General features: G+C 41.5%; 5 protein-coding genes, 1 long non-coding RNA gene and 1 pseudogene across 25 annotated transcripts; 4 read left to right on the forward strand and 3 right to left on the reverse strand.

The window, feature by feature from the left end:
• Positions 1-5,986: 5,986 nt before the first annotated feature.
• TSPAN7 (tetraspanin 7) lies at positions 5,987-174,773 on the reverse strand. 2 transcript variants are annotated; one of them, XM_060138696.1, is made up of 8 exons: positions 174,643-174,773; positions 62,515-62,703; positions 58,675-58,749; positions 55,810-55,905; positions 54,006-54,161; positions 48,356-48,439; positions 38,278-38,350; positions 5,987-6,231 (listed from the first exon to the last, which is right to left on the reverse strand). In XM_060138696.1, exons 1-7 carry the CDS (start codon positions 174,721-174,723, stop codon positions 38,282-38,284), a joined length of 750 nt encoding a protein of 249 aa, XP_059994679.1. In that variant the 5' UTR covers positions 174,724-174,773; the 3' UTR covers positions 5,987-6,231; positions 38,278-38,281. The 2 variants fall into 2 exon arrangements, with proteins under 2 accessions (XP_059994679.1, XP_059994678.1); XM_060138695.1 differs by lacking the exon at positions 5,987-6,231 and adding an exon at positions 37,068-38,015.
• On the forward strand, positions 43,549-50,241 carry LOC132514041 (uncharacterized). The gene is made up of 4 exons (XR_009538608.1): positions 43,549-43,667; positions 45,721-45,779; positions 47,609-47,698; positions 50,145-50,241. It is a non-coding gene; the product is annotated as an uncharacterized LOC132514041 (long non-coding RNA).
• RPGR (retinitis pigmentosa GTPase regulator) lies at positions 173,546-442,361 on the forward strand. 17 transcript variants are annotated; one of them, XM_060138689.1, is made up of 18 exons: positions 380,212-380,254; positions 382,056-382,181; positions 382,840-382,932; positions 384,382-384,444; positions 386,841-386,999; positions 387,950-388,099; positions 391,430-391,588; positions 394,010-394,165; positions 398,921-399,045; positions 401,454-401,639; positions 402,585-402,756; positions 410,717-410,814; positions 411,201-411,266; positions 413,729-414,676; positions 424,574-424,717; positions 426,756-426,813; positions 428,309-428,385; positions 441,642-442,361. In XM_060138689.1, the coding sequence occupies exons 1-18, from the start codon at positions 380,227-380,229 to the stop codon at positions 441,849-441,851; spliced, it is 3,018 nt and encodes a 1,005-aa protein (XP_059994672.1). In that variant the 5' UTR covers positions 380,212-380,226; the 3' UTR covers positions 441,852-442,361. The 17 variants fall into 17 exon arrangements, with proteins under 17 accessions (XP_059994662.1, XP_059994661.1, XP_059994668.1 ...); XM_060138690.1 differs by having other exon boundaries at positions 413,729-413,914; XM_060138691.1 differs by lacking the exon at positions 413,729-414,676.
• On the forward strand, positions 229,211-239,395 carry LOC132514040 (ferritin light chain-like). Its single transcript, XM_060138697.1, has 2 exons — positions 229,211-229,378; positions 238,646-239,395. The coding sequence occupies exon 2, from the start codon at positions 238,727-238,729 to the stop codon at positions 239,306-239,308; it is 582 nt and encodes a 193-aa protein (XP_059994680.1). The 5' UTR covers positions 229,211-229,378; positions 238,646-238,726; the 3' UTR covers positions 239,309-239,395.
• On the reverse strand, positions 296,029-351,647 carry OTC (ornithine transcarbamylase). The gene is made up of 10 exons (XM_060138694.1): positions 351,571-351,647; positions 344,425-344,563; positions 342,875-342,956; positions 331,930-332,017; positions 311,348-311,501; positions 309,405-309,527; positions 303,856-303,909; positions 303,626-303,775; positions 301,847-301,984; positions 296,029-296,088 (listed from the first exon to the last, which is right to left on the reverse strand). The coding sequence occupies exons 1-10, from the start codon at positions 351,645-351,647 to the stop codon at positions 296,029-296,031; spliced, it is 1,065 nt and encodes a 354-aa protein (XP_059994677.1).
• Positions 327,398-327,555, reverse strand: LOC132513977 (thymosin beta-4-like; annotated as a pseudogene).
• A 32,625-nt stretch (positions 442,362-474,986) lies between the features above and the next one.
• On the forward strand, positions 474,987-574,109 carry SRPX (sushi repeat containing protein X-linked). 3 transcript variants are annotated; one of them, XM_060137061.1, is made up of 10 exons: positions 474,987-475,134; positions 519,046-519,105; positions 524,672-524,863; positions 526,772-526,948; positions 538,233-538,359; positions 541,788-541,909; positions 542,648-542,827; positions 544,299-544,432; positions 561,488-561,609; positions 573,582-574,109. In XM_060137061.1, the coding sequence occupies exons 1-10, from the start codon at positions 475,038-475,040 to the stop codon at positions 573,763-573,765; spliced, it is 1,395 nt and encodes a 464-aa protein (XP_059993044.1). In that variant the 5' UTR covers positions 474,987-475,037; the 3' UTR covers positions 573,766-574,109. The 3 variants fall into 3 exon arrangements, with proteins under 3 accessions (XP_059993044.1, XP_059993045.1, XP_059993046.1); XM_060137062.1 differs by lacking the exon at positions 519,046-519,105; XM_060137063.1 differs by lacking the exons at positions 538,233-538,359; positions 541,788-541,909.
• Positions 574,110-576,716: the final 2,607 nt, after the last annotated feature.

The following is a 576,716-nucleotide window of genomic DNA, read 5'->3' on the forward strand; positions in this document are numbered from 1 at the left end:
TTCTTGGAATGCTTTTATGGATTTCTTGTTTCTTTTACATTTAAATCTCCAATTCACTTGGAACTTGTTCCATTGTACACTTGTACAGTTTGAGGTATAGAAACAACTTTGTATTTTTTTTTAGCTCACAACCCAGTAGTATAAAGTCCTTATGAGTCTACCAACTAGAGATGACATCTTTATCATATGCTAACGTCATGTACCTCATTTAATTTCTGGACTTCCTAATTCTCTTCCATTGGTCTCTTTCTTTATTCAAGCACTTTCTCAATTGCTAAGACATCCCAGTATATTTTAATGTCCGGTAGGGTCAGTGTCCTTGTATTGTCTTTCTCTTTCCGAATTCCACTGGCTACTCTTATTTCGTAGTGAGTGTTTCTTATAGTTTTGTTATTGTTTAACCTTGGGTGTGAGGACATGAAGGATGAAGCAGAGTTCTGCATACATCGTAGGAACGTCTTTCTATAGATTATTTTTCTCTCCTTGTTAAAAATGAGGTGGAATGTTTTGATGGAGAGTTTTCTTGTGAATCCAAGGTTAAGTTTGCATTGGCCAACATAACCCAATGGAAGCTTGCTCTGAAGAATGAACTTACCTCACCAAGTAAAATAAAACAGGTGAACCCATGGTAGTCAGAGCCCAATCTTGCCTGGCCCTAGGACGGACTAAGCCATAGGACGGGCTAAGCCAATAAGACGTAAGCCCCTGGCTGCAGGTCTAACAGCCTTAAGGGAAAGGGTTCAGGTAGCAGTTGTCTGGCTCTCAGTGAAAGCTGGGAGAGATGCCTTGACATATGTGAGTGAACACTGCACCCAGATTGGGGCGGTTGTCACATGCATCCCATACCCTACTTTAAGCCATTCCTTCCTCCAGTTGGAAAATGGTGACCCAAGCAGCTGGCAGACCCGGGAGGAGCCCTTCTTAGCACATCAGCTGAATCGCAAGCATTCACATCCCAGGGAAAGCACTTCTGAGCGCATACCTGCCTGGGCCAGGATTGGGGTTTGGGGCGGTCAAGAAAGACATCCAATAGGAAGGTGCATTTGAACTAGATCTTGAAGGAAAAGAGGGAGTTTTCTGACAGATGAGTTTGGAAAGGGCATTCCTGAGAGAGAGGAAACAAATAGCACAGAAATTCAGGGCTGCATAGTGCATTCTGGGAGCGGCAAGTGGTTTGGTGGGGCTCTAATGAGGCACACAGGGGCACGTGTGAGACCTGTGTGGCCAGATAGACCCTGCAGGGTCCTCTGCGTTCAGTGCCTGAACCCTAACTCTAACTCCTTTCTCCAGTATGTGGGAAATCACTGGAGGATTCTTTATTTTGCTCATTTTTTACTGTAAAAAAAAAAAATTGTACTTTCACATACTAAAAATAGTGCACCTAAGTCTTTCTTGTCCCTACTCCTCTCCTCCAAAAAGACCACTGCTACAGTTCCTTGTACATATTTTCAGTTTTCTCTCCAGAAACATGTATTATGGATATAAGTCCTTTTAAAAAGGAGATTGTACTATGTTGTCCTGCAACTTGCTTTTTCTTCTTCTTCACTTAATTACTAATCTTTTCTATAAGTGCTGTTAAAGTCGCACCATTTTGGGGGACAGTACCTTCTTCCAATTGGTATAATGACTTTTCCTCCACAAAACATCCTAAATAAATGCACTATAATGAGAATTTTTATATTACGGTTTCAGACAAAGTCACACTCCCCAATTTGCTCAAGTAACAGTGGTTTCTAGTCAGAGATTATCGAATAGAACTAATTTAAACTGCACCGTGTTGGAAGCCCAAAGCGTCTGGTTTTGTATATGGAGACCCAGGAAGAGGGGTGAAGCAGTGGCACCTCCCACACATCTTCAGCCTGGAGTTCAGGTGTGCTGCTTCCACGGGATCCAAACACCCTGCGTTGTAGCCTTCACCTCTCCTCCCCAATGTTTTTCTGTGCTATGACTTTATTTTTAACAACAGTCTCAGGGCAAGGTAACTGTGAGCCACAGAAAAGTGGAGAAGATGGCACAGAAAGCAGAATTCTTAAAGGAACAGCTCCCTTGCTCCCACCCCACCACCCACCATCCACTGTGGGTAAGAATAAGTATCGCTTATACTTCATATAAACTACTATAAAAGTATAGTAAAATAAATAAAATCAAGTAAAAATCTATAAAAAATAAAAAAATCTATAAAAAATAAAATAAAAAAATAAAAATAAAATAAAAAAATCTATAAAAAATAAGTATAAAAATATTTTATTTTATAAAAAATTAAAGTAAAAATCTATAAAAAATCTATAAAAGTAAAAATCTATAAAAGTAAAAATCAAGCACCTTCTTCCACAAGGTGCTTGATTGTGACCGTTCCTTCTCTACCCCAGCCTGATGACCCACGTCCTCTGCCTGTCCCGTCAACCTTGGGGTTCTCTGACCGTTCAGTCCTGGCCCTTCTGCTCTACTTCATATAAACTACTATAAAAGTATGAAGTGTATAGAATCTGACAGGCTAAAGCTCACTGAAGTACAAGCGATAGTATATATCGATATACTATCGCTTAGCGCTTATACGCTAAGTATCACTTACACAAACTTGTTTGCATAGTTCAAGTCATTTCTCATTCTATCTGCGAAATGTTTTGGGGTATTTGAAGTTGGATTTAGAGCCCAACACAATTTACCCAGTAAGATTCATGTAGGTGTTCTTTCATGAAACAGCTCTTCACTTAGTGGCCAGTCTTTCAGGAACAAATGGGAGTCTATGAGGGAGGATGTAGTGGGTCTGAAAGGGTGTAGACGACGGCCAAGGCCACAACAGTGTCTGCAGATACCACAGTCAGTCTAACCACCCCCCTCTTACTAGATGACCGAGATTTTATTTTGAAAAAGAAAAACTCACCAGAAATGCTGCAGGGGAGATTCTTTTACACACATCTTGAAACCCTTGAGCAACAATATCAGTGGGAGACATTTGGGAGTAGAATTGCTGGGTCAAGAAGGGCACAGATTTACAATGTGAAAGCCAATGTCAAATTGTCCTTCCCAGAAGATGCACCAGTTTTACACTCTGCCATTAACATCGGACAAGAGTCCCTACACCCTCACCTGTGGAGGATGATAGCAAATACTTTCAGATGTGAAAGCGGTGATTCGTCTGTTTTTATATGCATGTCTTTAAATGTTAGTGAAGTATAAGAGTGAGTGAGAAGCATTTTTCATGTGCTTATGGCTATTTGCAATTGTTTTCTTTGAACTGCCTTTTCATGCCCCTCACCCACTCTTCCATTAACTTGTTAGCCTTTCTTTTATTGAATTGTAAAACTTAAGGATTTTAAATAAGGGTGAAATACGATCATATTTTAGAAAGTTCTTTTGCTATACAGCACCACATTGATATCACAGTTTATCATTCACTTGACTAAAGTACCCATATTTAGTGATTTCTGAAGATTCTGGGCATAGATTTCTCTGAGGCTCTCTGAAGGAGGAGAAACTACTATAAAAGTATGAAGTGTATAGAATCTGACAGGCTAAAGCTCACTGAAGTACAATTTTATTTTTCCTCAAGTTTGAGAGTTAGGCAGGAAATAACAGTAACCAGGAAACTTAACAACTAAAAATAGCACAGGAATTATGCTTTCTGAAAATAAAAATTTGATTTGTCAGACTATTTCAAAAGTAGAAAATAAGAGAGACACCAGCATTGTATTAATTTCTTAAAAACAGTTTTCATTTGTCTCTGAAGGTCAGAAAGAGTTCTTCTTACTCCCTCTGTGGCGAATGCATACTTCGCAGCTGTTGTTAACGAAGGCAATCCTTTTCCTGCACTGAACTTTGCATCTCCCCTTAAACACAATCGGCACCGCCCAGGTGGGCATTCAGGCCGTTTCAGTCGTAGCTTTGAGCTACGTTTCCAGTAGCACCTGTCTCTGTTGTCAAATGTGAAGTGGCTGCTCCGTCTACAGTAGACATTACATTGTGCTCTTCTTGGCCTCTGTTGTCAAGTTGTCATTCTTAGGAGGATCTCCACCTATGGCCCATCTGGCCCCCAAGGTCAGCCAAGTCCTGCTTCTCGTGGAAGTCTTGGTTCCCTCACTCCCACAAGGTCCTCTGGACCTTGCCTCTCCCCATCTCTTTGGCTCTTCCTTAGGCTTATATGAAGTGAGTTTTGTTTTCCCACCTAGATTATAAGGCTCTTGAGGTCAAGAGTCCTGTGGTAGATTTCTTAGTGGCCCCCTCCTGTGTGGGACCTATCACACTGCTGAGCATTCAGGTAATTACTAACTGAACATTATGGGTAGGACCTTGGGTGCTCCTAACCTGTAATCTGAGGTCCTTGTTGGCACTTTCTTCCACAAGGTGCTTGATTGTGACCGTTCCTTCTCTACCCCAGCCTGATGACCCACGACCTCTGCCTATCCCGTCAACCTTGGGGTTCTCTGACCGTTCAGTCCTGGCCCTTCTGCTCTACTCATCCTATGGCAAAATCTCATCCACTCCATCTTTTCTGCCACCAGTGACAAGAGGCCTAACCAACCTCTGCAGCTCAACTCAGACTCACCTGGCTGATAGGCATGTGTCTGTCAGACATCTGCACATGGACAGCCCTGAGGCATCTCAAACAGCCTATCTAAAACTAGACCCCTTGCTGTCCCCCAACCCTGTTCCTGTGTTTCCCGTTTCCGCTGGTGGTCCCGCTGCCCTCTTAGTCATCCAGGCTAGAAATCCAAGAGTATCCTTGATTCCTCCTCAAATACCAAAACCTATCTATTTGAACCCCCCAATGTAACCCCTTTCCACCCCAACTCTCAGTGCCTTACCTAAGGTTGGCATCGTCTCTGGATAATTGTAGCCTCCTCTTAACTAGTCTCTCTGACCTTAATCTCGTGCTTCTCAATTTCTTCCAGAATGATCAGTTTCCCCCGTTCAAAACAGTTCCCCAGGGCTTCGTTGCCTACACGGTGAAACCCCCAGTTCTCAACCTGTTGTTATGGGCCCAGAGAGCTCTGTTCCTGGGTACTCTTCCTGCTGTGTCCCCAACTCCCAGTGAGCACAGAACTGATGATGGTACCTGCCCTCCCATGGACCACCACACCCATCCTATTCTTACCTTGTCTCTTGCTCCAAACGCCTGCCTTGGCTCCAACACTCTTCCACTTCCTCTTGACCTGGCTAGCTCTACTCATCCTTTAGCACTGGACTCTGGGTGTCCTTCCCCAGGAAGCGAAGCGTTTACTTAGATCCCTCGCATTTCAGTCCCCCACTCCTAGCTAAGCAATACCCCATCCAAATCACTGGGATTTCACGTAGAATGCAATATTCTATTTATGCTATCTTTCCTCTTCTGTATCTGTCTTCCAACTCGACTGAGCTCTGTGAGGGCAGGGTTCATATTTTATGTATCTTTAGTCTAACACATTTTAAGGGCCCAGTTTGCCGAACGGAAAATCAACAGTGTTTACTTCTCCTCAGCGTATAGACAATTACAGTGATATGTGGGTGCAGTTCAGGGTGCTTTGTAATCCAGCCTCTGCTGCCTTATAAAACATATTTCTGTGGGTTTATGTGGGGTGAAGTTTTCAGTATTGGCATCAATGCCATATTTTACTACATATATTGGGTACTTGTTTATTTGTTCCTTTGCAACTTTTCCTGGCTAAATTTCAACACACTGTGACAGTGGGAGTGGGAGGCATGGACTCTATGCCTGTTAGGAAATGACTATGGTATAGGTTAAACGTGTATGGTAATGGGCTGCTTATATAATCAGACTTGTCTGGATGTTGCTTCTGGGATGAGAGCACAAGTTGCCAAGTATTGAGGGGCAACCACACGCATAAGCCAGAGTAAACCAAGTGGCTGTCAGGATAAAAAGGACTGTAAAACTGGAGTGGAAGAGGAGCAGAAAACAACAGTAGTGCCTTGTATTCATGTGGCTGCTCTCACGGCTCCTGGGTCAGTATTTCTTACCAAATGGTAACTCAAGCATCAGAACAGAAAAGAGGGGATTAGGCAATTTTATCTTGGTTTCTGGTTCTTAGTAAGAAAACATGATTTTTCAAATTCGACTTATATATAGGAGACAATTATCAGTAGTCTTTCAAGTCACTCCAAGTGTGAATGGGGTCTGAGAGGAACCTGTTGGTCAGCTTCTGTCTGCTTCTGCCCCCTAGTGGTTCATTTGGAGTTGTTGACACTCTTAACCTTGAGCAGTTTTGGGCCCCTTGTGCGCGAAGACGGTTTTGCCTAGAAATGAAGAAGAGAGTATCTTTGTATATAGGCTCTTACATTTTTAAACTTAGGATTTATGGAGCATATTTCATTTCTTTCGTAACTATCCAGAAATCACCCACTCCTGAAAGCCTAGTTTAACCTATAGAAAACAATATCAGGGCTTCCCTGGTGGCGCAGTGGTTGAGAGTCCGCCTGCCGATGCAGGGGACACGGGTTCGTGCCCCGGTCTGGGAAGATCCCACATGCCGTGGAGCGGCTGGGCCCGTGAGCCACGGCCGCTGAGCCTGCGTGTCCGGAGCCTGTGCTCCACAACGGGAAAGGCCACAACAGTGAGAGGCCCGCGTACCGCAAAAAACAAAAACAAAAATCAACTCTTACTTTACAAAAGCCTGGCCATGCCCTCAAAAAATACTGTCTTGATTCTGGTAGAATGATTGACACATTGATTTGATTACCTTCATCCTGTCTAGAATTATTAATAGTTTGTTGTTCCGCTTGATCTTCCTTCCCCGTTAATCTTTGTGAGATTTGTGGTTTGTAATCGTTTTGTAGCCAGCATTCTCAAACAACGTAGTTTTCATTTTACGTTAGTCTGAAATGGAATGTTATTGGGTAAAATACCCCTTAGGAGTATAATGAAAAGGACCTATTAATTTTCAGGGCAAGAGGGCTAATTACTCCCGTCCCCCTTAATTCTGTATTAATTGCTAATAACTTTTAATAGAATTGAGTACATGAAGCTAATTTTGATTATTTCTTTTCAACATACACCATATCTGAAATGCTTGCCCAGAACAAGAAAAGAAGCTGTAGAAGGTCGAGTGCTTAATAAATATGCTTTATGATATTGCAGTTTGTAAATGAATCAAATTGAAAGAAATTTGGGGCTCCAAGAGGGAATCCTCATCTTTTTAATGAAAGGGGCGTGTAGGTGGGAGACCAGAACATTTTATGAGCACACATATGAGCAAAACTCCATAGGAGATACTTTATATCATCATTACAGACAATAAAGAAGAGGCAATATAACATGGTGGTTAAGTGTGTGGTACTGGTGCCAGACTGATTCATTGCGAGTCCCAACTCCACTGGTGTGACCTTGGGAAAGTTGCTTAACCTCCTTGTTGCTCAGTTTATTAATCTGTGAAATGGGGATAATGAGAATGCTTCCTAATTCATATCACTGTGAAGATTAAATGGGATAAAGCCTTTAGAACGTTCCTGACATGACTGTCATCAGTCAACGTTAGATACTTCTGGTACTAAAAGACATTCACCTATCTGCACTCCCATGTTCATTGTAGCACTATTCACGATAGCCAGGAGGTGGACACAACCCAAATGTCCATCACTGGATGAATGGATAAACAAAATGTGGTCTATCCATACAGTAGAATACTATTCATCCTTAAAAAGGAAGGAAAAAACAAAAGGAAGGAAATCCCGTCACATGCTACAACACGGATGAACCTCGAGGACATGATGCTAAGTGAAGTAGGCCAGTCACAAAAAGACAAATACTGTATGATTCCACTTACAAAGTATCTAAAATAATCAAATTTATAGAAACAAAGTAGAATGGTGGGGGAAGAAAAAAATGCAGAGATGTTTAACGGGTATAGCGTTTCAAATTTGCAAGATAAAAATTTCTGCAGATTGGTTGCAGTACAATGTGAATATACTTAGTACTACTGAAATGTGCGCTTAATAGTTAAGATGATAATTTTCGTGTTTATGTGGTTTTCTACCACAGTTAATAAAAAGCATTCTCTTCTGAACATGAGTTTCCGAGAAGCTGGGAATGTTCTTGATCTTGGTGCTAGTGAAATGAATGTGTTTACTTCGTGAAAAATCTTCAAAAACACGTTTGTGATACGAGCACTTTCTGTTCGCCTCTTACACTTCAATGAAAAGTTTAAAAATGAGGAGACTCCCTTCAGTGACTTGAGCTTGCAATCTCATAGCCAGGTAAAGCACACAATTGCTTATGGAAACAGATTTTTTAAATATTAACATATACAGAAATGACTATTCTGTCAAATAGAAATGACTATCTGGCAAGCAAGTGACCTAAGAATTCAAGGAATTGAAACAATCTTTGTATAATGTTACAACCTGAAGAAACTTGACTTAAAAAATGTGACACAGGCAATGGCGAAAGAATTCTTGCTAACCTGCACAAGGATTTTATTTACTTTTACAATCAACCATACTTAGGGGAAGACCCAGAAGAACTAAGTGACACAAAATATACCTTTTACAAAAAAATAATTGACATAAATATTTTTATAACAACTTCATCGAGATATAACGCACTTACCGTAAAATTTGCCCATTTAAAGTGTACAATTCAGTGATTTTAGCATATTCAGAGTTGTGCAACCATTGCCACAATCAATTGTAGAACATTTTCATCACCTCAGAAAGAAACCCTGTATCCTTTAACACTCTCCATTTCTCCCCAACATCCACGCCCCCCGCCCGTCCACCCATAGGCAACCACTCATCTACGTTGTGTCTCTATAAATATGCCTATTTATATTCATATAAAGAGAATCATACAATATATGATCATTTCTGACTGGTTTGTTTTACGTAGCTTAGCGATCATCAAATTCAGCCATGTTGTAGACGCATTTTATCTCTTCTGGTGTGATCTGGCTAGAACTTTCAGTACAAGGTAGAAGAGAAATGCTAATTCCTGGGATAAACCCTACAAATTAAAACATATTATCGTTTTTATATATTGTGGGATTCAATGTGCTACAATTTTGTTTAGAATTTTTCTATACATGTTCATTGGGATATTGGTCTGCAGTTTTCTTTAATATCTTTTTTAGGTTTTGGTATAAGAGTAATGCTCTCCTGGCAGAATGATTTGGGAATTATGCCTCCCTCACCTTTTTTTTTTTCCCTCAGTTTTCTGGAATACTTTGTGTAGAACTGGTATTATCTCTTTCTTAAAAGTTTGGTAAAATTCACCAGTAAAGCCGTCCAGACCTGGAGTTTTCTTTGTGGGAAGATATTTTCTCCCTCCTGCCCTATATTGATTGATTGATTGATTGATTGATTGATACTTACTGACTTGTTTACCTACTTACTTAATTCTTGTGATAAGAACATTTAATGTAAGATCTACCCTTAGCAAATTTTTAAGTAGGCAATGCAGTATTGTCAACTGTAGGCTCTATGCTGTTATTCTAGGAGTTGTTCATCTCTTATAACTGAAACTTTTAATCCTTTGACTAATCCCTCCCTGTTTCCTCCCCACCCCCAGCTCCTGGCAAACACCATTCTATTCTACTTCTATGAGTTTGACTATTTTAAATTCATAATGTCAGCGGTAGCATGTAGCCTTCGTCCTTCTGTGTCTGGCTTATGTCACTTAACATAGTGTCCTCCAGGTTCACCCATGTTGTTGCAAATGGCAGGATTTCCTTCTGTTCTAAAGCTAAATAATATTACACTGTTTGTGTATACTACGCTTTTAAATCCAGTCATCCAATGGTAGACATTTAGGCTGTTTCCATGAATTGGCTATGGTGAGTAAAGCTGCAATGAACATGCGAGTGCAGGTATCTCTCGGAGATCCTGATTTCAATTCTTTTTGCTATACCTAGAAGTAGGACTGCTGGGTCATGGTAGTTCTATTTTTAAATTTTTTAGGAACGTTTGTACTTTTTTCCATAGTGGCTGCATTGCTACCAATAGTGTGCAACGGTTCATTTTTCTCCACACCCCGGCAAAAATTACTTTAAAAAAAATACTAGCCATCCTAACAGCTATGAGATGATATCTCATTGTAGTTTAGATTTGCATTTCTCTGGTGATCAGTGATATTGAGCACCTTCTCATATACCTGTTGGCTATGAGTATGTCTTCATTGGAAAAATGTCTATTCAGTTCCTCTGTCAATTTTTAAATCACATTGTTTTTTTTTGCTACTGAGCTGTAGGTGTTCCTTATATATTTTGGATATTAACCCTTTATCAGATTTATGGTTTGCAGACATTTTCTCCCATTTCATAGATGGCCTTTTCATTTTGTTGATTGTTTTGATGTAATCTCACTTGTCTATTTTCGCTTTTGTTGCCTGTGCTATTGGTATCATATCTAAGAAATTATTGCCAAAGCCAATGTCAAGAAGCTTTTTTCCCTGTGTTTTCTTCTAGGAGTTTTACTGTTTCAGGTCTTTTATGTAAGTCTTTAACCCATTTTTAAAATTTGACTTTTGAGTAAACTATAAGAGTCCAATTTCATTCTTTTGCATGTGGATATCCAGTTTGCTCAACACCATTTATTGAAGAGACTATCCTTTCCCCATTGTATATACTTGGCACCTTTGTCAAATATTAGTTGACCGTAAGTGTGTGAGTTTATTTATTGCCTCTCTATTCTGTTCCATTCGTCTGTGTGTGTATTTTTTTATGTCAGTTCCACACTATTTTGATTACTGTAGCTTCTGCACACGTGTGTTTGTGCGTGTGTGTATATATATATATGGATATATATATATATTCTTGAGGCATAGCTGTTGTACAATATTATATAAGGTTCAAGTACACAACATAGTGATTCAGAGTTTTAAAGGTTATACTTCATTTATAGTTATTATAAAATATTGGATATATTCCCTGTGTTGTACAATATATCCTTGTAACTTATGTATTTTATACATAGTAGTTTGTCCCTCTTAATCCCCTGCCCCTGTCTTGCCCCTCCCACCTTCCCTGTCCCCCCTGGTAACCATAAGTTCGTTCTCTAAGTTTGTGAGACTGTTTCTGTTTTGTTTGTTTAATATTTATTTATTTATTTGTTATTTTATTTATTTTGGCTGTGCCGGGTCTTAGTTGTGGCATATGGGATCTTCGTCGCGGTCTTGGTTAGTATAGTAATTTTGACAATATTATTTCTTCCAATCCAAGAACATGGTACATCTTCCCATCTGTTTGTTTCATCTTCAGTTTCTTTCATCAGCATCTTATAGTTTTCAGAGCACAGGTCTTTTGCCTCCTTAGGTAAGTTTATTCCTAGGTATTTTATTCTTCTTGATGCTATGGTAAATGGGATTATTGCTTTAAATTTCTCTTTCTGATATTTCATTGTTACTGTATAGAAATGCAACAGACTTCTGTGTATTAATTTTGTATCTTGTAACTTTACTGAATTCATTGATGAACTCTTGTAGTTTTCTGGTAGCATCTTTAGGATTTTCTATGTATAGTATCATATCATCTGCAAACAGTGACAGTTTTTCTTCTTTTCCAATTTGGATTCCTTTTATTTCTTTTTCTTCTCTGATTGCCGTGCCTAGGACTTCCAAAACTATGTTGAATAAAAGTGGTGAGAGTGGACATCCTTGTCTAGTTCTTGATCTTCGAGGAAATGCTTTCAGCTTTTCACCGTTGAGTATGATGTTGGCTGTAGGTTTGCCATATATGGCCTTTATAATGTTGAGGTATGTTCCCTCTATGCCCACTTTCTGGAGCATTTGTATCATAAATGGGTGTTGAATTTTGTCAAAAGCTTTTTCTGCATCTATTGAGATGATCATATGGTTTTTATTCTTCAATTTGTTGATGTGATGTATCACACTGATTGATTTGCAGATATTGAAAAATCCTTGCATCACTGGGATAAATCCCACTTGATCACAGTGAATGATCCTTTTAATGTATTATTGGATTCGGTTTGCTAGTCTTTTGTTGAGGATTTTTGCATCTCTGTTCATCAGTGATATTGGCCTGTAGTTTTCTTGATTTGTGGTATCTTTGTCTGGTTTTGGTATCATGGTGATGGTGTCCTCATAAAATGAGTTTGGGAGTATTCCTTCCTCTGCAGTGTTTTGGAATAGTTTCAGAAGGATAGGTGTTAACTCTTCTCTAAATGTTTGGTAGAATTTGCCTGTGAAGCCATCTGGTCCTGGACTTCTGTTGGTTGGGAGTTTTTTAATCAAATTTTCAATTTCAGTACTGGTAATTGGTCTGTTCATATTTTCTATTTCTTCCTGGTTCAGTCTTGGGAGAGTGTACCTTTCTAAGAATTTGTCCATTTCTCCAGGTTGTCCATTTTATTGGTATATAGTTGTTAGTGGTAATCTTAAGATCCTTTGTATTTCTGTGGTGTTGGTGGTAACTTCTCCTTTTTCATTTCTGATTTTATCAGTTTGGGCCCTCTCCATTTTTTTCTTGATGAGTTTGGCTAAAGGTTTATCAATTTTGTTTATCTTTTCAAAGAACCAGCTTTTAGTTTCATCAATCTTTTCTGTTTTTTTTTTAAATCTCTGTTTCATTTATTTCTGCTCTGATCTTTACTATTTCTTTCCTTCTACTAACTTTGGGTTTTGTTTTTCTTTCTCTAGTTGCGTTAGGCATAAGCTTAGGTTGTTTATTTGAGATTTTTTTTGTTTCCTGAGGTAAGCTTGTATCGCTATAAACTTCCCTCTTAGAACAGCTTTGCTGCATCCCGTAAATTTTGGATCATTGTGCTTTTGTTTTTATTTGTCTCTAGGTATTTTTTGATTTCTTCAGTGATCCATTAGTTGTTTAGTAGCATATTGTTTAGCCTCCACATGTTTGTGTTTTTTGGAGTTTTTTTTCTTGCAGTTGATTTCTAGCCTCACAGCATTGTGGTTGGAAAAGATGCTTGATATGATTTCAGTTTTCTTTTTTTTTTAACAACTTTATTGGGGTATAATTGCTTTACAATGGTGTGTTAGTTTCTGCTTTATAACAAAGTGAATCAGTCATACATAAACATATGTTCCCATGTGTCTTCCCTCTTGCGTCTCCCTCCCTCCCACCCTCCCTATCCCACCCCTCCAGGCTGTCACAAAGCACCGAGCCAATATCCCCGTGCCATGCGGCTGCTTCCCACAAGCTATCTACCTTACTACGTTTGTTAGTGTGTATATGCCCATGACTCTCTCTCGCCCTGTCACAGCTCACCCTTCCCCCTCCCCATAACCTCAAGTCTGTTCTCTAGGAGGTCTGCGTCTTTATTCCTGCCTTACCCCTAGATTCTTCATGACATTTTTTTTCTTAAATTCCATATATATGTGTTAGCATACGGTATTTGTCTTTTTCTTTCTGACTTACTTCACTCTGTATGACAGACTCTAGGTCTATCCACCTCATTACAAATAGCTCAATTTCGTTTCTTTTTATGGCTGAGTAATATTCCATTGTATATATGTGCCACATCTTCTTTATCCATTCATCCGATGATGGGCACTTAGGTTGTTTCCATCTCCGGGCTATTGTAATAGAGCTGCAATGAACATTTTGGTACATGACTCTTTTTGAATTTTGGTTTTCTCAGGGTATATGCCCAGGAGTGGGATTGCTGGGTCATATGGTAGTTCTATTTGTAGTTTTTTAAGGAACCTCCATACTGTTCTCCATAGTGGCTGAACCAATTCACATTCCCACCAGCAGTGCAAGAGTGTTCCCTTTTCTCCACATCCTCTCCAGCATTTATTGTTTCTAGATTTTTTGATGATGGCCATTCTGACTGGTGTGAGATGATATCTCATTGTAGTTTTGATTTGCATTTCTCTAATGATTAGTGATGTTGAGCATTCTTTCATGTGTTTGTTGGCAGTCTGTATGTCTTCTTTGGAGAAATGTCTATTTAGGTCTTCTGCCCATTTTTGGATTGGGTTGTTTGTTTTTTTGTTATTGAGCTGCATGAGCTGCTTGTAAATTTTGGAGATTAATCCTTTGTCGGTTGCTTCATTTGCAAATATTTTCTCCCATTCTGAGGGTTGTCTTTTGGTCTTGTTTATGGTTTCCTTTGCTGGCAAACGCTTTGAAGTTTCATTAGGTCCCATTTGTTTATTTTTGTTTTTATTTCCATTACTCTAGGAGGTGGGTCAAAAAGGATCTTGCTGTGATTTATGTCATAGAGTGTTCTGCCTATGTTTTCCTCTAAGAGTTTGATAGTTTCTGGCCTTACATTTAGGTCTTTAATCCATTTTGAGCTTATTTTTGTGTATGGTGTTAGGGAGGGATCTAATCTCATACTTTTACATGTAACTGTCCAGTTTTCCCAGCACCACTTATTGAAGAGGCTGTCCTTTCTCCACTGTACATTCCTGCCACTTTTATCAAAGATAAGGTGTCCATATGTGCATGGGTTTATCTCTGGGCTTTCTATCCTGTTCCATTGATCTTTCTGTTTTTGTGCCAGTACCATACCGTCTTGATAACTGTAGCTTTGTAGTATAGTCTGAAGTCAGGGAGCCTGAGTCCTCCAGTTCCTTCTTTCGTTCTCAAGATAGCTTTGGCTATTCGGGGTCTTTTGTGTTTCCATACAAATTGCAAAATTTTTTGTTCTAGTTCTGTGAAAAATGCCAGTGGTAGTTTGATAGGGATTGCATTGAATCTATAGATTGCTTTGGGTAGTAGAGTCATTTTCACAATGTTGATTCTTCCAATCCAAGAACATGGTATATCTCTCCATCTATTTGTATCATCTTTAATTTCTTTCATCAGTGTCTTATAATTTTCTGCATACAGGTCTTTTGTCTCCTTAGGTAGGTTTATTCCTAGATATTTTATTCTTTTTGTTGCAATGGTAAATGGGAGTGTTTTCTTGATTTTACTTTCAGATTTTTCATCATTAGTGTGTAGGAATGCCAGAGATTTCTGTGCATTAATTTTTCATCCTGCAACTTTACCAAATTCATTGATTAGCCCTAGTAGTTTTCTGGTAGCATCTTTAGGATTCTCTATGTATAGGATCATGTCATCTGCAAACAGTGACAGCTTTACTTCTGCTTTTCTGATTTGGATTCCTTTTATTTCCTTTTCTTCTCTGATTGCTGTGGCTAAAACTTCCAAAACTATGTTGAATAAGAGTGGTGAGAGTGGGCAACCTTGTCTTGTTCCTGATCTTAGTGGAAATGCTTTCAGTTTTTTACCATTGAGGATGATGTTTGCTGTGGGCTTGTCATATATGGCCTTTATTATGTTGAGGAAAGTTCCCTCTATGCCTACTTTCTGCAGGGTTTTTATCATAAATGGGTGTTGAATTTTGTCAAAAGCTTTCTCTGCATCTATTGAGATGATCATATGGTTTTTCTCCTTCAATTTGTTAATATGGTTTATCACATTGATAGATTTGCGTATATTGAAGAATCCTTGCATTCCTGGAATAAACCCCACTTGATCATGGTGTATGATCCTTTTAATGGGCTGTTGGATTCTGTTTGATAGTATTTTGTTGAGGATTTTTGCATCTATGTTCATCAGTGATATTGGCCTGTAGTTTTCTTTCTTTGTGGCATCCTTGTTTGGTTTTGGTATCAAGGTGATGGTGGCCTCGTAGAAGGAGTTTGGGAGTGTTCCTCCCTCTGCTATATTTTGGAAGAGTTTGAGAAGGATAGGTGTTAGCTCTTCTCTAAATGTTTGATAGAATTCGCCTGTGAAGCCATCTGGTCCTGGGCTTTTCTTTGTTGGGAGATTTTTAATCACAGTTTCAATTTCAGTGCTTGTGATTGGTCTGTTCATATTTTCTATTTCTTCCTGATTCAGTCTTGGCACGTTGTGCATTTCTAAGAATTTGTCCATTTCTTCCAGATTGTCCATTTTATTGGCATAGAGTTGCTTGCAGGAATCTCTCATGATCTCTTTTATTTCTGCAGTGTCAGTTGTTACCTCTCCTTTTTCATTTCTAATTCTACTGATTTGAGTCTTCTCCCTTTTTTTCTTGATGAGTCTGGCTAGTGGTTTATCTATTTTGTTTATCTTCTCAAAGAACCTGCTTTTGGTTTTATTGATCTTTGCTATTGTTTCCTTCATTTCTTTTTCATTTATTTCTGATCTGATTTTTATGATTTCTTTCCTTCTGCTAGCTTTGGGGTTTTTTTGTTCTTCTTTCTCTAATTGCTTGAGGTGCAAGGTTAGGTTGTTTATTCGAGATGTTTCCTGCTTCTTAAGGTGGGCTTGTATTGCTATAAACTTCCCCCTTAGAACTGCTTTTGCTGCATCCCACAGGTTTTGGGTCGTTGTGTCTCCATTGTCATTTGTTTCTAGGTATTTTTTGATTTCCTCTTTGATTTCTTCAGTGATCACTTCATTATTAAGTAGTGTATTGTTTAGCCTCCATGTGTTTGTATTTTTTACAGATCTTTTCCTGTAATTGATATCTAGTCTCATGGCGTTGTGGTCAGAAAAGATACTTGATACAATTTCAATTTGCTTAAATTTACCAAGGCTTGATTTGTGACCTAAGATATGATCTATCCTGGAGAATGTTCCATGAGCACTTGAGAAAAATGTGTATTCTGTTGTTTTTGGATGGAGTATCCTATAAATATCAGTTATGTCCATCTTGTTTAATGTATCATTTAAAGCTTGTGTTTCCTTATTTATTTTCATTTTGGATGATCTGTCCATGGGTGAAAGTGGGGTGTTTAAGTCCCCTACTATGAATGTGTTACTGTCGATTTCCCCTTTTATGGCTGTTAGTATTTGCCTTATGTATTGAGGTGCTCCTATGTTGGGTGCATAAATATTTACAATTGTTATATCTTCTTCTTGGATCGATCCCTTGATCATTATGTAGTGTCCTTCTTTGTCTCTTTTAATAGTCCTTATTTTAAAGTCTATTTTGTCTGATATGAGAATTGCTACTCCAGCTTTCTTTTGGTTTCCATTTGCATGGAATATCTTTTTCCATCCCCTTTCAGTCTGTATGTGTCTCTAGGTCTGAAGTGGGTCTCTTGTAGACAGCATATATAAGGGTCTTGTTTTTGTATCCATTCAGCTAATCTGTGTCTTTTGGTGGGAGCATTTAGTCCATTTACATTTAAGGTAATTATCGATATGTATGTTCCTATTCCCATTTTCTAAATTGTTTTGGGTTCGTTATTATATTTCTTTTCCTTCTCTTGTGTTTCTTGCCTAGAGAAGATCCTTTAGCATTTGTTGTAAAGCTGGTTTGGTGGTGCTGAACTCTCTCAGCTTTTGCTTGTCTGTAAAGGTTTTAATTTCTCCATCAAATCTGAATGAGATCCTTGCTGGGTAGAGTAGTCTTGGCTGCAGGTTTTTCTCCTTCATCACTTTCAGTATGTCCTGCCACTCCCTTCTGGCTTGTAGGGTTTCTGCTGAGAGATCAGCTGTTAACCTTATGGGGATTCCCTTACGTGTTATTTGTTGTTTTTCCCTTGCTGCTTTTAATATGCTTTCTTTGTATTTAATTTTTGACAGTTTGATTAATATGTGTCTTGGCGTATTTCTCCTTGTATTTATCCTGTATGGGACTCTCTGTGCTTCCTGGACTTGATTAACTATTTCCTTTCCCATATTAGGGAAGTTTTCAACTATAATCTCTTCAAATATTTTCTCTGTCCCTTTCTTTTTCTCTTCTTCTTCTGGATCCCCTATAATTCGAATGTTGGTGCGTTTAATGTTGTCCTAGAGGTCTCTGAGACTGTCCTCAGTTCTTTTCATTCTTTTTTCTTTATTCTGCTCTGCAGTAGTTATTTCCACTATTTTATCTTCTGGGTCACTTACCCGTTCTTCTGCCTCAGTTATTCTGCTATTGATCCCATCTAGAGTACTTTTAATTTCATTTATTGTGTTGTTCATCGTTGCTTGTTTCATCTTTATTTCTTCTAGGTCCTTGTTAACTGTTTGTTGCATTTTGTCCATTCTATTTCCAAGATTTCGGATCATCCTTACTATCATTATTCTGAATTCTTTTTCAGGTACACTGGCTATTTCCTCTTCATTTGTTAGGTCTGGTGCATTTTTATCTTGCTCCTTTATCTGCTGTGTGTTTTTCTGTCTTCTCATTTTGCTAATCTTACTGTGTTTGGGGTCTCCTTTTTGCAGACTGCAGGTTCATAGTTCCCGCTGTTTTTGATGTCTGTCTCCAGTGGCTAAGGTTGGTTCAGTGGGTTGTGTAGGCTTCCTGGTGGAGGGGACTAGTGCCTGTGTTGTGGTGGATGAGGCTGGATCTTGTCTCTCTAGTGGGCAGGTTCACGTCTGGTGGTGTGTTTTGGGGTGTCTGTGGCCTTATTATGATTTTAGGCAGCCTCTCTGCTAATGGGTGGGGTTGTGTTCCTGTTTTGCTAGTTGTTTGGCATAGGGTGTCCAGTACTGTGGCTTGCTGGTCGTTGAGTGAAGCTGGGTGCTGGTGTTACGATGGAGGTCTCTGGGAGATTTTCCCCGTTTGATATTATGTGGAGCTGGGAGGTCTCTTGTGGACCAGTGTCCTGAAGTTGGCTTTCCTACCTCAGAGGTAGAGCCCTGACTTCTGGCTGGAGCACCAAGAGCCTTTCATCCACACGGCTCAGAATAAAAGGGAGAAAAAGTAGAGGGAATTAGTAGAAGTATGAGGAAAGAAAGAAAGAAAGGAGGGAAGGAAGGGAGGAAGGAAGAAAGAAAGAAAGAAGCAAAGAAGGCAAGAAGGAAAGAAAGGGAGGAAGGAAGGAAGGAAGGAGGGAAAGAAGGAAAAAGACAGAAAGAAGATACAGTAAAAATAAAATAAAGTATAATAAAGTTATTGAATTAAAAAATTCTTATTTGGGGAAAAAAAAGGGACGGATAGAACCTTAGGAGAAATGTTGGAAGCAAAGCTATACAGACAAAATCTTACACAGAAGCATACACATACACCTTCACTAAAAGAGGTAAAGAGGGAAAAATCATAAATCTTGCTGTCAGAGACCACCTCCTCAATTTGGGATGATTCGTTGTCTAAAGGAGGGAAGGAAGGAAAGAAAGAAAGAAAGAACGAAGGTAAAGTATAATAACGTTATTATAATTAAAATTGATTATTAAGAAAAAAATTTTAAGAAAAAACCATGGACGGATAGAACCCTAGGACAAATGGTGGAAGCAAGACTATACAGACAAGATCTCACACAGAAGCATACACATACACACTCACAAAAAGAGGAATAGGGAAAAAAATCATAGATCTTGCTCCTGAAGTCCACTTCCTTAATTTGGGATGATTGGTTGTCTATTCAGGTATTCCACAGATGCAGGGTATATCAAGTTGATTGTGGAGCTTTAATCCGCTGCTTCTGAGGCTACTGGGAGAGATTTCCCTTTCTCTTCTTTGTTCTCACAGCTCACAGGGGCTCAGCTTTGGATTTGGCCCTGCCACTGCATGTAGGTCGCTGGAGGGCGTCTGTTTTTTGCTCAGACAGGACGGGGTTAAAAGAGCCGCTGATTCGGGGGCTCTGGCGCACTCAGGCCGGCGGGGAGGGAGGGGCACGGAGTGCGGGGCGGGCCTGCGGCGGCAAAGTCCGGCGTGACTTTGCACCAGCCTGAGGCGCGCCGTGCGTTCTCCCGGGGAAGTTGTCCCTGGATCCCGGGAACCTGGCAGTGGCGGGCTGCACAGGCTCCGCAGAAGAGGGGTGTGGAGAGTGATCTGTGCTCGCACACAGGCCCCTTGGTGGCGGCAGCAGCAGCCTTAACATCTCCCGCCCGTCTCTGGGGTCCGCGCTTTCAGCCGCGGCTCGCGCCCGTCTCTGGAGCTCCTTTAAGCAGCGCTCTTAATCCCCTCTCCTCACGCACCAGATAAGAAAGAGGGAAGAAAAAGTCTCTTGCCTCTTCGGCAGGTGCAGACTTTTCCCGGGACTCCCTCCCGGCTAGCTGTGGTGCACTAACCCCTTCAGGCTATGTTCAAGCCGCCAACCCCAGTCCTCTCCCTGCGCTCCGTCCGAAACCGAAACCCGAGCCTCAGAGCCTCAGCTCGCAGCCCCGCCCGCCCCGGCGGGTGAGCAGACAAGCCTCTCGGGCTGGTGAGTGCCGGTCGGCACCGATCCTCTGTGCGGGAATCTCCCCGCTTTGCCCTCCGCACCCATTGCTGTGCTCTCCTCCGCGGCTTCGAAGCTCCCCCCCTCCGCCTCCCGCAGTCTCCGCCCGCGAAGGGGCTTCCTAGTGTGTGGAAACTTTTCCTTCTTCACAGCTCCCTCTCACTGGTGCAGGTGCCGTCCCTATTCTTTTGTCTCTGTTTTTTCTTTTTTTCTTTTGCCCTACCTAGGTACGTGGGGAGTTTCTTGCCTTTTGGGAGGTCTGAGGTCTTCTGCCAGCCTTCAGTAGGTGTTCTGTAGGAGTTGTTCCACGTGTAGATGTATTTCTGGTGTATCTGTGGGGAGGAAGGTGATCTCCGCGTCTTACTCTTCCGCCATCTTCAAGGTCCCCCCCCAGTTTTCTTAAATGTACTGAAACTTGCTTTGTGACCCAGCACGGGATCTATCCTGGAGAATGTTCTATGTGCACTTGAAAAGAATGTGTATTCTGCTGCCTTTGGATGGAATGCTCTATAAATATCAGTTAAGTCCATCTAGTCTAAGGTGTCGTTTGAAGCCTGTGTTCCTTATTGATTTTCCGTCTGGATGATCTGTCCATTGATGTAAGTCGTGGGCTAAAGTCCCCTATTATTCTGTTACTGTCAATTTCTCCTTTTCTGTCTGTCAACATTTGCATTATATATTAAGGTGCTCCTACGTTAGGTGCATATATATTTACAATTGTTATATCTTACTGGATTGATCCTTTGATCACTATGTAGTGTTCTTCTTTGTCTCCTGTAACAGTCTTTATTTTAAAGTCAATTTTGTCAGATACGAGTATTGCCACTACAGCTTTCTTTTGATTTCCATTTGCATGGAATATGTTTTTCCATCCTTTCACTTTCAGTCTGTATGTGTCTAGATCTGAAGTGAATCTCTTGTAGGCAGCAAATATACAGGTCCTGTTTTTGTATCCATTCAGCCTGTTTCTTTTGGTTGGAGCATTTAGTCCATTTACATTTAAGATAACGTTGAAATTTGATTATTTTTTAATATAGGCATTTAGTGCTTTAAATATACTCCTGAGTATTGCTTTTGCAATATCTCATAAATTTTTTTTTTCTTTTGCGGTACACGGGCCTCTCACTGTTGTGGCCTGTCCTGTTGCAGAGCACAGGCTCCAGATGCTCAGGCTTAGCGTCCATGGCTCACGGGCCCAAACGCTCCGCGGCATGTGGGATCTTCCCAGACCGGGGCGCAAACCCGTGTCCCCTGCATCGGCAGCTGGACTCTCAACTACTGCGCCACCAGGGAAGCCCTATAATACTCTTTTTTATTTCTTCTTTAAGCCACAGGTTATTTAGAAGTATGTTTAGTTTTGAAATATTTGAGGAATTTCCATAGGTCTTCCTGTTATTGATCCCTACTTAAATTCCACTATGGTCAGATAATACTTTGTATAGGTTTGAATCTTTTTTAAATTTATTGAGACTTATTTTACGGCCCATATGTTCTATCTTGGTAAAGTTAGTTGATTTTGTGCTTCAAGTCTACTATATCTTTGCTGATTTTTTTTTCTCTTTAAAAAATCGATTGTTCAGAGAGGGACATAGAAATCTCCAACTACTAATTGTAGATTAGAGTTGTTTATTTCTCGCTGTAGTTGTATCATGTTTGCATAATTTATTAGGTGCATAAACTTTCAAGATTGTTATTCTTCCTGATGATCCCTTTATTATTATGAAATTACATTCCCTAACACTGGAAATATTCTTTACTCTGCGATCTAATTTGCCTAACAGTGATATAGTCACTCCAACTTTTTGTCAGTGTTAGCATAGTATATCTTTTTCCATCCTTTTACTTTTATTTGTGCGTTTATAGTTAAAGTGTGTTCTTCTAGGGACCATATAGTTGGGTCTTGGTTTTTCAATACAATTTGAAAATCTCTACCTTCTACTTCGGGCATGTAAACCATTAAAATTTAACGTGATTATTGATATAGTAAGGTTTAAAAATTTCACCTTGCTACATATTTTATATTTGTCATATCTGTCATTTGTTCTTAATTTCCTTTTTTCTACTTCCTTTTAAATTAAATACTTTGTTTTCCTTTTTTTTTTAACATTTATTGGAGTATAATTGCTTTAAAGTGGTGTGTTAGTTTCTGCTTTATAACAGAGTGAGTCAGTTACACATATACATATGTTCCCATATCTCTTCCCTCTTGCGTCTCCCTCCCTCCCACCCTCCCTATCCCACCCCTCCAGGTGGTCCCAAAGCACCGAGCTGATCTCCCTGTGCTGTGCGGCTGCTTCCCACTAGCCATCTACCTTACGTTTGGTAGTGTATATGTGTCCATGCCTCTCTCTCGCCCTGTCACAGCTCACCCTTCCCCCTCCCCATATCCTCAAGTCCGTTCTCCAGTGGGTCTGTGTCTTTATTCCTGTCTTACCCCTAGGTTCTTCATGACATTTTCCCCCTTAGATTCCATATATATGTGTTAGCACACGGTATGTGTCTTTCTCTTTCTGACTTACTTCACTCTGTATGACAGACTCTAGGTCTCTCCGCCTCATTACAAATAGCTCAATTTCGGTTCTTGTTACGGTTGAGTAATATTCCACTGTATATATGTGCCACATCTCCTTTGTCCATTCATCCGACGATGGGCACTTAGGTTGTTTCCGTCTCCGGGCTATTGTAAATAGAGCTGCAGTGAACATTTTGGTACATGACTGTTTTTGAATTATGGTTCTCTCAGGGTATATGCCCAGTAGTGGGATTGCTGGGTCATATGGTAGTTCGATTTGTAGTTTTTTAAGGAACCTCCATACTGTTCTCCATAGTGGCCGAACCAATTCACATTCCCACCAACAGTGCAAGAGTGTTCCCTTTTCTCCACACCTTCTCCAGCATTTATTGTTTCGAGATTTTTGGATGATGGCCATTCTGACTGGTGTGAGATGATATGTCATTCTACTTTTGATTTGCATTTCTCTAATGACTAATGATGTCGAGCATTCTTTTACGTGTTTGTTGGCAGTCTGTATATCTTCTTTGGAGAAATGTCTATTTAGGTCTTCTGCCCATTTTTGGACTGGGTTCTTTGTTTTTTTGTTATTGAGCTGCTTGTAAATTTTGGAAATTAATCCTTTGTCAGTTGCTTCATTTGCAAATATTTTCTCCCATTCTGAGGGTTGTCTTTTGGTCTTGTTTATGGTTTCCTTTGCTGTGCAAAAGCTTTGAAGATTCATTAGGTCCCATTTGTTAATTTTTGTTTTTATTTCCATTTCTCTAGGAGGTGGGTCAAAAAGGATCTTGCTGTGATTTATGTCATAGAGTGTTCTGCCTATGTTTTCCTCTAAGAGTTTGATAGTTTCTGGCCTTACGTTTAGGTCTTTAATCCATTTTCAGCTTACTTTTGTGTATGGTGTTAGGGAGTGATCTAATCTCATACTTTTTCATGTACCTGTCCAGTTTTCGGAGCACCATTTATTGAAGACGCTGGCCTTTCTCCACTGTACATTCCTGCCTCCTTTATCAAAGATAAGGTGACCATATGTTCGTGGGTTTATCTCTGGGCTTTGTATCCTGTTGCATTGACCTATCTTTCTGTTTTTGTGCCAGTACCATACTGTCCTGATTACTGTAGCTTTGTAGTATGGTCTGAAGTCAGGGAACCTGATTCCTCCAGCTCCGTTTTTCGTTCTCAAGATTGCTTTGGCTATTCGGGGTCTTTTGTGTTTCCATACAAATTGTGAAATTTTTTGTTCTCGTTCTGTGAAAAATGCCTGTGGTACTTTGATAGGGACTGCATTGAGTCTGTAGATTGCTTTGGGTAGTAGAGTCATTTTCACAATGTTGATTCTTCCAATCCAAGAACATGGTATATCTCTCCATCTTTTTGCATCATTTTTAATTTCTTTCATCATTGTCTTATAGTTTTCTGCATACAGGTCCTTTGTGTCCTTAGGTAGGATTATTCCTAGATATTTTATTCTTTTTCTTGCAATGGTAAATGGGAGTGTTTTCTTGATTTTACTTTCAGATTTTTCATCATTAGTGTATAGGAATGCCAGAGATTTCTGTGCATTAATTTTTCATCCTGCAAATTTACCAAATTCATTGATTAGGTCTAGTATTTTTCTGGTAGCATCTTTAGGATTCTCTGTGTATAATATCATGTCATCTGCAAACAGTGACAGCTTTACTTCTTCTTTTCCGATATGGATTCCTTTTATTTCCTTTCCTTCTCTGATTGCTGTGGCTAAAACTTCCAAAACTATGTTGAATAAGAGTGGTGAGAGTGGGCAACCTTGTCTTGTTCCTGATCTTAGTTGAAATGCTTTCAGTTTTTCACCATTGAAGATGATGTTGGCTGTGGGTTTGTTATATATGGTTTTCATTATATTGAGGAACGTTCCCTCTGTGCCTACTTCCTGCAGGGTTTTTTATCAAAAATGGGTGTTGAATTTTGTCAAAAGCTTTCTCTGCATCTATTGAGATGATCATATTGTTTTTCTCCTTCAATTTGTTAATATGGTTTATCACATTGATTTGCATATATTGTAGTATCCTTGCATTCCTGGAGTAAACCCCACTTGGTCGTGGTGTATGATCCTTTTAATGGGCTGTTGGATTCTGTTTGATAGTATTTTGTTGAGGATTTTTACATCTATGTTCATCAATGATACTGGGCTGTAGTTTTCTTTCATTGTGACATCCTTGTTTGGTTTTGGTATCAAGGTGATGGTGGCCTTGTTGAATGAATTTGGGAGTGTTCCTCCCTCTGCTATATTTTGGTAGAGTTTGAGACGGATAGATGTTAGGTCTTCTCTAAATGTTTGATAGAATTCGCCTGTGAAGACATCTGGTCCTGGTCTTTTGTTTGTTGGAAGATTTTGAATCACAGTTTCAATTTCAGTGCTTGTGATTGGTCTGTTCATATTTTCTATTTCTTCCTGATTCAGTCTTGGCAGGTTGTGCATTTCTAAGAATTTGTCCATTTCTTCCAGATTGTCCATTTTATTGGCATACAGTTACTTATAGTAATCTGTCATGATCTTTTGTATTTCTGCAGTGTCAGTTGTTACTTCTCCTTTTTCATTTCTAATTCTATTGATTTGAGTCTTCTCCCTTTTTTTCTTGATGAGTCTGGCTAGTGGTTTATCTATTTTGTTTATCTTCTCAAAGAACCTGCTTTTGGTTTTATTTATCTTTGCTATCATTTCCTTCATTTCTTTTTCATTTATTTCTGATCTGATCTTTATGATTTCTTTCCTTCTGCTAACTTTGGGTTTTTTTGTTCTTCTTTCTCTAATTGCTTTAAGTGCAAGGTTAGGTTGTTTATTTTAGGTGTTTCCTCTTTCTTAAGGTGGGTTTGTATTGCTATAATCTTCCCTCTTAGAACTGCTTTTGCTGCATCCCATAGGTTTTGGGTCGTCGTGTCTCCATTTTCATTTGTTTCTAGGTATTTTTTGATTTCCTCTTTGATTTCTTCAGTGCTCACTTCGTTATTAAGTACTGTATTTTTTAGCCTCCATGTGTTTGTATTTCTTACAGATCTTTTCCTGTAACTGATACCTAGTCTCATAGCGTTGTGGTCAGAAAAGATACTTGATACAATTTCAATTTTCTTAAATTTACGAAGACTTGATTTGTGACCCAAGGTATGATATATCCTGGAGAATGTTCCATGAGCACTTGAGTGTCTATTCTGTTGTTTTTGGATGGAGTGTCCTATAAATATCAGTTAAGTCCATCTTGTTTAATGTATCATTTAAAGCTTGTGTTTCCTTATTTATTTTCATTTTGGATGATCTGTCCATTGGTGAAAGTGGGGTGTTAAAGTCGCCTACTATGAATGTGTTACTGTCAATTTCTCCTCTTATGGCTGTTAGTATTTGCCTTATGTATTGAGGTGCTCCTATGTTGGGTGCATAAATATTTACAATTGTTATATCTTTTTCTTGGATCGATCCCTTGATCATTATGTAGTGTCTTTCTTTGTCTCTTGTAATAGTCTTTATTTTAAAGTCTATTTTGTCTGATATGAGAATTGCTACTCCAGCTTTCTTTTGGTTTCCATTTGCATGGAATATCTTTTGCCATCCCCTTACTTTCAGTCTGTATGTGTCTCTAGGTCTGAAGTGGGTCTCTCGTAGACAGCATATATATGGGTATTGTTTTTGTATCCATTCAGCCAATCTGTGTCTTTTGGTGGGAGCATTTAGTCCATTTACATTTAAGGTAATTATCGATATGTATGTTCCTATTCCCATTTTCTAAATTGTTTTGGGTTAGTTATTGTAGGTCTTTTCCTTCTCTTGTGTTTCTTGCCTAGAGAAGTTCCCTTAGCATTTGTTGTAAAGCTGGTTTGGTGGTGCTGAATCCTCTCAGCTTTTGCTTGTCTGTAAAGGTTTTAATTTCTCCATCAAATCTGAATGAGATCCTTGCTGGGTAGAGTAATCTTGGTTGCAGGTTTTTCTCCTTCATCACTTTAAATATGTCCTGCCACTCCCTCATGGCTTGCAAAGTTTCTGCTGAAAGATCATCTGTTAACCTTATGGGGATTCCCTTCTGTGTTGTTTGTTGTTTTTCCCTTGCTGCTTTTAACATGCTTTCTTTGTATTTAATTTTTGACAGTTTGATTAATATGTGTCTCGCCATATTTCTCCTTGGATTTATCCTGTATGGGACTTTCTGTGCTTCCTGGACTTGATTAACTATTTCCTTTCCCATATTAGGGAAATTTTCAACTATAATCTCTTCAAATATTTTCTCAGTCACTTTTCCTCTTCTTCTTTTGCCACCCCTATAATTCGAATGTTGGTGTGTTTAATGTTGTCCCAGAGGTCTCTGAGACTGTCCTCAGTTCTTTTCATTTTTTTTTCTTTATTCTGCTCTGAAGTAGTTATTTCCAGTAGTTTATCTTCCAGGTCACTTATCCGTTCTTCTGCCTCAGTTATTCTGCTATTGATCCCATCTGGAGTGTTTTTCATTTCATTTATTGTGTTGTTCATCATTATTTGTTTCATCTTTAGTTCTTCTAGGTCCTTGTTAAATGTTTCTTGCATTTTGTCTATTCTATTTCCAAGATTTTGGATCATCTTTACTATCATTATTCTGAATTCTTTTTCAGGTAGACTTTTTATTTCCTCTTCATTTGTTAGGTCTGGTGGGTTTTTATCTTGCTCCTTCATCTGCGGTGTGTTTTTCTGCCTTCTCATTTTGGTTATCTTACTGTGTTTGGGGTCTCCTTTTTGCAGGCTGCAGGTTTGTAGTTCCCCTTGTTTTTGGTGTCTGTCCCCAGTGGCTAAGGTTGGTTCAGTGGGCTGTGTAGGCTTCCTCGTGGAGGGGACTAGTGCCTGTGTTCTGGTGGATGAGGCTGGATCTTGTCTCTCTGGTGGGCAGATCCATGTCTGGTGGTGTGTTTTGGGGTGTCTGTGGCCTTATTATGATTTTAGACAGCCTCTCTGCTAATGGGTGGGGTTGTGTTCCTGTTTTGCTAGTTGTTTGGCATAGGGTGTCCAGCACTGTAGCTTGCTGGTCGTTGAGTGAAGCTGGGTGCTGGCGTTGAGATGGAGATCTCTGGGAGATTTTTGCCTTTTGATATTATGTGGATCTGGGAGGTCTCTTGTGGACCAGTGTCCTGAAGTTGGCTCTCCTACCTGAGAGGCACAGCACTGACTCCTGGCTGTAGCACCAGGAGCCTTTCATCCACACGCCTCAGAATAAAAGGGAGAAAAAGTAGAGAGGAAGAATTAGTAGAAGTAGTAAGAAAGAAAGGAAGGAAGGAAGAAAGAAGAAAAGAAGGAAATAAGGAAAGAAAGAAAGGAAGGAGGGAGGGACGGTGGGAGGAAGGAAAAAAGAAAGAAGATAAAATAGAGTAAAATATAATAAAGTTATTAAATTAAAAAATAATTATTAAGAAAAAAAACTGACAGAACCCTAGGACAAATGGTGGAAGCAAAGCTATACAGACAAAATCTCACACAGAAGCATACACATACACACTCACAAAAAGAGGAAAAGGGGAAAAAATAATAAATCTTGCTCTCGAAGTCCACCTCCTTAATTTGGGATGATTGGTTGTCTATTCAGGTATTCTACACATGCAGGGTACATCAAGTTGGTTGTGGAGCTCTAATCCGCTGCTTCTGAGGCTGCTGGGAGAGATTTCCCTTTCTCTTCTTTGTTCTCACAGCTCCCAGGGGCTCAGCTTTGGATTTGGCCCCGTCTCTGCGTGTAGGTCGCCGGAGGGCGTCTGTTTTTCGCTCAGACAGGACGGGGTTAAAGTAGCAGCTGATTCGGGGGCTCTGGCTCACTCAGGCCAGGGTGGGGGTAGGGAGGGGCACGGAGTGCGGGGCGAGCCTGCGGCGGCAGAGGCCAGCATAATGTTGCACCAGCCTGAGGCGCGCCGTGCGTTCTCCCGGGGAAGTTGTCCCTGGATCCCGGGAACCCGGCAGTGACGGGCTGCACAGGCTCCCCAGAAAGGAAGTGTGGATAGTGACCTGTGCTCGCACACAGGCTTCTTGGTGGCAGCAGCAGTAGCAGCCTTAGCGTCTCCTGCCCGTCTCTGGGGTCCGTGCTTTTAGCCGCGGCTTGCGCCCGTCTCTGGAGCTCCTTTAAGCAGCGCTCTTAATCCCCTCTCCTCACGCACCAGATAAGAAAGAGGGAAGAAAAAGTCTCTTGCCTCTTCGGCAGGTCCAGACTTTTCCCCGGACTCCCTCCCGGCTAGCTGTGGGGCACTAACCCCCTGCAGGCTGTGTTCACGCCGCCAACCTCTCCCTGCGCTCTGACCGAAGCCCGAGCCTCAGCTCCCTGCCCCGCCCGCCCCAGCGGGTGAGCAGACAAGCCTCTCCGGCTGGTGAGTGCCGGTCGGCACCGATCCTCTGTGTGGGAACCTCTCCGCTTTGCCCTACGCACTCCTGTTGCTGTGCTCTCCTCCGTAGCTCCGAAGCTTCCCCCCTTTGCCACCCACCGTCTCTGACCGCGAAGGGGCTTCCTAGTGTGTGGAATCCTTTCCTCCTTCCCACCTCCCTCCCACTGGTGCAGGTCCCGTCCCTATCCTTTTGTCTCTGTTTACTCTTTCTTCTTTTGCCCTACCCAGGTACGTGGGGAGTTTCTTGCCTTTTGGGAGGTCTGAGGTCTTCTGCCAGTGTTCAGTAGGTGTTCTGTAGCAGTTGTTCCACGTGTAGATGTATTTCTGGTGTATCTGTGGGGAGGAAGGTGATCTCCGCCTCTTACTTTCCACCATCTTCCCCTCGTCTCTAAATTGAATACTTTTAAAATCCTATTTTATCCTACCTAATGACTTACTAATTATAACCTTTAAAATTTTATTGGTTGCTTTTGGAGTTACAATATATATCTTTAATTAATCACAGTCTAACCTACAAGTGATATTGTGCCACTTCACATATATTGAAGGAGCCTTACTATAGTGTTCTTCCATATTTCCTCTCCTAATCTTTTTGCTATTGTTATACGTTTTGTTTTACATATATTATACAACCCATGCTACATTGCTATTATTTTTGTTTAAATAGTCAATTATCTTTTAAATTTATTAAATAACAGTCTTTTTTTACATTTAATGATATTTTATTTTTTATTGAAGTATAGTTGATTTACAATGTTTTGTAATGATATTAATTTTTATTTGACTACAACTGGGTCATATCATATAAGTTTTGATATCTAGCATTCTCTCTATTGTTTATATTTAAATAGTCTCTATTCAGTTTGGATTTTTGTTTGTTTGGTTCTTTTTGGCCACACCACACAGCATGTGGAACTTCCCCGACCAGGGATTGAACCCGTGCCCCGTGAAGTGGAAGTGTGGAGTCTTAACCACTGGACCATCGATGAAGTCCCAGAAAAAGTCTTATATTTACCCAGGTAGTTATCACTTCTGGTGCTCTTTATTATTTTGAATAGATACATATTTCCATCTAGTATCATTTTTCTTTTGCCTAAAGGACCTCCCTTAACATTTCTTACAGTGTGGGTCTACTGGTGGTGAATTCTTTCAGATTTTTTTATATCTGAAAATGTCTTTATTTCCCTGTACCTTGAAAGATATTTTTGCTGAGTAAAGAATTCTGGGTTATTTGTTTGTTTTTTTCCTTTCAGTACTTTAAAGCTGCTGTTCCATTGTTGGCTTAGTCTGCTCCAGCTGCTATAACAAAAATACCATACACTGTGTGGCTTAAATACAAACACTTATTTCTCACAGTTCTGGAGGCTGGGATGTCCAAGATAAAGGTACCAGCTGATTCATTGTCTGGTGAATATCTGGCCCACTTTCTGCTTCATGGACAGCCATGTTTTCACTGCAGCCTCACATGGTTGAAAGGGCTAGGGAGCTCTCTGAGGCTTCTTTTATAAGGGCACAATCCCATTCATGAGGGCTTCACCCTTATGACCTAATCACCTCCTAATACCATCACCTTGGGGGTAGGATTTCAACATAAGAATTTTGGAGGGACATAAACATTTGGTCACTTGCAGCTGTCTTCTTACTTTACGTTTTTCTTTCCAAACAGAAGTCATCCTTATCTTTGTTTTCTGCGCATCACCTCTTTTTCCTCTAGGTGAATTAAAAATTTTTCTTTTTATCACTGATTTTATACAATTTGCTTATGATATGTTCCTTAACGTAGTTTTCTTCATGTTTTTTGTACTTGGGGTTTGTTAAGCTTCTTGGATCTGTCAGTTTATAGTTTTCAACCAACTTGGGCAATTGTGTACTTACAGGAATACAAAAATATCCAGTACTTGCCTCAGTAGTGGGGAATAATTAGCCTTAGGATAAACAAGGCTCTGATCCCCCCGACAAATCTTAAATAAAAGACTTAAGGTTATTAAATGGTTTTGAAGTAACTGAACTATGTCTCAGACCCCTTTGAGTACTCTGCCCAATGCCCTGTGAAATTGTGAGTTTTTCTAGACTTGCTGTTGTGTATAGGCACTATCCCTGTACCTATGTGAGCCCCAAGTACTGTTTCGCTGTAACATTTAGGGTGTCTCTTCCACCAGTCTCTGGTAGCTTTCCCACATACATGCACCAATCCCTATTCTACTGAATATTTAAGGGAGTTCCTCTGTGATCTCTGGAGTTTTCTGTGCAGCTCTCCTCTCCAGTACTCTGTCCTGTAAACTCTAGCTGCTTTGGTCTCCCTGGACACTGAGGTTTGTCTCCTCAACTCAGGGATTCTGCCTCAGGATGTTTCCTCTCCCTATATCACAACCTGGAAATGCTCTCAAGTCGGTAAGCTGAGGGAACCACAGCGCTCACCTTCTTTGTTTCCTGTCTCTCAGGGATTACTATTCTTCTGTGTCTGATTTCAGTGTCTTCAAAACTGTTGTTTCATGTATTTTGCCTGGTGTTTGGTTATTTTAGGCAGGAGGGTAAATCTGGCCCATTGTACTCCAATTTTGCTAAAATTGATAGTTCATTTTCTGTACCTGTTAAATAATTTCTTCCCTGTTAATCCTTCCCTGGTAGAGGACATGTTTCAATATTACTTTGTTGTATTTTATTTATCGTTTCCGTTATTCCTAATTCTACAAATTTATAATTCGTGTAGTCTGCATTTTGGTTCATGCTTTCAAAATTGTATGAATTTCTTCCTCAGGCAGTAACTCATGTAAAAAGGTAAAAATACTTAAATCTAAGAGATGACGTTCACTTAGAAATGTGATCTTCCATAAATTTTGCTGACAATGGTGTGTATGTGTGGCATCCCATAAACGCTTTGTGGATGTTGGTGGGATCGCCCTCTGCTTGGTGAGGTCTGACTTGACTCCGAACCGTCTTAGTTCCGACGAAACCTCAAAGTACTAGGGTGGTCATTGGACTGACCAATCATTGAGCTATAAGATAGCCAAGTAATTTTGAGAGTCTTCAGAAACATCTAGCCATCCTTATCATTTTGTAGATGAGGAAGAAGAATTGTTAAGCATTTAAGAGGCTTACACAAGTGTCCTAGGAAATTCTGAGGTCTAAGCTGAGACTTAGTCTCTGGACTCCCATCCTGGCAATGCTTCCACATGGCTCTTCTCACTAAATATGTCCACGTTAGTGCAGTGGTGATATTAGCATTTATCAGGCCTTTTCTGAGACACCGTTATTGTTGACTGGCACTTAATTTACCCTACTTTTTTTAAAATTAATTTTTATTGGACTACAGTTGATTTACAATGTTGTTAGTTTCTGCTGTATAGCAAAGTGAATCAGTTATACATACACATATATCCACTGTAATTGTTTAATTCCATGCACCTGCTAGGGTTGACAGTGGAGAACTTCATTAATTTGGGCAAGTGTTTTTGTTTGTTTTTAAACATCTTTATTGGAGTATAATTGCTTTACAATGGTGTGTTAGTTTCTGCTTTATAACAAAGTGAATCAGTTATACATATGTTCCCATATCTCTTCCCTCTTGCGTCTCCTTCCCTCCTACCCTCCCTATCCCACCCCTCCAGGTGGTCACAAAGCACCGAGCTGATCTCCCTGTGCTATGCGGCTGCTTCCTACTAGCTATCTATTTTACGTTTGGTAGTGTATATATGTCCATGCCACTCCCTCACTTTGTCACAGCTTACCCTTCCCCCTCCCCATATCCTCAAGTCCATTCTCTAGTAGGTCTGTGTCTTTATTCCCATCTTACCCCTGGGTTCTTCATGACAGTTTGTTTTTCTTTTAGATTCTTTTTCCATATAGGTCATCACAGAGTATTGAGAGGAGTTCCCTGTGCTATACAGTAGGTCCTTATTAGTTATCTATTTTATACATTGTAGTGTGTGTATGTCAATCCCAATCTCCCAATTTATCCCTCCTCCCCCCTTCCCCTTTGGTAACCATAAGTTTGTTTTCTACATCTCTATTTTGTAAATAAGTTCATTTGTACCTTTTTTTTAGATTCCACATATAAGCAATATCATATATTTGTCTGACTTACTTCACTCAGTATGACAATCTCTAGGTCATCCATGTTGTTGCAAATGGCATTATTTCGTTCTTTTTTATGGCTGAGTAATATTCCATTGTATGTATGTACCATATCTTCTTTATCCATTCATCCATTGAAGGACATTTAGGTTGCTTCCATGTCTTAGCTATTGTAAGTACTGCTGCAATGAATGCTGGGGTGCATGTATCTTTTTGAAGTATGGTTTTCTCTGGATATATGCCCAGGAGTAGGACTGCTGGGTTATATGGTAGTTCTATTTTTAGTATAAGGAACCTCCATACTGTTCTCCAGAGTGGCTGTACCAATTTACATTCCCACCAACAGTGTAGGAGGGTGCCCTTTTCTCCACACACTCTCCAGCATTTATTGTTTGTAGATATTTTGATGATGGCCATTCTGACTGGTGTGAGGTGATACCTCATTGTAGTTTTGATTTGCATTTCTCTCATTTACCCTACTTCTTAATGTCACCCTACTTCTTGCTTATTAGCAATTTAAACTTCAGGGACTGGGATGGGTATGTCCAGTCTGAAAGTAGAAGAATGAGGCACTTCCTGATACCAAGGTAGAGTAGTCTAGAAAACTACTTTCACCAAGTAGTAACTGGTGAAAAGTGACTTTGGAATATTTCACAGGAATTTAATTTGGGAACTAGAAGTTCTCATGATACGTTTTCTTTTCACCTTTTATTTCAAAAGTTCTATTGAGATTTAAAATACATACAGTAAAGTGTAAAAAAAAATTTAAGGCAGCTTGAAATTTTACTATTTATATAATCTTTTGAAATGAAATGCTATTATGTTAAAGGAAGTGGGTAGTTATAGAATCCCTTGTAATTATCTCCAAGTGGATTGGCTACTCTACGTTTACCCGTTGATCACGTGTGCACTGGTAGACAAGCAGTGGGTATTTCCATGATTAATTTGTGTGAAATGGTACTCATATATGGAGTAGAAATTCTAGCTTTGCAATGTAAGCACATTCTGGTATTTCAGCTGTCGTGGACACTGGGTTTGGAAGATCACGACTCTTAGAAGTCTTAGTACCTTCATCTATTAAGTGAAAACAATCCCTACCCTCTCAAGGTACTGGCTTAGATTTCTTGCTCGTTATTATGAGTAGGCATGCTTGTCCTGTAACCAAAAGCTCAGTTGTAGCCTACTTCTTGAGCAAGGAAGTAGAACTTCACACACACCTTCAGCTAACTCAGCTCCACTTGTTCTGTTAAAGCAACTTGGGAACCATGGAGAATGTAACATATGGGAATTTAAAAAATAGAGTCCAGAAAAAACATAAAGAAAAAGATCCTTTACATTGGTCTTAGCAACGAATGTTTGGATATGAAACCAAAAGCACACAAAAAAGCAAAAATAAACAAGTGGGACTACACATTAAGGTAAAAAGCTTCTGCACAGCAACAGATACAGTCACCAAAATGAGAAGGCAACCTACAGAGTGGGAGAAAATATTTGCAAACTACATATAAGGCATTAATGTCCAAAATATTGATATATAAGGAACTCCTACAACTCTATAGCAAATAAAATCCAATTAAAAAATGGGCAGAGGATCTGAATAGGCATTTTTCCAAAGACGTACAAATGGCCAACAGGTACTTGAGAGAGTGCCCACCATCACTAGTTATCAGGGAAATGCATATCACCTCACACCTGTTAGAACAGCTATTATCAAAGAAACGAGAGAACACACACAAGGATGTGGAGAAGAGGGAACCCTTGTGCACTGTTGGTGGGAATGTAAATTGGTGCAGCCAGTATGGAAAACAGTATGAAGGTTCCTCAAAAAACTAAAAATAGAGTTACCATATGATCCAGCAATCCCACTCCTTGGTATATATCTGAAGGAAACATAAACACTAATTCAAAAAGATACACGCACCCCAATGTTCATAGCAGCGTTACTTAATTGCTAAGGTATGGAAGCAACCTAAGTGTCCATCAACAGATGAATGATTAAAGAAGATGTGATCCAGATATACAATGGAATATTATTCACCCATGAGAAAAAAGAAATCCTGCCATTTGTAACAACATGGATAGACCTGAGTGCACTATGCTATGTAAAATAAGTCAGAGAAAGATATACTGTATGATCCCACATATATGTAGAATACAAAAAAAAACAAACTCAGAGAAACAGAGTAGAATGGTGGTTACCAGTGGCTGGGAGGTGGGGGAGATGGGGAGATATCAAAGGGTTACCAACATCCAGTTATGAGATGCACAAGTTCTGGGGATCAGAACTATAGTTCAGCATGATGACTATAGTTAACAATACTGTATTATATACTTGGAAGTTGCTAAGAGAGTAGATCTTAAATGTTCTTGCCACAAAAAAGAAATGGTAATTGAGGTGATGGAGGTGTTAACTAATCCTACTATGGTAATCATTTTGCAGTGGATCAAGTCATCACCTTGTACACCTCAAGCCTACACAATATTATATCAAATATATCTTGGTGAAGCTGGAAAAAAAAGAATTGACTGTATGTGAAAAGTCAAATGACAGGCTGAGAGAAAGTATTTGTAATAAACACATCCAAGTAAGGATTTGCATCACAAATACATAAAGAATTCCTACAAATCAATTAAGATAACTGAATTTTTTAAAACACACAAGACTTGAACACCTCATAAAAGAGGCTATTGGGACTTCCCAGGCAGTCCAATAGTTAAGACTCCATGCTTCCATTGCAGGGGGCACAGGTTTGATCCAGTGGGTCGGGGAACTAAGATCCCCCATTCCTCGTGGTGCAGCCAAAACAAAAAAATGGAGGAGGACATCAAGGTGGTCAACGACAGACTGAGTGTTCGGTATCTCTAATCGTAATGGGAAGGCAAACTGAGATACCACCATGCACACCGAATGGCTAAAACGTAAGTCTGAGAATAACAAGTGTTGGTGAGGATGTGGAACAACTAGAACTTTTCTACACTGTGGTGGGAGTATGAATTAGTATACGACTTTGGAATAATGTTCAGCAGTACCATCTAAAGCTAAATATACCTTATTTCTGAGCAAGGTCAGAAATATCAATATTTTATAGTTTTAAAGTCAAATCAACCTTAGTCAAATGTTTCACATTGAAATTATATAATGGTGAGATCTGAATTCAATTTAGAAAGTGTATAGATTTCTTGTTTACCAAAGTATAACAATATTTGTATCAGTATACTGCCGAATGCATAGTTTGCAAAAAGGTGAACCCTGGGTGGGACTCTATGTAGGATTTTACAGAAAAGCCTCATTTTATTATAGAATAGAAATTTAAATGAAACTTTGAAAAGTTTTGGGCTACATATGTTTCCATAGAAGAGATCTACTTAACTCTCTAAAAATGCTGACCTTTTGACGAGGCAGTATCTGAAGGTGTGGGTCAGTAGCCTTCATAAGCCTTTTAGGGTTTACCTCAGGCAGAGTTCAGGCTAATAAATGCATATAGTTAAAACACCATCTCCATCCCAATTACAGAGAAGAGGGAGCTTTTTAATCCACTTATTTGGGGACAGATCAATAAATGCTTTTACTAGTTTTTAAGGATGGTTCATTAAGAAGGAAAAAATAGATTGCAGATAATATATACTGCACCTATTGCTAAAATGCTCTTTAAATCAAGCGTAAGGATTTCATAGTTTAGTACAAGCCAGGGCATTGGGACAACTGAATGGTATGATGTCATCTCTTCTCTAGACAGTTTATTCAATCCAGAGAAGAAGGAAGGAAGGGTAGAATACATGCTCGTTAGGAACAATAAAAGGAAGAATACATGCTCATTTCCTTTTTTTAAAATGACATCCAGACTTAAAAAACTCTGAAATCTTCCTCTAGCCTGAAATATGAAGGGTCTATGTTTGCATCCAACAGTACATCCTGTTTATGATAAGTGATTCAAGTTCCTGGAATGTCCATTAAAAAAAATCTAACCCTTCAATTTTTACACTGCCCCATGCTATTTCAGTGGAGTGGGAGCTTGTATGGGGAGATGTGTCATTGTGTAAGGTGGTCCACCTCCAATCCCCTGTGGAACAAGATGGAATATAGAAATGTGTTTAAAAACTTAACCAAAGAACAAAACCAGAGCACAGCAATTTGTAATGACTATTTATTAACACATGTATCACAAATGTTCACAATATCAATGCATTCTTGTTGGCATGCGAGACAGAGGAATTGTTTTTTAGGATCTTTTAAAAATATTTTGACTATTGTTCCCCCTTCACACTCATTTTTAAATTCATTTGATGAGGTCCTCAATGTCTGTAATGTCAATGCAAAGAAAAAATATAGAAAGAAGTAAAGTAACAATAGCAGTTAATTGGGGAAAAACAGAAGTAATATTATTTCCTTCACAGGAAGCAACAATACAGCTTTGTAAAAGGATTATACAGGTGCACTAAACTGTCTATAAGTTCCCAGGCATGTAACAGTAAGGAGCAAGGATGCCACCCAAAGCTCGACAATTTCCTTCGTGCATGACACGTGCCTTTTTCTCCTCATGGACAATTACCAATGCATCTCTTTACATGTCCTAGGCAGCCTGAAGAAGGCAGGCAAGAGCCTTAGTAAAAGGGAAAACCCAACCAAAGGAGATTAAGCCAAAAGAACAGGTAGCTATCTGCTTATCTACATCTAGGGGGGTGCGGCATTTATCGATCATGATCAAGGGCTAACAGGAGCCTCCCACACTACATGCAGGGCCAGTGATGGTATGGAGAACCAGTCACCTACAATGAGCTGCAGTTGGACCAAGTACAGATGGAGGAGGTGGCACACACAGAGCCTTGGGTGGGGTCCCCTAGGACTAGATGCAGGGAACCTGGCTACACTCCGGCACAACAGGGCTTCACAAGATGGGATGCTACGCATGATGCAGGCTCAAAGATGGAGCAGAGACTGTGTGGGAGTGTCAGTTGCACGGGGTGAGGGTGTTAGGACAGGTGTATTATGTACTGTGCTCTAACATTCTTTGGAAGTCTTTCAAAGGTTGCTGCAGTTCCTTTCGAAAACGGGTCTCTCCTTCCATCATTCTTGAAAGACTAAGAGAAATTAAAACATGTGAGTGACTCACCATTAATAAGGCCTTAAAATAAGGTAACAAGGTGAAGAGAGCATTCCGACGTTTTCCAGAGCAGTGCTCACATCTCCTCCCCAGCACCACAGAAATGAGGCTTCGGCATGTGGCCAAGTGCCACCGAGATCAAAGAGTGAAGTGGCCAGGCAGCACTCTTGTCCCTTCGAAGGGGAGTATGTGCCCCAAAGGGAGAATCCTAGATGTAACCTCCCCCCACCATCACTCACCTTCTTACACCATCTCATACTGGTTGGCCGTGATGAACCGAGACAGACAGCAGGCCAGCAGCATGCCAATCAGCTGTTGGCAGAAGGAAAGAGAGAACGAGGCTGTGAAGTCACTGAGCTAACACATTTCTAACACACCCCCCTCCGATGTAATGTTTCACAACTGAGGGCTTTTGTACATGAATGGGGCAAGGGCACTAGGGAAAACGGTCAAACCCGATTTCAGTAGTGGGATCTAACTAAGACTTAAGGAGTCTCAGTGCTAGTGGAGGTCAGCTGGAGGTTCTCCAACTGAACATAAGCTTCCAAGTCTAGCTCGCTCTGGCCGTTAAAAACAACTTTTGACACGTAAGTAGTAGTAAAATGTGTTCATGTGTTCTGAGAGTAATGAAAAAAATTAAGTACCGCAGAATGCTAGAATTCAAAACCATAAGCGCATGCATTGGGAAGCTATCTCATAGGATGACACCCCAGCCATACCCGGCTGACAGGATAATAGTTCTTTTCCTTGAGACAATGGGACGCTAATCCTTGACTGGGTGAGTTTGCCAATGAAGTCAGTCATGGCTTGTGAGAAGTGGGGCGGAGCGGGGGCTTTAATTTCTCTTTGTCTCTACACCATGTAGATATTTTAGGCCCAAATGGGCCCATCTACACCCAAGGTCTACCCCTTGGTTTTTCAGGGGCCCCAGCACAACCAATATCTGGGTACCTCCACCTCTTCAGACGACCTCAGTCTTCTGCCCACTTTGTGCCTTGACTTAACCTGTAACACAGGTGGATCTGATAAAAAGCTGTTGTAACACTAGCAAGACATCCTTAAGTGCAGATGCTTAAGGATCTGCTCATAGGAAATGAAAATTCCCATTCCTGCTGGAGGATCACTCTTTGGACAGGACCCTGATTGTGCACTGGAGTGTAGAGGGCTGCAGCTTCTCTTGGCCATGTGGGGTCCCTTCTCCTTAAGCAATTGGCCATGCTTAATTGGTTCAGAGGTGGCAATGACCTTTAGAGATAATCTAGTACAGTGTCAAATGTGGCCCCGGGACCAGCAGAATCGGCATCATCTGGGACCTTGTTGGAAACATTCTCAGGCCCCACCCCAAACCTGCTGAATCAGACTCTCTTGGGGATGGGGTCCAGCAATTGGTGTTTTAACAAGCCTTCCAGGTGAGAGAACCACTCATCCAGTCCATCTGCTCACCCTTATCTTACAGGTGACACGTTGGGTTCCACCGTTGGTCAAGGCAACACCTCAACTCTGTTCTAGCTCTCCGCTCAATCCTGCAGGTTCCAACTGGCCTCCCTTTCTTGGTGAAATACCAGAGTCTTACCTTCCTTTTTCAAATGGAAATCGTGCTGTGAAATCTGCAAACTATAACTTCTATCAGGTAAGGAAAATCACCCGACTGGACTTACCCTGTCTCCTACCAAGGCTCTGGCCACCATCATTTTGTGCCACAAAATACGTAGTATCATGCACGTACCACCAAGTGGCCAGAGGAACCATGGCTGTCACCTCCAGAATACTGTGCCAAATGAGAAACTAAAATCCCCTCCGTGAGTGCAAGGACTTTGAACCTTACAGCTTGTCTCTTTTCATTAGAACTACCATTTTTTAGGACCAACATACACCAGATCACACTTGATACGCTCAAAATTCAGATGCCAGCCAAAACCCAAGTATTAGAGGCACATAGCACAATCAGGAAGATCGAGTTATTTAATCCTTACTACATGCCTGGGCAGTATTACCATCCCAACTGTCCACAGAAGAAAATGGGTTCAGGAGAGGTTAAAGAATCTCCCCCAAACCATACAGGTAACCCACACAGAGTTGAAGGCTCCACCCTCTTCTAGCCAAGGATAGCCCCTTTTCCCACCCTGGGGCCTAGACCCCTTTCCTCTCCAGAATAACTCCTCTGCCTCACGCCACCAAGGGTTCCTTCCTGCCTTACACTGCAGACTTCAGGGAGAGGACTGTCGGTGGGCATCTCTTTATTTGATCTCAAGTTCCTAGACCCTCCTTTCTTTGTAAAGCTTAGCGCTTTAGGTTTTTCTCCTTGACCTCGTGTATTTTAGCACTTAACAGTAGCCAGCATTCCATTTCACAGTTTGCAATGCTCCTGGCCCCCATGGCAATTCACGAGCCACACAGCCAGAAAATTCTGCAGTACACTTCAATATTTCTTGCATCTGAGATGTCTGCTTTCAAGGAAATATAGCATGTCCCTCCATCTTTTTTTTCCTCAAACAGAAACAGCATCATCCTTAAGGGCACCAGACAAACTTTCTCACAGAAATAATAACTTTTAAAAATAGAAGTAAAAATAAAAGCTATTTGCTTTCAAACTAACTACATTTTGTATTTCTAGGGCAACAATATACCTTCTGTTTGCCCATGGGAGAAGACTTTTTTTTAATTATTTTTTAACATCACTATGTGAAGTTGTTAGAGCTTAAAATTGATCAAGCGTTCATTATACAACTTATGATTGTCGTTATCACTCACATTTTGATCCGTTAGGTTTTTGTTCCAACCTTATGTATGCTATGAACACAATTTATTACCGTAAAATTTTAAAAAATGACACATGAAAGTTTGAAGAAGAATTTTTCGGTGAATTTTAGGCAGATAATTTCTGATTGTCCAAGCGATATATATATACTAGTGTCTAAGAAGATGACAGTTCTTCAGAATATAGTTCTGATTCAGACGATGTGAATATTAGACCAACAAGAAGACAAAAAAAACCTTAGTGATTGATTCTGATATGGAAAGTGAAACTCATGGTGCTGGAGAATGCTTCTTTACTTCTACAGAAGAGTGGATTTGAAGACAACATTTCATGGAGATTAGACTTTATAGGAGTGTCAGGTGTAACTATTGACTAATAACACACAAAGTGTTAGTGAAATAACAATCTTTGGTAACGACTTTTTCGAGTTGATCGCTTCTCAAACGAACCTGTATCACCAACAGAATGAAAAATCGTATAAAATGTATAAGGCTTTAAAATGAACTGATGTAACCAATAGTGACATGAAGAAGTTTCTTGGATTAATAATTTTGATGGGACAAATAAAGTCACACTGGAAAGAATACTGGTCAACTGATCCCTTACTTGAAACACCTATCTTTCCAAAGATTATGACGAGAAGAAGGTTCAAACAAATGATGACATTTCTTCACTTTAACGATAACTCGGAAACTCCACTTCCTGCAGACAGAATTTCAAAACTTAAACCTCTTCTGGATTATTTTCTACCCAAATTTTAACTGATCTATATACCTAAACAAGAGCTATCACTTGAGGAGGCAAAGATAAAGTGGAGAGGACGACTCAGATTCAAAACCTATAATCCCGGAAAACTTACAAGATATGGAATTTTGGTCAGGGTGCTTAGCAAAAGTGAAACCGGATATATACGCAACCTTGAGATTTACATGGGTGAAGGAAAGAAACTGCAAGAAACAATATTATCGGTCCTACAACCTTATCTTGGTTCATGGCACCATATTTACCAAGACAATCATTACAACAGTGTGTCCACATCTGAAATATTGTTGAAAAATAAAACCAGAGTTTGTGGGACTATAAGAGAGAGTCGTGGTCTACCAAACCAATTAAAGGAGAAAGCTAAAAATCTACAGAGGGGAGAAATGACATTCTTACAGAAGGGAGAAGTGATTCTTCTTATATGGAAAGACAAGAGGTTAGTCCGCATGGCGACATTATTCATGACTCCTCCACAGCATCTACAGGAAAGTTAGGAGGACTGGACATCAGATAACTAAGCCCACTTGTATATTAGAGTACGACAAATATATGAAAGGAGCTGATCGATCTGATCAATATCTGGCAAACCTCAATATCCTCTGGAAAACTCGAAAATGGTATAAGAAAGTGGGTTTCTATTTGATTAATTGTGGGGTATTCAATGCGTTTAAAATTTATTGTAGCCTGGGCTTCCCTGGTGGCGCAGTGGTTGAGAGTCCTCCTGCCGATGCAGGGGACATGGGTTTGTGCCCCGGTCCGGGAGGATCCCACATGCCGTAGAGCGGCTGGGCCCATGAGCCATGGCCGCTGAGCCTGCGCGTCCGGAGCCTGTGCTCTGCAACGGGAGAGGCCACAACAGTGAGAGGCCCGCGTACCGCCAAAAAAAAAAAATATTGTAGCCTTAGTGCACAGAATAAAAAGTCTTACAAGCAATTTTTGTTAGCAGTAGGTAGAGAATGGTTAACTGACCATCCTGGTGAACGTAGTGGTAGTCCCGCACCTGGTCCTCCTTGTGGCGTTTCTGAAAGAGCCCCCTGCAAAGACCCACCTTGTCGACCACCAGGTAAAATAAACGAACATCTTCTAGAGGAAATGATACCCACAGGACTAAAATAAAAAATGCCGCCAGAAAGTATAGAGTCTGCTCTTCCAGGGGAAAGCACAGTGAAACATGGCATATTTGTAATAGATGTTCTGTTCCCCTGCACAGAGGTGCCTGCTATACCGCCTATCCTGTTCTAATGAAATATCAGAATGCTTTAGTAAGACGTGAACAAAGTTTCAGGTAAATACGTTAAGTGCAAAAAAAGTTGTTGATATTTACTCAGACGCGGGTGTTTCAATATTCACTTACAGAACAAATCGCTGGCCACAGGTGTTAGTTTCTGCAAAAATCCCCTGGGCAATAATGTTAACATCTACTCAGAAATTGTTCCGAAAAAAAGTCCTGAGCTGAGGCACACACAAGCTTTGTGAATACAGCAGTTTACATATATTGGCTTTTATTTTAGTTAATTCTAGTGCAAGAAAAACTAGGATTTGGGATATGGTGGGTGTTTTGAATTGTTTGCAGGATTACTGACGTCAAATTTGCTACAGTGTCTCATCATATTTGAGAGAAAACTTTGATCTCTCATTTCCCTAAGCACCAAGTTAAGGGAAAGCGGGGAGGGGGGGAAACATCCTATACTTAATACCATTTACTACCAGATTATTTCTAGGTACATAACTGAAAGCCTGGTAAAGACATAGCCTCTTTCTCAGAGTCAGGAGCAAACGCTCGCTTGCCACTAGACCCGATTAATCTGTACACAGAAAAATCCATCTTTATTTTGTTTTAGGTTAAATATATGTAAATAGCGCCTCAAAGAACAGAGGTATGCTCTGTGGGATTCCAGGCTGCCCCTCGGAAGCACACTGCTGATGTGTCTTAAGGCCGGAGACTGTGGGCACCGGAACAAACTTCTGCTTTAAACCCCGGAGGAAGACAGGAAAAGGAGAGCTTGCCTCTTACGCTAAACAGCCCTCAGGACGGAGACCCCAGAGTCACCTCTCCCTCTCCCCGTGACTGGCGAAGTGTCAAGTGCCGTACAGCCTAGGGAGTCTGAGGTCAGATTATTTATATTGTCGTCTAAGACTTTGTAATTAGCCTTCATCTAATCGTTGGAAGTAACATTTTCTTTTTACCGCTCTCGGCATTGTCTGTACTATATATTCTGCTTTCTTTGGGGTCATGAAAACCTCCGGGAGCCCCTTTGAGAACTGAGAAGCCAGAGAGGGAAGGACAGACTTATAAGAGGTCTACTCTAACCTTCTCGAAGCATTCCCACAAAGAGAGCGCCAGTAACAGCGATCACGTCGCTGGGGCTCTGCTAATTACCAGGAACAGGACGGACTCCAAGAGGTGGCAGAGGGGCTGAGAGAGGGGTGGGGTCCAGGTCAGCAAAGGCGACAGGGCAAGGCTGTCTTCCCCTGCGATCACCATGGGAGGTAAACGTGGCCCGGTCCCCGATTCCTGAGGGGCAGAGAGAGGCCAGCAAACAGTGTAAAAGGCAACTTTCTTAACAAGAAAGTGGCAAAAGCAATAGGTCGAAAATTTCGATCCTTAGAATGTCTGTGGAGATTTTATGTTCATGACTGAACTGGGTAAGTGCCAAGGTATCTGGTTTGAAATAAAACTGTATAAATGCTTTTAGGGACCGTTTCAGGGCCTGAAAACACTAGGGGAATAAGTAAAAACTTCCGTTAGCCTTATTCAGCCATGTCTCATCAAGGCTATTGACAGCTTTGTTCCCTGCCCTCTATACAGAAAAGGTAAACAAGTCCCAGAAAAGAATCCTTGGTCCGTAAGGAATCAGCTCAGTAGCCTGTGGGCCCCGGAGGAGGCCCTGCAGGGGTGAGGGTCAGGGGATGGATAGGTAGGAAGAGGATCTGTATTTTTTTAATGTGTTTTTGGCTGTGTTCGGTCTTTGTTGCTGCGTGCGGGCTTTCTCTAGTTGCGGTGAGCGGGGCTACTCTTCATTGCGGTGTGTGGGCTTCTCATTGCAGTGGTTTCTATTGCTGCGGAGCACGGGCTCTAGGGGCCCGGGCTTCAGTAGCTGTGGCTCACGGGCTCAGTAGTTGTGGCTTGCGAGCTCTAGAGCACAGGCTCAGTAGTTATGGCACACGGGCTTAGTTGCTCTGCGGCATGTGGGATCTTCCCGGACCAGGGCTCGAACCCGTGTCCCCCTGCATTGGCAGGCGGATTCTTAACCACTGCGCCACCTGGGAAGCCAGGATCTGTATTTTTTTAATGAGTATCTTTGTCTTTGCAATTCCACGAACTCAAATCCTTTCATTATAAAGGCACAAACTGAGCTCCATTTAGGTGCTACGTGAAGCAAGAACAAGGGTTGTCTCTGGCCTGAATGTTGAATACAGCAGACCAGATGAGACCCTCAGAATTGTAATCCTGGATCTCCAGTAGCCACCCAACCTCAAGCAAAGCCCTCAACTCTCCCTTCTGGAAAACAGCTCCACCGTCCTTACTCAGGACTGTAACATTCTGTGCTTTGGGGGATTAATCCAGCCTAATAGTCTCCAAGTCTAGCGAAGCTATTTACGTTGGATACAGAAGTGCTAAATCCAGAGACCCGTAGCAGAAGGCCAACCAGGGCGGGAAGCAGTGTCACAAGCTGAGCAATACAAGTGTCCAGACTCAGACGCTTGGTTTCCAGGTCATGTTAGGGACGAGGGAGGTGAGGCTATTTCTCTGTGTGTGTGTTCCCAAGACCCCTCGAATAAGAGAGTAGCTGCCGAAGATGCAGGGAGGAGGTACCCTATAAAAACACACTCAGCCATCTGCTATAGATTCAGGGCAGCAGGACCTGCCCATCAAGTCCAGACAAATGGCCTTCTCCTTGCGAGGGCAAAGGCACTGGGACTTTGTGCAGACAAATATTAAACACCTGCCCAAACCCTGCTATCCAAATATTAAACACCTGCCCAAACCCTGCTATCCAAAAACAGCACTCAAGAGCTTTAAGCTAGCTAAGTTAGGTAACAGGACAGAGTTCTCGCACGGTCTATTAAAAGGCTAGACTCGGCTTAGTTTCCCCTGTACTTTATACTACCTTTGATTTCTAAGACAACAGATGTGCAAGGCCGGTTTGTTCCAACAGAGGATAGCGTGGACGTCATGAGAGCAGGTGAGGAAGAGGGCAAGGAGAAGGTGGAGAGCAGGTAAGGAGTGGGGCAGGTGCTCTCTTCTTTCCTACCCACTTTGGCCTCTACTCAGCAGAGCTTGCTTTCTTATACGCAGGCCACCACATAGGCCCCTGTGACTGATCTATCTGTATCAGCCAACATCTGCTAAGTTTTACTATAACGCTTGTTCTAGAATTTTTGAACACCTGTGGCTAAAGCTTTGGTGGCAGGTGAGTAAGGCTGGTTCTTGAATGGGCATCTGGTAAGTGGCCACCGTGGTCCCAGAGAGGCCCTGGATCTACTGACGACTGGAAGCCAGCTTCAGCTTCCAGGTACCCCGAGGCTGCTGGCAGCGTTAAAAGCTGCAGTTCCTAGTGCGTCTGGCTAACAACAGCTGGCCGTGGCCATCCCTTTCCCTGCCCCAAGCTGAGCACAGCAGATCTCAAGTCTCTGCCCCACTGTGGTTGACCGGCCACGTGGGTGAATGGTACTGCCTCTGCGATGCTCCTGGGCTTTGGGTTTTGTTTTCTTATCCCAACAACTCTGCAGTACCTTGAAGAAACCTAAACTCTGAAGAGAGTCTGTCTGGGGCTTCCTTGGGGCCAAAGCCCCTTTCTCGTTGCCCCAGAGGGCCACAGAGCAAACTCAGCGAGCCCCACGGCAGGGGTTTCTTCCACGTAGCACAGAGATGAGTGCTCATTGGGCCAGATAACCACTGGTCTACACCCTAAATCCCTCCACGGGGATGTGAGAAGTGCGAGAGGTATTAATCAGATTCTTTATGACCTGGTTCACCTCACTCATGAAAGTAGGACTGTTTTCCCAACCCCTCGTGGCCACATGGAAAGGTTCTTGGATGAAAAGATGTTTCATCCACGAGAGTCCTGGCTCTTCCCCAGGGAGAGTACCGGCTTCGTGTCCCTTCATGGGTCTAGGGTAGCCATGAGGGCCGACTGCAGCCATATTCCTTCCTCCAAGGAGACGGTCCTCCTCAAACGCAAGCAACAAGCCTGTCCTGTAGGTGGTTAACCCAACACTGCACATACATGTGTAAAGCAGACCATATGTGCACCTGCCAGATGCCTCCTGCACACTGCATCGGACACATGGTCCAGAATCCTCTAAAATGTCCCCTGGCCATTACTGATATGTCACTGAAGTGTTATTACTGAAACAGGATAGCAACCAGAAGAAAGTTCAGGGCTGCAGCTTCTTTTGATGTGTCTCTCGAGACCGAGTTAATCAGTACTGTCTGTGGCACCAATCTGGTCTGTGTGTGTTGGCGTGTTGAGGGTTCAAGCCCTTCCCGAGCCGCAAAAAAACAAAACGTGGTAAAAGATTTTTAAAACTGCCACAAGAAATACACACTCGTGCTGGCTGGGCCCACATGCCCTTGTGAGAGGAAATGTCACACACGGTTTGGTACCTTCTTGGGAAGAAAAGCTTATTAGACTTAACTGAGGCCAAGCCCTCCATGTGCAAAAACTACCAGGCTAACATGCTCTGCCTTGATCTAAGTGGTGGTCAGTACACAGGTAAGCTCATGTTTTGATAACTTATTAAGCTGTAGACTTACAATGTGTGCGCTTCTCTTTATAGGCCATATTTCAATAAAGATGTTTTAGGAACAAACTTAAATAAGATTAAAGTGCATCTGCATTGCTCAGCAAGAAGGGAAGTGGTATAAGGGCCGTGGAGGGAGGGGTAATTATAGTCTGGGAGACCTGATATAGAATTCAGGCAGATAAAACCAGAGCCATGGCAACATTACTGAGGTAACACTAATTAGGCTTTGTTGGAAAAATGATCTGTTGGTCTGAAAAAAATTCTGTGTTAAAGATAAATCAATTTTTTTTGGTTGTTAGGTATATATGCCGATCCTTCCACCCACAGCAACATTATAGCAACTGGCCGGGAGATCAGAAGCCTGTGGGGCAACACACCGACTGGTGCAGGTGGGCAAAATTTTAGATTTAGCTTAATCATGTTCCATCCTTGAGTATGTGTGGCTTGCTTAGTTTGCATAATGGCTTCTCCTATTCTTTTTTAGAGGCCGGGTGGAGATAAAGGCATATAACATTGCATATACACAAATTCAGTTTCCTCTTAAGAAACAATAATCAAACCTTGAGATCCAATAATGAGGACAGGATGAAATTTGCTACATTGCGGCTTTCTTTAAAAGGGAGCGAGCGATCTCATGCACAATCCCCGGGAACTAAGAACCAAAAAGGGACAGGTCAACCAGGAAAAGAGCCCTACCCTCCTCCCCGAATCCAAATCAGCCATTTGATGTTTGGAGTTGTTTAGGCTCCAATTAAGGCGGCACCTTGTTCAGCTAACCTCCATTTGACCTACAGAAGAAGGGAGTTGTTTTTCTGGAGCTAGTCATTAGTTGAACTGTAACCAATATTCCCTTGATGGCAAAACTTCATTTAAGTTGAAAAAGGAAAATCAATAAACAGATGACCTGAGGACTAAATAAGCAAGGAGTTCTGACCCCATCCATCAGCCTTTCCCCAGGCACGGGGAGGCCGCCACAGAATCTGGAGACCAGGGAGGGAAAGGAGAGCAGGAGACATAGGAAAGGCTAGGTGCGACCGCAAGATTACCTGGGAGAATGCGATCCCAAAAGCCACTCCAGCGATGATTCCCATGTTGGTCTCCATGAAACTGGTCACCAGATCATAACAACCCTGAAAACACAGAATCATGGTCTCAGAGACATGTTTCACCCAGGCCAGACCGGCTGGGTTACCTCACGACACTCGCACATACACCCCAACCTTCATTCCGCAAACAGAACGAAAAATCTCAAACATACAAACGGTACAGAACCCCCAAGTGACCCTTCCTCTAAAATCACAGTGAACATATGGCCGATCTTGTTTCATTTAAATTTCTTCAACATGCACCCCCTGGCTGGATTATTTTAAAGTAAATCCCAGATATACACTTTCATCCACAAACGTTTCTGTTGTATGATGAAATTTAGCAAGAAGTCTGTAAGATCCATGAGGCGAATGCTGTGGATACAGAAGCAGACTTAAACACGTGCAAAGGCATTCTGCGTCCCTGACCAGCAAAACTCAGCATCATAAACATAGTTACTAGCATTTTGACAACAAATGACAGAATCTTAGATAAATAAAGTGAAATCCTCTGGTTAGAAGGTGGTGTTTGAACACCTGCCAACCTTATGGTATTTTAGGGTTCTTCCTACGGAGACCATTAAGCTTTTCTTTAGTAGGGAAAATCCCATGTTCTAGAGTCATATTTTCCACAGATTTACTATGGGACCTTGAAGAAGTCACTTCCCCTCTCTCTATTACGATGTCAATAACCTCATTCGTAAAATGAAGTGAGTTTCCCTTTAACATCCTGTGAAATCTCCACATGTTGTGGTTAAAACCAACACCAATTTTACCAATTTCAATGTTAGTTTAATATTGATAAAGTTTAATTTCTTTAAAAGAAATGGTCTGGTTGGAGTTTGACAATGTTGCTAAACTAGTTTTGTTGTTATTCTGGATTACATTTTATCAACCCAGTCCAGGACACCAAATTTTGTGCATCACTCGTAAGGCAAAGGCAAAAGCTGACTTCTTGTTAAAACGCCTGACAGCTCAAACAGCAGGAATTAGCGAACATATATGTGTGTCAGTGTGTGAGTGTATTTCTGTAGTTTGGAACTGGGCCAAATCAACCTAGACTTCTGAACTGACGTGTTCAGCTTTGGAAGACATGGTCATTTTCCAGTTTTCTGAAAAAGGGCCTCAACTTGAATGTATGAAGTCTGTGAAAAATCAAGACAATTTCATAAACAGGGTAAAGAGGATTATTGTTCATCAAGAAAGGCCCACTAAATTGTAATAACATCTGAGGAACAAGACCAACCAAAAACATGTCTCCCATTTTTAAATTCAAAGTTTAATGATTTAACATTTCTCATAGAGCTTGTGAAAAGTCTGTCAATGCTGTATCTTCTAATAAATGATATTTTATGCATTCACAGTCTGTTTGCAAAGACAAAGATGCATTAATTTAGCAGCAGTGCTTTGACATATGTTTTCAATGCAATGGACAAACTATGCTCCTTAGTTACCTGATGCAAATTTGAAGGCCGGGGCAGGGGTGGGAAAGGAAACACATTATTGCTCATGGAAAGTTTTCCAATTTGCTTCTCTTTATAGGAGAAGCTTGCTCACTGATTTCATTTCTACTAGTGAAACTATATATCACACTATTTTCCAAAAGGTAGTGGAAAGAAAGTCAGTTCGGGTTAGGAAGAAGTCAAAGCCAGAAGAGAGGTGGATATTCTAGCACTTTCCCAAATGGCAGCAGCTAAGACAGAGTTTTTCTGTGCTGGTCATTGTTCATTGCTGTATCTCCTCCCCACAGCGATGCTCGGGCCAGGGAATGAAGTTCACACCACCGCCAGTGTTACATCAGCTCAAAATATGGAAACACAAACCCAGTAATAAAAACCAGAGAGAAGTGAGGTGAGCTATTTTCTTACTCTGCAAAATAGTTTGGGATAGGTGTTTTTGGTTTTTTGGGGGGGGGGGAATAGGGTTATTTTTTCTATTTTTTTTTTTTTTTTGCTGTGAACTTTAATTCTACACATAAGGTGAATATGTTTTTCTAAAGTATGAAATCTCCTACAATGGAGTAGAAATCAGAGTCAGTCACATTTTTGAAAAGCCCACTCCAACCAGTTAAGAGAAAACAGAAAAATGAAGTAAGGGCCTGGCATTAGTACCACTGTGGCAAAATCGTTCTCTCTAAACCTTGCTCCTCGCACCGGGGTTTTGCTACAAGCAGCAGAAGCAGCATTACTGGGGATTTTGTTAGAAATGCAGAATCTGAGACCTCACTCCAGACCTACTGAACCAGAATCTGCCAGATCCCGGGGTTACTCATTTTTAATGAGTTTTAATGAATGTTAATATCTCCAGATGTTTCACGTGCCCATTAAAGTTTGAGAAGCACTCTTCGCTAAGAAAAGTTCCTCCACCCTTTTTCACTCTAAACAAAGAGCAAATTAATAAATTATAGCAATAAGAGAGTTACTTAAGGTGAAAAGATGAAAGTGATTTAGCTTCTTCATTGTTGTTTAAATGATACAAGACCCAGGTTGCAATAAATGCTTTCCTTCTCCAGCTTTTCCTCTGTTGTTCACTCTATGGACCCACAAGCCCATTTTCCAGGTCTCGGCCTAGCTCTGCAGACTGCCCGAACTGCTTCGATCCTACAACCCCAGTGCACGTTTGCCTTCCACCTCAAATTCTCGCCGAAAATTCTCTTATCTACCCACGACGATCTCTCTTAATTTCTGAAAATGAAAGCCTGATTGTCAGGTGTGAGAACAATCTACAGAGACCTGCTAAATGTCCTAGGAAACACCCAGAAACAGAACAGGTAATTTGCTCACCCTCTCAGCAAGTCTGAATCAACAGGGCCTCTGATGGGAAACACCTGCAAGTGGCAGGCTTTTCAGTAGCAGGAGTAGCACGGCTGCTTCCAGGCAGGTACTGGGAGGAGGTACCTCTGGAGCTGCCAACCAGAATAACTCTCTTCCTCTTGCCCTGGCTCTTTAAAAAAAGGCAAGGAATTCTTAGGGGGTAGGAGTCGGTCAATGCTGTTAGCTAACTGAACCTGTGGACGTTTGATCACCATGCTTAGCAAAACCAAAATCAAAGCTGTCCTCAAAACAAAACGATAGATATCCTGCTTAACCACTCTCACCTTCCTGCTCTCTGCCAGTGATTTGTACAAGGTAGGTTTCTCAGGCTGCCAGGTAAGAGCCCAGAGCCACCTTTCTGTGCTATCAGGGCACAGGGTTCAAGACACTGAAAGATCTATGGGGATTGAGAGTGCATGTATTTTATATAACAGGATTCCACAGAACTAGGACATGGTGGGAGTTCATCTTCCTGGGGGAGGGAGTCAGTTTGGGGAGGCTAACGTTTATGAGCATCGACTATCACTCCACATCTCACCCCATCCGCACTGCTTACCTTTTATAGATGAGGTGTCACAGACTCAGGCCTGGGAAGTAATTGGTCTGAGAAGTTCAGGTGGGCATTAAATGAGAATATCTAATGAAATTTCCTAGGCAAATTTCAGTTTTCATTCACTTTCTCTCCACAGAGGGAGCCAGGTTGGAGGGTAAAAGGGAAGTGAGAGAGAAGTATCTCTTCCAGGTATTTGAGGCACCCAGGAAAATGTAAAGTAGGATTGTCGGGGCGGGGTGGGGGGGGAGGCTGGGAGCGAGGCCAATTTGTAGGTTATCAGTGAAGTGAAAAAATGCTCCCCTATCTTTCTGGAAATCATTGTAAGGATTCTAGAGATGCACTATAGGATCTGCCTCTAAGCCTGCTTTTGAATACAAACAAAAGACCCTCCCTACAAGGACCTGCTGCATCATTTCTAATAAAAGGCACAGTGTGGTAGGGTGGAAGACAGACGTCACCGTTATTGTAGTGACATTTACACCACAGCTACCATTTAACATTACAGTTAACGTTCATCTTGTCCTTTACTCTCTGCCATGCACTGTGCTTTATGCTTTATCTCATTCAATTCTCCTATCAATCCTAAGGGGCAAGAACTGTTATTCTATTTTACAGATGAGAGAAACAAGGCTGAGAAAGGTTAAGTAACTTGATCAAGATCACACAACCAGCAAGTGGCTGAGCCAGGATTTAAACTGCAGTCTGACTCCAGACCCTGTGGTCCTGACTTCGAAGCCCTCAACTTTCACAAAAGAAGTAGTTCGGGTGAAATTTTTTTTCAGAAAGAAGGCTTTTATCAAGGTTGATGATTGCCGCCTCTACAAAGGACCTCCTGAGGCTCTGCTGTGCCAATATCTCACTCCATAAAGCGCGTCTTGCCTTCTATACATCGGAGCATCCCCTGAGTGCCAGGTCTGCTCAGCACTTCATACAGTGGCAGCATAATGACATATATGGATGCTCAATGGAGGTGTCCATGAAGAAACCGGAAGTCACCTTGCTGATGAGAGGCGAAGGAGGCCTCAAACGTGGGGTTCATAAAAAATTCCAGTTGGAACAGATGTTCTCTTAGCTCACACAAGAAGCTGTCTGTACTGAACATCTTATCTCACCACACCAACAGCCAAGTACTAAACCCAGAATGACAAAAGGAGCTTCCAGAATATGGCAACAATGCCTTGCAGCAGTTCTGCTACAAATACCAACATTACATGGGTAAAGTATAGAAACCATCTCTTAACATTCTTATCTTGAAAGGATGGCTATCTTCTGTGAATTATTCAGTAGTTGGCCCAGATCCCATAGAATTGTGAAGACCTTAGAAAACTAGAACTTTGGGATTTCCCTGGTTAAGACTCCAGGGAAGTCCACTAGTTAAGACTCCAAGCTTCCACTGCAGGGGGCACGGGTTCGATCCCTGGTCAGGGAACTAAGATCCCACATGCCGTGCAGCGTGGCCAAAAAAAAAGAAAACTTAGTAAGAAAAGAAAATTTACCTGATGGCAGCATAACCACAGGTAAACGCAACAGTAGGGTTTTTTTTCTCCCTTTTGTTTCAGCAAGACATAGTTTCTATCTGGCATTTCCCTAAATGTTTAAGAATAGATAGCCCTCACACACAGCTGTATCATGTCTTCATCAGATTCTCTGCAGAGTGGAATACAGAATTGATTTTCCTTTTCTCTACCTAAGTTTCATTTCCCTCATTTCTACTACGTACTAACTTTCAAATGTCTCTTGGCCAGTTTTTTTTTTCCTCTAATTTCTTTGGGAGTCAGGATGTTGAGAGTGAGTTGAAGTTGTTGATTTCTTTTCCCAATGCAGTGAAGTCCCTAAAATCAAGGCCACCCTCCTCGCAGAAGCAGATGCTGTCTGTCAACTCAACTCCCTCTTTCTGCTGAGGACCGGCACCCAGCTGGGAATAATTTCATGTTTCGAAGGTACATTAAGCAGAAGACAGACACCCAGAAAGAAGGCCACATTCCCTGACATCAGCATCAGGGTTAACAGGAACCACTTGCTAACTCCTAACTATGCCTGGTAGAGTCTCGCTGAGGCAAGCCTTTCTCCTTCAGAAGTGGGCAGCCCAGCGCCTCTCCCTGGCCAGAAAGAACCACAAAGGAAGATTCCTGACTCTCTCCAAGACTATCATTTCTAACCCATTTGTCATAATTTCACAGAGACGAAAAAGCCCTCCCCAAACATTCACCACTGAGTCCCATCAGGACCAAGAGGGAGTGAGTACCTTCTGGTTCACTTTAGTGGCGGCCACGGTCAGGTTGTGCAGATCCTGGGGATTACAATCGGTGTCGTTCATGCAGCAACTTGGGGGGATGCCGTGCTCCAGAAAGTAGGGGCTGGTGCTCCAGTTGGTGTAGTTCTGCACCCCACAGCAGCTCAGCTGTTAACGGGAAAAGGAAAAGAATTAAGTGTGGCAGATCAAAGGCACTGTGGTCTCTGCACCCAGCGCCTTGCAGCTTTTAAAAGAAAAACATGGGCCCAGGCCCTAAGTCGACAGGCACAGCTTTGGTGAGCCAAGATGAGCTGAAGCTCCAATAACAATTCTACTCACTGGCATACCCACGTGAACTCAGCGGGCGAAGTGAGTCCTAGACGCCATATTGCGTTGGTTTCCACCTCCCAAAGCCAAGCAGCTGCTCTCTGGCCTGGCTAAGCATCAAAATCACTTGCGTGAATAGGTGCTGCTAAAGAGACAGACTAGAGATCTACTGAATCAGGACCGTCGATGGGGAGCTCAGGCCAAAATGGTTTTAGAAAGCTCTCCCCAAGATCTGTACTAATACGTACATAAATGGTTTAGCGGGGAAAAAAGATGCACGTGGAGGAAGAGAGAGTTGGTGCTGGTAAACTACAGCCCACCAGCTACCTGGCTTTGTAAATCAAGTTTTACTGGGACACAGCTGTGCCTCTGTGTTACGTGTTGTCTAGGGCAGATTTTGTGCTACAAAGGCAGAGTTGAGTAGTTGTGACAGAGACTGCAGGGCCTTCAAAGCCTCAAATAGTTACTACTCGACCCTTTACAGCAAAGATGTGCCAACTGCTGACATAGAGGATATTGAAGCAGATGGGGCAAAATATATCATTAATTGGTGAATCTGGGTAAAAGGGGTACAGCTCCTTGTACTATTCCTGCAGCTTTTCTGGGTGACTTTGAGATTCTACCAAAATAAATTACCAAAAACATAAAAATACTGCTTCTGAAGTCAAAACAAAACAACACAACAATAAAAGACACCCCTCAGTCCAAAACCTCTCCTGGGGCTTCCCTGGTGGCGCAGTGGTTGAGAGTCCGCCTGCCGATGCAGGGGACACGGGTTCGTGCCCCGGTCCGGGAGGATCCCACATGCCGCAGAGCGGCTGGGCCCGTGAGCCATGGCCGCTGAGCCTGCGCGTCCGGAGCCTGTGCTCCGCAACGGGAGAGGCCACAATAGTGAGAGGCCTGTGTACCGTGAAAACAAAAAACAAAATAACCTCTCCAGATGATCCTGATGGGCAGTCAGGCTTGAGCACCTCCAGGCAGGAAACAACTACTTTCCTCATATCCTCTGAGAAGCACCAGGCAGCCTGGGCCATTCACACACCTGCAGGATCCTCAGCTGCTCTGAGATCGGCTCTCCAACCCCACTGCACCGCCCAAGCCGGTGAACACAGCTCACCTGAGCTCACCGCCCAGCCTCAAGACACCATTTCCAGAAGGCTGGTCTTAGGGAGCCAACTCGAAGTCAGGCGGTCCTACACTCACTGCTCCAAGGCTTCAGATTTTAAGGGCAAACTAGCTCTCCTTGGGATGCTCACATCCTTACGGATGAAAAGCAAACCAGAGGGAGTGGTCCTTCTTGGCACCAATTACCTGGATCCCTGGACCCTGAAAAAGTACTGGATGTCCACTGTTGGAAAGGGAACTGGGCCAAGAGGCGGAGAGTGGGGCTCAAGAGCAAACACTGCCAGTCCAGCGTCACCGGCAGCCCACAGGTCCACGGCCCGACCTCGCAGGCCACTGCCAGCCCCATCTCCTTCCTGGAACTTACGCTGCGCTGCACGTGATCCACTGCCCGGCTCCTCTCGTCGTTGCCATTGTAATTCTGCATGGCATCAGTGTAAGTCCTCAGGAAGGTGTCCTTGATCTAGGGAAGACAAGGGGCGATGTGCTTCTGGTCCAGTGCAGCCCAGATGGACACAGATTCGTACCAACTTCCCCCCCAAAATAGCCTCTTCTGAAAGTCTCCGAATAAATGTAGGCCAGGGAGGGGATGCCCTATTTTCTGAGACAAAAGAGCTCAGAAGATCGGCCAAGGGGGTTGTTAGCTCAGGAGTTAAAAAAAAAAAATGTTCCCTTACCCCCAATCCGGAGGAACCCTGCCTAGTTCAATGAGCCACTCAGGTGGCTAGTCAGATTCGGAAAGGGCTGTGATGGTTTTCTAGTTATTTTCTTGGAATTGGTTACTGCCTTGCTTTCTATAACTTTTTCTGCCCTTACTCAGAAGAATGACAAAGGACAGGCCATTGTGTGTGGGGCGGGCAGGAAGACCGATGTTTTGACCAGAATCAGATCCCTAGTGTACCATACAGGAGTGGGGCAAAACCAGCTTTCACTTACCTGTCTTCATTGCGATGAGAAAAAGAGGCTAAAGGACATGGACTTCACTTGTTAATAAATGGTTAGCAAAACCCTTTCTCCTTCTCTGAACACATTTGACCTTGGGTTATCTTTCAAGTTCTGTTTTCCTGGAAACCTACTGAAGGCGGAGCATCAGGTGTGTTACCAGGCAACCCCGCTTATGGTAAAAGGTACCCCGATTGGTGAAATGGCTCTGGCCTTGGACTTCAGCAAATGAGAATAATTACCTGGTGGGAAGCTTAGGGCTAAATATGGTGACTCTTCTAACTAGGCGCGTTCCTTGCTGAGATACTGGACGCTATGCCCATTGGACAGTTACAAGAGATAAAGAGACATTATTTACATGGACCTTCTAAGCCAAGGTGGTTGCCACACCCAGCTGTGTCCCCTCGTTTCATTGCACGTGCATTGTCTCTTAGGCGTGGGCAGGTCTACACAGACTAGAGCCTGGACCACTTTGAGGACTCCCACTGAAGAAACAAGCCCACTGCTGCCCTGCCTGCAAGCTATGTTTCCTTTACTGTATCCTTCTCAGTCAATGCTGCTAGGTTGTGACCTGTTCTCATCATGTGTGTTTGACTCTTTAGCCAAACTCAAGACCACTCCTGGCGGCCAAAGAGTGGCACTGCAACCCCCAGCCACCACTTCCCTAAATGGTTTTTCAGTGAAAAGCGGTTAGGCAGGTGAGGATGTTCAGGTCCTAGGTATCAGGTTTTACCTCAGCTGAGAATAAGAATGGGGGATCTAGCTCTGGATGCAGTGCCCACATAAAATGGTTCTAGAAGTCCGTCTTGGCATCTGAGAGGCCACATCTGGTAAAGGGGAAGAGGGGAGAGAAAGCGCCTAGGAACTTGACCTGGCCAAGCACAAAGGCAGGGCCTGGGAACAGGTGATGCCAGACTTCAAGACTCACAGTTATCACACTCGACCTCACTGACTTTCCTACCTCCGTCTTGCTATTTCTTTCCATTCTAACACATGTGTAGCTGCTTCTATCTTTACTGTTATTTACAGGGAACAATAATGAATTTGGGGAGTGGGGAGTTAGAACCAGAACTGTATCGTAGCGTATACACTTTCTGACCTATCATCAGTATACACATCTGAAAAGTGATACCACGGCAGCTACAGACAGCATGAGAGCAGCTCGTCCCTGCATTAGCATCTATACGTTGTCCAAATAGAGCAGCCTCAGTGACAGGACATGGAAGGATGGCCACGTGTGACAAAGGACAGCTGGGAGTGTCCTTGAAACTAGCAGTTTTGATCGCAAAACCGGATTCAAAATCATTCTCCCCAGCTGTAGAAATCTCAAATTTTACATGTAAATAAAAAACAAAGCGCAGCTTTGTAGGGGTTTTTGATCGTGACTGTCTTCTCTCCTTTTCCCACACCACCAAGCGAAGCCACAGGGCTCCTCGCCACTGGGGTGTGGATTTTACCCCCGGGCGGCAGGGGGCGCCCCGCAGGGGCTCTAGGGAGCAGACAGTAGAGCGAAGGCTGCTTAGGGGAAATGTAGCACTTCGCCTTTGGCCAACGACTTGTTTGGCTTGCCTCTGGCCTCTGAGAAATCTTGATATACGGATATACACTTGTGCCTTGCTGAAGTGGCTACTTTTAAAGTATTTAATCTATATGGAAGGTCACTTTTTTAAAAGAAGGAGGAAGGACTTCCCTGGTGGCACAGTGGTTAAGAATCCGCCTGCCAATGCAGGGGACACAGGTTCAAACCCTGATCCGGGAAGATCCCACATGCCGCGGAGCAACTAAGCCCGTGCGCCACAGCTACTGAGCCTGCGCTCTAGAGCCCGCGAGCCACAACTACTGAGCCCACGTGCCACAACTACTGAAGCCCGCACGCCTAGAGCCCATGCTCCGCAACAAGAGAAGCCACCGCAGTGAGAAGCCTGCACACCGCAACGAAGAGTAGCCCCCGCTCGCCGCAACTAGAGAAAGCCCGTGCGTAGCAACGAAGACCCAACGCAGCCAAAAATAAATTAATTTAAAAAAAAATCCAACAACGGAGAATCCTTTCATGCGACAGCTATATAAAGAAATAGAGTGAGGGTCAACAACTAAGGTTTCAAGTTTGGCGAAATTCCCACCTGTAGAATTTTCTGGGCATTTCAGTTCATAGTGCATGGCATTTGGAAACTAGCAAATACCACTGGAGATGCCAGCTAGCTTCTCTGCATCCTTTACACATTCCAAGACGTTTCAAAAATCCTCCTCCCAAAGACCCTTGAACTGAGTTCTCCACTTGGTGTATACTCACCTCGTGACGAAACACAAACCCAGAAATGCCAGCCACGAGTTCAGCCAGGAACACCAGAGACAGAAACATGGCATACTGCAAAGCAAGTGGACAAGGACACAGTCAGATATGGCGGGGGGAGAACAGTGCTTCTTTGGGCTAGGTCCCTTCTTGTCAGGGGGAATTAGACAAGTTGTCATATTCCCTAGAAGGCAAAGTAGAAAAAGCCTCTTCTCCAGATGTTCCCATGCGAGCCTCCATATACGCATGTGTCTGTTTAACGTGCATAAGCATTTGGGGGCACACGGGCTGAGGACAGTGCATCCAGGGACCGGCATCATGCCCGTCAGCTCAACCAAGAGAAATCTGGAAGGGCTTTTTACAACTAAGTATCCACTATTCTTAATGTTAGGCTCCTCGAGGTAGAAAGTACTCTGGAGGGCACAGGACACAGTTCCACCCTTTCTGTGAGTCCTTTAGACCACTTTCCTCACCAGGGTCACCTGGCGTCTGCAAGCTGAGACCACTCCCTCCCGCCCATCCCTTGCAGCTCATTCACGTTTTCAACTGTTCCGATTGCCAGAAAGGCTCCTTCCGCTTGGCCACAGTCTGCCTACTTGTAAATTCCACTTACTGGTGTTGCATCTGCTTTCAGGAGACGCCAGAACCAGTGTGACCTCTCTTCCATGCCACGGCCCTTCGTCTGTGTGAATACAGCCATGGAGGGACCGGCTGCTTCTCTCAGTTCGGGCAAGCCCTCCTGTTTCCTTAAGCACATCTCCTATGAAGTGGCTTCAAACCCCCTTCCTTTGGAGTTGTATACCTCCCATTCTGACAGAGCGGCCCAGATGTGCACAGGCCCACGTGATACCCTTCCTCACTACGGCCTGAATGCGGCACCCGCAGCAGTGGGTCGCTTCCCTCTCTTGTTCTGCCTGCGGAGTTGATAGCCTTTTGAAAAGCAAATCAGCTCCGCTGCTGACCCACAATGTTCGCAAGCATCTAAAACCCCCAGTGCTTCTTACACATCTCATGCTTCCTGTACTTTCCAAGTGTGTGGGTGTGTGTGCGCGTGCGTGCAAGTGCCTAAGTGCAGGGATGTTATATGGTACTTCTGAGACATTAAGGGTTTCCATTTTTGTGACTGAAAAGCAGATAAAAGGAAAGAATTGATTCCTCTCCTACGAGGCATATGTCTTAGAATCTGCTTCTTCTCATCTCAAGATGAAATACAACGCTCCCGAATGTTGGGAACGGCCTTTGGTGATGCCCTAGAATTTGAGTACACTGCACGTGGCCATACTGCTTACTTGTAAAGTATATATGTGTGCATGGGATCATAAATTATTTTTCTCAGCCAGGGGCACATATATTCAAAGGAGGAAATACTGCCTTAAAATGCTGGTTTCGTTCAAAATATTAATAAAAGTCTCTCCGCACACTGAAAGCACAGACACTAAAGTATCAAACACACAGTTCTGAATAGAAGGCTCCGTGTACGTGACTTCTCTCTCTCAACTTGGTACAAAATGCAGTTAGAAGCACAACTTACTCTAGGGGGGCTCTCACCCCAGGCCCAGACTCCACCAGAAAGTCCTGTGAGAAAGTAATCATCAGGACGCAGGTGGGAGAAAGAACTTTTGACTCTGCGGTGTAGCTCTTAGGAAAGGGGCCGCGGTTCTGGGCCTCCATAAAGTGAAAAGAGTTATTTTCAATTGTTTTGCAATTAATGAGGTTAAATGAGGACTGCAAAACTTTAGATGGACAGCTAATCAAGTGACTTCTGCTCTGTTCAGCTAGATCAGCAGTTTCACGTCCCTAGGAGGTTCTCTGCTTCTGGAAGCTTCCGGAGGAGAGCTGCTGCTCCTTCAGAAGGCCTGCTGGGGAGAGCCTGTATTAAATCCAGGTGGCAGGGCTCGAGTTTTCTCCAAATGAAAATACTGGAGTAGAAATAGTCCTGGCTTTCGAAAGACACCTATCTGGTTTCCCGTCCTAGCTCTCTGCACATTAGTTGTGTGAACTTGGACAAGGTATTTCACCTCCAAGTCTATCGCGTAACATGAAAACACAACCTGAACTTTATGGCGGTGGTGAGGAATAAATAAAATGGAGTATGCACACAGGACAACATTGAGCGGGTGAAAGGAACTAAATGATAGCTTTTAGAAGACCAAAACCAACACCAAGCCCCCCAAACTTCTCTACTCGCCAAAAGGGTCACTTGCTAGTAAGCTCCCAAGCGTCCGGAGAAAATGGCAGCATGGTATGAAACTCAGAAGAAGCCAGAGATGACTGCTCCATTGTTGCATGCCCACTTCTGCCTGCTTCAGTCATAGTCTTTGGGCCGGAAGAAACCTTGGTGGGTTAATCCAATGCTGTTCTTTCATAAATGGGGACAAAGGCCCAAAGAGGTTACATCCTTGCCCCTCAAGACTTAAGCCACTTAGCATCAGGGTCAGTCAGGTCTCCAGGTCTCCTCCCTTCTTGTTTGGACAGATGGCTTTTTAGCAGTTTGTTTTCCATGCCTCTGGAGTTAATTCTTCCCTTGCTACTCACTGTACTGAAGAAGAGGGTCTCAGCGCCGGCTGTGCAATAGCACCCCTGGAGAGCTTTCAGAAAATGTGGAGCCAGATCCTGACCGTCACAGCGTCTGGTTCCACTGGCTGGGGGTTGGCCTCTGGCAGAGGTGTTTTTAAAAAGCCCAGGTGACTCAGGCACAGATCAAAGTTGAAAACTACAACACTAGACCAAAAGGGAACACTAGCGCCTATAAGAGGTACTAGAAGGTAGACTCAGTGCTAATGGAGGTGACAGCAGCAGAAGTGCTTCCATATAGTCTCACTACGGCTTTTCCACCAACCTGGAAGGATTAGCTGTGGCCAGGCTATCAGCTTCCCACACGGTCTTCAGGACAGAAAATGGCCAAATCAAGCACGACCTCCACCAGGCTGCCAACAAAGAGACTGACCAGTGCCCATTTGGAAGGTGCTTCCTTTGGAGTGAATCACCCTCACACCCGTTATCTGTCACTAGACGGTGTCATGGGTTACTGCAATCTAGGGCTAAACAAGAAAGGACGGGCCACCCAGCACTGAGGGAATCTCTACTCTCCCCTTTCAGAGAAAGAAATCCTTTTAAACAAAATTTTCTTTTGAGGAGAGGCTCTTGCTGCCTTTTATCTGGGAAAGGCTTCCACATAAACTCTTATTGATGAAAAGCATGGGCAAGAGACTAGAGAATTAGGCAACTGGTCTACCAGAAAGTTAAGACTTGCAGCAGCAGCCTTTCAACAGCCTATCCTTACCCTTTGGGAAACATCACTGCTGTGTCTGCTGAGTGGGGAAGCTCTGGCTTAGCTCAACTCCCACTGCACGGAGCCAGGCTGTGCAGGCGTAGAGGAGAGCGTGCCCGCGCATCCCAGCCCAGCCCAGCTCAAGGAGGCAGAAAAGTATTTCTCCACTGGGAACTTGGAAATGAAAGGCTGCTCATGTTCGGGGTGCTGCCTCACCCACCACGGCTGCACATCACACGCTTGAAGAGATTTCTAAGACAGAATTCAAAACTGGAACAGGGCATCTTGCCACGAGGCTATAAATGGCTTATTAGAACCGCTGGCCAGTGCTTTGTCATCATCTACCTTGAGGGATCGGGACGGGATTTTTTTGTGTGTCAGGCTGTATCTGGGGTTGTTTCTCCCTCTAGGGGATTAAAGGGTGGGTTAGGTAAAAGCCTGCACTAAAATTAGAGTCAATGACTATTAAGGACTCGTCTGTGGCTTCAAGAAGGGCCACTTTGCTTTCACGTGATTTATATTTTTACAAAACAGAATCAGAAAGCAGTATTATATTGTGACCTACTCACCAGTTTCAGCATCCATGGGCTACCACGGCATGTGGCAAAGCATCCAAACAGGCCAAACACGACAATAGTGGTGCCAGTTCCGATGAGCACATAGGGAGCATTTGTGGAGTTCTCGGCAATCAGGGAAATATAGGTGCCCAGAGTGAGTTTGCCCCAGACTCCAACGGCCAGCAGGATCACCCCAGTGATCTGAAAAAAAGCAGGAGCGGGAAGTGTGAGACTGCTGCTGAGAGGTGAGAATTAACACACAGCAATGTGGCTGGAATCTGACGACTCCAGTTTCCGGGAGCAAGCAGGCACTTGCTGTAGGATTTCCTGAAGCAGTGGGAGAGGCCAGAGCCCATGAACTAAAGCCACCACACAGTAAAGACACTTTGATTTTGGACAACTAGATCTGTGCCTTACACAATCCCATATGCAGGGACCATATCAACTGTAAGTCAAGCCAACACTAAATAACTTCTGAAAAAAAAAAAAAAGCTGCTTAAAAAGTACATCCTAGGGCCTTCCCTGGTGGTGCAGTGGTTAAGAATCCTCCTACCAATGCAGGGGACACGGGTTCGAGCCCTGGTCCGGGAAGATCCCACATGCCGCGAAGCAACTAAGCCCGTGCGCCACAACTACTGAGCCTGAGTGCCACAACTACTGAAGCCCGCGCGCCTAGAGCCCGTGCGCCACAACAAGAGAAGCCACAGCGATGAGAAGCCCGCGCACCGCAACGAAGATTATCCCCCGCTTGCGGCAACTAGAGAAAGCCTGCACGCAGCAACAAAGACCCAACACAGCCATAAATAAATAAATAAATAAATTCAATTAATCAATCAATCATTCAATCCTAATACAGGTCTGAGAGCCTTCCCGGATCTGGTCTGGGAGCTGCTGCTCAACGCAGAGCTGGGCATGACTCCAGTAAGAATGTCAGCCGCCCTCTTCAATGTAATGTGTGTATATGGAATATTTTAAAGACATCCTACGTGATGTTTTCAAGAAAAAGGTGATCTTCTTTAACTCTCATGACGAAAATCTCTACAAAAGCAAAATACTGAAACTATTTTTGAATCCCTATTGATGTGCTGCCTTATTTACAATATTTTATTCACTATAAAACAACAGAATCTGAACAGTGCCTGGAATTAGCTGTACTACAATTTGTCAAGTCGCGCTGATTGGCCCGAAGGAAATCCCCACAGTGTGTCTGCACCATAGTGCCTTGCATCACTCGGGCCCTTACTTCAGGGCATAGACTTGGGGCTGCGTGCCATGCCTGACTCTCCATCCCCTGCAGGCCACACACCCCAGGAGCCTCAGCTGCTGAAGCCAGTGGCTGACTTTGTGTCTCTAGCTCCCCAGCCCGTCTCTCCCTCAGTTTACCAACAGCTGAGCAGCTCATTCGAACTGACATCCCTCCAGCTGCCACCACATCTGACGTCTTATGAGGCTCGAAAAACGCTTGGATGTCCAAGGAAGCCCTTCCCCAGTTTCTCCCACCCTATCCCCCGATGCCCCACACCAAATGCCTCAGCTCCCTGTGCAGCCTGCCCATTCGAGTGAGGAGGCAAATAAAAAAGACTGACAGAAGAAAGGATAAAGATGTGGTTATATGTACACAATGGACTATTACTCAGCCATAAAAAGAATGAAATAATGCCATTTGCAGCCACATGGATGGACCTAGAGATGATCATACTGAGTGAAGTAAGTCAGACAGAGGAAGACAAATATCATATGATATCACTTATATGTGGAGTCTAAAGATGATACAAATGAACTTATTTACAAAACAGAAACAGACTGACAGATAATAGAAAGCAAACTTATGATACCAAAGGGGAAAATGGGGGATAAATTAGGAGTTTGGGATTAACAGATACATACCACTATATATAAAATAAACAACAAGGACCTACTGTATAACACAGGGAACTATATTCAATTATCTTGTAATAACCAATAATGGAAGAGAATGTAAGAAAATAATTATTTATATATATGTAAACAAAAAAAAAGTGAGGAGGCAGGATGAGAAACTGGTGAAAACCTGTATGACACAAATCAATACCCGCCTCTCCAAGGTTTCCCCTGTCAGTCAACAAACACACTGTTCCTTAATGTCCGTACGTGAACACATACCACTGCAAGAGGAAGCAAATGGCTGGGCCAGTGGAGATGCCTAGGAGCTTCTCTCTGTACACTTCCTTCTGCAGTTTGGAGCCATCAGGCTCCACCATCAGATTGTTTCTCTGTGCAGGAAAAAGAACAGACCCTCCACCTTTCCCCGTATCAGCCGAGAGTGGGCTCCACCGGTTTGGGGGATGGGATCAGTGGAAGCAACAAGAGCTTCGTGAAACTCCCCTACCCCCATCCCGATAGCCTCCCTACTTTGTAGAACCATCACCATGAAAGAATTAAAAGCTTTAAAGTAGAAGAAGGTCGAGGAACTTGTGCTACTTTTATAAGGCAAAGGTGAAGGAATGTGATGCAGTCTTGAGGAGAAAGTGTTTGACACTAATATCTGGGAGAAAGTGGCCCAGTGGCGGTCTACCGCCTTTGAAAAGTCAAAATGGGCACGGCCTTAGCGGGTTAGGAAAACCAAGAATGCATTTGTTGCCAAGAGTTCCAAGTCCTGTACTGACACCTGGTGGTTGCTAAAGAAAGTACCTTCCTTGAACACCTCTGCCATACTCCTCCAAATGGAAACAAAATGCTTTTCCTCCACTACAATCAAAATTTAAGATTCAACTCTCTACTCATTAGGGGTAAGAATGCAGTGAACATTAGGTAGAAAGGACAGCGCTTGAGCTATCTTTTATTACTCAACGCTTAGCACAGTGCCGGGCACAGAGTAAAGGCTTAATATTCATTGACAAATACATTTCATTCCTCTGGGTCTTTGACCTCTATTTTATAAAACCGGGTCTTTCACATGCCAGATACTTACAAAACTTCTCCATCAGGTAAATACTGAGAGGTAACTTAACATGAAACCAAAGAGAATCTTTCTCTCCTACTTCCCTCTCTGGCATTAACTGCCTAAAGGTGTAAATATTACAATGTCAGTGTACTGAACAAAACCAAAAAATTCAGTTAAACTACTCATTGTTTAGGCCGAATATGTCTCATCCAGACACTTGCAATTTCATATGCTTGCCCCCAAAGATTCAGTAACCTTTCAGACATACACTGAGTAGCTGCATTCTATACTCTACTAGTGTCAGTCATTATTGGAACACAATGGCTTTTTTTTTTTTACGTCTTTATTGGAGTATAATTGCTTTACAATGGTGTGTTCGTTTCTGCTTTATAACAAAGTGAATCAGTTATACACATACATATGTTCCCATATCTCTTCCCTCTTGCGTCTCCCTCCCTCCCACCCTCCCTATCCCACCCCTCTAGGTGGTTACAAAGCACCGAGCTGATCTCCCTGGGAACACAATGGCTTTAATGAAAGTGTCTATTACTCACCAAGTATAAGAGTCCGATATTATATTTCTGTCACCAGTGATTTCATGAAGTTCGCTTACTACCCTAACAAAGATTATATGCAGTATGTCAAAGTTAACACAAATCCTGCTTTTAAGGCAAACAATATTAACGTTTTTATTCCTTTTCTTTCAAAAAATAATTTCTGCAAATGCAGTCATTGCTTTGTGTATTAAACCTCTCCTCATGGAAAGTACAAAACCTATGATATCAACTTGTTGGAACGTTCATATAATGTAAATTACACAAATATTCTTTTTTTTTTTTTTTTTTTTTTGCAAAAAGACTATTTTTGCAGACCTCCAAGGGTGCCTCTTAAAGATTGCCAGTGGGTGCAAACAAACACAACATTGTGGGCACCATATTGCTTGGGGAAAAAGCCACCCAATGTTTTGACCTTGACCAACTCAGACATCCTCTAAGGAACTCCTCCTCTGAATGAGGTAGAGACTGGGATAGACCAGCCTCTTCCAGCACCTGTGTGCCAGGAATCTAAAAACCAGCCAGAGAGGAAAGTCCTTCTCCAATGTTGCTCTTCTTCTACTCAAACATTCCTGATGGGCCAGCTCTGTGTTTGGAAGCCTGAACTCCAGAGGCAAGTCCTTCTGCACAGCCCAGACCCACGTCTTTAGCCTCATCTTCCTCACTAGTCTTTGTCAACTCTATGTACTTCCAGGAAAACGGAGTCGTCCTCTGTGCGCTTCCTGTACTTGACTGCTTCTCAACCTTTGCTCGTGATGATCCTCTGACCTAGAACCCTTACCCTTCCTATCACTACCTGTCTGCATCCTAAACTCTTAGGGTACCCTGGACGCCCTCCTCCCAGCCTCCTTAAACAGAACTTACTTGGAAATATGCCATCATCATGCTGCACCCCATCCCCCTCCCATGCACGTCCAGGACTGTGAGCCCCTCAAAAGCAGGAGCTCTGGGCTCTGTGTACAGTCAATGCCCAGTACATGTCTGCCGCATGCATGAACCAGCATCTGATTGTAGAGTTAAAGGGGGAGAAGTTTCATGTTAGCCATCCACCTGCTATATACCCTCTGGACATCTCTGAGGAAATGGTAGAATGCCCATCTGAGCAGGCATCATAATCTGGGGGAAATAACAGTGCTAAGGAGAAAGGAGAAGAAAATAAACAGACAATGGAGGAAAAGGTTGGGCCGCAGTGCACCCTGAAGTGAGGAAAGCCATATTTCGTGGTGGTACTGGTGGTGGACTCGGGGTGAGTCTTGGAAGAAATTGCCAGGCAGTTGGAGGAAAAAAACTACAAGCAAAGGGCTGAAGAGCCACAAAACACAATAAACAAGTACTTATTCACATCTTCCCGCTATAATAATGCTTCTTACCAAGGATAAGAAACATACAAAGACAAGCCAAAGACAAAAGTCATTGTGGTCTGCAGGATTTTTGGTTCCTGTTAACACACACAGCAACACTCACCCCTACACGTGCCTCGATGAGTACCCACAGAGTGCAAAGTAAAGGACAGGTTCTCTTCACCTCTCTCTTCTGCTCTGGGGTGCAATGAATGAGTGGCTTCAGAGCTCGCCAAAGCAATTTTGCGTCTCAGATCTTCAGAGACCTCAAATTCCGAAATCAAGCAGTGTGTCACCGATTTTGGCTTTCTCATGGAAGTTTTGCTTCCTTCTCAGAAGAACCAATTAGCAAGCAGCCAATAGTGTGGCCAAGGAAGGGACAGATCAGAGCCCGTAGGTAAACCACGCAAGCGGCCTGGTGAAGGCCCTGCCACCTTACAGGCTCCCGCCTCAGCCACAAGCCAGGAGGGCAGGCCTGGCACCCACCAGCAGCAGCCAGGCTAAGTCTCCTGGTCTCTGTTAACTCCCAGCATCTCATGGTGGCTTGACATTTTCTGCATGCTTGCAACACAGCTCGAAATATATGGGGTCACTGCTCCTTCCCCTGGGTCCTGATGCACACACTACTTTGTCTGTGCCCTCCAAGAGTGGAGTCTCTGTTTCCCCAAGTCCTGTCGAAGTCCTGCATCAAATCCCGCTAGCCTTCAAAGTCTGATTCTCTGGGAATTCCTCCTCCCATTGCCAGACCCCCAGGTTGGGAAGCCTGATGGGAGTCTCAGAACCTTCACTCCAGTGGGTGCACTTCTGTGGTATAAGTGTTCTCCAGTCACTTATTTGGGATTTGATGTTATTATGATTGCACCCCTCCTACCGTCTCATTGTGGCTTCTCCTTTGTCTTTGGACGTGGGGTATGTTTTTTGGTGAGTTCCAGTGTCTTCCTTTCGATGACTGTTCAGCAGTTGGTTGTGGTTCCGGTGCTCTCGCAAGAGGCAGTGAGACCACGTCCTTCTACTCCATCTTGAACCAATCTCTTAGTCTAAAGACTTGAAAATGTGTTAATAGACAGCAGCTTATCTGATTGTAGGATAAACCACTGACTCTGTAGCCTTTTTTAAGATTCCACATGTAAGTGATATCATATGATATTTGTCTTTCTCTCTCTGACTTCACTCAGTATGACAATCTCTAGGTCCATCCATGTTGCTGCAAATGGCATTATTTCATTCCTTTGTATAGCTCAGTAATATTCCATTGTATATATGTACCACATCTCCTTTATCCATTCCCCAGAGGCATTTTCTTGAGCCCACAAGAAAATGTGGGAGTGCACTCAGACCACAGACCTTCTGCACTCAGACCACAGACCTTCTGATTAAACTGTAGCCGCTCCTCTCGTGCCCATGAAATGCTGTGCCAGGTTTGGGTCTGACAGAATAAAGCCCACATATATTTTTTTCTTTAACTACATAATATACTGAATAGGAATCTGTGGCATCGTTAGGATAATGTGCAGACGTTCATGTAGAAAGTGGGGCTCATGAGCCATGTATTATGAAACTAAGGGAAAACAAAGATTACAGAAAATCGAATTATAGAAGCACAAGCTATCTAGAAGATGCACTCTTCCCTAAGAAGTTATATGGGATAGAAAACACAGGATCTAAAACCAGCTGAAAGGAACATGCAGAAAAAACTGTAGGCAGGAATCTCAGCTAGACAGCCATTTTAGGTGAAAGCTACAATTCAATTATCCTAGAGGTTTACAGGTTAATTCACTCTCGGCAACTACACTGAGATATTGAGAAATGTTCTTCCCCCATTCCAGATGATTCTATAACTCAGGAAAAAAATGCCTGACACAGAAACTCTATACACATCATCAATAATTAAAATACAGGCCCTTGGAAGTTAGATTTTAAGAGGAAAAGTAGCCGACAGACTATGCTTTCAGCTCGTTCTTACAGGAGCGTGTGTGCTGAGGTGACGGCAGGGGAGAGCCAGTCTTTGCAGTGTTCTGACCTGATTTTAGAGAGATGGATAAAGCAACCAGAAGGTAGAGAAATCGGCAGCTTCCATAATCTCATGGTCTTCTCTCTAAACTTGAAGAAGTAACAGTGTGAATCTGTCATAGTTACAACTTACGATTTTATTATGAATTGTTTGTGTAAACGCTTAATGTTTTAAAATAGACTAAGAACCAGGATTTATTGGGGTTTTTCAGTGGGCTCGAGAACTCACTCCAGATGAGTGGCAGAAAGGGATTCAGCATATTTAAAAGGCAGGTGAATGGAAGAGCTCTGGGCTGGGCGCTAGAATACCAGCGTTTCAGTTGTAGTTTTGTCATTAATAAGCTGTGTGACTTTGGGCAGATCACCTAACCTTTCTGGGCTTCAGTTCCCCCTTCAGTAAGATCAGGAGGTGGAAAAACCTGATTTCCAGTGCTTCCTCCAGCAATGACATTCTGATAGAACAAATCTGAATTTCAAACTTGACATGCTTATTCCCTCTGAAATATATTTGTACATTTACCATTGGGCAAATAAGCACCGGGAAGTTTATTAGGTCCTCCCTGTGACTGACAAACTGTCAGCAGTGGGAATAGGAAAGTCAGCTCATTTCTGGACTCGAGACCACTGTTCTGCCAGCTTTCCAAGGTGACAAGTGGTTGCTGGGAAAGAGAAAGGGGGTCATGCATTGTACTTGTACCCAGACATCTAAAAATACATAAGTTCACTGGCATATCAACAAGATTTACTTTTTATATGAAGATGACACTGTCATCTTAAGAGCAGTAAGACATATGCTTTGCGCTGTTTCTTTCTAGGCAAGTATGTTAGCCAATTCAACCCCTTTGCTCCGTCATTTTTATGTCTATATGTGCGTGGGTGCATGTGTATATGTGCAGAAGAGGACACACATTCCATGGTGGGGAGGTTAGTGGTTATCATTAAAAAGATTTAGGGAAGTTGAGAAGAGGAAGAGAGAGTATTGAGATGCTCTTAAATGCTGACTTCTTAAAACTGAGTTTGAGAACCAACAGGAAACCCAAAGACCATCTGGTCCAGGTTCTGTTTTCTGTTGTGTTTGAGGCAAGAAAAAGCCACAGAGGTAACAGGTTCAGAAGGCAGTTGTGGATGTGGGACTGGAGTTCGGGAGCAAGTCTGAGCTGCAGGCGAGGGCTGAGGCCAGAAGTGACAGCAAGGGAGGACCGTGTCTCAGGAAGCGGAAGCAGAGAACAGTGGGAAGGATGAGGGCTATAGCTTGAGGCAGGTGGGCACTACAATGCGGGAGGACAATGCTGGAAGACGGGAACAGTGAGGAGACACAGAACAGAGTGGACACATCTGTGAAGGTAGCAGCTAATAGAAGAAGTGGAAGACATGGAAGAAAGATACTTTTTTCTCCTCTAAAGAGAAAACAAAGGGAAACAAAACACCAGCACAGTTCCCTGACCCCAGGTGCGCCCATGAGCAGACATGGCACTCTTTAGTTATGTACCCAGTAAAGCCTGCTGAGATTTTGTGTTTAAATATCATTTCATCCTATAGCCATTCATAGAATTCAAGTTCCAGGAGCTAGGTCATGAGCCTGGAGTGATGTGTCACAAATGCTAGGTTCTATTTGGATTTTATCAGTGACCATATAGCCAGGGTCTGAAGTGCAGATTGTCTTACAGATCAGACAGAGATGCTTGTGAAATATGAAAAGGGATTTGAACAGCAACATGAAAAGTCAGGAATTCCAGCTCTGGCTGTGGACTCATCAAAGGCTCTTCCTTCACTTGTGTAGTGAAGCAGCTGATCATTTCATAGGAAATGGCTGCAGGAATGTTGTCAGTCCAGCAAACAATGCTTCCTTCTCCCAGATGTCTTAAATATGCCTCCACCATCTTGAACCAGTCATGTTGCCTTAGTTCTTCATCTGTGAAATGACTGGACTGACCCCAGTGATGTCTACAGGAGTCCTTCCCAGCTAAAGTTTTACATGTTTCTTTGAGTTGCCCAGAGGTCCTCAGAGGGGCCAAGATCAAGCCCAGCTGTTAGCTAGGGTGCAGACCACACTGGTCAATAGCTTTTACCAGGGGCCAGTGCTGGCTGGGCTTTGTGCTCGGCCTGGGGGAGTCGAGCTGCGGAGTGGCTCGTGCAGGTGGCTGGCTGGAGACCAAATCACCTCTAATGTCCTAGAGGGCCAGGAAGTGATGGAAATGGATCAATATGGTGACAGTACTTTCTGAATTAAAAACTGGGTCTGAACACTGTAGGGACATCTGAAATAGGCCTATCACAGAAAATCAGGGCTGCGCAGCTGCTAAAATCATAATACAGACCACTTTATCAAAGTGACAGACCACTTGAAAAACGCAACCCCTTCAAATGCAGCCTAAGCGGCTCCACCTTATACTTAATTCCATTATTCAACAAAGGGTCACAGGAAATTTCCAAACATGTTATCAGGGCCTCTGACTATCCCACTAGGAAATGAGAGAGAATGGGCAGCCCTGAATTCGTTTCACATTTCCTGCATATTATTCTAAAAGATTCTGGACTTTAGGTCTCCTCCCTCTTAAACAAATCCCTAAAGAAAGGCCCCAGAATTAAAAAAAAAAAAAAAATCCCACCATGTTTATTAGCACATTGAGAAACATTCTATATTATATCAGGGAGAAATTTTAAGGGCAGCTTTTCCTGCGCCTCTTGGCATTGCTTTTCATTTGTAAGTATCGTTGAGTTCTGCTTGAAAATGTTTGGAACAGGACTTAGGTTTTGATTTACACTGGTAGAAAGCGTCTTACTCTGCCTCCTGGTCTCCAGGAATGTGTAAAACGAAGAAGTGAGCAAAGCAGAGGTTAAGACTGTCTGGATGTAGTTCACACCTCTGGTTTCACTGATGACCCAGATATTTAAATAGACGGCATAAAGGGGAACGCCTATTAGGAACTGGGGCCAGCAAAGCCACTTACAAGGAGATTTATGTACTTAGAAATCAGGATCGGCTGTAGCGGCTAAAGTGAGAGAAGCTCAATGTTTGGGGGATTCCCTCTATGGCACGCCTCTTCCGTGGAACCCCCAAGTTGAGCTCACTCACAGTTACAAGCCACTGGACCAGTTCACACACACAAAGGCGGATGAGTGGCCGGAGCCCCAAGCCTTAGCCTCCCTAACAGGGGCTGACTAACTGAAGGAAGAGCTGTGGGGAGAAACCACTTCCCTTACTTCCATTCCTCAGATGACCTGAGACTGGATCAGCGCTCTGAAAAGATGGATCAAATTCCACGCTAATGGGCTTCCCTGGTGGCGCAGTGGTTGAGAGTCCGCCTGCAGATGCAGGGGACACGGGTTCATGCCCCGGTCCGGGAGGATCCCACATGCCGCGGAGCAGCTGGGCCCATGAGCCATGGCCGCTGAGCCTGCGCGTCCGGAGCCTGTGCTCCGCAACGGGAGAGGCCACAACGGTGAGAGGCCCGCGTACCGCCAAAAAAAAAAAAAAAAAAAAAAAAAATCCACGTTAATAAGAAAAGGTATTTTAAGAGAAGTTCAAGTCAGGGTAAGCTTATAAACAAGAGGTACAACTCTATTACTGATGCATGTTGACAGACAGTCTGTGCTGACCACGCGTTTATCTTGCCCTGTATTGTTAACTGTGTGTCCATCAAGATTTGAAGGGTCTTGTGGGAGGAAATAAGGTCCTTTACTTCCTTTGTCTCCACCAAAGCCTCACCCACATCCTGTGCCTGATTTTCCCAGGCAACATGTCATTCAGACATTCTGTCCTGACGCCCGTTTAAGTAGAATCAGCGCTTGTCTGACTATGAGCCCCAATTTTTAATTTGAAAGCCAGTCACTGTGCCTAGGGTGAGCACACAGTGGGAGCTCAGTAGACGCACGATGGACCTCAGTGGTGATCGCTTCTTTAAAGCCAGCTCCCTTACAGTGGCCGTGGCCTTGGGAGTTACTGCATGGGAATGAACCTGGATAAACCAGTCCTAACAATGACTCCATAAACATGACCTGGAATGCCAATCTGACAAAGCAGCACATGTCTCTCAGGATTATGTTGTTGAACAGATTTAGCTCTGGGAGTTCCATTATTTTCAAAAGGGAAAACGTTCTTTGCATAATTTCTATATGGGATCATCATCTTCAAAACACCTACATATATACATATACCTTATACATACATGTGTAAAGGAAACAGAAGCTGGAACTCAGACGGTGAAGAAATCCCTGAAAGCCGGTGCTCTGTCTGGCTACGTGTTGATGGGGGATGAGGGGGTGGGGTGTTTGGAGGAACTCATGCCTCTTTGCAGGTGAAATTGGAGCTGATAAGACATCATGCCAGAGGACCTATTATTAAATGAGTAAAAAAATAATCCGTGGAAGAAACGTGCATGCGGTATTCGATAACAAGATTCTTACATGAACAGTGAGATGGTGTTGTCCTTTCAGTGGTCCTAACTTTCTCCTGAGACGATTTATGGGGGGAAAAACCCACTTCTATTAGCGATTCAATTAACTTTCAACATTCAAATATCTACACTGCACACATATGTGATACTGCCACCAAATAAGAAACACAGGGAAACTTCGGAAGTCTAATATTGGCAGGGTATTGTGGGGGAAAAAATTAACTTTAGGTAACACATGTTCTTGGCCAAATAAACAAAAACAAAAGTCATTTCAGAAAAGCACAAAGAAGACACTTTGCCATCTCTACCACTATTACTCCGGCTAAGCCGCCATCTTTGTCATCTCTCTCTGCCTCCACCTTTGACCCCATGCTCTCTTCTCAACCCAGCAGTCAGGGCGATCTGTTCAAACATATGTCCAATAATAGTACTCCTTTGCTCAAAACTCTTCCACACATTCCCTCTTTCAGACCAAAGCCAATGTTCTCGCGCTGGCCTGCAAGGCCCTACTTGACCTGCATCCCTTGCTAGTTCCTCTCATGGGCCCTCCACTGGCTCCCCTCGTGCTTACCAGGCTCCAGCTTCACAGGCCTCTTTGCAGCCCCACAACCACTCTTGGCCTGGTTTCTGCCTCAGGGACTTTGCACTTGCTCTTCCCTCTGCCCAGACTTCAAAGATCTCTCATTTCTTCAAGTCTCTGCTCCTCCACGGGCCCTTCCCTGACGACCCTCTTTAAAACTTGAACCCTGCCCCTCCAGCATTCCTTACTCCCTCCCTTCCCTGCTTTATTTTCCTCCACTGCACTTATCACCTTCGAACGCTATTTAATTTACTTTCCTTTTTTTTTGGCTGCAACACGTGGCATGCGGGATCTTAGTTCCCTGACCAGGGATCAAACCCATGTCCCCCTGCAGTGGAAGCACGGAGTCTTAACTGTTGGACCTCCAGGGAAGTCCCTTAATTTACTTTCTTAGTCTGTCTCCCCAAAATGAATGTGAACTCTGCGAGGTGGAGAATTGGGCCTGTTTTACTGATGTAGCCCCAGAGCCAAGACAAATGCCCACTCACAGTAGGTGCTCAGTAAATAGTTGTTAAGTGACTGAGGACCAGATGACAGGCAGGTGAGCAAGGGTGAGCTTCAGAGGCCATGAGATCCATCAGCACCAGCGCTGCACTGAGGAAGCCAAATGGTGGACCTGACTCTTGCAAGGCCCAGGCAGTTGCACTGAGATAAAAACCTAGTCTTTGGCCAATTCGCTTCTTACCCAGCACATTGCTTCATAAAGTGTCTGCTTCTGACCACAAGGGGGACTAAATGCGAAAGGACGGAATAGTTCCGTCTAATCCATCACCGCTAATGGAAACGTAATTCGAAGCTCTAACATCCTGTAACTCCATGAGGTCTATAATTGATGGTTAGGAGTTGAGAGAATGAGCGGTGCTTATACCAGCAAGATTTTTCTCTCTTTTAAAAAATGTACTACGGCAGGGGGCGGGGGCAGGGGGCACTTACTATGTGCTAGGCACGATGCTAAGTGCTTTAATGCTTTGTCTAGCTCTATCCTCCTAATCAGCCTACGAAACTTGCCTGAGGTCATCAGCACTAAGCGGCAGAAGAGGTACTCAAGGCCCGAGCCCTCAACCACCGCCTTGGTTTCTGGCACGGACGCAAGCTGGATTTCTCAACCCTGAGAAGCGGGCTGCCACAATTAAAAACTAAAATCTGCAGGCGTGGTCTCTAATTGATTTATCTAAAAATGCTATCCATTATTTCTCCCGATTCCAGCAGGAAAATCTATAGAAATGGACACATGTTCTGCTCCAGGCAACAGCTTGATACTTTAAGAACCAGGAATGAGAATAAATATTCCGATGTATACATTGGGATGGGCCAGAAGTGTTAACTATCACAAACGTCCGACACAAGTCTACAAGAGGACCCATCTGAAGAATCAGTAAAGCCTGACGTGCAAACAGAAAACTGTAGCATGTTCTGGGGAAAGTTTAGGCAACTAAGGAACTCTGGGTTTGGCCCTGAGAAGAGGGATGAGAGGCCATGGCTGATATATATGAGGAGAACCCACTCTGAAGCGGTGGAGTCATCTGACTTTTAAAGTAGGTCTGACCCAAAGCAATGGGCTGAGTCACCAGCTGAGGCAGTGGCATCGTATCTGCCTGCCCCACAGCTCAGAAGGGGGATGCGATCAGTCCTTCGCCAACTAAGGGCACAGTCCGGAAACACAGTTAACTGTGCGTACGGGCCTGTGATAAACGGCATTTGCTGAGCAGTACTGGGCTCTCTATATGCTTTGTCACATTTATTCTTCATCTGTTTTGCCGATGAAAAACTGAGGCTTTGAAAGGTTCAGCAACGTGCTCAAAGCCACAAAGCTAATAAATGGTACAGCCCGGAGATAAATTCATCTCTGTCCTACCCCAAGGCCGCTTCCCCACCATCATGATCTCTGCTTCCTGTGGCAGTGTGAGCAAGGTGGGGCAGCTCTTGGAGCTGGGGTCTTCTTTGCCCAATATTACCCAGTCCCTGGCCCTCCCCCCTCTCCTCCGTGTCCCCTACTGGGCACGCTCCAGTGGGTGAATGGGGTCGCACTCCAGAAGATTATTGATACACCACTGGTGTGGAACTCAGAATGCATTTTCTTTTGGAAACAGTGTTAGACGTGGTGCCTGTGTTTCTAGGCCAGTCCTCAAAGGTCTATATTTAAGCCAGTGATGGGGAAAGTTATAGGGAAACAGACTGTTGTCTCGATACAAGGAAGAACTTTCTAATAGTAGGCGTTGCCTAAAATGAACGTGTGACAACAGAGGGTAAGCAGCTTTCTGGGCATTCCCGCAGGGTCTCTGGAGGCAAGCATGAGGCAGAAGTCCTACGGATGGGAAGCCAGCAGGAAAGGCAGAATTGCCTGAAAAGTCATTCTGAGCCTGACTAGTACCCTGGAAGCCACGTGCTTTTCCCGGCCAATTATCTCCCTGGATTTTCATACATGAATGAATAGGACCTTCAGCAATGCAGAAACCAGGGCAACCATTTTCCCAGACTCCAAGCAACATTTCCTTTGATCTCCAAAAGGAAATGCTAGGTCACATAATTTTGTCACACGAAGAGCAAGAGAAATACTTGCTCAGTGAAATGACGTCACAATTAAAATGAGCTGTGTTCTTTTTTTTTGCGGTACGCGGGCCTCTCACTGTTGTGGCCTCTCCCGTTGCGGAGCACAGGCTCCGGACGCGCAGGCTCAGCGGCCATGGCTCACGGGCCCAGCCACTCCGCGGCATGTGGGATCTTCCCGGACCGGGGCACGAACTAACGTCCCCTGCATCGGCAGGCGGACTCTCAACCACTGCGCCACCAGGGAAGCCCGAGCTGTGTTCTTTAAAAGGAGGAAATGGCACTTGAAGGAATGTTTGCTCTATCGTTCTAATCCCTCCATTTTCCCCAGGCAAATGCGTACACTCTCCACCATTTCTCAGCTAGACTCAGAAAGGCTGGCTGGCTTTCAGCATCAGTGAACGTGGTTAAAGATAAACGTACAGGGCTTCCCTGGTGGCGCAGTGGTTAGGAATCCGCCTGCCAATGCAGGGGACACAGGTTCGAGCCCTGGTCCGGGAAGATTGCACATGCCGCGGAGCAACGAAGCCCGTGCACCACAACTACTGAGCCTGCGCTCTAGAGCCCGCGAGCCACAACTATTGAGCCCACGTGCCACAACTACTGAAGCCCGTGCGCCTAGAGCCCGTGCACCGCAACAAAGAGTAGCCCCCGCTCGCCGCAACTAGAGAAAGCCCGCGTGCAACAACGAAGACCCAATGCAGCCAAAAGAAGTAAATTAATTAATTTTAAAATAATGCTTAGAAGGGGCTTCCCTGGTGGCGCAGTGGTTGAGAGTCCGCCTGCCGATGCAGCGGACGCGGGTTCGTGCCCCGGTCCGGGAAGATCCCACGTGCCGCGGAGCGGCTGGGCCCGTGAGCCATGGCCGCTGAGCCTGCGCGTCCGGAGCCTGTGCTCCGCAACGGGAGGGGCCACAGCAGTGAGAGGCCCGCGTACCGCAGAAAAAAAAAAAAAAAAAAAAAGAATCTTAAAAAAAAAACTGTAAAAAAGATAAATGTATAAAAGCTACAGAGGCAACCTTCATATTCTTCACATAGAGACAAAGATTCTTTTGAAAACCTGACATACATTGAAAGTAAAAAAAGAGTCTAATAAGGTGCTATTAGTAACGGTATACTACACCAGAAATCAGTTCTAAAACAAGTACATAGCTCCTCAGAAGAACTGTGCGATTAGGACGTGGTTATGGAGACAAATACAGCTCCACTTTTTACCCCCAGGGTGACACAGCTGTCACGCTGAGCTCGCCCCTGCATGGCGCACGCTGCTTCTATCTGCTCGGCCCCCCTGCCCCATTGCTGTCCAGCCAGGTCCTACGTGCCCTTCAAGCACAACTGAATTGCCCTTTCCACCAAGAGGCCTTCCCTGGCGCTCCAAGACAGTAATCATTTCCTTAACGTGCTTAGGATTTGCCACCTATGTCTTATGAATGGCATTTTAGCTCGCACCCTAAGCCTTGTGAACACCTTACTGCATCCCCGGGGACCCCCTCCCGCTGAAGGGGAGGGGCTGTGAGCAGGCCAGCTGGTCAGCCTCACTGTAAACACTATGGACGTGCAGCACCGGCATGTTCTGCTGGCGACCGAGCCACTGGCTCTTGAGGGAGCCCCGTTTCTACCCAACCATAGATGAGTCCCTCGTGGGACTCTGTTATTAGCTATATGAATCCCACGGCATCTAGCGCTTGCTTTTGATGACTAAACACGATCGGAGAGAGTGCTTTGATAGCATGCGCCTCATGGAGGACACATCAACAGGCACCCGACCTTGGCCCTTGAGGTTGCTGAGCGGGCCTGGGATGGGCGACATGGGTGGGGAGCTTGACAGACTGGAGGCAACAGTCAGGGGTGGCACCTGCGTTAAAGGCTGTCGCGTTGCTTCCATGTTGTGCTTAGAAACAAGTACGACTGCTGTGGGCTCTGGCAAATCCGAAGTTCAGAAAAGTACAACTTGGTCACCAGGCACCTCCAACTCAGGGGCCACTAATGTAAGTCCCCTCCTTCCCTGACAGTCACCATCTACTTATTTTTAAAAATAGTCTTCCCAGCAAAAAGCAGAAATTCTTCCCCACTGACGACAGCATTGGCGGAAAGTGACTGCAAGGAACGTGAAGGGGCCAGACGAGCCGAGCCCCCCTGTATTCCACACAAGCTAATGACCAAGAACATGCTGTCCTGGGCACGGGGGAAGCCGCCAGACCTTCTCATATGTTGGCACTCCACGGCAAGAGCCATCGAAGTCCTGGTACACACTGTGAGTGACTGACTTGCTGCCAGGGTGGACCCAGCAGGCGCCACGGGTACACTCTGATCTCTGAAATCAACGGCTATCGTTATTCTCGCTAAACTCTTCTTCCAGCTCATTTGGTCTTGGGTTGTTCAACCAGAAAGTATTGCGACCCTGGACTGCGTGGCTGCAGGGAAGAGCCGTATCAGCCACCTGGAGCCAAAGGGGGGTTTCCTGAGGGTCATGGGCACCTGGCAGGGGGCAGCACAAGTAGCTGGCAGCTCCAGGGACAGGTGCCGGGGGGGTACCCTTTCCCTCCCCTAGAAGCAAGGGCTCTGGGATGTGCCTCCCTTGCACACTTGCCGCAGTCTGGATCTCTCTACACAGTGACAAAAGCCCCCCCATGAGAGCACCTGCCAATTCAAACATCCAACAGAGGCTGACGGACAGCCTTGGACGCTGACTTCAAATTCACGGAGGAGAGGATCCGAGGGGGGGGCCCATGTCAGGTCAGGTGACCTCTCTGATACAATTGGCTGTAATGGGGGAAGTACCAAGTCCCTATGCCTCATCTTATCCACAAGAGCTAGGAGAACAGCTCAGAAAAAGCGGTAAGCAGGGCCACGCGCTGATCGGCTCGGCCCTCCCTTTCCTCCTGGAACAAAGGAGAGGGGCTGTGAAGCGGGCTACCTGCTCAGCCTCACTTCAACCACTCTACAGTCTGTGCAGCACCAGAACATTCTGGGGGAAGACCAAGTCCCTGCCTCTTGAGAGCACCGTCACCAATACAAGCCTCTGTCCAGAAGAGGCCCTGGGGGAACCCCAGGTGGGCGGCCAGACCCAGCTTACAGGAGCCTAAGTCCTGGCCCCCTAACTGGGGCGCCTGGGGGGCAGGGTGAGGCACTGGCAACTCCCAGGAGGTCAGATCCTTCCCTCAGCTCCTCCCCCAAAATGCGGCTCAGGCCCTTGAACACATCTGAGGCCCTGCACCAAGCAACCTCAAATAAATTAACGTGCTCCACACTGTGCCTTTGGCCACATCGGGTTAAACACCAGCCCTCTGACTTGCCAGCTCAGCGGACAGTGGCTTCTACTACTGCAGCAGGGATGCCACCGACACGAGGATGAGGGCTTGGGAGAGAAATGGGTAAACTATGGACAATACAGTACAGGAAGAGGTGTCTCACCGTGTCACAATCTGTTAACCATTTGTGGAGGGGCAAGAGCCTGAGGACCACGTACATATGAAACAAACACCTTCCAAAATGCTAGAGGGTATTAATTTTTTAAAGTTTAATGATACAGTAAAAAAATTTAATGATATAGTCTCTTTTTTCCTTTATAGGTAGTTCGGCACTTGTTTATTCCGGCCCTTGTGGCCATTTTGGGGGTGACAGGGGTGTAGGCCACAAGAGCCCACAGGGACAGGGGTCTCGTGCCCTCTGTGGCTGCTGCCTGAGTGTCCCGGGAGGGTCAGGGCAAGGACTCAGGGAGCCCCTGGGTTCTGCCCGCGATGCAGTCTGGGCGCTGTTCTGGAAGGGTTGGCTTCTGCTGCTCCAGGGGTCTAAGAAGGGGGGGATAATATAGTTAAAAAAAAAAAGGCAAACAGGTCTGGGATTGCATCAGGGGCCCTCGTTACACCACAGGGATAACATAATATTGGCATCTGTTGATTCTTCAGTCATTTAAATTTCAGGAGCCTACAAAATGGATTAAAGACCTAAATGTAAGGCCAGACACTATCAAACTCTTAGAGGAAAACATAGGCAGAACACTCTATGACATAAATCACAGCAAGATCCTTTTTGACCCACCTCCTAGAGAAATGGAAATAAAAACAAAAAAAACAAATGGGACCTAATGAAACTTCAAAGCTTTTGCACAGCAAAGGAAACCATAAACAAGACCAAAAGACAACCCTCAGAATGGGAGAAAATATTTGCAAATGAAGCAACTGACAAAGGATTAATCTCCAAGATTTACAAGCAGCTCATGCAGCTCAATAACAAAAAAACAAACAACCCAATCCAAAAATGGGAAGAAGACATAAATAGACATTTCTCCAAAGAAGATATACAGACTGCCAACAAACACATGAAAGAATGCTCAACATCACTAATCATTAGAGAAATGCAAATCAAAACTACAATGAGATATCATCTCACACCAGTCAGAATGGCCATCATCAAAAAATCTACAAACAATAAATGCTGGAGAGGGTGTGGAGAAAAGGGAACACTCTTGCACTGTTGGTGGGAATGTGAATTGGTTCAGCCACTGTGGAGAACAGTATGGAGGTTCCTTAAAAAACTACAAATAGAACTACCATATGACCCAGCAATCCCACTACTGGGCATATACCCTGAGCAAACCATAATTCAAAAAGAGTCATGTACCAAAATGTTCATTGCAGCTCTATTTACAATAGCCCGGAGATGGAAACAACCTAAGTGTCCATCATCAGATGAATGGATAAAGAAGATGTGGCACATATATACAATGGAATATTACTCAGCCATAAAAAGAAACGAAATTGAGCTATTTGTAATGAGGTGGATGGACCTAGAGTCTGTCATACAGAGTGAAGTAAGTCAGAAAGAGAGAGATGGGACTTCCCTGGTGGCGCAGTGGTTGAGAGTCCGCCTGCCGATGCAGGGGAGGCGGGTTCGTGCCCCGGTCCGGGAGGATCCCACATGCCGCGGAGCGGCTGGGCCCGTGAGCCATGGCCGCTGAGCCTGTGCGTCTGGAGCCTGTGCTCCTCAGTGGGAGAGGCCACAACGGTGAGAGGCCCGCGTATCGCAAAAAAAAAAAAAAAAAAAGAAAGAGAGAGACAAGTACCGTATGCTAACACATATATACGGAATTTAAGAAAAAAAAATGTCATGAAGAACCTAGGGGTAAAACAGGAATAAAGACACAGACCTACTAGAGAATGGACTTGAGGATATGGGGAGGGGGAAGTGTAAGCTGGCATGAAGTGAGAGAGAGGCATGGACATATATACACTACCAAACGTAAGGTAGATAGCTAGCGGGAAGCAGCCGCATAGCACAGGGAGATCAGCTCGGTGCTTTGGGACCGCCTGGAGGGGTGGGATAGGGAGGGTGGGAGGGAGGGAGACGCAAGCGGGAAGAGATATGGGAACATATGTATATATATAACTGATTCATTTTGTTGTAAAGCAAAAACTAACACACCATTGTAAAGCAATTATACTCCAATAAAGATGTTAAAAAAAATGACAATGATGAGGACAAAAAAAAAATTTCAGGAGCCTAAAATAACCTACAGTGATAGTTATCATAAGAGTGATTACCCATGGAGGGGATAACGGATGACAGGCTGACAGGAGGAGGCCCAAGGGGGTGATGGAGATGATCTTTATCTGGATTGAGGTGTGTCATTCAGAAAATTCCATTTAATACTCACAATAACCCCGTGAAGTCCACACAATCCACATGCGCGTTTGCAAGATGAAGAAGCAGGTTCAGAGAATATTAAATGTTAACCGAAGGCCCGCGTTCTGTAAGTGACCAAGACAGAACTAAAAGCTAATGCCCTGGCTCACGGGCCGAGTCCTTTGGATTATACCACGTTAGGAACTTTGACAAACTAGCTTGCCTGATACTTAGTTTAATTCATTTTATTTTGTGTATCCGACTTGTGCCTGACCCGCTTCTCCAAACTTTAAGTGCCCCTGAAAAGTGAGTTTATTAACATCACCCAAACGTACAGGAATCAAGGTTGACAGTCTGCCGCAAACCTCAGGACTCCGTCTGAGCCTGAAATCCAGTGTCTAGGGCTCTTCAGTAATCAAACCCTGAGAATAAAGACCCCAAATTAAAGGGTTAAAAGAAAACCTATTCAGTGAACACTGCTACAGTTATGTCACTTCACAGACTGTGGTTTTGATCTGCCTTGAAACGTTATGTGTCTACCTTGTCATTTTTCGTCATTCCTCATAATTTTTTTTTCTCCTTTTTTTATATTGAAGTGTAGTCCATTTACAATATCATGTTAGTTTCAGGTGTACAGTACAGTGATTCAGTTATACGTGTGTGTATGTATGTATATATATTTATATATATATATATATATTCCTTTTCAGATTCTTTTCCCTTGTAGGTCATTACAAAATATCGAGTAGAGTTCCCTGTGCTACACAGTAGGTCCCTGTCGGTTATCTATTTTATATATAGTAGTGTGTATATGTCAATCCCAACGTCTTGTCATCTTAATAGCATGAAAGCAGTGGAGGTCAGGAACTGAACCACTGTGTTTTACATTTCCAGTAGCCCCCAGTATGGTGCCCTACTTACATCACCCATTGAAGCAATGCTTGTTTTCTCAGTAGATTTGGTACCTTCCGGGATTTAATAGTGTTAAAAACAGAATCCTGTGACGCAAAATCCTGTATCACAGAAATGTACTTCAGTAAAACTCAGGACAAATTTACTGTGATGGTTTGTGGATTGACTGCATGTGTTCTATCCCTTTCATCCAAGTGGGGGAATAATTTATACAGCGTAACCAAAGGTCCCTAGCTAGCAAAACCAACCTGTCGAAACTCTTATGTTAAGAACAGCAGTGAGGATAATCTTTCAAATGTTTGCATTTCCAACTGAGTGTCATTAGAAGAAAATCTCTAGTCAGGACAGCCCTTTCCAAACTTCGATGCCTATCTTCTCCCCTGGAGCACCCTTAACTCTCTCCGAAGGTCAGATGGCTCTCAGGCTGAGTTATTTTTAAGATACACATCAGTGCTGTTCTTTCTAACTGGGGCGCAGGGGAATGTCAGTGACCTCAGTGAAGGACTCTAAGCTGCGACAACCTGCTCTCCCATGGGTACCCATCTCTAGCAACCTGAAGATACAAATATCCCAGACGTAAAGATGAAAGCAATGTGTGTGCCTGCTCTCTCTCTGAAAGGTGGAATTTTAAAAATCAAGTAACACCCCAAATCGCTTCCATGCAATTTTTAAAATTTAGGGACATTTCACTCCACAGAAATGTATACAATTACAGCATATAAATCACATCATTATGAGCTCGAACTGTGAAGCCACTGGAGCGTCTTACCTTTTAAACTTATACTCCTTTTGGCAGGCACAGAAAAGCTCATGCCCTCCTTTAAGACGATCTGGAATCTCAAAAACTCTTCCAAGCAATGGTAAGTGTGAACTCCTTTGCTCCAGCTCCACCCGTCTCTCTCATCCGGTTTCGGACATCTCCTGTTGAGGACTCCCATTTTACACACACCTATCCCGCCCAAACCTTCCACTCTAATCCACTGCCACCTCGGGGAAAGAGTAAAAACAATTTACTAGTGAAATCCAGAGCCACATCCCACTGGCTGCAAATCCTGCAACTTCTCCTTTGCTCAGCGAACATGCAATCCAAATGATATTATAGCAAAAGCTCTGCGGTTCTGTATCTATATTTTTTGCCAGAAGACTTTCCCCAAAGTTTTAATACCCTTACAGGCCTCATTCGAAATGCACCATCTATGGCTAGATTAAAGATCATACTTTTAAGCCGCGTGAGCTGTTTGTAAATTTTGGAAACTAATCCCTTGTTGGTCACATCATTTGCAAATACTTTTTCCTATTCTGTGGGCTGTCATTTTGTTTTGTTTATGGTTTCCTTTGCTGTGCAAAAGCTTTTGAGTTTAATTATGTCCCATTTGTTTATTTTTGGTTTTATTTCCATTGCTCTGGGAGGCGATCGTAAAAGATATCGCTGCGATTTATGTCAGAGAGTGTTCTGCCAACATGTGGTACATGTACACACTGGAATATTACTCAGCCATAAAAAGAAGGAGATACTGCCATGTGCACCAGCATGGCTGGACCTAGAGATTGTCATACTGAGTGAAGTCAGACAGACAAAGAGAAATATTGTATGATATTGCTTATATGTGGAATCTAAAATAAATAATCAAATGAACTTATTTACAAAACAGAAACAGACTCACAGACTTAGAAAAGGAACTTATGGTTACAGGGAGGGGGAAGGATGGCGGGAAGGGATAGTTAGGGAGTTTGGGATTGACATGTACACACTGCTACATTTAAAATAGATAACCAACAAGGACCTACTCCACAGCACAGGGAACTCTGCTCAATGTTAATTTGAAAAAGAATAGATACATGTATATGTATAACTGAATCACTTTACGGTACACCTGACACTAATACAACATTGTTAATCAACTATACTCTGGTATAAAATAAAAAGTTAAAATAAAACAAAATTTTTTAAAAAGACCATAGCTTTAAGTCTGTCTGACCAATAAAAGTCTGGAACTTGTCAGGCCAGCAACTCGCTGCCAGGTGACTGACACACAGTACTCTAACTTGAACAAAAATTGGGCAGACACCAAAAAATACAACCCTATGCTTACAAGTTCTTCATGTGTACAATGGTTCTACTCTACTATTTTGTAAGGTTGATGAGTGGTTGAAATAGATAATATGTCTAATGTACTCAGCAGCCATTCAGGCCTGATAAGCAGGAAATGTTAGACAAAAATCATGGTTATCCCATTGTTATTCTATTATTAATATTGATATTATTAAGCTCTTCCAAATATTTCCGCAGCCATGAACGCTACCGAGAACCTGTACTGCCTAGAATCCTTTTATGTTCTGAATTGCCTCTTGGAAGAGTCTTTCATTCTGTTAAGCATCTAGACAGTTATGAACCCAGAAGCCTGCTCTGGCTTTTAGGAAAAATAAACCATATGGTTTTGCAGCTGGAGAATACCCATCTCCTCACTTTCTGCACAGCCATTTCTGTGCAAAAGGCTTGTTTTCATTCATTTTCAAGTCTGTGCTAACAAGTTGTTCTAACCTGCACTCTTGGAAGAGGCATGAAGCCTGGCAGCTCCTTCACCTGCAGGTCTGCCTTGGGATTCGTCTGTGGGGACCCTGGTCAAGGGGGTGAGGCCCAGCCAGGCGGCAGGGGGCTTCTAGGGCAGCAGGACTAAAAGCTCCTGGGAACCAGCAAGGGCTCCAAGGTTGTCTCCTCCTCACCCCCAGCCACCTCAGGAGATTCCACACATCACAGGAGCAATGAGCTGCCTGACTGGGTTCAACCCGGGACTGTCAGAGGATGAGTGCGGATGAGTGGGGTGAGTTCACTACACAGTACTGAGGTCGTGACGTTTCCTAAACCCCCACTGGGTACCACATTAGAAGTCACCTACTGTGACTTCCCTGGCGGTCCAGTGGGTAAGACTCCATGCTCCCCAATGCAGGGGGCCCGGGTTCGAGCCCTGGTCGGGGAACTAGATCCCACATGCTACAACTAAAGATCCCGCGTGCCGCAGCTAAGACACAAAGCGGCCAAATAAATAAATATTAAAAAAAAAAAAAGAAGTCACCTACTGTCAGCAGGGAAAGAGTGAGAGGCAGGAGGAAGCAGTGGCCACGAGAACAGGCTCAGGGGCAGCCTTCCCAGGTTAGAATAATCGTGTCTACACCACTCACCATCTGAGAGATCTTTCGCAAGTTACCCAAGTGGGTGGCAAGTTACCTGTGGGATCAGGGATGACAGTACCTCCTTGGCAGGGCTGATGGGAGGATTAAGTGAGTTAAGATGTGTAAAGCACTTGGCATACTACCTGGGGCATCAGAAGCATTCGATCGATGTTAGCCATTATCTTCATCAACATCATCACCTACTGCAACTCCCACAATTTTACAGACGAGAATGAGGCCCAGAGAAGCAAAATATTTGCCCAAGATCACACAGCTAGTTGAGAGACAGAGCCAGGACTAGAATGCAAGTCATTCATTCATCCATAGACACCTTCAAAGTGACCCCTTTAATGGCGTCTAAACAATTTCCTTTACAGGGGGTGGGGAGGCGTAAAGGAGTTTCTGGAGAACATGGGTAGATTTATCAGGACTGTTTCTAGTGATAATAATTAATTTACTCTGAAACTCAAAAATCAATAAGAAATTGCAAAAGACATAATTTAAAAGGCCACTTGTCAAATTACTGAAAAACCAAGCTACGGCCTACCGTATGAAGATTTCTTTCGATGTTAGTGTGACTTTTCCCCATTCCCAATCACTGTCGAGCAGTCACAGAAGGTTGCAAAAAGAGATTATACATCACAGAACACCACCAGAATAACAGTGCCGCTGTTTCTTAAACTCAAGGTCAGAAGCATTAGCACTTCTCAGCAAAATGATCCCCCAAACAGGTGACTCAGAATAATTTTGACCTATACATCACCCTACTGAATCAAAATCTCTCTCCTGCGCATAGCTTACTGAGGTCAGCACACTCACTGGAGCCATCCATCCTACACTGAGAGCAAAACTCATACCACTGGAGCGAGAGAAGCACAGAGCATTCCTGGGGTGCTGTGAACTCTGGCGAGTTACCTCACTGGTCTCTTACAGCAAAGATACCAGCCTTTCTGCCCTTACTTCTAATCTTTCATTCATGACCACAAAAGCAAAGCTGGTTTAAATTCCCAATTTTCCCTCCTTAACCTACGCTTTGTCCCCTTGTCTTTCCTCTCACACACGGCTTCCATCCTGACAATTTTCTTTCCTTAGTAAAACCGGGAAAACTCTAGTTTAGTATGGGCTAAATCTCAACCCCACATTTTGGTATGAAGTCCTTTCTCCTGAGTCTTAGCAATCAACCACATTGCTGAAAATGCCCCCCCCCATGATCTTTTTTGCATGTTCTTTTGTAATTGTTTGAGCAAACAGCCTCAACTCTATACCTTTGCTCGTACATTCTCTCCAACCTGAAAAGCACTCCTTCCCACCTATCAATATCCTACCCATCCTTTGAAGCCCAACTTGGGTCATGTTTTCTCCTAGGATTTAAATCCCCTACATTTAAATCTGACCTTTCGGGCTTCCCTGGTGGCGCAGTGGTTGAGAGTCCACCTGCCGATGCAGGGGACACGGGTTCGTGCCCTGGTCCGGGAAGATCCCACATGCCGCGGAGCGGCTGGGCCCGTGCGTCCGGAGCCTGTGCTCCGCAACGGGAGAGGCCACAACAGTGAGAGGCCCGCGTACCAAAAAAAAAAAAAAAAAATCTGACCTTTCAAAAAATACCCAACCAACTGCAGCTCCCTACAAACCATCATGCCATTTTGCGTCTTTGCTCATTTTCTGTCTAGACATCCCCTGGACATTTTAAAGACCCTGTGGTAAGGACCACATCGTACAACTTTCCCCGACCTGCACTCTACCCTTTTCTAGAAGAGGTTCTCTTCCCCTTCTGTACTGCTCTTCAGCGTCACTCACATAGCATTGCCATGTACCAGGAACTCTTATTCGTGTGTGTGTGTGTGTGTATCAGCCTGGTTAATCCTGATAACAATCCCACCTCCCATGAGGTAGATACTATTACTACTACTCGTGTTACAGATGAGGAAATGGAGGCACAGCGAGGTTAAATACGCTTCCCAAGATCGCCTGATCAGTAAGTGGCAGAGTCAAGATTTGAGCCCAAGCAGCATCATTCCAGTTTAAGCTTTCATGGCTTCCCTCCAGCTGCCTACTCTTGTATCTGTTTCCATTACAAGATTACACTACAACTTAATCATTTACAGGTACACTTTCTCAGTAGAGGAAGGCTTCCTTAGCTTAGAGGTGGTATCTTATTGAACCTTTTATACTCTCAATGTTTGCTGCACTGAAGCCAACACCCTAGATCACAAAGACCACGCTGGTTGCACTTACAGTGAGATGATCCTTCTTTCTTCATCTGTTTTGTGTTTTAGGTCTTAGCTCTCCAAATAGATGATAGCTAGAAAATACAGACAACCTCCCACCACAGTACTCAGCACAGTGATGAGCAAAGCTTGATTGTCCTGTAAATATTCAGAGAGAGACTGGGTGGCTTTTCCCCCCCATGATGGGATTGTCCACTTGCTCTTACTCAACATCATTCTGCCGACTTCTTTAATCGGTTGCCATGAATCCTAAGTCTAGTCTTGGGCTGTCCTTGCCACAGCTGCCCAATTTAATGGTCCTATACAACCTTGAGATGTGTTCCCTTTAATCCCCAGGCATCACTGCAGACACGGTTGAAGACAAGTTACAAATTCACTCTTGCAAAACAAATGCACACACCAGAGCACGCCAGAGAGAGAACAAAAGAAACTGCTAATGGCTTTCAGGAAACAAAAAACAAAATAAATACCGTAATAGGAGGAGGACTCTTCATACCCAGTGGAAATCAGTATCTTATACTTTGTAATGAAAATTAAGGGGCAGTAGCCCATGAGGGGCAGCTCACGGAGATGGACCTCACAAATCTCAAGATAAAATGGTAAGAGGACTTTCCCAAAGTCTACAGGAGAGGATCCAGGGGAAAGGCATTTCTTCTTTGCTTTTCCATTCCCTTTTTAACCTCTCCTTTCACATCCTATCTCTGCCATTTGGGGTCTATAAAATGGAGATAATATCTGCCCCATAGGGAAACGCTCTGAAACAAAATGGAAAAGTCCACCAAGGAGATGGCATCACAGAGAGAGCTCTGCTGTTGGGTTGAGCTGGCCAGAGGGCTGCTGCCTCCTTCAGAGAGGGTTTTTGGACTCCTTTGCTCATAGTTAACTCTGTCAATGTCACCCTGAAGGTAAAAATAAGCCAGAACCTGGATAAAGCAAGTTAACAATGAAGTACAGGCCTTCACAAGGGCACTTGCCTCACTAGGTTCTTCCAATTTTCTTTGTTCTTCAACTCCAAACAAACGTCTGGAAGGAACAAACCTTCACCTGAGAAAGTTCGAAGCCTGTCTTCAGAACTGCAGGCAGAGAAAGTGCTCACAGACGGGGGCTGTGCTCTGAGTAGCAACTGTGCTGCCAACAAATCTGGGCCCTCTCCCTGGGAGCTTGTGCACTAGTCTCCAAGGCCGAGAACTGACACACAAATCCTGGAACATGAAGACTGAGCACAGGCTTTGCCTTGCATCTGACCAGACATAAAGCCCAGCTCCTGTGACTCCCTAATGTGTGGCCTTGGGCAAAGCCCCCTTTCTCTCACGTGTCAAATGGGTATCACAGACTTCCCTCATGGAGGGATAGTGAGGATTATGTGAAATACAGCTCACATGCTTAGGACCCTGCCTAAAACCTAGAAAGTGCTCAAGAAATGTATTGCTCGCTGTTGTGACTTAACCTCCAAAGCAGAGTCAGCCTCGACTCCTGGGCAAATGTCTCCTATTTGAGAAGCATGAGGTGGGATCTTGCTCTAGTCTTTCCTTCCCATATAAATGTCAGAGTCCCTGAAATGTCACTTTAAAACGCATATTTCATAGTTAAATTTTGGCATTAAGAGAGAAAAAAACTACCCTTAACAGGCAATAAAATAGCAATTCATCTCAAAGTGTAAGTGATTTGATCAAGTCGGCCTTGGCAAGGGGGTGGGGAGAACTCGTTCAGGAGACACTCCCTGAAAGAGTCTCTCTCTTACGGCACGGCAAAAATTCCAGGGCTTCTCCTTGATCAGTAAATGCTGTGGACAAAAAGCTTTGGGGTAAGCTGGGCCTGGGGTCAATTCCGGCTTTATCAGATCAGGACTGTTGTATCCTTGAGCACCACCCCACTGGGCCTGCTTCCATCTCTAAAAAAAAGACAGTGATAAGATGCAATCTTGGGAATTGCCCATTTGTTCCCATATTGTACTGTTATGCTACTTATGAGTTTTCAAAGGGAGCAGGGAGGAAGCCAGGGGGAGCAGAAGCATGTTGAATGTGGAGCCCAGCACAGAGCAGGGGCTCAAGAAATGATAGTTTTCCTTCCCCTACAAGGAAAGCTCTCTAGACATCCAATCCTCATAAACGGAGTTTCAATTACCTTCAGACTTCCGAAATGCAAAGAAAATCCAATTTTGATACTAGCATATTTTATTTTAGTTTGTTATTATTTACTGCTGAATAGAATTCCATTGTATGGACATACCACAATTTGTTCATCCATTCATCTGTTAATGGAAATTTTGGTTTTCTCCAGCTTTTGAAGATGCTGGCATATTTTAAACCTACTTCTGTTTTTCCTGGCTTCCTCCCCATCCCCTTTCAAGACTCATGAAGGTGTGTAACAGCAAAAAATGGAACAGATCTGTTGTAGAATAAAAGCTCTCCATTTTTGCTTGTGTATATATTTTCAAAAAGCCTATCCCATTACGGCTGAAGTTCCTAAAAGAATCGCTCTGACAAATACAGTCACAATCAGAAAATCAATGACTGTCATGTAAAATTACTTCATAGTGATTCCTGTGAAGGGAAATATTCTCATCCCTCAAGAACAAGAATCACTGTGCACAGAAGAAGGAAAGGTGGAGCCTGAACTTGAAACTGCCAAAGCAGACCCCACGGATGAAGACAGTGGGTACTTCCTTACTGAAACCAAAGAAGAAGCAATAGAAGCATCCACTGAGAACTGCACCCTAAGAGCGGGTAATACTCACATCTGACAGCTATAAGCCAATACACAGCAGAATGTGACATGCCACAAGAGGGACAACCAAGTGCCATGTGGGTACAGAGAACAGGAAATCATTTCACGACACTTAACATTCAGACTAGGGCCCTGCCAAATGTAATAGATTCTGATGGCTGGGGATGGGCAGGAGAGAACATTCCAGGCAGGAGGGACTAGACAATCAGTGTAAAGAGGCCACCCCCCACCCCCCATGGCATGTGAGTGCTGGGCTCACAGGTATCTCTTCTCTGCCACTCAGACGGGCAACCTCGGATAAATTACTTAATTTCCATAAGACCCAGTTTTCTTTTTCCTCAAACGGGGATGATGATAGCCACCTGGAAGGATTGTTAAGCGGATCAGATAAGATGATGTAAACTAAATCACTTAGGCCCATGCCTAACAATCAATGCCCAATCAACTGCGGCTGCCACTGTTCTCATTTCATTCTCCTTCTAAAGACTAAATAAATACATCTTAGAGGATACTTTCTAGGCATGGCTCGGAGGAGCTTGCTAGAACAATTCCTTACCCATGCTGTGGGTCAGAGGCCAAGTGTACTGTACAGATAGCTAAATGCATTCTCCACACCCACTAGTCAGGCCCACCTATTACAGCATGAAAAACAAAGGCACCTGGGCATATACCCTGAGAAAACCATAATTCAAAAGAGTCATGTACCACAATGTTCATTGCAGCTCTATTTACAATAGCCCGGAGATGGAAACAACCTAAGTGTCCATCATCAGATGAATGGATAAAGAAGATGTGGCACATATATACAATGGAATATTACTCAGCCATAAAAAGAAACGAAATTGAGCTATTTGTAATGAGGTGGATGGACCTAGAGTCTGTCATATAGAGTGAAGTAAGTCAGAAAGAGAAAGACAAATACTGTATGCCAACACATATATATGGAATTTAAGAAAAAAAAAATGTCATGAAGAACCTAGGGGTAAGACAGGAATAAAGACACAGACCTACTAAAGAATGGACTTGAGGATATGGGGAGGGGGAAGGGTAAGCTGTGACAAACCGAGAGAGAGGCATAGACATATATACACTACCAAATGTAAGGTAGATAGCTAGTGGGAAGCAGCCGCATAGCACAGGGAGATCAGCTCGGTGCTTTGTGACCGCCTGGAGGGGTGGGAGGGAGGGAGACGCAAGAGGGAAGAGATATGGGAACATATGTATATGTGTAACTGATTCACTTTGTTATAAAGCAGAAACTAACACACCATTGTAAAGCAATTATACTCCAATAAAGATGTTTAAAAAAAAAAAAGTCACCAAAGCCTGCTCTTTCCCCAGAAAAGGTCCCTGCCTGCTGTCCGCTTTACCCTCCTCCTGGATTCAAGGGAGAAGCGCCAATTAACCAAAGTGCTTACAGTGTCGTGCTGGGGCTCAGTGAGTTTTCTTATTAACTGAGAATTAATAGAAAAGCGATTTGTTTTAACTCATAAAAAAAAATCTTAAGTCCATGAGTATATCCTTTGCCTCAGAGAGTGCAGTGTGGCCATAATTTAATCTGTCTTTGATGATTTAAGACCTAGCAGTGCCCCAGGTCCATATACTTAAGGATGGTTCCGCACAACGGAGGCTTTGCAGGGCAGAAGCTGGGCCAATTGGAAAAGCGTGTTGATGGGAGTGGGACACAATTTGAGACTAGCCTCCAAGTCAAGGGCTTCAGACTTGACCACCATCAATCTACGTAAGAAATAAGATTTATACTGAAGCCTCGTATACACAATTTAAATGAGGGTTTCTTGAAGCAATACTTACCTTCACTCCGAGCATGCATTCTAGTGTTTTCTACCCTACTGAAAAACCTTTTTATAGGTAGCCCTCAGATTGTACCCTCGAGGGCCTCCTGCCCTGTGTTTTTGGAGAAAGTACCACATAGAGTTAAGGCGATAAGTCAATACGATTTCAATTTAAAAAACAGAAGATCAGAGGCTGCAGCATTTTGCCAGAATTGGGGAGTTAGGTGGGAGGGAGGTCCATCTCACGAAGGTGCAGCTCCAGGGAGCTGACCTTTCTTCACAAAGTTATTAGCCAGGGCCCCATGCCATGTCCTACCAAGTCGGGTCACATAGTGGGGAATCCTTAATACTTTCCTTCAACAGGCCAACAGAGAGTGAGGGGGTTTCCTGAGGGGCTCCAGGTCTGATGTAACAGCCAGCTGGCCCACCTGGGGCTGGGGCAACCCATTACCTCTTGAGGGGCCTGCAGCATACCCTAATCTTGACATGTCCTCTGCCTCTCAATAAGTCCCAAATCAGCAATGTGAAAACTTTTTTTTTTCATCACGCAACTGTCACAAATATCTGTGGGAACCCCAAGCACACCAGAGGCGCTTCTCCACAAAGAAGCGTCTATCAACGAAGAGCCTACTGTGCCGCCGTCCATGGAAAATCAACTCCTTGCAACTAGAGCAAACCATTGGCAGCCATCCATGCTGGCAAACTGCCCTGTGCACACGGAGAGATTTCCTGTCAGCAGGGGCTTGCTCTCCTGCGGGGAAAGATGGCTGTGTTTCAAGAGTCAACCAGGAAGGAAAAACTGAGTTCAGCCTCCCCAACCATAACTAAGCAGTGCGGGAAGGAAAACAAGCTCTACTGAACTGGGCCACCCTAGGGACCCGGTAGGGAACCAAAGCAATGACCGCCATGACACTTCTAAGTCTAGGACCAAGGACGCAAGGTTACATATCTCTTAGATACAGACATGGCCTTGAGCATGTAAAACGGAAGCCAACTGGGGAAGTCTTAGAGGAAGCAAATATGTGCCGTAGTGTACAAGGTTAAAGCAACATCAGAAGAACAGTTTTCATGGGAACTCGTGGGTCATAGGAATTGAAAACTGCACTTTTGATATTTTTTTTTAGTTGAAGTATAATAGACTTATAAGCACTTTTGGAATTTGACAGGAAGGAATTCTGCCCGTTAGAATACCCAAAGGCCAACGTGCCAAATACCAAAAGCAGCAGTAAGCTGAGATCCTAACCAGGACACAGGAACTTCCAGTGTGGCCAGCTAAGGAAAAACCTCTCGGAAAGTCAGGAGGCAACAATGAACCTGAATTATAAAGGGGTAATTTCTTACAGCCACATGCTTTGTGACAGCTTGGCAATTTGCCCTGTGATGTTTCTTCAATAAGACAGTAGTCTTACGAGAGAAGGCACGGGGGGAAAATACCCCTGCCTGGCCCTCATCCTGTTAGTCACAAGGAGCACAGGCCTAGGGTTCCCCAGCCTGGCCCATCCCAGCAGGTGCCTCAGCGCCGTATTTACTGTTGGTGTCATCTTTCGCTTCTGCTCGACACAATGGCCTTGGGGCTAGAGTTCCAACTTTTCCATGATGTTCTACTCTTTGTGTTAATTCTCATCCAAGAATTACCTTGGAGATTTGCTTGGTGGCCTCACTGATCCTGAGCGTTAAGACATTTGATTGTGAACGGCGACAACTCTTTGGAACAGAGTGTAATCTGCAATTTTAAACATTTCTCTACGAGGAAAGAGTGAATAATAGTTATCCACTCAAAGTCAGAGTAATGGTTATGAAACGATTTGAGCAAGAGGAAAAGAAAATAATAAAAGACAAGGGCTTCTGTCTTACGGCTAAGTGGTTTGACTTATTCAAGAGTGGAGACGGCAGATATTCTTAGCTATTCTAATCATCAACAGCAAGAGGCGTTTTTGCACTATTTGGCTCAAATGTGGTCTGAGGCTGGAATACAACCCATGTAAGTTTTGCAAAAGAACCTCCCTAATTAGCAAGTAGATATAAACTAGTGGGGCTGCCAGTAAGGAATTTTAAAAGTTTTGTCTGGAAATGAGTAATTGAATCCTTTGCCAGAAATAGGAAGCTTGCTGTGAACTTTGTGGGGTACTAGTCACCATCTAAGGCCTGCATGGCCCTCGTCTGGAGTTTGCAGTGGGGTAGCCACACAGACCCACAGCCCCACTCACCTGGAAGGGATCACACAGGTAGTGTTAACAGTGTTTTGGAAAATAGCTTAGAGTCTCACTCTACAATTTACTGCTGTGGGACTTTGGGCAAGTTACTTACTCTTTCCCTCAGTTTCCTTATCTGTTAAATGAAGACAATATTACTACCTAAAAAGGCAATACAACGCAAGGTTTTACTAAGGACCAAATGAGGTAACACAGTGTGGAGTATATAGTAAGTGGTCAACAAACATTAAGTATCAGCATCACTTTTTTTGATTTTTCCAAAGTTTGCTTTATTTTTCTTCTCTTTCTGGCAAGGACATTTCTAAAAGTGAAATATCATTAATCCTCGTCAACAAAGGATGGGAAATGGTGTCTATTTCATAAGTGATTTAACCAGAGACCTACACCATCTTCCTCAGGAAACGGAAATAGTTCAGAAGCAAGATCCTTTTATGACATTGCCTCTGCCCCCAAAAGTTTTGCCAAAATGTAACAGAAGAGACATTCCATAACAGTTTTCTTCCTTCAAAGGCATCTCAGCCTCTGCTAGAAAACCCCACCCAAGGTAAAGTACAAAATTCAAACTAGGTCTTGGGGCACGTTTCCTTTAAAATTAATTTAAGTGATTTCATTGACTCGACTAATTAGCTCTTTTCTATTCCAACCTTCAGAGTTCAGGGTAAAGATTTTGTCATTTATTTCTGCGGTGGAAGTCATAAATCATAGAAGTACCCCAAATAGACGTCTGTGGAAGGCTGCTATCAAACAGGGAGAATCTGAGAGGGCAGTACTAAAGTCTGCATGGAGTCTAGTCAGCAGATAGCGAAGTTCCAGGACCAGGCAGGGTTCACTGCCTGGAAGTTCACGGTGGAGTCAGAACCAGGGCTATAGCCCTGCCTGTTGGGCCACATCCTGCTTCTCTTGTGGCCTTTGTCCTAGATAAGTGTCCTCACATTTGTTCACGGCGGAAGGGCTAACTTCCCAGACCCCTCCTGACCATGGCTTCTTATCAGCCTGTGCACACAGGCAGCCGAGGTTTAGCGGTATCAGGCAGCTGAGGTTCAAGTGCTAGTTCTTAAAGCTCTGGGTCTCAATTTTGTCATGTCCCTGGCCTATTTCACAAGGCACCAAGAGCCTGGAAAGAAATTTTACGAGGACCCTCTGGGTGCGGCAAAGAGCTGCGTCAATATATGTGAGTCCTCTCACGAAGGGAAGGGGGCAAGAAGGAAAGAAGTCTGGATGCTGAGAATAAAGTCCCTAAGTAGACGGAGGAATCAGGAATGCTGCTACCATGGCGACTCTCTCCTGCCCACTTCTATAACACAGCCAATCTGAGAGAGAGATGGGATAGAGCCAGGGGCTAGATCAGATTCACTGGATGGAAACTTGCCGGGTAAAACACAGACTAGGAGAGTCACAGCCCAAACGTCGGAACAAGGCAAACACCAAGTCCCAGAAACACTGGTTCTGTTTTAAATCATCTTTAAAATGATATGGACAAACCTTTTACCAGATCCTACAATTATTCACGTATGGACACGAGTTGTGGAATGACAGAGGAGTGCTGGATGGTGTTTATTTTCTAAAGGCTTACACAGGTCTTGCTGAGCTTTTAGGTGCTAAGAGTGTGTGCCAATTTGCCTTTTCCTCGCTCCCAAATCTTTGGATACCCCAGTAGCCTTTGCTATCAGCTACTCAATTCAAGGACCTTTCTGCCAGTTACTTCTTTACATGAAGAACATCTGCATACATATTTAATATGCAAATCAATTTTAATTAAAAGTGAGAATGACTGCTTCTAAACATTTTGATTTGCATACTTTCAAGTATTAACCACCATGAACTAGGATAATAGTTCTCTCTGACATCAATCTTTTCCTAATATGAATGAACTAGTTCTGACATAGGCATCTAGAAGTCATCTCAAATAAAACAAAATTTGAGGGCAGGAGTTAGGTAACAAAATTTTAAAGAAAAGTAAATTAGCAAAGTGGTGGATATCATCTAAAAACCCAGTATAAAAGATCATTAAAATGATAAGCATTTTAAAAACAAAACAGCAATACAATCTATAGGTATTACAAATATTAGGCTTTCTATGGTCTACTTTATGCAAATTGAGAAAGGATCTGGAAATGTAAAAGGAAATTGAAAACTAAGAAACCAAATGGCACTAACCCATAAATAAGAAATGCTCAGTTAGCTATATGACCCAATAATTAGTTCACACTGACATGAACAAAATATCAAAACTTCAAATCCCATAACACATGGATAAAAAGAGAAAAATTTTTTTAAAAGTCAGAGAAAGTACTTTCTTCGTGAATGCATATATTGAAGAAATTTCTCATGATGAAATTGACCAGCTAGATTTACCTGGAGAAGTAGCTATATCTCTACCTCAGCCAGCACTGTAAATTCTATACTAACCAGTTAACAAAAAAAAGTTTTCTGATGTAACAATTATTTTGCTGAAAAAAATTAGAAGTACGTTTAAAATTTAAATTTATTACCATCTATAAGTAGTGCTGGTCAACTTTGTAACTATCATTTGCACACACAGCTTCTATTATTACACTACTGCCCTTAAGGCCAAATTCAGGCATTACCTAACTTCGTAGTAAGGCCTACAAAGTATGTACTCAATAACGATCTGATGGTTGAATGAATGAGGATGACTGGCTTCTTAGAAAAACTAAAGTAAATCTTCTCCCTGACAAACAGTTTAAACTGAGTTGGCTTTAGCATCAGGAAAGCATTAAGGATCTATTTTTAAAATTTAAGGTTTATCACCTGCAAGTACAAGTGGACTTATTCTGCTTTGCTCCCCAAAGCAAAACCAAGACCAAAAGGATAAATGTTTCAAGAAGGCATATTTAGGGCTTCCCTGGTGGCGCAGTGGTTGAGAGTCCACCTGCCGATGCAGGGGACACGGGTTCCTGCCCTGGTCCGGGAAGAGCCCACATGCCGCAGAGCGGCTGGGCCCGTGAGCCATGGCCGCTGAGCCTGCGCGTCCGGAGCCTGTGCTCCACAACGGGAGAGGCCACAACAGTGAGAGGCCCGCGTACCGCCAAAAAAAAAAAAAAAAAAAAAAAAAAGGCATATTTTAAAAAAGTCTTTGCAAAACCCTTATTCGAAAAGATACACGCACCCCTATGTTCATAGCAGCACTATTTACAATAGCCAAGACATGGAAACAACCTAAATGTCCATCAACAGAGGAATGGATATAGAAGATGTGATACATATATACAATGGAATATTACTCAGCCATAAAGAAGAATGAAATGATGCCATTTGCAACAACATGGATGGACCTACAGATTATTATACTAAGTCAGAAAGAGAAAGACAAATACCATATGATATCACTTATATGTAGAATCTAAAATACGACACAAATGAACATATCTATGAAACAGAAACAGACTCACAGATACAGAGAACAGACTTGTGGTTGCCAAGGAGATGGGGGAGGAAGGATTGGGAGTTTGGGATTAGCAGATGCATGCTATTATATATAGGATGGATAAACAACAAGGTCCTACTGTATAGCACAGGGAACTATATACAATATCCTATGATAATCCATAATGGAAAAGAATATGAAAAAGAATATATAGGACTTCCCTAGTGGCACAGTGGTTAAGAATCCGCCTGCCAATGCAGGGGACATGGGTTCGAGCCCTGGTCCGGGAAGATCCCACATGCCGTGGAGCAACTAAGCCCGTGCACCACAACTACTGAGCCTGCACTCTAGAGCCTATGAGCCACAACTACTGAGCCCATGGCCACAACTACTGAGCCCACATGCCATAACTACTGGAAGCCTGCATGCCTAGAGCCCATGCTCTGCAACAAGAGAAGCCACCGCAATGAGAAGCCTGCGCACTGCAACAAAGAGTAGCCCCTGCTCGCCACCGCAACTAGAGAAAGCCTGCGCACAACGAAAACCCAACGCAGCCCAATAAATACATAAATTAATTTTAAAAAGTTAAAAAATTAAAAAAGAATATATATGTGTATAACTGAATCACTTTGCCACACAGCAGAAATTAACACAACACTGTAAATCAACTATATACTTCAATAAAATTTAAAAAAAAGAAAATGTTTTTGTACATAAACCATATATACATAAACCACATTGCCTTAGACTGTTTGGTGGGGTTGTATGTGCCCGATCTCTGGAGGTTGGATGTTCTTTGATCCAGGAAACAGTGGAAGAGACTTCTGCAGTTAAAAGAAAATCTAGACCCAATGACCTCTAGTCTTCTTTCCCTATGAGGCTGCATATCCCCCTAAGGTTTGCCCTCCTACAGATTATCTTTCTTCCTCTTTATCAGTTAATGATCTGGTTTATATTCTTGAATAGTAGAGCAAATTGTTTTCTTATTACTAGTGATAACAATAATGAAATCATCACTCAATATTCAAGTTTTTAAAGTGTTCCCTCTCTGATAAGAACCATTTTGTAGATATTCACGTGTCACACTTGGTAGAGATACCTTCCTGACAGTGTAATGCTGACAAATGACAGGCAATGAATATTATGGCATTAAGTCATGAAATCAAACTAGACTTCAGCCTTTTCCAAGATTAGTTAAATGCCAGAAGGCCAACCATTTCAAACCTTCCTTCTGGCTGCCAGCGGGCAAATGGAAGTGAACTCTTCAAACTACAGTAGCTCAACAGAATTAGTAGCTGAAATTAACTTTGGCTCTGCTCGTTAACACAATTTCCTTTGCCCCCATCTCAAACTTAATATTTTAATGATTCTACTCTTTAGATTATCTTATAACAGGGTTGCTCAGAAATAAAATGATCTAAAAAGGGTTAATAGCCACTGATTTGGGAGCAGTTGGGTGCAAAAGGAAAGTTTTACACAAACCGACCAAAGAAATACTAACCTGGAATCCTACAACTCTGTGCAGTGGAATTTTACCAATTAGCATCATCATTGCTACAGGTACAAAATGAAGATCAATTGTCTGGGGTGACTTCACAATGCCAGACTGTTGAAACCTTAACGGCATTAGCACAATTAGAAGGCAAGCAGTTTACTCCAATTAAGGCAGGTGTAATCTTAGAACCAATTTACTAGAGAATCTTCTCTAAATGATGTGTCTTCTCTACAGTCCTAAGACCTACAGATATCATTGCTTAAGGTATAGCAAAGATTTACCAGAGCTGAATAAACCTGTGGAAGCTTAACACTTGTTGAAAGCGTTGTCCTGGAGAAGTAATGTCACAACACCATTGAAAGCTGAGAGCTTAGGTAAGTACATTCAACTTTACACTAAGGTATAGTAGATCACACAGCCAAGAAGTAACTGTTCTTTCTTCAATCCAAACCTCCCAAGTTAGGGGAGCAATAGAGGAGATATCTTGAAACTATAGCAATTTCTCCATTTCAAACTTGGGATTCTGGAGAAGCTTCAATACAAAGAGTGAGACAACGCTTATTCAAACGGTCTCTATGCAAATAGGTGGGGAACTGAAATTCCCAAAAGGACTGATAAAGACACATCCCTGCTGATCCTCACCAGTTCTCCTTCAAGTTGTCCCCAAACTTCCTGCCATAAAATGCACTGAGACCACCACCATTAGGAGGCCAGAATAAAAAATAAACTCATAAATAATGTTTAAAGATTCAGATGGAAGATAGTTACTTTCAAGGTCGGTAGATTGAAAAAATAAGACAATTTAAAGCAGTTCATGTTCAAAAAGTTCTTACACCTATGAATAATGAATAATTCCAGCAAACTGATCACTTATCGTCTAATTTAAATGGAAAAAAATCTTAAAATTCAGAAGCAAAAAAAAAGGGGGGGATCTACCCATCTTACTTTGCCCCGAAGAAACGTGTAAATGGGCCGCAGCACAGGCTAAAAGGCTAGTATTAAAGATGTATCCAGTTCTCGGTTCTCCTGCTCTTGCACTGTGCAGATGTGGACAGGAGCAGTGCTCACTTGTCACAGATGGGGCATTTCTGCACGACCGTGGTGCTGTACCGTAGGGGTCTTCTCCAGATGACTCGGGAATGAAAAGAGATCATCTGCATCTATCCTAGACAACACCAAAAAGAAAGCTGTAAAAGTAGAAGAAAAAATAAAGGGGATGAATGAATCAATTAAGGAAGAAATGCTGGCCCCCTAAATGGTCTAAAGGTATATGATAAACATAAGATAATCATTAAATCAGAATAGTGGAGCTATGCACAAAAACTGCCCTACAGATATTGGGCCACCATTTGTAGACATGTTTGGATTTTAAATCATGTTATATTAAGGATACTGCTATATCCAGAAACAGTCTTTACGTGGGCATGCCACTGTGGCATAATTCTCATCATTGGGCCCAACTTTGAGTCTAAATGCGAGCAAATCCAGTCCCACTGTGGGAAATGGAAACATAAACTGAAAAAATTAAAAGATCCAAACCCATTTATTATAATATTTGTTAGGGGAGGCCTGTGCATTTACCACCCTTTAAACCCAAGGCTTATTGATTTTCAAAAATCATTAATATAAAGACAGCTGTAGACCAGAGAGGTATATCCGTTACCCATTTTCTCATAGAAACAAGTACACGTTTGGCAATAAATCAAAATCATAAATGTAACAAGGCATGGCAACACTTCTTAAACTACATGAAGGACGACCATTTTCTAAATTGACTTGGACACTTTGGATTGTAACTAAGCATAAAATAACTAACTTAAAATGATGTTTTGTTCTTTTCTCCTTTGTAACATTCCAAAGTTTGAAAATGCCGCATTCTCCTTCTCAAGCACCACCACAAGAATCCTAAACCTACCACAGTACAATATTGTAAAAGCTGGAAGCCAGACTCATTTGGCCATAACTATATGATTAGGCCAATTCTTGAGTCCCTCTGCCCCCGCTTCCTGTGCAAAAAAAAAAAGCCCATGCCATTTATTTTTTGTTTATAGTTCCCTGTGCTATCCAACAGGTCTCTGTTGTTTATATGTAATAGTGTGTATATGTTAATCCCAAACTCCTAATTTATTCCCCGCCAATGCCATTTAGATGAGAATGACCTGGTTTCCAGCTATAAAGGCACTCTATCATTGTAGAGCAACAAGTACTAAATTGAGCAGAGACCAAAGGATGAAACAAGTCTGGGGAAAAAATGATCACGAGAAGGGCCAGATTTCTGAAAGTCCTACCTGCACATGTAGTGCTAGCTTCAGGGCATTGCAGGCCCTCAGGTCAGAGCGGCATTAAGCTGCAACAAGCTCTAACGCTCTTAGATATTTTCATGCTGAGTATCACACCTCCCATCCAGTTTCCTAAGAGGAGTGACTGTAGCCTTGAGTCTTTTTTTTTTTTTTTTTGCGGTACGCGGGCCTCTCACTGCTGTGGCCTCTCCTACCGCGGAGCACAGGCTCCGAACGCGCAGGCCCAGCAGCCACGGCCCACAGGCCCAGCCGCTCTGCGGCATGTGGGATCTTCCCGGCCCGGGGCACGAACCCGCGTCCCCTGCATCGGCAGGCGGACTCTCAACCACTGCGCCACCAGGGAAGCCCAGCCTTGAGTCTTTAATCATGTATACGCGCCCACATGAACTGGGTCTTGCATCACAGTCAGGCTGAATTATTTCTGCTTAGCTTTGCCAATCCCCAGGCTCTCTCAGAAACAGCAGTGGTTCTCCACAAGGTCTCCCCCAGGCCTATTCAAAAAGCAACAAGGTGCTGAAGGATAATCAAGTAGAACAGTGTGATGATTATGGATGCAATTTAGACCCTGCAAATGTATCGCCCCAAATTTAATCAAAATGATGCAGCTAACAACAACAAAATGTGAGAATTGTGGCGAAAAGTTCTCCACACCACATCACACCAACCCTCTTAACGCTGTCAGGTCTGTGCTATCCATCATAGGAACCACCAGCCACAGTGGCCATTGAAACGTAGCTCGTGCAAACTGAGATGTGCTACAAGTGTAAGCTACACACTGAGTTTCAAAGACTTAGCCTGCAAAATAAGAATGAAAAATACGTCATGCATTTTACCTCTTTCTTTTTACTTTTCAATGTGGGCACCAGAAAATTTTAACTTACATGTGAGGCTCACGCTATATTCCTTTTTTTTTTTTGACTTCTTTAAAATTGAAGTATAGTTGTTTACGATGTTGTGTTAGTTTCAGGTATACAGCACAGTGATTCAGATATATCTGTATCTATCTATCTATCTACATCTTTTCCAGATCCTTTTCCCTTATAGGTTATTAGAAAATATTGAGTATAGTTCCATGGGCTATACAGTAGGCCCTTGTTGGTTATCTATTTTCACGTTATATTTCTGTTGAACAAAACTGTTGTAAACTTTAATAAGACAAGAATATTAAAGGAGAAAAAGCATTTGAAATACACGGGATAGTTCTTGTCTATATTTGTGCTACTTAGCCCGAGCCAAAGACTATCTAATTCCTAAAACGTAATGGCCATTAAAAATAGCTATAAAAATGCAAAACATCAGAGGTCCTCATTTTTATTAGGCAACATGCAACAGGTGCTCTGGATCTCCCTCTTTATGACTATTATAACTCCCCTCTCCCTGCTGCAAGCCCTGCCTCCCAAGAAAGCCCCTTAGGCAGGTGGTCTAGAAAAGCAGGCAGGGGCAAGCAACGGGGTGCAGAATTTAGGAGAAGAAACCACCCTGGGTCCAAGTCAAGCTAGGTCAGAGTTATCAATCTCAGCAGAGGATAGTGGCAGGAGACAAGAGGACTGACTCCCTATTCTGAGCTATAAAAGCCCCAACCAGAGGAGCCGGGGACAAGGTTTCAGTGTCTCCCCAGAGCTGTGATCATTGTTCGCAACCCCTCAGAGCACTAAAATGACAGTCCTCGCCTGGATTCTGATAAATCCTGCACCAGGCACCGGTGCTTGGCGGCAGAGGCATTTTCCTTAAGTGGGCAGAGAACAAGCCGGTTATAATTTTTGAGCTTCTGCAACTGTGTGCCAAGTTTCTGTAATATATCTGTGTTCAAGTAAATTTGTAAACAAGTTGGCCTCCGGGCAAGATTTAAAACCTCATGGTAGGAATCCACGTTGTCAATGCTGGGCCAATCCAAGGCTCCATCAATGATTCCTAAAATAAATGGGCAGTAATTTCTCAATACCGATCTCAGTTTTTAGACATATCCCCTGTGTCAGTTTTAGAAAACGAACCTAAATATACCCTTGTGAAGGAGTCACTTTTGATGATGATGCCATCAAATACAGAAACAAAACAAAAAACAAATATTCATTACATGTGAAATGAGAATCAAGTCAATAAATGGATAAATGTAAGTGCTTAGAAGAGCCCAGCTTTCCAAATTCACCAAGGAATGGTCAAGAGAGCAGAGGTGTTAAAAACGATGAGAACAGTTAGCTGACAGCTGAATATAAAACAAGAAGTTTTGACATTCAGCTCTAACACTGACTTGAGATAAAGCAAAGAGGAATAAGACCGATTATGAAACGTTGCACGTAGAGATTTTTCCTGTGCAACTTAAGATTCGTGACGTCCATCTTTGGAAGCCTCCACGGACAGGCACTATGCACCCGGCCACACCACATACAGATAAGGGCTGTTCCCTTGTTCAGTAAAAGAGGACTGCAGATTAGAAACAAACAAACAAAACAGAATTTCCACTGCAAGTGCCCCCAGGATGAAAAGGCCATGTTTGGTGCGATCCCTCTGAAGCCATGCTCGGAGTCACAAACGGGTCCTCATAGATGTGATCAGAATCACTCCAGGAGTCATTTGCATACCTGGCTTGGGACCCACAGGTCACTCTTGAGAGTCCATTTACCAATACAGGCCCCCTTGCCCCATGGTGGGCACTGAGGCAGGGCATGGGAAGAGTCCTTGGGATTAATGCCAACAGACCCCTCTTTCTGGACACAGCCCAGGAGGGGGCAACAGGGTCTAGACCCCTGCATCTGAGAAGCCTCCCCTAATCAGTAGGGAAGTTAACCTTTAGCCAAGGGGAGGTCAGAGGAAGCCACTCTTGGAGTCAAGCAAGTTTGTTTCCCGGATTCCAGTGCGGAGGGCTCTGAGCAGGTTCTGTGAAAGAGCTATGAAGTCCTACTGCGGCCACCACAGGACTTAGCAGGGCCCGGGTAGAGGACACTGCCCTCTAGAGGAGCCATGCATTATTCCTGATTCAGGGTCTGTATTCCTCTGTGCTCTCTGATAATTGGAGAGTCATCCATGCCATCCACCAGGGGCAAAAGTTACTCAGTTTGATATTCTCCTAATGACAAAGGAAGAATACTTTTTTTCCCCAGGCGACCTGCAGTTGGAGTCACTGAAGCACTGGTAGGGGTTTGAGATGTCTGTACAGGCTTTACATGATAATCTGGCCCTGACATTCCTCGATAAGGCTCTGATGATCTTGGCTGGGTTTACTCACATGCAAGGGGTTAGCTGGCTGTCAGCTGACCTACGTGTCCCTATCCCCATGTCGTAAGTTCATCATTCACAAGATTGTCTTCAACTGTATTACCTCATTGTGATTTTAACAATCTGAAAAATGTTAATATTCACATTTATAGTTGGGGAAACTAAGGCCAAGAGGGTAAGTGGGTCATACTTTTCCTGAGAGGGCTATTGCCCACCCCCAATCCATCAGAGGTCTGCTGGAACTAATGCTTCTACCAGCCACATACCATATGTGCTTTACCTACAGGTCATCCTTGCTCACCCCTAGATGTACCCCCTTCCAGTCACAGCCTCTTCAATCCCTCTCCTTATCCATTTTCCCAAAGTGTGGCAGATTACAAAACTGGCTCCAATTTTTAATCCCTCCTTACATCCATACCCCTTGCCATACGCTTTTATGACTTATTCTGAGCTTAGCTATGTGACTTGCTTGGACCAATAGGATGTTAGCAAATATGACCCAAGCAGAGACTTGGAAAGCACGTGAGCAACTGTGCTTGCTTGCGTTCTTAGCCACTGTTATCACTATGATAAGGCTATGCCCAGGCTAATCTACTGGTCCCAGGAGGAAGATGAGAGATACACGGAACAGAGCCAAGTTACCCCAGCCTAGATCAGCTGACAGCTAGCTAACCCCCAGACATAAACCCAACCAAGATCATGACAGCCACCGAGGTGATTCCCATCTGAGTCTAGAAACATGTTCAATAAATACTTACCGTTGTATGCCCCCTGAGGTTTTGTGGTTGATTGTTAAGCAGGATTAATATGGCAGAGATAACTGAAACACACTGCAAACTCCCTCCAAAGTCTTCCCATTGAAACTCAGTTCCTTTGTTGAGGAATAAGCTCCTCTCCTTGGAATGTCCCTTTCAACTCCTGGCCCTCTGCAGAACCCAGCTCTCCTCTGAGGATACCATGTCTTCTGTGGCCTTTTCTCCTATGCCCAACACACTCAGGGCCACGAAGCATGCTAGAATTTTTCTTATGACCCAATGCCACTTCCAGGTCATTGTCCTTCCACTCTTAAACAGCTATCCCTTCTCCCCTGATGTTCAGACCATCTGGCTATAGCATATACCACACTCTACTGCTTCCTACTAAAGTACCAATCCATTTATGTTTTTAAAGATTGACAGGTGGTTGATAGTTTTATCCTCTACTCCATGTTCTATCATCCATGGTGACCTCTTGTCTTTAGCATCACAGTCCTGAGGTATTCCCCAATGGCAATGGTCTTCACCTCCATTCCACTGCTGCCATCTACTCCCAGGGCCACAACCCAAAATTTGTCAGCACCTAACACTCTACCTCCAGAATAGTAAATTAAAATCCCACTCTGTGGAGAATTCCCTGGCAGTCCAGTGGTTAGGACTCGGCGCCTTCACTGCCAGGGCCCGGTTCAATCCCTGGTTGGGGAACTACGATCTTGCAAGCCGCATGGCTCCGCCAAAAAATATATATATATCCCACTCTGTGCCCATCCCCTTCCATTTTTCCAGCGCTCACTTCCTTAGTGTTACTATATTTATTCTTCGATAAGTCAACCATTTATTGAAAACCTGCCGTGTCTCAGGCACAATGCTGAGCACTGAAAAAAAAAATGGCAACAAACAAGAAACATAGTCTTTGCAGTGACAAATTCACATCATTCCCATCCTTCATGAATTCTTGACATTGAGTGCTATTATCTCCCTGGTATCTCTTTCCCACTCTCCACAAGGGCTTTTTCAAACATTATCCCCTCAGACCACCTACCCTGCCTCATGAAGTTCCCACAGATGACTTATTTCTTAATACATCACAAAGAAAACGGAAGCCATCGGGAAAAAAGCTCACCTTAACTTCCTGCCAGACCTCCAAATGTACCTGTAACCACACTGCTCCTTCCTCCCTCCCAATCAAAGATGTGTCCTTCCACCCGTTCAAGACTAACACTTCCACCTGTGCTCTGGATCCCCCCCCGTCCCAGGATCTCTACTCCATTCTTTCCCCCTCTCCACTTAATCTTCAGCCTTTCACCCTCCACTGAGTCATTCACACACAGCAGTTATCTTCATGTAGGCCTAGCTGCTCAGTTAACCCACTCCCCCAACTCTCCCTTTAACATTATTTTTCTCGTTCTTGTAGAATTATACTGTGGGTATTTGGTAGGTAGCCATCCAAAGACGGTCCTGCCTTGTAGCCAGCAGATGGGAAAAGAATGGAAGATGATCTGGGATCCGGGTTCAAATGTCAGTCCTGCAACTTACTGGCTACGCGATGTTGAGCTAGTCTCGGGGCTTACACGCTTTAAGGGAGACACTAGTAAGAATCTCCTACATTGAACAGGGCGTGAAGTGTATCTGCTCCGTTCCCTGGGAACTGGCTGTGTACATGTAGCCTAGTGCTCCGGATTCTACAAAAGTATAACGTTTAAAGGCGAAGGGGAATGGGTTTTCATTTTCATATCTCCCACAAATAAGTAAAAGATATGGAAAATTCCAAGGTCTCTTCCAGAAAACAAAAAATTAGGACAGAAGCCCGCGAAGTATTTTCAAGTCCCTGTTATGAGAATCCTCGACCCTTTGTTGCACATTAGAATCACATGGGGGAGCTTTCAAAATTCCTGACGCCCGGGCCCCACCTAAAACCAAGTAAATTAGACTCTGTGGGGTGGAACCTAGGCAGCAGGGTTCCGTAGGCACCCAGGTGACGCCAGTGTGCAGCCAAGGTTGAGAGCCACCACCTTCGATGACCTGATGCTCAATATTATATTTTTTTTACTTTTAAATTCCAGTGAGCAAGCTACAGAAAGATTAAATATACCACTTATAATCAGGCCAGATTCTGCCTTGATCATTTGTTTCTTCCCGCCTTAATCTTTTAGGTTCTAGAAAATATTTCTAGGTGATGTTTCTTAGTTTAGAGGCCATTAATGCTGAAACCTATTTCTAAGGGCCTGTGAGCTGACTCAGCCCTATTTAAGACCCTACGAAGAGCAGTCAATATTTGTTAGTCGAAAGGCAGAGAAGTTCCTCCACTGCTAGCATACATAAATAATTTAATAGCCTGAAAATAAATACAATAATTTGCATTTCCAAAGCACCTTTCATCATGCATCTGGTTTTAAGGGTCTCGAGATGTGCGCGGTCAGAAACAATCCGGCAGCAACATTTCCTCTAGCTGGTAGGCTTGATACAGCTTTATGATTCCCAGGTTTAAATAACAGCACTCTTGAGGGCTGAGGATTGTGGCTGACTGGGTAGAAAATGGAAACGCTGAATGGAAAAGTATGGCTAATATATCATTTGGTTGCACCTCTTGCCTGGAGCCAGCCTGGGCTATTCCGACTTCATAAATGATTCCACCGGGATGGCTCCGAAAAGTACACCCGAAAGTTCACACAGCTGTTTGCCAAGAAAACGAGAATCCATGACACCTGGCTGGGAGGCCGTGGACCTGTGGCCTCAGCCTTCAAATAAGTGAATGACAACGTGTTTCAGTTCTAACACTGGGATACTTATTTCTCCTTCATGGGACCCTACCATGGGCACTTGGTGAGGAGGGGGAAGAGCCTGGAGAAATACCTAGAACATAATTTGGGAGAGAAAGAAGTGGGAGCTTAAGGAAGGGTACAGCTTCAGGTGGAACTGTTTCTTGGTGGGATTTTTTTTTTTTTTTTTTTTTTTTGCGGTACACGGGCCTCTCATTGCTGTGGCCTCTCCCGTTGCGGACCACAGGCTCTGGACGTGCAGGCCCAGCGGCCATGGCTCACGGGCCCAGCCGCTCCGCGGCATGTGGGATCTTCCCGGACCAGGGCACGAACCCGTGTCCCCTGCATCGGCAGGCGGACTGTCAACCACTGCGCCACCAGGGAAGCCCGATTTTTTTTTTTTTTTTTAAAGGAGAGGATCAATTCAGATTGGGGACACGTTGAGTTGGAGATATCAAAGTAGAGAAGGCAGCAGGATATGAGTTTGGATTTCAGGAGAAAGTCTGGGAGTTTTCAGGATTTAGTTGGTATTTAAAAGGTCGTGAGATGGAATGAGGTCACCGAGCGAGGTACTTTGGAGAAAAGAGGCACAGACTGAGACCTGGGGCCCGCCTATATTAAGAGATTGAGGAGAAGACCTAGTAAAGGAAGCAGAGCAAACCAGTGAGTTATCAGGAAAACCAAGAGAACGGGGTGCTTTGGAAGCCAAGTCAAGAGAAATTCTTAGAATGTATGGTGAGCTTTAAAATTCTCAGCGATTCAAGTTCAATCCTCTTCTTGCTTAATTGGAGGAATGGAAGCTGAGCTCCAGGGAGCCCTTTGATCTTACCACATGGCCTTAGCTTCAGTAGCTTATCTCGTCATTCCAACGAAAGACAAGCTTCTCAGAAATCACAGGTCTGCCAGTCACACTTATGAAGGGGAATAAATAAAACTGACCATGATTTTGTACAACACAGGGAATTTAGCCAATATTTTATAATGATGATAAATGGAATATAACCTTTAGAGATTGTGAAACACTGTGTTGGACACCTGAAACTTGTACCATACTGCAATTGAAAATTAATTTCAAAATGTAAAATCAAAAAACCAAAACAAAACAAAACTGACCACGATCACACTTCAGTGTTCACAAAAGCATTGCCTCACACGGGCTCTCCATAGAACTCTACAACCTCTCTGTGACATGAGGAGGGGTGTCCCCAAATGTGCAGGTTGAAATTTAAAAAAACAAATTTCAGCTCAGTTGAGACTCGTTCAAAGCCAGCCATCTAAGGTTGTAGAAAAGCTAGATGAGAATTTGGCTCTTCTGACCTCAGATCTTTGATTCTGTTTCTGACACCATATTGCTTGTTATGTAAATGCGGAAAAAACCAGCTTCTTCTAATCCTCAGTTGGCAAGGCTCTCCCAAACACAGAGAAATAAGTGCACAACTAATATCATGCTATCACATGCTCATCACAAGGGAAAGAAAGAAAAGAACCAAGTTTGAACTAAATGAGTTATTGAAGCCAAAATTAAACACAGGCGTAAGAAATAGGCATCTTTTTCTTTGCCTCACCACCGTCTTCCATTACACTCTACTGAAGGTGAACTGCCAACATGATTAATCAATTCCTCTGTATTTCCAAGTAGAACTTAATCCTGATCTAATGCAAGATAGCACGGACCAGTCAGAGTCTGAACCGAAGTTATAGCTTTTTATTTAGTGCCAAGGAAATTCAGTTACTTGGAGCCTTTCAATCCCAGGCAAATCAAAGAAAGCTTAGATCCTAGAACTAAGCATGAAAAATTTCAAATTCTTTTTAAAGAACTAATTTCAAGACCGATAATCAATATACTGTGGTCTGGTCAAGGCCTGGCAGCCTGAAAATTTTTGGACTTGCTTCAGGGATCCAGAAGCAGAGTACTACATTAAATCGGTTCTTTTTGGCTTTATAAAAATGAGATGTTTATGGACTACTGGCTATAAAAAGCCAAGTGGTTGATTGTAAATGCAGAAGTTACTTATCTATACAGCATACCCTGCATTAAAATTCTGCATCCGCATTTGTTTGTGAAATAAGCCTTGTTGGAAATTACATCAGCAAAACCAAGCAGTATGGGTCAAAACAATCACCATCAGAGTTTGGATGCTACGTGCTGAGAGATGAGTGACAAAACAATTATTCCCTCTGTCCGATCAGGAAGCTGTGGTTTCGTTTTTAACTAATTAATTTCTGAAACACCATAAATGAATGTAATATAAAATTTAAAAGACACAAAGGAATTGGATGGTGAAGAGGATCTGCCTTCCACCCAGAAACCCTAACCTCCCAGTCCCCTTTCCTGGAGCCAGCCACCAGTTGTGTGTTCAGGGGACTGTATAAAATATCTTTTTTTTTTTTTTTTTTTGCTGGGCCTCTCACTGTTGTGGCCTCTCCCGCCACGGAGCGCAGGCTCCGAACGCGCAGGCCCAGCAGCCATGGCCCACGGGCCCAGCCGCTCCGCGGCATGTGGGATCCTCCCAGACCGGGGCACGAACCCGCGTCCCCTGCATCGGCAGGCAGACTCTCAACCACTGCGCCACCAGGGAAGCCCTGTATAAAATATCTTGATGAAAATTCCTCTGATCTCCCACTCTTCTCCTTATAGTTTAGACCTTATTACTTTAGCCTTTGTCCTTTGGCTGGCTGGGGTCTTGTTGTGTTGTTCATTTAAGAGATGAAAGCTCTTCAAAAAAACACCGTGAAAAGCTAGGTTCTACCAACTTCTCTCCTATAGCTACAATGGCAGACAATATCCTATTCAGAGGCTCTGGTGTGGTTTACTAGGATTATTTCCTAAAAGTTAAAAAGACTACTAATGACAGAAATGAAGGTTAAAAAAATTATTGTCTTGAAAAAAAATAAAATTCTATATGATGGGCTGATCTTGCTTTAAAACCAGCAAAGTAGTCTGTTCTAAGGGTAAATTAAAATGTCTAAATGTCTTTCTCAACCGACGCTATCCTTGCTGATATCCAGTCCTCCTAATCTTAACCCTTCTCACATCAGACCTGTTTCTTGGAATATAGGCAGTAACTTTTGGGTACTTCACTGCCACAGAGTTCAACACCCTTAGTTGTCCATGTCATGCCTCCCGGATCCCATAGGCTGTCCCAATCTATCCAGAAGGGAAAGCATCCCTCATAACGGCAGGCTCTGAGTACACATCGACTGGGCTTCTGGGTGCCAGGCGTCCTGCTAAATGTCAGGAATAGAGCAATAAAAACCTAGGTCTTGTCCCCCTCCATGAGTCAGCAATTTCAGGACACCGAGGGGCAGAGGCCAGTCACAAGTTTTCCCACACTCTTTATTCCTTACCAAATGGCATGCCAAGACATACTCAGCGCACACCTGCCCTAGGTCCAGCGCTCTGCCTGATGGTAGGTCTTTTCACTGCCCTGAGAGATTGTGGATTTCCGAGCTGGGTTTGTCCCCTGGAAGGCTGACGGTGAACAGCAAGAGGAACTGTCTGCACCTCACAGCCAAGTCCCCACAGGCCAGGCCACTGCCAGAGCTGGGCAGGGAGGCCTCTGACTGCTTTCATAACTTTTCTCTAGACAGACACTGTAGGTCCATGGTGACAATGTCCTTGCTTCAACTGGGACACAGAATTTTTAAAAATCTGGCTGTCGATCGCAAACAGAAAAGGCAAGTGATTTCCAAACCAAGGACTCTAAGAGAGGGGCTTTCAAATGCCAAGTGTTCTCCTGTGTGGCAGATTCAGGGCCTGTCACCCAGGAAAGGAGGCAAAGGCCAAGGCAGGGCCTTGCTTGACAACAAGAGACAGGAGTTAGGTCTGCCGTCCCATCTGCTTCCATAAGAAGGGGAATTCTTTACTTGGTGGTGGTCAGGGTACTGAAACCCAGGAAGGGGATTTTCGGGTGGCCTGTCATCACTGATGGGTTACAGCTGCAACTGAAAGGCAAGGAGAATGTCAGAATTGTGTTTTTGCAGAAGTGAGCCTACCCCTCTCACGGCTCCCCTACCTGCTTCTCCTCCACGTCTCATCATTTCTGTCCTAAAACACAGCCTCTGCTTTGCACGCAGGCAGACAAGTTCGCCTACCCTTACCACGTCCCCCAGAAACCTCCAAGTGGGTCTGCATAACAATAAATACATCACACTCATTTCCCTCACACAGAAGATACCACTGTCTTAGAGGAAAGGACGGGAAGATATACTATCTTTAAATTAGGAAAATCTGACTAGCTTCATTTTGGGGTTGGGTGGCTCACTGCTCTAGTTTTTTTCCTTTTTCGTTACGTCTCCCACTGTAGGTTTTTTTAAGCCTCTGTATCTATTGATATCTACAACCCTGCAATAAAAAGATGACGTATATAACGCAGGAGAACCCCAAACAATCCTAAAACTCCATTCTTCAACCGTATACACTTTGCAGTTGAGTGTCAGTATGCTGAGCTGGCAATCCCTGAATACAAAACAGACAAGGTCAACATGGCAGAAGTTACAGAGCTGCTCGGATTTCCAGTCCAAACTGGGAACTAAGGGTTATGAGTCTCAAAGGACAACCTGTCCTGCCTGGAAACAGGCTCCTGCCTTTCACACAGCTATCAGCCCCCTCAAGGCTTTTGTGGTTAACTCTAAAATTAAGCAGCAAAGGATCATTTCAGAAACAACCCAAAGACCTTTTGGGTAGCTTCCCGAGAGGGACTCAAGGCTGAGGGCATGCCTTACTTAGCTGATTAACACTGATCACCTTCCCCATCCCAGGGGCCCTCTGGAGTATAAACAAGGTGAGGGTAGGAAGAATACCTCCTGCAAAAAGAGAACAGCACACTTGCTGGGTTCTTTCAGGAGGCGCCAAATACTCTGAGCAGAGTGAACACAGCAGGGGCTGGGCAGCAGCCTGAGGTGCACACATGGGCATCCCCGATCCCAGCAGGGCAGGCACTGGGGCTACTTTTCTAGTGAAAGTGGGGCCCAAACGGCTGCCATGGCTGCTGCCACCTCTGCCTCCTGCTCAAGCAGGAGGCCTGGGATAGCCCAGGGGCTGCAGTGCCTACTGCCGGGGCATTCTCATCACTTAGGCTCTTGACACTAGCATTTCTGCCTAAGACTTCAGAATGAGTGGTAACTTGACATCGGCAGCAAAACAGGCAGGTTCTGAGATATACTCTCAAGGAAAAGACAAGATAAGGATGGAATCCTTAGTAAGATGCAGGTGTCCAAGGAGCACAAGGTGCTCAAAGCCAACATTTCGCTGCCAGGAAGCAAAGCCATCCAGCTTTCAGTATCACCAATTTCTTGTCCACAGTCTCTGCCATCAGGCATACCTCCCACCTCCCACCACCCACTCCCATTTCCACAGTCATTTTCCCTTGTTTCCCCTGGTGTCCCTGCATCCATTTTCCCTGAAAGCCCCTGAATAGCATCTTTCAGAGAATTAGGTGATGGAAACACGTCTGCCCTTTAAATGCTGAACTCACTGCGCTAGGGAATTCACATGAAGGCTCTCCCGCTAGCATGAAATGGTACCATTTTCAAGGTAGCTCTGCGAGTAGGGGTCCAGTCTGAGAAGCTGGAACTATTTGGATGAAAGACTTATGGAGGAATGAACTCTCTTCACTCTCCCACCCTCAGTCTCAGATACAAAGGACTGCTCCCACTGGAAAGCAAATCAGAGGGAAATTCCATCTCAGCCACCCTGACTTGAAGATAATTTCCAGATACTCTGTATCAAGGACACCCACCCATCCATCCCTTTGCTTTTTCAGACAGAGAGAAAACTTAGCAAAAAGGAAGTCAGCTTGCTGACAGTCTGGGGTTTTTCTGAACTTCCCCATCCTCTGGAAACGCACAAGACAGGTTTGCTGTTCTGTCCAAAGAGGAACAGCGTCTGATGGACCAGGACACGGGCTGGCAGTTAAAGATGTGCAGGAAGGTAAATGTATAATGGATTGCCAACTTAATGAGTTCTGAGTTCCCTATTGTGTTTATTGAAGTCTTTGTACTCCTGATTAAAATTCATGCTTCCTGCTTTCCCGGTCTGTGCCCACCCTACAGCCCCTCCCAGCACTGGCCTAATTCTCCCAGTCTCCCTCCACCTTCCTACAACTGCACCGAGAGCTTTCAAGGTTCACGCATCCTCTGTTGCAAGCATCCTTTCCTTGGTTCCTCTAAACTATTTTTATCATTAATTCGGGTTAAGTCTCCCCTCCATCCTTTTGGTCCTTCTCCCTGACATGAGCAAACAAATAGTAAAGAGAGAAGATGAGGACGAGTGTTGCCCAATATCCAAACTTCCCCTGTCCCCACTGCACCCGACAACGAAGAAACTATGTGTGACCTGTCTGGTCAAATGTACGCGTGAACCTCACAAGATGGGGTTGATTTCCCTAAATCAGGGGAGAGGAGCGCGGAGCAGAAAGGAGGAAAAAGAAGGGCAGACAAATAATTAACCTTCATATGATGTTCCTCAAAGCGTGGTATGAAGCCTTCCCGCTGGACCAAAGCTTTGGAGATCTGTTCCAGATGCAGATTTCTGAGCATAACATCAGACCTACAGAACCAGTCCCTCGGGGGTGTATGAAATACGTGTTTCAAAGGAAAGTTCTGCATTGTCTACATACGGCACATCCCTCCAGGTCATCAGGTTCCAAGCTTTCACTGCCCTTGAGCTCTTCTGCAACTCTTTAAATTATAGGTGACTGGTAGACATTACAATGGCCATTGTCCAGTTGTGATTGACATCCCGCCCCCTCTGCAGGCAAAAAATTAGTTGTGCCGCCATATGCAATTCAACCCCTTCACTCAATATAAATGTATGCTTTTTGACTTTTTCCCTTTGAACTGCTTATAGCATCCGCTAGGTTCCCTAATCCGAGTAAAATAGAATCGTTAACCCGTGCTCATTTTTATATCTGCGTGAAAGGAATAATTTTACTTTTTCTGAACATCAGTCTTTAACAGGGGTAGCACCCAGGCATCTCTATGTAAGAAGGTATGCCCTAGATGATTCTTCAGCACTGCAAAGTGGGAAAAGCAGCGCTGTGTGGCAGGGTTGACAAAAGACAGCTCTCCCGCCAAACATGGCCAGCCAGCGTCTTTCTGTAAATAAAGTCTTCTTGGAACACATCCGCACCCATCCATCTATTTATTGTCTATGGCTGCTTTCAAGCTACAATAGGGAAGTTGTGACAGAGACCCTATCGTCTGCAAAGTCTAAAACCTTTACTGTCTGGCCCTTTATAGAAATGCTGTGCCAACTCCCGCTCTAGGGGAATAGCTTTCAAAGATCGTATTTACCAAGCGAATCTTTCAGAGTCCCTTTGATGCAATTAGAGCCAGGTCAGCTACGGGGATCAGCCATGCTACACAAAGCTCAGTAGAAATACTGACGCAGGGTCTGGCACCAGCGCTCTAAGGTGAAAGGAGGTGCATAGGGGCTCAGGGAAATTGAGTTGGGGGGCTCTGAAGAAAAACACATTTTGTGGAGGAAGAGTGGGCCTCCACAAAAACTTCCCATCTCGGTAAGTTATGGAAATTCCTTCACATACTCATTCAGCAAGCACTTATGGAGCACCAACTACTGGGAACAGCATGCACTATGTGCTGTGCAGGCGAAAAGCAGGAACTCTGCCCTACAGATGACCACCACAACCCAACACGGCATCATCAGCCACTACTGTGGAGCAGTTAAGACATACAGGGGTTAAGATGAAATCTCTGGAGTCAGACTGACTGGGTTTAAAGTCTGGCTCTACCACTTACTAGCTGTATAACCCAGAGCACACTAAACGTTCTGTGCCTTGGTTTTCTCATCTGTAAAATGGGGATATTAATATAGTACATACTGTAAAGTCTCACGAGGCTTCAATGAGTTACACATAAAACCCTTAGAACAGAGGCTAATAGGCAGTAAACGCTGTCAATTAGGGCTGTTATAATTAGAGCCCCCAATTACACACCAGCTGCTATAAGTGGACCCCCCACGTGCATTCTCTCTAAACCGTACAATAACCATGAAAGTTGCAAAGTACTTTACTGCTGCAGAAACAAGCCCAGAGAGGTCAGATGACATTTCCCAGAATGCAAGGTGTGGGCAGAACTGAAACCTACATCCAATTCCAAAGTCCAGGGTTTTTCCAGTATAAGTCCCCTCGTGCAAGGTCTAAAGGGAGAGTGACCTCAGGATTGCAGGTCTGTGTTGACAAGGTCTTCTACATTTCTCTTCTGATTCAAAATTTGGCTTTGGTATAGCAGATTTTTCTGATATGAGACACCCAGATATTTTCCTTTGGGTAATAAGAACAGAGGAGATGATATCCTCATGATGAAAAATGTTAAAAAATAAGTTAAAATATAAAGGTAAAACACTTTATTACTCCCAAAGAAAATACTCAAGGCCTATGTTATCTATCATTTCTCTCCTAGGTAAAGATCTACTTAAATTTGAAAGCCAATACTGTGAAGCAGTTTACAGAGTGTCCTAAATGTTCTTTTCTTTAGAACTTGCGGGAACATAAAAAGGCCCCAAATGTGCATTTTAAAGCAGCTGAAATTGGTCCAGCACTCTTTTAATCCCTTTAAATGAAAAGGGTTCTCTCCACAGAGACTAAAAATAATTTGGCTTGAAATGCTGTATTCAAATGGAACCCCGGCTAATTTCAAGGGTTCATAGGCAGAGGCAGGTTAATAGTACTTTGCATTTTTTCGAAAACCTATTTCCAACTATTTTAAGTGTTTTATATTACATTCTTCTAGGCAAAGGACTAGCTATAGTTACCGGAAAGAATACAAACAGAATCTTATTCTTAACAAGCAAGCAGCCATGTTTAGAAAGCTCACGGAAGCTGAAACCTGTTATAAGAACAATAACGTTCTCAACATTTGGAAAGAAAGGTCTCGGTGTTTACCAATATTTCTAATACTCTAATATTCAAACCTATCTAGTCTCTCCTTAAAGCTAAGGCGACATTTTAGCTCTGAAATGCACTTTTTGGGGACACATAATTTGGTCTGAAAATTTTGGTTGCAAAAAGGTTTGCAAAAAACCATAATAAATAATTAAATCTGTAAAGACTCTAAAGCTCCCATTTCTGGCTGCATTTCTTTTGCAAATCAATGCCTTCAAACTGTTGCAGAGCAGAAGCAAAACTGTCAATAGGGAAATGAGATGCTGGTGCTCAGGACAGTGAATGGGCAATGAGTTACCCAGCCTTGTGGCCAGACAGCAAATAAGCCCTTCATCACAGCACAGTCTCACCAGTAGGACACACATTCTACTGGGTGGGCCAGAAAACCATGCGTGCTTTGTTCTACAGACAGACGGCACAACAGTGCCGACGAATGACCTTCAGTCACACACCAAGCTAGCCGGGAGGCGCGGGGCGCTGCAGCTGTGGAAGGCAGGTGCTTCTCACGCTTTGTGGGTACCCCATTCACTTTTCAAAAGCCCAGGCAAGCTTACTCAACCCCATACATGTCAGAATCTTTTGCTCCTTCAAAGTCCAATTAACTCAGAGATCCTCATAGAATTCACAGGCATCCGTTCAAATCAGCTCCTGGGATAAGGAAAGCACTGGGCTTGTTAAAAACTTTCACAGGGTTTCAAAACGCAGATCTTGGACTGGATTCAGATCCCAACACTGCCACTTTTTAGCAGTGATCTTGGATGCACAGCTGAAGCTGAGTATCAATTTTGTCTTTTGTAAACTAAGGATGACATCCATTCCTACTTGCATGTCTACACATGCCAAGGGCTGGACAGCACCTGACACAAATGTGTTGGATGAATGGTCAGAAACCTTGTTAATGGACTTGGCGTTTGGCTTCAAATAGTAAGATGTGTACTAGATCCAATGATGTAAAAAAAAAAAAAAAAAGACAAGAAGTTCCAGCCTCCAGGTTAAGTTGGTAAACACACGCATCTAATTTCACTCTCTTGTAACCCCATTAAGACCACATAAAGGAACTGGTTTTTTAAAATACAAGCCTAGGAGAAAAGAGGGGTAAACAGCAACAAAGTTTTGGAATGTGAAAAGCAGAGATGAGGGGTAACCAATTCAGGAGGCGAGGGGAGAAAATGAGCTCAAGCCATCAGGGAGAAAAGCTGAAAATGGGCGCCAGGCTCCTTTGGAACTGGGGATACAAAGGATAGCAAAAGTGCAAAAAGCTGGAAAAAAAAGCTGTTTTAGAAGCTGTTATTTCTAGCTTCTTGTTCCATTCCACTGAGTGACTGCCCCTTCCCCACCCAGGCAAACATCCAGAGATGTTTATTTCCTGAAGAGGATAAAATACAGGGCATCTGGCCTGGGAGGCATCACTGGGCCATGGGTACTCTGGTGAAAACAGGGGCGTTAAGTGACCAGACAGATGGCACACTGAACCCTGAATACAGAGACAGCCCCCACCCCAGGCCTCTTCCCCCAGGAGCTGCCAGGCTGAACTCCAGATGGACCCCTCCCAGTGGGAGACTGGAAGGCTTCTCTAGGACATCTATGTAACCCAAAGGGAAAGACCTAAAGATACCAACATTGGCGTTTTCCATCAATTACCCCTGGATCACCCTATGGGGAGACAAATTTGACAAGGTCCACCCAACTGAGCAGAACTCCACAACAGTTTTCTAGTCCCAAGCAACCACGGATTACCAGACACCTGTGAAAAGCCCCTACAAAGATGACAGAGATCAAAACAAGCAAACGGGACAGAGCAAGCTGGAGGGAACAGAGACGACTGAGCTTGCAGCAAATGTATATCAATGATATCCTTGGAGAGATAAGATCGTGTATCCATGAAATAAAAAGATGATAAACAACAAAACGCAGATAATTAAGAAGTCAAGAGCGTCTCAGAATTTAAAAATATTATGAGAAATTTAAAAATAGAAGTGTTAGACGATATCTTCCAAAAATTCGGATACAAAAAAAAATAGGAGAAAATGAAAAATCAAATAACAGCTACAGAGAGTCCAGCCCCTGGATGCTTACCTGCAGGATGAGAAGAGAAAAATGGAGAACAAAAAGAATATTCAACACAGCATTGTAAATCAACTATACTTCAATTTAAAAAAAAGAATATTCAAGAAAAATTTCCAAAACTGAAGGAACTGAGGTGTCCGAATGAAATGGCACATAGTATGTCACAGCCCATCTAGCACAGTGGATGAAAAGAAACCCATGCCTTGGCCCATCAGTGTGACATTTCAGATCCTTGGGGACAAAAGGACATTATAAGCTTCCAGAGGAAAAAAAATCAGGTCACCAGTAGCCTATCAGGAATCAGAATGGCTTCCCACTTCGTAAGAGCAACGGTAGAAAAAGAAGACAAAGGAACAATGTGTTCATTTCCCTTCGGAACTTGGGTTTCTAACTTGGAATGCTATTCCCAAACTGCCAATCAAGTGTGATGGTAGAATAGACATTTTTAGGCAAGCCAGGCTTCCAAAAAATTTACTTCCCACGTACCTTTCCTCACAAAGTTACTGGAGGATGTGCATCACCAAAATAAGAGGAAGACAAGAGGGAAGGAAAAGCAACTCGAACCCAGGAGAGGTCAAGGGAACCCGGGATGAGAGTGAAGGATGAGTCCAGGAGGATAGCTGGGCACCGAAAGAAGAGGGCAACCAGTCCAGACGGGAGCAAGGTGACTCCGGAGAGGGGCACACTGAGGGCTGTCATCACTAGACACTTGCTGCCATTAAACCTGGGGACAGAGTGACCGGGTCAGCAGGGCCCAGATCCTTCCTGTGTTGCTTTTCCTGACCACGGGCTGACGGCTCTGTAGAGACCTCTCCCTTCCACCCTCCCCCAGCTGCGTGGTACTCCTTCCCTCTCGAGATAACCACCGCCCTGCCTTGTGTTGCTTGTTTTCCTACTTTTTAGTATCCTCATGTATGTATGTGTCCGTATACACTGTATTGTTTGGTTTTGAAAACCAAGTAGGAAGCACAAACGTAGCTGTGTAACGAAAGGGAGACAGCACTTCTAGTCAATGAACGTCCCGAGGGAAGGTAAGTTGAGCCACGTCTCCAGGAGAAGTCTGGCTTTAGGTTCCATGAGGTTTTTCTGGGGAAGTTGATGGGCAAGGCCACGAGTGAATCCAAGGAGAAATGGGGGTCCTCCCCCTCAGGACCTCTGATGGTGCTGTGGTGTACAGCCACGTACTAGGTGCCCAGTGGGAAAGTTGGGGGGGGGCACAGGCACCTCTGCATTTCCTTCTTTTCAGCTCACTGGGGCCTGTCCCCAGTGCGCAGGAATAGGTCAAAGCAGAATGCTGCCGGGGAGTGAAATGAGTCCTCTGCTGATGTAGGTGGCAGAGCAGGGCTGCCGTCAGCCCACTTTGTGCTTGCTGCTTGGTTTTCAAAACCAAACAAAAAGTAGGAAAACGAGCAACACAGGCAGGGTGGTGGTTATCTCTAGAAGGAAGGAGTACCAGGCAGCTGGGGGAGGGCGGAGGGGAGAGGTCCCTACGGAGCTGCTATTGTCCCATTTCTTAAACTGGGGGCTGGGCATGTGGGCGGTTATTATTCTCTGTACTCTATTCCAGCTACTAAACCTTCTTCTGTATTTAGCATACATCTTGCCATTTAAAAAATGATTTGGGTCACAGATTATATTACAAATCCCACTGAATCTGTACCATGTGTCTCTGCTGTCCCCCTAAACAGCGGTAGACAGAGTCTATTCCAGTCATCACCATCCCTTTCATGTGCCCCGAGACAGCAGTCACAGAAATGCAATTCTAGAAGACACTCTGCCAACAGGAACAAACAGAAACAGGACCCTCTGTAATTAGCTTTCATGTACAGCCATAATGAGAAATGCCCTAGTGCTCCTACACCAGTGGGATCCCCGTGCGCCCGACGGGCTTCTGAGACAAACTCAAGTGCCTAACAGAAGCGACTGTGCTCCCCGTTTCCCCGACACGTTTCAGTCTTGTTTGAACAGGCTGCCAATTCCAAAATAAATGCCCCCACCAACAGGTTCACTTTCCCAGCATGATTCAGATGAAACGGCCGGGAGGTTTACCATTAGCTACTGACCCAGGTTTGGTAGATTTCCTTAAACGCTACAGATGCCCTGCTCACCCCGCCATGACTAGAAGTCATTATTCTAGAAAGGCATTTGGCTATTCAATTTCACAATGCTACTCCAACAGAAAAACTCTTTCCAAATTCTCACCTTCCCTTCTCTGTCCAGTCAAAGAAAGAAACAGAGTACTCCAGCTTTCACAGAGGACAAAAGAGGCCGCAGCCCAAGCCTCTCGCTGTTCAGCCATCTGTCTGAGACATGGCCTTCCTTCCCGACTGCCACTGATTTTGTTCCTTCTTGTGAGATTCACCTGGAGGTACAGATGGAGAAGATCAAAACCAACCGGGCTCTGATTCAAGTAAGGGCATCGATTCCACTCTCCCAGGTAATAAAGCGAAACAGCTGGCTAAATTATACGACCACAAACGGATTCACACCTCCGACTTGTCTCAAAGATTGTCAGAACCAGAATCTTCAGAAGGAATCATCCTTTCCCACGCTCAGACCGCCTCCGCTTGAAACAAGATTGCTCCTTTGTGAATAAGCTCACCTCCACAGAGTGAATCGAGATGTGGCCAGCAGTGTTCCTTTTCATCAGCTGTTTCAGATAAAGTCACAGCCATCAGTAATGTGTCTTCTCCTAGACCCAGCTTCCCAACCGTGGCTGCACATTGGAATCACCTGGAACTTTAAAACTACTGGGCCTGGAGTCCCACTGATGTACCGGGTCAGGGGTGTGGGCTGGGCGCCTTGAGGTCGAAAAGCTCCACAGGTGATTGTAACGTGCAGTCAAGGGTGAGAACTACGGGTCTGTTAGAGAATATAATGGTGACCGATTTCTTCCCGTCAAAAACAGAAGCTAACATTTCCTAAAACCCATCGCTGCTGTAACAAAGTGTGGATGCTTTTACCTGCCAGGTAGCACAGCTAAGGGACCGGGCGTCAGGCTACCTGGGTTTGACTACTGGCTGTGTCACTCACTGGCTGAGTATTCTTGGGCAATTTATATAACTGCCCTGTGCCTCAGTGTCCTCATTTGTGAAATGGGCTGATATTAGTACCCAGACCTCACATGATGGTGGGTATTAAATTAGTTGATGTTTACAGAATGCTTACAATGCTAGTTGTGACGCAGAACATGCCTTAGAAATGTTGGTTAAATAAAACATCCAGCCAGTTTCTGTCAAGGCCCCAAGAGAGTGAAGTAAGTCAGAAAGAGAAAAACAAATATCGTATATTAATGCACATATGTGGAACCTAGAAAAATGGTACAGATGAACCAGTTTGCAGGACAGAAACAGAGACACAGATGTAGAGAACAAACGTATGGACACCAAGGGGGGAAAGTGGTGGGGTAGGGGTGGTGGTGTGATGAATTGGGAGATTGGGATTGACATATATACACTAATATGTATAAAATGGATGACTAATAAGAACCTGCTGTATAAAAAAATAAATAAAAATTTTAAAATTAAAAAAAAAAGGCCCCAAGAAAAACTAAAATAGAAACTGTCTGTTAACTGAAATAATTTGGAATCAGATAAAACTTTCCTCGGGATGCCAATTGCACATTTAGGGGACAAAAATTCCTCAAGTTTTCTGTACTACCTCTTACTTTTTATAATGGAACTTTATGCAGCTCTGGCAAAAGGGGCATTTTTGAGGTCCGAGAGGGAACTTCAACATAACATGGCAACATTCTTTCTTGCCGTGTCCACCCTTCTCTTCATCATTTCAGACATCCATGTCTTTGTTAATAAACTGGTGTGAAATCTGAGCACTGTATTTGCAGGAACTGGCAAGAACGGCTTTAGAATTCCAAGTTTTTCTTTTCAAAAGGAATACGTCCCTGCCTCGCTCAGAAGATAACGGAGTATTTTTTCAAAGGGTCCTCTGCACTGTTGTAGGAAACAGAGGTCCCTGAATTCCGTTAACTTTAATTTTTTTTTAAGCTGTATGCCAAGCACCATGAACAGAAATCCATTACTTCTAAAAGATATTTAAAACAGGAGATTAAGACTGAATACAGTCTTGAAATGTATGTGTGAACAGATACTGGGCTGCACCAGCTTTTCAACTACACAAATAAATACGAAATAGTATTTGAGGAAAGATATTTTCATACATGCAGCTCCTAAATACAGAGGAAGCCCGATGGTAAACATTTGAGTCTCGCCCACTGTCTTCCACTAATAATAAAACTGGTTCATCGAGGCAGTGCAAAATGCTGCAGAAAGGTTGTGTGAAGAGAAAGCTCCAAATAATATTCACCAGCAACACTTCAAACACATTCGCTAATGCTTTCATTCAAGAACCAATACTTAAATTCTCTAATGCCATGAAGTAGCTTCTTAAAAATAATAAAAACTCATTTTGAAACATGCAGATTATTAACCAGACACTGCTGAGAGTGTGTGTAAACAGGACCAACATTTCTACAGGGCAATTTGGCACTGGGAATCAAAAGCATTGACAGACTGTATATCCTCTGACCCAGGATTCAGCTTCTAAGGATTTATCCTTGGGAATTAACTGGACACACATGTAAAAATGCACTTGCAAGGAAGGTTATCACATTGCTCAATAGCAAAAAAGCGTGCAAAAGTATCATAGAGCACTGGTTATCTACAGAATGGTTTACTCATACAATGGAGTCTTGGGGCACAGAAATGTATTGAGCTAAATGGAAAAATATCTGCAATAGAGTTAGCAAAAGGAGGTGGTTAAATTATTTGAGTAGCAGGACTGCATTTTTGTAGAAAATAAACAAATCATAGGAAAAAACATGGATGTACCTAGAGATGATCATACTAAGCGAAGTAAGTCAGAAAGAAAGACAAATACCATATGATATCACTTATATGTGGAATCTAAAATATGACACAAATGAACTTACCTATGAAATAGAAACAGACACACACATAGAGAACAGACTTGTGGTTGCCAAGGGGTAAGGTGGGTGGGGGAGGGAAGGATTGGGAGTTTGGGGTTAGCAGATGCAAACTAGCATATACAGGATGGATAAACAACAAGGTCCTACTGTACAGCACAGGGAACTATATTCAATATCCTGGGATAAACCATAATGGAAAAGAATATGAAAAAGAATATATATAACAACTGAGTCCCTTTGCTGTACAGCAGAAATTAATACAACATTGTAAATCAACTATACTTCAGTAAAATTTTTTAAAAAAAGCAATTCTCTGCAAGTTCAAAAAAAAACAGTATGAAAGGCTGCACACCAAAATGTTGAAGGAAGTTATCTCTGATTAATGGGATTGTGGGAATTTTTCTTTGGGGGAGTAATTTCTAATCATTTCATTATGTATGGCTTTACAATTAAATAAATGAATAGATTATGAAGAAATAAAAATAAAATGTAATAAAGACATATTAAATAAAATACATATAATAGAGAAGAGAGCAGACCACTTTTCCCCCATTTCACAAGAGCTCTATATGACAAGCCTGAGGAAAAATACCTAGGAAAGGAAAATATCACATGGCTCTTATCCACTACGAAATGGTCAGAAAAGAAAGGCAGCTGGACTGAACATTTCAAACCAAATACTATCTTCTAACATTATATACTTGAAACAAGTCCCTTTTCAGATATATGATTTGCAAAAATTTCTCCCATTCTGTGGGCTATGACAACCTGCTTTTTGACTTATCACACTGTGTCTGATTGCATCATTAGATACATACATCATTGTATTCTCTACTACTCCCCAGCTCAAGAAGTGCAGCTGGCTTTCCCACTGCTTGGTCTCAACTCAGGACCTTACCATGCTCTTACCTCAGCCTGAAATGCTTCTAGAACACATGGCCTGGGCCCTCACACTGGATTCTGCTGTTGGGGTGCTCAGCAGTCAAGTTTTTCTGGAATGTTAGGTTCTCAAGACCCTAACTGTGATAAATGCTAACAATTCAGTTACCCCCGCTTTGTTCTCTTTAAATGGCATCTCAAGAACTCTCCTGGCGGGGGATAGGGAGGGTGGGAGGGAGATGCAAGAGGGAAGAGATATGGGAACATATGTATATGTATAACTGATCACTTCGTTATAAAGCAGAAACTAACACACCATTGTAAAGCAATTATACTCCAATAAAGATGTAAAAAAAAGAAACATGTTTAAAGGAACTAAAAGCTTAGTGTCCTCAACTTACTTTGACACATTTTTTTTTTCATTTTTATTGGAGTCTAGTTGATTTACAGTGTTGTGTTAGATTCAGGTGTACAGCAAAGTGATTCAGTTACACATATACACGTATCCATTCTTTTTTAGATTCTTTTCCCATATAGGCCATTACAGAGTACTGAGTAGAGTTCCCTGTGCTATTCGGTAGGTTCTTATTAGTTATCTATTTTATATACATAGTAGTGTGTATATGTCAGTCCCAATCTCCCAATTTGTCCCCCCTCCACTTTGACTTATTTCTTACAACTCTCTGTCCTCTCCATCTTCTTCCCCTTTGCTTTATTTCTCCAGTTCTCCCATATTTTCCTACAGGCTGGGATCCTTCCTCACCAGGGACCAGGAGGCTAAGTCAGGGAAGATTCAGGTAATGCCAGAATTTGGGGTGCCGGGGAAGCAAAAAGATAGAGCTTTGAAGCCATTCAAGAGTCACATGGTAATCTTAATTCCAATTCAGATTTTCCTTCTCCTCTTTCTCTTTTTCTCTCAAGGCTAAAATTAGACCGGAAACCAGTCTGTCTGTAGACACTAAGCATGGTCATGGTTTGGCTTCTGCAGGGTCAGCAAGCGAACCCTAAAGACTGTTGAGCAGTTCAATGATCAGTGTTCATGCCTCATGCGTCGGAACATGAACTTACAGAATTGTAGAGTTGAATGTGGCCTTCTCAGTTTTACGGGTAAATGTTACTGAAAGTGTGATACCTCAGCAGCATTGCTTGGGTACAAATTCTTGGGCCCCACTATGGACCTTCTGAACCAGAAGCTTTGGGGTGGGAGTCCGGGCATCTGCACGCTTACAAGCTCTCCATGTTCTTAAGGCTAACCTAGGGGAAAACTATTATTACAGAGTAAGAAACCGAAGCACAGTGAGGGTATAATTGTTTCTCTTCGCAAAACTAGAGAGGGAAAGGCAGTTGTTCTAAGTGAGACGTCCAAATAAAGCTACATTATTTTCCCGTTTCAAGATCTACAAATATTGTACCCACAGGTCTCTGGATTATCTTTCACTCCTAGCGATCTTTTCCTTTTTCCATCACTATACTTCGAGAAACTGCAGCAACCAAGACAGAGCAGCCCAATGCAGTCTCTGGAGCATGAAGAAGCATTTAATTCAAACCCTTTTTACAAATCACTGCATTAATGAAATTCATCATACGCAGGAGTTCAGGGATGTCGACTGCATGCAAATCACATTTAACAAGCTAGAGAGCCGACTTCTACATTAGCTCCCAGAACATCGGAGCAGCAAACAGTAGAATAGGAATTTGACTGTGCATAAATCTATGAGAAGAACTGCATCTCCTTATCTTATTTTCTCAGGCTGTCCTACTCTGTATCTACACCAAGACTCAGAGAGGGGTTCTGAACGGTAGGCGGTTCTATCTCACGAAAAAAGCTGGGTTCCCAAAAGATCATTTCTAAGTCATTTGAAACCTGGACACATTTCCTCATACAAACAATGTTATAAATGGTCTTAGATGTCTAAGTACAATAGATTTACAATAAAAATGATACTATAAAACCCTAATCATTTAAAAATGCTTCCACAAAGCAAAAAAAAAAAAAGTTTCAAGCTCCAATTTAGGTGCATCTTCACAAAGGGAGCTTCTCTAGTGACAGTGGCTCCCCTGAGTGTGGAGTCACAGCAGTAGCTTCTGGTGTGGCACAAAGGTTGGGGGCAGATATCTTTTGTTGCATTCATCACTTCCACGTTGCAGACTGCCAATATTATGACCTTCTGATTCAGAATCCCAGGGCCCAAAGACCTCACTTTAACACATCAGCTACTACACTTGAAAACTTTGAATTAATACCTTGAAGAAGGTTGTAGCTCTGGCTCTTGTAGGTACCAGGAGCAAAGTCAAATGATGCTTTATCTTGCCCATTTTCCTGCTACCCCTTCTGCTCCTCAGTTGGGCTAGGTGCTGCTTCTTTGTAATTAATTCTCCATTTATTACTGATTTTTCTAAAACATTCCTATAGTTCCTTTTTAAAAAGTTTAAACACATAATAAGATACTGATATTTTTAAGCAACATTATCAAAACCCCATGCCCCTTAGCTGTTGCTCCCAAGTCCCCAAGTTCCCCCTCAACTCTAAGCAAATACGAATCTATTTTCTGTCTTTATAGATTTGCCGATTCTGGACATTTTATAGAATAATACAATGCATGGTCTTTGATTACTGGCTTTTCTTTCACTTAACATAATGTTTTCAAGGTGTGTCCATGTTGTAGCTTGAATCGGTACTGGATTCCTTTTAACTGCCAAATAATATTCCCGTGTGTGTGTGTAATATTTTATTTATCCATTCATCAGTTGATGGACATTTAGGTTGTTTCTACTATTTGGCTATTATGAATAATGCTGCTATGAACTCCTGTGTACAAGTTTTTGCGTGGAAGTACGTTTTCCTTTCTCCTGGGTATACGTATATGAGTGGAATTGCCTGATCACATGGTAACTCTATGTTTAGTGTTTAAGGAACTGCCAGACTGGTTTCCAAAGCGACTGCACCATTTTACATTCCTACCAGCAATGTATGAGGGTTCCAATTTTTCCACATACTTGCCAACACTTCGTGTTTCTGCTTTTTTAATTATAGACATTCTAGCGGGTGTGAAGTGGTATCTTAGTGTAATTTTGATTTGAATTTTCCTAATGATTAGTGCTCTCAAGCCCTTTCCATGTACTTATTGGCCTTTTCGATATCTGCTTGGGAGCCTTGCCCATTTTTAAATTGTATTATTTGCCTTTTTTGTTATTAACTTGTAAGAGTTATTCATATATACTTGGTACAAGTCCCTTTTCAGATAGATGATTTGCAAATATTTCTCCCATTCTGTGGGCTATGACAACCTGCTTTTTGACTTATCACACTGTGTCTGATTGCACCATTAGATACATATATCATTGTATTCTCTACTACTCCCCAGCTCAAGTAGTGCAGCCGGCTTTCCCATTGCTTGGTCTCAACTCAGGACCTTACCATGCTCTCACCTCAGCCTGAAATGCTTCTAGAACACATGGCCTGGGCCCTCACTTCATTCAGTCCTCTGCTCCAATGGGACCACCTCAGAGAGGCCTTCCCCAAATTGCCACTCCCCCACCTCCCTCTCTATTTCCTTACCCCTCCTTTATATAAGTGCTATGAAAATAGATCAGGAATTGATATTTGTTTGTCAGAACCTTGTATTTGTTTGCCTTTCTTTGATTACTGGTTAACACGAATGTTTTCGTAAACGTTTACTGCCAGCCATATGTATATTTATATTTCTTCTTTTGTAAACATCCTCTTCATGACTTTTGCTGATTTTTCTATGGACAGATTTGTCTTTCTTGTTCATTTTTAGGAATATTACCCCTTTGTCTACTGTCTATAATTTTCCCAGCTGTATTTTCCTTATTTATTCACAGCGTTTGCCATATAAGAGTTCTTCATTTTTATGTAGGCAGTCTACTAGTCTTTACATTTATTCATTGCTTTTGGTGCCTTATTTCTCAAGAATAAGCAAAAGTGATTAGGTTTTATATTTCAGCTACTTTTCATATAAATCCCTTTGCCAGACCCTCCTATCATTTCTCATTCAGGAAGCATGTTCATCACACCAACCACTCAAGAAACTTGGTTTTCCTCTCTCCTCAGCTCTCATCCTTCATCCCAGCAACCAGAAGATCTGCTTTCATTTCACTGAAAGCATTCGGCTCAAAATGCTTTCAAAACTCTACTGTGGGAGACGATTACATTCATACCCCCAACAAGTCACACCTCCCTTGTGTAGGGTCCCCTCCTCCCACAATGCCCCTGGGCTTGGCGATGTGATTTGCTGTGGTTAGTGCGACTCTGGCAAACGTTATGTAGATCGAGGTGTGAAGAGTGCAGGTGCGTTATTGCTGGGAACTCTACGGCTAAGATATGAAAAAGCTTGGGCTGACCTCCTGGAGGATGGGAGAGAATATGGAGATAATGCCTATTGTTATTAGAAAGAACACAGCAGCTTTCGTGCTAATTAGAAAAAAAGAACATCCCTTTTAGTTAGAAATTAGCCAAATTCAATCAGGCAATAAATCTATGACGCTGGCTGCACAGACAGGAGAAATGAGGTTTGGAAAACACAAAAACATCGCTAAATTATACTTTCTTGAGCTTCCTATTTATAGGTCGGCAAAAAGTAAGACTCCACTCTTAGCCGGGCTGGACAGACATGACAGAAAGAGCATAATATCTCTGGAAGTGACAAACAGCTGGCAGACCTTAAGAGCTTCCCTTACAAGAGAGAAGAAACAGAACAAAGGGCCAAAGAAGAGAAGGGAAGCCAGTAAGCCTTAAGTGAGGTGCTTTTCACAAGTGGGCCTTCCATTTCTGTGCTTTACAAAAAGAGAAGGTAGGGGGTTGGGGAGAAAAACAAGATCAAGGGAAACTTAAGACCCTTTGTCCGCTTAGGCTTCCCAGCTGGGTACACAGCTCACCCAAATATCTATCCTCTCCTGCTGTTACTAAAAATACATGGAATAGCTCTTCCAGGAGGAAAATGGTCACATGTCACCAAGGAGACAGGAAGACACTCATGATATAGTTTTTAAAATGATTTTGGAATCCAAGCAACGCTCAGTTCCTCTCTCTGGACCCTGCCAAGAGGCTAATGAAAGCTCTTGCCTAAAGAGAGAGAGAATTCAGAGAGAAATTTGCCTGTTCGCATCTGATACTGGGAATCGGCTGAAATCTAAAGTGCCTTAAAACGAGCTCGTTGTGAAGGCAGACATTCTGGCATGAAAACTAGAGAAGGCTGCCACCAAAATAAATGCACATTGTCTTGCACCAACTGCTACTAGAAAGAGATTTCAAGGATTCTAGCAGAAAAGGGAATGTAGGACTGATGAGACATGGAGCATGAGAGCGAGTGCTGGTGGCAGAAATGTAAAACCAAATCATTTTCAAACGAAGGGCATTTCTCAGAAAATTGGAAGACAAAGCTCTTTTTCTGTGGTATGCAACGTGGAAAAGATACGATGCATGTTTTTCTTACAAGCCGCACGCAGTTGCTTTTCTTTGAAGAGTGCCCTTTGCTTGCTTCCTGCTTCCAAGAAAATGTAGGACAAGCTAATAACGAGCACCACAAAATGAGGGACACCATTAAAGCTGATTGCAATTCATCTCCACATCTCCAGTACTTGATTGACTCAAACGAGACAGGCTATCTGTGCCTTGTTCCCATTACTTACTCATTTTCATAATGCTTACTGTCTTTGAATTCACCATTAATATTCCATTTTATATGTGGTCACTTTATTCACCTTCTTCCCCATATGGAATACTTAAAATTCTTATATATGTGCTTGATTCACCTCCAAGAGAGGGTAAAAAGGTGGAGGCTCCCCTAACATTTCCAAACAGGGATTTTTTTTCAGCGTAGAGCTCAGGTGAAGAGAATTGGATAAGTCATTAATCAAAATCCTCGGTTCCTGACCACTCATCATGGCCTTCTTGTTTATTTGTATTTATTATATTAACATGCACGTGCGCGCGTGCACACACACACACACGCACACAAACCCACTACTTAACACGGAAACTAGAACACGGACAATAACATATCTTTCTACGTGGCCATCCCTGCCCCCTCCCCGCGCCTCCCTCCCCGCAAGGTAACCACTATCTGCAATCTCATGTTGAACGTTGATATATTTCTATCATGTAATCTTCAGGGACTTACTTTCATTTATTATATTTATAAGATTCATCCACAGTGTTCTATATTGCAGTAGTTCATTCATTTTGACTGCTATATGTTACTCATTGTGTGAATCAGGGAGAGAAGGAATTAAATCTAGAGTATCAATGCTCTGTTGCATTAATTTACTCTATGTTCTCTACTCCTTGAACAAATGCTACTCTAAGCATCAGATGTTTTAAAACAACTGACCATATAGAACAAGTTGCTACTGTTTTAATTGTGCTTCATAGCTAATCTCTTCACCCTCGTTTCTTTTTCTTTTCTTTTTGTATCTTCCAGGATTGAATGCTCATGGTGTATTTACTCTACACTGGGTTTCCTTGAAGATTAGTGATATGAGAACTGGTTCAGATCAGGGCTGTTGATACAAAACTAGTCTATTGGGCTTCCCTGGTGGCGCGGTGGTTGAGAGTCCGCCTGCCGATGCAGGGGACACGGGTTCGTGCCCCGGTCCGGGAAGATCCCGCATGCCGCGGAGCGGCTGGGCCCGTGAGCCGTGGCCGCTGGGCCTGCACGTCCGGAGCCTGTGCTCCGCAACAGGAGAGGCCACAGCAGTGAGACGCCCGCGTACCGAAAAAAAAAAAAAAAAAAAAAAAAAAAAAAACTAGTCTATTATGATACTAATCAGATCAGACTCACTCCTAAATTCTCATTTATTCAATACTTCGAGAGACCTCATGGCCAGATACTCCTATAAAAGGAAGAGTGACACCAAGCTGAACATTCCTTTCCATCAAGGCTCTAACAGAGGGGGGAAATTTTCTTTTAATTCTACAATCCCAATACAAGAAGTACTTTTCAGCATCTTAGACCCAGAGGAGACTTCCTGGTAGATGAAGAAGAAAGGGAAGTAGAGGGACAGATCACGCAAAGGCACAGAGGTGGGAGAGTATCACGTGATCAGGGACCTTTAAGCACAGTGGCAAGGAAGTCAGAGGTCAAATCTCAGAGAATCTTGAGCCTTATCCCAAGGTAACTGGGAGCCACTGAGAGATTTCACGCAGAGGAGGGAGAGGATCAGATTTACTATAGCAGAAAGGAGGCTGCATTGGAGACTGGGCTGTAGGTAAACGCATTTGGAAATTAGTCTAGGATCCAGGCAATAAATGATGTGGATCTGGACTGAGGCAGCCACATAGATCATGGATGCAGGAAGGGAAGACATGGATTTTGAAAAGAAAAACAAAAACACAGACACAAAAGAAAATGAGCTTAACATACAAATTAGTGGTCCAAAAGCAACTGCAGTACAACTGTTTCACATGCCATGCCTAAAAGAATGCAACCACACTCACAGGAAGACATTAAAAACCTCCTTATCATATTGCTTCAGTCCCAAGAAAGCCTCCAAATATTGGTGAAGTGGGTTTTTGTAAATTACCAGGTATCTTTATTTGAAGTTATGCTCACAGAACACAACTGAAAATTTCTTGTAACACGTAAGTGTTGCCACCATCCATAAAAGAGAAAATGATGCCCAGTTGGAAGCCTAGCCTGATTTTTCAACATACAGTTGATGCTCGTCATTTTCAGCAGTTATGTTCTGTTAAGTCTCCACAAACACTGAATTTAACAAATACTGACCTACTGCTCCTAGTGGAAATACAGAGTTCAGTTCCTGAGAACTTTGGGTCACAACAATTTTAATAACCAATCAACACATAACCTCGTTTTATGTGTATTTCTATTCAAAGACACTTATTTAATATATACTGTTGGTACACTAACATTAACTCATCGCCAAAATCACTACAGCTCATGCCTGAAGGAAGCTTATCTAACACACATATTTTCTCTGTAAGGCACATCACAGCCTTTTTACACTTCGGCAACTCTAGTCAGCACTTCAGCACTACACTTGGGGGCCACTTTTAAACAGTAAAGTCACCAACAAAAAGCACAAAAATGAGAACAAAGTGGCACTTAGTAGACTGTGGACAGGACACTTGTTTATACTATGAGAGCTGAAACAAGGCAGAGCTTTGGTTCCTTCAGCCTCCAATGGGAATATGTGTGTCTGGTGACTCAAACTTTTTGCAACTCTGCATGTCTGTGAATGACTGTAAAGGCACTGCGAGTACTGATTTTGGGGTTACAAATGGATTTTAGCAAAGATTCGAAAATACAGAATCCATGAAAAATGAGGGTTGACTGTATCTCCAAGAGATCATTCTCTGCCTTAAGGCATCAACAGGTACTTTAGTAGGCAGGCAGAAGGAGTCAGTAACAATGCCAAATCTTTAGTTATGTGCCTTCCCCCAGTGAGTTCAAAAGTGTCTCTTTAGACATCATATCAAAAGGACCCCTTTGTTCATCTCCTGTGAGCCTGGAAAACCCCAGTTATAAATCAGTTTTTTTAAAAAATAAATTTAGTTATTTTATTATTTATTTATTTATTTAGGCTGTGTTGGGTCTTTTGTTGCTGTGCACGGGCTTTCTCTAGTTGCGGTGAGCGGGGCTACTCTGCGTTGCAGTGCACGGGCTTCTCATTGCGATGGCTTCTCTTGTTGCGGAGCACGGGCTCTAGGCACATGGGCTTCAGTAGCTGTGGCACACGGGCTCTAGAGCACAGGCTCAGTAGTTGTGGCGTACGGGCTTAGCTGCTCCGCAGCATGTGGGATCTTCCCAGACCAGGGCTTGAACCCGTGTCCCCTGCATTGGCAGGAGGATTCTTAACCACTGCGCCACCAGGGAAGCCCATAAATCAGTTTTTAAATGTGAGAAAAATCAAAGCTTTGGAGAATTAAGAAAGATGTTCTTGTTTCAGAAAAAAAAAATGAGAAGAACCAGGAATAAGTTCTAGATGCCCTGATTCCTCAACAAATTGTTCGTCTTCTACGTTAGTGCTTCTTGAACTTTACTGTGCCTATGAATCCCCTGGGACTCTTGTGGATAATGTAAAATTTGATTCAGGAGGTCTCAATTCTTCATTTCTAACAACTCCCAGACTATGCCAAGGCTGCACATACTTTGAGCAGCAAAATTCCTTTCTACTCAAATTCATCAGCCCCAACATGGACCTACCTCCAATAGATGATTATTATTTAGATTAAAAAGAAGAAACAAGCACTTCAGTTTAAGATTATGTATTAGATACTAAAAAGTAACTAAGCTTTCAGAATATAAACAGTTCCACATGTAAAATGGTCTAAACAATGCCATTCAATTTCCTACCTATCAGTGTTGTAGAGAAATTAAAACAGAATATGTTACGATCTCAATATTGCTTTCCAAATAAGACTTCAGATTTGGGAGTATTTTTCTCTTCTTCCAATGGCCCATTAGCAGCATTAAGGAAGTAAAGGAACAATCATCTGAAAGGTACAGAATGCTTCATCTGCTGTCAGCTGACATAAGTGGGCAAAGCACCACTCGACCATTTTAACAGGCAGATAAGGGCTAGGATTATTAGGAAGCTGTTATCTGCAGATAAAGGCATTTGCTTCTTCTTGCCTTTGAGCTCTTACCCCCAGATACACACTATCAATCAAAGATGACTTTGTGAAATAAAGGGCAGTAGAAGTGCATATCCGGTGACCTGTCATCGTGGAAGGAAATCTGGCACCAAAGAGCCTGTGAGGAGAGCAGTTTGATGCAAAAACCCCAGTGGAAATTTGGCTTCCAAGATAGAATTCAGAGGAACATTTGTCTCCCACAAAGATTTGCAGAGCTGCAAAAATAACAACAAAGCAGATAAAAAGAAGAGTGTGTTCACTGGTGCTTCAGAGGGGCAGACATTTGTGGAAGGCAGAGAGTAAGAAATGCCCTTGGGGGGCTTCCCTGGTGGCGCAGTGGTTGAGAGTCCGCCTGCCGATGCAGGGGACACGGGCTTGTGCCCCGGTCCGGGAGGATCCCACATGCCGCAGAGCGGCTGGGCCCGTGAGCCATGGCCGCTGAGCCTGCGCGTCCGGAGCCTGTGCTCCGCAACGGGAGAAGCCACAACAGTGAGAGGCCCGCGTACCGCAAAGAACAAAACAAAACAAAAAATACGAAATGCCTTTGGGAGGCTCAAGACTGATCCTTCCAGGCTACTGATTCCGGCTTGATAGTTTGTATTTAACAAGTTAAAAATTCAAAGTTCCATTTGAGACCAAGCATAGGGTTCTCCACCATTAAGCAAGTCTGATTTTCCATGTCACTTGAAAACTACCCAGTCATCTTTTTTCTTTAAACAAGTTTCTTTCAGCACACATGGCAACACTTGCAGCTAAGAAGAAAAAATTACTGCCTTCAATTGACTATGTATCACTAATATAACACCGGTTTTGCTGTTTTTTTTTTTTTTTTTTCCAGTACGGGGCCTCTCACTGTTGTGGCTTCTCCCGTTGTGGAGCACAGGCTCCGGACGCGCAGGCTCAGCGGCCATGGCTCACGGGCCCAGCCGCTCTGCGGCATGTGGGATCTTCGCGGACCGGGCCACGAACCCGCGTCCCCTGCATCAGCAGGCGGACTCTCAACCACTGCGCCACCAGGGAAACCCGGTTTTGCTGTATTTTTAAACTTGACAAGACAAAGACAAAATGCAGATAATTACACTTCAATGAGCAAATCTCAGCTCAAGCTATGAATTAAGGACATTTCAGAACATACATAGGAGAGTTCCATGAAAGTTGATATTTAAAGAAGGGGGGGCTTCCCTGGTGGCGCAGTGGTTGAGATTCCGCCTGCTGATGCAGGGGACACGGGTTTGTGCCCCGGTCCGGGAAGATCCCACATGCCGCGAAGCAGCTGGGCCCGTGAGCCATGACCGCTGAGCCTGCGCGTCCGGAGCCTGTGCTCCGCAACGGGAGAGGCTGCGACAGTGAGAGGCCCGTGTACTGCAAAAATAAAATAAAATAAAATAAAGAAAGGGGGGGAATGACTATAGGAATCTAATGCGCGAGGGATGTAGATATTACGAGGAGTGTATTTGAAATACCAGACATGTTAGAAAAAGTCCTCATCTATATTCCCATACAAATTTATTTTTGCTTCACTCAAAACCATGGTAGGAAGGAAATGCAAGGAGAGGCTACTATTTTCTGATATTAACCAGAAATTCTTCAAGCAAACAGAGCGACAAAAAGGTCTATTTGTCCCATGAATCCCACTTCTAGGAATCTACACTAAGGAGACATCTCCAATACAAAAATAATTATGCACAGGATTACTCACTGCAAATTGCTGCAATTATAACATATTGGAAACAACCTAAATATCAATATACTGGTGAGGAGTTAAACTATGATACAGCCATGCAGCAGAGTACTATGCTACCATAGAAAAGAACCAGGGAGATCTCTATGAAGTGATATGGAATGGTTTTCAGCATAAACTATTAAGCAAAAAGGCAAAATGCAAAAAAAATGTATCTATGGTATGCTACCCTTCATGTAAGAAAAAGGGATATAAGGAAACACTCATGTAGCTTCTCATTTGTGCAAAAGAAATGCAGTAAGGGTAAACCAGAAATTAAAGAAATTGGTTATCTAATGGGGTGGAAGGGAAGGGATGGAAAAGGGGGCAATGGGAGGGGAGAGAAGGGATGAGGACGGACTAACACTTGTGAGTTCACCCTTTTGTGTAGCCCCGATTTTGAGAACCATGGTAATGTTTAACATACCAAAAATATAAATAGATAATTAAATCAAGCAGGATGTGTGTGTTTTAGGGGAAGAGAGCAAAATGGAATACAAACACTAACAAGAGAACCCAATTGTATCACAAGTGAATAATGTAACCACACTGAAGAGGAAGAGGAAAAAAATAATTAGCCTTAGTAACTGGAAAAGAGTGTCTTCACTCGAAACTGTAAATTAAGACAAAAAAGAACGGTACCTAGAATTATACTCTAGCTAGTAAATGTGTTTCCCACAAGGGTTTGGGTTAGAAATTCTCAAACTACTTTTGTTTATACTAGGATTAAGGAAGTCAGTAAATATATTTACATATATTATAGATAATGAGAGCCAGGTTTCTCATCATCAGAGAAAGAAGGCTAGAATGAACCATGGATTAGAATCAGAGGTATGAGTATGAGCTCATGATTTGATAATAGATAGAGAAAGAGAGAGAGAGAGAGAGAGAGAGAGAGAGAGAGAACAGACAGACAAAAGAATGAAAGGAGACAGACACAGACACATGTGTTTGCATGGTTAGTATATTTACATATATGTCCTAACCCCTGGCAGGGCTTAGAAGCAATAACATTCCAGTGCCATAGGAGTACACCTAGGACCCAGGCCCTAACTTCTAAATACCATTCTGCAATAAAAGGAAACAAGAAAGGGTGGGGACAGAAAAAAGATTTACAGAAATATTGGCCAGAACTTTCCAAGTGTTGTGCAAACAATATGCCTGCATATTCAAGACGCTCAACAAACCCCAAGCAAAACACGAAGAAAAGTACACCAAATCAAATTGCTCAAAACTAACAATAAAGAAAAAAATCTTAAAAACTGCCAGAGAAAACAGAAATATTACATATAAAGGAACAAAGATAAGAATGACATATTTCTTATTAGAAATAATACAAGCAGGACAACAGATGAGCAACATCTTTAAAACATCTTTTAAAGCTATTAACATAGAATTCTATACCAGTGAAGATACCTTTCAAAAACAAAGGTTAGGGCTTCCCTGGTGGCACAGTGGTTGAGAGTCCGCCTGCCGATGCAGGGGACGTGGGTTCGTGCCCCGGTCCGGGAAGATCCCACATGCCGCAGAGCGGCTGGGCCCGTGAGCCATGGCCGCTGGGCCTGAGCGTCCGGAGCCTGTGCTCCACAGCGGGAGAGGCCGCAATGGTGAGAGGCCCGCGTACCGCAAAAACAAAAAACAACAACAACAACAACAAAAAACAAAGGTTAAATAAGTAATTTTTCAGACATACAAAAGCTGAAAGAATTCATCACCGGCAAATCTGTACCATGAAAAATGCTGGAATAAGTACTTCGGGAAGAAAGAAAATGATACCAGAAGGAAATAATGGATCTACATTAAGGAATGAAACATAACAGAAATAAACGCTTGGGTAAATATAAGATTTCTCTTCTTAGTTAAATTTCTTTAAAACATGATTGTTTAAACAAAAATAATGTAGTGTGGTGTTTAAAACATACATAAAATAAAATGTATAAAATAATAGGAGAAAGGCTAGAAATGGAGAAATGGAAGTACTGTATACGACTGCAAAGTTCTTATAAGTGAGGTGGTAAACTATCACTTGAAGGTATACCATGATAAGTTAAAGATGTATACTATGAGCCCTAAAGCAGCCAATAAAATCACAAAACAAAGAACTATAGCTAATAAGCCAACAGATGAGATAGGACAGAATCATAAGAAATAATCAAAAGTAAGGCAAAATGGGGGAATAAAGAAGAGGTGGGACAAATAGGAAACCCTGCAATATAATAGATTTAAACCTAATCATATGAATAATCATACTAAATGTAAGTAGTCTAAACACCCCAATAAAAAGGGAGAGATTGTCCATTTGGATAAAAAAGCAAGACCCAACTACATGCTGAATACAAGATACACACTTTACATATAAAGGCACAAATAGGTTAAAAGAATAAAAATATATATATCATACAAACACTAGTCAAGAGAGAACTGGAGTAGCTATATTAATATCAGACAAAGTACATTTCAGAGCAAAGACTAATACTAGGGATAAAAAATGTCCATCTCATAATGAAAAAGGGCTCAATTTATCACGAGGACACTTAAGAACAGAGCATCAAAATACATGAAGCAAAACTGATAGACCTTCAAGAAGAATTAGACAAATCCAGAATTGAGATTTCGAAAAGAATATTTCAATTGATAGAACAAGTACTGAGAAAACTAGTTAAGGATAAATTTGACCATTATCAATGTTGACGTACATAGAACATTCCCCACAAGAGAAAAATACATATTATTTTCTAGCACACATGGAACATTTGCCAAGACCACATTCTGGGATAATAAACAACTCTCAATAAATTTAAAATGGATTCAAGTCATATCAAGTATGTTCTTCCCACAAAGAAATTAATTTAGAAATCAATAAGAGAAAGATCTCTGGAAAAATTCCAACTATTTGGAAACAAAATAACACACTTCTAAATCACCCATAGGTTAAAGAAAAAAATCAAAAGAGAAGTTAGAAAGAATTTTGAACTGAATGAAGATGAAAAGAACATATTAAAAATTTGGGAATGCAGCTAAAACAGTATTTAGGGGAAAAGTTATAGCATTCAATGCCCATATTAGAAAGGAAGAAAGACCTCAAATCCATGACTTCATCTTCTACCTTAAGAAACTGGGAAAAAATTGAACCCAAAGCCAGTAGAAGACAAGAAATAAGATCAGAGCCAAAATCAATAAAATAAGAAAAATTTAAAAAGCAACAGAGAAAAATCTATAAAACAAAAAACTTGCCCTTGAGAAGATCAATAAAGTTGATAAACCTCTAGCAGACTGATCTGGAAAAAGAGAGAGTAGATACAAATTACAACATGAAGACTGGAAAAGGAAACATCACTACATATTCTACAAATATTGAAAGCATAATCAGGGAATATTATTAAAAGCTTTATGCTAATAAATCAGATAACCGAGATGAAATGGACTAATTCCTTGAAAGATACAAACCATCACAGCTCACTCAAGAAAAACTACATAACCTGAATAGATTTATATCTTTTAAAGAAATTGAATTTATAGTTTAAAACCTTCCCATGAAGAAAACTCCAGGCCCAGATGGCCTCACTGGTGAAATCTATCAAATATTTAAGGAGGAATTAATACCAATTCTGTACAATCACTTACAGAAAATGGAATAAAAGGAAGAACAACTAGGAGGACTAATACCATGGGATTTCAAGAATTATTATAAAGCTTCAGCTGGAGTAAGTATAGACCAACAGATGGATCACAATAGAGAGTATAGACATAGACCCATACATATATAGAGAATTGATCTTCAACAAGGGTGCAAAGTCAGTTTAGTAGAAAAAAGAGTCTTTTCAATAAATGATGTTGGAACAGTTGGATATCCATATGCAAAAATATATATAAATGAACTTGGATCCACACTTTGTATTATACAAAAAAATCAAAGTTGATTATAGACCTGAATATAGAACATGAAAGTATAAATCATCTGGAAGAAAACACAGGAGAAAACTTTTGTGACCTTGGGTTAGGCAAAGATTTCTTAGATATGAAACCAAACACATGATCCTTAGAGGAATAAACTGATAAATAGAACTTCATCAAGATCAAAAACTTAAGCTCTTTCAAAGACACTGTTAAGAGAATGAAAAATAAGCCACAGACTGGGAGAAAATATTTGTAATTCACATTATCTAATAAAGGACTTGTATCCAAAAAATATAAAGAGCTCGCAACATTCAATTTTAAGAAAATAACGCTTCAAAAAATAATGGGGAAAATATTTGAATAGACACTTCACCAAAGAATATATGTAGATGCAAATAAGCACATGAAAAAATGCTCAACATTATTAATCACTAGGGAAATACAAATTAAAACTGCAATGAGATACCACTACACATCTATTAAAATATACACAAATTTTAAAACTTACCATGCCAAGTGTTGGTGAGGATATGGAGAAACTGGAACTATAGGTGTGAATGTAAAACACTACAACCAATTTGGAGACCAGTTTGGCAGTTTCTAGAAAAGTTAAACAGATACCTACCATATGATCCAGCAATTCCACTCCTAGGTATTTACCCGAGAGAAATGAAAGCATATGTCCACAGAAACACTTGTACATAAATATACATAGCAGCTTTACTGCTAACTGCCAAAAATTGGAAAAAACACAAATATCTGTCCATCAACAAACAAATGAGTAAACAAACTGGGATACAACCTTTTAACGAAAAACTACTCAGGAATAAAAATGAATAAATTTGAAATGAAATATGAAATGAAATGAAAGGAAATAAATGCACATTACAATATAGATAAATCTCAAAATAATTTTGCTGAGTGAAAAAAGCCAGACCAAAAAAATATATACTGTATGTTCCAAGAATATAAAATTCTGGAAAATGCAAATTATAGTAATGGAAAACAGATGAGTAGTTGCCTGGGAATAGGGAATGGGAAGTGGCATGATAAATATGCTCACTTTCTTAATTGCAGTTATAGTTTCCCAGGTATATACATATGCCAAAATTTGTTTATTTTTATATTTTTTTAATTGGGGTATAGTTGTTTCACAATGCTGTGTTAGCTTCTACCGTACAGACAAGTGAATCAGCTATATGTATACATATATCCCCTCTTTTTTGGATTTCCTTCCCATTTAGGTCACCACAGAGCACTGAGTAGAGTTCCCTGTGGTATATAGCAGGTTCTCATTAGTTACCTATTTTATACATATTGGTGTATATATGTCAATCCCTATCTCCCAATTCATCCCACCCCCCAACCCCCCTTGGTGTCCATACGTTTGTTCTCTACGTCTGTGTCTCCATTCCTGCTTTGCAAACAGGTTCATCTGTACCATTTTTCTAGATTCCGCATATACGTGTTAATATAGGACACTTGTTTTTCTCTTTCTGTCTTACTTCACTCTGTATGACAGTCTCTAGGTCCATCCACGTCACTACAAATGACCCAATTTCGTTCCTTTTTATGCATATGCCAATATTTAAATTGTACTCTTTAAATATGTTCAGTTTACTATATGTCAATTATATCTCAATAAAACTGTTAAAAACAATCAAGCAAACAAAATCCTACTTTTTATTTCCATGTTTATTTCATGCCACCCACCAATGGAATATAAACTCCTTTAAGAGCAATGAGTATGTCAGACATTCATGTCCAGGCTAACAGACACGAACCATTCCCAATGCCCATGACATTGTAAAACTAAGGAGAAATTTCCTTTGAAATTAAAAGACAGTATTTATTAGGAAACTTTGATCAATGACTCAAGTAGCAAAGACTAACAACTTTATGCAATTAACAGTGATGCCCTTAATACAATAAAGTAACATTTTAACCCAGCTCAGGAGGTGTGAGACAATTAGGAAAAAAGGGGTGAGGGGGTCATGAAAGTGCTGGAGAAAAGGAGAATCCAGACCAGACCAGAAGTTCTCAGCCATAATGCCTTAGGACTATGACCAGTTGGGGCACAGAGAAGTAAATGGACATTTATGCCAACATACTCTATAGCATTATAGCCATATATGAATTTACTTTTTATTTGATCAAATTCATAATTTATATGGCTCCTACCTCATAAAGTAGAAAGGAATGACAAATTAGGATATCTGCAACAACAATAACAAAATGGATAGATAGCTTTACTCTATAAACACTCTTATAAAACAATAAAACACCACTAACAGAAAAAAGGCCAGATAAAAGGACAATTCATGAAATACAAATAGATCTTTAAAGTGCCACCTTATAATTAAATCTATATATAATTTACCATTTTTTAAATCTATGAATTCCAACTTTTTAAAAATCTCTGTCAATGGCAAGAGTGTGCTGTAATTGACATTTTCTTATACAATTAGCAGGGGGATATTGGCAAACACCCTTTCTGAAAGCTCTTCTAGCAAAAGTTTTCAATATTTAAAAACATTCATACTTAATTCTACCATAAGTAAATTAGCTTAAGCAAGTAATGAAATGTAAAGCAAAGGATGTAAATGCAAAGCTACTAATCACAATCTTCTATTAGTGAAAAACTAGAAACAACCTATAAATGCAACAGCAGGGAAATGCTAAATAAATGGACCTCAGGATGGAAAAATTCATGGCCATTTAAAGCTATTTTTAAAGGATTTTTTAAAACATGGGAAAATTCTGATTGAACGAAAAATATTAGGACACAAATCTGTTTAGAACAGCATGACTCCAAATCTGTCTCACGCCTCCAGATTTTGAAAGTTTGGCACTGCTCTTTAAGTATTTTCACCAAATTGTGATCTCTTAGTGGCTCATTGCCAATCATATGGCTAACCAACTAAAGGCCTGAGCATCATCAAACGAAACTTCTGAACTCAGAAAATCCAATCCATCCTTCTAATGCTAACCTGGAGTCAGCCTGGGGGTTAAATAACCACAAATCCGTTGAGGGTAGAGAAGAGTAAATAAGCAGTGAAGAAAAGTAGGGGCAAATGGGGAATTCAAATGCTCAAGATTTTTGTCCATACTCTAGTCCATTATCAGGAATAATCTGGGGGGCTTCCCTGGTGGCGCAGTGGTTGAGAGTCCGCCTGCCAATGCAGGGGACACGGGTTCGTGCCCCGGCCCGGGAAGATCCCACATGCCGTGGAGCGGCTGGGCCCGTGAGCCGTGGCCGCTGAGCCTGCGCGTCCGGAGCCTGTGCTCCGCAACGGGAGAGGCCACAACAGTGAGAGGCCCGCGTACAGAAAAAAAAAGAAAAAAAAAGAAGAATCTTGTGGGGGGGGGCTTCCCTGGTGGCGCAGTGGTTGAGGGTCCGCCTGCCGATGCAGGGGACGCGGGTTCGTGCCCCATTCCGGGAGGATCCCGTGAGCCATGGCCGATGAGCCTGCGCATCCGGAGCCTGTGCTCCACGGCGGGAGAGGCCACAGCAGGGAGAGGCCCGCGTACCGCAAAACAACAACAACAACAAAAAAGAATAATCTGGGGGACTTCCCTGGTGGCGCAGTGATTAAGAATCCGCCTGCCAATGCAGGGGACACAGGTTTGATCCCTGGTCCGGGAAGATCCCAAATGCCACACAGTAACTAAGCCCACGAGCCACAACTACTGAAGCCCGCGCGCCTAGAGCCCGTGCTCCGCAGCAAGAGAAGCCACCGCAATGAGAAGCCCATGCACTGCAATGAAGGGCAGCCCCTGCTTGCCACAACTAAAAGAAAGCCCGCGTGCAGCAACGAAGACCCAACGCAGCCAAAAATAAAACAAATAAATAAATAAATTTATTTTAAAAAGGAAAAAAAAAGAATAATCTGGGACCATTCTATTGATGCCTTCTTTCAAACAAAGATAAGGTCATTCCAAAATATCACTTCTTTTGGACAAGACACTCACTCTTGGAACTCAATTACCAGTGGGTAAGATGGCACCTTGGGCTAAGAGGCCAAGGAAGGGACTGAGGACAAACGTCCCCACAGAAAAAGCTTCTTTTCTTAGCATTTGAAATGTTGTTCCCAAAGAGTCCTGATTTTCTCAAGTTGGAAGACTGTTTTCATCCCTAGCGTTCTGAAATACTAAGGTTACCATAAGAGATGACACAAATGATCCCAAGATTACATGGTGGAATTGGCAGAATTATTCAACATGACATCTTTCTCCAGCAATTCTTGATTGGCGCATAAGACCAAGAAAGGAAAACCAGCAAACACAGCATTTTAAATTTGTGGGTACATTTTTTTTTCCTTTTCACAGAGTATCATTTCAGTACTGTTGATAGTTTGCCTAAAACAAACCCACACATAAAACCAGCAAGATTCCTATGGTCATTCTGAGCCATAGCCTATAGTATTAAAATATAGTTAAATACAGTTAAATGTTGCAATGCTCCAATCCTTACCTCATTTTTTGTTATTATACAAGAATTGTTACATTCTCAGTATAGCACAAAAATATGAACATAAATCAAGAGTAACTGCTCATACCACCTTTCCACCTAACTTTCCGTGTTTCTCTTTGAGACACATTGATAAACTCCCCATGAAACCTGGAATATGAATACCACCTTTACTAGAAAGGGAACTAAAGGGGAAAAGAGAAAACACCAGTCAAGCACTCCCACTCATTTATCACTCCAAGTCGCATCTCAGATCATTTCGCAAATTCCAATTACAGCAATTAGTGGTCAAGGCAAAGCTCCCCCTCTAAGGATGTGGTTCAGCAAAATAAGCAAGGGTTTTCCATTCACTTGACCACAGAAAACTGCTACTGCTTACCGAGGTTAAATTCAACCACCAAAGTAACCAACATCCTGGAAATTATCCTCTAGGAGAGAAGTACATATTCTGTGTCTGCTTTCAAATACCCAGTTTTATTTTAACCTGCATGAACCAAAAGAAATGCCCTAGAAAGTGCAAAGGGAATCCAGAAATTTGTAGACAATAAAACTCAGTACTTTATGATAGAGGCTAACACAGGTTTTCTGTTTTATGATGCAGCAACTATCCTCTAAGCCAGTCTTTCAGATGTCTAAAAGTGACCCGCCCCCCACCCTGCCACCAGTAAAAATAAAGCATCCACTAGATTCATATTAAATAGAGTGAAATTCAGAACTCAGCCCACGGGCATTATCCTTCATGAATTACCATATACATTCTACCTATCAGTCACAAGCTACCCATTAGTACTTGAATTACTTTGTCTCCTTCTGCCCTGGAGCATAATATCATTTGATAAGTGTATATTTGAAGCTACAGAATTAAAATTTAAACATATTAAACATAATTATAGTGGTAGTTGCAACTATACACATTAATCACAACTGTACAACTGTACACATTAGTCAAAATTCACCAAGTCTTACACTTAAAATTGGCGAATTTTATTGCATATATATATATAATCTTTCCAACAATATCACAATATCAATCATATTAGAGCTCCATGGAACACGAATGTGAACTGATAATTCACTCCTAAAACATGGAAATGACAGTGACTGGGGAAGAAACAGAGGGAGAGAAAAAAACTTATTTATACTACAGCAGGATTTCTCAGCCTCACCACTACTGACATTTTGGGCCAGATGCTTCTTTGTTATGGGGGAGTAATCCTGGGCATTTTGTAGGATGTTTAACATCATTACTGGCCTCCACCCAATGGATGCCAGTTGCATCTTCCCCCTTTGATTGTGACAACCGAAAACGTTTCCAGACATTGCCAAATGCCCCTGGGAGCAAAACCACCCCCTGGTTGAGAACCTCTGCATTAGGTCCTTATAACAAGATCTATTATGTAAATTCAGCTAAAGCCAGTGGTGAAAAGTAACAATCCCAGAGAAAGAAAAAAAATGGAGAATGTTGATGATTTAGGAGTTATACAGGACACTTTCAAATACAGGAAATCAATACAATCAATGCCTTCCTCCACAGCTAATGAACTCAGGTAAATCTGGAAACATCTCAAGTACATTTTTCCAGGAGTTGTTGTTAAACTTACATGTTAGGTTTCATAGCCATAAATCATCACCATAGACCAACTCTCTCAATAACTTCATAAATTGGTCATTTGTTCTAGTGGAACATGAAGGAATTAAAAGAACTGATTATACACTCTGAGGACAGAATGCAAATAAGCCCCAGACTTTTAATAAATTGACGTTTTAAAACGCAAGTCCTTAAATTCAACACTTAGTCACATATGCATATTAAATGGCCATATGTGAGACAGACTGTGAGTAAATAGCTAGTTTGATCTGTTCACCTCCTAACACATGAGATAACAGCTTAAAAGAAATAAACTGTTTAATAATTCCACATTTGGAATTATATTGGAAGGAAATAACTCCCAAAAGAAGTTAGATCACAAGTATTCAAAGCATTGCTGATATCAGTTATTGCACAACTCCCAATGCTGCAAACTAAGGCAAAGAAATAGACATAATGCTTTATCAGACACATAGATGATGGTTGAAAGAAACCTGAGTTTCTAGTCCAATGCCTGCTCGCCAAAGCACTGAGGGGAGTCCCCTGAGGGTAGTAAAGAGGGCTCACTGGGCATTTTCAGAACTTTTTTAAAAAAGTGCCTAGGCCAAGGCTCCAGGTAGTGCTGCTAAGCTGCAAGGCTCAGAAAAACAAAGAAACAAGCACAGTCAGATGAAGAAATGACCTGGTTAACCATTACATATTTTTGTATTGTATACAAATTATTATCTGTATGCAAATACTATATACAAACATATTGTATATAAATGCGAGCAATTACATTTATAAAAACATTCTTAAAAGTATAATTTGTTAGTCAAAAAATCTTTCAGATCACAGAAGTTAGGGAAAAAAATAAGATGCCTTTTTATGGGGAAATGAAATACGGCTCCAGAATTGATATAAGAATGTGCAACATATTGAACTATGCACTTTCTCATTATTAACCAAGGGAACACAAATTAAAGCACCATGATATTATTAAACATCCAGCAGATTGGAAAAATTTTGAGAAGTTTAATAAGATCAAGTGCTGGAGAAGAGGCGAAATACTTAGAATTCTCACCAACTTACAACCACTTTTAAAAACAGTTTATTTTGTTTGGTTTCGTTTATTTTATTTTTTTACACTCCACATATGAGTGAAAACCAGAGGGGAAGAGGGGCGGTGGGAGGGTGAAATGGGAGCGGGTCAACTCTACTGTGATGGCTGGAAGCTAAGCTTTTAGTGGTGAGTACACTGAAGTATATACCAAAGTTGAAATACAAATTTATACACATAAAATTATATAAAATATTATAAACCAATGTTACTTCAATTTTTTTTAAAGTTAGCAGTATCTTTTAAGCTAAAGATGCACCTACATCTTCACAAATGTTTAACAGGAAACAGAGTATTCATAGCAGCATTATTCATAAAAGCAAAGTGGGGACCACCCAAATGTCATACAGTGGTATATATGGTATAGTCACACAGTGAAATACTATACAGCAATGAAAAAGAACAAACGTAACCCCAAAGCAGCAACATGGATGGATCTCATACAACATTAAGTGAAAGAAGTCACAGAATACAGAGTATTATTCAATTTACATAATGTTTAAAGACAGGCAAAAACAAAAGAAAGAGAAGACAGGTGGTAAAGCTATTGAGAAAAGCAAGAAGGGACTTCCCTGGTGGTCCAGTGGTTAAGACTACGCACTCCCAATGCAGGGGGCCTGGGTTCAATCCCTGCTCAGTGAACTAGATCCCTCATGCCACAACTAAGAGCCCGCACGCAGCAACTAAGATCCTGCATGCCGCAACTAAGACCTGGCACAGACAGAGAGAGAGAGAGAGAGAGAGAGAGAGAGAGAAGAAGGAAGGGAGGGAGGGAGGGAGGGAGGAAGGAAGAAAGAAAGAAAAGCAAGGTGGTGGTAAATACGTCTGTATAGAGTTTCCCTACAGAGGTGAGGGGGACAGAGGAAGACATATCAATAATAAAGAGGGTCCCTCAAGAGGCTTCTGGGGATACTGACAATGTTCTATTTCTTAACCTGGGAGGTTAACTACAATGAGTATCTGCTTTTTAATGACTCTAAACTGTACATAAGTATTTTCATAGTCCTTTATGTTTCTCTCACAATGTAAAGGCTTTAGTTTTCAAACACAAAGCAATACACACAACAATTTTGACATATGCAAGTCCACATCTGAATAACATTAACTGGAAAAAGTGGACTCAGTGTGTTTAAGATGATTACAATTGCATAGATCAGGGGTCCCCCACACCCCCTAGCCCCCCCGGGCCGCACAGCAGGAGGTGAGTGGTGGGTGAGCAAGCGAAGCTTCATCTGCTGCTCCCCATTGCTCACATTACCGCCTGAACCATCATCCTCCCGCCACCGTCTGCGGAAAAACTGTCTTCCATGAAACTGGTCCCCAGTGCCAAAAAGGTTGGGGACCGTTGGCATAGATATAAAGATACAACAAAGACCACAGGCTAGTTGGAAGTGATGAGATAAAGTCATGCTCATTGGGGCTTTTCTGGTAGGAGTGCTTGGGTTCATAATTTCAAACCTATTTGATGTCACACAACAGATTAAATCTAGAGCTGGTGGTGTCAAAAAAAATCAATATGCAAAAAGAGACCCATTGTCAACCCAATTGACAATGGGTTTAGAATAACCACAAGTCTCCGAATTGACGTTTAATAGGCATTTTCAGAAGGCAAACATACAAGGTGGACTGTGTACCCAAGTCTAGATGTTGGCTGATTCTACAACTGATATTCTACAATGGAAATTTTTTGGTTGACAATTATATTTCATGGCAAAAAAAATTTTATTGTCACTACAAAGCAGGGTGCTGTATTTTTTTAATTAGTGGTGATATAATCATAAAAGTAAAGAGAGTGATTATATGTGTGAATAAGCCATGAAGCCACATCAGCGTGGATAAAGGAAATGAGTGGAGAAATTTTCAAGGTTAGATGTAAGGAAAATGAGAGAGAAAGAAAGGATCAGGCAAGTTTCAGGAAATGGCAGAATGGCCCACCCTAATTTCATTTGCTCATTCCAGTCACAATTATATTTAACGCCAGAGTGCTTTATATCATGGCCATCTCTTAATCACCCCTAGGCAAATTAACCAAGACAGTCCTTTTCCATTTCTACTCCACGGTTTATATACCTCCCTTAAAAAATAAATTTTAAAAATCAGGTTTGTGTTTTTTCATGCTAAAAGAATAATTAGGAAGGCAAATCTGGTGCTGCTGTCCACTGGCTTCTAAGTTACCTACTTCAGCACAGATAACTGGAATGATCAGATTAACAATAGTCAGCAAACAGCAAATAGCACACTGAATTCTGCATCATTCAAATTCAAACTCCTGGGTTCTCCTTTTTCTTCGGGGCTCAGCTCAAATGTCACCTGCTCAGGGAGGCTTTCTGCGATCACTGTACCAGGTAAGCCCCATGCCACTGTTCCAGGAACTCTGTTCTTCACAGAACTTATCACGGAAAGTGTCATATTTGTTTTCTTTTTACTGTCTACTTTCCCCCCTTCCTAACAGAGCATCTTGTTCATTCTCTTCACTGTTAAATCCCAGAAACTGACATAGAACAGGCACTCGTATTCCTAGAAAATTCCTTGAGCAAATGCAACGAATAAATAAGGCAGGCTGACAGGTAAGCAGGTAAATGATTACCATACGAGTACTATCAGCACACAGACACACAAATCTAACTTAGCTTTGTAGGTAACATGAAAGAACTACCAGTTTTTATCAGATTGCTTTGTTTCAGAACAATTGCTTCAACGGAATAGATGGGATGAAATGAGGAGGTAGGAAAAACTGTTAGGAAAATGCTGTAATGGTGAGAGAAGTGAGAGAAAAGACAGTGGCAGTGAGACGGAGAAAAGGAAAGTGACGCGTAAGCTATCTGAGAATTAGAATCAACAGAGCGTGGTGATTCATGGGATAAGAGAGAAGGTGAGGCCAAGCAAAACTCCAGCATTTATAACTTAGGAAACTGGATATAACAAATCCATATATGAGGAAAGGAGATGTGGGGGGCAGTAGGAATGAAAGGGGGAAAAAAGAGACTAACTCCATTAATTAATTGCTGGGGCAGGGGGGTGCTGGAGGCTCACATACAAAAGACAACATAACTGCACATTCTGCTCAACCTGGACTCGATCTGAATGCAACTTTTTCTGTCTCTCTGACCAATGGCCTCATCTACAAATAGATTTTTAAAAATTCTCTAAAATCTTTCATGAACTTTACAATTATAGGGACCTGATGTGGAGGGAAGTCAGAGGCCCCAGAGCAGGGTTACAAAATGTTGCCATGGATACACAGGAACACTACATTTAAGACAGGTCCCTTGAAGCTATGCCCCAAGTCAACAGGCTGCAAGGTTCAAATCACTTCCTTCTGCCACCTGATTGATCTGGGACAGGAGAACAGTATCCCAGTTTGGATGATGGTAGAAGTAGGAAACATGGGCATTAACTAATATAGTTTAAGGAATAATTTATGTTAATGATCTTTGTAATGTATGATGAATTATTATCATTATTGTTTGTGTATGGTTGATCGTACAAGAAGAAAAGGAGGCCCATCTATTGGATGTGATTTTAGCAGCCTGGAAGGGACTTCAATTTTAAAACTAGACCTTTTCCAATGCACTCCAGTGTCTTAAATTCTTTTCATCAGGGACTTCCCTGGTGGTGCAGTGGTTAAGAATCCGCCTACCAATGCAGGGGACACGGATTCGATACCTGGTCTGGAAAGATCCCACATGCCGCGGAGCTACTAGGCCCATGCACCAAAACTACTGAGCCTGAGCTCTAGAGCCGCGAGCCACAACTATTGAGCCCATGGGCCACAATTAAGGAAGCCCACGTGCCTAGAGCCCACGCTCTGCAACAAGAGAAGCCACTGCAATGAGAAGCCCGCGCACCACAACTAGAGAAAGCCCGCGCACAGCAACGAAGACACAACAAACAAATAGCCAAAATAGACACAAATAGACACAACAAAAAAAAAGCCAAAAACAAACAAATAAATAAATAAAAATGAAAAAAAATCTATAAAAAATTCTTTTCATCAGAGCTAAGATAGCTAATTACCCTGATAGAGACAAGAATTCCTTTTGCCATCCATAGGGAATATAAATGACTGGTCAGATTATTGTCTGAAAGCAAGTTCAGGTAGGAAGCAAGATCACTCTAGCTGACAAACTTTTACTTGGCAATTGTGCCAGTGAGCTTTATCTGTGTGTCCACTTGTGGATGAGATAACTGTATTTAAGCTAGTGTCAGCTCCATAGGAAAATGCTTGATGATTCCCGCTGCTTTCAGCTTTGTTTCTTTAAAGCAAAGAAAAAACTGCATCCCCAACAGTTTTTCTTTTAACATCTTTATTGCAGTATAATTGCTTTACAGTGTTGTGTTAGTTTCTGCTGTATAACAAAGTGAATCAGCTATAAGCATACGTATATCCCCATACCCCCTCCCTCTTGCATCTCCCTCCCACCCTCCTTATCCCACCCCTCTAGGTGGTCACAAAGCACAAAGCTGATCTCCCTGTGCCATGCGGCTGCTTCCCACTAGCTATCTATTTTACATCTGGTAGTGTATATATGTCCATGCCACTCTCTCACTTCATCCCAGCTTACCCTTCCCCCTCCCCGTGTCCTCAAGCCCATTCTCTATGTCTGTGTCTTTATTCCTGTCCTACCCTTAGGTTCATCAGAACCATTTTTTTTTTTAGATTCCATATATACGTGTTAGCGTGTGGTATTTGTTTTTCTCTTTCTGACTTACTTCACTCTGTGTGACAGACTCTAGGTCCATCCACCTCACTACAAATAACTCAATTTCATTTCTTTTTATGGCTGAGTAATATTCCATTGTATATATGTGCCACATCTTCTGTATCCATTCATCTGTCGATGGACACTTAGATTGCTTCCATGTCCTGGCTATTATAAATAGAGCTGCAATGAGCATTGTGGTACATGACTCTTTTTGAATTATGGTTTTCTCAGGGTATATGCCCAGTAGTGGGATTGCTGGGTCATATGGTAGTTCTATTTGTAGTTTTTTAAGGAACCTCCATACTGTTCTCCATAGTGGCTGTACCAATTTACATTCCCACCAAGAGTGCACGAGGGCTCCCTTTTCTCCACACCCTCTCCAGCATTGATTGTTTGTAGATTTTTTGATGATGGCCATTCTGACTGGTGTGAGGTGATATCTCATTGTAGTTTTGATTTGCATTTCTCTAATGATTAGTGATGTTGAGCATCTTTTCATGTGTTTGTTGGCAATCTGTATATCTGCTTTGGAGAAATGTCTATTTAGGTCTTCTGCCCATTTTTGGATTGGGTTGTTTGTTTTTTTGATATTGAGCTGCATGAGCTGCTTGTAAATCTTGCAGATTAATCCTTTGTCAGTTGCTTCATTTGCAGACATTTTCTCCCATTCTGAGGGTTGTCTTTTCATCTTGTTTATGGTTTCCTTTGCTGTGCAAAAGCTTTGAAGTTTCATTAGGTCCCATTTGTCTCCAACAGTTTTTAGTGCCCTGGCTTCTATCTTGTTCAAAGTGGTTGGGAGCTTATAGCTGTAAGAGACAAGTTCATGTCCTTACCACATTTAACAGCTTCAGGAGAAATAATACCCATGCAGTTTGAGCCAGTAATTTGGAGACTTTCAGGCATATGATTTTTTTAAATGAGAGTGGAAAGACTCTCAGGATTTCTTATGTCTTGCCCACACGAGCCACAAACTGAAAAGGAGAAAAGACATTTACAGATTCAAACCTTTGGAAGTGAATGGGCAGCTGCCCAGGCGTTCAGGACCAACTCTGAGCCTGACATTAGGATCCCTTAGACAGTCTTGAGCAACCACTGTCTTTGAAGCAGTATAACTCTTGCTTGGGAAACTGGTGTTCTAAGGTGGGAGGACAGGAAAAAATGTGAAAAGATGGCCCTGGTTTCTATTTTCTACAAAAGTGCCATGTGGGGTAATTACTCCCACTGAAGTTGTAAACTTTGACCTTTCTGGAAAACCTTAGTGTATGAAGCCGTGACCAGCTTATAGGAGCCAAGGCTGGAACCAATGAGGACTCTGCTTCACGGCAGTGAGGAGTCTCAAAAAGTACTCTCTAACCCATCTACCAAGGTCTACCACCTAGAACTGCGCTCCTGGACATTGAATATCAGGCCAGAGCAGGTGGAGAGGTCCAAACTGAAGCCTCACTTAAACATGACCTTGGGCTAAGCTCTGCATCTCAGCTGCCTCTTCTCACCAACTTACAACCACTTTTAAAAACAGTATATTTTGTTTTATTTGTTTATTTTGTTTTATTTTTTTAACACTCCACATATGAGTGAAAACCAGAGGGGAAGAGAGGTGGTGGGAGGGTGAAATGGGAGCGGGTCAACTCTACTGTGATGGCTGGAAGGACCATATGTAACTCTTGCTTTGCTCCATGTGGACCACTCAGCACTTTTCTCTCTTCCAGCAATAAAAATTCACTTTGAGAAAAACTATTTAAATCAAGAATAAAAATATCTTCTCTATCTCAAACTACTAAATAACACACCTATCAGCTAACAGGGCCCAAGTCTGCCTTAGATTTTTTTTTTTTTGCTAAGTATGAAAAACACACCAAAATATATTAAAAGCTTAGTTGTTTCATGATCCATTTGCTACACTAGAAACCCTCTCAATTCTGGTAAGGAGATATATATACCAATGATCACCAAAACACCATTTCTTACAAGTAATCAGGAAATAAGTGTCTATGGACAGGAAAATGGATAAATAATGATATATCCATACAAAGAATGGACTAGATCAGAGGTCAGCAAACTTTTTCTGTAAAGAGGCAGATGGTAAATATTTTAGGCTTTCCAGGCCCTACAGTCTCTGTCACAGCTACTCAACTCTGCTATCTGGTGTGAAAGTGGCCATCGAAAATACATAAAGTTTATTTACAAAAAGAGGTGGCTGGCTAGATTTGGCCCACAGGCCGTAGTTTGTTAACCCCTGAACTTGATCCACATCCACCAACATGGAAACATGTCAAGCGATGTTGAGCCAGAAATGCAAGTTTCAAAACAATATGCACGGCATGCTTCACTAACACAAAGTTTAAAAATCTGAAGGCAATACTGTATAATAATTATGGATATGTACATATTAGTAAGTGTATAAAAATAGGCTCAAGTGATAAACTCTGAATTCATGACAGACAGAAGATGCAGGAGAATCAACTGTAATTTTTTTACATTTCTTTAAAATCCAAATATCCAAACCCAAAGCAAATAAGGCATAATGCCAAGATCTAATAAAGCTGAGTGGTAGATACACAGATAATTATCACATTATTCCCTGTCTTAGTATTATATTTGAAACACATCTCAAAATTTTCTTTTTAAGTATTCAATAGAAACATGCGTTTCCCTTTATTTTGAGGAGACAAGGCTTAAAAATCAAGTTAAATATGTTTTTGCTCTGCATTCATTTAATCTAATAGCTAAAATAGACTGGGCTAAAGAACTGCTATATTATAAATGAGACGAGGTGGTAAAAACAGGCACTCGATCTTTGAGAAACAAAAGAAAACTACGTATTATAAAATGCCTAGAGAAAATTGTTTTTAAAACAGCATTCACTGTTTTCTTAATTACAAAGTAATTCATGGCTATGTGTAAGGAGAGAAGAAAAACCTTGGAAAATAAAGACAAACAAAAATAAAAATGTAACCCATGAATTATCCTATCACCCAACCATAACTATTAACATTCTGATGTGGGTCACTCTCTACGATTTGTTATGTGCATTTTTTAGCTTACAAAAATGGTATACCACATGTACATATTGTTTTGTAGACAGCTTATTTGAACAGCTTTTTTATTTGAATACTCATTTATGCACCTCCCTTTTCCTTTATTTTTATCTCAAAATAATCTGCATGCTATATACACAGAGTTCACTCCTGACATCTTAGCTTAAAAGACTTTGATCCGAGTTGCCAACAAAGTGGCATTGAGACCAAATCGAAGCTCCCCCAAAGCCCTCACTGAGTCACCACTCAGAGCTACCTGTTCTAAGCTGTTTATAAAAATTGTCAGGCTAGCTACCACCTCTGTAGACCAGGACTATCTAATGAAAACCACAACATACAAAGCTGTTACCTGTTTGTCCTTAAAACATCCCTGAAGGATATAAACTAAAACAACTGCCAACCTTACTTCACAAACAGAGAAGCTGCTGTTAAGGAGATTAATAAGTAACTTGCTTGAATAACTTGCTCCTACCCTATAGCAGAACCTTCATCCTATAAACAAGTCTTACTGGAAACTCAGGCTTCCATTAGGTGCTGCCGGCTGAATGCTTTGCTACACCTATTACACCTATTATCAGCAAGCGATTTAGCATCAACTGCATTTAGAACGCTGGGCTTCCTGGGCAGCTGGAAAGAATACTGTTTACAATCTCATGTCTCTTGCATGAACAAATTGGGCTTTTCTCAACTTTTCATCTCCACACCAACCTCCTCTTTAAATTCCAAACCTACCTTTCTTACAACTTCGAACATCCACCTAATCACCCTTCTTGGTTAGCCATGGAGCTTTACTGTTAGGAAAAAGGACGGAATAAGGAGGAAAGGAATCATGGCCACTTGATCATGCCTCACCAGAACCAAGAAAAGCCACTCTTTCAAGCCAGAAGGGAAAAGCATGGGCCGCTGTAGATCTGTCCAGGAACCTACATAGTCTAGTGGCCAGGAGTTCACTGGTCCCACTCACCTCTCCACCACTCCCACTGACTTAGCTTTCCCCTTTCCCTGAGATTTCTCCCTGAGCTTCTTTCTCCTGTCCCTATGCCAGCTCTCTCTCTTGTATCTCAAGTTCAAATGCCTAAAAACGAACTGCTCCATTCAGATCTTACAAGCCTGATCATCAAGTTCCACTGACCAGGCAACAAGCAAATATCCAAGGGTCAGATCCTTTCCCCTGATCAATTAACTGTGACCATGGTGGCTGGTGGGCAGGGTCAGGAAGTACAGAGACAACCAAAAGTAACGAACTGCCCAGGGCCACTTTTGCCAGCAAAAGACTAAAGTGAGCAAGCTTCTGAGAGCTGGCCTGTCTTTTAAATCTACTGGTGTCTAAAACTAAACACATCGCATTAGTCTCAAACCAACTTCTAAGGTCTGCATTTCCACCATTATCCAGGTTCGTCAAGCACACGACACTGGGGTACACATACCCTTGCCACAATATAAAGTGGCTTTCCACTGTCTTCTATTCTCCATTCCCATTGTCACCCTATATTAGATCTTTGGTCTTTCCTAGTTAACCTGGTTTCACCGTTTATTGCCTTTCTTATTCCAACCCAATCAACTTATTCTTTCCTAGATTAGACGTATAAACAGCTTTCAAAGTTACCACTCCCTGCTCAAAGCTATGGCCTAGTTATCCCCCCTCCCCCACTCCCAGCCAGAATAGGTCCAAACCCTAACCCATGCACACAACCCACAATAAGGCCTATACCTACTTGCCTAGACTCATCACGTGCTTTGTCCCTTATTACAGCTAAACTCACTCCTGTCCCAACACAGAAACCATTCTGTTGTCTCCAAACCTCTGTTTATGCCACTTCCTCCATCTGACAGACTTCATTATCCTCCCAGGGCACCACTTGCCAAAATCCTGTCATTCTCCAAGGTCAATTCTGTCTGCATGACCTTTCCAAACTCCCCAGCTACATGAGTTCTCTCCCTTGGTCCCACAGCACTTAATTTAAACATCTAGCACTTCTAGTTCAGTGCTGTCCAACAGAGATATATTGACAAGCTACATATCTAAATTTCCTAGGAGCCATATGCAAATTGGAAAGAAACAGGTGAAATTCATTTTAATGTTTTATTGAACTCTTCATGTCGAAAATACTACCATTTCATGTAGTAATGTAAACAGTATAAAAATTGAGATACTTTACATTTTTGCATATTAAATCTTTAAAATCTGATATGCATTTTACACTTAGAACACATCTCAATTTGTATACTCCATATTTGAAGGCCCAAGTGGCTGCCTTATTGGATAGTGCATGACCAACTCTTTCAAGCTAAAAATGGTAAGGCTTCCTTCATTCCCTCTCCTATAAGCCCATGTAAAACTTTAAATTTTAATTTTTTTTTAATTCCAAGCTTCTAATTTATCCCTCCTCCTCTTTCCCCTTTGGTAACCATAAGTTTGTTTTCTAGGTCTATGAGTGTGTTTCTGTTTTGTAAATAAGTTCATTTGTATCATTTTTTTAGATTCTACACATAAGTGATATCATATTTGTCTTTCTCTGTCTGACTTACTTCATTTAGTATGATAATCTCTAGGTCATCCATGTTGCTGCAAATGGCATTATTTCATTCTTTTTTATGGCTGAGTAGTATTCCATTGTGCATGTATGTGTGTGTGTGTATATATATATATATATATATATATATATATATACACACACACACCACATCTTTATCCATTCATCTGTAGATGGAAACTTAGGGTTGCTTCCATGTCTTGGCTATCGTAAATAGTGCTGTTATGAACGTTGGAGTGCATGTATCTTTTCAAATTAAAGTTTTCATCTTTTCTGGATATATGCCCAGGAGTGGGATTGCTGGATCATATGGTAGCAATATTTTAGTTAAGGAACTTCTATGCTGTTCTCCACAGTGGCTGCACCAACTCACATTCCCACCAACAGTGCAGGAGGGTTCCCTTTTCACCACACCTTCTCCAGCATTTATTACTTGTAGATTTTTTGATGATGACCATTCTGATTGGTGCGAGGTGATACCTCAACGTAGTTTTGATTTGCATTCCTCTAATAATTAGAGATGTTGAGCACCTTTTCATGTGCCTGTTGGCCATCTAGATGTCTTCTAAACTTTAGTTTTTGAGGCTAAGTATTATACCTTCCTTATATTGGTATCCCCTAGAGCAAAAACTACAGCCCAAGGGTCAAATCTGGCTGGCCACCTCTTTTTTGTAAATAAAGTTTTATTTTAATATAGCCTTGCTTACTCATTTTTCATTTGTCTGTGTTGCTTTCACAGGACAATGGCAGAGTTGAGTAGATGCAACAGAGACCATATGGCCCACAAAGCCTAAAATATTCACTATCTGGCCCTTTGCAGAAACAGTTTGCTGACTCCTTTCCCAAAGCAGTAATACACTAAGTGTGGTCAGTAGGCCAGTGCTGGTGAGCAAACCATTATCAGTCTAAAATAAGAAGGAGCTTCCATCAGAATGTAAATAGATTTTTTTTTTTGTAACAAGATTTTCTTAATTAAGAAAGCAGTATATTAGTTAACAATCTGGTACTGGCTCTGAATCTCAGCATAACTGTTTACTTGACTTTATTGTAGTTATGCCACATAATTTTTAAAAATTTTATAGGCAAATATATTGATTTTTTAATTTAATTGCTTCTGAGTCTCCAGCTTGGATAAAGAAGTTTCTCTCATTCCTGTATTGTTCATATGATCACTATACTTTTACAGAATTTTGTTTTGTGTTTATGTCTAAGCATTTAAAACAACTAGAAGTTTTAATAAAATTCAAGTAAGGCCTCCAATTTTAGTTTTTCCATACTGCAGTAGTACAACAATCATTTAAACCTAGCTTTCTCTAAAACGAATGTTCCTTTTCATATATTAACTCATATATACTAGAATTTATTTCTGGATTCTCTATTATTCCACTGACCTAGTTATCTCTTTGTAAGTCAACATCATATTGAATCAATTAGTGACTTTATCGTTGTAGTAGTTATGCATTGCTACATAACAATATTACCATAAATGTAGAGACTTAAAACAGCACACAGTTATTATCTCAGAGTTTCTGTGGGGTCAGGAGTCTGGGTACAACTTAACTCTGTCTTCTGTTTCAGGATCTCCTAAAGCTTCAATCAAGGTGTCAGGTGGTTGCAGTCTCATCTGAGGCCTAAATGGGGAAGGATCTGCTTCCAAGATCACTTGATTGTTGGCATCATTTTGTTGCTTGCAGGCTGCCAAACTGAGGGCCTCAGTTTCTGACTGTCAGTGGGAGACTGCCCTCAGTTCCTTGCCATGTGGTCCTCTCCATAGGGTAGATCACAACATAGAAGCTGGCTTCTTCAAAGCCAGCCAGGGACAGAGTCTCTCAGGAAGACAGACATTACAATCTTACCTAATATGATCATGTACATGTATTCACACACATCGAAACACCTTTGTTGTATTCTATTAGTTAGAAACAAGTCAGAGGTCCTGCCTGAACCCGAGTGAAGGAGATTACACAAGAACATGATACCAGAAATGGGGATCATGGTGGCCATCTTATATACAATAGTATATTCTGATAACACTGTTAAGGCACATACTTCTTTCCCCCCGCCCCATATTTCTCCTGCCTTCTCAGGCATTTATTCTTCTATATAAACATTATTATTTTATCGAGTGCCATCCCCCTCAAAAAATCCCATTGGGAGTTTATTTGGAATTACATTAAGCGCATTTTTTAAATAGACTTTTATAATATTAAATCTCCCCACTCAAGAACACAATGTCCTTTAATCTCTTCAGATGTTATGACCCTCAGTAAGATTTTAGTTTCCTTCATCTTCTTAACTATTCTGAAATAGTTATGATTTCTGTTGCTACTGAGACTGAAATTTTTTCCTCCCTCTCCTTTCCTAAGGCTTATGCTAAAATAATGAAAAGCAATTAATTTTTGTATTTTTATCTTGTATCTAACCACTTTACCAAATTCTCGTATTAGTTTATCTTTAAACTAGACTCTACTAGGTTTCTCAGGATACAACAATTGCATCTGTGAAGAGATAATTTTATCTCTACTTTTTCCAACATTGAGTTATTCTTTGTCTTTTTATATTTGTAGATAAGCCAAAATCATAAATAATATTGGTAACCAAGAATCTGTCTAGTTCCCAACTGAATCAAATGTTTTTAGCATTTTACTATTTGAAAAAATATTTACAGTTTTTTTAAACTCAATTTATTTATTTATTTTTGGCTGCGTTGGGTCTTCGTTGCTGCGCAGGAGCTTTCTCTAGTTGTGGTGAGCGGGCTTTGCTGCAACTCTTTGTTGCGGTGCGCAGGCTTCTCATTGCGGTGGTTTCTCTTGTTGCAGAGCACAAGCTCTAGGCGCATGGGCTTCAGTAGTTGTGACTCATGGGCTCTAGAGCACAGGCTCAGTAGTTGTGGCACATGGGCTTAGTTGCTCCATAGCACGTGGGATCTTCCCGGACCAGGGCTCGAACCCATGTCCCCTGCATTGGCAGGTGGATTCTTAACCACTGTGCCACCAGGTAAACACCTACAGTTGGTTTTAACAACTGTTGACTGGAAATCATCTCTGCTAATAGAAGAAATAATGGTAGATACTCCACCCTCAATGAGGTAGAGCAAAACTCCCCACTCGTTGAGTGTGAGCTAGGCACAGTGACTTTCTTCCAAATGGTAGAGTATGGAAAGGGGGAAAAAGAGTAACTTTATAATGAGAAATCTGACAAAGTATCTCAGCCAGGTAATCAAGGTCAGTATCAACAGTGATAAGTCATATTGACAGTATGTACTCTTCATATGATGTGATGAAAATGGCACTTAATCTCTTAGATCTTCCTCCCCAAAACACATAACTCTAGTGTAATCATGAGAAAAACATCAGACAAATCCCAATTGAGGGACATTGTACAAAGTACATGACCTGAACTCTTCAAAACTGTCAAAGTCATCAAAAACAAGGAAAGTCTGAGAAACTGTCACAGTCCAATGAAGTCTAAGGAGACATGACTACTAAATGTAATGTGGTAGCCTTAATGAGATATTAGGTAAAAACCCAAAAATTCTGAATGAAGTATGGACTTTAGTTAATAATGCATCAATCTTGGTTCATTAACTGTAACATACTAATGTACCATACTAAAGTAGGATGTTAGTAACAGGAAAAACTGGTTGTGTGGTATGTGGGAACTCTATGTACTATCTCCACAATTCTTCTGTTCTAAAATTAAAAGTTGAGGGCTTCCCTGGTGGCGCAGTGGTTGAAAGTCCACCTGCCGATGCAGGGGACATGGGTTCGTGCCCCAGTCCGGGAAGATCCCACGTGCCGCAGAGCGACTGGGCCCGTGAGCCATGGCCGCTGAGCCTGCACGTCTGGAGCCTGTGCTCTGCGGCGGGAGAGGCCACAATGGTGAGAGGCCCGCGTACCGCAAAAAAAAAAAAAAAAAGTTTATTTTAAAAAAGAATAAGCCATCAATTTCTCATTTGATTTTTTTATTTAGTTATACTTAATGTTACAGCTGTACAGCATAGTGATTCACAATTTTTAAAGGTCATACTCCGTTTATAGTTATTATAAAATATTAGCTATATTCCCTGTGTTGTACAATATACCCTTGTAGCTTATTTATTTTATACATTTTAAATGGCAGGTTTATATTTATTTATCCTAAATAGGAATACCCTTATCCCAATGACAGGGCTAAACTCAGCGACCTAAACTCATTATGTTTTTGGTTTCCATTCAAACCCTCCTGGAATACCAGCTCTCTTTGGTAGCAAACTATAAAGCCTGAAAAGTTAATCATCCCTAATTTCCAGGGTAGGGGGTGTTCTGATCAATTTATTCATTTAACAAATATTGACATAGTACCTCCCATGTGCAAGAAATTAAGAAAAAAGCAACACTCTACACCATAAGAAATAATGTTGCCAAAAACACACCTGTTACACTTTACAAAGCACTTGAATGTTATTTAACCTTCACCACTTGACTGAGGCAGATATGTTCAATTCTGAAGAAGAAACCGAGGCTCAGAGAGAGCATGTGAATTGCCTAAGGTCACACAGCAAGTGTCTCAGCCAAGACTTCACATAGGACTAATCTCAAATCCCCTGCAATAGAAGGCAATAGCTAAAAGAATAGCAAGAGAGTGATACAGTTTAGTATGAAACGGAAATTGAAGAGGTGAAAAATCCTGAAAAGCTTCATCAGAAATAGAAATTGAACACAAATAGAGATGTGGATGTGGAAGGGATGTTTAGGAACATTTACCACCCAGCTTCATGATCAAGATCTGGGTTCCTTTTCAACCCAAAGGGGTCTACCCTAGAGAAGTCCTAGTATACTCCCTGGAAATCATAAACTCCTAATGACCGTTTGTGGAATGATTAGAACAATGAACTCACCAAAGAATTCTATACATCACCATGATGATGTTTGGAGAATGGGAATTGAGGTGCAGAGACAAACTCATTTCACTGAGAAATGAGAATTGGTAATCTGAGGCAAGAATAAAAGTCTCTATACTCCTGGGGGGAAGAAGATTGATTATTCAGTAGGCATGGTAACTAGTAACTACCAGCACCCACTTCTAAACCTATTTGAGCAGTGGCAACTCACCTTAGCCTAATTATCAATAAAAACTCAACTTCTGGGGCTTCCCTGGTGGCGCAGTGGTTGAGAGTCCGCCTGCCGATGCAGGGGACACGGGCTCGTGCCCCGGTCCGGGAAGATCCCACATGCCGCGGAGCGGCTGGGCCCGTGAGCCATGGCCGCTGAGCCTGCGCGTCCGGAGCCTGTGCTCCGCAACGGGAGAGGCCACAGCAGTGAGAGGCCTGCATACCTCACACACACACACACACACACACACACAAACCTCAACTTCTTTCAGGGAACATACTTCTAGAAGCTAATTACAGTGACAGCCTCACACAATTCAAGAGCAACCAATCAGCAGCAGATGGACTGCAGTGACTATGCTTCTCAGAGGCGATCAACAACAGTCTCACCCAAATAGCCATGGTTCTAAGGCCAAGGTCAACCAATCTGCTTCTGTACCCAAAGCAACCATCAAACACCACCACACTTCCCAAAAAGACCAGCAAGCTGTTTCACTCATAAACGGTGCTTGACTAGTACTGCTCTCTCTTACTTTAGTAAGAAATGAATTCAGGTTTTTGTTTTACATATTGGATGACAGTCTAATATTTTGAAAGAGGGAAAACCAAGTCTCTTCCTAACTTCTCAGTGCAACTGTAAACAAATACATTCCCCCTAAGGAACGGAAACTACTCCAAACTCCAAAAGTTCAATTGCAAACACTTGCCAGAGACCAGTTCGGTGGGTGAGAAAAATACTAGATTGGCTACATCTTGCTTCTCCTCAAACTAGCTTTACGGTACTACAGATCATCACAGGGAAGCATTCATACGGTACGAATTTATTTATGACAAACTGCATCACAGACCAGAGTAACATCCCAGGAATCAGAATCACCTTGGGAATGTTTTTTTTAAAAAATACATACCTAGGCCCCTCTCCAAATCAATTAAAATGGAAACTTCATGAGATAGGACCAAACAGCTGTGACTTTTAAAAGCCTCTTAATGATTCTGATGAGCACTCCTCTAGTTAGGAATGACTAGCAAGGTCTCCTAAGAGTGACAAGGCCATTTTGGTTTACTAAGAGACACTGGAGACCTAGCCTACGACTTTTGGGCAAAGCAGACCAAATCAGGCCCACGCTAGATATTCAATAGCTAGATATTCCCTAGCTATCTCCAGATCCAAGAGACTCAAGATGAACCAGGCCTGCTATTATACAGAGTTCTCTCTGAATCAATGGTTCTCAATCCTACTTGCACAGCTGAATCACCTGGAAGATCATTTTAAAATTACGAAAGCTGGCACCCTCCTCCAGGCCAATTGAATCAGAATCTCTTAGGGTGAGGTCTAAGCATATCGTATTTTAGGGCTCCTTAGGCAATCCTGATGAGCAAACAGGGTTGAGAACCACAGACCTAGATTGCTCACCTAGTACCTGCACCTGACCCAGCCCATCTTTCAGTACAAGGCAACTGCAATTTCTCCTAAAACAGACGATGATGAAAAAGCCTGTCATACCTTACAGAAAGCACGAGAACCTTCCACAGTAGAATTGTGATCCTTAATTCTATCACCAAACTATTTCACATGCTTACATGTTCAAGTGATCAAATAACCAAAGGGAAAGCAAGAAAAGCCCTCTCCTATCTTTCCCCCTCTATGTCCTTTCCTTGCTGAATATTGGGGCTCTATATAAAAGGGGACAAAAATGTTCACCCAAGAATGAAAAGCATTCAGTCAAGGCAAGTGGGATAACAGCCAAAAAAAAAGGAAATTTAAGAGCAGTAATCCAACAATCTGCCTGTCATGAAGAGATAACCCAAACTGGAAGCTGCTGTAATGGGTCCAAAGGAGAAAAAGACATAAGAATATATTTCTAAAGTGCACTTCAAATTGGTTTAGTGGTGCATTAGTCACCTATGTCAAAGGTTTAACATGTTTAAACAGAGAAACACAGTCACAGATGACTTTCCATTCAAAGCACCTTCTGAAGTGCTTACTTAAAACAGGACATAATGCTGAACAGTCAATGAATCAAAAGTAATGTAGCTCACGATAGGGTCAAATCAAGAACTTTAGCTATAATTAAAATTGAGAAAAGTATTTCAATCTATCTGGATAAAAAGTCAGCTAGTTTCTAAGCAACAATGTTCCACAAATGCTGTAAAAGTTAGTACCCATATCCTAACTGCATGTTGCATGCAGGAAGTTGCTTAAATAAGGAAAAAAAACTTGTCAAATTACAATGCACAAGTCTGTAATAAACACAAAGGGTTATCATTGTAGTAACAGAAAAATAGCAGAGCAATGACTCGTCTAACATCAAGCACCCCACTCCCCACCATACTTTGAACTCTGCTGCTTCCACATTAAATTAATCCACCAAGATCTGAATTAGGTCAGAAGACACATGGGCCTCCACCTGGTGGGAAGAAATTCGATGAGCAGAAAAAACAGCAGCAACTTTCAGAGCTTCATTCCCATTTGTCCAACTCCAGTCCCTGATGACCAGATGACCTTAAATAGGATGTGCTTTCATAAGCCTGTTCCAACCTAGAACATTCCCCTTGACATCCAAAAGCTTTTTAAAAACTGTAAAGTAGATACCAATATCTATTAGAATAGCCCACCTGTTGCCATCTCAGACAGTCTATTTAATCACTCGCAATCAACTACGTATTTAATTAGTACCATGCAATGTAGAGATACAGATATAAAGGACTTCCAGTTAGAGATGATGAATTGAACCCATCCATTTACCTTGGCTATCTCCCAAAACTCCACTGAAATGACACTAAAAGGATTTTTTTAACCCACAGTAACAATGAGAATGGAAGAAGAGACAACCGCAATGACATTTTGGGAGCTCAGAAAAAGCCATATCCTATGGCAGCTGTGAGAAAAGTCAAGAATAAAATATTTGCACACAAGCACCCCCAGAAGGCAGCTCCATGCACTCATGGAAGTAGGGATGAAAGGGGGCTAAAATAAGGAGAATCTGGGGAAAGCTTTTTGAAAAGCACTTAGATCCCCCCCAACTTCCAGTCTCTGCCTTCTCCCCCATTCCAGCATGGGTTCAGAGATTTATTTTCCAGGGAGAGTGAAGTGAACTGGGGAACCAAAGCATGGTGAACATTGGCTTCTACACTTGAAACAGGAGCTTAAACAAAGGTGCATTTATACTGCATGTGGGGACATCCATATCCCTAACCTTCTTCATCCAGAGAGAAGATTGGAAGATTCTTCTACAGGAAATCTGATTAGATCAAAGGAGAAGACCTAAAGAGATTGACCTTGGTTCCAAAACTCAACTGCCCAGCCAAATCACCCAACTTATAATCAACAACTCCCACTAAGAGCTTCCAATCAGCATTTTTAGTGCTCCACTCTTAAACAACAAAGAGAAAATGGGTACCAGAAATTTGAGGTAAGTCTGTAGTATGCCAGATAACAGAGAAGCTTGGAGGAAACAGCAAAGAAAAGCAAACTTTAAAAAAAATCATTAATATTGTCAGAAGGATTTTAAAATATTACATTTATGAAACAAGAGCAGGATGCTAGAAAAAGAAACGCTTAGGCCTCAACAGAGAGCTCCTTGATATCAACATATAAAACAAATGAAAAATGCAATAACAGGCAAGGTAAGCTGGGAGGGATCTCCCAGAAAGTAGAACAAAAAGACAAAGAGAATTAGAAAACAGAAGGGGAGACAGAGGATCTAAGAGGTCCAGCATCGAAACAGAGAGAACAGAGAAAATGAAGGGAAATTTAAAATAAAACAAAACAAAAAAACAATTCAAGAAAATTTCCCCAAACGGAAGGATATGAGTTTGCAGATTGAAAGGGTGCAGAAGAAAGAGATAAAAATAAACATATGCCAAGGGGTAGTATTGTGAAATTTCAGAGCACTAGGAACAAGACAGAGATTCCAGAAGCTTTCAAAGAACAGCAGAATTTAAGAAGAATCAAAATAACATTTGATTTCTCAACAGTAACAATACCAAGAGACCTGGGGAAAAGAGGAAGTGGCAGCAAAGTTCTGAGGGTAAATGATTTACAAACTAGAATTCTATACTCAGCCAAACTATCAAATTAAATGCAAGAGCACAGTAAGGTCTGCACAACTGCAAGGTCTCAAAAAATTAACCTCCCATGCACTCTTTTCCAGAAAGTTACTAGGAGATTTCCTCCACCAAAATGGATGAACGACCAAGAAAGAGGAAGACTGGACATCTAGAAAACCAAGGATACAACATAAAAGGAGACAGAATTCCCCAGGATTATGGTAAACGGAGATTATAATGATGTCAGCTGCTTCAAAGGCCTGGAGAACACTAGCCCAGATCGAAGGTCAGAATGCTCTGGGACAAATGTCTCTAAGAATAGGAAACTGATAGGATACACAAAGTGTTTCAATACACTAAGTGAAGATATGCAGTTCTTGGGGAGAATACGGGGATAATTTAGTGATAAATAAAGAAAATTAACAAGCGAAGGATAAAACAAGGCAATTTTTAACTGAAGGGAAAACAAAAAGATGGGCAAGCAATCATAATAGACACACTACATGGTTCAGCTGTGAATAGGCTTCCTAATTGCATTAACGTGATCACTGACTACTGCTCTAACCAAGATGATATATGATAATGATAAACTGATAAAAGATATATTGGGGTCTACCCAATTTAGGAAAGATGGGAGTGAAGGAGAAGGTGGTAGGAGAGCTAGATCTTGATCTTCCATAGTAGGAAGACAATATATAACATCTAATACTGAAAAGTCCAGCAGATTAACTACATTACTTAGAAATGAAGGTAACATGCTAAGAGCAGCAGCTAGTAAAAGTTGGTAAACATTCTACTGAAATACCTGGCATATAAGACATTCAATGAATGTTTGTTGAATTTCACTGATATGCAAAGGAATACGTATAAACTTTGGTATGTGCCCAAATTCAAACACTGTAAAACATTAGGGGCTGTTCTTTAAGACTTTTTCCCCTCTATTTAACCCAAGTACCTAAACTTTCTGGATGACAAAAGAGAAGAAACATTTTGACTATTATTTCTTTCAATCTTCCCCCAAGAAAGATTAGTGATGCTTCCCAAATTTTAAAAAAATCACTAATATTTCACTATAAGAGAATTTGATAGCACTATTGATAAAGTTAACTGCCTCCCTGGATAATCAAAGAAACCAAATCCAACATACACTGGAATGAAGCAAGGATATTTCTCTTCACAGTATTATTTAGTGGATGTAGCTGTAGTGGATTTAAATCTAAGCTCAGAACACAGATGAGTGTTTAAAATACATTAAAAAATTTTTAAATCAAAACAGAATTTACCTTATCTACTGTATAGCACAGGGAACTCTACTCAATACTCTATAATGGCCTATGTGGGAATAAAATCTAAAAAAGAGTGAATATATGTATACGTATAACTGATTCACTTTGCCGTACACCTGAAACTAACACAACATTGTAAAGCAACTATACTCCAACAAAAATTTTTTTAAAAATGGAATTTACCTTGTAAGCATCATATTGATAGTTTTCCTGTTTGTTGTTGAAAAAACTGTATTTGCCATGGAGAGATATTTTTGTATTAGTGTAAGATAGATATCTTTTTAATTCAAACATAGCAAATTCAATTCCAATTAAAATTTTAGGTAACTAAAATGTCCGGCAAACTAGCTGATCATAAAAATATAATAATTGAACTAACATTAGGATAAGTAAGTCTTATACAGTCCTCTACTCCACCTTTCCACACATCACTGTCAGGAACACATTTAAACCACCACAGGTAGACAGGAAATATCATTTTAAAAAGCCTCCCAATTGAGATGAGTTGAAATAAATACATGAGCCCAAGAGTAGTCAATAAAATTTCATTTATTCATTCATTCATTAAGTAAATACTTCCAGAGTAAACCTGTTATGTGTCAGGCACTGTTTGCTAGTCTTAAAGCACAAGATAACTTACTCCTAGGTGTGTGTTTTTTTTTCCTCTTCTATAAACCTGAAAATGAAACGTACAAATCAAAGAGAATAAAGGAGCCATTTACCTAACATTCAGGTGATGCTATCTAACCGGAGGACAGATGGTCCCATCCATTTCAACACTATTATATAAAGAACTACCTACCTTTGTCTTCAAATAAAGAACTATGGTACGCCATGCAGAATGTTTTTCTTCTTACTTGCGATTGTGTTGAGAATGCTCGGGTATGGAGGTTCCAAACAGTATACATTGGGAGTCTTGCATAAGACTCTCTTTTTTTACATAGGACTTACTAGTATACTATGTAAAGTTCACTAGTGCAGAGGTTGTAGGCACTGTTGACATTTTGAGCCATAAAACTCTTTCTTGTGAGGGGCTGTCCCGTACCTTGTAGTATGCTTAGCCGCACCTGTGGCCTCTACCAACTAGATGCCAGTAGCACCCCACTCCCAGCAGTAACTAAAAAATGTCTCCAGACATTGCCAACTATTGGGGGGGGAGGCAAAATTGTCCCCTGTTGAGAACCACTGCTTTAGAGGAACATCTCAGAGAGGGAGAGTGATTATAGATAGAAGAGGAGGCCAGATAAAACAAAGATCTCTCTTTCATAACTGTAGGTACATCAATCTCTTGATGCTACTCGTCTACCACCATTTTAAGCTCAAATGTCTTCTAGTCCTAAATCTAAACTGAGCTAAGGGAAGAGAAGCAGTCCCATTAAAATGATTCACTGAGAACAGGAAGGAAAAAAATTCTGCCTAATCTTTCCTCCATCTTTCACTTAAAAGAACACCAAGATCATCCTCTTTGTTAATTACCTAACATAACTCCAGAAGTTTTGACAAATATTTGAGTACCTACTATGTGCCAGACAGTTCTAGGTGCCAGAGAAAGATAAAGTTATCAACTGCATTTACTGAATTGTTGTCACTCTTATAGACAGTGTTTTCTTCATAGTCTTGCATTTGGTGAAGGATTCTTAAATATGACACCAAAAGCACAAGCAACAAAAGAAAAATAGGTAGACTGGACTTTATCAAAATAAAAAACATTTGTATTTCAAAGGATACCACCAAGAAAGTGAATAACCAACACACAGAATAGGAGAAAATATTTGCATATGATATACCTGATAAGAGACTTGAGTCAAGAATACATAAAGAACATATACAACTCAATAATTAAAAAATAACAAAATAAAAATTGATCAAAGGATACGAAGAGACATTTCTTCAAGGAAGATATACAAATGACCAATAAGCACATACAAAGATGCTCAACATCATTACTCATCAAGGAAATTCAAATCCAAACCACAATGAGATACCCATTAGGATGGCTAGAATTTTAAAAGTCAGATAATAACAAATGTTGGCAAGGATGTGGGGAAATCAACATACTCATACACTGCTGGCAGGAATGTAAAATGGTAGTCACTTTGGAAAACAGTCTGGCAGTTCTTCAAATGATTCATCACAGTTACCATATGACCCAGCAATTCCACACCTAGGTATATACTCAAGAGGAATGAAGACAGGTTCACACAAAAACTTGTACATAAATGTTTGTAGCACTGTTACTCATAATAGCCAAAAGACAGAAACAACCCAAATGTCTAGCAGTGGACAAATGAATGAACAAAATGTGATACAGGCATACAGTGGAGTATTATTTGGCCATAAAAAGGAATAAACATGGATGAATTTTGAGAACGTTACGCTAAGCAAAAGTAGCCATTCACAAAAGACCACATACTGTATGATTTCATTTAGATGAAATGTCCAAAAAAGGGAAATCTATAGATACAGAAAGTAGATTAGGGCTTCCCTGGTGGCGCAGTGGTTAAGAATCCGCCTGCCAATGTATGGGACACAGGTTCGAGCCCTGGTCCGGGAAGATCCCACATGCCATGGAGCAACCAAGCCCGTGTGCCACAACTACTGAGCCTGTGCTCTAGAGCCCACGAGCCACAACTACTGAAGCCCGCACGCCTAGAGCCGGTGCTCCGCAACGAGAAGCCACCGCAATGAGAAGCCCGCGCACCGCAACGAAGAGTAGCCCCCGCTCGCCGCAACTAGAGAATGCCCACGTGCAGCAACAAAGACCCAACTCAGCCAAAAATAAATAAATAAATACATTTATATTTTTAAAAGAAGAAAGATTAGTGATTGCTTGGGGTGGTGGGGCTTATTGGGAGGACAAGGGGAATGACAGCTAAAGTGCATGGGGTTTCTTTTTCAGGTAATAAAAATGTTCTAAAATTGACTGGGGTGATGGTTGCACAAATCTGTGAATATACTAAACCCACTGAATTGTACACTTTAAAAAGGGTGAATTATATGTTATGTGAATTACTTCTCAATAAAGCTGTTTAAAAAGAAAAACAGCATTTAAGGTACAATGGAGAACACAGCATTTGGACCATGGTTTATTAATGAAAATGTCTTGCTTAAAATACCCTTGCATCTGGAGAGATCTCATTCTTTGGTTGTGAAGTATGAAATGATTATTGAAGGCTATTTAAACTACTGAAAATGCTTTAGGTAAACACTTTAAGACTATGGAAATCTTGGAAGTAGGAAAACATTAAAATGCAGGCATCAAGGAACTTCAGAGGACATAAAATTCTGTGCTTAAGATGTATCAGGGTGCATTAAGTAATTAGATTCATGAGGTGGGGGGAAGGTAAGCCAAGAAGAGTTAAAGAGCTCATATGAAAAGGCTTCATCTAGAAGACTCCCTTCTTTACCAGCCTGCAGGGATGCTGAAAGATTTTTCAGGAAGCTAAAAATAATCACCCATATGATTTACTCCAGTAACAAATAGGAAGTCAAGTAAATACTAAAGGACCAAACACAAAGAGATTTAATGAAACAAACAAACAAAAACAGCTAAGCCAGTTCCGAGGAATGGCTACTGGGAAGTTTCAGCAACCAGCATGCATTATTGCTTTTTCCAAGAAGAACATAATATAGGATCTGTGCAGAGCTCACAATTCCACTGCTGAAATTTTTCAACCTGTGTTGTTTTCAGTCCAAATAAAGTCCATTTCTGTGGTTGCCTTGTGTGATATACCTGTTATTCTATCTTATCTCACTGCAGAGTTCTTGGTATGCCTGGTCTCCAGAGTCCACAATTCCCCGACCTGAAGAATCACCAATGCCAGTGACAAGGAATGTCCGCGGGGGTGGGAGCACATTAGGGATTTTTTTAAAAATCCTTAATAAATCTCAGTTCCTGTCTTGGTCATTATAAACAGCTTGTTTCACCATCAAGCCGAGTCTGGGTACCTCATAAAGCACTGTGTCCCAGTTTCAAACCAAAATTAGGACCAATTAGGGCTAATTGGCAAAGAGAAAAACAACCAAAGGCAGGACTGGCTTTTTCTGCAGAGCCTCAGGTTTCAAAATGACTGCCCTGAACGCTGAAATGACCCAGATTATTTTTGTGTGTGTGTGTGTGTGTGTGTGTGTGTGTGTGTGTGTGTGTTGGGGGGGGTGATGACAGACATTCATTCTCCTGCAGGGTGGCTGTGGCTTGGTGTAGGAAAGGAGAACTTGGGGAGAAGGGAGTCGTCAACATGGAAAGAGAAATAATGGGGAATGATCTTTAGGTACCACCTACTTCAAATGAATCACTGCAGTGTCAGCCCGGCACTGACTCCACGAATTGCCAAACAGGATGAGGTAAGGCACAAGCCTGGAGCACCCCCCGCACCCCACCGCCCGCCCCGCTCCTCCTCCTCCTGCGCGCAAAAGCGCGCATAGCTCCGCGAAGCGCACCACGCAGCCCCCCAAGGCTTCGGCTGAGGGGCTGACGTCATCCTTCTGCAATGAGCTTCAAGGACCGGTAGCAGCACCAGTTAGATGGGGAGCAGAGTTGAGGCGCTACTGCTGTCACCAAGTGGCTGGGGTCCTTCCCCAGGGCTCTGCGGATTGGGTTTACGCAATGACAGAAAGATAAGTGTAAGGGTGCAAGGGCGTGGGAAAAGGGTCCTAAGACCCATCTCCTGGGTCGCCGAGAAAGCGCAAAGATGCCCCTGGGTTATGTAAGACCCTCTCCCCTCTGTGCGTCTCCGCGCGGCAACGGCGCCCGCCCCCCATCACTGCGTTTGGAGGCCTTTGGTCGCCCTTGCCCAGCCAGGCAGCTCAGGGCTCCCAGCGCCTGCCTCTCGCAGCCCCGCGGGGTCGGGAATAACCGGGAATCTGGGATCAAACCCTGCACTCTCGCGCCTGCTCCCAGCCGGCCACAGGTTAGCTCCAAGAGACACCGCGAACGGGCTGCTAAGGGAGGGTGGGGAGGGGTGTCCAGAGTGGAAAACAGACGAATAAACCCGCAACTTTCCCCAAAGGCTGACCCTAACCCGCGAGTTAAAAAAATAAGTCAATGCATTAAAATATTTTGGAAAGGTCGGCAACCTGCAGTCACCGCCACCACGCAGCCCCTTACACCCTGCACCGGGCGGGGTCCAGGGTCTGAGCAGCCCCAAGCCTGCACCCCGCCATCCTGCAGCCCCAGCCCTGCGTCTGTCTCCTGAAGGAGGGGACCGAGATTTGATATTTGCTTTGGGTTTTTTCCTCCCCCTTCCCTTCCCGGAGCATCACTACACTGACCGATGGACGGCGGCCCAGCCGCCGGTCAGGCGTAGCCACTCACCCAGAAGACGAAGGAGTAGATGATGAGGAGGGTTTTGAGACAGGTTATCACAGGTTTGGTCTCCATTCTCCTCGATGCCATACTACAGAGCTCCGGCGGCAGCGGCGGCGGCGGCGGCGGCGGCGGCGGCAGCGGCGTGCGGCGGGCCGGCGCGCGGGAGGGGGAAGGAGGCGGGGCGGGGCCGGGAGGGGCGGAGGCGCGTGCCGCGAGAGGCCCCGTGAGCGCGCAGACGAGACGTTGCGTGTGCGTGAGCGCGCACTCGGCAGAGCCCCCGCTGAAGGAACAGGCCGGCAGAGACTGCGCATGCGGAGAAGGCCGCCCGCCTCCGCGAGCCCGCGCAGTCTCAGACCCCGAGCCGAGGAGCGGGGCAGGGCAGCCAGGAGGGAGTAGGAGAGCCTGGATGGAGGCCGGGTCGAAGGTCAGGGCCTTTTCGTGGCCGCCGTGGTACGTGAGTTTCTGCTTTGTACACAATGGGGCTTTACATTTGCAGGGTTGTCTGCATCTGGTTTATTGCTATCCCCGGAAAGCAGTCAGGTTTCTGCATTTGGACGCCCCACCAGGCCTCCTCAGATGGAAGTGGCCCAGTAGTCATGTCCTTGGAACAAGCAGGCCTTGTCTCTGCCAGTAACAGACTGTGGCAGGTGGCCGGAGATACAGCTGGAGGGATAGTCAGGAACCCGGGAACTCAGACAGACACCCCCAGTCCTTGCCAACGCGGGAGCTCCATGTTTTAGATTTCCTCACATTTTGAAATGATGAAGCCGAATGACAAGAAGTTTCTGTATGAAGGTACCATTGTTCCTGCACATAAAATGTATAACAGATAACAGAAAAAAAATGTTTAAAGTCCCTGAGACTCATTTTTCCCACCCCAACAAGTACAGACCACCTCACACTAAAAGAGAACTGTTTCAGGGTCAAAAAATACAGTTAAACAACAATTCAAAAGTTGCTCAAAAAGCTAAACATAAAGTTACCATATGACCCAGCGATTCCACTCCTAGGTATAGAACCAAAAGCAATGACAACTTGTCCACACAAAAGCCTGTCCATGAATGTTCATAGCACCATTTACCATAGCCAGAAACAACCCCAATGACCATCAATTATGAATGGATGAACATAATATAGTACATCCATACAATGGAAAATTATTTGGCCACAAAAAGGAATGCAGTACTGGTACATGCTTTAACATGTATGAACTTTGAAAATACGCTAAATGAAAGAAGCCAGACACAAAAGACCACATGTTGAACTGTCCATTTATAGGCAATGTCCAGGATAGATCCATTGAGACAGAAATAGATTAGTGGTTGCAGGGGGCGGCAGGAATGAGGAGTGACTGTTAATGAGTAGGGGGGTTCTTTGGGGAGTGACAACAGTGTTCTAGAATTAGACTGTGGTGACGGTTGCACAATTTTGTGAATATACTAAAAACCACTGAATTGGACACTTTAAAAAAGTGAATTTTATGGCATGTGAATTATATCCCAATAAAAAAGTAACGTACTCTCCACCCAGATTTCCTGTGGATGGTTTGTAGAGGAACACACAGTACAGATTCTGTGGGAGATTTCACTTGATTCCTGAGAGAGTCTGCAGTCAAAACAGCAGCACTGTCACAGGCTAACTCAGTTGTGGATGATGTTAAGGATACCTTTTGTGAAAGAGTGAAAAACAGTCAATAAAGCTTGAGGAAAGCCTGCCAAGGTCGGTTGCAGGAGTAATTATTACCGTCAATGGGTTGTACATGGTCCCAGGTCAGTGAGGTCATTGTATAAACAGGACACAAATATGAGGAAGAGGAGAACTTGCTTAAGGTAATGATCAACCATAACAAAGAAGTATGTGGACATAGAGAGGAGTAGAGAAGAATATGGGTGCAGGTGAAAAAAGGATTAGGGAACAGATTGGCAAGGTTTCTCTTATAAAGGAAGACCTTGCACAATGATTCTCTACTCTGGTTGCTCATTTGCATCACCTGGAGAACTTAAAACAATGACAACAAGAACAAAGCTCTGACTGCCTGTGCCCAATCCCAGGTAGCCTGAGTCATTTGGTCCAGAGTGAGGGCTCAGCAGTTTTTAAAGTTCTTCAGGTGGTCCTAATAGGAATCAAGAGTGGAGGGACGCTGTCCCTACTGCAGTGAGCTCAAACCCAACTTCAGAAAGGAGCTTTCTCCTTCATTTTTACAGTCCCTGGGCAGCAACAAAAGAAGGATACTGAAGATTTCAAACCCAGTGAGTACTCTTAGCCAAAAAAAAGTTCTTGCCCATGCATAATTACTCTGTAAAGGGGTCAGAAATCTCCATTTTCATCCCAACAGGGGCACTGCTGAGCATCATAGATAATTTCATGAGTTAATATATGATATTCACAGATGGTGCCCATCAGCTCAACTAACTCACCATTTCACAGTTTGGAGCTTTTTGGGGTCCAGACTCTTGAAAACTTGGACTGTTCTAGCAAAAATAAGTTATTTAAATGTAAAGATAAATATGAATAGTCAGCAATGTAATTAATGGGTAAATTACCATAGTTCATAGCTGGATCCTTGCTATTCAAATTGTGGTTTATGATATAATAGGGTGACAAACCATGCCAGTTTTCCCAGGACTGAGGGGTTTCCTTTAACTCTGGATTTTTATTGCTAAAAGCAAAACCAGTCAGCCACCCTATCAGTGAACTAGCAGCACTGATATCAGCTGGGAGGGTTTACTGAAAATGCAGAACCTCAGGCCTCACCGCAAGCCCATGTTAACAAGGTCCCCAGGGGATTCAGGTGCACAGTAATGTCTGTCAGTTTGTCATGGATTGAATTGTGTCCTCCAAAATGAGATGTTGAAGTCCTAACCCCATTGCCTCAGAATGTGACCTTATTTGGAAATAGCGTTGTTGCAGATGTAATTATTTAAATTAAGAGGAGGTCATCCTGGAATAGGGTAAGCCCTTAATCCAATATAACTGGTATCCTTGAAAGAAGAAGAGACCCAGGAAGAGGGCCGTGTGAAGACACAAAGACAAACAGGGTAAATGCCATGTGACTGATTGAAATGATGCAGCTGCAAACCAAAAGCGCCAAGGATTGACTGTTACCACTAGAAGTTAGGAAGAGGCAAGAATTCTACTTAGTCTCAGAGGAAGCATGGCCCTACTGACAATTTGATTTCAGACTTCTGGCCTTCAGAACTGTGAGAAAATAAATTTTTTAAGTTATTTTAAGCCACCCATTTGGGGGTATTTTGTTACAGCAGCCACAGGAAACTAATACATGTCTAAGATTCACTGATCTCCAGTTCCTCAAAATATGACCACAGCTACCATATCACCTAGCACTGTTAGGTGTGACAAAATTGAAAGCAGGTGTTCTAACAAAAACGTGTACATGAGTGTTCACAGTAGCACTAATCACAACAGCTGAAGGGTGGAAACAACTTAAATGTCTATCAACTAAGGAATGGGTAAACAAACTATGTTAAATCCATACAATGGAATATTATTCAGGCATAAAAAGGAATGAAGTACTAACACATGCTACCATATGGATGAATCTTTTTTTTCTTTTTTTAAATTTATTTTTGGCTGCGTTGGGTCTTTGTTGCTGTGCGTGGGCTTTCTCCAGTCGCGGTGAGTGGGGGCTACTCTTTGTTGCAGTGCACAGGCTTCTCATTGCGGTGGCTTCTCTTGTTGCAGAGCGTGGGCTATAGGTGCCCGGGCTTCAGGAGTTGTGGCTCCCAGGCTCTGGAGCGCAGGCTCAGTAGTTGTGGCACACAGGCTTAGTTGCTCCGCGGCATGTGGGATCTTCCCAGAACAGGGCTCAAACCCGTGTCCCCCGCATTGGCAGGCGGATTCTTAACCACTGTGCCACTGGGGAAGCCATATGGATGAATCTTGGAAACTTTATACTGAGTGAAAGAAGCCATACAAATACTACATATTGTATTATTCCATTTTTGTGAACTATCCAGAACAGGCAAATCCACAGAGACAGACAGCAGATTAATGGTCGCCTGGGGCTGGGGGAGGAGGGAATGGGAAGTGACTGCTTAATAGGTCCAGTGTTTCCTGTTGAGCTGATGAAAAAGTTCTGCAGCTAGAGAGTGATGATGGTTGTACAACATTGTGAATGCACTTAATGCCTCTGAATTGTACACTTTTAAATGGTTAAAAATAGTCAATTTTATGTTATGTATATTTTATCACATACACAAATAACATATAACCACAGCAAGTCCAAAGGCCCTGTGGCCTGAAGGAATGATATATTTGAGGAGCTGACAAAAGGTCAGCAAGACTCAACAGCAGGAGCAAAGATGGTGTACAGGAGGCCAGAGAGAGGTCAGCCCATCCAGGTCCTGTTAGATGATGATGAGAATTTTAATATTTTGCTTATAAACAAGGAGCTTTTGATTTTTATTTGTCTTAAATGGAGCAAGCACTGGGAGGAGAACCAGACTGCCACCAAAGCACCTACGTGGTCCCTGCTCCTCCTGTCACCCCCTCAATCTGTTGTTCCCACAGCAACCAGAGTGATCTTGTTCAAACACAAACCATATCATGTCACCCTCTCACCTAAACCCCTCCAGTGGCTTCCCATCATTGCCCAAAGAATCAGATTTCGACTCTTTCCCCTGACTTAGAAAGCATACATGAGCTGACTCCAACTTCCTCTCCCATGACTCCCCCTGTACCCCTGTGCTTCCGCTGCTCTGGCCTTCTTTCAGCTCTTCAATCAGACTTCATTTTGCCTGAAAGCCTTCATATTAGCTGGTCCTATCTTTAGAATGCTTTGCCCCTTAAACTCTGAATGGCTGGTCCCTCACTTCCTGTCATTTAGATCTCAGTATAGATGTCACCTCCTCGGAAAGGCCGTTTCGGATGAAAATAGCCACCCAGTCACTATATATTCTAATTCTCTGCATCACACTTATCTAACATTTTCTTATTTGTGTGCTTGTTTTGTTGTCCTCCTCTCCAAACAGGCAGGTAGTTTTGTCTGTCTTGTTCACTGTTGTATCCCCAGTACCTAGATACAATAGCAACTCAAAAAATGTTGAACAGGGCTTCCCTGGTGGCGCAGTGGTTGGGAGTCCGCCTGCCGATGCAGGGGGCATGGGTTCGTGTCCTGGTCCGGGAGGATCCCGCATGCCGCGGAGCGGCTAGGCCCGTGAGCCATGGCCGCTGAGCCTGCGCGTCTGGAGCCTGCGCTCCGCAACAGGAGAGGCTGCGACAGTGAGAGGCCCGTGCACCGTGATGAAGAGTGGCCCCCGCTCGCTGCAGCTGGAGAAAGCCCTCGCACAGAAACGAAGACCCAACACAGCCAAAAATAAATATAAAATAAATAAATAAATTTTTTAAAATGTTGAACAGATGGATGGTACATAGTAGTCATTCAATAGATGATTGTTGCCTGATTGAAGAAGGATGTGGTATTTGAAATGGACTTTGAAATATGTATAAGATAATGGCGGTCTTTGAGCAATGGAGAAGTTGATCATTATGGGCTACGGAACAGCATGAACAAAGGCAGAAAGCTAACTCAGATGAGTGGTGAGGTGCACTAGAAGACCCAGAGTAGGAAAGGATGCAGAAATGTAGGTTGGAGGAGGGCCTTACTCAGGCCAAGTTTGACTCTCTTGTTTAGTAGGGGAGTGATGTGATCTGACCCATGTTTTTACCAAAGTAATTTGGGAAGCAGTATGCGGGATTAGAGGTTGCAGAAGAGAGAGACTAGAAACAGGAAAAGAGTTAGGAGGTAACTGCAATAACCTAATTGGGAGTTGATGAGGGCTGGGCCTTGGGAAGTGGAAGTGGGGCTGGAGGAGGGGCCGAGGCAGTGCATCTCAACTCTGGCTGCATTAAAATCTACTGGGGAGCATTTAGACTCGTGCATGCCTGGGCTCCATCCCCCAGAGATTCCGGTTAACTCGGTCTCTGGTGGGACCCCAGCAATCAGTATTTGTAAAAGCTCCCTATATGCTCTAGCTGGGATTGAAATCCCTGGGACAGATAAAAGAAACTGTTCAGAGATAGAATAGACAGCCTTCAGGACTAAGTGGATTTGGGTAATGAAGGAAAAGGAGGAATTGAATATGACTTACTTCTAGTCTGAGTAAACTTGGAGGACAGCTTTTAAAATGCATAATCTCAATATATGGTACATCTAAACAAGGGACTAGTTTACGGTTATTAGCGGGTATGTATATGAAGAACTCTTTTAGTCACAAAAGGACATTTTTGTTATAATATTAAGGAAAAATAAAACAATAGAAAATTTTATATGCACTATGACCTGAACTATGTAAGAACATATAAAAAAGAAATTGGAAGAAAATGTGTATAAAATGTTCACACTGGTAGCTCAGGGGTGGGGGTGGGGTTATAGGTGATTTTATTTCCCATTTTTTATATATACTCTATTTTCCCAAATTTCTAAATGATCATATATAACATTTATAATAAAAGAGGATATTTTATAAAGGAAGCCCTCTACACAAAAGATTAAAATATTAAAGTTTTTAGGGCTTAAGGGGGGAAAATCTTGAACTGTTTTGAGAATTTGCTTAAGTGAACTTTGAGCATATGTCCATTCATCTAAATTTCTGTATTTATTAATATATCTGTGTGTTTCCAGGGATCCCTACCTGAACACTGCAAGTGACTTTTACCCTGGGATTCAGAAATGTCTACAGGACTGAGACCGGACCCGCTAAAGGTATGTTTGCAAAAGCCACTCAGGAAAGCACTCAACCAAAGAAACGAGAGAACTAAGGTTTGCAGATTTGGTCTAAGGAGCCTTGGTGTAAGTATCAGAGAATTAGGGTTGTTCTGAGGACAGCTCGATATATATTATACATGGAATGAATGATGCAGTGTTTCCTCATTAGGGATTTATCCCTGAGCCTTGGGGGAAAGCTGATGTTTAAAAAAAAAGCTAGATTAGAAAAAAAATTTCATAGAGATATTGGGAGCATAAAGTTTTACAGCCAATATAGCCTGCTTGACAAAAAATTTCAGGGACAAAGGGTACTGTTCTCATTTCAGCAGAATGACAGCTGAATGTCTCAGAACATGGAGCAGAAACATAAGCATCTCAGACAGCTTCCCCAGACAGCACAAATTAAAAGGAAGGAAAAGGCCAATGCCACTCTGTGACAGGACTACACTTGTGAGACTATAGTGGCAGGTCTAAGCGATAGCTAGGAAGACCAGATTTTTAAATACAAGTGCTACCTCCCTTCCACTGGGGACTTTCTGAACATGTTGGGAGGAATTTGAGAGGGATTGAAGTTCTTCAATGGTGTTTTTTTTTTTTTGACCTGGCAATTCCTCCTCTAAGACTTTTCCTTACAAAAATAAATAAATGTACAACATGTATTTATAAGATTACTAATTGCAAAATTCATTATTGGAATAGTGAAAGATGGAAACAATACAAATATTCATCAAAAGTGTCTTGCCATTTAGTCATTCATTCTACAAAATTTTTGAACACCTGCTGTTTGCCAGGTGCTCGTCTAAGCATTGGAGATACAGCTGTGACCAAACCAAACCAGGTCCCTATCCTCAGGGAGCTTGCACTCTTCTGGGGAAGACAAACAATAAAATAAATTTTAGCGTATCCATGCTATAGAATGCTATGATGTAGGTATATGTTATATGTTAGGTATATTTATATGTTATGTATATGTTAGGTATATTTATACTGAATTAACACAAAAGGTCTATCAAGATATATATATATACACATATGTATATAATATATAATTTTTACTTATAAAAACAAGTTACAGAAGAGAATTATAATATTCTTCTGAGACTGTAATAAAATGTATTAGATCATTCTTAGGAAAACATCAGGATGAAAGATACATGACAAGCTTTGAATGATGGAATTTCACCTCTGAAAATGCTCATTTGATTTTTTTTTACAAGCAGTATTACATTTATAATAAAAATAAGTTATTAAAAAGAAACACTATAGAGGCTAAACCCTAGAAATGCTTTTTGGAAAATTGTTATTGGGATTTTATATTTATCCTGTGGCTGTTGAGCATAGGGAAATTCAGGTAAAACTTTTGTGTATATGGGGGTACAAAAATTATAATTATGACTTCAGAATAATTCCTTTTGACCTCAACCAAATGGGAATGCAATGTGAAGAAAATAATTTTTGAGGTAAACTATGTCATTAAAGCTCCACGTGGATATAACAGTGTTGTTCCCATCATGATGACACACATCTACTTTTGGAGGGACAGAGCAGAGCTATTTAGAGCTGTTCTGTTTTACATATCATTTGTTTACTGCTGAGCTCATCCCTTTTTAAATGCCTTTCTTAGCAATTAAATAACATTGTCCATTGGGTTCAGAAACTGTCCCATTGATGGCTTTGCTTTCTACATTTATGTTGTATTTCCAGAGAAATAATCTAAATATCCAGCAACAGGGAATCAGTTAAATAAATGATGTTATTGTGCAGTCACTTTTCAGTTGACTCTCAGCTATACTTTCGATGCTCTTCTCTGTATCACAGGTGATTAGAAACCAGTAAACTACATTTTCCATATTCCCTTTCAGCTTGCATCACATGAGGTTTGCTACTGGGAGGCACTGGTGGGGAGACTATAAGGTGGAAAAGAGAGTAGCCTTTTTGTCTGTCTCTAGGGGTCCTTCCAATAGCAATAGAGGCAGCAGCAATGACTACAGGCAACTATTTGTTCTCAAAACATCTGTGGCAGTTTTAACAGATTAGTAAGGCTATGGACTCCTGGGTTTCTACTCAGTGGTAGTAGAGGCAGCAGTAGTACCTCTCACAGATCAGTATCGAGTGTCACAAGTGCAATGGCCCACATATGGGCTCCAGCCCCAGGAGTGGTGGCAGCTTTCAGGTTTCTAGGTAAGACACACTGTGATCAATTGTTTGCAGAACTGGCCAGAATTCTTTCTCTCCCTGTTTCAACGCCCCTTTGCAATGTGACTTTGCAGTTTTTCACATAAAAAGTGGAATCTGTTTCTCTACTCTTGGAATCTGGACTGACCTTGTTCCTTACTTTGAACAATAGAAGGTAAGACAAAATGGCACTGTGACAGTCCCAAGCCTAGGTCTCAAGAGGACTCTCGGGCTTCTGCTCGTTCTCTTGGAGCCACGTGACTGCCATGGAATAAGCCCACACTGGCCTGCTAGAGAGTGAGAAACCATGTGGGTCTGAGTCTAGCCAGTCCTCTTGTCCCAGCTGAGGTCCCCAAACATGTAAAGGAACCCAGCCAAGATCAGCAAAGCCAACCCACAACCAACTGTAGATGCATGAGGGCCCTCAACTGAGACCAGAGAAATACCTAGATGAATCCAGCCTAAATTGTTAACCACAGAATTTTTTCTTAAGTAAATTCTGGTTTTACACGAGTCAGTTTGAAGTGGTTTGTTACATAGTGATAGGTAACTAATATATACCTTTCTCTCTTTTTTTTTAGCATGTTTTATAACTTTGTAGCAAGTTACTAGCATTAAGTCTGTTCCTGCATTAAATGTATAGAGTGGTTTCTGTTTGCCTGCTGGATACTGACTGTTACAAATGCTATGTCCATAGAATGGGATTCTATCAGATTAATGTTCAAGTGGAATACTTTGACATAGGGAAATTCCCATAGTATGTTTTTAAGTGAAAAAATGAAATTATACAAAGTACATGTAGTATGATGCCAATTTGGATAGATATATACACCCACACATAAATAGTGATAATTATTACCTCATGATCTGATATCTGATCCCTTTGTGATTTTTTTCCTTTACTCTTTACATTTTCTACATTTACTAAATGCTTTGTGAAAGCATGTATTTCCTTTATCATTAGAAAAAATTTTATTTATTTTATTTTATTTTATTGAAGTATAGTTGATTTACAATGTTGTGTTAATTTCTGCTGTACAGAAGAGTGATTCAGTTAAATAAATAAATATATATATATATGTGTGTGTGTATATATATATATACACATGCACACATTCTTTTTCATATTCTTTTCCATTATGGTTCATCACAGGATATTGAATACAGTTACCTGTGCTGTACAGTAGGCCCTTGTTTATCCACTCTGTATATAATAGTTTGCATCTGCTAACCCCAAAATCCGAGTCCATCCCTCCTCCACCCCCCCTCCCCCTTGGCAACCACAAGTCTGTTCTCTATGTCTCTGAGTCTGTTTCTGTTTTGTAGATAAGTTAATTTGTGTCATGTTTTAGATTCCACATATAAGTGATGTCATATGTTATTTGTCCTTCTCTTTCTGACTTACTTCACTTCATTTAGTATGATAATCTCTAGGTCAGTCCATGTTGCTGCAAATGGCATTATTTCATTCTTTTTTTATGGCTGAGTAGTATTCCATTGTATATATGTACCACATCTTTATCCATTCATCTGTCAATGTATATTTAGGTTGTTTCCATGTCTTGACTATTGTGAATAGTGCTGCAATGAACATAAGGGTGCATGTATCTTTTTGAATTATAGTTTTGTCTGGATATATGCCCAGGAGTGGGATTGCTAGATCATATGGCAACTCTACTTTTAGTTTTCTGAGGAACCTCCATACTGTTTTGCATAGTGGCTGCACCAATTTACATTCCCACCAACAGTGTAGGAGGGTTCTCTTTTCTCCACACCCTCTCCAGCATTTGTTATTTGTAGATTTTTTTAAATGATGGCCATTCTGACTGGTGTGAGGTGCTACCTCATTGTAGTTTTGATTTGCATTTCTCTAATAATTAGCAATGTTGAGCATCTTTTCATGTGCCTGTTGGCCATCTGTATGTCTTCTTTGGAAACATATCTATTTAGGTCTTCTGCCCAGAAAAAATTTTTATTTTAAATTGTTAATTTTTCAGGATATCTAGATTGATATTTGGTTTGGGGGAGCCATGATGCTTTCTGTAACTCCCTCTTTAGCAATGTATACAAAACGAGTGGGTTTTGTTTTTTGTGTTTTTTTAAAAAAAATAGGTGACAGGGGAACAGTGTCTTATATCTGCTAACAGTGTCCCAAGCTAGGTTGCAGTCACCCTTGTTGCCCTGTAATCCATAATCACACAGTAGCATATGAAGTGGGACATAAACCATATTTTTCTTTCTACTTTCTAAATCCTTCAAGTCACCTGACAACAAAGCTGCTGAAATGTCTTCCTGACATGTATCCCCTACATGTGTCCAACTCTAGATAATTCACTCAGCAGGTGTATAAATCTTTGATTACTCATAATCTTCTATTAAAAGGATGTTATGCTTTTATACTGACTTCACTATCTGTGTAAATGCTGTATTTATCCTGTGACATAAAAGATATAATTGATGGAAACATGACTCAGAAGCATTCAGCCAAAAGGTAATAGTTCCAGATATACAGGTTCTGTGCAGTTTTTTTTAATTAGTTAATTAATTTGTTTATTTGGGGCTGCGTTGGGTCTTCCTTGCTGTGCACGGGCTTTCTCTAGTTGTGGCGAGCAGGGGCTACGCGTTGTGGTGCGCTGGCTTCTCATTGCAGTGGCTTCTCTTGTTGTGGAGCACGGGCTCTAGGGCACTCGAGCTCAGTAGTTGTGGCTCATGGGCTCTAGAGCGCAGGCTCAGTAGTTGTGGCACATGGGCTCTAGAGCGCAGGCTCAGTAGTTGTGGCACACGGGTTTAGTTGCTACGCGGCATGTGGGATCTTCCCGGACCAGGGCTCGAACCTGTGTCCCCTGCATTGGCAGGTGGGTCCTTAACCACTGTGCCACCAGGGAAGTCCGTTTTTTAACCATTTTAGTCATTTATATCGTAATGTTTATTGACCCTATTTTTCAAACCCAAAGATTGATTAGTGTTCACTGACTTCAGTAGGAATATTCTCTACATAATAGTGACTAATGTATTTTAGTTAGATTCGTTTATTAGAGAAGTATCTTTGTACTTTAATAAAACAATACATAAAAATGAGTATGTTGAAATTCCTTCTATTTACAGTGAAATGTACTTTAGATATTCAACCATGCAGATGTTAAATAACCGAGACCAGAGCCCTTATTTAAATGTATAAGTGGCTAAATTTAAGGTGAAGACTGGGCCAGCATGGCTGAAGCAGAGTGGAACATTGAGCTGATTATCAATGAGTTAACCTCTAAATTCAGTCCATATGCATGACCCTGATCCTAAACTTCCTTTTGTTAGAACTATCCCCGTCAATGAGCTGATGACTGCCAATAATTGGGTTATATCATGATCATAATTAGAAACATTTATTGATCGACTGTTGGCATCAGGATTTGAACCCAAACAGTCGCATGTCGCCTGCACTCTTGACAATGGGTTTTGAAGGCAGACTGACTGGGTTTCCTCCTGGCCTCTGCCACTTACCAGTCTTCACGTCTGTAACATGGGGATATCAGTAGTTACTACCTTATTGTCTTCACATGAAGCAATATATGTGAAGTGCTTGGAATAGTTATGGCATAGTGGGTGTTCAATAAATATTAGTCGTTAATGTAATAGCACTGTGCCAACTCCTAATTACAAAAGCTTAGATCTAAAAGGAGCCTCAAAGACGATTAAGTTCACTGTTTTTCAACTGCAGGTCACAACTTGTTAGTGAACTGTGAAATCAATTTAAGGGCTCACTCCCAGCACTTAATAAACCAAATAAGAGTATAATCAAATAGGAATTATCAAAGTGCATTGCATGTAATAAGGGTAAGTGTTGTTTCATGAAACATTTGTTTTGGAGAGATAGCAGACATGATTGATGCTCTGCTCACATCACCTCAGGTCTCTTTTGCTGGTTCTGCCTATCCCTCAGTGTCTTTGTGCTTCTTTCCTAAAGAATCTTCTCTGTAGTTTTTCAGAAAACTTCCCTTCAGCTACTGGAGACGTGGTAGCCCAATGTATTTGTATTATTTATCTGTTGTCGCATAATAAATTTTTCAACAACCTAGTGACTTAAAATGGCAACATTTATTATCTTACACAATTTCTGAGGGTCAGGAATCCAGAAGTAACTTAGCTGGGTGGTTCTAGCTTAGAGAGTATCATGAGATTTCAGTAAAGCTAATAGCTGGGGCTGCAGTCATCTCAAGGTTTGACTGGGGCTGGAGGATCTGCCTTCAGACTCACTCCTGTGGTTGTTGGCAGGCCTCAGTTCCTTGCTGGCTGTTGGCTGGGGGCCTCAGGTCCTTGTTATGAGAGTGCATGTCATGGACCTCTTTATAGGACTGCTCACAAAATGAGACCTTGCTTCCCACAGAGGCAGTGAAGAAAGAGAGAATCCCAGATGGAAGCCACAGTCTTTCATATCTTAATCTCAGAAGTGACATACCATTACTTCTGCTGTATTTCATTGGTTAGAGTGACCAACCATGGAACAGCGTAGGCAGGAAGGTGTGAATACTACAAGGCCGGGATCATTGGAGGCCACCTTTGGGGACTGGCTACCACAGGTACCATGAACTTAAATGCCTGGGAGGTTACATCCTGCTGGGGTGGCCTGTAACCAGTGATTGACTAGGGATGAAATATGAAAGCCCAGCTTTCTTGTCTCAAAGCGAGTCAGTCTCTGGTGTATCTTACGTTCCAGAGCTTCCCACGGGATCAGGTTGAGGCTGAGACTGCACCTGAAATTTGATCCCTGGTTGATTTCTGCACCTTTCCTGCTCTGCCACCTCTATTCCCATACCACTTTCTCCCGAAAACATCCTTGATAAGTCATTTGCAGTCAAATCCTTACCTCAAGGTCTGCTTCTGGGAAACCCAACCTAGGGCAAGGCGGTGTGTATGTGTGTGTACTGGGTCAATATAAAACATTTCTTATCGTAAGTCATGGTTAAAAATGTTGAATTTTTTAAAAAAATAGTTTAATCTATATCCATTCCTTCATTTTACAACTTAGTAAACTGCAGCCCAGGCAGGTAAAGTGATTAACGCACTATTACCCAACCCTTAGTGGTTTGATGAGTCCTTGGTTTTATTTTGACTTCCTGTGCTTAGCCTCTGCTTATAAAATCACTTCCATTGGATTGAACTTCAACTCTGCCACTTGATAATTGTGTGACTAAAGTCAATTCAGTCCTTCTGGGCTTTAGTCCCCTGATCTGTAACATGAGGATAATAACTGCTCTGAGTAGAAGGAAAAGGTTGGATCAAAATGAAATCAAATTCAGGCTTCACCACTCACTGGATTTCCCCGCCCCCCCCCCAGTTTTTTTTATTGTGATAAAATACACATAACAGAAAATGTACCACCTTAACCATTTAAGTACAATTCAGTGGTATTAGGCACATTCATATTGTTGTGCAACTATCACCACCATCCATCTACATAACTCTTCATCTTGCAAAACTAAAAACTCTATACCCATTAAACAATAATTCCCCATCCCCCCTCGCCCTAGCCCCTGGGAACCACCATTCTACTTCCCGTCTCTATGATTTACCACTCACTGGCTTTTTGTCCTTAAGCAAACAATGCGTTTTCATTCCCCTCATCTTGGATGAAAAGAGGCTAATAGTTTATAGTGTACAGTTTATCAAAATACCTGGTTTTTATAACCAACGGCAGCTGCAATTATTATCATGTACATGGAAGTGCTTTGTAAACTGTAAAGCACTGTAAATATGTGAGTCACTATGGTTATTGTTATAATACTACACATTAATAGGACCCCAAATTCTGCTTATTCTTATAGGGTTATATATCAAAGCATTATAAATTTTTGATCAACCTCATGTCATTATTTTAAAACAAACTATGTTAATAGTATCACCAAGCTTGTTTTCCTCTGGGAAAAAATCAATTTTTCTTTATGGGAAAATTATCTGAAAAATCTTTTTCTAAATGAGTGATTTTGTATTTTAAGTCATTTTTAGTTATGTGGAAAAGCATACGAAAGATAAATTGTAAATATGTGAGGTGTTTTAGTTCTTTGTATCTCTGGTAATATTTCTGACAGTAAGGGAGAATTTGATAATGTTTAGCTTCCAGGGACACTTCTTCTTTGACTAAAGAAGTGGAGTGATTTAACAGTGTGTATTAACATGAGCTTATGTCTCCATTTGGAGCTACCACAACTCTGTCCTGATGGATCAAATATTTCAAAATTTTAAGGAGAAACAGTTAAATGGATCATATAAACAGAAATTTTAGCAGAAACCAGAAGAAAAGATGTTTTAAAATGTAATAACTTGAGGCCTATATTTAGAAAAGAACCTGTTTGCACTTGGGTTTGCCTGTCTGCAAATTAGAAGAATGAATTTGCCTACACAGGGAAAAAATAAAGCCTGATTCCAGCTGAGGGTCTGTAAAACTAGTTTTTGGTTTTGGGAGTTTTGTTTGTTTGTTGTTTTTTAGTTAAAAAACAACTGAGTTCATTGAAAACTGCGGCCGTCTCTGTAAAGAAACAAGCACCCGTGTACATTTCTGGTGGAAAATAGTAAATATATCTCTTATGAAAGGCAATTTGGCAGTATTCATCAAAATTACACATGCAGTTTGGACCCAGGAATTCTTCTGGACATGTACATGTGTGCACGTACATGTCACTTATTCTGTCAAGTGTTTCTTTTGTAGCTGAATAGATTATATAGATAATACAGGGTCTCTAAGAAGACCTAAGGAGACTTGGAAAACTTTTACAGGCATCAAAATGAATATTTATCTACCAAATGTGTACACACACATATATAAGAAAATTTATATGCGAGGTTGTTCATTGTAGTTTTTTTTAAAACTTTGATAATAGATAAAAATTTGGAGGCCACCCAATGTCCATCAACTTAGGATTGGTTTAAGAAATTATGATACATCCACACAATAAAATGCTATGCAATTATGAAAAGATTGAGGCTGCTTTTTCTGTGCTGAAGTGCTACAAACTCTAAAATATATTAAGTAAAAATGTCAAGATGTAATACAGTGCATATGCTAACTTTTATGTAAAAAGGGAGGAAATATTAATATTTATGTTCAAACACTGGATAAGCAAACAAAATACCCACTTTCTCAAAAGTAGAGATAAAATAATGAAATGCACATGTTCAGTCCTTCCCTCTGCATAAGAAAATGTACTAATAATTGAAAAAAATTGTTCTCAGCATTTGAACTTGTCTCTGAGAGGGTCAGGCATCAGTCTCCCAAACCCAGAGGCAGGTGTGAAGCTGAGTGGGCCCCTTGAAACCATTTATATGTCTTCAAAAAAGATGATGTGCTGACGATTGAAAAACATTACTTTTGCAAGTCTTCAGGCACATGAATGTATTTGTAATGTACTGGTTTTTCTCCTCCTTTGGGGACTCAGACAAAACTGAGGCAGAAAGAGTTTCATTTTTATATCCTCTTATACAGTTTTACTCTTCACTAGCAGAATACAGAATTGAGCTTATCAGTAGCAGCTCATAAAATTATTCTGCACATCTCACCACTTAGGTTATCTGTTACCTTGTTTAGTAAACCACAATTGAACAGTTATTCTTGTCCTAATATTCCCTGCCTCACCTAGCACAGGGTCTCATTTAACAGATGCTCAGTAAATATTTGCTGAATTGAGCCACCTGCTTTATTTTACATTGATAAAATCATCCAGATGCAGATAAAATGACTTACATTTCAGTTGTGAAATTAAACTCCAGAACTGTGGCTTTCCTTTTGAAATAAGAAATGCTTATCTCAGAAAACCCTTAGTTTATCATTTTGGGAAATATGGTTTTATACTTTGATTTCCAATCCCTAGATAATTGAGGCAAAACGATTTTCAATGCTTCTGGAATTTAAACCAGTGGTAGAGACATGTATTAAATGTACTGATTTGTTTTTTCGGGATATATTTAGTCCTCTTGTATATTGTTTCTTTAATTTTTCTCCTGGTCCAAGTTGGTGGTCAAGATTAATTTACAGGGTTTCTAAAGTAACTAAATTATTGCCAGCTCTTGGACAACTGCAATTGCCTTTTCAATTTCAAACCTTAGAAACAGAGCTCTACCAAAGCACACCTTCTCATTGATTCAGTTTGCTTCAAATTTGTGCATTCCATGGACAAAATCATACAATTGGTGATAATTATACTATTGAATGCATAAAATCTAGATTCCAGACTGGGAGAAAGGTTATAGACTAGAAAAAATATTTGCAAATTATATATCTGATAAAAGTCTTATATACAGAATATATAAAGAAGTCTTACAGCTCAATAGCCAGGCAAATAATAAACTTAAAATCAAGGAAAAGATTTTAATAAATGTTTCACCAAAGAAGACATAAAACTGGCTAAGATGTACATGAAAAGATGCTCAATATCATTAGTCATTAGGGAAATGCAAATAAAAAATAAAATGAAATGCCACCTTACATCCACAACAATGGCTACAATCAGAAAGACAGACACCCGGGCTTCCCTGGTGGCGCAGTGGTTGGGAGTCCGTCTGCCGATGCAGGGGACACGGGTTCGTGCCCCGCTCCATGAGGATCCCACGTGCCGCGGAGCGGCTGGGCCCGTGAGCCATGGCCGCTGAGCCTGCGCGTCCGGAGCCTGTGCTCCACAGCGGGAGAGGCCACAGCAGTGAGAGGCCCACGTACCGCAAAAAAAAAAAAAAAGAAAGACAGACACTGCAAAGTGGTAGGGAAGATATGGAGAAATGGGAACTGGCAGATATGTAAAATGGTACAGCAACTTTGGAAAAAGTTTGGCAGTCTCTTGAAAAGGCAAACATGCATTTACCACATGACCCAGCAATTCTACTCCTGGGTATGTAGCCAAGAAAAATGAAAGCAGTGTTCACTAAAGGACTTATATGTGGATGTTTATAGCAGCATTATTTATAGTAGTCAAAAACTGAAACAATCCAAATACCCATCAACTTAAGAGTAAATAAACAAATTGTGGCATATCTATACAATGGAATTTTATTCAGCAATAAAAAGGAACAAAGGACTGATACATACTACAACATGGATGAACCTCAAGAACTCTTTGCTAAGGGAAAGAAAACAGACACAGACTACATGTTGTATGAGAACTGGCAAATCTATAAACATGGAAATTAGATAGTGGTTGCCTGGAGCTGGAAGTCAGAATCGAGATTAACTAAAAGTGGGTAAGAGGAATCTTTTTGGGGTGATAGAAATGTCCTAAAAGTGGATTTTGGTGATGGTTACAAACTATAAAGTTACTAAAAAGTATTTAATTGTACAGTTAAAACAATTAAATTTTATGATATAAAATTACATCTCAATAAAGCTGTTAAAAGTTTTTTTTAAATTTGGTTTACAAGGTATTCTGTTTGACATTTTATCCTGAATTTTTTTTCTTACTTAATTATCAAACTTAGATGTGAGGATGTGTTTGCATATCTATTTTTAATTAAGGAATATGTGTTCATTGAAGACAATTCAGGAACTATATACAAGAAAAACCCTTCTATAATTGTACACCTTAATCTAAACACTGTCAATATTTGGGTGTATACCGTTTGTAGAGGGCATCCATCATAGTCCTCCTATTCATGATTGCCCATTAGTTTTTGGATAGTCTTTCTTTTTTTTAATTGACATATAGTTGATTTACAATGTGTTAATTTCTGCTATACGGCAAAGTGATTTAGTTTTATATATATATATATATATATACACACACATATATTATATATGCATATATACACACACACACATATACATTCTTTTTCATATTATCTTCCATTATGGTTTATCAGAGGATATTGAATATAGTTCCCTGTGCTATACAGTAGGACCTTGTTGTTTATCCATTCTATATTTAAGAGTTTGCATCTACTAACCCCAAACTCCCACTCCATCCCTCTCCCACACCCCCTTACCCTTTGGTAACCAAAAGTTTGTTTTCTATGTCTGTGGGTCTGTTTCTGTCGTAGATGAGTTCTTTTGTGTCATATTTTGGATTCCATGTATAAGTGATATCATATGGTATTTGTCTTTCTCTTTCTGACTTCACTTAGTATGATAATCTCTAGGTCAGTCCATGTTACTGCAAATGGCATTATTTCATTCTTTTTTTTCAAATAAATGTATTTATTTATATGGTTTTTTTGGGCTGTGTTGGGTGTTGGTTGTGGTGTGTGGGCGTGGCTTCTCATGTTGTGGAGCACGGGCTCTAGGTGCGTAGACTTCAGTAGCTGTGGCACGCAGGCTCAGTAGTTGTGGCTCTTGGGCTGTAGAGTGCGGGCTCAGTAGTTGTGGTGCACAGGCTTAGTTGCTCCGGGGCATGTGGGATCTTACCGGACCAGGGCTCAAAACCATGTCCCCTGCATTGGCAGGCAAATTCTTAACCACTGCGCCACCAGGGAAGCCATATTTTGTTCTTTTTGTCGCTGAGTAGTATTCCATTGTATATATGTACAATATCTTCTTTAGCCATTCATCTGTCAGTGGACATTTGGGTTGTTTCCATGTCTTGGCTATTGTAAATAGTGGTGCTGTGAACATGGGGGTGCATGTTGGATAGTCTTTCTGTAGTCGGAGAATGTGATGGTTTTAAAACCAATCCGAAAATTTATAGGTGAAATTTATAGGTGAGTCCTTTAATCAAACTATCAAAAATTAAATACAAGGAACAAATATTAAAAGCAGCAAGGGAAAAACAACAAATAACATACAAGGGAATCCCCATAAGGTTAACAGTTGATCTTTCAGCACAAGCTCTGCAAGCCAGAAGGGAGTGGCAGGATATATTTAAAGTGATGAAAGGGAAAAACCTACAACCAAGATTACTCCATCCAGCAAGGATCTCATTCAGATTTGATGGTGAAATTAAAACCTTTACAGACAAGCAAAAGCTCAGAGAATTCAGCACAACCAAACCAGCTTTACAGCAAATGCTAAAGGAACTTCTCTAGACAGGAAACACAAGGGAAGGAAAAGACCTACAATAACAAACCCAAAACAATTGAGAAAATGGGAATAGGAACACACATATCAATAATTACCTTAAATGTAAATGGATTAAATGCTCCCACCAAAAGACATAGACTGGCTGAATGGATCCCAAAACAAGACCCGTATATATGCTGTCTACAAGAGACCCACTTCAGACCTAGGGACACATACAGACTGAAAGTGAGGGGATGGAAAAAGATATTCCATGCAAATGGAAATCAAAAGAAAGCTGGAGTAGCAATTCTCATATCAGACAAAATAGACTTTAAAATAAAGACTATTACAAGAGACAAAGAAGGATACTACATAATGATCAAGGGATCAATCCAAGAAGAAGATATAACAATTGTAAATATTTATGCACCCAACATAGGAGCACCTCAATACATAAGGCAAATACTAACAGCCATAAAAGGGGAAAGTGACAGTAACACAATCATAGTAGGGGACTTTAACACCCCACTTTCACCAATGGACAGATCATCCAAAATGAAAATAAATTAGGAAACACAAGCTTTAAATGATACATTAAACAAGATGGACTTAATTGAAATTTATAGGACGTTCCATCCAAAAGCAACAGAATACACTTTCTTCTCAAGTGCTCATGGAACATTCTTCAGGATAGATCATATCTTGGGTCACAAGTCAAGCCTTGGTAAATGTAAGAAAATTAAAATCATATCAAGTACATTTTGTGACCACAACGCTATGAGACTAGATATCAATTACAGGTGAAAATCTGTAAAAAAAATACAAACACATGGAGGCTAAACAATATACTACTTAATAACCAAGAGATCCCTGGAGAAATCAAAGAGGAAATCAAAAAATACCGAGAAACAAATGACAATGAAAACATGACGACCCAAAACCTATGTGATGCAGCAAAAGCACTTCTAAGAGGGAAGTTTATAGCAATACAATCCTACCTTAAGAAACAAGAAACATCTCAAATAAACAACCTAACCTTACACCTAAAGCAATTAGGGAAAGAAGAACAAAAAAACCCCAAAGTTAGCAGAAGGAAAGAAATCATAAAGATCAGATCAGAAATAAATAAAAAAGAAATGAAGGAAACGATAGCAAAGACCAATAAAACTAAAAGCTGGTTCTTTGAGAAGTTAAGCAAAATTGATAAACCATTAGCCAGACTCATCAAGAAGAAAAGGGAGAAGACTGAAATCAATAGAATTAGAAATGAAAAAGAAGAGGTAACAACTGACACTGCAGAAATACAAAAGATCATGAGCGATTACTACAAGCAACTCTATGCCAATAAAATGGACAACCTGGAAGAAATGGACAAATTCTTAGAAATGCACAACCTGCCAAAACTGAATCAGGAAGAAATAGAAAGTATGAACGGACCAATCACAAGCACTGAAATTGAAACTATGATTAAAAATCTTCCAACAAACAAAAGCCCAGGACCAGATGGCTTCACAGGCGAATTCTATCAAACATTTAGAGAAGAGCTAACACCTATCCTTCTCAAACTCTTCCAAAATATAGCAGAGGGAGGAACACTCCCAAACTCATTCTACGAGGCCACCATCACCCTGATACCAAAACTAGACAAAGATGTCACAAAGAAAGAAAACTACAGACCAGTATCACTGATGAACATAGATGCAAAAATGCTCAACAAAATACTATCAAACAGAATCCAACAGCACATTAAAAGGATCGTACACCATGATCAAGTGGGGTTTATTCCAGGAATGCAAGGATTCTTCAGTATACACAAATCAATCAATGTGATACACCATATTAACAAATTGAAGGAGAAAAACCATATGTTCATCTCAATAGATGCAGAGAAATCTTTCGACCAAATTCAACACCCATTTATGATAAAAAGCCTCCAGAAAGTAGGCATAGAGGGAACTTACCTCAGTATAATAAAGGGCATATATGACAAACCCACAGCCAACACCGTCCTCAGTGGTGAAAAACTGAAACCATTTCCACTAAGATCAGGAACAAGACAAGGATGTCCACTCTCACCACTGTTATTCAACATAGTTCTGGAAGTTTTAGCCACAGCATTCAGAGAAGAAAAAGAAATAAAAGGAATCCAAATTGGAAATGAGGAAGTAAAGCTGTCAGTGTTTGCAGATGACATGATACTATACATAGATAATCCTAAAGATGCTACCAGAAAACTACTAGAGCTAATCAATGAATTTGGTAAAGTAGCAGGATACAAAATTAATGCACAGAAATCTCTGGCATTCCTATACACTAATGATGAAAAATCTGAAAGTGAAATTAAGAAAACTCTCCCATTTACCATTGCAACAAAAAGAATAAAATAACTAGGAATAAACTTACCTAAGGAGACAAAAGACTTGTATGCAGAGAATTATAAGACACTGATGAAAGAAATTAAAGATGATACGAATAGATGGAGAGATATACCATGTTCTTGGATTGGAAGGATCAACGTTGTGAGAATGACTCTACTACCCAAAGCAATCTACAGATTCAATGCAATCCCTATCAAACTACCACTGGCATTTTTCACAGAACTAGAACAAAAAATTTCACAATTTGTATGGAAACACAAAAGATTCCAAATAGCCAAAGCAATCTTGAGAACGAAAAACGGAGCTGGAGGAATCAGGCTCCCAGACTTCAGACTATACTACAAAGCTACAGTCATCAAGACAGTATGGTACTGGCACAAAAACAGAAATATAGATCAATGGAACAGGATAGAAAGCCCAGAGATAAACCCACGCACATATGGTCACCTTATCTTTGATAAAGGAGGCAAGAATATACAATGGAGAAAAGACAGCCTCTTTAATAAGTGATGCTGGGAAAACTGGACAGCTACATGTAAAAGAATGAAATTAGAACCCTCCCTAACACCATACACAAAAATAAACTCAAAATGGATTAAAGACCTAAATGTAAGGCCAGACACTATAAAACTCTTAGAGGAAAACATAGGAAGAACACTCTGACATAAATCACAGCAAGATCCTTTTTGACCCACCTCCTAGAGAAATGGAAATAAAAACAAACAAAAAAAAAATGGGACCTAATGAAACTTAAAAGCTTTTGCACAGCAAAGGAAAACATAAACAATACCAAAAGACAACCCTCAGAATGGGAGAAAATATTTGCAAATGAAGCAACTGACAAAGGATTAATCTCCAAAATATACAAGCAGCTCATGCAGCTCAATATCAAAAAAACGAACAACCCAATCCAAAAATGGGCAGAAGACCTAAACAGACATTTCTCCAAAGCAGATATACAGATTGCCAAAAAACACATGAAAGAATGCTCAACATCATTAATCATTAGAGAAATGCAAATTAGAACTACAATGAGGTACCACCTCACACCATTCAGAACGGCCATCATCAAAAAATCTACAAACAATAAATGCTGGAGAGGGTGTGAAGGAAAGGGAACCCTCTTACACTGTTGGTGGGAATGGAAATTTATACAGGCACTATGGAAAACAGTTTGGAGGTTCCTTAAAAAACTAAAAATAGAGCTACCATACGACCCAGCAATCCCACTACTGGACATATACCCTGAGAAAACCATAATTCAAAAAGAGTCATGTACCACAATGTTCATTGCAGCTCTGTTTACAATAGCTAGGACATGGAAGCAACCTAGATGTCCATTGACAGATGAATGGATAAAGAAGATGTGGCACATACATACAATGGAATATTACTCAGCCATGAAAAGAAACTAAATTGAGTTATTTGTAGTGAGGTGGATGGACCTGGAGTCTGTCATACAGAGTGAAGTAAGTCAGAAAGAGAAAAACAAACGCCGTATGCTAACACATATATATGGAATCTAAAAAAAAAAAAAAAGGTCATGAAGAACCTAGGGGCAAGACGGGAATAAAGACACAGACCACTAGAGAATGGACTTGAGGACATGGGGAGCGGGAAGGGTTAGCTGGGACAAAGTGAGAGAGTTGTAGTGTATATATGGACATATATACAGTACCAAATGTAAAATAGATAGTGTGGGAAGCAGCCACATAGCACAGGGAGATCAGCTCCGTGCTTTGTGACCACCTAGAGGGGTGGGGTAGGGAGGGTGGGAGGGTGGGAGACGCAAAAGGGAAGAGATATGGGGATATATGTATATGTATAACTGATTCACTTTGTTATAAAGCAGAAACTAACACACCCTTGTAAAGCAGTTATACTCCAATAAAAACATTAAAAACAAAACACTCAACTTTACAGCCCTTTTTGCATCTAGTGTATAGAGATGGGACCTAGACCCTGTCAATCAGATGCACCCATGTGAGACACCAGTTTAGAAATGAGCAGTCAGTGATGCTTCCATTTCTTCTGGAGATGTGTCTGTCCTCTAGCAGTGGCAATGCCAGTAGTTTCTCGGTAGTTGCAAAATTGAGTTCCTGCCCCACATCTGGCATCAGGATAGCAGCAATGAGGGCTTCTTCTAGTGATCAATGGCAGTGGTTTATCAAGTCTGTTTTGAGGTATGATTTCAAGTTCTGTTCCTGGAAGTTTAGTTTCCAGCCCCGTTCTGCAGCCCTCTGAGCAGTTGTGAGAACTATGAATGAGTGACTTTTCTGCTTAATAATCAACTTGATCAAGAAAATGGTACCAGAAATGGTTGCAGGCAATGGATCCTCAGGAAAGTGGGGCGAAATCTCAGGTTGATTATCTCTTTTAATTGTTGCTGATGTGTCTGAAAACCTGACTGGCACTGAATCAGTCCAAGACATGCATCAATCGAATAGCTAATTTAATTATTACCTGTGCTCACTAGGAATAACATACTCATTTTGGGAAAGGTTCTAAGGTATGTAGGGGCAGTTGTAATAGAATAATATGAAACGCTTAAGAAATGTAATTTTTGCTGTTTAAGCTAGTTGTTTCCAGCTGAAGTTAACAGTTTAAAAAAAGATGAGCGCTTGTATCAAAGCAAAAGCAGAAGTTTATAGAATTTCTATGATTTTATTCAAAGAATCACTTGCAGCCACGGGGCTGAGATAGCTAAAACAAAATTCAAATTTTGATTCTTAGGCTGTTGTATAAAAACATTGGTTTCCCAGATATTCTACACAAAAGTTATATTTGGATTGGGAGAGAATGGGATCCCAAGAATTGGAATGGAAACATGTAGGACTCAGGTGGCTTAGTACCCAAAACCCCATAGAGCGTTCCTTCCTCTCCTGGCTGATGAGGCTGTTCATTCCTTGAAGACTCTGTAACAACCTTGCCGAGAGTGTTACCTTGAAAAGGAGAGAAAATTTCTTCTGACTTCTTAGCCCACCACTTCTAACTATTGCCACACCTAAACTAGAATGAAGTCATGGCAGGCTCCAGTTGGCAAATTGCGAATTTACTAATGTGTATTGGCAAAAATCAGAATAGCGTCACTGAGTGCTATACCAAGGAAAGCAGAACAAAACACTAGATAAAACTGAATTCATTATTTAGGAAGCACTTATGAGGAAACTCTGATTTCATCATGCCAGCTTAAAGATGCTGGAAGGTAATCCAGTGGTTTGTTCAGTTGGACTCAATAAGGGGGCCCAGAGTAAAGGAAGTTGAGATGCTAAAAGTTCCTAAGTATGACACGGATGAAGGAATCCAAAGACAGGAAGGTAGAAATTTTGTAGTGGATTCATCGTATATTACCTATTCACTCATTCAGCTCACATGGTTTGGTACTTTATACTTAGAACTTCTGCCATATTCTCCTCTAGTAGTGTGTGAGATACATAGGAAGTGAACCATATTCTCAGTTTCACATTCAGTGAAATCTGAAAAATGATTAGCAATAACCCAGCACTCATTTTCTGACCCTTTCCAGACAGAAAGTAACTAGCACACCCTTTCCAAGAACAGACTGCAGGGCACTCTGAAGAAGTGTGCTTCATCAGTGACTAGACGGCTATTGCCCACTGGTCTTGGAAGGTGGTGGGAAAAGTATTTGACACTGCTTTGCCCCCACTGGCCGCTTGGAGTACCAGCCAGTTGTGGTATGTATTAAGCCGCACCCTGCAAGATGTGTGAAACTGGCAGGTCCCAATCGGTGGGTCAGTGGGAAATTATAGGCGAGGTCAGTGATTCTCACTTGGAGGTGATTTTGCCCACTAGGGGATATTTGGCAATGTCTGTAGACATTTTGGGTTGCTGCAAATGGGAGGGTGCTACTGGCATCCAGGGAGTAAAGATCAGGGATGCTGCTAAATATCCCACAATGCACAGGACAACCCCCACTTCCCCAACAAAGAATTATCCAGCCACAAATAGCAATAGTCCCAAGGTTGAGAAACTCTGGGTTAGGTATACATAAAATATGTACAGGAAGTAGAGACTGACCAGCCCTGCTGGTCAGAGATTGGCAAACATTTTCTTTAATGGGCCAGGTAGTAAATATTTTAGGCTTTGTGGATCGCAAAATCTCTGTTTCAACCATAGACAATATTCATAAATGAAAAAGAAAGTCTGTGTTCCAATACAGCTTTATTTCACAAACAGGTCATGGGCTGGATTTGGTCCACAGATATAGAGGAATAGCTTGAACATTATTACTACAGTTGTTCTGTCATTTATTTTATGATGCTGATCAACAACTATTTTATTGTTTAGCAATGCTTTTTATTTTGCAATAAACCCTTTCATTTCCGATGAGCTAAGAAAATGAAGTATGTGATTATTAATGACAAATGAACCACTGAATTTCCACTTCTCAGGAAAGTTGATCATGGCATGTAAATTGCACAAAATTTTTGGAGACATTTACCATCCACCCTGGGAGCCAAAATAATATAATTGACTGTATAAGATCCTGGGACATAAATCTGTGAGGAATACATAAACATCTATTTTGAAATTTGGTAATTTATTTAAGAAGCCCGAGCCTGAGATCAACAGTTTAACATGTGCATCGTCAGAAGGTGTATTTATATATCACGCTGTGAAGCATGACTTTTCATTTACATCAAACAATCGCTTTACTAAATTAATGCCATTCATTCTTATTCCAAGTTTTCATGTGCACATATTAAAAATGAAGTGATAGATGCTATTGTGTTAACTCGAAGAACTGCAAAAAAGAAGATCAGTTTTATACCAGTAGTATTGGAAGTTTCAAATGGAAAATCTGTTAATCTCGATGATGGTTTAATTTTATTTTTACCCAATTCATGGAATCAAAGTGAAGTTTTTAGAAGTTCATTCTGTCAGAGGGAAAAGTATGGCATTATTACTAATTCAATTGAAAATTCAGTTAAAAAGTTCAGCATTGAAGATACAGTTCTCTTTTGTGATACAATATGAAAACAATACTATGTGAAGCTCAGTGTCATGATAAAAAGGTTTTTACAAAGTGAAGATGCCTAGGGAGCAGAAGTATACTTGGAATGGTTGACATGCACAAATGATACAAAACTGAGTCTAAAAAGCTGTGATATTATAACAATCAATATTTAAAAGTCAGTTGTCAAAATTCACAAAGACTTTATACAGGCACACATTAACTGAACTAAAAAACTATTGGAATCAAGTTCATATTGGATACCAAAATTATTTTAGCATGGCAGTACATGGTTTCTCTCAAGCTGAGGAAAATTCATATAGGAAAGCCGGGGAATTTTTTTTGAATTAAAATAAACTTTAGATATATTACGGTTTTCAAATTTATATTTTGACCTCCTTCCCTAGAAGGCCATAGTGGGCAACACCAAAGTGATATTTCTGTGAAAGTAAAATATTCATTCTGGCGACATGTACATGAACTGAAAATTAAATTTCTCTGTATTTCTGTCTACTGATGAGTACAATGTGTATCTTACTAGTACAGTTGCTTGCCTATGATTTGTGCAAGAAGTCACCCTAATTTTTTAACTTTCACATGTGTAAGATATGTACCACAAAATGACAGTCTTCAACCTTTGTTCTAGGCTTCTTGCTAACCTCCACAGAAAGCACTTGGACTCTTAAGAAATACAGTGAGATACTGAACAGGTCACTAATAAGAAGATAAATTAATGGTCCTTTTCTGCTGCTCAGAGCTGTTGTTAAGATGAATTTAACAACAGGATCGCTGAAAAGGTCATTAAGCTCCAAATACAGTCAATTAAGAACCTGCCAAGAATGGAAAAGGGGGCCTCTTCTGGCCCTCCACTACTCTGCCCTGTGAACTCTCTCTGGTAGACATTTGCTGTTTTCAACTGCCCAGCATCCACTGCCAGTTCCCAAGAGTTCCCCAGTTTTCTTTCGGAGAATATCTCTCCCTAATTAAGGTGGTCTTGGTGTGACGTAATTTTGGGTTCCTGCCTCACCCTTTGGAAGCCAAAGGCATTCAGTCCTTCCTTGCCTTGCCTACCTTAAGAGCCAGGATGGAGAAGTTGACCTGAGCTTGGCTAATATGGTGCTGTCTCTTAAGACTGAATCTTGAGCAAATGATGCACAAAAACAATTGGAGGTCATGCACTAATTAGTCACTTTTTGCTTTGAGTTGGTGGCTAGGGAATGGGTGGCGTAGGTCTATAGAGTGACCCTGGTTTCTACAGACTCTCAAACCTGACTTTCCAACCTTCTATCTTCAGTTAAGCAGAGCTTTTTTGGGTTACTTGTCAGCAGAGGACCCTAACTGACACATCCTCCTTTAGCAGTGCTTTTCCTTATGTCTACCCCAAGTAAATTACTCTATAACCTGCCCATCCTGCTTGTCTCTGAGGAAGACATTTCTTGCTAAAGGTAATTTGCACTAAGGTGTTAAGGACTTAGTGTGTTACTCCTCCTGGTCGTCTTAGAATGGTGAAAGGATCTTTAGGGAGAAGGCAGTAGACAAGCCTTGAAGGGTAGATGTTCAGGCATTTGGTTTCCATAAGTCTATAGAGTGAAATGCTACCGTTTATTGAATACTTCGCTATGTATGTGTCATTGTGCTAGGTAAGCCCCTTATAAACAATCCCCATGACAACACCTCCAAGAAGGTGTTATTATGCCCGTTTTATAGATGTGAAATGAAAGGCTTAGAACAGTAAAAGAATTTAAGGTCACCGAGGTAGTATCTGGGGGAGCCAGAATTTGAATCTATGCTATTTGTCTTAGGCTCCTTTCACTCAACCTAATGTTTTTGAGATTAATCCATGTTATTGGATCCATCCTAATTAGTTCTTTTATTGCTCATTAATTGTATGAATATACCACAAAGTTTTTTGCTTATTCATTTTCCTGTTGGGATACTTCGTTAAAGGCTAGTCTGAATGAAGCTGCTCTGAACATTCTTGTACAAGTCTTTCTATGGACTTTGTACGCATTCCTTTCTTATGTTTAATATATATTTGGAAGTGGAATGGCTGGGTCATGAGGAAGGAATATATTAAATTTTATTAGAAACAAGGGCGTACAATTGTACATTCTGTCAGTAATGTTTGAGAGTTCCAGTTGTTCCACATCTTCACCCACACTTGGTATATTTGATATTTTCCATTCTGGTGGGTGTATAGTTTTATCTCATTGTGGTTTTGGTTCGTATTTCCCCAGTGATTAATGATGTTGAGCACCTTTTCATATGCTTGTTGGCAATTTGGATACCTTTTGTGAAGTGCCTATTCAAGTCTTTTGTTCACTTTGTTGTTGTTGGCTGACTGTGAAAATCTATGACACCATACTTGACCAACCACACAGACAATCTGCCTTCTGTATGCATGTCAGAGAGCATAACCACCGACTCAGTGACATTCACGATTTACCCAAAGCTGAGCTTTGATAAAGAGAAAGGTCATATTTATAAGGATTGTCTTGCATTAGACGTTCCTGCCTACTTATCAAGGCCAGAGGTTTTCAACTGGCAGTGGTAGGCCGCAGAAGTGTTTGTTCAGCTAGTATTTTAACAGATATAGTTGTTAATATATTATCAGAAGATAACCCCTGCAAATCTGACTTTATAGCCTCTCTTAAGAAACTGGAAAAGCTGGATACATTGGGCCTACTTTACCCTCTTGGCAATATCAGCTAAAACTGAGTAGTGGCTGCCCTCTTAGACTGTGCCTGTGCTTTTCAGTTTAGCACAGACCTAGCACCATCCTCCCTTGTCATGTTAGTCCCAGTTTGTTTCACTCATTTACATTACCTACATGGCCTCTATAAACATGGGGGCATTTTCATTCTGGTCTCAGACTCAGGCTGGCCTTTTCTGAGTTACCAGTTTATTAGTTCTTTATGAGTGTTATGAACTAGATAACTTCCTATATCTCCCTCTTAACTCTACAAACGCGCAGACAAATCTGTGACTCAATTGCAAGAGGCCTTATGCACTTTATATATTTAACCTTATTCCAGATTTAATCTTTTCCCAAGGTTATCTTTCTTTAACTCCTCATTTACTTAAAATGTTTTGTTGTAGAAAATTTATTTAAATCTTTTTTGGGGAATAAAGCAGTGAATTCTGCCTCTGCATATGTATTAGGGATGATTTCGAAGAAAATGAAACCAGCCATTAGCTACAGACCCCAAGTAGCTAATTGTATTCTCCATTTCAAAGAGGTTGATCAAGAGGGAAGAAGTGGTAGTGAAAAAAAAAAAGAGCCTCCCCCCACCATCCAACATGGGTGTAAACAAGAAAGGACAAGGGTTCATGGACATGTGGCCAAGTCATATTACAAAATATGTTATTATATCACTATATCACACCTATCAGAATGGCTAAAATGCAAAATAGTGATAACACCAAATTCTAGAGAGGATGCAAAAGACTGGATCACTCATACATTGCCGATGGGAATGTATGGTAGAGCCACTCTAGAAAAGAGTATGACAGTCTCTTACAAAGCTAAACATATGCTTACCATACAACCCACCAGTTTCACTCTTGTACGTTCATACCAGAGAAATGAAAATTTATGTTCACACAAAAAAACTGTATGCGAATGTTCATAGAGCTTTATTCATGATATCCCCAAACAGGAAACAACCCAGTTGTTCTTTAATGAGTGAATGCTTAAAGAACTATGTGACATCCATACCATGAAATACAACTCGGCTACAAAAAGGAACAAGCTAATGATATGCATAACAAGTTGGATGGATTTCCAGGGAATTATGCTGAGTGAAACAAGATAATCCCAAAAGTTTACATACTCTATGATTTCATTTATATAACATTCTTGAAACGACAAAATCATAGAAATGGAGAACAGATTAAAGGTTGCCAGGGATTGGGGGGGGTGGTATTGGGAGGGAGGTGGCTGTTGCTATAAAGGGTGCATAAGAGATCCTTGTGATGGAGTTGTTCTGTATCTTGACTCTAATCATTGTCACATGAAACTACACATGTGATAATATTGCATAGAACTAAATATATATACACACACAAATGATTACGTATAACTGGTGAAACCTGAATAAAATCAGTCAGTTGCATCAATCTCATTTTCCTGGTTATGATATTGTACTCTAGTTAGGCAAGATGTTAACACCATGGGGAGAAACTAGATGAAAAGTATATGTGATCTCTCTGTATTATTTCTTTAAATTGCATGCAAATCTACAGTTACTTCAGGACAAAAACTATAAAACATACCATTATTTATACAAAAGTACTGATTTAAAACTTAGCTTCAAGCCAATGGATCTAATATTAATAGCAGAAGGATTTAGGATATAACAACATTTAACAATCATTATATCCCCTATCAGTCTGGCACAGAGCCTATTTCAGTTACTATGGCTGTGTAACAAATTACCCCCTGACTTGGGTGACTTGAAATAATGACAACATTTATTTTGCTCTCAAATCTGTAATTTGAGTGAGACTCATCTCTCTGCTCCATTTTGGCATCAATTTGGGGGGAGTGATACTTGAAGAGTGGGGGCAGGAATCATTGGAAAACTCATTCACATATTTAGTGATTGATGCTAGCTGGTTGATGCTGAGATCTTAGCTGGAAATGTCGACTGGAACACCTACACATGACCTCTCCATGAGGGCTGAGCTTCTTTGTAACATGGGGACTAAGTCAGTGATGAGCGTCTCCAGAAATTCAATAACCTTTGTGACCTAGCCTCAGAAGTCGTGCAGTGTCACTTCAGCCATAGTCACAGTCCTGCCCAGAATTAAAGTGAGTGAACATAGACCACATCTCTTGATATAGGAGTTTCAAGATCACAGTGTAAGATGAACATACTGGAAGGATTATATTGGCGTGGCCATCTTTGAAAAATAAAATTGAACACAGGGCCTGACACACGGTAAATGCTCAACACATGTTTTTAATGAATGAAATGAAGGAGGGCAACTAACCAAATATATACCTTCTTATCTCTCCTTGCAGCACCCTTGCCCTCTTCTCTGCCCTACTCGGCAAAGACCTTCAGTCCGATTTTTTTTACACTCAGAAATCTGTTCTCAGAAATCTGTTAACACTTCTCATTTCTCCCTGAGTATAGTGACTAGTATGGTGGCTTTGCAATGTGTCAACTTGACTAGGCTGAGCTACATATTCCAGGAATCCCTTTCCTATATGTCTCTGATTATAGTGGGCCACAAGAGAGATTCTTATTTCAGATTTGGAGGGAGAAGAGAACAGCAGCCATTTTGTAGCTCACACACATCGTTACTGATCTGCTCACGTACCTCGTGGGAGTGAGACAGCAGCTGGGTTTTCCACAGCCCCACCTTCCCCCGGCTCCCCCTTCAGCTGCTTCTACTCCTGGGCTAGATGTGTGGGTTTAGCTCTGGGAGGAAGGGTCCCCAGCTTCTACAGGACAACCATTCTACTAAGGTCAGAGGCAACAGCAACTGACACGGGTTTCAGTGTCCTTGTGGTCTTCAGCTGGTGCTTCTGGGTTCCAGCTCATTCTTGCTTTTCCTCATTTCATATCCATCTTCCCTTCCGTCACCGGCCCCCCCCCGCCCCCCCCCCCCCGCTGCCTGCTCTGCAGACTTTAAACTTCAGCATTAGAAGCAAAGACAACAACCTTACAGAGGCTGCTTAACTAGCTTCCACAATTGTGTAAGGTCAGATCCCTGTAACAAATCCCTTTTATGTGTGTAGTGGTTTTGCTTCTCTGGTTGGACCCTATGTGATAACAGATTTGACATCAGAAGTTCCCAGTTCAGATATGCAAGTTCCTATGAATTGATCTTTTAAACAGTATATTGAGGTGTAATTGACAAACATATTGATTAAATTTTCGCTCACCCAACATTCAACAGATATTCTGTTGAGCCTCTTCTATATCTCTATTCATCTCATCTTTTTCTATTCAACAAAGATTATTTCTTTAAAAGTATGCATAAGTGTAATTTGACTTTTGACATTTTGGAAAGACCTGTTAAATAAATAGATGAGAAAATAAATTCTTGTGAGAACCCAGATCCCATTTGTTTGTGAGGGAAAAGGTTACCAGAGATAGAAGTATTTATGGCTCATCAGGAATAATTTTGTTTACTTGGGGACTCTGAAAGACAAAATGGAATGTTGGGATTTCAAGCTGTGGGAGAAATGTTTTGGTGTTAGGGGGTGGGGGAGGAACATTTCTGTACATCGTATTGTTTAGTTTTCACGTATGCTGTGTCTCATGCAGTACCTCCTGAGGAGCTGGAGGGAGAAAACCAGAATAAGAGAAGAGCCTCTTCACACACACACACAGACCCCACCCATTTCTGGGGTTGAGTATTCCTTACTCTTCTGCTCTGAGGAAGGGGAATTGAGTTGATTAGGTAATTTGTACAAAGTGGTCTCCATCAAACAATCTCGTGAGAGTGTTACTGACAAGGTATACTTAGCTGCTTTTAAACTGCGTAAATCACAATTTAAAATCTGTTGCACAGAGGGAAACATTACTGTGACTCATTTTGCTTGAAGACAGATAAGCATCAGCTCATGCATTTTTAGAGAGCTCACATTTCTGTGTAGATATATCTATTTTGCAATTTAAATATTTCATTTTTATGACTGATACGAAAAGGCTGCAGTACTCTAATGCCACTGGAGGTGTGAGACCTCTAGAATTTGGTTAATTATGTGTAATGTTCAGAATACCTGGAAGTCATTTCATGATGTCTAAATTTTAAAGGATTTAAAGCATATCACTTTGCCAGCGACTCTGAGTCTTCACACATCAAAGCATTCCAATAAAGAAAGAAACTATACGTACGTTTTATCTAAATTAGACCAAAGAACTATATAAACGCCAGTGCTACACAAGTGGAACACACTTGGATGACTGTCCCAGTTGTTAACATGTTAAAACACTGCCATATTGGTTGGTGAAGAGATGCCGCCCTGAGCTCCACAAGCTCCCCCTGCCTGCCACCCCTGTCACCTCTGTCCACCCCCTGGAACCCCACACACCACTCCTTGACCCAGCAAATAGTTATCATCCACCACAGCAGGGTGCCTTCAGGACTGTATCCCAACACTTGGGTGGGTTTTCAGTCTGGTGCCTGAGGTATTTACAGCTATTAAATCTTTTTAATATTTCTTCTGCACACAGATGGAATGGAGAGGGGGCTGGCATGGAAGTTGGGAGATTTAAGTTGGAGTCCTTGCTTAACCTCTCTGGGCCTCAGTTTCCCCCATTTATGGAATGGGAGGTTTGGACAAGACTATAGCTAATGACCGTTTCAGTTCTACTCTGGGATTCCATGGTTTAGAAACATCTGAATGTTTTCCATTTTCATCTTAGAGGTCTGGTGTCTTGCAGAGGGAGAAGAATGGCTAAAGGGAGTTGGATAGCTTGTTCCAAAAGGCTGGCCAAGCAGTGGGAACAATACAGGGAACACTGGATAGAATCCCTGCACAGCCATGCTGAGGAAACCATTTGCAATTCTGATTCTGAAACCTCTCAAAAATTCATATTGGAGCTGGAAAGGACCCAGAAAAGGGCAGCTAAAATGACTGGAAAAACAGGAGGTCTCTCTATTTGAAGGCAGATGAAAAGATTTCTTATTCTTCTGCCTGGAAAGGCAAGTTTGAGTGGGAGATAGAGTCAAAAACTATACACTTCTGAAAGACATGGAGCAATGAACACCAAATTATTCATCAAACCGTGTAAGCAGCTCTTGAAGATTGAAAGAACTAAATTTAGAGGCTCTCCCCTCTGCATCCCTGATAGGAATATGAAGTGGGAGTGATGAGTTTATGAAACTTGTTACCCCCAAGCAGTGCTATGAGCAAGTTATACTGATTCAGATATGATAGATATTATTTCACGGTGACAAATCCATAACCTATGCAGGAACACTAATACTCAGGCCACATCCGGGAAGGCATTTCTGACCTCTTTTAACCCAGTACTACAGCCACTGTCAAAGACAGACTGTAGGCCCAAATGACACCTAGGTATGCTTCCAGAAGGATAATTCACTTTTCCCTTTTTTATTTTTCATTATTTTATTGTTATTATTTTAGAGAAGTAATGAATGGGCACTTCCAAAAAGGAAATTCAGACAGTTCGGAAGACTATGAAATGTAAAGTAAAAATTTCTCCTGCCAACATCCTTCTCCTCAGAGGGAAGCCTGTCCATTTCTCCTTGTAATATATATATATATATATATATATATATATATATATATATATATACACACACACACATATATATACATATATATGTATATATATGTATATATATGTGTGTGTGTGTGTGTATATATATATATATAAAGTGATAGTATACATACAGTTTACTTAATAAAATATCTTGGGTACCTTTCTCGATCAGTACATATAAACTTAATTTTTAGTGGCTGCATAATATTCCATTGTGTGAATAAGCCATAGTTTATTTAACCTACTAACAAAATTTAGGATGTTTCCAGCATTTGCCCCATTTACAATGTTACAGTGAATATTTTTTATTCTCACATATATTTTATACCTTGGTTCACTTGTTTGTTAGGGTGCTTCTATACAATAACTTTCTGGAAAAAATACCACTACTTTATATCACATGATAGTTTGACAGAATGGTCAAATTTGTCCTTCAGGTTATGCTCTAACCAACTGTTTATGAGCGTTCCACATTCCCTACATGATCACAATATGACAGTTCTTTTTTTTTTTTTTGGTTGTGTTGGGTCTTCTTTGCTGTGCGCGGGCTTTCTCTACTTGCGGCGAGCGGGGGCTACACTTTGTTGTGGTGCATGGGCCTCTCATTGCAGTGGCTTCTCTTGTTGCAGAGCACGGGCTCTAGGCGTGTGGGCTTCAGTAGTTGCAGCGTGTGGACTCAGTAGCAGTGCGTGGGCTCTAGAGCGCAGGCTCAGTAGTTGTGGCGCACAGGCTTAGTTGCTCCGCGGCATGTGGGATCTTCCCGGGCCAGGGCTCGAACCCGTGTCCCCTGCATTGGCAGGCAGATTCTTAACCACTGCGCCACCAGGGAAGTCCCGACAGTTCTTTTTTTAATTTAATTTTTTTAATTGAAACATAGTTGATTAATATGACAGTTCTTAGGTTTCCGCGTTTTTATTGCTTCTTCTCCGGCTACACAGAAAAGTATTCAATGAAGTATATTCCTACTCTCCTAAGAGCACAGATGTTATGAAGATAGCAAAATATATAAATATATAAATAAGCTTGGGGATATAAATAAGCTTGGGGACTTGGAGAAATGCCATATAATGATATCTCTACTGGCCAAATGGGATAAAATCATGAAGAGTTTTCTGATGAATTTCATTTCTAGGTCCCAAACAGGGTATTTAAGCTGAATCTATTTTTTTAAATGTATTTTATTATATATTGATATTTCATTCATAGAAAAGGGTATACCTTAGAAAGTATAAAAAATGAACACCTGTGTAGAATCTTCTTTCCTTATGGCAATGAGAGGTTGTGTTGAATAGAATAATGGCAGTTTTCATTTCCATTGACCTGATCATTATGGAGATCACACAGTCTCCCCTTTTTGTATCCTTCTTTGCCTAATCCTCCCCCTACCTGTATTCAGTAACATGTAAGTGAGTAATAGACCTTATTCATTTAAATTTTGTGATTATTTTAAAGTAATTAATTTCACTGAACATTGTGGGTTTGTTTAAATTCAAAAGCTAAGGGGTAAACGTGTTATACATCCCAGGATTATGTGCATATTACTAAGAAACCATGCAAGGAATAGATGCAAGGAATTCATGCAAGGAATAGATCCCTAGATGTGAACTTTTCAGCATTAAAAAGCAGATGGCAATGTATATGATAGAGTGGGCCTGGAGGGAGACCTAGGAGAAGGTATGTGTGTGATGGGGAAGTGGGACAGTGGTCCATATGTGTCTGAAATACACCTGCTGTTCCTGGTTATGCAAATTGATGAAAAAAATGCCAGAGCTGGGAAGCTGGTTGATGGTAAGAAATAGCTCCTTTCTGTCCTCCGCCTCAGCCTGCAGCATATGTACCCAGAGGCTGCTATGGGCAGGAAGAAGCCAATTCTCTCTCTACTCTACCCTGGCTGCATCCTGCTACACCACAGAAACACAGGCCTTCATGTGTCCCATCAAGAAGGTGTGATGCTCAGTGTTTTAGATACATTAATTTATTTTAATGGAAATCTTTTAGGATAGATTTCTGATGGGGAACCTTTAAAGTAATCATTAAAATCTAGCTACTACCACCATTTAAAATTGTAATGCCTTGAATATCTGCGCTCCTTTAATTTGTTTCATTAATTTACTGTAAAGGTCGCCTCTCGGGACATGTTTACACGGTAAGGAATATCAGAAAAAATGCTGCTAATTCTTCTTGGATATTTCTAAGTCTGGATATATTCAAATATCTGAATAATTACTTGAGTCCTTTTAATGTAATCCTAAAACTTGAGATAAGATTTTTAAAAAAGAAGAAGAAGGTGTTTTTCAAGCAGGAATGTGGAGCCTAGGGTAGAAATTTCAGCCGGCTTATAGGTCCAAGGCATTGGTTTACTACTCCCCGGCCCTTTGGTTATTATTAGTATGGCTACACTTCCCACACCCTATGACCATCGGCATTTACTGGCTTCATGTTGCTTTTTCATTTGAACACCATACAGCATGTTTTAAAGCCCCAGTAGTCAGAGGTATTTGTTTGCAGAACTTAATTCCCATACAAAATAAATAAATAAATAAAAATCACTTCCTCTTTTGCAAGCCTGCCAATTTGTTTTCTTCAAGGGGCAATTATGTCACTGCCAAAACCACAGTGATAAATAATCTCCCTGTATTTGAATTTTAAAATGAAGCCCTCCAGAGGGTTAGGCTCAGAAAGAACCAGTGATAGCTAACATTGCTGGACTCAAGTTCAGTTTAAAATTCACATGTTAATAAAGAGAACTTCTTCCTTTCTATTTTGGACTGAAAGAGAGAAAATAATGATGAAAGTGAGTTAAGACTTACCTTAGTAATTAGGGAGTCCCAATGGATTAGACTTGCTAATAGAAACCAAATTAAAACACATTTTTTGAAGGATTTTGTTAGAACTTGTAAACACTCCAGAGCTAGTTCTGGAATGTCAGCTTTTTTTCCTTTTAAGTTTATAATTATACTTTTGTTGTATGTTGCATACCAAGTAGGACTAGGGGAAACCAGTGTCTATTAATCAACTTGTAGACAATGCACAAGTCCCTAGCACTTCAGAACCAGATACGGCTACATAATTTCCTTGTAGTCCACATGCCATGGCCTATCCTTTTTTTAGAAAAGCCTGTCATTAATAAAAGAATCTACTGTGCTTCATTTGTGTCTTAAGATCAGAAATTGCTGTACTTAATAAGTTCACAGCCTTACTGCCAATAGGCAGGCACCTGCCAGGTTGAGAGGGTACAGCCATCTGGAACAGCATAGAACAGGGTGAGGAAAGCTTTTTCAATGTGCAAAGAAAGAAATTACTACATAAAATGAACAAGATGGGACCAAAAAAATGAACGCCCCATCTACCCACCGACTATTCTTGATCTAGAAATCGTTCAGTCCTTTGGTTATTGTCAGGCAGCTTTGGGAAGGAAACCCATTTCATAAATCCACATGGCTACAGAGATTGCTGCAGTGGTTATCATCACACCCAGTGCCTCTGGGTTCCTGTGGGCTGTTACATGGCTCGGTTGACTCTGACTCACACACATACTGCTGCAAAGCATCTTGACATCCTCACTGCGGATACCACCAGCATGAGGGTTTGAGAGCGATGGATGTGAGACAGAGTGGCTGCCTTGGGCTCATTGCCGGTGTTAACACTCTCAGTTTTACCTTGGGTGCAAATCAAAAGACTGGAATGGTAAAGTTTACACATCTAACCTACTGCACTGTCAGTCTGAGAATATAATGAAAAGAGCCTTTCATTGAATCTACTCTTAGGATCCCAGGAGTCTTTCAACAGGATCTTCATGATGTCAAAGCAACAAATGTTCAATTCAGTGATTAATCAGCCAAGCTGGTTGTCTTAGTTTTGCTTCCCCCCCAGAAGCAGACCTCAAGACCAGTATCCAAGTGCAAGTAACTTATTAGGTGATTCCTGGGAACACTGTTAAGTGAATGGGGAAATGAGACAGGGAAGATAAGGAAAGCAATAAAGGGTGAATTTTCCAGTAAGATACCACTGTGGAATCCCCAAGGGAAACTTCAAGAGATAATGTTAGAACACGGGTTAGCACACACAGCCTATGTGGGCCAAATCCAGCCTGGTTTTATATAGCCCATGAGCTACGAATGGTTTTTACAGCGTTTTTTTAATGGTTACAAGCATCAAAAGAAGACGAATATTTCGTGACACATAAAAATGATGTGAAATTCAAATTTCTGTGTCCATAAATAAAGTTTTAGTGGAACATAGCCATGCTCATTCATTTATGAATTGTTTATGGCTGCTTTCACTCTACAACAGCAGAGTTGAATAGTTGCAGTAGAAACCATGTGGTGTCAAAGTCTAAAACTTTACTCTCCGGCCCTTTACAGAAATGGTTTGCTGTCCATGATGTAGACGGGCACCTCAGAGGTATCCCATCCAAGAGGCTTGAGACCTGGTATCCTTATCCACCAAGTCCCAGCTATCAGTGTGCAAGGGCTGGTCCTGGAGGGCTTTCATTTCCCAGCACTTATAGCCTGCCCTGCAGAACATCTAGGTATTCTGAATTCTGTGAAAGTTCATTCTCAACTCCAAATGCCATAATTTCATACTTCCCTAATTTTATAAATTCCTAGTTTTCTATATTCCTGAGAAAACTCAGTTCTATTTTGAGCCCAAGAGCACAGGATAAATTAAATGTTTCATTAAATGTTTCTACCTATGTTCCAATAATGGATTGAATTAAGCAGTCTATATAGTTGAAATTATATAGACGAGCATTAGGTTCAAAATATGTTGCCTCTGTGGAGCAGAGCTGGTGGTATGAAGTAGTTTTCTCCGTCGACAGCAATCCATGATAATGGTAAGTTGGAGCTGAGAATGTGTTTTTCTTCTGTACACCTTCACCAAGTAGATAGTTATTTTAGTTAGAATGATATCCAAACCTAAATGGAGATTAAGTTACATATTTCATTCCATAATTAATAATATTTTGCTTATAAAATAACTGAAATTGATGAAACATAAAAGGCAGAAGCATTGTCCAAGTAATTTACTGTAAAGCAAAATTTGCTCTTGCCAAGGCAAAACTTGTTCTGCTACTGGATTCTAGGTACCACTGTTTCCCAAGACTGTATATCCTCTGCAAAGGTGCTTTTAAAATGAAGTCCAAACATAGCCAATTTCATACAGCCTTATGCACTAATTTTCTTTGATGATCAAACATCACGAAACTCTCCCTCTTTAAAAGTGACGATAGCAGCACAGCTTGACATCCAAAATGAAGAATTCAGAAAAGATTAAATTGAAAACAAAAATCAGTTTTTTATTCAGAAACTATTTCAAGTTCATCTCTGGTTACTAAAACTAAGCATAGCTGTTTCCTCCATTCAAGTTTTTAAAGGCTGCAGAGTTGTAGACGTTGTTTATCTCCCAACATACCAGTATATTGTTAAAGAGGAAAAAGTCTATTTGTTCATGCCCAGATTTGAAATTAGAACAAACCGTACACTTTAATGATCCTGTGCATGACCCTTTTACTTCATACTGTACATGCTAGAGAACTCCCAGATGAAGTGCTGCCAGATGTCAACATGCCTACATAAACTTCCCCCTGCTAACTGGAAGTTTAACCTCCTGTCTTGGGATTCTCCCACTGACAGACAAGCCTTCTGTGCAAAGCTATCCTAGCTTTCCTGTCTTAGGAGGAGGATGTTTGGTGATAGCAGGATAGGAAAGCAACGGCCTTATATACAGTGGCCTGCTTCTGTATTTATGGCTTGCTATATTTGTTTTTCCAAGGCCAGAAGATACTTTTCCTCCCACTGTTTAAGGTAGTCCCCAGAATTCCACACATTCGTTGAACTATTTATTCATTTGTTAAATCTTTGAGTTCCAACAGTATATCAGGCAATATCCCCTCAAATCCCCCTGCCACATCACCCCCAGCTACCACCCATGTACCCCTTTGGCTCATCTCAGGGAAAGCTGATAGGGGCTGGAGGAATGTATGCACTGTGCTAGGGTCTTCGACATCACCCCAGCAACCAGACCATGTGACAGATCGCCACGACTTTAGATGGTAGAGGGGGGATTGACTCCAAGGCTCGTGAAATTCTGGGTTGAATCCCTTGAAAGAGCTGGACCCTAAAGGCTGTTAGGCAGCTGAGTAGTTTGGCTATCAAAAGAAATAAAAGTTACTAAGCACAGCGAGGGATCAGAGTTCCAGCTAAGATTTAGGCAGTATAGCTTTGTGGTTAACAAAGAGGGCTCTGGAAGTGGATGACAGTTGCAGTTCAGCTCTCTGCTTGTAAAATCGGTTTTGTAATCAATATTAGAAGAATGTTATCTGTGCCTTCATTAGGCCAATCCACGTGGTATATGGTCCTAACAGTATCAGTTCTGTTTCCTCTCTCCTTTAAATAACACCTAAATATTTTCCTTAGGGTTCTAACTTTAGGCCAGTGGATTTGGAAAAAAAAGCCTACCTATTCTTAGTGCACCAGTATTATGTCTTTTCCTCTTCTGCCGGATCTTTTTCTTTTGAACAGTAACTAGCCCCTTATTTCCATATACTTGGAAGGAGTCCATTATATCATGCACCAAATCTCATTGATACCTGTGAGATCATATATGCCTCAGAATATTAAAATATTAGATTACCTTTTTATTGCTTTTAATTATAAATATTCCTTGGGTTGTTATATAGCAGGAGTAGCAAACACCCGGTGAGCATGCTCTAATCCCTGCTTCCTGCACGGGGCAGGCATTGCTCATCAGACATAGCCCTCTGAATGCAGCATCAGAATATTTCTCGACACAAAGTTCAGGAAACTTCTATCAAGGTGAAGTCTGTTTGCCATTCTTGGTATATTAAGTTATGAATCCTGTGCTTAGGGGTTAACGTCAAGAAAATTACTTTTGAGATAGGTTTGAGCCAGTTTTTAATTTGGAAGGGATGAAAAGAAAGAAAGAGAAGAGCAAATAGAGCATTGCTCATCTAGAGCAACGTTTTTCCGAGAAGGATGCTTATCAGAGTTAATTTCCATTCCGGCAGATGGATTCTAACGCTTAAACAGAATCTCTTGGGTTTGAAGAGACCTCTTGTGGGTCATTTAGCTCATATCTCAGCACTACCAGAAGATAGATCTCATTATTTTTCTTAAATCCTGTCTTAAAAATAAATGGGTGTCTAATGAGTCTTTAAATAGTGATTTTACTACCTCCTCTGGACGCGTGTGCCATAACTTCTGTATTCTGATAGCTTCTTAGCTTCTGTATTTTAATAACTACCAATTCTTCTCTCATATTTATTTAAAATTTCCGCACAAGTCCGTGGCTGCATCTTCTATACTCACCCTGCCTTGAAGCTTTTAAGCTAATCCAGTGGGCAGTCACAGCTGGCAGCCACTGAATAAGAAACGTGAGCCATGGATGTTATGGATGGACTGATCACCACAATCCCCTTGGAGTTAACGTTTGTTCCTGACCAGTTCCCGTTTTGCACCCCACCTCCCTAACTCCCAAAGCTGGGAGGATAATTGGCAATCATACATCTGGCCCTTTGGATTTACTACTGTTACTTTGAGGCTTGGCCTTTTTTCCCTTGCTTTCTCCTCCATTTCTTTGTCCCCAGAGCTATTTCTTTGTCCCCAGGGCTATATATAATAATATATTATTCAACCCTGACATTCACATAGGGGTAATTCAGACAAATTCTTCTAGAGCCTCGTTTAGAATGTTGACATTAAAGCATGATTATGTCTAGACTGTGCATGCCCAGGTCTATTAATTAAGGTCCTTATCACCCATAGATGGAGTGGGACGTTATCTTTGTGGTATGATTTGAGTGGGTAGCCTCTATAATCAAAACTGTCTTCCCTACTCAGGAGAAGTGGTGGAAATTCAGTCACTGGAGAGCTTTTCTCTTGATTAATCATAAGACAATCCAAGATTCTCTTTTAAAATACCGATGACCTACGCGGATTAACCCATTAGGTCAAAACCCCTTTAGTATGAATTGGATATTTTTTTAGCCCACTTTCTTCCCAAATAGGTGATAGTTGAGCATAAGTAGTATAATGGAGTCTTTGGAAGAAGTGATGCTGAAAGGGAAGGAAAGGCAGAAAAGTCATGTTGGAAAAGCACCAAAGGAAAATTCTGCCTACTTCACCATGTAGTCATGGGCTAACGTTAAGTCAACTCTCACACCCACACAAGACTTTCTCATTGTGTTTACTTAAGGCTAGGTTCCAAGTCAATATCTCTCCTACTTATCCAGTGTTCTTTATTCATTAATCCTACCTTTGGCTGCCTGAGATTTCAAAGATTATCTTCTTCCCATCTTATTACCAGGCCCTGAGAGGCCTTTCTTCTTTTTCACTGTCCATCAAATCTCAGCTTTCCCTCAAAGCCAAGATCATTACATACCCTCCATAAAGCCTACTCTGGAACTTCAAAGCTGACATGATATCTCCTTACTTTCAATTTCTTTAGCAAAAATAACGCTAGGGAATGAAAACGAAGAAGAAGCAAACTATGTTCATTGAGTACCCACTGTGTGCCAGGCATTATGCTAAGACATCTCATAAGGTATCTTTTTTAAAAATTTAATTGAAGTGTAGTTGATTTACAATGTTGTGTTAATTTCTGCTGTACAGCAAAGCGACTCCGTTATACGTATATATTCTTTTTCATATTCTTTTCCATTATGGTTTGTCACAGGATATTGAATATAGTTCCCTGTGCTATACAGTAGGACCTTGTTTTTTATCCATCCTATATATACTAGTTTGCATCTTCATAAGGTATCTTAATATTCACAACAACCATATCACATAGGTGTTATTATCTCCATTATATAATGGAAAACTGAAGTCATAAAGGATCTGTAACTTTCCAAAATTTAGGAAACCAGGTCCCAAATCCCTATCATTTCTCTGCCTATCATTCCCATGGGAAGTTAGAATACGTAGCTTTGTACTGATATTTTTTATGTGTGAGGAAACCCCTGTATATAATGTTCGCTTTTACTTTAAACTTCTTTAACTTTTTTTTTTGTATTGGAGTATAGCCGATTAACAATGTTGTAATAGTTTCAGGTTACAGCAAAGGAACTCAGCCATACATATACATGTATCCATTCTCCCCCAAACTCCCCTCCCATCCAGGCTACCACACAACATTGAGCAGAGTTCCCTGTGTTATACAGTAGATCCTTGTTGGTTATCCATTTTAAATATAGCAGTATGTACATGTCGATCCCAAACTCCCTGACTATCCCTTCCCCCCATCCTTCCCCCTGGTAACCATAAGTTCGTTCTCTAAGTCTGTGGGTCTACTTCTGTTTTATAAATAAGTTCACTTGTATCGTTTCTTTTTAGATTCTGCATATAAGGGATATCATACAATATTTCTCTGTCTGACTTACTTCACTCAGTATGATAATCTCTAGGTCCATCCATGTTGCTGCAGATGGCATTAGTTCATTCTTTTTAGTGGCTGAGTAGTATTCCATTGTATATATATACCACATCTTCTTTATCCACTCCTATTTCAGTGGACATTTAGGTTGCTTCCATGTCCTGGCTATTGTAAATAGTGCTGCAATGAACATTGGGGTGCATGTATCTTTTCAAATTGTAGTTTTCTCTGGATATATGCCCAGGAGTAGGATCGCTGGTTCATGTGGTAGTTCTATTTTTAGTTTTTTAAGGGACCTCCGTACTTAAAGAACTATTCTTATAAAAAAGGGGTTCAGAGTAGTATCCCCTTACTTGTGGTGGCTACACATAACTTTCTTAACAGACAAATGAGACTCAAGGCAAGTGATGTTAGTTATATGGCCACCTTGTTTTCTTGTAGTTTTGAAGCATAAGGCTTTGTACTATGGAGGGGGTAAAATGAAAATAACTGGGAAAGTTAGGGATAAAGGTGTTATGTCCTGTGTTCTTACGGTAAATCATTAGAGTGCAGCAGTCTGTAAGGTTCTAATTCCAAACCCGTGAACATTCACAAAAGCTGTCCAGCTAGTGCTAGCAGCTTTTTAGTATCTGGATGCATGAAAGGTAAGACAGTAAAACTTTCCTAAGAATGTAAATAGTTTATTAATGAATTAATGGTGACAAGTAGCTTAGATTCAGCATTGTGCCACTTTGCCATAGTGTCTTCTTCTCTTTTTTTTAAACTATAGTGACTCCAGCTTTCCTTTTATTCTTTTTTTCATAAATTTTTATTTATTTTTAAATTTTTGGCTGCGTTGGGTCTTCATTGGCTGCACACAGCCTTTCTCGAGTTGTGGCGAGCGGGGGCTACTCTTTGTTGCGGTGTGCAGGCTTCTCACCGTGGTGGCTTCTCTTGTTGTGGAGCACGGGCTCAGGCACATGGGGTTCAGTAGTTGTGGCACGCGGGCTCAGTAGTTGTGGTTCGCAGGCTCTAGAACGCAGGCTCAGTAGTTGTGGTGCACGGGCTTAGTTGCTCCGTGGCATGTGGGATCTTCCCAGACCAGGGCTCGAACCCGTGTCCCCTGCATGGGCAGGCAGATTCTTAACCACTATGCCACCAGGGAAGTCCTCCTTTTATTATTGATAGTAGTTGCCTAAAGATATATCTTTTTACTTTTAATATACCTGTATCATTATATTTGAAGTGAGTCTCTTGTGAAGAACATATAGTTGGGTCTTATTTCTTTTTAATTTATTCTGACAGTCTCTGACTTTTACATTTAATTATTGATATTTTTATTTAAGCCTACTATTTCATTATTTGTTTTATTAGTTGTTCCTTCTATTTTTCATTTCTCTGTTTCCCTTTTTCTGCCTCTTTTTGGATTATTTAGACATGTTTTAATATTACATTTAAATTTGTCTCTTGTGTTTTTTACTGTCTCTTTATATAGTATTTTTAGTGTTGGTTCTAGGGATTATAATATACATATTCAATTTTTCACAGTCCACTCAGAATCAATATTTTACTACTTTAAGTGGAAAAATATTACCACCATATACTTCCCTTTACCCTCCCTCCTTTATATTGTAGTTGCTTTTTATATAGTCTATCTACATACATCAAAAGCTTCATCAGAAAATGTGATAAATTTTACTTTTAATCATCAAACATATTTTAAAGAACTCAACAAGAGAAGTTGTTCTATTTACCCAGATGTTTACCTTTTTTTTGCTCTTCTTACGTTCCTAATGTTCCAGGTTTCTTTCTGGTAACATTTCCCTTTTATTTGAAGCACTTCTTTGAATGATTCTTTCAGAAAAGGTTTGCTGGTGAGGGACTTTCAGTTTCAAGTTCTGCATATAAGGAGCCTGGAAGCTGCCACTCCATCCTAACAAGTAAAAATCTGAGCAGACTGAAAAATCAACAACTTTTCTTGGATCCATAACAGAGAAAACATAGGGCAAACCACTGCCCCCAATATTGGAGAGACAGAAAGGCAAATAAAGCGATTTGTAGCTTACCAGAGCAGAGACTCAGTAGCAGAAACCACTGCAGGAAACCAGTGCTAGGGTAGAGAAACCTGCATTGTAATTGACCATATACAAGAAATTCTACAGCTAACATCAAACTTAATGGTGAGAAACTTGAAGCTTTCCAACTAAGATCAGGTACCAGGCAAGGATGTCTCCCTACTGTACCATTTGTTTTCAACATCATACTGGAAGTTTGAGCTAATGCAATAAAAAGTGAAATAGAAGGTATACAGATTGAGAAAGAAAAAACTGTCTTTGTTCACAGAAGACATGATTGTCTATATAGAAAATCCAAAAGAATCAACCAAAGAACTCCTGTAACTAATAAGCAATCATAGCAAGGTTGCAGGATACAAGGTTAATTTTAAAAAGTCAGTCACTTTCCTATATACCAGCAATGAACAAGTAGAATTTGAAATTAAAAACACAATACCATTTACATTAGTATCCCCAAAATGAAGTATGTATAAATCTAACAAAATATGTATAAGATCTATATGAGGAAAACTACAAAACTCTGATGAACAAAAATCAAAGAAAACTAAATAAATGGACAGCTAGTCCATCTTCATGGATAGGAAAACTCAAAATTGGCACTATATCAGTTCTTCCCAGTTTGATCTCTAGATTCAATGCAATGCCAATCAAAATCCCAGCAAGTATATTCCATGGATATTGACAATATGAATCTAAAGTTTATATGAAGAGGCAAAAGACCCAGAATAGCCAACATAATATTAAAGGAGAGCAAAGTTGGAGGACTCATGGTATCTGACTTCAAGACTTGCTATAGAGCTACAGTAATCAAGACAGTGTGGTATTGGTGAAAGAATAGGCAAATAGATCGATGGAAGAGAATAGGGAGTTCAGAAATAGAACCCCATAAATATAGTCGACTGATCTTTGACAAAGGAACAGAGGCAGTACAATGGAGCAAAGATAGTCTGTTTAACAAATGGTACTGGAAAACTGGACATCCACCTGCAAAAATAATGATAATAATAATCTAGACACAGATATTACACTCGTCACAGAAATCAGTCGATCACAGACCTACATGTAAAACACAAAACTGTAAATGGCCTAGAAGATAACATAGGAGCTTCCACAGTTTCTGAAGAGAATTTGCTGACATTCAAATTGTAATTCTCCTATAAGTAATGTGATATTTTCTCTGGCTACTCGCAAGATTTTTTCTTTGTATTTAGTTTTTAGCAGTTTGATTGTGATGTGTCTAGGCATGGATTTCTTTGGGTTTATACTATACTATTTGAGATCCATTGAGCTTCTTAAACCTGTAAGTTTATGTCTTTCGCCAAATTTGTGATGTTTTTTGCCATTATGTCCTCAAATATCTTTTCTACAGCATACCCTTTCTCATCTCCTTCTGGGCCTCCAATGACACAAATGTTAAACCTTTAGACAGGGAAGACATATGGGAACATATGTTTATGTATGACTGATTCACTTTGTTATAAAGCAGAAACTAACACACCATTGTAAAGCAATTATACTCCAATAAAGATGTTAAAAAAAAAAAACATTGAAAGTAAAAAAAAAAAAAAAAAAAAAAAAACCTTTAGTATTTTCCTACAGCTTCCAGGACCGTGTTCATTAATTTTTCAATATTTTTTCACCCTTTTGTTTGGATTGAATAATTTCTATTGATCTACCAGTAAATTCACTATTTATTATTTTCGTTTTCCTTTTGAGCCCATCTTGTGTGTTTTTTACTTTGGTTACTGCATTTTTCCGTTCAAAATTTCCAACTTGATTCCTCTTTATATATTCTGTTTCTCTGCAGAGACTTTCTATCTTTCCCTTCATTTCCAAAGTGTTCTTTACTTCTTGGAACATTTTAATAATAGTTACTTTAAAGTCTTCGATAATCCCAGCACCTGTCATCATGGCATTGGTGTCTGTTGATTGTCTTTTCCGATGTGAGTTGAAGGTTTTTCCTGGTTCTCTGTATGCTGATTAATTTTAGATTCTATCTTGGATGTTTTGGGAGACTCCGAGTTATGAGATTCTGGGTCTTGTTTAAAGTCTGTGGGGAACGTAGCTATTTTTAACGGGCCATCAACTTGTTTGGGTTCAGGCTGCACATTGCAGCCAGCCTTCTGTGGGTTTTGGCTCCGGGCTCAGTTCAGTTTTAAAGCCCCTGCAGTGCTATTCAGATCTGTCTCATGTGTGTGCCGCTCAGTGGCCAGTCTGGGACCTGGACAGCGTTCTATCCCATAATTCAGTTCTCGGAATCTTTGGTATATTATTTAGGGTCAGATCCACATATGTACAGCTAGGGAGTGAGCCAAGGAGTTCAGAGACAATCTTATGGGGTGGTTTTCCCAAGCTATACTCTCTCCCCAAATTTCCCCATTACCAGTTCTTCCCTGGGGCTCACCTTTTAGTCTCTGACCTCAGAAAGATGGGGCTTTAGCTATTGTGCTGTGCTGTGTACTTCCCACAGCTGTACCCATGTCTGGGACTAAGCAGCAGGAGGGAAGAGAGAGAAAAATAGCTATGGGGGTTCACCACATCCTCTTGGGACACAGCTCTTCTGATCAAAACATAACGTTTCCCTTCTTCGGTTCTAGGCCCCCGTAGGCCCCCGTTGCTGCTTGCTGTCTCTGCTGCTACTGCAGGATTTCCTGGAGTGCAAGAAAACAGAAAAGGGGGGGAAACCCTGGAGATTTCCCCTATTCTCTTTGAGCATCAGGAGATCTCTTTCCTGCCCTTCCAGACAGAACTAGAGGGCTTCCCTTGGAGCTCTCTCTCTGTCCCTGCCCAGTATCTACTTCTAGGTTTGGGGCTGCCTTGATTCTAGGCCAGGGATAGCAGAGGAAAAGTAAATGATAAACTCACCACCAGTTTGATCGTACTTTGGATTCAGGTATGTCTTCTTTCCCAATCTGCATGTTGTTTACTTTTCAGAATCCTCAAATAGCTGCCCTATGCATTCTGTCCAGGTTTTTTTTTTTTTTTTTTTTTTTTTTTTGGTACGCGAGCCTCTCACTGTTGTGGCCTCTCCCGTTGCGGAGCACAGGCTCCGGACGCGCAGGCTCAGCGGCCATGGCTCACGGGCCCAGCCGCTCCACGGCATGTGGAATCTTCCCGGACCGGGACACGAACCCGTGTGCCCCGCATCGGCAGGCGGACTCTCAACCAGTGCGCCACCAGGGAAGCCCTCTATCCAGGTTTCATAGCTGCATTGAGTGAGATAAGCAGGGTATAGTTACCCCATTTTACTTGAAATCGGACCTCCTATTTCTTTAATATCTTGCTACAAATATGTCTCTATTTATTCACAGAATCTCTCTTGTAATTTTTACAACTTTTTCTCTTTGGAAAATCCTCCTCAACTGCTGAATAACAATTTTGCCGTAGGTAATGAAGAAGCAGAGAAGGAGACAGGGCTTCTTACTGAGGGAGTGTTCTTGGGAGAAAACTCTAAGGAAGGAAAGGAAAGAAGCAGGAGAAGCAGCTAAGCAAAGAAGTGGTTTCAGCAGAGGTCTAGCCATCAGCCTTGATTCCACAGAGAACTCTAGGGCAAAGATGGTACCACACAGTTGTCTCCCTTGAGGCAAAGGGGCTGGTCTTTTGCTCCTTAATACCAGTCAGTCATTGGCTATGTTGAGGGGTATATGACCTCTTAGGCGTCTCTGAGTGAGGTGGGCTCTGTCAGCAGAGAACGCGTCTCCAGAGAAGAGTACAGCTGTGAGCTGTTAGCAGCCAACAGTCACAGCTGCTAAATATAAAATAAACAGAGCCGACCTTGGTTCTGGGTGAGGTGGAGTCAGGAGCTGGGGGGCGGGTGCACTAGAGTGGTAAAGGAGCTCTGGGTGGGGCGTCAGCACCATCATTACAGTGATTGATCGTACGTTTCAGTAGTGATAGTCGCTAAATGCCCCATTTCCTTCCAGGACACCGAGGACCCCTAACTAGTGGTGGCATTGAGGAACCGTGCTCAGGCTGAGATAATCAGCCTCCAGGGCGATGGGTGTCAACATTTAGTGTGATCAGAACCACTTGGGGAGCTCGATAAAGATGCAGCTTCCAGCACCAGTGCTGCGATTCGTATTCAGTAGGTCTGCATGAACTACATTTTACCGAGGAACTCCGTGACTCACCTTGAGATCATGTGAGTGATCGTACAACCCAACCTATTTCAATGATGGCAAACATCACTCTGTCTTAATTTTGTCTCCCCCAGTAAATCTGAAGCTTCTAAGGGCAGATGTTAAACTTCAGTCGTTTTTCCTATAGTGATGTTCACAACCAACCGTATATTTTTTTTAATACTGAATGTTTTTTCAAAGTCCTTTCCACTCACTGTTCCAGTGATCCAAGTAACCACTTTATGGGAGCCTGAACTAAAGTGGTTATAAGTATCTGGGGCACAAAAACAAAATGTCAGAGCATGAGCCGTAGGAGTTACAGAATCCTCGAAGGCAATAAAGGCAAGTAGCCTCATCAGTGGTGAACCATAACTTTAAAAAAATAATCTTCAGACAGTCCAGGAGTATCAGAGACTGACTGACACAAAATGCCCGTCTCTGCCAAGTGCCCAGCACCAGGAATCAAAAACATATGGCTGGGGTGGGCCTGGGAGAGGAGCATCTGTTTTTACAGTTGTAATTGTCCCTATAGATTCGGGTCAGCATCAATCATAGCATTTTTCACACAAAGGACAGAATATTGATCAGTACCTAAGCCTGCCTAACAATATCAGCTCCATTTTGGATAGCTAGACAGACTCTCAGATCCAAAATGAAACAGTATTTCCAAAGGGACATAATAAAATAAAAGCTAATATGAGAAACCAATAGACTATCAAGTAGTCCTTTAATTCCTTTGTAAGAATTAGGCCGCACACCGTGAGAGCAAAGGATTTACTTAGGAAGATCTGCTTAATAAGGTAAAGTATCTTCCCACAGAAAATCTTAAAAAATAAGCAGTGATACGCTACTGCACTTTCATCCTTTATGATTTTATTAGCTTATCAAACACACAGTACTACACCCTTAAATAGGGGAGTTACTTTTTCTATTCTTGAAGACCAAATGGAAGGTTCATCCAGTTGTAGTTTAGAAAATCTGACATGTAAGGAAGCATGTTAAGATTTTTATGGACCATTAAAAGTACAGATATTTTAATGATTACTCAGATCAAAATGTCATGTATGGTCATAACAAATAAGTAGTTTGGGATCTGTTATTCCCAAAGGAGGTATCGTTGAGGCTGACCCTTGCCCAAGGGCATGTTTATAAATATATCAGCTTTAGAAAACGGATGAAGCACCTAGTTGTTTATATTCCTTTAATGACTGACTCTTTGTCTGCTTCTGATGTATAGTCAGACTAGCTTCTTGTTTGCTGATAAATCCTCCTAGGACTCAGTAGGTCAAAGTAAAGAACCAGTGTTGTGTGGCAACCCGTGATCATCTGTTTGACTTCCTTGAGGAAAGAAGCTCTGAGCTGAGGCGATGTATAGTAGGCAAGAAATTGATTAATAGGCATCAGGAAAGATCATTTTTCTGACTTCATTTATGTGCTTGTGTAAGCAGGTAAGCTACACTAGTCGTGCCTCTGAGAAAAAGTAAAAACTGATTGGGGATGAGTTGGGAAATTGGGGAGCTGTAATTCTGGAAGGCCATTTTGTCTCTTGGGTTTAATAGTTTCTGGAGGAATCCAGAGATCGTGACAGTGAGCGTGGGTGAATTGGGCTAGACCTTGTATTGTAGGCTGGGCTTTCTGGGAAGCTGACTCTGAGATAGAGCATAGAGGGTAGGATGCTTATTAGGGTGTACCCTTGGGATCCCCTTCTTGGGGAAAGGAGGGGAAGGAAGAAGGAATGAGCAGAAGGAGAAGCCGAGCTGTGAGGCAGGCCCAACAATAGCTTCGGCAGACCCACAAGGAGCTCGGGAGCTAGAATGGTCCTTCAGAGTTGTCCTCAGTTGGGCCAGAATGGCTGGGAGTTTATATTTCCGCCTTGAGCATTGCATATGGACAACCTCAGAAAGTACCAGGGAAAACCACCTTTGGGTCAAGTTGGCTCTCTGCAGCTGAGGCAGTCCCTGAAGAGGCTGAGAGCTGAGGGTTGTCACCATCAGGACCCCTAGCAGCTAGGACAACAAGGATTTCTTTGAAGGAGGAACTGGACAGTGCATGAAAGTGGCCACCACACCCGGTCAAATTTGGGCTGTGGCTTATCTGAGTGATTATACCAGGTAATGGCAACCCCAAAGAACTGCAAGGTCAGTTGTCGAAGACAAGTCATGCTGCCTGAATTTTGTTGCTTCTGCCTCTAAGAATGATTTTTCTTTTGAGATTTGACAGGGAAGGGCAGAAGGGAAGGGTTCTGGACCTGGCCCTAGGTCCGTCACAGGGGTGAGGCAAAGAGTGGAGTCAAGGGTGGAGGTGACACATGCTGAGGCTGCCCATGGAGCATCAGAATGGTGAGTGGGTATATCATCGAAGGCCTTCAGCCAGGGTCAAGCCGTCAATATAGGACATCCAAAATGAAACAAGTCAGGTGGGAGTAATACTTGGAAGGCCATGTAGCCTGTTAGCCTGCAAGGCACTGGGACAGAAATGGTAACAACTACTTTATTAAGTGCTTCTGTGGCTCAGGGACCCTGCTAAGCACTTTCACACGTCATCTCACTTCCGGCTTAAAACTCTGTGCGGTAAGCATTATCATCTCCATTTCCATTTTGATGGGCAAAGAAGCCAATTCAGAGAGGAACTTACTCAAAATTACATGGCTGGTAAATGGCAGAAATTCTGGAGACAGATTGCCTAGGTTCGAATTCTGGCTTCTACTAGATATGTGGCCTGGGGCAAATTACTTAACCTCTCTGTTGCTCAGTATCTTCATCTTTAAAATGGGAATAATAATAATAATTATCTCTTACAGCATTAAATGCGTTAACAAGGGCTATGTAATTGTGTGTGAACTAAGTGAATAAGTCAGCCTAACTCCCAAGCCCATGTTCTTGACTATTATGCTACCCTGGCAGGACTCAGATTCTCAGGATATGGAGAGAGAGACCAAGGCAGCCTAAGTACTAGGAAGTAGCTAAGATATTAGGCAATTAATCATTCATTCACTTATTCACAGATATTTACTGAGTACCTCTATATATGTGCTAGGCACCTTTCTAGGTAGTGGAGATAAAGCAATGAACAAAACAGCTAAAGTCCCAGCTATCATATAGCTCATATTCTAGTGGGGAGACAGGTAATAAACTAAATGATAGACAAATACCTAAATAGTGTCAGGTAGTGGTAAGAGTTATGAAGAAAATGAAAGCAGGATAAGACACGGGAAGCTATGGAGGTGGGGCTCTGGGGAAAGGGTAAGCCTTTCTGACGAAGTGACATTTGAGCAGAGACCCAAATGAGTCAGGGAAGGAGTCAGGCAGTAACCTGGAAGACAAGTCCAGGCAGAGAAAATAGTGAGAAGAGCAGGCCCCTCGGAGCTGTCCTGAGTTGGGAGAGCTGGGCTGCCCTCAGAAGGAGATGAGATCTGGGGCAAAGCTGTTGTCTTCAGCGGAGGTGACCCCCAAAGCGGGCCGACAGCTGAAGGCCGCCTTCCAGCAGCATGCCCAGCAGCAGGGGGAGTAAGTGTCTCATTCCTTAAGGGCCATCTGGGTGGCACATCCCAGCTTCCATCACCCTGTTTGTGCTTCAGCTGCTTGTCCTACTGTTTGGCTGACTCCTGGAAAAATGAATCTTTGTCACCAAAAATATATGCTAAACATTGTGAAAATTTCATCGAAGTTCTTGTGCAGAAGTACCAAGGTTGAAATGTTACTTTGGATGTAAGTAGCTAGAAGGACAATGTAAATATTGGAACACTGATCTCTGAACACGGGGGGAAAGAGCAAAAGTCTAAATCTGAAAGTTCTCTGGAAGGGAGTACTTGGCAGATGGGTGAATTAAAAATGGGATACCATGGATCCTTTTGCAACTTGATAACACATCAGCAGTGCCCACATGCTCTAGAAACCATGTGAATGAGGAAGGCTGTCATTAGAGCTGGAAATTGCTTTGTGATTTTAGCAATGGTTTGCTCCTGGGCCAGGTTCAGATTGCCCAGTTTCTGAATTCTAACCAGTAATTGCTGTTATAGTGTGTTGGGGAGATGGCTGCTGGAGATTGTGGCAAGAAGATCGAATTCTCTGCCTTTTTAAGGCATCTTAATCACGATTTGGGCAGCATAGGAGCCTTCAGCTGAGTAAACTGAACAGCCATTTCCATAGCAGAGAAATAAGCTACTGTTTGATCCAGAGAGGGAGCTTTCGGCTGTTGTTTGTTGACCTGAGCCAAGGGAAACAAGATGACAGATTGGACAAGCAAACACCATGCAATTTATGCCCTTCACAGACTGTCAAACATTAATTTAATTTAATTTTAATCATTACCATCTGGTGCTTATATAGAGCATCAGGCCCAGATATTTCCTTAGCTTGAACTGGGGAACAGTGCTGCGCCTTGGCCTGCAGCCACACCCAGGCACCCCGAGGAGGGGGCAGGGGGACCGTGGGAGGGGAGGAGTACTGATGCCAGGCGTGCAGTCATCCCCAGCCCCTGAAGCTGTAAATGGGACCTGTTGTTGGTGCTGCGGTCCCATCGTGGGTCAGTGGCCTCTTCTTCTGCCTCCAGTCATAGAGGCATAACTGCTGAGTCACGTCTTTGAACTCCTGGACAGTGGCAAAAGGGACTGGCTGGGGATGGTGTCTGGGTGAACTGGGGCATCTGACGCTGTGGCTCAAACCTCTTGAGCAGCTAAAGTGACCAGGAGCCACATTTAAGCTGTTCATGAAGTAATTACTAAGCACTGACAATAGGGATAAGGGACTGGGATCAGCCGACGTTTGAGTTTTCATCACCCTTGAGAATCTGTGACTCTTTGTGTCAATCACAGTGCCAAGCCCAGCAGGGAATAAGGAAGAAGTATAAGGCAGCACCCCTGCCCTACAAGTCACCTCAGTCCCAGGAGGGATTCCCCTTTCTTCCCAGTCCCCAGACTGAGCCTCAGGTTATTGGTGGCTAGTGAGGGTAAAAGGACTGCCAGTGAAGTCCCAAGGGAGTAGGAGAGGGGGCATGGAGAGAGACCTCCCTCATTATCCTGAGCTTAATTTCTCAAATGCAAGGTACCTCAGTACCCACAAGGCTGGAGGAAGCCAGCTCAGGCTTCAGGAGACAAATACTGAGCCCTGCTCATTGCTTTGTGGACCAGGATCACATGACCCACTTGAAAGAGGAGGAGCAAGTTTTCCCCGTTTCTCTGAAAATAGAAACAGGCCTTTTTTTCCTGAGTTTTCGCAAGTAATTTTGTTTACTTTTTAATTTTTAAAAATTTTATTGAAGTTGATTTACAATGTTGTATTAATTTTTTCTGTACAGCCAAGTGACTCAGTTATACGTATATATACATTCTTTTTCATATTCTTTTCCATTATGGTTTATCACAGGATATTGAATATAGTTCCCTGTACTATACAGTAGGACCTTGTTGTTTATCCATCCTGTATATAATAGTTTGCGTCTGCTAATTCCAAACTCCCAATCCTTCCCTTCCCTACGCCCCCTCCCCCTTGGCAACCACAAGTCTGTTCTCTATATCTGTGAGTCTGTTTTTGTTTCATAGATATGTTGATTTGTATTTTAGATTCCATGTATAAGTGATATCACATGGTATTTGTCTTTCTTTTTCTGACTTACTTCACTTAGTATGATAATCTCTAGGTCCATCCATGTTGCTGCAAATGGCATTATTTCACTCTTTTTTATGGCTGAGTAATATTCCAGTGTGTGTGGCGTGTGTGTGTGTGTGTGTGTGTGTGTGTGTGTGTGTGTGTGCCACATCTTCTTTATCCATTCGTCTCTTGATGGACTTTTAGGTCTTTTCCATGTCTTGGCTATTGTAAATAGTGCTGCTATGAACATAGGGGTGCATGTATCTTTTCGAATTATAGTTTTGTCTGGTTATATGCCCAGGAGTGGGATTGCAGGATCATATGGCAACTCTATTTTTAGTTTTTTGAGGAACCTCCATACTGTTTTCCATAGTCACTGCACCAATTTTACATTCCCACCAACAGTGTAGGAGGGTTCCCTTTTCTCCACACCCTCTCCAGCATTTGTAATTTGTAGACTTTTAAATGATGGCCATTCTGACTGGTGTGAGGTGATACCTCATTGTAGTTTTGATTTGCATTTCTCTAATAATTAGTGATGTTGAGCATCTTTTCATGTCAGCAGCAATTTTAAATACATGCCCATTGCCAAAATAATTCAGATAATATAGAAAAGTAGAAAGTAACAAGTTGGTCACAGACAGATACAGAACCACTGTTAACATTTTGGGATATGTCTTTATGTCTTCACACACACACACACAAATGGGATCATGTTATAGATAATGAAAAGCACAATCTCTTGCTGGGTGATTCTCTTCTCCAGCCAGATGTCAGCATGACTAGAAGGAACATTCAGGGACGTCAAGCAGGGAAAGGGAGAGTGGCATTGCAAAAGTTGCCACTTCAGATTTCAAGGCTGGATGTTCCTTCCAGCTCAAGCTGTGTCTGTCCAACCCACCTCTTGGCAACCACCAAGGGCTGACTTGCCAGCCCTTCTGAAATGTGAGGCCACCTCTATTCAGAACGTGAGTCTTGTTTCTTTCTAAGAGGCATCACATTTTTTCCCTTTAAAAAGTAACAGAAAGCACTTTTCATCATGGAGGGCTAAGGGGCAAGTGCAGGTCGGAAGAAACCAGTTTGCAAGAGTTAAAATGGAGCATGGTAAGGAAAGAAAAATTCATTTTGTGCCTTCCTTTCCCGACTGCACAGATTTTTTTCTTTATGTTAAAAGAGAACAGTATTCCATACAGAGCCCATTTTGATCTACATGCATCAAAATTAAAAGGATGTAATCTCCAACTGTATTTTGTCCCAGGTAAGGATGTGGTTGAAGCTGTCTCTGGGGGGGAACTCGACTCGCTTCTGGAGAGTGACTAGAGAATAGAGGCCCACAGAGCCAGGCCTGTGGGAGAGGAGTGGTGAAGGAAGCCAGCCAGGCCTGTTTTGGTGGAGAAGGGAAGTCTTAGATCCGTGGGAAAGTGGGCTGCACTTATTTTATATTCTTCTGGAAGTTGGAATCAGAATGGGAGGACCAAACTTATTGTGAGGCAGGGAGCTGACACACGAGATTTGAGAGGATGGAAAAGAAAAAGGAGTGAAGGCAGTTGATATTAATTTAGCACCTACTATCTGTCAGAAGTTGTGGTGAATTCCTTGTATTAGCTTATTTAATCTTCACAGTAATCTTAAGAGGTAGATAATACTACTTCTGGTATTTTATAGCTAAAGAGAGTAAGACTCAGAAAGGTTAAGATATTTGCCTAAAGTTGCAAAGTGAGTCAGGTTCAAACTCATATCTGCTTGGCTCCAAGATGTGGGCTCTATTTTCCCACATCACACTCTCTGAAAGTGGAATGGGTATCCCTCATGAGCTAATGTGTTCCTGGTAACCTGGGTGGATTTAAGCAAAAACTAGATGATCATTTGTCAGAGCCATTCTTAAGAAGCGATTCATGCATTGGTACAGACCTGGAGCACGTGGTTTCTAAGAATCTTTCCAGTTGCGTGTTCTAACAAGGTCACTCTAACTAAAACGTGTCACTGTTGCTTGTCTTCTAGGACATCTACTATGGTCATGATTAGAATTACTTTTTGTGGCTAAGGTATCATCCTCAGAGAAAGTACCTGAAGATATAGTCCCACGAATGTTTGCTTGGAGGACCAACTCCAGCACACATGATTGGTACCCTACCCATTTCTGCTCAGCACTCACCATTTCCATGCATACCCATGCAACAAGCACCCAAAACTCTCTACCTGAGGGGGCTTTCTTTTGGTTCTTTAAGGGTAGGCCAGAAGTGCCAGAAAGTTAACATCCTTGGGAGTAGTCTTCAGCTAATAACAGATGGGATTTGGAAGAGAAATATTCTGGTTTCCTTGTCCTTGTCTGAGATAACTCCAAGGTATGCCTCATAGAGTCTCCCAGAGTTCCCCAGTAGGATTGAATCCTAGTTGCCCATAGGAGTGACGTGCTCTTTAACACACTCTTTTTTTTTTTTTTTGCGGTACGCGAGCCTCTCACTGCTGTGGCCTCTCCCGTTGCGGAGCAACAGGCTCCGGATGCGCAGGCTCAGTGGCCATCTTGATTGATTTGCTTCCCCTTCTTGTCTCATTTCCCCTCTCGCTTACTGGTGCTTTCGGGAATCGTCTCAAATGAACTAGTTGTACTCGAATCCTTATCTCAGGGTCTGCTTTTGAGGGAACCCAAACGAAGATACCAATGTTATTTTACCCATTAGCACGGGGTTTCTCAGCCTCAGCACTGTTGACATTTTGGGCTAGAAAATTCTTTGTTGCGGAGAAGAGCGGCACTTCCTGTGCACTGTGGCGTGTTCAGCGGCATCCTTGGCCATCACCCACTAAATGCCGGTAGTGTCCTCCCCCTAGCTATGACAACCAAAAATGTCACCAGACATTGCCAAATGTCATCTGGGGGACCAACTCAGGTCCAGTTGGGAACCGCTGCTTGTCTGAGGTGCCCACAGGAAGCACAAGGAGGGGAGGCTGTGCAAGGCAGAGCTGTTGGGCTGCGCTGTTGGACAGGCTTCTTGGTGAGCCCTGGAGCTTAGTGGACAGTACAGGTGGGATGAAGAGGGTGTGTGTGTGTGCAAGTGCGAGCGTGTATGTGTGTGCGTGCGTGCGTGCGTGCATGTGTGTGTGTGTGTTTTGGAAGAGGAAAATGATGAACTAAATCTTTCTGTTTAATAACTGCCTGGTGCTGGGTGTCCCTTGTCCAAAGTAGATGAACAGCTCAGAACTAAATTGTAGCCCTTCACAGTTCCTTTTAGAAAAATGACAAGCACACGGAGACAATTTCGCTGTTTGTGTACCGTCAGTTTTCAGGTGAGTTCAGTTTGGATGACAGGTCCTTAAGCAGCCATTTCACAGCCTGGCAGTGTCTGGGTTGCTAGGAATGTTTTGACTTTTAAGTACTTTTATGCAGCTATTAAAAAAAAGCAATGTGCGGTTCCAACATGGAGAATGATGTCAATGAGAGTAGAGGGTTCGATGAAGACGCAAATGCTGGGGCTTCCCTGCTGGCGCAGTGGTTAAGAATACGCCTGCCAATGCAGGGAACACGGGTTCAAGCCCTGGTCCGGGAAGATCCCACATGCCGCGGAGCAACTAAGCTCGTGCGCCACAACTACTGAGCCTGCTCTCTAGAGCCCACGAGCCACAACTACTGAGCCCACGTGCCACAACTACCGAAGCCCATGTGCGTAGAGCCTGTGCTCCACAACAAGGGAAGCCGCTGCAATGAGAAGCCCGTGCACTGCAATGAAGAGTAGCCCCCACTCCCTGCAACGAGAGAAAGCCTTTACACAGCAATGAAGACCCAACGCAGCCAAAAATAAATAAAAGAAAAAAGAAAAAAAAAAGATGCAAATGCTTTCATAGTTGGAGCTTTGGGTCTGATTTGGCCTGGTATATGTGCAAAGGAGATCCCTGAAGAGAGTTACAGATTTTCAGATCTGGTAAAAGGAGATTGCAGATATAGGTTCCAAAACCCCTGTATTCCCTGTAAACAGAAGTAGCAAAGAGGTATAAATATAGGTTAAAAACTATGATAAAGTCTTCATTTTATCCACTGGATTCCTGGTTAAAGGTACTAATTGGGGTTTCTCATTTCCACTGTACTCCAGTACCTTCCAAGGTCAAGTAGGGAAGCAAGCTGATGGTGGAGACTGTATGTGCCCTGCCCAAATCCTATTGGATGTGCTCCGCACCAAGCTTTAGCGTGCTTTTCTCTTAATGACCAGCATCTGTGACCTTTTTCAGCTTTCCTTTGGGCTACTCGAGTTGCCTAACCTGTACACAGACCCTGGGAATCTATATCCACCCAGAGCTGCCCATAGCTAATGGACAGGAATATAAAAGTCCAGTTCCCTTGCCTCGTGTTGAAGTAAACTTTAGGTGTAATTTACACTCCAAAGCTACACCCTGGGATGATTATGAAGCTGAGACTTCCTAAAATTGCAACCTTGCTTCTTGACTTCCTTTCTTTCTCTGTCCTGCTTTCACCACTCTCTTTTGGTCTCTCTGGGAGCACTTTCCCAAAAAATCACTTGCATAGGAATCCTCATCTCAAGGTCTGCTTCTGGGGAATCTGACCCAAGACAGAAGCATTCCAAAGTCTACATTTGAGTGGGAGAGGAGGTGAATTCTACCATTCACATGAGACGTTCTGTAATCTTATCCTCTCCTATAAGGTAGGCGTTCATTAGATGTTTCTTGCTGTAGTGATGATCTCAAGCTGGAGAACTGAGAAAAGAAACAGACCTCTGCCACCTATGCACTGCTCCCCTCCCTCCACAGCTGACAGGGCCACAGAGGACCTTAGGAGGTGTTGATGAATCTCACTTAGCCAAGGGAAGTAAGAGAAGCTGGCTTTGCTCATGCTTTAAATGAATTAGATCTTGGACACCCAAAGCTGTATCTGGGTGCTTTCATACTTGAAAGGACATTGCCACAGAAGATAGTGATTCAGCAAAACAGGTCTGCAGTGAGGAAACGTCGATCAAAAATATATTGGGGTATGCTTCTGATACTTAATAGGGTTTGACAGTGTCTCTACAATTTTACTGCAAAACTGATTGATGATACAGCACTATTTTTTTGTTTGTTTTTGGTATGCGGGCCTCTCACTGCTGTGGCCTCTCCCGTTGCGGAGCACAGGCTCCGGACACGCAGGCTCAGCGGCCATGGCTCATGGGCCCAGCCCCTCCGCGGCATGTGGGATCCTCCCGAACCGGGGCACGAACCCGTGTCCCCTGCATCGGCAGGCGGACTCTCAACCACTGCGCCACCAGGGAAGCCCCAGCACTATTTTTTTGAGTGCTTTCTACTTGTTTGGCAGTGTTTTCTCATGTATTATATATCATTGAATCCTTGTGGTCTGCTTGTGAGATATTAACATTGCCATGTTACAGGCAAGAAAGCTGAGGTTCAGAGAGGTTATGCTCCTTGCCTAAGGGTTACACTTGTAACAAGTGGCAAAGCTGGGATTTGAGCCCACGTTATTCTGATTCAGACAACTATGTGCTTAACCACCCACCAGAGTACAGGTCCCACACTGGCTCTCTTCTCTCTAAAGTGATCATGGAAAGATTTATCAACATTTGCACAAGGCAGAAAACTATCTCATCTGAGAAAGTTTATATAGACAGTTTTCTTTTCCAAGAATAAGTAAATGCATAGGAAATTGAAATATATTAAATGAGCCTGACATGCTGCAATACAGAGAGTATGTTATATGGTGAGGTTTTCTCTAAGCTTTGCATTTTCTTGTTACAAGGTCAATATGATGATTAATGGTGTATGCACAAGGTAGAAAATTATTATTTTCTTTGCAGTTATTTAGAGGGTATTGCATCTGGTATAATTTCTCTCCTATTTGGGGGAATGCTAGGATTGTCCTTGGATTTGGACTTCTGTTTTTCCCCCTCCTCTCCACTCCCAGCCTCTTTTTGGCCCTAGCACCAAGGCCAGAAAGGCTGCAGAACTACTCCTGTTTTACCCAGTTAATTCCCTCCAGGACTGAAAAAGGTGCTATTCCTGAATACTAACAGTTTTTGCAAACCTCAAATGCAATATGAGAACACTTTGGGACAACAGCCTTTAATGAAAAAAAAAAAACGAACAATATATCCTGTATTTAGATACAGGATATGTGTTCATATTTTAGCTTAAGCAGTGAAGGGAGACTGCAGCTCTTCTTGAAATTTTAAGGTGTCATTTTTCAACAACACAGAAAGTAAAATTTGAAAGTGGTTGCAAAACAGTGGGTCTTTATCTTTATTTAGAACTAGATCCAAAGTTTAGAGCAAAATTCTCTTCTCTGGGGTTCAAATATTGTTTACCCCGAATAGAATATGCCTTCCTGTTTGATAGAAAACACATGAAAGCATTCTAATTGTGAAACAGCCCCAGGCAAGTGGTATTTAGGAAAATAAAATGCTAAGCATGGAATCACGAAGCTGGAAAAACCCCTATGAGAACATCTAGTTCTGCCCTCATCTTCTAACTGAGAATGACTAACTCATCCTTTATGGGTTTTTTCTATTTTGGTAGGATTTATAAATGTACATTGTCATCTTTAGTGCCCATTCACATGACGTGTTTCAGTTAATGGTGGAATATCTGGGTAATCACGGGAAGCCACCAGTACCTAAGAAAACACCTGGCACATAAACAGTATTTAGGAGAACTTTTAGTAGAAGGAATAAATGCATCAACAAATGAAAAAATGAAGGCTGAATAGTAGAAAATTTATGATGGGACTCTTACTGGTCTGATTAATTAATAAAATAGAAAGGAATTAGCCCAAGTTCAATGTCTTGCAAACTCTACCATTTCACATTACATAGTGTGGATTTTATCCTTCTCAATCAGTAAGGTGACTATGTAATGTATATTCCAAACAAGGACCCTTTTGGGTGTGAAAGGGGGTGTTATTTTTTAAATTAATTAATTAATTTAGGGGACACTATTAATAATTGCACCAGGACAAGACTGCTCTGGGCAAAGTGGAACCAATAGTCACCCTCTCCATAAGGGATCAGGGGCAGAGGAAAAATCTATTCATACAGGCTCTAAAATAAGAAACAACGGGGTGTTAAGTCACAATTGAAGATTGGATGACGTTCACTATCAATACTTCTGGCTTTCTCACCTTGGACATTCTTGTCTCATCTTGGAATTACGGTAAGAAATGGGGCAAAATGATAAAGACTCCCTTCCAATAATTAGGAAAGAAAGAAACTCTTACCAAAAGCTAGACTGAGAGTGTGCCCAGCAGCCCCCCAGCTCTCTCTCTTGCTTCACCAGCCTTTGGATGGAACAAACGGGGTGCTCCCACCCTGGCCTTGCCTCCCCCTCTCCCTCCCCCTCCTCATGCCGCTCACCACCCTCTAGCGTCGCCACTTTAGTCGCAACTTCCGGCAGAATCGTTGAGGCTTATCCTCCACTTCCGGGAGCTGCCTAACGGACACTTTCTGGAGAAGTCCTCCTCACTGCTGACTAGCCATGAGCGCCCAGAGCAAGCGGAGTTCCTCCACCGAGGCGGAGGCTGCCATCAGCCGCCTGATCAACCTAAACTTGCAGGCCTCGTCCACCTACCTCTCCCTGAGCTATTACTTCGAAGGCGACAAGGTGGCTCTGGGGGGCGTGGGCCGCTTCTTCCGGGAGCTGGCTGAGGAGAAGCGCGAGGGCTCCCAGCTCCTCTGGAAGATGCAGCAGCAGTGGGGCAGCCGCGCCCCGGCCCAGGACGGGCAGAAGCTGTCGCCGGACGAGTGGAGCACCATAGTGGAAGCCGTGGAGGCTGCCATGGCCCTGGAGAAGAGCCTGAACCAGGCCTTCTTGGATCTCCATGCCCTGGGTTCTGCGAGCGCGGACGCCCAGCTCTGCGAGTTCCTGGAGAGCCACTTCCTGGAGGTGGAGAGGAAGATCCTCAAGAAGATGGGCGACCACCTGACCAACCTGCGCAAGCTGGCCGGGCCCCAGGCCGGGCCCCTGGCTGAGCAGGGCATCTCTTCGAAAGGCTCTTCTGCCAGCGCGACTAGGAGCCTCGCGGCAGCCCCGGAGAGACGCCTTTGCCTCCTCCAGTGAGATCTCCGCCCCAGCCTCCTCTTCCACCAGGAGGCAACGCTTTAACCACCCTGTAAAACCTTCACCCGAGCCGAGGCACCAGATAGAAACTCCCCTCTCTTTGCAGAGGGGGAAAAAAAAGCTAGGTTGTGAGAAAAATAAAAGTATCTTAATAGCATGAAAGATTTGTAGTCTGTTTAATTCTCTAGATGGTTTATAAAGAAACGGTTCCTAACTTTTGCGTATCACCTGGGTACATTGAGTATCTGGTAAATTATGTTTTCTCTGTCAAGAAAAAGAAACACACCTGTTCAGAAAAGGTTGCGTAGAATTTTAGGGGTTTCATGACTTCTCTGGAGTCATTCTGGGTACTGGATTCAACTCTGTTGTTCTAAAATGTATCTTTGGTTTCTCCGAGCAGAGCAGAGAGCTGAGTATCTTGACCGTATCACATTGTGTCCCCCCCTCAACCCTCCAAACTCGTGATAAACTTGCTTTTCCTGATTTTCACATTGGCGTGATGCCATCTGCCTGTATTGAAGAGAGAGCCCAGTGAAATTCACCTTTGTGTCTCCCGTTAGGTTGCTACTGAGAACACTTTATTAACATCATACACTGACCTCTTTATGAAGCCTCTCAAAAGCAATTTCTTTCTGGTCTTAATATTAGGAATAACGGTGCTTCGCTTAGGTCATTGGTTTGTTTTTGTTTTATGGGCACTGTAAATGATGTAACTAATTAAGTTTCCTTATTTGACTGCCTGCTAAAAAGCTTAGAGCCAAGTTTGTGGTCCACCCAGAGTAAACGAGTACGATTGTATAAGCATTTTGCATACACTTCATTCCTGGTTCTTCTAAGTGCTTATTGTAATTTATGGATTCTTTCAAGCCACCTTAAACCCCTTCTGGAACAAGGTTGTGTATAAACAGATACATAAACTTTCAAAATGCAGATTTTAAAATGCCTCTGTATTCATTTTAGAGAAAAGAGAAGATAACTTTAAGGAAGTACTAAGAGAGCCAAAATGATTAGAATGGAGGTAGGTCAGATGGAGGTTACATTCCAGAAGCCAAGAGAAGGAGAAGCAGCAGTAAAATATAGCATTCTTTAAAAAAAAATGTGTTTCATTTTTCTGGTGAGTTGTTTTCCTGCTAAATCCGTGCATTTGTGTCTCACAAATAGCAATCTAATAATTGTGCATTATTTTCCTTGCACTTGGAAAAGCTGGAGTTATAACTTGTTCTCAAACCACAGAAGTGGAAAAAAATCAATTCTTTTCCTACAGCAACTTTCCTTCCTGGAGCAGGAAGACCAAAGGCATACTATCATTTCTTTTATCTTACCAGGGTCAGAGGCATAGAAGAGTATTTTACAGAGATTGCGACACCTGTTTTGCTCAGTTAAGGAGAAAACCTTATCTTCCTGTTTTCATGCAAAGTCCTTTGATAATAAAAAAGAATATACTGGAAAAATTACTCCTACGGAAAAGAGTTTTTTTGCCCATTTGCTGATAGTTGACAGTAAGAGATATAAGGAAGCAGTAAACAATTTTCAGCTTTGGATTAAAACTTAAAACCAAAATTATTTTCAAATTAGCACTCATATAGACACATAAATCTGAATGAGAAAAAAAACCACCTAATAACTATGAGACTAATTGAAAGACTATATTTGGTAGATTATTTGGGAAGAAGGATACAAACATTTGTTTCCAAACAATGACATATTTATCAGACCATATTTACTTATGAGTAATGTTACTCATATTTACTTACGAGTGTCTTTTAATATCAAGAATGGGGCTGTAGGAGAAAGCTTTATTAAAGTCTCCCAAATAGGCTGAAATATTCTTTGGCAATCAAATAATTATTGAAAAAAGCAACTGGCTGGGCAGACAATAAACGATTCAAAGACATATGGATAAAATATTAGTTTAGCTTTTAAAAATGACTAAGTTTCTTGGCAAATATATTTGTGGAAAATGGGGATTTGATGACATTAAACTTCTACAGATTAATTTGGAAACAAATACCACAGTGATTTTCTCTGTTGCTAACCACTGTACGTATATGTGAGTGTGTGTGTGTGTGTGTGTGTTAGTGCACTCGCACAGAATTATAATAACTGATTCCTTTAGGCTATGACTAAATTCCTTATACCAGCCTTGAAGGCTCTCCTTGGTCTGCCATGTCTAATCTACTTTTTAAATCGAATTTTCTACTACTTTCCTATTGTTGGAAGTTTGGGGAATACCCATTGCTTTCCTTTCATCCAAGTTCAAATCAATTAGAGTTCAAATCAATTAGAACGGACACAGGAAGCCAGATGGAAATGAAGATAGCTTTATTGGTGGTAAAACCAAATTGGAGAATGTGTTAGGGCTTCCTATTGCCACGTTCTGAATTAAACTCAACCACCCAGTTTCAGGAACAGAAGTTGAAACAGAGCAGAAGCCAGGCTGGACTGGCTAGCCTTTTCTGCTAACCCCATGGAGACTGGAATCTAGAACAATGCTGGTGGCCCAAGGGAAGTGGGGAAGGCATGGCAGGCCCCATTGCTTTGTTATTACAGTGACCCTGTACTGTGGCTAGTGTGCACCAAAAAAAAAACCCATCAGGCTCTCACAGTTCTCCACATCCACTCCAGTAACCCCCTGTTAGGGACCAGAGTGGAAGTTTCCTCTCTTTTATAGAAGTGTGAGCCCTAGGAATCCTGCAGACAACTGCAGCAGCTCTCTGCCATAGCCAGAGTGCTCAGTTTGCTGTCCCAGTACCAGCAATTTTCACGGGGTTCCCTTCGCCTGGAAAGCCCTTCATACTCCTCTTCACCACATCAAACTCAGTCTACTTTTCAGCCTAGTTCCAATCAGCCTTCTTCTGTGAAATCTTCCCTGACCAACCCAAACCAGTCACCTGACGTGGATTCATCTCCTTCTCTTAGTTGGAGTCTGAAAGGCAGAAAGCGTGGTGGTTGAGCAATGGGCTTGTGTTCAGATCCTGCCTCTAACTCATTTGGTCTAGTCTCTTCACCTTTTTTGGTCCCAGCTTCCTCCTCTGAAAAAGTGGACATGATCATAATAAAGGCGATACTATCCAACTCATAGCTTTTAGGGAGGATTAAATGGGATGAGCCATGTAAGATACCTAAGTCATGGCCCAGCACATGCTAAATGCACAATAATTGTTAACTTTTTTTTTTTTTTTTTTTTGGCGGTACGCAGGCCACTCACTGTTGTGGCCTCTCCCGTCGTGGAGCAGAGGCTCTGGACGCGCAGGCTCATGCCTGCGCGGCCCAGCCGCTCCGCGGCATGTGGGATCCTCCCAGACCCAGGCACGAACCCCTGTCCCCTGCATCGGCAGGCGGACTCTCAACCACTGCGCCACCAGGAAAGCCCCTTTTTTTTTTTTCGGTACGCGGGCCTTTCACTGTTGTGGTCTCTCCCGTTGCGGAGCACAGGCTCTGGACGCGCAGGCTCAGCGGCCATGGCTCACGGGCCCAGCCGCTCCACGGCATGTGGGATCTTCCCGGACCGGGGCACGAATTCGTATCCCCTGCATTGGCAGGCTGACTCTCAACCACTGCGCCACCAGGGAAACCCTGTTAGCTTTTTTTATCAGCTGATTTTATATCCCAGTAGAGCTTAGTAAAGAGCTATGATAGTAACATCTCAAAATAAGCTTGCTTCTCAGTTTCAGGAAAATAGATACCTTTAGATTGTATAATCCTCCTTAATGATCATTCCTCCCTCTAAACTGGCCCTACGTGTAGAAGTGAAATGTAGGAATTTGCTCATTTCTTGGATGTGACATTCAGTATGCAGGAGGGGAAAATAAAAATGAAGAAGGACCACTCTCTCTTTAGCCAAATAAGTGGAGCCACCTTATATAGGACCTGGGATTAAATGTTTTAATTACCATCCTGCTAAAAGCAGGCATGACAGCATCTTAACCTCTCTCTCAGGAAGGACAAGCCACACAAAGGGGTCATTTCAGAAACTAATTAGCTGCTGCCGGCTGCTACTCTTTGCATAGTTTCCAATTCTTGGGAGTCTTCTCTGCCCATTCTTTTTGCCCACACATCCTCCTCCTTAACACTTCGTGGTAGCCTTGGATATGTTAGCTTGAGGGAGCAGGGACTGAAGAGGCACAGTCAAAACTCCAGGTGTCACTGAGGCCTTGAACTTCCTTACCGTCAGGCCTGTTTGAAGCTCTTACTTTTGGAGTACTATGTGGTTGACTCTCTCCAAAGAGATACACAGTCTTAAAGGGTTAGGTTAAAAATGCTACTTATTTAGAAAAAGACCACATTTTTACTACATTTATGTCATGTTATTTATCCCCATAAGCCATTTATCCACCTTGATGAATAATTTATTCTTCATAATAATAATGAAGCAGGCACTAATTCATGGGAGTGGGAGGAGGCACACATTAGGAAACAGTTTTGAATTAATATGAGTTTTCAGCTGAGTATAAAGTCCCCAAGAAGCATATATACTCTTCAAGATTTTATCGGTTCTGATGGCTAAATTAGGGATCATAAGAGGAAGCAGAGAAAAGTCTGGATTTCATCAGGAGACCTCAAAGGGCCCTCTCCTGCACGAGGTATCAGGTCAAAGTGTGGGAGACGTGGGTAGAGGCAGCTATTCTGGGATTTAAAATCAAGTACATATCCCTGCTAAAAATTCACACCCTGAATCTAACAATGAGAAAACATCAGAGCCAAATTGAATGACATGCTACAAAATATCTAGCCTATAATTCTCAAAAGTGTGAAGGTCAAGAGATTAGGAGTTTGGGATTAACTGATACACACTACTGTATATAAAACATAAGAAACAGCAAGGACCTACTGTATAGTACAGGGAACTATGTTCAATATCTTGTAATAACCTTGTAATAATCTATAATGGAAAAGATTTGGAAAAAGAATATATATATATATATATATATATATATAACTGAACCACTTTGATGTACACCTGAAACTAACACAACATTATAAATCAACTATGCTTTAATAAAAAAAGAAAGAAAAGCAGAGAAAGACTAAGGAATTGTCCCAGGTTAAAGAAGACTAAAAAGCATGACAACTAAATTCATGATCTTGGATGGGACCTGTGTAGGGGTAAAAATCTATAAAGGACATTGAGACAATGTATAAAATTTTAGTATGGACCATGGATTAGATAATGGTATTGTATCGATGTTAAATTTCCTGATTTGGATAATTTCATGATAGTTCGGTAGGAGAATGTCCTTGCTTTCAGAAAACATACACCAAAGTATTTAGGGGTATAGCTGAGCACAATTTCTCTAACTTATTCAAAAATGGTTAGGAAAAACAATTGGTGAATCTGTATGAAGGGTAAACTATTGCTGCAACTTTCCTGTAAGTTTGAATTTATATCTAAATAAAAAGTTTTCCCTAAAAGTCAATCCAGATAATTTAGACCTGTAATTACTACATTTAGCATAGTACCTAAGTTATACTAAGTGCTCAAAAATAATTTATTGAATGAATATCGTATTGGCTTTCAAATGACCCTGTGGACCTAGCTTTATAGTCACAGGACTTCATAACCAATTTAACTACCAGAAAATTCCAAATTCTTTTTTTCTCCCTGAACATAAATTATATACTTTCAGGTTTCTTATCTAACCCTCACCCCCATAAAGGATGTCAACAATTTTTTTTTTTTTCAAAAAGCGAGTAGCCAAAACAGGGAGGCAAGGAAAAGGAAATCCTATTACTTTATCACTACGCAAGTGATATTGCTGCTGGATTAAGTATTCTAATTTTCCAGACCTTATGGTTTTATATCTTCAAAGAAGAATCTGTGCTACTTGCTTTTCTGGTGAAAAAAATTCTTTCAGCCATTATATGCCGTTAATACTATGCAGCGCTTCAGAATTTAAAACTCCTGTCAACCTGAAAAGGTTATAGAGCAGGATTTTCACTTTTATTCCCCTTCTTTTCAGCTCTCATTCCACACTTGTGAACGCTATCAGCACATATACATACTATAACCTTTCTTTGGGGCCTTTCTCTTTGCTCCTCATGTCAAAAAATGCATTCCCTGATGTTCAAAACGTACCTGATGTTCACAACTAGACCTCGGTATTATTACAAGCTGGTCAGACATTTACAGCCAGGCCATTTTGTTCTGTTGGACATAAACAATCTCACAGAATACCAAACTCAGATAAAGTTACTCTGAGACCGTAATAAAATGAAACAAAACAAGGTTACTTCATAATATTGTCTAAGTACAGACAAAATCAAAGTCACTGTGCCTCTTACAAAATACCCAATCATAGGATTGCCCCCACTTTCTGACAGCATCTAATCTACAGCAGATCTCTGCTTCCTTGGTCCCTCTCCCAAATCATCTATCCGAAGCCCAAATCCTATAATAATTTCTTTCTCCATAGTCTTACTGAGACACCCCACAGTCCCTCATGATGAGTGTTCTTTGTCTGCAGTGAGTAAAATTCCAACTTTTTAAACTACGGGTGTGTTCTTGGTTGTCTTTGACTGAAGGGCAAGGACATGCTGTTCTGGGGAATATTCTCCATTCAATCTACAAATACTTGATAGTTGTATTAGAAGTGCCCAAAGCAGGTACGTTCAGCCTCTTGTTTCATCTAATCAGGAAGTAGTTATTGGTCATGTTCATTTGTTCATTCAAAAATATTTATTAAGCATTTACTCTATACCAGGCACTGAGCTAAGTGCTGCAGATAAAGAAATATTTAAGACATAGTTTACTTTCTCAATGAGCTCACACTCTGGTAGGCAAGACTAACACAGAAAAACATAAACTTCAGTACAGTATGTAAATTGTATGGTGGAAGTAAGAGCCAGGTAGTGGTTTGCAAAAAGGGCAGGATTACTCTACTTGGGTGGAACATGAAGCACTTATATGAAAGAAAAGTTGTTTAGCTGATCTCGAAAGACGATCAGTGTTGACCAATTGCACAGGGGAAGAAGAGGTATTCTAGACAGGGAGGAGGCACGTGAGGTAAATCGAGTGACTGGAACGGTTGGATTGAGAGAGTGGACTGCAAAGAGAAGTCTGGAGAGGGCGTCTGGGGAAGGCCCAGGTCATGGTGGGGTTAGTGGATTTAATCTCCCAGTAGCAAGGAGATCTCCAGAATTTATGGGGGGAAGCAATACAAATACTATAAGCTGTGGCCCATGCATTCAACGAGTTTACATTCCTGTTGGTGAAATGAAACTCACACATAAAAAAACAACCAGAGAGTAACACAATCAATATAGAATTATAACACCCGCATCCTCTTCGTCTACCCTGGAAATTGCTTGTAAATAGTTCCCATACAACTCTTTGCCAGAGGGCACTCTCTGGGCGGAGGAGCTTGCTTGGTCTGCATGTGGGAGATTTCAGAAGTGCCATGTTAACTTTCGCCCTTTCCTCATAGTGACCTTGAACTGGTAAGGGGTGGGAATTAGTGTATAAATATCTCAGTGTCCTCAGCTCTCGGTAGGGCAATTCTGAGACATGTTTTACATAATGTTTCAGAAAGTGCCCAGTGAGATGGAGCCCTGGGTTTCCCACAGCTGTTAACACTTTCATTTATACACATTTTATCGGTTTTCCTTCCTTCCCTCCTTCAGCATGTTTCTGGAGATCATACCTCCTCTCCCAATAAACTGCTTGTGCCCAAATCCTTGCTGAGGGTCCACTTTTTCAAAACCCCAACCTAAGACAAAGATGAAGTCATAAATTATGTGTTACAGTCTCTATTGACTCTAGGAAATTCTGGAAGAACCCATTCTGTTCTCCCTTTATCCTCCAAACAGTGTGCCTCACCCTTCTGCCCCTACAACCTTGTGCCATACATTGCTCATGACTTTGCCCCTAGGTAGGTAACAGTCTATCTTCACCGTGTTGATGGTCTTGGGGAGAGTCAGCCTGAAAAGCTCCCACTCCCATGCAAAGCTGCTTTTATTCTGGTATCTGCTAGGCGAGTGATTTGGCTACCTTTCAACTTTCAGATAAAATCGTCACATTTTGGGGGCACTGAGACCATTGCCAGTCACTGTAGCTTCCTAAATATTCATAAGTATAACAGCTGGGGCTTGGTAAACACATTTTTCCAGACAGTGGTCGTTCGGAATCTCTGAGTAATGACAACCTTAGTACTGGGATCAGCTAATAAATTTATTCATCTAAACATCAAGGTCATGGACCCACTGAGACTCAAGAAGAACCTTTGAGCCTGTTTCTCTGAAGCAAATATTAATGAGCTGGATGTCTATTCTTGAGTCAGCTCACATTCCAATTATTATTAGCGGCTTGCATCAGTAAAGTTGTATTTAGCATGACACCTGTTGCAAAGAGGCTCATGTTTCTTTATGCCCGTAACAACAATTTAAATCTCTAGGAGCAGTCAGACTTTGACATTGAATCTATTTCTATAACAGCATTGACTGGAAAATCTTTTTGGCATGGTCAGATAGAGTGAGAACTAAGACCAAAACAAGAAATTGGAATGTGATGCCTTTTCAAATGACTAAGTGCTAGTAAGAACTGTGAAAGTATGTAATAAAAATGGAATTTACTAAATTCCATTTATTTATTTATAAAATCAATATATAAATATAAAAATCAGTAATGGGGGTGGTGGTTAAGTGGGTATATACTTTTATTAAAATTCATTGAACTGTACACATAAAATCTGTGCTTGTTGTTACATGTAAATTATACCTTCATAAAGTTGATTAAAATTAATACACTTTATATATAGAAGCAATAACAAGTTAGAAAATATAATGGAATAGAAGACCCCATTTAAAACAGCAGATAATAAACCAAAATAAATAAAATATAATATCTAGTTGGAAACTTATTTTTAAAAACTCCAAAACCTATATGAGAAAAACTAGAACACACTTATGAAATACACAAAAATACACAGGAACAAATAAAAAGACGTACCATATTCTGGTTAGGAAAATGTATATCACTAAGATGTCAATTCACCTTAGGTTAATTTCTTAGTTCACATACCAACTGAATATTTAATAGTATTGAAGAATTATTGTCAACTTTTGGATGTGATAATGGTATTGCAAAAGAATCCTTATCTTTTAGCAATACACTTTGAAATATTTATGAATAAAATAATATGATTGTCTGGGTTTTGCTTCAAAAAACTCCAGCGGTGGGGAGAGGGGAGAAGTGGCTGAAGGTATAGATGAAACAAGATGACCATTTTCACATCAAATAGTTAGATAAAAAAGTGTAAGTAGTCTGTTTTTAAATAAATCAAATTCTATTTACAGATATCATTATAATTTTCTATTTTCCCTTCTTACAGTGGTTGACCAGACAAACAAATCCTGAAACATATAAATCAGTATTTCCCAAAAACAAAAGGAAAGGAAAGGAAGCAAAAAGGAAAGAAAGGGAAGGAAAGGAAGGAAGGGTAAGGAAGGAAGGAGGAGTAAAGAAGGAAGGAAGGGATGAAGAGGGGGAGGGAGGGAGAGAGGGAAGAAAAAACATTTATATGATCAAGTAAGGTTGGAATATATTTCAGATGTTTTCTTTTTTTGTGGTACGCGGGCCTCTCACTGCTGTGGCCTCTCCCGTTGTGGAGCACAGGCTCCGGACGCGCAGGCTCAGCGGCCGTGGCTCACGGGCCCAGCCGCTCCGCGGCATGTGGGATCTTCCCGGACCGGGGCACGAACCCGTGTCCCCCACATCGGCAGGCGGACTCTCAACCACTGTGCCACCAGGGAAGCCCCTCAGATATTTTCTTACTCTTATAGATTCACAGTGCACATTAACCAGTGATTCTTAATCAGGTGACTATCAGAACTATCCAGAGAGTGATATTTTTTTTCTCTTATTCCGTAGATCTGGGTGGGGCCCAGTCATCTGTAGTTTTTTAAAGTTCCCCAGGTGACTCGAATGTACATTTCTGAGTGGGAGTCACTATGAGCATATAAAATACCTAGAAAATTCCTGCAGTCAAGAAACTTGTATGATATTACTTACCTTGATATTTCCAAAATTTATGTTACCAAGGAACCCTTTTATTGTATAACACTTATTAAGATCTCCCCAAACCAGTGGTAAGAGGCAGTAAAACACAAGCTCAAGCTTCCTTGAATGCTATGTAAACAGTAGGAGCTTGGATTAGATTACCTCCAAGGTATCTTCTAGCTATAAAATTTGCCAATTGTAAGGCCCAGATCTCTAGGGGTGAAAAGTAACTACCAACATAATTAACTTGTACCTTTATATTCAGCCAAATGATTCCCCCAATCAATAATATACTGATGAATTTAGATGTACTTTTAGTCCGTATTTTTTTTTTTTAGTCCGTATTTTTGATAGCTTTGTGTCTTCCAAACTTGCTCCCCTATTTCATCCCCTACCTTTCAGCTTAAATATGTCATCCGAGTAAGATTAGTAAAGTCTTTCCAATGTCATTCTCACTTTTTAGTGAGAAGAAATAGAATTTATGGCACTACCTTGAAAAATAAACTCTGCCAATAGGGTGTTTATAGCTTTCAAAAACAAAAGTTTAAGAAAGTAGCTTTTTATTGACCCCTCCAATTAAAAAGCAAACATCAATGGGAGCAGAGGCCTTTGGGAATTAATGGTTGTTGCTGGGGTGACCAACCATTCTGGTTTGCCAGGGACCGAGCTGTTTCCCTGGATGCAGGACTTTCAGTGCTAAAACAAGAACCTCAGACAAATCAGGACAGTTGTTGCCAACTGCTGTTTGAAAAGGATGGAGAAGGTGTGCACTTTTTCCCGTGGTTCATTACACAATTGCTTTTATCTTCTGGACTTTTTCTACTCCTACCATTATAGTGGCTGACTGTGGCTCAGTGTCGTTCATTCCATTATTACCTTTTCTTGCTGTGGGAGTTGAAGGGCTGCATGTTTTTCAGTTTTACTTCTATCTTCTCTGAGTTTTAATCTGTCGTCCCATGGCAACAAGAGGCTTAGAGAGCTGGAGAAAGCATGCTTGGCTGATGTCCATTTACATGACAACTGTGCTATATGTGGGTGGGGATGCAGGGGCAGGGAGAGGCACACACTGGAAAACATGATGTTAACTGGGAGTCACCGAACATAACTTTACTTATCACTGCGCAGTAAGCCAGCTGGTACCCAATTTGCATTGTCCCTTATTGATTAATTGATTGAAACAAGCAGAAAGCCAAAAGCTTATTTCGGGTGCATTAAAAAAATTCCTTACCCAGTCCTCACTCCTAATTTATTTGTTGTTTACTTGGTTCTAAGGGCACCAAGTACCAATCACACTGGAAAGTTAATGCTTTTCTAGCGGTTTATTGCCACCATCCTAGCTAAGTTTATTGGACTATAAAAGCACCAGAGGTGATAGGTATTGGTTAGAATTTCTATTGGTAAGTCACTGAGCCAGAAGTAGTTAAGTGTTACACAGAATAACAAGCCTGCCTCTGCTTTCCAGGTAGCAGTTGTTTTTTTGTTGTTGTTTTGGTTTGGGTTAGGTTGGGTTTAGGGTTTTTTTAAAATACCACACATTTATTATCTCCCAGTTTCTGTGAGTCAGGAATTCAGGCACAGGTTAACTGAGCCCTCTGGCTCAGGAACTCTCGTAGGCTGCAGTCAAGATGTGGACTGTGGCTGTAGTCTCACTGGGGAAGGATTCACTTCCAAGCTCACTCAGGTGGTTGTTGGCAGGATTCAGTTTCTTACAAGTGTTTGGACTGAGGGCCTCAGTTGTTTGCTGGCTCTTGACTGGAGGCCACCAGGAATTTCTTGTCACATCGGCCTCCCCAGCATGGCAGCCTGCTTCATCAAAGCCAGCAAGAGGGTCTGCTAGCAAGAAGGAATTCACAGTCTTAGAACTATCATGGAAGTATCATCTCATCACCATATTCTATTTGTTAGAGGCAAGTCAGTAGGTCCAGTTCACACTCAAGGAGAGAGGATTACATTCGGGTGTGAATACTAAGAAACAGTGATCATGGGGTGAGGGGCATCTTAGATGTAGTTGCTTCCATTTAGCAATTTTGGAAGCAGCATAGCAAAGTGGTTGACTGAACTGCCTCTGAAGCCTTGTTTGGATCCCTGGCATTGCAACCTCCTAGCTGTATGGCCTTGAAAAAGTTACTTAACCTCTCTAAGCTTCAGTTTCCCCATCTGTTAATTCAGAATAATAACAGTACTTAGCTCTCAGAGTGATTGTGAGGGTTCAATTTAAATGAAATTACTTATGTACATGTTTAGCATGGTGCCTGGCATGCGGTAGGTACTCAGAAATGCTCCTTGTCTTAGCCAGGGTTTCCTAGCAGCACCCTGAGAGACAGGCAGATGGGTTAGGGAGCAGGGCAGAAGAGGAAGTCAAGCCAGGGTGATATCTCAGCAAAAATCCTGCAAGGGTTAACTTCAGCCTGACCCTGCAGAGGAACTCTCAGTGTGAGTTTGCCCTCCGAGTTGTATCATCTTGAGGTCAGGCAGTTGGGCTTTCATACTCCCATGCTCGATATCAACAACTGGTCAACAACCACCCACCCCAAGGTAGAGTGGGGGGAAACTCCCAGCACTAGCCCTCTGACCCTCTACTGGCAAAGCAGCTCCAGTAGCCTGAGGGCAGCTCTCTGAAGAAGAGCTGCCACAGGTGCTGGCCTGGCAATTCAAAGAACGCTGACATTGGTGGAGGGAGGCCACAGAATAGGAAAATGGCAAAAAGGGATCTGGGTGGAGCGCTGATATTGTCCAATATGTTACCCAATTTAAAAAACGAGGTTCCAGGCTGAGCAGGGGGATGAAACAAGTTCACAGAAAACTGTAATTAGATGCAAAATGTAATCATTGCTGTAATTGAAGTTTCAGATGGGGTCTTGGCAGAAGTTTCAGCCAGATTTTTACAAGAGAAGATAGAGAAGGCATCCAAAATGATATTGAATATTGATCAAAATTTTAACAAGCAGAGATGAGGGTAGTGGTATGAACAAAGGCATGGAGATAGGGAATATGGGAACAGATTTAGGGAACAAGTAATTCAGTTTTCTTGTAGGGTATAGAGGGGGAGTGGGGGGGGGAAAGCCAAGCATAGACGGGTTGGGGATAGATCACAAAGAAGCTTGAATGTGGGGATGATAAATTTGCACTTAACTGAGAAGCCATTCAAGGTTTTTGAACAAGGAAGCTATCATTGCTCTACTTTAGGAAATTAATTTGACTTTGCTGAATGTGATGGCTTAGAGTAAGACAGGAAAGATAGGAAGAGAGAAATTAGAAGCTTATTACAAAAGCAATATGAGTGATTGTGAGGATTCGGGGTAGGGTAGTGAGAATGGAAACGGGAAGCAGACGCAGATGTTACAAAGGCAGAGAGCTTACAGATTTGGCAATTGACTGGATAAAGTGAGGAACAAAGAACAGGCTTCCAGCCTTTGGGAAAGGAGATAATTTGTGGGAGAACATAATGAATTTATCTTGGGACCTGTTGAGTTTGAGGTGATGTTGGATTATTCAGGGAGCGATGTCCATCAGGAACCTGTGAACACAGGGATAGAGCTTGAGGAAATAATTGAATTCAGAGATAGAGGTTTGGCAGATGAAAGCATGGACATTGATGAGCTCAAGGTTCAAAAGTGAGAAAAAAATAACGACCAGTGGCAGTCTTGGGAAGCATGTAGGAGCAAGAGGAGGAAGAAAATCAGTGCAGAACACAGAGAAGGAGCATATGCAGAAGTAGAGTGAAGAGGCTTCAATGTTGTAACAGTCAGGAGAAGATGGGCTTCCCTGGTGGCGCAGTGGTTGAGAGTCCTCCTGCCGATGCAGGGGACGCGGGTTCGTGCCCCAGTCCGGGAAGATTCCACATGCCGTGGAGCGACTGGGCCCGTGAGCCATGGCCGCTGAGCCTGCGCGTCTGGAGCCTGTGCTCCGCAACGGGAGAGACCACAACAGTGAGAGGCCCGCGTACTACCAAAAAAAAAAAAAAAAAAGTCAGGAGAAGAGATGGCCTCAAAGAGAACAACATGAAAAAAAATGGAGAGATGGAGAGGAATAGGGAGAAGGAGACAGCAGTGGGATTGACAATTAACAGTTCATCTATGACATTTGGTGAGTGGTTTCAGTGGGGCAGCAAAAATGGAATCGACACTTCAAAGGGATGAGCAATGAGCAGGTTATGAGAATGTTTTCAAGGAGTCTGATGGCAGTGAGTTTGGCAGCTTGTGAGAGGTAGGGTGTAAATATTTTTCATACAGGATAAACCTAAAAATGTAAGCAAGGGGAAGGGACAATAAAACAGGAGTAATTAAAATATAGATTGATGGAGCCAGATCTAAAGTATCACCAGAAGAGACTGAGGTCAAGAGAATATATGTGTTCTTGCTGTCCTTGCCAGCGCTGGTCAGGTAAATAACCCATTACAGCTTCCTGTGGTTGACGTAGTTGTCATCCCCTGCCCCCATCTCATTCCCTTTAAACTTCGAATCTTTCAAATTTTTACTCAAGTAGTGTCTCTAGTAAAGTGTCTAATTTCAGATGAAGTTTGCCATTTGAGAGAGTAATTTGCAAAAGATGACTATAGCAGGGTGAGGAATAGCGGATGCGTGACTAGCACTGAAAGCTCACAGATCCACCCACCACACTCATCATTATGGAGGAGAGCAATTACCCTAGAACAAAATGCAATTTCCACGTCTAATTTTTGGTTTCTGTGTTAACTAAAGGTTACACCAGCACACAGATAAAATATCCTTCAGTTGAACTTCATATGCCCAGTCACTCGAGATAACTCTAAAGGTAAAGATCTGGGGACAAGTTTATTAGTCAAAGGCTCTAAATAGAATCAAAACTGAAAAGAATCTTAAAAGCAGTCACTATATGATCTTCAATATATTTTTGTTGTTGTTGTTTGTGTTTCTTTTCTCAGATACTAGGAGAAGGGATTTGGGATTCTAAAGTGAGCCTGGGAATGAAGAAAGTAAAGCTACCTCTGTGACATTATTACAGTTTTCCCAGAGTATCATCCTGAATTACAAACATGAAATTAAGCTTCTAAGATGAAGCAAGGCTCTGCCTCGTGCATACAGTGACAGTGGCAGCTGTCTTCCCCTGTGAAGGGATTAGTAGTGGTGGTGGTGATAGTGACCTCTGAAAGCTGTGCAGAGCCATGCTGCACTGTGTAGGCACTTTCCTGCTGCTAAATTTATATGTGCCATGGTTAAAAACTTGGAATTAATTTAGTCATATCGTATGTGCATGAGGTAGTTTCTTTTCACCAATCTGTAGCCTATAAGGAAAATAACCTAAGGACCAAACAATGCAACAGGAAAAAAAATTCACACACATAAATTGAGAAAACATTGCTGAAATTAAAAAGCCTTTGAATATACAGATGGGAATGGCATGATATATCCCAGGAAAATTGGATGCTGAATGAGCATGCTAGTTACTAATCTCTCAGCTCCAAATATACCCTTCTTTTATACACCACTTGGTGATGCTGTGGCTGACACTCTGGAAATTACATTTTTCATTTGCCCGATGGTTTCTTGTTAGGCTCTACCAATATTGGAAGGCAGGAGGAGGGAGCATCCTTCCTTCTCTTTGTATGATACTCCCCATCAGCGTAGAACCAGCAAAGGTACTTTATTGGTTCCTGTCTCCAGCTTCTTTTGGTATTTCCATTACTGACTGGTCTTGCCCCTTTAAGATAACAGCAGCAGCCAGAAGTGTACAGTCTTCAGAGGTCTGAGGTTCAACTCTGCAGGGTCTCTTCAAGCTCCTGAAGTAACAACACCAGCCAACCAGCCAGGCAGCACCCCATCCTTGGGGACTGGAGTCCCCTCCTCCAAGCTTCTGGGTTCTGATCACCTCCTCCCTTTATTTTCCAAGTCTTAGAAGTGATCACTGTTTTCCACACGTATAACCTCTGGGTTCCCTCCGTGTTCTCCTTTTGTTCTTTCAGCCCTCTTACACCCATGCAAAGTTCCCTATATTAAATACCCTCTGTTGAAATACCTAGCATGATGTCTGTTTTAATGACTGTACCCTGACTGATAGAATGAGCAAGAACAAAGCATATCCCAGTAAATTTCCTAGACTTCAAAAACAAAGTGTCCTGTGGGCAGTAAAACATAAAACCACCTACAAGGGAAAAAAAAAACAAGGTTGACTTTTGACTTCTGCTCAGTAATATTCAACCCTAGAAGATAGTAAATACAGCGATGCCTATAAGCTTCTAAGGGAAAAAAGAGCCCTAAGAAGATTATAACCATCAAAAATGTTGTTCAAGTGTAGAGGCAACAGATAAATATTTTCAGACATGCGAGAATTCAGGAAATATATTCCTTTAAAATATTCTTGATGAAACTAAAATAAGGAATTTTCTCAAACAAAAGATGGAGAGTCTATGACAAATGAACTGGCAACAGGCATTAACTTCTCTTAAATATATCCCTCAGAAACACACCATTGTAAAGCAATTGTACTCCAATAAACATGTTAAAATATATATATATATGTAGACTACAAATGTAAAATATGACAATAAGCCAAAAACTTACTAACGAAACTCAAGAAGCAGAGGAGATACATTTTCTAACAAATTGTCAACTGTTTGTAGAAATGCAGTAGACTTTTATACATTTTTTTAAATTCAGGGAACCTGCCAAACTTTTAACTCTTGTAAATTATAAATTCTGTCAGATTTTCTACATAATCACATCATCTGCTATAATGACAGCTTTTCCTTTTTTCAATACTTACACATTAAAATTTTTTTCTTGTTTGGTTGCACCGGCTAGGATGTCCAGTACAATTGAATAGAAGTGGTGATAGAAGGCCCCTTTGTCTTTTTTTTTTCGGATCTTAATGGTAACCCTTTCATTTTGTCACCATTAAGTGCAATAATTGCTATCAATATTGATAGATGTCTTTTATCGGGTAAGAGAAGGTCCCTTTTATTTCTCATTTGCTGACTGTTATGATCATGAGTACGTATTAACTTTATTTTCAGACCGATTTTCTGTATCCATGTGGTTTTTCACCTTTAAATTGTCAATGTGGTGAATTACATTGATTAATTTTCTAATATTAAATTAATCTTGCATTTATAGAGTAAACTAAACATGGTCATCTTTTTAAACCTTACTAAATTCAGTTTGTTAATATAGTGTTTGGAGTTCCTGTGTCTATATTCTTCATTGAGAACAGCCTGTAGTTTTCCTTTCTTGTACTATCCTTGATCTGTGTTTGGAGTCAAGGTTGTGCTAGCCTCATCAAACGAGTTGAGGTGCATCCCCTCTTTCTCTGCTTATCTTGTGGTCTACCATATAATAAGTTTTTATAAGTGTTCTCTATGTGCATGAAAAAAATGTGCTTTCTCCAGTTTGGGCCTGCAGTGTTCCATGAATGTCCACTGGACCAAGCTTCCTTATTGTCACATTAAAATCTTCCATATCAGTACAGATTTTTCTGCTTAATTTGTCAATTCCTGAGAAAGATGTGTTAAAATTTCCCCATCAATGTAGTGGATTTCTTTATTTCACCTTGTTTCATATTCTTACGTATATTAGGCACATATGAATTTAGAAGGTTTATACTATCTTGATGATACCCTCCTCCTGAACAACACAAGGACCTTAATATTATCTCTGATTGCCACTCTTCATGCTTACATGTTTGTCCAGTATTTTTTACATTTATTTGTTTATTTTTGGCTGCGTTGGGTCTTCGATGCTGTACGCAGGCTTTCTCTAGTTGTGGTGAGGGAGGGCTACTCTTCATTGCGGTGTGCAGGCTTCTCCTTGCGGTGGCTTCTCGTGGAGCACGGGCTCTAGGTGTGTGGGCTTCAGTAGTTGTGGCTTGCGGGCTCTAGAGCACAGGCTCAGTAGTTGTGGCACATGGGCTTAGTTGCTCTGTGGCATGTGGGATCTTCCTGGACCAGGGCTTGAACCCATATCCCCTGCATTGGCAGGTGGATTCTTTTTTTTTTTTTAACATCTTTTTTGGAGTATAATTGCTTTACAATGGTGTGTTAGTTGCTGCTTTATAACAAAGTGAATCAGCTATACGTATACATATATCCCCATATTTCCTCCCTCTTGCGTCTCCCTCCCACCCTCCATATCCCACCCCTCTAGGTGGACATAAAGCACCGAGCTGACCTCCCTGTGCCGTGCGGCTGCTTCCCACTAGCTATCTGTTTTACATTTGGTAGTGTATATATGTCAGTGCTACTCTCTCACTTCATCACAACTTACCCTTCCCCCTCCCCATGTCCTCAAGTCCATTCTCTACATCTGCATCTTTATTCCCGTCTTGCCCCTAGGTTCTTCATGAACTTTTTTTTTCTTAGATTCTATATATATGTGTTAATATATGTGTTAGCATATGGTATTTGTTTTTCTCTTTCTGACTTACTTCACTCTGTATGACAGACTGTGGGTCCATCCACCTCACTACAAATAACTCAATTTCGTTTCTTTTTATGGCTGAGTAATATTCCATTGTATATATGTAACACATCTTCTTTATCCATTCATCTGTCGATGGACACTTAGGTTGCTTCCATGTCCTGGCTATTGTAAATAGAGCTGCAATGAACATTGTGGTACATGACTCTTTTTGAATTATGGTTTTCTCAGGGTATATGCCCTGTAGTGGGATTGCTGGGTCATAGGGTAGTTCTATTTTTAGTTTTTATCTTTTTTTTTTTTTTTTTTTGCGGTACATGGGCCTCCCACTGCTGTGGCCTCTCCCATTGCGGAGCACAGGCTCCGGACGCGCAGGCTCAGCGGCCACGGCTCACGGGCCCAGCCACTCCGCGGCTCACGGGATCCCCCTGGACCGGGGCACGAACCCGCGTCCTGCACATCGGCAGGCGGACTCTCAACCACTACGCCACCAGGGAAGCCCTATTTTTAGTTTTTTAAGGAACCTCTATACTGTCCTCCATAGTGGCTGTATCAATTTATATTCCCACCAGCAGTGCAAGAGGGTTCGCTTTTCTCCACACCCTCTCCAACATTTACTATTTGTAGATTTTTTGATGATGGCCATTCTCACCGGTGTGAGGTGAGACCTCATTGTAGTTTTGATTTGCATTTGTCTAATGATTAGTGATGTTGAGCATCGTTTCATGTGTTTGTTGGCAATCTGGATATCTTCTTTGGAGAAATGTCTATTTAGGTCTTCTGGCAGGCAGATTCTTAACCACTGTACCACCAGGGAAGTCCCTATCCAGTATTTTAGTTCTATCTTATTTTTCATTTTAAATATTAGACATTACTCTCTATATATTCACTTGTTTTAGTGTTTTATATACCCAATTTGGATTTTATCCATTATCTTTCCTTCTTGCATTTCAGACCTTACATCTTGAGATTATTTTCTCCTACTTGAATGACAGTCCTTTAGACTTGACTTTACTGAGGATCTGTTGATCCAGCTGTTTTAATTTTTGTTTTTCTGAAAAAGTTTTTTATTTCATTTTCATGCTTGAAATGTAGTTTCTGTGGGTACAGAATTCTAATCTCACAGTCATTGAATCTCAGAATATTAAAGATATTATTCCACTGCTTTCTGGCTCCACTTGTGGCTATTCATCTAATGCCGTTCCTTGTAAGTGACTATTAGTCTTTTCTCTATGGCTAATTTTGATATTTTCTCTTTGTTAATCCACAGTTTCACTAGGATATATGAAGGTGTGGATTTCTTTTTAGTTATCCTGTTTGGGATTCATTAAGACTTCATAATGAGATTTAGTGTCTGTCACCTATTCTGGAAAAATCTCATCTGTGATCTCTTTAAATAGTTCCTTTCCTCCATGTCATTTAATCTTTCTTTTATAGTTTTTATCTCCTGTTTCTGGGCTACATTCTAGGGAGTTCCTTTAGGTCTCCTGCCTGTTGCTGCTACAACATATTCTTCTGATGGCTAAGCCTGTTTCCTCCCATGCTGCAGTGGTGCAGCAGGACTGGAACTCCCAGTTCCATCTTCTCTCTGTTCACGTGGGATTCATCTTCTGTCCCTCTCAGGAAACGAACTTAATTGGGGTTTGTTCCTGGAACCGTCTCTGGTTGGTAGTCCCTCACCTTGCCATCTGTTCCCAATTTCTGTTCTCCTCCTCCAGTAGTACAGGGACAGTCCAGGAAGTCTCTGGCTAAGGAGACAGCCAATGAGAGAGTGGAATTCCAGTCACCTTTTCTAGTAGGCATCCATAACTTTATGAGTAATTCTCTTGAAATCCCCATCTTGGCTTTGCAAAAGGGGAGCATCCTTCCTCACCCCAATCAGAGAAAGGTTGTATGGTAATGGTGACGGGTTAAAACTGCTCACTTCACAGATACTAAAGGGCAGTGGGCTCTCCCTTAGTTCTCCCTCTGTATTAACTAGGAGAAGGATGGCATAGGGTGGATGTGGTAGTGTCTGTTTTTTTGCTCTCCACTTCATACTCCTTGCAGGGGGTTGGCTAGCCCCAACTCTAAATGCTTGATGAACTTAGATTTAGAGTAATTAGTCTTTTGTTACCAACTTTGGGCCTTACTGTAACTCCAGGGTAACAGAAAAACCCACTCAATATCTGGTTATACATGAAAGCATTATTGTTGACAAAGGTTGATCAATCATTAGGCTACTCACCTGTTACTGTCAGTTGTATTTCCAACTGTACTTCTTAATTTACTGTGTTTAACTCAGATAACTAAATGAATATGTGTTTAGAAGAATCACAATATCTTTCTGCACGCTTAGTTTTGATACAGTAATTTACTTGTAATTTCTAAAATTGCATCTGCTCTAAGGAATAGTTTGTCAAACACTTCAGAATGCATGAAGTTTACACAATTCAGTACACCCTAGGCTCATCTTGGGTTTTCCCTTAAACAATAGCAAACCAAAACATCAACTTCTGGTTAGCTTTCCAAATTAGACTATGTACAAGCACGGTCTATTGATTGTCTGGGATGAAGACACACTGGCATCATCCATTAACAGCTCTAATTAGGGGAGCCATCAATTAAAGTAAAGCAGGCCTTGGGCTGAGAATAAACATGACAGAAAACACGCATGATCTGCTAATTGTCTAATCACTAATGGACATTAGTGAATTGAAGGACATTATGACTCTCATAAAAACAGTGGAATTTTAAAATAAAAGGACATATGCTTATTGTAAAACAAGTTAAATAAAACAGAAGAGATAAAAATCTCTACAAATCCCCTGACTTAGAGATAAACGCTATTAATATTTTGGTAAACAACCTTATAGACATATAGATGCTTGCCTTTTGAAGGAATCACATTGTCAGTGTTTTGGGTAACTGTAACACACATTACTATTTCAGATGCTTCTCAGTAGTCTCCATAACCCCTTGACATTCTTTCATTTTATAGAAGTAAGATAAATGACTAGCCAGTGTCCATTTATAGACACTCCTGAAGCGTGGTAATAGGGGCAATCTCCAGAAGCCGGGAATGTGAAGAAACTATAGAAAATATTGAGAAGCATCCAAAAATTCAGAAGTTGCCCATAATTTTAGAGAAATTCCCCAACTTTGATAAGGAAGACTGTATTTAAAGGCATGATATTAACAAGTTAGTTTTGCCCTGTTGATCCCATGCTGGTGTTAAATCAATGGTAATGTCTTTTTGGTTTTCTTCTGTGTGGATCTTCTTTAGAATTGTCTCTCTGGTGTCTCCTTTAATTGCCTAAGCAGGACTGCCACCTAGCTTCAGTTGCTAAGCTTTCAGAATGTCAGAGCTTCCATCAAATAATGAGCGGCCAACTTGAAGTTCCCTTCAAATGCCTTTATCACTTATCACTTCAAGTGCCTTTATCCCAGGACAAAGGAGCTCTTCATTTGGACTATTATAGTTCGAGCTTTGTTATATTATCACTGCAGGCATTGAAGTTTTCAGAGGAAAGAGTAGAATGATTTATCCTTGTGTGAACAGAGGATAACAAGAATGAGCAGGACCTTTGACCACCCAGAGGATGGAGCAAAAGGGATAATGCCATGGTCCTTGGTTCAGGGTGGGGGGCAGGGGTATCATTCTTCCCCAAGGAGATTTTAAGTTTCGTTTATCACTCAGAATATCAGGTGCCTTATCATAGAAATAATTACTTGATTACTGTCAGAATCAGTGATTCTCAACCCTGACTGCGCATTAGAACTACCCTAGAGGCTTTGAGACAGTACCGATGACTAGGCGCCACTTCCCGAGACACTGATTTAATTGTTCCAAAGTGTTTCTCAGGCATCAGTATTTTTAGGCTTTTCAGTGATTCTAATGAGCACACAGGGTTGCAAAGCACTGGTCGAAATGAATAGAAGAGAATGGAAGTCTCATTATATGTACAGTTTAGATTCTGCAAGATGTCAGTTTGAGCATCTTTGGGAGAAGGAAAAATGGAAAAAAGGTAGGAAATCTTCCCATTTTGGTCATTTGTGCTTTAATGATGTTTCCTTATAGCTAGGATAACCATATAGTTTATCATCGAAATCAGGACACTTGTGAAAGTGAAAGATGGAGCTATTCACAATTATGCCAGGACAACAGTTGTTAACTGTAACTGTCCAAGCAAACTGGGACCAGTTGCCACTCTGCTTGTAGCTGTGGCCTGCCTCTCCTCTTGGTCTCAGTAATGGCCCAAAGTTAAGCTATGCTGTTGCTAATGTGTTAATATTTGCCCATTGGAAGACTTTTAAGTCACTTTTTCAAAATGTGCTTTTATCATGTGAAATTTTGGCAACTGGTTTTTGGAAGGTCATTTTTTTGGGGGGGCGGTTAAAAAAGTCTACTTTCCCAAGATTCTTATATCACTTCTTCACCACCACTCTCTTGCACGATGAGGCACGAAAGGAAACCCACATACATTGCATTTATTTCCCCCATTGTGGATACTTTTTAGGGCCTCCACCAAAGTTTAATGAACAAGAAGTTAGAAACTACTTGTTCTAATTAAGTTTTTAGTTGTGTGTGGATTTTGCACACACATACTGGGTCCATTTCCCATTAACAAGGATAATTAAATATTAACTGAATTTAACACATTTGTGAACGCATAGTCTTAATTAATTGCCTTTATTGATTAAGTTTGTTCTTCTGGCCAAATGAAATGTCTATGAAAGCTCTATAAAGAAGTGTCGGGCTTCCCTGGTGGCACAGTGGTTGAGAGTCCGCCTGCCGATGCAGGGGACACGGGTTCGTGCCCCGGTCCGGGAAGATCCCACATGCCGCGGAGCGGCTGGGCCTGTGAGCCATGGCCGCTGAGCCTGCGCGTCCGGAGCCTGTGCTCCGCAACGGGAGAGGCCGCAACAGTGAGAGGCCCGCATACCACAAAAAACAACAACAACAACAAAAGAAGTGTCTTGTAAGAGGAAGACATTATTTTATCACGGAAAGTTTGTATTTTAAAACGGGGAGGGGGGGCTTCCCTGGTGGTGCAGTGGTTAAGAATCCTCCTCCCAATGCAGGGGACATGGGTTCCAGCCCTGGCCTGGGAAGATACCACATGCCGTGGAGCAACTAAGCCGGTGCGCCACAACTACTGAGCCTGCGCTCTAGAGCCCGTGAGCCACAACTACTGAGCCCGCGTGCCACAGCTACTGAAGCCTGCACACCTAGAGCCCGCGCTCCGCAACAAGAGAAGCCACCGCAATGAGAAGCCCGCGCACGGCAATGAAGAGTAGCCCCCACTCGCCGCAACCAGAGAAAAGCCCGCGCGCAGCAATGAAGACCCAACGCAGCCAAAAAATAATAATAATAAATAAATAAAACAGAGGGAATCCTCATTTTCCTGGGATGATTTGATTCAATGAGTTTTCAATTTTCTTTTTTAACCTCAGAACAATTTTAGCAAATGAAATTTTATGTGGAAATTCAATAGATAAAACAAGCAAAAGACCAGCTGCTTTGGTTGAGATGAGGAGAGGTGATTGGGGTGAGGGTGAGGGCACAGGGCCTGTGTTTGCCTGTTCAGTCCACACCCCTCATCCCCACCCTTTCAGGATAAGGGAGCAACAAGAGAATAGAGGAGGAACTTCGGGCTTGGGAAATCTATATTGTGTTCCCAATTTCAGTCCCGGATTTCTGCTACAGCTCAAGATATTAGTTTACTTCCAGACGTTTCCTTTACATTTGAGGGAGGATAATTGATTCTGCCATCTGCCTGCCACTCAGGAATGATATGTGAGCCAAAGGTGATAAATATGACATGCTTTGATTTCTGCCAATGACAATTTACATAAATCTAAAGTATTTTAGGTTTGTATAATAAAATTATTACTAATTATTTTAAAAGCAACAGGCCCAGAGAGAAAAAAGGAGGCAGAAATTTAGTTGTCGAGGTAAAGAATATTTTTGCAAGAATCCCACTCTCTTTATATCTTCTGTTATTCATAAAGTCAAAGTGGCAGGTCTACAATTCTGTTGGTTTCAGATTTCCTTCTTTTACAACCATTTGTCCATCAATTGGTGTATGGAGAGGCAAATTGTGGTATATCCACACAGTGGAATATTATTCAGTAATAAAAAGAGATGGACTTTTGATACACACAAAAACATGGCTGAATCTCAACATCACATTCAAGTAAAGGAGCCCGACACAAAAGATCATATACTCTGTGGCTTTCAGAAAAGACAAATCTAATCTATAGTAACAGAAAGCAGATCAGCAGTTGCCTGGGGCTGGAGGTAGGGAGGATTGACTAGAACCATGTTCAAGGGCACATTTTGAGGTTTTGGAAATGTTTTGCATCTTGATTGTGGTGGTGGTGGTTACACAGGTTTATAAATTCATCAAAACTCATCAAAATATACACTTAAAATAGATTAATTTTAGTGTAGGTAAACAACATGTCAATTTAGTTTATTTTAAAAGTTTCATTTTCTTAGGACAAACAGTTTGTTCTTGGCACTGATGCTGGTGGAACAAGATGAAATACTACATTGAACTAGTCCCGTTCAAGATATAGATCAGTTGACATGCTTTTATCTCTTGGACATTATATGGAATACTAGAAGCTTAAACTCTAGATATAAATATTATTGTTGTATCTACTTCTATTTTTTTCTCCTAGTTCCACTTTATCCTCTGATTTATTTCTTCACCCCATTTTTAATGCTTGCTATTTTTTTTATGTTGAGATGCACCCATGCAAGTTATGTGAAATCCTTTCTAGTACAAGGTAGAATATAATTTTTTTTAAAAATAAAATAAACGTATTTGGGTTTCTTTAATTATAGACAAAAATAATGTATGTTTTCTCCTCACTATACTTATACACTTACTAGTATACACAAACACACATGCACACAATTACTAACCATTAATAGATTTAGAAATCAATAAAGTTGGTGGATTTGAGAGGATAGTCCTTAACTGTGTTAGGACTAATAAATGAAATGTTTGTTGTTTCTATGAATCCTCTCCTAAAATAGATAGAACCTTGACCAAATATGACTAATAGTGGACACCCTGTAGTTGAGAAAGTTGGCAAGAAATAATTCTAGACAATCCATTGGAAAAGTATGGTGTGGATTTAGATATTGTTTATCATGTTAATGGTGGCAATGGAGATTAATAGCCTTGCTGTGGTATTTTGGAATACTCAAAATCAGATTTTCTTTCCTAAAATCAAAGCTGTCTCATGGCGTGGATGAAGCGTGTTGTTCAAAGGAGGTTTGCCATTGGGAAATGTGCCCAAAGAAAAGTAAATAAATGAAGCTTTAGATAAGGAATTGATGAAATAAATCTACAAAGAAGCCTTATTAAGCACTTTCATGTCTTATATATGGAATATACAACATTTATAAAGAAATATGTTCCTATAAAGTAGGAATAAGGAAATCAGGCTAAAAAACACATAACTCCATGTGTAGGTACAGATGGTACCTGTATGTGATTGTGATAGGAATGGACGATGCAGATATGTTAATGACTTTTAAATTATCTAAAAATATCAAGTTTAAAATTTGTTCAAAATCCAAAAAACAAAACTAAATAAAAGGTGAATAGTACAGTATAAAAAGTAGAGCAACAACCATCATCTGTAATTTTTGTATCAATTAAAATTTGCTTTGTTGTGGAACTTCCCTGGTGGTGCAGTGGATAAGACTCCACGCTCCCAATGCAGGGGACCCAAGTTCGATCCCTGGTCAGGGAACTAGATCCCACATGCATGCCGCAACTAAGGGTTCACATGCCACAACTAAGGAGCCCACGTGCCACAACTAAGGAGCCAGTGAGTCGCAACTAAGACCTGGTGCAACCAAATAAATAAATAAATATTTTTTTAAAAATTTGCTCTGTTGTAAGTTGAGCACCCTTCCTTTAAACTGTTTTTCATAAACACAATTGAACTATTGGCAAGTAATCTCTTTCTCTTCATTATGAACACTCATAAAGGAATAATATTATTACACAAATACTTTGCCTTCCTTAAGTTAAAAGAAGAGATGAACTACAATTAAGTTTCAAGTGTTGGAGATCTGCAGTAAAACTATGACATCAGTATTATGCCTGCCCTTGACCCTTGACCCTCAAAGTGTGTTACATGGGTAGACCAGCAGCATCAGTATCACCTGTGAACTAGAAATGCAGACTTGCAGGTTCCACCCCAGACCTCTTGAATCAGAATTAACATGGTAACAAGATGTCAGGGAATTTGGCTGCACTTTAGTTTGAGAAGGCCTATCCTAAGCCATCAATGTTGCTAGAATTATTCAAGATATTGCTAAGGTGGCCAACTCTCCAAATTTTCCCTGGACCGAGAGATTACCCTGGATTTAGGACATTCAGTGCTAAAGCCAAAAAAGTCCCAGGCAAATCAAGATGAATTGGTCACTCTAAAATTGACCAAACTTCAACTTTAGAATTGAAGAGAAAAAAAAATAAGAGTATGAGGAAATTATACTCTGGTTAGATGTCTGTTAATGTTAGCTCTTCTTTTATAGTCTGTGCTTCCACTCACTAATTTTAAGCATTAAGAAAATAAATGTGGGACAGCTCTCTGTTCTGTGAGATGTTGAAATCTTACATCTCTTTAGGTCCTCCTGTGACTCAAGACATGGAGTCCAGAGTGAAAGGTCTAAGAGGTAAAATCTTTTTGCTTTGTCTGTAAACTGCTTGCCACAGGGTTAATACATTTGATAGTCTCACGCAAGGCATTTTCTATTCCTTTCCTGGTTTCTCATTCAGGATTGTTGAACTGCACCTCTGGCCTGCATGTGATTATCCTACAGTTGCAAAACCTCTAAGGAAAGCCACCTGGGATAGAGCTGTTTGCTCTCATTAATTGGGAAAACAACCCTCTGTTTATTCCTCATGCTAGTGTCAAGGGGATCCTGGTTTAATTCCAGCACAGGTCTAGGCGTTGATTTCACATAAAGGGATTAGCTTAGGCGCCTGTGAAAGTTCTAAGGCAGTCTCCTAGGAGCCATCTGACTCAACACAGTGTGACTAGGGAAAACTGGGTGTACAAAATACACCGTAATTTTCTTTTACCCTGTGTGATTAGAAAATATTTATGAAGTCAAATCAAGTAAATAAAATGCCAGTGATGCTCTCTCATTTATCATAGACACCAGTGTTGCTTTTGAAATCATGCCTGATAAACGTCCCATTTGTACAGTGCTTACCACTCGCCCCCCATGAGTATGGGATGGATAGTCACTCATTGAAGTCGATGCTGCCAGTGTTCTTCCCAAAACCACACCCCCTTCCCTTTACCATTTCCATGCGTCTTGGCTCTATGTGGGTTTTCATTCCCAACAGCCAGCAGCTACATCTCTTAGTCCGCTGACTACCCTCAGGCAGTTGGAGCCTGATTTGCCTAGAGACATGGAAAGCTGGAAGTGCTTGGGAGTCTATATCCCCTGAGAGCAGCCCTTAACCAGTGATTGACAGTGAAGAGAATTAATATTCCAGCTCCCTTGCCCCCCGATGGGGACAATTCTTAGATGTGTTTTCCACTGTCTCCATAACTCCCCTTTGAGATTGAATCAAAGCAATATTCCTTGGAACTTTGCTTTCTGTCGCACCCTGGCTTGGCCTCCTTTCTTTCTTGTCCCATTTCTTCTTTTGCCTACTGCTTTTTCCTAGAATTACCTCCTAATAATTCACTTTCACATGAATCCTTGTCTCAAGATCTGCCTCTGGGCAACCTAACCTAAGACACTCAATGTTACATAATTTGAAGAACATCTAAATCCCTCCTGTCTCATAAAGACAGAGGTTTATACAAATAGACATGCAAATGGCTCTTAAGCATATGCACAGATGCTCTACCTTGGTTATGATAAGAGAAATGAAAATTAAAACTACACTGAGATACTACTTCTCACCTATCAGAGGGGCAAAAATTTTCAAGGTTTAACAACATACTCCATTGGTGAGGCTGTGGGGAAACAGGCACCCTCATTACAGAGCTATTGGAACTCAATGACTAACTTAATAGTCTTATTCTTAATAATAATATTGTTATTTTTGAGACTATGGTATGCGAAGTAGGATAAATCAAATTATTCATTATGTTAATATAATAATAAATTTTTTCACTGTAAGAGGAAAGGGATACAAATATAAAGTCAAGTAAGTTAAGAGCTCTATAAACTTAAATTTGCCTTGGGAATCTCAGTATAAACGCATGATTTCTTTTGTACTTTCTAAAAATATACATATTTCTGGGACTTCCCGGGTGGTCCAGTGTTTAAGACTCCACGCTCCCACTGCACAGGGCCTGGATTCAATCCCTGGTCAGGGAAATAGATCCCGCATGCCACAACTGAGAGCTCGCATGCCACAACTAAAAGATCCTGCATGCCGCAACTAAAGATCCCGCATGTGGCAACGAAGATCCTGCATGCCGCAGGTAAAAAAAAAAAAGATCCCTCATGTTGCAAACAAAAATTAAAAAAAGAAGATCCTGCGTGCCACAATGAAGATCCCACACGTGGCAAAGAAGGTCCTGTGTGCCACAACTAAGACCTGGTGCAGCCTAAATAAATAAATAAATATTTTTTATAAAAAAATCAATAAAAATATACATATTTCCTAATTCTGTTCACTGAAAAACTATAGAATCGATGAAAGCCCAGTAAGAGTGAGGACCGTAACATCCCAATTATGGTTTCTAAATAGTATTTGCTAAAAAAGGAATCAGAAGTCCTTAGAGTAATGTTTAGTTCCAAGTTGGAGCAGGGAGTATATAAAAGAAATCTGAGACATCATGTTATTCTAGAAAACAAGGAAGCTATCAAAGTCTGTTGGGGTCATGACAGAAAGGTTCCTGCTGGTGAAAGATGGGACAATTTGAGCATCAAAAAGAAAAATGCAGCACACCAAATATATAAATATCCATGATTTTACAATATTTGAAAAAAAGTGAGCTTCTTTGGAAGTTACTAGAACGTCAATTCATTATTCTAAAAATTGACTAAAGAGAAAGAATCCAATATTTATTGTTTCTTGTACAAAGTATATTTTCAGGTAACTACATAGTTGATGCACAGCATTTCTAGTGGAAATCATCATTAGTTGTCAAAATCATTAGGTGGATGTCAGTGGGGACCTTTATAATGGAAGGACCACTCTGACGACACCTGAAACCCATGTCATCAGTCAAGCCACAAAAGGAAACAGTATGACCTTGTTGTCATATAAGCCAAATAAGATAATTTAGGACAGTTTAATTAAAAGACTATTTACCAAAGTGTGGACATGGTTAAGGAAAACCAACATGGAATGATGAAGCACCCTAGGACTCACATGAGCCGGGGGCATTAACTCTAGGCCTGAAGGGGTAAAGAGAAGGAGCAGTTACCATAACCTTAAAAGAGAACTGTAGCTTTAAAAGAAGGTCACGCAATGGGATCTGTGGCCTCTGTTAAAGAAGCGTAACCACTGCCAACCTGTGACAACTCAGCAGGGAAGCAACCACGGCGATATATACCTCAGCTTTACTCTCTACCCATCCTATGATCTATGGGTGGCTATCATTGGAAAACCAGGAGCCAGAGGACAAAGAAGTCTGTTGATGGAGTCTATAAAAGTCAGCTCCTGGAGCAGAGAGCAGGACAGAGAAGAGTGGAGATAGAACTGGGGAGACAAATAGGGAATATCTGGCACACAAGTAATGCATCCTTTCAGCACCAGTCTAATTCTTTTAACAGACCTGAACAAAAGACCAGACTTCATAAGGATGCGCCCAGCATTCGGTATTTCTCAGTTTCTCCCTGATGTTGAAAACCAATGAGAAGCAGGCTGACGTTTCAACAGAGTCCTCAGGATGGAGGCTGCGGTGACCCTATTTGTTCATCCCATTTGCCAGCTGGCAGACTAAAACATCCATAGTGAGATTCAAGATTTGGTTTGGGCTCCAGCGACTCTAGAGAAAGAAAAAATCTGCAACAAATCCAGTCTCTCTGGCCGCTTGCAGTTTCTTGAAGTTGATTTTACACATTAATTTGCTTCAACAAAATCTTGTCAAAACTCCAAATCTTCCTTCCTCTCCCACTAATTCTTCCAGAGCTCCTACTCTTTCTATCCATGAAAAGACCTAATGATTTTTGTCACTCAGTAACTAGGGTGACCATAATATACAGTTGATGTCATGGTTCACAGATACCATATTTGTGAATTTGCCTACTCACTAAAATTTATTTGTAACACGAAAATCAATACTCGTGGTGCTTTGGCTGTCATACACATACATGTGCAGAGTGGTAAAAAAAGACTTGAGTTACTCATGCATGTGCATGTTCCCACCTGAGGTTGAACGTGGCAATGCTCTGCATCCTTGCTTCAGCTCTCATACTGTAAACAAGTGTCCTTTCTGTGGTCTATTTAGTGCCACATTTTCCCAACTTTTGTGCTTTTTGTTGGTGGCTTTTCTGTTTAAAATGGCCCCCAAACATGTAGCACCGGAGTGCTGCCTAGCATTCCTAAGCACACGAAGGCTGTGATGTGCTACATGGAGAAAACGCCTGTATTAGGTAAGCTTCATTCAGGCATGAATTATAATGCTTTGGGCCGTCAGTTTAATGTTAATGAACCAACAGTGTATATGAAATCAGGTATCTTGAAACAGAAACGCAGATAAAACAAAGTTGTATATTGATAGATTTATGAAAATGCTATGACTAAAAGTTTGCAGGAACCTAATCCTGTATTTTCGCTGAGAGCACCGGTTCAATATTTGGTAATTCAGTGTTTGCACTGACTTTACAGAACGTAACTACTATGAATAGAACTGTATTAAATAAAATACTTTAGGAAGTGGAAGATGGAATGCCTATAGAGAACAGACCTGTTTCCAAGGGGGTGGAGGGTGGGGAAAGGATGGGTTGGGAGTTTGGGATTAGCAGATGCAAACTAGTGTATATAGGATAGATAAACAACAAGGTCCTACTGTATAGCACAGGAAACTATATTCAATCTCCTGGGATAAACCATAATGGAAAAGAATATGAAAGAGAATGTATATATATATATATATATATATATATATATATCTGAATCACTGCTGTACAGCAGAAATTAACACTGTAAATCAACTATACCTCAATAAAAATAATAATAAAAAAGAAAGATGGAATGCCTAGACAACAGGTGAAAATCGGGACTCATAATACTATAGTGTGTTGCAGCCAACCCCCACTAGCTTGCAGAGCTGACCCTGTGCATCTCTTCCTAACGCCACATTCACTGATGCCACATCAATAGCTTGAAATTTACACATGGAAATTGGTAAATCCTACGAATCAAAGAGCCGGTTGTTAAACATTTACCAGCACACCACTGACTCTAACCCTTCATTTCTGTAATTTTCCCCTTAAATTCCTTTTGTTGAAGTACAGGAATCACAGTGAAGCTGTCACCAATTACCTCAGCTAACTGTAGCCCTGGAGAAAATAATTCTTAGGTGGATGACCAGAGGTGTGTGGCAAAATCCTGTGCTTACTGCCTCTTCCTTCATTCCGTCCTTAATTTCTCTCATAGCAAAATCTAACTGGAACCTTGATGATGAAGGAATCTAGAAAGTATAGTATCCAGGCTTCAAAGGTGGAGATGATACTGAATATCAGTAAACCCTATATGACATGGAAGGAAAATAACTCTGATATTAGTAAATACCAATAAACTATTCAATAAATATTTCCTATGTGCCATTCACTGTACTAGGGGATTTCAAGCAGTAATTTTTAAGCTATGGGTAAAAATCTATAAAAAGTTATATTATTAATCTATTATGTTGTATCCAATGTTATTTTTTAATAAAACTGAACAAAGCAGAATAGAACAGAAATATCAGAATGCATCACATGTAATATGAGTAAATATTGTTTGTAAAACTTTCATCTCGGATAGATACATATATGTCTATATATGTTTGCAAAGTGAAATGCATTTCGGATAGATACATATATGTCTATATATGTTTGCAAAGTGAAATGCATTTCTTACTGTTGATTACAGTCAAAGTTTTTTTAAAAAAAACATAGCTTTTAGAGCAAGGATTAGCAAACCTTTACTCTAAAGGGTCAGATAGAAAATTTGTTACACTTTGAAGACCACGTGGTCTCTGCTACAACTACTCAACTCTGCCTCTGTAGGGTGAAAGCAGCATAGATAATAAGAAAATGAACGGATCTGGCTTGTTCCAATAAAACTTTATACACAGAAACAGGTGGATGGCGTGTAGGATTTGACTCACAGGCCATAGTCTGCCAACTCCTGATTTAGAGCAAATGTTTCTCAAACTATCTGTTGGAAAGCACCAGTTTTTTGTTCTGGTTTATTCCTGCCCAGGACAAGTATACAGCTCATGCCATATGCAACTCATCCCAGCGAGTTCAGCAACCGCCAATCTGACCTATGCCTTGCTCAACAACATGAGTACAGTGAGAGTGCACTTGAACAATACAGTAATGTCAGTTACATTTCTAGAAAAGATTATAAATACACACTCCCACTTTATGTACTTATCTTGTTGCGAACTGGCGACAAACAGTTCACAGACCAGGGACCAACCACATTTTGAGTAGCACTACTTTAGAGAATACAAAAAAATAAAAGATACTGCCATTGTATTCAAGAGGTTTATGAGCTAATGGAGACAGACCTGTTAACAAATAACAATAATACAAGGTAGAATGCAATATGTGCTCTAATACAAAAACTAGTTCATGGCACATGAACATATTTTTCCCAAACTTGACCTATCTATCTGAAATGGCCACTTGTGCTTGAGGTATATAGATATAGATACTCCACATCCAAAGAAATTATTTAATGCATAGCAACCATTATTAAAACCTTTTTATTTGATAATAATCTGTGTGTGTATATATGTATATATACACACACATATATGTACATATATGTGTGTGTATATAAGTATATATACAAGATTTCTCTATCTTTGTTTTGAAAGGTACTCTGTGAAATTTAGAGGACAGAGGTCCTCTCATAGACATCACTATGAACAATTCTTGGTGAATGAAGACTTAGAAAGCATCCAACTCATTTACTGCTATAGCTGGGGCTGATCAACTTGAGACAGAGGCTATTGTTATTTTTTTTGTTAATAATTTGATTTTTTTGTTTTTTATATATATATTTTTCATTTTTATTGGAGTATAGTTGCTTTACAATGTTGTGTTAGAGGCTATTGTTATTTGCATGTTAAATAGTTTGCTTCTCTCTCCAATTTCTCCCCGGCTTATATATATATATATATATATATTTTAGAGTTGAGTTTTTATTTATTATTAAAAACCAAAAAGCGCAGCCCTGCCGAGGCCCAGTCCCCTGGGGGGACGTCCTCAGTCCAGTGGTCTCGGGGCCAGGGTAGGGGAGGCCTGGCCACAGACTCTTGCTGTGACGCACGGACTCTAGAGATGACAACACTTTCTTTGTGTGAATAAAGTACGTATGGACACTTGAAAGAAAAGAAAACGTCAATTTTTTTTCCAATGTCAAATAGTTTACTTATCTCTCCAGTTTTTTTGTTTTTCACAGTGGTAACGTTTATTAGGAAGGAGGGATTCAATTAGACTTCCACATCACACACACAAGAAACAGACTGTAACCGTCGTTTCTAAAGAGGAAGGAGGAGAGGCAGAGGGCCCGGACTCCCAGGGGTCAGGCCGCTTCAGCTGAGCAAGGGGGGGGAGTATGGGCTGAGGATGGATAAGGCCCCTGCTCACCACCCCTCCAGTGAAGCTTAGTGGCTAAAATACTCCTACACAGCCCCTGCCCCCCAAAGCCAGCAGCCCAGTAGAAAGCTGTGTTCTCTAGCAGACACCCAGGTTATGGCTGGTGGCAGGGAGGAAGAATGTCTTGCTATCTCTTGCTGCTCCTCTGGGTTTCTTTGCCATTAATGAAAGGGTTGCTGGAGGGTCCAGGAGGGCCGGCAGGTGTGTGGTTGGGCTGCCTTCGGGTAATTCGGGTGCTGGGGGGTGTGGGCCACCACCAGAACCATTACTCTTTATAAGCTAGTAGTGAAAACCATTTCGGAAATACTTTAAGATGTATAAATACATAAGATGGTTGATGAGAGTCGGATCATAGTGTGATGGAGTAAAAATTCTTGACACTTGAGAGTTTCTGGCCATTACCCTCCCCATGTGCTTTAAAATGAACTGTTTTCTTGCTCTTTCCTTTTTCTGCCCTCCAAGGAGGGACTTCTGATGACAAGCTGCTTTGAGAGCTTCTGTGCTAGAGAGTCAGAAGAAAATGGTGAAGCAGAGTGTGTGGACGAGGGTTTCATGGGATCAGGAGTTGTTAGATGTGGACAAGACATCCATGTAAGCATGGGTTGCTAATGTCCACGTGTTGACTGGAAGGAGAGGAATAAAGCAGCGCCCGTGGCGTGTGATGGGAGTGTATGGGAGAGGACTAAAAGAGGGCGTTTTAAGGCTTATCGCTGAGCACTGTGTTTCCCTTCATGGAGTTGCTGAAACATAAGAAAAAAATTATTTAAAACATACCTTTAGTTGTATGAAATACATTCTTTCAAAAACAACACCATGTGAGGAATGGTTTTATAATATTAAAATTGTTGTGGTTTTGAACTAGTAATATTAACTACTGTAGTGACATTTTGTGCCTTTCCCGGTCAAGGTACTCAAAGGATGTTTGAAGCTGCACCTTCAGAGTCTGTCAGAGCTACTAAGTTTTCTTTTGGTGAATGCAAAACTAACATGACTAATGTTGAAAGATCGCCATGAATCACACATTTGACACTTTATCTTGACCATTATAACCTGATTCAATTAAAATTGGATCATCTTTCCCCTTCATCAGAACCTATGGAATGAGGAAGAGATAAGTAATATTATCTTAGTTTTACAAATGGATGAATTTAGGTCCAAGAGATTAGATGCTTGCTCTAGGGTCACTTGGTGAATTGGGTCTCCTGATTCATTAAATGGCAGAGTTGGCATGGACGTCCAGTAAATTTTTGTGCTTAAAAGAATGCCCAGATGATTTTGGCAAATGGATCAGCTACGGATATAGGAATGAGGGGAATATCTGATCACCCTACTGATGTTCCAGCAGTTTCTTCATCTTAATACTGTTACCGAACCAAACTTGGGTCCACTTGTCTGTGTGCAGTAAAGCCAGTCTACTGACACCAGGTTGTGGTGAAGGAAAGTGCAGTGTTTATTGCAGGACACCAAGCAAGGAGTCCAGGGCAGCTAGTGATTAAAAGACCCCAACTCCCCAAACTCCCTGAAAGGCTTTCAGGGGAAGGTTTTTAAACACAGGGTGAGGGAGGGGAGGTTGTGGTATGTGATCAGCTGGTGGACATTCTTCTGATTGGTTGGGGGTGAGGTAATCAGGAGTCAACATCAACCTTCTGGTTCCAGCTGGTCTGGGGTCGGCGTGCTTGTGGGCAGCAGACAGTTAACTTCTTCCACCTGGGGGGGGCTTCAGTATCTGCAAAACAGCTCAAAGGATTTGGCTCCGAATATTATCTATAGCCCTTGGGGAGGAACTAAAGGTCCTTGACTTTGTTTAATGGCCAAACTATTATTCTTTTGTCTTGCTTTATTGTCTTCCTTTCCTTCTGCATTTTCTCACTTCTCTGATTAAACTTATTCTTTTTTTAATTTTAAATTAATTTTCATTGGCGTATAGTTGATTTACAATGTTGTGTTAGTGATTAAACTTATTCTTTGCTTAAAGCTTTTCTACAGACAAAAGGCAGCTGGGAAAAAAAAAGGCAGCTGGAGGACATGGAGCTCTGGGAAGGCTCCGTAGGGTCCTGCTTGGTTACACTATCTTGTGTGAATACTGGAGTGCTCCCCAGAGACCTCACTCTCAAGGAAGGATAATTTGGACTTCCTGTGCTTTTTTTTTTTTTTTTTTTTTTTTTTTTTTTGCGGTACGCGGGCCTCTTACTGTTGTGGCCTGTCCCGTTGCGGAGCACAGGCTCCGGACGCGCAGGCTCAGTGGCCATGGCTCAGGGGCCCAGCCGCTCCGCGGCATGTGGGATCTTCCCGGACCGGGGCACAAACCCGTCTCCCCTGCATCAGCAGGCGGACTCTCAACCACTGCGCCACCAGGGAAGCCTGACTTTCTGTGCTTTTAAAAAGGCTTCACTGCCACCTATATCCTGGGCTCCACCTCCAGCCTCTCCTCTCCCCACGCATAGGACAGTCATACCTTCAGTTACTTTAAGTTAGGCTGACATCTGGTGGGATTTCAGACATTGAAATTTTAGAAAATGAGGTTTTTATTTTGCTGTTTGGAGGAACAAAGACCCAGGAAATATTACCAGGACGAGAGTGGGACAGAAGAGGACAGAGTATGAATTTAGCTTCAGTTTATTCTAAGCTGTGAAATAGAAAGCTTAAGCGAGAGAGAGGCATGGACATATATACACTACCAAACGTAAGGTAGATAGCTAGTGGAAAGCAGCTGCATAGCACAGGGAGATCAGCTCGGTGCTTTGTGACCACCTAGAGGGGTGGGATAGGGAGGGTGGGAGGGAGGGAGATGCAAGAGGGAAGAGATATGGGAACATATGTATATGTATAACTGATTCACTTTGCTATAAAGCAGAAACTAACACACATTGTAAAGCAATTATACTCCAATAAAGATGTTTAAAAAAAAAGATTATTCTTGATAACATACCCATGAATAAATGGGTCAAGGAGGAGTGCTCTGAATCAGTCCTGTCACCAATAAGAGAGAAGGATGTCACCAGCCTCTGAAACACTCCCCCATGGGTAACAGATCTATTAGGTAGATACTGTCCCGCTCCTTGCCAGCAGAACACAGTTAATGTCATGGAGAAAGCTCCACGGTGGCTGGGAAATTCACATTTTATAAAAAAGCCTAACTGTCTAAAGCCTGAAATGTATGTATTTCATTTTCTCCAGAAATGCTTTGCAATCATCTTCCCTCATCACTGCATTTTTCCTGATAGAGAAAGCCTTTGTGTTTGTGGTACACGTCAAGTTCTTGAAGTGAATGGTAGCACTGCAACTTGGATGATTCAGAAGGATTTTTAATTCTCTTTAATTTATTATTTTAGTAAGTAAATTTAAAGCAAACTATTTTTCCAGCCTAATTGCTTTTGTGACATTCCCACTGAGTCCCTGTCGTTTACATAATAAGGCTGATTCTGTTAGAAGGGTGACCTGCCTGGCCAGAGGGAAGAGAAATCATTGTTGGGCCTAAACTTATTCCCAGGCTTGACACGTCTTCCCAGATGCATTAACACAATCTTATTTGCCTCGATCAAGGATAGGGCAAGAATGAGACCATTGATCCGAGTCAAGAACTCTTCCAAATTCTGTTCTGGTTCTTCTAAGGCAGGAATGCAAACTCAGCATCTCGCAAATGGGTCATAACCTTTTTTAGGTCACAGACCTTTTGAGTATCTGATGAAAGCTGTGTTGATCCAGGTCCTCTAAGATGGGATTAGCCATGCAAGAGATTTATTGAAAGCTTGTGAGGAAAAATGAGGGGAGTGTGGAACTGGGGAGGCTAGGAGAGCCCTCAGACTGAGAAGGATATCTGATCTGACTCCCTGTAGAGGAGAGAGGGAAAGAAGGAAGGTTAGGTGGAAGCATCTTAGACTTCAGTGCTGTTTTAAGAGTTCAGTCAGGCTCTCAGGGAGTCCTCGAGCCAAAGTCGCCCATCAGGGCTTCCCTGGTGGCACAGTGGTTAAGAATCTGCCTGCCAATGCAGGAGACACGGGTTCAAGCCCTCCGGGAGGATCCCACGTGCCGTGGAGCAACTGGGCCTGTGCGCCGCAGCTACTGAGCCTGCGCTCTGGAGCCCGCGAGCCACAACTGCTGAGCCCGCACGCCTGGAGCCCATGCTCCGCAACAAGGGAGGCCACTGCAGTGAGAGGCCCGCGCACCACAATGAACAGTGGCCCCTGCTGTCTGCAACTGGAGAGAGCCCGCGCGCAGCGGCGAAGACCCAACGCAGCCAAAAATTAATTAATTTTTAAAAAAGAGAAAAGAATCAAAATAAAATTAAAAGAAAAAAAGTCGCCCATCGGAAGAGTCCCACGTCTCCTAGGAACATGCCTGCCTTAGTTTCCCTGAATTACTCACTCACTGGCTGGAAGCCACTGGGGCTACTGGTCAATTACACTCCCAAAAGTCAGAGGTCTCAGAGGGACATTTTCATGGCCACCAGTCTATTCCTTGCACTGCACAGAGCTACTTGACACAAATTCAGGGAATAGATCCTCTGTGGTTCCCATGGGCCACTCTTCCTGAGGGGAAAACTCACAAAAGAGGAGTTAGTGGGATGAACTACAACCCCTGTTGCTGCAGTTGCTCTTGGAGCTACAATTGGTGCTCATCCTCTCTTTCCTCTCCTATTCATTCTAGATTTCTCTCACCTTCAGATATCACCTCTGTAGGTCTTGCTGGCTTGACCTGATGGCGTTATATAACCCCAACCTTCATTCCTGAGAGGTCTGAGCCCTTGGGAGTCATACCCTTCTGAGGCTGGGGTGGCTACACTTGCCCACGCACAGTCATAATTGGGTAAGAGAGTACCAAGAGGTGCCCAGGTGTATCACCTGGGTAGCACACACGTTCTCCACGCTGCCATAATGTAAAAGCAACCTTATTACCTCCTGATGATCAGCGCCAATTACTCTTGTCCCAATTGACCCGTCTTCTTGCCTGCTGGTCCCTGGGCTCCAGGAGTCCAAAGTGTCTTGGTGGTAGCCAGAGCTTGTAGTTCAATGGGACCCTTTCCTGCACCCTCTGGCAAGAGTGTGCCCTCTTTGAGGACCATGACCACCATCCTTGTCATGCCCGGAGTTGATGGGACTGGAAGCACAGAGTCCTCCAGTGGTGAGTGGGGCCACTCATCTTCCACCCCTTGGTCTCTGGATCCATGTATGCTTTCTACTAGGATACACAGCACCAGATACAGGTCTCTGATTTAATATATACACTGTGTCCTGAAGAGCACCCACTTCTTTCAGAGTGTTGCCCCCAAACTGGCACTTTAATTATTCCTTTCAAAAGCCATTCCAGTGTTCTGTGAGGCTGGATGCCTCTGGATGGTGTGGTGCATGATACAACCAGTGGAGCCCATGGTCATGGGCCCGCTCCCTCACCTCCTTTGCTGTAAAATGGGTCCCCTGATCAGATGCCGTGTTGCGTGGGATTCCATGCTTGTAGATCAGGCCTTCCGTAATCCCCTGGATTGTGGTACTTGCTGAGGCTCTACAGGCAGGAAAGGTAAACCCAAGTCTAGAATAAGTATCTATACCTGCAAGGACAAACTACTGATGCTTCTCAGATGGAAGGGACTCATTGCTGTTGACTTGATACCAAGTGACCAAGAGATAGTGCCAGGGCTGGGAGCTCGGTTTGGGTCTCTCCTGCCAACATGTTGGACATTTGGAGGCACCAGTAAACTAGATCAGCTTTGGTAAGTGGGAGTCCATGTTATTGTGGCCATCTTGGCAACCATGGCCACTACATGAATATGCCCATTGTGCCAATTCTGGGGTGGCTGATGACAAAGGCTAGCTGATGTCAACTGGCTGAGTCATTTTTGTCTACTTCGTTGTTAGGTGCCTCTTCTGTGATGGATGATTTCTGGTGGACGTTTATGTGTGTTACAAAGATCTTCACATTTTATACCCACTCCCATATTTCCATCCCCGTGCCTCTACCCCAGAACTCCTTGTATCTGATCTTCTAGTCTTCCCTTCCAGGCCATTGGCCACTGCCCATGAATCTAAATATTCTTACCTCAGACCACTGTGCCTTCCACACAAAGTGGATGACCAGATGTGCCACTTCAGCACCACCCATTGGGAAGATTATCCCTCCCATTTTCATTCAGGGCCATTCTCGAATGTGGTGTAATGTAACCACCATCCATTTTCAGCTTTCCCTCACACACTGAGCAAGAGCGTTATTTTCCTCCTCCAGCTGTTTGCATGAGAACCCTCCCCCATGTGTCTGCAGGTTCAAGCCTTGGTGGGACACTGGTACAACTCTTACGGGTGACATGGGGATCCGGGCTACCTGCTCATGCAGTTAACTTGTGTCCTCTGGTCTTGCTTGAGCCCCATCCTGGATGTAACATTTCCATGTTGTTATGGACTGATGCTAAGCCTGTCTTACTTTATGACTTGACAGTTCAGAAAGAACCCAACTCATAATGTGTAGCTCCAGCTGCACGTTGATGCTCATGATCAAACATTTTGTCTCTACCAGGGCCCACTAAGCAACCAGGACCTGTTTCTTAAAGGGCGTATTATTTTCTGCTGTGGATGGCATGCCCTTGCTCCAGATTCCGAGGGCCTACATTGTTTTTCTCCCACTGGAGCTTGCCATAAGCTCCACACTGTATCATTTTCCACCACTGATTCTTGTAACACCTTGGATTGTATCCAGAAGGTCAGCTGGATGGTATGGCCCACGTGGCAATGTTGCTTGCACCATAACCTGGACCTGCTGCAGAACCCTTTCCTACTCTGGCCCCTGCTTAAAGCTGGGAGTCTTCCATGCCAGAGTAATATTCCAGGAGTAGAATGGGCTGCCTCTAGGACCCAAAGAGGCCTACAAGATGCTGTGCTTCCTCTCTGTGCTAGGGGATGTGAGATTCAGGTCTGTTTTTTTTACTTTGGAGGGGTATTCCAGCATGCCCCTGACCCCTGGACTCCTCCACTGGGATCACCACCGATGAAATCTTTAGCAGGTAGTTTGTTACTTTGTTCCAAGGACTATCTGTGTCTCACCCACCAACCAGGATAGTGTCATCTTCACCTGCAGGGAAGTGAATGATCAAGTTCCAACTCCACATCTTACTGCCTATATTCTGAGACCACTCCTGGTGCCACTTACGTAGTCCAGGTCCTCTAAGAAGTAGGTGTCACAACAGAACTAGCCATGCAAGAGATTTCTTAGGGACAGTGCCTAAGACAGAAAATGGGGAGGGAATTGGGGGAGGCTAGATACTTCAAAGCAGGTCTGAGTCTGGGTGAAGGAGAGAGAGAAGGGAGGAAGAAAGTAGGAAGGTTGGGTGGAAGCATCTTAGACTGCAACACAGTTCTGAAGGAGTCTACAAGACCATCAGGGAGGCCTTGAGCCAGAGGTGGCATCAGAGAAGTCCTGCCTCATTGGCTGGGAGCAGACTGTGGGAAGCATGGCCTTGGCATCTACACAATGATACAGTTCCGAGTGCAGCAGCTGGGACCATCAGTCACTTACGGTCCTTGCAGTAGGGGATCGGAGAGGTCTATTTTCATGGCTGCCAGGAAGGTTTGTTTCCCTTCACAAAAAAGAATACTAATATGCCATGTAAAAATGTGTGTAATTTCATAAGGTTCATGGACCCTCATGGACCCTCTCAAGTCCACTCGTTGGATGGCATGGGTGGTTAAGAACACCTGTTTTCAGAATTTACTGCTGATGTCATTTAACAAGAATAGACTGCTGTGGGTTTTTATTGGAAAGACAAACAACACATCTTCAAAAGACACATAAATTCCTTAAGGATGTATAGTCTCTTCATTAAAAGGGGGGCCTATATCCTCTTAATATCATGTACAGTACTATATACATTGTAGATAATCTCAATATCTTGGATGGGTATACAATAAGGATCCCAGCCAAAATAGTCCCATTTTGGGGGGAGTTTTAACAGTAGGATTGGGAAGCAACAAAGGCTTTTCAATCTTGAAACTCTCTCTTGTCTCATAGTTTAGCAGAGCAGAAGTTTGGTGAATCCACCAATTTCAGAAGGCTCAGAACTTTGTTCTAATAAAGAAGATGCCCAATTTCTTTAATCAAGTAAAATGTTTTCAATATGTTATTCCTCCTTGGTAAGCAGTGCAGTTGAAGCAGGGTAGTGGAATACATTTACAAGTCCAGGCAAAGGATGATCTTGCACAACTCATTTGATCCCTGTGTGTTGGATTCCCCTACCTTTTTTTTTGGCGGTACTCAGGCCTCTCACTGTTGTGGCCTCTCCCTTTGTGGAGCACAGGCTCCGGACACGCAGGCTCAGCGGCCATGGCTCACGGGCCCAGCCGCTCTGTGGCATGTGGGATCTTCCCAGACCAGGGCACGAACCCGTGTCCCCTGCATCAGCAGGCGGACTCTCAACCACTGCGCCACCAGGGAAGCCCATCCTCTACCTTTTTTAATGTTTTAAAATATAAATGCTTTATTTATAATTTTAATTGAGATGAAATTTACATAGTTCAAAGTGCACAAATTTTGAAAGAACAGCTCAATAAATTTTCACCCATGTGACCACCAATCAGGTCAAGATATAGAACATTTCCAGGACTCCCAGAAGGCTCCCTCGTATTCCTTCCCAGTCAGCACCCCACCCCCGCACATAAAAGTAACCACTATTCTGACTTCTATAACCATAGATTAATTTTGCCTGTCCTTAAACTTCATGAGCTCCTTTGTGTCCAGTTTCTTCCACTCTGCATTATGTCTGCGACTCATCCATGTTTTTTGGGTGACTGTACTTCATTTATTTTCAGTGTTGTGTAGTATTCCGTTGCATGGTTATCTTATCATTTACTGGCCCATTCTACTGTTGATGGATATTAGAGTTGTTGCCAGGTTGGGACTATTATGAAAAAAGCTGCTGTGGATTCTTGAAGATGTCTTTTAATGGACATAAGTACTCATTTCTCATTAGTGCATATTAGTGCAGTTTCACTGCTGGGTCAGTGAAATATGTGTGTTCAGCTTTGCTAGATATTGCCCAATAGTTCTGTAATGTGGTTGCACTACCAGTTTTCACTCCCATCAGTAAGGTGTCAGAGTTCTAGCTGTTCCCTATCCTATCCTGGCCTCACAGACAGTAGGTATCGTAATTCCTTTAAATTTTGGTCATTCTGGTGGGCATTTTCCACTTTTAAGTAAGACTGACTGAGCCATTATCAGTCAGGGAAAAGGCATGTCAGTGCTCTCAGAACCTCTTAGAGAGCTTAGGACGGTTTTACCCCACTGGATACACAAGGTTGTGATGTCGATTTTTTTTTACTGACTATTTATTACAGCATTCTTGGTTCTTTGGAAGCACACCTATAGAAATAACAAGAAGTTTTATAATTATAAAGGCCCTTAGAAAAGGCACTGGAAATGATTCTTGGAAACTGAAAGTCTAGTCTATGGCCCAAATTGAAGTGGTACAAAGAGGGAAATGGCCTCTTCAGGGACCAGAGAAGAGGTTAGCTCCAGAGGAAGGAATGGATCATGTATTTTATTACTGAGAATAACTGTCCGTTCTTACTTAAATGTGTATAACTTCTCAGTGGTATTTAAAGGGTTCATAGTTATCAAACAACTTGGACTTTGTTAGGTCAGAGAAACAGCGGTGTTCACATCGATAAGGTTCTGCTGTTTTTGAGCTTTTAATGATGAAAGAGGAAGGACAAGAAAGCCATTAATAATTATAACTAAGTAGTTTCCCTACTCTATTCTACTCTCAGATTCATGGACAGGAAATATGTCCGTTTGATCTATTAATCTGTAAATCAGGATTTGAAGACAAGAATTATAGATTCATCATCTCCTTTAATCCTTTCCCTTAACTATTCTTACCCTATAAAACTGCCTTGATTTGTCTGTGGGGCTCTATTTCTAATTTATTTTAATTCACAATAATTAAAAATGAACAAATGTTTATTAATTGCTTTCCTTGTGCTAGGTAAATGGCTAGGGGTCCTTGCACCTATTATCATTTATGCTTCACACCAAGTATCTTGCTTAAGTTCTTCTCACCCCTGTGAAGCTAAGAGATTATATTTTATTAACGCTGCTTTAAAGATAAAACTATTAAGGCAAAGAGGTGAAATGACCTGCTTTTGTATGTTTCATTATAATGTCAAGTTCAAAGAGCTTATTCTCTTTCTTTCACTTTTAGATTCAAGTTGCCAAGTCCTGTCAGTTTTCTCTTGGATGAAGGCTTCCATTTCCACAACTGCTGCTCTTGTTCAGGGAACAGAATAGCCACAAGACTGGTTTCCCAAATAAATCTACACAGTATCACCATATCAATCTTGATGAAACACTGCTTTCATTATGTCCCTCTCTCCTGCCACACTATTCAATGGCTCCCCAAAGCCTGCAGGGAAAATTCCAAACTTAGTAGCTTTTTGGTGAAGGCGCTCCTCAGTTATACACCAGCATACTTTTCCAAATACTTTCACACAAAATCCTCCATTTCAAACAATACAGACTACTTACTGACCATCAAATAAGAATTCCAATCTCACACATTTGCTCACAGACCTGCCAACCTGAATGCCCTTCTCCTTTTTCTTTGCCTAATCAAATGTTGCCAGGCCTTCAATGATAGACATCCATCCACTGACCTGAGGGGTTCCCTCATCAGGTATTTTCTCCCATCTCTCAACTCCTGTGGCATTTCATAGTTGTATTAAGGAGACAGCAAATTACCTATAGAGTAACAACAGGATGAAAAGTGGCACGGTAGATTTGAAAATAAATTATATACTCCTTGAACTGAAAGAGCTCAAAATGTGAGATGACAATATAAATGGAAAATTTAATTAGGAACTTAAAGATATGTTAGTAGCATTTCTGAGCATGTTCTATGTAGTAGGCCATGCACTATTTTCCCTGGACTTGCACATTTATTTCTATGAGTAGGCACTGTTATTATCCTCCATTTACTGTTGAGGAATCTGAGGCTCAGGTATGTTATAGGACGTAGCCAAGATCATCCAACTAATAAGGGGAGAGGGAGCATTTGAATCGCCCATATTCTTTTTTTTTTTTTTTAACATCTTATCCCTTAGGGTATAGTGCACTTAAGATGTGATCTCAAGTTCCACTTGCTCCAGGAAGAAGACAGGGAGATTGAGGGAATGTAAGACATTGGAAGACTAGTAGGAAGGTGAATACAGAGAGACAGAGGAGGGCAAGAATTAACAAAAGAGAAATAAAAAGATGGACTGAAACTTGAGCCAATAAACTGGAGCTTAGGATTCTGGAGCTAGCTCTGTCAACATTTGTCTTCCAGGGCCCTCCTTTTATAAACCAGTTGAAGATTTGTAGATTCTTGAGTGGCTCCAGTTCAGTCAGCCATTTGGTTCTCAGCTTTAAAGCTGTGGAAATGCCATTTTACTAGTTTGTCAGCAGTTGCTAAGACTTTGAGGACCAGCTCATACCAACCAAATATCTAAGAGATTGACGGATAAACCAGCTAACAGTATATTCATGTACAATGACACTATTTTACAATACAGTCGACTCATAGCTGTCTTCACAGAACACTCCTAATGGATATGTCCTGTCAGTGTCTTCCCATCGTGCTTAGAATAAAAACCAAAATTCTTGCTTCGACCTCAAAGGCCTACATGAGCTAACCCCCGCTGAACTTTCCAGACTTGTCTTGTGCTCCTCTCTCCCTTGCTCACTAAACTCTAGCTATATTCACCTTCTTCCAGTTCCTTGAAGAAGCCAAGCACTTTTTCACCTCAGGACCAACCTGTACGCTACTCCCTCTAGCTGGAATAATCTTCTCCATTCTTCACTTAATTATATGGAGCTCAGAAATTAAATACCTTAATTTCTTTTACTGACCTTAGTTAAAGAAATGTAATTTTTACAGTTATATTTAATGAAAAGTCTTGAGGGGAGCTAATCTTATTAGCATAAGCACTTTGAGAATTAATTCAAAATGTCATATTTGTACAACTCTCAGGAAGATAACGAAGAGAACTCAGAGGACATTGAAATTCTAGTGACCATGTGAAAAGGCACTGTTGGAAAAATAGCCAGTAAGAACATAAGTTTTTAAACATTAAGATATGTGCTCTGTTCCTTGTTAGTGAGATGAGATCTTCAGAGAGATGTTCTATGATAAGACTTGTAAGCACAAAATGTCTAGTGTAATCACTTCTGCTCATAAAACAGGTTTGTTATAGGAACTTGTAGTTATTCACTTCAGGGATAAAATAATTTCATAATAATAAATGGAATGGGCTCACTTAAGCCGTAAATGTACCTACCAGCCCTATGGCTCAACCTATACCTGTAGAACTTCCATCACCTCAGACAAATCTGCTCCAAATCCAGTGAAAAGCCTGGGCGCCCCACCCCCCAATTATTCTCATCACTTAGGATTCAGTTTTAAGGTCACCTTCTCTGAAAGGCTTTCTCTGGGCACTGTATTTATAGCAGCACTACTTAAATTTTGGAAAATCACTTGGTAAAACTACAGATACCCGGCCCCTCCCTATTTCCATAAGCCAGGGCCTCTGTGTTCTTTATTAGCTCTCCAGGTGATTCTGATGCTCACCGAAGCTTGAGAACTACTGATCCAAATGTGTACTCTTCCTTTTGTCCCTTTATTCTCTATTAGAGCGTCCTGTTTGTTTCCCTCCCAGCTCCTATCACAATATCTATTTACATGTCGTTGTCCGTCTCCCCTACTAGACTATAAGCACCATGAGGGCAGGGATCATGTCTTGTCAATTACTATATCCCCAGCATACAACACAGAGCCTGGCACAAAACTGGGGGTCAAAACAATAGATGGCTCAGTATGCATAGGATGAATGAAATGGATTTTTGTTCATAGTGCACCCAAGACTTGCTTTATAGAAGTGAGTCATAAACTTTTTATTTTTCATGGGAATCTTTTTGGGGGATACTACTAAGTATTACAGACGAAATCAGAGTAGAGTCAGCTGTTCTGGTTAAATCAGAAATGGATGTTCCAGAGTTCTTCCCACCTGGCCTCCCTTGTATCCCTGAAGGAAGTATAGGACCTTGCTTCACAATGGGTGGTACTTGGACCAGCAGCATCAGTAAATGGTACAAAAGGAATGGTGGGTAAGACTGCTGACACCACAGCACGAATCAAGGCAGTAGAACCAAAAGTCATTTTATTCTTCACTATCACATCCAGGCAGTTTAAAATTTTTTGTTGTTGTTTTTTGTTTGTTTTTTTGCGGTACGCGGGCCTCTCACTGTTGTGGCCTCTCCCGTTGCAGAGCACAGGCTCCGGACGCGCAGGCTCAGCGGCCGTGGCTCACAGGCCCAGCCGCTCCGCGGCACGTGGGATCTTCCCGGACCGGGGCACGAACCCGTATCCCCTGCATCGGCAGGCAGACTCTCAACCACTGCGCCACCAGGGAAGGCCCAGGCAGTTTTTTTTAAAAAGCCAGATTCACTTACTAATGTCCTTGATGAAGCAGTAAAAATTATTAATATTAAATTTCAACCCTTGAGTACATGTGTCTTTAATATTCTGTGTGATGACATGAGAAGTAAGCATTAAGCCTTTCTGTTGCATAACAAAATATGATGATAAGATATGCTGAAGATAAGAACATATGCAATTCTTTGAGTTGTGTGTTGAACTAGCTGCCTTTTGCATGGTACACAAGTTTTTTGTTCGTTTGTTTACATTTATTTATTTTTGGCTGTGTTGGGTCTTTGTTGCTGCGCGGTCTTTCTCTAGTTGCGGTGAGTGGGGGCTACTCTTTGTTGTGGTGCGCGGGCTTCTCATTGTGGTGGCTTCTCTTGTTGTGGAGCATGGGCTCCAGGCGCGTGGGCTTCAGTAGCTGCAGCATGTGGGCTCCGTAGTTGCGGTTCGCAGGCTCTAGAGTACAGGCTCAGTAATTGTGGCGCACAGGCTTAGTTGCTCCGCGGCATGTGGTATCTTCCCGGACCAGGGCTCGAACCTGTGTCCCCTGCATTGGCAGGCGGATTCTTAACCACTGCACCACCAGGGAATCCCCTTGCATGGTACACAAGTTTTAATTTTTAAAAAACTGACAAACTATGGTCATTTGGACTTGGGTATTTGGCAGACATTTTGAAAATGAATGAGGTGAACCTTTCACTTCAAGCAAAGTAACTGACAGAATTTGTTGCCAAAGATGAAATTTGAGCTTTCAAGAGAAAATTAGAATTGTGTAAAATTTTTATCTTCTTGGCAATACTTAAAGATTTTTCTAATGAGATAGGTGGTTGTCTTAGCCCATTTGGGCTGCCGTAAACAAAATACCATAGACTGGATGACTTATAAACAGCAAACATTTACTTCCCACAGTCCTGGAGGCTGGGAAGTTCAAGATAAAGGTGCCAGTACAGTTGTGTTCTGGTGAGGACCCTATTCCTGGTTCATAGCGCCTTCTAGCTGTGTCCTTACCAGGTGCAAGGAGCTAGGGAACTCTGGGCAGTCCCTTTTATAAGATGCTAATCTCATTCATGACTTAAGTGCTTACCAAAGATCCCATGTCCTAATACCATAATCTTTGGGTGCTAGGATTTTAACATATGCATTTCGGGGGCACACAGACATTCAGACCATAGCAGTGGTGGTATTAACAAATGCGATTTTAAAATTTTGCATAATGTAATGTGCCATCATTTGGAAGATCTGCATAACTCAGTGAACTAATATTTTCCAAATGACCAGTGTAGAATCACACATGGGCAAAAGATTTATTCAAAGTGAAGTTTTATGTAACAGTGTAGAAAAGTTCTTGATGTGGTTTCGGATTCCACACTGCAGCTAATCTTTAAGGAGCTATGTAACATCCAAGAATATTCATGATTATGTTAAAAGGCTACTTCCCTTTTTAACTACTTATATCTGTGAGGCTGAATAGTCTTCCTATACTTCAAACCAACATAGTACCACGGATGGAAAGCAGAAACAGATATGAGAATACATCTGTCTTCTATTAAGGCAGGCATGCAAAAATACAAATCAATGTCGTCTACTCTATTCATTAACTTTGTTTCGGAAAATATAGTTATTTTCATAAAATATTATAGGTTTACTATTGTTAGCTTTAAATAATATATAAATATTTTGAAAATTTCTCAGTTTTAATTTCTAATGTGATATATACTGATAGATATATACCATATAAACAAACATCTTTGAGATCTTTATAATTTATGAGAGTATAAAGAGGTCCTGAGAACAAAACATTTAAGAACTGCTACCTTAAGAACAATTTGAAAACTTCTTCCTTTAAGCAGTTCTAGCCCCAAAGATAAATAAACCCTGATGAGTTGTTCCTAATCCCTTTCCCCTTTTATCAGCTAGACCCTAAGTCTGACAATTGCCAAGTGCCTCAGATTTATTTCACATAAATGTACATTCCCGTCATGCTTTCCTAAGCAAAAGAGTTGTCACTTTAGGGATGCAAGGATTCTTCAATATATGCAAATCAATCAATGTGATTCACCATATTAACAAATTGAAGAATATAAACCATATGATCATCTCAATAGATGCAGAAAAAGCTTTTGACAAAATTCAACACCCATTTATGATTAAAAACTCTACAGAAAGTGGGCATAGAGGGAACCTACCTCAACATAATAAAGGCCATATACGACAAACCCACAGGAAACATCTTCAGTGGTGAAAAACTGAAAGCATTTCCTCTAAGATCAGGAAGAAGACAAGGATGTCCACTCTCACCACTATTATTCAACATAGTTTTGAAATCCTAGCCACAGCAATCAGAGAAGAAAAAGAAATAAAAGGAATACAAATTGGAAAAGAAGTAAAACTGTCACTGTTTGCAGATGACATGATACCATACATAGATAATCCTAAAGATGCCACCAGAAAGCTAACAGAGCTAATCAATGAATCTGGTAAAGTTGCAGCATACAAAATTAATGCACAGAAATCTCTTGCATTCCTATACACTGACAATGAAATATCAGAAAGAGAAATTAAGGAAACAATCCCATTCACCATTGCAACAAAAAGAATAAACTACCTAGGGATAAACCTACCTAAGGAGGTTAAAAGACCTGTACGTAGAAAACTATAAGACACTGATGAAAGAAATCAAATATGACACAAACAGATGGAGAGATACACCATGTTTGTGGATTAGAAGAATCAATATTGTGAAAGTGACTATACTACCCAGAGCAATCTACAGAGTCAATGCAATTCCTGTCAAATAACCAATGACATTTTTTAACAGAACTAAAACAAAAAATCTTAAAATTTATATGGAGACACAAAAGACCCCAAATAGCCAGGGCAATCTGGACGGAAAAAAACGGAGCTGGAGGAATCAGACTCCCTGACTTCAGACTATACTACAAAGCTACAGTAATCAAGACAGTATGGTACTGGCACAAAAACAGAAATATAGATCAATGGGACAGGATAGAAAGCTCAGAGATAAACCCATGCACTTATGGTCACCTAATCTATGACAAAGGAGGCAAGGATATACAATGGAGAAAAGACAGTCTCTTCAGTAAGTGGTGCTGGGAAAACTGGACAGCTACATGTAAAAGAATGAAATTAGAACACTTCCTAACACCATACACAAAAATAAACTCAAAACGGATTAAAGACCTAAATGTAAGACCAGTCACTATAAAACTCTTAGAGGAAAACATAGAAAGAACACTCTTTGACATAAATCACAGCAAGATCTTTTTTGACCCACCTCCTGGAGTAATGGAAATAAAAACAGAAATAAACAAATGGGACCTAATGGAACTTAAAAGCTTTTGCACAGCAAAGGAAACTATAAACAAGACGTAGAATCTAGAAAAATGGTACAGATGAACTGGTTTGCAAGGCAGAAATAGAGACACAGATGGAGAGAACAAACGTATGGACACCAAAGGGGCAAAGGGGGAGGGGGAGGGGGGACGAATTGGGAGATTGGGATTGACATATATACAGTATATATATACATATATACAGTAATATGTGTAAAATAGATAACTAATAAGAACCTGCAGGGACTTTCCTGGTGGCACAGTGGTTAAGAATCTGCCTGCCAATGCAGGGGACATGGGTTCGAGCCCAGGTCCGGGAAGATCCCACATGCCGCAGAGTAACTAAGCCCATGCGTCACAACACTGAGCCCATGTTCTAGAACCCGCAAGCCACAACTACCGAGCCCGTGTGCCACAGCTACTGAAGCCTGCATGCCTAGAGCCCGTGCTCCGCAACAAGAGAAGCCACCGCAATGAGAAGCCCGCGCACCACAACGAAGAGTAGCCCCTGCTCACCACAGCTAGAGAAAGCCTGCGCGAAGCAGCAAAGACCCAATGCAGCCAAAACGAAATAAACTTAAAAAAAAAGAACCTGTTGTATAAAAAATAAATTAAATTTAAAAAAAAAGAGTTGTCACTTTGATTAGATTTTTGCACTTGTTGGCTTCCATGATTTGGTTTGGCAGAGAGCCAGGCCGCTCACCTGGGTAGCATAGATATTCACAAAGCAGCTTCTAGAAAGAGATGTCTCAAGTGAAGCATCAGCTGCTGGCTTCTGCCAACTTCAGAAGACAAACTCATTCTTTGCCTTTTTTTAGGCAAAAAGCTATTCTACTCAGTGTTTCTGATGGTGGGATATAATTTTGTTATTAAGGGCCAAAGAAAAACTATAAAGTATTAAAAACAATCAATCAAATAAAAGGGGGCTAATATTTATTTAGCACTTGCTTTAAGCCAAATACTCTTATATATGTTAATTCATTTAATCCTTTCAGCAACACTATGAGATGGGCATTATTATTCTCATTTTACAGATAAGGAAAGTAGGATTAGATGGCTGTTATATAGCAGAGGAGGGATAAAACCCAGGCCTCAGTGGCTCCAAAGACAGATTAATAGTCAGAGGATCTGGGTTATGTCAAATGCTTTATGGTGGTGCTTTATGGATGTGGGGATAAAGACACCTCAAATAATTCTTTAGAATTAATTACCTCATACCAATGATTCTCAAAGTGTGGTCCCTGGACTGGCAGCATCGGCATACGTGGGAACATGGTAAAAATGCAGATTCTCAGGCCCCAATCCAGACCTGCTGAATGGGAAGCTTTGGGGGAAGTGAGGAAGGCAATGCAAAGGGCAGACCAGCTGCCAGAGTTGCCGACCTCTAGTGTTTAACTGTGACAGAAATAAACCTGCAATATTGTCAGTTAACTCAGGTGTACTCTTCTCCAGGGAGAGCAAATTGGTCTCCTATTCCATGCAGCTAATAAATTCCTCATTATGAATTTCAACATGTGACAGGAAAATAATATTTGTTATTTATAATGTTCTGCTTCCTTCTTAAGGAAGACTGATCCTGGTAACCAGAAAAATTTTTGCTTGCTTAAGCACGAGCTCTTCACCATTTGTCTAATGGCCTCTTATCTTCCTACTCCTCCCTTGATGCCTGAAGGATCAGCAGTACAGTACAGACCTCTGAAAAATCTTATTCATGGATCTTCTTAGATCAGATTCCCTAGAAGCAGAGCCTGAGTTGGGGATTCCTGTGCAGATGATTTCTTGAGGAAGCACTCTCAGGAGAAGAGAAGCAAGGGAAGGAGGTTAAGCCTCAGGGAAAGCTAACCAAGGATGTGGTCTCAGACAGATACTGGCTTCAGCCTAATCCCCAGGGAAGCTCTGGAGCATGAATTTCACCACAGGGTTGGTCCTGCCTAGAAGGATGAGAGCCAAGTTTTTGTACACCTCTCTATCAGTTACTCACTGACTGTGGACTGCAAGTAGTGGGATGAGGGTGAGAGTGTAACCTCCTGGGCTAAGTGGTTCCTGATGGCTGAGGGTAGCAAAAGGGGCAGCTGTGAGCCATTAGTATCCAACCCTGACAGCAGCTGGGGGGTGGGCGAACCCAGGTTAATAGACATCTGGTTGAGACACCAACAGCATCTACTACATGAATGCTTTTTGGATCACTGTTCACATCCCTGAAATCTGTATCGATCTCTGCTTAGGTGTGAACTCTCCTCTCATCTGTTGGCCACATAGAATCCAAGTCCTGGACCAGCCAGTTTCCTATTCCCCATTCAGCCATTGAAGTAAGTCAAGTCAAGTGGCTACATTTGTAGGATCCCAGATAGTTCGCAGAGGGTGTTGAACACATGCATTATCCCTCCCTGTAGAATATCTTTCTATCCTAGGAACATTTTATTGTTATTTCCTGTTTCCTTCTTTTGTAAAATGAAGGGATGATCTGGATCATTTCTAAGCCTCATTCCAGTTTAAAAATTCACTTGCCTAACGATTTTGCTGCAGAAGGCAGCTGTTGTACCTGCATTGCCTCTGGGAATGAGTTTCACAAAAACATGGATTAGAAGCTAAGTCCAGTGTCATTGATACAAGTCAGGCACTGTTCAAACTGTGAAAAGATTTAGTCCATATAAAGGAGTGCACTTCCACTTGTTCTGACCACGATTCTTTTATCAATAATTGATATTAAATTTACTGGATAATTATGAGGGATGAATTACTTTAAAATATTAGAGAACTGCAGAGTTGATTGCAAATTCCTGCCTCAATGATCTGTGTCATGTGTTTGCCACACAAAAATGCACAGATACTATCATTTCCATTCCCAATATTACAGTGCATCAGCACTTAAATTAAGGGCTTCAGGAAGGTTTCACAATGGCAAAGCAATATATCGTTGAAACTGTGGCAGAAACTGAGGCAAAACTGCAAAAGTATCACTGAAGTGTCCCTATGTGTCTCCTTTTAATCAAGTACAAGCTGATATTGAAAAAAATTCCTGATGGAAATAACTGAAAGTAGGTCTACCCCGACCAGATACTGGCCCTTTGTGTGACTTAAAACAAAGCACCTATTCAGGTTTATAAAACACTGAAAAGTGTCCCCTCTCGCTGGACAACTTACAAAAATGTCATTCCTTCCTTCTGGCTGCAAGGCCTATAAGGAGGCACAAGCCTTGGTATCTGAAGTGCAGACCGGGTTTTAACCCTTACTCACACCTTTTACCTGAGACCTTTGCACAGAGTACATCTTGCATGTCAGTATATAGTGTTCCTGGTTGTAGGTGTCCAATCATTGTGACTTGACCGGTTTTCCATTCTTTGATATGACCTTTCGTATTTGTCATCAATCCTACAAAATTGCTGAGTAGCACCATGTCTGAAGACATGCTGCAGCTCATCTCCATTGATGAGACTGTCCAAGACAAAAATGCCCAAAAAAGAATGTGTTCTGGACACCCTCTCTGTATGTATTCTTCATTCCTTTTTATCATATGAGAAGATTTGCCTTGGAACTTTGGCATTGGACCAAGAGGCCCTCACCATGTTACTGAAGTTCTAGGGTCGCTTATTTGTGTAGGAGCTCTAATGTGGCATTGCCATGCTAATCTATGCAGATCTTTCTGCCTGGGAGTGTTACAATAGTCAAATTGTTAGCACAATATTTGTTCGAATATCTGACATTGAATTATTTTTCTTAAGTTCCTAGAAACATCACTGCAGGAAAAAAGAAAACAACTGATAATTCTTCCCCTACATGGAAATCATTGCAGTGTAATTACATGGTGTTTTTACTTCCATTGTTACAGTGGAGAAGGCCTGGAAGAAAGGAACTCTTTGACTAGTTATATTAATTAAGTCGATAGGATCTACTACACCAGCAGCCCAAGGGTCATTGCTGGAGTTTTTGTTAATCTCTGTCATTACAGTAGTTACACAGGAAAGGGAGTGAGGGAGAAAGGGGTAAAAAGAAACAGGAGATAACATACCTTTGGAAAAATTAATATCAATACTAAATCTTCCTTCCCGGCTTTCTTTATTCCTAACAATATAAATAATGTCTTCTTAAGATGAAAAGTTAAGAAAGCAAATAAATTCCTACAGGCTTAGGTTGAGAACAGTGTTAATTTGCGTGTTCGTAAAAAAGAAAGCTTTGGGGCGTTTTGAGGTAAGGTAACTACATTTTGGCAAGAAAATGATACAAGTTCTTTCTGATTGAGGGAAGATTATACCTTCTGTTTGGTTCAGAGAATAGCCAGTAAAGAGATGAGAGCTCGTTACCGTAGGAGACTGTTTAGAAAGTGGAGTGATACTCAGGATTATGTCCTTTGTGTGCAGACTCACGGCACCTGCTAGTTAAATTGTTCTTATACCCTCTGCCGAAAGAAGATAGTTCATGAAACTCCACACTTTCTTTCTTAAGTGCTCCCAATAAATTACCATAAACATGAAAGTCACCTTTGATATTTACTAGAAAAACTGATTTTTTCCTATAATATTACGAGCCTTCCTCCATCTCCCTACTAAATATGTTTTATTGCATCTTCATTGCACATCTGATTTGTAATTCATCTCATACTCCCTCATTTAGGTCATAGCTATCTGCTGAAGAATAGCAGTCAGCCAGCCTGGAAACATTCTTCCAATAGTAGAAATGGAATATAAAGGTAATTACTTTTCTTGTCCTCTGTAAAATATGTTACTTTTTTAAAGTTTCAGTTATTTAACATTTGAACTAAAGATTTCAAATTATATCATAATAATTCAACAATACACATTGTGTTCATCCACAAGAGACATCTAGCTTTAATTACATAATAATCCAGTAATGAAAAATTTTATTATCTTGAAGAAAAATTAGAGGAAAAAAATGGACTAAATGTAGCAAGTAGTAGAATTATGGAACTACCCAGTGTGTGGTGTGATTAGATGCGTGACAAGCACAAACATGAAAAAATTAAATTGGTCCTGCTGGAGAATTTGAACCTACTAAAATGTCACTAATGGATGTTATATTCCTAGCTAGGTATTCATGGTTTTACCACTTGTTCCCAAAGGCTTCTGTAGGCTTGTAACATTAAGTATTTATTATAGAAAAGAGATGTGTGCTCTTGAAGGACCCTCCTTCCACAAATGACTAGAAAAAACTCCAGCGTTTGGACATAATTATAGCTGTTTTTCTAAGAATTTCATCATTTGCCTCCGTAAGTGAATGTCTGTCTACCTCATTTGCCTGAAAATTGTATTACATAAGCAAGACGGATCATCTGGCTCCCTTGTTGGTCCTAGGGGATATGAACACAGCCCACAAATCTACCAGCAGCTGACTGTCTGGAAAATGTTTACTTATAAATTAGTGTGGGCGATAATTTATTAAGGTAATAAGTGTAGATTACATTTAATGGCTTAGGCATTATGTGTTATGAACACAGTATTTTATGTTTAGTTGAAGGAAATGTATATGATTATGAATATGGTACCCAAATGTAACTCAGAAATTGTGAATTAGAAAGTTTAAACGAAGTTAAGCCACGTGTTACAGTGCATCAGCACTTAAATTAAGGGCTTCAGGAAGGTTTCACAATGGCAAAGCAATGTATCATTCACCTATACCCCGTATCAAGATTTGTTTATTTCTTCGATTCTCTTCTCCTTCCCTCATAAACTGACTCGTTCTGTTACTGAAGAAGATGGTTTCTCTCTTGAGAAGCATCCCGGCATTAAAACTTCAGCTTCTGGAGCTGAGGCGAGTAATCTGTCAGCAGGGACACCATGACAGCCTGGGATGACACACAGAGAAAGAGAAAGAAAGAAATGGGTAAACATTAGCAAGAGTCTGTTTAGGGACCTACGGAAGAGGATCCGGGTTGCAGCTTTGAAGGCCTATGGTTGAAATGTGTTTTCCCGAGGAAATGATAAGGGGACGGTTCTGAACTAATATTTATTTTTATTTGGATAAAGGGAGGTCAGGAGGGATCAGGGTGACCCAAATACATACACAAACACCATGCTTATTTAGACCTCATGCCAGGACTAGTGGGGGAGAGAGCTGAAGTGAGATTCCAAGGTGGTAGCCATGATTGGATTTTCTAGTCATAGTGAAACCTAGGTATTGGCTGGTTTTAGAGAAATAGAATCCCTCCCATCCTTGTGTTTACACTGTGGTTTGGCTACTTGTAACCTAGAGACGGTTAGAATAAATCAGATGTAGAGTAGTTAAGATAAATCATTTAGGTTAATGAATAATGTCTTTCCGAATCTGGGTCCTCATGAAAGAGTGTTTATAACCAAGAGTACAGCTTCCCATTAGGCTGGCAGCTACAAATGGGAATTTTCACCTTTACTCTTCCCAACTTCCACAAGAATGCCAATAGTAATAAGATCAGAAACAGTGATGGCAAATGTTGATTGAGTGCTTACTATGTACCAGACGAAGTGCCTTATCATGTGTTAGTCGGTTAAGAAGTATTTGCCAGGCACTGTGCTAGGTGCTACAGTGAGGCAGAGAGAACTGTCTGCATTATCTCATGTAACGCAACAACCTTCTAAGGCAGCTTGTGTTATTATCGCTTATAGGTGAGAAACTCAATCCTGGAAACAACACAGAGTACAGAATTGGGTTTGGACCCAGGTTTCTCTGACTCCACTCTTAAGAGGTAGTTTTACTGCCATTCAGGTACTTGCTCTTGCTTTTTGACCAAGCAAGAGCAGGTCTTGTCTTTCAGATGTGCCCATTGAAAATATTTATTGAAGAGTTACCATGTGCTGGGCCCTGTGCTGACTGCTTTATGTACATTGTACTATTATGATCCATTCCTACTATGTGAGGTAGGAAGAGATATAAAATACAGATGAGGAAACTGAAGCATAGGTATTTTCCTGAGTGGTGGTAGTAAGGGGTGGATCTGGACTTGCCTGTCCTGGACCTTGACCACCATTTTCATATGAATAAACTGGGCTTAGAGGAGTTATGGTACTTTCCCAAGATCACACAGAGAGCCAGAATATTAACCTGATTTCCAAAGCCTGTGTTCTAGAACCAACCAGTACTCTGTATTGCCTTCAGGCTACAAGGATGTATTGAGCACATATTTAGGCTATTTGTCAGGTACCCTTCTAGGTATAATGAAGGACATTACAGACAAGATCAATGCTCTTATGAAGGAGTTTTCATTATAGGGAGGGGACAGGCAAGAAACAAAAAAGAAAATATCAAGGAGTGATAAATGTCATTAGAAAATAAAAAACAGGATAAAGGAGGCTGGGGAACCATTTAGGAGAGGGTGGCCAGGGAAGATCTTGTTAAAGAATGACATTTAAGTTGAGATCTGAATGGCAAGGAGAAAAGAGAAAGGTCAAACACTGGGATAAGAACATGTTCCAGGAAAATATTTTAAGCTTTTTTATGGGTTCCTGGGATCACATCTCAGGTTTGGTTTTGTTTTTAATGGTCACTGCATATGTCAAATTTATTTTCAAATATTAAATCTTAGAAAGTCAGTTAGGAATGGAGTTGCCAGATTTAGTTAGACACATACATACATATATACATACATACATAAATAAATAGGCATTTCAGATAAACAATAATTTTTCTTAAACTATAATTATGTTCCAAATATTGCATGGGACACGTCTATACTAAACAATTATTTATTGTTTATTTGAAACTCCAGTTTAGCTGCGTATCCTGTATTTTATCTGGCACCCCTAACTTGGAGAGAAGAGACGATAAAATACTATGAACTACGTTCGCAATAGTGTCGTGTATCTAAGGGTCATCACGATGGCAGTGCTTTGAAGTGGCAGATTTTTTGCAGGATCCCTTTAGGTTACTTCAGCTCCACAGTAAAATTTGTAGGCAGAGGAAGAAACCCACCTGACTCTTCATGAGTCCTACAGCCTTAGTAATTATTGAAAAATACAAAAGGTAGCTTTGTGGGAAGGAGAGCATGCATGTCCGTGTGTGTGTGTGTGTGTGTGTGTGTGTGTGCGCGTGTGCGCGCGCGCGCGTGTGTGTGTGTGTGTGTGTGTGTGTGTGTGTGTGTTTTAAACAAAGGGATCAAAAGGCCTGTGCCCTATGGAGAGAATGATGTGATTACTGGAGTGTTCTGAACAGCACTGCTGGAAATCGCCCAGCATGAAGGCCTTAAAAAGCTACTGTGAGTGCTGAAAGAGTATACTTTTGCTTTAAAAATATTATATGCTTTTAGAACAAGCCCTTCACCTTATTTAGTTATTACATTAGTCATTATGGGCACCTCAGAACTTGAGGATAGATTGTATCTTTCCTTCCTTCTTCTATCCTGATTGTAAATGAAATTGTGTGTGTGGAAATCATTCTCTAGAGAGTAGTGCTATCCAGTAGGACTTTCTGCCATGATGGAAATGTTCTATGTCTGTGCTGTCCAATACAAATAGTGTAGCCACCAGCCATATGTGGCTTTTGAGCACTTAAAATGTGGTTAGTATGTCTGAGGAATTGAATCTTCTATTTTATTATCTTTTAATTAGCTTAAGTCTAAATTTAGGGACTACCCTGGCGGTGCAGTGGTTAAGACTCCACGCTTCCACTGCAGGGGGCGCCGGTTCGATCCCTGGTCAGGGAACCAAGATCACACATGCTGCACGGCACAGCCAAAAAAAAAAAAAATTAAATACCCACATGCGCCTCGTGGCTACTGTATTGGATAGGGAAATTCTAGAGGAAAACAAGTATTGTGCCTTTAGAACATCCCAGAAGACTCTATCACAGCAATGCTGAGCCTAAATGCCATTCTAAATAAGCTGTCTAAGAATAATTTCTTTGCCTATGAAATAGGAATTTAGACTAGGCAATCTCTAAGGTCTCATCCCTCGAAAATGCCATGCTTCTATGAATTGTACAGGCTATGTGGGGACTGCACAGTGTTCATTTTTTTATCTCCAGTGCCTGCCAGAGGGCCTGGCACACAGTAGATGTTCAGTATATGATTGCTGAAATGAGCTTAATTCAATGGGACTGCCAAATCATCTGGCTCAGAGACATAAAGAGGACAGCATGTGTGTCACCAACCCCCTTCCAGAATCCAAGTCAGGTCTCACTAGTCAGTTATGCCACTCTTTCCTTCCGAGACCACAGGCAGGCTTAGAACCTTCTGAACATAGGACTCTAAGTAGCCTGTTAATGAGATTGAGGACCTAAGAATTAAAATCACTTGCCATCTATATGGCTTGATCTGATTATTTTATATGTGAGGAAACTGGGACCCAGAGAGGTAACACTTATGCAATATGACACAGCTGACAGTTGTGACATCAAAGACAGTTATAGAATTCAAGTCTCCTCACTCCCAGTCGAGTATTCTTTCTATTTTAGATTCTCTACTTTCATTTTAATATGACTATGCCTCTTGTTTTCTTTAAAATATATTTTCCCATTAAGGAAAGGAAGATGGGAGATGGAGAGATGGTGGTAGGACTTAGATGGTGGAAAGTGGGTGGGCATAACATTTCACTGTGTGTATGTATAATATATACACTCCAAACATTTCAATTATGTGAATGCATTAAGTACTTAATTTTTTAAGTAAATTCAATTGAAAGATGTGCATAATAAGCTCTTTAAAAATTCAGATGTGAAGAGACTCTTCATAAATGATATTTTAGAAAGCTTACTTTTAGTTTCCCCCTCTGAATTTCAACAAAGGACCTATTTTAACAGATTTGGGTTGAAAAAAATGTATCTTTGTAACTTCAGTCATCCTCTGATAAAGAATAGAGCCTGAGGCCTATGTTTCTTCCTGAGGTATATGGGTTGGAGAGTTCACATTTCTTTTTTCGTCATCTGGATCTTTGCTCCTCAAAATGTGGTCCACAGGACAGCAGCATCTGCATTACCTGGTTGCTTGTTAGAAATGCTGAATCTTGGGCCCCATCTCAGACCAAATCCAAATCTGCACTTTAACAAGATCCCTAGGTGATTCAAATAGACATTAAAGCTTCAGAGGCACTGGTCTAAATGACATGACAATTGCCATTTTGGCCAAAGTTAGTGTCCTGAGGTGGCAAGCTGGAAGGTACAGTCAAACAAACAAACAAACAAAATCATCCCTCTTGTTAGATATGACAACTTTAGGCCTGATACACAACTTTTCATTGCAAAGGGAGTCGTGATTGGCTTCCAGTCAGCTATAGTAGAGCTCAAATCTCTGCTGGTCACTGCATTAGATCAACAGTGAAGATGATGGTGGTGATGATAATTATAATAACAACATTTACAGTGCATTAGATAACATACTAAATGTTTTACATGCATTATTTAATGCTCACGATAACCCTATCTATATCCATTTATAGATTACATAAATAATTAGCAGATAGTCCTTTCCAGCTTGTTTTTATCTACTCCGTATACTGAAAGCTATAAACTACATTTCCCAGACTCCCTTGTAGCTGGGGTGCAGGCATGCCACTCAGCTGCATCTTGCAGCCATAAGTGAACAACATGCAGTGGAAGCCACCTCTGGGAGATTGGATCTTCTGGTTCATATGCAGGTGGGGGAAACTATAATGGACTATCTGGCATTTAGTTTCCAGGGCATTAGGTACCAGGCTATGGGTGCCCGTGTCAGTGGTGTTTTGGTTACAAAACAACCACAGTGTTGCTGGGCAATTTTCCTGCCTGTGTTGTTTCTGAATATGTGGTATACAAGAAGGATTCGCTGCACCCTCTTTCCCCAGAGATTCTGGGAGGTGCCTAATATCTTTTAGCAAATTCCTTTTTATTTCTCTACCTGAAGGGGACTCTATTGTTTGCCAGTAAGACCCTGGCTGGTATAGTAATTGAGATCAGTTCAATCGCTAAAAGATGGTGGTACTAAATTAGGGCACTGGAGTATTCCGTTTTCCAGAAAAGACAATGGTGTTTGGGATATTGTAAAGCAGAGATGTGAAGTTAATATTTCCTAGAATAGTGGTGATGAAGATGAAACTAGTGGCATTTTGTTAAAGGGACCAATAGTTTTTAAGATTAGTCTTGCTGCAATTTTGGAAATGTTCTATGCCTAAAAACAAACGTGTCTGTGGGGCTAAAGCCAATAGAGAACCAAAACAATTATCTAGGCAAGGAATGAAAGAAGGAAAGGGAGGAGAAAGGAAATAAGATTTCTTTGAATGCTCACTTTGTGCCAGGCACTGAATTAGGGGCTTCTATAAACATTAACAAGGGGATTTTTAAATTATTGTATAAGAATTCTACAACTTATCATGGTTGGCAGGCAATGGTGGCTCGTGCTCACACTGATCAAGAACAGTAAGAATTTTGACTAAAATAGATATATTTCGATGGGGGTCAGTTTTACTCCATTGAAAATATACTATAAATGCTTTAAGCAATAATAATCTATTATGAACTTTCTGAAAAAAAAGTAGACGCCACCTGAGCAAGTAATGTGTGTGGGTAATCCCAGCTGCTTATTATTGACCAAAAGGCATGGATGACCAAGTAGGAGGCCACACAGAGAATTCCCTCTCCTCCAGTCACCATTTCTTGCTTACCATGATTGTCCACTTTCTGTTTTCGGCCTCTGGGAATACAAGTGATCGTGGAGAATAAAACACTTCATCGTCCACTTCTTCTGGCTTTCTGGGCAAGCAGTGTAAAAATGTCCAGTCTGAAGCAGCAACTTTAGCCATCTAAAGAAGAGATGGGGTTAAGACTGTTTTGACTCTTATATGTGGCTATCACATTTGTCTTCTTCACAATCAGAGTCTCTGACTCTGACCCGGGGTCAAAGGTCAATGCAAAGAGAGATAAAGGGGCACAGTGAGGGTTTAAGCTCAAGGCACCCATCGGAAATGTATATGGTACTTTCAACTTATGGAACTTTCTAGTCATTTTTTTTGATTTGGGAGATCACCACTCCAAATTAAACCACTAACTCAGTTTTCTGGTACTCTCTCTAGTGAGTTGATGGACACTTGAGTAAGGAACTCTACTAGGGTAATATGTGGCTGATAGCAAAAGTCACCAGTTACACCCCAATGTATTTTAAAGGTTGCGTTTACGTGATAGTGTTATATTTTTAGCTTATCTCAAAATTATGGTCTTTAGCACTTGAAGCATACTTCATTACTAGTTAAAACAATTTTGAAAAAGAGCTCTGAGATAGGAGTGCATTAAACAGGATTATGGGCACTGTGCACTAGGTGGTTCATTCTTCATACAAATGTCCTAGTAATTTTAATTTTCTCTAACAGTTAATTCCTGAAAATTACATTTTCCCATCCATTTTCTTCGTTCACTTACAGATTCAAAACTACATTCCCTCATAAATTATTACCTCAAAATTACTGCCTTTGTACTAATTTTTTTTGTTTTTGTTAAAAAAACAATAGAAAATAGGCAAAGGATAATATGATATAATATGAAAGAATATTATAGTTTATAGAAGAAGATATGGAAGTGGCCAATAAACATGAAAAGATGTTTAACTTCATTAGTAATCAGAGAAATACAAATTTTAAAAAGCATGAGATACAGATTTTTAAAAGTCAAAAATGTAAATTGCAACTAAGAACGGAGAGAGTGTGGAGGGATTATAAATTGTCAATCCTTTTTGGATGGGCAGTTTAGCAGCATTTCTCATATTTTCAAAAGTATATACCACTTCACGCAGAAATTCTTCTCCCTAGAAGGAGGATTCTATTCTCTAGTAATACCTGCACAAAGAAATATATATAAAATGATCTTCATTGCAGCATTGTTTGTAATTGGAAATAGCCTAATTTTTCAACAGGAAACATTTTAGGTAAAATATGTTCCACTCATACTTTGGAATTCTATGCAGCCATTAAAAAGAATGAAAAATATCTGAATGAATGGACAAGAAAATCTAAGATTTGTTAGGTGGAAAAAATAAGTCACAATAATATGTCTAATCTACCATTTATGATAAATCATTAGGGGTGGAGGGGTGTGTGTGTGTGTGTGTGTGTGTGTGTGTGTGTGTGTGTTGGTAGGACTATGTAAATACACAGAAAAGGTCTGCAAAGAGACACAAAGGGCAAAGAATTCTGATGCGTCCACCATTGTGAGAGGGAAAAGCTTGCTTCTCTCTTCTGCCTGGGTTTCAATTCCTTCATCCCAGACAAAAGTGTCTTTCCAAAGGACAGAGCTAATCTTCAGGAGGAGAGAAATCACTGGGGGATACAGTCAGTGAGTCCTTTATAGGGAATGAAGGGACAGTCTGTTCTCCCCAAAGTGAATGAGTGATTAGATGATTCTGGCCTTTATGAATGGAATTAATGAACCTTAAGAGAGGCATCAGTTTGTACCTTCATTGTAACCTGGTAACCCTGGAAAGCCTGGAGCCGCTTTTTCTTCTCCTCTTCTTGCCCCATACTTATCCAAGTGTCTGTAATTAATACATTGCCTCCACGAGCCGCTTCCAATGGATCGTTCATCAGTGACAGCTTGGTACCATTCTGGCATACACGAGCAAGCCGGTTAAAGAACTTCACAGGACAGGGAAAGACAGTTACACCTTTACATATAAGGAGCATACCTCCTTGGTATACTGCTCGGCCAACTTGGTTATGCTGGGATCAGGCTCATAACCCTGCAGGGGGAAGAATGAACTGTGATTTAGATAGTTTTCTTATAAATGCCTTCTTATACATGCATTATTTTCCTTTCACCAATATCCCTGCTCTCCTTCCTGTTTTTGCTCTAAGTTGTAGCTCAACCATGTTCAGTAGAATATGATGTTGACATCTAGAATTTCAAACCTTAATGGTGCTTTGGGGGAATTTAAAAAGGTAATCAATTGCCCCATTTGTCTTTTATTATCTTTGACCTCTTTCGTCATAAAGACAAATGGGGTGTGGTGCTTTCCAGCTCTCGGTAGCACCCCTTCTTGTCCTCTGATAGTTTAAAAGGATTATATACATAATTCTACAACTTAATGCATTTTTGTTGCAGAGTCTCTCCACAAGCTGTTTTTTTTTTTTAATGCTATTTTTGTCTGAAATGCTTTTTCCCACCCACGCCACGTGGATAATGCTTTCGGGTCGCAGCTCAAATGTTTCCTCCTCAGAGAAACCTTCCCTCACCACGTGAGCTAAATACTCAGAGCCTACATGCACACATCTTACTCTGTGCGCTCACCGGCCAGGATTCTGTGTGCAGGGAGCTTGCTTTGAAATGGCCTTTGCACAGCAAGTATACAGTTTTTGTTGAAATATATTCGTTTGGGTTGGTTTGGTGAGGGCAGGGTCGGGACTTGGGTGAGGCAAGCGCTCACTGTCAGGCGTGCAAACACAAATTTTGCACCCTGGGTGCCTCGCTTGCTCAGTCTGGTCTGAACCCTAGGTAGGGGGCGACACTGTGGGAACAGCTAAAGTCCCCCAAGCTATTCCAGACCCCACAGGTAACCCCTCTGCCTCCATCCTCACCCTCCAATCTGCTCTATACGCAGCAGAAAGAATTGTTTTCTCCGAAGCCTTCAATGTTTACTACTTGTTTCTTAAGTCGAAGCCGATTAAGAGTATCAAGGCTCCCCGCCGACATCTCCTGCTTCTGTCTCTTTTAATTTTGCTCAACATCTTGCTGCAGGAAAGCCAATCTCATTGTCATCCTTGTACACGTCTTGCCCTTTTCTGCCATCACAGCCTTTCACCCTTGCACACCTCCCCCTTTGTCCCCTTCCGGGCGTCTTCATTGTAACATGTCAGCTCCTCCTTTATCAAAACTCTAGGCCTGCCTCACCTCTGGACCCTCCATGTGGAAGGCTTGTCAGTCCAAACACCATAATTATTCTCATCATCCTCCATCCTTCTTGTTTTTCTGAATTCTTAGAATTTATTTTTGACTCGGTTTTATAAATTCTCAGTAGGACATTGCGATGGGTGCTGTGATGTGTCACCCAGATCCCCCTTCATGAATAAAAGACTTACTGTCCCAGCTGCTGCATGTGCGCCGGAAGATGGCTTTCAGCTGTCAGCCCTCTTCGGGCACTGCCTCAGCTGCGCAGAAGCCGACTCACCCAGGGTCACGTACCCTTCCAAGGCCACCTGCATCCAGTGACTGATTGACAGGAGGACATGAAAACCTGACTCCATCCTCCCAACTTGGGACAGCCCTAAATGGCCATCTCAGATCTAGAATTCTCCATAAGGTTGGCTGAGTTTGCTCTTGGGCCTGCATCGCAGTTCGGTTTCTCCCTCTGCACTCCTGCTTCCTTCGCCTCCCTTCTCAAGGGCACGGTGTCATAAACATCCTGCACATCCTGCATGCCAGACTCTCAGAATCTGCTTCCCAGGAAACTCGACCCACAACAGGCATGCTCAGATTTAGTCATTTGAAATTGTGTTTATTTGCACATAATTATCTATAATAGTTCCTTCTCTCATTAAAAAATTCTTGAGGAAAGAAACTATCAGATGACGATGATACCTGCAGCTTTATCATCCTCAAATAGCCATAAATTCTGGAGCTTTGTTTCCTGAAATTTGGGGAAGGTAATTAATTTAGTAAGGCTTGCTAATTTAGTAACTAATGTTGTGACCATTCATACTGGTAAACATAAATGCAGAGGCTTGGCTATTACCCCATGTACCTCCTGCCCTGAAAATTTAGCTCTCCCTTTGGAAAGCAGGTTTTATACTCCCTAAGTATAATCATTCTTAGAGAAGGAATCAATAAGCACTTAGAGAACCAACAGAGAGGTTTGGAAATTAGAAAATCACCCAACCTTGCATGCGCTGGGCCATGACTGAGAATACAAAGAGGAATTCTTTACTCACAGCTCAGCTTTCAATACTAAATCACTCATTGGCTTTTACATAAATCTTAAAACCAGACGAAGAAGGTGATTAACAGACCCAGTTCAGTCTAAATATTCACTTAGAACAATGTTAAAATCATTACCATCAATAGTTTATGGAACAATTTTACAATCAAGGACAAAATTATGTTTTCTTGAATATGTAAGTTATTGGTTGAAGAATGGAGAAATAGATTAACTATGGCCTTGGAAACTTTTCAGTGCTTCTTAAGTTTACACTAAGTCTCCTAGCTTTATCTTTAAAGGAAATCGGTCTACTTATAAATTGATGGAAAAACTTCTACACTTCAGACTTTCCAGAAGACTTTTTAAAACTGTTACTCCCACCAAAATTTAACCAGGTTTTAGTACTCTTTATCATTTAAATGAGTTTCTGCATAAGAACAATACTGAAATTACTCTGTAATATTGGGATTTTTTCCTTTGATGTTAATAAAACATCTTTGACATGCAATAAAATGTTTAAATCATGTATTTCTCCAACAGAATAAAACCTTTCCAAAAACACCTTATAGCAGGGAACAACTATTGTCAACGTATGTTTTATCTGTAAAACCCAAATGCAGTAAGAGTTTGCATTAATATAAAGCCCTTCTTCAAGCTAGATTTGTAGTGAGAGTGTGCTAACGCTCCCCATAAAATGAAGAAGAACTACCTTATTCACACGTCAGATCCGAGCCTTTATTCCAGTTCATGCTGAATGAAAGGATTATCTATCTGTTGTAAGGGTTAGCTCTCTGCATCCCCAAAGTTTACTATAATAGGGTGGCTTCCAATATATGCTGCTGCCTATGCCTTGACATTTCTTCTGTGGCAAGTGTATTAGGTAGAACAGTGTCCTCCAAAAATTCCTTCCCCACCAGAACCTCAGAATGTGACCTTTTTTAGAAGTAGGGTTTTTGCAGATGTAATTAGTTAAAAGGAGGTCATACTGGATTAGTGTTGGCCTAAATTTAATATGACTGCTATCCTCATAAGAAGAGGAACATTTGGACAAGAAACACAGACATAAAGGGAAGAAGATGGAGGCAGAGATTGGAGTGATGCCGCCACAAGCCAAGGAATGCCTGGGGCGACCAGCAGTAGGAAGAGACAAGGACGGATCATCCCCTAGAGGCTTTGGAGGGGCTGTGGCCTTGCCAGCACCTTGACTTTGGACTTCTAGTCTCCAGAGCTGTGGGATAATACATTTCTGTTGTTTTAAGCCACCCAGTAGGAATTTGTTATGGCAGTCCTGGGAAACTAAGGCAGCAGGTGCATTGACTCAAACCGGTTCAGCAAGAACACTAGAGAAAAGCATTTTGTTTTGTCTTATTTGTTTTATTTGGTTTTGGCAGGATGCAGCAATGCTAGTGCTCTACCCAGATGCCCTCAGAGGACCCCGTTTTCCATCTTTTGCCCCCTCTCCCCATTTCAGTGTGCTTTTAACACCTTACAGTCACAGCTCTTCTTCAGAAGATGGCCCACTGGCCACCGACTGCTTTTCCTGCCAAACGTGCCAGGGGATTCACCACCCTACCTCCCACGCTGCCCTTGGCCAATGACTGGATTCCAAGGATAACAGCCCATCTTCCTTGCCTTGGGTTGGGACAATTCTGGGGTATAACCTACACTCCAGAGCTCACTTGTTGGCTCGGGCTGAAGCCCCCTTCTGTGGGACAGTGCCTGACATGGCACTTGGGTGACCAAATAACCCTAGCTTGCCTGGGACCCTCCCAGTTTTAGCACTGATAGTCCCATGTCCCCAGAAAGCCCTGGGTCCCTCTTAAACTCAAGAAGCAGAAGCAAGGAGGAATTTTTAGGCCTCACATATTCACCTCTGAATGTCTTCGCTTATCAGAGTGAACCACAGCAGTGACTACTGAGATAACAGCAAACACATGTTCGGTCAGAAACACTGGTGGACAATTTTGTGAATCATCATCCCTTAATGAGAAGATCAGTTCTGTCTTTTACTTCGTTTCTGAAATGGCTTCTATTTTAGGGGAGCTTTCCCCTCAAAAGACTCCTGATAGGAAATTGTAACTAATGAGAAACATAATGGTGAAAAGAATTCAGTAGAGAGGGGGTATGTAAAAGGTTCGGTGGAGATCCTTCAGGACTGATTTGTGTATGAGTCTCTTGTAGAATTAGTTTTTATCCTCTAAAAGGCCTACTTATTTTGTATGAGGCTGGGAGTATCTTTTTTTTTAAGTTTTATTGAAGTATAGTTGATTTACAATGTTGTGTTAATTTCAGCTGTACAGCAAAGTGACTCAGTTATACATATATAGATACATTCTTTTTCATATTCTTTTACCTTATAGTTTATCACAGGATATTGAATATAGTTCCCTGTGCTATACAGTAGGACCTTGTTGTTTATCCATCCTGTATATAATAGTTTGCATCTGTTAATCCCAAACTCGAGGCTGGGAGTATCTTAACATAGGGCTTCTCCTAGGGGAATCTGCACTTTTTTATTTTGGTGTATTTATTTACGGACTTAATATGAAGGTAGAACATTTACATGTTAAGAAATTCAAACCACATAAAAGGATATGCTGTGGAAATAAAGTCTCCCTCCTACCTCTATCCTTGAATCTCCCAGTTTCACTTCTCACAAACAACAATTATTACCAGTTTCTCATGTATCATAAAGGGTTACTTTGGACCTATAAAAGAAGTCACGCTTCCCACACATCCTGTGAGAGATTAATAGCAGGGTAGGAAGTAAGTGGGGGTAGCTTCACAGCCAGGACTCAGATTTAAAAGGCTGAAGGGCCCCTGGATTTGAGTTTTGAAACACTAAGCTGGTGTACATGCCATTGCTGTGTCCTTCACATTAGAGTGAATTTTTTTTTTTTTTTTTTTTTTTTTTTTTACCAAATCGTAGTACTCAAAAAATGACAGCATCTTCCCCATGCCTTTTGGGATTTCTACGCTGTCTGGATTTCATTACTTTCTTCAGCCTTTGTGGTAGCAATGCACAAGAATGCCAGTCATCATAATGGCTGGTTTCAGGGTACTCAAAGGGATAATTCAGACATGCTTTTAACACAGACTTACAGGGTGAAAGGCATCAGGCAAGACTATCTCTTTTTGTAGAGATGGGAAATTGGAAACTCAAGAGGCCGGGTAGCTATAATAGTAGGGCTAGTAACATAACCTAAACTTTGTGGCCTCACCTGTCCTCTCCTTGAATGGAAGAGAGGTTTGTCTTTCACTAGGTAATTGCATCTGGGAATGATTTCAAAGGGGGTTAGTTTCGAGGCAGAAAGTTTCCCTACCTTTGGAGTAGCCACCTGAAGGTGCATCCCGAATTTCGCTGCACTCATCATGATGGAGTGCAGGATGTTATTCCCATCCCCAATCCAGCTGAGGGTAAGGCCTTTCAGAGAGCCGTAGTGTTCCTGAAAGGCAAGGGATGGAGGAGATTACATCTGGGAGGAAATCCACTCATGTGAAACAGTTATTAGGGTTACAATAAAGGAAACAATCTACATCTCAATTTTAAATGGTTTCTTGGAAGGAATATGCTACTAATTTTTTTTTGCATTATACGGAGCAATTCAATAACATGAAGGTACAATCACAAACAAATAGCAATATGTCCTAATATCTTAACCCAAGACATCATATGAACTCATATGGAGACTCATTTTCATATATTTCAAATCTGAATCTTTGTTGTATTTATTCTTTCATTCAACAAATTGAGAACCATCAATGTCCAGACACTGTCCTTGGCCCTGGAGATATAACAATGAACAAAGGAGACAAAAATCACTGCCCTTATGAATCTTACACTTGTTGGTATAAGAAAGGGGAAATACATGCACCTAGAACAGTGTAGCATGGTAGTTGAGTAAGTTCCCGTTTATATAAAGTTTAAAAACCATTAATACATTTGGTTGTTTATAGATATTGACATGTACAGTTAAAGTATAAAAACATGCTTGGAAATTATAAATACAAACACCAGGATAAAAATTTCTTTGCGGGGTTCGAGGAAATGGACTTCAACTCTTACCTGTAACATTTTATTTAAAAACAACAAAAAATTCTGAAGTAAGATTTGGCAAAACTGTATAATGGGCACATGGATATTTGTTTTACTTTCCTTGAAGTGTCTGTAGGTTTCGTATATCTTATACGTTTATATATTTATAAAGATAAGATTTTAAAAACAGAAAGGCTAACTAATTTGAAGATCACAGAACTACTGGGTGGCTAAGCTTGGATGTAAATCCAGGTTCTTCTGATTTAGATTCCACGCCCTTAATAAGCTGCTGTGTATTCATTCGGCTCCTACTTTGAGAATTTCCTTTATGAAGGCATTGCACCAGGTCCTGCAGGGGACAATATGATGAGTAGAACATTTCACTATACCTGATGAATGTATAATCTAGTAATGATAAAGCCCCAAGGGGAAGCATTAATTATCTGACGTATATGTAAAGCCACCAATACAAACAGCCACTTGGTATCTAACATCGTTGTGTCATCCTCTCTGCATTAATCTTACCTTCATCACCAAAGAGTTTCATTTTGAGTTTAACCTCACATGTACATGTGTGTAGCTTATTCAAATGAGGAGGAAGATAGACCTACCTATCCAGTTTGCCCTGTCTCCCCAGAATAGTCCATAGATGCAGAAACCACGGTTGTTAGGATTCCCAGTGACAAGACTCGGTAGATTGGCTGCGGCAAACCCAATGGGATGAATCTTTCAAAGTTATTCAAGTTTTTAATTTGAAGGAACATGGCTAAATTTGAGCCTCAATTCTATAAATTCTGCATGCTCTTAACTCCAGTCTTAAGCAATTTATTAAAATGATAGAAAATGGCCTCCTTCTCAGAAAGTCATTTAGTAATTGACCATTTTGAATGTTCAAAGCACACTCCACCAGTCTTCACTGCCAAGTCACAGAGCCTGATATATATGGATTACATAACGATTCTTCTATTTTCTGTGCTCCAGCATTCCCTGTTCATCCACTGTGTTAAATATGGCACCAAAAAAGCAAAGGTTTGAGAACAGAAGTATCTATAATCTGTTTTTAGCAATGCCCTGTCTTCCTTGGATATCTAGTTGTACACATATGCCATAATTCTTTGCCAAGATATTATTTGAAAACAAAACACCAATACCACAATTTAAATGCTTCCATTTAGAGCTGGTTAGGAATTATTGATTCTGCTCTTGTGTGAGGCAAAGAAATAAGCCAACCTGGAGAGTGAGGTAATCAGCCAGGATCTGGATAGGATGATACAAATCTGACAGCCCATTGACGATTGGGATGGATGCTTCTTTAGCCAGGATGTCCAGATCTGATTGTTTATACACTCGCGCCAACACTGCATCTGTCATGCTAGACAACACACTGTGACAAACCAAGAAAAAATCATCTAAGTTGATTATGCTTAATAATTCCTTCTAAATATAGGGTCTTAGACAGTAATAAGAAATGCTAATACATTAGAATTTTTACTGTTACAACTACCTATCAACATGACGGATTTAAAAGCTAATAATAAACATGTAATCATTCCAGAAGCCAGATGTTGTTGCACTGATGTCTTAGCCAATGACCGCTGATTTTACTATTTTTTACGGAGATAAGAAACCAATTGTGAGCCTAGCAGTTGTGATAATGAATTATAATTGATATATGGCAGTTGGTAAAGTTAAAAGAGACAAGACCAGGGGCTTCCCTGGTGGCACAGTGGTTGAGAGTCCGCCTGCCGATGCAGGGGACACGGGTTCGTGCCCCGGTCCGGGAGGATCCCACATGCCGCGGAGCGGCTGGACCCGTGAGCCACAGCCGCTGAGCCTGCGCGTCCGGAGCCTGTGCTCCGCAACGGGAGAGGCCACAACGGTGAGGGGCCCGCGTACCTCAAAAAAAAAAGAGAGACAAGACCAAAAACAAGATATACAGAGAAAAATTAATGAATTGGATTGTGGCATTTTGTGAGGGGGACATCATCTCACAAATATACACTTTCACTATAAAATTGAAGGTAGCAGTGTGGCAGCCAAAGAGGTGCATACAAAGGTTGTTTTGCAAGAGAGAACCTTCTGGGAGGAGTGCTATTAGCTGACAGCCCCCAGGGGCTGCACCTTTGGAGTCTGCTGCAGCATTCCTACTGAGGCCACACCCTCCCCAGGCTGTTCCCACCAAGGACAGAGCACAGGAGGGCCCCAGAGCTGGGCCATTCTGCCTGACACGGGACATCTCTGATGGGCAGCAAAGATGGATATAACTATTCTCATTTTATAGCTGAAGGACCTGAGACAAAAAGAAGTTTAGTAACTTGCCCCAGATCACACAGCTAAGTAAGTTGGAGGAGCTCATATTCAAACCAAAGTCAGTTTAACTCAAAAGACCACGTTCTTACCATTACAACACATTGCCTCAAATTTGCAGATGATAAAAACCTGGAATGAGAAACTGGGATCCAGATTTTAAGCTCTCTCTATATGTCAGAGTGATGGTGGTCCCTCAGCTAAAGCTTCAGCCTTACAAAAATAACAGGGATGGCCTTTTGTTTAAAATCTTGGTTTCTTCTTATTTAAAGGGAAACCCCACAGCAGAGGCTTCTAACCATTTTAGTTTTAAGGAACTCTTTTTAATGGCAAAAAAAAAAAATTGGAAAGCCTCCCATAATAGTAGTTATATTAAATATATAGAGTCATTATTATAAGGTATCCAGTTAGCCTTTGTAATTTTGGTTCTGTAACTTACTAGCTGTCTGACCTTGGACATGTTATTTAATTTCTCTATGACTTAGTTTCTTCATCTGTAAAACCATAATAACAATATCTATCCCATTGCGTTATTGTGAGGACTCATGAGATAACCTATATAAGATGCATATGCCTTGTTCATATGTATGCCTTGTTCATAGTTCATAAGTATGCCTTGTTCATAGTAGAAGATCAAAAAGTAATAGATGATATTACCATGTCAAAAGCAAATGTATAAAAACTAGAGCTAGTATTTAGTAAGGATTTCATAGGTTTGTATTTTAATCATCATATATTTGGAAAATTAGTCCTTCTTATATATCTGAGACATATTATTTACTCAGTCTGTAGAAAACTTTTGCTGCTTATAAAATTCAATGACCACTAAAAAAATTCCTTGCTCCCAGGGATTAGAGAATCAAAGATTGAAAACCATATTCCTGTAACAATATTTTCTAGACTCAGGGTTTTTTTCAAATTTTCACAGATTTCTCATACCCATAGTTCCCAGATTTTCAGATTTCATGGATCAGCAAAATTTCTAAAAACATATGGAGATCAACATATGATTCCCAACTTTTTGTTTAGAAGATTAAGGGCATGAGAAACAAGCAGATAAACACATATAATATGTTAATATCTTCATTTAGTAAGAGAGGACATTTTAACAACAAAAAAGGTGTGAATGACCTAATCTCAGAAATGATCCTTGAATTAATTTAGCTTTTTGAAATTCACTATATTGTCTTTATTTTTCTTATTTTACAACTTCTGATGAAAACTTCCCATGGCAGGGCATCAGTGGAGGGGTCAAAATTTGGAAACCAGTGCTCTGAACTGTCTAAGCACATTGTACATTGTAGTTTGAAAGAGGTTAATAAAAGCCGCTTTAGAGTTTCTCTTGTAAAACAGGTGACATTTGATGGTTGACTAAGACCGGGGTTTTCAATTTTTGCTGCATAAGAAAGTCACCTGGAGAATTTTTAAAACTCTGGAGGCCCAGGCCATAATCTCTATCAATTTCATCAGGAAAACAGAATCTCTAGAGGTACGACCTAGAGATCAACATTTTAAAAACCTTTCCAGAAAATTCCAGTGTGCAGCCAAGGTTGAGAACCAAAGCTAGAACCTCACTCCTCAAATCAACAGTATCAGCATCAGCCGGGAGCTTATTAGAACTGCAGAATCACAGGCCGCACCCAGATTTACTGAATCAGAATCTGTATTTTGACAAGGTTTCCAGGTGATTAATTTGCATATTAAAGTTTGAGACTCCTAATAAAGTGAAAATTGACGCCACCATATTTTTGAAAGTATCATCCATTCTTTTCTTCAAAACCTAACCAGCCCCCCTCCCCTCCCCCGCAAACATCAAGAGATCAAGAGATGGCAGCCCACAAAGACAAAGGACTTTGTTCACAGTCTCGTTGGCAAGGAGTGCTTTCTAGTTCAATTGAAAGAAAAAGGCATCTCAAATCCTGAAAAATGAATAATTTACTCCCTTCCATTAAGGCCCGCATCTTTACAGTAACCAGCTAGCCTGACCTATCTGGTGTCCTAAGGCAGTGGGTCCCAAACTTGGGTGTATATCAGAACTAAGTGAATAACTAATAAACAACAGAGGTCCAAGCTCCTGAAATAGGGTAGACTGGGTCTTTGTACTTTTACCAAGTTTCCCAAATAACTCAGATAACCTTCCAAAATTTGAGAACCACTGTCCTTAGACATAGGCTATTATGTTAAAAGAATTTTAGATCTTCTCCCCTTTTTTCAAAATCACAATACAGATTCCCTTCACCATACAGATATACTGATGTTTCATACTACAGAATGCAGGCTTTTAACTCCACCTTGAGAAAGTTATTTAGATGATGGTAGATATCCCAATAAGATCTATAATTATAATCAATTATCTATTTAGAAGAACTGGTTAATTTTATGATACCTAAAATCCTATGAGAGAGAGAGAGGTAGAGGGGTGTTTGACCCCAAAGGATTTCTTTAAATATGCATCACTTCCTACAGTGTGTAGAGACAGAATAAAAAAAAAATCTGGATTAACCATTACAGTTGACTTTCTGGAATCTCCCAGTCAGAAAAACAGATCTGAGTTCAGTTGTAGCCTCTCAAATAATTTTAGGAAGCTAGGACCATGGGCTGCCAACCTCTTATGGTTTTTATGAACTTTTTGATGTGTTGTTAAGTTTTGCTATGTATGTCACAGATAAATGTTATCAACCTCATAGATGAGAAAACCAAGGCTTTTGAAAGGCTTGAAGTAATTAGAGCAAGGTTAGGAAAGAATAAAAAAGGATGAGGCTGAAAGAGGGAGACACTAGGAGAGCAACGGGAGAAGTCAATGCCCGATACACTTGAGTTTTTCAAGAATATTGAAAAAGGGCAGTTGTCGTCATTCCCTCCCTTGAACAATCCCAAGAGCTCTGGAACAAAGCAGCCAAAAGGCAAGCATGCATTTACTTGCCCTGTTTATAATGTGGAGTTGGTAACCCTGGAACCTCTATGGTATAATCTCATGGAATAGTCACTGGTCTGCTTTACTGAGGTTGCCCAACACCTCCTAGAACAGAGGTTCTTGACCTTGGCTGCACATTAGTATCACCTATGAAGCTGTAAAAACCCTGTTGCCGTATTCTGCCCTTTGGAAGTTTAAATTAGAAGCTATGGTGGGGGAGTCACATCAATATTTTTTTATAATTGCTTTACGTACTTTATAAGATTTAATCATCATGATAATTTTAAAGGTTAAGTATACATACTTTTTTTTTACATATACATGTATCTATTCTTTTTCAAATTCTTTTCCCATTTAGGTTGTTACATAATATTGAGCAGAGTTCCCTGTGCTATACCCAGTAGGTCCTTGTTGGTTATCCATTTTAAATATAGCAGTGTGTACATGTCAATCCCAGACTCCCTAACTATCCCTCCCCACCACCCTTCCCCGCTGGTAACCGTAACTTCGTTCTCTAAGTCCGTGAGTCTGTTTCTGTTTTGTAAATAAGTTCATTTGTAACATTTTTTTTAGATTCTGCATATGTGATAGCATACGATATTTCTCTTTCTCTGTCTGACTTACTTCACTCAGTATGATAATCTCTAGGTCCATCCATGTTGCTGCAAATGGCATTAGTTCATGCTTTTTAATGGCTTAGTAATATTCCATTGTGTATATGTACCACATCTTCTTTATCCATTCATCTATCGATGGATATACTTAGGTTGCTTACATATCCTGGCTATTGCAAACAGTGCTGCAATGAACATTGGGGTGTGTGTATCCTTTCAGACCATGTTTTTCTCTGGATATATGCCCAGGAGTGGGGTTGCAGGATCATATGGTAGCTCTTTTTTAGTTTTTAAGGAACCTCCGTACTGTTCTCCACAGTGGCTGTACCAATTTACATTCCCACCAACAGTGTAGGAGGGATCCCTTCTCTCCACATCCTCTCCAGCATTTATTGTTTGTGGATTTTTTGATGATGGCCATTCTGACTGGTGTGAGGTGATATCTCTTTGTAGTTTTGATTTGCATTTCTCTAATAATTAGTGATCACATCAATATTTTTAAAGCTCCCCAGGTTATCCCAATCTGAAGACAAGGCTGAGAACTATTATCCTAGAAAAGAGAGTGAGGAGGTGGGAGGAGAGTGGGATACTCTGCTGCTGGGTGGAACAATAGATCAGTGTCGAGGAGGAAAGTCTTAGTAGTTGCTGAAATCTCATACTATAGGAAAAGTGAGGGATAACAACACGATACGTTGTACTGGAAAGAACAAGATTTCATACACTTATAAAAGAAGCACAGTTGACCCGTGAACGATGTGGATTTGAACTGCACAGGTCTACCTAAACGTGGATATATTTCAATAGTAAATACTACAGTACTACATGGTCCCTGGTTGGTTGAATCCATGGACGCTGAGGAACTGCAGTTACGGAGGGTGGACTGTAAGTTATATGTGGATTAACCCCTGTGTTGTTCAAGGGTCAACTGTATTTTCCTTTCAACTCAGTCACTACCAAGAGCAGTCCTGTGGCAGCAGCAGTAGCTATAATCTTCTCTCCCCTCAACACTTGTAAGCATCCCTAGTGCCCAAATTTTGGTCTTAATATTGTTCTATACCTTAAAAAGGAACCAGAAACTATTAGAGGATAGTTAATTCCATGTCCTTGGGCAGGATAAAATCAGTATAGGTCTGTAACACCCTGTTGTTGCTAGGAAGCAAAAATGATTTTAAAAATAGTAGAGGCAGTGCTAAAAGGAAAAAGAACTAGCTTAACCATTTGTCAAGTTGTGATCATTTATAGTAAAAATCATTAAGTAAAACATGTGCTTATAAAAGGCCATGATGCTCATAAGAAAAGAGTTAATATAAAGAAAATGTACAAAAATATAATTGTAATATCAAAGAAAGATGAATATTACCATGTACATTTAAATTTATTTACTTAAGTAGGAAAGTGCTTATATATAACTGTATAGATACAGATAGATATTTCGTGGGATTTTGTTAAGTGTATTTCTGTTCATAAAGTATAGATAATGTGCCATTTTTAATGTGTGTAAGCCACAAATAATTAACACAACTTAGATACCCAATAGTCCTAGAAATAGTAGAAACTATAACATGAATGGACAGGCCCCATCAGCATTTGTGGTCTTATGTAAAATGAAGTAGGAGAGGAATCCTGCAGCTGACTAGCACCCGTCGCCACCCACAATTTCCAATTAGAAAGATGATACAACCATTTATTCTAAAACAGTAAGTTAGCTGTCCTGAAGAAGAAATCTAAATTTTCAAACTCACATTCCTGTCGCTCTAGTAGTGAAACCTCTTGGTGACACAACTAATTATAAAACAATGCCAATCAGAAAGGCATATATTTCAAAATATGGAAACCAGGCCAGGTTAATATATCATAAAAATATTACAATGGGTCATGTACTAACAGAGATTGAAAACAAATAAAAATTGAAGGATACCCCATCTTTTAACTTCTTTAATAAATCAAAATCCATATGAAAAATAGAAACAAGGATCCTATGGTAGACAGAATAATGCCCCTCCCCCAAGGATGTTCATGTCCTAATATCCAAAACCTGTGTATTTCCTTACGTGGCAAAGGAAATTCTGCAGATGTGATTACATTAAGGATCTTGAGATGGGGAGATTATCCTGAGCTGGGTCCAATCTAAGAGAGAGGATCCTTATAAGAGAGCCGCAGGAGGGGGGATTCCCTGGTGGTCTAGTGGTTAGGGCTCCGTGCTTCCACTGAAGGGGGCACGGGTTCAATCCTTGGTCCGGGAACTAAGATCTCACAAGCTGTGCGGTGCGGCCAAAAAAAAGGAGCGAGCGAGGCAGGTCAGAAGTGAGAGAAGATGCTGGCTATGTTGCTGGCTTTGAAGATGGAGGAAGGGAACCATGTGCCAAAGGATGTAGGCAGCCTCTGGAGGCTGGAAAGGCCAAGGAGTCTTTAATACGGGAGCCTCCAGAAGGGGCACAGCTCTATGGGCTCATTTTAGACCTCTGACTTGCAGAAGTGTAAGATAATAAATTTGTGTTGTTTTTAAGTCACTAAATTTATGGTAATTTGTTAAAGCAGCAATAGGAAACCAATATCAGATCCCGTGATTAAAAATGAAAATTAGGTTATAAAAATATATTCAAGCTAGTGGATGGCAGCTTGAATTTAATCCATCTTGAACTTAGCAAGCAGTTCCCAAACCCAACCAAAATTAAGTGGCCAGCAATCCACTAAACCTACATTCCTAGCCTCTTGAGATGATTTTTCTTCTTTCCAGTCTGGTAAAATTACACACACACATTTAAATTCCAGGACCATGTAAGGATAATAATAAAAGTAGGGGTAAGAATGTAAACAAAATTAAATCTATGATATTAATAGCATTGTGCTCAGTTTTATTGTTAAAATATTAATCAGCTCTCTAATCAGTGTGGTGTTTTAGGTATATATTTTCCTTTTTAAAACATTTAGAGCATTCAAGAAAATCTGAAATGCTAGGCTTGTGATTAAGTGTTTTAAAGCATTTGATTAAATTGCAATCAATGTTTAAATGGTTGACGAGACTTGTTTTGTTCATTTAATATGTATTTGATTTAGTGGTTGTATAAGTAGTGTGTGAATGTTTAAAGCAATCATTCTGAAACTTAAACACGCATCAGAATCACCAGGAGGGCTTATTAGAACACAGCCAGTTGTGTTTCTGATTCAGCCAGTTGTGTTTCTGATTCAGTAAGTCTGGGTTGGGGCCCAGAAGAATTTGCATTTCTAACGAGCTGTCGGGTACTGCTTATGCTGCTGATTTGGGGACCACACTTTGAGAACCACTGAGGAATGTTTGCTCTTTTTTTTTATGTTTGCTCTTTTATGTTTATAGAAATACTAAATTCATAAGATTAAGATATTGGACTGTAAACAAAGTACAAGGAGTAGGGAGTATTTCTATAGCACAAAAAGCCTCTTAGACATTAAAGCATCTATGAGCAAAGGGGAGTATGACAAAGCTTGATAGAAAATGTCACTTCAGTCATTCAGCCACAGAAGCTGCAGGTGAAATGAATCGATATGGGGGAAGGAACAACCCTAAGCTGTTTTCACATTGGAATCACTTGGGGAAACAAAGATATTAAAGACCTTTAAATAGACAATATTATTTTGTCAATAATGTTGCTTTCTGCTTTATGTTTATAAGTCATAGAGAAATCACCATTCTTATTTTTCTTCTTCCAGTCTACTAAAGATCTTAAAAAACAATGACTTTTCACTAGAAACAATGACAGACCTGTAACTCGGGCTGGATTTACAGGCCCATTAACAGTAATCTGGGCTTTCTATAGTTCTCCAGCAATTTGACACCCCCCGCTTTAAACATTGTAAGAGCTGTGTTATATGTGTTACAAATGAAAGGTTGACAAGTTAAAAATACTCTCTGGCTCTGTAATGACTTTTCATTTTGGTCTCTTTTCATTTCCATTGAATATATAGAGTTCTGTTTGCCTTCCGGTGGATTTCTGCAGCTTTGCAGACAATCTTAGGCATCTGTCAACAATGGTAGCAAAACAGCTTTTGCAAAATCCAAAGTACCCAAATTTAAAGTTTCTCACACATATCAATTTGCTCTGGATGTTTCATTACCAATATGAGGATTTAAAAAAAAAATAGTTAACAAGTTAAAATATTTATTCAACTTGATTTTGCCTAAGTGTTTAAAATGTCATCTATTTTTCCCCCCATCATCTCTTTTCCTACTGTTTAGAAAAAGGAGAAGCATGACGCAGGACTTTAAATGGAAAGATAGTTCAAGAGATAAAATGTTAACATTGATTATTTCTGGATGATGGCAGTATTGGTGGTTCTAGCTATTTTTTAAATCTCTTTTAGTATTTTCCACCAAAAGGAATATGAATGTAATAACCAGAAAAAAACCATATCATTCAAAAAAGGAAATTTCTCCCAAACATGATTTGGAAAGTAATTGAAAATGAAATAGGGCTTCTTAGAGTAATGGCTAATTCTTGACCTTAATGAAGAAATGTGTAAGATGAGCCCGGAACATCTTGCCATGTCAAAAAGCAAAGGAGTTATTAAAGACTAATAAAGTTATGTCAAAATGACCCAGTAGCCAACTTGAAGACAGATCACATTGGCCAAATATGGGACAATTTGAGCACCAATAAGAGTAATAACTGCAATTAATTGAAACCTTCAAATATATTAAAATGCATGAGTTTATGAAGATACTACAAAACAGGACATTGAGAAGAGTCATAGCAAGATCAATTTTAACTCAGTATAAAAGAGAACTTTCAGTCAGTTTCAATGAACTCTGGTCAGAAAAGTCAGACTGTATAAAAATGGAACAAGAACTGCAATGAACATACGATGGAATATTACTCAGGCGTAAAAAGAAACGAAATTGAGTTATTTGTAGTGAGGTGGATGGACCTAGAGACTGTCATACAGAGTGAAGTAAGTCAGAAAGAGAAAAACAAATACCATATGCTAACACATATATATGGAATCTAAAAAAAAAATGGTTCTGAAGAACCTAGGGGCAGGACAGGAATAAAAACACAGACGTTTTGGAGAATGGACTTGAGGACACGGGGAAGGGGAAGCTGGAACGAAGTGAGAGAGTGGCATGGACATATATACACAACCAAAAGTTAAATGGATAGCTAGTGGGAAGAAGCCACATAGCACAGGGAGATCAGCTTGGTGCTTTGTGTCCACCTAGAAGGGTGGGATAGGGAGGGTGGGAGGGAGATGCAAGAGGAAGAAGGTATGGAGATATATGTTTATGTATAGCTCATTCACTTTGTTATACAGCAGAAACTAACATACCATTGTAAAGCAATTATACTGTAATAAAGATGTTAAAAAAATGGAACAAGATAGCTCTGTATATAAAGAGTGCCCTGATACTGGATATTTTCATGCAGGCTCAAGAATGATTTTGAAGGAATGGTGTGGAAGAGGCATGAAAAGGATGGTTGATCTAAATAGCTCATAAAGATCTTTCAAACCTCAAGTTTCTGTTCTTCTTTAATATTTTTTCCCTTTGGTATGAAATCACAACTTGTTTAGGAATTAACTAAAACACCCAGAAAGCCAAAAGAAAACAAAGCAAAACGTAACAATAAATACCATAAACAAAGTCTCCCATGGCTCCAGGAAGGTCTGGTGCAGAGTCTGTGGTTGGGTAAACAGATACTAAAAACAAAGAAACAAACAAAACCCAAAACCCAAAACCCCAATAGTGTGCTGGGCCAGATCTTGAGAGCAAACATGGATATTGACGAGATGGGCAATCACAAAACAATCCTGATAATCTTAGAAAGAGTTGAGTAGTTCCTAAAATATTGGAATATGGTAGATGTGTTGCAAAAGCCAAAAGCAAACAGAAGTTGTATTCTCATAGGGTCCTCCCATTCATTCTTCCTTTTGTCCCCATCCTGCCTTGAATCACTGTGTGCCCCCTAAATTCCAGTTGGTTATCAATGACATCTCCAACCAGTTGAATAGCTAATTGGCAAACAGTGGGAGGAATTTCTGGTTGTGCACAACGACACCATTGAGAACTCTGTAATCATTTAAAAATGGGCATTTCCTATTTTTACTTTTTATGGAAGCAGGCCAAGGCCCTAGAGAAGACATAGACTTTATCCCCAATGTAAATTGGCCAAGGAATAAACTTGCTGACTGAGTCTCCCTCTGGGAGGGAGAACATTCCAGTGCTCTGATATCTCTACACAGGTTATAATTTTAGTTATATCAATATAAGAATGATGAGGAAACAAGATAATACCTTCAGCACACCTAGGTGGGCTCCTCTCAAATGGGCTAAGGTTGGAAGAAGCCCAGGGATGTTGAATGATATTGCCATATGCAATTTATTTAGGAAGGCAGAAGCCTTTTGACTTATATGTTAGTTCCTAGTTTTGAAGACCTCAGAGATAAATGGGTAGGGCATAATGGCATTCAGAATGACCTCCTCAAGATGTGCTATAGGAATCTCAGTGTTGGGTCAGCATAAGCTGACTAGGAGATCACAAAGATGGCCAGAATTGAATCAGAGCTTGTCCTGAGATTGAGTTAGGCCATACCTTGATTCAACCAACAGTACTTGAATTTCTTCTGTGGGCCTGTCCTTTAAAAGCACTATCTGATTTATCCTCATATAAACTCATTGAGATAAGTATTTGTATCTCCATTTTACAACCGAGAAACCTAAGTTTCAGAAGCAACTGGTCCAAACCACAGGGCCAATGTGGTATGAGCTGTGACTTGAACTGAAGCCCAGCCCTGCTTCAAAGCCCCTACTCTCTACGCTGTGGCAAACTGCCTCTGAACTATGGCTATATCATATTTCATGTTGTGAACAACTAGCTTTTGTTACCATTTACCCAAGGACCTACAACTGCCATGCTGCTAGTTTCTTGGTGGCCTCTGTAAAGATTCTTGGAGATATCGTATTTCCTATTAGATACAAATTTATTAGTACCTAATCAGGTACGTATTTCCCATTAGGTGCCAATATTTTACAACATTTTACCGAGAAACCTAAGTAAGATTACCTTTTTTGGTCTTAATATCATTGGTATAAATATCTTAAGAACAGTATTCCAGCTTTTCAAAACATTCCTTTCAATATAACAATAGTTCACTCCTAGTCTTTTTTTTTTCCCACTGCTACTCTTAAGAAATATGTCTCCTGGGCCTGCGCGTCCGGAGCCTGTGCTCTGCAGCGGGAGAGGCCACGGCAGTGAGAGGCCCGCGTACCGCAAAAAAAAAAAAAAAAAAAAAAATATGTCTCATCCAAAAATCCCTTTATAACTTCCATTATTTGAGCTATCAGAATGACAATGATTTGAAACCCTTCCATGTTGCTGCAGGGGCATGTGGATATGGGCTTGTGTAGTGGGTTGAATGGTGTCCCCCAAATTCTTATCTACCAGGAAACTCAGAATGAGGCCTTGTTTGGAAGTAGGGTCTTTGAAGATGTAATCAGTTAAGATGAGGTCATACTGGAGTAGGGTGGGCCCCTAATCCAATGACTGTTGTTCTTCTTAGAAGAGGAGAGGATACACAGAGATACACAGAGAAGGTAAAGGTGGAAGCAGAGATTGGAGTGATGTAGCTAGAGACCAAGGAATGCCAAAGATTGCTGAGAGCGACCAGAAGCTAGGAAGGAACAAGGAAGGATTCTTTCCTAGAGCCTTCAGGGAGAACATGGCCTTGCTGACACATGGATTTAGGGCTTCTAGCCTCCAGAACTTTGAGAGTATAGATCTGTGTTGTTTTTAAGCTACCAAGTTTGTGGTAATATGTATGGCAGCCCTAGGAAACTAACAGTGGTTTATGCTGATTTTCCTTTCTACTGGTTTTACACTGGCAGAAAACACTTCAGCGATCCGTACCATAAGTGAGTTACATCTATAGGGGACCTAATTAGAGTAGAACAATGTTACATTATTTGGTTTTATACGGTGCCTTTCATACACATGGTTCCTGAAGCTGTTTTACTAAGTACTGTATTAAAGTGAAAATGACTGTGAAGGTATTATGTACCTTTCAATAGTGGACTCAGAGCATTAGGCATGAACAACTGTCATTATGGAAGAAACAGAAAGCCTTGAAACTGGAGTGAAAATGTCCCACTACTGTTGCTAAGTTTCATCCTTTTTTTTTTAATGGTAATACTTTTTTTTTTACATCTTTATTGGAGTATAATTGCTTTACAATGGTGTGTTAGTTTCTGCTTTATAACAAAGTGAATCAGCTATATATATACATATATCCCCATATCTCCTCCCTCTTGCATCTCCCTCCCTCCCACCCTCTCTACCCCACCTCTCTAGGTGGTCACAAAGCACCGAGCTGATCTCCCTGTGCTATGCGGCTGCTTCCCACTAGCTATCTGTTTTACATTTGGTAGTGTATATATGTCCATGCCACTCTCTCACTTCATCCCAGCTTACCCTTCCCCCTCCCCATATCCTCAAGTCCATTCTCTAGTAGGTCTGCGTCTTTATTCCCGTCTTGCCCCTAGGTTCTTCATCACAATTTTTTTTTTAGATTCTGTATATATGTGTTAGTATACATCCGTTTTTAAACTTCCAAAGAATAAATGATCTGAGTCATGCTAAACTGTCACTTCTGGTGTCACATCTAAAAAGACAAGCCCAGAGTGAGGGAAAAAATAGAATATCCAACTCTTAACCCCAGTAGAGCACCAGAGAATTGACAAAAACACCCTCAAATCTGAAGTAAATTTAACTGAATATATATGTATGTCTTTTGTGTCTTCTGATATGTTAGGGGGTGGAAAAGAGTCTCCGAGAGAGACTTTTCTAAAAAGGGGAGTGAGCAATGGTTCATTTTCTCCAATGGGAGCCTGGCCCTACAGGGATCCACAGTGAACTGAGGAAACAATTCAAATCTTAGGGCTGTCTTCCCATGAGTGTAGGATACACTCCCTTACTAGTTACATTATATCTAGCAAAATCCAGAAGAGAGATGATAGCCCAGTTGTGCAAAAAAAGAGCTAACATAGCAGTCCTGAGATGGCTATCTTCAAAAGGCCTGCTTACAAGGTTGGCCCTTAGCTGGCACTTGGACTTTGGGAGGGTCTCCACCACTCCTAGAAATAATAAGGATGGCTCACTACCTAAACTGTTTTTATAAACACTACGGATTGTGCTGAACACCTGCTTTCCTTCTGCGAGCCTAGAATTTGGCTTCACGCTAGGCAGAGGGTGCCTATGTGAGCAGCTCCCAGTAAAAATCTTATGCACCAAAAAAAAAAAAAATATTATGCACTGAGTCTCTAATGGACTTCCTGGAAGACAACATTTCACACATGTTGCCACAACTGATTGCTGGAGGAATTAAGCATGTCCTGTGTGATCCCACAGGGAGAAGACCCTTGCAAGCTTGTGCCTGGTCTCCCCTGGACTTGGCCCCACGTGCCTTTTCTCTTTGCTGTTTTTTTTTATAATGAATCTTAGCCATGACCATATGCTGAGTCCTGTGAATCCTCCTAATGAATCATTGAACCCAGGGGTGGTCTTGGGGGCCCTGACATACCAACTCCTCCACAATATCAGTCGACAGCTCCATCTCAATGCTCCCCTTCACTCCCCACCAGTACCCTCAGATTACATGATACTCAACTGAGACTTAGCTAAGGAGAATTCCCCTACTATATTTTGAAGAGTGAACAGGTTTTATTATTGTAATCAAGTAAGAAAAGCGAAATACCTTTTATTTTGAATGTGTATTTAGGTCTTTTACTCCTTGATCTGGTTTTTCCTTCCTTTGGTGGCCAAGACAGGACCAACTTGTAAGGGTACATTTTTTTTTTAACTTTCAAGTTTAAAGTATGTTCCTTTGCAGATGTAAAAACATTGCCGGCTGTCCTTCTGCTCCTGAGTGCATGAAGTTTGTTCTTGCCTTAAGCTTTTTTTCTTTTTTTAATAAATTTATTTATTTTATTTTATTTATTTTTTATTTTTGGCTGCGTTGGGTCTTCGTTGCTGTGTGCGGGCTTTCTCTAGTTGCGGCGAGTGGGGGCTACTCTTCGTTGCGGTGCATGGGCCTCTCACTGCAGTGGCTTCTCTTGTTGCGGAGCACGGGCTCTAGGCACACGGGCTTCAGTAGTTGTGGCACATGGGCTCAGTAGTTGTGGCTCATGGGCTCTAGAGCGCAGGCTCAGTAGTTGTGGCACACGGGCTTAGTTGCTTCGCGGCATGTGGGATCTTCCTGGACCAGGGCTCGAACCCGTGTCCCCTGCATTGGCAGGCGGATTCTTAACCACTGCACCACCAGGGAAGCCCACCTTAAGCTTTTGTACCAGCAGCTCTTTTTGTCTGAGGTGCTTTTCCCACAGCTTGGCATCCCTGGCTCTGTCTTTTCAGTGAGCTCTCCACTTCACTGTCACCTCCTCAGAGAGGTGACACCCAATCTAAAGGCACCCCCAAATCCACCCACAGATCATCCTGCTTTGACTTCATCATAGCACTTATTTCAGCCTCCTATTGTATTCATGCTTTATTTTTTGTTTAGTCAAAGTCTCCTCCCTCTAGAATGTAATTTCCACTTGAAAAAGTGTTTTGTTTGATTTGATCAGCATTTTATTCTTAGTGCTAAAATCCTGGAAGAAAAACTAGGCATTCAGTAAATATTTTTGAATAAATGAATAATTAAGTCATTTGACTAAATAAGTGACATTTTGGAAACTGCATTTAACAGGTTTCAGGAGAATGGCCCAATTTTCTTTCTTTCTTTCTCTTTTTTTTTTTTTTCCTGTTGCCACATTCAGTGTGTTCCCCATCCGGTTCTTTTTTCACCAATGGGTAGTGACTTTTTTTTTTTAATTAATTTATTTATTTATTTATTTATTTTGGCAATGCCACGCAGCATGTGAGATCTTAGTTCTCCAACCACGGATCGAACCCATGCCCCCTGCATTGGAAGCATGGCATCTTAACCACTGGACCACCAGGGAAGCCCTGGGTAGTCACTTTTTTTTTTCCACCAGGCCCCCAAAGCAGTGAGGCAGGCAGACAGAGAAGCAACGCCATCAATCAGTGTCAAGTGTGCACTTTTCTCTTGATTCAAAAGGGCCAGCACTGGGCTTCCCTGGTGGCGCAGTGGTTGAGAGTCCACCTGCCGATGCAGGGGACGCGGATTCGGGCCCCGGTCCAGGAAGATCCCACATGCCACGGGGCGGCTAGGCCTATGAGCCATGGCCGCTGAGCCTGCGTGTCCGGAGCCTGTGCTCCGCAACGGGAGAGGCCACAGTGGGGAGAGGCCCGCGTACCTCAAAAAAACAAAACAAAACAAAACAAAACAACAAAAGGGCCAGCACTACCATTTAAACATCATCCAATCTCTTTGCATCTTACAGAGTTTAAGGTCTACAAACAAAAAGCAAGGGGGCAATTGCTATGGATTGTACCGTACATATCGGCAGAGTAGATGTCATTAAGATTCACCTCCTTGCTTCTCCTGTTCAATTACTTCTGTGCAAGGCAGTGGATTTCTCTTGTCTTCTTCAGTTTAGATTGACTGAATTTCTGAATCTCAGCCATATCTTGTTTGTCAGAGATTTTGGCAGATTAAGCAGGAATGGGATGCACAAAAGAAAGTCATGTTTCCACAATAGCTACTCTAACCCCTTTTCTGCCATCCCCATCTACCATTCCAGCCTCCTCTGATATTGTACTAACCTTATTTACTTCGAACCCTAACGATTTCCTCCTGTCCCTCCCTAACTGCACCTGTCCTCAAGGTTCAGCCTTCTGGAATTCTCACACAGTGAGACTCTGCAGCTCATTTTCTACCACTGAGTTTATACTTCTATTTCTCCAGCTATCAACTTTACCCAAATTCTTTATCTCCAGTGGCTCATGGACATTTGTACATGGAGGTTCAACGTTTAATGCAATATGTCCAATACCTAGTCTCTCACCTTCTTCCCGAAGCAGAAACTCCTTTCATTTTCCTGCTTCTGCTAATATATACATATATATTTTAAGAATAACAAATCTGAAACCATTTTGCCTGCACTATCAGTGTACCCTTCACATTCAGTTAGCATGAGACCATATACATATCTTACTAGCTGTCCCTTCTTTACTAACACACTAGCATAGATTGATAGCACAACAGCCAGGATGACTACACAACCTCCCAATTCGGGGTCTCTCAAAGTGTGGTCCAGCCCCGCTTGCAGCAGAATCACTTGAGGAGCTTGTTAAAATATAGATTCCCAGACACCAACTGAACCCTAACCTACAAAATTAGAAGTCCTGAGTGTGGGGCGTAGAATTTTGCATTTTAACAGGTTCCCCAACATAATTCTCAAACTAGCTTTAGAACCCTTGGAATTCTCTCTCTCTCCTATCTCTACCCAGATCCAAATTACTCTGCATCTGTCTACACATAGTTTACACTGGGACACACCTCTGTTTAAGGACTATGACTTTAATACGTTTGCTTACATTTGAGAGTATAAAGTGGGCCTTCGACATCGGAACGCCCTCATTTTATAGAAAAGGAAACTAAGATCCAGAGAAATTTTCACCCATGGAGGTCACAGAGTAGGTAAGTGGCAAAGCTTGGACTAGATCTCGAGTCTTTCGATTTCCAAGCCACGCAGGAAAGAGTTAACATAGCAGTCCCATCCGCTGTCCTTTGAAAGGCCTGAGTGTAAGACTGGCCCTTGGATGGCGTCTGGGAGCTTCAGTTTGGGGAGAGTTTCCACCATTCCCAGGACTGATAAGAGGAACTCCCTGTGCCTAAAATGTTTTTTTGTAAACAATATGGTTTAAAATGAACACCTGCTTTCCTTCTGGGAGTCTGGAATTTGGGTACATGTCAAACAGAGCATGCTATGGGACCGTTCCCCAATAAAAACCCTGGGTACTGAGTCTCTAAGGAGCATCCCTGGTGGATAACATTTTACACATGTTGTCACAACTCCTTACTAAGGGAGTTAAGCGCATCCTGAGTGACTCCACTGGGAGAGGACTCCTGGGAGCTTGGACCTGGTTTCCTTCAGATTTCTCCTCACGTGCCTTTTCCCTTTGTTGATTGTGCTTCGTATACTTTCACTGTAATAAATATAGCCACACGTCTGACTATATGCTGAGTCCTGTGAACCCTCCTAGTGAATCATCAAACATGGGGGTGGTCTTGAGGACCTTGCAGCGCACAAGCCAATGTTTTCCATAACTCATTTCACTGCCACTCTCATTGACTGTATAAAAGAGACAGTAGGAGTAAACCAAAACAGCATGGCCTTAAAAAACCAGCATGATTTAAATGCTGACTTAGCTGCTAAGCTCCATTACTTCTCTGAGTCATGGTTTCATCATCTATAAAATAACTGGGCCAATAATACTTACTTTGTAAGTTTTCTTTTTTTTTTTTTGGCTGTGCTGCATGGCTTGTGGGATCTTAGTTCCCCTACCAGGGGTTGAGCCTGTGCCCCCTGCAGTGGAAGCACAGAATCTTAACCTCTGGACCCCCAGGGAAGTCCCTGTAAGGTTTTTACAAAGATTTAGCGATAATAGTACAAGAGGTCCATAGTATACACCCTTTAAGAAGGAGCTATGATTATTTTCCTTCGAGTCTTTTGGATAAGATGGAATGACTAGAAGGAATTCTATGGATCCAATTTTGTGTATCCATGTAGCAATGGAATTAATTGTATGGACTAAAAAGCCCCAATCACGGCTTCCCTGGTGGCGCAGTGGTTGAGAGTCCGCCTGCCGATGCAGGGGACACGGGTTCGTGCCCCGGTCCAGGAAGATCCCGCATGCCGCGGAGCGGCTGGGCCCGTGAGCCATGGCCTCTGAGCCTGCGCGTCCGGAGCCTGTGCTCCGCAATGGGAGAGGCCACAACAGTGAGGGGCCCGCGTACCGCAAAAAAAAAAAAAAAAAAAAAAAAAAAAAGTCCCAATCGTATTGGGACTTGTGAGCAGATTATTTTTCCTAGGATCTGTGTAGAGCTCCTCTAACTAAGGACTTGCAGTGCGAATTGTGTGGAGAGCAAGCACGGAAAAAATATGTTTTTACTCATCCTCGGCTTTCAACCCATGCTTGGCTATTCATCTCTTGCTTTTGGGGTCCTGCCTACTCCACTGATTTCTGGGCCCTGACCTCTTTCTTGCTGCCAATGCGCACTCCTTAGCTCTTTGTTGGATGTTCATCTGTTCCTCCAGCTGCACCTTCTTCCAACCACGAGTTCACACATGACTCATTCACCATCATTCACTTGGTCCTATATAGAGGATCCCCACTGAGACTTCTTTCCTGACTGTGGCCCCGGCTTCAACCCCTAACCAGCTTGTAATATTTGTTCTTGAATAAAGTATATCTCACTTTTGTGGAAACAGTTATTAGGCAAATATAATTCCAGTCAGTGGCAGCATATTTGGAAGAAAAACTCATTTATGTTTATTTATTCTTTTTGTCCCTTGTATCCAGAAGATGAACACAACACTTCTTAATGCTAACATTGTCCCATCTGAAATACCGTAACTAAAAGGTTTAAAGATGAGTTATTTCAAATCTCTTCAGCAATTCAAATGAGGTGGATTTTTAGTATATACTAGGGTAGCTGCCATACAAAGCAGCCAGTGTCTGCAAGGAGTTGCTTTATCGCACATCGTTTTCAGAAAATAATCATTAGTCTTAGATATCAAGGGCGAAATATTTAAACAAAGACATTTGCTCTGTATTTCTCAATCAGACATGATACAATAGTGAGGGCACTGCATGAGGAGTCAGAGGGCCTATGTTTCAGTCTCTAACTATAGTTAAGTGGGTAAGAGCCTTTTCCCACCTCCACTTTCATCTAGGTAGGGCTGAGCTAATAGTACTTGCCAATAGAATGTGAGTGGAAGTGATTGTGCCACTTTCCTGCTAATGTGGCTTTAAAGCAAGCATCCTGTCTCCATGCTATCTTCCCCTAGCTCCTGGCTAGATGCTGACACCCAGGATAACCTTGGAGGCCACATGTTGAAGATGGTAGAGCCATTCTCATCCAGAGCTCCTGAATGGCCACACAAATAATCAGTCCTTCCGTCTTATCAATCAGGAACATTTGCACTATGTTAAGCCATTGACATTTTGAGATTTTTGTGTTATAGAAGCTAGTATGTCCCTAATTAAGTTGTTTCACTTCTTTATGCCAATATGTTTGGGTTGTTATAAGGATTAAATGAGTTAGAACAATGCCTGACACAGAATAAATGTTCAATAAATGTTAGCTATTAATATCACTACCTGCTCTGATGCTAGCAGGTTATGGGTCATTGAACATGTCAGTTTCCCTGGACCTCCATTTCTTCAACTGTAAAACATAAGAGTCATGCTTGGACTTCCCTGGTGGCACAGTGGTTAAGAATCCGCCTGCCAACACAGGGGACACGGGTTCGAGCCCTGGTCCAGGAAGATCCCACACGCCCGGAGCAACCAAGCCCGTGCGCCACAACTACTGAGCCTGCGCTCTAGAGCCCGCGAGCCACAACTACTGAGCCCGCATGCCACAACTACTGAAGCCCACGCGCGTAGAGCCCGTGCTCCGCAGCAAGAGAAGCCACCGCAGTTAGAAGCCCGCACACCTTAACGAAGAGTAGCCCCCGCTCACCGCAACTAGAGAAAGCCTGCGTGCAGCAACAAAGACCCAACACAGCCATAAATAAATAATTAATTGATTAATTAATTTTTTAAAATGTCATGTTTAATGACCATATTTCCCAAAGTTTGAAATTTTATAATCAGAAACCTCTTCAAATTGCTAAGAAAAAATATTATCTTAACCCATGGAAAGTGGCCAGAGGATGAGGGAGAGGCATTCAGAACATCAGATAAAGAGGGAAAGAAGGAAAACAGAGAACAGTCCAAAGGATGCCGAGAGGGAAAACCACTATTTTAAGAGAAGCATATTTTCTTTTTGACATTTATCCATCAATTCTGAAATAAGCTTCAAAGAGAAGATTTACAAACCGTGCTGTGTCCATGAGACTTTCATTCACACCCAAATGAATATCTTGTGTGGTAAGAAAACAAGGGTGTCCTCCCAGAAGTGCAAAGCCTACAGTAAAAGAGAGAGAAAAAAGACATTTTGAAAAAAAGAAAGTAGCCAACAAAATTGTGAGCAATCAGCACCATCTCGATTGAAAAGTCAAAATCTTTCAATCTCACCAGCCTCTCTGATAGGGAATTCCCAGGGAAAGCATAATGAGGAACGGAGAGAAGTAGATGAAATTTTCTGTACCAGCGCTTAACTCTCCTTCAGATGTGTGCCCATTTCTCCACCCTCTTGTTCAGATCTTGGCAATATGGGGCATGTTCTCATTTGGAGACTATACCTCATTTTTATTCTTTAAAATATATAATGATGTCCATCAGGAAAATGGGAAAATAAACTATAGTATGGTATATCATGGATTACAATGGAGTACTATTCAGTAATAAAAAGGAATGCACTACTATACATACAACATGGATGAATCTCACAAACATTATGCTGAATGAAAGAAGCTAGACACAAAAGAGTACGTAATGTATAATTCCATTTATGTGAAGTTCTAGAATGGGCAAAACTAACATAGAGTGGCTGAAATTAAAGCACTAGTTGCTTCTGGAGAGGCTGATTGGCTGGGAAGGAGCATTGGTGAACTTTCTGGGGTTACAGGAATACTTTATACCTTGACAGTTTGTACGTTACAAACCCATATACGCGAGTATATGTATTCCTCAACACTTATTGAACTGTACACTTAAGATCTGTGCATCTTCCAGTATATAGATTATAGGTTAATTTTTTTTAAATAAATTAATTTTATTTATTTATTTTTGGCTGCATTGGGTCTTCGTTGCTGCACGCGGGCTTTCTCTAGTTGTGGCGAGCGGGGGCTTCTCTTCATTGTGGTGCGTGGGCTTCTCGTTGCAGTGGCTTCTCTTGTTGTGGAGCACAGGTTCTAGGTACGTGGGCTTCAGTACTTGTGGCACGTGGGCTCAGTAGTTGTGACTCGTGGGCTCTAGAGCGCAGGCTCATGTGGCACACGGGCTTAGCTGCTCCATGGCATGTGGGACCTTCCAGGACCAGTGCTTGAACCCGTGTCCCCTGCATTGGCAGGCAGATTCTTAACCACTGCACCACCAGGGAAGCCCAAGCCCTTAATTATTTAAAAATTGAAAATAAAGTGAGTATTGAAATGGCAATTTCAGGTCACTAAAAGTCAGCTAGATCAGAAGGTCATTCAACTGCTGTATTTCTCCTCCAACCAAGACAGGGCTAAGCACCACTTGCATACTGCCCTCACCACTTTTCAGCCCTCTATGGGATGTGAGGTTATTGCAGACATCTGAGCAGATGAGGATGGCTCCTTCCCCACCCTCATAGCACATTCCATGGGTCTGGGGAGGATGACACAGAGAGGGGCCTGCCCCAAGCCATAGCTAAACTCTGTGGTAACAAGGAGAGCCCTTTTACCACATGCCCTGAGGCAAAATTATGGGAAATGGTGACATCCAATCAGAACTTTACTTTCTCATTTGAGACAGGTTCAATAGGCAGGCTTTCTTAGATATACAATGTAAAGGCAAATAAGTATAATTACAAGATAGAGACGTGTCTGAGGAATTTTGCAAACATTACTTTTTTTCCTCCTTATTGTAATATACCTACTTTGTCTTTTGGAAAATATGCAACAGTCACAATTTTCTAATCCTATTTGTTTCCCATGAGAAAGGAGGAAATCATTAATCTCATGGTGAGTTGGGGGACAAAGAGTTTTAGACTCATGAAGGGGAATTTGACCCAAAGTCTCATGAAACAGCCCACTGAAACCTTAATGCAATTTGAATGTGGATAGGTGATATTAACAAGTCATTTTTATTAGGTATGATAATGATATTGTAGCTATACAGAAAATATTCTTATTTATTTGAAATATGCATACTGATATATTTTGAGGTAAAATTTCATTGTAGCTTTAATTTACTTTAAAGTATTTCACTAACTGGGACTTCTCTGGCAGTCCAGTGATTAAGACTCCATGCTTCCACTGCAGGGGGCACGGGTTCGATCCCTGGTTGGGGAACTAAGATCCCGCATGCCATGCTGCGTGGCCAAAAAAAAAAAAAATTTCACTAAGGAAAATGAACAGATAAATCAAAGAAGGCAACATATTAACAGTTGATTGATGTAAGGGGTATTGGGGTGCTCATTATGCTAAACTTTCTACTTTCTGTTCATTTGAAAACTTTCCTAAGTAAAACAACAACAAAAAATCCACGACAAAACAATTGTTCTCATTTCTGTTACTACATTTAAAAAATAATTATATTCTACCTATTTCATACTTAAAAGTATTCTCTTATAAATGCCCCGACCAAATGGTTTTTTAGCTACAGGTCACTATGCTCTGACTCTAGCCATGACTAGTCACAGAGCACTACCAGGTGATGGCAGTTCACAGACTTTCTTCCATTGAATCCTTCACTCTGACAAAGAGCATATTAGATATTATTATGAGAATTTTATAGACAGGAGTTTTGAGAGTCAAAGAGTCTAAAAACTTGTTCAAGATTGTTTTTAAGAACCTAGAGCTTTCTCCTAGGAGAGCCAGCCCCTAAGCCAACTTACATTGGGATCTACAGAGACAGGACAACATAGTGGAACTAGATTCAGTCTTCATCCGAAAATCAGGCAGTTTGCCTAGAGCCCTAAGATCCCTTGCAGATCTGATGTGCTACATCCCAGGTAGAATGAGAGAACGTGAAACACACAAACAGTCCTACTTGCTATGGGCCTTGTAATAAAGAATCTGACTCAATTTATGATGTTTGATTGCTACCCACCATCACTCTCCCTTCTCCTCCCGCCCTGTGCACGGGCATCTTCACCCCAGCCTCACCCCACAACCACAGTAAAAGCACAAGCCATATAATTTTCCTGCTCTCTAATGCCACTTTGGGACCAATTTTGGAGCTAGCCCTACTCTCTCCAGAAAGCCACATTATGTGAATAGTAAACCTTTTCATACCCTCTTGGTGCAAGTGTGTTATCCTCACTGTCAACAATCAAACCAAATTTTGGTGGGAGGCACATCTTGTCTCTGTGGAGTGACCACAACAGGTCCTAGCCTCATGGCATGGTTCTAAAATTTATTCATTCATTCGAAAAGTATGTGCCTGTTGCTGTTCTAGGCACTGTGAAAAGCATTGTAAACAACAAGGTACAAGTCCCTGCCTACCTGGAACTTTCATTCTAATGGGGGAGAGATAGATAATACACTGAATGAGTAAATTAAATATCTTGTATGTTAGATGTTGACAAGTGCTACATGAAAAATAGAGCAGGGAGGGAGGATAGGCAATGTAAGGAATAGGAGTTATCATTTTAACGTGGTCAAGGAAGCCGCATTGAAACATACAAGACAGTGGGAAGAGCGTGTCTTGAGGGCCTGAGGAAGGGTCATGACTGGTGGATTCACGGCACAACAACAAAGTTAGTGTGGAAGGTATAGAGTGTGTGAGGAGGAGAGTAATAGTTGGTGAGGCTGCAGAAGGAAGGTGGGGAGGAAGAGACAGCTTTGACTTTTGTCTGAGTGAGACGGGAAGCCATCAGAGGGTTGGAGCAGAGGATGACATGATTGGACATATGTTTTAATAGAACATCCATAGTGGGGCAAGGGCAGGAGCAGGGAGACCAGTCAGGACACTTGCAACAATCTGGCTGAGAATCGATAGCTTGGACCAGCATAGTAACCACTGAAGCAATGAGAAAATGATTGGATTCTTGATATATTTTGAAAGTAGAGCTAGCACTCAGTTGATAACCTTACTTCCCACCTCAATGAAAAAAATGGTAACAGAGAACTTCCAGATTCCATCACCCCATTTCCATACTTGTCAGCATCTGTACCCATATGTTCTGCTTCCCTTCCTGTTCAGCATAGATGAACTTTCCATACCCCATGTATGAACTAGAAGCCATGCCCCCTCACCTACTCAAGAATGTTGCTCTACCAACTCTTCCCTTTCTCTCTTACATTACCTGCATCGTGAATAGGCTATTCTAATTTTTTCACTCATTAATTTTAAAAATGCAAACTTTCTCGTCCTTATTTCCCCTGCCGGGTATCCATTTAATTCTTTGCTCTCTTTGCAGCAAACTCTTGTTTTTTCTTTCTCTCTCCAGTTCCTCGTCTCATTTCCTTCAAATCTATTCCCATAAGTCTTTGGCCCCCCAACATGGCACCAAAACTCCCCTCACCAAGGTGACCAATGACTTTCACATTGCTACATCTAGTGGCCATTTCAGTTCTTATTTTTCTTGACCTTGGAGCAATTAACAAAGTTGTTCACTGCCTTGTCCTTGATAAACTTCCTTCGCACACCATCCAGGACACCACACACTCTTGCTTTTACATCTACCTTGGTAGTTGCTTCTTCTCAATCGCCATTGCTGGTTCTTTCTCTTTTCCTTTACCTCTTAATGTCGATGTTCCCCAGGGCTAGTCCTTGGTCCTCTTCTCCCCGTCTACACTTATTTCCTTTATAATTGTATCTGGTCCCATAGCCTTAAATACCATCTGTATGCTGATGACTCCCAAGTATTCTAGGTCAAATTTCACTCCCCTACTCCAAACTAATACCCAGCTGTCTCTTCAACATCTTTGCTTGTGTGTCTAAAAGACATCTCAAACTCAATACTTCCAAACCTGAACTCTTGATTTTCCCCTCCATCCTGCCTGACCTGCTCTATCCTGCTCCATCCTGCCCACAGTTGCTCAGACAGAAACCTTGAAGTCGTCCTTGATGCCTCTCTCTTACCTGATATATCAGGAATCTTGTTGGCTCTCCCTTCGAAACATATCCCGAATCTGGCCCTCCTACCCCTTCCTCTGCCACCACCCTGGCCCCAGCCTCTATGTACTATAGCAACCTACTGACAGCTTTCCCTGCTTCTATCTCATCTGCACCCCCAGCCCCGAAGTTTATTTTCAACAGAGCAGTCAGAGAGATCCATTTAAAATGCAGGTTAGGTCACATTCCTCCTCTGTTCAAAACCCTCCAAAGATTTCCCTATTGTACTCAGAGTAAAAGGCAAAGTCCAAATAATGGAGTACATGTTTCTCCCTCACTTCCAGGCAGTCTTCTCCTTGCCGAGAGCGCTTATCACCTTCCAACGTGATATATCATCCACTTAAAATGTATTATGTCTATTGTTTTTCGTCTGTGTACCAACTAGAATGTCAGCTTCATGAAGGCAGGGATTTACCTCTCTTTTTTTCACTGATATATCAATCTCAGGAACCTAGAATAAATACTGGTACATAGTAAGTATTCAACAAATACTTACTGAACAAATGCAGGAAGGATTTTGACTCTGGAGAGAGGACCCATTCTTTTCACTTGCAAACATCTCCTAATTTTGTTAATGGAATTTTCTATTACGTGTGAAGTGAGCTAATGCGATTTAGTGACGACTATAATCACTAATCACTCTTGAGCCCTTAATGTATTTCTAAACAGGGAAAGTCACCTAAACAAAAATGAATACTGCACATTCATCAAGAAAGTATTTACGGTGCACCTACGATGTGCCTGGCACAGGGATGAATGCCATTGAGGGTTGGGGACTGTGGAGGAAGATTTCAGAGGAAGTTTAAGGCCTCCTGGCAAGTCTGCTTGAAGTCATACTCTTACTTTGACTAGAAGTCATTTTGCTGTGACAACCCAGGATTTGTTTGTTGGCTTTTCATTTTTCTCTTTGTGCTATAACGAAGATTCCCGTCAAGCCTGGACTTATGAGGTGGGGATAGGAAGAGAGGTTACAGAAAGTGTTAAGAAATAGGAGTGGAAGCTGTGAATGAAGAATGTTGCCTGCCCTGTCAGCACACAAATGATGCTGTGGGCTATTATCAGCCACTACCACCGCCCCGAGGGTGAGTCCTGAGGGAACTCCGAATGGAGACAAAAGGGCTGCCCACTGCCAAGCCCTCAGTCACTACAGCCACCCCAGCAGTGCACCCTGAGGGGACTCAGGATGGGAAAGAATGGGATACTGGCCCTAGATAATTAAGGTGCATATCAAAGGAATGATTTCCATGAGCCCAGATTCTTGCTTCTTCCCATACATAAAAAAGTGCTAAATTCAGTAACTTGAGATGTCTGGTTTTCTTTCATTAACGGTAATTTTTTGATGTTCCGACTACCTGGATTTTGTTGCAAACACTCCTGTATATCCTGGTTCCTCCCTCACCTCTTCAGAACAGTCCCTCAGAGCTACCTGAGAGGCTGCCTTCCAGGCTTAAGTCCTCAGCAAGTCCACCGAATAAAACATAATTCTCAACTTTTAGGTTGTGCAATTTTTTTCAGTCGACAAAGCCTTCAGCAGTTCTTGAAGAATATTAAATGGGAGGACATTGCTTCTAAGAAGGAATTGCCTCTGCAATTTTTGGTCACCGATCGAAAAGAAGCCTCAGACCCCAGTCCAAAAGTACAGGTCAAGCATTCACCAGTTCATCAGACGTGGATGGCATTAAGTGGTTCTGGAAGGTGTCAGAGGTTCTGAGAAGCCACCAGGAGCTGCCATTGCTGAGGAAAGGAGGACAGCTGGACGGGTCTCTACTCTCTCTTCACTCTTCATGCAGAGGAGTTTGTTTTTATCTGTTTCACTTGTTTGTGCGTACACATCAGATATTTTTGAACAAAGGATTTCACCTGTTAATATCTTAATTTCTGTCTGGGAAAATAAAAGTACATCTTATTTTACTGTTTCTTTTCCTCACAGATCTCTGCAAGCTTTGGAGGAAGGGTTATAAATAGAATTCACGCTCTGGAAATGTAAAGGCTCTGAGAGCTCTTGCTGGTAGAACTAAGGCAGCTATTAACCTCTCTGTGCTTCGCTTTCATTCCTGCAGCATAGTATCACGTTTTTTATATTGCCACCTCTGTAAAGATGATGAATTTGAAACAGCTTGGAAAGCACTAGCTTCCATTTCACCTTGAAAGTCAAATACCAGTGTTAAATAATGAAAAGAACCATCTTGTAGGATGCCCTGTGCATTTTTCCATCAGCTGCCGCACTTACCAAGATTAATAAATGTATCCACCTATCTGCTCAATTAATTTGCAATAAAAGAGTATAGTCATCAGTAGACACACAGGAGAACTGTACAGTTTGGCAGGCAGGCATACACAAAGAGTGGGTGAGGAATGAATAAGCTACAACTACACACACAGCAACGTCGATACAGCTCCCAAACATAGTGCTGAGCAAAAGAAGCCAGACACAAAAGAGCATATGCTGAATGACTCCATTTCTATAAAGTTCAAAAACAGCAGAACTAATCTGTGAGGTTAGAAGCCAGGATAATGGTTACCCTTTGGGGGCGGAGCAAGGGTTGGGCGGGGGGAGTAGCAACTGGAAGAAGATACAAGGGAGGGCTTCTGGGTGCTATTCACATCCTATTTCTCTATCTGGGTATTAGTTACAAGGATGTGTTTACTGTAATAATTCATTGAACTGGACACTTAATGATTTGCGCACTTTTCTCTAGCTGTCTTACATTTTAATAAAAATATTACATGGGCAATTAATATGGCTTGATTTGGGTGAAGAATTTTTTTAATTAATTTTTATTGGAGAGTAGTTGATTTACAATGTTGTGTTAGTTTCTGCTCTACACTAAAGTGAATCAGTTATACATATACATATATTCACTCTTTTTTAGATTCTGTTCCCATATAGGTCATTACAGAGTATTGAGTAGAGTTCCCCATGCTATACAGTAGGTTCTTATTAGTTATCTATTTTATTGGGTGGAGAATTTTATTTTGTCCCCCGAGATAAGTATAAATGCTGCTGTATCTTTGCAACTCAGGCCTGCGATGGAAGCCTCAAGGACTGTCCTCTGAGGATCACCCCATCCCAGAGGCTGACACAAATCTGGGGTAGCAATTGACAGTTTTAATTACATCCTATTTTCATTCTAAATACCAAGGTAACAGGTTTTGATGAAAAATTGTGTTAACCGACAACCATTAAGATGCACATGTACACAGTAGAAATGCTCTGCCGTGTTGGGGGGTTGAGGTTTACCATTTCTGTACGCATTTAAATCAGCTGCTTACTCTGATTCTCCTACTGTTGAGTTTGGCAGGATGCCATATGCAGTGAGACCCATGGGTATTTATTGAGGATAGTGATGAATATTCTGTGAACCATAACTTTTTATGGTCATATGTTCCTTTTCTCATATATTTGTTATAGTTTGTAATTTTGTGCAGATTTCAGAGCTTTTTTTTTTTTGGACTTGCCGCACGGCATGCAGCATCTTAGTCCCCCGACCAGGGATCAGACCTGTGCCCCCTGCAGTGGAAGCGTGGAGTCTTAACCACTGGACCACCAAGGAAGTCCCAGAGCATTTCTCTATAGAAAACCATCATTTAACAAAATGCTTAATGCGACCTGTAGAAACAGCTTTATTGGAATAAAACATGACTAATAAATGTCTGAATTAAATTAGACACTTAAAAAATACATTTAATAATAGCTTCTAATCCTGGGTCTGCCATTTATTAGCTGTATGTCTGTGGGCCTTTTGCTGAACCTATATCAGCCTGTTTTCCTCAGTGGTCTCACCCTCATGGAGTTGTCATGAGGACTGAGATAATCCATGTAATTAATGTAGAGCACTTAGCACAGGGTCTGTACCCAAAAGCTTATTAAATCTTCACTCTTGGTTTTATTAGTAGCTTAACTACCACGTGATATGTGCATGGTAAAACTGATCACTTATTCAGGGGTATTTAAATCGAAAATAACATTTGAACAGAGAAACGTGGTAGACAACACTAAGAACCAAGAAAAAATAATCTGAAAGAAACTTAAAATTGAGAAATTTCTATATATTAATCGATTCTTTTTTTTTTTTTTTTTTGCGGTACGTGGGCCTCTCACTGTTGTGGTCTCTCCCGTTGCGGAGCACAGGCTCCGGTCGCGCAGGCTCAGCGGCCATGGCTCACGGGCCCAGCCGCTCCGCGGCATGTGGGATCTTCCTGGACCAGGGCACGAACCCGTGTCCCCTGCATCAGCAGGCGGACCCTCAACCACTGCGCCACCAGGGAAGCCCATATTAATCGATTCTTTTGATGACTTCAAAAAAGAACACCTCTCTTAAGTACTAATGATTTTAAAAAATGATAACCAATGTTGAAAAGGAACAGAATTTCAGAATTACTGACTGGCTTATGCAATATTCATTTTTCCTTTACTAAACGTCAGATGTCATTGTGACCTTTTAAAGAACCCAGCTTTAAAGAGCAAAATGTTCTCAGCAGTTTTCTTCCTAGGACTTTAAAGATTAGATGACACCTTATATGTTTCCTTTCTTCCTCCTTCCTTCTCTCAAAGGGCAAGGGGAGTGCATTAGTAAGAACAGTAAACATGAGATCTGAATCCTGGTGCCAATTTGTATTAATTGCATGAACTTAGCAAGTCACTTGATCACTCTAAACTCCATTTTGTTATGTATTTGAGGCACCTCATTGCTGATCATTACAAGGCAAGAATTGCATGAAGTAGTTGTTTGCTTCTGAACCCTAGAAAGCTCTGATGCTTGTAAGTAGGATAAGATATGCAAAGGATCAACCAACATGTTTTTGTTTGTGGTACCTTTCCCTCAGTCCTATCCATTTGCTCATTTGGGCAGTCATATTATTGATTCAAGGGAGGTCTGATGGAGCAGAAATGCAGAGAGAAACAAGAGGTGATGAATGGCTTATGAGTTTCAAAACAGACTTTTTGAAACTCATTACAGAGATCATAGTTTGAGAAAAAAGAAATTTTGAATTTCAACAGCTTAGGATTTCAGGCACAAACAACAGACTTGAAAGAATACATGGATAGTCAGAGCCAGTTTTTCCTCTTGCTTTATCACCTGGGAACTGGAAGGGGTAGAAAAGCTGCAAGAGCGAAGAAGCAACAGAAATAGACTTTTGACACTGTATCCTGCTGTCGGTCCCCCAAGCCAAGGACTGAAGGGTGGGGAGCATGATGGAAATTTCAGATGAGTTTGGGGAACCCCAGAGCTGAGATCACCTGTGTCTTGCTTTTAAGACAGCGTTCTAGGAGGGAGCAAATGTTCTAGAACTGCCTCGCACCCAGAAAGAGGAAGGAACGGTAGAGTAGAGAGAGCCTTGCAATATCTCTGTGCCCACTGTGGCGTGCAGAGCCGCCAAGAGGTTGAGAGAGCCAAACCAAGAGATAGCTCAGATCCTGTGATCAAAGTAAAGCAAACCCCACAGTAAATGGGAGCCAGTCAAGGTCAAATAGGTCTGGTCCAAGTTTCAGAAGTCTCCGCGGATTTCAGCATAGCCATGTGATGATGACGTCCTGATGACCAGTGACCAGATCCCCATAGCTCTTAGATGCCTGGACATTGAGATACTCTCCAGGACTTAACCTTGACTGTGGGGAAAAGGGGAAGAGACCCTAAACTGACACAGTAAACACTTTTTAAACAACTGAGGATTGCCTAGCGTTGCAGAGATTGTTTCCATCATCCAGCAAAACTGATACAAACAAGGAAAAGTTCTTTACATGTTAGAAAAATACACATTTCTTGCTGACATGAGTTGGAGGCCTGAGAATTTATGCCCACTGACATTCTGTACTGAACATGAAGAATTATTTGGGACTTCTACCCAAGTCCTCATGGAATCCCTACAGATGAGACTCATCCTTCTGCTTGCAGCTTCTATGAGAATTGGGAAGAGCATGCAGAGGCTTGCACTACCCATTCTCAGTGACAATGTTTGCCCTTTGTTGTTGCCAAAGAGACAAACAAATGCCCCCACTGGGCTACTCCTCCCAGGTCCTCACCCTCTGGCCCCCTCTTCAACACAAGTCCAAGTTTGTCTACGGACTCACCTGTTTCTGTGGACAATCTTGTTCGAGTACTTCTTTTTTCAAAAATCATGCCTAAGGACTTTCCTTGCAGTAAAGGCAAATACTGAAAGTCAAGGACAAGAATACAATTAAAATGAAATATACATTTTATATCCAATAGCAAGGATTACGTTTCAAATCTTATTCTTTACATTATCAGAAAATGTAGAATAATTAACACTGTTCCCAAACAAGTGTTCAGATGTTATTTAAACAGTGAATTTAAAGTGTTTTTTTTCATGTTGTATACAAATGGGGGAAGGGAACAGGAACTCCCACAGCTTACTGACACGTAATGAGAAAGTAGTATTAGTTGCTCTGGGTTCCACCTGAACATTTGTTCCAAAGTTTATTAATATTTCACACTGGAGCCATCTTCTTACTTAAATCCGTGAAAACCTCTACCAGTGTTCAATGCCCTTGAAGATGCTTGGTTCAGAAGTGTTTTCTCAGCTAGGAATGTGCTTCTCTGTCGCAACGTGGGGTACTCAGACTCCTAAAGATGAAGCTCCAGAGTTTCAGCTACACTTTCATCACGCATCCTTGTGAGAGTGCAAAGACTTTGTTCCTAGAAGTCATGTGGAAACAATCTGGAGAATTTGGGTGTGGGGTGGAGCTCTACCTCCTTCCTCTTCTGTAGATGGACTTCCCAGTAGGATGAGTTCTAGAACAAACACATTCCTGCCAGCTAACCTTCCTCACCACGAGGTGTGAAGAACAAAAAGCCTGGGATCTTGGGGGACATTTTCTCCTTATTTCAAGGTCTTCTATAGGAACCCATAGCAGTTGGAGTCACTCGTATTTTCAGTCCGTTCTTAGGAACTTGGAGAGCTAGTGAACTAGATAAGAAAGTCAAGGTTGTGTAAAACTTTCTCAACCTGAAACCAGCTCTTTCAAATGCTTCTGAGCAAGCTTGGAATACGAAAACACTTTCACAATTAAGCAGTCTAAATGAAGCTGCTGCATTAATTAAGCGTGTTTCAAACATAAATTGCTTAAAATGCAGAATAATGCTTCCCGCAAGGCACCATATCCCATCTCTTCTCCCACTTGGTTACCATTTAATTGTTTATTTGCTAATCTAAATTTTTTAACCCTGTCACATCATCCTGAATTTTTTAAAATTATCCTAATGATGATATGTCTGATATTCATCCACAATTGAAATTTGTTGCTAGAAAAAAATGTATCATCCTTATTTTTCATTTGATAGAAAACACACAGAGAAAAGAAAAAAGGTATAAAAATAAAATCCTTCCAGAGAAATGATTCCTTAGGTTCTGATTCAGTTAATAATGACTTTCAACATTCCACATGAAAGAAATGCAATGAATTGTCATTGAATAACTGATTTTTATGCTTTTTATATGCCTGTACACTCAGTGATAATCAATTACCTTGCCTGTGTAGTTTCATTACTTAGCTACTGTTTAGGAATTTTAATGTATTTTCTTTTCCCTCTTTCTCTGGAAAGGCTGTCATTAAAAAGGCTGATTGGTAGCAGTGGAAGGTAATGTGGAAATGCTACATACCTCTCCTTTCTGTTTTATCCTGTATTTCAGATCTGCTGATAGCCATAGCATATACTTAATCTCTTCTCCTGTAAAGTTCTTTAGAGTGAGGAGGTCACGACCCTTTAGCTGTACTTTATTTTGTAGTGGTTGTCCACATCTACAAAAAAGAAAAAGAGAACTATACAGTTAAGAAAACAAAATCTATGTCCTATGGTAATTCATTGTTTAATTCTTGACACAAAACATAGCAAACACATAGCAACATTGCAAATGTGTAGCCTCATGTGTCTCTGCAAAGTGCTAATGCCTTAAAATTGATATGGCTGTGGTTTACATTTTAGATAGCCAGCATCCTGAATGTTGAGAGAAAAGAAAAATTTGAGGAAAGAGGCTGAATTCTTCTCTGCTGGAAATAACCATATGAGTGGCTTTGTTACGTATTAGTTAGGCAAGTTACCTAAACTCTCTCTGCACCTAAATTTCTTACCTAGAAAATGAGTATAATAATCTTATAGGGTTGTTGTAAGGATGAAATGATTTAATACATGGAAATCAGACAGTGTCTGGCATATAATAAGTATTTGATCAATTTTAGCTATTATCATTGAAATCATTCAGTGGTACAAACAGAATTTGTTATGTACATATAATAGAAAACAATTTCATTCTTTTCCCTCTACTGCCCTTCAGATCTATTCTTGAAGATTTGTTCTTTATTGTCCCTGGTCAGATACAATGGACCCTGTGGCTTTTCTATTAACTTTTAGGGGGAAAAAAGTCCTCTGCTTATTTTATTCCCTCAAAGAGTCTCAGTAAAAGCATGTGTAATAATAACAATGATTTTTGTTTAACTTTAAGAAATGTACTGCAGGGCTTCCCTGGTGGCACAGTGGTTAAAATTCCACCTGCCAGTGCAGGGGACACGGGTTCGAGCCCTGGTCCGGGAAGATCCCACATGCCGCGGAGCAACTAAGCCCGTACACCGCAACTACTGAGCCTGCGCTCTAGAGCCCGTGAGCCACAACTACTGAGCCTGTGCGCCACAACTACTGAGCCCGCGCACCACAACTACTGAGCCCTCGTGCCACAACTACTGAAGCCCGCGCACCTAGAGCCCATGCTCCACAACAAGAGAAGCCACCACAATGAGAAGCCCACGCACCGCAACGAAGAGTAGCCTCCATTCGCCGCAACTAGAGAAAAGCCTGTGCCCAGCAACGAAGACCCAATGCAGCCAAAAATAAAATAAATAAATAAAATTTTTTTAAAAAGAAATTCAGCAGATTTCTGAGAATAAATTTAGAGAGATCCACCATGATGGATTTTCAATGCCATGACTAAAGTCTGAAGACAAAAAAGATACCAAGAGCCCCCCCAAACAGAATTAACGTTGAGGCAAGAGCAAGTATGGCCTGTGGCCTAGGCTGGACACAAGACCTAAGAGTCATGGAGGAGACTTGACTGTGGTCTAGTATGTTGCTAAAGCTGAAATCCTCTAGGGCTCAACCACTCCAGTATTGTATTTGCACTACTAGGAACAATGGTTGGACATATGCATGTGAAACAAAAGCATTATAACCTTGGATCCTATGCCTAGCGGCCTGTGTCAAGTGCAAAAACCTGGAAAACTGGTGAGAGGACCTGGTGGGATAAGTTTTTGCCCATAGCACTATGAGGGCCAAATCCGAAGTACATTAATAATGAACTATACCAATATTTTGGTTACCTCTTTCCGTGAACCCCTTTTGGACAGAGTAAGTCCCCTGGGTTCTTGGGGACAAAAAGAGTGGAAAGGTAGATCTTGTAAATCTGTCATACTAGCCTGTGAGAGTTGGAGTAATTAACTGGAAAATTTTTTTAAAACTGTATCTCACCTGGTGAAGGGGGTCGTACTGTTTACACCATTGAAAAATCATTAGAGCAGCCACCGCCTTTCTCAATTCTGTCCAGGAGGTGGGGCAGGAAATGTTGTCTTGGGAAAAAGAGTTGTTTTTCATAGATATCAAGAGCTAACCAGGAAAATTTATCACTGGAAGGAAAGCAAACACAATGGTTCCAATTTAAATTCCTATCCTGTTTACTGTCTCCTCCCCTCTGCTCCAAAATGGAGTTGCCACACCTCTTTCCTAAGCTACTTAAAAATTAGAGAAAAGTAAAAAGCCTCCACAATTGTACCATGTTGAAATGCCTCCTCCACAGACCCCTTTTTTCCTGTCCGTATCAAGCATTTCTTGCTTTCTGGTGATAAACTCACACGCGAGTTAGCTAGGTAAAACCGCTGGCCTAAAGGGCTATTAAGTTCTCACAGAGACCCAGTGCTTCAGTTGGAAGCAGCCTGCTCTAGTTCATGAGCCAGACCAAGGCCAGAATCACTATTTTAGTGTTCCCATAAAATGCTTGGTCTCTTTGTACTCAAGTGTGTCTCCTTGGTAAACCAGACCTAAACCACATTCTCATTCTTCAGCCAACACATAACGGGGAGAATACAATATTGGAGAAAACAATGGGAACCACATACAGATTTTCTGTCAAAACTGTCATGGCAGTCGGTTATAGCAGAGCTTTTGAAAAAGGCAACTCGTTTGTTACATTAATTTTATCCCTTGAAAAAATAATTACAGTGATTTCTTCACCCCAAACCACTGAACGCTAAGAAGTTAGGCCAAGGTAATAGTAAACCCTTGTGTTAGCTTCACCCAAATATCTTCCTAGCTAGAAAATGGAAGAGTATTCTCTATTGGCAGAATGAAACCTTTCATTGCTACAGTCTGCATTTTCCAACTCTAGTAAATTGTTTGGAGTAGCGGGGGCAACCTGGATGTGTTCCCGTGTATAATTGTATTTTGTTGGAAGAGAAAGTGCTTAATTCGAGTAAAATGTGGTCAGTCAGAAACTGACTTTGCCAGAGTAGGAAAAAATTCAGTGTTAAATGATATTTTGATCCCCATGGAGAGTTTGCGATAAAGACTTTAGCTTCTGGAGGCATAAGAGAGGGCCAGTGGGCCTTATGGCAGAGATTTTGGTGTTTCTTTAACATTGCAGACTGATACAAAAGGCATATTTTCTTGGTGTTTTTTTCGTCTTTACTGAGATTTTGGCTGTATCTTTTAAACAAGGTGGGGGAGAGGATGGGGGGATATTGAACAAGGGGAGATTGGCCAATTTGATCAATTTGGAAGGATCGAAGTCATCAAAGCAGTGGAATGAAAAGAGCAGTGGTTTTAAATATTCAAATTCGAGTCCTAGTTCAACTATGACCTTGGGAAGATCATTTTCCATTTTTGGCATTAATTCCTCATCTGAAAAAGTAAGAAAATGAACTACAAATCAGTGATCCTTCATGTCTTTGACTTCCACAACGCTCATGAAGTTCATAAATACAAGATTTCCCACAGGCCATACTGGAGCCATCTGAATTCTCAGTGGCCTAAATTTAATTTCATCCCTTTCTTTCCATCTCAGAAAGGTATATTGCAACACAAGGCAGGGAGAGTGACCCTCTTTTCACAAAACACTTGAATATGATCCTATTGATTTGGAAAATAAAAGCACAAATCATTTCCAAATTTCTCTATTATTAACAATAATAATAATTTATTAATAAAAATATACCTGCAACATTTGTCACTGTTGCCACATGCTCATATGTGGTATAAATTACTATTGATAACTGGGTGACTAGATGGTTTCTAAGATACCTTAGATAGTCAGTATTCTAAAACTGTAAAACTTTGCCCTCATCTGAAAATTGAAGAGTGGGATGAGGATTCGTGCAGACCTACTATTAAAGGGCTGGAAACGCGAAACTGTCGAAAAACTGTGGCCGCCTCTACTTCTTTTATCTTAGTTAAATTATTAAATTACTAAAAATAACAAACTAGAAATAAAACCCCAATTCTGCTGTTGGCCAAGGGAAACATAATGACCCCATTCCATTCCTGGTCTCATGCCTTGTATAATTTTCTGAAGTGAAGAAATATGTTTTGTTGTTGTTGTTGTTTTGTTTTAATTAATTTATTTTTGGCTGCATTGGGTCTTCATTGCTGCGCACAGGCTTTCTCTAGTTGCGGTGAACGGGGGCTACTCTTGGTTGCAGTGCGCGGGCTTCTCATTGCAGTGGCTTCTCTTGTTGCGGAGCATGGGCTCTAGGCGGGCAGGCTTCAGTAGTTGTGCCACACGGGCTTCACTAGTTGTGGCTTGCGGGCTCTAGAGCGCAGGCTCAGTAGTTGTGGCGCACGGGCTTAGTTGCTCCGCGGTATGTGGGATCTTCCCAGACCAGGGCTCGAACCCATGTCCCCTGCATTGACAGGTGGATTCTTAACCACTGTGCCGCCAGGGAAGCCCCAAGAAATATGTTTTTTAAAAGGCACTCATTTTCAATTATGATGGAAAATGTGAATAATCAAAGAGGACTGTTTTCTCTCCTCTACACAAGAGCGTGGATGGCCTGTAATTGCTTCGTCTGCATGTCCACGTATGTATAGATCGGCACGTGTGTGGGATGAAGGGAACTTAATGAGTTCTGTAAGCCCTTAGAGAGGCCTGGAATGAAATACCTGAAAACCAGTCACCTCCAGCTCCAATGCATAACCTCCACAGAATTGGGTGGCTTAGCTCAACATTCTCTGAAGAAATTGCTATTTGTGAGATGAAATTGAACTGCACTTACAAGTTGGTCTTCTCTGATAAAGAAAGATATTATTTTAGTGGTTTCTTTAAAAGCTATAAAGTGGTTTCCTTAATAGGAACAAATCATAGGACACTGTCTATTATCCAAACACAGCCAGGCTCTAGAGCCTTGTTTGTGAGATGAAAAGCCTATGGATTGGGTGTTCTCGGCAGTCTTGGTGTCTGATCCTATTGATTTTGTAAAAAAAAAAAAAAAAAAAGAAAAGAAAGAAAAGAAAAAATTACTGACTAAAAATGATTGATCCGGGAGCCTGTGTAGATGGCTGCAGCCTCACTTGAGCAGTCATTTTATCATGCCCATGTGATACGGCTGCTCGCTTCAAAACTGTGCGGTCCCTATTTTGTGGCACTGCCAAACCCTAACCACATATTTCCTACTACTCTCTAGCGCTACACTCACATAGTATGTAACAAGCGCCCTCCGCCTTTCCCAAGAGAGACAGGGGTGGGGAGGGGAGAATGGGGGAGTGGGGGGATGCAGAAGAACCCGAATCTCTGCAGAAAGCTGAAAATCAAAGTAAAAGTACCATACAGGCAGAGATAATGGGGAGATTTTCTCTATTGTTAAGGGGTCGTCAAAGATTATAGGTCTTATTGGAGATCAGCAATTCTGAAATCATCTAGCTGGCAGGTAGGGTGGCTAACAAAAAGAGCAGGAAAGAAAAATACTCACGCCACCTGAAGAGGACACCATTTCAGTGTTATGCCATTTTTCAATAGAGACTCATGCTCTGTAGTTTCTAATGACATGAGTGATTTGAGGCTTTCATATTTTCAAATAGCAGGTATGGATTTGGGCTGATTTAGCCATGCTTTTGCCTCAGTCCCCATTCACTGTGAGAGATGGCTAGCCGGGATTTTCAGAATCATAGCCTAGCTAGTGGATAGAGAAAATAGAATCTTAGTAAATGCCCCAAAATGCCTAAATATTTGGAAGAGGTTTTTACTTGCAAAAATTTAGCCTGTAATAATGGTAAAAAAAAAAATCAGTCATCACTGTGATTTTCAAAGAGGAGTGTAAGTTTAAGCTCCAAGCTTTGGTCATTCATTCAGTTGATTATTTCCAGCTCAGTGATGAGTCTTTGTTAAAAACCGTGGAATGAAATTTCATCGCACTTTCATCTGATGTAACTCAGCGGGATGGAATGATAAAGTAATGAACATTTGCCTGTCACTTGACAGTTTTCACACACATTATCTCACTGATTATTGCTAGACTGTGATTTCATGTGTCTGGAATGAAATAACTTATTTACCTTATTTACCACCGTATCTCCAACACCTTGCTTAGGGCGTGGCACGAAGTAGGTGCTCAATAAGTGTTTATTAAATAAATGATTGAAGCACCCTGTGATGTAGGCAGAACAGGTATTACTCTTTCTCCCATTTTATAAGTGAAGCAACATCACAGAAAAGTTTAGTGACTTGCTCAAGGTTATATAGCCAGCGAGTGGTAGTGCCAGGCCTTGAACCCAGTTCTTTAGACTCTAAACCTGAGCTTTCCTCCAGATGCTTGGTTTATATAGTCTAACTCTGGCACTAACTAGTAAACCCCGTAATCTCTCTGGGCCTCATTTACCTTATCTGTAAAATAGGAGAAGGCATTATTCTGTGGCTCTGAGGTCCCAACTTTACAATATCATTTACAATGTTGTTCTGGCTTCTGAGTGGTGCTAGTGGTAGAGTCCAGAGAGTCCAGAGCTGTCAGGCGGCCCAGAGAAGGGAGGCCCAGGGCCACAAATCACAGGGCCACTTCCTAACAGTGGGAGAAACCTTCAGACTAGAAGCTTCTAACTTTAAGAGTCATTGAGGTCATTTTGAGGTCAGTTTCGGTTGTCAAGAGGCACTGGGAAAATTCTGATTGTTAACAGGCAGTTACTCTAGAAGCTTTCTGGCAACAATGTCCAGATTTGATGGCCTTACATCCCCGATTAACCCATCACCCTTGTCCTCTTCCCCAGGGACACACTCCACACCACCTTCGACCGCAGGCATGGCCAGTTGGCTGTGAGGAGGATGCAACTTTGTAAATATTTATGTAGTCGTTCTTTTGGGGTCTGTTTTTTTTAAAGATCGAATCAATCACCATGCCCCAGAATGATATATTGTTTTCAGGCAAACCCAAATACAAGCTGAAGGCCCTGTGGAGATTAGTTCCTCTCATTTCCTTCAGCCAGTTGCTCCTTTAGTATGTACACAACTGGAAGATGTCCAGAACATTTAGTCTGTTATACGTGCCACGGTTAGTCGCCCCCCCAACCCGCCGTCACCTCCCAGCGCCCCATGAAATCTGATTACAGAGGACTGAGAAATGAAAGCTCAGCTGGAATTAGAGACAGTTGTCTCCAACAAGGGTAGAACCTGGCACTATACCCTGCAGAAAGAGGCCTTAGGAGGCTGCACTTCTCTGCAGAATAAAGTTTCATTTATCACCACGGTTCCTAAGTCAGACTCAAATCTCTGGCCATCACTTACCGATAATTTCGAACCGCGAAACTGTGACCGTTTCTAAGAGCTGCCTTGTTCAACAGGATCCTCAAATTAAACAGCATATTCTTTCGATAGTGAAAAGGATGATTCTGTGCTCTTGGAAACGCCGCACCAACGTAGCCAGTGGGGTCCACCTGAAAGCTAAGAGTCCTTTTGATTACAGAGAGAGAGCAAAGGTAATATCACCCTTCAACTACCTTATCAAATTCCCCTGGTTAGAGATACTGCAGGGCAGGGTCCAGGAGCATTTGAACTTTAAGCCAAGCTCCAATCCACCACTGTGGGGTTTTTTTTGTTTGTTTTGGGTTTTGTTTTGTTTTTCTTGGAGAAGGAATCCTGACTCTTTTGGTGCACAGACTCCTCATTTTTCATAATATATTTATGCTGTCACATACTTGTACAAAATCAATTGACAAGTACTCGTTGGGTGTATAATATATGCAAGACACTGCAGTGCTGGCTGCTGTGAAGGAACATAGAAATAAGTCATTCCAAAAATGCGAGTTGGCAGTGCAAAAGCCCAGATGTAGACGTGACATCCCTGAGTATTTCCAGTGATATCACTTTCCTCCAAGTCCCAGCCTTTCTACAAAAACAAATAGAAAGATGTGCCCTGGAAGGTACTTGTGTGTGTGTGGCAAAAAGCTGGAGTGGGGTTGGAGATGGAGTAAAAAGATCTCTGTCCTGGAGCTCCCACTGTGCCTTGCACATAGTAGGTCTTCAATAAATAAGGGGTTGCCTAATAATTCCAGCAGAAACCCATACTCAGCAGAAGCAGGGAGGTGGGGTACCAAATGTTCCTCCCCTGGCAGCCTCTCCGGATCACTAAGGGGCCATCCAAAGCTTCACACTCATTCATTCATCCACAGTTAGAAATCAGTTATTTTCAAAATCTGTTCTGTGTCGGATACTGGGCTAGGCTGGAATTTCAGGGAAGGAAGATGATCTTGCCTTTGCAGAGTTTACAGTTCAGTAAGGGTCATATATCTGTAAATAAATATCCATAATACCAGCCCGTGGGGAGGTCCAGATAAAGTGCCTCCACATCACAGGGAAGGGAGAGAACTCTAAGTGGGGAGGGTGGGAGGGCAAGGTAAGCACTTGCTAGATGTTTGTGGAATGCAAAAAAAAAAAAGTGTCGTTTAAAAGCCAACTATGGCCACTTCAGGGGCAGGGATGGTCGTGATGTCATAATTAATATCAGCAGGGAAATTTATTGACACGATTCCCTTGTACTCACAGAGGATGAGGTGGGATAAAGAGAGGGAAAGACTGCGATTTCCAAACCTCTGGCTAATCTGTTCTGGAAAGACTATTCCAGGCAGACTGCTTGCAGAGGTGCAGAGGTGAGAAGGTAGAGAATGAATGCTCCACGTGGGAGAAGAGAAGGCAGCTTTGTTTGAGAAGATCACCTTAAAGTATCGTTGAAGAGGCAGAACGGGCCAGTTGTTGGATAGGTTTTAGAGAGTAAATCCACTCTACTTAATACAGGGAAGGAAACTGGATGTTTGCAGGGAGACTAGAAGCGAAGACAATAAACTGCATTCAACTGAATGCTAGTATAAAGCCCACATCTTCAGTCAAATGTGCTACCCACACAAACAACTCATCTGAACAACACTCGGGGAAAAATCAAGAAGTGTCTGCCGTGGTGTGGTGGGGAATGTGGGCAGCACTGCTGAGATTCCAAAGTGACTCATAAACCCTCGTCATTCTATGGAGGTGAGAGCTCAGTTCCCCAGAAGGAACTAAGAAAAACTTACCCCCCCCCATAACCCCCAGAGAGATTGCAAGAGAGGCACCGTACCACAAGTGGGATGAGCTTAAAGGTAATTTCACTAAATCTCAAAAGACAAACTGTCTCAACAGACATCTGTGTTACAGGTGGAAAAACACCATACAGGGTTTTCCATTTGTCCTCAGAATTTGTACAGGTGCTCTTATAGACCTGCCCCCTGACTCCTTTAATTCCACTTCAACTGCCCGCTTTGGCTCTGAGGGATAGAGTGATAACCAGGAATGGTGAGTCCTTTCTCACATGGCGTTCACCGTTTGGAATGACTCCAGAGCACAACTTCTGTCTCTGTCCCCTGACCCTGTGCATTCTAACCAAGAGGGTAGGGGTTGTTCCCTGCTCCCTTGCTTCAGGCCCTATGGGACCTCCAGCTTGGAGTGTCCATCATCCAGCTTCCATCAATGGGGGTTGGGGATTAGATGGGGTTCCTGAAGGAAGTGGCACTGGTCCTTGATGAATTGGGAAGAATTAGGGAATTGTCAAAACTGGAGGGGGTTACAAACGATATTACAGCAAAGGATGGAAGCTGTGAGTAGACCCAGAGGAAGGAACAAATAGGGTGTGTGGGGTAACAACATTTGGAGGGGTGGATTCACTCTATCATTGACCATTTAAATGAAGCCCTGCCACCACCAAGACCAATATGAAAAGCACAAAACCATGAGTGTCCATGTCCTGTCCGTATCCCCTTGGCATTCTGTCTTCACCTACATACCTGCCACTTTTTTTTTTTAATTTCCTACATAAGAGACTTCCTGGGTGGTGCAGTGGTTAAGAATCCACCTGCCAACGCAGGGGACACAGGCTCAAGCCCTGGTCTGGGAAGATCCCACATGCCGCCGAGCAACTAAGCCCGTGCGCCACAACTGCTGAGCCTGCGCTCTAGAGCCTGCGAGCCACAACTACTGAGCCTGTGTGCCACAACTACTGAAGCCCGCACGCCTAGAGCCCGTGCTCCACAACAAGAGAAGCCACCGCAATGAGAAGCCCGCGCACCGCAATGAAGAGTAGCCACTCACCACAACTAGAGAAAGCCCACACGCAGCAACGAAGACCCAACACAGCCAAAAATAAATAATAAATAAATAATTTTTTTTTAAATGTTGGGCATAGGAGTTTATTAATTAATTTATTTATTTTTGCTGTGTTGGGTCTTCGTTTCTGTGCGAGGGCTTTCTCTAGTTGTGGCAAGCGGGGGCCACTCTTCATCGCAGTGCGCAGGCCTCTCACTATCACGGCCTCTCTTGTTGCGGAGCACAGGCTCCAGATGCGCAGGCTCAGTAGTTGTGGCTCATGGGCCTAGTTGCTCTGCGGCATGTGGGATCCTCCCAGACCAGGGCTCGAACCCGTGTCCCCTGCATTAGCAGGCATATTCTCAACTACTGCGCCACCAGGGAAGCCCAATAAATATTTTTTTTAAATTTCCTGACATAACACTTTATTCAAAATAAGTCTACAATTGGAATATGATGGGGGTTTTTTTGCTTTTTATCCCATAAATAATGATTATTATTTTTATTACATTTACATACAGTAAGTGATTATTTTTATGGTGTGATTTTAGGTACAAAATCCTTCCTGCCCAAAAAGATTTTCTTCTACCTAAAAGTTTCATCCATAGTATCATTGTTTGGGATTAAGCATTAGTTCAGATGAAATTTATTATGTAAAATACATAAAACAGCAACTGGCTAGGATTCACAATAATACTGGCATAGAAATAAATTTAACAGATCATTTTTCAATGTTTCCTAGGACAGAAATCATGGTGAGAGGGTAATGACTTTTGTTGCTGGGGAAGCATACCTGCTACTTTTTTTTTTTTTTTTTTTTTTTTTTTTCAGTATGTGGGCCTCTCACTGTTGTGGCCTCTTCCATTGCGGAGCACAGGCTCCAGACGCGCAGGCTCAGCAGCCATGGCTCACGGGCCCAGCCGCTCCACGGCATGTGGGATCTTCCCGGACCAGGGCACGAACCCGTGTCCCCTGCATCGGCAGGCGGACTCTCAACCACTGCGCCACCAGGGAAGCCCCCTGCAACTTCTTAATGCCCGTGCCCACAGCTGTCTGGCTGAGGGTAAACTCCTCACTCCTGTGTGGGCGACCATGAGGCATGTTTTACACGCTCCTCCGAAGGTCCCCAGTGGGACTAAGCCTCGATTGCCCACGGTAGTAAACTGTCTGTCAATTCACCCTCTGTTAGCTGCCTTCCCTTCCCTGTCTCACTTCCCTCACACCCCTACCAGTGCTTCCTGGGATCATCTCCCAAATATACCACTTGAACCCAAATACCTTTCTCAGTGTCTGCTTCTGTGGGAACCCAATCTTTGCCCAGGTCTACCTTCTCAAATATTTTTCAATGCTCTGCTTCTTATTCGTTTCTCCCAGGCCCTCCCATCTCTGATTTGGGCTTTTAGTGTCAACATCTTTGTATCCTGTATACCATATCGAACACTCACTCTTAGATTTGGTCCTGGTTACCCCGCAACTGGTCGTGTTCTGGTAAATATTTAATGACCAGCTCTTCAAAAAGAGAAAGAAAGCTCTGATTTGTGGCATTGACCAATTTGTGTGGTATAAATGCTCCCACCATGGACAGCTTCAAGCTACCAAAGTGACATCGCTGAACACAGAGTTGGGAAGAGAGGCGTAAGATTGGCTCTTGCAAGCCATTGTGAGCTGGCTCAGGTACACCACTGCCAACGACTCCCACCCAGAAAGGAGGATTCTCTCAAGGATGGAAATGAATAATGGAACCAGATTGTTGAGGGCCTTGAAATCCAGATTATGGAGTTAAGAATTTAATCTATAGTCAAAGGAAGATTATTAAAGTTTTAGAGCTGGGGCAGACAAAGGGACATATGTCATTATCTGCATTGTGTCTTGAAAACCTTAATCCAGCACCACTGTGTAAGAAGTGCAGTGGGGAGAAAATGGAGGCAAAGAGGCAGAAGTTACTGTGTTATAATAAGGGCCTGAGAGCATACTAGGGCTGTGGAAATAGAAAAGTAGGGATGGATGCAAGAGAGATCTAGGAATTAGAATCCACCTATTGGGACAATTGGTTGGATGGTGAGGGAAGGGAGATGGAAAAGTTAATGATTTCAAGTTTATTCTATCACACTTGAGTCTAAAATTCCAAATAGCCAAATGTCACCATTGGGGATATAGAAAAATGTTCGTTTTCTGACATTTAGAGCTTGTAAACATCATATATGAACTTGCAATATTTCTTTGAAATTGCTACTGTGGTTCCCTAGTGAAATCTAAGCACTGAAGAGGGAATCAATGTTATGTAAAGGAAATGGGAAGGACGTTTGAAGATCAAATGGGATCTCCGGCTGAGTCGCTAACTGATGGTGAATTGGCCAAGTGACTTGACTCCTCTAAGACCCTCAGAGTCCTCATCTGTCCAACTAAAGGTTTTAAAAATTTGGGCTATTACACTGCTTGGGAAACTTTAACATGCTAACCAAACATGAGGTACAGTGTCTAAGAGCCTTGACATAGCTATTGCCAAGGATCTAATGCAAATTTGAGCTCTGTGCAAATAAGACATATGGCTGTTACTGCAGTGAGAAGCTCTGTTTATTTCAGAGTGTTGCTAATTACATAAATACTTTTTATAGCTGGTTGTCTGGAGTCTTTAAGATCCTAAGAAACCACAGCATTTGCATGCAGTACACACATTAGTCACAAGCTCTGTGGGACTGTTGCCGGTAGTCTATCTTCCACTGGATATGAATAAAGAAGCATGTATCTCTGTCTGAGAACAGTAGCCATCCTGTGACCATGAGGAGAAGCAGCCTTAGAATGGAAATGGGGTTTGGCAGAGTGAAAGAAGAAAGGAATGTTGGTCATTTATTACATCATTGAGTTGTAAAATCAACGAACCTCATGACTCTCCCTACCACTGGACACCTTGTTATGTAAAATACTAAATGTTCTTTTCATTTAAGTCACTCTGAATTGGGATTTTTGTTACTTGCAACCAAATGCATGCTAACTAATAAAAATTTGGCTTAGGTTTTTGAAGGTTTATTTCTCCTGTAACAACAGGGAAAGAATGATGTATTTCAAAAGTGTGGGTTCTACTTCAGAACCTATCATTTATTGGTTGAATGACCTTGGGCAAGTCAGTTTCCTTATCTGCAAATGAAAACAATATTCTTTTTCTCTTTCTTTTTTTTTTGGTTAAATGAATACATATGATACGCTTTGTTGTTTTTTAATTTTTTTAATTAGCGTACAGTAAATACCTTTTTTGTGTTTATGGTGCTATGGGTTATAACACATGTGTAGGTTCGTGTAACCACCACCACAATCAGGATACAAAACAGTTCCATCCGGGCTTCCCTGGTGGCACAGTGGTTGAGGGTCCGCCTGCCGATGCAGGGGACACGGGTTCGTGCCCCGGTCCGGGAAGATCCCACATGCCACGGAGCGGCTGGGCCCATGAGCCATGGCTGCTGAGCCTGCACGTCCGGAGCCTGTGCTCTGCAATGGGAGAGGCCACAGTAGTGAGAGGCCCGCGTACCGCAAAAAAAAACAGTTCCATGTCCCCCCAGAACTCTCCCTTAAATCCTTTTGTAGTCACACCCTCCTCTCACCCCTAATTCCTGGCATATTGATCTTTCTCCTTATACTTTTGCCATTTCAAGAATGTAACATGAATGGGATCGTACATTACGTAATCTTTTGAGACTGGTTTCTTTCATTCAGCATAATGCCTTTGAGAGTCATCTCTATTGCTGTGTTTATCATTAGTTTGTTCCTTTTTATTGCTGACTAGTATTTCATTGTGTGGATATATCAGTTTGTTTATCCATTCCCCATTAAGGGACATTTGGGTTGTTTCCTGGTTTTGGAACTTATACACAGAGTTGCTACAAGCATTTAAGTATGGGTTTTTGTGTGAACATAAATTTTATTTCTAGGGTAAATATTTAGGAGTAGAATGGCTGGATTATATGGTAAGTACATGTTTAACTTTTGAAAAATCTGCCAAAATATCTTCCAGAGTTGCTGTGCCATTTTGCAGTTCCCCCAGGAGTGCATGAGAGCTCCAGTTACTCTGCAGCCTTGTCATCACTTGGTATTGTCTGTATTTTTCATAGTTGCCACCCAGATGGGTATGTAGTGGTTTCTAGTTGTGGTTTTAATTTGCATTTTCCTAAATGCTAATGATGCTGAGCATCTTTCCATGTGCCATACATATATCTTCTTTGGTGAAATATCTGTTAATACTTAGGCCTACTTTATTTATTTATTTTAAAAATTTTATTAAAGTATAGTTGATTTACAATGTGTTAATTGCTGCTTGGCAAAGTGATTCAATTGTACATATACATATTCTTTTTCATATTCTTTTCCATTATGGCTTATCACAGGATACTGAATATAGTCCCCTGTGCTATATAATAGGACCTTGTTGTTTATCCATTCTATATATAATCTGCTAATCCCAAACCCCCAATCCATTCCTCCCCCACCCCACCTCCCCCTTGGCAACCAAAAGTCTGTTCTCTGTATCTGTGAGTCTGTTTCTGTTTTGTAAATATGTCCGTTTGTAACATTTTTTTTAGATTCTGCATATAAGCGATATCATACGATATTTCTCTTTCCCTGTCTGACTTACTTCACTCAGTATGACAATCTCTAGGTCCATCCATGTTGCTGCATATGGCATTATTTCATTCTCTTTAATGGCTGAGAAATATTCCAGTGTATATATGTACCACATCTTCTTTATCCAGTCATCTGTTAATGGACATTTAAGATGTTTCCATGTCTTGGCTATTGTGAATAGTGCTGCTATGAACATTGGGGTGCATGTATCTTTTCGAATTAGAGTTTTGTCTGCGTATATGCCCAGGAGTGGGATTGCTGGATCGTATGGCAACTCTATTTTTAGTTTTTTGAGGAACCTCCGTACTGTTTTCCATAGTAGCTGCACCAATTCACATTCTCACCAACACTGTAAGAGGGTTCCCTTTTCTCCATACCCTCTCCAGCATTTATTATTTGTAGACTTTTTAATGATGGCCATTCTGACTGGTGTGAGGTAGTTTTGATTTGTATTTCTCTAATAATTAGGGAAATGAGCATCTTTTCATGTGCCTATTTGACCTACTTTATTTTTTAAGTGGGTTGTTTGTTTTCTTATTTTTTTAGTTTTGAGAGTTCTTTATATGTTCTGGATATAAGACCTTTATTGGATATGTGATTTGCAAATATTTTCTCCCAGACTATAACTTGTCTCTTCATTCTCTTGCAAGGTAGAAGTTTTAAATTTGGATCAAGTTCTTTTTGTAGATTACACCGTTGATGTTATATCTATGAACTCTTTGCTAACCCAAGGTCACAAAGAGTTTCTCCTATGTCTTCTGAAAATTTTATAGCCTTACAAGTTACATTTAGATCTATGATCCATTTTGAGTTAAGTTCTGTCTAAGGTATGAGGTTTAGGTTTAGGTTTTGGGGGGGCGGTTGGGGCATAAGAATGTCCAATTTCCTTTTTCTTAAGAGCTCTCTATGTCCTAGGTCATACCTAATTTGCTGAAAAATCAAAAAAATCCTTTTGTATTAATGCCCCTGGAGTGCTTCATAAGCTATAAACCTGCATCCTTTTGTAAGAATGTATTCTTATGTGGCTTGGATCTGCATGGGAATTGGCAAAAGAAAATAAATTAGAATTATGATAGTGAAGTAAATCACCCATCAGCTGGCTACTATTATATTCCTTTCCACTTGTAAATATGTCAACTACAGAGCTCCTGATAATCTGAAAATTACTTTTTATTTAACAGATGGTGATGGGACTTTGTCAAAATATTGATTCGGGGGTGTTTTCTTGCTATGTAACTGCTAAGTATTTGTTCAAACATTCAGACCCTAGGGGAAATTGTGAAATCAGTGAAGACTACCTCTGATCCCCTCTCCACCCCCTTTCCCACCGTACCCTTTCAACTGAGGCATATGAAGAAGGTAGACGGGGTCCTACGTGAAGACCAAAATCTGAACTAGAGCGTGAAATGCTGATCATCACATTCAAGGGTAATCTCTCTTCTCTGTTGTCACATAAACCACGTTTCCATCGAAGTCATTCTTCTGTTAATCATTTACTCTGGCAGCTGTTGATTTTAAACAGAGCCTAGAATTTTTCAGAGCTTAGATAGGGACAGAAATCTCAAGTTTTCAAACCTGAGGCTTTTTATTTTGTGTTCTGGTAAATGTCAGCGTTAGAAAACAAGATTGGGAAATTCACACACAATTTAGGAGGTAGAAAAAGGGTAAATAAATATGATCCAACCTTTATGTCAGAGGCAGATGAGTTGCAAAAGGCGAGGTTATCTTTCTTGAGTACACTTTCGTTTGCTCAAGCTCTCACCCAGAATCCTACAGCCATCTCTTCCCCCATAGGCTGATTCCAATCCCTCCCTTTGGAAGCACAGAGGTCAAGCTGTGCATAAAGGAGGTTTATTAGCAGATCAGAGGCTATCAGGCATTAAGCAAACAGGGAAATCACAGAGGTTCAAAGTTCACCACTGTCTCAACAATCATCCCTGATGCTCCCTAGGACTGCCGGATACTTCTAGAGTCTGAGTGACGTGAGGGCCCTGTGAGGCTGTGGACATTGTTTACGGCTGCCCAGGGCCTGGTTTAGAAGCACTGTCCCAATAATAATTTCCATAGCAATATTTTCCCCTTGAGCTTAAGACACATATACTGTATGTTCTCAAAAATCACAGTTTAGTGAACGCCTTTCCTGCTCATTTCTAGTTCTTGGTGAAAGCTACAATCATCTTTGTGGTGGATGCCTCTCTTTAGATACTACTTGGAAAGTGCTCGTGACCTGCTTATGATTGTTGTATTTGACCACATCTGCTAAGCAAGGGCTCTGCCCTCACCTTAAGCAAATAGGAAAACACACCCTTCTTCTCTTAAGGCTGCTCCACTGGTTAACAATTCTATGGCTTATAAAGATGGGACCTACTCAGGGTCCAGAAGATGAACTATGGGAATCTTGTCTCCAGAACAAGAGAGAAACAAGCCCTTTTCCTGGAACTTTTCTGAGTATTTGGAGTCTGGGTCGTGCGGACTGGGCACTCACCATTACCAATTTCACCCTCCGGCATTCTTTAACTGGAGTTCGGCATCCTTTCTTCCAGAGAACCGGGGAGTTCATGGATTCCCAGGTCATCCTCAATTGTTACACAGTGTGTTACTGTTAAGGAATAAGCAAATCACCTGGCAAGCAATAGAAGAATGAATCCAGCGATGTGGGAGTCACTCCATTACTGTTGATTGTGAGCAAATTCCTCAGCCTCTCTAAGCCTCAGTTGCCTCCTCTTTTAAATGGTGGTACTAGCAGCCTCTATCTCATGGCTTTGTTGTTTAGATGAAGTGTGGTAATGGATATAGAGTGCTGTAGCACAGTACCTGGCTCGGTGGTCACTAAATGTTAGCTTTTATTAGTTACCAGCATCAGTACGTGTGGTGAGAGCCCCCGTGCCTGTCCCAGCTGTTGGCTTATTATAATCACTTTCCTGGAAATAGAAATGTTGAGGTGCCCTGAAATAAGAAAGAAACAAAAACTGTTTCTCAGTGAGGACCTATGATGTGTTTTCTTCTCTCTTTTCCTTTTCCCCCTAAATGATGGAAAAACCAAGAACTTATTCACCCTCAATACTTCAACTGCCTAACTTTTCAAGTTTCTAATCTTTTTTTTTTTTTTTTTTTTTTTGCGGTACGCGGGCCTCTCACTACTGTGGCCTCTCCCGTTGTGGAGCACAGGCTCCAGACGCACAGGCTCAGTGGCCATGGCTCACCGGCCCAGTCGCTCCGCGGCATGTGGGATCTTCCCGGACCGGGGCACGAACCCGTGTCCCCTGCATCGGCAGGCGGACCCTCAACCACTGCGCCACCAGGGAAGCCCTCAAGTTTATAATCTTTTATTGTCTGATTGTATTTTCCTTCTGCAACCCTGCCATGCTAACCAACCTATCTCATTTGAGATGGAAACGAGATAAAGAAATTAATGATTACTAAGTGCTTTGAAAATACAAAGGACTCTATAAATGCCAAAAGTCATTATTGCCTTTCAGTATAACAAAACAGTATAATAAAAATTGATCATAAAATCTCTCTGCTACTATGGTCCGTACTCTTCTTTCAAGTTAAAATTTACAACTATAGCCTGTTTGTTCAAAGCCATGAGGGACATGAAAACAATCCAATCATTTTCTAAAGTAGGTGTCCCTAATCAATTGAACATAAAATGACTCCGGAGACATGAGCAAATCCATTGTGCAAAGTCCATATGAGAATAACACATCATGATCATCATCTAATGATCATGATGATATTAGTAATGACATTACTGACTCTTCCCTCACCTGCAAGCTCTTTGTCTGCAATGAATGTGCTGTTCACATCTCTTCTGCATGTATTTGTTACTTTATATCACTACCCAGTGTTTGTTCCTCTGTGCCCTGCGTCTACTGAATCCCGCGTGCCTAGAACCCGTGCTCCACAACAAGAGAAGCCACCACAATGAGAAGCCCGCGCACCGCAACGAAGAGTAGCCCCCGCTCGCTGCAACTGGAGAAAGCCTGCACGCAGCAATGAAGACTGAACACAGCCAAAAAAAAAAAAGCTGTTTGCTAGTTTTCCTATTATGATTCCATATAGGACAGCATTTTTAAAAAAAAAATTATTGAAGTATAGTCGATTTATAATGTGTTAGTTTCAGGTGTACAGCAAAGTGATTCATATATATAGATTCTTTTTCAGATTCTTTTCCATTATAGGTTATTACAAGATATTGAATATAGTTCCCTATGCTCTACAGTAGGTCCTTGTTGGTTACCTATTATATATATAGTAGTTTAATCTAGCCAGGTATAACTGCCATACCTGGAAGCCCACCTATTTCTTTGTGTTTGGGGAAGCCTGGGGACTTTAGTAGGTTTCTACAAATGAGTAATACATATGGAGTGATTCAAAGAATTGGGTTTCCATTAGAGAGTCTGAACATATTCATGACCCAGGATACAGGGTTGTTTTGAAACCAAATTCATATAAAATTGTTTAACAATTTTGAAATTGACTGCAATTTTAAAAACATTCTGTGATTTTTTGTTTTTATCCCGACACTGCCCTTTGATTTGACAAAGTAATGTTGGCACCTGACACTATTCCTTAACTTTATTAAGTGAGGATAATTAAAAGTTATTTGCGTTCAGTTATTTGCTTATCTGCTTCTTTGATTGTGCTTTCTCTTTTCATCAATACCAATTTTAGTTTCATTTAATCAAACTGGTGAAATAATTAGATAGATAAGACATTTAAAGTAAAACTGATGCATCAACCTTGATAAGACCCTAAGGCCTCTTGGAATATTAACTTCCTTTATCACTGTTCTTCCTATGGTTCACCTTGATTTTTATATGCATTTTAACTTAGTGGGCGTGGGTACTGAGGGAGCTGTTGAAATCAACATGAAATGTCAAAAGGCAAGTAAGGTCAAAATACTTCAATATCTAATATTATGGGAGGAATTCCATAAATATTATAATTTGCTGACATATGTAGAAATTTCATGTACAATGAGAAACTGGGTCAAAAATGATCATTTAGGGCTTCCCTGGTGGCGCAGTGGTTGGGAGTCCGCCTGCCGATGCAGGGGGCGCGGGTTCACGCCCCGGTCCGGGAAGATCCCACATGCCGCGGAGCGGCTGGGCCCGTGAGCCATGGCCTGTGGGCCTGCGCGTCCAGAGCCTGTGCTCCGCAACGGGAGAGGCCACAACAGTGAGAAGCCCGCGTACCGCAAAAATAAATAAATAAATAATAAATAAAATGATCATTTAAAATTACTCAGAGAAAAGGAAAGATGTTGGATTCTTCATTTATTAAACTTCTAATGTAAGCATAATACCTTTCTTACTAGATTCTTGAGAGATCTGAGATCATAGAGTGTTAGACATAGATGAACCGTAAATATGTTAGTCCAACTCTCTCCTCCAGAGGACCAGAGAGGTACACTGATTTTCTCAAAATCTGGTAAGGGAGGGAGTAAAGAGAGAGAAAGCAAGTGAGGGAGTGAGAAATAGAAAATAGCTTCTGGACTCTTAGTGAAAGCTCTTTCCATGACTGATTGACAGGCAAGGAGGGATTTTCACTACTCAGCATCCCAAACTCTCTCCAGTTCTCATTGTGTGAGTATTAGTGTAGAGCCTTAGTGTAAAAACCTTCCCTCCCTCTCTCCATCCCCTGAAAAAGCCAGGTCATGGGCACATGATCCAGCAGATGCTCTCACCTGGGGTTTTGAATCTTGAAGGACTAAAGAAAAAGAGCCTGGGAGGTGAGATGTATAGTGCTGTAATCTACCAGCATTTCTGGCTGTGTCCAGTGACTAGTACACTCTTGCCATGGTGACTAGGACCAACGGTGGCTGCCTTGCCTCCCTACTTTCCCTACCTTATCCAAGCATTCCTCTCCAGACTGTCAATTCTATGAGTTTCCTGATGATTTCCCACTGTCTTTTTCTTTTACCCCAAGAGCTCTGACTGATTCAGAAATCGGTACCACAAAGTGAGCTGCAGGCAACTGACCCTCAGGAAAAGTGATAAAATTGGGAATGGTTGAATGACATTAAAACTCCCCCTTAGAAATACAGTGGCAAAACAGATGCTTAAACCATTGCTTATGGTCACCTCGAATGCTGATTGAGAATATGATTTAAGGAGAACAGTATGAAGGCCATTAAGAGTTCAGTGATGGCCAATGAGATGGCTGCTTCTTATAGTGAATAGCTTAATGGTGAAAAAAGTCACCTGCCTCCGCTGATCTGAGATGGTCAAAGATAAACTCAGACTTTGGTCTGATCCTGTGTGCTGATGAATTACAGTATCAGTGGTATTCACAACCCTGACAGGTTTTTTAGGTGCATGTTGTGGCATTATTGGGTTAGACTGAATGCTGGAAAATTGACATGGAAATATGCGAGAGGATTTAGAGGACCCTAAGAATGCTAAACCCTTAAATCTCGTTGAATCTCCCTTGCAGGCTAAGAAATCTTTCCTAGCTTGTCTAATGAAACGGTCCTTTTCTTGATTGAAGATGCTTTTTCACTTGAGGGAGTTGCCTTGCCAGATGAAGCCAGTTCTCTTCATCCTTCCCCACCAATCCCCAAGATTGTCAGATTTCAGCATGACCCTGGGAGGGGGCTGGCAATGACAAAGTCAAAAGCCAGAGAAGGCCAAAGAACTCCTAGATTTCTAGTTTATATTGGAAAAACTCTGGGAAATCTGTGTGTGAACAGAGTATAAGGATGCTTGATCGAGGATGAGAAATGTAATTTTGGATTGGTCTGGATCCAGTAATGCAAGATTCACTGTAGATTGAGCAGCTATACTGAATCCAAGGGGTGAAGAAGGGAAATGCTCCCAGGAGGCAAAACTTCAAGCCTTACACCTCCCTGGCATTTGACCTGGAGGGAGAGAAGCCCTGAGGCATGGGTCTATACCAATTCATGAGCAGCAGTTAATGGTACGGCCAGATGATTAGGGGCATGGAAGGAACAAGATTCAAGACTGGAGACAAGGAGGTTTCGAGAAAAATGTGAGTGGGCTTCTCAGAGGAAATATTGATGTTCTTTGTGAATGCACACCAAAAAGCACAGTGTGCAGAAGCTTCTTATGTCTGTCTCATTTATTAATCTATCCATTAAAAAATGTTACACTTCATTTTATAGACATAAATATAAACAGCAGCTGCTAAAACAAAAAAACAAACCAAAAAAAACACCCAACATTGTATTGAGAGAAATGCATGCTCAATGAAGTTTAGGTATTAACAGCCCAAGGGGTTCTATCAGGAAGACATTGATTAGGGCCTTCTCTTGGATGGGCTGATTATATTATTTGACGGCCCAACAGTTGAACCCCCGACTAGATTTGAGAATCTTTGTCCTGCTTTCTTGTATAAGGATCTAGAGAGGGACTTCCTTGGTGGTCCAGTGGTAAAGAATCCTCCTTCCAATGCAGGGAACGCGGGTTCGATCCCTGGTCGAGGAACTAAGATCCCACATGCCGCAGGGCAACTAAGCCCGTGTGCCACAACTACTGAGCTCGCACGCCTCAACGAGAGAGCCCGCGTGCTGCAACTAAGACCCGATGCAGCCAAAAATATAAAGAAAATAAATAAATAAACAAGTTAAGAGAAAACTTAAAAAAAATCTAGAGATAAAGGGACCTTCCTAAGATTAGGAAATGGGGAAGGAAGGAAATGAGAGAGAAAAGACAGAACTGGAAATAAAAACCAAATCTCTGTACTCTTGTCTGACGGGCTTGCTGTTGCAGATTATAAAGGATATTTAGGAGGTTACTTGTTAATGGAGATTTGTCTTTTTTTAGAGGAGACAGAAAACTGCCTTGTCTTTTTTTACAATTTATTTGTTTTTTTTGGCTGCGTTGGGTCTTGCTGCTGCGCGTGGGCTTTCTCACGTTGCGGCGAACAGGGGCTTCTCTTTGTTGTGGTGTGCTTCTCGTTGCAGTGAAACTGCCTGGTTTTTTGTTGTTTGTTTGTTTTGTTTTTGTGGTATGCGGGCCTCTCACTGTTGTGGCATCTCCCGTTGCGGAGCACAGGCTCTGGACGCACAGGCCCACCGGCCATGGCTCACGGGCCCAGCCGCTCCGCGGCATGTGGGATCTTCCTGGACCAGGACACGAACCTGTGTCCCCTGAATCGGCAGGCGGACTCTCAACCACTGCACCACCAGGGAAGCCCAAACTGCCTTGTTTTTGAGCTCTTTCTGAATATCTAGAAATCCCCAAATGTGCGAGTCTTAAAAGAAGGTAGCAGCCCAGTTCCCATCAGGGAAGCCAAAGGAGGCAATATTCCCTGTCCCCACCCCTTGGCAAAGAGGATAAACTAGTAAGTGAACTAGCCTCAGCCAATTGGATGCTCCCACCCAGGACTTTGCTCCCAAGGATGTAACCGATGTGTCATGGACATATATACACTAGTAAATGTAAAATAGATAGCTAGTAGAAGCAGCCACATAGCACAGGGAGATCAGCTCGGTGCTTTGTGACCACCTAGAGGGGTGGGATGTGGGGGGAGGGAGACGCAAGAGGGGATATATGTATATGTATAGCTGATTCACTTCGTTATAAGGCAGAAACTAACACACCATTGTAAAGCAATTATACTCCAATAAAGATGTTAAAAAGAAAAAAAAAGAATGCAACCGGAAGATGAAGGCATGAGATTAGAAGCATAGTGAAAGCAGGGCTTTCATCCAGCAGTGGCGTCCTAGTCAGATTGCTCCTGCTGGGTAGCTTTCCTTGATCTCTGCCTTTTTTTTTTTTAACATCTTTATTGGAGTATAATTGCTTTACAATGGTGGGTTAGTTTCTGCTTTATAACAAAGTGAATCAGTTATACATATACATATGTTCCCATATCTCTTCCCTCTTGTGTCCCTCCCTCCCACCCTCCCTATCCCACCCCTCTAGGTGGTCACAAAGCACCAAGCTGATCTCCCTGTGCTATGCGGCTGCTTCCCACTAGCTATCTATTTTACATTTGGGAGTGTATATATGTCCATGCCACTCTCTCACTTTGTCCCAGCTTATCCTTCCCCCTCCCCATGTCCTCAATCTCTAGTAGGTCTGCCTTTTTTAATGAGCCTCATTCCCCAATCTTCCCACTGATTCTCTGCACCAGCTGATAGCCTCTAGTGTGAGATATCTACCCAGGAAAGTTGCTGTGCATGGGCTTCATCAATGAGCTCCCATGTCTTCTAGCTTCTGGTTGGATTTGGCCATTGGAATCCCAACTGGAGAATGGAGGGAGTAGAGTGAAGTCAGAAGATTTATTCTTCTGGTTTCCCATGAGGTTGCCTTGGGCTGGCTGTTCTTCGATAGAAATTCACTGTTCCTGTCAAGATGGCCTACTTTACACAGCTCTCCTTCCAAGTTGTAATGAACCCTTCATCTCTTTGGACCAAGGGAGAGCAACAGTTCCCCTGCTGTTAGCCCTGGGTCGTTGCACGATGCTTTGTGGTTGTGACCCAGCCCCCTTCCAACCCTTTGAAATTTGTTCCTTTGTAAACAAACCCTTTTCAAATTATCCTAATAAGAAGATGTTATCTGTTTGTCAGAAATCTGACTGATATGCCTTCAAGTACATTTATTTTCTGGTTAGCTTTGTGCCAAAGAAATCCAACCATCTTAGCATTCTGAGAGGAGGGGAAAGAAGAAACAAAAGCCCAAAGTTGGGGTCAAAGGTGAAATTTTCAGTCACTGGCAATAAATGAGGCTGAACGTAGCCAAGGAACCCTGTTAGGAAAAAGTTACCTGTGGAAAGGCACAGATAAAAATAGTTCAAAATACACGTAGAGTCTTCAAGCCCAATTCCAGTCACAAAGGGCAATGGCAAACAGCTCATGTAAAAGGGAACTTTTGTTCACAGACATACGATTGCTCAACAGTCAGGCCATTCATTTTTTAAGTGTCTGGACAGTCATTAAGTCCTCCCTTCCTCCCAGTCCCTATAGTGTTTTGCACAAAGGAAAATGTACATTGGTTCTTCCCCATGTCTCCTGCGCAGTTTTCACAGCTGCACCATGTTTGGAATGATGCAGCATGAAAAAGCTATTAATCTAGCGCCACCTAGAGGCACCAAGTCAAACTGCAGGGCTGCCTCCAGCTTAATTATAGGAGTACGTAGTGAAATTTTAAAAACACAGACCAAGGGACTTCCCTGGTGGTCCAGTGGTTAATACTCCACGCTCCCAATGCAGGGGGCCCGGGTCCGATCCCTGGTTGGGGAACTAGATCCCACATGCTGCAACTAAAAGATCCCGTAGGCAGCAACTAAGACCCGGCACAGCCTAATTAATTAATTAATTAAAAAAAAAAAACAGACCATGAAGCAAATAACGGGAATTTTAAATTATGAGGGAAAGTAAATCATCTGGAAAAAGATTGCTGAAAGCCAGGCACTACAGGTTCTGTACACACCATCTCATTTAAACCGCACAATCCTGCAAGTTAGGGGTTATTATCCTGATTTAACAGATGGAGAATCAGAGGCAAAGAATAAACAACTTGCCTAGATGACTCAGGTAACAAGTGGTGAAGCCAGAATTCAAAACCATGTTATCCCAAGCCTATTTTCTAAATGGAGGTGTGTGACACACGCCCCCAGGGGATGCTCAAGACAGTCCATCTTGTTAGTTACGTTTATTCTTTATCTCATCATTTTAAATCTTTTTGTGTATATTTTACAATATGCATAATACATTGGTACAGTAGTACATGCATACAAACATGTACATACACACATATTGCTTCTGCTGGGCAGCTTTTCTCCATCTCTGCCTTTATTTTTTTCTGAAACTCATTCCTCCAGCTTCTCACTGATTCTGTCACCAGCTGAGAGCTTCAAGTGCTAGATATCTACCCAGGAAAGTTGATGTGCATCTGCTTCATCAGGGAGCTCTTATGTCTTCTGGCTTCTGGTTGGTTATGAATGAGGATATGTGATCTACAAGTTTGAAGACTACATGCTCTTTCAAAAGGCAGTATAGGGCTTCCCTGGTGGAGCAGTGGTTGAGGGTCCGCCTGCCGATGCAGGGGACACGGGTTCGTGCCCCGGTCCGGGAAGATCCCGCATGCCGCGGAGCAGCTAGGCCCGTGAGCCATGGCCGCTGAGCCTGCATGTCCCGAGCCTGTGCTCCGCAACGGGAGTGGCCACAACAGTGGGAGGCCCACGTACCACAAAAAAAAAAAAAAAAAAGGCAATATAGTGTAGTGATTTGGAGCATAGATTCTGGAACTAGACTGCACGTATTCCAACCTCAGCCCTAACACGTTTTAGCAAACTTTGGGTAACAACTTCTCTGTACCTCAGTTTTCTCTTCTGTAATAGGAAAATTTAAATAATTAAGACATAGAATGCTTGACCAATGTCAGCACAAACAAGAGTATAATAATCTAAGCCATTACCATCACATTACATGAGCCTTAAAAGTTGTCATCTAGCAGGCTTCCCTGGTGGCACAGTGGTTGAGAGTCCGCCTGCCGATGCAGGGGACAGGGGTTCGTGCCCTGGTCCGGGAAGATCCCACATGCCTCGGAGCGGCTGGGCCCGTGAGCCATGGCTGCTGGGCCTGCACGTCCAGAGCCTGTGCTCCACAACGGGAGAGGCCACAGCAGTAAGAGGCCCGCGTACCGCAAAAAAAAAAAAGTAGTCATCTAGGAAATTACCTAGTCATACAAATACTGCCAAATACCCGTCACAACTCTCCTTTTGGAATTGTCTCCTGAGTTAGTTTGTGAGTCACCGGAGATCATCAAATCTGTGTCTTTATAGTCAACTCTTTGTCACCCCAAAGCATATTTTTTTCTTGAAATTCTTTTATATTTTTCATCAATTTAAGTTCCAAATTATTCTTCAGAACAAATCTATTTTCTAAATCTAATACAAGTACAAAGATTTAGGATTTTCCTTCTATGGTTTTTTACAAGAACATACCTCAAGCTTTGGAGTCTCTTCCAAAAGAGTCAAAGCACGTTCCCAGCAATTTCAGCAATGCTAGACTAAGTGACCTCCCAAAGAAGGAGAAATTTCATTTGGATGTCAAAGTTTTGTCTCACAAAAATAATGCTCATATTCCTGCAAAAATAACCATTTTATTAGAACATAGTGTACTGTAGGGATTCCAGTCACCAGTGTCAAATAAAACTAAGTTTGATTCCTGGTTCGATATTTGCTAATAGAATCACTTACAGATCAATAACATCTAAAAAGTGATTTAATGATTCCTTGTTTGTAGGTTTGAGATGGGAGATGAGCTCAGTGAGGTAGAGAGCCAGATGGTGTAGGCTGTTGTTAGGACTTTGGCTTTTATTTTGAAAGAGAAGGGAAGCCATTGGAGAGTCTTGAAAAGGGGAAGGCATATCATGCCCTTAAAAGGATCATTCTGTTGTGAAAACTGTTAGAATGGAAGCAGGGACACCAATTAAGAAGTGATGGAAGGGCTTCCCTGGTGGCACAGTGGTTGAGAGTCCGCCTGCCGATGCAGGGGACACGGGTGATGCAGGGGACACGGGTTCGTGCCCCGGTCCAGGAGGATCCCACATGTCGCGGAGCGGCTGGGCCCGTGAGCCGTGGCCGCTGAGCCTGCGCGTCCGGAGCCTGTGCTCTGCAACGGGAGAGGCCACAACAGTGAGAGGCCCGCGTACCACAAAAAAAAAAAAAAAAAAAAAAAAAGAAGTGATGGAAGTACTCCAGGTGACAGGTGATGGTGTTTTGGAGCAGGGAGGTAATAATGGAGGTGATGAGACATGAGGAGTTTGCAGATATATTTTATAGCCAAAAGGGATAATGTAGGTAAAAGGCCTCAATCAGGTATCTGGTATACAGTAAAACCAATAAAGAGACACAATCATTACTACTTTATGCTTAAAACTTATACGGATAGCCAGTTTGTTCAGGAATATTATGAACTAGGATCTTCTAACATATACTCTTCCTAACATATTTTAATTTTTCCTAAATAGGCAGATGGCAAAGTCCCAAGTCTTAGGGTCTTGTAGCCAGACAGGATGGGTTCAAATCTTGACTCCACCACTTACTAACTGACCATAAGCAAGGTACTTAATCTTTCTGTACCTCAGTGTCTTCATCTGTAAAATGGAGAGACTCAATAAAATATACCGCAGAGAGTTTTGTGAGGATTCAATAAGTTATTGTATGTACTTAGAAATATGCCTGCCACATCATAAATACTCATTATACATTAGCTATTATGGTTGTCAGCTTCTATTAGTTTTTCTGTTTATTATTTTTCATTTCAAACCTTTTTGTTTTGATTGAAAAAGCAAATTGTGTTTATTATTAAAAAATTAAAGCCATATAGATATGTATGAATTAGAAATTACAAGGCCCCTGAAATTCCACACCCCAGAGGTAACTACTACTGCATAGCACAGTAAAGGTTAGTCCATATTTTTACCTATGTGTATATCATACCTATCCATGTATTCATATCTATTAATTTACTTTTATATAGTAGAAAAATGCTCTGCATATTATTTTGCAACTTATTTTATCACTTAAAATTTGGTCTTAGAGATCTTCCAGTATAAGTACACGTAAAACTATTGTACTGATTTTCATGGTTGCGTGGTATTCTGTTGTATGTAAGGCTGATAATTTACTTCTTATTCGTTAGCTTACTGAAGTCATTTAGGTGTCTTTAATTTTTTTCTTAAACAATGCTGCAATAAACATCCTTGTACATATTTTTGGTGCAAATCTGTTTATTTCTGTAAACTCTGTAAAAAAAATTTCTGTAAAAAAATTCTGGAAGCACTTATCTACAGAAGTGGTTATGATGAGTAAGAATTATATGCCTTTTAAATATATATATACATAATTTATACTGCCAAATTGCCTTTTGAAAAGGTCATACCTTTTCGAATTCCCACAGACTGTAAATAAATGTGCTTTTTTCTCCTGCTGACTAGATACTGGCGATCTTCTCGATCCTTGCCAACCTAATAGGCAAAATAAATTTTATTCTTTTATTTGCACTTTTAATAGTATATTGCCTTTTCAAATGTTTAAAATTTGGATTTTTTTTGTACAAGCTCCCTACGTTTGTCCATTGAGGGGGGTCTTTTTATTTATTTTTTTCCTTTTCTTATCTTTCGAATTTGAAAAAGGCAAGCCATAGGCGGAGAAAAATTATCCGCAATACATAAACTGACAGAGGACACTAGATGTTTACCCAAAAGAAGTTTGAGCATTTGTCCACAAAAACCCCACGAATATCCATAGCAGCTTTGTTTTTTAGAACCCCAAACTGGAAATGACCCAAATGTCCATCAACAGGTAAATGGATAAATAAAGGTATATCCATAAAAATGAACAAATTACCGATACACACAACATGAAATAATCTCAAAAACATTATGCTGAGTGAGAGAAACCAGACACAAAAGAAACTGTACAAAAGACAATACTAATCTATGACCGATGAAAACTCAAAATGGTGGTATTTTTCTAGAAGGTAGAAGTGGGGGAGGGAAATACATATCTGGCTTAAGGCGGTGGTTAAATGGTATAAGGATATATACCTCTGTCAAAGCCTATCAAAGTATACACTTAAAATGTGTGCATCTATTTTATGTAAATTATGCCCCACTCAAGTTGACTTAGAGATAAAAAAATTGTTTTGTTTCTAATTAAAACATTTTCATTGTGTATTAAAGTACAGAAAATAGTATAATAGTCACTCACGCACCACCACTCATTGAAAAGATGTTGACCTTTTGCCATATTTGTTTGAGATCTCTGTTCTTTTGAAAGAAGCAAACCATTACTGATACTTATGAAGTTTCACTGTTCATCCCTCACCCTTCCTTCCTGTTCCAGAGGAAATGACTCTCCCTAATATGACGTTCATCATTCCCATGAATGATCAAATTGTATATGTGTATGTCTTTATACAAATATTTTATTTATCATGTATTTAAAACTTTTAAGATAAAATAGCAACATAGAGTACATTTTTCATTTTTCTCAACATTAAGTTGTTGAGAATTCCTCATGTCCATACATGTAAAACTGGTTCATTTATTATAACTGCTATATGATATTCCTCTATGTGAATAAACAGTCTATCCATTCCTCTACTGATGGATATTTAGGTTATTTCCACTTTTTTCTTTGGGACAGGTTATCTTTTCAACTTTAGTTTTGGCAATTTTTTTTTTTTTTTGGCCATACTGCATGGCTTGTGGGATCTTAGTTCCCTGACCAGGGATTGAACCTGGGCCACGGCAGTGAAAGCACCAAGTCCTAACCACTGGACTGCCAGGAAACTCCCTGGCAAATTATTTTCTAATGTGATTGTACTAATTTACACTCTCAGTAGCAAGTTTCCTGTATTCCTAAATACACTTATTAATGTTATTATTTTTGCCAATAATGTGAATATAAAATGTTATATCATTATTCCTTATTTTGCATTCTCCTCATTTCCAGTAAGTTTAAACATCTTTTTATATGTTTACTGACCATTTGAATTTTTATCTCTGTTAATGCAATACCCTTTGCTCATTTTTTATTTCTTATATTTTTGTCTTTTTCTTATTGATTTGTTGGTATTCTGTGCATGTCCTGAATACTAGATCCTTTATCCATTAAATTGTCCATAATCACATTTACCAGTCTTTTCCTTTACTGCTTCTGTAAACTACTTATGCTTTTCCGTGAGTTAATCCCTTGCTACACAGAGTGTGATCCATAGACCAGTAGCATCAGTATCATCTGGGAACTTATTTTAAAAATGCAGATTCATAGGGCCCCGTCTAGATCACTAAATTAGAATCTGAATTTTAACAAGACCAGTAGATGATTTGTATGTGCATGAAAGATTTTTAAATACTAGATTAAATGATTAAGAAAAATGCAAATTTTCCTCCAGGGGTAATAGCCCAGTAATCCCCACCTGGCTTCTGCTGCTTCTTAATAAATAAAACTTTCGCTTTGGACCTGTATGTCCTCAATTCATATATCCTGGAGCTGCACTACAAAATTTCAGAAATCAAAGAAGCTATTAGAATCTGATTTGTAAATTTGGATGTTTATGGGATTTCATAGAGAGGTTTTCAAAGTGGGCATACCTGTTTATCTGATTCCAAAGAGAGAAATAAACAGCAATGGCAGCCGCTTTATGATACAATTCAAAATGCAAGCCTTGGAAATTTTGTTGAATGCTGTCAAGAAAGGAACTAGTTCAGCTAGGATGCATAACCCGTCAAATGTCTTCCTTGTTCATAGATGCGTCTATTTTTAGTTGACACAAAATGCTCCAGAAATGAGTAACAACAAGAATTAATAGGGGAAATTGCCAAGAGTTGTGTGTGTTGTCAGACTGTGATGATTTCTGTATATCAGAATGATTTCCTGAGGCACGTATAAGTGGTTGGCCATGTATGAAGGGGGCACCAAAGAGCACATGACCGCAGTCATAAAATTTTACTTTCGATTTCCCTGCCTTCAACACGACGGAGGTAACTCCACAGGCTGAAACCCTCTGGCTACAGGGATGTGGCAGAGGTATTTCCTACTCACTGAATGTCAGGGGCGTTCTCACATTCCTCTACCACCCTGCAGTCTGGAGCACAGAACACTAGATCTGGCTAATGGGTTGTAAGAAGGAGAAACGTGTCCCCGCTGGTCTGAAACATTTAGTTCCCTGCTTCAGCTCCCTCTTGGCCTGCTACAGCCACTGAAGAGGTCAGGAGTCACGTAGGGTGCAACTACAAGATAGTTGAATTAGTAGCCTGGGTCTCTGAATGACCAGGTGGAGCAGACCACCCCCCACCCCGGCCACTGACCCACATTGGACATAACCCATAAGTGGGAAAGAAACTTTTGTTGGTGTTAAGCCACTGAGGCTTGGGTGTTTTTTGCATTGCAGCATAGCCTGGGTTACAGTAAGCATAGCCTGACTGATACAGTAAGCATAGCGGACTCTGCCTTATTAACATTGTTGCGTGTTACTCTATACCAGGCACCAAGCAGTAAGTTCTACCTGTTACCGAGACAAGCTTGCTCTGCTCGCTGCACAACAGGCCAATAAATCGGAGACAAGGTGTTGAGGCAAGGAATACGACGTTATTAAGAAAGCTAGCAGACCGAGAAGATGGCAGACTAAAGTCTCAAAATAACCATCTTATCGGGGTTTGGATGTCAGTTTCTTTTGTAGCACAGAGAGGGGGAGGAGATGAGGAAGTAAAGTAAAAAGGCCATAAGTTTTGCAAATGTCCCATGGAATCGCCAGCCTCGGGGAGGGGATGTGCTAATTTCTTCTTTCTTGCAGCCATCCACAGGTGGAGCAGGGTCTGGATGTTTCCCTGAACAAAGGCACTTTGGTTTAACATTCAGGCAGAAGGGCAGGGTTCCCCGAGGCAGGTCATTATGTATAGACAGTATCCTTTTAGTGAACAAAAGCAGTGGATAGCAAAGGTTAAAGTAAAAGAAACAGATCCAACATGGAGTCTGATTTGGCTCTTCCCTGTTACATACCTAGTACCTCACAACAACCTTCTGAGATAGACAATCGTATTATCCTATATTACATGACATGTATGATAGATAGCTATATCGTATGTATCAATAATATGTAGATTATTGTCTCTATGTATATGTGTGTGTATATATGTGTGTATATATATATATATATATATATAGCAGTAGTATATTGTGAAAGGACGCTTTCTTCCTTTCCTCTTGTTATGCTGGAAGTAGTGTCTCTTCTTTTTTTTTTTTTTTTTTTTTGCGGTACGCAGGCCTCTCACTGTTGTGGCCTCTCCCGTTGCGGAGCACAGGCTCCGGACGCACAGGCTCAGCGGCCATGGCTCATGGGCCCAGCCGCTCTGCGGCATGTGGGATCCTCCCGGACCGGGGCACGAACCCGTGTCCCCTGCATCGGCAGGCGGACTCTCAACCACTGCGCCACCAGGGAAGCCCTAGGGTCTCTTCTTGCTAAAGCCAGTCCCTCCATATGGGATCTGGATGCCATCTCTTCCTCCCTTACGTTAGTGATTATTCCTTCACTCTCCTGAATCTGTGTTTTCTCCTCTTCTATTCAGTTTGCCCCTGAGCATTCCCAAGTCTCTCCAGCCTTTGTGAAGGGCTTCCATCTGCCTCCCTTCCTCCTCCAACTGTGCTCTCCCTCTCTCCTGTCCCACCTCTATCTCCTGTCTCTAAAGTGTTCACCCTCACTTCTTTCCCTCAGCATTCCCCACTCTGCAACTACCATCCATACAATACGGTTCTTCCTCCATCAATCTACCAAACAGCTATTTTCAACACCAGCGATGATCTCTGTGTTGCTAAATTCAGTGGACAGTTTTCACCTTACTTCATTTCTCAGCATCACTTGACAAGATTGCCCGCACTGTCCTGTTGAAACCTCATGCTATAGGCTTTTCCCCTCTGGTCACTGTCTCCTTTACAGCTTCATCATCTGTTCCTGGGTGATTAAATTTTAGTCTTCATCACAACTCATCCTAGCCTCTCTTTTCTTCTCATCCTATAGTCACCTTGCCATCTTTCACCTAGCAGTCTTTACCAAAGCTGCTATCACTATGTACACCCAGGCATCCTCCAAATGGATCCCTCCACCTGGAGTTTCTGCTCACCAATTGCCCACTCAGTTCTGTGCCTCCACTTTGATGTCTTAGTGTGGACAAGGCTGGACTGTCAAGTTCTCTCCCCTCTACTTACTTAACGTCAACCCTTCCTGCTTCTTCCTCTGCGTTCCCCGTCTCAGTAGACAGGGTCACCGTCCACCTATTTGCTTATTTGGGAACCTGGGAATAGGGTTGCATTAATTCCTCTGGGAGTGCTCAGCAGGAAAATGTGCTTAACTATATTTTGAAATAAAAAAACAAACTAAAGCATATCATAACTAAAGTAAGTCTTTTAAATTCTGATTTTCCCACAGTGACTATTATGATGCTTTTAAAAAGAATATCAAATCCTCTCCAAAATAATTTGGGGCCCCTTCTTTTGCTGTTGCTCCAGGAGCTCCTGCCCTGCGTTGGAGTCAATAGTCAGACACCATTTCCTGTTGATTCTCCCTCCCAAAATATTTTCAAATCTGTCTGCTCCTCTCGGGCGCCAATGCACTGTATCTAAAGCCAGCGTGACGCTTGTCTGAATTTCTGCGATAGACTCTGAACCCTCCTCCCTGCTCCAAACTCTTTTCCACAAAGCAGTCACGCAGAATGATTGCAGGAATACACATAACTGTTCCCATCAATCCACTGCTTAAAAACCCTCAGTGGCTTCCCATTGTCCTCAGGATAAAATCTCAGATTTGTAACAGGCCCAAGATCCTGCCACTTTGCCATGAGCCAGTGTCACCTCTTTGAGCACCTGGAAAGAGCCAAGCTCCTTATGTGCCTTTGCAGGTGATTTACTCTTTGCTCAGAGCTCACATCTTCTAGCTTCTGTCTCCTCAGTTCTTAGATTTAATGTCCTTTCTTCAGATAAGTTTTTCTTAACCTCTCACATCAGGTCTGTGCTCCTTGTTAAAACACTTTCTTAGTAACCCTCACTTGCTTTGTAAGTAAACGATTATTTGTATATTATTGGATAGTTTAATCTCCCCTCCTAATTTGAATGCAAATTCCCTGAGGAAGTCAGTACACACTCCAGTACACACAGGAATTCAGGGATCCTTGAATCCAGCTTTGTCTGATTTTAGAGCCCATGCCCACAACCACCACCTGTACATATATCTACTCATCCTGGAAGATGGCATTTTGCCTCTTTGTTTTACGACGGCCAAGTATTGATGCATGGGAAGCTAAGTGTCAACTGAAAAAAATAAAAAGATAAATCACAACCTAAAAGTTGAGAATTCTGTTTTATTTGGCGGACAAAACTGAGGACTTAAACCCAGAAGACAACCTCTCAGGTAGCTCTGAGGGTCGGCTCTGAAGAGATACGGGAGGAGGAGCCACGATATGTAGGAGTTTTGCAATGAAAATCAAAAGATTAAGTAGACATCTCAAGTTACTGAATTTAGCTCTTTTCTGTGTATGGGAAGATGCAAGAATCTGGGCTCATTGAAATCATTCCTTTGATTTGCACCTTAGCTACCTAGGGCCAGCTATTTAGGGGCCTTTTCTTTCCCATCCTGAGTCCCCTCGGGGTGCACCTTTGGAGGTGGCTGCAGTGGCTGAGAGCTTGGCAGCTGGCGTCCCCTTTGTCTCCATTCTGAGTTCCCTCAGGACCCAACTATCGGTGACTTCGGGGGCTGGTAGTGCCTGATGGCTTAATGACCATCCTTTGTTTGTTAATATGGCAGGCAATATTTTTCCTTCACATAAGAAACTAGAAAAATGTGACATCTCTGGCCGAATTCTAGAACAGTGATATTCTGGTGTTGGTGAATCTCTTCGTGCAAGTTCTGTCTGTAGCAGATTGCACACCTCAGCCTCCTCTTTCTGTGGAAGGAGGGGCGGGGGTCTGAGGGGTGTTCAGATTACCAGCAGGACTGCTAAACTGGACCCCGGTTCTCCCACTGTATAATCTTCACATCCATAAACGGGAGTAACATTAACCACCTTGCAGGGCTGTAGCAGGACTCATTCATCTAATACGTATTTAATGGGCATCTAGTATATGCCAGGTTTGGGGTTGGGTGATGGGGATACAAATAGGACTTAGGATGTTTAGCAGAGTGCCTATCTCATTTAGTTATACACGGTCACTGTTAGTAGTATTAACACAGCTGTGTGTTGACGTTTGCCTGTGTCACGTAGCTTGAGTGAGAGGGGATGTGATATTTGTCACGTTCGTCACTATCCGGACGCGGGACCTGGGGAGCCTGGGTCTCCACCAACGTAAACGCGTACACTCCGGGGACATTACCGCGCGGCGTGACTGCCCCTCCTCTCCGGGCCACCAGAGGGCGCGCGGCCTCTACCGCAACCGCCCCCTACGTCTGCGTCTGCGTCTGCGTCTGCGTCTGCGCCTGCGTCTGCGCCTGCGCTGCGCCGGCCGCCCGCCCCCCTCCCGCAGGCGCCCGCTCCGCCTCGCTGTGGAACGCTCCGCCTCCGTTGCCCGTAGCGGCTGTCTGTTGACTTCCGGGAACGCGGGAGTCGCCGATGCTCAGAGGGTCGCTTTGGGGTTCCAGGGGGATTCCAGGGTCGGCTTCGGGGCTGAGGCGCTGCCTTAGGCCCCACCGAGTCTCCCCCAACCCCTTCCCGGCCCAGGCGCAGGCTCCCCTTAGCGTCTTTCGGCATGAGGGAACCCGAGGAGGTGGTGCCCGGTGAGTGACACCCGCGGCGGTGGCGGCGGCCGGGAGGGAAGGCCGGCGGGCGGGCGGGCGGCCAGGCCCCGCCTCCGGGCCGGCCCCATCGGGGGACAGGCCCGGGCCGCGGCGGCCTGACTTTGGTCGGAGCTCTGGACGCGCCCCCGTGGGCGACTGAGGGGAGAGGAAAGAAGGGGAGGGACGGAAGGGCGGACTACGGGGAAGGGGGTGCTGGTCTTTCGTCTTCTAATTCTTTTAAAATAAGTTTGCGATGAGTTTCTCGAAGGCGGGGGAAGTTTCTACCTCCCTATGAGCTTCCCAGAGTACTTCCTTCGAGGTCTTCAGAACCCGTTTGTGTATTGAACGCAGTAAAGAGTGAGTGACCAGGGGGAGTGGGGTAAAAGAGGATGGGGAAAACGACTTGGAGAAAGGAGGGAGCCGTTAGCGAGTGGTTTTTTAAGACTTTTCCTCTGAGCTCCAGAAATAACCTTTGGCATTGAGACCCGGTACCGCGTACGTATTGTGTAACAGAAATAGAAGTTTCACGAAACAGTACTTGCTGTAGATGCGCTCAGATCTTTTCTATAATACATTCTCTTAAAAATGGTCACTGTGACCCACTAAGTTGATTTTCTGACCTACCAATGGGTCACGACCAACAGTTTGAAAAAACACTGGATTAGAGCAGAATCATGTATTCACTGAAATATGTATTGCGTTTCTGCCATGCTCTTGGGCTCAAACATGGTTAAATTCCTGCCTCAAATTCACAGCTTAGTGAGAGATTCAAGAAACTAAACAAAATGACAGGATCGTTTGACAGTAGTTGCCAGGGGGCCAGAGCAGAGCCGCCAAACCCTGGCTTGGGGTGAAGGTAACGGGGAAGGCTTCCTGGGAACCCAGAGCAGGACAAAACAGTTAAAATTATTCATTCTATAAAAACTAGAGCCTGTTCGAGAACCTGGCCTCCTAAATGTCAATTATCAGTTTGAACTGACACACCTCACAGTTGTTCTCAGAAGGTTTTCCACAGTGGCTAGTCTCTTGAGCATTAATAGTTATTATTAATAATTGTGTTTGCTATGTTTTTCTTTCTGGTACCCGTTTAGTTTCTTTATGTGTGATCATCCTCCTTGAGATTTCCTCAAAAGCTGGGTCTGGCCTCCTATTTGTGTGTGTGTGTGTGTGTGTGTGTGTGTGTGTGTGTGTGTGTGTGTGTGTGTGTGTGTGTGTGTGTGTGTGTGTGTGTGTGTGTGTGTGTGTGTGTGTGTGTGTGTGTGCGCGTACATGATCTCTCTCCAAAATGGTACTGGACTAAAATAGTTTGTGAATACTCCTCCCATCAGGTAGCATTTAATTTAAGAATGTAAAAATCTCAACATCCTGCGTCCTCACGATGTTAATGATGAAACTCAATACTGTCCTGTTTCTGTGTGTGGAGAAAAGCCCTCAGTCAAGGGCTAGACCATGAGGTGTTTACCAGCGTGAGGGGGGCATTGAGTGTATCAGCTCATTCCAGGGAGTAGATGGTCCACCTCGTGACAGCAGGACTCTTAGTCATTGTGACAGTATATTTCTTACTTTACACCAGTAAATGAATAATACATAATTAATTTATTAGATTTCATAAATAAAACTAGAATGAAGTCTGAGGAATAAAACTGAGTTAAGATGAAAGAAGGAGGGCATAGACAGTGCTGGAGCAGAAGCCAAGCTGTTGGGAGACAAGAGATCTGTATAGATAAATTACTGGAAAAATATTTTAGTTAACAGGCAACATAATAAAAGTTGTGAAATCCAAACTCTCATATATTTGCAGATTCGGGTGCTGTGTTTACGTTTGGGAAAACTAAATTTGCTGAAAATAATCCCAGCAAATTCTGGTTTAAAAATGATATACCTATATATCTTTCATGTGGAGATGAACATACTGCTATTATTACAGGTTAGTGTTAAAATCTTAAATGAAGATAGTAATACTTAGAGAATCCTAAGTATTATAAATGTGCTGTGTTTGAAACATGTTGAAGATATACAGAAAGTGGAGGTTTTTTTTACTTTGCCAGATAATTCTTGACAAATTGATTTATCAAGAGTGACTTCTAAGTTCCCTTAGTATATTTAAGTGTGATTTTTCTATACATATTACTTTCTTAGAATAAATCTATTTGAATTTATCAATATAATCAAAAAATTATTACTGTATAATCTTAGAAACTTTTTTTGTGTGTGTGTGGTATGCGGGCCTCTCACTGTTGTGGCCTCTCCTGTTGCGGAGCACAGGCTCCGGACGCACAGGCTCAGCGGCCATGGCTCACGGGCCCAGCCGCTCCGCGGCATGTGGGATCTTCCCAGACCAGGGCACGAACCCGTGTCCCCTGCATTTGCAGGCAGACTCCCAACCACTGGGCCACCAGGGAAGCCCTTAGAAACTCTTTACACCTAACAGAATATGGCTATAGGTAGATGGGCAAGGGAGCCTGTTTCAACACAGAAAAGCAATGACAGTGTTTAAGTACAGCATTTTTATTGCTTTGTGATGACTTCTTCTCACATTATGTTGCAACCGCTTCGATTTATTATTTCTTTTTCCTTCCCACCAGGAAATAATAAGCTTTTCATGTTTGGCAGTAACAACTGGGGTCAGTTAGGATTAGGATCAAAATCGACTGTTAACAAGCCAACGTGTGTCAAAGGTTTGGGGTCTTTTCTTCTTTATCACTTTAAATACTTAAAGTGTATAAAGTACTTTTATATTGATTGTGTAATTCTTTAATATATTATAAATAATAAAGTCTTTAGTTCTTTATTTTCTGAGATTTACTTGAATATTATTGGCATTTAACTTTATTTTTCATGTGATATTCAGAACTAGTTTTATATGTTAGGGTCTAAAAATCATATTGATTTTAAACCCAGAGACCACAAAGGAAGTAATGATTCTACAGTATTGCACTTGAACATCCTTTTTTTTTTTTGGCCTGTTTGTAAACCAACTTAAATATTACTGTTACTGTATATACAGAGAACAAACAATATGATATGTTAGGATTTCGAGCTCTGTCTCATTTGTTTGAGTTGTGGACATTATGGTTCTGTTGGTTTTATAAAACACACTTTACCCTGCTGTGTATAGTTAGCAGCTGTGCTGAAGAAAATATTAGAACTAGGAGTTGATTAGTACTAGTGTTCTTACAAGTACAACAGGACAAAATATTTCAAATCAGGATTGTCCCAGAAAATATGAGACATATTACATCTTTACAAAGCTTTCTCGCCATTATGTGCAAAAGCTTCTGTTTGGTTATAACCTATGAACATCAGCTATACTTGAATGGTGATGGAGATTCCTTGGGATATGACAAGAGCAGGATTCTTTATCTTTGTAGCCAAATTTTTAATTTCAGCTCAAAATTTCAGTGTAATTTATCATATGCATGCTATTTATAGATATTGCTGTGGAACTGTTGAAGTATTCCACTCGGTCAAAAAGTATTTACTGAGCACAGTCTACTAAACCCTTGGGTTTATTTACAGTGCCTATGATCCTTACTCTCAAATATCTAATCAAGCTAACAGGATTGTCTAGACTATGAGATCCTTGAGACCAGGGACTCTGTCTTAGTGATCTTTGTAGCCCCTATGCTAAGAGCTTAGGAGATGTTCTGTAAAAGTTTTTAATATGTAAATGAATGAATGAAGAACTTTAACATAGGTGTATGCCTATGAATATTGGACTTAGTGTTTTGTGGGGCAGGTAGAAAGTAAGCTTGATGATGGTGATGGCAGATTAGGGAATAGATCAGGTTGGTGAAGAGGCAGCAAAACAATGCAGTGGATCTCAGCACATGTTAATTACTTGTGGAGTTTTAAATAATATATAGATGCCTAGGCTTTACCTCAAGCCTACTGACTCAGATTCTCCAGGGGTGGGGCTGAGCTATTTGTATTTTTTTTCAAAGCACCATTGGTTACTATGATGCACAAGTCCTTGCAAAAACTTTTGCTTTATTAGTTATGAACATTGACTTTGGAGTCAGACAAGCCTGGGTTTAAATCTGTGCTACCACTTGGTTATCATTTGACCTGGATTATTTGTCATTTCCATAATCATAAAATATCTTGTCATATTTTTATATTTTTAGCTTTAAAACTGGAAAAAATGAAATTTGCTGCCTGTGGAAGGAACCACACCCTAGTTTCAACAGGTATAGTATTCAATCTGTATGACTTCCTGCCCAATTTGAGGACTGAGGTCTCACTCCTGTAACATTTGTGACTTTGTAAAATTAATAGAAATGGTAACTTGGCAACAGTAAGATTAGGATTTTTAAAAAATGTAAATGGTTAGTATACTTGTTTGCCTGTGAAAATATGCAGATAAATGTCAAGTGACTGAAGAAAAAGCTTCTTTTCTTGGATTATGTCAAGGGACAGCATCTCCTTACCTGTGTGCACACCTCAGGGGCCGCTTGCTCCTGATCTTGCTCTTCCCTCTTCTTTTCTGAGGGTGAGTGGAAGCCCTCCCCAAAAGACTATTGATATGAGTTAGCACAATTCCAATCAAAATCCAAACAGGGTGTGTGTGTGTGTGTAGAAATTCACAAAGTGGTTCTAAAGTTTATATGGAAAAGCAAAGGACCTAGAATAGCCAAAAGAATTTTGAAAAGACCAAAATTGGAGGGCTAGCACTACCTGATTTCAAGACCTACTGTAAAGCTACAGTGATCAAGACAGTGTGCTAGCAGTGAAGACAGACAGAGATGAATGGAACAGAACAGAATCCAGAAATAGACCCACATGTTTATGCCCAAGTAATATTTGACAAAGGTGCCAAGGCAGTTCAGTGGAGAAAAGGTAGTCTTCAGCAATCCTGCTGGAACAATTAGACATCCAGGCCCTGACCACCGAGCAGTCTTTCCTACTTCCTTTCCCACAAACACAGCTTCTTCTGTCTTCAGGCTGTTCTCACTGCTTCGGCCCCTGCCTCACCTCTCTGCCCTCACTCATACTTTTCCTTTGCTGAAATGTCTTTTCTCTTTCTCTTACTTAGATTCTTGTCTCTTAAGATCCAGTATAAGTCTTACTTCATCCATGGAGCTTTTTGTGACTATTCAACTTTTTCCTTATGTCATTCTCTGAACTGCTTCAGCATACCACCAACTCTGGTTTGTTCCATATGTGTTAAATTGTGTGGTTCAATTCCATGTGGCCTTGTAGTATCTTCCATTTGAAACCTAGTCTTATTTCCTCAATTAGGTTTCATTTTTTCTAAAATAATATCTAGTTTTAAATTTTTACTGATTCAGAATGATTTTGTCCTAAGTTTCCCCTGTAATTTAGTGAGGCTTTAATTCCATGTGCATTTTTATGACAGATATAACTAATTTTAATAAGTATATCTTTTTTAAAATAAATTTATTTATTTATTTTTGGCTGGTTGGGTCTTTGTTGATGCGCGTGGGCTTTCTCTAGTTGCGGGAAGCGGGGGCTACTCTTTGTTGCGGTGCGCGGGCTTCTCATTGCGGTGGCTTCTCTTGTTGCGGAGCATGGGCTCTAGGCATGTGGGCTTCAGTAGTTGTGGCACGCAGCCTCAGTAATTGTGGCTCTCGGGCTCAGCAGTTGTGGCTCGTGGGCTCAGTGTTGTGACACACAGGCTTAGTTGCTCCACAGCATGTGGGATCTTCCTGGACCAGGGCTCGAACCCCTGTCCCCTGCATTGGCAGGCAGATTCTTAACCACTGCACCACCAGGGAAGTCCCAATAAGTATATCTTTATGTGTCATTACTTTAGAGCTTACTGGCAATGTTTATTATCTAGGAATGATATATTTCTTAATGTGATTAAGAAAATTGTTAACATTTATATAGTTCTTACTGTGTGCAAGTGCCATTCTAAGAATTTTATAAATGTTAACTCATTTAATCTTCATAACACCTCTATGGAGTAGGCACTATTATTATCCCATTTTACAGATGAGGAAAATGAGACACTGAGAGGTTAAGGATAGCTTGCCCAATGTTACACAACTGATAAGTGGCAAGCCAGAATTTGCACCCAGGAAGTCTGATTCTGGTGTCCTCTCTCCTAAACACAATGCTATACTGGCTTTCTATTTAGCTAGAAAATTAAAATAATTACACAACATAGAATTTTCACGTTTCTAATTATATTCTTCTTGTATTCGCCTCATTTTACTTATTATCTATTATGTCTTAGCTTTAATGGGTATGGAAGGTAAAATTAATGAACCACATCTCTTTTAAAATAGTTTGATTTGGATTATAATCTAATTTGGAAATTACTTTCCTCTTTTTCACTCTGAGTTAATAGTTCTGCATTAGCAAGAAAATGCATTCCACACATTCTGTGCATTTCAATTGCTACTTAAACTCTAGAATGATTTATAAAATCTCACAAAAATGTGGAGCCTTGCTTGTTTTGCTGTATTTTTGACGCCTAAATGAAGTTGTTCACCAAATTGTAGGATAATGCCAGCTTTCAGCTTTCTTCACTGGTAGTAGAGGAACTGTCTGATATACACTGGTCTGCCTCATAAAGATGGTGACTATGGTATACTGATGTTTTCTTTTCTGTGTGCAGAAGGAGGCAAAGTATACGCCGCTGGAGGAAATACTGAAGGACAGCTGGGACTTGGTGATACTGAAGAGAGAAACACTTTTCATCTAATTAGTTTTTTTACATCCCAGCATAAGATTAAACAACTCTCTGCTGGGTCTAACACTTCAGCTGCGCTGACTGGTAAGACTTTTTTCCACTTCAAACTGGGACACATCCCTTTTTTTTAGACCAGAATATACCAAGTCAGTAAACTGAAGACAGCAATACTGTTTAGTTTTCTTTCATTGACCATGTGTTTTCAGAAGACGTTTAAAATAGAACTTAAAATCATGACATATAGTACAACTTTATGCTTACAGACGTTTAGAAGGTAATTGTTAAATAAATTCGAAGCTGTGCTATCCATCTGTTCCTTTAGATATTCTTAAACATTATCTTCATTGTGTGTTCTGAAAGTTATATTTCAGCTTTAATGAAGTTGCTGTCAGAAACATCCTAGAAATCTGTTGGATATATGTTATTAAAATACAGTTTGTAGGGCTTCCCTAGTGGCGCAGTGGTTGAGAGTCCACCTGCCGATGCAGGGGACACGGGTTTGTGCCCCGATCCGGGAAGATCCCACGTGCCGCGGAGCGGCTGGGCCCGTGAGCCATGGCCACTGAGCCTGCGCGTCCGGAGCCTGTGCTCTGCAACGGGAGAGGCCACAACAGTGAGAGGCCTGCATACCGCAAAAAAAAAAAAAAAAAAAAAGTTTGTAATGGTCATTGCATCTCTCTGCCCTCCCTATCAAAAGCCCATATGAGAAATTTCTTTAAAATTTGGAGCCGAGATAAACGTGTCTCACTGAAGAAGCTGCTGGTGTGCTGCTTCATTCCAGTCCGGAGAGCTGTGTAACATGCAGTGTTAGAGAAAGCCTGCGCACGGCAACGAAGACCAAACGCAGCCCCAAAAAATTTTTTTTTAAAGAAATTGTAATAAGTAGCTACCTGGTATAAATATCTTAGTAGTACTTTTCTTTCAAGATACATAATTTTTCTAAATTAAAAAATAAATGCTCTGTTGGAAGTATAATAACTTGCCATCCTTGCTACCTCTTAAAACCTTTTTTCCTCTTTGTGTTTTCTTTATAGAGGATGGAGAGCTTTTCATGTGGGGTGACAATTCTGAGGGGCAAATTGGTTTACAAAATATAACTAGTATATGTGTCCCTCATCAAGTGACCATTGGAAAACCTATCTCCTGGATCTCTTGTGGATATTACCATTCAGCTTTTGTAACAAGTAAGACAGAACAGTTTGGATTTCTCATGTTATCTCCCATTTCTAAGTTATTACTAAATAATAAAATGTCATAACATTCTACATTTCTATAGAAATATTGTCATGGTACTCCATGTAATGAAATAATTTTGGTCTGTTTTAGGTCACAGTATTTCTTCATTTCAGTAATGAGTATTTATAATTTCAAACTATCTGACGTGTTAACTTTTTTTTAATATCGATGGTACTATTTTATTTATTTCTTTAATTAATTTTTTATTTTTGTCTGTGTTGGGTCTTCTTTGATGCACACGGGCTTTCTTTAGTTGTGGTGAGCAGGGGCTACTCTTTGATGTGGTGTGCAGGCCTCTCATTGCAGTGGCTTCTCTTGTTGCGGAGCACAGGCTCTAGGGACGCGGGCTTTGGTAGCTGCGGCACGTGCGCTCAGTAGTTGTGGCTCATGGGCTCAAGAGCGCAGGCTCATTAGTTGTGGTGCACAGGCTTAGTTGCTCGGCGGCATGTGGGATCTTCCCAGACCAGGGCTCGAACCCGTTTCCCCTGCACTGGCAGGTGAATTCTTAACCACTGTGCAACCAGGGAAGTCCCTTAACTTTTTTTAATGAATGTTAGATCTATTAGGAAAACAAAATTTATGCATAAGAAACCCTTCTAAATTTTGGATCTCAAACTTCTTAGACTCTTTGGCATTAAAAACAAGACCTGTGAGCCTCTTTTCTCTGGATCCACTTGGCTCTGTACTTTGACCTACTCTATTCTTGTCCTGATAATTCGTTCTTATTGTTTCAGTACATGAGTCATAGATTTTCATTGTAGGAATAGGGATGAAGATTAGATGAAAAAGGAAGGGAGTTCAGTATGGGATATGCTTTCCTTTGTTGGGACTTTTCTCAGGATCCCCCGTTTCTCCTTTTCCTGGGCTCACTGGCAACCTTCTCTATCTTAGTTAAAATATTTTAAATGTTGGACTCTAACTATTATAGCCTACATCTACACTGGTAGTAATACCAGAAGTATGATCATGGTTTTCCATCTTATTTATGGTTTTCCTAACAGTAAAAACACCCAGCAGAAATAGTTCCATGGACCCTCTTAGATATCTCTCTAAATATTGTTTTATACATTTACTTCCTATTCTGTGCACCTCAGATTCAGGTTTAGAAAGTGCTTATTGACCTATCCCAGTGCCCCCCAGGTTTACCAATGAATTGGTAGCAACTTGTTACCAAGAAAAGGCAAACTCTGACTTGGCTGGGTTTGTTCACTACTGGGTCAGTTTGTGTCTTGAAGAAACAATATTTATTCAATCAATAAATATTGTTGAATGAGGAGGTGAGTGAATGAATGATAAATTGACTGTGTTCCTTGGGGCAATACCACATACCAACTTATTTGCAACTCCTGGGGTTGGTATAGTCTGTACTCACTTTGTTTATGAAACAGAAAACAGGGAAAAAAATACCCGTGCAAGAACAAATAATCAAAAGCATTGTCTTATATTTGGGCCTTAATAAAACTCCCAGAAACAATTTTTATTTACTACTGCTTTAGCCAGTAGGGAAACAAGTGGAATTATTCGTTTTAACCAATAGGCATTACATTGAACTTTTTTGTTTTGTTTTCTGTTTTTATGCCTTTTTTAAAAAACAGCTTTATTGATGTATAGGTCACCTACCATACAATTCACCCATTTAAGGTGTGAGGAGCAGCAGGAATTTATAGACAGTAGTAGAAAGAGACTTATCTGGACTTAGTAACTCCTTTCATATGAGAGGCAAGAAGCATGGGAAAAGGGGGAGCGTGCTGACTTACTGAGCACTTCTGTGCCGGTGTTTGCCGAATACTTCAGAGAAAACTGTGGTTCAGAAAGCTTCATTTTTTGTACAGATCAATCTAAAAAATGAGTATAGCTGTGTTTGCAGTATTTGACCAAGTTTTAAGTGGCACATACCATGTGCGTTAGATGTCATACAACTTCCCTAAGTTCTGATTTGCTAGAAGGGCTCTCAAGCTTCAGTAGCTGGTTGTACTCGTGGCTTAGATTTATTACAGCAAAGGATACCGAGCAAAAGCAGCAGGAAAGATCTGTATCCTCCAGAGAGGTCCAGTATGCGCTTCCTGGTCCTTCCTATTCCAAGGCCGCACAGGACATGTTTTCTCTTTGGCAGTGAACTACAGACTACAGGGATGTGTGTGTAATGTCTCTGCTCAGGGAAGCCTACTCTATTCTCAGGGTCTGAGGCTTTTGTGTGGGTGGCTGGTGTCATGTAGGCACATCCTGCTAGCAACTAGTCATAGCAACTGCAACTCGGGTCCCTCAACAGTGAAACCAGGTGCACATCATCAGTGTTGAAGTTTGTGCAAAGCAAGCCTCTCTTAGCTTCTTGCTAAGCTGGCATAATTCATTTCTCCAGGTGTACATAACAAAAACATCAATCACCAACATAAAGAACACTCCCAAGGGCCACATTCCCAGGGGTTGGTCAACAGTCAGTCAGTCATGCTTCTCTTGGAGACATGCAAATAATACAAGAGGTGCTGTGTTACCTCTTTCCTCATATCAGTGGTGATGCGTTCTGTGTCATAATCTTTGGATTAGATTATGTATTTACAACAGTTTTTAAATTCCTGTTTTATAGAACTCAGTTCAGTTCATAGAAATGAATAAAAAAAGTTCCTGCTTTCAAGAAGCTCATAGTATAGCGTGGGACGTGTGATAACAGAAGAAAATAAATAGTATTGGTATGGACAAGGCAGTGATTAAATGTCATGAGTTCCTTAATAAGAGAATCTTTCTGGAAAAAGTGCCATCTAACTGAGTAAAATCTGCTGTCTTTAGAGTCACCATATTTACTTCACACATAAATGGGTTTTCTACAATAAGTTTCATTAAAAGCAATTATTTATTCACCAAGTATTCATTAAATGTTTAATGTACTAGACACACTGCTAAGTTCTTGCAATACCATAGTGAGCAAGACAAAATCCATGTCCTTATGGGGGTTTAATGTCGAGTCATTTTGCTTTATTGAAAGTAGGTAGAAGTAAGATCATCTTTTCTATATATTGTGAAACGGGTAAAATAATTTTCTAGTTTTTACTAGTAGTGCTGGTCGTGAATTCTTCAGGAAGATTTTGGATTAGAATAATCAAGGGGAAGGGAAAATCTACCTTTATTTCCTTACCATTCAGTAAAAATATCTCAAGAAAGGTCAAATTTATTAAGTTGAGATTTTCTACATTTTTTTTATCAAACGTGAGAACATGTACCAAAAAGACCGGTATTTGTTCATGTCTATGTCATCATCGATCACTGTCCTTTTCCTCCAATAGCGGAGGGAGAACTGTACACCTTTGGAGAACCTGAGTATGGGAAGTTAGGTCTTCCCGAAAAGCTGCTGATCAATCACAAAGTGCCCCAGCTGGTGCCTGGAATTCCTCAGAAGGTGATCCAAGTAGCTTGTGGTGGAGGGCACACAGTTGCGCTCACAGGTATGTGTGCGGCTCCGTTCCCTGCTTTCTTTGGTAGCTAATGAAAACAGCTTTTTTTACATTCATTTATTTTTATTGTGGTAGGAACACTTAACATCTGATCCGTCCTCTTAACAGATTTTTAAGTTTACAATACAGTATTGTTATCTATAGGCACAACGTTGTATGGCAGGTTTCTAGAACTTTTACCTTTGCAGAGCTGAAACCTTATACCCATTCATTAGCAGCTCCCCTCTCCCCCTACCCCAGCCCCTGGCAACCACCATTCAAGTCTCTGCTTCGATGAGTTTGACTGTTTTAGATACTTCATGTAAGTTGGCTTTGCATCTTTTTCCATTAAGAACCCCACCTTTTGTTCCTATAGTTAATAAGCATTTCTGGCCTGTGGAAGAAATTTTTAAGTAGAAAAAAATGAATCTTGTTGAATTATTTTTGCTAACATAATTGACATTTTCATGATCTTAACACGTTTAATGGCAGCACATAAGGTTTTTTAGCTCATTTTCAAGAACAAATTGTTTTCCTCATATATATGTATTCCATATTTATTTAAAATTGACATTATTTTTTCTGAAATATCTTATTTTGGAGAAGCTCCCTGCTAATACTGTTTTCTACTTGTCATTGATAATTCTTTTTGATATTCACAATGTCTAACTTGGTGATTTCTTTGTGATTTTTATGTTCTGTTATAGTAATTCATTAAAGTGTTAAGATTTTAAATTACAGATAATAAAAAAAGTTAGAACTTTAATAGTAATGTCACTTTTGGCTTCTGAACTTTGTATTTGGTATGACATGTGACTTCTCAGGATTCTAGTCAGGATAATTAAAATAGACTTACTACTTGTTAATATGCTTACTAAATTGATGCTCCCAAATTTGTTCAGCATTCGATTTATTTTAGATGAGTAGTATAGAGGTAATGCAGTTAGATAGTGAATGGTTATGATATATTTTGGTCAAAAAGAAATAAACAGTTTCTGAAGTCACCACTTAATCTTCAGTAACCCAAAGCTAGAAGTGTTCTAGACAAATTTTAAGTAATATCCAGTTCTCAGATGATAATGCTTAAATGTTGCAAGGTGATTAAGCAATATTTTATCTTTAGATTTTCCTCTCTTACATCGCTTTTCCTTGACTTCCTATTCTAGTCCCAGTCATGTGTATAAAGCTATGGTTTCCCAGAATTACAATTTCCAGATGGAATCTTTTCAAAGTGAGAAATAATTTTTTTCCAGGCCTCAACTCTAAATTTGGAAATAATTCTGAGGTTTAAGTTTTTTTTTAAACTTCTTCTGATAAAGTGAATTTTCATATAATTTCTAAAAGATTTATGTTAGGAATTAAACTTCAAAATTAATCTTTATAAATTATCTGAAAATTTATTCTATAGGCAGAAATGCAACTTATTCTTCATGTGTTATGTTATTTTATATGCTAAGGCAGGGGCCAGGGAGAGTCGTGTGTCTAAAGGATGCTTTCATCACCACTCGTTTATCCTATTTTTGTGCTTTTCCATTTCTCAAGACTATGTGAGTTAATATTTACTGTTATTGGAGTTCCTTTGGAATCACTTCAAAAATATTAATATAATATAGTATGGATAAACAACAAGGTCCTACTGTATAGCACAGGGAATTATATTCAGTATCCTGTGACAAACCATAATGGAAAAGAATATGAAAAAGAATATATATATGTATAACTGAGTCACTTTGCTATACAGAGGAAAATAACATAACATTGTCAATCAACTATACTTCAATAAAATTTAAAAAAAAATTTAATTTAATAAAAATTTAATAATTTAATTTAAAATTTAATTTAATAAATTTAAATTTAAAAATTTAATTTAATAAAAATTTAATAATCCTTTGATTATTATTGCATTTCCTAGTAAATGAGCTTTACCTGTGAATAAATCTAGCATGTCTGATGTAAGTTTTCATTCTCATGCTAATTCTCCTCTGAAATTGTTTTCTAAAATAGGTTATTCCATTAAATTACTGTTAATAAGTAAGGACTTCTGTAGGAAACACTATTCGTTTAGTTAGGGCAGTGAAAGGAATTAGCTTAATGACAATTGATGATTTTTAACAAACTGAGTGGTAATTATAGGGACTTTTTAGGTAGTAGTTCACCGACTTTTGTGTCTTTAGCAATTCCTTCTATGGTTATATGTAAAAGATAAAATCAGGCCCATGCCATTATTGTTGCAATTGTGTACCTTGTCATTTTTCTCTTCCTTTATCACTGAGGAATGTATACGTAAGTATTAGGTATTCTTATATGAGTATTTCTTTGAGGGGCCCTTAACCCTCATTATAAAAGGTGGAATAGCACTGTTTTTCTAGATATAATGGTGACAGTGCCTGTACCTCTGAAATCCTTTTCTTGTGTTTGCCCCTCCCCTTTCAGAGAAGGCCGTGTACACCTTTGGGCTGGGACAGTTTGGTCAACTGGGTCTTGGCACTTTTATTTTTGAAACTTCAGAACCTAAAGCCGTTGAGAATATTAAGGATCAGAAAATAAGTTATGTTTGCTGTGGAGAAAACCACACAGCTTTGATAACAGGTACAGATCAGAATTTCTGTTAACATACTTACGGAACTGCGTATATTTTATTACAAAATAAATACTGTATGGAATGAAAGTATCTAACTTAAGCAAAGGAAATAATAACTGAGAAAATGGTATTCTTTGTTTAATATGCCAACGTGTAAAGTTGTAAACTCCTTTTTCATATCTTAGTTTAATTTAAAATCAGTGTAAATGATCCAAAGGTTTAGAGCCTCAAAATGTGTCAATGCTATCAGAGGTAAGACCATAGCATTATACTGTGGCAGAAGTATAAAAAGTAAAAAGCTGGAATCTTTTTGAAATTGTATCAATTTGAAGGCTCTGAACTCTGCTCAGACCAAAGGGAAAAGTCTTGTAAGAAAGAACTTATTTTAAAATATTCTCCCTCATCAGTCTGACAGCTACATTCAGGCTGAGTAAATTCTTATGATGCTTCTGCCACTGGGAGGCGTTTTCAGGAGTAACACCTTCATACTTTCTCCACAGTGGTAGACAGAAAGGTACCCCAAAGACTATTAATTAAATGAATACCTGGGTCCTCTAGCTCTTCTGCTCTGTAGTTTCCCCTTTATCTGGGGAGATGGTGCTATGGGTCTACTTCTCAACCTCAGAAACTAGGTGCTGCCAATGTAGGACTCAATAAAGGTACTTCCCTAAAATGACTGACTCACCTATAGATAATTAATATGGAGCTGGAGGAATCAGGCTCCCTGACTTCAGACTATACTACAAAGCTACAGTAATCTAGACAGTATAGTACTGACACAAAAATAGAAATATAGATCAATGGGACAGTATAGAAAGCCCAGAGATAAACCCACGCACATATGGTCACCTTATCTTTGATAAAGGAGGCAAGAATATACAGTGGAGAAAAGACAGCCTCTTCAATAAGTGGTGCTGGGAAAACTGGACAGGTACATGTAAAAGTATGAAATTAGAACACTCCCTAACACCACACACAAAAATAAACTCAAAATGGATTAAAGACCTAAAGGTAAGGCCAGACACTATCAAACTCTTAGAGGCAGAACACTCTATGACATTAATCACAGCAAGATCCTTTTTGACCCACCTCCTAGAGAAATGGAAATAAAAACAAAAATAAACAAATGGGACCTAATGAAACCTAAAAGCTTTTGCACAGCAAAGGAAACCATAAACTAGAGCAAAAGACAACCCTCAGAATGGGAGAAAATGTTTGCAAACGAAGCAACTGACAAAGGATTAATCTCCAAAATTTACAAGCAGCTCATGCAGCTCAATAACTAAAAAACAAACAACCCAATCAAAAAATGGGCAGAAGACCTAAATAGACATTTCTCCAAAGAAGATATCCAGATTGCCAACAAATACATGAAAGAATGCTCAACATCATTAATCATTAGAGAAATGCAAATCAAAACTACAATAAGATACTGTCTCACGCCGGTCAGAATGGCCATCATCAAAAAATCTAGAAACAATAAATGCTGGAAAGGGTGTGGAGAAAAGGAAACCCTCTTGCACTGTTGGTAGGAATGTAAATTGATGCAGCCACTATGGAGAACAGTATGAAGGTTCCTTAAAAATCTAATAGAATTACCATACGACCCAGCAATCCCACTACTGGGCATATACCCTGAGAAAACCATAATTCAAAAAGAGTCATGTACTGTAATGTTCATTGCAGCTGTGTTTACAATAGCCAGGACATAGAAGCAACCTAAGTGTCCATCAACAGACAAATGGATAAAGAAGATGTGGCACATATATACAGTGGAATATTACTCAGCCATAAAAAGAAACGAAATTGAGTTATTTGTAGTGAGGTGGATGGACCTAGAGTCTGTCATACAGAGTGAAGTAAGTCAGAAAGAGAAAAACAAATACCGTATGCTAACACATATATATGGAATCTAAGGGAAAAAAAAAGGTCATGAAGAACCTAGGGGTAAGATGGGAATAAAGACACAGACCTACTAGAGAATGGACTTGAGGATATGGGGAGAGGGAAGGGTAAGCTGTGACAAAGTGAGAGAGTGGCATGGACATATATACACTACCAAACATAAAATAGGTAGCTAGTGGGAAGCAGCCACATAGCACAGGGAGATCAGCTCGGTGGTTTGTGACCCCTTAGAGGGGTGGGATAGGGAGGGTGGGAGGGAGGGAGACACAAGAGGGAAGAGCTATGGGAACATATGTATATGTATAACTGATTCACTTTCTTATAAAGCAGAAACTAACACACCATTGTAAAGCAATTATACTCCAATAAAGATGTTAAAAAAGAAATGAGCGTAAAGCTTCACAAATACATCAATAAATTAAAACTATTGACACATTAAATGAAAATATGTAATTTGAGAAGAATAAAAATTAAGTGAAATATATTTCATTTGAATTACAAAAAAATATATATTCTCCATAATTTTAATTACTTTGGAATAAAAGGCTCTGTAATTTCTCTATTTGTAGCTCATCATTTCTATCTGAAAAGTAAAGCATTAAAAAGTCATAAATCATATAGTATTTTGAAATAATCGGGATACTGGTATTTCTGCATTTTCCCCTTCTTTTGCAAGTTTCTGCTACGATGAAACTCATCTAATGGTATATGCTTAGGGGAACTAGCACTCAGCAAATACAAGGTATTACCAAGTACTGTCCCTTCTTCCCCAAAGAACTTTGCAGAGAGAACTATCTGCCCATTTTCAAGTATCAGTGTCCTTATTAATGTTGCATGAAATTGAACTATATAGAATGTAAAGAATTACTGTTCATTCACAATCCCAGAAGAGTTGTTGATATGTATGCCTTACTGCAAGTCTTAAGCTCAGTTTCTCTGTCTTTACTGCCATTTTCCATCAACTCTAAATTGTCACTGATCGTAAATACACATTTTTTATGGATCATTTAACATACAATTAGGTTATTTGGTTAAACTTTCATAATACCTTTCCTCCTGATGAAAGAAGTTATAGCACAAACAATTGAACATTATTTGACTTTTTTGCTCATGAATCCTCCCCAGGGGAGGGGGATATGAATTTTTTCTTTGTCCAGGACTAATGAGAGATATGTAGTGAGTTTTCTGTAAGTTCTTGCCAGTTCCCCATTATAGCCAGTGGCTCATGTTTTAAAAAGCTCTCTGAGGTTGGAAGTGTGATCAGGCAGCTTGATCAGAGTTTATTTTTTCTGGCTAAAGATAATCAGGTTTGAAAAAAAAACGTTAACATTTTGAATAAGAATATCAGGGTCAAAAAAAGGAGGAGGAAAGCAAAAAGATGATAAGGAGTATATATAAAGAAAGGAAATAAATACCTAATAGTAAGAATTATAACAATCTAAATTTAGAATCTAAACGCTGGTTATTGCTTATTTATAGGGAATCTATTTGTTTTTAATAACTTTTGAACTTTCCACTTTAGTGAATTTTGTTATTATTTCTAATTATTTTTTCAGGCAGTTCTCGTGGCTTTTCTTACTATACAATTACTTTGCCATCCTAAAGTACAAGTCCCCATATATGATCTTGTCACTTCCCAGCTTAAAACCATTCATTTAGCTTATTACTGTTCTTAATATAGAGTTCAAAAATGCTTAATATGAGCTAATAAGATCCTCTTTCGTGTGATTACTTCTTCCCTCTTCAGGCTCATCTCATACCACTCTCACCTTTGTGCTCCAGACACATTGGTTGCCTTTTGGCTTCTTGACTGGGCTGTGTTTTCTCTTGATTCACAGCCTTTGTATGTACTGCTGGCCTCTGCCTGGAAGATTTTTTGCTCCCTTCTTCTTGTAACTAAACCCTAATCCTTTCAGCTTCAGTTTAAAAGCCTTTCCTAATCTCCAGACTGGAGGGAGAGCCCCTCCTCTGCACCTATACTGGCACCCTTTCCTTTCCTTCTGCTTCCATGGCACTTGCCTCACTTGAGATGGAGAGTATGAAAGAAAGGCTTGAGGAGTGAATGTACAGAATACCTGCTATGGCAGTGGGCAAAACGATTAACTGGAGAGAAGGGACAAAATTGCTCATCATCATCTTGGCCCAGCTATATAGGGGACCCCAGTATTGATATAGGGACCAGCAGCTTGGTTGGTTTATGGCATTTCCTTGAGCAGCTTTCCACAACCCTGAAGCAGAAGTAAAAGAGACAGTTGGATTGATCGAAACTAGTGGTGATTTTGTCTCCACAGGGGACACATGGCAATGTCTGGAGATGTTTTTGATTGTCACAACTGCAGAGGCAGGGTATTCTATGGGCATTTAGTAGGTAGAAGCCAAGGATGCTGCTAAACATCCCACGATGCACAGGACAGACCCATACAACCAAGAATTATCTGGCCTCAAATGTCTGTAGTGCCGAGGTTGAAAAACCCTGACCTAATCAGTGACCTGAGGAAAAAAGAAAATAGATTGTATTGGGATGTAGGAGGTCAGAATACAAAAATCTCCTTCTTGAGATGATGGTGTGTATCACAAGATCTTATGCTGGGTTGCTGCTGCTCCACACAGCACCTCACACACCTGGGTCTCAACTTCACAAGCCACCAAGAGCTTAGTGATTTATTCTCGGGGTATCTATTGCCTCATGTTATGTGTGGACAACAGAAACCATAGAGAGTGTGGAAACATCAGTGGAGCAGAGTAAATTTAATGGAGAATATGAGGGGAAAATTGCAATGTAAGTTAATGTATTTGTCTATTTACAAATAGATCCATGAAAGTAACACTTTTATAATTCTCTCTTTTTTTCATTTTAGATTTAGGCCTTATGTATACTTTTGGAGACAGTCGACATGGAAAATTAGGACTTGGACTGGAGAGTTTTGCCAATCAGTTCGTTCCTACTTTGTGTTCTAATTTTTTGAAGTTTATAGTACAGTTGGTAAGGACATCACATTTCCCTGTTTACATGTTCATATTCCTATATTTGAGTCTTTCAGTATTTCATAGAAAATAAGTACTTTTCTGTTTATATGAAATATCATAGCTATATCTAGTAAATATACTTGTGTCCTAAAGACCAAATGTCAGACATCACGGCACTCTGAAAATCTGTCCCTTTTCTAATGTTCCTCCTCTAACATCTTCCTTTCTGCCCTAATCTTGACTCTTCTACTTCATTTTCATATGTCTCTTGAGAGCCAGGACTGTGCCATGCCTGGAAGCTTTGTGTTTCCTGTAGCTCCCAGCAGAGTGCCTCACTCACAGTGGTCATCTGTAAATATTTGCTGGATTAGATATCACTAGGACCCTCAAATCCTGCACAAGAAAAATATCTGATAATAAATGAAGCGTTTTGAAATTATATTTAATTGGTTAAGTGTTATTTGGATAAGGTGTTGTTTCAGTGACATCTCCATCAGGCACTGTATCTCTGTTGTTTCTAACACTTTTGCCAATTAAGAACTATAGACTTGAAAATTTTGTTTACTCAGTGATGATAATATTACTTGGAATTTGTTCTCCAAAGGCTCAGAGCCTCGTACTATGGAACACGTCCATTCCTTGATTTGACACCTGTTTAATGAATGCCTGCTTGGTACAAGATACTGGACTGAGGATGAGGAATACAGAGCATGCAGTGATGAACATAGTGACCAAATTTTCATTGACTAAGCTTATAATCTTATGGGGAAGATGGTTTCTGTTTTGTTTTGTTTTGTTTTGTTTTGTTTTTTGTTTTTTGCGGTACGCGGGCCTCTCACTGTTGTGGCCTCTCCCGTTGCGGAGTACAGGCTCTGGACACACAGGCTCGGCGGCCATGGCTCACAGGCCCAGGCGCTCCGCGGCATGTGGGACCTTCCCAGACCGGGGCATGAACCCGTGTCCCCTGCATCGGCAGGCAGACTCTCAACCACTGCGCCACCAGGGAAGCCCGGGAAGATGGTTTTTAAAAGGTGCTATACAGAAAACATATCAATTTTAACTTTGAACATACGAAGGGAAAGGTTCAGAGTATGCTCTTCTATGTCATGTAGAACACTATGAAGACACCAGAAGTCTGTGTATTGCAAACACAATGTTTTTTAAAGCATTTTATTGAAAATCAGTTATTTCTCAAAATCGTTTGGATGTTGATTTCCTTTTTCATTGTTCTATCATTGTGCATGCTTGCGTTTTGCTCTCAGGACTTTTAAGCATTAAACTTAAAAAATCTTCATGTATAAAGACATAATTATCCCAAGAGACTGATTTATTCTTGGGTCCCTTCTTTCCAAGTAGAACTTGTCTGAGTAATTTTTTCAAGTTGTTAGTGTTGCTCCAAGATTAAAATAGCATTTTCTAACTTGTAAAGAGAAATATAATGTGCCAAATAGGTTTTTTTCTCTATACTGTATATTCAGTTGAAAGTAAAATGGTACGTTAAACTTGTTCTAGTTTTCAATAATAGTGTTTAAAGAATATATATTGTAAGGGCTTCCCTGGTGGTGCAGTGGTTAAGAATCTGCCTGCCAATGCAGGGGACACAGGTTCGAGCCCTGGTCCAGGAAGATCCCACATGCTGTGGAGCAGCTAAGCCCATACGCCACAACTACTGAGACTGTGCTCTAGAGCCCATGAGCCACAACTACTGAGCCTGCGTGCCACAACTACTGAAGCCTGTGCACTTAGAGCCTGTGCTCCACAACAAGAGAAGCCACCACAATGGGAAGACCATGCACTGCAATGAAGAATAGCCCCCGCTCACCGCAACTAGAGAAAGCCCGTGTGCAGCAATGAAGACCCAATGCAGCCAAAAATAAATAAATAAATTTTTTAAAAAAAGAATATATTGTAATTCGTGTGTGTATGTGTGTGTGTGTGTGTGTGTTTGTAGAGAGAGAGAGAGATTTCAGTCAGTCAGTCTAGGAAGTCTACCGCTAAGTTAATGTTTTGTAGCTGAAAACTGTTAAAGACCCATTTGTGGGGCTTCCCTGGTGGCGCTGTGGTTGAGAATCAGCCTGCCAATGCAGAGGACACGGGTTTGAGCCCTGGTCCAGGAAGATCCCACATGCCACGGAGCAACTAAGCCCATGCACCATGACTGAGCCTGTGCTCTAGAGCCCACGTGACACAACTACTGAAGCCTGCGTACCTAGAGCCGGTGCTCTGCAACAAGAGAAGCCACCGCAATGAGAAGCCTGTGCACCGCAACGAAGAGTAGCCCCCGCTCGCCACAACTAGAGAGAAGCCGGCACACAGCAACGAAGACCCAATGCAGCCAAAAATAAAAATAAATTAAAAAACAAAACAAACCCATTTGTGTTTGAAGCCAGTGTCAATTAATTTATCTGTGAATTTATGCTGCAGGTTGCTTGCGGTGGATGTCACATGCTAGTTTTTGCCACTCCACGACTTGATGGGGCAGAAGACGTTGAGTTAGATGAAATAAATGATTGTTGCTTACCTTCAGCTACATCTCTGCCCATCAGTGATCTGACTTCAGGAAACGTACTGCAGAGATCTTTATCAGCACGTGTGCGGCGAAGAGAGAGGGTACAGTTGTGGCCTATTCTATATAATGTTGTCTAGCTCTGTAAAGAAAACAAATTTTTTTTCTTTTTAAACCTAAGAAGGGTCTTCTTAGGTAAATTTACTAAATAAAATGATTAGAATTGAGGGCTTACAAATTCAGCAATTAAAGCAAACTCAGAATTAAACTGGTAAATATACAAACTAGAAAATTGAAATGATCATGGATAACCTTTGCTTGTAGACAGTGGTACTTACCGCTATCTTATCACCTCAGAATGCTAAGTTGTTTTCTCAACCATCTGTGGATTGACTTCTACTTTGCTTTTATCTTGTAAAGCTAATACCTCATGAGCAATGAAAGGTTATATATATATTATAACTAATGAAAGGTAGAAAACAAAGAAATAAGGGCTTTATTTGAGAGAGGGAATGTTCTTTCTCAATTAAATTTAGAGATTCTCATTCTGTGCTTTAAAATTATTCAATGACACTTACATTTAAAAAAAATAAAATGCCAAATGATTTTTAGAGACATTCCTTTTTTAAAAAAATTGCTTTAAGTTCCAAAATGTATTCCTTTAGTGGTAAAAAAAAAAGTTAAGTTTCATTTTTCTTATGAAAAAGTATATATGGAAAAATTGAGAAATATCCCATAAGTATTTTGTAGTTGTTGTTGGTTTGTGTCTCCTGAGTAACTTTTTTTTTCCGGGAAGGCAGAGCAAACACACTTTTCCCCATCTTGTGAAAAACAGACTTCCAAATTGACAATTTAGAGCAACTTAGATACAGAGGCAACAAAACAAAACATTTTTGAGCCCTTGGGGATTATTAAAAAGTGAATGTTGTAGGACGTTGGCCAACTTTGAAGTCTCTCTCTTCAATATTTTTAGCAACCTCAGGGTGGTTTATATCAATATTAAGTATATAACATTATCTAACAGTTTATTTAACCTGTTTGTTTTAAAGGAGAAATCCCCAGACTGTATTCAAACGACAGGAACACTACCTCCAATTGCAGGGACTCTCATACCACCTGTTTGTTTTCCACCTCGTTCAGTTCCTTTCTGTATGTCTACAACTAATCTGCTAGAGAAGAGGATGCCTGATAAAGAGGGCCCTATGCTGCCAATGGAACCAGGTAACAGTTGATGCTCTGCCTGCTCTCAGAAGAAATGTACCATTTATTCCATTGTTTTCATGTTCATCTCAAGCTATTTTCTCTAACTAAATTGCTTTCTTCCTAGTTAGAGACTGACATCTCTCATGTGAACTCAAATCCAAGAATACTCTTACTAGTAGAAAGCATCTTTGGTGACCTTAAAAATCCCATGTAATGACAGCAGCATATTTTTATAAAGCAGTGTATAACATATATATCACCTTCTCTTACATTATCTTCTTTAAACCCAGAAGCAACTCCATGAACTAGGTGGGAGTTATATTCTTCATTTTTGTATATGAGAAAAGCAAGGCTTGAAGAGATTGAGTGACTCAGGCCACTCAGTTTTATAAGTGAACAGGATTTGAATGCAGGTCTTGTAGACCTATGTGAAGTTCTGCCCTTAGGCAATATAGCATCGTGGTTAAGAGCCTGGGATGTAGAGTCAAATTGATCTGGGATCCGATGCCAGCTTTCACATTTATTAACTATGTGACTGGCTTTGGGAAAGTTACTTAATTTCTCTACACCTCAGTTTCCATATCTTTGAAATAACTTCAATAATACCTACTTTAGAGAGTTCATGACAGTTAAATGAGATAAGGCATATAAAATACTTAGCATTGAGCCTAGCACCCCCAGAAACCTCTTCATAAATATAGGCACAGTTATTATTAACCCCACTGCCTACTAGATACAGATTTCATGTTTTAAATTGTAATTCCAGCTCTTTAGCCATTATACACCTCTTCTAAATAGTTTTGTTTACAGACATTTGTGTATCTTAGGAGTGTGTTTATGTTACTACAGGGCATGTACCCAGATGATAGGGGCAGAACAAGAAACTAGGGTAGGAAATCAGAGTAAGCAGTACGTTTGGAATTAAGAAGAAAATCTGGGCATCTGGGATTAAGAACTGTGGCACAGATTATTTTAATATCTTTGGGCTCAGGAACCTAGATAAAAGGTTGAGGTAACAAAGGATCAGGAACTCAGTCAAGAATTGTGGGCCATAGGAATGGAATGTTGTCTACATCTAAGACCTTGATAATGAGCTGGGTTTCCTACATCTCACCCACAAATTCTGTATGTTTCCTTTGGAGATAGGAATCACTGGTGCTCTTCATCCCTGTACATGGGAAAAGTAGATTCTGGCAACAGTGTGTGCAAGAAAAAGGAAGTTTATGGTTTGGGACAAGTTGTTTCCCACTTCAAGAGATTTGAATGTAAAGATAGAACTTTGTAGCTAGAGCGAAAGGAAAAGCCATCCCATATCTTTTTGTGACTGTTTGCTAAAACCAACTTAATAAAAATATTTTGAAAGTTGTATCCAACATATAATGTGACTTTTTATAAATTATTTGCAGGCTTCAGTATTTCTCATGGAGTGAAGGAGGTCAGGGAAGACATGACTGAGGAAGTGACATTTAAGCTAAAACATAAAGGATAAAAAGTAGCCACACAAAGAGAGATGTGTATGTTACAGGCAAAGAAAATAATGTAGGTAAAGGTTTGGAAGCAGTTTATAGGAAAAGGAAAGAAGATCACTGGGCTCAGAGAGTGAGGGAAAAGGCAGGACAAGATGATGTTGGAAAAAGAGACAGCAGAAAAATATCCATGGGTTTATAGGCCATGAGAGGCCTATTTGATTTGAGTGTTTCTCTTAAGTGTAATAGAAAGTCATTAAAGGGTTTTAAATAGTGGAGTGATGTGCTCCAGTGCCATTTATATTTTAAGATGATCACTTTTGCCGGTGTGTGGATGTAGGGATGCCAGACTAGAGGTAGGAAGAATACTTAAGAGCCTTTTGCAAGAGATGATGGTGTTTGCAGATTTGAAATACATTTTAGTCATAGAAACAACTGAACTTGCTCGTTAATGGGTCACACATAGATGTGTAGGCAGGAGGATGGTCGACTGCTTTGAGAAAAAAAAATAAAAATTGAGCTTGAGATACCTGTGAGACATCCAAGCAGAAATATCAAGCAGGCAGTTGAAAATGAAAGAATAACATTTAGAAGATAGGTGTGGACAAGAGACAGAAATTTGAAAAACGTCAACATAGAGATGGTATTGATAATCCGTGGAAGTTGGTGAAATCACCTATTAGAGAGTAGAGTAGCAAGAAGAGAGGGCCCAGGATTTAGCCCTGAGAATGTCTAACACTTAGAGGGGAGGAGAGGAAGAGCCCACAAAACCACCTTCCCCAGCCTCATCAGCCAGTAAGGTAGGAGGAGGGTCATGAGGAGGGAGTAGGGTCATGAATTCAAAGTACTGCTCAAAGGTCAAGGAAAAGGAGTTCAAAGAAGCATCCATGGATTAAGCATCATGGAGATTTTTGGTGATCCTGACAAGAGCAGTTCCAGGGAGAGATCAGGACAGAAGGCAGAGTGTTAAAAGTTGAGGCATGAAGGGGAAATGAGGACGTGAAGAGGAGATAGAGTGTGTAGATAGTTCTTTTGCCTATTTTGGTCCTGAAGAGGAGCAGAGAAATGGGCTGGCAGGAGAGGGAGATGTGGAGTCAATGGGAAATACTAGAGCATGTTTGTGTGCTAATGCAGGGGTCCCCAAACTCTGGGCCACGGACTGATTCAGGTCTGCAGCCTGTTAGGAACCGGGCCTCACAGCACAGCAGGGGGTGAGCAGCAGACGGCGGGCAAGCAAACAAGCTAGCAAAGCTTCATCTGCTGCTCCCCATCGCTCGCATTACCGCCTGAACCATCCCCCCACCCCCGGCCTGTGGAAAACCTGTCTTCCACAAAACCGGTCCCTGGTGCCAGAAAGGTTGAGGACCTTGGGGACCGCTGTGCCTAATGGACATGAGCCAGTAGTCCCAGAGAGATTGGTAGCACACGAGAGAGAGGATATGACCAAAGGTGCAAAGCTCTTGAGAAGACAGGAGGGGCTGGCATACAGAGCAGTCTTTGTTAAGAGGAAAGACACATCCTACATTTTAACAGGAAAATATAGGTAAATTTGTACATTTGTTGGTGAGGAGATAAAGCAGATCACCTCTGACGACTTCTATTTTCTCAGTCAAGTATAAGGCCAAGACCATGAGCTTAAATGCTATACTATCTATTTTCCAAACCTCCTTTTTCTGCCATCTCCAATCTCTCCTGCTTAGTACTTTTGTATTTTAATCTCCTTCAGGTACACTTTAGTTCCCATCTGCTCCAATGTCTTCAGAGGATACCTAATATTTTTTTAAATAAAGGTAAATTTCCCCATGTAACTTCCACCTGCTTTTCTAGCTTCATCTCTCAGCAGCCTTTTTCTTATAACCTTAATTTAGGTCTCGAGTCTGCAGGCTGTGGCCCATGGGTCAAATCTGGCCAGCAACCGGTTTTTTGGGGTTTTTTTAATGTCTTTACTGGAGTATAATTGCTTTACATTGTTTTGTTAGTTTCTGCTATATAACAAAGTGAATCAGCTCTACGTATACTAATATCCCCATATCCCCTCCCTCTTACATCTCCCTCCCACCCTCCCTATCCAACTCCTCTAGGTGGTCACAGAGCACCGAGCTGATCTCCGTATGCTATGCAGCTGCTTCCCACTAGCTATCTATTTTACATCTGGTAGTGTATATATGTCCGTGCCACTCTCTCACTTCGTCCCAGCTTACCCTTCCCCATCCCCGTGTCCTCAAGTCCATTCTCTACGTCTGCATCTTTATTCCTGTCCTGCCCCTAGGTTCTTCAGAAACTTTTTTTTTTTAGATTCCATATATATGTATTAGCATACGATATTTGTTTTTCTCTTTCTGACTTACTTCACTCTGTATGACAGCCTCTAGGTCCATCCACCTCACTACAAATAACTCAATTTCGTTTCTTTATATGACTGAGTAACATTCCATTGTATATATGTGCCACGTCTTCTTTATCCATTCATCTGTCGATGGACACTTAGGTTGCATCCATGTCCTGGCTATTGTAAATACAGCTGCAATGAGCATTGTGGTACATGACTCTGAATTATGGTTTTCTCAGGGTATATGCCCAGTAGTGGGATTGCTGGGTCGTATGGTAATTCTATTTTTAGTTTTTTAAGGAACCTCCATACTGTTTTCCATAGTGGCTGTATCAGTTTACATTCCCACCAACAGTGCGAGAGGGTTCCCTTTTCTCCACACCCTCTCCAGCATTTATTATTTGTAGAACATTTGATAATGGCCATTCCAAGCGGTGTGAGGTGATACCTCATTGTAGTTTTGATTTGCATTTCTCTAATGATTACTGATGTTGAGCATCCTTTCATGTGTTAGTTGGCAATCTGGATATCTTCTTTGGAGAAATGTCTATTTAGGTCTTCTGCCCATTTTTGGATTGGGTTGTTTCTTGTTTTGTTATCGAGCTGCATGAGCTGCTTGTAAATTTTGAAGATTAATCCTTTGTCAGTTGCTTCATTTGCAAATATTTTCTCCCATTCTGAGGGTTGTCTTTTGCTCTAGTTTATGGTTTCCTTTGCTGTGCAAAAGCTTTTAGGTTTCATTAGGTCCCATTTGTTTATTTTTGTTTTTATTTCCATTTCTCTAGGAGGTGGGTCAAAAAGGATCTTGCTGTGATGTATCTCATAGAGTGTTGTGCCTATGTTTTCCTCTAAGAATTTGATAGTGTCTGGCCTTACATTTAGGTCTTTAATTCATTTTGAGTTTATTTTTGTGTATGGTGTTAGGGAGTGTTCTAAGTTCATTCTTTTACATGTACCTGTCCAGTTTTCCCAGCACCACTTACTGAAGAGGCTGTCTTTTCTCCATTGTATATTCTTGCCTCCTTTATTAAAAATAAGGTGACCATATGTGCGTGGGTTTATCTCTGGGCTTTCTATCCTGTTCCATTGATCTATATTTCTGTTTTTGTGCCAGTACCATACTGTCTTGATTACTGTAGCTTTGTAGTATAGTCTGAAGTCTGGGAGCCTGATTCCTCCAGCAACGTTTTTCTTTCTCAAGATTCCTTTGGCTATTTGGGGTCTTTTATGTTTCCATACAAATTGTGAAATTTTTTGTTCTAGTTCTGTGAAAAATGCCAGTGGTAGTTTGATAGGGATTACATTGAATCTGTAGATTGCTTTGGGTAGTATAGTCATTTTCACAATGTTGATTCTTCCCATCCAAGAACATGGTATATCTCTCCATCTGTTGGTATCATCCTTAATTTCTTTCATCAGTGTCTTATAATTTTCTGCATATAGGTCTTTGGTCTCCCTAGGTAGGTTTATTCCTAGGTATTTTATTCTTTTTGTTGCAGTGGTAAATGGGAGTGTTTCCTTAATTTCTCTTTCAGATTGTTCATCATTAGTGTATAGGAATGCAAGAGATTTCTATGCATTAATTTTGTGTCCTGCTACTTTATGAAATTCTTTGATTAGCTCTAGTAGTTTTCTGGTAGCATCTTTGGGATTTCCTATGTATAGTGTCATGTCATCTGCAGACAGTGACAGCTTTACTTCATCTTTTCTGATTTGGATTCCTTTTATTTCTTTTTCTTCTCTGATTGCTGTGGCTAAAATTTACACAACTATGTTGTGTAATAGTGGTGAGAGTGGACCACCTTGTCTTGTTCCTGATCTTAGAGGAAATGCTTTCAGTTTTTCACCATTGAGAATGAGGTTGGCTGTGGGTTTGTCATATATGGCCTTTATTATGTTGAGGTAAGTTCCCTCTATGCCTACTTTCTGGAGAGTTTTTATCATAAATGGGTGTTGAATTTTGTCAAAAGCTTTTCCTGCATCTACTGAGATGATCATATGGTTTTTCTCCTTCAATTTGTTAATATGGTGTATCACATTGATTGATTGCAAGAATCCTTGCAATCCTGGGATAAACCCCACTTGATCATGGTGTTTGATCCTTTTAATGTGCTGTTGGATTCTGTGTGCTAGTATTTTGTTGAGCATTTTTTTATCTATGTTTTATCAGTGATATTGGCCTGAGGTTTTCTTTTTTTGTGACATCTTTGTCTGGTTTTGGTATCAGAGTGATGGTGGCCTCGTAGAATGAGTTTGGGAGTGTTCCTCCCTCTGCTATATTTTGGAAGAGTTTGAGAAGGATAGGTGTTAGCTCTTCTCTAAATGTTTGATAGAATTCATCTGTGAAGCCATCTGGTCCTGGGCTTTTGTTTGTTGGAAGATTTTTAATCACAGTTTCAATTTCAGTGCTTGTCATTGGTCTGTTTATATTTTCTATTTCTTCCTGGTTCAGTCTTGGAAGGTTGTGCATTTCTAAGAATTTGTCCATTTTTTCCAGGTTGTCAGCCACCGGTTTTTATAAAGTTTATTAGAAGCCAGTCACGCCCATTAATTTATGTATTGTCTGTGGCTACTTTCACATTTCAGTGGCAGAGTTTGCATAATCAGGACAGAGGCTGTATGGCCTCAAAGCCTATAACATTTAACATGTGGCCTTTGACAGAAAAAGGTTGCTGACCCCTGATTTTAATCAAACTGAGCTCTTCGCAGTCAGACTGAGTGGAAAGGCTGTGAAGTCAAGGCAGACTTGAGATTGACGCTTGACACCAAAAGAGTCACTGAACCTTAATTTATTCATTTGTGAAATGGGGATATAACACTTAGCTCTCTTATTGTCATGACATTAACCTGACATGTATAAAAGCATATGTTCCAAGTACACGGTAAGCCTTCAACACAAGCCATTCCACAGCTTCTTTTAGCACTAGGCTTATTTTCTTCCCCATCCACCTCCATCTCTGCCTCTCACAATTCTACTTATCCATCATTCCCTGTAACTCCTTAGTGAAACATTTCCTGATTCCCAACATTTGGATGTGCTTTCTCATTCCCCTATGTAATATGTTTTGTATTCTCTTCTAGACTATAAGTTCATTAAGATTTAGTAGTTACTTAAGTTGATATCTCCTACATAATACCTCACATGGAATAAAGACAGACTATTTGTTCATTTGAATTGAATGAATTTACAAGGGAGAGATCACTGTGGACTGGCATTTTTAGTGAAGACTTCATTAAGGAGCTCCTCTCAAATAAGTATATGTGTGCTACATGGGGGTATGGTAATTGAGAAAAATGTAAGGTCAAATAAAGCTTGTAACTTTTAATTATCTGCTTTATGATGTAATAACCTTACAGTTTTCTATAAAAGTTTCCAGGTCCTTGTGCTAGTTTTCTGTTGCTACATAAGAAATGATCCTAAAACTTAGGTTAAAACAACAAACATTTACTATCTCACACAGTTTCTCAGGGTCGAGAATCCAGGAACAGTCTAGCTGAGTGGTTCTGGCTCAGGGTATTTCATGTAGTTGTAGTCACATTGTCAGATGGGGCTGCAGTCATCTGAAGGCTTGACTGAGTCTGGAGGATCCTCTTTCAAGCTCACTCACGTGGCCATTGGCAGGAGGCTTCACTCCCTCAGCACATGGGCTTCTCCCTGGGGATGCTCACTACATGGCTTCCAAGAAAGTGTGTGTGTGTGCACGTGCGCGCGAGAGAGAGAGAGAGAGAGGGAGAGAGAACTGAGACATAAGCCACAATAGCATCACAATTATATCTGCTTTTTTTATTGGCCATACAGACCAACCTGGTAAAATGTGGAAGGGAACTCCACAGAGGTATGCATAGCAGAGGATGTGGGTTGTTGGAGATCTTTTTGGGGTCTGGACATCACAGTGCTTGATACTTGGGTAGTATTTACCCCAAAGGAATAATGTTTGCCTGTTCACATGAATGAAGCAATTGTTATCTCATCAGTGTCATAGTTTTTAAATTTTCAAAAAGATTTTAAAACCTGTTATCACTGTGAATGAATTCTGTTCAGTTCCCTTAATATGAGGTTTAAGGACCTTTAGTAAAATTATAACTGTACTTTTATATTACAGAATAATTTCTGTTTATTGTCTAGTTGTCTTTCACTTTTCTGTTGAAATCTTGTTTTCTCTTTTCTCTTTTAATCATTCAGATTATTTTCAACGTAAAATAACCAAAGGGAAAGAGACAGACAATTTTTCAGCAGAGGATTCAGAAAGCCTTGGAGAAACTACTGATGTCTTAAATATGGTAATGGTTTTCCTGTTTATGTGATATAGATATAAGTTCCTCATGTATTTGTATGTGTATGTCTGTTTATATGTATGTCTACTTCCTAAGCCGTTATATACATAGAAAAGCTTTTGTTTTTGTTTTGGTTTCATTCATTATTTTAAAATCAGCTTTATTGAGGTATAGGTTACATACAGTAAAATTCATTTCAACTCTCACATTATTAGTATGCAATTGAGAGTTGATTATATGACTATATGGACTGTTTTGTGTTAATTTCATTTATATATTTTTAAAAATCAATATATAATCATATATATAAATATATAATCTTTTGTATAAGTATATAATCATATATCTAGTCTTTATTCTTCTTAGAACATATTTTTTAAAATTTATTTCAGACACATATGATGAGCCTGAATTCCAATGAAAAATCATTAAAATTATCACCAGTTCAAAAACAAAAGGTATAATATAGAGAGTTATTTTCACTATGATGGGTAAGAATACTTTAAATTATTTATATTTTTCTTGAAAGGTTTCTGGAAAGAACACAAGAAAGGTAAGCATTCACTTACTTTAGGATTTAAAAGACGGGGATACAATATATAGAGCCTCAGTTTGGGCTTATTCTGTTGGTGTGTATTCTCTGTGATGCAAGAAGAGTGGCAGAATTTCCCTGCCGAAATTTGCTCTTTGGAGTCACTAACAAGTGACGATAGCCATACTTTGTTACCGTCAAGGCAAAAGATTTTTATCACAGTTCTTAAGTATTGGAAGAGGCTACTGTCTATGAGTGCCTCTCACACTTTGGTTGAGTATGACTTTGGGTGAGTTACCTTGCTGACCTTACAGGATGATAGTAACATCTTTTCTAGTTCTAAAATTTTGTGGGTTTAGTTGAAATATTTGGTAATTGCTTTTACAATGTTTGGAATAGGCATTAATTTATCAAGGAATTGGTAGCATAAAAACAAGATTAAACATTTGGAAATTAGTCAGAAACTCTGCGTGGGTGATAAAGAGAGACCTTTAATGAGTAACAAATGAATAGCAAGAGTAAGGAATATTCTGGTTTTCACAACCCTGGAGAGATAAAGGCCTGTCCTGAAGTCATTTGCTTTTCCTGGCTTTAAGGACCAGTGATGTGAAAGGATGAAGGGTTGAAGATTAGAAAAGTAAATTAGAGAAATGTAAATTGAAGGACGAAGGCTGCAGAAAACATTTAATTTCTATTTCTAGTGCCTTTGCCACATTGTTAAAATAAAAATCCTTAAAATCAAAGTCACTGAAATCCAAGAGAATCTTGCTAAATTATAAAAATTTAGTGCCAATCCTCATTAGTCCTATCTATATTTTACTGAGAGCCATGGTGAATAACAGCATTCTTTTTGAATATGGGAGAGCTTTTCTCCTAACACAGTTATGGAAGCTCAGTGACTGACTGATCTATTGACTTGACTATACTTCCAAGCAGACATCTTTTGTATGTCTTTCCTTCCTCTTAGACTCTGGGCTCTGCCTCTTCTGTGCTGCTTTATTGTGCTAGGCACATACATTTAGAAGTTATTTCTGGCAGCTGGGCCTCTGTCTCTCTTAGGGCTCTTGAAAGAATCATGACTTTTTAAAGAAGACACCTAGAACAAACAGAAAAGGAAAGCACTTTCTTTTAAACTGACATGTATTTTATACTTCACATAGTCCTTTTAAGTGGAGGCCCTACCAAGCCTAGGTATTTTTAGTGAATAAAAAAAGATTTATTATAGTATTTTTTATATATTATAAAATTTATATTTTATATATTAATTTTTAACTTGTGCTGTTTTAATAATTTACTTAGCGAAAAATGACCTCTTCCTAGGCCTAGCACTCGTCACAATTTATAAAACTTGATTTAGTGATGTTTTACTATCTAGAGACCCAAATTCATTGACTATTTCAATACATTAGCTTGTAGAATTTAGGTCAGCAATTTGATTTTTGCCTTATTTTGTGCAGCAGGAAATTAATTTCATATTCTTAATGTATCATCAAAATCTCAATGTTTCATTATATGTTTTTTATAAAAGTTTATAAAGCTTTTATAAAATCTTATATTTTACCTTAAGTATTTTTTTCTCATAGTGTTTTTTTATGTATGCAAATTATTATAATTAAAGAATATAGTAGATAAAAGGAAGAGGGTCAAAAATTTGAGAACTCAAAGGATTTTGTTTAGAAAAGAAAAATATTAATTATTATCTAGTGTATTGATAAAAACATTTCATTTGTAGTTATTTTTGTTGTTGTTTTTTTGGGGGGTTTTTGTATTTTGGCCGCGGCATGTGGGATCGAACCTGGGCCTCTGCAGTGAAAGCTCCAAATCCTAACCACTAGGCCACCAAGGAACTTTCTCATTTATAGTTTTCATTTTAGATTTTTTTCTTCTAGAAATAAGCTATTCATTATTTCAAATTTTTTAAAATTTCATATTTTCATTTATTTTCTTTAATTTTGAGAATTTCATGGAATCAAAAGACCAATCAAAATTTGACAAAACGATAGGGAAGGTAGAAAACCATACATTTTTTAGCAATATTTTGCAAAATCAGTCTGGAAATATATTTAAGAATTGATTCAGATTAAGAAAAGGGGCAGAGAATAAATATTGATGGTACTGTGCATAATGGCAAAGTTAAGGCAGGTGGTAAATTTGAAAGTTAAACACAGATATATGTTACTAAATCAAAATTAGATGTTCCACAGACTTAGAGAGTGGCATAAATTATCCCCCCAAAGAACCCAAAATCTGAGCAAAATGTCTGATAAAACTGGGCATTTTTATTCTAGTGAAATTTATAATAATGTAGAATCTTGGCAGTATTTTATAATAGATAAGTTACCTTTGTCAACTAATAGTAGTATGATGATTACTTGAAAAAATTTACAGAAACAAGAAACAATTGAGAAACTGAAGCAGCATACAGCTCATGCTGAAAATGGCGGTAGTAATGAATATGAAAGTGAAGAGATGTCCAAAAAGATGAAAGAAGGGAAAGCATATAAACAACTTTTGGCAAAAGGAATGTACATGATGCAAGCAGCTGTGACTATGGAAGCATTTTCAGATGAGGACGTAGGTAACAACTCAGGCCAGCAAAGGCCTCAGGCCAACACCAGTGCAGAGAGTTTGCAAAAAGGGATATTTAGACATGAAAATAAGCATGGTGTCTATCCACTTAAGAGTAAGGAAATAGAAAAGGAAAGTGATGAAGGACAAAGTCAGAAGGATTCAGAAGTGGAAAAAATAGTCTCTGAGAAGGAAACTGGTGTGGTGAAAATGACAGGTCTGAATGATATAAGAAAAAGTGAAGAGAATAGAAAAAATATTGATACATTCCTTGACGACTTACCAAATAGAGACATGAATATTGAGGATGAAGAAAATAAAAACTTTGTTAAGGAAAGTAAAAGTAACAAACGAGATATGATCTTTGACAGTGAAAGAGAATCTATGGAGGAGCCAGACAGTAACTTGGAAGGTGATAGTGAAAGTCAGCAGGGTACAGCTGATGGATTCAAGCAGCCTGAGTCAATAGAATTTAGCAGTGGAGAGAAAAAGGATGAAGCGGAAACTGACCAAAACTTGCGGTATAGCAGAAAATTTATTGAACAAGGACATGAGGAAGAGATCGAACACAGAATGTCCAAATACATGGGAAAATATGGTTTTAAGGGTGACCACGTATCAGACACCCCAGAGGAGCAGGAAGGAGAAGATGATTCAGAAGGAAGTGGAATAGAGGAGCAAGAGATAGAGATAAATGAGGAGGTGCCTGGAGAAAAAGAGGAAGAGGAAGCAAAGTTCCTGTCAGATGACCTTACAGACAGAGCAGAGGTGAGTGAAGGCGAGGGAAAGCCAGGGGGAGAGGCAGAGCACGTGCCTGAAGGTGGAGGTGAGGGAATCGGGAAGGAGGGTAATTCAGGAGTGGAACAGAGGAGTGGAACAGGAAGTGAGGAGGGGGAGGAGGAGAAAGACAAGGGAGGAGGAGAAATGGAGAGCCTGGGTAAGGGAGAGGAAGACCTGAAAGAGGAGGAGGAACGGGAGCAAAAGGAGAGGGAGCAGGGCCATCAGGAGGAAAGAAACAAAGGGCTGGAGGAAGGGGAAGGGAGCGAGCAAGCAGGGGGGGAAGGAGAGGAGGAGGAAGGCAAGGAGGAAGAGGGGGGAGAAGACAGAGAAGGAGAGGAGAAGAGAGAAGGGAAAGAGGAAGAAGAGAAAGGAGAGGGGGAGGAAGTAGAAGAAGGGGAGGGGCAGGAAGGAGAAGAGGAAGGGCAGGAAGAAGAGGGGGGAGAGGAGGAGGGAGATGAGCAGGAGGGAGAAGGGGGAGCAGAGGAGGGAGGAGAAGAAGGAGAGGAGGAGGAAGGAGATGGGGACGGAGAGGGGGAAAGAGAGGGGGAGGAGGAAGGAGGAGAGGGAGAAGGAGAGGAGGAGGAGGGAGAGGGAGAAAGAGAAGAAGGGGAGGAGGAGGAAGGGGAGGGGGAGGGGCAGGAAGCAGACAGGGAGGGAGAAGAGGAGGGGGAAGAAGGAGGAGAAGAGGAAGAAGGAGAGGGGGAGGAGGAAGGAGGAGAGGAGGAGGGAGAGGGGCAAGGAGAAGGAGAGGAGGAGGAAGGAGAGGAGGAGGGGCAGGAAGCAGAGAGGGAGGGAGAAGAGGAAGGGGAAGAAGGAGGAGAAGAGGAAGAAGGAGAGGGGGAGGAGGAAGGAGGAGAGGGGGAGGAGGAGGAAGGAGAGGAGGAGGGGGAGGGGCAGGAAGCAGAGGGGGAGGGAGAAAAGGAGGGGGAAGAAGGAGGAGAAGAGGAAGAAGGAGAGGGGGAGGAGGGGGAAGGAGAGGAAGAGGGAGAGGGGGAAGGCAAGGAAAGGGAAAAGAAGGAGGGGGCAGCGAGGGAGAGGAAAGAGGAAGAAAACAGCAGGAAAGAAGGGGAGAAGGAAGAAGAGGAGGATGATGAGGAAGAGGAGGGAAAGTACCAGGAGAGAGGCAATGAAGAAAGTGGAAGGCAGGGAAGACAGGGTGGAGGAAGAGAATCCAGCAAAGGGAGCAAGATGAGAGGATCTGTGAAATATGACAAAGATAAAACATATCCAAAAAAGTTTATTACTAACAGGGAAGGAAAGGGGAAAGAGCATGAAGTACAGAGGTTCAAAATGCCAGTGCAGTCAAAACAACTCTTAGAAAATGGGCCATCAGGTTCCAAAACATTTTGGAATAATGTATTACCACATTATTTGGAATTGAAGTAACAAACTTTAAATTGGACCTGATTATGTCCAGCCAAACAACTTGAACACATTATGAAGAATAGGCACTCATTCTACTGATTTTATGTCATGGTTACCTTACCTGTGGTACAGTAGAAACTGATAAAGATAACTTGAGGCACTGGTAAATTTTGGTTTCTCTTAAACTAATATTTTGGTGTATTTTCCCCTGAATTATAAATATATAAGTAGAAAATATCAAAAGATCATAGTATATAATTAATATTATTCCTCATTAAAGACAGTTTTAGGAAACGAGTATATTGTAAAAAGTATTTTGTGTATACAAGTAAGTCCCTTTAAAAATGGCACAGATCTTTAAGGGTTATAAAAACGTCTAATTTCTTATAACTATGGTAGCATAGTTTTTTCAGTCTGTGATTACAGTTTCCCTACCGTATAGAATAATTTTATAAGAATGGGTGGTATTCTAAAGCTAAAATGAGGAATTCACATTTTAAAAAAAAATAGTGCTGTCTTTTTACCTTTTATGTGTCCTTTTTGCAGCAATCTACAAAGTGACAGCTGGGTTCAGAACTTAGACTCTAATGTCTCTTTTGGTTACTGTTTGGTAAATGACAGAATATCTAATGAAATGGGGATGAACGCATATTGTAAAAGTGTGAAAAACTTTAAGTATTTATTGCCAAGCAAAGCTACTCTTTGGGCTTCAGTTTCCTTATCTGTAAAATAGAATGGATTAGATGATATGATAACTGTAGCCCCTTGTAACTCTTAGATTCTTTCATTCTAACGTGTTTGTTATTTGCATAAGAAAATTTTTTAAGGAAAAAAAATTATACTTTACAATTAATCTAGTTTTCCATGAAATGTTCTTTACTCTTAAAAAATTATGACACCTTTAATGTCTTTTGTCTTCCGTAATTCTGTGCTTCTAAACTCCTATCATTTCTGAGCTTTCATTGTACTGTCAGACCTTCATTCCCAGTACTGCCATTCCCAGTGTCTATTACTTACCTTCAATGTATTCTTCATTCACTCTTCTGTAATTCTTTGTTTGCTGTTTGTCAGAATGTTTCAAGTAAAATAAAAATTAAATGTATACAGTCAGTAGTTGTCTGTGAAAAGAGAAACTAATATTAGATATTGAATTTTAGAGAGGCTAGATTTCCACTAGAGTAATTCCATTGTATGTAGTGCAGCTAGTTTGTTTCATTATTGTTTATTCATAGCTTTCCTTCCCCAGTCATTTCTATATCTTAGACATGAGGAATTTCTTATACTTACTTTTATCAAGGAGGATTGTGATGGTAAACATCCTATGAATTTTGTGTAGTTGAATTCTTTGCACATTTGATTTTTCATGAGTGAGAAAGAATATGAGGAAAAAGACTAGGATAGGAAGTGAAGAAATTCCTAGGAGTAGTTATAAATTTTGTCTTAGCTGCAAGGCTCTCTGGTAGCTTCCACTGACCAACCAAATATACGGATTTGGCATTGCAGTGTTCTAGCAAATTCTACCACATTCATTAGTGTTAGTAGAATTGAATTAATACTTTGATTAAAATGTATGTGCTGTGTTGTTAAATCTGGTGCAAAACGTGGTTATCTTAGAAGTAGACTTAAGATTAAATAAGATGGATGACAGAAGTGGAGTTCATAAAGAAAAAACCTCCAAGGAGATGAGAAACTCTTAAACTCAAGTTAAAGGTATGGGCATTCATCTTCCACTGAAGAGATAATTAGCCGGCAATACTGAAATGATGTTCTTAAAATATGTGCATCTCAGAATTTGAACCAGTCTAGATAACCAATTGTAAACAGCATTTCTTACCCATTTCTTCACATTTCCCTGGCCCCCAAAAATCTTTGTGCTCTTTTAGAAGCAGTAATTGATGCATGCCTAGTACTCTGGTCAAAAGAGCACCGGCCTAGTCATTTTCAGACCTGAATTAATAGTTGGTTAAGTAGATTGGAATAACTAGTTCTTCCTTTATTGTCCCCATCTGCTGGTTGATCATGCTTTTACTGTAGTTTATCAGTCATCATTTTTGAGGCAAGTGTGAGTTGTATATGTAGAATCCATTGAATTACAGTTTCAAATGAGGACTCTGGCAGAAAAATAAGGTAAGCTACAAAGAAGTACCACAGAAACATCTGCTGCTGCTGACCAGCAGCACTCCAGGTGAGTGCAATTGAAATGTTTTCTATTATTTCACTATAGAAGTAAATTTTCTGTATACATGTAGATTAAAAATAAAATGCTACCTCGGAGAAAGGTGCTGTAATTTCTTCCTTCATTCTTTCCATTGTGAAAGTTAAATGTGATATTATATGCCCAGTACCTGACACATAACTTATAGTTGGTACATATTATTCAGTCAACAAATATTTATGTACCAAGCACCAAAAAGAGAACAGAAGCTACCCCGAATCAGGTGGATCTCAAGCAGTGAGGGCTGCTTACAATCAACTTCCTGTGCTCCTCTAACCTATCAGGGATGTTAGGTAGGTATAGATTTCGTGAAAGAACACCAGGTAAAAAGAGTTCCTATGACTCTGCCTTAACTGTTGTTTAACAGTGCCCTTAATATTTCTTGATACCCCCATGTTATTAGCCAAGACTGCCCAAAGATAAAAATATGATTTGAAAACAAATCTATGGCTTTCCTCCATTAAATCCCTTAGTTAATAAGAAGAAAGAGCACTTTATAAGATATGGCTCCTGATCTCAAGGAACTCTTGGCTGTTTCTACAGGCTGACCAGAAAATTTACCAGCACAGTAGAGTGCTTCAGGGCTGGCACTTCAGCTGCCACTGGGAAAAACAAGGAAAGGGCTTCCGGGAGTGCTGGTGAAACTTGAACTGAGCCATGAAAAGTAAAACCTATCCAGGCAAAGAGGGGGCAGGGTGATGAGAGCCAGGCTGACGGAAGCCAGGAGAGTATTTCCGTGTGACTGCAGCCTAGAGTATCCTTTGACCTGGATAGAGGGGCACAAGAGCTTCCGTGTTTGTAAAAGATGTTAAAAAAGAGTAAGATGATCACACTTGGGCTTTTGTAGCGTCATTCTGGCAGCAATATGGAGGGTGGATTAGAAGGGAACAGGACCAGGGTCAGTCACAGTAGACCAGGCAGAGACTGAAGAGGGGCTGGACTAGGACAGTGGGATGGAGAGTTGCAGACCTGTATTACTGAGAGAGATTTGTGGATAGAATTGGAGAGCTTAGTAAGGATATGGAGCTTGGAGGGAGGTAAAGTCCAAGCTTTTCTTATTTCTGGCTTGGAAAATTGGGAAGAAAGAGTGCCATTCACGGAGACTGAGAACTGAGGAGTAGGGACAGATTGAGGAGACTGCCTGGGGGCTTGTTGATCCAGGAGATGTTCAGCAGGCAGATACACATCTGGGTTTGGAGCTCAGGGAAGATGCTGAGTATCAGCAGCTTATAAATGTAGTTAAAACTGGATTTGAATGAGAGGCAACATTCATATTGTGAAAAGAGAACTGAAGAGAATTCAGGGAAACATCAGTAGGTAAGGGGAGGTTGAAAAAGGGAAGCCTGAGAAGGAGGAAGGGTAAGAACACTTTCTAAGAAACAGAGGGGCCCCCAAAACCAAGGAAGAAGGAGCAGTGGAGGGCTGCAGAGAGGATCTGGGGCAGGGCCCACGTTGACATCAAAGAGTGAACTCCAGGAAGTCCGCTTTTCAGAGACATAGAATCAGAACTAGATTTTGAGAAATAAATATCAAAGAGCTCTACTGGCATATTTCTTAATTTAGAAAGGGAGATGTATGTTCCAGAGACTTTGCTGCTCTGGGGGGAAAAATTCTAAATTTTTATTTGCTGTTATTATATACGATGGTTACATAAGAATAGGGTATTGCTGAAGTGAGCTTATCAACAAAAAAGAGGAGTATGCAATGCTTTAAATATCAGTGGGTGGCGCGGGGTGGTGAGGAAACAACTCTGAGGGCAGCCATTATGGTCTGTAAATTATTTGGGCAGAGTTGGTTCAGAGCATGGGCTCTGTAGTCCAGTAGGGCTGAGTTCCAAACCCAGCCCTTCACTGATTAGCTGAGTGGACACCTGGAAAGTTGTTTTTTTTTTTTAACCTTTCTGAGTCTTATATCCCTCTTTTAGTAAAGGGGGGGGTCTTTTGATATTTACATTAGTTAACACATAGAACATGTTAGGGGTACTCAGCAAATGCTAACCTGCATCACTCTAATTATCCTCTCTGATCATACCAAGTCAGGTACAGTGCTCCCCTCATGAATCTCCAAGTCACTGGCTGATGTGCATGAGTTTAACTTAGTTTCATGTGCCTGTAAACCGTACTTTTTTTAAATACAGCGTAGCAACCCCCCAAAAATTAGCTTATGGAGGTAGATCCATGGAAATGAAGTGGATAATGATAACCCTTAAATATGGGGTAGAGTGAAACTCTCATTACACACCATACATGGGTCAAATACTGCCCCTCAACATTTGAACCACAACGAAAGCCTGATGGTACTCACATGGTTAGCCTAAAATTTAGATATTAGTGCTGTCACCTGTATTAGGATACAGATTTCCCTCTGTATCCTAATGTTTTTATCACATAGTTAAAAAATAATTCACACATAAAGTGTAATCATGGATCATGCATTTGTTTAAGATAGAGAGGAAGATAAATCATCTAAGGAAAAAGACGGGGAAAATAATAGAGTAAAACTGAAAACAAGAATAAAACTGTGAACCAGCAAGATGTTCTGTACCCTGAGCACTACATTCATTTTTGCAGGCCACTTATCAGAGTCAAACTGTAATATATTTGGTGATAAAAATACAGGATTAGGAATGAAGTAAGGGACTGGCACACAGAAAGAAGGGAAAGTTTAGAGATTATAAAGTAGTGTCATTAGAAGTGAAGAATTGGAAGTCACAACTGGCAGCCCATGGGTGCAGTCTGGCCTGCAGACTTATTTTGTTTGGTGTACATAGTGATTTTTTAAACATTTGAATCAGATGCCAACATTGAAATACCAGGAGATTTTACATTGAAAAAATATTTTTCCGGACTTCTCTTGGAAAACCTGAGGGTCTAGGAATATCTTGCCCTGTGGCAACACTGGCCTGTAGCCCAGCTGAGGCCACCCCCCACTTCCCTGCCATCCAGGGGCTGCTCCTGATAGGCGTCCGCCTTCTTCCCTCGCTTGCTCTAGCTACCGGGCACCTGGCAGAGAATAAAGGGATGTGTATGAGAAGGTAGAGCAAAGAAGTGTACGTTTTAAGTGAACTATTTTCTATTGATAAGATCTGGGACATGGCAAAAAGCATCCAAGCTTCTTGTTTTTTGACAGTCCTCAGTGCATACTTGGGATTCTATCTTTTTATAGAATGGCCTTTATAAAATCACTTATATTTATATACAAGTACTTATTGTTTGCTCATATTATTTTCTCTGTAAACAATCTTTTTCATCTTGATACAAACCCTCCTAGGTAGGTGTTGCTAATGTCATTTTTCCATTTTACAGATAGACTGAAATACATTAAGTAGGTACCTTGCTCAGGCCAAGAGGAGTAGAGCAAGGCTTTGGAAAACAGTGTTTAGGTCTTTGTATTTAGTGCCCTTCCCACTCTCCACTCCTGCCTCAGTGATGTCTAGTGTAGTTAAAACTTGAACTTACATGTTAGCTCTTCTTGTCCTAAAAAAACATATCTTGAAATTGAGATTTTAAAATATACACTTTCCACCCGATGACTTAGATATGAAGTTTTATGCTCTATTTAACTTGTTTGGAAAACATTTTCTACCCAATGTGACATTGAGGCATGTCATGAATCCAGAATTGTAGCACAAAATTTTACACTTTATAGTCTTTAACTTGAAAAAAAATTCTTTTGACGTTAATACATAGACAAGTATATATCTCATACATGTATAGCTCAATGTATTTTCCACAAACTGAACACACCCATATAGTCAACATCCAGATCAAGGAAAAGCACAGTTCAGCTCCCTAGAAGCTCCCCTTCAATCCCCTGCCAGCCATTTCCCATCCGCCACCCCCTCCAGGGTGACCACTAGGCAGACTTCTGATAGCAGTCTCTAGTTTTTAAAGCATACAATGTAATTCTTTCTTAAGCAAACTGAAACCTCATGGGAACATTTGGTTTCTTGGTATTTCCCATAAGAAATGTAAAAAGTGTTGCCCTGGGCCAGACCAAAGACTGCAGCTCCTCATGCTGTGTCTGACCAATGAAATAAGGGTCCTTTGGTGGAAGCCAGGCCCATTCACTTCTTCGCTGGGGTCCTAACACCAGATGCACTTCCACTGACCACTCCAGATTACCTCTTTACATTATATGTGGTTCTGGTGACAAGAATGTATTTAAACTTTATCCTTTCTTTTTATAAAATGACAGTATTCTGCCAGTCTCTCCTAAATTATTTCAGTTTGAAGGTAAGTGCTGTATGTGACTTAAAGTAGTTGTCCAGATATATGTAGATTAATTTTAAATGTGCTTAATTAAGTGCAAAGTGTCATGATTGATGATGTGATTTCTACTGCAGATGCCATTTTCTAAGAGCTTTCTCAAACTTTAGAAAGTGATATAGTGTATTGTTGATACAGATTTACATGAAGTTAATGAGTAAAATTGTAGTTCATTATAAAAGAGATGTTTTGCTTATTTCTAAAATAAGCTATAACTCCATGTTTCTTATTATAATAGCATGATATCCTATGGTTACATTAATACCTTAGTAAACTAGCACAACTGGAATTGACCCAGGTCCTAGATTTGCCAAACTGTCCAAGTAATGAGGACTTTGATAGAATACAGCTCACTGACCCTCCCTCTGGGAGATAAGTGGGCAGAGTCTGAAATTCTCTGTCTCGGGAGCTCTGTTCTTTCTAGTTGGCCTTCATATATGTACATTTATGAATACATCTGTTTATCAGGCCTAAGTCTTAAATCTAGTAATCTTGCTTCCCATTCCCTTCCAAAGTAAAATGATCTCTGATCATTTTAGCTACCCATAACGTGCACTTGGCTAGCCATGATATGTCACTTAGAGGGGAAATCATGCAGAAGAAAAAGAAAGCTTTAGAAGTTCTTGGTAAATGGTAGCTACCTTGTTGTTAACCCTACCCAACCTAAACACGTAGCACATCCTTTAATGTAACTCTCTACCCTGGTACCCTGTTCCCTTCTCCCACATTCCCCTCCTGAGTGCACTGCCTCATGACCTTAATTACTAAGTTAAGCCCTCCCAGAGTAACTTCTGAAACTCTTTCTTAAATCTCAAGGCTTCACTTGCAGATTGCTTGTCCTCAGTGGGAATGCTATTAGGCCATACCCTTAGGGCTGTTGGCCTGAGGATGCCACTTATATGTTTTACTAAGGTGTGAAATACAAACACGTTCTCTCCCTAGCCTGAATTCTCACAATTTGTATTTTTGCCAGAAAAAAAGGTGAGTTAATTATTAGAGACATTCTTTTCAAACCACCCAGTAAAGATTTTGTTGGGTGTCAGGCTTATCCTTAGCCAAATAGCCACTAGGAAGGTGACCATGAGAAGCTAGTTACAGTGCTGAAGGGATATAAAGGGCATATATGGTCTCAGGCAAATATGGCTAAGGTGAACTTTGTAAAAACATTCTTCAAGGGAGTGAATGGCACAGATTGCTTACTGTGTCACCTATTTTAGGGGTCATTATGCCTTTAGTGAAGTGCATAAATGAAAAGCATAGGAAAAAATATCCAATAAAGAGTCCAGTCTCTTAATGACAATAAATAAGCAGTTTTCCATGAAATGGCAAAAAAAAAATCTCAGTATAGAATAAAAGGGTAAAACTAGTATTTTCTGCCTTAATAAGCATTACGTGATTTATTACCAGTCTATCAAATCCATAGACAGGCTGTTTTGTAATTTGGATTAGCTTGACAGGAGCCAGATGGACTAAGTTCTCCCTCTGTCTGGTTTTCCATCTGCTTTAAATAACCAAGAGCAAACAATTTAAAGTGCCTATGTCCCTTTATCCTTTTCCCAGAATGTAAGTAATTACAGTTACCTCTCTCTTGTGAATATTGGTGAATTGTACTTCTGAAGTGATTTTAAATCCTTATGTTTTGGAAAATGAACGTAATACATACATATGATTATGTTATAATGCTACAGTAGATAGAAAGCTTTTTAACTTCTCTAATATTTAAAAGCATTCTTTTGAGACAGCCCAGAAAGCATTTTGTTTTTCCATTTTAACCTTACCATAGGTGGTAAAAAGAACTTTGGGAACCCTAGTCATTGGAAATGTTAAAATAGAGTAACATACATGAAATCCTTGGTAATATAGTAACTTGATATGCAGCATGGATTATTCAGTATTTTATTTCTTTGACTTTAATATTTGAATTCATAGTCTATATGTTCTTTGAGATGGTATAAATTGTTTACAACAGCAATATCAAATCTCTGTTTTTTAAAGAAGAAAATTTTAACTCTTCCCTGATCATCAATTTTGTCACAGGATCACGAATTTTCAGAAGATGATGAGCCAGAAGACGTGCATGAGGAAATTAAGGAATATCTAGAAGGCGAGAAGAAAGCTACAGGAGAAAATAAAAGTGTTCCTGCAGACGACCACAGTGAAACCAACAACTCAGTTAAAAAGGTATTGACAGCCATTGAAAAGGTATGATGATAAGTGCTTAAATCCCAAGACCCTGCCCAAGAGAAAGCATATGGGTCCCCTGGTCTCTGCAGAGGGCAGATTCCAGCTTCCTTGGAGAACAGAAATATTTCCATGAATAACTTTGTTCATGTGCTATAGGACAAGCTTTGACAAATTTATGAATCAGACACCCTTTTTTCTCTAGCATTCTTTCCAGATTTCTTGGTAGCATTCTGTTCTTCAAATGAATGGAAATCAATTGATATGGGCCAGTTTAGTACACTCTTGAGAAATTAACCAAGAAGTTCAGCCCCAGGTCCTTGAAATGATAAAAATACAACGTTAGCATCCCAGTACTAGTGGCAGAAATGAGATGTGTATGTGCACACATACGTGTGTACATTTACATATACATGGACAAATAAAAGTTGTTCACAGCAGTGTTTGAGGTTGTGATCAGTTCTGCAGAGATGTGGTATAGAAGAAAGTATTCATAGGAGGAATGGGAGGAGGCCTCACTGAGGAAGAGAAAGTCATCCTGAAAGTGGAGCTAGGGATGCCAAAAACATCTCTTCCATTTGGCAGATAGAAGAGCGACCCTGCTAGGAGACGGTAGGTTTGAAATCATTCGTTTGCTAGCACTACTCTGGATTCATTTCAGAGGTATGGAATTCAGAAACCCAAACTGAATGATACTGTATTGATTCATTTTCATTTCATTTTTTGGACCTCTTGCAAAGAGCTCTGAGTTAATCCTCCCTTCTCATTGATGAAACACTATCATCACTGGTCTGTGCGAGGTGCTTCTCTCTTTATTTAAATTGATTCCCTTTGAGCCTCATTCCCCTTTTCCCTAACATAGCCAACCATTGAAACATGCTTGTCCTTTTATTTGAATGTGTAATTGTAAAACATGTGTTGTTGTTTTGTGTGTATTTTTTTTCAATTTACAAAATGGTATTGTGCTAAAGAGGTCATTCTCTTCCTTGCTTCCTTCTTTTTCCAAGACTCCTTCCTCTCACTGAGGAAGAAATATGTTCTAGCAGTTATTGTTTTCTTTTGGAGGGAGGGAACAATGGAACTTCCCTGGTGGTGCAGTGGTTAAGACTCCACGCTCCCAACGCAGGAGGCCCGGGTCCAATCCCTGGTCAGGGAACTAGATCCTGCATGCAAGCCGCAACTAAGGAGCCCACATGCCACAACTAAGGAGCCTGCCTGCCACAACTAAGACCCAGCACAACCAAATAACTAAATATTAAATGTTAAAAAAAAAAGAGGGAGGGAAAGATTCTGTTTTATAAAGAACATTTATGAGTTCCAGTTATGGTGGTCCCTGAAATTCTTTAGCATAGGATTCATTAAACTCCAATTTGACATTATAAAATGTTGAGCTAATTCCTATACCAGTTAATGTTCCTGAATCTTCTTTGAGTAGAATTCTTAAATATACAATTCTTGTTAATTATACGATGTTTTTTTAAGGGAACTTTATTTATTTATTTATATTTTTTTAAATTTATGGCTGAACTGGGTCTTCGTTGCTGCACAGGCTTTCTTTAGTTGTGGCGAGCGGAGGCTACTCTTCATTGTGGTGCGTGGGTTTCTCATTGCAGTGGATTCTCTTGTTGCGGAGCACAGGCCCTAGGCACACGGGCTTCAGTAGTTGTGGCACGAGGGCTCAGTAGCTGTGGCTCGCGGGCTCTAGAGCGCAGGCTCAATAGTTGTGGCACACAGGCTTAGTTGCTCCGCGGCATGTGGGATCCTCCCAGACCAGGGCTCGAACCCATGTACCCTGCATTGGCAGGTGGATTCTTAACCACTGTGCCACCAGGGAAGCCCTAATCATGCAATTTTAAGCTAGGAAAGACATTAGCAATCACCCAGCATCTAAGGCAGGAGTCCTGCAAAGGGAAGTAATTATCACATGTTTATGTTGTTAGCTAGAGACTGACTCTAGAACCCTGCTTAAAACCAAGACTAGGTTTTCTAGCTCAGCACAAATCTGTTTTTTATTATATTGTTTCTTTATTGTTTATAGGACACAAAAGCCAACCGAGAGGAACAGGCCATTCATGAATACAGTGAAAATCCAAAAGGTGTGAGCACATTTGACTTCAAAAGCATACTTTTAAAAAGGCTAGATACGGGGCTTCCCTGGTGGTGCAGTGGTTGAGAGTCCGCCTGCCGATGCAGGGGACACGAGTTCGTGCCCCGGTCCGGGAGGATCCCACATGCCACGGAGCGGCTGGGCCCGTGAGCCATGGCCGCTGAGCCTGCACGTCCGGAGCCTGTGCTCCGCAACGGGAGAGACCACAACAGTGAGAGGCCCGTGTACCGCTTAAAAAAAAAAAAAAAAAAAAAAGTCTAGGTACATAGAATACTACGTTGATATGTACATACAGATATTTATGCATATATGTGCTTTAACTAAAGAATTATGACTTACACGTATGTCTGTTTTACACTTTTTATTGTCACATGACCCTCATAATAAGCTATGAAATATGTGACACAGGCTTATGTGTTCTCATTGATCACCACCACAGCTTCTTCATGGCTGCTCATGTGTCAGTGTTAAGTGGTTTAGAACAGCCTTTTTACTACTTTTTTTTTTCAATCAGTATTATTAAATTGGGCTTTTGTCCCAGATCTTGATATGTCTGGTGAGCACTGCCAGACCCCATCGCTGATGTCCAGGCTGGTCTAGAGCCACAGCAGGCCATCCAGTTATTTCCCCCCTGAGCCCAGACCTGAGTCTTTGATCTTACCACAGGCGTTTCAGAGGAGTCCTTTCCCAAACCTTGCTGTTGATGTCAGAGAACAGGTGCCACAGAACAGAGGAGACCGTGACTGCCCTTGGGACCTACAGTTTCTACACCCAAATCATTGGTGCTTTTGCTATATGACCCCTATATTATGTTTCCACACCATCACGTCACAGTGGGCCTTTTGCTGCGATGTCATTACAAATAACTGTCTGTGGTAGTGGATATCTGATCAGAACTTAAGCAGAAGAAGGAATAGTTCCCTTAATACATTTTTCCTTCTAACTTCTGCAAAAAGAGTAGTAAGTTTTAGAATATTTTAAGCAAAATGTTAAAATATTTGTCATCTCTAAGTATTCTTAGCATATAACCTAAAGTGTTAAAAAGAAATTAAATGTAAGATTTAAGTTGTTGATAATATAAAATTAGAAGAATGCATATGTTTCATGAGTCTACTTTAAAGATCATTATTCAACTATATAACGTGGATTAATTTGAAATACCAAAAAAATGACATGTCCGTTTCAGTACAAATAATTTCACTACAATGAGGTTAATTTTTTTTAAAGGTAATTTATATTTTACAGAAGTCTTCCCTAACATTTACTGTTACGTTTGCTATACTTAGTACTGGTCATCTAAACATTTACAACATCGGTCAGGTCATTCCGAGATTTTTGCCTTAATTTTTCAGGAAATATGTAGTTGTCCACTACTCTTTAGTATTACCCCATAATTCATGGTTGATAGAGTTTCACTGAAAGCCTCAGGACTTTTCTTTTTCTAATTAGTTAGAAAAAATGTTTCTAAATATATCCTATCATAGGAAATATGCATGATCGTGCAAAGAGCAATTCTTCAGAGATCCTGGAAGATAGTAAATCAACAAAAAAATCAAAGAAGGTAAGTGAAATGAATTTTTCATTTTAGTGTTAAGGCTAAAGTATTGAATTGCTTCTACTACTTTTTATATGGTGATCCACATAATTTAACTCCCTTAATATGAGTTTTGATGACTCAAGAACATGTGACGAATTTCAGGTGATGTTTCACATTTTTAATGTGCATATTTACTTATTGGATTTTAGATTATGATTCAGATTGCTCTGCAAAAAAAAAAATAGCATGTTCCTTTCAATCATCCCACGCATACTGATTCATCATACAATAAAAGATATGTAAAAGAACTCTACTGCTTAAGTTATAAGAGTATAGTATCCTGAGAGTCTAGAAGAGAGTAAGGCAAAGCCAAGAAATAGGATGAATGAAAACATAAAGGTGACTGTGCTTAGAAAACATTACAACATGCTACTCCAGTCTCTCCTAGTACCTGTTTTGGAGTTGTTACAAGTCTGATGGATACATTTCTTCTTCTTGGAAGTAAATTACTCTTTCCACTTGCAGAAAAACTTTATTTAATCATGAGAACACATTTCCAGGTAGAAGTGTTAGGAGGTAACATGGAAGACAAGAAAAATGAAAAGCCTCGTTAATTCTTATTCAACCTAGGTGTCAGCTTAAATGTCATTTCCACACAGAGGCCTTTTGTAACCAGCAGCACTTATATAAATTATTATGTCCCATTATTATTCTCTCACAGAGCACCCTTTTCTCATACTTCTTAGTATTTGTCACAGTTTGCAATTACATAGTCATTTGTATATTCATTTACTTTATGTCTGTATCTCCCCACTGGCCTTCAGCTCCTTGGGGACATAAACTATTTTCTGTTTCACTTTCTAGTGTATCCTTAGCACTTATCACAGTTCCTGGTAAATGGTAGATGCTCAGTAAATATTTTTGGTTGACAATGAATTGTAAAATGTGAGGGGGTAAGAAAGAGGAAAGGATGAAGGTAAAACCAGGAGCCACCCTTAGGGTAGTAAACAGCCTGTCTTTTGCCATCTTTGTAGGTATATGCCACTCTGAAATTCCTTTCAGAATTACTTCAGAAATTTCAGAAGTTATTTTAGCCCAAATCTCCATATTGTTATCTTTTACTAAAAATTACTTCATGACCATTTTTATCTTTATAAAATTATAAGTTTGGATTACCGTACCCAAAGTTGTCTGTGACCTGGCTCAAAGGACACTTCAGAATTATTATCCTTCTTATAACATGCATCGCTAGAACATTTCATCAAGGTTTAAGAACTTTTTAGATTCTCCATCTAGTAGAACAGAACATTTAACAGATATTCCACCAGTATACTTCATAATGTTCCTGTGAAAACTTTTTTCAGTTATAAAGAGCTCAGGGAAAGAGTCTGGAAAAGAAAATCAAATCTGAGGGAGAAGCATAAAAAGTAAAGGAGTCAGGAGACCTAAGAACCTAAGGGGAGGAAAAATGAAATGAAGCAGCAGAAAAAAATATTTGAAACACACCTCTGACCAAATGAAAATGCATATTGTAGAATACGTGGTCGAGTTTAGGGAACTTTTCAGGCTCTCCCGTCTTCAGCATTGTCCATAGTTGGTAGGATTTGGATACGCAGGACAGGAGAGGCCGGAGCCAGGGAAGGCATGCTGTGTGGCAGGCACCTACTGTAGCATCAGGGAGCCCCACCAGTCCATGGGACAAAGGTGAGGCCAGGCCAGGATACAGAGTGCCAGGCTGACAAATTCAGTCTTAAACTTTGATTCTGCTTAAATTCTCATGTATACCTAATGGAAAAATATAATTCAGTAAGTATGCATTTCCTTGGATAAAGAAAAGAAAAAGTATTGAAAATTATATTTTAAAAAGTCAAGCAGTAATAAATGTATTTCCTACTTAAAGAATAGTCTGTTATTCTATATTTTTTAAAAAGGAAATAGATGATTTAGATGAGATTTTTTTCAATCATTCCCACATTATATATTTTAATCTACAATGTCTCTAACCTATTTATACCATCTAAGCCAAACAAATCAAACTGTTTTTAAAACTTGGAAAATAAATGATGCATTACTCATATCAAGATAAGCATGTGTTTGAAATTTTACATCCCTTCCCTTAATTAGACAGCCACTCCAAAGGTAATTTAAAAAAAAAAAAAAGAAGAAGTACACTCTTGGTCTCTACAAGACAGAATTCACCATTGAATTTTGTTTTGATGATTTTAAATGTTTCAGATAGCCAGGTTAGGACCCATAATTTTAATTGGTGGCAGAGATCTTCTGATTGTTATATTTGGAAATCGCCAAATATTGCTTTTCCAAACTGTAGCAAATTTGAATCCACAGTTAGCTGCTAAGAAAAATGTGTTATTGGCTTAATTTCCACCTAAGTAAGCTACTGAAAAAAGCAGTAAGCTTTTTAGCTATTAATAATAATTTCTTCCCATCATGGAATTAGTTTATTCATGTGTTTATTTAGCATATATTTACTGGGTGCCTCTTATGTGCCAGGCACAAGGCTAAAGGCTGCAGATAGAGAAGTTAAAAATCCAGTGCCACCCCTCAGAAACTAGCTAGAATATGGCAGATCCCCGGATAGTTCCCCATGCCAGTTCACAGTCAATAGATTTCTTATTCATTGTCACTACCATAAATGTAAGAGGCTGAGATGAGAATTTGTCCACCAAAAATTATGCCTGTGGATTCTTGCCTTTCCTGATGGCTTCCTTTTCTCTGATGCTAAGCTTTATTCACCATGGCAGCACAATTCAGCATGTTTGCCCCAAGTACACAGTTAGCTTTGCTCTATTGTGAGGAAAATCTGAGGTCAATTATACATATGGTATCCTGTTGCTGTCAGTTTTTTCAGGCTTAATACCTGAGACTATCACTTTCAGACCCACCCAATAATTACTCCCCTGCTTTTTAAAAATAGCTTTATTTAGGTATAATTGACCTATAATGAACTACACATATTTGAAGTATATAATCTGATTAGTTTTGACATACATATACAGCTGTGAAAGCATAATCACAATCAAGAGAGTGAACAGTGCCATTATCAGCAGAAGGTTCTTTGTGCCTCTCTGTGATCCCTGTCTACACCCCACATCCCCTTGCTGTATGCAGCAAATAACTGATACTGTTTTGAGATTCATCCATGCATGTATCAATAGTTCATTCCTTTATATTGCTGAGTGGTATTCTATTTTGAGTTAATTTCTTATATGGTAAAGGTATGAATTGAAGTTCTTTTTTTCGCATATGGACATCCCATTGTTCTAGCACCATTTTTTGAAAAATTTTTTTAAAAGCCTGTCCTCTACTGAATTGCCTTCATACCTTTGTCAGAAAGCAATTGAGTTTTTATGTGTGAGCCTATTTCTGGACTCTGTATTCTGTTCCTTTGATCTGTTTATCTTGTGCCAGTACCACACTGTCTTGATTACTGTAGCTTTGATATAAGTCTTGAAATCAGGAACTGTTAGTCCTCCAACTTTGCTCCTTTTCACACTTGTTTTGGCTATTCTAGACTCTTTGCACTTCCATGTGAATTTTTATAATCGGTTTGTCAATTAATGAAAAAAATGCCTGCTGGGATTTTGATTTGGCATTGTTTTTGAATCTACAGATAAACTTGGGAAGAATTAACATTTTAACAATATTAAGTCTCCTAATTCATGAACATGACATTTCTCTTCATTTATTGATATCTTCTCAAATTTCCTTTAGCAACATTTTGTTGAATGTTTCTTAACATGGAAGTTGAGATCACTGATTTGAGACCTTTCTTATTTTCTGTTATAGGCTTTTTGTGTTATAAATTTCCCCTGAAGTACTTGATATGTTGTGTTTTCATTTTCATTCAGTTCAGAATACTTTCTAATTTCCCCTTTGATTTCTTCTTTGACTCATGGGTTATTTAATTTCAGTGTTGCTGGAGATTTTTCCAGTGATCTTTCTGTTATTACTTTCTAATTTAATTACATTGTAATTGGAGAACATACTTAGTCTGAATTGATTCCTTTTAAATTTATTGAGACACATTTTATGGCCCAGAATCAAGTTTATCTTGGTAAATGTTCATTTGAGAAGAAGGTTGAGAAGAATACTGTGGTTGGGTGGAGTGTTCTGTCAGTGACAGTTAGGTCAAGTTGGTTGATAGTGTTATTCAAGTCTTCTCCATCCTTCCTGATTTTCTGTCTACTTGTTCTATTATTGAAAGAGAGGTATTAAAATCCCTGACTATAAATTGTGGATTTGTCTAATTTCCCTTGTACTTCTATTAATTTTTGCTTTATGTATCTTAAAGCTATTATTTGGTTCTATAATGTTTAGAATTGTTACCTGCTCTAACTAATTGACTCCTTCATCATTATGAAATGACCTTCTTTATACCCAATGATAGTCTTTGCTCTAAAATCTACTTGATGTGATATTATATAGCCACTTTAGCTTTCTTTGGATTAGAGTTATCATCTTTTAACATACTTTTACTTTTAACCCATTTGTGATTTTACATTTGAAGTACATTTGATTTAGGCAGCATGCAGATGGATCTTGCTTCTTTTTTTCCTAACATCTTTATTGGAGTATAATTGCTTTACAATGGTGTGTTTCTGCTGTATAACAAAGTGAGTCAGCTATACATAAACATATATCCCCATATCTCCTCCCTCTTGCGTCTCCCTTCCTCCCACCCTCCCTATCCCACCCCTCTAGGTGGTCACAAAGCACCGAGCTGATCTCCTTGTGCTATGCGGCTGCTTCCCCCTAGCTATCTATTTTACATTTGGTAGTGTATATGTGTCCATGCCACTCTCTCACTTCGTCCCAGCTTACCCTTCTCCCTCCCCATGTACTCAAGTCCATTCTCTACGTCTGTGTCCATCGACCTCACAACAAATAACTCAATTTCATTTCTTTCTGTGATTGAGTTAATACTCCATTGTATACATGTGCCACATCTTCTTTATCCCTTCATCTGTTGATGGACACTTAGGTTGCTTCCATGTCCTGGCTATTGTAAATACAGCTGTGATAAACACTGTGCTGCCTGACTCTTTTTAAATTATGGTTTTCTCAGGGTATATGCCCAGTAGTGGGATTGCTGGGTCATATGGTAATTCTATTCTTAGTTTTTTAAGGAACCTCCATACTGTTCTCCATAGTGGCTGTGTGAATTTACATTCCCACCAACAGTGCAAGAGGGTTCCCTTTCCTCCACACCCTCTCCAGCATTTATTGTCTGTAGATTTTTTTTTTTTTGTCTGTAGATTTTTTGATGATGGCCATACTGACTGGTGTGAGGTGATACCTCATTGTAGTTTTGATTTGCATTTCTCTAATGATTAGTGATGTTCAGCATCCTTTCATGTGTTTGTTGGCAATCTGGATATCTTCTTTGGAGAAATGTCTATTTAGGTCTTCTGCCCATTTTTGGATTAGATTGTTTGTTCTTTTGATATTGAGCTGCATAAGCTGCCTGTATATTTTGGAGATTAATTCTTTGTCAGTTCCTTCATTTGCAAATATGTTCTCCCATTCTGAGGGTTGTCTTTTCATCTTGTTTATGGTTTCCTTTGCTGTGCAAAAGCTTTTAAGTTTCATTAGGTCCCATTTGTTTATTTTTTTTTAATTTCCATTTCTCTAGGAGGTGGGTCAAAAAGGACCTTGCTGTGATGTATGTCATAGAGTGTTCTGCCTGTGTTTTCCTCTAAGAGTTTGATAGTGTCTGGCCTTACATTTAGGTCTTTAATCCACTTCGAGTTTATTTTTGTGTATAATGCTAGGGAGTGTTCTAATTTCATTCTTTTACATGTAGCTGTCCAGTTTTCCCAGCACCACTTATTGAAGAGGCTGTCTTTTCTCCATTGTATATTCTTGCCTCCTTTATCAAAGATAAGGTGACCATACGTGTGTGGGTATATCTCTGGGCTTTCTATCCTGTTCCATTGATCTATATTTCTGTTTTTGTGCCAGTACTATACTGTCTTGATGACTGTAGCTTTGTAGTATAGTCTGAAGTCAGGGTGCCTGATTCTTCCAGGTCCGTTTTTCGTTCTCAAGATTGCTTTGGTTATTCGGGGTCTTTTGTGTCCATTCAAATTGTGAAATATTTTTTGTTCTACTTCTGTGAAAAATGCTGTTGGTAGTTTGATAGGGATTACATTGAATCTGTAGATTGCTTTGGGAAGTATAGTCATTTTCACAATGTTGATTCTTCCCATCCAAGAACATGGTATATCTCTCCATCTGTTTGTATCATCTTTAGTTTCTTTCATCAGTGTCTTATAGTTTTCTGCATATAGGTCTTTTGTCTCCCTAGGTAGGTTTATTCCTAGGTATTTTATTCTTTTTGTTGCAACGGTAAATGGGAGTGTTTCCTTAATTTCTCTTTCAGATAGTTCATCATTAGTGTATAGGAATGCAAGAGATTTCTGTGCATTAATTTTGTATCCTGCTGCTTTACCAAATTCATTGATTAGCTCTAGCAGTTTTCTGGTAGCATCTTTGGGATTCCCTATGTATAGTATCATGTCGTCTGCAAACAGTGACAGCTTTACTTCTTCTTTTCCGATTTGGATTCCTTTTATTTATTTTTCTTCTCTGACTGCTGTGGCTAAAACTTCGAAAACTATGTTGAATAATAGTGGTGACAGTGGGCAACCTTGTCTTGTTCCTGATCTTAGAGGAAATGGTTTCAGTTTTTCACCATTGAGAACGATGTTGGCTGCAGGTTTGTCAGATATGCCCTTTATTATGTTGAGGTAAGTTCCCTCTATGCCTACTTTCTGGAGGCTTTTTATCATAAATGCGTGTTGAATTTTGTCAAAAGCTTTTACTACATCTGTTGAGATGATCACATGGTTTTTCTCCTTCAATTTGTTAATATGGTATATCACATTGATTGATTTGCATATATTGAAGAATCCTTGCATTCCTGGGATAAACCCCACTTGATCATGGTGTATGATCCTTTTAATGTGTTGTTGGATTCTTTGTGCTAGTATTTTGTTGAGGATTTTTGCATTTATGTTCATCAGTGATATTGACCTGTAGTTTTCTTTTTTGGTGACATCTTTGTCTGGTTTGTTATCAGGGTGATGGTGGCCTCGTAGAATGAGTTTGGGAGTGTTCCTCCCTCTGCTATATTTTGGAAGACTTTGAGAAGGGTAGGTGTTAGCTCTTCTCTAAATGTTTGATAGAATTCGCCCGTGAAGCCATCTGGTCCTGGGCTTTTGTTTGTTAGAAGATTTTTAATCACAGTCTCAATTTCAGTGCTTGTGATTGGTTTGTTTATGCTTTCTATTTCTTCCTGGTTCAGTCTCAGAAGGTTTTGCTTTTCTAAGAATTTGTCCATTTCTTCCAGGTTGTCCATTTGATTGGCATATAGTTGCTTGTAGTAATCTCTCATGATCCTTTGTATTTCTGCAGTGTCAGTTGTTATTCCTCATTTTTCATTTCTAATTCTGCTGATCTGAGTCTTCTCCCTTTTTTTTCCTGTTGTGTCTGGCTAATGGTTTATCAATTTTGTTTATCTTCTCCAAGTTTTAGTTTTATTGCTCTTAGCTATTGTTTCCTTCATTTATTTTTGATCTGATCTTTATGATTTCTTTCCTTCTGCTGCCTTTGGGGGTTTTTTGTTCTTCCTTCTCTAATTGCTTTAGATGTAAGGTTACATTGTTCATTTGAGATGTTTCTTGTTTCTTGAGGTAGGATTGTATTGCTATAAACTTCCCTCTTAGAACTCCTTTTGCTGCATCCCATAGGTTTTGGGTCGTCATGTTTTCATTGTCATTTGTTTCTAGGTATTTTTTGATTTCATCTTTGATTTCTTCAGTGATCTCTTGGTTATTTAGTAGTGTATTGTTTATCCTCCATGTGTTTGTATTTTTGACAGATTTTTTCCTGTAATTGATATCTAGTCTCATAGTGTTGTGGTCGGAAAAGATACTTGATACAATTTCAGTTTTTTTAAATTTACCAGTGCATGATTTGTGACCCAAGTTATGATCTATCCTGGAGAATGTTCCATGAGCACTTGAGAAGAAAGTGTATTCTGTTGTTTTTGGATGGAATGTCCTATAAATTTCAATTAAGTCCATCTTGTTTAATGTATCATTTAAAGTTTGTGTTTCCTTATTTGTTTTCATTTTGGATTATCTGTCCATTGGTGAAAGTGGGGTGTTAAAGTCCCCTACTATGATTGTGTTACTGTCGATTTCCCCTTTTATGGCTCTTAGTAATTGCCTTATGTATTGAGGTGCTCCTATGTTGGGTACATAAATATTTACAATTGTTATATCTTGTTCTTGGATGGATCCCTTGATCATTATGTAGTGTCCCTCTTTGTCTCTTTGTAGTGTCCTTCTTTGTCTCTTTATTTACTATAATAAAACATATAGTCTTTATTTTAAAGTCTGTTTTGTCTGATATGAGAATTGCTACTCCAGCTTTCTTTTGATTTCCATTTGCATGGAATATCTTTTTCCATCCCCTCACTTTCAGTCTGTATGTGTCCCTAGGTCTGAAGTGGGTCTCTTGTAGACAGCATATATACATGTCTTGTTTTTGTATCCATTCAGCCAGTCTGTGTCTTTTGTTTCTAGCATTTAAGCCATTTACATTTAAGATAGTTATTAATAGGTGTTCCTATTACCATTTTCTTAATTATTTGGGGTTTGTTATGGTAGGTGTTTTCCTTCTCTTGTGTTTCCTGCCTAGAGAAGTTCCTTTAGCATTTGTTGTAAAGCTGGTTTGGTGGTGCTGAATTCTCTTAGCTTTTGCTTGTCTGTAAAGATTTTAATATCTCCATTGAATCTGAATGAGATCCTTGCTGGGTAGAATAATCTTGGTTTTAGGTTTTTTCTCTTTCATCACTTTAACTATGTCCTGCCCTGCCTTCTGGCTTGCAGAGTTTCTGCTGAAAGATCAGCTGTTAACCTTATGGGGATTCCCTTGTATGTTATTTGTTGCTTTTCCCTTGCTGCTTTTAATATTTTCTCTTTGTATTTAATTTTTGATAGTTTGATTAATATGTGTCTTGGCGTGTTTCTCCTTGGATTTATCCTGTATGGGACTCTGCACTTCCTGGACTTGATTGACTATGTCCTTTCCCATATTAGGGAAGTTTTCAACTGTAATCTCTTCAAATATTTTCTCAGTCCCTTTCGTTTTCTCTTCTTCTTCTGGGACCCCTATAATTCAGATGTTGGTGCGTTTAATTTTGTCCCAGAGGTCTCTGAGACTGTCTTCAATTCTTTTCATTCTTTTTTCTTTATTCTGCTCTGCGGTAGTTATTTCCACTATTTTATCTTCCAGGTCACCTATCCATTCTTCTGCCTCAGTTACCTGCTATTGATTCCTTCTAGAGAATTTTTAATTGCATTTATTGTGTTGTTCGTCATTGTTTGTTTGCTCTTTAGTTCTTCTACGTCCTTGTTAAACGTTTCTTTTATTTTCTCCATTCTATTTCCAAGATTTTGGATCATCTTTTACTATCATTGCTCTGAATTCTTTTTCAGGTAGACTGCCTATTTCCTTGCCATTTGTTTGGTCTGTTGTGTTTTTACCTTGCTCCTTCATCAGCTGTGTATTTCTCTGTCTTCTCATTTTGCTTAACTTACTGTGTTTGGGGTCTCCTTTCCACAGGCTGCAGGTTCGTAGTTCCCATTGTTTTTGGTGTGTGCCCCCATTGGGGGAGGTTGGTTCAGTGGGTTTTGTAGGCTTCCTGGTGGAGGGGACTGGTGCCTGTGTTCTGGTGAATGAAGCTGGATCTTGTCTTTCTGGTGTGCAGGACCGCATCCGGTGGTGTGTTTTGGGGTGTCTGTGTACTTATGATTTTAGGCAGCCTCTCTGCTAATGGGTGGGGTTGTGTTCCTGTCTTGCTAGTTGTTTGGCACAGGGTGTCCAGCACTGTAGCTTGCTGGTCACTGAGTGGAGCTGGGTGTTCACGTTGAGATGTAGATATCTGAGAGAGCTTTCACCATTTGCTGGAGCACCAGGGTCTTGCTTTTTTATCTAATCTGAAAACCTCTGCCTATTTATTTATTTATTTATTTATGGCTGCATTGGTTCTTCGTTGCTGCGCACAGGCTTTCTCTAGTTGCAACCAGCAGGGGCTACTCTTTGTTGTGGTGCCCGGGCTTCTCATTGCATTGGCTTCTCTTGTGGCGGAGCACAGGTTCTAGGCATGTGGACTTCAATAGTATTGGCATGTGGACTCGGTAGTTGTGGCTCACAGGCTCTAGAGTGCAGGCTCAGTAGTTGTGGCGCACAGGCTTAGTTGCTCCGTGGCATGTGGGATCTTCCCGGACCAGGGCTCGAGCCCGTGTCCCCTGCATTGGCAGGTGGATTCTTAACCACTGCGCCACCAGGGAAGGCCCTGCCTTTTTCATTGGAGCATTTAGACCAGTTATATTTAATCTAATTATTGGTATCATTAGGTTTAAGTCTATTATCTTACCACTGGTAGTATTCTTCTTTGTTCCTAAAAAAATGCTCCTTTATTTTATCAAATATTATTATAGCTATACTAGTTTTCCTATGGTTAGCATTTTCCTAATATATCTTTTTTCATTCTTATACTTCTACTTGTACTTTAGATGCGTCTCTTGTAAATGGCCTATAAGGTGGATTCTGACTTTATACTTTTTAACATGTACCTAAAATCTAAAGCTAATCAATGTTCCTTTTTCCCAAATATTACCAGGATCTTAGAAGAGTTTTCTCTCCTATCACTCGTTTTTTTCCCATTTTACATGTTATTGTATCGAGTATTCTATGAACTTTTTTAACCTCATCAATCAAATATCATTATTTGTTATACCGCTTTCTTTATTCACCATTCGTTTTCACATCTCAGATGTCCCTTCTAGAGTGTTTTTTATTCTTCCTGAAGAAATCCTTTGGAAGTTACTGCCATAAATTTCGTTCTGAAGTTAACTTTTGCAGTTGCTACTCACTGGAAAATTAATGGTGGTATGGCTGATTGACAGTTATTTTCTTTTAGTATCTGCTCCCATTGTGGCTCTTAAGAAATTTGCTTTAGTATAATTGCTGGTAACTTCACATATAATCTGTCATTTCTGTCTGGCTGCTTTTTACATTGTTTGTTTGTCTTTGATGTGCTTCATTTCACTATGAGATGCCTAGATGTGAGGTTTTTTTATTTTAACTTTCTTCCAATTCATTATGACTCTTGAATCTGAGAATTCATGTCATTCATCATTTTAAGAAAATTCTCATCCATTATATATTTGAATATTTCCTCTCTCCTCTTTGGAGCTCAAGTATAATAAAACTTTTTATTCTGTTATCTATGTCTTTTAATTTTTACTTTTATATTTTCTGTATCTAAGTGATATTTGGGGAAATTTCAGAGCTTGTCTGTTTCATAGTATCTTTTCATCTGAGACTAATCTGCTATTTAACCTCCTTATTGAGTTTTAATTTCAGTTATGTTTTTCACATATTGAAGTGAAATTCTATTTTGATTCTTTTTCAAATCAATCTGATCTTTTACCTTGTTTTGTTTACCTAGTACCCTGTTTTTTATTATAGTACTTTAAATAATTTAAGCAAACTTATTTTATATTCTGTATTTAGTTATTCCAACGTCAGACATCCTCCAGAGTCTAAATCTGTTTGTTGCTTTGGCTGGCTTGCTAGTGGTGTCTTGTTTCCTTCTGTGTTTTGAAATTTGGATTGTAAATTCATGTTCAACCAGGACTTTTTGTGGAAATCCTTTAAAGCTTAGATTACTGTAAGTCCATCCATAGAGAATTTATATAAAATTCTGTTAGCTTCCCTGGGTGTTACCATTTCGGGACAGCTTTTAGTCAATGTCTCAGTTAAGGGTTTTCCACCAGTACCGTACATGTGAACCCCAAACTCACATTAGGAAAACATCATTAGGCTGAGAGAGACATGTTATTTTGTTCTCTTCCATTGTTTGTAGGTGGACTTACATTAAAGGCCTAGTTCTCAGAGGGTCCCCACTTTACATAGGAGTCTCAGTTCCATTTCTCCATATTTTGTGAGATCAAATCTGTTAAAATCCAAGAGTTGAAGTTATGAGATCAGTAAAAGCCATTTCAGTACTCAACTCACCCCTGAGGCTTCCTGCTCCCTCTTTTTTTGTCCCACAGGGATTTCCCTTCATTTTATGTGAGCTTACCCACACATTATAAAATTATATTTTGTATACTTCTAAAGCATTTCTTGGCATTTTGTAGTGGCAGAATTTTTCAAGATGTGTATATTCCTACACAATAGCAGGAACAGGAGTTCTCCCATTTTAGTTCATAGACTCTATCTAGGCTAACTTTTTGGGTTACAACTTTTCATTCTAGTTCCTCCATTCTTTAAGGCTAAAGGCAAGCTATTATTATTCGCACCATTTTAATTTCTGAAGGAGCCAGATCTTCAGCTGTTCTTTGGTTTTGGCATCTTGTCAGAACCATTACTTGGGTTGTCATTCTTTAGGAATCCTGTTTTCTCTCTGGCTAAATCCTCAAAGGGCTTAAATCATTTGGAACTTTTCAGTTATCATCTTCCTTGATGTCTCCTGCATGTGCCTTGTTGGCCACTCTCTTCTTGATATTTTCCTCCCCTGACTTCTGAGTTGCCTTTTTTTCCTGATTTTGTTCCTACAAAACTCAGTCCCCAGTGCTGGCTCCTCTTCCTCTGCCTACCTTTCACACTTGGCTTTTCCTCAGTCTCTTTTCTTCTGTTTTCTCTTCTGCCCACCTGGAATCCCTGGGTTATGGAGTCTACTTTCGTCTCTTCAGCTGTTATCTGCATTCTGCCTGTCCGCAGCCCTGGCCTCCCCTGAGCAGCAGGTCTGTTTATCCAACTGCCTACTCAGACCCCTGGGGCTCCCACCCCCATCATTTGGCAGCACTAACACTTTGCCAGAAGTTCTGATCTACAGGAATGGGGAGGTATGTCCTCTAGAAGATGCTGGTTTTCATCTTTTTCTCTTATAACAAAACAAAGTGAAATACTAAATTTGTTCTTTGAAGAAAAATGTTAACATATTACCAAAGCACTGATAGTGTTGAAGGGTAAACCCTGAAAGGTCTTGTTTTAGGGAAGAATCATGATTGCAATTGGTAAAAGAAAAAAGGCTGGTGGATGCTAAGACTGTACCATTGTGGTGCCTCATAAAGATGTGATGAAATAATGTTAAGACTTGTTGAAAATTATACCCCCTAAATACTGTTAAGTGACTGTTTCGCTTACTGAAATGAATTCTCTGTGTGTTTTTTTTCTAGATTTTCCTCTTTAAAAGGATGTCATTGACGAGCCAGAAAAGTAGAAAGCAGAATAATAATGAGCCACTCCCAGAGATAAAATCAATAGGAGATAAAATAGCTTTTAAAAAGAATAAGAAAGATGCCAACAAGAAGCACATGGGGCAAAATCATCAGGATACCTCACCCCCAATTATGGAGAGAAGGTCAAAATCTTGCATAATACTGTGAATATATGTTTATGTTTTCATGGTCACCATGCCCATTGTAATTTATACTTGAAAAACATTTGAGCTCTGACGGAAAGTTTCTAATAACAAACTTTTAAAGATATAACTTAAGAACGTGTTTTATTTGGTTTGAATAGTATGACCAGTTTTGATATTTATTTAAATGCTGATATTTTTGACAAGCAATTTCAGAATATGTGTATCTCAGACTCTCCTTCAAGCGTTGTGGCCTTAACTGTTCAGTGTTGCAATATAAAATATATTTTTATATGTGAAACTTAAATTAAGATATTTCATAGTTTTTACCAAATTTTACTGCTTTATAATTTCATAAGGCAATATTTGCAATCTCATGACACTAACAGTTTTTAATGTATTTGCAATTTTCAAAAACGGAGTCAAAATTGTTTTTAATGAACATATTTTAATAAACTATAGCTGGTCGGTTCCACTGTTTAAATGGGTGAATATGAATAAAATTTGGAGGTACTTGGAGTTATCAGTTGACAAAACAGGGGCAAAAAAAATCTAATTTTAAAATATTGAAAGATGCAAAATGCATTTCCCTTTGAGTAAAGAAAGTCTCAGGGCAACTGTATAAACAGGACATCTTTGTGGAGAAACTGTGTTGAAATTTCTTTGCTTCCCACTCCTCTCTTTAGGGAGGTGATTTGACATGAAAACATTGCAGATTATCTGCACTGTTTGACCATGCCACAGATCACCAGTCTGGGAGAACCGGACACAGCCAGACTGGCTCATTGCAGCTGTCTCTAGCACTGACAGTGGTAACTAAGGTTGGCTGTGTCACACAGTGCTCTGCCACAAGGAATAGGAAGGGTAAAGCTGCTAAGTCTGCTCTAATAGAAACATTGCTTTCCTGTGCTCACAGATGCTACTTATTTAATTGATCAAACTACCTTCATTTTTCCCATTCTAACTTCTGACTAAAACATTTGCTTATTCAATCACAGTGACCATTGCCCCATTTAAACAAAACAAAACAAAAATACTCCATCTTTGTGTTTCACGTACAAAGGCTGTAAGGATTTTAGTCTAGAATAGATGTGATTTTGAAATCTTACAAAATAGTCTCCTATATTACATTTAGTGGAATTCTAATTTTATTAAAGGTAAGTTTAATAAAAAATTTTGCTATTGCCACTATAGTACTAGTACAGTATTGTAAAAATACTTTGCCAAAATATAAACTATAGAAGCCAAGTGGAAGTGAAACTCACAATAATACTAAGATATGCCAGTTGTGATAGGCAGGATCCTAAAATGGCCCCCAAGGTTCCTGCCTGCTGGTATACTTGCCTTGAATAATCCCTTCCCCTTGAGAGTAGGGGAGACCAGTGAATATGATGAGCTGTCACTCCATTGCTTATGTTGTATTATGTGGAAAAGATGAAATATTTTGCAGATATAATTAAGATTCCTAATGAGTTAACTTTAAGCAAAAGAGAGATAATCCTAGGTGGGCCTGACCTAATCAGGCGAGCCCTTTCAAAAAAGATCTAGATGTCAGAGTTGGAAGAATTCAGAGCAATTCAAAGCAGTAGAGATGCTCTCCTGTTGGCCTTGAAGAAGCAAACTGCCATATTATGGAGAGGGCCATGTGCCAGGGTGAGAAGCCTCTAGGGTCTGAAGGCTTCTACTCTACAACTGCAAGGCACTGAATTCTGCCAACAACCAGTGAGCTTGGAAGAGGAACCCAATCCTCAGATTAGACCATAGACCTGGCTGACACCCTGATCGCAGCTTTGTGAGGCCCTGAGCAAAGGACCTAGCTAAGTAGTACCCAGGCTCCTGACCCATGAAAACTATGAGATAATAACTATATGTTGTTCTAATCCACTAACTTTATGGTAATTTGTTATGCAGCAGTAGAAACTAACATCAGTTTTATTCTGGGAAAGGGCCTCTCTCAAATCAGAAAATTGGAGTCTTCATCTCAGGAATGAGGGGATATTTTATTAAATTTAACAAAAACTACATTTAAACCAGGGATCGCATAACTGAAGTATTTTCAGAGGCTAAACAGATAAGCGTAATGGAGCTGCTGCCAATCTGTTCTACCTGGTAATTGCTGTTTCTCAGTACTGGGCCCAGTGTTGCCAGACCCTCAGCCATTTTAAGAGTCTCACGCTCTACCGACTGAGCTAGCCGGGCGGCTTCCCCTCAGCCATTTTAAAAAGAAGGTGGAAATGCGGGTTTTTATATAGACAACTCATTCGTGTACATGTCCATATGTGCATGCATGTACATAAACAGGGAGAGCCAAACCATAGCTGCAGGCCCAATTTTGCCCACAAAGGGCAAATTGTGACCTCTGTTTTAAACAAAATACATTATTTTGGCAAGAGGAGTTTGTTTACAAGGAAAACATGTTGAAATAATTAATTAGGCCCTGGATTTATCTCAATTGTAATCTTCCCTAGTTTGGCCTCAGATTTTAAGCAGGAAATGAGAGTTAAAGAATTAATTAGAAAAGTGATGATTCTACTAAGAAGGTAATTTTTTTATTGCATACAAATGCATACTAAGCCTTCTTGAGAGTGTGGAGAGTTGGGGGAGGATGATGGAGTGTAACTGTATTGAATACAATAAAGTAAGATGTTTCTGCTGGAAGAAGCTACATTGAAGTTAAGAGACAACAGACAAACAGGCTTAATAGCAGTCCCTCCAACAATTGTGACAGATGACTACTTTGGCATAATGTTAATACACAGTCCTAATCACTGAAACGTCAGGAAATGTTATCCTAACCCTAAAATTATTTACGAAAACTACAGCAGGAAATCTTATCTGACCAGGCCAAGCTGCATTCCCAACTAGTTCCATTTGCTTTCATTTTCATCTGGTATGTATAATATGTGTATTATGATAAATGAGATATCTTAAAGGTAAGGTTAGCAGTGGACTAGAGAGCTATATCTAACTTTAAATGACATTAATATGTTTTTATTTTAAGAAAAATCTTATCTGATTCGTGGTTAACATCTATCCCAAGATGAAAAAAAAATTTTTTTATATTCTAGAAAAGCTTTTGAAGTTTCTCAGAAGTAATCTTTACAAGTACTTTGTTTAGAATTTGTCTAGATAGTAGCACAGTACTTCTAAAAGTTACAGAACTTTCCCTATGAGTGTGTTTATTACAACAGAAGTTTTCTATTATAATATCTCAGTCTATTAATTGCTTAAAATCATTAAAGTTCTATACATAGGAATATTTGATTTTATATTTTTAGGTAACTTATAATTTCCAACTTAGCATCAGATTTATATTAACTCCTTAATTGGTATAATTATGTAATTTACTGCAGAGAGTGATTAAGAATTACAAAAATTATATAAAAGTGTAAACTAATTTGGGAAAACTTTTTAATTAAATTGAAACTTTCATTTTTGAATTGAATACTGATTTACATAGTGTGTTAGTTTCAGGTTTACAGCAAACTGATTCAGATATGTGTGTGTGTGTGTATTTTAGATTATTTTCCATTATAGGTTATTACAAGATATTGAATATAGTTCTCTGTGCTTATAGTAAATCCTCGTTGCTTATCTATTTTATGTATAGTAGTTTGTATCTCTTAATCCCATATTCCTAACTTATCCCTCCCCTTCTCCCTTTCTTCTTAGGTAACTGTAAGTTTGTTTTCTAGGTCTTTGAGTCTGTTTCTCTTTTGTATATAGGTTCATTTGTATTATTTTTTAGATTCCACATATAAGTGATATATAGTATTTGTCTTTCTCTGTCTGACTTACTTCACTTAGTATGATATTCTTTAGGTTACTCCATGTTGCTGCAATGCCATTTTTTCATTCTTTTTTATGGCTGAGTAATATTTCGTGTGTGTGCGTGTGTGTGTGTGTGTGTGTGTGTGTGTGTATATAAGAAGATATATATATCTTCTTAAACCAGTCATCTGTTCATGGACACTTGGCTTGTTTCCATGTCTTGGCTATTGTAAATAGTGGTGCTATGAACATTGGGATGCATGTATCTTTTCAAATTAGAGTTTTCATCTTTTCTGGATATGTGTCCAGGAATGGGATTGCTGGATCATATGGTAGTTCTATTTTAACTTTTTAAGGAACCTCCATACTGTTCTCCATAGTGGCTGCACCAATTTATATTCCCACCAACAGTGCAAGAGGGTTCCCTTTTCTCCACACCCTCTCAGCATTTATTTGTAGACTTTTTGTGTGTGATATACTTTTTTTTAATTGAAGTATAGTTGATTTACAATGTTGTGTTAATTTCTTCTGTACAGCAGAGTGATTCAGTTATATATATGTTCTTTTTATGTTCTTTTTTATGTTCTTTTCCATTATGGTTTATCTCAGGATATTGAATATAATTCCCTGTGCTGTACAGTAGGACCTTGTTGTTATTTGTAGACTTTCTGATGATAGCCACTCTGACTGGTGCAAGCTGATACCTCATTGTAGTTTTGATTTGCATTTCTCTAATAATTAGTGATGTTGAGCAGCTTTTCATATGCCTGTTGGCCATATATATGTCTTCTTTGGAGAAATGTCTATTTAGGTCTCCTGCCCATTTCTTTATTGGGTTTGGGTTTTTTTGATACTGAATTGTATGAGCTGTTTGTATATTTTGGATATAAACCTCTTGTCAGTTGCATCGTTTGCAAATATTTTCTTCCATTCCATAGATTGTCATTTCATTTTGTTGATGGTTTCCTTTGCTGTGCAAAAGCTTTTAAGTTTTATTAGGTCCCATTTGCTTATTTTTGCTTTTATTTCTTTTGCCTTGGGAGAGTGATCTAAGAAAATACTGCTATGATTTATGTCCTAGAATGTTTTGCCTATGTTGTCTTCTAGGAGTTTTATGGTGTCATGTCTTATATTTAGGTCTTTAAACCATTTTGAGTTAATGTTTTAATACAGTGTGATGGAGTGTTCTAATTTCATTGATTTACATGTAGCTGTCCAGCTTTCCCAATACCACTTGTTGAAGGGACTGTCTTTTCTCCATTCTTTATTCTTGCCTCCTTTGTCATACATTAATTGACCATAGGTGTGTGGGTTTATTTCTGGGCTATCTATTCTGTTCCACTGATCTCTGTCTGTTTTTGTGCCAATGCCACATGTTTTGATTGCTGTAGCTTTGTAGTATTGTCTGAAGTCTGGAAGGGTTATGCCTCCAGTTTTGTTCTTTTTCCTCAGGATTGCTTTGGCAATTCTGGGTCTTTTGTGGTTCCATATAAATTTTAGGATTTTGTGGTTCCATATAAGGATATAAATTTTGTGGTTCCATATAAATTTGTTCTAGTTCTGTCAAAAATGTCATGGGTATTTTTACAGAGATTGCATTAAATCTGTAGACTGTTTTGGGTAGTATGGCCATTTTAGCAATATTAATTATTCCAGTCCAAGAGCATGGGATATTTTTCCATTTCTCTGAATCATCTTCAATTTCCTTTATCAGAGTTTTGTAACTTTCAGCATATAGATCTTTTACCTCCTTGATTAAGTTTATTTCTAGGTATTTTTTTGATGCAGTTTTAAAGAGGATTGTTGTTTTTTTTTAACTTTCTTTTTCTGGTATTTAATTGTTAGTGTAAAGAAATGCAACAGATTTTTGTATATTAATCTTAGATTCTGCTACCTTGCTGAATTCATTTATTAGTTCTGATAGTTTTTGTTTGTTTGTTTTGGCCATGCCACACGGCTTGCAGGATCTTAGTTCCAACCAGGGATTGAACCTGGGCCACTGCAGTGAAAGCACCAAGTCCTAACCACTTGACCACCAGGGAATTCCCTAGTTCTAATAGTTTTTGTGTGGAGTCTTTATGGTTCTCTATATAGAGTATCATGTCATCTGCAAATAGTGATAGTTTTACTTTTCCCTTCCAACTTGGATACCTCTTATTTCTTTTTCTTGTCTGATATCTATGGCTAGAACTTCCAATACTACGTTGAATAGAAGTAGTGAGAGTGGGCATCTTTGTCTTGTTCCTGAATTTAGTAGGAAGGCTTTCAGCTTTTCACTGTTGAGTATTATGTTGGCTGTGGGTTTGTTGTAAATGCCTTTTATTATACTGAGATATGTTCCTTCTACCACTTTGGTGAGAGTTTTTATCATGAATGGACGTTGAATTTTATCAAATGCTTTTTCTGTGTCTATTGAGATGATCATGTGGTTCTTTTCTTTTGTTAATGTAGTGTATCACATTGATTGATTTGCATATGTTGAACCATCCTTGCGACCTTGAAATGAATCCAACTTGGTCATGGTGTATGATCCTTTTAATGTATTGTTGGATTTGGTTTGCTAATATTTTGTTTAGTATTTTTGCATCTGTATTCATCAAAGGGATTGGCCTGTGATTTTCTTTTTTTGTAGTATCTTTGTCTGGTTTTGGAATCAAGGTGATGGTGGCTTCATAGAATGAATTTGGGAGTGTTCCTTCCTCTTCGATCTTTTGGAATAGTTTGAGAAGCATAGGTATAAGTTCTTCTCTGTATGTTTGGTGGAATTCCCCAGTGTAGCCATCTGGTCCTGGACTTTTGTTTGCAGAAAGTTTTTTATTACAAATTCTGTTTCACTTCTAGTGATCAGTCTGTTCAAATCATCTGTTTCTTCTTGACTCAGTTTTGGCAGAAACTTGTTCATTTCTTCTAGATTGTTCAATTTGTTGGCATATAACTGTTCATAGTATTCTCTTATGATTCTTTTTATTTCTGCGGTATTGGTTGGTGTTTCTCCTCTTTTTCATTTTTTACTTTATTTGGGTCCTCTCTCTTTTCTTCTTGGTGAGCCTGGCTAGAAGTTTGTCGGTTTTGTTTATCTTTTCAAAGGAAAAAACAGCTCTCGGTTTTATTGATCTTTTCTATTGTTTCTATATCTCTTATTTTATTTATTTCCTCTGATCTGTATTATTTCCTTCCTTCTGCTGACCTTGGGTGATTGCAGTGGGTTGGGGTAGGAGGAGAGTGTGACTATGAAGTGATAGTAGGAGGCAGTGTTTTTGGAGTGATGGAACTGTTCTGTATCTTGATTTTGGTGGTATTGCCTAAAACTATACATTGTAAAAACTGTACACCCAATAAAGGTCAGTTTTATTACATTAATTTTTACAATACCATTGAATATACTTTTTAAAAAACCCAATTCAGTCAAATAAATTATATGGACCTAAGACAATGAGACTTGAAAATCTAACTTTTGATCTAAAGGTAAAATTTGGGTTATCTTAGAGTAGTAGTTCTTAGCCAAGGGTATATGTAAAACACAGGGAAATTTTTCAAACGTAACTGCCTATGACCTACCTGGTTCTGATTCACTAGGTCAAGGCTAGGGCTGGTCATATCTTTTAAAATAGCTTCCAAGGTAATTGTGATATAACATCAAGTGGAGAATAATTTATTTGAACTGATTACTACAAAACTTCAGAATGTTGTCTCTCACAAGCAAACTACTATAATAATTAGAAGAAATTTCCACATTGTTTTCTCTGAAAGATACTAGTTGTATTAGTCTAGGTAGTTTAACTTCTGTAACAAAGACTCTCCAAATCTGAGTTAACTGAGTATTTATTTCTTGGACATGTCAAAATACACCAGTGGTATCTACGTACCACTTGTGTGACCTTCCTCCACACAGTAATTCAGGGATCTTGTCTCTTATCATTTGGTGGCTTTAGTATTCCCTTGGAGTCTTGCCATCCTCCAGGCCTGGAAGTTGTATATATCACTTATGCCCACATTCCACTGGCATTCAATGGCATGGGCCCAACTTACTGTAAGGAAAATTGAAAAATGTAGGCTAATTGTAAGCCTAGGAAAACAAGGGCTCAACACAATTGAATATACTTACTCTGTGTGCCAATGGAGGGCATATCCATGTACTTTCACAATTAAGAGTGAAGGAGTATGGAATACTTTATACTTTTTATAATTTAAAACTCATTTTAAGACATTGCCAACAGCACAAAAAGCCAAGTTTCCAAAGCATAGTTGTATGTTACTAAGAAAACTGGAAAATATATAAAGGTTTAATTTGGGCTTTGGAGGCCTCCCACCCTATTCTTGCTTTTGATCACAAGGACCTGCTGACATCACCCCTGATTGTTTCCCTTGTCCCCTAGTGAATGGTCTTGTCCTCTAGGTTTTGTTTAATTACCTCTGTTCTTCTCCAGAGTATTCAGTGAAGATCCACACAGGCGTGTTTCCTCCCTTCCTACTTCCCACACAGATAGTCACATAGACTTGAGAAAAATTCACTCATTACACATTCATTATTACAGTATATAAAAATATTATCCATAGCCACAACATGTGTACCATATGTCTTGGCACATATTATAAATTGGATGTGGTCAGTGGGATGAGCATCACAGAGGTACTCCAAGAAGAATGCACATATGGAATATAACCTCATCCCATTCTTCATTCTCCACTTAAGTGCTAGAAAAGTGATTCTTTGACTTGTGTGGTAGTGATGGCAGCAGCATTTGTACATGTGGGAAGAGGTAGAAAAAGGAGAAACAGAAAAATAGAAAGTGTCAGTGATCTACTGATACAGGAATTTATCCCCTATTTTCGTAGAAGGGCCTAAACATCAAACAAATGAAATAATCAATACATTTTGTCTGTTTCCTATGTTTGTAACAGACTGCATTTGCATTGATTTGAAAGCAAGTTTTGTTTCCAAGAAGAGATGGCTTACAAGGGATTTTATGCCTCCTCTTTCCTGAAAAGTTGAATAGAGTAACATATTGGATAGTATTTTGGCCATCTTTCACAATCATTAATAAAGGGATTACTCCAGCCACAAAGGCATCAAAGTAAGTACTTCCAGGGGTCAGAAGAGAAGGTACTCCAAAAGACCACACCTCTGTCTTCAGCATGAGGTCAGTGTCAGAACTCCATTGTAGGGTTATGACTTCTTAGTAGCAGGATTGTTTTATTTAGGAAACCAGCAAATTCTTTACTTCCATCAAGAATTGAAATATAAGACACAGGGCTCAGACAGTGTGTGGGTGAAGCAATAAGAAAAGGAGTAAGAAGTATGTGTAAACTGATAAAATCAATGTCAATTAGGCAATGGGTGTTTAGTTTCCAAGCCTGTATGTCACTTGTTCCCTAAAATTCCCAATCCTGTAGATTTTGAATCCTCAAAAGGAGGCCTAGAAGCACACTTTCCTCAGGATTGGTATCTAATACTAAGGGGAATGATCATAAAAGAGAAAATTGAGAAGTTGGAAGAAATGTGACATTTCATAAACCATAAGAGACAGTAAAAAGAGGCCTTGAAGGGATTGAAGTAGCCAAGGTTGAAAGAGAAATGGAAACCCAAATAACAGAGAGAAACATGGACCCTCCCTCTGAACTATTTGGATTTAAGCATAGCTGAAGAAGCTGAAGGAATTTGGTTTTGTAATACAAGCACAGTACATTTTCCTTTGAGCAACTACCTGCCATGTTCAAGTTTCTGAAAATAATGTAAATGATTTTATCAATGATAAAATAGCCTACCAAACCCTCTAAATCTTGGGGCAAAAATCTGACCTCCCAAAAACCACTGCCAGAAAATTTCTTCGTATATTTGTGTAAGGCTCATTGGAAGTTGGCAAATTGTTTTCATATTTCAACAATTTGTTACTAACCACCTCAAAAGTTTCCAGAGAAAAAAGGAAGTAGAAACATAAGCACCATTGGAAAATAATTTTCTCTGCCTTTTAGAAATTGTCTGTGTTTTAGTAGGAAAAGACTAATAATTTATCCTCTCTAACTACCAAAAGATAGAACTAAAGAAATTGACTAAACTGATATTTTAAACAGCTTTGTTAAATTTTTCATTTCAGTTATTGTACTTTTCAACTCTAGAATTTTCATTTGGTCCTTTTTTATGATTTTTATTTCTCTATTGAGATTCTCTATTGACTCATTATTAACATATTTTCTTTTAATTCATTAAACATAATTTCCTTTAATTACTTGAACAAATTTATAACACCTACCTTGAAGACATTCTCGGCTAAATGCAATATCTGGGTCCACTCACAGTCGGTTTCTATTGACCACATTTTTCCTGAGTCTGGGGTACACTTTTCAGTTTCTTTGTATGTCCAGTACTTTTTGGTTTAAAAGTGGACATTTTAGATAATATTTTATATAATATATTCTAATAATTCAAGATTGTTTTATTTTTCTGGAATTGTTTTTTAGAATTTTATTTATTTTTTTATATAGCAGGTTCTTACTAGTTATCCATTTTATACATATTAGTATATGTGTGCCAATCCCAATCTTCCAATTCTGGAAGTTTTTTGTATAGTTGTTTTATTTGTTTGATGTTTAGTTACTTGTCTGAACTTAAACTGCAGAATCTGTCTTCACCCACCTCCAACCCCCATCATCCCACCTCATTCCCAGTATCCAGTTGCTGATGTCTCTGTTCAGATTTTTAATTAGTTTTTCATTTTAGCCCAACTTCCTAAAGGTTGCTTCTGTGTCTGAATAGCTCAGTTGGTTAGCCAGTTAATTTGGCTGAAGTTGTATTCAAACAGTTGTGCTCATAAGGCTTCCACCCTCTGCTGATTGAACTGTACATAGTTAAGGAATGCATTCAAACTTGCAGCCAGTTCTTATGTTTCCCTTGGCTTTCACTTTTCCCCAGGATCTTTTGGGTCTCCCTCATGTTTTTAGTTTAGCAGTCTATGAGGTTGGTGTGGACTTATCTCAGCACTTCTCTGGTTCAGTGGTTTCAGGATCTCCCCATTAAATATTTGGCTATAATCAACCTCAACCTAGGACCTCAGCCTTGGACTAGCAAAGCTGGGAGGGTTTTCCCCTTCTGTTACAAACCAAATCCATCACTTCTGTCTGGCAAATCTGTGGGTTTTCATCCTCTCCCCTTTATCCCTCACAGGCGTTACCCCCCAAAAAATATCCTACACATCTAATTCACATTGGCACCTGCTTTCCAGAGGACCTAAACTGACACAATGGGTGGCATAGTTAAATGGGCCATCAACCTTGCAGTTTTCATTGAGGAGGTGTTTAAACTAGAATTGGATGATCCAGAACCATCCTCATTCATAAAACTGAGACTGCTCTGGAGCAAACAACCGGTCTCTCTCCAGGTCTGCTAGCTGAAATCAAAGATATCGCTCAGTGCTTGAAGGAACCCAGGGGTTAAATTCCTCCTGTATAAAGGAATGAGGCAGTCATATAGGAGAGGATTCAACGGCCATTGGAATTTAGTCAGTTGTCACCACCCTGAGGTGAGAAAGCTAGATTAAGAGCTGAAGGAGGATCCACTGGGGGTACCATCCTGGCAAAGACCTGAGCCAGGAAGTAAATAACCTTCTAAGGTTTCCTAACTATATCAATATTTGCATTCAAGTACTAGTAATAGAGACCTGAATATAGTAGCTAAAAACACAACAGTTTATTCTCTTGCATAGAACAAGTTCACAGGTAGACAGTCTTCAGTTGTTATGACAACTCCACAAAATCATCAGGGATCTAGAATCATCTTAACTTTTGCTCAGCCATTCTCACCATGTGGCTTCTTCTGTCCTTAAGGTCACCCCATGTCCCAAGGTAGATGCTGGAATTCCAGCCATTACATATGTAGTCTAGGAAAGAGAATGGAAGAAAAGCAACCCCAACTGAGTTAGCTCCTTTAAACAACTCTTCCCAAAGTTGCTTACACCACTTCCGCTAAATCTCATTGGCTAAAACTTGATCATATTTCCACAACAAGGGGTTCAGAGGCAGAACATGTAGTTCTTTATTCTGGGAAGCAATGTGCCTAGATAAAAATCAGGCTTCTGTTATTAAACAAGTCTTTGCCACAGTGATCCCTCAGTTTAAAAAAATCCACAATTGATCTAGGTTAAGTTGAACAGTGTGGACAGAAAGAGACAGGAACTTGGGGAAATATTTTTCCTTACGGGCTCCGCTAGAGACAAGAGGACAGAGTCAACCCCTTTTGTGAACCGTGGCATGGAATCATCCATAACCTCCAGGTACTGGAGGAGAGCCCTGCTCACTACCCTGGAAAAACCCCAGACATGAGATTCACTAGGATGCAAGTCCATGATATTTTATATAGCATTAAAGACTTCTTTGGGCTAACAGCAATTGGAAAGGCTCAGCCATATCTAGGTTACAAAAAGGAGAAGGCTTTATATAAACTTTCTTAACCAGTATGGTCTTGCATAATCATGGCTCCCCAGGCCTTCCTCCCAAAAGGTACTGACTGTTTTAAAATAGTACAATAAAATCAACCAAATTGGCTGTGAAAATCTACTAAATATAAACTCTGATTTGGTAACAGCCTCACACACACACACACACACACCACAAGTACACACATTCTAGTGAAAATCATCCCGGGTCCAGAACTGAGTCTGGTAAACGGCAGTTGTACTTGATTGTTACTTTGACTTTACCTGAGAAGTCTTCACTGAACACACAGGGAAGATTTTAGAAGAGTTTTTTTTTTTAAAGTAGACAGTTTTTGCCTTCTCTCTGATTATTCATGGAATGAATATATCATTTTCCTATGTCAGAACTCCTCTGTTGATGAGATATATAAATATATAGAAGTGATAATAATTCATGTTAATGAGGTATATAATATAACAGTCACTTTCTTGAATGGGAAGCATTCAGCAAGAGAGAACTGCAGAGTTGGTTTTCTCCATTCTGGACACCAGAACCTTGCCTTCAGCTGTCAGGCAGACACTGCCATTCCAAGTATCTACCTTCCATAACACATGGAGGAAGCATTTCATTGAGAACTTCATGAAGACAATGAGAATCATAAATGTATATATTTCATTACAAAGTTAAAGCATGATTATATACAGTAATTATAACAACGTTTAATAAGCATTGATACACCACACACTGTTCTAAGTGCTTTCTCTTTATTAAGTCATTTAATCTTCACAACAAGCCTATGAGAAGAGTTATTATCCCAATTTTCAAATGTAGAAGTGAGTCACAGAGAAGATAATGAACTTGCATCAGAACACACAGCTTGGGCTTCCCTAGCGGCTCAGTGGTTAGGAATCCGACTGCCAATGCAGGGGACACGGATTCGAGTCCTGGTCTGGGAAGATCCCACATGCCGTGGAGCAATGAAGCCCGTGCGCCACAACTACTGAGCCCTTGTGCCACAACTACTGAAGCCCATGTGCCTAGAGCCCGTGCTCTGCAACAAGAGAAGCCACCACAATGAGAAGCCCGTGCACCGCAACAAAGAGTAGCCCCCCTCGCCACAACTAGGGAAAGCCCGCACACAGCAATGAAGACCCAACGTAGCCAAAAATAAATAAATAAAATAATAAAATTTTTTTTAATAATAAAAATAAAAGAGATGATTTAAAAAAAAAACACAGCTTGTAAATGGATTTCTAACTTTACAAAACCCGTGTTCTTAATCACGACACTTTAAATTGTGTATAGTAATTATTTCACTTCCACATTAATTTCCTTTTTTTCTCTCTGAAGAAATGAATATCCTTAGCCAGGTGTAGCTAATAAAATGCTCTTCATTTTGATCCTGTCTTGTTTTACTTTGTTGTGTTACTCAAGTTCTGTTGATAAGTCCTCTTCTCGGTGTCACGTTGCCATATCCGCTGGGGTCTGTGTTGAGTTAGGCTACGTTTATTGGCTTTGTACTGTGTCAGCTTAGCTAACCCCGGAACTGTGTTTCTCAGAATTGCCTTCCTTGTGTGGTTCTGATTTCTGGTTGGCCACAAGAGATTGTAGAAGGTAAAGATTCAGTAGTAATTATTCTCTGAAAGTCAGTGTAAGGTACCAGGCAATACTGCAGAGTGCACACGCTGCCACTGGTATGCTGGCTTACCTTGTTAGCACCGGATAGCAGCTGGGCCCACAGGTTCTTCAGCTCCTGCCTGACCTTCAACTTCAAGTTCTGGGCCACTTGCATATGCAGCTGCATAACAAAAGATGCCAATTTCTGCAGGTCACCCACATCACTGAAGCTGGAGATGGTAATGACAGATGGTTTCCACTTTGTGAGTTCCAGTTTGTCCTTGCTCTCTCCCACTTCACATTCAGCTTTTCTTGCTGACAGCTAGCCCTGCTACTTGCAGTGACTTCAGGCTCATCACCATAAGCAGAGACAAGTTTTTCATACAGTTCCTCACCAATTCCCACAATTGCCTAAGGTCTAATCCTTATGATAAATTTGAAATTCCATGTGGCTTACAGTGGTTCTGCTTCCCTAATTGAACCCTGATGGACAAACCAATTTATCCTATGCTGATGAACTAACTTCAAAGCCAATGGCTTAACAAAGGTTTATTCTGAGCTCAGGTTACAAATCCAGTGTGAATCAACAAAGTGGGTTAGCCAACACTTGGTACATACGGTAAGCTGTTTCAACTGTAGCCGTTCTAAAAGGTATATAGTGTTCTCATTATGGTTTTAATTTGAGTTTCCCTAATGATGTTGAGCATCTTTTCTGTGCTTATTTGCCATCCATATATCTACTTTGGATTATCTTTTCCAAATTGGTGAGGTTGTTTATTTTCTTATTATGGAGTTTTGAGAGTTCTTTATGGATATGTGATTTGCAAATATTTTTTCTCCATCTGTGGCTTGCCTTTTAATTTTCCTAACACTACCTTTTAAAGAGCAGATGTTTTTAATTTTGATGAAGTCCATTTAACATTATTTTTTTATGGATTGTGCTTTTGATGTCATATCTAAGAAATCTTTGCCTACCCCAAGGTCACTAAGATTTTCTCCTATGTTTTCTTCTAGATATTTTATAGTTTTGTTTTACATTCAGGACTGTTATCCTTTTTGAATTAATGTTTGTCTTTAGTGTGAGGTATGGATCAAAGTTTTTTATTTATTGAGATATGAATGTTTAATTGTTAACAGCACTAAAGGAAAAGACTATCCTTTCTGTGCTGCATTGCTTTTGCACCTTTATCGGAAATCAATTGTCCTTATATGTGTGGACCTATTTCTGGACTTTCTATTCTGTTTCATTGATCTATTTGTCTACCTTTATGCCAACACCACTGCCTTCATTAATGCAGCTTTTTAATAAATCTTCAAGTCAAGGAGTGTTATTCCTCCAAATTTTTCTTTTCTTCTAGGCTCTTTCATTTTTATATTCATTTTAAAATCAGTCTGTTAATTTCTGTTTAAGAAGCCTACTGAGATTGTGATTTGAATTGAACTGAGTTTAATGTATAGGACAGTTTGGGGAGAATTGACATTTTAACAATATTGAGTCTTCTGATCCATGAACTTTAATTTCACTTAATATTGTTTTGGGTATTCAGATCTTACAAGCTTTTGTCAGATTTATACCTAAATATTTCATATTTTAATGCTATTACAAATGGTACTGTATTTAAATTTCAACTTCCAATTGTTTATATAATTTACAGTATAGGGAACTATACTAATCAGTTCTAATTGTTTGTTTGAAGATTCTGATGGATTTTCTACATAGACAATCATTTCATCTTTGAATAGACAGTTTTACTTTTTCTTCCCAATCTGAATACCTTTGTTTTCTTTTTCTTGCCTGATTGCACTGGCTAGAACTTCCAGTACAATAATGAATAGGAGTGGCAAGAGTGGACGTCATGATCTTAAGGGAAAAACATTCAGTCATTCACCATAAAGTATGATATCAGCTGCAGTTCTTTTGTAAATAAATGCTCTTTATTGGGTTGAAGAAGTTTCCTTCTAGTTTCAGTTTGCTGAAAATTTTTACCAGGAATGGATGTTGAATTTTGTCAAATACTTTTTCTGCATGTATTGAGATTATCATCTAGTTTTTTTATGGTCTGTTAATGTGGTGAAACATATTGATTGAATTTTGAATGTTAAAACATTTGTATTCCTATGCTAAACCCTTTTCATGATGCATTATACTTTTTATGTTATATATTGTTTGATTCAATTCGCTAAAGAATTTTTACATCTATGTTCATGAGGGAAATTGATCTGTAGTTTTTTTGGTGTTTTTTGGTAATATCTTTGGTTTTGCTATCAGTGTAATGTTGGCCTCATAGAATGAGTTGGGACGTATTCCTCCTCTTCAGTTTTCTCTAAGAGTTTATGAGAATTGGTATTATTTCTTCCTTAAATGTAGGTAGAGTTCACCAGTGAAGTCAACAGGGCCTGGAATTTTCTTTGTAGGGAGGTTTTTGACTATACATATTGACTCTTAAATGCTAAAACCTAGGAATGATGCATCACACTTATAGCCAGAACCAGCGGCATGGTTCTGCCTAAGTGCAAGAAGGCTGGGAAGTGTAGGGGAGCACATAAATATTTAGTGGTCAGTGAATATCTGTGCCATAGGGTCTTTGGAAATTTTATAGAAAATTAAGTCTACTTTGAGTAATTGTTCAAAGTTTACTTTAAGGTTGTGAGATGTAGCAACTATATTACTAGGCAGGTTTGTCCCCTTCAACACTGCAAAAAAAAACACATTGCTTTTATCATACGACTCTGGAAATAAGATCACATTCTCTGTGCTGTGGCTCTGTTCTCTTCAGTGGAAACTCAGTTTTCTCCTCCTATGGCTTCTGGTCCACATTGGTGAGGAGAGGATTTTATCCAAGTTAGGCTTTGGCAGGAAAAATAATTTCTAGATTGGATCCAAGATGAAAATGGTTCCTTGGCCTTATGGAAACACAAATACCATGACTCGTCCTGTCTTACACTATAAATATTCCAGTGTCTGCAGAAGCTTCTCTTGGCTGCCGAACTGTTTAAATATTTCATGTGCACCAATATTTAGGATACAAAACCCCACAAAAGCTTGAATTTTATTAAAACTTTCATATTCTTAACACTAGTTTCTTTGGTGTGTCAGATAAATATATTTGATCATAAATTAAGAATTTATTGGAAGTTATATCACGCAGGGCACATGTCAAGATGCTGCAACAGAGAACTACTATTCAGTGGTTTATTCAGGGTATACGTTTCTCTCTCAGATCACAGTCCAGAAATGTGCAATCCAAGGCTAGTAAAGCTGCTCTGCCATCGTCAATATAGGGCTTCCATTTGTTTCATGGTTCAAGATAGCTTGGGTCCAGTTCGCATCATCTCCCAGCCAAAATTAAAGGGAAAGGCTCAGGAGAACACGTGAACCTTCCATTGTAGGGGAACAAGTTGAAATAGCATACATTACTTCTGCTTCGCTCCAATGACCAATACTTAGCCTCGTGACCACACCAAATTGCAAACAAGGATGAAATGTCATCCTGAGCTGGGAATCCAAGTGCCTAGGTAAAGCTTGGGAATTCTGAGGGGTTTTTTTCAGCTTTTTTTTTTAAATTGAAGTATAGTCAATTTACAGTGTTTTATTAATTTCTGCTGTGTGTATATATATATATATATATACATATATATATATATATCCATTCTTTTTTTTAAATATTCTTTTCCGTTACGGTTGATCACAGGATATTGAATATAATTCCTTGTGCTATACAGTAGGACCTTGTTATGGGAGTTCTGTTGTTAAAGGGAGAGACTGGATATTGGTGGGAAGTGAGTAAGCTTTCAGGAGTGCACAATATGGGCCGGAAGGCAGAAGAAAACAATTTGGAAACAAGCAAAAGGACGCCAGCTTTGAGTGGGGGCAGGGTGCACAGGAAACAGGCACTATAGGAACGGTCAGGGCCCTGCTATTGGGTTAAAGAAAAAAAAAACTCCAACCGTTTTGTCATTTTCCTGTCACTTGTTCTAGATTCAAGGTCCAAATGACCAAGAAAAGATACATACCTTACTCTGTATTGGGGAAATAAGGAAGAATCAGATGAACGTGACCTCCTGAAACTCCATGGGTTTCCACAATTGGAGGGGGAGCTACTTGGATTTCTCATAGTACCAAATTTTTTATAATAGGGAGTGGTAGGTCCCCAGAAAGAAATTGGGGTACCATTTGGAAAGGGTGTTGGGCTATCACAAAACGCATATCTACCATATTAATCACTTTAAATATTTGCCAGAATATTGGTACCATCTAATTTATTTGACCATCCCCAAAACAAAGTTGTGATAACTATAAAAAAAGAAGTCACCATCATATCCCATATGCTGCCAGGACCTCGGTTTTACTGGTGCTTTCTTTGTCATGTTTCTTCTACCTATCCCTTCTTTCCCATTCTTTTTGTGTTTTTCCAAACCTTATTATCTGTTGCCTGAACGTGCCACTCCTTGGCTAGGCTGCTTGGGATGCAAGTAAGAGAAAACCCTAACTCAACTGTTACAAACAGTAAGGACATGTCTTACCACTGATATCAAGCAGTCCAGAAATCCAGGTAGGCTACAGGTACCAGAGGTCTGGGCTCTGGTCCTGTTTCTCTTGTAGTTTTCCTCATTTCCAACCCTTCTCCGTTTGTGTTTGCTCCAGTCTCAAGCTGGTTGTGAAATGGGTGATGCATTCGAGGCATCACATCCATACATAACATCAGTAGAAAAGAGGGACTTCTCTTGTCTGTATAATTGTTTTAGGAGTAGAGTGGATGCTGTGATGTACTGCCTATATCCCTCTTCAGGCTTTTTTTTTTTTTTTTTTTGGCCGCACCGCACTACATGTGGGATCTTAGTTCCCCGAGCAGGGATCGAAGCCATGCCCCCTGCAGTGGAAACACAGAGTCTTAACCACTGGATCGCCAGGAAAGTCCCCCTCTTCAGGCTTAAAGGGACTTATTTTCCCAGCTGCTGAGGGTGTTTCCTTCAGAGAACCTGCAGCTGTCAGCCCGTTTGGAAATGCTCTTTGCTGACTATAACTGTCTTCCCAAGTTCATGTTCCCTTCCTGGGAGCAGCCCATATCCAATGACTGTTTGTCACAAACATATAAGGGCCCAGCCTCCTCAATCCGACTCAGAACAACTCTGCAAGACCATCTTCAAAGTTCCTTGTTGGGTTGACTGAGACCTTCACTGTGGTTACATCATAGCCCAACTTCTCCCTCTGCCACATCTTGCTGCCTTCTCTTTCATCTCACAGGTGTTGATCTCAGGTATACCTCATGACCCTTCTGTATGTTCATTGCCATCTCAGAGTCTGCTTTTTAGGGAATTTGATCTGCAACAAGAAGTGAATAAATCTTTCTCAGGTATCCCCTCAAATCTCAATGTGCTGCTGTGTCTTATGCACTCCCTTAAAACAGATTCCCAGTAGGGAGAACAGGACTGTCATGATTGGCTTAAACCAAATAGGATTTGCCTCTCGAGCAGGGGAAGGGATCAAACTCCCCTAATTCTTGTGGAGCGTGAATGAGAAATGAACAAAGCTGGGGCTCTACCAGCAGTGAAGATGCAAAGGGTGGATGTTGGGTTGGCAGCCAACAGTGTCTGAGGCATCAACTTCTGCCTCTAGATTTTCCTTCTTACTCATGGTGCCCTCTGCCATAGTCCTCTTCCTCAGAGACTGCTTTATTTCTATCACTTTCATGCTTTTAAAAAACCCTAAATGTGTATCTACAGATCATATTATAGATACTTTCAATCTTTTCATTTTATTTTTTCTTGCTTCAACCTACCCAGAGAAACAACACATGCCCATCAGCCACAGGGGCTTGTTACTTACTGTTTCACTACAGAAGGGATTCTGGAAAAGAAGGAAAGGAAAAGAAGGGCAACCCTGGCAGGGTGGTGCAAATCAGGCTCTCCAGAAGCAGGTGTTTTTGACAACCCTAAGAGGCCATATTGCATATTCCTTGAGAATCACTTACCTGTAGGTTCTAGAATCAAGTGCATAGCTTTTAGCTGCCCTTCAAGAACCTGCATAACTTGGCTTCAGTTTTCCTTTCCAGCTGCCTCTCCCACTGTCTCCCTACCTCAGCCGTCCCCAACTTTTTTGGCACCAGAGACCAGTTTCGTGGAAGACAATTTTTCCACAGGCCAGGGGTGGGGGGATGGTTTGGGGATGATTCAGGTACATTACACTCATTGTGCACTTTATTTCTATTATTATTACATTGTAATATATACTGAAATAATTATACAACTCACCATAATGCACAGTCAGTGGGAGCCCTGAGCTTGTTTTTACTTGCCACTCACTGATAGGGTTTTCTTTCTTTCTTTTTTTTTTGCGGTACGCGGGCCTCTCACTGTTGTGGCCTCTCCCGTTGCGGAGCACAGGATGCAGTCATTTCATTCACAGGACGTATCATTTCATTTTTTTAAATTAAATTCCACATATGAGTGATATCATGATATTGCTGACTTAACTTCACTTAGTATGATAAACTCTAGGTCCATCCATGTTGCTGCAAATGGCATTATTTCATTCTTTTTTATGGCTGAGTAATATTCCATTATATATATATGTACCACATCTTCTTTATCCATTCTTTGGTTGATGGACATTTAGGTTGCTTCCATGTCCTGGCTATTGTAAATAGTGCTGCAGTGAACATTGGGGTGCAAGTATCTTTTCGAATTATAGTTTTCTCCAGATATTTGCCCAGGAGTAGGATTGCTGGGTCGTATGGTAGCTCTGTTTTTAGTTTTTAAAAGAACCTTCATACTGTTCTCCATAGTGGTTGTACCAATTTACATTCCCACCAACAGTATAGGAGGGTTCCCTTTTCTCTGCACCCTCTCCAGCATTTATTGTTTGCAGACTTTTTGATGATGGCCATTCTGACTGGTGTGACGTGATATCTCATTGTGATTTGCATTTCTTTGATAATTAGTGATGTTGAGCATCTTTTCATGTGCTTTTTGGCCATCTATATGTCTTCTTTGGAGAAATGTCGTTTAATTTTCTATTAATTTAAAAGAAAACACTTTTAATAAATGAATGACTTCCTATTGTTTGTACAAGGTTTAATACCTTTCCCACATGAGAGCTTAAATGAACGATTCAATACATCTAATTGTGTGATCTCTTAATGCTTATTTGAGGTGACATTTCTCACTATAGAATTAATTGCTCAAAGTATGATGAATGATGATTCAACACCCATTCATCAAATATTTGACTATGTGCAAAGGCACTTTAGAAATACCAAGAGTTAACACCATGGGGTTTCTGCACTGCAGTTGCTCATACATGAAATGCTTCAAGAATTTACCAGAGACTGTTGGCATTCAAGGATTCCACATTCTTTATGTTTATTTTTGTGAGAAATTACTGAGGCATTTATTTGAATCTCAAAAGTTCTGATGCTCTGCTGGTAAGTAATGGGTCTTGACTCTCCAGCATCAAGATCTTGATAGAATTTTGTTTTCTATCTGGTAATGTTCTTGAAGTGATTGAACCTCTGTGTCTCTGTGGCAGTAAATTAGTGTGTGGTCACATCTAGGAATCACTCGACTCTACTGAAATGTGATCAGAAATAAAGCTAGGAATGCATATAGAAATATGTGTATTTGACATTTTAGTGGTTTAGAAAGCCTTTGTGAATTGAGTGTCTGCTGAGTGACCCTATGGGTGGTGTGGTCAACGAGAGGTCACAGTAGACTGGAGGGGTCAGGAAAGCCATTATAGAGGTGAGGCTTAAGGTAGATTTTGAAGAAGAGAGATCAATGTAACCAGAAACACAGAAGTGGGCCTGTGCATTGCAACAAGCCAGGAGCAGAACGGTCATGTAGGACAGGGGTCCCCAACCCCCAGGCCATGGACTGGTAGTGATCTGTGGCCTGTTAGGAACTGGGCTGTACAGTAGGAGGTGAGCAGCGGGCAAGTGAGCGAAGCTTCATCTGTATTTACAGCCGCTCCGCATGGCTCGCATTACCACCTGAGCTCCGCCTCCTGTCAGATCAGCGGCGGCATTAGATTCTCACAGGGGCGTGAACCCTACTGGGAATTGTGCACGCAAGCTATCTAGGTTGCATGCTCCTTATGAGACTCTGATAACTGATGATCTGAGGTGGAGCTGAGGCAGTGATGCTAGTGCTGTGGGGAGTGGCTGCAAACACAGATTATCATTAGCAGAGAGGCTTGACTGCACAGAGACCATAATATATCAATTGCTTGCAGATTCATATCTAAACCCTATCAGTGGGCTTCCCTGGTGGCACAGTGGTTGAGAGTCCGCCTGCCGATGCAGGGGACACGGGTTCGTGCCCCGGTCCGGGAAGATCCCGCATGCCGCGGAGCAGCTAGGCCCGTGAGCCATGGCCGCTGAGCCTGCATGTCCAGAGCCTGTGCTCTGCAATGGGAGAGGCCGCAACAGTGAGAGGCCCGCATACCGCAAAAAAAAAAAAAAAAAGATAAGATCTGAAAATAAGGAGATGTTACCTAGAATAAGCAGTAGAAAAAGTAAGCAGAAGAAAGTATGTGCAAAGACCTTGAGACAGAAAGGAACACAGCACAGACTGAAAGAAAATCAGAGTGACGGCAGTACTAAGAGTGAGGTAAGGGTCTTGAGAGTTGAGGCTGGATGAGCATAGACAGGGTCCAGATGAAAGAGAGCTTTGTATGTTACACTCAGAATCTTGCTCTCTCGTGTACATGTACCGGTCATCCAGCAAAGGGTTTTAAGCCTGTGAGTGATGGTTTGGTCTGACTGCAGCAAATGGAGAGGATTTTGAGGTTGCAGGAGATACAGGAGTGGATGCAAGGGACCACTTAGGAAGTCATTGATAGGGGTCCAGTTGAGAAGTGATGGGATGGAGCATGGGCCAAGTGCGTGGCAGTGAAGACAGAGCAACATGGCTGGATTCAAGCATCATAAGGAAGAAAATACAGGACTTAGGGATGGGTTGGCTGGAGGGGAAGGAAGGAGTCAAGGATGAATAGTGGTGCCAGTCACAGACACAGAGAATGCTGGAGGACAACGAGATTTGCAGGTTAGAGGTTCTGAATCTATTCAGTATGTGTGGAGTTGGAGGTGCATTTGAACAACGAAAAGAAGTTATATAGTAAGGTCAGGCACCCATAAGAGAGTCTAAAGGTACATATTTGTGAGTTCTTAATGTTTAGCTGGTAAAGCTCTGAGTGTGGATGAGATCACCTAGGGATAGAGTATAGAGATTCCATGGAATTCAACATTTAATGGTTGCCCCGAGACTGGTGGGTGGCCAGAAACACTAAGAAGCATCCAGAGATGTTCGAGGTATGATAGTGTGGTATCCTGGAAGCTAAAGATTGTTCAAGTTACTTGAAGCGATGAGTGGCCATTAGTATTGAATGCTTCTGAGAAGTGTATAGAAATGAGGACTAAAACATATCCATTGATGCAAACAACATGCAGGTCATGACAGCAAGAGTTATTTCAGAGGACCAGTGTGTGCAGACCCAGATTGGAGTAGGTTGATGGAAGCAGAGAGTTCAGGCAACTTTTTTGAATGGGGAAAGAAAGAGTTGGAGGAAACTATATAATATGACCATCATGCAATAGCATCCATTTGAGAATAAGATATACCAACATTGCGTTTCATTGTACCAGATCATACATCCTCCTTTTAAAAAGAAGGGAGCAGGGCTTCCCTGGTGGCGCAGTGGTTGGGAGTCCGCCTGCCAATGCAGGGGACACGGGTTCGTGCCCCGGTCCGGGAGGATCCCACGTGCCGCGGGACAGCTGGGCCCGTGAGCCATGGCCGCTGAGCCTGTGCTCCGCAACGGGAGGGGCCAAGGCAGTGAGAGGCCCATGTACCGCAAGAAAAAAAAAAAAAAGAACAGACCATGAGGCAAGTGGGGAAAGTACCGATATTTTATATGTTCCAGACAAACAGAAATTGGATCCACTCTGGCAGAGGGAGAGAAGGACCAGAGCAATGTGGGAAAGCTTCAGGCAGCCACTTGAAAAATATTACTGTAGAATCCCAATGCTGATAGCTCAGAATCTTTATTTGGTTTGGGTGTGTTAAACTCTTGTGGACCTTTGTGCAAATCTTGTAACTTTCCTTGCGGCAACTTTTCTTTGGCTATTTACCAGGGTCAGAGAAAGGCTGATCCTTGAAAGGCAGATGGAACAAAAAAGTCCAACAGGATTTGACTAAATGAAGCCTTTGATTAGTTATCACTAACAGCACGATGCAACCCACGAAGGACTATTAACTCATTGTTTCTAAACTTGACTTGTTTTTGTACTTGGCTGGAGCCCTCATACCTCTGGCCAACAGCAGGGTTTCTGCATGTGCTCCAGCCTCCCTGAAGACCTCACAGTGAGCCAGAAACTCTCGAGATCCAAGAAAGGTCTTTAGGAACAGGAGAAAGGGCATGGGTACAGCCAAAGGGGGAGGCAGCCTACACTGTGCACACACATACAGCTAACATGTGTGTTAGCTGTTCCTCTTGCAGCTGGAAGCCCTTCTTTAGCCTCCGGAACTAATTTTCCAGCCCCAATCCTTGCTGTGATGCTGACGTCCGGGTTGATTACAAGAGAGTAAATGAAAGCTTTTCCTCTCCTCCAACACATCCTTCTGTGACTTGAAACATGTGACAAGGCTGTTACCTCCAGCAGATGCTTTCTGGATGAATCAGCATTTCTAAAAGGCAGAGGCCCCGGGGATGCGCCAACATCAACAGAATCAGCAAGGATTAAGGGGAGAGTGGGGAGACGGTATGATGGATGCAACCTTCTGCAGGGGGTCAGTTGCGCCATCTCCAAAGTTGGCAGCCCTAGAATCTTGTTCGGAATAAAGGGTGAAAGGGCCCGAACTATCTCCACAGGGCCTTGAGCAGACCCCACTGGGTCAAGGACTGGGGTCTTCTTTGGGCAATCAATATATCACAGTTGGATGCAAGTACATATCTGAGGATAGTCTTTTGGCAAAAACATCCCAGTCTCACACGAGTTACACTCCTTTTCAAATGCATAGCCTCTTGGAATACCAATCGATTGTTTCCTGTTGCCACATTAAAGTATTCCTGCTTCAGAAGTGCTCTGGCCCGCTCCTCTGCTCCTCTCTTAGGCTACCACAAACCGAGTTATGACCCAAGGTGAGGGCTTTGAAGTTATGGGACTCGGTCCTAACAGGATTGAGATTTAACTACAGGATCTAACTGATGTTTCCTTACTGGGTTCCATTTTCTGTCAGCCTCTAGAACTGGGTCATGTTCCCTTGTACAAGTTTTATCCTTCCTTTCTACAAGTTTTATCTGGCAAAAAAAAAAAAAAAAAAGGCCTTTTCCCCCTTGGGACTCAGATGTCCCTTGTCAAGATACGGAAGCTGATGTTTGCTATGGCTTCCTTCACTCTTCCCTGTTTGACTTGTATTCTCCAAGCCTCTTTTTCCTTTTCTTCCTTTTTCTCCAGTGTCCTCAAGGATCTCATCCACTGCAGTGACTTCCGCTTTCACCTCCATGCAGGCGTTTCAAATCTATACCCCTCTCCTCCTCTCTCCTACTGAATTTCAAATTATCTTAGCACTAGACAGTCCCCACGTTGTTGGTTCCCCCCATACTGCAATCTTCACATGTTCTAAACTAAACTTATTTTCACCCCACACTCGCTCCTCACCTGTATCATTCTGAGTTCAACCAGAGAAGCAGATATAAATTGCGTAAGTCCAATATGAATTTGTTACAGGGAATCGCTCTTCTGCAGTTGTGGGCGCTTACTAAGCAGTCTCTCTATGGCTGTTGTCTCTGAGTCTAATGCTGGAGCTTGAAGTTCATGGAGCAGGCAGTAGGGAAGGAGGATGTAACGTGGAGTGGGGGAGATCAAAGGTAGGTTAGAACCAACAAGCACAAGCTAGAGCCCCATGAGGAAGAACTGGAACTCATGTTCTTATTGCCTCTGACCTTGGCTGTGAGGATCTCCAGCGGGGGCCCTTCATCACACAGCAAAACACATACACCTGGCCTCGGAGTTGAAGAAGCCGAAGGAGGATCAGGGGAGGGTAGAGCAGTTGCAAGCCCAGCTGCTGCTTCACACCAACGAGGTAAGTCAGCAAATCGGCAACATGTGTGAGCTACAAAATGGCCACTGCTTCTCTTCCAGCCTCCAAATCTCCTGAGAATCTCCCCTAACTGGAAACAAGAGAGTGAATTCTGGGAAATGTAGCTCAGCCTAGCCACGTTGACGCATCACGAAGCCATTAAAATCCACCCCTAGTCAACTTGGCATCCATACACATCTCCTTAAAGTATACTTAATATCTGAATCAAGACAATGCCAAAGCTCTCCTTCTGCCTAGCGTTATACAACTATTCCACATACGACCAAAAAATGCTAACCCTTTCCCCAGAAGAGAATACAAAGGTCCTTTTTTTGTCCTTGGTGATGTTCATTCTTTTCCTTTGATATCTTTGAGATATAAAATATTATTAATATATGTCACATTAGATGATAAGGAGATGAGAAAAGAAAGAAAACAAAAATATCTAGTTAATATATATATATATACAAACATATCTGTATTAAAATTAGGAAGAAATATAACTTGCAGTCTCTCTGCGAGGGTCAAATGGTCACAGCTGATATTTATAACTACCTTCCCATAGTCTACCATTTTGTATTGGTTTTTGCTGTCAACAAGCACCTCAGCTGCTGGTCATGGTTCTTTGTTTGGTGAAGTGTGGCAAACTTTCATTCTTGAGGGTTCTGGGATATTAGCAGGCCTGCCTGAATTGGGTTGTTGTAATTTTCTGTTGATGTCTATCATAGGACATGGGAGTATTAAGAGGGACTCTTAAGGATTTCCTGCTTTCCAGAAAAGCAGGAAATGGAGGTACCCATTGTGTGGCAGTAGCAACACAATTTCTTCCTGATAATCACCTCTCAGGATTCATCACCCTAGTCAGACAGGAACCCCCTTCTCTGCCTGTTCATTCAGTGGCACAAGGCACCCAGAGTGTCTGGGCAGCAATCCTAACTCCCATTTCAGTAGAATCATTGTTGGGTGCCTTGGTGGAAGCATTCCTCTCTTTGGAACTCAGACCTCTAGACCAGCAGAGCCTATGTATCACAGGGATGGGAAATAACATTTTGCTAATAAATCACTAGAGGTAATAGCGAACGGTGCCACTCCCATTTCCACGGCTATGCTCAGGGATCTATGAATATTGGCTATGGGATCAACAGCATCATGTATTGGATGGCAACTCAAAGCATATACAGCATCCAGGATGACCTTGCCCAGCCCTGCAAGGTGTTGCCACTTAGCTGTGCGTTAACCCTGTCTTCAAAAGGCCTCTCCACTTCAATCAAGCTGCTTCAGGATGATGGGGAACGTGGTAAGACCAGTGAATTCCATGAGTCTGAGCCCATTGCCTCACTTCATTTGCTGTGAAGTGAGTTCCTTGATTGGAAGCAGTGCTGTGTGAAATACCATGATGGTGGGTAAGGTATTCCATAAGACCACAGATGAGAATTTGGGCAGAAGCATGTGGACAGAGAAGGAAAATCCATATCCAATATGTCTATTCAAGTAACCAGGTAGACTACTCATAATCCTGCCTACTGGGAGGATTCCCCCTCACTGCTGTTCTTTAGGGCTGTGAGAGAGTAGGGCGGTAGTGCTGCCACACTCCACTTTAAGGCAGTACCTACATGCCAGGCAGAACTATCTGAGGTTTTTCTTCCTCTATCAACTGGCCATTGGGAACGCTCCATCAGGCCAGAGATGGGGGCTGGAACACAGAAGGTAATGTAGCAGAAGTAGGGGCCATAAGTATATGGGCCACTTCCTAATGCAACTTATGCCTTCCAGGCCTGCACGAGCCTGATTACATATGTATCACTTCCATTTGATGGTGGAGTGCTGCCATGAATACCCAACTGTATGGCTTGGCTAGTTGGACAACACTAGTTCAAGGTGAGTGGCTCAGGCTACATGGTAACTTGGTGGTCCACAGTTAAGCATTTCATCTCTAGGAAGGCCCAGTAACAAAAAGCCAAAAGTTGATTCTGAAAAGGGTCGTAGTTATCCACCAAGGATGGCAGGGATTTGCTGCAAAGTTTTAAGGGTCGGATCTTGCTTCACCTAGAGGGGCTTGCCAAAGACTTCAAACTGCGCACCAGTAGATCTCCTGGGTCACGTGGCCCAAGTGACAGAGCAGCTTACAAAGTGGCCCAGACATATGACAGGGTCTTCTCTTGTTCTGAGCCCCACTCAAAACTAGCATTTCTTAGGTCACATTCATACAATGTCTAACCAAAGAGGAAAATAAGAGGAATTCTTTCAACCGGGCTTTGTTTTAAAAGTCTCTGAGCGAACCTGCTGTATTTAAAAAAAAAAATTGTCGCTGAGCGAGCCTCTGATTGGCCAGCCTGAGACCTGTACTTACCCCTCTAATTACAGTGGCCTGGGGCTCAAGTTCTACTGACTCAGCCTGATTGATGGATCCACACCTATGACGGAGATTTGGAGTATCTGTGGTCGGCAGATCCCTCCAAAACCATATGAGCAGTTCCTCAAATGATGTTTTTCTGGAAATTCGTCACCAAGCCCTTCTCAGAGGTGAGATAAGGCTCTGGTGAAGTCGAGTAACCCTTTTCTCTGGAGAAGTCTCTGAGCATATTTCAGGAGGATTCCTCTTCCCCTCTCCCTGCCAGAGCAGGAGGGGGCTTTCTTGGACCTTCACCATGAAAACCTGGTAGGGTTCTTGGAGTTAAAGCCTACAGCAGTGTGAGAGTCTCTGCTATGACTTCAGCCCCCAGGAGTTTCTCACTCTCCCTATTAGTCCGCACTCAGCCCTCAGCAATCTTTCTAAATTGCCATTTCAGTGTTCCTACCAATGTATGGCTCCCGCACGTCTTCTGCTCCAGGTAAGCAGATCTCAGCTGTGACTGTCTGGATATGCCTGTCTTTCCAGATAGTGATTTGCCCTGAAAACTCAGTTCCTTGTTGAGTCTGAGAAAAGTCATGGATTTTTCTGTTTGCCCAGCTTTATCTTGTTGTCAGGACAGGAATGATCACTTCCAAGCCTGGCCACTGAAACTGAAAGGCATTAATTTCATTTTTGAATCTCTGCATTCTTACATTTCTCAATTCTCTGTATGACCCCCTATTGCTACTTTATAAAAGCATTCTTCTTGAATCTTTTACTGAATACACCAAAGAGATATTTTCTAAAACTGCTTTCCCTTTTCTGTAGCTGATTATTTTCACAAACAAGGTGTTTTTCCTTTGAATCTTTAGAGTCAAAGCATTCCCTTTCCCTTAATGCTGCAGAACTTTTTCATCCCTTAGAGCTTGTGTTGTTTCATTCTGAATATTTATTCTAGAAAGGGAAGAAATCTCTTTAAGCCAGGGGATTGTAAACAGATACCATTCTTGGACTGCCATTAGCTTTTTTCATCTTGATCTTGAGCACTCTTACCTTAACCCTCTCGGATCTAGATTTTTAACAGATACCAGAGCAAAAGTACCAGCCCAATTCACCCTACCCTTCTGGCATTCATTTAGCATGATTCCAGTAGACTGAGGTCAGATCTCCTTGTCCTTTGAGTCTTGAGTTATCGGAAACCTGGAGAGTTTAGTGTGGTCTGTAGTTTGTATAAGCACAGGATGGAAAAGACTAAATCCACTATAACTGTGCTCCTCAAAGTGCAGTCCCTACACCCGTGCTCCTCTCTGACTTGTTCCCATTTTATTTTTCTAGTGAGTCATGTTTATTGATTTTAGAAAAGCCTTGATCAAAAATGGATTGGGAATTTTAAAAAAAAATTATTTTATTGAAGTATAGCTGATTTACAACGTTGTGTTAATTTCAGTTGTACAACAAAGTGATTCAGTTATACATAAATATATATATACATTCTTTCTCATATTCTTTTCCATCATGGTTTATCACTGGATATTGAATATAGTTCCCTGTGCTATACAGTAGGACCTTGTTGTTTATCCATCCTATATATAATAGTTTGCATCTGCTAATCCCAGGCTCGGACTGGGAAATTTTGAAAAACAGTCCTTCGCCACAGATAGCTTGAGAAGCACTGTCTTAGGTCGCATCACTCCTGAGTGTCTCCTCAACTTTTATTCTACTGCCAACCATTTCCCAAGGTACAGTGAGCCACCAATGTTCCCCTTAAACTTCCGGTCCTTTACGCTGGAGGGATGTGGGAAGAGAAGAACTGGTTTGCGAGGGTGGGGGGATGAAGAGGTGTGGGAAGATGGTAGAGGCACATGGAGGGAAGGGCCTTGACTGACGTGCTCAGGAAATCTCTCGCCTGCAGTAGGTAGGGGGCTGCCAGGTTCTCCTTCAATGGCTTCTTGGAGTCTACAAGTTCAAGGAAGAAAGTGGAGGGGCGGGGAATCCTGGGACTCCTTTTCCTTCCTTCTCCACTGTGGGTCATTCTGCTCTGAGTCAGGGGCAAAGGCTGTGCTGTTTAATCCAGCCTCCTCCACACTGTACACGGTGGAAAGACACATGCCCCCCACACACCCGTGCCAGACCTTGAGGGCTGTGTTCCCTTCTCACCTTTGGCGCTTTGCCCAGCGCTTGGAATGCTTCAGAGGACAGAACAGGCACTGTCAGCAGCCCCCTGAGGTGCCTGGGAAGTCTGTCGTAGCCTGTAGGCAACTAAGTATGGTAGGTACTACTGAGAAGCCACGTTTCCCGTACTCTGCATCTGTGTAGTTGGATTTTGAGATCTAATGTAGGGCATCGTATTTATCCTTATTACCTTTTAATGTTCAGAGTCAATACAGCATTCCTGCCTATAGAGATGCTTGAAACCTATTTCTTGCCTATCTTTGTGTCTCATGCCAACAGCATCTTTTCCCAATTCATTAGTAGTTAGGACCAGCAGGACAGGAAGAGATCAGAGCTCTGTGGCCCTCCCTGAGTGGCTTCTCTTCCTGTTTCCATCCACTCATTACCCCATCTTCTGGGTTCAGCTGTTTGATAGATTACGAATCTACTTAACCATCCTGTTGTCTACCAAGATATTGTGGGATGGATGGATAATCTCTTCTAAGCTTCCCTCTGCCCTCATCCCTTCTACCAGAGAGGCCTGGTAATAATAATTATTATAATAAATAAAAATAATAGTTATTATAACTATTATTATAATTATTATTATAAATCTGATTGGAATTTGCTCTAAAGTAGCAAAGAAAGCAACTCCTAACATCGAATGTGGTGTTGCTTGTAATTCAGCCAGATTCAGGGGCTAGGAGAGAGCCAGGTGTTCCTTGTCAGCCCAATAATAGAATGTGTGCCGCGTTTTGTGAGCAAAGCTTGCTTCAGAGGTGATATAGGAAAGGAAAGCCACTGGACAGACCAACCCGGACCTAGAATTTGGGGTGCCCATTAACCGGGTGCCCATTAACAGACCAACCCGGACCTAGAATTTGGGGTGCCCACTCATGGGCCTACAGCAGTGGTCTTCGACTGGGGCCAATTTTTCTGCCAGAGGACATCCGGCAGCTTCTGGAGACATGTTTTGGTTGTTAACAAGTGAGTAAAATGAGGGCTTGCTACTTGCTCTCTGGGGCATAGAGGCCAGGAATGCAGCTAAATATCCTTCAGCGCACAGAGCAGCCACCCTCCCCAACCACGAATCCAGCCCCGAATGTCAATAGTGCCTGGGTTGAGGAACACTGGCCTAGAATTTATCCCGTTGTAAAACCTGCACCACTGAGCATGGGGGCACAACACTAATCCATCTGTTCAAACGCCAGGCCACATCCCTAAAGATTCTAGTTTCATTGGTCTGGGGTCGAGTCCAGATAGGGTATTTCTCTAAGGCTCCCCCAGGATACTCTTGTGTGTGCACAGGATTGAGAACCACTCCCTGGAGAGTCTGGTGTGATGGAGGCCACAGAAGAGCCTGACCTCCCTCATTGTCCTGTGATTAGAGGGTTATTGAGGGGTTGTTGGATCCTTGAAGAGGTAGCAGTAATGGAGAAACCCGCAGGAGATGGAGCGAAGCTCCCCAGGCACTGGAGGGGATAAGATGGTAGTTCAAGGCAGAGGTTTTTGTGAGAATTGGGAAAAGAGCACACCATCTAGATTTTAAAAAAAAATCGAAAACCTCTGGATGGATGTTCCCAGGGCCCTTAGCCTAGCTAACAGACCAGACTGCTGAGGCGAGGAGAAAGCTGCCCTTCCACAACGAACATGGCCTCTGCCAAGGCACAGGCTTCTTGTGACCCCAGAGGCAGCTGGATTTTGGCACCCACTTGCCCCTTCGGGGCCATCGTGCAGTGCCCATACTACATGACCAAATGCAGCCGCCCTAGTTGGAATCTGCCTTAGCTAAGATCTCCTTCGGTCAGGAAAGGGGCGAGGTCCTGCCTTAGGGGTTTACCAAAAAAAAAAAAATTGAGAAAGCCTCGAAGAAGAAACCTGATCCGTCCTGCAGGCACCTAGAAACCCTATCCTGACGCCAGGCCACAGGGTGGAGGCTCCAGGCTGATCGTGGTGTCCTAGGAGTGATTGCGAACAATCCAGGAAATGGGGAAATCTGGTTGCAGTAAACTACACCAGCTGGATTCCCGAGGCTGTGGGTGGGGCGGGGAACTTTCTGGGCCTTGTGCTCGCCCATCAGCCGACCCTAGAAAGAGTACTTCAAGCCCCATCCCAAACTGCAGTGCAGCCGGCACGAACTCTTGATTCATTCCCTTGCAAAAGAGAAACCAAAAAGCCGTAGCAAGGACGTTGGCGCTGGCAGAGCCACACACCTAAGTTCAAATCCCTGCTCTGCCCGTAACCATGAACCTGGGCAAGTTTCTAAGCGTCGTTCCTTCTTGGATAGGATGGGCATAATGACGCCGAACTTGGGGCGTGGTCCGAAGGGTCAAACCCGCGAACTTGGCGATAATAACCTGCCGCGGTGGGCCATTCTTGGACTCCCTCGGTTATCCCTTCTCTTTCCGTGTGACTCACGTAGCTTTCTGCACAGATGACCTTGTGGTAGGGGCCCCGGATCTGGGAGGTGTTTGGGCCACCAGTGTGTGTATTCGTGGTGAAAGGGCGCGCAATTGGGGAACAAAAAGATATTTTAGGATAATCTGGTTTGCTAGGGCACGCCCCTGGCGCGCTCAGGCCCCCAGAGCGGGTGCGGGAGTGTCAGCCCCGCTTCCAGAAGAAGCGCTGGCACAAAAAGAGGGGGGTGGGTCGGAGCCCCAGCCGCGCCAGCGCTCCGGGGAGGCGGAGGAAGGAGGGCCGGCCCCGGGCGGGCGGGCGGGAGGGAGACAGGCGAGAGGAGGAGTTTTCCAGCTTGGCCTCCGCGAGCCGCGCGCAGCCCCTCGGTCGGGTTGGTCTCTCCCGCCCCCGGGAAGCGCGCCGCGCAGCCGAGCCGAGCGCAGCGCCGGGCGCGCCATGGGGAGCCCCGCACTCCGGCCCGCGCTCCTGCTGCTGCTGCCGCTGCTGCTGCTGCTGCTGCTGCTTCGAGTCCCGCCGAGCCGCGGCTTCCCAGGTAGGGTAGGCGGGCCAGCCTCCCCAGTTGGGCGCCGGGACCCTCGGCTCGGTCCGGAGGGTGGTGCGGGGCGCCCTTTGTTTGCGCGGACTTCGTCTTTCGCCGCCCGGGGGAGCGGGGGACGCGGAACGGGGCTCGCGTCTGGGCACGAGGAGGGGAGAGCCGACTGTCATCCCGTCGCCGGGCGCCGTGAGCTGGAGGACCCTCTGCGCCTGGGGTTCCAGGGGGACCAATCAAACCCCCGTTGGCGCTGGAGGCGACCAGGAGAAGTTTGGCCGCGGGTTACTTTCTCACCCCGCCGGAGTTTTGCCTCTCACACAGTTGCCTGCGGCCAGGGACCAGGTGGCTGGCAGCTCATCCTGGAAGGAGCCCCTACCCCCTCCAACTCGAGGCCCCAGGCCACCCCTTGGGGCTGCAGGGCACGAGCCACAGTAAAAGACTCTCGTGGAAGGCCCGGGCGGAGCCTCTCCCGCATCCCCCAACCCCCCCTGCTGGGGATTCCGAGAAAGTCTGCACCTCCGGGAGAGAGGTGCCAGCTGAGAGCGGTGACATGTGGCAGGCGCTTGGTTAGCCCCAGGGAAAGAGGACTACACACGCGGGCTCTGCTAGACAGGGGGTGTGGCTTCTTGTTGCTGGGGGGCGTGGTCTGTAGCATCTAAGGGGACCCTGGTACTTATTAGAACTCTTCTGGTGTGGACAAAACCTTCTTTGGAGATGCCCTTTAAAAAGGTCCAGCTGACTCCCTCATCCAAGAGTCTTAAGATAGCAAAGAGCTTCGGGGGAGCTGGGGAACATGGATGCACCCCTGTCGCCCCGGAGAGGAAATCCATGGACACATTTTAGTTTAGTGTTAATGGGAAAGTGGGCGACGTGGCTGGCAAATATCTGGCTTTACTTTCAACACTGTGGGTGGTTTAAGTCTGGGGTCTGAGAAACGAACCTACCGAGTTCTGGGTGAAGGATGGAGGGGGGAGGGTTCCCAGATGGCATGCTTGGGAGATGTAGGGATGGCTGCTGGAAATTCCTTGCACATCCCCTTATGAATGAATGAATCAAACGTGTAAAGTGAGGAACATTTGCGTTTTGAACTGTTGTAAGTGTTAAGCTTTTTGGTAGGAACTGATTCAGGGCAAAGTGGAAAGGAGACTTTATCCTCTGTGCCAGGCAAGGGCCAGCCCCCTGTTCCCCGGGCAGGTTAGTGCCCCCACCCCCCAAGCAGGAGTCGGGTTAATATGAAGGTAGAGGGGAGGGGCAAGCCAGTACTGGACAGGGTGCAGGGGGAGAAGTTGAGAAGCTAGAAGCAGCCTTTCCTGCTGAACTGGGAGGCGTCTCTAAGCCGCCTGTACATCTGTCTGGCAGAGCCTTCCTCAGTCAAGGGCCTCTTCTCTCTTTCCATTTGACCTTCCTCCCTTCCCTCACCCTGCCCTCTGCTCTCCTTCCCTCAGCTTCTACCCTTATACAGCGTAGCTTGCTGCCAGGACCCAGCCACCCACAGAATCGTGGGTTTCCAGCTTGGGCGCTCACTACTTTTGGGAACTGGCCCTGGCTGGCCCAGCTCCCTCTGGCGCCAGCCTGCAGGCTTCCCCCAAGTTGGCACATCCCAATGAGGTCTTTCAGGAAATGTGCTCTGCTGGGGCTGTTGATTCCAACGGAGGGTATTTCAGTCCAAGCCAGAGGTTTTGGAAGGCTGGGGAGGGGAGACTCTCTAGGCCTGTGGGTCCTGAGGCGAATCATGTCAGCTGAGTTCACCCTAAGTGCTGGGTGACAGAGAGATTTTGAAGATCATTTCAGAGGCAGTCTCTCAGCAAGTGGACATTGTGTCTCTGGTAAGAGGCCTGGAATCAGGAACCTCTGAAAGAGGGAGATGGGGATCTAGGGCCCCATCGGCATCTCCCCTCCCCCACTTATATAAACATCTGAGATTTAATAGCAAATCTGTCAGAGAGAGAGTAAATCATTCCCATTCCCACTTCTAGAAGGTCTCTGGAGTTCTTCCATCTTTGAATCTGATGCAGCTTTTCTGGCTCTCTGATTTATTCTTTGCGGCCTAGCAAAGACGCAGTGTCTATAAAAACCCACATGAAATGTATGGAAAATTCATAGCAAAGTTGTCTGTGTTGGATTGCGTTTGTATGCCTATAAGATAGTATTCTTACTCTGTTCTTTGGTTTTGCTTTTATTGAGGTATAATTGACATATAACACATTAGTTTCCCGTGTATAACATAGTGATTCGATATTTGTATGCACTGCACAATGGTGACCACAGTAAGTCTAGTTGCTATTGATCACTGTACGTAGTTACAAAATTCTTTTTTCTTGGGATGACTTTTAAGATCTACTCTCAATACAGTATTATTAACGATAGTTACTATGCTGTACATTACATCCCATGACTTATTTATTTTAAAGCTGGAAGTTTGTACATTTTGATCCCCTTCACCCATTTCACCCACTCCCCACTCCCCCTCCCCTCTGGCAGCCACCAGTCTGTTCTCTGTATCTATGAGCTTAGGTTTTGCTTGTTTGTTTCATTTTTTAGATTCCACAATATATTAAGTGAGATCATACGGTATTTGTCTTTCTCTGACTTATTTCACTTAGCATAATGCCCTCTAGGTCCATCCATGTTGTCACAAATGGCAACGTTCCATTCTTTTTTTTTATGGCTGGATAATATTCCATTGTATGTGTATATACCACATCTTCTTTATCCATTCATTGGTTCATGGACACTTAGACTGTTTCCGTAACTGGGCTCTCGTGAATAATGTTGCAGTAAACATGGGGATGCAGATACCTCTTTGAGATCCTGTTTTCATTTCTTTTGGATAAATACCTAGAGGAGGGATTGCTGGATCATATGGTAGCTGTATTTTTAGTTTTTTGAGGAACCTCCATACTGTTTTCCATAGTGGCTGCACCAATTTACATTCCCACCGACAGTGCACAAGGGTTGCCTTTTTTCCGCATTCTTGCCAACACTTGCTGTTTCTTGTCTTTCGGATAATAGCCATTCTAACAGGTGTGAGGCGCTGCCTCATTGTGGTTTTGCTTTGCATTTCCGTTTTATTATGTTCTTAAATGAACTCTTTTTATTTTATTTATTTTTGGCTGCCTTGGGTCTTCATTGCTGCGCGCGGGCTTTCTCTAGTTGCGGCGAGCAGGGGCTACTCTTCGTTGCAGTGTGCGGATTTCTCATTGCAGTGGCTTCTCTTGTTGTGGAGCACAGGCTCTAGGCGTGCAGGCTTCAGTACTTGTGGCACGTGGGCTCAGTAGTTGTGGCTCGCGGGCTGTAGAGTGCAGGCTCAGTAGTTGTGGCACACGGGCTTAGTTGCTCCGCGGCATGTAGGATCTTCCCGGACCAGGACTTGAACCTGTGTCCCCTGCATTGGCAGGCGGATTCTTAACCACTGCACCACCAGGGAAGCCCTGAACTCTTGAAGCCTCATTTACATCTGAGATTTTGGAGGTTCACTGCACCTCCTTCTGCAAGCAAGGCTGAAGATGGAGGATGAACGCTATGGCCAACTAAGAAAGGCTCCATGAATCTGATGCCTGGGGAAAACTGGTAAAGTAGTGTGGTTTCACCAGCCGGGAAAACCGAGTGGGGTTGGCTAAAAGCCAAACCAGAGCACACCAGCCAAAGCAGTCTTTTAAAATGCCACATTTGGAGATAAGTATTAGGAACTGAACACCTGGCTCAGGATATACAATTAAAGTCACATTAGGAGCAGGTTAGGCTAGATATTTCTATTTGGGTTTAAAACATGTAATCAGCTGACAAAATTCCTCTGCATTAAAAAGGAAAATGCTGGGGAGAGCAGGGCATTTTCAACTGGCATTTTCTTATTGATAACACTTTCAGTACGGTATCCTGCTATTACTGTTTCTCATTTCCCAGATTTGTGAGCTGAAAGAGACACCAGAAACCATCGCTAAAGCACCGTCTTCAGACCTTCCTCACACTGTAGTTGAAATATTGCCCTTTTCTTTTCGGTGATTTCTATAACATTCTCACTTTTAGTCTCTCTTATAGCAACTCATTCTACTTTTTATGGCCAGATACTGTTCTTTTAAGTACAGCTTTACTTCAGTACTGTTTTTTTTAACATTTTATTTCTAATTTTTAAAATTGAGGCAACGTTAGTACTGTTTTGATCGCATTGCTCTACTCAAAAACATAGAGCAGGACTTCCCTGGTGGCGCAGTGGTTAAGAATCTGCCTGCCAATGCAGGGGACACAGGGTTCGAGCCCCGGTCTGGGAAGATCCCACATGCCGCGGAGCAGCTAAGCCCGTGCACCACAGCTACTGAGCCTGCGCTCTAGAGCCCACGAGCCACAACTACTGAGCCTGCGTGCCACAACTACTGAAGCCCGCGCGCCTAGAGCCCATGCTCCGCAACAAGAGAAGCCACGGCAGTGAGAAGCCCACACACCACAACGAAGAGTAGCCCCTGCTCGCCGCAACTAGAGAAAGCCCGTGCGCAGCAACGAACACCCAACACAGCCAAAAATAAAATAAATAAATAAATTTATAAAAAAAAAACAGGGCAGCTGGCCACAGCCTAATTTTCCAGTCCTTCTCTCCTGGCTTCCTAAAATCTGGCTAAAGTAGACTACCTGTTTTTATGGACCTGGAGTCCCATTTTCCCTCTTTTTGGTGATTACTGCTTTCTGCACCTGGAATGCTTCCCCACAGCCACATGTGTGTCTAAATTCTGCCCATTGTCCAGCGACACCCCCCAGTTCGATGAAACTTTTACTTGATCCTTTGATTGGGAAGCTTCTGCCTTCCTTTAAACACCCACGGTGTTTCATATCTCTCGTGTGATATTTATCATACATGCCATACCTTACAATGAGCTATGCATTCCTTTACGCTTGTAGATTCTGAGCTCATGAAGGAAGGGCACTGCTCTGTCTTACCCCTCTGTATTTCCCACGGTGCCTAGCCAAGACCCTGGAGCCAAGTGGATATTTGTACTTATCGAGTTAATAGTTCCTGCAATTCGGGTGACAGACCATTGGCCGGAGGAGCTGAGAGAAACACGCATGCAGGTAAACAGGGCTTGTGCCACCATGAACCTACATACACAGGGACGATGCCTTGCTGGCTGTAGAGGTTTGCTTTTAAATCCGTGAACACCCTCCCTTTGAGCAATAACCTTCTCCGCTGGGGTTTGTAAGATGAGAGACACTGCAGCCACAAGCCGGAGTTTGCATTTATTATTTTTGTTGGCCGCTTTGCTAGAGCCCCTTCCAAAGGGGTTGAATGGTTTCCTTAGTCAACGCAAATATGTGTGCTACATCAATTCCCCTTTCAGAGAATGCAACTCAAATGGGTAATTGAAAGTGAAGATCGAGTTTCACGAGAAGAAGGTTGACTTGCCAGGTTGTAACGTAGTCTGAAATTCTAGCAGCCAAATTATGATCAATACCCAGGTTAAGGATTCATTTCCAAATAGCAGTGTGAATAATCGCCTTGCCTGGGTTCCAGTTCATAAGGAATTTCTCAAGCCAGCCCTTCAGTTCTTTTTTTTTTTTTAACTTTTATCGGAGTATGGTTGATTTACAATGTTGTATTAGTCCTCAGTTCTTGATTGTGTGATTTCTTGACTGTCGGCTTTTATTGGCCATTGCTTATGGCGTCTTTTAAGCCTGGATCTTTCTCTTGGATATATGAATTCTGCCTGCTCTCTTGGAACCTTGGCTCTATCCAGAGACTTTCTTTTTAAAGTGGACATGGAAGGATGGAGTGCATGGGATACTAGGATGAAAAAGGTAGGGAATTCCTTCTGTCAATAGCTTTCTGTCTTGTGGGGAAATAGACCCCAGGTTATCCATGGGGGTAAATATTATAACACAGATGGGTCCACAAGCCCTGTGAAGCACAGAGAGGAGCCACGCAGGAACCCTGGGCCCGGAGATTGCAGAGTGATGTTGAGCGATGCTGATGCCAGTGGTAGTGACAACTACAGGCCCAAGGAAGGTTAATGCAGGGTGTCTCTGGGCTTCCTTCTCTAAGAACATTTTGAAATTGGAAACAAAAATCTGTGTGGGTGTTCTTTTTCTGGGGAGAAGGCCCTATCCCAATTCAAAATCACTCCTCACCAGATACTTTTGTGAATTCTATGAGAGAATGTGCACTTAATGGGCACAAAAGTCAACATAGAAAGTACGATGAAGTTGCCAGAGTAGGGGAACTTTGAACCAATGATCAGGTGGCCTCCGGAATTATAACCAGCGGTACAATTTCCCATTCTCCTCATTTAAAAATCGACACCAAACAAAACAGTCCTAATCATAGGTGGTAATTACCTGCAGGTCTGGGCTGGCATCTTGGCACAGCACGGTGTCACTTAGCACAGTGTCTGGGACTAGGGGCAGGATCTTTAGTGGCTATTTGTGGGTTGATTGAATGATTGAGGTCATTGTGACAGGGAATCAACACATTCTATTTCAATATCCCTGCAGGATTCAACCAGAATTTCCAAGCTGCTAATCCCCAAAGAGAAAGAAAGGCGAGGTGTCAGAGGCAATTGGCAGGACTCTGAACGAAAGATCCATTTGGACAGGCAACAAGTTGGGGCATAGTTAATTGCTGAGGCTCTTGAATTTCAAATCACCCCAGGACAATCTTCTAGGAGACTTAGAAACACCAGGGACTTTGGGGGGAGGGGGCAGGATTTTTCAGATAAAAGATTTAAGGATAAAGCTTCTTTGAGAGAAAAGTCGCTGGTAGCTTTGCTAAGCTCCCAAGTTGCCCAGATGATAATTTGTTGCACGTGGGTCTTCCGGGCACACTCTAGCCTCAGAAACTTCTGGAGTCATCATTCCCGAGCTGAGTGATTCACTGCCCCGTAATCCTTAGCTCATACTGCATGCCTCTTTATACGTTGTTCTCCAGGGGGAGGATAAATGGGTTTGGACATAGTGGCTTGGATTATCCCAGAGGTTTGGTGTTGTAAATTGAGTATATTGGTTTTAAAGCTTTTTTTTTTTAATGAGTAATAGATCCAATTATAGAATTTGGGGGTGGACTTTCTGCCTTGGCCTTGGAAGATCGTTGCCCTGTTTCTTCTGCCCTGCTCTTACAGTGACCTGTTGTGTGATGGGTTCCATGCTGTTCCCCCTGTTGTCACTGGCTCTTTGCAGCGTCTGCCCAGTTAGGGCTGATGAACACCTATCTCTTCCATACCGAGCGCAGCCCAGGACCCTCTGCTGAATGCCTCTGGCCTGCCGCTAGCTTTGTGGGTGGCTGAGCTGATGACCCTACCAGTCCCAGGGATTCAAGAATGTTCCAAAACACTGGTTCAATGAGGGCCACGGGGCGAGCGAGAATTGAGCCAAGCTTTGGCAGGCCCCTGGTGGAGGGGTGAGGAAGCGGTGGCCTGGCCACGTCCCCGGCCTTCTGAGACTCTGCCCCCAGTGTGGCCGTTCCCTCTAGGAACTCTGACAGACTTGTTGCCACTGAGTCAGCATTTGCCACACAAAGTCTCCGGTTCCTTTAAATATCTGAGGTTGAAATCCTGTTTCCACTTCGACTCGAAGTCCGCTTTTCAAAGAGGAGGGTCATACTATTTCACCAGGAGCTACTCACGGACCCGACGGCCTCAGCCACGTGGGCAGGCACTGGGGTCTTGTTCATTCTGTGCCCTTGTGGCCGAGCAGGGAGCCTGGCCCCCGGGGGACTCTCGGTGGGTCTCGGTGAAATCTGTAAGGGAGCACACCTCTGGCCGGGACTGACCTGCTGATTGGGTGTCTCGGGCTCTATCTAGATGCCCACAGGAGCTTCTCATCCACATCCAGGCTCCCCTGCATGGGCCACCTAATTCATGTGGCATCTCAGCCTGGGAGGGCGCCCGAGACGGAACTCCCCACGTCTCAGTGATGAGTCCCTGAGGTTCAGTGAGTGGAAGGGATTTGTCTGGGGTCACACGGGGAGTTAGAAGCAGAGCTGGCCTTAGAACTCAGTCCCCCGACTCCAGGATTCCCTTTCCTCCACAGGCAGGGACAGAGTTCAGTTTCTGAGCAGCCACTACACATTAGGCATCGGGCCGGGCACCAGGGATAGGCAGGCAAGGATCAGTGGCACCTCGGGCACTCCCAGAGCCACGCCCTGGTGTATTTCCGCGTGGTTGTTCATACCAACACTTGGTCGCAATCTCAGAGTCTCACACCCGGGGCTGCTTGGGTGTTCCTCAGGGCTCTGAGAAGCTGCTGCCCCAGAGTTAGCCCTTGCCCCGTCTTGTCGAGGTCCCAAAGGATCCCTCTCTATGCCACTTGCTTTGAGCACCCCAGCTGATAGGTCATGCTGTTTTTAACAGCATTATTGTGATATTATCCACATACCATTTCCCCATTTAAACCACTTCAGTGACTTGTAGTATATTCAGAGTTGTGTATCCATCACAGTTTTAGAACATTTTCATTACCCTCCAAAGAAACTCCACACCCTTTAGCCATTGCTCCCCACGCCCTCTCCGTAGCCCTAGGCAACTGCGGAAGTACTTTCCGTCTCTAGATTTTCCTATTTTTAACGTTCCATATAAATGGAATCACACAGTATCCTTTCGTGTCTGGCTTCTTTTGCTTAGCATAATGTTTTTAAGATTGATCCATATTGTAGCAGGTATCAGTACTTGACTCCTTTTTTATGGCTGAATTATATTCCATTGTATGGACAGACCACATTTTATCTGTTCATCAGTTGATGGACATTTGAGTTGCTTCCATTTTTGGGTTATTACGAGTAATGCTGCAGTGAATATTCATATACAAGTTTCTGTGTGGACTATGTTTTCATTTCTCTTGGGTAGATCCTTAGGAGTGGAATGGCTGGGTCATATGGTAACTCTGTGTTTAGCCATTTGGGGACCGGCCAGTCTGTTTTCCAAAGCGACTGTACCCTTTTACATTCCCACCAGCAGTGTGTGATGGTTTTGATTTCTCTACATTTTTATCAGCTCTTGAGATTATCTGTCTTTTTGGTTAAGTGATGTCATGAAAGCTCAGTTCATTAACAGCATCCACTCAAGGGTTGAGTGACAAAGCAGTGTCTGTGCTGCCAGCTGTGGCAGGATATTGGCGAGAGTCATCTAAGGATGCCTGCCACCCTCTCACTGCTGGCTGCAGGGCGCGGCTAGTCCATAAGGTGCCTTTGGGTGGATTAGAAAAAGATGCCTTGTCTAGGCACGTGTAATGCGTGGGCACAGGGCTTGGTCAGGGGACAGACTTTGTGCTGAGTAGGAAAAGGATAGAGAGGCAGGCCCAGAACTCCAGACTTAAAGAGTGGAGGGCAGCACGGTGTGAGACCCCGCCTGCTCTTTGGACGGGTGTGATGGTGGGTGCTGTGGTGTAGACAACTCCCTGGACACCCATCTATGCTGCAGTCCTGGGTGTCCGTAGCTCAGCCCCAGGTGGGAAAGAGCTATGGGCGCCATGTGCTTTGACAGTTTGCTTCTATTAAAAAGAAAAACAAAACAAAAAGCTGTGCTTGTGTGTCAGCGGCATCCTCGCGAGCTTGAATCCTTGGGTCACCTGGGAGCCTAGCAAGCGAGTCAGAAGCTCAGGCCCCACCCGAGACCTAGTGAATCAGCGTATGCATTTCAACAAGGTCCCGCAGATGATTCTTATACACAGTGAAATTTGAGAAGGACTGGTCCGCTGGGTGAATTCAGCCCTTTGCCAAGACGGAGTGGCTGGCCTGTTTATAAGGGCCACCAAATAGCTGTCCTCCCTCCTCTCTCCCTTCTTCCCTTGGCTTTGCCGTCATCATGGCATCTTCTAGACTTCCTTTCCTAAGTCCCCGACATTCCTGAGATAAGCGTGTACAGACTTTCGTTTTCTGCTCCCTCTTCTAACTCAAAAACAAACCCAACTCTTCGGGGTGCACTCGACTTCATCTCCTTTGAAGTCCTCCTGCCTGGAGTGCGGCCAGCAGTAGCAAAGCACATCTTCGGTGATGGGTAACAGGGTCCTCACGTGCCTTTGCCCAGCAGCTCAGCTGCAGCTTAGAAATAACTGCAGCTCTTTAAGAAAGGCCACACAGGGCTTCCCTGGTGGCGCAGTGGTTGAGAGTCCGCCTGCCGATGCAGGGGACACGGGTTCGTGCCCCGGTCCGGGAAGATCCCACATGCCGCGGAGCGGCTGGGCCCGTGAGCCATGGCCGCTGAGCCTGCGCGTCCGGAGCCTGTGCTCCGCAACGGGAGAGGCCACAGCAGTGAGAGGCCCGCGTACCGCAAAAAAAAAAAAAAAAAAAGGCCACACGAGTGTGATTAGGGCGGTCCCTGCCTCTCTAGCAAAACCCTGTCCTGGGATTGAGAATTTCTGCAACTGACCAACCCTTAAAGACACAGGGGCTACACATCTTTGTGCCAGAGACCGACGCCGCCGGGCTTAGGGAGAAGGCAGCCCCTTGGAGGATGGGTGAGATTGACACCAATGGGGAAGTCAGGACAGCACACCCCACCCCTCATGTGAAGCCCCCCAACCCCCCCTGAACTGGGCAAGTCAGGAAGGCTGAACTGTTAGCACTAAAAGGGGGGCCCTCCCACCGTTTCAGGGCTTTGAGTGAATGAGTAGTTCCCAGCCCAGCAGTGGTATTGGCTTGGCCCAAAAGTTTGTTCGGGTTTTTCCGTAAGATGGTATGGAATAACCCAAACGAACTTTTGGGCCAACCCAATATCTGGACAGGCTTCATCGGGATTACCCAGGGAGTCTGGTGAGATGAGGTTTCCCTGATCCCCCCTCCTCTGTGTGTCTTGCTTTGGCAGACCTGGGGTGGGGAGAGCAGCAATCTGTGGTAGGGGTCTGCAAACTAAGTCTTGCCAAGCCACAGCACCCCAACTCCTGGTTTTGTATGACCAGTGAGCTAAGAATGGTGTTAAAATTTTCAAGTGGTTGAAAAAAATCAAAAGGAGACTACTTCGTAACACGTGACAGTTATCTGAAATTTAGATATCAGTGCCACTGGAACCCAGCCACACTCATTTGTTTGGGTGTTGTCTGTGGCTACTTGGTGATAAGTGGCTGAGTTGAGTAGTTGTGACAGAGAACATATGGCCTGCAAAGCTGAAAGTATCTACTCTCTGGCTCTTGACAGAAATAGTTTGCCAACCCCTTAATTAGGGCCTTGCTACTCAGACTATAGACTGAGACCTGCTTGGCCAGGGAGCTCTACAGTCATGTCGAAACCAGACCTATGAAATCAGAGCCTCCCTTTAACAAGATCCCTAAGTGTTTGTGGCTCCTCAGGACTCGTCTCGGCCTTAGTCAGGGGGTCTTTTAAGATGCCTAGGCCCGCATGCTATAACTAGCCCTGAACACATTTATCTGACAGATAACTGGGTGTTTCATTCTCTCTGTTTGAGGCTTGGTAACCTCCTGATAGCCTCTAGAAACTGGGACCGTTTATTCTCACCAATTCTTGGCCAAGGCCTAGGGTCCTGATCCAAAGCTGTAGGCAGACTGGCCTTGGCTACCTCCTGAGACGTCCTGGATGCTGCATGGGTTTCTGGACCGCAGGCTCGGGGCTCTCCAGACCTGCTGCCCTGCCACAGTCCTGCTCTACGGTGTGGCCTGAAGCCCTTCACTGCCCCTTACCCCGATCGCTGCTGAGGCTTTGACTTGGCTATCTGCCTCTTGCTGGTGGCTGTTCCTTCAGGAGCCTGTGATCTTTCTGCTGGTCAGGACCATCCCTAGTAGAACATTTTCCCAAAGTGGCTTCCTTGAAGCGCTGCTTCCCAGAGAGATTCCTAGATGTTCTATGGGCAGCAGAATGCATGGTAAATAAGTTCCGTAGGTTTCTTTACTGCAGGATGGCTCAGGGTCATCGATGTGCTAACGTAATTGTTCCCCTCTGGGAGAGAACAAATAACAAGGACCACAGAATCTGAAAGTGTGGTCCTCAGACCACCGGCAACGGCAGTACCTACAAACTTAATAGATGCATAAATTCTCATGCCCCACCCCAGAGCTGTTGAATCAGAAGCTGGGCCTGGGGGAAGGTAGGCCAGCAACCGTGTTGTAACAAACTCTCTAGGTGCTTTTGATGCCCGCTCGAGTGTGAGAACCACTGGTGTGGACATTTCCAAGTTATTTTCTCACAGCATCTTAATAGACTAGTGTTTCTTATTCGTTGTTTTTAAAGGGAACTGTGTTTTGGGTTTCAGCACAGATCCTTTGGGAAGATGACATTGAATTGCCTGGAGCATTTACTGGTGGCAGTGAGCACTGCAGGCTATAAAGAGGGGAAAGAACGAAAAAAAAAATCTTTGGGTAACACCATCTGTCCCACTTCTGGCCTGCTAGGCAGTTCTGTGCCTACTTGGTTAAAAGTTTACTCCAGTTGAAAGCTGCCAACATTTGGCTGTTGTAAACGTTGTGTTCTTTGCAACATTTTTGTGTATTAAAATGTGAAGAAAGCTGGGAGCAGCCATTGGGATGTATTTCTCTCCTCCTCTAAACATTGTCTCCTTTCAGAATACTCTTCTTTCCTCTTCTGCAGAATTTCCTCGTGCAAATCCCAAACCCATCTTTCCAAGTCAGTGAGGTCCAAGTGGCTTTTGCTGGTGCCCTTGCCCACAGTGAGTGGCCCTCTTTCTGTCCATGGAAAGTCTCAGGAAGCTTTCAGATCTGAGGAGGTGGTTTGTCCCCAGACAGAGCCTCTTAGCCCAGGGTAGCTGTGTGTTCCTTCTCAGAGCTCAGCTCCCTGCCTTTCATTCTAGAGTTCTGCTGCCCAGATCTTTTCTGTGTCTTTGTTTAAATGGAGGTGAGGCAGCTTCTCGATGTGGTTTCGCCTTCTGAGCAGAATTGTAAAGAAGCAGAAGCACCACGTTTGCCAGGAAACAGAGGTGATGTGATGGCCCCCCAGTGTGCATATGGAGCAAGAGAGAGCTCGAATCCAGCCTCAGAGTCTCCCTCAGCCAGTGCCTCGATCAGGAACCTTCTGCTGAAGGCCTCGCTGCAGCCTCGCTCCCTTCTTGGATTTTGACTGTATCTCAGTTGACCTCTGTGGAGGACAGTTGAGCCTTTGGAAGACCACATACGCTGTTGCTTTTGTTCCGCTGTCTGGTTTTACTTTAAAGGCTAGACCTTTTTTGGTTCTGACTGTGTTGAATGCCAACAGTCAGCCTCCAGGGCTTCAGGAATGCCCTTGGTGGGAACCGGAGTTGGCATTTGCTGAGGGCCTTTGCTTTGTGCTGATCTCCACAGAGTTAGGTGCCTTCTTCCTGTTTTGCCTCTTTTCCAGCTTTAGACAATGAGCCGAAAATTAAATAATAGAAGGAGATTAAACTGGGAAAAAAAATTTCCCTTGGACAAGGGTAGTGCCTTCATTTATAAAAGTTATCCTTTTAACTTTCTTTTTGTTAGCTGTGTAAAATATGACCAAAATTAAAACAGCGCAAGCCACATGCTGTCTTAATTGTCTCTGCTAATTCAAGGCGGAGGGCCTGGGGACGGTGGGTACCATCAACTCTGCCTAAAGTTGTCCCTATGGGGTCTTGTGCAAAAGAGCTTGAATGGAGGATGGAGCATCCTCTCAGGTGAAGCAGCTATAGAAGCAAGGACATCTCTGAGACCTCATGCCTGGCGGGGGTCTCTCTTACCAGTCCCCCACCTTACCACTATTATTTTCTTTTCCTGGATGAAATAAAGTTAAAAGTGGAGGAGTAGCCTTAATGGGGAAAGAAATTACATAAAGCTGAAGTTTGGATGCAAAAGAGGGAGGAAGAGTCCCCAGTAGGATGGAGCCACGGTTGCCCAGCCAGCGGTACGTTTATTGAGTTTCCTCCCTTCCCTGCCTCTCTTCCCCAGTCTGTCATTGTGATTGTGCCTCCCGGGATGCCTCCCAAATGAACCACCTGCACCTTATCTTAGAGTCTTCTGGGGGCATTCACACAAATAATGGCTCAGCTGGAACTTAACCCAAGATTCAGAGTTCTTTCTACTGCTGAATTGATGCCTGCTGAATAGAGCTGTCTAGGTTAGGAAGCGAACTGTAAGGCAGACTTCTACGAGGAAGCTTGAGGAGTGTTTCAGTTAGCTATTGCTGTGTAAGAAACCATCCTAAAACTTAGTGGCTTATAACAGCAACCACCATTTATTTGTCCATGGTTCTGCAGTTTGGGCAGGGCTCAGTGGGGATGGTTCATCTCTGCTTAATGTGATGTTGGCCGGGCCAGCTCATATGGGGCTGGCAAATCCAAGATGGCTCCCCTCCCGTGTCTGGCACTTCATCTGGGATGACCGGAATGGCTGGGACGGCTGGGCCTCTCTCTCTACCTCTTTACAGTCTCCTATTCTCTATGTTCTCTCTCTCTCTCTCTCTCTCTCTTCGCACCCCCCCCCCACAGTTGCCTTTCTCCCCAGCAGAGTAAATGGACTTTTTAACATGCAGATGGATTCCCAGGGGATGAAAGCCAAAGCTGCCAGGACACTTAAGGCCTAGGCACGTCACTCCCGTCACGTTCTATTCATCAAAGCAAATTGCTAAGCACACCTGCTTTCAGGGTGGTGGTGGTAGTGGGTAGGTTCCACCTCTTAAGATGGGAAGAGTGGTATACATGTGCAGGGTGGGAGGAACTGTTGGTGACCAACTTTGCAAGCAATCCACTACAGAGCTGGTTTGGAAGAGTGTATTGGAGATGTGAGCTTAATTTCCCAGGATGTTTCCTGGGAGCATTCTGATTAATTGCTGGACCCCAGGTTAGCTATCCAAATGTATTAAGCTGTTTAGCTACAGAATGTGGCATGCCCAGATTCATTGCAGGTCCATAGAACGGAATAAATGCGGAGTCCTGGGAATATCCAAGGTCCATTTCCCAATGCTGACTGGTACTGGCATCACCTTTGTTCTTTACTCCCTAGTACTTCTCTCCTTTATTTTCATCAAAGGCACACTTTATTAAAGAAGAGGTAACTCAAAATAGGTCATAGATTTAAATATAACACTACAGCTATAAAACTTCTTGATGATAATGTGGGAGAAAATCCTTACAAACTTGAGTTAGACAAGGCTTTCTTAGTTATGACACCAAAAGCATGAGCTATAAAAAGTAAAAAAAAAAAAAGAAAAAGGGGGGCTTCCCTGGTGGCGCAGTGGTTGAGGGTACGCCTGCCGATGCAGGGGATGCGGGTTCGTGCCCCGGTCCAGGAAGATCCCACATGCCGCGGAGCGGCTGGGCCCGTGAGCCATGGCCACTGAGCCTGCGCGTCCGGAGCCTGTGCTCCGCAACGGGAGAGGCCACAGCAGTGAGAGGCCCGTGTACTGCAAAAAAAAAAAGTACTTCATCCAAATTTAAAACTTCTGTTCTTTGATAGACAAAGTTAAGAGAATGAAAAGACAAGCCACAGACTGGAGAAAATATTTGCAAAGACATATCTGATAAAGAATTTTTATCCAGAATATATAAAGAGCTCTCTAAACTCAATAAGAAAACAGGTAACCCAGTTTAAAGAGTGGGGGAAATATTTTAACAGACACTTCACTAAAGAAGATATATGAAAAGATGCTCAACATCATTATTCACCTACTAGCTGGATAAACTTGACCAACCCCGTTCCTGCTTTTATCTGCCAAATGTGAACAATGCCACCTGCTCTCCTAGGGGAGTGATCTGTAATGCACTGTGCAAATATAAGTTATGGTTAGAACTCCCAAAAAACAACTTGCACACATTTCTGTTCCTTGTAGAGGGCTGACTAGCCATTTTCTCTCTCTCCCTCACTGGACTTTATGTGACAGACACCCACAGATTGCTGACCATGACTGTTAGGTAACCACTGGCCACTAGCAATTTGAGGCAGGTCATTTACTGTAAGCTCAAGTGGACGTGGGTGTCTCCCACCATGCTTTTCCAAGCCAGCCTGGTTTTTAGGTCTCCCTAAAAAATCTCCCACTACCTACTTTTTTCTGCCCTCAAGTGTTCTTATGTCCTTTCATTTCAGGGAACTTGCATCATTTGTGCCCCTTAACAAAGAGCTTTAGTTGTTCCTTGGCACTATCAATATCTAAGAGATTTACTTTGACCTTAATTTTTTCTTTGAATTCATTTGTAATCTGAAATGGATTATTTTACATTTTCATATATTAGTTTTTCTCCAGGACCTAATGTTAAATTCAATGCTGAATGCTTAATAAGGACACTGATTACATAAGGAGTAACAGAATATTTTTCACCTAGTTTCTAAATTTGGATAAAGAAGCTTGGATGAACAGCTGCAGTATCAAAAATAATTTTCCATTTCTGTGAAGCCCAAAGGCCCCCTTCATGCATTTAACATTCCTGAAATTCCTAAAATGAAAAAAAAAAAAAACAGTGAGAGGAATACACAGGTTTTGTTTTGTTTAAATTTATTTATTTGGCTGCGCCGGGTCTCAGTTGCGGCACGCGGGATCTTCGTTGCCGTGTACAGGATCTTTGTGGCGTGCGGGATCTTTAGTTGCAGCATGCAGGATCTTTAGTTGCGGCATGCAGGACTGGATCTAGTTCCGAGACCAGGGATCAAACCCGGGGCCCCTGCATTGGGAGCGCAGAATCTTAGCCACTGAACCACCAGGGAAGTCCCTACACAGGTTGTTTTTTTTTTAAGCAGCTTTATTGAGGTATACTTGACATATAATAAATTCCATTGAATTCACTTTGCACATTTTTCAAAAATTAATTGGCAGGTTTTTTGCTGATTGTTTGTTCTTTATTCTGGTCCATTGATCTGTGTGCCTATTGCTTCAGCAATACCACGTTATTTTGATTACTGTAGCTTCGTAAATAGTCTGAAAATTGGGTAGTGTGCTTCTTCCAGCTTTATTCTTCTTTTTCAAAATTGTTTTGGTTAAAAATTCCACATAAACTTTAGAATAAGCTTGTCTACATCTACCCAAAAAGCCCACTGGGATTCTGATTGGAATTATGTTAAATCTATTAATCAGTTTGGGGAGATATAACATCCTTCCTATTTTGAATCTTCTAATCCACCAACACGGTTATCTCTCCATTTATATAGATCATTTTTTATTTCTTTCATCAGCATTTTGAGGTTTTTTGTATACAGGTCTGGTATATGCTTTTTTAGATTTATAGAGTCATCCTTTGGTATCTGCGAGGGATTAGTTTCTAGGACCTGCCGCTGATACCAAAATCTGTGGATGCTCAGGTCCCATAGTAGGCCCTCCATATCCGCAGAATCCGTATCCATGGATTCAACCAACCACAGTTCAGAAACATAGTACATGATATGGAGTTGGTTGAATCAGCCAATGCAGAACCTACAGATATGGAGGGCTGACCATATATTTATTGAAAACAATCTGCATAAGTGGGCCCACACAGTTCAAACCCATGTTGTTTAAGAGTCAACTATACTTAAGTATTTTGTTTTCTGGAGCTATTGGAAATGATATTTTTTAAAAATTCATTTTCTAACTATTCTTTGTTAGTATATAGAAATACAAGTGATTTTTGTGTTTTGACTTTGTATACTGCAACCTTGCTAACCTCAGGAGTTATTTCATAGGTTCTTTAGGATTTTCTTTATAAATAATGATGCCACCTGTGGATAGGGACAAGTTTACTTCTTCCTTTCCAATCTATGTGCCTTCCTTCCTTCCTTCCTTCCTTCCTTCCTTCCTTCCTTCCTTCCTTCCTTCGTTCCTTCCTCTTGTTGCACTGGCTAGGACAACCAATATAATGTTAAATAAGAGTGGTGAGACTGGATTATTATTTGCATTTATTTTTACATTATTCCCAGTCACAGGGAGAAAGCAGTCAATCTTTCACCATGAAGTATAATGTTAATTGTAGGCTTTTTGTAGATTTTCTTCATCAGGTTGAGGAAGTTCTCATCTCTTCCTGGTTTGCTGGGAGTTTTTGTCATGATGTTAAAATTTGACAGATGTTTCTTCTGTGTCAATTATATGATCATGTGAATTTTCTTCTTTAGTCTGTTAATGTAGTAGATTACATTGATTGATTTCTTTTATTGTTTGATTTTTTTTTTTTAATTTTGCGGTACGCGGGCCTCTCCTGCTGTGGCCTCTCCCGTTGCGGAGCACAGGCTCTGGATGCGCAGGCTCAGCGGCCATGGCTCACGGGCCCAGCCGCTCCATGGCATGTGGGATCTTCCCGGACCAGGGCACGAACCCGCGTCCCCTGCATCGGCAGGCGGACTCTCAACCACTGCGCCACCAGGGAAGTCCATGATTGTTTTTTTTAAACTATTAAGCCAGCCTTACGTTCACAGTGTATATGACACTTGATGTTGGTATATTATTCTTTTTATGTACTGCTGAGTTTTATATTATATTGGGGACTTTTGTATCTATGTTGATGACAGATATTGTCCTGTAGTTTTATTTTCTTGTAATTTCTTTATCTGGTTTTGGCATCAAAGTAATGCTGGCCTTGTAAAATGAATTTGGACATGTTTTCTCCTCTTCTACTTTCTGGAAGAGATTCTGCAGAATTGATGTTATTTCTTCTATACATGTTTGGTAGAATTCACCAGTGAAATCACCTGGACCTGGAGACTTTAACTACAAATTTAATTTCTTTAATGTTTGGAGACTATTCAGGTTGTTGATTCATCCTGGGTGATTCGTGGTAGTTGGTGATTTCCGAGGAATTGGTCCACTTCATCTAAGTTGTCAAAGTTATGTGTAGAGTTGTACATAGTATCTGAAGTGATATCCCCTGCTTTATTCCTGATATTGGTAATTTCTTTCTTTCTTTTTCAGTCTTGCTAGAGTTGTATCAATTATATGAATATTTTCAAAGGATCGACTTTGGGTTTGATTGATTTTTCTCTATTGTGTTCATTGATTTCTGCTTTTACCTTTATTATTTCCTTCTTCCTTTGTATTTATTTTGTTCTTCTTTATCTAATTTGTTAAGGTGGAAGCTGTGATTATTGTTTTGAGACCTTTCCTTTTTTCTAATATGAGTGTCTAGTGCTCTAAATTTCCCTCTAAGTACCGCTTTAGCTGCATCCTGCTGCACTCTTTCTTCTCTCCTTCTTGAATTCTGATGCCTTGAATGTTAGACCTTTTGATCTTGTCCTACAGTCCCCTGAACAATAGAGAAAAAAGCTTGAGAAAAATAAACCAAGCAAGGGGAAGACAGAGAAGGGCAAAAAGCCATGGGTGATCTCCCCACCCTCTTGAGACCACAGCTTCTCCAATAAGAAAAGTTCCCCCTACCCAGAGTCTTAGGTGCCTGCAGACCTATGTTGCTATTGCTATAGCTGCCCATTGTCACCACAAGATTACCTGGGGACTGGGACACAAGAAAACAAAGACAGCAAACAAGCAAAAACTGGAGAATTTTCCCCACTTTCTCTGAGCATTAGGAATCCTCTTTCCCACTCTTTGAACCAGAGCTAGAGAGATTCTTCTGGAACCCTCTCAGCATCCAGTGTCTACTTCTGTATTTGGGCTGACTTGAGTTCTTCCCAGGGGAACGTCACCACCAATTCAGTGGTACTTCAAATTCTGCCTTCTTCTCCATGTTTACTTTTCAGAGTCCTCAGATAGCTGTTCAATGCACTTTGTTCAGGTTTTTTAGTTGCATTTGGTAGGAAGGACGAGTTGGAGTGTGATTACTCCATCTTACCCGAAATTGGAATCTTGTGACCTGTTTTTCTAAAGTTACATGATCATTTTCATGGTGGTCAGATAGATGATTTCCTTCCTTCTTTCTCTCTCTCTTTTGTTTCTTCTTTTCTTTCTTTCCTACATTTTCTTGACTGTGGTACCAAATAGATTATTAGACCGTGATAAATAACTTTTGATTCGACTTTGTTGCAGATGGTGAAAATTCTTTTGCATGAGGTTTTATAAATATTACGATTTAGAGAAATGATTGGAATGCTTATCACTGGAAAACACTTTCTGCTTTCCAAAGATATATCTACCAGGATGAGAGAATAAAAGAATCATAATTTAAAAAGGGGAGAATACTGCTCTTATGGAGTCACACTGAAAGTGCAAAAGGATCATGTATCTGTATCTGACACAGGTATAAGTTACTTTTGTTCCTTTAAGCAAACCCAGTTCCATCCAAAGCTTTTTTTCTCATGAGGTAATGCCAACAAATATATGTTAATAATTAAAGGAACATAACCATGCAGACTGATTAAGCATCCAGTGCTATGTGTCCTATAGTAGCGATTGAACAATCCTGCCTTCAGTCTGAGAAATGGAAATTGTGGAACTGGGAGAGAGTCAGTAAAACATAATCTTTCATGCAGATGAGGCTTTGGGTAAACTTTTCAATTAATTGCTTTTCTTTGGGCACTAGTATTAGTAAGCAGCTTTAAAACACAACTGAAAGTATAGACACTTATCTATAAGAGTGAAGTATGAGGAAGGGTGTGGCTTCTCTGCGCAGGTCATGTACGAGGTGGCCCTAGCACAGTAATTAGCACAGCTATTTCCACCCAAGCTATTCCTAATCACAGATGAACCAGTCACACATCCTTATTTTGAGCAGATGTCTGAAAATGACTGTAGCATAATTCCTCAGTGATAGCTGAGGTTCAGAAAACAACATTAGTGTTAACATCCAAGTTCTGTTGAAAACATCCACAAAGCCAAATCCCCCAATTTAATAGGCTCTTTTGAAGTCTTGTCTTGTGAACCAACAATGTTGACATGTAATTCATCATTAACTTAGAAAAACACTTTCGGAATATAAATCAGGCTTGAAGTCTAAGATGGAACGATGCTCCTTTCAACTAGAGCATCCAACCCTGTTATCTGAGACCCTTTCTCCTTTTCTCCAGCAACTGTCATTTATCAGTCCCATCTCCCTCTTCATCTGTATCCTTTTAACCACACTCTTTTTTTGTTTTCTTTTTAAAAATTTATTTATTTTTGGCTGCATTGGGTCTTTGTTGCTGCGCACGGGCTTTCTCTAGTTGCGGCGAGCGGGGGCTCCTCTTCGTTGCAGTGCGCGGCCTTCTCACTGTGGTGGCTTCTCTTGTTGCAGAGCACGGGCTCTAGGCGGGCAGGCTTCAGTAGTTGTGGCACGCGGGCTCATTAGTTGTGGCATATGGGCTCAGTAGTTGTGGCTCACGGGCTTAGTGGCTCCGTGGCATGTGGGATCTTCCCGGACCAGGGCTCAAACCCACGTCCCCTGCATTGGCAGGCGGATTCTTAACCACTGTGCCACCAGGGAAGTCATGCCCACACTCTTGAAATCAAGTCTTTCCCTCTGATACAATGCCTGTGTCTTACTTTGAAAATCTTCAATAGAACGCACCCACCCCACGTTTAAACAGGAAGAACCCAAAGCTCTAAGGGGTGGTGGGGCTGGCCACAGGCACACAACTGGGTGGTCGCAGAGGTGGATGAGGCTTCCTAACATCCCACTCCATTGTTTTACTCCAAGTCTTCTAGAAAGGCCCTGTGCTGTTCGCAGAACCTCACCTCTCAGGACACCACATTGGATTTTTAATCCACTCACAACCAAAGATACCACACTGAGTTTTTCGTCTGCTCTCAACTTTCTTTCCACACTTTTCTTTTTTTTTCTTTTTTCTTTGTTGGCCGCACCACATGGCTTGCAGGATCTTTTTTTTAAAATTAATTAATTAATTTATTTTTGGCTGCATTGGGTCTTTGTTGCTGCACGCGGGCTTTCTCTAGTTGTGGTGAGTGGGGGCTACTCTTCGTTGCGGTGCGTGGGCTTCTCATTGCGGTGGCTTCTCTTGTTGTGGAGCACGGGCTCTAGGGGTGCGGGCTTCAGTAGTTGTGGCTCGCGGGCTCTAGAGTGCAGGCTCAGTAGTTGTGGCGCACGGGCATAGTTGCTCTGTGGCCTGTGGGATCTTCCCGGACCAGGGCTCGAACCTGTGTCCCCTGCATTGGCGGGCGGATTCTTAACCACTGCGCCACCAGGGAAGTCAGGCTTGCAGAATCTTAGTTCCCCAACCAGGGATTGAGCCCATGTCCTCTGCAGTGGAAGTGCAGAGTCCTAACCACTGGACCACCAAGGAAGTCCCTCTTTTCTGCACTTTTTAAGTATATGAAAGGAAGTCAACTTGTAATGGTGTCAGAAGTTAGGACAGTGGCGTGATCCATTCCTTGATCTGAGCGCTTTGACCTGGGTGTGTTCAGTTTGGGACAAGTCATTGAACTATGCACTTTTCTTTAAATAAAACATTTATAAAAAGTCTACAGAATAGGGATGACTGGTGGTGGACAGGTTGGGAAAAGCATAAGAGGAGACCAGTAGCATAGGGCATGAGCCCTGATTTCGTGCCTGGGCTTCCAAACTTAATATTCTACTAATACCCTTTATCGTGCAACAAGTCACCTCTCTCATCCATCTTAAAAATTCATTTCCCTGGGCTTCCCTGGTGGTGCAGTGGTTGAGAGTCCGCCTGCCGATGCAGGGGACACGGGTTCGTGCCCCGGTCCGGGAAGAGCCCACATGCCGCGGAGCGGCTGGGCCCGTGAGCCATGGCCGCCTGAGCCTGCGCGTCCGGAGCCTGTGCTCCGCAACGGGAGAGGCCACAACAGTGAGAGGCCCGCGTACCGCAAAAAAAAAAAAAAAAAAAAAAAAATTCATTTCCCTCTTAAAGCCCTTTTATCCTGTTCTCCAGGGTACTTTTGCTTCCTGGCACCTGCATAATCTTTGTACCATCAGCGCTGCTGAATCCTGCTTAAAAAGAGGCATTTGCTGTAGCCAAAAATCAGACCGATAATCATGCAGGGATCTTAGCCCCACCCTGGGGTTCTTGCTTGTTTAATATTTGCTGTGCACGCTGCTAACAAGCCAGGGCACATCTGGATTTATAGTTTTCCTGCACATCCGTGCTCTGAGGCTCCAACAATATAATATGTGTGAGAGGCGGTAGCTTATTTTTAAAATGGCAGCGCTGAGACCTCTTGTTTCTCTGCTTTTACTTTGAATCTGAGATATAGGAAATGCTTACTTGTTGAGGCTTCTGCCTCCCCCCCTTCCCCACCTTTCTTTTACAGGAGCAGGAGCCCAAGTGTGTAACCAACGGTAGACTGAAAGCCATAGATCTATCCCTCCTCCCCAGAGCTGATGGAATGATCTTTTGTAGGTGTTCAGCACTCTGCCTTTTAGTATTCCTCTCTCTTATGTTTAGAGTCTTTTTTTGTCCCTTCCTCCATCTTTCTGCCCATCCCTCCCTCCCCAAAGGTTGTTCTTCAATGACATAGGTTGATCCGGGGATCTGTGTGGGAGACATCATTGCTGCGCGTGGGCTTTCTCTAGTTGCGGCGAGCGGGGGCTACTCTTCGTTGCGGTGCTCGGGCTTCTCAATGCGGTGGCTTCTTTTGTTGCAGAGCACAGGCTCTAGGCGCGCGGGCTTCAGTAGTTGTGGCACGTGGGCTCAGTAGTTGTGGCACGTAGGCTCAGTAGTTGTGGCGCACGGGCTTAGTTGCTCCGCGGCATGTGCCATCCTCCCGGACCGGGGCTCGAACCCGTGTCCCCTGCATTGGCAGGCGGATTCTTAACCACTGTGCCACCCGGGAAGCCCACAGAACCATAGACTTTAACCTTGGAAAGGGCCTTAGACCTCCAGCCTAATCCCCAGAGTAGGAACCCCCATCTCACTTGCCCCACCAGCATCCTCCAGCCTTGTGGGAACATGTCCAGGCTCAGTGAGCTTTGACGGTGTCCCAAGCTGGTCTCAAAGCCTTAGAAAGTCCTGCCTCAAATGGAGGTGAAACCAGCCTCTGGATAACTTCCAGACACTGTCCCTGGTTTTCACTTTTGGATTTATACAGAGTGAGTTTCCTTGTCTCTATTTTTATCCAGGAGAAATCAAATCAAAACACAAGGATTCTATTTCCCTTAAGTTTAATTTTCTTCAGGCTATAAATCTAAAGTTTCCTCACCATTCAGCAAACTTTATTCCTTTTTTTTTCTTCTTTTTTTACTTATTTACTTGCTATGAAAGGTAGCCCACCTTGGTCATTTTTTCGGTTCTTCTTTCTAGCATCTTCCAGCACATCTGTGTCATTCTCAAGTGGCCCCAAGAGTGAACCTAATTGGTATTCCCAGTGCAGTTGGTTCAGTGTAGGATAAACTAGTCTTCTGTGGTTTAGTGTCTGTCTTCTTCCTGGTCACTGTTGCTTTCTCTTTTGTTTTAGAAGCGGCTTCACCTGCTAGCTCACAATCTGGGCAACTAGCTAACCATTCTCTCCCAAGTCTGCCAGTTCCCCCCATACTGGGTATGTAGAGCTTAAAGTAGTTAAGTAGGGAAGAGGAATACAAGACTTCATGTTTATAATCTCCTTGTAGGTGTCCAACCGGCTACTGCCTCTGATGATGTCTTCATCTGTCCTTTTTGCCCACCCGTATCCAATGCACCACCACCCCCGCCCCGCTCAGCCCACCTGTCTGTCTTCCTGCAGCCCAGGTGGACGGTTCCCACTCTTGGGGACGGCTCTTCGCCTCAGATGTCCTTGTGTCTGAGAGGCTCTGCCTGCATGCTTTCTCCGGTGTTGTGGGAACTGGCTCAGCAGGAGGTTCTGGAAGAGTAGGAGGTTTAACAGCCCTGGGGCCAGCCCTCAGTCAAGGCAGGGCAGGAGTCAGTGGATAAGTGCCCGAGCTGCCAAGTCCCATTGGTTGCAGTTCCCCAGAGGGTCCCCCATGGGAATGCATCCCAGTTGTCCCCGGAAACAGCCTGCTCTGTAACGCATCATCATGGACTTTTCTCTTTTTTTCTCCTTTGTCACTTTCCCTGCTTCTGCATCGGGCTTCCTGGGATCACCTCCCCAGTGACCTACCCACGTCCTTGTCTCAGGGCCTGTTTTGGGGGGAACACAACTAAGATCCTGTCCTCTGCAGCTTTGTATCTTCTCCAAACTGTTGACTGAAAAAAAATGCACAACCTAAAAGTTGAGAATTATGTTTTATTTGGCCGATTTTTTTGAGGAGTTAAGCCCCGAAGACAGCCTATTAGATCGCTCTGAGGGACTGTTCCCAAGAGGTAAGGGAGCAACAAGGATATACAGGAGTTTTGCAACAAAAACCAGGTGGTTTGAACATCAACATTAACATTACTGTTAATGAAGGAAAACGAGACATCAAGTTACTGAATTTAGCGCTTTTCTATGTATGGGAAGATGCAAGGGTCTGGGCTCATGGAAATCATTCCTTAGATATGCACCTTAACTATCTAGGGCCAGTATCCTGCTTTTCTCCATCCTGAGTACCCTCAGGGTGCACCATTGGGGGCGGCTGCACCATCCTTTGTTTACTGATATGGCAGGTGACATTTTTCATCCACAAAATCTATTCTTCTTAATTCTTCTTTCCCTCGTAGTCTACACAGAGCCCTACAGCACATCTCCTGAGTGTTACGCATTTGTGGCTTATGAAGTCCATTTAGTGGGTCATGCCAGCACTTTTGCAAAACTTAAATGGAATAGAGTAGAAAATACAAGAGGGCATCACACCTTAAGTATTGCTCTGAAGAACTTATTTTTCAGTCATACGAATGTATGTGTGTACTGACATAACATATATTTCTTACTGTGGGTTGTGGTCAAAAAAGCTGAAAAGTCCCTGCTTTTACAAACACAGTTTATAAATCAATATTTCTTTAGGGTATTTACAACCACTGAACATATTACCATCTAGTCACAGGGATGTAAAATGAGGGTGTATGTGTCTTGATGCAAATGAGATGCCTTGTGTCAGAGGAGACATTCTCTTGAGTAAACGAAGGAAGTGAGGCTAACCAAACCTGATTCCAAAGTATCACCATTTAAAAGAATTTAAGAAGATACATGCACCCCAGTGTTCATAGCAGCACTATTTACAGTAGCCAAGACATGGAAGCTACGTAAGTGTCCATCAACAGAGGAGTGGTTAAAGAAGATGTGGTACGTATATACAGTGGAATATTACTCAGCCATAAAAAAGAAGGAAATAATGCCATTTGCAGCAAGATGGATGGACCTAGAGATTATCATACTAAGTGAAGTAAGACAGAGAAAGACAAATATCATATGATATCATTTATATGTGGAATCTAAAAAAAAGATACAAATGTACTTACTTACAAAACAGAAATAGACCCACAGGCATAGAAAACAAGCATATGGTTACCAAAGAGGAAAGGGGAGGGGGGGGTGAATTAGGAGTTTGGGATTAGCAGATACAAACTATTATATATAAAATAGATAAACAACAAGGACCTACTGTATAGCACTCAATCTTTTGTAATAACCTATAAGGGAAAAGAATCTGAAAAAGAAAAAAAATATGTATGTGTGTGTATATATATATATATACACACACACACACACATATATACATATTATATAACTGAACCACTGTGCTGTACATCTGAAACTAACACAACGTTGTAAATCAAGTATACTTCAATTAAAAAAACAAAAACAAAAACCCCAAAAAATTCTTCCTATTTTTCTGTTTAGTAATATGTTCTAAAATAAAGCCTAGGGTGGAATTGAAATTTTTCATGCCTATTGTTTCCACACTCCATATTTTTACCTGTTTGAAAATTGCCCATCCTTAGTTTTTGATACTTCTTTGGTTTTCTTTTTTATTTCCGTGATTGTGAGGGATAATTCCAGTCTGTCCACTACATTCTTTCAGGCCCTGAGATGTAGTTTCCCTGGATCGGGACATTTGAGTTCAGGTAAAGCACCAGTTGGGGTCTCACTGCTCTTGTTTCAAGACCCTCGTCCTAATGTGCGGCTTTTCCTAGTCTGGTGATGGTTCATCTGCATAGAGGTGACATGCACAGCAGGAGTTGAGAATATCTGGTTTTAGTCTGCTAATCAGTTCATGTTTCCACCGCTTCTCAAGTAGTGTCAAATTCATCTTGATATTCTCATCACTTTAAAACTCCTCATTTGCACGAAAATATATGGAATCTGGGCAGTTTGCGTCCCAACAGGATGAACAAGATATTGCCCTGGTCTCGTGACTCATTCAGCAATTCTGTCACATGGCTGTGGGAATCGCAGGAGAGGTGGGAAGCTGCCAGATTCCTTGGAGGCGTGACTGCGTTTAGGACTGGGGTCCTGAGAGCGTCCCAGCATCAGCAGAGGGTCCGGACCACCCACCTGGGCTCTGGGCTTGCTTGCTCTCTGCCTCACTCCCAAACTAATCCCCTTCCTGCCTTACATTCTTGATACTCTCTAGTTCTTTTCTCTATTGTTTTTTTTGGAAATAACTTTATGAAATAATTGTAAAAGTAATACTGGGCCATAGAAAAACATCTGAAAAGACTGAAAAGCATAAAATACAAAAAGAAAAGCTGATCGCCTTAATCTACCACGTGAAGATAACCACTTTTGTTTGTTTTGTTTTTGTTTGTTTTTTTGGCCGCCTGGCCTGTGGGATCTTAGCTCCCTGACCAGGGATTGAACCCACACCCCCTGCAGTGGAAGTGGGGAGTCTTAACCCCTGGACCACCAGTGAAGTTCCAGAAGATAACCACTTTGAATATAGTTGTTTATAGGCTCTTCCACATACACGTTCACACAATTAAAATGATGTTATTTATCCATCTATTTTGGAGTCTTTTTGTAAACTTAAAATTCATGGTGGACATCTTTTCATTCCAATTAATAGTGTCAACAAAATTTATTGACAGAAATTTCAAACACACTGAGAAGTTGAAAGCATTTTTATGGTGAACCATCATATGGTACCAACTAGATTCTACAAAGAACATTTTACTGTACATGCTGCGTTGCATATATATCTATCCCTCCACCCATCTAGTCTTTCTTTTTTTGCTTTTCTTTCTTTTTTTTTTTTTTTTGGCCACACCGCCTGGCTTTCAGGATCTTAGTTCCCTGACCAGGGATCGAACCTATACCCCCGGCAGTGAAAGCACCGAGTCCTAACCACTGGACCGCCAGGGAATTCCCTCAATACATCTAGTTTTTAAATACACTTCAAACTTATAGACATTAGCACCCCCATGCTTTAGTCTGCAGACCAGTATCATCTCAATTACTATTTGTGTCATTGCTTTTAATAGATATATCACAATTTATTTAACTAGTCTCCTTTTAATGGACTAGTACAGTATTTTCAACATTTTGTTAGTATTAAACACCATCCCAACAAGCATCCTTGTTTATGCACACTCACCTGATTGTTTCCTTAGGATGAATTCTGGAAGTGGCTGCCTTAAGGTACATGTGTATTTTTAAGGATTTTCACGTGTATTGCCAGTTTGCTTTCCGGAAAGACCGTTCCCAATTGTCCATCTGTAAGCAATATATAAGGCCATGTCCCCATACTCTAACGGACACTAGATATTACGAATCTTTTAAAGTTTTCCTAATCTCTTTGGGAAAATATAGTTTCTGGATTTAATTTGTTCTTTCTCAGACTTCAAATCCCTTCTCATCCGGCTGTGGCGGTCAGTGCTTGTTGGTCCTCCTCCCTTGGTCAGTCTAGACTCAGAGGCCCGTCTTCCCATTGCAGAGATGGGAAGTTCCATTGTCTGCTTGGGTGACTTTATGGATTAGGCCCTGCCTCCATCTGACCCAGTTTTGTTGCCTGAGCCCCAAGAGGGCCGTTCTTTCCACTCTGATATAGTGTCATCCCCCCTTTCCCAGGTTTATCTGACCCACACAGAAAGCTTCTCCTGAGCTCTGATCGTGGCAATGGTAGGATATTGGCATACGTAGCAAAGCAAGAAAAATTTTAAGTGGACTTTAAGGAAGAACTTTAGACCATCATAGAGATAAAAGTTGAGAGCTTCTTGATACTAGGCTGGGATGTCTACGTCTCTGAACTTTGAGTTTTCATTGGGACGCTATCAGTCCTGGAGGCTGCTCTCTGCATCAGATTGTCTTCCGAGGGCCTTTCCACATCTAAGGTTCTCTAATTTTATTGGCAAAGCATGCCTTTTAGTTGAGGCCGAAACAGTCATTCTTAACTTCAAGGACAAACAAGTTCTTATCATTGCAAACAAATGAGAAGCCAATGTAATAGAACAAACTTTTTACATCATAGACATTATCACTGCTCTGGTTTAAAAAATGTTTTAAAAATTAAACATTGAGTAGAACAAAAGAATATTTATATAATATAGATAAAGTAATAAAAAACCAAATACTTTTGTGCTTACCAGCCAGTTAAATAAGAACATTACCAAAAAAGAATATAAGGGGACTTCCCTGGTGGCCCAGTGGTTAAGACTCAAGGCTCCCAATGCAGGGGGCCCAGGTTCCATCCCTGGTCAGGGAACTAAATCCTGTATGCCGCAACTAAGAGTCCACATGCCGCAACCTAAAGATCCCACATGTGGCAACGAAGATCCCATGTGTTGCAACTAAGACCTGGCATAGCCAAACAAACAAACAAATTAATTAATTATAAAAAACTAAAAAACATAAGTGTTACCTTGAAGTCCTTGTTATGCTACTCCTGGATTCTAACCCTCCTATCTCTTCAAAGTAACCAATATCCTAACTTTGGGTTTATCATTCCTCTGGTGTTCTTTATAGTATTACTGGAATATGTTTATATCTATAAAATATATTATTTACATTTGCATGGTTTTGACCTTTGTACAAATGGACTCATACTGAATGTATTCTTCTGTAACTTGCTTTTTTCACTCAATATTAGATTCTTGAGATTTGTTCATATTGTTGCATGTAGTTATAGTTTGTTTAGTCGCATTACTATATGAAATCCCATTATATAAATATGCCATAGTTTATTGATGCTACTTTTTTTTTTTTTGGCGTGGTACGCGGGCCTCTCACTGTTGTGGCCTCTCTCGCCGCAGAGCACAGGCTCTGGACGCGCAGGCCCAGCGGCCATGGCCCACGGGCCCAGCCGCTCCGCGGCACGTGGGATCCCCCCGGACCGGGGCACGAACCCACGTCCCCTGCATCGGCAGGCGGACTCTCAACCACTGCGCCACCAGGGAAGCCCTGATGCTACTCTTGATGTGCATTTGGGTTATTGCTAGTTTTATGTTATAAGAAACAGTGCTGTTGGGACGATCCTTGTTCATTTCTCTGGAGCGATGTGCAGGAATTTCACTAGGATGAATACTTAGGAGTGGAATGGCTGGATCATAGTACATATATAACTTTGACTTTCTTCAGTAATACCAAATGATTTACTAAAGAGATTGTACCCATTTAAAGCACCAATGTGTGTTTCTACTGCTCAACACCCTTATCAGCACTTGATCTTGTCAGATTTTCAAATGTTTGCCAACTTGGTTTGGTGTGAAATGGTTATCACTGTGGTTTTCACCATTATTATTGAGATTTTAGTAATAATATAATAGTCATAATAATGTGGCTATGAATTCTCATGGGAAAGTTTTTTCTTCCTCCACTCAGTGCCCATGTACAAGACAAGAACTTATCTTTGTAGCCCTGGTACACAGGATGGATTTATTTCTAGTTCATTCTTTACACTGAGTGTGTAGACATTTGGAATATCAGCTTTGTGTAGGGAGATGGTGAGGGGAGTTGGCACATCTTTTTTTTTTTTTTTTTAAGAAGACAATCATAGCCGCCATTTATTGAGAACTCTTTAAGAGGAGGTCTTGGCAGTCTCTCTATATAAGTAAGTTTAGTTTTCATAGTTTTTATTTCTTTTAATTTTTTCTTTTATTTATTTCTTTTATACAGCAGGTTCTTATTAGTTATCTATTTTATACATATTAGTGTATACATGTCAATCCCAATCTCCCAATTCATCACACCACCACCCCCCACCCCGACCCCTGCTTTCCCTCCTTGGTGTCCATACGTTTGTTCTCTACATCTGTGTCTCTACTTCTGCCCTGAAAACTGGTTCATCTGTACCATTTGTCTAGGTTCCACATATATGCGTTAATATACAATATTTGTTTGTCTCTTTCTGACTTACTTCACTCTGTATGACAGTCTCTAGGTCTATCCACGTCTTTACAAATGACCCAATTTCGTTCCTTTTTATGGCTGAGTAATATTCCATTGTATATATGTACCACATCTTCTTTACCCATTCATCTGTCGATGGGCATTTAGGTTGCTTCCATGACCTGGCTATTGTAAATAGTGCTGCAATGAACATTGGGGTGCATGTGTCTTTTTGAATTATGGTTTTCTCTGGGAATATACCCAGGAGTGGGATTGCTGGGTCATATGGTAATTCTATTTTTAGTTTTTTAAGGAACCTCCATACTGTTCTCCATAGTGGCTGTATCAATTTACATTCCCACCAACAGTGCAAGAGGGTTCCCTTTTCTCCACACCCTCTCCAGCATTTATTGTTTGTAGATTTTTTGATGATGGCCATTCTGACCAGTGTGAGGTGATACCTTATTGTAGTTTTGATTTGCATTTCTCTAATTATTAGTGATGTTGAGCTAACGACTCTCTGCGGCCTGGGGGTTGGGGACCCCTGTGTTAAGGCATTATGTAAGTATGAGAGTGGATAAATGCCTTAGTTGATATGTATTACTTTATCAAAGTTTACTTTAGCAAAGATTACTTTATCAATTTTTAAAAAAATTCCTTTATTAAATCAAAGTTGATTATCAATTTGGAATCCCTAGGTAAGTCATGTAATGCACTTATTTTCAAATTCTTTCTATTGCTACCAGCAGTAAGAAATATATTTTACACCACAGTCCAGAGCACACAGACGCATGCGCACACACACACAGTATGTCATCAAATTTAAGACTCCAGTGGTTGTCAAAGGCATCGTTATTTTAAATACCACTAAGAAAGAAAGAAGTGATGCCAATTAAATTACGCCATTCCATCGATTATAAAGGTCATCGTGAGTTCAGAGAAATTAAAATGTAAAAAAATGCTTTTTTAGAATCAATGAAATATTATATATATAATATACATAATTATATTACTGAGCCAGAAGTTTCATAAACCTTTAGTATATACAGTGACTGTTTTTTCTCATTCTGATCTAATGTATTTTATTAAAAATAAAGCTGATCCCCCATAAAAAGGGATGAAATAATGTCATTTGCAGCAACATGGTTGGACCTAGAGATTGTCATACTGAGTGAAGTAAGTCAGACAGAGAAAGACAAGTATCATATGATGTCACTTATATGTGGAATCTAAAAAAAAAAAGGATACAGGGACTTCCCTGGTGGTCCAGTGGTTAAGAATCCTCCTTCCAATGCAGGGGACACGGGTTTGATCCCTGGTCGGGGAACTAAGATCCCACATGCCGCGGGGCAACTAAGCCTGTGCGCCACAGCTACTGAGCCCGTGTGCTGCAAACTACAGAGCCCGTGTGCCACAAAACACAGAGCCCACAGGCTCTGGAGCCCACCTGCAGCAACTAGAGAGAAGCTCGCACGCCACAACGAAAGAGCCCACATGCTGCAACGAAGATCCCGCAGCTAAGACCTGATGCAGCCAAAAATGAAATGAAAATTTTTTTTTAAAAAAAGGATACAAATGAACTTATCTACAAAAGAGAAATGAGAGTTACAGATGTAGAAAACAAACTTATGGTTACCAGGGGGTAAGGGGGGGAAGGGATAAATTAGGAGATTGGGAGTGACATATACACACTACTATATATAAAATAGATAATTAGTAAGGACCTACTGTTATAGCACAGGGAACTTTACTCAATACTCTGTAATGGCCTATGTGGGAAAAGAACCTAAAAAAGAGTGGATATATGTATACGTATAACTGATTCACTTTGCTGTACACCTGAAACTAACACAACATTATAAATCAACTATACTCCAATAAAAATTAAAAAAAAAAGCTGATCCCACTAAATTTGTTGAACAGCACACGAAGCTGTTTTAAATCTGAGCTATACTATTGTTTTGAAATAAGGAATTGGAGGTTATGTTCTGAGACTGATTTCTTGTCCCAAATCAGAGGTCGTACCATATCCTTTGGTCATTCATTTCATTCAAATGTGAACTGATGGCCTGCTATTTAAGTCAGACCTCTTGATGGTAAGTGACAGAAACCCATCTTGAACCAGCTTTGGCCAAAGGGAGGTTTTGTTTTCTGTAAGGGCAGGGGTATGCTGGTGGGCCCAAGGCATAATGGAACCAAGGGCTCAAATACCGTGAGATCGCTCTTTCTCTCCCTCTATCTCTGTTTTGTCCCTGCTTTTCTGCGATGATTTCATTCTCTCGGATTCGCATTCTCTACGAGACTTAACCTTTGTCATTGGCATATACAGGGATCATAGCTTCTTTTTACCACTGTATTTTCCTTTTACCATATTTTACGACCAGAGAAAAATCCTCTGAAGGATCTGATCGTTCCAGCTTGATTCCCGTGATCGTCCCTGTGGTCAGGGGTTAGGAAAAAGCCATCTCCGCTAGAAGCATGTGGGTAGCATGGGGGAATGGTACAGTTCTCGAGAAGGAGGGGTCCTATTTCCCGCAGAAGAACACAGTGGATGCCCAGCACACCTAGAAAGGGGTGGCACCAGGCATTGTGCATTGGCGTTTAGCCACTCCCACGAGGTAGTACACAAGGCTTGCTGATTAGCATGTTGAAACCCAGAATTGCCATCAGTTCAGGTCCACCTTCTTTTCTCCCAGTGAAGATAATAATAACTGACAGCAGCCAGTGTGTGACTGTCAGTTCAAGGACACTGGGTGGAAAATCATGCTTTCAAAATCCAAGAGCGAAACTACCCGGAAAAGAAACCATTCTACTTCTCATCACAGCAGAGCACGAAAGGCTTCAAGTGAAGTCCAGGTTTTCATCCTTGGGTGATGGTGTTCCATCCTCTGTCAGGGAGCCAGAGAATGTTCCAGAAGGATGAAGCCTCAGGTTTCAGCTGAACAGGCTGCAGCCTGTCACAGACAATCCTATGATGTTTATTTAAGGGATGTTTTCTGGCAGTGTCTTTCCTCACTTCTCTCTTTCTTTCTCTGTCTCTCCCTACCCCCGTCCAGTCTGTCTGCCTGTCTCTCTCCCTTTAATCTACATTTTATCATTCTACAGCTATGCAGTTAGACGCTTGCCCTACTATCCTCAGTACACACTGCTGCAGTTTTATTTTATTTTCTTAGTATCTCTCTTTCCTGAATCCTGTTCTTCTCAGTTTTGCTACAATGCGCCAGAATTTTGTAAATTATACCACTGGTTTACTGCCAAGAACGATGTGCCAATTGCAGCCTTATTTGGGCAGCTTTTTTGAATCTTAAATACAGTATCTGTTTCTGTAAGTATAGCCTTCACTCAGGGAGATGGTGTCTCGCTTTGATGCTGGTGGAACAGCTCCAGCAGATCAGGGGTATGTAGACGAAAGTCTCGAGGGGAAGAAGCCTTTTGAGGAACTCTGGGTGGAGCGGTGCTTTGTTCACTGAAGCTCTAAGAGAGCAAGGATGTGTCTCCCAGATCCTCTCGATCAAACAACAGACAAGAGTTTATGAGATTTGTGGATGTGGCTTTTGTCTAATGGAGTGAACTCCAAGAGATTCACAGGAGACCCACAAAGTTCTTAATAAGTTATATATTCAGAAATATTATCAACATAACTTCCCTGAGAAGTTTTCTGTCTACCTGGGAAGACAGAACCTACACACATCTGAAACAACTTCTGAAAAATCCAAACCCATATAAGATCAGTGCTAATCCAAAAATAGGACAGAGCATGTGAATGTGAATAGACTTTAAAGTGAAGATTAGAAAAGACCAACTTAGAGGAGCTAGGCTTTGAAATAGCTTTTAAATCAGGAAAGGGGCTGAGAGGAGGGGAAGGGCTTTTCAGGTGGGTTGTGTAAAGGCAGAGAGACAGAAACAAGAAGTTGTGAAATGGCACAGGATTTATGATCAGAAGAGTTCAATCCTTGTTTGCCTTGTACTTGATATTCACTTCATTCTCTGAGCTAACATCAGAGCATGAACAAGGTTGCAAAGGGTTGCTTCCCTCCCCACCTATACATGCTAGTCCCTGAATGATACCTCCCTCATGGGATTGCCCTAGGCCTTACTTATAGAGGCAATGAAAATGAAGGAATCTGGTGAAGGTGTCATGCACCATGCTCATGGTTTATTACCAGTTGGAGGAGAACTACCATGATCCCAACTAGAGGTTGACTATAGGAATGTTCAGAGGGGACATAATTTGAAAACATGTACTGCACTCTTCTCCCCGTTACTGTCACTCCCTTTTACAGATGAGCAAACTGAGGCTCAGGAAAGGAAAGTGGCTTCCTCAGTCAATACCTTAGAATTAGTGGAGGAGCTGGAACTTAATCCCAGGGCTCTTTCAATTGCATCCTACCAGAGAGGATGGCCATGCGCCATTGAGGAAGCTCAGTCCCTGCTTGGCGTCTCATGGGCTAGAACATCCAGGTCCTGAACAAATCAGGGCGAAGCAAAGGCTTCCCTTACTGCCCCCAGAAGCCTTTCTCAGATAGTCAGGTATCTTCCTTTGGAGGGAAGAAACAGAATTAACTAGACAAGGCTCTTATTACCTATGGGTGTTTCAAAATATTCTAAATCACTGTTTTTCCAATTATTTTGACTAAGACCCATATGAAGAAATATATACTGTGACCTATTATTTGGGTTAATATAGTATTTATTGTCCAACCAGAACACTTTTGAGTGTGAGGGAGTGCTAGTGATAATAATGCCGGGACAACAGACACAAAATCAGACTGTCTCATGCAAACTGGGGATGCCCTACTGCACGTACACCTATATAATTAAAACATAAGTTGCACAAAGTAGTATTTATCTTTAATATGTGCAATGAACCCTGACATTTTCAATTCTGTTCTATTTCACTCTGAAAATACTAGTTATGACATTAAATTGGGTCAAAAGTTTGAAACGCTACTCTAGTTGATTGTTGGTACATGTGAGGGCTTTGGGATGGTGATGGGGAGGGGAAAAGAGGAGGGTGTATAGTGAAGTGAATGTCTGAGATGTACTGTAAACTTGTCCCATCCGAATATTTTCGTGGATGTTCTCCTCCAAGAAAAATACTGGTAATAAACATTGCCTTCAGTCTACTCCCCACGATTAGCAAAAGGTTTATTTAGATCCATCTTTCTGGATCCCCTTGTTCCACTTGGGACGGGCATCGTCTCTGTGTACTTCCACCATCCCCTTTTCTTACCCTTGGCCTTTTATCTGTTAGTCTGCCCCTGATTTAGAGGTGTAAAGCTTCCAAGGAAGAGGGTCCCATTTACAGTATCTGGCCCTCTGTGTACTCGCTCCTATATCTTGGAGTTGAAGCGGATGCTCTTGAAAAGCTAAATTGTCTTCTCTGCTCCACTGCTTCAAACACACACATTTATACACAACTCCTGGACATCTCTCCTCTGTCTCAAAACTTTGCCAAGACATAACAGAGCAAGTCTTGCCTGCCAGTTGGGCATGTGAGACTCACACCTGGGCTTCTTCAATCAATGGTCCCCCGTATATTAGGACTAGCTAAGAAGCCCTTGCAAATTTACCCACGGAGGAGAGAAGGGTTACCACTCTACCCTCTGTCCACCCTTCCTCAGGCTCTCCCAAAATGTTGGAACACTTGTGTTAGCAAAAGCCACAGAATGCGAGAGACTCAGAAGTAATGCTTCACAGCAGTAAAATAAGGCTCCCATTTTGTAAAGATCTTTAGGACATGAAGACATATAGAGAAACACAGGGGTTTTCCTGCCTCAAAGGATAAACTATGTAATATCTTGAGACTGAAAGTCACTTATTCCTAACGCAGATTTTATCACCCAGTCATACGAATTCACGGACTAAACTTGACAACAGTTTATTTTACTAGAGAGGATTGAGTATGTGGCTTTTCCTGGTGGTTATTAAATTGAATGTATATATATATTTTTTTTCCTAAATCATAACTCATACAAGATGGTTTAGACAGAGGAATTTAAAAACACACAGAGAAAAATTTGGTGGCACTAAGATTCCTGACTATGCTTAATGGTTTAAAAGATTCTTGAAAAACATATTAGCCCAGATATAAGTTTGTCTTATTTTAATATTTTTACCAGAAGCTCATTTACATGCATAGCAGGTCAAGGTTGTAGAAGCCTAAAATATATACATACTAAATTAAATAGAAAATGTGATTAGGAACTATCAAATGAGAAGTTTGTAAAACAAACCAAGAATAATAGTAATTATTTTAATATAGTATTTTAGAAACATATACCTATGCCATTTAACCTTTATTTTTTATTTTATTTTATTTTATTTTATTTTATTTTATTTTATTTTATTTTATTTTATTTTATTTTATTTTATTTTTGTGGTACACAGGCCCCCCACTGCTGCGGCCTCTCCAGTTGCGGAGCACAGGCTCCGGATGCGCAGGCCCAGCGGCCATGGCTCACGGGCCCAGCCGCTCCACGGCACGTGGGATCCTCCCGGACTGGGGCACGAACCCGCGTCCCCTGCATCGGCAGGCGGACTCCCAACCACTGCGCCACCAGGGAAGCCCTAACCTTTATTTTAATATACTATTTTAGAAACATATACCTATGCCATTTAACCTGTGAGGCATGGCCAATTGGGGTATTTGAGTTTTAGGGAGATTCAGTTGCTGTCTTACCTTGGTTCCCTAGAAGCAGAGTCTGTGACTTGCAGGAGGACTGCTCTCAGGGAAAAGATGTCAGTGAAGAGGGGAAGGGAAAAAGACCCAAGGAAGGATACAGTCTCAGGTAAAATCCAGCACCGTAAGGTCCTCAGCCACATAAATCCTGCAGGGTTGTACTTCCACCCACACCCCCTTTTTTGTTTTTAAAACAAATGCTGCTTCTTATATCAGAATTTGTGTACATTACAATCTGGTCATGGCTTAGCTGGCTCAGGGTTTCTCATGAGGTTGCAATCAAGTTGTTGCCTTGGCCTGAGGTTTAATCTGAAGGCTCGACGTGTGTGTATGTGTGTGTGTGTAGATCTTCTTCCAACCTTATTCACATGATTATTGGCAGGCTTTGGTTCCTCACCACATGCGCTTCTCCATATGGGACTCCATCAAGACTAGGCAGGATGCGTGATCCAAGAAAGACAGTGAGAGAATGTCCAAGATGGAAACCACAGTCCTTTTATAGCTCAGAAGAGATATAACATCCCTTCTGCTATATTCTTTTCATTAGAAGCAAAGTCAATAAGTCCATCCCAATACGGGAGAGTTATACAAAGGTATGAATTCTGGGAGAAAGGGATCACGGGGGGCTGCATATCACAGTCTACCCTCTGGCACCCAGTGATCCATGTCCTTCCCACGTGCAAAATACACTCATGCCCTCCCAAGGTCCCTAAAAGTCTTATCCCATTGTAGCATCAGCTGGAAGTCCAGAATCTCATCATCTCAATCAGGGCCAGGTGGGGATGAGGCGCCTTCTATGTACTTCCTTAACTGTAACTGCTTGAATACAGTTCTCCTCTATCTGTAGACCTGTAAAACCAAAGAGGTATCTTCTCCGCACATACCCAACCTACAATGGTTGAATAGCCGTAATATAACTGCTATAGAGATTCCTGTTAAAAATGGGGTTAAATGGGAGGCATAAAGGAGTCACTGTTCCATAGAAGTCCTGAAATCTAGCTGGCCAAGTTTTGGTAGTTCTTTCTTCAGGCCTCACAGTCTGGAAAGAATTCTTTATGGTTCTCTGCTCTATTCTCTACGCTCTTGATTCCACCCTCTAAGCAATCTTTCCTTTTCCAGGAAGGGTAACACCTATTTACAGCTAAGCAGCTCTATGAGCCTGTTTCCTGACAGTAGAATTCTGGGAGTTCAAAGGGCTCTCCTCACTCTATAATGTCTCTGTCCCCCTCAGTCATGTTGGTAATATTTCTGAATATATACCTCATTAAGCACTTTGTGGGTCTCCTGTCCATTAGACATTCTGTCCATTAGACAGAAGCCACGTCCACAAATCTCACAGACATAAACTCTTCTCTGTTGTTTCTTTGAGAGGATCTGGGAGACACACCTTTACTCTCTAAAAGGACTCTTGTATGACTGAAAGTACTCTGAAGCACCACCTTGACTTAACAAAGGATTTGACGGTCATATCCTTGGCTTTATCTGCAGGCTGTGTTTTCCTGGCAGTGCCCTGGATTTGATCTTTGTTCAGAAGCCATTCAAATGTCCTTTTGACTTTACTACAGCTGCAATGTAGCCCCTTTGGCAAATCATTTGCTAGTACTAAATCATCTGGTTCCCGTAAATGAATACCCTGTGGCTTCCAACAGTGCAAAATACCTTTTCCTTTTTCTTAAAATTTATTTATTTTAATTTATTTATTTTTGGCTGTGTTGGGTCTTCATTGCTGCGTGCAGGCTTTCTCTAGTTGCAGCCAGCTGAGCTGGGGCTACTCTTCATTGCAGTGCGTGGCCTTCTCATTGCGGTGGCTTCTCTTGTTGCGGAGCACAGGTTCTAGGCACGTGGGCTTCAGTAGTTGTGGCACGCAGGCTCAGTAGTTGTGGCTCGCGGGCTTAGTTGCTCCGCAGCATGTGGGATCTTCCCGGACCAGGGATCGAACCCGTGTCCCCTGCATTGGCAGGCGGATTCTTAACCACTGTGCTGCCAGGGAAGTGCCCAAAATACCTTTTTCTAAACATCCAAATCTCCAGTATTGTCACCGTTCAAATTTATATCCTGAAGCTATACTGCGTGGGATAAAACCATTCCAGACATACGAGCATAATGACACATGATTTATGTGTCATAAGAAACATGAGGCAGATTTTTCTCTTTTCTTCCAACATTTGTCAGCTACCAATTCTGAATCATATGCTAGGTATACAAGGCAAATTAGACATGGTTCTCACCATTGAGCAATTTAGAGACATGATTTATCTCCACAAAATATATATTTTTAAATTAAGTCTAGACCTATGCTGTCTAGTATGGTAACCACTAGCCACATGGCTGTAAAAATTTAAATTAATTAAAGTTCAGTGAAATAAAAAATGTATCCCCCCAGTTGTACTAGCCATATTTCAAGTGCTTAATGATCACACGTGGCTAGTGGCTATCCTATTGTACGGCATAGATATAGAGCATGTCCATCATTGCAGAAAGTTCCATTGGATAACAATAAACTAGAGAAGAAAGCAGTAAGATCTAATAAAGATAAGCACTTATCCTTGTTTTAAATATATTTGTCTCTCCTCTCCCATACTAAAAAGTTTCAAATATCAAGGAGATACTGCATACTTCTTTAGTAAATACTCTAACATGCTTCATAATAAAGAATGCTGTAAAACCATGATTCTTAATAATTTTTTGGATCACAGACCCTTATTAAAATCTACTAAAAGTTAGCAAGTTTTTCCCCAGGAAAGTATATTCATGTACCAAAAAGCATGTCCAATTGCAAGGGGTTCATGGACTCCCCCAAAGTGCTTCCATTGTTCCTCTAGGAGGCCAGGGACTCAAGTTAAGACTCTTTACTGCGAAGTGAGTTTGATTTTCCCATTGACTTTCAGTATAAAATTGATGATGCAGTTTACTATTAAATATGATGACTCCTGATAGTAATAAAATTATTATTAGAATAAGGATGATGAGGGGGAAAAACAAAAATTTCTGACAAAAGTTAAGAATGTATAGCTATCTTCAGAATAATTAAAAAATAAACCCAACCCTTTGAGCTAAAACTTTAACACAGAACCAGCAAATCTGTCAACTTGCATCATGTATCACAGTCAATACAGGAATGTAGTTTAGCAAATTGGCTACATCTTCCATTAGTTTCAAATGCTCCCTCTACCCACCACCGTCACAATGAAAAAACTTTTAGGGTGATGAAAAGAGCAGTCTAGCCTTCTAAATGTAAATCCCTGGTGTAATTCTAATACATTTAATAGATATTTCTTAAGAGTGTGTTGGTTGCCTCAATGGTGTTAACTACCTGGACATACTGGATGAAAGGGTGGGATTCAATGGACCAGGAAGACCCTTCTTTGAACCTTGGAAAAAAAGGAGTGACTATTTCTTTGCAAATCTGTTGATTTAGATGAAGTTTCTGCAAGGAGAGCAGAATTATAAATGGAATTGGCTCCAGGTGTGGCTGAGGGACAGACTCCTACATGGCACTGAGTTTCTGATTTCTGAGCCAATGTAGAATTTGTATTTGTGTAGAAGAAGCACTGAAGCATTCTTTCCAAAGAGTGGTAATCTGAACCACATGAGGACTGATTAATGGTTTTCATGATAAAACCTCAATTAACCAGAAATCTAAAGGGACAGCCTTTTGTAAATAAAGAAGAGTTTGTTAGGAAACCTCCCTCTCTCCTTCCCTGCCAACTTCTCTCTCTCTTTTTATTCCTTTCTTTCTATTTTAACCCTGTGGAAAATCTTGCTCTAATATGTGTGAATTTCCTTTGCTGCTTTAGTGAGCTTTAATACGTACAGTCTGCTGAACATAAGTTAGTCAGTGGTCTTTGATCTTATTGTATCCTTCATGATGTCCATTTTGTAGGCTAGTCACCATTTTTTATAGAAGTTGATATACGAGTTTAGGCTGAATATAAACTGGGATTCTGGGGGAAGGGGTAGCTAATATCCGTTTATTTTGTATTCTCTTATCTCCTGTCAGTAATAGGCAGTAGATTTCCTGTTCATTTGTGAATCAGTTTGAATGCATTAAGCTGCAAGTGACAGTGCTATTCACAATGGCTTAAATTGAAAGGACATTTATTATTGACCTAGCAAGAAGTATGGAGGTAGGATGTCTAGGGTTGATTTAGTAGCCCAATAAAGTCATCAAAGACCCCAGGTTCTTTTAATAGTTCCACTCTACCATCCTCAGCCAAAAACCTTTTGTCCTGAGACATCTTACCTCATGGTTGCAAAATGGCTGCTGTAGCTTCAGGCATTTATCCTTACACCATAGCTTCCAAAGCAGGAAGGGAGAAAAGAGGGCAAAAGAGTTTTCTTGTGCACTTTTCTCTTTTATCAGGGGGAAAGTCTTTTCCATAAGCCCTGTTCCCCCAAAGCAGACATATTTTTCCTTGTCACTGGCCAATACTGGGTTTCATGCCTACCCCTGGAACAATCATTGGCAAAGGGGAATTTATGACTTAGAGTCATCACAGTGCAAGATAGGCAGAGAGAGATAATGAGTGGTTGTGATCTAAGTGGAGGTGGATGGACCAATATAAGTGTGCTACTAATCAAGTTGCTAATCAAGGTAACCTCTTGAGATCATCTCAACTGTCTGCCTTGCAGGCTCTAATTTAAGTAAAGGCAGTAGTGAGAATGCCTGGTTTGGGGTTTCAATGGGCTTTCCAAAGAAACAACTGAGGGCTTCCCTGGTGGCACAGTGGTTGAGAATCCACCTGCCAATGCAGGGGACACGGGTTCGAGCCCTGGTCCGGGAAGGTCCCACCTGCCGCGGAGCAACTAAGCCCGTGCCCCACAACTACTGAGCCTGTGCTCTAGAGCCCGTGAGCCACAACTACTGAGCCCATGTGCCACAACTACTGAAGCCCGCACGCCTAGAGCCCATGCTCCGCAACAAGAGAAGCCACCGCAGTGAGAAGCCCGCGCACCACAACAAAGAGTAGCTCCCGCTCGCCTCAACTAGAGAAACCCACGCGCAGCAACAAAGACCCAACACAGCCAAAAATAAAAAAAACAAAGAACTGAGCAAGCCAAAACAAGATGGAGCAATAGTTATAAAAAAAAAAAAAAAGAAACAAATGAACAGAAGAGCTGCTTTACTCTGCCAGGGACGCTGCTACCTTGGGGGTGGTGATGCGAACCATCTTTATATCTCCTTTTGACTCATTATAAAGACTTGTCTCATGGTGTAACCAGGAGGGTTCCTCTCTTTAGGCAAACATTTACCACTCTTCAAATGACACCAGAGTTGAGCTTATGGTCTTGAATCTGTGGTTTAACAATGCATGTAGTTTATTCCTGACGTGCCTGGTGAAGGCAAATGGAGAAAACTCAGAACCCAGAGTATAGAAATCCAGTTTCTGACAGTCGGCCCTGAACTTGTTTGTGTAACAATCCTCTTAGATGTGTAACAGGGCTTTGGCATGTGAGGACTTGCAATAACCTCGTAAAAGAGAATGTTCTTATCTGTGATGGTTGCGGTCCCTGCTGGTAAATGTGTGATCAAGATGGTGTTAACTCAACAGTCAGTGATCAGACTAGGAAGGCTAGGAGGAAAGAGCTCTAAATGTAAGATTATCGCTTTGAAGTTTGGGGCCTGGTACTGCTTTAAAGATTAAGTATCTACCATTTACTGGAATTCAATATTTAACAGGTTAAAAATGAGTCAGTTCCAACTTCCAAATGAGTTTAAATTTTGAAATTAAGCACAGACTTTCTCTATGAGGCTGTTGTTTTCAAGGGTAGCAAGACTCATCACGAAATTTGACTTTAGCCATGCCTCGGTGAGAGGTTTTGAATAAACAGCCACATCATCAGTTTCAACACTCATCTCCTACAGATATACCAAGACAGCTTTATATTTCTTTGTCATTAAGATAAGACATTTGATTTTCCTCCTTATCCTCCACCCAAGTTCATTTCATACAATGGACTGATTCTCAGGTAACATAAACGCCCACTTCTACCAGGTTTTCTTTGATTGCTGGAGAAAGTCTGGGCCGTATCTGAGTTATACACATTTTACTGCGTCTCCTCTGGCATGAGACTCATAGCCATCGGCCTCTTCTCAGAGTGAAGTTGACTTTCTTTCAATTCCGAGTCGAGAATTTCAGTTGGCACGTGGTAATTCCAAAACCATTTGAGGCTCATCTTGATTGGCTCTGGTGATCTCAGCCCAGCCAGGTTCACTCTGAGAGGTCCCCTGTCCCTTCACGAATGGCCACAAAAGCTTTTACTCTTGGCTGTGCGTTCTAATAGCCCCTCTTGCATGGACTGTGCCAAGGCAGTGCTTCAAAAATATTCGTCCGTATCATGTGGCTTTTCTTGCTGCAGTTTCTGTTCTTTTTTATTGTAGGATCTGGAGACTCACCACTAGAAGACGATGAAGTCGCGTATTCACACGCTAGATATAAAGGTGAATGCTTTGCTTATGTGCTAATGAAGACCTGCTGATGCCAGGAGGACTTTCCTTTTTGCCCTGCAGAGCAGACTATAATAAAGTGACCAGACAACACATTTTAAGTTCTAATTACCTGTCGAGAAAACAAAATGTTTTAAAATTAATATGCATACGCTCCCATTTGAAAGAAAATACAGAAAAACAAATGAAAGAAAACGAAAAGCATTTGGAAATCTCTGAAGTGCTGTCCTTCAGCACCCCAGTGGTCATTTTATTCTCATCAGTTTCTTTACTGTCCTTACTTCTGCAAAGCCAAGCTCTAGCTGATTAAAGTGAAAATCAAGCCATGAGTTCTACCTGATTCATACATTACAGCCAGAATCGTCCAGAGTAAACCATCCAAGGTCAAATCTGGACCCAGTGCTGCTAATGTACTGAGATGAATGAGGAATGAGAAAACTTGATTTTCATAAGCTCATTTCATTGTGCTCTTTCTGAGTCTGGCTTGGCTCCTGAAATGATGAGTAAAGTGTGTTGCCCAATGAAACTTTAATGATAAAGAACTCCACCTCTACACATTTCCAGCAATCCACCCCCTCCAGCAGGTATAAAAAGCCTAAACAAGAACCTTCTATTGCAGGCTCAGGTAAGTATGTCCATAAATATTTTCTAATGGTGAGTCGTTTCTCTGAAGCTTTGGGAGCCCTGAGAAAAGTGAGGGTAAATTTAGATGATTTCTCTCTGAATTCAGTTCCTTTTACAGTTGAGAAATAATTTGAAGACAATTGATTAATAAAGTTCTATTGTGGCATTTTGCCCAGGAAATGTATCTGCGTTCTGGCAGGAGGACACTCCCCTGCTCTGTCGTGATATGTCTGAGTTATAAGAGAATCAGGGTAGTACTGGTCAGCCTTTGGTTGGAGAGAGTCCTTCAGTTGTTTTCCACACAAGTGAACAACCTTGCTAATATAATGACTGGTGTCTATGTCCAGGTGTTTCCCACCATGTTCCATGCTTGCTTATGACCTGTGAATACAGATACTCATTCCTATCCACAGCTCCTATATTACTGCCTCAGGAATTAACCAATCCAGCAAAGCACAAACTTGTTAATTAGATGTTTGGGGTAAGGTGGTATTCTGATTCCTAACACTTTTTTTTTTAACATCTTTATTGGAGTATAATTGCTTTACAACGGCGTGTTAGTTTCTGCTTTATAACAAAGTGAATCAGCTATACGTATACATACCTAACACTTCTTAATTGAGAGTTTTGAAAAATCTTTTTTTTTTCGAGTCCCTTATTGAAAAATCTCCCTAAAACACACGCGTGCACGTGTGACCCTTCACATGTCCAAGAGGGGTTATATAGTGCCCTCAGATTATTGTTCTCGATGTTCATCCTCGCTTCGCAGCACTGCAAGTGTGGAAGGTAAACCAGATGTAGGAAAATATGTGCCTGGCCTAGAGCTTACCCGGAATGTTTAAGAATAAATACTTCTTAGGAAATTGTTTTCACTGTCATTTTTTTTTAGTTTTAAAACTTAGAGGCAAACCATTGTCCATTGGGAGATTAGTTCTAGATCCTTAGGCCCCTATACAGTGTCTGGCACATATTAAGTAAATGTTTTTTTGAATTAAATTGATAATTTATAAAATTTATCAAAGAAAAAAGGAAGTGAAGTGTAACCAACATTTAATGTGGCAAGCATTGCTTTTGATTCTTTTACTTGGAATGCCATTCTGTCTTCACACTAATTGAGGGAAGGAGGAAGGAGCGTAGAGATATGTTGTTATTATTTACAGATGAAGGAACCGCAGAGTAGAGAGGGGAGGTGACCTGCGCAGACTCACACAGCTAGCAAACGTTATGTTTGAGTCTGAAATCCAGATGTTTTAGCTCAACATTCAGAGTTCACTAGTAGCTCCTTGGTCTGCTACATGACACTGCTTACCCCAGGAGCTCCACAATGGCCCAGGGAGATGAGAAATTTTTCCTGAATAATCGATTTAGATGTCTCCCTAAATAAACCCTGTCTTAATTAAAGCAGCATAAGAGCTTCCTTTCTCTAAACCTCTATGTTAAATGTTTCGCTAATTCACTTTTAACTCATGCTATTTGCACGCACTTCAAATTCAAGTCACTCACTGAATTTTTAATTATTATCACTGCAGGGCTGTTAAAATGTCAAAATATCTTCCAAAGGTTTGTCTTGGAAAGTAATCCAAAAGAAATTCCTTTTGCAAATAAATAAAAACAAGATTTTTTCCCCCCACATGTTGACAACAGCACAGCTCTTGGATGCGTAGGCAGCTCCGCTGGAAGGATTTGAAGACTCAAAATAGCTGAGTAAAAAAAGTCTGCTAATTGCATGGTTGTACTGAAATATGCGAATTTGTAATATATGTATATGCAGGTCATTCTCTAATGGACCTGCTGCCTTAAATATTTGTCCTGGGCACATTTGTGGAAAAGACAACCATAATGTGTGTGTGCTAAGAATTGCAGGTCTGCCGCCTCATATTAGTTTACTCTAAAATCGTGCCCCTCGGGCTTCCCTGGTGGCACAGTGGTTAAGAATCCGCCTGCCAACGCTGGGGACACAGGTTCGAGCCCTGGTCCAGGAAGATCCCACATGCCGCAGAGCAACTAAGCCTGTGCACCACAACTACTGAGGCTGTGCTCTAGAGCCCGCAAGCCACAACTGCTGAGCCCGTGTGCCACAACTACTGAAGCTCGCGCACCTAGAGCCCGTGCTCCGCAACAAGAGAAGCCACCGCACTGAGAAGCCTGCGCACCCCAACGAAGACCCAACGCAGCCAAAAATAAATAAATTTAAAAATGAAAAAATAAAATCGTGCCCCTCCTAAACTCACGCCAAAGTCCAGAAGCTGGAGGATGTGTTTTCAACATTTGAGCGAAAAACAAGTAGAGAATTGGACGCTCTTCCAGTTTGTACATCTGTGGAATTGTGATCAGGACCCAGAATGTAAAGAAGATTTGCCTTTAGCTGAAAGATTTACAAGAGACTATCCAAAGTTACCAGTCAGAAGAAGGATTAAGGAAGTAGGCATGGGTGTGAGAGGGGTAGGAGATCAGAGACGAAGAAGAATTTGAATCATACAACTTCAAAGCTAGATGGGACCTTTTTTATTTTGACATTTTAGCACCTATATAAATATAAAATTTAATCAGAATAAAAATAACCATTGTAGATGGGACTTTGAAAATAATCTCATCCATTCCTCTCTTGTATAGACTATGAATGTGGGTCCCTGAAAATTTTTTTGAATTGTCCAGGTTACTAGGAGATGATAGATAATATCTGCCCAGGCCTCTTGACTCTGCCCAGTATCCACCATACTCCGCTAGCTCACTGTTTTCATTGTCTCCCTCTGGGTCTCCCATATTCATTCTCACCTCATCACCCTTCTGCCCTCTCTAATGGGGATTTCATTTTCTCTCTCTGGAGCCCAGTTCTCAATCAAGGATTTCACAGTTTGGCCTGTGAGATGGTGACAAAAAGGTAGTGAAGGGGACCAGTTGGCAAGAGAAGAAGAGGCTAGAACTGGGGAAGCACAGAAGCCTTGCAGTCCAGCAGGGGAATAGGGCAGACAGGGAAACTAAGAGGAAGTGAGGCAGTGGGGAAGTTAGGAGGAAGGGGTGGGGGAGAGGACAAAGACAAAGAGGTCAGGCGACAGATGACTTTTAAGATTTAACACCGTGAGGGCTTCCCTGGTGGCGCAGTGGTTAAGAATCCACCTGCCAATGCAGGGGACACAGGTTCGAGCCCTGGTCCGGGAAGATCCCACATGCCCGGAGCAACTAAGCCCGTGCGCCACAACTACTGAGCCTGTGCTCTAGAGCCCGTGAGCCACAACTACTGAAACCCGCGAGCCACAACTACTGAAGCCCGTGCGCCTAGAGCCCATGCTCCGCAACAAGAGAAACCACCGCAATGAGAAGCCCGCGCACCGCAACGAAGAGTAGCCCCCGCTTGCCACAACTAGAGAAAGCCCGCGTGTAGCAACGAAGACCCAATGCAGCCAAAAATAAATAAATAAATTTTAAAAAATTCTTTTATACTTAGAGGAAAATAATGGAGATATGTATGCTGTTTTGTACTTTACTTCAGGGTCCAGATTTTTTCTCATTTAAAAATGTTAGCATATACAGACTAGATGTATAAACCCAAGAGGAAGGAAACTTTGTTCAAGGAGGGCCTGGAGGCCTAGCGTAAGCTCTTGCAAGACTGCATCCAAGAGATCAAACTTAATCAGCTGTAGGCTAAGCGTGGGGCATCACTTCTCCCCAGAAAGTCCAGGAAATACTGCTTGAGTCCCGACGGTAGCACCCACTTGAAGCTGTCTGCAAAACATTATATGATGAAAATATTAGGCAAAGGAGATGTCAAAGCACATAAGTAAAAAAAAAAAACAAACAAACAGTCCACGCACGAGACCTGGACAGAACTGTTGGTTTTCATGGCTGAGAAGCAGCCAGAAACACATCATCAGAAGAGAATTCCTGGCAAAGTCAAACAGGGGATTTCCTCCTTCTTGGCCACATGATGGCGCACGAACTTCACTCACTGTCAGCTCAGGTGCTGGGGTGGAGGGAGAAGCTGGCAGCCCTAGGGAGGGGGCTCCTGTTCAAGGCGTGGAGAGCCTGACAGGCTTGAGGGAGCCAGTCTCTGGTCCCGATTGACTGTACGGTGGCCACTGTGGGAGCTTTCGAGGAGCTAGTCTTGCCCTACTAATTTTATGGCCCTCAGCAACACCTTCCAAAGGCCCAGGGGAGAGGTTCTGCTTTAATAGTGTCATCCTAAGCTGTGCTCTGGGCAACTACGAGACCAAAATCAAAACACCCTGGAACTTTGCCATTGGAGAAGGGTGTCATCTCTTACCTCAATGGGGCTTAACTGGGGACATCTGAAAAAGGAGGTCGCTTCCCAATGGGGAGAAATTGTTCTGTGACGTTAAGCCCAAATTATATCCTGTGGCAAAACCCTGGAAATTGTTCTTCGTTCACATTGAATATGATACAGACTTGGAAAAAAATCTAAATTAACCAATTATTGACCCCCCGCCACTCTGTATGGATGGCTGGGGTTAAGGTTCACAATGGTAACAGTTGCTCTCAAGGGAATTACGTATCTAGTTAAGGGAAATATTCAAAAGAACAAGCATTCATTGAACGTTCACTATGTGCTAGACGCTTGTTATGCATTGTTTTTTCAGTCCTTGTAAGAGGACTTGTAAGAGTCCTATGACATAGGTAGAGGTATTGACTCAGAGAGGTTAAGTAACTTGTCCAAGATCACACAGCTACTAATGGAGGAACCTGGACCCATATTCGTATATGTCTGACGCCTACTCCCATGATCATAACCCCCCCACCCAGAGACAACTTAAAAGACATGGGGGTGGGGAAGGGTGGGGAGAAAAAAAAAAGACATGGGGCACTATTTGGAGGTCCAAAATCTGGAATCCAGCCAGCCAGGGGCTTCGAGAATGAAGAGACACATTTTCTGAAGATGTCACTTGCTAGTTCTCCTCTCCTTTGTTTCTGCTACCTGTAGATACCCCGTGGTGCTCCCCCATCAAGGTGAAGTACGGGGATGTGTACTGCAGGGCCCCTCAGGGAGGATACTACAAAACAGCCCTGGGAACCAGGTGTGACATTCGCTGCCAGAAGGGCTACGAGCTGCATGGCTCTTCCCAGCTGATCTGCCAGTCAAACAGACGGTGGTCGGACAAGGTCATCTGCAAGCGTGAGTAGCCCGGCCCCATGTTGGGGCCTCGGGGCCATTCGGGGCCAAAGTTCTTTTGCTCTGAGATCAGGGATTTTTACTGAATGCTTTGTGGTCTTTGATGAGAAAAACTCCCCTTGTGAGCAGAAGCCATGCGTTAGTTCCTAAGATATGGTGGAAGTAAGATGACACATTTCAGACAGAGGGGTGCGATCAGCTGTTTGGAAAGGGGGAGAGAACAGAGATCTGTTTAGCAAAGTGCTGGCCCCAGCAAAGGGTTTGGGGATTGAAAAACAAACAAGACACACAGGTAAAGACACACTCTGCCATCAGGGGTCCCACAGAATAGCATTAGAGACAGACGTGTAAAACCGACCATAAGAATGGTGCTCTGCCATGGACTCCTGGTAGTAGACACAAGCGTCCTCCCAAGGAGTGGAACTTAGGGAGGCAAGGAGAGAATTACCGCGGAAGGATGCTGATTCCATGAAAGGCGCTGTGCCTCGGGGGAGAAGGTTGGAAGCACATTTCAGGGGCTGACTTTTAGCTTCCTGGAAAGTCATCTCATTTGGGAAACTGCAAGTGACACAGCATCGTTGAAGTGCATTTTAGATGCCATTGCCATTCAGAAAAGCTATCATGATGGAGCGCTTGCTGTGTGCCAAGCATTTCACATATATGCAATTTTTGCAACAATGCTATTGATATGGGTGCCATTACTTTATTGTTGGGAAACTGAGGTTGGGGTCTGCAGCCGTGTGATCCAGTCTAGGCAGACTACGCCTCTGGGTGACTCTAGTGAACACTTTCAGTGCTTCCCCCATATGTCCCTGGATGCTCTGCTACCAGTTCTGTGTGTCCATCCCCCAGCTTCTGGGCGCTTTGCTCTTAATGACTTGCACCTTCGGTTGATCTTCTACCAAGGAAGAAGAGGCTCTGCGCCTTCAGAGGACTGCTTTCTTCGTTCTGACAGGGAGAGCATTCCCCATGGGCAGCCTGTAGCTGCCCAGTACTGACTGGTAAAGGATTAGGAAAGCCCAGCTGCCCTGCCTGGAGGCAGGGCAGACTCAGGCATCACTCACGCTCCAGATCTTCCCTGCGGAATGAGGCTGAGGCTGACTTTGCCTGAGTTGCTACCTTGCCCGGCTACCTCCCCTCCCCCGTCCTGCTTCCCCCACCCTTCACTGGTCTCCCCTGGGAGCACTTTCTTAATCACTTGCACACAAATCCTGGTCTCAGCGTCTCTTTCTGAGGAGCCCAGCATAAGACCGTGGTTTAGCTGGGATGCCAACCCAAGCCAGTCTGGTGTAAAACTTTGTGTCCCTTCTGTGTCACATGCAACCATTGTTACCAAATGCAAGTTCATGTGCCAAACAAATCGAAACATCGGAGTTTGGAGCAGAGAAAGGTTATTGCAGGACCAAGCAAGGAGAACGAGTGGCTCGAGCCCAAACCCACCGCCCCACCAACTCCTTGAAAGGGTTCAGCACAGCATTTTTAAAGGCCAGGTGAGGGAGGGGTGTTGCAGGGTCCACAATTCTGCTTGTACACAGTTCTCTGATTGGCTGACGGTGAGGAAACGGAGGTTAACATTCTAGGTGCCAGAAGGTCTGGGGGCTACGTGCTCATGATCATCAAGTAGTTAATTTCTTCCATTTGGTGGTGGTTTTAGCATCTGAAAAACTCAGGGAATATGCATCAGATGCGATTATCTGGGTCTTCAGAGACGAGCTACAGCAGAGGGTATGGGGGAGGGGTCTGCCCCGGGAAGGGCCCATAGGGTCCCGCTCGGTTACACTATCTATCATTTCTCTACTTCTATCAGTTATATTTCAATTAACTTCACCCTATGCTTTCAGAGCTTCCGGACTCTGAAACTCCATGAACAAAATCTAAGTAATACTGAATCTCTGGTTTTCTCTTTCTCAGAAAAGCGATGTCCTACCCTTGCCATGCCAGCAAATGGAGGGTTTAAGTGCGTCGATGGTGCCTACTTTAACTCCCGGTGTGAGTACTATTGCTCGCCAGGATACACATTGAAAGGGGAGCAGACAGTCACGTGTATGGACAACAAGGCGTGGAGTGGCCGACCAGCCTCCTGTGTTGGTAAGAGAATATCGCCAGCCCTCAGGAGGCGCCTGCTTTGGGAGGAGCAGGGGGTGTCCGTACAGTGGATTTTTAAGGAAGCATCCGTGTCCCGAATGTAAAGCATAAGCACCCCGTTTTGCTTTCAGTGGTTCTCTTCATCCCTATTTCTCTGGCTCAGCGCAGACCTAGCCTCAGTCTCTACGCTAGAGTTGACTTCACGGCTCATGGCTTTCCTCTGACTTTTGTCTCTCTCTTGGATTGCCGTTGAGGCAGCTGGAGGCTGGCAGAGGTACGGGGTAATCCCGCTGCTTTAGTTCAGGGATCTGCCCTGTAGCACTGAGCAGAGTTTTTGACATTGGCCGGACATTCCCGCGGAGAGCAGGTCGACTCCGGTAGTCAGCAAACACTCAGTTTGGAAACTGGAAGGGATTTGGCTATTTTACCTTAGTCTGGATTTGTTGGGCAAATAGTAGTTCTTAGTTCTTTTTTTTTTTAACATCTCTATTGGGGTACAATTGCTTTACAATGGTGTGTCAGTTTCTGCTCTACAACGAAGTGAATCAGTTATACATATACACATGTTCCCATATCTCTTCTCTCTTGCATCTCCCTCCCTCCCACCCTCCCTATCCCACCCCTCTAGGTGGTCCCAAAGCACCGAGCTGATCTCCCTGTGCTATGCGGCTGCTTCCCACTAGCTGTCTACCTTACGTTTCGTAGTGTATATATGTTCTTAGTTGTGGTTCGGGGAGCTGGAAATCTTTACAAATGCAGATTCATGGCTCCACCCCAGACCTGCTGAATCAGAAACTCTGGGGATGGGCCCCAGCACTTGGTGCTTTCATGAGCCTCGCAGGGCATTTCAAAGTGCTTTAAGAGAGAGCCGCTGATCTGAGGCAGTGCTTCTCCAACTTGGGAATCACCTGGGAAACTTGGTAAAAATGCAGCTTCTGATTCAGTAGATCTGGGGCGTAGCCTGGGATTCTCTAGGGCAAGGTTTCTGAATCTTGGAAAAATGGACATTTGGGGTCAGATAATTATTCGTCCTGGGGTCCCGTCTTTTGTACTCCAGGATGCTTAGCAGAGCCGTGGCTTTTACCCACTAGATGCCAGTAGCATCTCCCCCCAACTCCCACTTGTGACAACCAAAAATGCCAGACGTTGTCAAATGTCCCCTGGAGAGAGGAGAGGAAGGAGAAAAATCACTCCCCCCAGCTCCTTGAGAATCACCCATCTAGGGGCAGTGGGTCCCTTCTCCCCACCCCCGCCCCTGCTACTTATTAGAATCACCTGAGTATCTTTTCGAACCTAGCCATGCCTTGGTCCAACCCTAGAGATTCTGATTCAATTAGTCTGATGTGGGACAGCTGGAGGAGGTGAGCGGCATTCTAAAAGCTTCCCAGGTGGTTTTCATATGCAGCCAGGCTCCAGGACCATTGTCTGAGAGCAGTGGATCTCAGAGTATGGTCCCCTGATCAGAAACATCAACATCAGAAATGCAGATTTGCGGACATGCAGGATTGCTGGATTCTGATGCTCTAAAGGTTGAGAACCTGCCTTAGAAGATCAAATTTGGGAAGAACTTTAGTACCTTTTTACTCAAAATAGTGCCCAGCAGTTGCAGCACCAGCAGGAAGCCTGTTGGAAATGGAGAATCTTGGGACCCATCCGAAGCTGGCAGGTCAAAATCCATATTTTAAGAAGATCCCCAGGGGATTCCTATGTCCTTTAAACGTTGGGGCAGACTGCTCTGGGACAGTGGTTTTCAACTTTGGCTGCCATTTAAATCTGAATATCTGGGGCCCTGGTATTTTTCCAGAACTCCCCCAAGTAGTTGAAAACCGCTGTCCCAGGAGACCGTTTACTCATAAAGCGTTAGAGCTGCCAGGACCCATGGCAGCAGAACATTCTAGTCCAATCCCCCATCTACGGATGAGGCCTGAGAGGTCACCTGACTGGCTTGACGTTGTGTAGAGCCAGGCCTATGTCTCCAGGCTTTCAGGCTCAAAGTCCCTGGATCCGGAGACAGCTCTGGTACTGAGGTGCCGAGGCAGCTGGCCGCAGGAGCCTGGCTCCTGCCCTGCTTGGGTCTGCCCATCCTCCAGAGAGTCCTTCAGCTCAGTCTGCCCGTGTGCTTTACCCCAAGGACTCCTTCCTGACTGCTCAGAGCCTGGAGCAGATACTTCAGGAATGAGACTGAAACTGGATGCTACCCTCTGGGGACACTTGTACACCAACTCCTCTGGCCTTGGTCCCCAGGGTGTGTTCATGATGGTACCACTGTCCACTGTATCCCCTGGCAGCATCAGCCGTTCTTACTCTGCAGTTATGTGGTTAATGAGCTATAGCCAGGGGACCTGGCCAAGATATTCTTGCAGGAAGGGGGACCCCTTCCAGGGCCCGAGCGTGGGCTCTTGTCTAACACCCGGAAATGAGTTGTCCGAGGAGATACACGTGCTGACAAAGCAGAAGAATTTATTGGGAAGGGGCGCCTGGGAGGAGAGCAGGAGGGTAAAGGAACCCAGGAGAACGGCTCTGCCACGTGGCTCGCAGTCTCAGGTTTCATGGTGGTGATGTTAGCTTTCTGGGTTGTCTCTGGCCAATCATCTTGCTCGTGCTTGGTCTGACTCAGGGTCCTGCCTGGTGGCGCACGCATCTCTCAGCCAAGATGGATTCCAGCGTGAGGGTTTCTGGGAGGTTAGGGCAGGACATATCGTCTCCTCCCTCCTCCTTTCAGCCCCTCCCGAATTCTTCCAGGTTAGTTGTTTTTTTTTTTTTTTGGCTGCGTTTGGGTCTTTGTTGCTGCGCGTGGGCTTTCTCTAGTTGTGGCAAGCGGGGCTACTCTTCGTTGTGGTGTGCAGGCTTCTCATTGTGGTGGCTTCTCTTGTTGTGGAGCACGGGCTCTAGGCTCGAGGGCTTCAGTAGTTGTGGCACGTGGGCTCAGTAGTTGTGGCTCCTGAGCTCTAGAGCGCAGGCTCAGTAGTTGTGGTGCACGGGCTTCATTGCTCGGCGGCATGCGGGATCTTCCCGGACCAGGGCTCGAACCCACGTCCCCTACGTTGGCAGATGGATTCCTAACCACTGTACCACCAGGGAAGTACCCAGTTTAGTTTTACAAACATACTATGGGCTGGCATGTCTTGTCCTCCCTCCTTTTGGCCCCTCCCGAATTCTCCCGGTTAGTTTTCAGCAGCAGCGCTGCGTTCTTTGTCGGGACCTCCTGCTGTGAGACAACCCAGGCAAGCAGTTGTCATCGTGCCTGGCCAAGGCAGGCAGTTTTGGTCAATGGTTCCCTACCAATGCGAGCAAAAACCTTCTACATCAGAGTCACAGCCTGGACCTTACCTTGTATCCATCTGACAAGAGCACCAGGTCCAGATAATTACTCAGATAACCGACTCAGATTTATTCCGAGCTTCTCGTTTTCTAGGATTTAGGTAGGAGTTTGAATTGATCCGTAACTGGGAAGACAGAAACCATTCTAGGTATTTCCAGCAGAGGAGAATTTAATAAGGGGCATTGGTTACAAAAACATAGGAAGAGCTGGAGGAGCAAAAGAGGAAAAACATTGTTACGAGGGATTAGTTACAGCAGAAACCCATAGCAACTGAGGGCTAGGGGAGCAAAAGTGGCCTGGTAGTGTTACCCCAAATCCAGAAGCTCACGCTGATGTTGACATGTCTGTACCTGACACCATCATGGATGAGAATGAAGCCAGGGGCCCAGGAAGCCCTCACTGAAGCCCCCACCAGAAGCATAATGGCTTCCATCTTCTTCCTGCCTTCTATTCTCATGAGAGTGCCTTCCATTGGCAAACCTAGCTGGTACCCAGCCGGCAGAAGGAGTCCAAGAAATGTCATTTCGTGACTTTTAGCACAGGCAGTAAAAGGGAGATGCTAGAAAAACTGAGCACCGACAGAATCTTCGGCACAGCAACCATTTGCTGAGGTCTTAGACGTCTCCCCGTGAATCGCTGTACTTCTCGGCAAGGAGAAGAACGCAGAGCAGCCCCGCTCAGCCAGTGCAGGTAGGATAGCGCCCAGGCTTGTGAGCTCTGGACACGCTCCTTTGGAAGGACATGACTTCAGGCCAGATGTTCAGGTCAGAAGAGCCCGTCGCAGATGTTGCTTTCACTCTCTCCCCTATGACTTGGTATGTGCAAGCTAGCTCTTCAAAACAAGCCCTCCCCCCCCATTTTGGACTCTCTCTTTCCTCACATTGGAAGGGCCAGAGGTGATGGGATGGGAGGAGATACACATCTTCATGCTGAGCAAGCTTTGGCAGAATCTTCTAGGGATCACACTGTTCAGATGTCCAGATTGTGTGCAACAGTGGAAAGAAAATGCTGATTATTCGCAAAAAGCAACAAGCATGTCTTAAGCCAGACCAGATGGGCCTGGAACCTTCCCAGAGGGAGAGAGAAAGAACTAAGAAATGAACCCCAGTTTCAGGGCATTTATCTTAGAGCGGGCCAGGGCAAGGTTCAGGCATCTTTGGGGGAAGGGGAATTTGTGCGTGCAGTGAGGGGGGGTGGGTAATGGTGAAAAGGGGACCCGTGAGCCACAAGAGAGCAATGAGCTCCCAGGAAAAGGAGAGAAATGGACAAAGCAAGCAGGCAATTCTTTCTTAGATTTTGTGACAGATAAGCTGGAGCTTGTCCCCGGTGAATTTTACTGCAGGGCTGTCATGGATACTTTTGGCTTTAAATGTATTATTAAATTCGTTTAATGACTTTGTTTGTGTGTTGGCAAGGCTCAGGGGTCCTTGAGCACAGCTCAGAGCCTCAGCCTAGTTTAGGAGCTGACACATGGTGGCCGAGCATTTCCCAGATTTCCACACAGCCTTGAACAGTGCCTCTGGGCCAGAGCTGTACTGAGTGCTGAGGAAATCGTCTCAGTTCTCCTCCACATCTGGAGGGAAGAGAGAGAACACTGGGCTTCCTTTTCACTCTGAGGTGGTGGTCTTTTCACTTTTCACTCTGTGGTCTGGCTAATTTGAAAGGACCACAAGTTAAAACTCATTCTCTTAGGCAGCCCACACTCTGGCAGTGGGCCCAAATCCATGGTTATTTCAGAAACAGATATAGATAGAAATCAGTCAGTGTGGGAGAAACAACATACTGCAAATTGCAGGAGGGTAAAATATTTAGAGAGCCGCAACTTCCATTGATATAAAAAAAAGTAAACCATAGAATGTAATAACTATTGTTTGGGGGGATTTTTTTTTCTTTTTTCCATTTTTAGTTCATTTCGGTTACATTGGCATTTAGATAGAACAATGGACAGTTAGAATTAAAAGGCCCCATCTAGAGACCAGATTTTGAGTAGACACACGATTTCTCCTTTAGACCAACAGTTTTTCCTAGGCCAAAAGAGAAAGAGACCAAAATTCAAGTAAGTTTAAAATCCATGGGCAATGAAAAGCGAGCAGGTATCTTTGGACATGCAGGGAGCCCCATTTCGTTTTTTTAACAGAGGTCCACATACAAACCAACTTGGTTTTTGGAATTACTCTTTGCTTGTTCTATATTTCCTACAGAATAGAATAGTTGGAGAGTTAACACAAATGGAAGTCTGGAATAAAAAAAAATCTGTGATTTTAGATATGAAAATTGATGGAATACGTTTCTGGCCTCCCAATCATCTGACAGCTGGGTTGACCCAATGACTCACAAGGAAGTTTGCTGGGCTGAATGGTGTTATTTCCCGAGATTCAGTTAAGGATACAGATATCATGGGGCTAAGAATAAATGTGTCCGTGCGTTGTTGTAGATGCTCTTAACTCATATTGAATTTTTCCTGGGTTGACAAATACACATTTTCTTGCAAACTTTCAGGAAGCTAGTTTCAGCTTTGCAACAAGTTGCAATTTTTAGTTTGGTATCTTGCTTCTGGTGATAGTGACTTCTAATTGTGGAGTTCTTGCTTCTCTTCTAGACTCTTCTGTCCATTGGGGAAAGTTTTCTAATACCTCATGGTGCCAAAGAAATGGAACCACATTCCAGAGACATCCGCAAGGATTACACTCTAGCTGGGGGAGGCAAGCAATGGGGCAAGTTTTCCGTGTCCAGGTTTGTTCTGCCTCTGCCCTTTCTTCCTGTGCCCCAGGAAATGACCGCCTCCTTCCTCCGTCACCAACCTGCCAAAATTCCCCATCCAAACAACCGTGAAGAATACCATGGTTGTTTGAAACCACTAAGTTTTGTGTGGTCAGTTGTTTGGATGGGGAATTTCGGCAGGGCTCGGCGGCTCACCTCTGTTCCACATAGTAATGGCTGAAGTGCCTGATTGGGGCTGGAGGATCCAAGTTGGCTTCACTCCCATGTCTGGCATCTCACTCAGAGGCGGCTGTACTGGCTGGCATTTGACTGAGTCTCTTTCTCTCTCCCTTCATAATTTCTCAGTTTCTCCACATGGCCTCTCCAGTCAGATAGTTGGACTTCCTTAGATGGCAGCTGGCTTCTGAGATAGTGAGCAGCCGAAGGTGCCAGACGTTTTAAGGGTCTACACCTGGGACTGGCGTAGGGTCACTTTCCCTGCATTCTATTAGTCAAAGCAAGTCACAAGCCTGGCACCGATTCAGAGGGAGGGGAAACAGACTCCACCTCTTGCTAGGAGGAGCTGCATGTATATAAGGGGATTATGGGTGGCCATCTTTGCAGGAAATTCACCAGAGTATCCTTTGTTAGAAATCAGAGGTTAGAAATCATTAGTGAAATACATCTTGGAAGATGCCATACCAAATTTGAAAAAAAAAAGGTGTGATTGCTTATATCCCAGTTCACGTACTGTTAACAAGGCCAAAGTCATAATGCCTTAAACAAGATAGAAGTTGTATTCTCGTATAAATGTTTGTCCGGGGCAACGTCCTAGACCCAAACTCCTTCTCATTTGTCCTTCCATCCTCAACTTGCAGCTTTCATCCCACAGTCGAAGATGCTGTCCCGGCTCCCCACTCCATGGACATTCAAACCAGGGTGGAGGCGGGGGTAGCCACACATACTTTTTGAAAAGCACATCACTTCTTCTGACAACCCACTGGTGGAAGCCATCCCATGGCCACACCTAACTTCAGACAAGCCTGGGAAATATAGTCTTTATTCTGGAGGGCCACAGGCCCGGGGAAACTTCTTTTGTGCTAAAAAAAGAAGGGGGATGGGAGAGCAGGTGAACACATCGACTGTACAGATTGAGAAGAAGTTGGTGTAAAAGATCAAGGGAGAAAAGAAGGGAGAAAAAGATTAAAAAGCCAGTTGGTGTAAATCAACTATACTTCAATAAAATAAAATTTAAAATTCAACAAAAAAATCATATCATATACCGTATAGGTAAAAGTATTTATAGAAACAATTTGCATAAAAATTGAGGTTCTCATTGCAATAATCAGTTGTATTTAATAAGGAAAATGTATAAGATAGTTCCCAAACGTAAATCCAGTTGGAATGAGTTATGGAGGACATCAGAGAGGAAAGGAGCATTAAATGGAGTCTGCTTGCTGTGAGCAGCTGTGATGATCCTTTACATTCTTGAGATAAGAATATCACCTTGGGCTTCCCTGGTGGCGCAGTGGTTGAGAGTCCGCCTGCCGATGCAGGGGACACGGGTTCGTGCCCCGGTCCGGGAAGATCCCATGTGCCGCGGAACGGCTGGGCCCGTGAGCCATGGCCGCTGAGCCTGCACGTCCTGAGCCTGTGCTCCGCAGCGGGAGAGGCCACAACAGTGAGGAAAACAAAAAAAAAAGAATATCACCTTGCCTTAGAATGAGGTGGAGGGAGTGAAGAACGCGCATCCCCACCCCAGGTCAGGCAGTCCCAGACACAAGTTACTGTTATGTTCTGAAGCACCTATTCTTCATACCTCTAACAGTCATGTTCAAACACAGGTCTCCACTGGAAAACATTATTTAAGCAAACAGTTTAGGATGCAGTTAATTTATAACCTTAGTTTAAAGGGGTTTTTTCCCTTGTTATCTGTTGGCCAGAACATTGCCCTTTTCACCCTCTTTCTTATTTCCACTACCTACCACCTACCACCTACCTGGTTAGACGTGTTCAATATTCCCAGGTATATAGTTAAGCTTCTCAGATAAACAGTAGTTGATAGAGTGCAGTATATTTGTTTCTGATATTTTTATATGCAGAGAAGAAACTAGAGCACAGAGGAGGGAGACAGTTTGTCAAATGTCTCCAGTGAGTGGGGCAGAGGCCAGGCTTTTCTGTGCAGAGTTGCACAGTTGCCACACAATGACTGGCTCTGTGGGCATCCTGACTCAACAAGGAATCATGATTATGTTTCTATAGTAACTTCGTTTATTTCATTCATTGAAATTTATAATAACTTAGAAAAAGCAATGATGGCCATGGCTGTATAATAATAGGCTTCAGTCCTGGAGCATCTGGGGAAGGGCAGGCCAGCTGGTCTCTTGAGCTGAAAGAGAGGCCATGACGCTGGAGGATGCAACAGAATTCAGTCCTGCTGCCGCTCTTAAAGGATGTAAGGGGAAGCTGGAGCCGGCGACCGTGGAAGAATGTGTGTGCAGAGGATGGAGGAAAACGCTAGGTCAGCAGCAGGCAGACATACAGAAGTGTTCGGCTGATTAAAATAATTGAAAAAGATGCGATCATGGCTTAGAATCTCAGACCACAAAGAAATTCCAAAAGAGAGGAGATGCTTCCCAGTCTATAAATGGGGATGATAATCACAGTACTTAGTCTAGTAGGTGGTGGCGAGAATTCAATGAAATAATGCAGGGATAGTACTCCGCCTGGGGTGGACAGGTAGGAGGGTTCAGTAAATATTAGCTATTATTTTTAGTGCTTTATTTCTTCTTGTTTCTGGCTTGGAGGATCACCACTTCTGAAAATTTAGGCCAGTTTCAGCAGATCATTGTTAGCTGTCAGAAGCTGGCTTTCAGAAGCTCTGAGACTCTTCACCCAGATAACCTAATTTGGAGTGCTGTTTGCTCAGTGACAATGTCAAGTTCATAGGGAAAACAACCCAGCCTATCCTCCAGCTGTTTAGTTTACATGACACAGAGGGTAAGAGTATCTCTTCACTCTGACAATGTCACTCCAAGAAAATCTGGTAACACTAAGTAATTTTACAGTGAAATCTATCTCCTCTCCTCAGCCCCTCCCTTTTGGCTTTAAATTTTTAAAAAAATAAATATGCCTTCTATTATGAGGTTGCCAACTGTATTTGGCCAGCAGGGGGCAGGTATTGTACACTTGTCTTCCTGATTCACCCAAAGCTGTGAAATGTTCATCTGAATTGTAAAGTATGTCTTCTATTACCTATCATAGTAAAACCAGAAAAAGGGGGATTATTTTTAAAAACGTATCAACTGAAAATAGACACCTCTAATGTATTTAAAGCAGCTTCCATTGCACCATCACATTTATAAACTTTATCAATTCTAAGAAGCATGTTTCTTTTTCACATTTTACTATCCCTGAAATTAGGATGCATCTCACAATCGATAGTGACTTAGATTCAGTAAAATATGGTAGTTATTCAATTTAGGATTAGTGTATTAGGGCTGTAAATTCACACTCCATTGAAGCATGCCATAGAGTGAAAATGAATTTGGATAGCTGAAGATAAAATTGTTTAACAAATTATTCATAATTTCTTACCCTAAATTAAATGAGAAGTTATTGGACAAGACACAGGAGAAAGTATATGAAGACTTTACTTGGTGCATTTAGTCTCTCAAAGATGTTTGTAATTCAGCATCGAATGACATTTCATTTTCATTCAGGCTGTAGTAGCATGTAAATAATTACCAGCTGACATGTAAAGCAATGCAAATCTACATGTTGTTAATTTACTCTGCCCTCTTTAAATACATTCTCTACCTCTTCAGAATCATCCAGTAGAATTTGCCAAAGTTTGAATTCCCCCTTCTTCTGATTTCACTTTAGCTATAATAAAATGAAATCTAAGGGAGTAAGAAATTGACATCTCATTTATTTCTAGCCCTCATTATCAACCCAGCCTTGATAGTGAGGGGGCAGAAATTCTATTACCAGGTAGGGAAACTATTTGGGGAACTTCGGGAGGTCTTTGGAGGGCCAGAACCAAGGTCGAACTGCTGTCCCGAAATACAAAACCATAGGTGGGGTCCAGTGGCCGTTGGAGGGGAGAGTGGACCCAGACAGATCATTGTTTAAGATATTGAGGAGTATGTTGGGGATAGACATAGCCAGGAGAGAGAGAGAGCTGGTTCCAGGGGTAAGTGCTCTAATTTGGGCTATAATTCACATTATCATTATTTACATGCCTGGCCTTAAATAAATCACTCTGAGCCTCAGTTTCCATATCTGTAAAATGAGAGCATTGGGTAATTCTTTTAAGCCTCCATAGCATTTACTTTTTTTTTAAATAAGTAAATAAATAAATTTATTTATTTTTTGGCTGCGTTGGGTCTTCGTTGCTGTGCACAGGCTTTCTCTAGTTGCGGTGAGCGGGGACTACTTTTCATTGTGGTGCGTGGGCTTCTCATTGCGGTGGCTTCTCTCGTTGTGGAGCACGGGCTCTAGGCGCGCGGGCTTCAGTAGTTGTGGCGCATGGGCTTAGTTGCTCTGCAGCATGTGGGATCTTCCCCGACTAGGGCTTGAACCCGTGTCTCCTGCATTGGCAGGCGGATTCTTAACCACTGCGCCACCAGGGAAGTCCCTATAGCATTTACTTTTATGTAGCCTGGGGCAGTGTCATTTTATACCTCGTGTCATATTTCACATATGGTAACATAATCCCCCAACAGACTGTAGACTCTGAGAAGTACATGGTTCTCTTGCCTTTGTGCCTGCCCAAACCCAGCAGTTAGAATGATGCCTTGGGGAAGGCAGGTACTCACTAAAGATTTGTTGCCTTGAATTGAATGGCACTAGATGATACCTAAGGCACCTTTCTCTAGTCTCCAATGACGCTGTCTTTAAAGCGGGAGGGACTCACAATGGCTGAATGACTTCTAGTTGAGTAACTGCCATATTGCCAAGTCAGCAGGCAGAGTTTGGAAGTCTGGGGAAGAAGTTGCTGTAGCTAATAAATTACCCCACGAGACACCTAGCAAGGCCAGCTGATTGCAGGTTTAGCAATGCACAGGTGAGTACTCAATCTTTAAAACTCAGCAGGCAAGAAGGGGCAAGATGAAGGGAGGGAAGAGAAATACAGAGGGGTGAAGAAACCCTTCAAAAGTGGGGAGCACCTAGACCTTTGGGCATGTCAAATGCTGGGTGTTGAACCCCAGGTTGATGAGATATTCCCTGCTGATGGCGAGAATATTCTGGTTCTGTTTGCAGATATAGAACCTCCTAGAATCAAGTGCCCAAGTGTGAAGGAACGCATTGCGGAACCCAATAAATTGACAGTCCGGGTGTCCTGGGAGACCCCTGAGGGAAGAGACACAGCAGATGGCATTCTCACTGAGTAAGTGCAACTTGGCAGCTGGAATGATGCTGCCTCTTTTATGTGAGACATTCACTACCCAGAGTCAGGAAGTGTATCTATGCTGGTCAATTTATGCTTTCAGACTCAGTACAGCACTCTTTCAGCCATTCCTCATTCATTTCTTTATTTTTCTTCACCGTCTGACATACTATATTTTTCACTTTCGTATTTGTTTATTGCCTGTCTCCACTACAGTATGTTCGCTGCCATATCCCTAATGCCCAGAACCACGCCTAGCACATAGTTGGTACTCAGTAAATATCTGTTAAAGGAAAGAAAGGAAGTAAGACGACGGGGTGGTGGGAAGAAGGGAGGAGAAGAGACGGAAGGAGGAAGAGGAAGCCAACTGGTAAATTCAGGGATAGACTCACCCCCATTGCCTGCCAGGGGCCCCTCCCCAGACCTTCCTAAGCCACCACCTCGCTGGGAACCTCTGTGTCTCCCAGGTGGAGCCCGATGTTGCCCCCCTTGTGCTCTGTGAGTCTATCCCTTGTGTTTTGGCACCTGCTTCTTTCAAAACATTTGATTTTTATTTTTTAAAACTTGCAACCACATTAAACACTTAAAGAAGCAGCTTAAAAAAAAAAAAGAGACGGGTGCTTCCCTGGTGGCGCAGTGGTTGAGAGTCCACCTGCCGATGCAGGGGACACAGGTTCGTGTCCCGGTCCGGGAGGATCCCACATGCCGCGGAGCGGCTGGGCCCGTGAGCCATGGCCGCTGAGCCTGTGCGTCCGGCGCGTGTGCTCCGCAACGGGAGAGGCCACAACAGTGAGAGGCCCGCGTACCGCAAAAAAAAGAAAGAAAGAAAGAAAAAAGAGACGGGGTCTTCTGCTTTCTTCCTTTCCCCCATTCTCCAGGACCAACTGCATGAGTAGTTTGAAATACATCCCAAATGTTTTTAAAAATGGGTGGTTCCCTTCGGTGAAGTTCAGCCACATGTTGTTCTAATCTAGCATATGGGCCTGTGCCCCTGCGGCTATTTGCTGGGCCCCCACCTTCCCTGAAGGCCACTACTTCATGTCAGCACGTTCACATCCATGCCTTAAAGTTCACCGTCCTGCTAGACCTCCTAACCGAGTTTCCATCTGTGGGCAAAGAATACCTCTGACTTACCCCCTGGTGAGCCATACAGCAGGGAAAGACTTTCTAGAATCCTGTCAACCCAGGCTGGGCAAGAGGAAATGTTTTAAAGCAATTATTAGCCATAATAGAACATCTTCTACTAGCAAGAGCCTGAGTCTCTCACCCGTAGCAGGACATTTTGTTCCTGCAGCCTGATAATGATCTCCCTGTGCACCATCTAGCTTAGATCATAATTGTTATGTTTCCCCTTGTAACTCCTCAAAGATAAACTTTGAGTATTAAGAAAAGTATTTATTTGTTGTTGTATACACATGTCACAAACCCCTAAGGAGAAACTTTAGGCAATTGGGATGAAAAAATAAATCACAGTTGATAGAATCAGGGATTGGGTTTTAACTATCGTTGAATCTTTTGGGACCCAGCACGATGCCTGGCTAACCCCTAGCCCATAATAGGTTCTTACATTTTTTTCACAACTGTGATTGCTATTGAAATCTGGTATAATAAACACACAATATCAGGTCATCAGATGACTCTATCAAACAAGGATATTCACCTTGGCGTGTCTGTGGGTAACCTGTGTGTTATGGTTAGAAATGTGACTTTTTTTTTTTTTTTTTTTGCGGTACGCGGGCCTCTCACTGTTGTGGCCTCTCCCATCGTGGAGCACAGGTCCGGCTGCGCGGGCTCAGCGGCCATGGCTCACGGGCCCAGCCGCTCCGCGGCATGTGGGATCTTCCCGGACCGGGGCACGAACCCGTGTCCCCTGCATCAGCAGGCGGACTCTCAACCACTGCACCACCAGGGAAACCCAGAAATGTGACATTTTGAAGGCGCGTCTTAGTAGCCCCGACGCCTCTGTTCAGAGCAGCTGTCGGCTTCCTGAGCTCTACAGCTCAGAGCCGGCGGAGGCGTGGAGCAGGACGCTTCCTTGGGCAGAAGGAGGGGTTCAGAGAAGGCCGTCTTGTCCCCTTTTCAGCTCTTGCTTGGCCTCCTTGCTTCTCTGACATTTCTCTTCCCCATGTGTTTTGGAAGCTCCTGTTATATAGTCCCCTTCTAGGAGGGAAGGTTCTAGTGTCAGGCACTGAGACAAGTGCTTCCTGTGAGCTCCCTTAGTTACTCCTTATGACTGTTATTTGCATGTCAGATGAAAGAGTGTCTCCAAGAGGTGAGCAGCCACTCACATTGGAAGTCTGATTCCTTTCAGGCTTATCTGCTTTTAAATTGTGCTTCTTGAGGACCTTAAAGCATCTAAGGTTCAAAGTGACGCGTCTCTAATGGTGGGATTTCTGGCACTTTCCTAACACCCCTCACTTCACCCTTTTACAAGTAAACAGCTACCTTGTCCACCTATGTGGAAGGTTCTCCTCAATGGTGACAGTGATAATTTCACATGCCTGTTATTAGCCAATATTTCTCATTATTTCTAAGAAGTATAGAGAGAAGGGAAATTATCTATTGAAAAACAAACAAAACCTGGCATTTGATCATGTTGTACCTACTGATGTTCTTATCAGACAACCAAGAAGAAAGATGCAGGAGTCCCCCATGCTGTGTGACCTTGGGCAAGTTCCTTGATCTTTTGGTGCCTCAATTTCCTCATCTGTGAAATGGGGATAATAATGCCTACCTCATGGGGTTCTTGTGAGGATTAAATAAACTAATATATGTAAAATGCCTAGAACCATGCCTGACATGTATAAGGTTTATGTACGTGCAAAGAACAATAATAATAACTTATTATTAATAATAATAACTTAAGTTATTATTATTATTAGGATCACCAAGGAATCACAGTGAACTTGCCTTTTGCTCAGGAAAGGTCTCCACCCAGATAGAAAAAGCAGAGAAAGTTCTAGCGCCCCCTGCAGGCCCAAGTTGCCAATGAGTGCTTGGACTTCCCTCTCAAATGATTTTCCTCACAGAAAATTCCTTCATTCTCCCAACAGGGAGGCAATGCAGGTCCGCCTTGGAACAAAGGAAGGAAGAGTTGGGTCCTGGGTTCTGAGCATCCCCCATCCTCTGTTCTACATTCCAACGAGAAAAATAAATCTGAACTTCCCAGGAATTGGGGACTTCCATTTTTCTGGTCTCAAACCGCTCTTCCAAAACAGAGTAAAGCTCAGGAAATTCTATTCTTTGAGAATTCAAGTAGTAAAACTGGTCTAATGGCTGTCCCTTGGAGTCTCTGTATCTTGGGCAGAATGGGTACTCAACAAATGCCCGTGATGCCCCTCTTTGATCATTACGCCCATCACGGCCCAGTTGTTGTTAGGCCTACAATGATCATCTTTGGTGTTTCTGATTTTTTTTCCCCCTTTAAGTGTTATCCTAAAAGGCCTACCCCCAGGCTCACATTTTCCAGAAGGAGACCACAAGATCCAATACACAGTGTATGACAGAGCTGAGAACAAGGGCATTTGCAAATTTCGAGTTAAAGTAAGAGGTAAGATGACTGGTTCTTGGCTTTTTTCTCTCTTTATAAGAACAAAGGGAAACAGAGCCTTAAGCAAGAACCCTCTGTGAGTGGCCACTGCCAGAGGGAGACTAGCCAGCTCTGGATTCGCCTCTGATCATGAGGCTAGGGGAAGGGTGCTATCTTAATGTCTGAATTTCACAATTCTGATCCGGATGAGGTCCAGTGCTGGCAGATTGAAGGAGTCCGAGAGAGCAGTGAGTTTGTCTCACGTGAGCCCACAGCTGGCTGTCCCAGAAGAGTATTATTCAATAACTTTTCCACCCCTGGGCTTCGGTGACCAGCTGAAGCCTGTAAGTCCTTCTACTGATATGAAGGAGGTTAGGAGAACCCCCCGCCCCAGCTGGGGTCGCCAGGAGACCATGTTCTTGGTGTTCTAGAACTCTTGGTCTACCTGAAAAAAAAGGTTTATTTTATGCCTCAATGGGCAGTTACTTAACTAACCATCCTTCCTCCTTATTCTTCTGAGTTCAACCTCCTCATCTAGAACACAGGGGGCTAAATCAGTTCATCTCAGTGGTCTTGTTAGTATGAACAATGACCATCCCAAGGCCCACCCACTGGCCAGAGAGCTATGCCTGCCCCTATGCCTGCCCCCATGCCTGCCCCCTCGCTCGTTTTCTGGTGCTTCTGAACCCTCCCCTTCTCTGGTTACTTTGTGGCGGGGAGCTCAGCACTGAGCCCCCTCTGGGCTTGTGTCCCACACAGTCAGACGCTGCGGCAAACTCAACGCCCCAGAGAATGGCTACATGAAGTGCTCCAGCGACGGCGATAATTACGGGGCCACCTGTGAATTCTCCTGCATCGGAGGCTACGAGCTCCAGGGGAGCCCTGCCCGAGTGTGTCAGTCCAACCTGGCCTGGTCTGGTACAGAGCCCACCTGTGCAGGTACGAGGGCAGCCCTCTCTCCAGCCAGCAGCAGACCCTGAAGACCCTTCGGCCCAGATTTCCAGTACAGGGAGGAGGGAGGGCTTCGCTCTGTATACCGTGAAAGGTTCGGTGCCAACCCTCTTCATCGGATGGGTGAAAACAGTCCTCGGATCCCCGGGCAGCCCACCTCACCTGCCCTCCTCCTGTGCCTCTGCCTATCTTCTGATTTCTCTCTCATGTCCTGTAAGGAGGAAGCTGGAGGTGGGAGCCCAGAGCCCATTATGAATCAGCGGCACTATGAATCAGCACAGTCTGTACGCTTGTTCCTCCCCTCTACAAATGTAAGGATCTTTTTTACAAAGCCAGTACACTGCTGCGCACAGATGATAGAATGCCTGCTTTGCAGCACTGGCTGGAAAGTCCCTCAGACCTTGGGCATTTGGAATCTTTCCTCCTAATGTCAAAGGAGGAGGCTAATACTTTGCCCACTCCTGGAGTGGTTGTAAGTATTAAATGAGGTCATCTATTGAACAGTGGAATTGAGCGGGGCCTGGCACAGGGTAAACTCTCAATACCTGTCAGTTATTACTGAGGAACACAGACTGGGCTGGGTAGTGATCATAGTGTGAAATTTGGGCTGGCCAGAAAATTCCAGACATGTCTTTTATTTCTATACTTCACTGTTTTCTCGTTTCCTGGTACTTTCTCATCTTTATGCTTTCCCTTTAATCCCAGCTGTTCAGAGTTAGCTGAGAGACAGAGACAGAGAGACACAGACACATAGGTCGTCAGCTAAATGCCTGAGGCTCTTCAATTTCATACATCAAAGTACAAAGAACATCCCTCTTTCCTTCCCTGTCTCATTTCCTGAGGCAGGAGAGGAATGCCCACCCCCCAGGCCTAGCACAAATACCCACATCCTCATCCCCAGAACCTGTGAATATATTAGGTTACGTAGCAGAAGGCACTTTGAAGATGTAATTAAGTTAAGGATTTTGAGATGGGGAGAAGAGCGTGGATTAACCAGGTGGGCTCAATGGAATCACAAGCGTCCTTATAAGAGGGAGGCAGAAGTGCTCTCAGAGTCAGAGAAAACGACGAGGGGAGCGGAGGTCGGAGAGGAGAGAGGCTGGAAGATGCTGTGCTGCTGGCTTTGAAGGTGGGGGAAAGGCTACGAGCCAACAACCTCGCCTTTAGCCCAGTGAAACCCGTCCCAAACTTCGGACCGCCAAGATTGTAAGAGAATGTGTGTTTGTTAAGCCGCGGGGTTTGTGGTGACGAGTGATAGCAGCGAGAGGAAACTAACACGCTTCCCCACTCCCCAGCCCAGTGCTCCTTGGGAACCACCTCCCGAATAAACTAATATTTCTAGTTGAATCTTTATCTCAGGGTTTACTTCTTACACATATGGTTCTGTGTCTCATCACAGGCTGTGTTGAGCCAGAACCAGTAGAGAGTTTCTGACCTGTCTGGCCATTTCTGATTACAGCCATGAACGTCAATGTCGGCGTCAGAACAGCCGCTGCGCTTCTGGATCAGTTTTATGAGAAAAGAAGACTGCTCATCGTGTCCACGCCCACAGCCCGAAACCTCCTCTACCGGCTGCAGCTGGGGATGCTGCAGGTGAGTCCTTGCAGCAGGGCCAAGGCGGGAGGGAGACCTCTGCACAGGAAGGGCCCAGTCATTTCATTAAAAGCAAAGGCCAGATTCAGTGCCTCATCCATTTCCCGGGAGCTTCAGGACCCGGCACTTCAGAACTCCCCCCGTTCATTTCTGGCTCTGGGGCATAACCTAATTAACATTGACTCCCCAGAGCTAACCCAATCGTTTTCCAACTAATGAGGTTTGGTCGTCTTCACTAATAAGCCTAATTGACATGCTGTCCAGGTTCAGCCAAAGAGCAAATTGTCTTTGCTGAACCCGTCCAGGATATGACTGCGAGGGAGGCGATAGAGCAGTTGTTGGCCCTAAAGGCTGGCTCGAGGGATGAGAGGGGTCTAGGAGCCCTCGGGCCCCACATCCTGCTGCAGGGAGCTTCCCCAGCTCTCAGGGAGCTCCTCAGAGAGGGATAACCATCCTTTAGAGAAGCGGTTCTCCAGGTGTGCTCTGTGAGCCAGCAGCGTCAGTATGACCTGGGAGCTTGTTAGAAATGCAAATTCTCGACCCCCATCCCAGACCTGCTGGATCAGAAACTACATTTTAACAAGACCTTCAGGTGATTCCTAAGAACTTCAAAGTTTGATGGGGGGCGCTTTGCTAGGGAATGTGCCCTTTTTAGCTGTGTAAGTTTTGTAGCTACAGAATGAGGCAACCAGTGTCTTTTGGGGAAAAAACCAAACAAGCTAGAAACTGAAAGGATTGAATTAGAACTTGTTTGATTTCTGTCCTGAAGTGTGTTGTCAGTAAGAGTGGCCAGTCGGATTGAATGCTAAAGAGGTAGGATGTTATGCTGGGTCATGGACACGGTGCTGCACATTTTGGGAGGAATGTTTCATTCATGTATTAGTGAATAGAACTAGGTTTTTAGAACAATCTTGGTTTAATCAAAGGCTACAATTTAACTTCTCATTTCAGCATTAAGACAATCAATAATGATAAAACTTTGTTTATTCTCCCCATGTACTTGGACTTCCCATGAACTCTGAAGAGCCATATAAAACATTTTGGGCTCCTTTGATAGGAACCCAATTCATCTCATCTTTAACCCCAATCCCTGCCACCTGACCTCCACCTTGTGTCGCCTCATCCCGGCTAGGGAGTTGCTCTTTGGTTAGCACAAGCCCGCACCACTCCATTGTGTGGGAAATTGGCCTTGCAGGCTCTATTTCACAACCATACGTTTCCTGACCTTTTCTTTCCCTCTCTCTTTTTTTTTTCTTTTGGCTGCATTGGAAATTCGATGCTGCATGCGGGCTTTTCTCTAGTTGTGGTGAGCAGGGGCTACTCTTCATTGCGGTGCACGGGCTTCTCATTCCAGTGGCTTCTCTTCTTGCGGAGCACGGGCTTTAGGCACGCAGGCTTCAGTAGTTGCAGCACGCAGGCTCAGTAGTTGCGGCACGCGGGCCCTAGAGCATGTGGGCTTCAGTAGTTGCAGTGCGTGGGCTCAGTAGTTGTGGTGCGTGGGCTCTAGGGCACATGGGCTTCAGCAGTTGTGGCTCGAGGGCTCTAGAGCGCAGGCTCACTAGTTGTGGTGCGCAGGCTTAGTTGCTCTGCGGCATGTGGGATCTTCCTGGCCCAGGGATCTAACCTGTGTCCCCTGCACTGGCAGGCGGATTCCCAACCACTCTGCCACCAGGGAAGTCCCCTGACCTCTTCTTAGTTCCATGGAAAAATGAAAAAGCCAGACAACTTGCTTTTCCTCTGTTTGGCAAACTATGGCTTTTGTAAGTAAAATTTTATTGAAGCACAGCTGAGTAGTTAGGACAGAGACCATCCAGCCCCATGAAACCTAAAACCTTTACTATCTGGCCCTTTACAGAAAATGTTGGCTGACCCCTGCCCTAGTCTATCCTATTCCTTCAGGTACTTGCTAAATTACTAATCAACTAGTTGGATAAGATATTTGCTACCAAGGTGTTTATATGTGACCCCCCCCAACATATTTACATTGGCATTTTAAGCAGAGCCTTCAAGGAAAGGTTTGATTGGCTTATGTGATTCAGTTAGAATAATAAAAATGTATATTTCTACCTTTTCTAACTTGTCTACCAATTCTGTCACCCCAGAGATATTTCAGTGGAACTGTAATAAAAACTTGGTGTTCTAATAACTCAGCAGTTTAAATTTTCTTTTCCCATTTAGTCATATTCATCTTAAATTACTTTTTTGTTCCCTTACTGCCATTGGCATTCCCGATGAGATTTTCTGGCATATGGTTGAGTGGGTCACGTTCCCGAGGCTCTTGCCAAGAGCCAGCTCTGGGGGCTGGAACTTTTTTTTTTTTTTTTTTTTTTTTTTTTGCGGTACGCGGGCCTCTGACTGTTGTGGCCTCTCCCGTTGCGGAGCACAGGCTCCGGACGCGCAGGCTCAACGGCCATGGCTCACGGGCCCAGCCGCTCTGCGGCATGTGGGATCTTCCCGGACCGGGGCACGAACCCATGTCCCCTGCATCGGCAGGTGGACTCTCAACCACTGCACCACCAGGGAAGCCCCATTTTCTTTTTTTTAAAATTGAGGTATGATGGACATATAACATTAGTTTCAGGTGTACAACATAACGATTCAATACTTGTATATATTGCAAAACGATCACCACAGTAGTCCATTTAACACCCATCACCATACCTAGTGGCGAAAATTTTTTTTCTCATGATGAGAACTTTCAGGATCCACTCCCCCTAGCTACTTTCAAATATACAGTACAGTATTATTAACTAGAGTCACCAAGCTGTATATTGCGTCCCCATAATTTTTTCATTTTATCACTGTAAATTGTACCTTTTGACCCTCTTCACCCATTTTTGCCCAACCCCCAGCCCCCACCTCAGGAAAACACCAATCTGTTCTCTATATCCATGAGCTCAGTGTTTTTCTTTTTTTAAGATTCTACACATAAGAGAGATCATATGATATTTACCTTTTCCTCTTTTACTTCACTTAACATAATGCCCTCAAGGTCCATCCATGTTGCAGATGGCAAGATTTCACTCTTCTGTGGCTAAATAATGTTCCATTCTACCTATCACATGTTCCTCGTCCATTCATCCATCAGTGGACATTGAGGTTGTTTGCATAGCCTGGCTATTGTAAATAATGCTGCAGAGAACATGGGGATGCTTATATCTTTTCAAGTTAGTGTTTTTCTTTGGATAAATACCCAGCAGTGGAATTGTCGGATCATATGGTAGTTGTATTTTTAATTTTCTGAGCACCCTCCATACTGTTCTCCATAGTGTCTGCACCAATTTACTTTCCCACCAACAGCACACAAGCTCCATCCATGTAGAGCAGCAGTGCTGTTATGTGTCTTTTTGACGATGGCCATCCTAATAGGCGTGAGGTGATACCTCATGATTTTGATTTGCATTTTTCTAATGACTAGTGATATTGAGCATCTTTTCATGTATCTGTTGGCCTTTCATATATCTTCTTTGGAGAAATGTCTATTAAGGTCTTTTGCCCATTTTTAAATTAGAGTATGTATTTATTTGCTATTGAGTTGTATCAGTTCTTTAGATATTTTGGATATTAACCCCTTATCAGATACATGGTTTGCAGTTTTTTTCCCCCATTTTGTAGGTTGTCTTTTCACGTGTTGATAGTTTCTTTTACTGTGCAGAAGCTTCTTAGTTTGATGTAATCCCACTTGTTTGTTTTCTTCATTTTGTTGCTAGTGCTTAAGGTGTCATATCCAAAAATCATTGCCAAGACCTATATCAAGGAGCTCTTTTTCCTGTTTTTTCATCTAGGAATTTCATGGTTTCAGATCTTACATTTAAGTCTCTAATCCACTTCAAGTTCCTTTTTATAAGTAGTATAAGATAGGGGCTTTTTTTCATTTTTTTTACATGTAAATATCCAGTTTTTTCAGCACCAATTATTAAAGAGACTGTCTTCTCTCCATTGAATATTCCTGGCTCTTTTGTCAAATATTAGTTGACTGTGTATGCTTGGGTTTATTTCTTGGCTCTCAATTCTGTTCCATTTGATTTTTTTGTTTGTTTTTAGGCCAGTACCATACTGTTTGAATTACCATAGCTTTATAGTATAGCTTGAAATTAGAAAGTGTGAGGCCTCCTGCTTTGTTCTATTCTCTAAGGATGGCTAGGTTATTTAGGGGTCTTTTGTGGTTCTCTACAAACTTTAGGATTGTTCTTTTTTTCCCTACTTATGTAAAAATGCCATTAGAATCTTTTGGCTTTTCAGCACTGAGTATGATGGAAACTGTGGGAGGTACCTTCTTTGTCTACCAGAGTTTTTTTTAGTCATGAACAGAAGTTGTATTTTGTCAAATACTTTTTCTCCATATATTGAGATGATTTTTTTCATTCTGTTAATCTGATGTATCACATTGATTTGTGTATGTTGAGCCATCATTGCATCCTAAGTATAATTCCACTTGGTCATGCCGAATTATCCTTTTAATATGCTGTTGCATTCAGTTTGCTAGTATTTTGAGAGTTTTTGCTTCTATATTAATCAGGGTTATGGATCTGTATTTTTCTGATAGTGTCCTTTTCTGACATTGGTGTCAAGGTAATGCTGACCTCATAAAATGAGTTTGGAAGTGTTTCCTCCTTTTCTATTTTTTTGGCAGAGTTTGAGGATTAGTGTTAATTCTTCTTTAAATGTTTGGCGAAGTTCACTAGTGAAGCTATCTGGTCCTGGGCTTTTCTTCACTGGGAGATTTTTGATTACTTATTTAATCACCTTACTAGTAATTGGTCTATTTAGACTTTCTATTCCTTCATGATTCACTCTTGATAGTTTGTATGTTTCTAAGAATTTTTCCACTTCTTCTAGGTTGTCCAGTTTACTGGTGTAGAGCTCTTCACAATAGCTTCTTATAAACTTTGTATTTCTGTTGTATCAGTTGTAATGTCTTCTTTGTCATGTATAATTTTGTTGATTTGAGTTCTTTTTTCCTTGGTTAGTCTAGCTAAAGGATTGTCAAATTTGTTTATCTTTTCAAAGAACCAACTCTTAGTTTGGTTAATGTTTTCTATTGTTTTTCTGTTCTCAATTTCATTTATTTCTTCTCTAATCATTATTTCCTTCCTCTTGCTAATAACTTTGGGCTCAGTTTCTTTTTCTAGCTCCTTAAGGCATAGTTAGGTTGTTTATTTGGGAAATTTCTTGCTTTTTAATGTTTTTATTGTTGTGCACTTGCCTCTTATAATTACTTTTGCTGCATCCCGTAAGTTTTGGTATGTTGTTTCTCCACTTTTTGTCTCAAGATACTTTATTGCCCCTTTAATTTCTTTGATCCATATGTTATTCAGGAGAATGTTGTTTAACTTCCATGTATTCGTGAATTTCCAGTTTCCTCTTGTTACTGATTTCTAGTTTCATACCAATGTGGTCAGAGAAGATACTTGGTATGATTTCAGTCTTCTTGAATTTTCTAAGAATTATTTTGTGACCTAACATATGGTCTATCCTAGAAAATGTTTTGTGTGCACTTGAGAAGAATGTGTTTTCTGCTGATGTTGGATAGGATATTCTGTGATTATATTTGGTCTATAGTGTTGTTCAAATTTGCTCTTACCTTATTGATTTCTCTGTCTGGATGATCTACCCATCGTTGAAAGTAGGGTGTTAAAGTCCCCAACTATTACTGTATTGCTGTTTACTTCTCCTTTTATTTAGCTCTATTCGTTTTTGCTTCATGTATTGATATTTCAGTTTTCCAATGTTGGGCACATCAATAATTATAATCTTTATAACTTCATGATATATTGATCCTTTTATCATTATAAAATCACCTTCTTTGTCTTCTTTTACCATTTTAAAAATTAAAGCCTATTTTGTCTGATTTAACTACCCCTGACTTTTTAGTTATTTGCTTAAAATATTTTTCCATCCATTTACTCTGCCTATGTGTGTCTTGAAGGCTAAAGTCATCCTGTAGGCAGCATATCATTGAATCTTTTTTAAAAAAATCCATTTAGCTATTCTGTTTCTCGTTTGGAGAACTGAATCTGTTTACATTTAAAGTAATTATTGGTAAATAAGGACTTAGGCCATTTTGTTAATTGTTTTCTGGTTGTTTTCTAGATCCATTTTTCCTTCTTACCCTGCTTTCTTTTATTGTGTTTTGATGTTGTGAGGTACTAGTATGCTTTGACTTTATCATATTCTTTGTAATTCAGATGTATCACTTGTTACCATGAAGCTTACATTCTAGAAAATCTTAAAATTAAAACACACTATTTTAAAGTAATACCACCTTAACTTCAATAAAGTCTTAAGCTTTATACTTTAACTTCTCCTCCCTTCACATTTTAGGTTATTGATGTTACAATTTTTAATATTGTGTACCTAATAAATTACTGTAGTTTTAGTTATTTTTACCATTTTTTTTTACTAAGTTACCTTTTAAAAAAATTTTATTTTATATTGGAATAAAGTTGATTAAAAATGTTGTCCTAGTTTCAGGTGTACAGCAAAGTAATTCAGTTATACATGTTTCTATTCATTTTCAAATTCTTTTCCCATTTATGTTATTATAGAATATTGAGCAGAGTTTCCTGTGCTATACAGTAGGTCCTTGTTGGTTATCAGTGTGTACCTGTCAATCCCAAACTTCTACTCTATCCCTCCCCACTACTGTTCCTCCCTGGTAACCATAAGTTCATTCTCTAAGTCTGTGAGTCTATATCTGTTTGGTAAATAAGTTCATTTGTATCATTTTTTTTAGATCCTGTATGTTAGCAATATCATATGATATGTCTTTCTCTGACTTACTTTACTTAGTATGATAATCTCCAGGTCCCTCCATGTTAGTGCAAAAGGCATTATTTCTTTCTTTTTAATGGCTGAGTAATATTCCATTGTATATATGTACCTCGTCTTCTTAATCCATTCATCTGTCGATGGACATTTAGGTTCCTTCCATGTCTTGGCTATTGTAAACAGAGCTGCAATGAACATTGGGGTGCATGTATCCTTTTGAACCATGTTTTTCTCCAGTTATATGCCCAGGAGTGGGATTGCGGGATCATATGGTAGCTCTGTTTTTAGGGGTTTTTGCCTTATAAATTTATTTATTTATTTATTTATTTATGGCTGTGTTGGGTCTTCGTTGCTCTGTGCAGGCTTTCTCTAGTTGGGGTGAGCGGGGGCTATTCTTTGCTGCGGTGCATGGGCTTCTCATTGTTGTGGCTTCTCTTGTTGCAGAGCACAGGCTCTGGGCATGAGGGCTTCAGTAGTTGTGGCATGTAGGCTCACTATTTGTGGCTTGCGGGCTCTAGAGTGCAGGCTCAGTAGTTGTGGTGCACAGGCTTAGTTGCTCCGCAGCATGTGGGATCTTCCTGGGCCAGGGCTCGAACCCGTGTCCCCTGCATTGACAGGCAGATTCTTAACCACTGTGCCACCAGGGAAGCCCCTACTTTTAGTTTTCTAAGGAACCTCCATACTTTAAGTTCTCCATAGTGGCTGTACCAATTTTACATTCCCACCAACAGTGTAGGAGGGTTCCCTTTTCTCCACACCCTCTCCAGCATTTATTGTTTGTAAACTTTTTGATAATGGCTATTCTGACTGGTGTGAGGTGATATCTCATTGTAGTTTTGATTTGCATTTCTCTAATAGTTAGTGATGTTGAGCATCTTTTCATATGCTTCTTGGCCATCTGTATGTCTTCTTTGGGGAAATGTCTATTTAGGTCTGTCTTCTGCCCGTTTTTTGATTGGGTTGTTTGTTTGATATTGAGCCGCACGAACTGTTCATAAATTTTGGAGATTAATCCCTTGCAGGTTGCATTGCTTGCAAATGTTTTCTCCAATTCTGTGGGTTGTCTTTTTGTTTATTGTTTCCTTTGCTGTGCAAAAGCTTTTGAATTTAACTACGTTCCATTTGTTTATTTTTATTTCTATTACTGTGGGAGACAGATAGAAAAAAATATTGCTGCAATTTATGTCAAAGAGTGTTCTTCCTGTTTTCCTGTAAGAGTTTTATGGTATCTGGTCTTACATTTAGGTCTTTAGTCCTTTTTAATTTTATTTTTGTGTATGGTATTAGATAATGTTCTAATTTCATTTTTTTTTTACATGTACCTGTCCAGTTTTCCCAGCACCATTTATTGAACAGACTATCTTTTCTCCATTGTATACTCTTGCCTCCTTTGTCATAGATTAATTGACCATAGGTGCATGGGTTTATTTCTGGGCTTTCTATACTGTTCGATTTATCTATATGTCTGTTTTTGTGCCAGTACCATACTATTTTGATGACTGTAGCCTTGTAGTATATAGTCTGAAATTAGGGAGCCTGATTCCTCCAGCTCCATTTTTCTTTCTCAAGATTGCTTTGGCTATTCAGGGTCTTTTGTGTCTCCACACAAATTTTAAGATTTTTTTTGGTTCTAATTCTGTGAAAAATGCCATTGGTAATTTGATAGGGATTGCACTGAATCTGTAGATTGCTTTCGTTAGTATAGTAAAATTTTTTTGAATTATTGCTTTCTTTATTTTTGGCTGCATTGGGCTTTCATTGCTGCCCGCGGGCTTTCTCTAGTTGCGGTGAGCTGAGGCTACTCTTCATTGCGGTGCACGGGCTTCTCATTGCGGTGGCTTCTCTTGTTGCGGAGCACAGGCTCTAGGCACGCGGGCTTCAGTAGTTGTGGCACACAACTCGAACCCGTTGTGGTTAGTTGCTCTGTGGCATGTGGGATCTTCCTGGACCAGGGCTCGAACCCGTGTCCCCTGCACTGGCAGGTGGATTCTTAACCAATGCGCCACCAGGGAAGCCCTAGTATAGTAATTTTGACAATATTATTTTTTCCAATCCAAGTACATAGTACATCTTTCCAACTGTTTGTGTCATCTTTAATTTCTTCCATCAGCATCTTATAGTTTCCAGAGTACAGGTCTTCTGCCTCCTTAGGAAGGTTTATTCCTAGGTATTTTATTCTTGATGTAATGATAAGTGGGATTGTTGCTTTAATTTCTCTTTCTGATATTTCATTGTTAGTGTATAGAAATGCAACAGACTTCTGTGTATTAATTTTGTATCCTGCGACTTTACTGAATTCATTGATGAGCTCTAGTAGTTTTCTGGTAGAATCTTTAGGATTCTCTCTCTCTATATATCATGTCATCTGCAAACAGTGACAGTCTTCTTTTCCAGTTTGGATTGTTTTTATTTTTCTTCTCTTATTGCTGTGACTAGGACTTCCAAGTCTATTTAGAATAAAAGTGGCAAGAGTGTGGGCATCCTTGTCTTGTTCCTGATCTTAGAGGAAATGCTTTCAGCTTTTCATCATTGAGTATGATGTTAGCTATAGGTTTGTCATATATGGCCTTTATTATGTTGAGGTAGGTTCCCTCTATGCCCACTTTCTGAAGAGTTTTTATCATAAATGGTGTTGAATTTTGTCAGAAGCTTTTCCTGCATCTATTGAGATGATCTTATGATTTTTAATTCTTCAAATTGTTGATGTGGTGTATCACACTGATTGATTTGCAGATATTGAAAAATCCTTGCATCCCTGGGATAAATCCCACTTGATCATTGTGCATGATCCTTTTAATGTATTGTTGGATTTGGTTTGCTAGTATTTTATTGAGGATTTTTGTGTCTATGTTCATCAGTGATATTGGCCTGTTATTTTGTGTGTGTGTATGTTATCTTTGTCTATTTTTGTCTAGTTTTGGTATCAGTGTGATGGTGGCCTCATAGAATGAGTTTGGGAGTGTTCCTACTTCTGCAGTTTTTTGGGAGTAGTTTCAGAAGGATAGGTGTTAACTCTTCTCTAAATGTTTGATAAATTCATCTGTGAAGCCAGCTGGTCCTACACTTTGGTTGTTGGGAGTTTTTAAATCACAGTTACAATTTCATTACTTGTAGTTGGTCTCTTCATATTTTCTGTTTCTTCCTGATTCAGTCTTGGGAGGTTGTACCTTTCTAAAAATTGGTCCGTTTCTTCCAGGTTGTCCATTTTATTGGCATATAGTTGCTTGCAGTAGTCTCTTATGATCCTTTGTATTTCTGTGGGGTCCATTGTAACTTCTTTTTCATTTCTGATTGTATTGATTTGGGCCCTCTCCCTTTTTTACATGATGAGTCTGGCTAAAGGCTTATCAATTTTGTTTGTCTTTTCAAAGAACCAGTTTTTAGTTTCATTGAACTTTTCTTCATCTCTGTTTCATTTATTTCTGCTCTGATTTTTTCTTTCCTTCTGCTAACTTTGGGTTTTGTTTGTTCTTCTTTCTCTGTAGTGGCTTTAGGTGTAAGCTTAGGTTGTTTATTTGAGATGTTTCTTCTTTCCTGAGGTAAGATTGTATTGCTATAAACTTCCCTCTTAGAACTGCTTTTGCTGAGTCCTATAGGTTTTGGATCATGGTGCTTTCATGTGTCTCTAGGTGTTTTTTCATTTCCTCTTTGATTTCTTCAGTGATCCATTGGTTGTTTAGTAGCATATTGTTTAGCCTCCATGTGTTTGTTTTTTTATAGTATTTCCTCACATTGTGGTTAGAAAATATGCTTGTTGTCAGTATGTTGTCAATTTTCTTTAAATTTACTGAGGCTTGCTTTGTGGCCCAGCATGTGATCAATCCTGGAGATTGTTCCATGTGCACTTGAGAAGAACATGTATTCTGCTGCTTTTGTATGGAATGCTCTATAAATATCAATAAAGTCCATCTGGTCTAATATGTCATTTAAGGCCTGTGTACCTTATTGATTTTCTGTCTGGATGATCTGTCCATTGGTGAAAATGGTATGTTAAAGTCCCCCATGATTATTGTTACTGTCAATTTCTCCTTTTATGACTGTTAGTATTTGCCTTATATATGAGGTGCTCCTATGTTGGGTGCATATATATTTATAATTCTTGTATCTTTTTCTTGGATTGATCCCTTGATCATTATGTAGTGTCCTTCTTTGTCTCTTGTAACAGTCTTTATTTTAAAGTGTATTTTGTCTGATATGAGTATTGCTACTCCAGCTTTCTTTTGATTTGCATTTGCATGGAATACCTTTTTCCATCCTCTCACTTTCAGTCTGTATGTGTCCCTAGATCTGAAGGGGGTCTCTTGTAGACAGCATATATGCGGGTCTTGGTTTTGGATCCATTCAACTAGTCTGTCTTTTGGTTGGAGCATTTAATCTCTTTATGTGTAAGGTAATTATTGATATGTATGTTCCTTATTGCCATTTTCTTAATTGTTTTGGATTTGTTTTTGTGGGTCTTTTTTCTTCTCTTCTTCTTTGTTCTATTCTCTTGTGATCTGTAGATTTTCAGTTTGTGGTTCCCACGAAGTTTTGATACAGCAGTCTATATATAAATAAGGTTGTTTTAAGTTGCTCCTCTTAATTTCAAATGCATTTCCAGTATCCTGCATTTGTGCTCGCCTCTTCTCACAACTGCTGGTTTTGATATATTTGTGTGTATGCTTTCCTACCTTTACTGTATGCTTGCCTTTACCAGTGAGCTTTTCCGTTTGTAGTTTTCTTGTTTCTAATTGTGGGCTTTTCTTTTCTGCCTAGAGAAGTTCCTTTAGCATTTGTTGCAAACCTGGTCTGGTGGTGCTGAATTCTTGTAGCTTTTGCTTGTTTGTAAAGCTTTTGATTTCTCCAAATCTGAATGAGATCCATGCTGGGTAGAGTAATCTTGGTTGTAGGTTCTTCCCTTTCAGCACTTTAAATATATCATGCCACTCCCTTCTGGCCTGCAGAGTTTCTGTTGAAAAATCAGCTGATAACCTTATGGGGATTCCCTTGTATGTTATTTGTTGCTCTTCCCTTGTTGCTTTTAATGTTCTTTCTTTGTCTTTACTTTTTGTCAATTTGATTACTGTGTGTCTTGGCATGTTCCTCCTTGGGTTTATCCTGCCTGGGACTCTCTTCACTTCCTGGACTTGGGTGACTGTTTCCTTTCCCATGTTAGGGAAGTTTTCAGCTATTATCTCCTTTCTTTTTTTTTTAAGAAGATGTTGGGGGTAGGAGTTTATTAATTTATTTATTTTTGCTGTGTTGGGTCTTCGTTTCTGTGCGAGGGCTTTCTCTAGTTGTGGCAAGCGGGGGCCACTCTTCATCGTGGTGCACAGGCCTCACTATCGTGGCCTCTCGTTGCGGAGCACAGGATCCAGACGCACAGGCTCAGTAGTTGTGGCTCACGGGTCTAGTTGCTCCGCGGCATGTGGGATCCTCCCAGACCAGGGCTTGAACCCATGTCCCCTGCATTAGCAGGCAGATTCTCAACCACTGCACCACCAGGGAAGCCCCAGCTATTATCTCTTTAAATATTTTTCTCAGGTCCTCTCTCTCTCTCTTCTCCTTCTGGGACTTCAATAATGCTGATGTTGGAGCGTTTAATGTTGTTTGGGCTGAGGTGTCCCAGCACTGGAGCCTACAACCTGTTGTGTGGGGCCAGGTCTTGATGAGAAAATGGCGTCCTCCATGAGGGCTCACGCCAATGAGTACATCCCAGAACTACTGCTACCAGTGTCTTTGTCCTCGCAGTGAGCCACAGCCGCCCCCTCCCGCCCCCGCCTCTGCAGGAGACCCTGCAATACTAGCAGGTACATCTGGCCCAGTCTCTTATGAGGTCACTGCTTTTTCCCCTGTGTCCTGGTGAGCACAAGACCTCATGTGTGCCCTCCAAGAGTGGAGTTTCTGTTTGCCCCCAGTCCTGTGGAATCCCTGTGATCAAACCCCACTGGCCTTCAAATCTAGATTCTCTGGGGGCTCCTCCTCCCATTGTCAGACCCCCCAGCTGGGAGCCTGATGTGGGACTCAGAACTTTCACTCCTGTGGGAGAACTTCTGTTGTATAATTATTTTCCAGTTTGTGGTTCACCCATTCAGTGGGTATAGGATTTCATTGTGCCCCTCCTACCATCTTGTGGCTTTTTCTTTGTCTTTGGATGTAGGGTATCTTTTTGGGTAGGTTCCAGTGTTTGTTTTTTTTAATTTATTTTTGCTGCGTTTGGTCTTCGTTGCTGCGTGTGGGCTTTCTCTAGTTGCAGGCAGGGGTTACTCTTCCCTGCGCTGCGCAGGCTTCTCATTGCGGTGGCTTCTCGTTGTGGAGCACAGGCTTTAGTAGTTGTGGCATGTGGGCTCAGTAGTTGTAGCTCATGGGCTCTAGAGCACAGGCTCAGTAGTTGTGGCACACGGTCTTAGTTGCTCTGAGGCATGTGGGATCTTCCCGGACCAGGGCTTGAACCCCTGTCCCCTGCATTGACAGGCAGATTCTTAACCACTGCGCCACCAGCGAAGTCCCTCCAGCATATTTTTTGTTGATGGTTGTTCAGTAGTTAGTTGAGATTTTGGTGTTTTTGTAAGAAGGGGTGAGCTCATGTTCCCCTACTCTGCCATCTTGTCTCCATTGACCATGTTTGTTTTGTAACTTTTAAACTAGAGCTGTAAGTGAATTACATACCACTATTACCATATTACAGAATCCAAGTTTGACTATATTTTCCATAGCAGTGAGTTTTACACTGCCTTATGTTTTTATGATGTTAATTATCATCCTTTTATATTTAGCCCTCAGTATCTGCAGGGAACTGGTTGCAAGACTTGCTGGGGACACCAGAATCTGTGGATGCTCATGTCCCATTGTCAGCCCTCTGTATCTGTGGGTTCCACATCCAAGGATCCTCCAGTTGTACACATAGTACATGGTCCACGGTTGGTTGAATTTGTGGATGCAGAACCCGTGGATATGGAGGGCTGACTACTTCCACTCCAAGAACTTCCTGTAACGTTTCTTGTAAAGCATGTCTAGTGATGATGAATTTTCTCAGCTTTCGTTATTCAGGGAAAGTATTTATCCCTCCTTTATTTCTGAAGGGGAGCTTCACTGGGTGTAGAATTTCTTGGTTGACAGTTTTCTCCCCAATATTTTTCTTTAAGATTTTTTTTTCATGTGCACCATTTTTAAAGTCTTTATTGAATTTGTTACAATATTGCTTCTGTTTTATGTTTTGGTTTTATGGCTGTGAGGTATGCAGAATCTTAGCTCCCTAACCAGGGATCGAACCCACACCCCCTGCATTGGAAGGCAAAGTCTTAACCACTGGACTGCCAGGGAAATCCCCCTCCCCCCTCTCCCGAGTATTTTGAATATGTCCTACCATTCTCTAGTCTGAAAAATTTCCATTACGAAATCCACTGATAGTCTTATGGAGGTTCCCTTGTATGTAACTTCTCTCTTTTCTCTTGCTGCTTTTAAAATTCTTTGACTTTGACTTTTGAAAATTTAATTATAATACGTCCTGGTGTAGCCCTATTTGGGTTCACCCTATTTGGGATCTTTTGGGCCTTTTGAATCTGGATGTCTAGTTCTCTCCCCAGGTTTGGGAAGTTTTCAGCCATTATTGACTTAAATACACTTTTTGTCCCTTTTCTCCTTCTGGAATTCCAAAAATTTGAATATTTTTCTTTGTGTACCATAAGTCCCTTAGGCTCCCTTCCATCTTTTTTCATTATTTTTCCTTTTTGTTCCTCTGACTGGATAATTTCAAATGGCCTGTTTTCCAGGATTTGATTCTTCTGCATGGTTGAGTCTGCTTTTGAAGCTCTCTCTTGTTTTCTTCTTAATTTATTTCAGGCTGCATTGGGTCTTTGTTGCTGTGCGCAGACTTTCTCTAGCTGTGGCGAGTGGGGGCTACTCTTCGATGTGGTGCGCGGGCTTCTCATCGCGGTGGCTTCTCTTTGTTGGGGAGCATGGGCTGTAGGTGCGCGGGCTTCAGTAGTTGTGGCACATGGGCTTCAGTAGTTGTGGCTTGTGGGCTCTAGAGCACAGGCTCAGTAGTTGTGGCTCATGGGCTTAGTTGCTCAACGGATGTGGGATCTTCCCGGACCAGGGCTCGAACCTGTGTCCCCTGCATTGGCAGGCGGATTCTCAACCACTGCACCACCAGGGAAGTCCAAAGCGCTCTATTGAATTCTTTGGTTCAGTTATTCTATTCTTCAGCTCTATGATTTTTTTCATGGTTTATATTTCTTTGTTGAACTCATTTTGTTTACTTCTCTAATTTCATTTAGTTGTCTGTTCTTGTAGCTCACGAAACCTCTTGAAGATGATTATTCTGAATTCTTTGAAACTTCATAGCTCTCCATTTCCTTAGGGTCAGTTATCGGCCCTTTATTACTTACCTTTGGTGGTATCATACATACTTGCTTTTTCATGATCCTTGATTCTTTGTACCAGTGTCTGTTCATTTGAATAAGTGATCTCTTTTTCCAGACTTTCAGGTTTACTTTGGCAGAGACAGTTCTTCACCAGTCAGCTCTGTTTAGGTTTCTGGACATGTCTGCTGGTAGCATCCTTGGGCAGGTGGAGCCCGTTATTAGGGTCAGTTTGGTCAAGGCATCTGTTCGAGCTCTGAGGTTAGCGGTGGGGGCGTGCCACTGGCTGAGAGCAGCTGGATAGGACTGCTATCTTGGTTCCCTGCCCTAATGCAGCTGTAGGATGGGCTTCATGACTGTCTGCATTCTGGTCAGGCTTACTAAATGCTTTGTACTGGGTACTACTATACCCAGCAGTAGGTGGGGCTATGAACTAGCTTCCCTGCCCTGGCAAAGCAGCAGGACGGGACCCAGGGCCTGCGTGGCTCATTGTCTGGGGACTCAAATCGGGCAAGAGTGTGCACTGAATATTTTGGTTAGGTGAGGCCACCAGTTTTCCTTTGCAGACAGAGAAAGCCATGGGCTGTACTCTATTCAAGCGCCACCGTAAGCATGGCTGTTAGATGGGCGAGGCAGCTTCCTGTGTGTTAGGGTTAGGTTCCTTGGTCAGGTGGTCTGAAGGTATAGTATTCAGTAACAAGTGAGGTTGTGAATCAGTTTCCCTTCCTGGGCGCAGCAGGAAAAACACCTCAAATGCCACTAATGCTCTTTGTTGGCGGCCTTGAGTCAAGCCAACTCGTGCCGCAAGTTCCCTGGCCGAACGGGGCCAGTTTGTTTGCCCTGGAAGCCATCAGCTGTGCCCACCCTCCTCTCAGCTTAAGAGTTGCTGGGTTACACAGCTTCCAGGTGTTCTCACAAACCCTTCCTATCAGATGCGGGCCACACTCCACAGTGCCTAGGGCTATAACTTGGGCTCCTGCCTGGGTGGCACTGAGAGGGCCCACTTCAGGTAGCTCTCAAATTTTCCCAAACAGGCTTTCTGGTCTGGAAGGGCCAGGAGCCTCAGTCTGTAGTGGGTGGGACCATGTATCACCTCCCCTGCCTGGGTGTAACAGGGAAAATCTCTAGAGGGAGAACACAAAGATGGCATCCCTGGCCTACGTTCCCCGAGGGCCTCTCCATAGGCCTCTAGATGTACGCCAAGCCTGAAACCTGCCCTTAAGGTTGATGATCCGGGACAAAAAAATGAGGCCTCTTCCACAGACACTGGGGGTGTGTTTCAGTCTGCTGTCTGTGCAATGCCCCAGGGGTGGTAGCCCACCAAGAACTGTTAGAGTCGCACGGGACCCAGGAATTCCAGCCCCTCTGGTCACCAGAGCCAGACCATCAAGGGCTCTCCCTGGATGGCAACCGCCAAGGCCAGGTCACCAGATGTAAAAATCCAGGGCATCAGATGAGCGTTGGAATCGCTTATCCTTATTTCTTCACCATGCTCATGTTGCGGGGGGCTTCGGGAAGGCGGGTGTGAGGGGTGAAAACAAGGGCAGATAGTGGGACACTGGAAATATTGTTTTGTCCTTGCAAAGACAAATTAGAATCCTCTGGGGGTGGTCTTGGACACTTTTTAGGAAATTTGGCTCATGCAAAGTCTCAGCCCATCTGGAAATACATACATTGCCATTTTGCTTAGGTTTTCAAAATCTCATTGCCAAGGCCATTTCTGAATGATTCCTCTAGGAAGCTATTTAGGTTTTATAGCCACTAGTTGAACTCGAATTTCTCAGCTATCTTCAGGACAGTTTGGAGTGGGCAAATAAACTTCCCCAAACAGAACAGTGCTGCTCCTGTGGGTCTGTAGTTTGACATGGAATTTTCTTTAGCCATGCTCACACCTCCCTGCTTGGGGTTTTTTTGTTTGTTTATTTTGTTTTTTTTTTTCCAGCAAGCACAATGTGGCCTGGATCTTCGACACATCACCGTAGTGGAGCTGGTAGGTGTGTTCCCGACCCTCATCGGCAGGATAGGAGCAAAGATTATGCCTCCAGCCCTAGCTCTGCAGCTCAGGTAGGGGGAAGTTCTGTTCTTAAGTGTTATTACCTATAAAAGTGCTTTTCTCTGATCAGGTTCCCTGATGTCTCTCTATTCATTCTTGATTCCAGGCAACCTTCAACCTTTAATTACTTTTATTCTGGGAGTATTATAACTATTAATTGGCATGTGGCTCCTTGTCCAAATACATGATGCAGTGGGTAATTACCAGGGTTCCTTCCCCTTCCAGGTGTTTTTGCTTTGTCTTTGTTTTTTTTTCCCTTGGTGGGAGTGGGACGGGAAGGGGACAGAATGCAAAAAGGACTTAAGCAATCCTTGGTCTTCTTAAGAGGGCAGGCCTCCAATTTAGCCTTTCCAGGCTTGGACTCTTTTTCCCCCATGCTTCCAGGGCACTGGTACATAGTCCCATTTTAACAACTTTTGGTAACACTTAAAAAGCCAGAATCATGGTGTTCAGACTCTGAGTAATGGTGCATTAAAAAAGCAGAATTCAACAGCCAAAAGGTAATTTCAGAGCAACCCAAATTTTTTTTTTTTTTTTTTTTTTGCGCGGTACGCAGGCCTCTTACTGTTGTGGCCTCTCCCGTTGCGGAGCACAGGCTCCGGACGCGCAGGCTCAGCGGCCATGGCTCACGGGCGCGGCCACTCCGCGGCATGTGGGATCTTCCCGGACTGGGGCATGAACCCGTGTCCCCTGCATCGGCAGGCGGACTCTCAACCACTGCACCACCAGGGAAGCCCATAGTCTTTGTTTTAAAGTCTATTTTGTCTGATATAAGAACAGTGATCCAGCTTACTTTTGGTTTCCATTTGCATAGAATATATTTTTCCATTCCTTCACTTTGTGTGTGTCTTTACATCTGACGTGAGTCCCTTGTAGGCAGCATATAGATAGGTGTTTGGTTTTTTCTTATCCATTCAGCTACTCTTTCTTTTGATTAGAGGATTTAGTCCACTTAAATTATTGATAGGTAGATACTTACAGCCATCTTGTTAATTGTTTTTTGGCTGTTTTATAGGTCCTCTGTTACATTCTTCTCTCTTCTCTTCCTGTGTGATTTGATGAATTTAGTGGTATGCTTAGATTCCTTTCTCATTATCTTTTGTGTATCTATTATAGGTTTCTGGTTTGTGGTTACCATGAAGCTTACATTTATCAACTTAAAATGGACCATTATAAATATAACAACTTAAGTTTGAAGGCATTCTAAAGCTCCACACACGTTTTGTTTTTGATGTCACATTTTATATCTTTTAATCCTGTGTATCCCTTAAGCAGTTATTGTAGTTATCTTACCACTTTTGTCTTTTAACCTTTATATTAGCTTTATAAATCCACTACTTTTACTAATATATCTACCTTTAAAATTAAAAATCTTTTTATTTTAACCATTTTTAAATTGAAGTAGTTAATTGACAATTTTGTTAGTTTGAGGTGTACAACAAAGTCATACAGTTATACACATATGTATTCTTTCTCAGATTCTTTTCCATTATAGGTTATTATGAGATATTGAATATGGTACCCTGTGCTGTACAGTAGCTCCTTGTTTCTATCTGTTTTATATATAGTAGTGTGTATGTGTTGATCCAAAACTCCTAATTTTCCCCCCTCCTTTCCACCCCCTACTATCCCCTTTGGTAACCATAAGTTTGTTTTCTATGTCTGTGAGTCTATTTCTGTTTTGTAAAAATAAGTTCATTTATATCATTTTTTAAGATTCTACATATAAGTGATGTCATATATTTGTCCACCTTTGTCTTTCTTCACTTAATATGATAATTTCTAAGTCCATCCATGTTGCTGCAAATGGCATTATTTCATTCTTTTTTATGGCTGAGTAATATTCCATTGTATACGTGTACCACATCTTCTTTATCCATTTATCTGTCAATGGACACTTAGGTTGCTTCCATGTCTTGGCTATTGTAAATAGTGCTGCTTTGTACACTGGGATGCATGCATGTTTTTTGTTTGTTTGTTTTATTGGAATATAGTTGATTTACAATGTCATGTTAGTTTCAGGTGTACAGTAAACTGATTCACTTATACATATCCATATATTCATTCTTTTTAAGATTCTTTTCTCATAGAGGTTATCTCAGAATATTGAGTAGAGTTCCCTGTGTTATACAGTAGGTCCTTGTTGATTATATATCTTATATATAGGAGTGTGTATATATTGATCCCAAGCTCCTGATTTATCCCTCCCCCCACACTTCGCCTTTGGTAACAATAAGTTTGTTTTCAATATCTGTAAGTCTGTTTCACTTGTAAATAAGTTCATTTGTATCATTTTTTAAAAAATTAGATTCCACATGAGTGATATCATATGATATTAGTCTTTCTCTGTCTTACTTCACTTAGTATAATAATCTGTAGGTCCATCCATGTTGCTGCAAATGGCACTATTTCATTCTTTTTTATGGCTGAGTAATATTCCATTGTATATATGTACCACATCTTCTTTATCCATTCCTCTGTTCATGGACACTTAGGTTGCTTCCATGTCTTGGCTATTGTAAATAGTGCTGCAGTGAACATTGGGGCGCATGTAACTTTTTGAATTATGGTTTCCTCTGGGTATATGCCCAGGAGTGGGATTGCTGGGTCATATGGTAGTTCTGTTTTTAGCTTTTTAAGGAACTTCCATACTGTTCTCCATAGTGGCTGTACCAGTTTACATTCCCACCGACAGTGCAAGAGGGTTCCCTTTTCTCTACACCCTCTCCGGCATTTATTGTTCGTAGATTTTTGATGATGGCCTTTTTGACTGATGTGAGGTGATATCTCAATGTAGTTTTGATTTGCACTTCTCTGATAATTAGTGATGGTGATTATCTTTTCAGGTACTTTTTGGCCATTTATATGTTTCTTTGGAGAAATGTCTATTTAGATCTTCTGCCCATTTTTTGATTGAGCTGTTTGGGTTTTTTTGATATAGAGCTTCATGAGATATTTGTATATTTTGGAAGTTAAGCCCTTGTTGGTCACTTCTTTTGCAAATATTTTCTCCCATTTTGTGGGTTGTCTTTTCATTTTGTTTATGGTTTCCTTTGCTGTGCAGAAACTTTTAAGTTTAATTAGGTCCCATTCGTTTGTTTTGGTTTTTATTCTCATTACTCTAGGAGGTGGATCATAAAAGATATTGCTGTGATTTATGTCAAAGAGTGAGTGTTCTACCTATATGTTAGTCTAAGAGTTTTAAAGTGTCTGGCCTTACATTTAGGTCTTTGATCCATTTTGAGTTTATTTCTGTGTATGGTGTTACAGAATGTTCTAATTTCATTCTCTTGCATGTGGCTGACCAGTTTTCCCACCACCACTGTTGAAGAGACTGTATTTTCTCCATTGTATATTCTTGCCTCCTTTGTCATATATTAACTGACCATAGGTGCATGGGTTTATCTCTGGGCTCTCTATCCTGTTCCATTGATCTATATTTCTGTTTTTGCGCCAGTACCATACTGTTTTGATGACCATAGCTTTATATTGTAGTCTGAAGTCAGGGTGCCTGACTCCTCCAGCTCCGTTTTTCTTTCTCAAGATTGCTTTGGCTATTTGGAGTCTTTTGTGTCTCCATACAAATTTTAAGATTTTTTTTGGTTCTAATTCTGTGAAAAATGCCACTGGTAATTTGATAGGGATTGCATTGAATCTGTAGATTGCCTTGGGTAGTATAGTCATTTTGACAATATCGATTCTTCTAATCCAAGAACATGGTATATATCCTTCCATCCATTTGTGTCATCTCCGGTTTCTTTCATCAGCGTCTTAAGTTTTCGGAGTACAGGTCTATTTATTCCTAGGTATTTTATTCTTCTTGATGTGATGGTAAATGGGATTGTTTCCTTAATTTCTCTTTCTGATCTTTCACTGTTACTGTATAGGGATGTAAGAGATTTCTGTGTATTCAGTATCCTGCAACTTTACTGAATTCATTGATGAGCTCCAGTAGTTTTCTGGTAGAATCTTTAGGATTCTCTCTCTATATATATCATGTCATCTGCAAACAGTGACAGTTTTACTTCTTCTTTACCAGTTTGGACTCCTTGTATTTCTTCTCTGATTGCTGTGGCTAGGACCTCCAAAACTGTTGAATAAAAGTGGCGACATTGCACATCCTTGTCTTGTTCCTGATCTTATAGGAAATGTTTTCAGCTTTTCACTGTTGAGAATGATGTTAACTGTAGGTTTGTCATATATGGCCTTTTATAATGTTGAAGTGTGTTTCCTCTGTGCCCCCTTTCTGGAGAGATTTTATCATAAGTGGGTGTTGAATTTTGCCAAAAGCTTTTTCTGCATCTATTGAGATGATCATATGGTTTTTATTTTTGAGTTTGTCAGTGTGGTGTATCACACTGATTTGCAGATGTGAAAGAATCCTTGCATCCCTGAGATAAACACCACTTGATCATGGTGTATGATCATTTTAATGTATTGTTGGATTCAGTTTGCTAGTATTTTGTTGATGATTTTTCCGTCCATGTTCATCAGTGATACTGGCTTGTAACTTTCTTTTTTTGTGGTATCTTTGTCTAGTTTTACTGTCAGGGTGATGGTGGCCTCATAGAATGGGCTTGGGAGTGTTCCTTCCTCTGCAATCTTCGGAATAGTTTCAGAAGAATAGGTAACAGAATTCGCCTGTGAAGCCATCTGGTCCTGGACTTTTGTTTGGAAGTTTTTAAATCACTGTTTCGATTTCAGTACTGGTGATTGCTCTATTCATATTCTCTATTTCTTCTTGGTTCAGTCTTGGAAGGTTGTACCTTTCTAAGAAATTGTCCATTTCTTCTAGGTTGTCCATTTTATTGGCATATAGTTGCTTGTAGTAGTCTCCTATGATCCTTTGTATTTCTGTGGTGTCCATTGTAACTTCTCCATTTTCATTTCTAATTTTATTGATTCCAGTCCTCTCGCTTTTGTCCTTCATGAGTTTTGCTAAAGGTTTATCAATTTTGTTTATGTTTTCAAAGAGTCAGCTTTTTAGTTTTATCTTTTCTATTGTTTTCTTCATCTCTATTTCATTGATTTCTGCCGGTCTTTCTTTCCTTCTACTAATTTTGCGTTTTGTTTGTTCTTCTTCTTCTAGTTGCTTTAGTCTCTTAGACTGTCCTCATTTCTTTTCATTTTTTATTCTGTTCCACGACAGTGATTTCCACCATTCTGTCTTCCATCTCACTTACTCATTCTTCTGCCTCAATTATTCTGCTGTTGATTTCTTCTAGTATATTTTTCATTCCAGTTATTGTATTGTTCCTCTGTTTGTTCTTTAAATCTTCTAGCTCTTTGTTAAACATCTCTTGTATCTTCTTGATCTGTGCCTCCATTCTTTTTCCGAGATCTTGGATCATCTTTACTATCATTTTCTTTTTCAGGTAGGTTGCCAATCTACAGTTATTTACTTGTTCTTGTGGGTTTTTATCTTGTTCCTTCATCTGGAACATTTCTCTGCCATCTCATTTTTTATAACTTTCTGTGTTCGTGGTCTCCTTTCCACCGGCTGCAGGATCGTAGCTCCGTTTTGCTTCTGGTGCCTGCTCCCTTTGCTTCTGGTGGGTGAGTTTGGTCCTGGGGCTTATACAGGCTTCCTGCTGTGAGGGACTGATGCCTGCACACTAGGGGGGGCGGGGAGCCGGGTCTTGTCCCTCTGGGGGGCAGAGCCATTGCAAGGGGTGTGTTTATTGGTGGCTGTTGGCTGAGGACTTTAGGCAGCCTCTCTGCTGATGGGTAGCACTGTATTCCCCCTCTGCTGGTTTGTTTGGACTGAGGCGTCCCAGCACTGGAGCCTGAAGGCTGTTGAGAGGGGCCAGGTCCTTATGCCAAAATTGCGACCTCTAGGAGAGCTCATTCTGACAGTATTCTCTGGAGCCTCTTCCACCAGTATCCTTGGTCCCCCCCGCCCCCGCAGTGAGCCACAGCAGATTCCTGCCTCCCCAGGAGACCCTCCAAGACTTGTAGGTAGGTACAGCCCAGGCTTATATGGAGTTCCTGCTTTCTGCTGGGTCGCAGTGTACGTGAAACATTGTGTGTGCCCTCCAAGGGTGGAGTCTGTTTTCCCCAGTCCTGTGGAGCTACTGCACTCAAGCCCCACTGGCCTTCAAAGCCAAATGCACTGGGGCTTCTTCCTCCTGATGTCAGACCCTCAAGCTGGGGAGCCTGATGTAGGGCTTGGGACTCACGTTTTTTTGGAGAAACTCTGCAATATAATTATTTTCCAGTTTGTGGGTCACCCACCTGGCGGGTATGGGATTTGATTATGTCGCAAAACCACCCCTGTTACTGTTCAGTTGTCATTTCTTCATTGTCTTTGAATGTAAAATATCTTTTTTGGTAGGTTCCAGTGTTTTTTTGTTGATGGTTGTTCAGCAGTTGTGATTTTGGTGTTTTCATGAGATGAGGTGAGCTTAAAGTTTTCCCCAGAGTTATGCCTAGGAGTGGGATTGTAAGATCATATGGTAACTCTATTTTTAGCTTTTTACGGAACCTCTGTACCGTTTTACATAGTGGCTGCACCAGTTTACATTCCCACCAACAGTGTAGCAGGGTTCCTTTTTCTCCATACCCTCTCCAGCATTTATTATTTGTAGACTTTTTTTTGAGAAAGTAATATTCATATTTATTTTACTTAGTATAACTGGAGAATACCGGCCATTATCACTTGCATTTCTTCATACTGTTCATCTTCAATACATTTGATATTTTAAGAACTTTGCTAAGTCACGGCCTAAGAGTTTTATAGATCATAAGGTACAATTGACACACAATGAACTGTACATACTTAAAGCATAGTGTGATAAGATTTGACATATGTAAACACCCATAAAACCATCGCCACAATTAGAGAATGAATGTGTCTACACTTTCCCCAAAATCTGTAGACTTTTTTTAATATAAATTTATTTATTTATGTATTTATTTTTGGCTGTGTTGGGTCTTCGTTTCTGTGCGAGGGCTTTCTCTAGTTGCGGCGAGCGGGGGCCACTCTTTATCGCGGTGCGCGGGCCTCTCACTATTGCAGCCTCTCTTGTTGCGGAGCACAGGCTCCAGACACACAGGCTCAGTAGTTATGGCTCATGGGCCCAGTTGCTCCATGGCATGTGGGATCTTCCCAGACCAGGGCTCGAACCTGTGTCCCCTGCATTGGCAGGCAGATTCTCAACCACTGCGCCACCAGGGAAGCCCTGTAGACTTTTTGATGATGGCTATTCTGACTGGTGTGAGAACTCCTTTGTAGATTTGATGTGCATTTCTCTAATAATTAGCGATCCTGATCATCTTTTCATGTGTCTGTTGGCCATCTGTATGTCTTCTTTGGAGAATTGTCTATTTAGGTATCCTGCCCATTGGGTAGGGATATTGGGTTGTCTTTTTTGATAATGTGTTGTATGAGGTGTTTGTATATCTTGGACATTAACCTTGCGTCACATTGTTTGTAAATATTTTCTCCCAGTCCATAAGTTGTCTTTTCATTTTGTTTGCAGTTTTCATTGCTGTGCAAAAGGTTTTATGTTTAATTAGGTCCTATTTGGTTATGTTTATTTCCATTACTCTAGGAGACAAATCCAAAAACGTATTGCTGTGATTTATGTCAGTGTTTTCCCTAGGAGTATTCTCCCTAGTGTTCTCCTCTAGGAGGGCTATAGGATTTGTTCTTACCTTTCAGTCTTTAATCCATTTTATTTTTGTAGATGGTGTTATAAAATGTTCTAATTTTCCTGTCTTACGTGTAGCAGTACAGTTTGCCCAGCACCATTTATTGAAGAGCCTGTCTTGGCTCCATTGTATATTCTTGCCTCCTTTATCATAGTATACCTACATTTTAACAGTGAGATTTATACTGATATTTTTTCTTATTACTAATGAGTGCCCTTTTCAGCTTAAAGAAGTCCCTTTAACATTTCTTATAAGGCTGGTTTATTGGTGGCCTTCCCCTTAGCTTTTGCTTCTCTAGAAAACTCTTCACCTCTCCAATTCTGAATGATTTTGTTGGGTAGTATAATATATTCTTGGTTATAGGCTTTTATCTTTCAGGAGAATAAACGGTTTCACTCCCTCTGGCCTGCTACGTTTCTGCTGAAAAATCTGATATTTTTATGGGATTCTCTTGTGTGTAACATGCTGTTTTTTCTCATTAGATTCTCTCCATGACTTTAAGCTTTTTATATTTTAATTATAATGGGTCTTGGTATGGGTTTGTTTAGGTTCCTCTTTTTGGGAACTCTCTTGGCTTCCTGGATCTGTGTTTTTCTCCCCAGGTTAGGGAAGGTTTCAGCTGTTCCTTATTAAAATAAGTTTTCTGCTGCTTTGTCTGTTCTCCTGCTAGGATCCCTATACTGTGAATGTTAGTGTGCTTGGTAGTGTCCCATAAATCTCTTAAGTTATCTTAATGAAAAAACAAATTCTTTTTTCTTTTAGTTCTCTGGGTGAGTTCCACTGCCTTGTCTTTGAGTTTGCCACTACTTTCCACTGCTTCACCTGCCCTTGAACCCCTCTAGTGTATTTTTCACTATAGTTACTGTGTTCTTCAGCTCTGTGACTTCTCTTTGGTACTTTATTTGCTATCTCTTTGAAGTTCACCATGTTCACTCATTCTTCTGAGTTTGGTGAGCATCTTTATGACCATTACTTTTAACTCTTTATCAGGTAAATTACCTATCTTTGTTTCGTTAAGTTTTTTTCCTGAGGTTTTTCTGTTCTTTCATCTCCTTTTCCATTATAGGTCACTACAAGATATTCAATATAGTTCCTTGTGCTATACAGTAGGTCCCTTTTTATCTATTTTACTTGATATGCATTTATTTTGCTGAGAGTGAACTGGTAATAGAAAGACATCTCATAGCATTAGGAATTGTAATTAGCTATTCCTTGACTGTCATATCCTGGAACTTGAGGTTGGCTTAGCATGGTTGCATTGTTTGGAAAGATTTGGTGGACTTGTAGACCCAGGGCCAGTTTCATGGGTGTGTGACCTGTGCAAGCACACAGGTCCCACACTGAAAAGGGTCTTGTGTTTGGTTTAGTGGTGTGCTGTCACCATCTTGACCTTCTTAATTTTTTTGGGGGGGGGGCTTGAATTTTGGCCTGAGTTTTTATTTAGCTTAAGTTTTTTTTGACAATCGCCTTATCTTTTTACATTTTAATTTTATTGGAGTATAGTTGATTTACAATGTTATGTTTCAGGTGTACAGCAAAGTGATTCATTTATATATATATGTGTATATGTGTGTGTGTGTGTATATATATATATATATATATATATATATATATATACATACACATTCTTTTTTAGATTCTTCTCTCATAGAGGTTATCAGAGAATATTGAGTAGAGTTCCCTGTGCTATACAGTAGGTCCTTGTTGGTTATCTTACCTGTTTATCTATTTTATATATAGAAGAACATATTCATCTGTTTCTTCATTTTACCTGGCTCTCTGTTGGTTTCTATGCATTAGAATATGCAACAGCCGCTTCTGGTCTTGAAGGAGTGGCCTCAGGTAGGAGATGAAACTTATTATTCAAGCCTGCCCTAACTCTTGTCTCTCAGACCTTTGTGATTGTCTATATAGCTTATTTTATTTGTAATAGCTCCCAGAGTTTCAGGGTGCGCCAAGACCTGTTAGTGCTCCAATGGAGAGGATCAGTCAGCACCTAGATTCAGGCTGATTGGAAGGCAGACCCTCCGGCAGCAGCTTAGCAAGTAGATGCAGTCCTGAGGGTCTGCAAGCATAAGGCCTGTTGGCCACTGGAGCCAGGCAAGAGAGAGAGAGATGTAAGGTGCTGCTGGATTTAGCAAGGCAGGAGGAATGCAAAAGATGTCTCTGCTAGATGGAACGTAAAGGTGGCAACCTGCTGGAAAAGGAGAGATTAGAGATGGTTTCTGCTGGCTTTTCGCAAGGTGGAGGGAGAGTTTGAAAACTGCTTCCACTGGCATGCCCCTGCCCCACTCTGATGCTTTAAGGTTATTAGATGAGCCTATTCACATAAAGTGTGGGTACTTGTCAAACGGAGGCTTCTGCACTGTGTCTTGGGGTGTTTCTGAGTTTGCGACAGCCCAGCAGATCTTGTGGGTGTGAGCCCTGTTGGTTTTCAAAGAGATATTTCGGGGTTTGTCTCTCAGGCGTGGGTCTTAAAAGCTGGAGTGCCTGATGTGGGAGTGGAACCCTTTGCTCCTCAGGGAGAAACTCCAGGTTTCCAGTTCCCTCCACATGGGTGGGGGCAGTGACTGGGGCTGGATGTACTGCTAGGTTTTTGGACAAGATTGTGTCTCAGCCTCTTCTACCCACTTTGGTGCGATTTCCTTCTCACTTGCCTGATATGCAAGAGTCCTAGTTTTTCGCTTTCTGGCAGACAGTATTGTTCCATATGTAGTTGTAGATTTGGTGTGTCCATGGGAGGAGGAGTTTTGTCTAGTTCTCTAGAAGATTCTCCAGGCGTTCATTTCAGTCTGACATTTGTGTAACTCTGAACTGTGGCTGGTACCACCCCTGCTGCCCTGACCACTCATCTCCTCTCATGGCAGTTTTCCCTCATAATATTCTGTTAGGGCACAAAGCTCACAGGAGGAATGCGTGTGGTAGATGGTAGCACCATGGGGGGGGGGTGGGTTTCTATCCTGACTTAAGTACTGGACCACCCCATGCTCCAGGTCCTTTCCCACAGGTTCCAGCCACCACAAAGTTGCGTAGCCCTTTTTTCCCTCTGGACTTTCCTATTTCTCTGTTTTCCTGGGTCACCCCTGCCCTAGGACTTCCCCCTTCTCCCCCTGCCTCCAAACTCTAAATATTCCTCTTCTTAACATTCTCACCTCACTTTCATGCTTTACGTTTACATGTTCAAAAACTCATTAATGCACTTCTTGAGGGTCCCCTCTTCTTACCACAAGAAACCAGTGCAGACACTGTAACGCTTTTATCTCTACTCACGAGAAGTGGATTAGCAATTTAGTTTCCCACTGGGATAAGACAGAAAGTATTCCCATCTTCCTTGAAAGTCCCTCGTAAAAGGCATAAGAAAGTGTCTTCTCCAGATTTTGTTGTTCAGTTTAGCTGAGTGTGCTCTTTTTTCCCTTGGGCTCAGCTTATCTGTTTCCTTTCTCTGGCTTTTTTCATCTAAACATGGTACTGAAATACATTCTTTTTTAGTTTCAATTCTAATGGGGGTAGAATAGAAAAAAACAGGCCATTGAAATCACTTCAAATGCTTTTTGAAATAGAGGTCTTAAAAAAAAAAAATCTAATTAACCAAGTCCTTCAGCCCAGGGTGAAGAGCCAGTTCGATTCCCTCTATGCAGTTGTGAGCTCGATGGGCCAGAGCTACAATGTTTGGAACGTCATTTCAATCAGCCTCACCTAGGCCAGGGTTTCTCAACCTTGGCACTATGGACATTTGGGGCCTGATCATTCTTTGGTGGGGAGAGGGCTGGTCTGTGCATTGTAGGATGTTAGGCAGCAGCCCTGGCCTCCAACCACTAGAGGGCAGTAGCACGCCCCTGCCATTGTGAACACCAAAACTTGTGTTGATAACCAGTGATAACCAATGACTCGAGTGGGTATGTGGTTGTGCAAACCTAGTCTGCGAATGGGGGTTGACTCCAGTTTAATACAGAAAAATTCTGTTAGCATTGTCATACATGCCTTGGAGCACCTATTGGTACATTAGCACCACTGCAGGTCTAAAGCCTTCCTGGCCACTAGACTCTAAAGCCATGCTACTCAACCTGTCACGTGCACACCAGTCTGCGGTGGATCTTACTCATCCTATAGATTCTAATCCAGTAGGTTTGAGTAGCAAGGGTCTAAAGGGTAATTCAGTCCTTATAGATTCTAATCCAGTAGGTTTGAGTAGCAAGGGTCTAAAGGGTAATTCAGTCCTTTGTGGTATTAAGCCTTTCTCTGCACACAGTGTCATTCTAGGACTCTAGTGGGTCCACCAGAGCCCTCGGGGAGCCAATTTTGACCTAGGCTTCTCTTTTCTTTGCCCTAGGCTGTTGCTGAGAATCCCACTCTACTCCTTCAGTATGGTGCTAGTGGATAAGCACGGCATGGACAGGGAGCGCTATGTCTCCCTGGTGACGCCTGTGGCCCTCTTCACCTTGATCGACACTTTCCCCTTGAGAAAAGAGGAGATGGTCCTGCAAGCTGAAATGGGCCAGACCTGCAACACCTGATGTGACGGGTCCTCTCTCGGCAGTTCCCCTTCTCTTTCTATATCCGTGCTATGCACACAGGAAGGCCTGGAAAATATCCTTGATGTATAGATTTTTATTTGTAATTTTTAAAGTCTATTTTATTATAAACTTTCTTTGCACTTAAAATATTAACACTGCTTTTTGTACTTTGAAGTATTCCAAAAAATATGAATGATACTGACTCTCTTAACTCCCTCATGGCTGGTTAATTTGGTAGAGAAAATAGAACCTACAACCATACACATGCTTTCAATGCCTTTTCTACAGTGTGACACATCTCTATCTTTTTTATATAAAACTTATTAATAAAATATTTGGGAGCAAATTTACTAAAACTCATTTTCTTTTTCAAGCACTAGCCATACTTGCTCACTGTGGTCACAGGTTTTAGGACTGTGATTCTTGGCGTTTGTTTTAGGAATGGAAAAATGAGTCTGGTCAGGAGGAGCTCAGTTGAGCTGGGAGAGCTGAACATGGAAGGGTCAGAGAAGCCAGTTAAAGCAACAAGCCGAAAATGAAAGAGGTAAGAATTTAATCACTTACTGTGATGGTGTAACCAAGAAGCTAAAACTGGAAGTTCCATTGTATACTTCTCCATCTTCTGTTTTCTCCAGTGGACCAGTGCACCAGTTGAAGGTCACGTGGCTCACCAAAGACATGGGGTTGTTACACTGTTGAGGGAGACCCAGCTGTGGCAGTTTGATGCACCCTGGGGTCATGGAAGGGCGAGGGTCTAGGAGTGGAAAAGTACTGGATACTGAATCAGTGGGGAAAAGTGTCTTCAGATTCCCCTCTTCCTCCTATAAGGTCCCAGCACAGGAGCGTGAAGACCTCTGCCCAAGGCCTCAGAGACCTAAGAATAAACATCACGTGGGCTAGGAATGCAAATCTGTGAAAGGACATGAACAGTCCTTGGCTACAGTTGCAGCCAGTGACTGATTCATTGACTGTATACCAGTCTGTGCTGGGAGAGCAGCTTTTCCTTATGAGACCTTCCAGGCGAAGCCTTTGTAACTGCCTAAGGTTGGGCCTGAAAAATCATAGTTTTATAACCAGGAGTTGGACCCTTTCAGCTTTGCCAGCCAAACATTGAGGGGAAATTTCCATCTATTCCTGAACAAATAACAAAATCAATGATGGAAAGTCCAAATTCCAACAGGAAGGTTTAAAACTAGAAGCAGATTTGATACTTCTGAACATTAGGCAGTGAATGCTATCCTGTGAATAGGGTTATATTTCATTTACAAATATGTTTTTTCCCCACGAAGCACACTAGTAGGTGCTTTGACCTCTGTCTCCCTCAGATGTATCAGATAAAAGGTCACTGACATGGTTGGGAGAGGAATGTTAACCAATGACTAGTTTGTTTCAAAAGATCATTTGTCACACAATTAAGTAAACATATCAGCCCACATTAAAGCCTCCTGTCTGTGAAAAGCCAGCTTGTGCCCTTTGGCCCATAACCTGAAAGCTTCAAGCCTTGAGGATGAGCTTATGTTTAAGGACCTGCCCTGATTTCTTCAAACAAGTCTTCCTGATGAGCTTAGAATATTACAGACACTTTGCCTAATGAGATACAGACTATTTGAAGAATAAGTGTACTGTGGTATTTAAAAAAATTACATATCCAGAGTCACGTCAGCATCATGGTAACATGAGCCTTTCCTTTTTTCTTCCCCTCTAACGTGTAATTGGACATCTGTAAACAAAAGCGCCCCTGCACAGCACACCAGGACGCCCGAGAACTCCATCTATCTGTGCATACGAAAGTGGGTGGATAGGACCTCAGAAGAGGCTACAGAGCTAAGGGAATTGCAGAAGCAGCAGCGGCAGCACCAGCGGTGACCTCTCTAGCAAACGAGGTGAAAAGTAAAAGGGGGTGAGTGAAAGGCTGTCAGTCCCTGTGGGCTGCAGCTGGAGGGTCCCGTTGCTCTTGAGCAACACCCTGCATATCTGAAGAGAGATATCAATGACTGTGGTGAGGGAAAGGGAACTGAAGGAATGTATCTCCTGCTATCTGCCCTGAGACGCCAGCAAGAGGTCTGCCCATGGACCTCTGGGATCCACCCCCCCCTCGAAGAACCCCCTACCAGGCCATGGGCGCACCCAAAGCCCCAAATTTTAAGCACACATCCCCTCACACTCTGCTGCCACCTTTTAAAAAAAAATCCCCCCCCGTTTTTTCCCCCCATATGTACATTCCCAACCTTAGTAGGGAGTCAGCGCCCATTAAGAGAAACCAAAACGTTTGCTATAGTGCCACCTTCTGGAAAACAAAAGGAAGGGTCTTAACTACCAACCTCCTGAATTGAAGTAAACAAAACCTTACCTAAACAAGACAGGTGCTCCCTATTCCAAACGCAGCAGCAGAGGCACATTTTATCAAAAACTATGGAAAAAAACATAGTTAACAGGGTATCACAAAAAGAAAATGAGAATTCTTCAAGAACTGAATCCAAAGATACAGAATACTGCAACCGAACTGATAAAGAATTCAAAAGAGCTGTTAAGAACAAATTCAATGAGCTGCAAGAAAACTCAAAGGCAATTCAGTGAACTCAGGAAGAAAATTAATGAACAGAAGTAGTATTTCACCACAGAGATTGGTTATTTTTTAAAGAATTTCAAACAAAGATTCTGGAGCTGAAGAACTCAATAAATGAGAAAAAGAATGCATTAAAAAGCATTGGAAACAGAGCAGATCAGATGGAAGGGAGAATAAGTGAGCTTGAGGATGGGAATTTAGAAATGATTCAGGTATAAGAGGAGAGAGAATTAAGATGAATGGGTATATCAGAGGGAGAAGAGAGGGAGAAGGGGGCAGAGATCTTATTTAAAGTAATAATAGGTGAGAACTACCCAAATCTGGGAAAGGAACTGGATTTAAAGTCCACGAACCTAACAGAACACCTTATCATCTCAATGCAAAA

Source organism: Lagenorhynchus albirostris, chromosome X (assembly GCF_949774975.1).
Source record: "Lagenorhynchus albirostris chromosome X, mLagAlb1.1, whole genome shotgun sequence".
NCBI lineage: Eukaryota > Metazoa > Chordata > Mammalia > Artiodactyla > Delphinidae > Lagenorhynchus > Lagenorhynchus albirostris.

Coding starts and splice junctions, on each gene's coding strand:
- TSPAN7 (XM_060138696.1), bottom strand. CDS start 174,723: ATGGCATCGAGGAGAATGGAGACCAAACCTGTGATAACCTGTCTCAAA. Junction 62,704..174,642: donor TCTACTCCTTCGTCTTCTGG/GTGAGTGGCTAC, acceptor GCTTTTTTTCAG/ATCACTGGGGTGATCCTGCT. Junction 38,351..48,355: donor TTGGGATCGCATTCTCCCAG/GTAATCTTGCGG, acceptor TTCTGCCAACAG/CTGATTGGCATGCTGCTGGC.
- LOC132514040 (XM_060138697.1), top strand. CDS start 238,727: ATGAGCGCCCAGAGCAAGCGGAGTTCCTCCACCGAGGCGGAGGCTGCC.
- OTC (XM_060138694.1), bottom strand. CDS start 351,647: ATGCTGTTTAATTTGAGGATCCTGTTGAACAAGGCAGCTCTTAGAAAC. Junction 303,776..303,855: donor CCGAGCAGTATACCAAGGAG/GTATGCTCCTTA, acceptor CGTGTATGCCAG/AATGGTACCAAGCTGTCACT. Junction 301,985..303,625: donor GTTACCAGGTTACAATGAAG/GTACAAACTGAT, acceptor TCTCTTCTTTAG/ATGGCTAAAGTTGCTGCTTC.
- RPGR (XM_060138677.1), top strand. CDS start 380,227: ATGAGGGAACCCGAGGAGGTGGTGCCCG. Junction 382,182..382,839: donor ACATACTGCTATTATTACAG/GTTAGTGTTAAA, acceptor CCTTCCCACCAG/GAAATAATAAGCTTTTCATG. Junction 399,046..401,453: donor TGAAGTTTATAGTACAGTTG/GTAAGGACATCA, acceptor TTTATGCTGCAG/GTTGCTTGCGGTGGATGTCA.
- SRPX (XM_060137061.1), top strand. CDS start 475,038: ATGGGGAGCCCCGCACTCCGGCCCGCGCTCCTGCTGCTGCTGCCGCTG. Junction 475,135..519,045: donor GCCGAGCCGCGGCTTCCCAG/GTAGGGTAGGCG, acceptor TTTTTATTGTAG/GATCTGGAGACTCACCACTA. Junction 561,610..573,581: donor GCCCTAGCTCTGCAGCTCAG/GTAGGGGGAAGT, acceptor TCTTTGCCCTAG/GCTGTTGCTGAGAATCCCAC.